General features: G+C 48.3%; 4 protein-coding genes and 1 non-coding gene across 14 annotated transcripts in view; 2 read left to right on the forward strand and 3 right to left on the reverse strand.

The window, feature by feature from the left end:
• The window catches only part of hipk2 (homeodomain interacting protein kinase 2), a 348,291-nt gene extending 236,611 nt beyond the window's left edge, over window positions 1-111,680 (reverse strand). For all 8 annotated transcript variants that reach the window (XM_038781432.1, XM_038781434.1, XM_038781430.1 and 5 more), the window contains exons 1-2: window positions 111,042-111,680; window positions 49,955-51,041 (exon numbers count right to left, since the gene is read on the reverse strand). In XM_038781432.1, coding sequence (XP_038637360.1) covers window positions 49,955-51,041; window positions 111,042-111,060 — 1,106 coding nt within the window. In that variant the 5' untranslated portion in view covers window positions 111,061-111,680. The remainder of the gene's footprint in view (window positions 1-49,954; window positions 51,042-111,041) is intronic.
• Window positions 31,776-32,201, reverse strand: LOC119955328 (ferritin heavy chain A-like). Its single transcript, XM_038781435.1, has one exon. The coding sequence runs from the start codon at window positions 32,098-32,100 to the stop codon at window positions 31,792-31,794; it is 309 nt and encodes a 102-aa protein (XP_038637363.1). The 5' UTR covers window positions 32,101-32,201; the 3' UTR covers window positions 31,776-31,791.
• A 46,267-nt stretch (window positions 111,681-157,947) lies between the features above and the next one.
• On the forward strand, window positions 157,948-479,090 carry tbxas1 (thromboxane A synthase 1 (platelet)). 3 transcript variants are annotated; one of them, XM_038780696.1, is made up of 14 exons: window positions 157,948-158,023; window positions 214,726-214,861; window positions 233,695-233,788; window positions 264,326-264,378; window positions 310,882-310,978; window positions 319,867-319,983; window positions 349,801-349,889; window positions 359,654-359,802; window positions 374,955-375,085; window positions 408,331-408,660; window positions 437,277-437,365; window positions 439,459-439,596; window positions 474,445-474,607; window positions 478,656-479,090. In XM_038780696.1, the coding sequence occupies exons 2-14, from the start codon at window positions 214,758-214,760 to the stop codon at window positions 478,734-478,736; spliced, it is 1,635 nt and encodes a 544-aa protein (XP_038636624.1). In that variant the 5' UTR covers window positions 157,948-158,023; window positions 214,726-214,757; the 3' UTR covers window positions 478,737-479,090. The 3 variants fall into 3 exon arrangements, with proteins under 3 accessions (XP_038636624.1, XP_038636625.1, XP_038636626.1); XM_038780697.1 differs by lacking the exon at window positions 157,948-158,023 and adding an exon at window positions 195,034-195,186; XM_038780698.1 differs by lacking the exons at window positions 157,948-158,023; window positions 214,726-214,861; window positions 233,695-233,788; window positions 264,326-264,378 and adding an exon at window positions 274,520-274,569.
• A 59,342-nt stretch (window positions 479,091-538,432) lies between these two features.
• On the reverse strand, window positions 538,433-565,803 carry LOC119954618 (intestine-specific homeobox-like). The gene is made up of 5 exons (XM_038779925.1): window positions 565,477-565,803; window positions 553,431-553,622; window positions 550,426-550,577; window positions 545,702-545,818; window positions 538,433-539,679 (listed from the first exon to the last, which is right to left on the reverse strand). The coding sequence occupies exons 1-5, from the start codon at window positions 565,640-565,642 to the stop codon at window positions 539,425-539,427; spliced, it is 882 nt and encodes a 293-aa protein (XP_038635853.1). The 5' UTR covers window positions 565,643-565,803; the 3' UTR covers window positions 538,433-539,424.
• trnar-ccu lies at window positions 546,159-546,231 on the forward strand. The gene has a single exon. It is a non-coding gene; the product is annotated as a tRNA-Arg (tRNA).
• Window positions 565,804-576,716: the final 10,913 nt, after the last annotated feature.

Raw genomic sequence — 576,716 nt, forward strand, 5'->3', positions numbered from 1 at the left:
CGTCTGCCTACTCAGCCGGAGTCTTCTCCTGCAGGTGATGTCCGGCATTGTTAGGAAAGAGACCCGGACACGGTACACCCTCGGCTTTGGTCGTCGCCTCTGACGCCGTGGCTGCACCCTCACTCTCTCCTCTTCCTCTTCCTCCTCCCCCCCCCCCCCCATGCTGCTCGACGACTGGCAACTCCTCGGCCCTTCCCTCTGCTGCTGCAGCTGGCCCTGCAGCCACTGCGGGTTGTGGGTGTGGATGCTGCTGCATCTCCAAATCCAGTAGAGCTGCCCCAACCACTGCGCAGAACATAGCCGTTCTGTTCCCATGCATCGTGCTAACCTACAGAAGGGTGGTGGGGGGCAGAGAAACGGGACATGTTAGACGGACGTTAGTCGACACCTCGGCAGCCGCCAGCCATGGGATACCAGTGTGTCCCGGTGGCCTGGTCGCGCTGCTGACACGCGGTCAGCCTAACCCCTGGTCACTTCCTGCATCCAACGGCCAGTAAACTATGGCCTCCTCACGGGTGCGTCAGTGGCCTGTGGCCGGAAGCCACAGGGGAACCAGCGGCCGTGTCCTCGTCACCTGCACACCATGGCATGGTGGCAGACATTTTGTTACGGGGTTGGACGGCTCACTCTCTACCTAACCCCCCCCCCTCCGTCGCCCCCCATTGCCCCCTCCGTCTCCCCCACTGCCTCCCCCGTCTTCCCCCACTGCCCCCTCCGTCTCCCCCACTGCCTCCCCCGTCTTCCCCCACTGCCCCCTCCGTCTCCCCCACTGCCATCTCCGTCTCCCCCACTGCCTCCCCCGTCTCCCCCCCACTGCCCCCTCCGTCTCCCCCACTGCCACCTCCGTCTCCCCCACTGCCTCCCCCGTCTCCCCCCCACTGCCCCCTCCGTCTCCCCCACTGCCTCCCCCGTCTTCCCCCACTGCCCCCTCCGTCTCCCCCACTGCCACCTCCGTCTCCCCCACTGCCTCCCCCGTCTCCCCCACTGCCACCTCCGTCTCCCCCACTGCCTCCCCGTCTCCCCCCCACTGCCCCCGCTCTGGACCCCCTCCCGTTCCCAGGGATGCCTTCCCCGTTGTGGCCAGACTCGAGCGGTGCGCTGAGCGGTGCGCAGAGTGGTGCCCTGACCTCCTCCAAGCAGTCGTCAGCCAGGCCGACTGGTTGACGAATTTAAAAAGCAGGTGTGTTTCACGACGTCCAAACAGGGCGCCATGACGTCGGGACTTCGGCCCATCCGGGCCGGTGAATAGCGGGGGGGCTCTCAGTGGCGATTCTGGTCGTGTCAGGGGCGGGAAGGAGGCGTTTGTCGGGAAACGCGACTCCGACAATTTGCGGGGTTCGGAGAATAGCGGGAGGGCGTCGGAACAGCGTCGCCGTAAAAATTTCCGACGCCCGCTATTCTCCGACCCGTCGTGAGTCCGGAGAATCTCGCCCTACATATTTCAAGAATGGAAACAGCTAGGATATCTACCATGGCCCTGCACATAGAGGCCCATGAAAGAGACTGAGGAAGAATAAGGAAGCATCGGATAAACAACATCAGTCAAGAGTCACAGAAACGGAATGAATGGCTGAAGTGGCCTTGCTGGTTCAGAACTGCCTGCAATGAAATTAATGAGCGGAGCTTCAGTGTTGCTGTTTAGTGGAATTCAGTTGAAGCTGTAGTATTGGTTCTACTGAACTCAACCCGAAATGTGACTTCCAGAGTTAATAAAGGAGTAAATCAAGACCTACACACTGCTTGGGAAGGCCAACAGAAGTCCAGTGTGTTAGGTTGTCTCATTTAATAGAATATTGGTTAAAGGGACAGAGAATGAGACCCCCCCCATTGGAAGATTAGTCCAGCTTATACTTGCAATATATTGTTTTCATTACCGGCATGAACGCTGCGATAACCCCACCTCCATAACTGTCTATTACTTTCCCTGCATTCTCCACACTCTCTAGCAGAGGCAAGCACTTGAACCCACAGATCCTCAGGCTCACCCACCCAGGAATCACCCCATGTTGACATCTATTCACCAATGCGCAATCACACAATCACAAGGATGGCAACACACTTTGTATCACAATCCTTTTAACACACTATATCAAACCATCGGGGGACCAATTAGCATTGCACCCCGCAGTGGCAATCGTAACATTACTGGCAGCCGGTCAGGCCTCAATCTTCATCCTACCCTTAAGCATGTTGAAGAGAATCATCACAAAAGGTTTGACTGAGGAAAACGTGCCCATGCTTGAACTTACCAGATGTCAGTGAATTGCAAGTCAACCAGCGGTTTAAAGACCCTAATGCTGTGCTCCTGCCAGGGGTGGCACGGTGGCACAGTGGCTAGCACTGCTCCCTCACAGTTCCAGGGACCCGGGCTCAATTCCGGCTGTGGGTATCTGTCTGTGTGGAGTCTGCACGTTTAACCCGTGTGTGCGTGGGTTTCCTCTGGGTGCCCCGGTTTCCTCCCATAGTCCAAAGATGTGCAGGTTAGGTGGATTGGCCATGCTAAATTGCCCCTTAGTGTCAAAAAGGTTAGGTGGGGTTACTGGGTTACTGCGATAGGGTGGAGGCGTGGGCTTAAGTAGGGTGCTGCTTCAGACTCGATGGACCGAATGGTCTCCTTCTGCACTGTAAATTCTACGGTTCTATGAATTTAATGTTGCAATATGCCTTTAAATGGACAGCAGGTGCCATCACTTCAACAGCAGTGTGTCATATGATCAAGCTGCAGTTTCAGTTTGGCCTGGAACAGGATACGTCCACACAGCTCTGATGTCTTCAAGCTTTCTACCCACGTCAAGGTTTACACACACCATGACATGCTTGCATCCCTTATGAGTGATTGGTACTTTTATTTTTTTATTTTATAAATTTAGATTACCCAATTATTTTTTCCAATTAAGGGGCAATTTAGCGTGGCCAATCCACCTACTCTGCACATTTTTGGGTTGTGGGGGCGAAACTCACGCAGACACGGGGAGAATGTGCAAACTCCACACGGACAGTGACCCAGAGCCGGGATTGAACCTGGGTCCTCAGCGCTGTGAGGCGGTTGTGCTAACCACTAGGCCACCGTGCTGCCCGATTGGTACTTTTATATCATCGATAGATACCCCACAAGTAACATTGGTAAGGAGTAAGGAAAGTAATCTGCATTTGGGGAGACAGGGATTAATAAGAACAGTCAGCATGTCTTTGTTAAGGGTAGGTCATGTCTGACCAACCTGATTGAGTTTCAATGAGGCGACCAGGTGTGTAGATGAGGGCAATGCATTTGACGTAATCAGCTTAAGACTTCAGCAAGGCTTTTGATAAGGTTCCACATGGGAGACTGCTATCCCCATGGGATCCAAGGAAACTTGACAAACTGGATCCAGAATTGGCCAAGTGGCAGGAAGCAGAGGGTGATGGTAGAGCGGAGTTTTTCTGACTGGAAGCCTGTCCAGTAGGGCCTGCAGGGATTAATGTTGGGGCCCTTGCTGTTTGTGGTTTACATAAATGATTTAGACATAAATATAGGAGGGTTGATGAATAAATCTGCTGATGATACAAAAATGTGTGGATTGGTAAATCATGAGGCTTTGATTACAGGAGGATGTAGACGGGCCAGATAGACTGACCAGTGGCAAATGGAATTCAATCTAGATAAGTGTGAGGTAATGAACTTGTGCAAATGGAGTACATAATAAATGGCAGCAACCTGGGAAGCTGAGGATCAGAGAGACCTTGGTGTGCATGTACACTGATCCATTAAGGTAGCAGGGCAGGTAAATACATACAGTGGTTAAGACAGCATATGGTATACTTGCCTTGACTAGCCAAGGCATAGTTTAAGAGCAGGGAGGTGATACTGGAACTGTATAACACAAGCTAGAGTATTGTGTGCAGTCGTGGAATCCACATTATGGGGCGCAATTTAATGCAAAAGTTTCAAAGTGTCATTTGTGGCTGGTTTTCCTGGGAGTCTCCCACCGGCTCTGCCACCGCTATCTAACGACACTTAGTCAATTTGTTGAGTCCTGGGGAGTTTCTCAACGGTTTAGCCCACACTTAGAGCACGATCTTCCGGCCACGCTGCACCCAAAAGGCAGCATGGTATCGCGCGGCATGGCCGATAAAAGCCGAGAGACCCCCCTCCCAGGTTCTAACCGGCTCACAACACCCCGCAAGATCTAACGTTAGATCTCATAAAACGTTGCAATGTGATTCCCACCCATTGTGGGCGAGATCACTTTTAGACAAATTTGCACATTATGGCGAGACAGCTAGTCTCACTTTAATGTGCACATTGCCAAGGTGCCTGAGCCATTCGGATCTATCCTCTTCGCCTGGGAGACCGTGGGCAAGTGCCATTCAGAACTGGGGCGGGAATCTCCAACCCCCCCCCCCCGCCGGGTCGGAGAATTGCCCGGGGCTGGTGTCAATCCCATCCCCGCTGTGTCCTGAATTCTCCGCCACCTGAGATTCGGCGGGGGGCGGGAACCGCGCTGCGCCGGTCAGCGGGCCCCCCCACGGCAATTCTCCAGCCCACGATGGGCCGAAGTCCCGCCGCTGACAAGCCTCTCCTGCCCGCCTGGATTGAACCACCTATCCGACCGCCAGATTGGCGGCGTGGGTGGGCGCTGAGGGGGGGGGGGGCGCGGGCCGATCTGACCCCGGGGGGTGCCCCCATGGTGGCTTGGTCCACAATTGGGGCCCACTGATCGGCGGGCAGGCCTGTGCCATGGGGGTACTCTTTTTCCACCTTTGCCATGGTCTTCACCATGGTGGCGGAAGAGACCCCTCCCCTGCGCATGCGCCAGGATGACGTCAGCAGCCGCTGACGCTCTGGCGCATGTGCGGACTTACGCCAGCCATGGAAGTCCTGTTGGCCCCGGTTGGCGTGGCGCTAAAGGCCGTTCACGCCAGCAGGCGGAGCGGGGACCACTCCGGCACGGGCCTAGCCCCTCAATGTGAGGGCTTGGCCCCTAAAGGTGCGGAGACGTCCGCACCTTTGGGGAGGCCCGACGCCGGAGTGGTTCACGCCACTCCAACACGCCAGGACCCCCCGCCCCGCCGGGTAGGGGAGAATCCCGGCCCAGGTCTCCACAAATGGGGACCAGACGGAATGGCACTCATGGGGGTCCATCAAGGGATCGAAGGCTCCCAGGTGCATGCCCTTTGGGCAAGGTGGCACTGCCAGCTGGCAGGTGCACTGCCAGGGTGCCAAGCTGCTGTTTTTTTGCACTGTGGCGATTCTGTCATGGTGTCCTGCTCGGATGTTGGGTGGGTGGGCGTGGGGATCCCTTTGGGGACTTCAGAGACCGGGACACCATTTAAAAGTGGCATCCCGATCTCTCGCTGCACTGAGAAGTTCTGGCGAGTGGAGCTCCTCAGTTCACAAAATGGCTGAGGCCGCACATTCCCAATTGAGGCCCCCCCTATCTAAAGTGAGTGTCATTTTATAGTGTTGTGTTCTGGGAAACACTCACCTTAAGCGCTCGCTATGGGGCTTTGTTCCCATTTCGTTAAATCCCACTCCTCAAATTCTTTTCATCACTGGTGAGCTCAACTCAGAGATTGGGGCACCCTTTTTGAAAGAGTGCCCTGATCTCTCAGTGAACTTGTAGGTCTCCCCACCCATGGGCAATGTCACCCCCCACAGACATGGGCATTACCCACACTCCCCCCAAGTGAGGACACCCCACTGTGGGGTCTCTGGGGCCCTCCCTCTAGGCCCCACACACCTCCTTACAGGCCCCCTTCCCCCTCCATTTATGGGCACTGAAAGAAGCGCTTGCATGTTTGTGTATATGTTTTGGTGGGTATCATGGAAGGGGAGGTTTGAGCACACTATGACACCCTCCATAGTAGAGCAGCCTTCCAACATTCCCAGTACCAGAAGGCTGCTGACGCCTGTTCACTTTTCACTTCATTAAAAGTTGCTGTCCACGGCCAAAAGCTTAAGATAGCAATTTTAGACAGAAAATGAATCGCTGGAAGTGACTCTGAATGTGCCTGGAGTTCAGTTGAATCCACCTGGCCGTGTCTATCTGCTTACTCATTTCCTGCCGAGCTTTAAGCGCCTACTAGGAGCTTGCTCTACTCCAGCTGACGGTTGCTCTCTGGTACATTTAAGACACTGCATTTAACACTGCATAACAAACCACCAGGGGAACAATCACTATTACACATTCCTACACTACAATACTAACTACGCTTCAAAAGTACTTAATTGGCTGTAAAGTTCTTTGGGATGTCAGGCGCTATAGAAATGCAAGTCTTTATTGCTCCAGTAAATCACCACGGTGCTGAATTTTAATTAAGCTGATAAAAGTCAAACGATGACAGGACTGTCTGACTGATGACTTAGAACCAGGACCCAAATAGCAGCCCTCCAGACAAAACATGCAAACCTGTCCGAGAAACTTTTAAATTCCCTGTTGATAGCTGGTCACTTAGCAGAGGTCATTTCATTGGAAAAATACATCTTCTTTGTGTTATATTTAAGGAATTGATTCTCCCCAACCCAGCATAACCCGCTTCAAATGCATTTTGGGCACGGCACAGATTTACAAAGCGATTTCCCCTATTTATATATAATGCCTGAAGCCCCAGTCACTTCCCAATGATTATCCTGGATTATTTTCAAAGTAGAAAATATATCCAACATCAAGTAGGAAATACTGTATTCACCTCTAGTCTGAAGCTTCTCTCCCACCATCACACTTTGTAACAATTTCTTGTCATTTAGGTATTGCTTCTCCCTTGAACCTCATTACTTTCAAATCAAGACACATCTTACCATAGCGACCCCAATCTTTCTCCAGATCTTCAAACAGTGGACCCCCCCCTTGTCTGTCACCTTTCTCCTACAACCTTCAAAATTTCAAAGATCGGTTTTGGAGTCACCCGATTTTTCCAAAGCCACGACCGCTCTCATCCAAAAGGACAAGGGCAGCTAACACATGGGATCACCACCAGCTGGAGGTTCCCCTCCAAGCCATCCACCGTCCTGACTTGGGAATATATCGCCTTTCCTTCATTGTCCCTGGGTCAAAATCCTGGAACTCCCTCCCTAACAGCACTGTGGGTGTACCTACACCACATGGACCGCATTTAAAACTGCCCTCGACAGCAACGCCCACATCCCATAAATGATTTTTCTTTCAATGCAGCATTGCTGAGACCTTTCTTTGGAGCAACATCATCAAAATATTGTCCAAACCACAGCCAATCTAACAGATCCCAAGTTTGACAAATGACCTAACACATGACTGAGGAGTAACTTCAATTAGGCCGACTAGTCATGCGGCGAACAATAAAGGATGCGGTTTTTTTTAAATACCTGTAGTCATTGACTGGACTGAATCATTATCCCAACCAAGGTCACTAGGGGAAATGTTCCGCCAGGTTGCATGTTAATGTAATTACTCAGCAAATTCAAGTGATTATTTTCTCTCTCCTCTTCTGAGGATGTTGAGTCCTAATGCTAGAGAGTTCAGCCCATGCTTCACTTGGAAGCCTGGCCAGTAAGTGTCTATAAGTTACATGAACACCCCCAGCCATTTTGGAAGCAACACTGCCCACTCACATCTTCTCTCAATGTTCTCTCCTGTACGCCTTATAATGCAGGTCAATGGATGCCGAAAAGGAAGGAAAAGCCCCGGCAGGTACATTTCCTCCTTCATTGCCCAGTATAAGGTCAACTGTCACATACCCGGGGCAGGATGTTGAGCCCACGCTTGGGCCAGGAACGGAGACTGGCACAGGTGAAAATAACCCCTCCAGCCAGTGTGCTGGTTCCCCGGCTCCATTCCACTTCCAGGTCATTTTATGTGGTGGAGGGATGGGAAGAGGAGACATAGAACATAGAACATAGAACAGTACAGCACAGAACAGGCCCTTCGGCCCTCGATGTTGTGCCGAGCAATGATCACCCTACTCAAACCCACGTATCCACCCTATACCCGTAACCCAACAACCCCCCCTTAACCTTACTTTTTAGGACACTACGGGCAATTTAGCATGGCCAATCCACCTAACCCGCACATCTTTGGACTGTGGGAGGAAACCGGAGCACCCGGAGGAAACCCACGCAGACACGGGGAGGACGTGCAGACTCCGCACAGACAGTGACCCAGCCGGGAATCGAACCTGGGACCCTGGAGCTGTTAAGCATTTATGCTAACCACCATGCTACCGTGCTGCCCGACGTAACCAGCCGATGCCCCCAGTGCCCTTGCTGCAAGATCCATTTCTTCAATTTAAGATTTAAAGATCGGAGAGGACGTGCCTCCATTTTGAAGCACCCCCTGCCTCATTTACCATCTGTTACAACCTGCCTGCTCCATTCAAGCTGGAATTGGCCCTCCAGCTTCGAGTGTCCTTGTCCAGTGCGATCCCCTTGCAAGCCATAATGAGTGACTGTTTCCTCCCGAGGGGAGTGAGGGAGGCTAAGGACAGGGTCTGGAAACAACCTTGGCTTCAGTTTCCCACCTCCAGAAGGAAAATCCTGCTCAAGTCTTCCACAGAAACTCCGCACAGACCATAAAGCAAACTGGAACCTTCTTCAATACATAGCTTATGTAGCAGCACAAGTGGATAGCACTGTGGCTTCACAGCGCCAGGGTCCCAGGTTCAATTCCCGGCTTGGGTCACTGTCTGTGCGGAGTCTGCACGTTCTTCCCGTGTGTGCGTGGGTTTCCTCCGGGTGCTCCGGTTTCCTCCCACAGTCCAAAGATGTGCAGGTTAGGTGGATTGTCCGTGATAAATTGCCCTTAGTGACCAAAAAGGTTAGGAGGGGTTATTGGGTTATGGGGATAGGGTGGAAGTGAGGGCTTAAGTGGGTCGGTGCAGACTCAATGGGCTGAAAGGTCTCCTTCTGCACTGTGTGTTCTATGTTCTTATTTGATCAACCACACAGTGCCTTTGGTATTAAGCCTCTGAGAGGAACATCTCCACTGCAATAAAGTTCAGCACTAGGGGGCACACATTTGTCTACATTGAAGTCAATTCACGTTGATGATGTTGGATTTTTCAATTCATTTTTTAAATCTCTCTTGTCCTTGCTTGACATTAATCTCCTATGGCTATCCATGAAGCCCCTGGACATATGATTCATGCTAAAGTTGCCAAATTTAAATGCTTGTGGTTGTTAAAGTTATATAGAGAGAGAGAGGCTGGAATGGATGTCGTCTGTATGCAATGACACCACTCCCACTAAATGAACAGGACATCTGTGTAAGTTAGCAGAAATAAAATAATTTACCATTAATGTATTCATTGAATGCGCAATTTAAAGCAATAATTTTCAAATAATAAATTATGGTGCAGAAATTCGACCTCTTTGCACGCATTTAACATCCCTGTCAAAGACAAGTTTTTATTAAACATAACCTTTCTGAACAATCGGGGGTGAGCGGGGTTGGGGTGGCGGGGGGGGGGGGGGGGGGGGGGGGGCAGAAATCTTCCCAGACTGTCATCAGCACTGCAGTCCCACCTCCCTCGCAGGACATGCCAACAGCCAGGTAGGGGAGGAGCGCAATATTTTGAGACCACACCTGGACAGTTTTGGTCTCCTTATTTTAAAAATTGTATAACTTCATTTGAAGCAGTTCAGAGGAGGTCCACTCAACTCATTCCTGGGATAAAAGGCTTATATTGTGAAGAGAGATTAAACAGGTTGGGCCTATACCCATTGGAGTTAGATGAATGAGAGATCCCCCACCTAGCAGATATGTTTGCGACATCTTTAACCTCTCTCTACTCCATTCCGAGGTCCCCACCTGCTTCAAGAAGACCACCATCATACGGTGCCAAAGAAGAACCAGGCAACGTGCCTCAATGACTACCGTCCAGTGGCTCTAACATGAATCGTAATGGAAGTGCTTCGAGAGGTTGGTCATGAAGTGCACCAAACTCCCAGAACACCTAGATCCACTGCAATTCGCAGACCACGCAACCGGTCCACATCAGACGCCATTTCCCTGGCCCTACACTCATCCCTGGAGCATTTCAACAACAAGGACTCCTACATCAAACTCCTACTTATTGACTACAGCTCCACCTTCAACACCATGATCCAAGCCAAGCTCATATCAAAGCTCCAAAACCTAGGACTTGGCTCCCCACTCTGCAATTGGATCCTCGACTTTCTGACCCACAGACCACAATCAGTAAGAATAAACATCTCCTGCACAATAGTCCTCAATACCGGGGGCCCGCAAGGCTGCGTACTTAGCCCCCTACTATATTCCCTGTACACACACGACTGCGTGGCAAAATTTGGTTCCAACTCCATCTACAAGTTTGCTGACGATACGACCATCGGGTCGGATCTCGAATAACAACGTCAGAATACAGGAGGGAGATAGAGAACCTAGTGGAGTTGTGCAGCGACAACAATCTATCCCTCAATGCTAGCAAAAATAAAGAGCTGGCCATTGACTTCAGGAAGCAAAGTATCGTACACATTACTTTGGGGCCGAGGTGGAGATGATTAACAGCTTCAAGTTTCTAGGGGTGGACATTACCAAAAATCTGTCGTGGTCCACCCATGTCGAAGCTACCACCAAGAAAGCACAACAGTGCATATACATCCGCAGGAAACTAAGGAGATTTAAGGGTTTGCGAGCTGACTCAGACCCACTAGCCGAGGAATATTACTGTGAATATGAGAGATAAATGGTTTCTTTCATCATCTGTAGTCTTGCACTGTCTAATCTTCCGATTCATGTTGCTGATAATGTATCATCCAACCTCTCAGGTTGGATTTGTCCTGTTTCTTGTGTACAGGACATATATGGGTAATTTTCATCATTGCCGGGTAGATGCCAGTGTTGTAGCTGTACTGGAACAGCTTAGCTAAGGGTGAGGCAAGTTCTGGAGCGCAAGTCTTCAGTACTTTTGCTGGAATATTGTCAGGGCCCCATAGCCTTTGCAGTATCCAGTGCCTTCAGCCATTTCTTGATATCATGTGGAGTGAATTGTAGTGGCTGGAGAGTGACACCTGTGATGCTGGGGACCTCCAGAGGAGACCGAGATGGATCATCCTCGTGACACTTCTGATTGAAGATTTCTGTGAATGCTTCAGCCTTGTCTTTTGCACAGATGTGCTGGGCTCCTCCATCATTGAGGATGGGGATATCTGTGGAACCTCCTCCTCCAGCGAGTTGTTTAATTGGGCACTACCATTCACGGCTGGTTGTGGCAGTACTGGGAAGCTTAGATTTGATCTGTTGGTTGTGGGATAGCTTAACACCAGGTTAAAGTCCAACAGATTTGTTTCAAACACGAGCTTTCGGAGCACTGCTCCTTCCTCAGGTGAATGGAGAGGTATGTTCTCTCCATACCTCTCCATTCACCTGAGGAAGGAGCAGTGCTCCGAAAGCTCGTGTTTGAAACAAACCTGTTGGACTTTAACCTGGTGTTAAAAGTCTGGAGAGACAGACAACACTCAGGTTCCTCATGAACTTCCAATGATCTCCTGTGGGAATCATAAGCATATGGTTGCTGCATGAAGCCAGGATTGGGTTTGGTCCACTCTCCTCCCGCAACATCCTAGACAAGGCCCAAAGAATTGACAAGGTGGTGAAGGGCATGAAACACTACACCACAACCTGCGTTAATCATGTCAGTAGCAGAACTGGAGGCAGGGAAGGAGAGTGGGAGATTGAAGGGAAATAAGTAAAATCACCAATTTTCACAGTCGGTACGATGGTGCAGTGGTTAGCACTGTTGCCTCACAACACTGAGGACCTGGTTGCGCTCCCAGCCCTGGGTCACTGTCCGTATGGAGTTTACACATTCTCCCCATGTTTGCATGGGCCTCACCCTCACAACCCAAAGATGTGCCGGGTAGGTGAATTGGTCTTTCTAAATTGCCCCTTAATTGGAAAAAAAAGAATTGGATACTCTAAAATATATATTTTTTAAATTAACAATTTCCACTTAAGTAACATTTTAATAATAATCTCTATTAGTGTCACAAGTAGGCTTACATTAACATTGCAATAAAGTTACTGTGAAAATCCACTAGTCACCACATTCCGGCGTCTGTTCAGGTACACTGAGGGGGAATTCAGAATGTCCAATTCACCTAACAGCACGCCTTTCAGGGCTTGTGGGAGGAAACCAGAGCACCCGGAGGAAACCCACGCAGACACGGGGAGAACGTGCAGACTCCGCACAGACAGTGACCCAAGCCGGGAATCGAACCCGGGTCCCCGGCGCTGTGAAGCAACAGTGCTAACAACTGTGCCGCCCATTTTATGTACCAAAATGGCTTGAATGCTTCACACAAATTTTATCAACCAAAATTTGACACTGCTCCACTTAAAAGATAGGAAGGCCCAAAGCTTGATCGGAGTGGAAGCTTTTAAGTAGCATTATAAAGGAGGAGATTGCACAATCGCTTCACAGCTCCAGGGTCCCAGGTTCGATTCCGGCTTGGGTCACTGTCTGTGTGGAGTCTGCACATCCTCCCCGTGTGTGCGTGGGTTTCCTCTGGGTGCTCCGGTTTTCTCCCACAGTCCAAAGATGTGCGGGTTAGGTGGATTGGCCGTGATAAATTGCCCTTAGTGTCCAAAATTGCCCTTAGTGTTGGGTAGGCCCTTAGAGTAGGCTTCAATGAAGTTACTGTGAAAAGCCCCTAGTCGCCACATTCCGGCGCCTGTCCGGGGAGGCTGGTATGGGAATCGAACCGTGCTGCTGGCCTGCTTGGTCTGCTTTAAAAGCCAGCGATTTAGCTGAGTGAGCTAAACCAGCCCCCTCACTCACTCCACCAGAAGCAACAGGTTACCCTTTAAATGAAAGATAGCCGAGGTGAACTGATGCATTAATGATTTTTGAATGATCAAGTGCGTCGTTTCAGTGCTGTCAGCTGCTTTGGCCTCGCTGCTCTTTTGAAGGAGGGAAACAAAGCAGAGAAAGATCAGTTAGCATCTGCCCAGAAGGTGATTACTCAGCAGCCGTCTGCAAGAGTTATTGGCAAAATAACAACTTTATTTTTCGCATGTGGTGAGGCGCACATCGATTTTGATGATACCAGCAGAAAGCAACCCGTTTATCTTCCCAAGATTTGATCGGACGAGATGAAATTCCGCCTTCCAAACACGAAAGGACAAAGAAAGCCCCCTCCGCCTCGCTGTCCCGTTGCCTGTTGGCGTGGAACCCCCTTCGGGAGAACTTTGGGCCAATGTTTCAGATGCTTGCCCCTTGCCCTGCTGCCAACATTACAACTTTATCACCTACTGTGCCCTTCATGTAACAGCGAGAGGACAAAGCGGGTCTTAATGGGCAGAGGAAAAAAAAAACCCCAAGAGGCTGAGGGCTGAACAAGTAGACATAAAGACATCGTTAAAGAGTAAAGTAAAAGAAAGAAATCTGCATTTCTACTGCACCTCTTATGACCGCAGGAGTTTCCAAAGCGCTTTACAGTCAATGAAATACCTTTAACGCATTGCCACTGCTAACATAAGACACACGACAGCCATTTGTGCACAGCAAGATCCCAAGGTCAACAATGAGAATTGGCTCTTCTCTCCCATTTAATAATACTGTTCCCAAACCCCCGCAGAGCCCCTCCTCCCCGTTCTATGGTGTCAATTTGATAGGTTTGTAAATCAGTCTGCGTGCCAGTGTTATTATGCAAATCGCAGTCTTTCCCTCCAAGCTTACTTACAGAGATTTATCAGAATCCTTTCATGTACTGAAGTACAATTGTTAAAACAGTGTGAAATGCAGTACTGAGTGAAATAAACCTGATTCCTTGTGCTTAACAGTTTTGAACGCTGTGAAAATCGCAGCAATAAAATACATATCGTTCATAAAGTGTGGAAACGGACGTCCTTGTGCTTTGGTGTGCGAGAAGTGTTTGTGGCATTTCTCATCGCGATCACATATTATCCCTGATTCGATTTGCCTTCAGTGGCTATCATGACACATTTGCGACTCGGTTCGAGCACTTTCTGTAGAATTGGCAATGAGGATGACATATTGCGAAATCACAATAATCCAGTATATTCGGGCTGAATTCAACACCAACCAGTGTAAACCACCCACCAGGCTGTCTGCCAACCTGCCTCCTGTTCTTTCAATCGTTTCCTAAAAATATAGGCTGTTTCAGCCGAATATTCACCAGAAGGTCACAATATCCCACCCGTCCTTCTTGATATCAAGGCCTCAACCATGACAAGACTGCCTCAGTAAATCCTCTCCTGGTACCTCTCCTTGGAGACACCTGATAGCCTAGATTTCAAGGTGACTGAGAGGGGAGCTCTGGGATACCAAACAGATTAGGGAAAGGCAAACCTGGCCTGAGAGGGTTACATTTATAAGGTTACATGCATTGGTTTTCCTTCAAGTTCCGGAGATTGAGGGTTGAGAGGTGATCTGCTCAAGCAGTTTAAAATGGTATTTTAATAAGGCCTCGAGGAGTCCACACCGAGCAAAATAAGAAACAAAGTTTTATTTACACAAATAACATGTACATTACCCGGTATATCCCCAGCGGGTTCCTCTCTGGTCGGTGCCTTACTGACTGACCTTTCATATACAGGTTAATTGAGATACCTCGTCACCCACACACCCCAAAGATGTGCGGGGTAGGTGGATTGGCCACTCCAAATTACCCCTTAATTGGAAAAAATGAATTGGGTACTCTAAATTTATATATTTTTTTTAAAAATGAAATAATTTTTTTTAAATAAAAAAAAATTGAGATACCTCGCCTAAGACTGACTATTTCGAAGGGAAATCAGGTAGTAGAAATCTGGAACTCTTACCCCTAAAAGGATGCTGGGGGTCAATCAAGACTGAGATCAATAGATTTTTGTTAGGCAAGAGTATCAAGGGATTATGGATCAACCTGGGGTAAATGAAGTTGAGGTCAGATCAGCATTTTCTGATTGAATAGGGACTGCATGGTCTTTTCTTATCCCTACATTTATGAAGTTAAACAGTGGCAGCACACAGCAGGACACAAGTCCGAATGGTCAAAAGGCCAATTTAAGACATATCTCCTCATAGACATAAAGAGGCAAAAAGCACTGGAACCATTTAAGAGACTTCAGACTTCTGTAGACGTTTTATGCCTGGCTGCATTAAAAGAGATCAAACGATCACTCTCATCTGTACTCATCTGACAAGTTCAAGAGAGAATTATGGAGAGGGCCACGCCCTAAAATCCGAGGGCAAGTGGAGGCTTTCTATCAAATTGAAGGCCTTATTATTGGAGAAAATAAGTTTAGGGGAGAGATCAAATAGATTGCTAGACTCTTAAAGGTGTTAATGGGTATGGGGAGAGCGTGGGAGTAAGGCAGTGAAATAAACAAAGAACAAAGAAAATTACAGCACAGAAACAGGCTCTTCGGCCCTCCCAGCCTGCGCCGATTCAGATCCTTTATCTAAACCTGTCTCCTATTTTCCAAGGTCTACTTCCCTCTGTTCCCGCCCGGTCATATACCTGTCTAGATGCCTCTTAAATGACGCTATCGTGCCCGCCTCTACCACCTCCGCTGGTAAAGCGTTCCAGGCACCCACCACCCTCTGCGTAAAAAACTTTCCACGCACATCTCCCATAAAACTTTCCCCCTCTCATCTTGAAATCGTGACCCCTTGTAACTGACACCCCCACTCTGGGAAAAATCTTGTTGCTATCCACCCTGTCCATACCTCTCATAATTTTGTAGACCTCAATCAGGTCCCCCCTCAACCTCCGTCTTTCCAAGGGTCATCCATGATCATATTGAATGACGGAGTAGCCTCGAAGAGGCAAATGGTCGACTCCTGCTCCTACTTTCGATGTTTCAGTCAGATTGATATCATTTAGTCCATGTGACCAGGGCAGCTTTTTGATTTAAGCTCTCTTAATGTTTTATGGCCTTTTGGGGGATGGTGGTTGAGGATTGAAACCTGACTCCAGGGACTGGGTTGGCATTCACAGCCATATTGGATGTGGCTGATTGAATTTCCAATCCCCACAGCACTAGAAGCTCAATGCTGACGGTATCATTTCACATGCCTGACTCTTAGGGGAAGCAATGTCAAACCCATGAACTCCACACTGCAGTAATATTAAAGGAAAGGAAAGAAATATAACTGGCAATTACATCGCACCTCAGATATGTCCCAAAACACCCAACAGCCAATTAAATCTTGAAGCGCCCACAATGCTGTAATGTAGGAAACATGGCAGCCACGATTGCACACAGTTTCCCCACAAACAGTCACATAATGATCAGATAATCTGTTTTAATGAAACAGTTAAGGGATAAATATTGTCCAGTATACTGTGGAGAACTTCCCTGCTCTCCTTCAAAATAGTCCTCGTTCCCCTCCCGACCCTGATTGTAACTATCCTGCCATTCCTTCGATTGCTGGGTCAAAGTCCTGCCTAACAACACTGTTGTGGGTGTAATTATACAAATTAACTACAGCGCTTCAAGGGGAATTAGGGGGTGGGTAACATAGAACCATAGAATTCCTGCAGTGTAGAAGGAGGCCATTTGGCCCCCTTGAGTCTGCACCAACCTTCTGAACGAGCACTTTACCTAGGCCCACTCCCCCACACCATCCCCGTAACCCAACCTAACCTGCACATTTCTGGACACTAAGGGATAATTTAGTGTGGTCAATCCCCCTAATCTGCACATCTTTGTCTGTGGGACGAAACTGGAGCACCCGGAGGAAACCCACACAGGCACGGGGAGAAAGTGTAAACTCCACACAGTCACCCAAGGCTGGAATTGAACACAGGCCCCTGGCGCTGTGAGGCAGCAGTGCTAACCACTGTGTCACCCACATATGTTGAGGTTGCCATCAATACCAACATTCCATGAATGAATTTTTAAAAATCTCCCTCAGTACTGCATTTCAGTGCCAGCCTAGATTTTGTGTTCAAATTCCTGAGGTGGGACTCAAACCCATGACATTCTTTTCTTTTATAAATTTAGAGCACCCAATTCATTTTTTCCAATTAAGGGGCGATTTAGCGTGGCCAATCCACCTAGCCTGCACATCTTTGGGTTGTGGGGGTGAAACCTACGCAAACACAGGGAGACTGTGCGAACTCCACATGGACAGTGGCCCAGAGCTGGGATCGAACCTGGGACCTCAGCGCCGTGAGGCAACAGGGCTAACCCAGTGCGCCACTGTGCTGCCCCTATCCATGACATTCTTGGCTCAGGGAGGATAGTGATCCTTGAGGTCACAGTCAACCCTCCCTCTGTGCCTCATCCATAGATGGCAGCCTTTACTGTTAATGTAAGACAGGAGTCAGATTGCTTTAAGCACTATGACTCAAGCAGATCATCACTTTCCTCAATAATTCAATTGGTCATTCTTAGTGTAACTGGTTGATTAACTCAGGAAAAGGCCTGCATTGAAAGACATGAGTCAATCTCGGTGCAAGTAGAAACCTTAGACAAAATAACAGATCTTCTCCTGCAAAATTAAGATACATCAAACGTAATAACTAAGTTAATAACAATTCCAAGGCTGCAATTGGATCTTGTGACTGGGGGCCATAAAATGGTCTTGCAGCTGACACTTGACGATGGCTCCTTCAAACCTGACTGACATTACACCCTTGCAATCGGCTATCCGACGCCATCTATTTATTGCGCTGTCCTCTGATATCACTCCCTGTCAATCACAATTTTCCAAAGTGCAGAAGAAGATCAGCCCACTAGATCGGACTTTAATTTCCAGTCAAGGCCTGGGTTCACGGTTCTCAGACATGCTGGTAGTTAGAGTGGTCCAGTGGATCCTATTGCTCTTGCTGAGGGCTGAAGGAAGGAGGAGGAGTGGGCAGGAAGGTGGGGGAGGGGTAGGGGATGAAATAGCAAAGTAGCCAGAGTTTTCATGTCCGCCATGGCTCAGTTGACTCAGACAAGACACTGTGACAGCCCACTCACCCGAGTCAGAAGGTTGCGAATGCAAGTCCCACTCAAGAAACTTGGGTTCGTAATTCTGGCTCGCATTCCAGTGTAATACTGAGGGTGTGCTGCACTGTTGGAGGTGATATCCTTAAGATGAGACGTTATACCGAGGCACTCTGTCAAGATCCCACAATATCACCTCAAAGATGTGTAGGGGAGGTCTTCCCAGTGTCCTGAACCAATATTTACCGCTCAGGCAATATCACTAAAATACACGATCTGGTTCGTATCTCATTGTGTTTTTTGTGGTGGAATCTTATTCGGCACAACTTGTCTGCTTTGTTTTGTGTATTACAACAGCGGCCACACTTCAAAAGTAAACCATTACCATACATACCCTGAGGTTGGGATAGACACTAAAGAAATGCAACTCTTACTCCCTTTCCACTCCTGATCACAGTGCAGAGGTTTATTCAGGAATGCGCACCTGCATGTAGGTGTCAGTCCACTTCCCCGACAGACATCTGGGCCGGAATTCTCTGGCCATTAGGATTCTCTTTTCCTGCTGGCAGCACAACCTCCTCCGCGGGTTTCCTGGCGGCATGGGTGTTTTCAATGGGAAATCCCATTGACGAGCAGTGGGAAGAATCACGCCACCAGTGAAGGGTGGGCCGCTTAAACACGCAGCTGGGGGGGTCGGGTCAGTCCCGCCCCGATCACACCCACTCTTTCACATTGTAGAGTTTCCCTCCAGTACAACACGACAGGAGATGATTACATTGAGGAGTGGCAGCAACATCGGACATGTCCAAGGAGCTTTCTGATTCTCTGTCACCTAGACAACAACAGCAACGTTTATTATGAAAATGAAATGAAAATCGCTTATTGTCACAAGTAGGCTTCAAATGAAGTTACTGTGAAAAGCCCCTAGTCGCCACATTCCGGCGCCTGTTCGGGGAGGCTGGTACGGGAATCGAATTGTGCTGCTGGCCTGCCTTAGTCTGCTTTCAAAGCCAGCAATTTAGCCCAGTGTGCTAAACCAGCCAAACATTCCAAGGTGCCTCACAGGAGCTGTATAAAGATATGACAGAGACACACTTAAGGAGATATTAGGAAAGATGACTAAAAGTTTGGTCAAAGAGATAGGTTTCAGTCACGTTATAAAGCAAGGTAGCAGGCATGGTGGTGTCGGGAGGGAATTCCAGAGTTTGGGTCCTAGGCAACTGAAGGCACGGCCTTCACGTCTAAAATTTCTGATTCTCAAGGAGGCAGAATGACAGGAGCACAGATTTAATGAAAGTGTTGGACGAGGACATGGAGCAATTAGAAAACAGTCATAGGAATTTTAAAATCAAGGTGTTGATTTATTGGGAGAAAATGTAGGTCGGCGACCGTGGAGACGATAGGTGAACAGGATTTGGTGCTAATTAGGACCTGGACACCAGAGTTTAGCATCGCCTCAGGTTCAGGGGAGGCTAGAATGCGGGAGGTCAACATGGGCGATGTTAGTGATGGTGTGGGTGTGACCAGAAGCTTGGGGTCAAATCTGACACCAACGTTACAAACAATCCAGTTCCGTCTCAGGCAGTTACCAGGAAGAGGGATGGAGCTGGTGGCTCTGGAAAAAGAGTTTTCAGAGGGGATGACGATTCAATCTCAAGCAGAGGAAATTCCTGCTCGTCCAATTCTTGAAGATGTCTGACAATATAGAAACCGAGGAGTCGAGAGAGATGATGCTGAGGCCGAGCTGGGGGCAGGAGCCTGTAGGTATCAACCTGTAGGTGAGAACTAACTCTAGATGATGCCGCAATGGGGCAGCACGTATTTGAGAAATAAAAGGCAGCCAAGTATAGATCCTTGAGGGACACCAGAGGTAATAGTGTGGGAGTGGTACTCTGGCTACAAATGGATAGATAAAAGATATATAGAAGGAAATAGGAGCTGGGGGTGGAGCGGGGACGGAGGGGGATAGGGAAGAGAACAAAAGGGGATATCCGTGATGGGGTGGAATGCAGGAGAAATTAAATGGCAAAATGTTTCATTGTGCAAGGCCAAAGGGAGTTCTAATGGGACAAGTAAAGAAACAAATGATTTGTGTTGCGCCGGTGAAAACGGCAGGTTAGCTGAACACAAAGTAACGAAAAATGAGAGAAAAAAGCCAAACTAGCAAAGAAACGGGAAACAAATCTAAAATCATTGAACTCATTTTGAGTTGGGCCTCACGGTAGCATGGTGGTTAGCATCAATGCTTCACAGCTCCAGGGTCCCAGGTTCGATTCCCGGCTGGGTCACTGTCTGTGTGGAGTCTGCACGTCCTCCCCGTGTCTGCGTGGGTTTCCTCCGGGTGCTCCGGTTTCCTCCCACAGTCCAAAGATGTGCGGGTTAGGTGGATTGGCCATGCTAAATTGCCCGTAGTGTAAAGGTTAATGGGGGGGATTGTTGGGTTAGGGGTATGTGGGTTTAAGTGGGGTGATCATTGCTCGGCACAACATCGAGGGCCGAAGGGCCTATTCTGTGCTGTACTGTTCTATGTTCTATGTTCTAAAGCTGGGAAGAGCTGGGCCGAAAGACAAGGTGCTGTTCCTCGAGCCTGCTTTGAGCTTCACCCGAACACGAGGACAGTCATTTTCATACCCTGCGACCTGCAGGTGGGTCACGGGCCGGTGTCGGGAAGGTCGTGGGGGCCATGCATTGCGGCGTTCCCGATCGCGAGGCCATGAATCAGGGCATTCCCGATTGCAAGGCCATACGCTGTGGCATTCCTGATCACAGGGCTGTGCGTCACAGCGTTCCCGATCACGGGCCATGCATCGGGGTGTTCCCGATCGCGAGGCCATGCGCCGCAGCATTCCTGATCACAGGGCTGTGCGTCACAGCGTTCCCGATCACGGGCCATGCGTCGGGGTGTTCCCGATCACGAGGCCATGCGCCGCAGCATTCCTGATCACAGGGCTATGCGTCACAGCGTTCCCGATCATGGGTGTTCCCGATCGCGAGGCCATGTGCCGCAGCATTCCTGATCACAGGGCTATGCGTCACAGCGTTCCCAATCACAGGGCCATGCGTCGAGGCGTTCCAGATCGTGGAAAGAAGCTTTTAAAAATGTTGCGGTGACCAGCTTTCAGAATTCCAGCCATTCCACGCATAAGTGCCCCCTCAGTAGTGCGCAGGCCTCGAGCCTGGCGGGGCAGAACGCCTCCTCCTGACGTCAGCACGCTGACCTCGCAATTTTTTTCTTTTTAAAAAAATGGCTGGAGTCTTCCTGCCTGGAGCGGCAGCAGAGGGTAGGTCACGTGGGGCACATGTTGTGGGCGCACAAGAGAGATTCCTCCATTTTACAGCTGCCAGCACTGCTGGTGTGAACTCCAGGGCCTCTGGTGAACAATCCATGTAGAAAAAGCTGAAAACAGGAGGAAAGCAGCATAAAGATGATTACTTGAGGTGTGGGTTTTGATGTGACCATCAATTCACAAGACACGTGGTTGGAAGTGAACAGTGGTTTTAATAGTCTTACAACAGAGCCTGCCTGCGACGAGATGAACTGGCAGGCAGGCTCACGACTGCAAAGCTTTATACTTCCGGTTAGTGGGAGGAGCCATGGGCGCAACCATGGGCGGAGACAAGGGTGGAGCCCAGTACAAACTCCTCATCTCCCCCTATGGGCAGAGCCGCGCAACTGCTCATATACCAAGCTTACAATAACACAACACATACAATATAACACAGTGTGAATTACTAGATTGTGGTTCACCACAGGTTTATTAATTGTGACACCGTAAATCAGGGTTCACAGTTCATGAGTGTTATATGCAGGAAAGGACTGGCAAATGAAAGTTTAAAACCCTGAAAACTTCAAGGACAGAAAAAAAGACATGGTGAGTTTGAGGACAAACATCTTTATTTTTTTCAATGGATGCAGTGAGATCTGAAATCATTAGTTGAAGTCATTCCAGAAATGTAACATTGAATAACAAAGCAAGTGAGATCATGAGGACCAAGCAGGCTCACCTGTTGCATTTAAGGTAAGTGAAAATGGTGGGTCGTGAAGTTCGCTCTGTGTGGGTCGTGAAGGTCGCTCGGCCGGGTTCGTGAAGGATGGCCGGTTGGTAAAAATGGGTCCCAAGCAAAAAAGTTTGCAAAACACTGCTTTAGAACACCGAGGGATTAAAAGGTCAAAGTGGGAGCAAGGTGGCGCATTAAAATGACAGGCGACTGAGAGCTAGAGGTCACCCCCGGTCACCAAGTCTGCATTTAGGCCCCCAGCGAAGAGGAGATCACATTGTGAACACTGAATACTGTACACTAAATCGAAAGAAATACAGGTAAATCGCTGTTCAATTGGAAAGAGTGTTTTTGGCCTTGAAAGATCAGAAGAAAGGAGGTGAAATAGCAGGTGTTGTGTCTCCTGTGCTTGCATGGAAAGGCGCTGTAGGAAATTGAGGGGGTGTTGGGGGTGTCACAAAGCGAACGGTCCCTTCGGAATGATCACATTCAGAGGCAAAAAAATATTTGTACTGTCCTGAACATTGTATCCCCGAATGACATCCTCAGTTGTTTGTGCTCAGTACTTGTGAATATTATTACAGTAAACACATGGTGTCATTTGTTCTGTGGGCTATGCCAAGATGGTTAAAAATGGCTCAAACAGAACACAACTGAAACAGAAACAGTCATAAAGGAGGCCCAGGTTCAGATCCTGGCCTGATTCAGCTGGACCCAGCTCGGTACAACGGGAGCAGAGATCGGCGATGTGGAATTGATTTCAGTGCTTTCCTGGGTTAGAAAATTCATAAATAAACCTCAGAGGTCACCCAAGATTCCTGATCCAAACGAAAGAAAGACTCGTAAAGATACTGCTTTCACAATTTATTTTATTTCAAGTGACTAAACTGTTGCCAAAGTTAGTTTGTTAGGTGTAAAGCAAGTACATATTTCCATTTCAGCCAATGCAAGTTATGGTTGCTCAAAATTGCTGAAATACATTTTTAAATACATTTTTCATGGGACGTGGGCGTTGTTGGCAGATCCAGAATTGTTGGCCATCCCTAAATGCCGTTGAGGTGGTGATCAGCCACCTTCGTTAATCACTGCAATGGTTATATGTTATTCATGAAGGCCTGCCTTCTGAACCTCTTTCTAAAAAATGTTTTTATTGAAGTTTTACATTTTATACACTGTACATTCAACCAGGGTATGTGCATCGGGCATAATATACAACATTTCTCTTGGTATCGACTCACCCTCTCCCCACCCCTCGTTTGTACCCGCCCCATTTTGTTGTTTTAAGATCCTTTCTCAGGTCACTTATTACACAGTGGGCAGTTATCTTCTATTTACATGTGGGCGGCATGGTGGCGCAAAGGTTAGCACTGCTGCCTCACGGCGCCGAGGACCCAGGTTCGATCCCGGCCCTGGGTCACTGTCCGTGTGGAGTTTGCACATTTTCCCCGTGTCTGCATGGGTCTCACCCCCACAACCCAAAGATGTGCAGGGTAGGTGGATTGGCCACGCTAAATTTCCCCTTAATTGGGAAAAAAAAAGAATTGGATACTGTAAAAAAAAATTTTTAAAGAAACAAATATCTTCTATTTACGTGATGTGGAGATGCCGGCGTTGGACTGGGGTGAGCACAGTAAGAAGTCTTACAACACCAGGTTAAAGTCCAACAGGTTTGTTTCAAACACGAGCTTTCGGAGCACGGCTCCTTCTTCAGGTGAATGGAAAGGCTTGTTCCAGAAATGTTTATATAGACACAGTCAGAGATGCCCCGGAATGCGAGCACCTGCAGGCAATCAAATCATCAAAGATGCAGAGAGAGAGGTAACTCCAGGTTAAAGAGGTGTGAATTGTCCCAAGCCAGTTCAGTCGGTAGGCCTCTGCAAGTCCAGGCTTGTTGGTGGGGGCCGAATGTAATGCGACATGAATCCCAGATCCCAGAACGCAAAATTGCTGAGCAAAAACTTATAGCTAAGTTCCGCACGCATGAATGCGGACTCAACCGGGATCTGTCTGTTTCGTAGGCTCTCATGTGCCCGACCTCTCCCCTCGCTCTATTGGCTGTTGGCCTTGAACAGGTCCTGGAACAAGTTGGTGATTGGCCTCCACGCTTTGTGAAAGCCTACCATTCTCTGACCCTTGGATAGGGAATTTGATCATCCCCAGGTGGAGAAATTCCGACAGATCTGCCAGCCAGTCTGGCCCTCTTCCCCATTAATAGTTCTGGCTGGTCCGATACCCCTAAAACTGCCTCTCTTGGGCACATATCCAGCTTCACCACCACAACCTCGGACATTGCCTCAAAGAAGGCTGTCCAATACCCAACAAGACCGGGGCATGCAATAACATGTGGGTGTGGTTGGTCGGGCCTCCTTGGCATTGTTCACGTTTGCCCTCCACCTCCGGGAAGAACCTCATTCAGGTTCTTGTCAGGTGTGCTCTGAGCACCGCTTTCTGCCTCATGAAGCTTAGCCTTGCGCTGGAGGAGGTGGAGTTGTCCCTGTTCAGTGCTTCGCTCCAGAGTCTCCACCCTATTTCCGTCCCCAGCGCTTCTTCCTATTTTTCCCGTGTTTCATCCAGTGGGGAGCGCATCCTTTCTAATGGTCAGGTCCCTGGCACTCTGGGGTTTGCCTTTGTTCGCAGACCCTCCATAGTGGCTACTTACAGTGCCATCCTGTTCCAGAGCGGGGAAGGGGAAACTCGCTTTCCGGGTCGCCGGTCTCCCTCTCTCGGGAGTGGCCGGGGACTCCTCTTCTGACTCGCTTGCTCGTCACCCTTCTCCCTTGCCGCTGTACTTGGTGTCCCTGTGGTCCCTTGAGCTGCTGTTTTCTGACATTCTTGCTATCTTTCTTGTCGTTGAGGGTGAGGGGTTATTTCAGTCCAACTTTGTGGGCTACATTCGGTCAAAAGTGCCTGTTACTCTGTCTTTCGAAGGAGAGCCACCTGATGTGTGACTACTCAGCACATTCCCATCACCTCTGTTTTCAGAATTTCCGGATGTTTCAAAGGGCTCTAATGGATTACTTTCTGAATTGGAGTCACTGTGGTAATCTGGGAAACACGGCACCTTGAATATTCATTAGAACATAGGAGCAGGTTTAGGCATTCGGCCCTTCGAGCCAGCGCCACCATTCAACAAGACCATGGCTGATCTGATTATGGCCTCAGCTCCACTTTCCTGTCTGCTCCCCAGAACCCTCGTCTCCCTGGCCGAACAAAAATCTGTTCAACTCTGTCTTTAATAAATTCAAAGATCCAAAGCGGGATTCTCCCGAAGCGGCGCAATGTCCCGACGCCGGCGTAAAAACAGCGTGAACCACTCCGGCGTCGGGCCGACCGGAAGTAGCGGAATTCTACGCACTTCCGGGGGCTAGGCCAGCGGCGGAGAGGTTGTCGCCATGCCAGCCGGCGCCGAAGGGACTGCGCAAGTTAGCGTATGCGCAGAACCGCCGCCGTGTGTTTCGCGCATGCGCAGACCGGCCGGCGTATTCTGGCACATGCCACGGGGGGGTCTCTTCTCCGCGTCGGCCATGGCGAATCCCTAAAGGGTCCGGCACAGATGGAAGAAGTTCCCCCATGGCACAGGCCTGCCCACAGATTGGTGGGCCCCGATTATGGACCCCCCCCCCCCCCCCCCCGGGTTGGATTCCCCCCCCCCCCCCCGTGCCGCCCCGAGGACCGCACCAGCCAACTTACCTGCCAGGTCCCGCCGTGTGGGACCATGTCCAATCCACACCGGCGGGACTAGCCAAAAACGGGCGGCTACTTGGCCCATCGGGGCCCCAAGAATTGCCAGGGGGGCCGCAAATGGCGTGGCGTGATCTCCGCCCCCGCCTGAAAACCACCGCCGGAGAATACGGAAGTCGGCGTCAGAGCGGCGGGGCGGGATTCACACCGCCCCCGCAGATTTTCCGACCCGGGAGGGGGTTGGAGAATCCTACCCAACGTCTCCACCTCTTCCTTTTTTAAAAAACATTTAGAGTACCCATTTCATTTTTTCCAATTAAGGGGTAATTTAGCGTGGCCAATCCGCCTACCCTGCACAAAAATGGGCTGTGGGGGCGAAACCCACGCAAACACGGGGAGAATGTGCAAACTTCACACGGACAGTGACCCAGAGCTGGGATCGAACCAGCGACCTTGGCGCCGTGAGGCCTGCCCTACCATGCTGCCTGTCTCCACTGCTTTCTGAGGAAGAAAACTCCAATACACATTGGGAGAGAATGTTTCTCCTCCTACCTGTCTTAAAAGGAGGGCCTCTTATTTTTTTTTAAATTATGACCCCAGTTTTAGTTCCTCCCATGAGAGAAAACATCCTCCAAGTGTTCACCCTGTCAAGTCCCCTCAGGAGCTTAAATACTTCAATAAGATCACCTCTCATTCTACAAAACTCCAATGGTTATCAGCTCAAATAGTTTAACATTCATTACCAGCATGAGTCCAGTGAACCTTCTCTGAACTGCTTCTGAATCAAGCACAATAATTTTATAGAAGGAAACCATAACAAGGCTTCTATAGGAATGTGAAGAGAAAAAGATTGGTGGAGACGAATGTAGGTCCCTTACAGTCTAACTGGGGAATGTATAATAGGGAAGAAAGAAATAATGAAACAACTAAATACATACTTTGATTCTTTCTTAACAAAGGAGGACACAAATAAGATATCAGAAATGTTAGGGTTTAATGAGAGGGAGGAACTCAAGGAAATTGGTATTAGTAGGGAAATTGTGTTGGGGAAATTGATGGGACTAAAGGCCAATAAATCCCCAGGGTCTGATAATCTACATCCCAGGGTACTTAGGGAAATGGCTCTAGAAATAATGGATGGTCATCTTCCAAGATTCTATAGACTCTGGAACAGTTCCTACAGATTGGAGGGGAGCTAATGTCACCCCACTATCTAAAAAAGGAGGTGGAGAGAAAACAGAGAATTATAGACCAGTACGCCTGACGTCGGTAGTGCAGAAAATTCTAGAATCCATTATCAAAGGTTTTATAGTGGAGCACTTGGAAATCAGTGCCAGAATCAGCAAAGATTTACAAAGGGAAATCATGCTTGACAAATCTATTGGAATCTTCGAGAATGTAACTAGCAGAGTTGATGAAGGTTGAGCCAGTAGTTTATTTGGACTTTAAGAAGGCTTTCAACAAGGTCTCACATAAGAGATTATTGTGTAAAATTAAAGCACATGGGGTTAGGGATAGTGTATTGAGTTGGATACAAAACTGGTTGGCAGACAGGAAGCAAAGAGGAAGAATAAACAGGTCTTTTTCCGAAAGGCAGGCAGTGACTAGTGGGCTACCGCAGGGATCGGTGCTGGGACCCCAGCTATTCACAATGTATATAAATGATTTAGATGAAGGAACTAAATGTAATATTTCAAATTTGCAGACTGTCTGCCTCCACTTGACAACTTATTTTCCTATATTGGTGTCATCGGTAAATTTAGCTACCTTACATTCACTCCCTTCATCCAAATCATTGATTTAGATTGCAAGTAGTCAAGGACCCAGCACTAATCCCTGTGGCACTCAACTAGTTACATCTTGCTAATCCAACAAAGACCAATATAGAACCATAGAATCCCAACAGTACAGAAGGAGGCTATTCGGCACATTGAGTTTGCACCGACCCTCTGAAGGAGCACCTTCTGGAGGCCCATTCTCCTGCCCTATTCTCGTAACCCCACCTAACCTACAGATATTCGGGGGGCAATTTTTAAAATCATAACCAACATATCTTTGGACACTAAGGGGCAATTGATCACAGCCAATTCACCTAACCTGCACATGTTTGGACTGTGGGAGGAAACCGGAGCACCCGGAGGAAACCCACGCAGACACGGGGAGAACATACAACCTTCACACAGTCACCGAGGCCAGAATTGAACTCGGGTCCATAGCGCTGAGGCAGCAGTGCTAACCACAGTGCCATGTGCTGTGGTGAGGGAATTTATCACGACCAGCTGCTTCCTGTTAGCCAAGCAATCCTTCATTTGTGTTAATATGTTACTCCTTACACTATGTGATAATATCTTGTACATGGTACTTTCTTTGCTGTGGTATCTTATCAGATGTCCTTTGGAAATGCAAGTACGCCACATCTACCCTTTATACTTAAAGTTTCCCTTTATCCGCCTTGAATATTATTTCATCAAGAACTCCGGCAGATTAGCTAAACATAATTTCCCTTTCGCAAAGCCATGTTGGCTCCTTTTAATAATGGATCTGAGTACTTTCCAGATGACAGATGCTAGGCTGACTGGCCGACCGTTTCCTGCTTTCTGCCTCCCTCCTTTCTTGAATAAAGGTCCTAGAAATTGCTATTTTCCAATCTGCTGGGACATAGAACATAGAACAGTACAGCACAGAACAGGCCCTTCGGCCCTCAATGTTGTGCCGAGCCATGATCACCCTACTCAACCCACGTATCCACCCTATACCCGTAACCCAACAACCCCCCCCTTAACCTTACTTTTATTAGGACACTATGGGCAATTTAGCATGGCCAATCCACCTAACCCGCACATCTTTGGACTGTGGGAGGAAACCGGAGCACCCGGAGGAAACCCACGCACACAGGGGGAGGACGTGCAGACTCCACGCAGACAGTGACCCAGCCGGGAATCGAACCTGGGACCCTGGAGCTGTGAAGCATTTATGCTAACCACCATGCTACCCTGCTGCCCCAATTCCTTTCCAGAATCTAAGGAATTTTTAAAAAATAATATTTTATTAAGATATTTGAAATTTTTTATAACAGTAACATAAACAATGACATCAACATGGTAAAATAAACATTCCCCCCCCCCCCCCCCCCCCCAGCCCAATCTTCACGCACCTCAACCACACAACAACAATCCCCCGCCTCCCCGCCTCACCCCCCCGCCTTTGGAATACTGCACCTGCTGACATTTTAATTTTCCCCGAGAATGTCGACGAACGGCTGCCACCTCTGGGAGAACATTAACATTGACCCTCTTAAGGCAAACTTTATTTTATTGAGACTGAGAAACCCAGCCATGTCACTAACCCAGGTCTCTACACTCGGGGGCTTCGAGTCCCTCCACATTAACAAGATCCGCCTCCGGGGTACCTGGGAGGCAAAGGGCAAGACATCAGCCTCTTTCGTCCCCTGAACTCCCGGCTCTTCCGACACTCCAAAGATCGCTACCTCCGGACTCGGCACCACCCGTGCTTTTAGTACCGTGGACATTGCCTTCGCAAAATCCTGCAAAAGCCCTCTAAGCTTTGGGCATGCCCAAAACATGTGGACATGATTTGCTGGGCGTGCATCTCGCACACCTATCCTCTACCCCGAAGAACTTACTCATCCTAGCTGCTGTCATGTGTGTCTGGTGGACTATCTTAAATTGTATCAGGCTAAGGCTGGTGCATGATGAGGAGGTATTAACCCAGCTTAGGGCATCCGTCCATAGACCCGCCTCTATCTCTCCTCCTAGCTCGTCCTCCCACTTGCCCTGAAGCTCCTCCACCAGAGTTTCCTCGGCCTCCGAAAGCAACAGCGGAAAGTCCGGCACCTGTTTTCTCAGGAAGTTTCGGACCTGCAAACACCTAAAACCATTCCCTACTCGCAACCTAAATTTATCCTCCAAAGCATTCAAGCTGGGGAAGCTCCCGTCTATAAATAGATCCCCCATCTTTCTAATTCCTGCCCTCTGCCAACTCCGGAACCCACCATCTAGCCTACCCGGTACAAACCTGTGGTTATTATAAATCAGGGTCCAAATCGATGCTCCCTCCACTCTCTTATATCTCCTCCATTGCCCCCAGATCCTCAGAGCCGCCACTACCAACGAACTTGTGGAGTATCGGGCCGGCGAGAACGGCAGAGGTGCCATGACCAATGCTCCCAGACTGGTGTCTTTACATGACGCCGCCTCCATCCGCTCCCATGCCGTCCCCTCCCCCACTACCCACTTCCTAATCATGGCTATATTGTGCTGTATAGACTATATAGACTGTGCTCCAGCAACACTTTCTTCACTCGCCGGGTTTTACTTGCACGAAGCCCAAAATAATCTTATTCACCCGCTTGAAAAGGGCCTTAGGGATGAAGATGGGGAGGCATTGAAAGACAAACAGAAATCTGGGGAGGTTCGTCATTTTCACGGTCTGTACCCTCCCTGCCAGTGATAGCGGGAGCATGTCCCATCTCTTAAAGTCCCCTTCCATTTCTTCCACCAACCGGGATAGGTTTAACTTGTGCAGTGCCTCCCATTTCCGGGCCATCTGGTTGCCAGATATCAAAAGCTCTTCCCTACCATTCTAAGCAGCAGCTCCTCCAGTCTCTTCTCCTGTCCTCTTGCCTGGATTGCAAACAACTCATTTTCCCCCCATCTTCAATTCATACCCTGAAAAATTGCTAAATTCTCCCAAGATTCGCAGTACTTGGACCGCCGGAATAGTTCCCCACATCAGCCGCTCGCCCGCCCCGGACCACCCGCACACATTGCCCCCAGCCCCGAATGAAGCCCGCCGATCATCCCTCCCCTGACTGTGGCCGCCACGGACGGAGTGTGCAGCCGCCACGCGAGGATCACACTGTCGGGAATTCAATGGCCTGAGGCGGTGGATACTCAGCGCGGCGTACTCCACGAATACGCCGGTTTTTGGGGGGCAGAGAATTGCGAAACCGGCACCGGTCCCGATTTCGTGCACCAAAAAGGATTTTCCACCCCGGAGCCAAATGCGATTTCGGCGTCAGGGGGCGGGGCGAAGAATCCAGCCCCCTGTCTATCCTCACGGAGAAAGATTCCATTTTGTTCTTTCAAAGAATAGAAGGGGAATCATCTCCAATATTTATTCCTCAATTAACATCGCAAGAACAGATTATCTGGCCATTTGTGGGAGCTTACTGTGTGGAAATTAGCTGCCGCGTTTCTTCAATTACAACAGCGACTACATTTCAAAAGTACTTCATTATCTATAAAGATCTTTGGGATATCTTCTGGTTATGAAGGTGCCATACTTTTTTTAATTGAACATTATCTACACTTGTTAGCAAAAGAATGAAGGTTGTCCAGGTTCTACTATAGAATGGGCATAGGTTCCCTCATAATTGGATGAGTTATGAATTAAGCTAGACATTATGATGGTGAGAAGAACATTAATTAGGCAGCTACAGATCTGTTGCTGAGAATATTTTCCTCAGAAACTCTTGGCAGTTTATACGGGAGTAGTAATAACTGGTTTCCAACAACTCCAATTATCCTCAATTGTATGCCACCAGACAACTGAGGTTTTTCCTTTCAATTTCCTACTGAAGTTACTTTCGTTAGCCTTTTTCTAGCGCCATATTTAGTTACTTTCTTGATGTGGAAAGCTGCTCTGATACACTGCCCTCATGTCTACGTCTGGAGCAAAGCAAGTTATGGAACTGGGGGTTTCAAGCCGAACCTGAACAGTTTCAGTGGGCAAATCAAAGAATCCCTATAGTGCAGAAGGAGGCCATTTGGCCCATTGAGTCTGCACCAACCCTTCAAAAGAGCGCTTTACCCAGGTCCACTCCCCCATCCACCCTGTCCTATCCCTGTAACATTATGAAGCATTTATTTATAGTTTGTACATTTGCACAGGACCCTGATTCAACAGCCTTGTACAACATCACAAACTGGCAGGTCCAAAGGTCTCAGTTGTACAAATAATCTTCTTCCCACACTCATTCATAATAATAATAATCATAAAACCTTTTATTGTCACAAGTATGAAGTTACTGTGAAAAGCCCCCAGGTTGAAGCTTGTCAAACAGGTACTCTCCCATGCCATTCTTAGGGGCTCCCAGTCTCTTCAGGTTAGTGATCTCTGAGATTCTTGATCATCTTCACTTGTTCATCCAAGTAGCGAGTCTCCAGGAAGTCACAAAGATGAAAGTCAGTGTTCCCGGAAGAAAGTTTGTGCAGATCCAGCAGACTCTAGTTCACAATCTTCTCCATCTGCAGAACTCTTTGCATTGCCTCATACCATTGCTCCACTCATCCTGCTCTGGTTTCTGGGCATCCTCCAGGATGATCTGGCCTCCATGTTTATTCTGGAATTTCATCAGTTTCTCAGCGTGTTCCCATTCCTCATGTGATTGCTCCTTGAAGAACTCAGCAAAGTGATGCAGGGCAACATTGTCCCAGTCAAAGTAAAAGGACATGGAGAGGTAAACATAGGAGAAATAGAGCTCCAGATTGATCTGCTTGTTAACAGCATCCTCACAGTCCTTGTGATAGTTCTGATACATTTGGGAAGCCACCTTTACTATTACTACTCACGAGTACTTAGAAAGTTCTCAAACTGCATGTCCCTGTAACCTAACCATGGACTCGAAGGGCCAATCCACCTAACCCGCACACCTTTGGATAGTGGAGGAATCCGGAGCACCCGGCAGAAACCCATGCAGAGATGGGGTGAATGTGCAAACTCCACACAATCACCCAAGGCTGGAATTCAACCCTTGTCCCTGGCGCTGTGAGGCAGCAGCGCTGACCACTGTGTCACAGTGCTGCAAGTGACTCGATGCTACTATTGCTGACTCCTTTTGTCACTTTGATGGAAATTAGGAAGAGGCTGATAGGATACAGTACAGCCCAGAATTGGAGATCTTATTATTTAAAGAAGAGAGAGAAGTGGATGTGTTTGTTGGGAAAGGATGAATATTAAATTATACTGGACTAGGAGCAAATGGTTCCAGATTGAAGATCCAGTGCCAACATGAACACCAGAGACCAAATGGCCTCCTGCTCTACTGTAAATACAATGACATCTAGATGGACAGACACACATCGGTTTTACTGGAGAATGCTACCCCAGACAATGTGGCTCTCCCTCAGAACTGGGCTGGGTTGGCTGACTCACGTCCGCAGCCAAACCCTGACAACAAGGTATTCCAAAATGGCCGATGTGAAGGACCCTGGATGATGATCAGTACAGACTCTATTGAAATTGTACGTTTTTCCTTTCCTGCACAATAATGAGTGCACAAAGAACAACAAAGCCCATGATGAGTTAAAAAAAAACCTTTCTGTTTGGAGACAGGATTAAGTAGTATTTAATTGAGGGCAGCGATGATACAATACTGACTGTAAAAAAAACAAAGGCTGCTGTACTACTTGGGCCTGTGGAATCAGCATTTATTGAAAATTGCCAGACATGGTTAAATAATGAAGGAATAAATATGTTGGTTATGTTCCATGGCCTCAGTCATGCTATCCGTCATCTCATCAAACAGCTTTTAATAAGCAGATTCAGGTCATTCAACAAACTGAGGATGTGAGAATGTCTCACAGTTCCATAATCTCTGGATGCCCCAATGCGTCACATTCAACGAAGTAATTTTTAAGTGAGGTAATTGTTTTTGCATTTTTAAAAAATTTGCTCTTGGGCTATAAGCATTTACTTATTCAGCATTTATTACCCACCCACAATTGTCTTTTAAACAGGCGGTGGTGGGCTGCCTGCAACAGGCTTGTTCAGCCATTTGAGAGAGCAGTTAAGGCCAACCACATTGGTATAGGTGTGGAGTCACATGTCGGCCAGGCCAGGTAAGGATGGCAGCTTTCTTCCCCAGAAGTTCTCTGAATTACCAGTCCAGTGACATTGCCACTATATTACTATTGCCCTAATGTCACTGAAATGTTGGAGGCAGAGCAAGGTTCCACAGCAACAATGTGATATCTGACAAAGGATCTGCTTTTGTGGTCGTGAGTGAGGGATAAATATTGTTCACAGGGGAGAACTCCATGGCTTGCAAATTGATGAGCTCTTGAAAACTGGCATGGCGTACTTGATGCCCATTTAATCCACCCCTGTGGGGTGGATCCTGTGGGATCCATCCCTTTGCTCCAGAAGTGATTCCACTGACCAATAGGTAGTGTCTATATTAAATCAAACCTTATTCTTAACAAGGGATTAAACACATTAACATCTCAGAATAAAACAGCTAAGCAATTCTTAACAAAAGGAAAGATTTTAACTTCTAAGTTAACAACAAAAGGAAATACTTGTGAATACAGTTAGAAAACACAGGGATGCTTGCTGTACACTTGAATTGAGATTTCTTGGAATGACTGCTTGGAAAGAGGGAGAGAGAGAGAGAGTGAGAAAGAGAGGAGAGAAGAGAGAGAGATCCTGTCAGGAAACAGCCCTCAAATCCTTGTATCTGGGTCAGACTATTGTTTGACCTGACAGATTTTGTCCAAAGCTGCTACTCAGCTCAATGCTCCGAGCAAAACTAAACATTAAACTGCCTGCTACATACCTGGCTCCTCCCATTAATTATATCATCTTTATCCCACTCAGATCCCCTGACCTGCTTACCTAGTTCTAAATACAGTCCCAAATTATCTACTCTCCAGGGAATATCCAGCAATCATAACAAAATCCAATGAGGCCTTATGTAAGTAAACAATTACATGATTGGAACGAATGATGATCTCACTTTTACAACATCGGAATTGCACCTTCTGCAACCACAAAGTCTAAAAACCTTAATCTTGGTTCTCTAATAATATTATTGCAACAGATATATATACCTGAACTCAGGCTTTTAAAAACATTACTGCAATGGATATAAAATGCAATATATATATACTAATTTTTTATCATCTTCACAATACATTTTTCATAACTTCATCTTTTTTAATACTCTTCCTTTCAGCTACTCAAGGATGGAAATCTGCGCAGGTAGTGAAGATAAGGATACACTATCTTGCAATTTCACAATCATAGCCACCAGCTTAGATACCAATAACGTGTTTAATTTGATGAACAAGAGAGAGGTGAGACGCCGGGCAAGGCCACTACATCAAGGGCCAGAGGAAAGGATAGTGCAGGACTCAGCTCAACAGAGGGCTAGATCGCACATGTGTTCAGCTGCAGGAGACTCCAAGGATGGCTTGGATGGGTCAGACTACAAAAGAGGACTGATGAGTGTACGCCTAATTGCTGCATTGGCAGGCCTGCTCGGAAGCATGCATTCAATGTCCTGAAGCATGAAAGGGTTAAGCCACAACTTGGCACAGGCTTTGTACAGAGCCTGGAGCCCACCCTCTCCACGAATAAATGTGTACGGCTTCTATTAATGCATGTTATCTCCCTTCTCCTCCCTCTTCTAGCATTCTATTCTACTCTGCAGAACCTCAGATTATTCTCTGAGTCTTGCTCAATGCCAAGAGTAATCCCTCTGAGTCTACCGATGACTGGAAACAACTAGTTTATGCAGAAACATTTAAGACACCATAAATTACTTCAGCAGCAACAAGACCTGCAGACTACGGAAATGTCCAACAAACTTCAGAATGCATAGAACGGCATAAAATGCATAAAGCCAAAAGGAAATCCAGCAGCAATCTATACACAGCTGATGATTCCTTTAAAAAGTGATGATGGGTGTTTGCGGCGGTGGAGATGCATTCAGCCATGTGAGGTAAACCAAATGCTGCAGCATGGAGCTCCAAAATGGTAGCGATGGCATCAGATCAACGTGACGCTGTGATCTGCCTGCTCTGCCCTTTCATCACAGATGTTAGTCATGCGCATGTGCTAACTCTTTGCCAATATGTGGTGCACTACATAAGACCATAAGACCATAAGACATAGGAGCGGAAGTAAGGCCATTCGGCCCATCGAGTCCACTCCACCATTCAATCATGGTTGATTTCAACTCCATTTACCCGCTCTCTCCCCATAGCCCTTAATTCCTCGAGAAATCATGTTTGTAGTGTACCTATGTGCCACAGATACCATTTTGAAATCTTGAGGTAGCACCCAAAGAAAGGGTGCCAATTTCGCCCCTTCAATTTTTCTATGATACAGAGCCATGGAATCTTTTACATTCACTTGAGAGGGCAGATGGCACCTCGGTTTAACATCTCATTGGGAATACAGCATCAATGGCAGTGCGGCACTTCCTCAGTACTGCACTGTTGCATCAGATTTTGTGCTCGAATATTTGAAGTGAGACCAGAACGCACACGCTATTGACTCGGGGACGGTGCAGCCCACGGGCCACGACCAATACCTCTGTGTGACTGACTTCCTCTACGTGACTGCAGCATCTGTCACTCCTTCCCACACTGTTTTGTTGTATTCAATCCCTATTAAGTGTTTGTTTAATGTTCCATTTTCAGTTCTAGTCAATGGCTGTCAGCCCAAGCTGCGTTTTCTTTTTAAACATAAAACTGACGCTGATGGACCTGTTATGTCTTTCCAGGATTTGCTTTTGCTGTTTCATGTTCCCAGCAGTGGGAATTGTTTTTTTTTCTCCCTCTGTATTTAATGCTTTACTCACTTAATACAGGCCGACACTTCAACCTAGTATGACTCATTGCCAGAGATGCCAAGATTAAGATGGGATGTTAAATTGAAGTCTTGTTTTGTCTGCTCCAGTGGTTTGGGTGGAGGTTGATGGTGCCATGGCATAACTTATACAACAAACAGTTCTCCTGGACTCTTGTCCAACATCCATCTCTCAACTGGCATAGCCCACATTTGTGAAATCGTGCCATGATGAAACATCAACAACAGAAGCTGCACTTCGCAATTCACTTGTGGTTAAGTGTATTGAGCTGTACTGAGGGGCAGATTTAGGCATATCTTCATTTCATTACCTCTGGAGATCATTACCTTTTCCTCACAGGGTGGAACCCATGACAGGAGAGCTTCAACATAGCCTGGCTCCAACAACCTTTCTGCCAAGCGCTCGTGGTCCTGTATAACCACAATTATGAATTAGATGTTGAGTGGGGAAACTTTGTTTCTGACTCTGGGCCACAGTCACAGACACAGTCACTATTCCCTCTAAGCTGCGCAGCCATGGGGCAATCCAAACTTTCTGTGCGGGCCACATGCAGGTCAGCCTCTTTAAATGCCATGCCTGCCCAAAACAACATAAAGAACTCCACACTTAAAACAAATCAGCTTCACACTCCAACAAAAATAGAGGGTATGTTGGACACAACTCTCTGTGACTAACAGCCTCTGGATATAAAGGTACCTTCACGTTAGGATGCCTCAGCAGCAGTATCACATTATTAGGGCTCATGATATATTTCCTTTGATCAATATTTTTGCTTTCCTCTTGCTCCTGAAGGGTGATTGTGCCATTCTCCTGTGTTGTTGACTTCCATAAGACGATAAGATGACAAGGCCAACCATAAGATGTAGGAGCAGAAGTAGGCCATTCTGCCCATCGAGTCTGCTCTGCCATTCAATGAGATCATGGTTGATCTGATATGATAATCCTTATCACTAGCCCAGTGACAATACCATTGTGCCAGTGCCTCCCCATGAGTGTTGGACAACAATCAATGCTGGAGGCATCTCATCAGGCTTAGGGTTACCAACATTTTATGTGGACGGGGAGGTTTTATCAGCTACCTCCAGTCTCCAACTGCTCTGTCCTCACCCACTCACCATTGGCCAACATAGTCATCCTTCACTGCATCACCTTCCCATGGTCAATTGGAAAGTAAACCAACTGTTTGATACCAGATTGGTTGACTTTGACCATTATTGCAAGGGGATTGGTGAACAGGAATAAGGAAGTCTTGCTATAATTGTACAGGACTTTGATGAGACCACAACTAGAATGTTGTGTCTAGTTTTGGTCTTCATATTTGAGGAAGGATATGCTTGCATTGTAGGCGGTACAGTGAAGGTTCACTAAATTGGACCCTAGGATGAGGGGATTATCCTATGATGAGAGGCTGAGTAAATTGGGCCTATATTTCCTGGAGACTATGAAGGCGCTTCATAGGGTAGACACAGAGGCTGTTTCCACTGGAATATAAAGCACAGGAGCAACATGGATATAAAATTGGCTGAGTAATAGGAAACAGAAAGTAATGGTCAATGGATATTTTTCAGACTGCAGGAAGGTTTGTAGTGGAGTTCCCCATTGGCACCTTTGCTTTTCCAGATATATAGTAACGATCTAGATCTTGGTGTGCAGGCAACAATTTCAATGTTTGCGGATGACACAGAAATTGGAAGCATTGTAAACTGTGAAGAGAACAGTGTAGAACTTCAAAAGGACAGACAGGTTGCTGGAGTGGGCAGATGTGGTCAAGGAATCTAAAACACAAGGGGCACAGTGTCAACATAAGGGAAGGATCATTTCAGACCGAGATGAGGAGAAATTAATTCACTCAAAGGGTTGTGAATCCTTGGAATACTCTCCCCCAGAGGGTTGTGGATGAAACATAGGACCTTGGTACAGCAGTGGGGTTGGAGGAGCTGATCAAAATCAGCTCTGCCAATCCCAGTAGCAGAATATGCACATTACACCAGAATAAACGCAAACGGCAAGTGGAAAGAAGCAAAAGTTGCAGAAACCCATGCTAATGCAATCTGGCAGTCAAAAGGGGCGCACCTCACCAGTTATGCTGGAGAATGGGGTTGTATAGGTTTCAATTAAGTCGCTGTGTAAAGCCCCTAGTTGCCACGCATGTTCGGGGAGGCCGCTACGGGAATTGAACCCACGCTGCTGGCCTTGTTCTACTTTACAAGCCAGTTGTTTAGCCCACTGTGCTAAACCAGCCCCTGTGGTGCAGTTTATAAAAGGTGAACACAAAGCTGAGATCTTGGAGGGGAGATGAGAAAGATAAGCTTACTATCATTCTTCGGTCATTTGAAAGGAATGGATTGACCAGAATCAACTATAAAGTGTGCCGGGGTGTCAGTGAGGGTTCAGATAAAGGTGATTCCAGTGGAACACGACTCTGACTGCTGGAAGCTGAGGACGTATAGCAGAAGTGTGCCATTTTGGTGAAGACCATGCCTGTGGAATCAGGTTGGTTGGGAGTTGCTGTCGGATCAGTATTTGATGGCTAAAACCTTGAAGAAAAGGACATGGAATTCTCGCAAAGATGTTCTGATCTTTGAGGGATTTTGTTGCAGAGGCTCATACCATATATGAGTGAACTGCCCGGTGAATATGTGGGATCGATATTTGATGCACCTGCTGTTTAATGTATAACTTATACGTCGTTCATATGGATTGTTAGCTTACACGTTACAAAAAAGTTAAATCTTGCCCACTGGTTTCATCATTGGGATTGTTCTGTAAATTTGGTCCTTTTGGTTTGTTAGTCCCCACAGGGAATCATCAGAGTGGCCATGTGGCTGACAAGACTGGCATTTATTGCCCATCCCTAGTTATTCTGGGATAGTTACTCATAAGCCTTCTTCTCGAATGACTGGAAAAACTTTGAGACAACTTGACTCACAAAGTTCCTTCAGATATCCAGAATCAACCATGTTGTTTTGGGTTGAATCCAATTATAGGCCTGACTTGTTGACGGATAGAGGTTTTCTTTCTCTGATGAGAGAACTTGTTTTGTGATCACTTTCCCGGAGTGCCAACTATTTATTTCCAGATTTTGTCAATAATCAAATTGTCAAGCTTCCATGATGGGATTTGAACTCACGTTCTCGGAATTATGGGTCCAAACTTTAGATCAGGGGTGGGCAAACTTTTCCGTGCAAGGGCCACATTCAGAAATTCACAATTTTAAAGGGCCGCATAGTATATATATTTTTTTTTTTTAAATTTTGATTACCCAATTATTTTTTCCAATTAAGGGGCAATTTAGCGTGGCCAATCCACCTACTCTACACATTTTTGGGTTGTGGGGGCGAAACCCACGCAGACACGGGGAGAATGTGCAAACTCCACACGGACAGTGACCCAGAGCCGGGATCGAACCTGGGACCTCAGCGCCGTGAGGCGGTTGTGCTAACCACTAGGCCACCGTGCTGCCCAGGCCGCATAGTATATTAAGTAAAATAATTACTTCACCCGGTTATGATTCTGGGCGCCTCATCTAGAACATAGAACAGTACAGCACAGAACAGGCCCTTCGGCCTTCGACGTTGTGTCGAGCAATGATCACCCTACTCAAGTCAACGTATCCACCCTATACCAGTAAGTAACCCAACAGCCCCCCCCCATTAACCTTAAAAAAAAATATTTTAAAAAATAAAAAAAAAAATTTTAAATTTTTTTTAATGACTTGGTGGGCCGCATAAATACCTTTGGCAGGCCGTATGCGGCCTGCGGGCCATAGTTTGCCCATCCCTGCTTTAGATCACTGATCGATTCGCATAACCATGATGCAACCTTGTTGAATGCTGCAGCACTGTCCCAGTAGCCTCCCTCCCCCAGGATTTCACTCAAATTACTCCACCCCTTACATCAGCTTCAACAGTGAGAACATTGACAAGAAATTTAACTGCAGAGGGTCTCCTGTCTTCATCCAACACAACATGCATTTATATAATGCCTTTAGCACCAGCAATTTACGTGTTAACGGAGCAACATGTTCAAAGAAGTTTCACAAAACTGTAATCAGGTAAATATTCGCACCAAGCCAAAAAAAGGAGTAATGCAAAGCGGTGACCGAAAGGGTGGTCAAAGAGGTGAGTTTTAGAGGAGAGAAGGTTGGAACGAAAGAGAATGGTGGAAAGGTTGAGGAAAGGAATTACAGCGCTAAGGGCCTGCCTCGCAGTCCAAGGGTAGGGGGTGATCAGGGATCCACGTGCTAGTCAGATCCCACGAATCATCGTGATCAGAATCCTACCCATAAGGCGTGATTACCCAGGTTCTACCGGGCACCGATCAGTGCTGGTCCACACAAACGTGGACCAAGTAGAGCAGCACCCAGGCAATTGGAGGCCCTTGGTGATCAGGGATAGGGAAGGATGGCCCCCTGGCCAAGGGTCAGGGCCTGAGAGAGACCGTGCCAATGAAAGCAGGGTGGAGGTCCTGAAGGGTTGGGCCTCCAGGATGGGTATGAACGGACCTCTGGAAGGTTGAAGGGTAGGGGTCTTGGAAGGGGGTGTGGGAAGGCCTGAAAGTGGGGGGCCCTCAGCCACCCCGTAGCCAGGTGGGGTTGTGGGATATTGCCCATGTGTTTGTGGGGGGATGACAATGCCTTTCAAACTGGTGGCCCGATATCTGGGGAGCCAGACTGGCCAGCAGGTTCAAGTCCCCAATGTTGAAGATAATTCTAAAAGTGCGTTAACCCGGTGAGAAACTCCCCAGGGCCCAGAAAAATGACAAAGTGTGGCTAGGTAGCGGTGAGGAACTAACCAACAAAGCAGGGAGAAGCAAAACCCGCCACAAATGACACAGAGGGCAGGATTTACCAGCTGTTCATGCCGGTGGGAAATTCCGTTTCCACGTCGGTGCACGCGTTTCCGGTAACAAGGGGTGCAGTCAACCGGAAAGCCCTCCTTCTCTCTCTCGCTCAGTTCTCCCTCCCTCACTCTCAGCTCTCACTCCCTCACATAGCCCACAGACGGAGGGAGGGAGGGATGAGAGCGAGGGAGGGAGGGAGGGCTGAGAGGGTGGGAGGGACTGAGAGCGAGGGATGGAGGGATGAGAGCGAGGGAGGGAGAGACTGAGAGCGAGGGAGGGAGGGACTGAGAGCGAGGGAGGGAGGGACTGAGAGCGAGGGATGGAGGGATGAGAGTGAGGGAGGGAGGGACGGATGAGAGCGAGGGAGGGAGGGACTAAGAGCGAGGGAGGGAGGGATGAGAGCGAGGGTGGGATGGAGGGATGAGAGTGAGGGAGGGCTGAGAGGGTGGGAGGGGGGAGGTATGAGAGCGAGGGAGGGAGGGAGGGATGAGTGAGGGAGGGAGGGACAGAGCGAGGGAGGGAGGGCTTAGAGCGAAGGAGGGAGGGATGAGAGGGAGGGAGGGTGAGAGAGGGAGGGTGAGAGGAGGGAGGGAGGGAGGGTGAGAGGAGGGAGGGAGGGTGAGAGGGAGGGAGGGAGAGAGGGCTGAGAGCGAGGGAGAGAGGGCTGAGAGGGAGGGAGGGAGGGGAGGGATGAGAGCGAGGGAGGGAGGGAGGGAGGGACTGAGAGTGAGGGAGGAGGGATGAGAGGAGGAGGGAGGGAGGGAGGGACTGAGAGCGAGGGAGGGATGAGAGTGAGGGAGGGAGAGTGGGCAGGAGGGAGGGATGGAGGGAGGGATGAGAGGGAGGGAGGGATGAGAGCGAGGGAGGGAGAGAGGGCTGAGAGGGAGGGATGAGAGCGGAGAGGGCTGAGAGGGAGGGAGGGAGGGACGGAGAGCGAGGGACGGGGGACAGAGGGACTGAGAGTGAGGGAGGGAGGGATGAGGTGAGGAGGGAGGGATGAGAGTGAGGGAGGGAGGGAGGGACTGAGAGCGAGGGAGGGAGGGACTGAGAGCGAGGGAGGGAGGGACTGAGAGCAAGGGAGGGAGGGAGGGATGAGAGGGAGGGAGGGATGAGAGGGTGGGAGGGAGGGACTGAGAGTGAGGGAGGGAGGGACTGAGAGCGAGGGAGGGATGAGAGGGTGGGAGGGAGGGAGGGATGAGAGCGAGGGAGGGAGGGATGAGAGCGAGGGAGGGAGGGACTGAGAGCAAGGGAGGGAGGGAGGGATGAGAGGGAGGGAGGGATGAGAGGGTGGGAGGGAGGGACTGAGAGTGAGGGAGGGAGGGACTGAGAGCGAGGGAGGGATGGGAGGGTGGGAGGGAGGGAGGGATGAGAGCGACGGGAGGAAGGATGAGAGCGAGGAGGAGGGATGGAGGAGGGATGGAGGAGGGATAGAGCGAGGGAGGAGGGGAGGGAGGGACTGGAGTGAGGGAGGGATGAGAGTGAGGGAGGGAGGGAGGGGACTGAGAGCGAGGGAGGGAGAGAGTGAGGAGGGAGAGTGGGCAGGAGGGAGGGATGGAGGGAGGGATGAGAGGGAGGGAGGGGATGAGAGCGAGGGAGGGAGAGAGGGCTGAGAGGGAGGGATGAGAGCGAGAGAGGGCTGAGAGGGAGGGGGGGAGGGATGAGAGCGAGGGAGGGAGGGAGGGACTGAGAGTGAGGGAGGGAGGGATGAGAGTGAGGGAGGGAGGGATGAGAGTGAGGGAGGGAGGGAGGGACTGAGAGCGAGGGAGGGAGGGACTGAGTGCGAGGGAGGGAGGGACTGAGAGCAAGGGAGGGAGGGAGGGATGAGAGGGAGGGAGGGATGAGAGGGTGGGAGGGAGGGACTGAGAGTGAGGGAGGGAGGGACTGAGAGCGAGGGAGGGATGAGAGGGTGGGAGGGAGGGAGGGATGAGAGCGAGGGAGGGAGGGAGGGATGAGAGCGAGGGAGGGGAGGGCTGAGAGCGAGGGAGGGAGGGATGAGAGGGAGGGAGGGAGGGAGGGCTGAGAGGGAGGGAGGGAGGACTGAGCGAGGGAGGGAGGGAGGGCTGAGGGGGGATGAGCGAGGTAGGGAGGGCTGAGAGGGAGGGGGAGGGATGAGAGTGAGGGAGGGAGGGAGGGCTGAGAGGGAGGGAGGGAGGGATGAGAGTGAGGGAGGGAGGGACTGAACGAGGGAGGGAGGGATGAGAGGGTGGGAGGGAGGGAGGGATGAGAGGGTGGGAGGGAGGGAGGGATGAGAGCGAGGGAAGGAGGGACTGAGAGGGAGGGGGGAGGGATGAGAGCGAGGGAGGGCTGAGAGGGAGGGGGATGAGAGGGCGGGAGGGAGGGATGGGAGGGAGGGAGGGATGAGTGGGAGGGAGGGAGGGATGAGAGCAAGGGAGGGAGGGATGAGAGGGATGGGAGGGAGGGAGGGGAGGGAGGGACGGACTGATGAGTGAGGGAGGGAGGGATGAGAGGGAGGGAGGGAGGGATGAGAGCAAGGGAGGGAGGGACTGAGAGCGAGGGAGGGAGGGAGGGATGATGAGGGAGGGAGGGAGGGAGGAGGGATGAGAGCGAGGGAGGGAGGGATGAGAGCGAGGGAGGGAGGGAGGGATGAGAGCGAGGGAGGGAGGGCTGAGAGCGAGGGAGGGAGGGATGAGAGCGAGGGAGGGAGGGATGGAAGGCAGAGCAAGGGAGGTATTACTGAGAGGGAGGAGGGAGAGAGGGCTGAGAGAGGGAGAGGGCTGAGGAGAGGGAGGGAGGGCTGAGAACGAGGGAGGGCTGAATGCTAGGGAGGACTGAGAACAAGGGATGGAGGGAGGGCTGAGCGAGGGAGGGGGAAGGAGGGCTGAGCGAGAGAGAGGGAGGGCTGAGCGAGGGAGAGAGGAGGTGAGAGTGAGAGAGCGGAGAGAGAGAGAGGAGGCTAAGCAAGAGAGGGGTGAGGATGGAAGGGCTGAGAGACAGAGAGGGGGGAGAGTTGAGAGAGAGAGAGATAAGCGAGAGAGAGGGAGAGGGTGGGAGGGCTGAGAGACAGAGAGAAGGGAAGGGTTGAGAGAGAGAGGGGTAAGGGTTGAGACAGAGAGAGGGTTGAGAGAGAATGGGATGGGTGAGACAGAGGAAGGAGGAGGGAAGGAAAGAGAGTGTGGGAGACTGGGAGGGGGTTGTGGGGGGAGGGAGAGATCCTGTGAGGAGTTTGAGAGAGTGGGGGGAGGGCGTGAGACAAAGAGGAAGAGAGAGAAAAATAAAGAAAGGGAGAGTAGAGAGAATGGGAGAGGAAGTGGGAGGGGGCAGAGAGAGAGGGATGGCGAAAGGAAAGGAGATAATGAGTTGTGGGAATAGTAAGAGGAGACGGGAAGGAGAGGGAAAAGCTCAAAAATACATCCACAAGCAGAGCTCATGAACAGAATCTGTTAGTGGGCTCTATAAATCCTCATCGTAATGTAGGTCTCTGTGGAATGAGTTTGTTTTCATGAGCTGGGACAGCTGTTGACTACAGTCAATAGATTTTCCAGACAGTTCAGGAGAACCAGTCCAATCCACGCCTGGGAACCCGGATCTCTTTCTTTCCAATGCTGTGTTCGCTCTGGAATTTTTCACTACCTCTACATTCCCAGTCTCTCCAATAATCCAGTCTGCTGAACAAGAAATCCTGAGGCTACATATTTACACCCCTGCACCTGCCTGCCCCGCCCCCTGGTTTCTTCACATAGGTTTACATAGAGCTAGCAGTAAAGATACAGGCCATTCAGCCCAGCCAGTCCCTGCCATTATTTCTGCAACACTCCAACCTCCAATCATCCCTCCTCATACATCATCAAACCCCTCTATTCCCTTCTCTCTCATACGTTAAATCCAGCTCACATATCCTCCGACTCCACCAAATTCCTGGTCTGCACCACCCTTCAGTACCATCAATTCCTGGTTTCTCCATTCCATTCCTACCCTTCTTCTGCTGATAGGCAGGTCTAACCCACAGCACCCCAACCTCCACCATGGGTAGGTCAAAGAGGCCGGAGACAGGACCACCCCACCCGAAAAGGAATCGAACCTGGTGTTACCGGCAACGATCTGACCCACACCGGCCTTCCAGTCAACTCCTTTCCACCCCCTTCCCACCCCAGAGCCCAAGGATATGGCAACATAGACTTGCAAATGCATGTTGCAGCCTGGAGCTATGGATAGTGATATTACAGGCTCCAAATTTGTTTCCATTTCATGGCTGAGCAGAAATCCCCTTCCACTCCCGCTGCCTACCATCAGTGAGGGGTGGATTTGCAAATTGATGCTTAACCTGTTTGGCTGGGTTTTGATTGCACTTCGTTTGGACATCAAGTCCTGAAAGGGGACTTGAACCCCGAGCTACTGGGCGGCACGGTAGCACCGTGGTTAGCACTGTTGCTTCACAACGCCAGGGTCCCAGGTTCGATTCTCAGCTTGGGACACTGTCTGTGTGACGTCTGCATGTTCTCCCTGTCTCTGCGTGGGTTTCCTCCGGGTGTTCTGGTTTCCTCCTACAAGTGCCGAAAGACATGGGGCGAGATTCTCCGCAAATGCGGAGAATCGTAAAGGCTGCCGTGGGACAGGCCGTGAGCCACGGCAGCCTTCACGCCCACTTTCGGGGCCGATTCTCCCCCCCGGGCGGGGCTAGGAGCGTGGCCCCGTGTGTCACGGCGGCGTGGCCTTGACGACGGTCGTCAAGGCCGCACGTCAAGCGTCACGCCGGCTGATGCGGCCAATGACGTCAACTGCGCATGCGCAGTTGCCGTCTTTTCCCTCATCCGCCCCGCAAGACGTGGCGGCTTGATCTTGCGGGGCGGCGGAGGGAAAAGAGTGCGTCCGTTACGGACGCATGGCCCGCGATCGGTGGGCACCGATCGTGGGCCTATGCCCCCCTTGGCATGGCCGTGGTATTGCCATGCCAATCGGGCCCCCCAGATGCCCCAAACGGGCATCTGCCGCCGATTTCACGACGGCAGCGAGCAGGTGTGTTTGCTGTTGTGTTGAAACGGGCGTGAAGGTCCAGCTGCTGGGCCCATCGCCTCGGAGAATCACCGCTCGCCGTTCGTGGCGTGGGTTGGGAGAATAGCGGGAGGGCGTGAAAAATGTCAGCAGGCCCTCCCGCTATTCTCCCACCCGGCGTGGGGGGCGGAGAATAGCGCCCATGCTGTTTGGTAATTTGGACATTCTGAATTCTCCCTCCGTTTACCCGAACAGGTGCCGGAGTGTGGCGACTAGGGGCTTTTCACAGTAACCTCATTGCAGTTAATGTAAGCCTACTTGTGACAATAAAGATTATTATTAATTTTTAAAAAGACATGCTGTTGGGTACTTTGGACATTCTGAATTCTCCCTCTGTGTACCCAAACAGGCGCCAGAATGTGGCGACTGGAGGCTTTTCACAGTAACATTGCAGTTAATGCACGCCTACTTGTGACAATAAGAATATTATTATTATTATTACTGGCTCTGAGGGAGGGACGCTACCCGCTGCATGACAAGATCTGCTTATAATATATCACCACTCTTTCACTGTGGCGAGGTCAAAATCCTGTAACTCACTCCCCAACAGCACTGTGGGTGTCCTTACAGCACATGGACTGCAGCAGTTTAAGAAGGCAGCTCACCACCAACTTCTCAAGGACCATTAGTGATGAGCAATAAATTCTGGCCTAGCCAGCGACATCCACATCCCATGAACGAATTTAGAAACAAAATACCCACAGACGCATTTAAAGGAAAACTATAACTTAAATAGAACAAAAGTTATTTTCAGTGAATCTTTCACTAATTTTCATCATATTCGCTGGCCTTTCTTCCGAGGGTAGTAATGAAACAATACCCTGGGTTTACCGCATCTATTTTATATTATAAATATCTTGTACATAATTAGGTTGAACATTTTGAATGGGAAAAAGATTAAGCTACTTTTGACTACAGAACACCAAGTCAGCGTAAGAACAAAGAACAAAGAAAAGTACAGCACAGGAACAGGCCCTTCACCCTCCAAGCCTGTGCTGACCATGCTGCCCATCTAAACTAAAATCTTCTACACTTCCTGGGTCCGTATCCCTCTATTCCCATCCTATTCATGTATTTGTCAAGGTGCCCCTTAAACGTCACTATCGTCCCTGCTTCCACCACCTCCTCCAGCAGCGAGTTCCAGGCACCCACTACCCTCTGTGTAAAACACTTGCCTCGTACATCTTCTCTAAACCTTGCCCCTCACACCTTAAACCTATGCCCCCTAGTAATTGACCCCTCTACCCTGGGAAAAAGCCTCTGACTATTCACCCTGTCTATCCGTCGTTCCAGTGAGAACAACCCGAATGTATTCAACCGCTCCTCATAGCTAATGCCCTCCATACCAGGCAACATCTTGGTAAATCTCTTCTGCTCCCTCTCTAAAGCCTCCACATCCTTCTGGTAGTGTGGCGACCAGAATTGAACACTATACTCCAAGTGTGGCCTACCTAAGGTTCTATACAGTTGCAACATGACTTGCCAATATTTATACTCAATGCCCTGGCCAATGAAGGCAAGCATGCCGCATGCCTTCTTGACTACCTTCTCCACCTGTGTTGCCCCTTTCAGTGGCCTGTGCACCTGTACACCTAGATCTCTCTGACTGTCAATACTCTTGAGGGTTCTACCATTCACTGTATATTCCCTCCCTGCATTAGACTTTCCAAAATGAAGAAGGAACACATTATGATCTATGAAGTGATAAGAGGAGAATGTGAGATGGGAAACATTATATCAATGGACAGCTTTTTATTTATAAACGCACGTGGTTTTGTTGGTATATGTAAAGCATGACTATTTTGAAACCCGGAATATCTTCCTCTTGTGGAAAAGAGCATAACTAGAGGCATTCAATATAGGACAGCCACCCAGAAATCCAACAGGGAATTCAGAAGAAACTTCACAACCCAAAGAGTGGTGAGAATGTGGAATTTTCCAACACAGGGAGAGGTTGAAATAATGCATTTGAGGGGGCGCTAGACAAGCTTATGAGGGAGAAGGGATTGGATTGGAAAACAGAATGGGACAGCGTCAGCATGAATTTTAAAAAGGGAGGACGTCACGAAGGCACAGTGGTTAGCACTGCTGCCTAAGGCACTGAGGACCCGGGTTTGATCCCAGCCCCGGTTCACTGTCCGTGTGGAGTTTGCACATTCTCCCTGTGTCTGCGTGGGTTTCACTCCCACAACCCAAAGATGTGCAGGTTAGATGGATTGGCCATGCTAAATTGCCCATTTAGTTGGGAAAAAAAGAATTCATGAAAGGGAAACCATACAACGAATCTACTGGAATTCTTCTAGGATGTAATTAGTAGAGTTGATCGGGGACAGCCAGTGTTTATGGTATGTTTAGACTTTCAGTATGCATTCAACGAAGTTCCATGTAGCAAACTCCCATGGGTGAGACCATGAGAGACTCACACCGTCGGGAACTCGGCCGGTCAGGGCGGAGCATTGGGGGGCGGGCCTCAGGCATAGATTATACTCAGCCATGATCATAATGAATGGCGGAGCAGACTCGAAGGGCCGAATGGCCTCCTCCTGTCCCTGTTTTCTATGTTTCTATGTTACGATGATCGATTTGGATGAGAAAAGATGGGAGGAGGCTCGAGCGGAGCATTAACACTGGCATGGACATGAACAGCCGAATGGCCTGATTTTGGGCCAATTGGCTTGTGCAATCTTCTGTTCTGTTGAGAGGATGAGATGAAGTAGGGATGGGATGACACTCACATGGAGCATAAACACCAGTACAGACCATTGGGGCCAAATGGTTTGGTTCTGTTCTGTAAATTCGTTAGAGCTCTTGAGCAAAAATAAACAATCACCCTGCCTCCATATCTGTTTCTCTTTGCACAACATTCCTTCCATTCTTGCACGCCAAGTTTTCACTAGACTATAATTCACTTTTTACAAACTAGAAAAAAGATTTGATTACTAATTCAGTGGCGTGTTGTTTTTTTAAAAAAAGGGATGGTTTATGCATCATCCCTTTACTTCATCCGAATGAGTCTTTCATATTCCTTTACAATATATATTTGATCACGTAAATGCTGCTTGGATGCTGAGGCATGTTAATTGAGAGACCCACCACGCTGATGGTAATCCCAGGTGACTGCAGGCATTATGTTGTTGCATCTTGCCATCAGTGGCACGGAATACATTCCGCACTTTAAAATGCTACCAATTCTCCTGGGTGGCTAACACATATGCGCACTGAGCCTGGCCACCTAGCTGGGTACAATGGGGAATTTGAAATCCACAGAGCTTTGGGATTGATTCATTATTTGCACTGGAAGCTGTTCCATAAGCAGCATGCAAGATAAATCAATTTGATACTTAATGAAACCGTAAAATACTTACTGCAAGATTGAACTTCAGTTCCAACACCACATAAAAGCAGCTATGCTTCAAAGCAGCAACCACCAACTAAAGCTAGAAAGGTAAGTGAGCTGGGGGGGGGGGGGGGGGGGGGGGGGGAGTGGGTTGACAGCATGTGAAAGAGCATGTGGATAGGTACAGCTCTAAGCCCGCTCTTCACACTTTATGGTTCTTGGTCTATGCATTGGAAGAAGTTGGAATGTCTCCCATCTGTGTTGGGCCGGGGGGGTGGGGAGTTATTTGTGGAGAGATGGGGAGGCCAGAGGGGAAAATCAGATGGGTGAGTCACACCAGGCAAGCCCTGGCCTTTCCTTGCTACAGGGGCTATGGCAGTGATTGGCAGAGCCCGAGACCTGCCCAGCCTCTCGGCTGCATAAAGCGTTCACCCAGCCAGAAAAAGAGACGATACAATTGCTCAAAACAAAACAAAAGTATAACAATGGAGCTATATCACAATGTCTCAATTTGACTGCTCTCTGTGATTCCTGAGGTAACACAATAATGCATACCCATTTTGACATGAAGCGTGAGAAAATGATGAGGTAAATGAAGCCTGCACTTACCTGTAATACCGGGACTGTAAGTAAGTAGAACACACAGCCTTTGACACGTGACTCGCCGAGCCAAAATCTATCACCTTAACTCTGTATGGCTGCCTGACTGGGTCCACTAGCATGATGTTTTCTGGCTTGAGGTCTGCGTGAATCAGGCCTAGGCTCTTGAGCTTCATCAGGGCCGTGGCTACCTGCTGCAGGATAGGCCGGATGTACTTGAGGGGCAGGGGACTGAACTTGTTCTGCTTCAGGAAGTCATACAAGTTCTGCTCCAGCATTTCGAAGACAAGGCAAGTGTGGTTCTTGTGTTGAAAACACTCGTAGGCCCGGACAAAATTGTAGTCATCCGCGCTCTCTGTGCTTAACCGAGCGAGGATGCTCACCTCAATCTGGCCCTGTCGTGCATAGGAAGGGTGGTTCTTAAGAATCTTAATGGCCACAATCTCATTGGTCCCTCTTTTCCAGCACTTAACCACTTGGCCAAATGTCCCCCGGCCTAGGAACTCCAACACCTCGTACGTGTTGGTCATTGAGCACAACACCTCGTGCTGCAGGAGCTGGTAGTCGCCCTCGCTGTTCGATCCACTGTTCTTGGAGGTGGCAGTGGAAGTGGCCGCCGTGGCAACTGTGGCGCCACTGGTGGCGTTCTGAAGCATTGGCGGATGCTCCTCGATGATCTGCACGCTGCTGGTATTCTCGAGTTCCTCACTCTTCCGCTTCAGGCCACATTTCTGGTAAGTGTCGAGGAGGCTCACAGTGCTGCGGCGGGTCAGATTCTGCGGGCCTCCCAAGGCCTGGGCAGATACGGCCACAACCCCCGATGTGCTGTTTGCTGTGGTGAAGACAATGTGCCCGGCACTGGCTGGAAAAATCACCGTCTGTTCGTAGGACAGAGTTGGATTGGTAACTTGAAGAGAGGCGGTGATTGTTGACTGTGCGATGGTCGGACTCTTATTCTGGTTATAGACTTTACTGTGTGAACCATACCCGGTCATATCCCAGTTAGAACCTGGCTCCACTTTCAATTTCTTCACACTGCAGAAGGCACTTGACTGAATTGTGTGAGGGGAAAAGACTTGCACTTGCGAGGCCATACCTACAGAGACAAGAGGACAATGGTTGAAAGCTGTAACATCAGCCAGGTACAGAAACAGAAACTTACATTATTATGGCATCTTTCATCATCTCAGAATATTATAAAATATTTCACAGTCCATGAAGGTCATGGGGGATTGGTAGAAATGCTTGGGTTGGCATAGAGGGCTTGGGGGCCCAAAAGGATGGCTGAGTGGTGGACATGAGGTGACAATATTTAGCATGGATGGGGCATGGGGAGAAAGGGGGTATAGGGATGGAGAGCTGCTTTATACTTCATTGCTTTTGTTTTAAATCTCCAGACAGTGCCGTGTATCTTCCGTCCAGATCACCACTTCACCCATTCCAGAGTTGCCCACTTAGACTCCTATTTTCATCCATTCTCCCGAACCGAAAATCTGACCTGCAGGAGCACGTTCCCTCCGGATCGGTTTTGGAGAACCAGGCATTGTCCCAACTTGGGAGCGAAAGTTCTGACCCTCCTCATAACTTGCTCCCCCACCTATCTTTGAATTATCAGCAAATTTGACGATTCATCCAAATCATTTTTTTTTTATTTTAGAGTACCCAATTTTTTTTCCAGTTATTGGGCAATTTAGCCTGGCCAATCCACCTACTCTGCACATCTTGGGATTGTGGGGGTGAAACCCACGCAAACACAGGGAGAATGTGCAAACTCCACATGGAAAGTGACCCAGTGCTGGGATTGAACCTGGGACCTCAGCACCGTGAGGCAGCAATGCCAACCACTGCGCCACTGTGCTGCCCGATTCATCCAAATCATGAGTATAGATCATAAATAGTCATGGTACTGATCCCTTTGGCATCCCACAATTTACAGTTTGCTGACTAGAGTTAGCCATTCCTCTAACTATGCCATTATATGACCCTAACACCATGAGATCTTACATTATGCAGTCAACCTTTACTTGCCATCTTATCTTAAAGAAAAACAAAAAAATCACCAAGAACAATTCAGAGAAAGCTAAACAACAATGTCTGTTTATCGAGTTCCTTTAATAAGTTAAATGTCCCAAAGCGCTGAACAATTATCAACAAAATTGTCTGTCGGAGGCGACATTAGAATCGATGCCCAAAATCTCAGGTAAAGTGTTAGGTTTAAGGAACATCTTAGAGGAGGAGAGAGAGGTAGCAAGGGGGTTAGGGAGCAAATTTCAGGGATCGAGGCCCTGACAGCCAACAGTGGAATGGTGAAAGGAGCTTGGATGAGTTCAAGTTTCTGAAGGATGGAGGATGCAAGGCCAGTCAGGAAAGTATTGGAATAGTTAAGTCTGGTGGTAACAAAGGCACAGATGAGGGTTTCATCAGTAGGTGAGCTAGCACAAGGGAGAGGCAGCAAACATTTCAGAGATGGTAGCCAGTGCTCTTGGTGATGGAGAGGATATGTACTTCAGATAGTTCAGGAAATGGATTCTTCAGGAAATGGATAGTTCAGGAAATGGATAGTTCAGGAAATGGATAGTTCAGGAAATGGATAGTTCAGGAAATGGATTCTTCAGGAAATGGATTCTTCAGGAAATGGTTCAGCATAGCTAGGAGGCCGAGAATTGGACAAACTGGGCCAGTGTCCATGTCTGTCCAACAGCTCAAAGAGAATGGAGTCCAGGGCCCAGACTAACTCTGACAGATAGCGTGCAACCTGAGGACCAATGGTTAGTAGAATCAGAGGCCAGTGGGTGGGTGACGGCCAAGCCAGTCGGAGAGTGGTCCAGCAATAGTGAAAGCAGCTCCTGATGTTTTCACTATTATAATCTGCTGCATCTTAGGTGTCATCTTTCCTCAGGCAGCACCCAAGTAACTGCTTTGCTGCTTTTTAAAAAACAACAGACCCGTAAATGTTGGTATTTAGAGGGTCATGGATCACAGAAAGTTAATGTGCATATACAGGAAGCAAACTGGAAAACAAATGGAATGTTAGCCTTTATTTCAAGAGGGTTGAGTTATAAGAGTAAGGAAGTCTTGCTACAATTATATGGAGTCTTGGTAAGACCACACATAGCTGAAGTACTGTGTAGAGTTTAGTGAAAAAGTGCTTCCTCGTTTCACTTCCAGCTCTAATTTTCCGGTTATTCCCTCTTGTTTTTGACCCCCCTGCATTTTGAAGCATAGCAGTAGAGAATCGGATCATAGAATCATTACAGTGCTGAAGGAGGAAATCTGGCCCATTGAGTCTACGCTGACCCTCTGAAAGAGCATCCTCTCAACCTTTGGACACTAGGGGGCAATTTAGAATGACCAGTCTACCTAACCTGCACATCTTTGGGCTGTGGGGGGCAGCACGGTGGCCTAGTGGTTAGCACAGCTGTCTCACGACGCTGAGGTCCCAGGTTCGAATCCCGGCTCTGGGTCCCTGTCCGTGTGGAGTTTGCACATTCTCCCCGTGTCTGCGTGGGTTTCGCCCCCACAACCCAAAAAAATGTGCAGAGTAGGTGGATTGGCTACGCTAAATTGGCCCTTAATTGGAAAAAATAATTGGGTAATCTAAATTTAAAAATAAAAATTAAAAAAAAAAATAATAAATATCTTTGGGCTGTGGGAGGAAACTGGAACAACCAAGGAAACCCACGCAGAGACGGGGAGAATGTGCAAGCTCCACACAGACAGTCACCCAAGGCCGGAATTGAACCCAGGTCCCTGGCGCAGTGCGGCAGCAGTGCTAACCACTGTGCCGCCCCATATTCCCGGAGTTCTGGAAATCCCCCAATCAACATCACCATCACACTGCTATGTGTGGGAGCTTGGCACTGTGAAAATTGTCTGGAATGAACACACTTCAAAAGTACTTCATTGGGTGTAAAGCACTTTGGAAGGGCCTGCGATGCTGAAAGGACAAGTGGAAAAAATAAATGCAAATCTTTCTTTTTTCCACTTGGCCTCAGTGGCAGCATTCGGGAACAAGTAGCTTCTGAAAGGCCAGCATTTATTGCCCATCGCTAATTGCCCTCAAGACGGTGATGGTGAAGCTTGGGAAACAGCAGTAGGAATAAATGTCTTGGTCATGGCATTTTATAATAATTACAATAATCTTTATTATTGTCACAGGGAGGCTCACATTAACACTGCAATGAAGTTACTGTGAAAAACCCCTAGTCGCCACATTCCGGCGCCTGTGTGAGGGAAAATTCAGAATGTCAAATTCACCTAATAGCACATCTTTTGGGACTTATGGGAGGAAACCGGAGCACCCGGCGAAACCCACGCAGACTCTGCACAGACTGTGACCCAAGCCGGGAATCGAACCTGGGACCCTGGCACTGTGAGGCAACAGTGCTAATCACTGTGATACCGTGACCACTGTGATACCGTGCCGCCCTGAACAAGGATACAGGGAGTCCACACCGAGTGAAATAAAGGACAAAGATTTATTTACAATATGGCATTTGCACTGCCCAGTAGATCTTTACCGGGTTCCTCTCTCACGATCGGTGCCTTACTGTCCCTCTCAACCCTTATCAACAAAAACCTTTATACACTGACTAAGACACTGCCCCGAGTGGGAGAACTTGTACTCCGCAAGGATCACGGGGAAGACAGTCATCCTTACCCAGTAAGTCCCGTGAGGGACATTACCGGCATGCTCATCAACATTACCCCTGTCGCAACTCTGTCCACTCAACAACACCCTGTCAACAACAAACCTGGCACACACTAACACAAACGCCAGGATCACCTGCCACCCACAGAGAGTTTCTCTGTCGAATGGTTTCCACAAAGTATTGCCACCACACGTCAAGATTCTTCTGGGGAAGGTGCTTTGACACAGAGATTTGGGGTGGAGGTTGGGAAGGGGGCGAGGGAGAGAGCATGGGACCACCTTGTCAATGTCCATCTTCCGTCTCAATCATCCCGGACGTATTGGGATGAGGTTATTCCAATCAAAGTATCAATTCACCCTCTTGGAAGTGGATTAGGGAAAGGTCACAAGATGCACAGGGCTGTCATACAAGTACAGGCCACCACCTGAAAATAATTAGGTTCATAGCAGAACGGTAGCACAGTGGGTAGCACTGTTGCTTCACCGCTCCAGCGTCCCGGGTTCGATTCCCGGCTTGGATCACTGTCTGTGCGGAGTCTGCACGTTCTCTCTGTGTCTGCGTGGGTTTCCCCCGGGTGCTCCGGTTTCCTCCCACAAGTCCCGAAAGACTAATTAGTTAGGTAATTTGGACATTCTGAATTCTCCCTCTATTATCCCAAACAGGCGCCGGAATGTGGCGACTGGAAGCTTTTCACAGTAACTTCACTGCACTGTAAGCCTACTTGTGACAATAAAGATCATTATTATTAATTCCCTGTCCAGGACTACAAAATGAAGGTATTCCTTCACTTAGATCCTTGGTTACTGAAGGAAATAGGCAGGAATGTCAAGTCAGAACTTTGGGAACAGGAGAACGTCATTAGTCCCTCTGTTCTGCTCTATTCAATCCTGGCTGGTCTTCAACTCAACTCCATTAACATGCCTTAGTCCCCTGCCCCTCTCAACCCTTATCAACAAAACTCTATCCACTACATCCCAATCTTGGCATCCTCGCATCCATAATCTTTTTGAGAGAGTTCCAGATTTCCACTTCTCCAATACAAAAACAGTAGGGAAATAAAGGTAAATGCACCAGCTGGTTAGCAATGCTCACTATTCAAGTTCGGCCGATACCTTTATAGTGCTCTCACTCAGGAGTAATGAGACAATCGTACAAAAGGTACCAACTAACATAGAGGTGACGATATATACTCTCATTATCTGAGTTGGGGGGTGGCGGTGGTGGGGGGGGGGGGGAAGGAGGTTAATCAAATAGATTAGAATTTATGGAGGGTGGTGAAGAGAGTTGGGAACATATTTGTACTTCGCATCAGGTACATTACCAGCCAGTGGCACATGGAAACACTGAGGGGTGATTTATCAGCGGTGAATGGTATTAGGCTGCTGACCAGGAAATGGCACCAGCAATATAGATTAGATTTTGATGCCTGTTACTTTACTCATTCCCACTTTATCTCTCAAACAATGATTGCAATTTATACTCGCTCTGTGACTCTGCACAATGTCACATACAGGCTTAACAAACACACCAGGAAGGTTAACTGCTCATTCACCATTTGCATCATTTATGGTAGCTTACAGAGTGGGAGCTGCACACTGCATTTATTATATAATAGCAGGGACAGCATGGTAACGTAGTGGTTGTGAATCACTTTGGATCATGGCTCTCCTCGTTGGCCATCTTTTTCTTTGACATTTCTATTCCTATGACAGGTCACACTAGATAGAAGGGGAAATAACCCTTAGTTTACAGTCAGGGTCCATATAACTGGAGATCCTGTTTTTACAAATTTGTATACAAAATGACCACACTCAGAAATTCCACTCAAAGCCCCACCTAAAAATAACTCTACAACCCAATCCATATGGAAAACACAGGAACAGGAGAAGGCCATTCAGCCCATCAGCCCAACCTCTTTCAATATCATGGCTAGCTGATCTGTAACTCAACTCCATTTACTGAGCCTTGCTCGATTTCATTCATCAACAAAAATCAATCATGTAATCTCAGTCTGTCCTCAGAATTAAACTCTTTACACCCTGGTATCATTCTGGTGAATGTGCACTGCACCCCCTCCAATGCTTTCCTAAGGTTGAGTGTAGTATTCCCCCACTCTACAACCAACTCATAATGAAATGAAAAGAAAATCGCTTATTGTCACGAGTATGCTTCAATTAAGTTACTGTGAAAAGCCCCTAGTCGCCACATTCCGGCGCCTGTCCCGGGAGGCTGGTACGGGAATCGAACCGTGCTGCTGGCCTGCTTGGTCTGCTTTAAAAGACAGCGATTAGCCCAGTGAGCTAAACCAGTTGGGAGTTTGCAATTCCTGATTTGACTCAATAGAACCATAGAATTCCTACAGTGCAGAAGGAGATCATTCGGCCTATCGAGTCTGTACGACCCTCTGAAAGAGCACCATACCAAGGCCTCCACGCTATGCCCATAACCCCACCTAACCTGTACAACATTGGACACTAAGGGGCATTTTAGCATGACCAATCCACCTAACTTGTATATCTTTGTCTCTTGGGAGGAAACCAGAGCATCTGGAGGAAGCCCACGCAGACACGGGGCGAAAGTACAAACTCCACAGTCACCCAAGGCCAGAATTGAACCCAGGTCCCTGGTTCTGTGAGGCAGCAGTGCCACTGTGCCATCCACTCCTGAATGCTTCAGAATTCCACTCAACTATCACAGCCTTGGGATAGCAGTACATGTGTTGGCCATGACACAGTGAGTGGTTAGCACTTGCTCCTGATTACAGATTATGGCCTGGATTCTCCGGTATCCGGCAGTGCGGGCCATACCAGCGCTAAAGAGTGGCGTGAACCACTCTAGCATCGGGCCGCCCAGAAGGCGTGGAATCCCCCAGCTAGGCCGGTGCTGGAGTGGTTGGCACTGCGCCAACCGGTGGCGAAAGGCCTCCACCGGCCAGCACCAGTCGGCGCATGCGCAGGAGCGCCAGCGTGTTCCCAGAACCGCTGCCGTGATTCCTGCACATGCTCAGGGGGTTTCCTCTCCGCGCCGGCCATTGCGGAGCTTTACACAGGCCGGCGCGGAGGGAAAGAGTGACCCCACGGCACAGGCCAGCCCGCAGATCGGTGGGCCCTGGGGGGCGAGGCTGGATCCCCCCGCGCTCCCCCGAGGACTCTGCAGGCCGCCCTCAGAGCCAGGTCCCGCCAGTACGGACCTGGTCTAATCTACACTGGCGGGACTGGCCGAAAATGGGCGGCCGCTCGGCCCATCGGGGGCCGGTGGTGGAGGGGGGGGGGGGGGGGGTCGAGGAATCCCACCCTATGTGTTCAACGCCCACTCCCGGGATTTGAGAATATAATCTGGACTGCATCACTGCACTGTTCAAAATTACAGAATTGTCATGGTGCAGGGTGAGGCTATTTGGCCCATCATCTGCACCAATTCACAATTCACAAACTGCCACTCCCCCGCCTTCTCCCCATAACCCTGCACAATCTTCCTTTTAAAACAACAGTCTAATTTCCTAAATGCCCGAATGGAATCTGCCTCCCCCACACTTTCAGACAGTGCTTACTAGACCGTAACCACTCGCTTTTCCTCATGTTGCTTTTGCCTCTTTTAGCTTCAATCCGTTCGCTCTCATTCTCAATTCTTTCACCAGTGGGAACATTGTTTTCTCATCTACTCTGTGCAGACCCCTCATGATTTTGAACACCTTTATCAAATCTCTTCTCAGTGTTCTTTTCTCCAAAGAAAAACAGTTCCGAATTTCTCTGGTCAACCTTCATGAATGAAGCTCCTCATCGCTGGAACCACTCACGACGTTTTTCTGAACTCTCTCCAATAACTTCATATCCTTCCTTGAAATGTGGCACCCAGAACTGGATGCAATACTCCAGCTGAGGTTGAACTAGCATCCTGTACAAATTCAACATAACCTCCCTGCCCTTCTACACTATGCCCCTATAAATAAAGTTCCAGGACAATGTATGCTTTATTAACCATGCTGTCAACCTGCCCTGCCAACTTTACACCCAGGTCCCTCTGCTCCTGCACCCCCTTTAGAATGATGCCCTTTATTTTATATTGTGTCTCCAAGTCCTTCCTACCAAAATTAATCTCTTCAAACTTCTCCACATTGAACTACACCTGTCACCCGTCTGCCCAATCCACCAATTTATCGAGGTCATTTTGACGTTCTGCACTGTCCTTCTTACGCTTCACATTTTGGCATGAGACCGTAAATGCTTAAAACGGAGATGTAAAGTAGCCAAAGGAGAGCAAAGGAACTCTGCATCCTGGGCAAAACCTACCCTTCAAACACCATCACTAAAATTGGTCATTTAGTGATATTCACTAAAATTGGTCATTTATTTCATTGTTGTTTGTGTGATCTCGCGGTGTGTAAATTGGCTGCCTTGTTTCCTATGCCATAACCTAGTGACTAGACCACAAAAGTACTTCAGCGGCATAAAGCACTTTAAGAGGTTGTGAGAATTCTCTCTTTCTATCTGAACCTGCTGTTCTCTATTTTAATAGACATCTGGAACAGATTCAGATTGCAAGATTCAGATGGCAATTCCCTTGCTCTCGGTTTCACTATTAATTCCTGTTGGCAATTTACACATTCCCTTTCTGGCTTACGCTGTCTGTCTCTTTCCTTTCTCTCTCTCTCTAATCCATCTGCAGTGGGAGCCTGGACTTGGGTCCGGAGTTGGGAAGCAGAGATAACCAACAGAAGTGTCACGGAGCATTCCTGTCATTCACGAACGAGCCATTGCTTCAACAACTCCTTTACTCGGACCCTGCTCATTTTAAATCATAGACAAGAGATAACACAGAACCTTCTTCTCCCTGCTTTTAATCTCAAACTGGAATAGATAGTCGGTTGCACAGTGGGAATGTCACTGGGCTAGTCATTCAGAGGCCCAGACTAATGCTCCGGGAACATGGGTTTAACATGGGTTCAAATCCCACCACATAAGCTGGTGGAATTTAAATTGAATTAATATATCTGGAATGTTAAGCTAGTCCATAGAATCCCTACAGTGCAGAAGGAGGTCATTTGGCCAATCGAGTTGCAGCAACCCTCTGAAAGAGCATCCTATCTTGGCCTGCTCCCCCGCCCTATCCACCTAACCCCACCTAACCGTTGGACACTAAGGGGCAGTTTATCATGGCCAATCCTCCAAACCAGCATATCTTTGGACTGTGGGAGGAAATCGGAGCACTAAGAGGAAACCCACCCAGATATGGGGGAGAACGTGCAAACTCCAGATAGTCACCCAAGGCCGGAATCGAACCCGGTCCTAAGTCAGCAGCGTTAACCACTGTCCCACCGTAACGTCCCAGTGATAGTGATCATCAAACTATCATTGATTGTTGGATGGATCCATCAGATTCACTCATTTCCATAGCAAATTTAAATTTGCAGCATTTTCCTGGTCTGGCCTGCACGTGGCTCCAGAGCCACAGCAATGTGGCTAGCTCTGAGATTTCCTCTTTGACATATTTAGGTCAAGGGCAATTAGGGATGGGCAAAAAATGCTGGCCCTGCCAGCAATGCCCACAGCGCATGAAAAGAATGAAGAATAAAAATAAAATACAATTCCAATTGCGCACACAAATAAAACTTTCGGAGCTGAGACATCTCGTCAAATCAGAATGAGACACCTAGCTAAATCACTGACTGAATTGCATCGGGATAGAAACGCCTGCTTTTGCTCAATTTAGCAAAAAAAAAAGACATACAATTAATTTATTTCCTGTCTCCTTTCTTCTTCTGAACATTGGTGGCAGGACCCCCCCCCCCCCCCCCCCCCCCCCCCCCCCCGCCCCAAGACATTCATTATCAGAGTATGGCATTGCTTTTTTTTAAATGTTCCAATTGAGGCAATTTAGCGTGACCAGCCCACCTACCCTGCACATGTTTTGTGTTGTGGGGATGAGACCCACGCAGACACGGGGAGAATGTGCAAACTTCACGCGGACAGTGACCCGGGCCGGAATCGAACCCGGATCCCCAGCGTCGTGAGGCAGCAGTGCTAACCACTGCATCCCCATGCTGCCCTGGGATATGAGCATTCCTGCAAGGCTAGTATTTTTAAAAAATAAATTTAGATTACCCAATTATTTTTTCCAATTAAGGAGCAATTTAGCGTGGCCAATCCACCTACTCTGCACATTTTTGGGTTGTGGGGGCGAAACCCACGCAGACACGGGGAGAATGTGCAAACTCCACACGGACAGTGACCCAGAGCCGGGATCGAACCTGGGACCTCAGCGCCGTGAGACGGTTGTGCTAACCACTAGGCCACCGTGCTGCCCAATGCAAGGCTAGTATTGACTGTCCAAGCTCCAGTATAAATGGGCAGTTTGACAAGCACAGCAGAGGGCAATTAATGATTCGCCACATTGCCATGGGCTGGAGAAACACGTAGGCCAGATGGGGAAGGGCAGCAGGTTTCCTTCCTTCGATCGCTTTAATTAACTAGTTCACACTTTACAGCTTTACGGCAACTAATGCCAGATACGTGACTCCACCATCCTTTCAGTTCTCACACCTGGATTGAAATCCAGCCAAATCGGACTCTCCCCTACGTCTAAAAGGTACAAATACTGTACATGCCGTAGCACACATGGATCAATGCACAACATTGCCATTAGCAACAACTAGTTGCATTTATATAGCATTGAATATAGTACAAACATCCCAAGGAACAGTATAGAAGTATAATCAGGCAAAATTTGAATCAGAGGCTAGGACAAAATATTTGGGTAGGTTGCCAAAAGTTCCCTCAAAACAGGTATTAGGAGGCACCTTACAGGAGGAACTACAGGTGGAAAGTTCAAGCGTTTAAAAGAGGGAATTATTGAGGCATTTAAAGCCATGGTCAGCAATGGTGAAGCAATGGAATTCCGGACTACACAGAGGCCATAATTGAAGGAGCTCACAGGTCTCAGAAACTTGTAGAGCTGGAAGAGGCTATTAGACTAAGGCCTCGTGCGCTTTGAACCCAAGACTGAGAGTTTTAATATCAAAACAATTCTGGAACAGGAGTCAGTGATGGTCGCTTGGGGCAAGTTAGGGTATGGGCTGCAGGGTGTTTGATGAGCTCGAGACCATCAGTTGAGAACATGGCTCAGAGGGACTGGTGTTTGAATTAAGAAACTACAAACAATATTGGTGGCGCAGGGGCTTTGAAGGCGAGCAGAGACGGAGGAGTTTTACTCTACTTTGAATACTCTGCAGTATTCCACCTTCCCGGGAGTGCTTGTTACTGAAACTGGGTGAGGAGGGTGGGGGGGGGGGGGGGGGTAATGAAAAACAGAGAAGGGGGGGGGGGGGGGGGGTAATGAAAAACAGAGGAAAAATAAATCACCAGAACAAAGCAAAACTTTTTCAGCTCTCATACTTTTTCAGTACCCAAGTGCTGATTCAGTTAAAACCACTCACCCAAACTATTCTCACCACAGCGGCCTCAGGCCAAGAATTACAATCAGAAAGATTACTGTCACACAAATTAGGTGTGGGCGGGGACAAGTGAGTTTAATTAACCACTACAGTTTATGCAACTAATATTTGACCCCGAGGGCTTTGGTTTACAGACGGATTTCTAGTGTCAGGTTCAGATGTTACCTTCCAACTCAAATTTTCTATAGGAACACACAGCACAGGTGGAGGTTTCAGTTCTTTGAAAGAGCTATCTAATTAGTCCCACTCCTCTGCACTCACCACAAAGCTCTGCAAATGTCTTGATTCTGAAGTATATATCCTATTCTGAATCGGCGTCCACCACCCTTTCAGGCAGTGCTCGCCGGATCATAACAGCTTGCCGAGTGGAATAGGAAAATTATTTTCATCTCCTCTTTGGTTCATTTAACAACTGCCAAACATCTGTATCCTCCTCTCAGAGGAAACAGTTTCTCCTGTCACGGTACCCTGGGCTAGTGCATGGGCAATTCCAGCCCCACTTAACCCAGCGTCGCAACCCAGGTGAAATTAGATTTTATTTAAAATACACAAGGTTCTTGGTTGGGCCCAAATAAACTACAGTCAGTTTGTAACCTTAAAACACAAGTAACCTCTTATTATGTACAGTATTGTAATTAAACGGACAGCTAATACAACCGAACATCGACTACCCCTTTCCCAACCCCCCCTTTCCTAACTCGCCACACTCTCCAGAAACATAGACAAACAACACGGAGGGGAAAGGAAGGTGTAAAGGGAAAGAAATGATAACTAAAAGTAAAAGAATAAGAGTCTTTGATGCACTGGGATGATTTCCAGTCAATGTCTTTCTGAAGTTCAGGCTTTCGTTTTGATACTTCTTCCTTCTAGGCTTGAGAAAGGTTGTCTACTTCAAATGACAGCGCCATTTCAGGTTCACAGCAAAGGGTGTGCCAGGCACTCACAATAGCGCAGCTCTTTCACTTCAGTAAGCAGGAGAGAGAGAGGGAGAGACACTGGACCTTTCACTTCCAAGGTCTAGACATTTCTGCTACGTTCTCTCAGAAAGCATCATGCAAGAACCAATCACTGACTTGTCAGGTAGAACACTGTTCCTGGCCAATCTACCTGCTGCCAGTTAACCAATCAAACCAAGTCCCTCCATAGCTTGATCCTAAGATCCACTTGGTGCTGAGCAGTCTGGTTTATTCTCTCCACAATACAATCTGGGAACATCGTGTTTTGGCTAGAAGGCTGTTTCAACTTTGACTATTCTGCTTAAAGGCATATCCCGATTATGCGTCCACAGGCAAAAATAATAAAACGAAATGTGAACAAAGGACACAGAAAGGACTCTTACACTTCTTAATGGCTCAATACATACGCTATATTGTTAGCCGATGATCAATTGGTAGCAATCTCATCTCTGAGTCACAATGTTTTGGGTTGAAGTCCAAGACTTAAGCACAAAATTCAAGGCTGGAACTCCAGCGCAATACTGAAGGAGTGCTGCTGTCAGATGAGATGTCAAACACCTGCTCTCCAAGGTGGACATACAAGTTTCCATGTCACAATTTCAAAGAGAAGAAGGGGAGTTACCCCGAGTGTGGCCAAAACTTATCCCTCACTCAACACCACAAAAGGAGATGACTGTATGTGAGGACTTGATGTGCACAAACTGGCTGCCACGTATCCTACATTACAACAATGGCAAGAATTTAAGTCTATCATTGGATAAAAGTTGATTTGGAATGTCCTGTAGTTGTCAAAGGCTGTGTATGAATGCAATTGTTTATTTCTCATCATTTTGAACATCCTGTCAAATTGCCCCTTCACCTTTTATGCTTGAAATGAAAAATAATTGGGTGGTGAATCGTGGAATTCCCTCCCTCAGGGTGGAGGAGGCTCACTCATCTGAGCATACTTAAGGTAGAGATTGCTAGATTGCTAGATATTTAAGATATTCAGGGATTATGGGGATGGTGAAGGAAAACGACATTGAAGTAGATCAGCCATGATCTGGTAAGGTGGATTGGCCAATTGTCCCTGAATATCTTAAAGGTTAGGTTACTGGGTTCAAAGGATAGAGTGGTGGCATGGCCTAGGTAGGGTGCTCTTTCGGAGGGTCGGTGCATACGCGATAGGCTGGAAGATCACCTTCTGCACTGTGGTAATTCGATGATTCTGTGATGTAGTTGAATGGTGAAGCAGGTTCTAGGGGCTAAATGGCCTATTCCTGCCACTATTTCCTCTTCCTATGAACAATTCCAGCTTCTATTCTCCCCACAAAATGAAATTTTTCATCTGATCAAAAATAAATCATCCTGAAAGTGCCTCCCTGCTGGGTACTGCTCCAATATCTCACACAAGTAGCTAATTTTCATGCATGAGCCCAGACAATGGCTATTCAAGTATTTTTGTTGCTGGAGGGCGTCACAGCGGAGTTTAATCTTGCCTTCATCTGCATCCCTGCGACATCCAGAAGTAGAGACTGAATGAGAATCGGGAGTGACAACTCTGGCTCAGGGGCGAACATCTGACGGGTACACCAGCTGACTTGACATCGGCAGGGAGCAGAACCTGGAACCGTCTGATCAGTATGGCTCAGTTACACAATGTATTTAACGGTTCAACAGCGGGAGTAAGTGCAAAGCAACTTGCAGCCCATAGGAGTCAATGCCATGTAACCAACCCCAACAGAAATCCAGTAGAAAACAACCCCAAGAATGAAAAACACAAGAGAGCTGAAAAACTAAATCAATAAAACAAAAGAAAAGTGAAGTCCCTCTGTAGCCACAGTAAGTTACGCAAGGGTCTGAGCAATCTCTACCTCACTGGTACAAAACGGATTTTCTCCCGCCCTTCACTGAAACCCTCGTGACAGTTCAAACGTTCTGACAATTTCAAAAATGGTACTGGCGTTGAATTCTTTCAAAAGCATCGAGAGGTTTTTTTTCCCCCAATATAGTTGCATCACTCCTTTACTTCCAGGTTGCTATATTGAGTCATTTGAAAGTAAAAATCAACCTTTCCTCGCACTCTCTGAGAGGCAGCCAAACAAAGGATGATTCAAGCATCAATTAAACCAGGCACAAAGTCTTCATCTCAGCCGAGATTCTCTCCTTGCTTAATGCAGATGGTGGACAGCAGCCATCAATCATAAATGACACAGTGCTAGGTGTTGCCATTGTGGTTCTGTATGTGGTTGAGCGACACAGGATCACTATGGTAACAGGAGCATTTTGGAAAGATGAAAATGAATTCCATTCCCCCGCGTTCGGACTGTAACTTTGAGACAATCCACTGACAGGTCTGGACCAGCCAAATTCACAACCTGATGGGACGAAACCCTTCAACATCCTCAATAGTTGCAAAGTGGCACAATATTCCACCTCTATAACTTACTTCTCTCTTCCCAAATGAAAAGGGCAAGACTTTCACTCACTGTCACCAACATTTATGGATTTTTAGAAATTTACACATCGAAAAATTCTGAACTTTTTTTGCCACTTTGGGAGGCAACTGCTGCTTGCAAGACAGAGATCAACAACAAGAGTGTAACTGGATATGGGACAGGGGTCAACATTCATATCAGCTGCGATCGAATTTAATCTAACAGATTTCAATTATCTTTCCCTTAACAGGTACTGACTCAGTACTTTAGCTACCACTCAACTCAATCCCTCTCTCTTAGTGTCTGAGATTAAGCTTCACAGATGAAAGCCCCTCACCACCGCCCCCGTCCAACACAGATGCGACACCCGACCAGGAACACTTCAGCCCTCCCATCAAGCCCGGCTCCCCACCCCCGAACACTGGTGCAGCAACTCTGCAGGCTGGGAAATGGAAATGGCTCCTCACCTCCTCAGTTCCCCATAGCAGCCATTCATAGAATTTACAGTGCAGAAGGAGGCCATTCGGCCCATCGAGTCTGCACCGGCTCCTGGAAAGAGCACCCTACCCAAGGTTAACACCTCCACCCTATCCCCATAACCCAGTAACCCCACCCAACACTAAGGGCAATTTTGGACACTAAGGGCAATTTATCATGTCCAATCCACCTAACTTGCACATCTTTGGACTGTGGGAGGAAACCAGAGCATCCGGAGGAAACCCACGCACACACGGGGAGGATGTGCAGACTCCGCACAGACAGTGACCCAAGCCGGAATCGAACCAGGGACCCTGGAGCTGTGAAGCGATTGTGCTATCCACAATGCTACCGTGCTGCCCCTTGCTACATTTCTACAATGCTACATTGTGCCAGCTTCACATTTTTGAAAAGGAGCACTAAACTATGCCCGCGTGATTTCTCGCTGGGGAGCCGGTTAATTACCGGGAGGCCGTTGCATTCGGCTTCAATCTCGTCTAATGAATGCAAATGAGGGTCAATGATATGCTCGCCATAATTGACTGTGATTCAGAACTCGCCATCAGGATCGGGCCAGTTAGATAGCAAACTGATTCACGCCCGGTGCGAATCTCAATTTTGGCCTATCCCGCTATTTAACAGGCACACCCAGATCTGCAGTGGTTAAAACGTGAGCCTATTACATAGTTCTGTCGTCCCTGGATGTAGGGATTATCCCATAAATGTAGCTTACTTTCTATATTTCATTAACCCAAGGCCACGGAGATGATTTAAGGATTAACTGGGTTGTTTCAGACAGAATTCTTGCAGGCAGAACTTTTCCACTGGACAATGCATAGAGAAAAAAAAACGAGCAAATTCTTGGCATGGGTTTGAAGGAGATGACATTTAGCTTTCAACTTTCAAAAATTCTTCCTCTCACCCTCAGAGAGAATACAGAAATTGAAACAGAGATGTGTTGTCTGACTGCCCATCATTATGAAGGACATAACCTGCAGTGGCATCACCAAACCTGCATGTGCTGTGGAATTGCGCCTCTATCAAATCCTGGTGAGCAATGGCAGGGTTCAATGGATTTCTTCATCTTGGTCTTTCTTTACACTTGGGAAAGACTGCTGGCTGACGTGGTGAACGTCGATTCACTGCGACGGTTCAGAATGTTTTTTTAAATTTAGAGTCCCCAATTCTTTTCCAATTAAGGGACAATTTAGCGGGGCCAATCCACGTACACCTGCACATCTTTTCTGTGTTGTGGGGGTGAGACCTACTCAGACACGGGGAGAATGTGCAAACTCCACACGGACAGTGATATGGGGCTGAAATCGAACCCGGATCCTCAGCGCCATGAAGCAGTCATTCTAACTACTGCGCCCTATGCAGGATTCATTCTGTGCTGCACCCATCAATGTGGACAGAAGGTTGGTGTTAAGTTGTGTATCTGTAGGGCAGCACGGCGGCACAGTGGTTAGCATTGCTGGCTACGGCGCTGAGGACCCGGGTTCGAATCCCGGCCCTGGGTCACTGTCCGTGAGGAGTTTGCACATTCTCCCCGTGTCTGTGTGGGTTTCACCCCCACAATGCCCCTTAATTGGAAAAAATAATTGGGTACTCTAAATTTATAAAAACAAAAGTTGGGTATCTGCCTCTGCAACGGATTTGGGGGTTGAAGTGAAGTTGTCCTGATTTTTGTTCAACCTGAATTGGGCCCCACCTGCCCCCTCCTCCCAACCCACTGCATCTGATTGTTTCTTGCTTCTCCCAGGAAAGTATATGATTGGCTGTGGGAGAGAGCATAGAGAGCAATGATGCTTTAAGTTGCATTTGGGTAGCACTTTTCAAATTCTCTGGAAATCGCCAAAGCGCTTTACAGCCAATGAATGTTTTTGAAGTCACTGTTGGCAACATGGTAACCAATTTGAACCAATGGTCCAAAAAAGAGCAACATGATAATGACACAAAGGAAATAAAGTTGCAGGGCATTGGGGATCTATAGTGAAGAAATGGAACTGACTGGGTTGCTCTGCGGAGAGCTGGCATAGATTTGATGTGCCATAAAAGACTGTGACTTTGGCCCTGAGAAGATCATCTATTTCAGTGGTGATGGTGGAGGGATAATTATTGGTCAGGTCACTGGAGGAGCAACCCTGCTCTACTTTAAATCACACTGGGGATCTGTTTTGCCCACCCAATGAGACAGATGGGCCTTTACCTTCGCATCTCATCGAAAGGCACCAGCTCCAACAGAACAGCACTCCCTCGAAGTGTCTCTGGGATATGTATGAAGATTAGGATGGCATGGTGGCAGAGTGGTTCGCACTGCTGCCTCACAGCACCAGGGATCCGGGGTTCAATACCAACCTTGGAAGACTGTCTGTGTGGAGTTTGCATGTTCTCCCCTAATCTGTGTGGGTTTCCTCCCACAGTTCGAAGATGTGCAGGTTAGGTGGATTGGCCATGCTAAATTATTCCTTCGTTCCCAAAAGATGTGCAGGTTAGGTGGAGTTATGGAAGGATGGAGATATGGCACGGGAGTGGGTCTAGGAGGGTAGGTGCAGACTCGATAGGCCTAATGACCTCCTTCTGCATTATAGACATTCTTCTATTCTATTATTCTGGAGTGGGATTGGAACCCACAGCCTTTTGACTCAGAGGCAAAACGTCTACCCCTTGGGCGGCATGTGGCGCAGTGGTTAGCACTGGGACTGCGGCACTGAGGACCGGGGTTCGAATCCCAGCCCTGGGTCACTGTCCGTGTGGAGTTTGCACATTCTCCCCATGTCTGAGTGGGTTTTACCCCCACAACCCAAAGATGTGCGGGGTAGGTGGCTTGGCCATGCTAAATTGCCCCTTAATTGGAAAGAAAAATAATTGGATACTCTAAATTTATTTTTTAAAAGTCTACCCCTGAGCCACAAATGACATCTTTATTGAGGCTTAATTGTTTGCCTTGGGCGGTATTGACCAGCCGATTTTGTCCAGTCCCCTTTCAATAGCAGTGGAATATCAGTTTAATATCCCACAGCACAGTCAGCATTTCCACAAAGCCATGGACGGATTAACGTCACCCAGCGAGAGAGAGAGAGAGAGAGACAGAGACATCAGAACAGGAGGAGGCCATTCAATTTGTTGAGTCTGATTTGTTCCATAACTCGGTTAGGTCATAGTTGATTTGTGCCTCACTGTTGCTCTATATCCCTTGACAGCAATAGATATTTGCTGTGTAATTGTTTGAGTAGTGCATGCCTATACTTAGATCAGTCGCGAGCATGTCTCAATGTATTGCTCCTCAAGAACGTATTTGTCCTAATTTTACACCAGGCCCTGTCTATGGGGTGAATTCTTCGTCTCGCCAGCCGTGTGTTCCTCGGTGGGGCGCCGTCACTAGCAGAGCCATTCTCCATTCATATAGAACATATAGAACAGTACAGCACAGAACAGGCCCTTCGGCCCTCAATGTTGTGCCGAGCCATGATCACCCTACTCAAACCCACGTATCCACCCTATACCCGTAACCCAACAACCCCCCCCTTAACCTTACTTTTATTAGGACACTACGGGCAATTTAGCATGGCCAATCCACCTAACCCGCACATCTTTGGACTGTGGGAGGAAACCGGAGCACCCGGAGGAAACCCACGCACACAGGGGGAGGACGTGCAGACTCCACACAGACAGTGACCCAGCCGGGAATCGAACCTGGGACCCTGGAGCTGTGAAGCATTTATGCTAACCACCATGCTACCCTGCTGCCCCAACTATTCCTGCTGCCGGCAAATGGAATTTCCTATTGTAGCCGCCCCACGCCTTTGGGAAACCCACGGGTGGGGGCGTGCTGCCGGTGGAACGGAGAACCCTGGCAGCGGAGAATTCATCCCTTTGTTCCCTACATGCAGAAGGAGGCCATTCGGCCCATTGAGTAAGGTTATCAGCTGTGTAATTTTCAATTGTCCCACCGTGACGGTCTTCCTGAAAGAGATCTAACTCAGATTTACACTGCTCTTTGTATGAAAGTAAGCTTGCTTATTCACTCCTGAATGACCAAAGTCTAATTTTAAGATCTGCCCTCTCATCCTCTTCTCCCAGCAGCAAAAATAATTACTTTCTATCTACCTTTCAAATCCTTTCATCTTAAAGAGACCCGGGAACATTTTCTAAAGTGGACAGGGGCAGAAATGAGAAAGAAAATATAGAATTCACCTTCTAGTAATGAAATGATCAAGAAGTACAGCAGTACTAAATATCTAACAGAGAGGGTTTCGGCAGCTCCGACTAAAAATCAGAACCTCAGGCTTTAAATATTGTGATTTAAAAACTTTTGCGACATCCTTAAGTTAGAGTTCAGGTCATTAAATCATGGGCTTTAAATTGTTCCATTTTTTAACCTCCTGATTGGAACTCAGAACTTTCTGAGTTTTGAGTCCAGCAGGTAATCTTTAATTTCCCCCTCTCCCCACTCTCAAGAAATGAGCTACTGGCCGGAATTCTCCGGTTGTTGCGATTCACTTTTTACCTGCGGCAGTGCAGCCACGCCTGTGGGGTTCCCCACAGCATCAGGTGGTTGCAAATGGAAATCCCATTGACAAGCGACGGGAAGATAGAATCCCTCCGCCAGCTAACGGAACGCTGCCGAGAAACCCGCGGCTGGGGAACCGGAGAATCCCGCCAACGTCAGGCGCTGGAAGCTTTCCAGTACTTAAGTTTCAATTTTTCCTGTGTAGAACCTTGACAGTGGAGTGTGGAACAGCTATTTAGTTGCAGAGGCCGGATTTTGATCCCAATGCCGCTCTTCATCCAATGGCACAATTTACAAACCACCTCTTTATAATTTATAAAAAGAGAGAGATCTCTCAGGACTCTCATTCCTGATACTCCTTCAATGATCCTATTGGGCTTCACTGCAGCAACTCATCAAGGCTCCTTGAATAAGGAGACAATACTGTACACAATTCTCCAGATGTGGGGGGCGATTCTCCAAAATGGAGCTCAAGTGTTCGCGCCGTCGTGAACGCCGTCGTGTTTCACGAAGGCGCGAAACGGGCACGTGGACGACCAATTCTCACGGTGCTGGAGCGGTTCCAGCCTCCCTTCCCGGCGGCAGATGGGCGCCGCGCCAACCGGCGCATGTTCTGTGAGCACAGAAGGGCCTGTTCTGTGCTGTACTGTTCTATGTGTGGGGGACTTCTTCAGCGCGCCAGCCTCGACTCAACATGGCGTCGGTGTTCGGGGGCCGGCCGCGCAGGAAAGTAGGCCGGGGGGGGGGGGGGGGGGGGGGGGGGGGGGGTGGGGGTGGGGGAGAGCCCGGCCTGCCGATCGTTGGGCCCTGATCGCGGGCCAGACCCCATCGGAGCCCCCCCCCCCCCCCCCCCCCCCCCCCCAGGGGGACGGAGCCCCCCCCACAGGCAACCACCAACCGTTAGCGCAGAGTTCCCGCCGGCAGCGACCAGGGGTGAACAGCACCGGCGGGACTCTGTCGTAGCCGCATGGCCGCTCGGCCCATCCGGGCCGGAGAATCGGCGGCCCCACGGATTCCATCGCCGCGGCAAACGCACCGGCACAACCTCGGAGAATCGGGCGCCGCCGTCGGGGCGGAGTGGCGCTGTCGCGGCAATTCTCTGGCCAGACGCAGGGCTCGCAGAATCGCGCCCGTGGTCTCACAAGGCCCTGTACAACTGAAGCATAATCCCTCTCTTTTGTAATTGCTTTCCCTCACAATAAACTGTAACATTCTATTTGTTTTCCTAATTACTTGCTGTACCTGTACACTAGCCTTTTGTGATTGATGCAAAAGGACACCCAGATTCCTCTGCGCCTCAGAGCAATCTCTCGCCATTTACATCATAAGAATTTTGTTTAATTGTTCCTGCCAAAATGGACAATTTCACATTTTCCCACATTACACTCCATTTGCCAGAGTTTTGCCAACTCACTGAACCGACCTATGTCGGTTTGTAGCCTCCTTACGTCCTCTTCAAAATTAACTTTCTTACCTACCTTTGTGTTTCAGCAAATTTAGCAGCTGCAGTATATCAGGAGGCCATTCAGCTAATTCTGTCTGTGCTGAAAAAATTAGTGACATTTCCATGTAAAATGTGACCCAGCAGTATATATTTATATGGTGTCCTTGCAAACTAGAACTTGTATCTGGAGATGCTCTCATCACTGCACAGCACAAAAATTCAAGTGATGCTGCAGTCACACATGAAATGTTAACCCAGTCAGTTCTGCATGCTAAAAATACCAGAGGTTAAATAAATATTCCTAGCCTGGCCATACAACTGCTTATCGACTCCAGTTGAGTTCTACAATTTCCAGGGAACAATCTCTCACTCTTGCCCATTGTGGATGGGCCAATAGGAAAAAGTACAATTGATCTCCACAGCTTCAATCTTCACTCCTCAAAACCACAGGAAATTTGATCCCAGAGGCCACTAGCGGTACAAACCCAGCTCCTTTAGGCGATCAATGATCAGGCTTCATGAAATTTAGAAGTGACGAAATGGGCAATTGCCATTAATTGGGGCGCCTCACAGCGCCAGGGGCCCATGTTCAATTCCGGTCTTTGGTCACTGTGTGGAGTTTGCACGTCCTCCCCGTGTCTGCATGGGTTTCCTCCGGGTGCTCTGATTTCCTCCCACAGTCCCGAGATGTGCAGGTTAGGTAGACTGGCCATGCTAAATTACCCCTTAACGTCCAGGGATATGCAATTTAGGCGATGGCATTATGGGGATAGGTAGAGAGACATAAGTAGAGTGCTCTTTCCGAGGATCGGTGTGGATTTGATGGGCTGAATGGCCTCCTACACTGTAGGGGTTCAATGAAATCTGGAGGGTTCTGAGAAAGACAGTGGGCGCGATTCTCTGCTCCCCACGCCGGGTGGGAGAATCGCGGGAGGGCCGGGCGACTCACGACACGCCCCCCTGGTGCCCCCCGCGATTCTCCCACCCCCCGCTCGGAAGAAGCGCCGCTCGCCATTTTTCACAGCGACCAGCGATTCCCAGACCCGGGTGGGCCGAGCGGCCTGCCGTTTATGACCGTTTCACGACGGCAGCAACCACACCTGGTCGCTGCCGTCGTTGATATGGCGCCAAAAGCCGATTTGAAGCTTGTGGGGGGCGGAGAGCGGAGTGAGCACCACGGTCGTGCTCGGGCCGGCGTCTCAAACAGACTCACTCTTTCCCCTCCGCCGCCCCGCAAGATCAAGCCGCCATGTCTTGCGGGGCAGCGGAGGGGAAGACGGCAATCGTGCATGCGCAGGTTTGAGCCGTCAGCCGTCGTGACGACAGCCGCGCATGCGCGAGTTGGAGCCGGCCAACCTGCGCATGCGCGGCTGACGTCACTTAGGTGCGCCGGCGGTGTCATTCTCGGCGTGCCGACTTGACGCAAGCGGCAAGGCCCGGCGGCCGAGAGTTACGGAGGGCCGCTCCTAGCCCCCTGGGTGGGGGTGAATAAGCTGAGACGAGCGGCCTCCGAGGCCGTCGTGAAACTCGGCCGAGTTCACAACGGCCTTCCCGATTTTTCGCGGGAGCGGAGAATTCCGCCCAGTGTGTGGCACATCTGTACCTTGCCAAAGAGATTGGTGGCAAGCTGAAGGCCCCTTATTAAAGCGAGACTTTCTCAGAGACCTGGTAGCAACTCAAAAGGGCCTTAATTTGCCACTGTGCGACATAAAGCCCCTGAGTCACAAGCGCTCAGCTGCATGTGAAAGGCTGCAGTCAGACCACAGTTTTAAATGTAATCATTGTCACGCTGTAAGCTGCTCGAGCCAGAAGAGATCACAGTTCTCACGTGCTGAGTGGCAAACAAGACGATATCTGACCACAAAGCATTTACGGGTCCTATAGCTCTCACAAGACAGACTGGCTTTCCATGAAGGAAATGGGTTCTGACAAAGGAGTTTCAATCGGGAATTATTAAAGCTATTTCAAGATCGTGCCTCTCATTACAGAACATCCTTGGGAAATACATTTCTGAAAGCTGTCAATACGGGAACATGTCAACTCACTACCAGTGTACCCGAACAGGCACTGAAGTGCGGCGACTAGGGGCTTTTAAAAATCTTTATCTTTATTGTCACAATTACATTTTACAGTGCAATGAAGTTACTGTGAAAAGCCCCCGTCACCACACTCCGGATCCGGCCTATGCGGGCACACTGAGGGAAAATTCAGAATGTCCAATTCACCTAACAAGCATGTCTTTTGGGACTGTGGGAGGAAACCAAAGCTTCCGGAGGAAATTCACGCAGGCACGGGGAGAACGTGCAGACTCCGCACAGATACCGACTGAAGCTGGGAATCGAACCCTGGTGCTGTGAAGCAACTGTGTTAACCACTGTGCTACTGTGTCGCATTTCACAGTGCCTTCATTGTAGTGCTAATGTAAGCCTACTTGTGAAAATAATAAAGATTATTATTATGATGATCTTAAATTGCTTCCTCTTTGTCCATCCTCACTGCGACATTATCAAGGCTGGTATCGCCACCCTTACTCAGGCACTCTTCATCTCCCTCAGTTAGAAAACTGAAGCTACTTCTCAATGCATTTCCCCTGCCCCTCCCAACCTCAATGGTGCTTTACCCCATAGTTGTTCACTTCCATTTGTCGATATCTAGAGATTTTAAATCGAGTATGTATCAGTGTACACTAAGGGGGCGGTTCTCCAAAATGGAGACAAAGTGTTTGCACCATTGTAAACACCGTCGCGAAATGGGCACGGGGACGACCGATTCTGTCCCCCACAGGGGGCCAGCACGGCACTGGAGTGGTTCACGCCGCTCCAGCCTCCCTTCCCGGCGCCAAAAGGGCGCCGCGCCAACTTGCACATGCGCGGGGGATTTCTTCAGCGCGCCGGCCCTGGCACAACATGGCATGGGGATTCAGGGGCCAGCCGCCCAGCAAAGTAGGCCCGGGGGGGGGCGCCAATTGCTGGGGCCCGATCGCGAGGCCCCCCCCTCCCCCGGTGAAGGAGTGCTTTTCCCGCCCCACAGGCCAGAGCCCCCCGACCCTTCACGCAGAGTTCCCACCGGCAGCGACCAGGAGTGAACGGCGCCAGCGGGACTCTGTTGTATCCACGCGGCCGCTCAGCCCATCCGGGCCGGAGAACCGGCAGCCTCGCCGATTCCAGCGGCACCGCGTCAAACGCACCGGCGCAAATGGCGCCGAGTCTCCGCACCTCAGAGAATCGCGTGCCGACGTCGTGGCGCGGTTGCGGCGATTCTCCGGCCCGGCGCGGGGCTCGGAGAATCGGCCCCTAAGTCTACACGTCACAAAGACATTCAAGAAAATATGATCTGTACCTGGAGTTATGCTGTAATTACACTGGTGAATAACACATAGAAAGGCTGAGACTACCCTGGGGTATTAGGAGCAGTGGAGGGAGACCACCTCAAGAACAAATTCACTAACGAAAAATCATGGAGTGACGCCACAGAACAGCAGGAAAGTTACAGCCTGGAGTTGAGTGAGCACCTGTGGCGGCATGGTGGCAAGTGGTTAGCACAGCTACCAATGGCGCTGAGGACGGAGTGAGCAGCAGCATTAGGGAGTGAGATAAACAAACAAATGAAATGTCAGCACACGGGAAGTTGCTGATTGGGGAGTACTTGGTGCTTTTTTTAATATAAGTCTTTCGTTCATTTCAGTTTAGTTAGTTTAATAAATAGAGGAAAGATGTGAAGGCTTCAGAGATGGTGCAAAAAGCATTTCCAAGGTTGGCTCCAGGTATAAGGAACCACTGGCTTAGACACATTGGAGAGGCTGAGATTGGTTTCATTACAGACGAGAACATTGAGAAGAGATTTTATAGATATGTTTAAAATCTTTAGGAATCTGAACAGCAGATAGAGAGGAATTGTTCCCTTTGGCAGAAGGCTTGAGAACCATGGGACACCGTTGTTCCGTTGTTCGTAAAACAGTGACATAACAAGAAGGGTTTATCACGCAGCGAGCAGTGAGAATCTGGACTGCACTGCCTGAGAGCATGGTGGAAGCAATTAGAATTGAATAGGCAGCTGGTCATGAAAGAATTTGCTGGGGTACAGGGAAATGGGCAGGTGAGTGGGACTAGCTGAGCTGCTTTTGTAGAGAACTGGACCAAATGTGATGGTCCAATAACTTCCGTCTGTGCTGTAACCACATCATGATTCCACAAAACAGCAGACCTTCCCTTGCTGAATACTTTCACATCAGTAAACAATGTCACCATAATCCCAGATGACCATAGGCTGCTTTCCCCTGATGGGGAGCGCTGACTGGTGGTGATTTACCTGAGGATCACCACACCTCAGTTGAGGGGCAAGGTAGAGAAGGCGGGACCTTCGTGAATAACATCAGCCGGTACCGGAATTGAAGCCACGCTGCTGGCCTTGCTCTGCATCATGAACAGCTGTCCAGCCAACTGAACTAAACCGGTCAACAACACCTTCCAAGACTTTGCTAATGATTGAAAGTAGACTGCTATGGTGCTAATTAGTCCAATTGGATTTGTCTTGCATTTTGTGGTCAGGACGTCTGGGCAACCATGGGGGCCGGTTGAACTCAGTTGGCCCTGCCTTCCGAAACTTGCCCCTCGCCTAAGGTGTGGCGATCCTCAGGTTAAGTCACTCCCAGTCAGCTCTCCCCATCAAAGGGGAAAGCAGCCTATGGTCATCTGGTGCTATGGCGACTTTACCTTTTACTTACAGATCATTTGTCGAGCAGGACATTATTGTTAAAGTGCTGACCTGGTTCCAATCATTTCACAAATATCTGAACAACACAACTCATCAATTATCTATCGCCACTGCCTTCACACGTCCACAATCTGATCACACTGCCTTAGATTAGCTCAGACATGACATACACAAAACCTCATTGTCTAATGTTTGTCAGAAGTGTGGACTTTTGTTGAGTTGCTGCACAGAGTGTGACCAAGGATAATCTCCTCGGGAGGCGACGTGGTGGCGAAGTAGTTAGCACTGCTGCCTCACGGCGCTGAGGCCCCGGGTCACTGTCCGTGGAAGTTTGCACATTCTCCCCGTGTCAGCCTGGGTCTCACCCCCACAACCCAAAGGTGTGCAGGGAAGGTGGATTGGCCATGCTAAACTGCTCCTCAATTGGAAAATGGAAAAAAAATGTAAATAAATAAAATAAAATAAGAATAATCTCCTTGAGTATTAACACAAGGCTGAAGTCTTGGACCACCTTTAAAGAGAGTTCCTCTGAAGCAACATTGTGCATTGCATAAAGAGGACAGACATCTGCCTGTCCAGTTTAATGTTGAAGATATTGTTCATAAAAGGAGGAGGGCCTGAGCTGCAAATATCCCCCACCCAACACCATTAAAAACTGCTTATTCTTCACAATGCTGGCATTGTACCACTTTGTTCACGTAACAACACACCCTGTATTTTAAAATTATTCATTATACATGAAGTACTTTGACTGACTTCAGAGGATCAATGGAAGGTGTTTTTGAAACATCCAATCTTTCTTTTCATTCCCCCTAACATTGTGTAACTGGAGTTGATGTAGAAATCTGTCCTTCTGTAAATCAAAGCCATCTAATAATAATAAATTTTACTAATCCAGATTATTTGTTTTCTTAAATTTAGAGTACCCAATTAATTTTTTCCAATTAAGGGGCAATTTAGCGTGGGCAATCCACCTAACCTGCATATCTTTGGGTTGTGGGGCGAGACCCACTCAGGCACAGGGAGAATATGCAAACTACACACGGACAGTGACCCAGAGCCGGGATCGAACCTGGGACCTCGGCGCCAAGAGGCAGCAGTGCTAACCACCGTGCCACTGTACCGCCCATAATACAGATTATTTTCAATTTAAACGCTGCATGGTGCAGCAAGGAAAGCTTGGTTAAGTCGAAAGCAAGTTCAAGGAGCTGATTCCACTAGCGTGAGATCCTTTAACTTAATTCAGATTGTCTGTGGAAATGTTGAATTGGAGTTGTAAATCCTGAATTTGTCCGCGTAAATAGCAGGGACAGAATGGGAGATCAGTTTATATTATGCTTGGAGGTGGTAGCGGATTCATAAGTGTTAAATAGTGAGAGGCAATTGCTGTAACTCGCTCCATCATATATTCACAAAGTCTCCTTAAAGCCCAAGTCTATCTACGACTTCAGTGTTGCTTCTCAGCCTGGGGAGGTTGTCCTATTTTGGACATTCCTAGTTAGAATATAGGCAGATGGCTATGGTTAATCAGCAAGGACTTCACCTCCAGATTATCTCTCTCTCTCCTTCAATCTCTCTCATCTCACTCACTTCCATCAATCTGAGGGCCAGTTCTTTTGGCCCCTTCTTTTTCAGGCCCTGCTCAGCTCTTCAATCTCTTCCATCTAGAGATCAGTGAGAGAGAGGGGGAGATTAGAGAATGAGATTCTCCTGGCAGCACGGTAGCACAAGTGGATAGCACTGTGGCTTCACAGGTCCAGGGTCCCAGGTTCGACTCTCCGCTGGGTCACTGTCTGTGCAGATTCTGCACGTTCACCCCGTGTCTGTGTGGGTTTCCTCCAGGTGCTCCGGTTTCCTCCCACAGTCCATAGATGTACAGGTTAGGTGGATTGGCCATGCTTAATTGCACTTAGTGTCCAAAAAGGTTAGAGGGGTTGTTGGGTTACGGGGGTAGGGTGGAAGTGGGTCGGTGCAGACTCGATGGGCCGAATGGCCTCCTTCTGCACTGTATTTTCTTTGTTCTATCTTCCACCATTTTCAGGCTCCAAAAAGACAATTGTACTCCTGCTTACTGGTTCACTGCCCCCAGCCCACTGCTCTTTTTAATCTTGACTAGGCCTGGCACTGAGATTTTCACCTGGATTTCTCTTTGGAAAACAAACCTATGTAATAATAATCTCTATTAGTGTCACAAGTAGGCTGTCATTAACACTGCAATGATGTTTCTGTGAAAAGCCCTTGTCGCGACACTCTGGCGCCTCTTCGGGTACACTGAGGGAGAATTCAGAAAGTCCAATTCACCTAACAAGCTCGTCTTTCGGGACTTGTAGGAGGAAACTGGAGCATCAGAGGAAACCCATGCAGACACGGGGAGAACGTGCAGACTCCGTCCGCACAGACGGTGACGAACCGGGGACTGACGCTGTGAAGCAACAGAGCTAACCACCGTGCTCCCAACTCCGTTCACAGAAGCCACAAGATTACAGCTTAGGGCGACTGGTGTGGGAAAGGAAAGAATAAAAGGCAGACAAAGGCAGACATGTAGCCGCCAATCTGTGCACGTCAAACATCCACAAAGTGGAATAAGGCAGTGACCAGGTAACCTGTTCTAGTGATGTTGCTTGAGGAAAACATAGAGGTTATGACCCTGGAGAAAACTCCCCTGTTCTTCACTGAAGAGTGCCGTAGAACCTGTCACATCTAGCTGCGAGAATGAGTTTAACTATTTATTCATGAGGCAGTACCTCTGGCAATGCAGCACTCCCTCAGTACTGCTTTGGCGAGGTGTAATAGCAGGTGGGCACACGAGGTTTGGTCGAATTTTTGGGGCACAGGTGGGTTTCTGAAGCCTGACCGACAGGCCCCTCAGTCCTGGCCACCAAGCTTCACCAGAACCGTGCAACTTCCCTCTGACTTGCCTCCTGACAGATATTCATTTTCCAGTCAGCGGGTAATAGTTTCTTGGAGCTGCCTCTGCTACACATTCACAGTATGTAACACATGGATGAGAAATTTGACGGCTGCCCGAGGGTAAGAAACAGGATTGCTGAGATAAGCAGGACTTTAACACCTTCCTCCGGGCTGCATATAGCGAGATTATGGCATTGAAAAGATTACAAGCAAAGGTAGTTGTGTTCTGAAGTATTAACTGGTGGTTAATCTTTAAACCCTCAGCAAATATTTACCTGGTAGAGATCTTGGTTAGCGAGAGGTGAATGTCTGAATCATGGTACAACTTAAGCGGATGGCCGGCTATGTCAAGTGCACAATAGATTTTTATAGCAGATTACAGCAACAATTTATATTCACATAGTGCCCTTTAATGTAGTAAAGCATCCCAAGGTGCTTCATCATGTGGGTTATCAATTAAAAGTTGAAACCAAGGCACATAAGGAGATATTAGGGCAGGTTATGAAAAGTTTGGGTCAAGGAGCCTCATGAAGGGAGAAAGGCAGGCAGTGACATGGAGCGGTTTAGGGAAGCAATTGCAGAATGTAGAGCCTTGCGGGCTGGACAATGCAGCTGCCAATGAAATGAAATGAAAATCGCTTATTGTCACGAGTAGGCTTCAATGAAGTTACTGTGAAAAGTCCCTAGTCGCCACATTCCGGCGCCTGTTCAGGGAGGTTGGTATGGGAATTGAACCGTGCTGCTGGCCTGCCTTGGTCTGCTTTAAAAGCCAGCGATTTAGCCCAGTGTGCTAAACCAGCCCCTGATGGAGCGGCCAGAGTTAAAGGAGCACAGAGATTTTGGGAGGGAATGGTTGTGAGGTTGGAGGAAGCCTCACAGACAGAGAAGGCCATGATTGGATTTGAAAACCGGAATTAAAAAAATTTAAATTCAAAGCTTTGCCGGATTGGAAGCCAATGTAGATTAGCTACTGGAGGGGCGATGGACAAATGGTGCTTTGTGCCAATGTAGAATAAAGGCAGCAGATCTTTGGATGAATTCAAGCTTCTGGAGTGCAATGTGGGAGATCGGCTGTAGTTGCACAACTTTTGAAACTCAATTCCTGACCGCACTGAATCCAAGGTAATGTGGGAATGGCTCCAAGCAGGCAGTCTCGACTCTCTTGCGACACTGGCTCAGGCACACTCGCTAGCTGCTTGGAAACTGGGATAACACTGCTTCCCAAGAGCTAGGACCCGTGGCTCCTTCTGCTGGATACCAGGAAAATGATAGGGAACAGCATGGAATTCCAGCTCAGTCCAGTAGGTGGGATTGGAGGTTCTGAGGCACACCGAATGATTGATCCATTGAGCAATCTCAGGCAAGGGAGAGCTGGGCTCTGGGTGGCCTTTGGATTCTAGCACAAGAGAAATTCCTGCAAACCAGATTCTTCTCGAATGCAAAATTCTTTGCTTACCCTCCAGAAGATTGCGTGCTTAATTAAGAGATTGCTGCCGCCTTGTAGCAAAACATTGACTTTACCTTCCCATTTTCACAGCTTGTTAAACACTTGCCAGTCAGTGTCTGACCCACATACTCAACCTGCCTCAGTTTAACCAGGCATCCTCGGTCCAACCAACAATAGGGTAGGAGTAGGAGAGTGTGCTGGGGGCTTAGGTCGTGGAATTAAAATGTTTCATCCCAGTGCGGCTACACGGGATGCGTTCTTTATTATTGTGTCTATATTCGTAGGAAGTTGCCTTCAGCAGTGACACTTAACCAGGTTCTACTCAGTTTAATGTGATTCCTAAAGGCTGCAATCAACAGCTGGTGACATGGAATGATACAGCAAGGGAGGAGATCATTCTACCCATTTTGTCTCTTTGGGAGTGCTATCTAATTATCTCACTTCCCTGCTCTTGCCCCACTGCCCTGCAATTTTCTCCCTTTGCGTTTTTATCCAATTTTCTCTTTGAAAATTCTTATTGAATCTGCCTCCACTGCCCTTTTACACAGTGCATTCAAAGCATAACAGCTTGCTGTGGAACAAAATGCATTTCATCTCCCTTCTGATTCTTTTACCAATTGTCTTAAATCTATGTCCTCTGGTTATTGACCCATGTGATATTGGAAATTGTCCCTCCTTATTCATTCCCCTTGGCAAAACCCCTCGAAACAGCTCTCACACGTTGCAAGGATCTTTTTTCCTTTTAACTCCTTTCTCAACTCCCCCCAAAGGTTCCGATAATGGCTGGGATCTGACTTCTGACAGCGCGATGGTACCTCACCCATCCCTTTCATATACTAACCTATGAGTGGGAGTCAGATGCAAAGTGGACCTGACCACGAGACCCACATACGATACGGTTGCACAGTGGTTAGCACTGTTGCTTAACAGCACCAGGGACCTGGGTTCGATTCCCAGCTTGGTCGCTGTCTGTGCGGAATCTGCACGTTCTCCCTGTGTCTGCGTGGGTTTCCTCTGGGTGCCCCGGTTTCCTCCCACAAGTCCCAAAAGACATGGTTGTTAGATGAATTGGACATTCTGAATTCTCCCTCTGTGTACCCGAACAGGCGCCGGAGTGTGGCGACTAGGGGATTTTCACAGTAACTTCATTGCATTGAGCCTATTTGTGACAATAATTAAGATTTATAGATGCACCTGTTCCAACAAAGGTTCCTGGATAACAATCCAGATACAGGCCTCCTGTGTGAAGTCTTCATTCCCTACCACCTGCTTCCTCCACTTGCCAACTATCTATCCAACACTAAGCCTTGGAGGAGACAAACCCTCTTTCCACTTCTTAATGCAGACAAACTCAAACCATCAGTTTCAGTTTCTGATGCCCTCTATTCAACTTCACTTAGAACATAGAACATAGAACATAGAACGATACAGCACAGTACAGGCCCTTCGGCCCTCGATGTTGCACCGACATGGAAAAAAAACTAAAGGCCATCTAACCTACACTATGCCCTTATCATCCATATGCTTATCCAATAAATTTTTTAATGCCCTCAATGTTGGCGTGTTCACTACTGTTGCAGGTAGGGCATTCCACGGCCTCACCACACTTTGCGTATAAAACCCACCTCTGACCTCTGTCCTATATCTATTACCCCTCAATTTAAGGCTATGTCCCCTCGTGCTAGCCACCTCCATCCGCGGGAGAAGGCTCTCGCTGTCCACCCTATCTAACCCTCTGATCATTTTGTATGCCTCTATTAAGTCACCTCTTAACCTTCTTCTCTCTAACGAAAACAACCTCAAGTCCATCAGCCTTTCCTCATAAGATTTTCCCTCCATACCAGGCAACATCCTGGTAAATCTCCTCTGCACCCGTTCCAAAGCTTCCACGTCCTTCCTATAATGAGGCGACCAGAACTGTACGCAATACTCCAAATGCGGCCATACTAGAGTTTTGTACAACTGCAACATGACCTCATGGCTCCGGAACTCAATCCCTCTACCAATAAAGGCCAACACACCATAGGCCTTCTTCACAACCCTATCAACCTGGGTGGCAACTTTCAGGGATCTATGTACATGGACACCGAGATCCCTCTGCTCATCCACACTACCAAGAATTTTACCATTAGCCAAATATTCCGCATTCCTGTTATTCTTTCCAAAGTGAATCACCTCACACTTCTCCACATTAAACTCCATTTGCCACCTCTCAGCCCAGCTCTGCAGCTTATCTATGTCCCTCTGTAACCTGCAACATCCTTCCGCACTGTCTACAACTCCACCGACTTTAGTGTCGTCTGCAAATTTACTCACCCATCCTTCTGCGCCCTCCTCTAGGTCATTTATAAAAATGACAAACAGCAACGGCCCCAGAACAGATCCTTGTGGTACGCCACTCGTAACTGAACTCCATTCTGAACATTTCCCATCAACTACCACTCTCTGTCTTCTTTAAACTAGCCAATTTCTGATCCACATCTTTAAATCACCCTCAATCCCCAGCCTCCGTATCTTCTGCAATAGCCGACCGTGGGGAACCTTATCAAACGCTTTACTGAAATCCATATACACCACATCAACTGCTCTACCCTCGTCTACCTGTTCAGTCACCTTCTCAAAGAACTCGATAAGGTTTGTGAGGCATGACCTACCCTTCACAAAAGCATGCTGACTATCCCTAATCATATTATTCCTATCTAGATGATTATAAATCGTATCTTTTATAATCCTCTCCAAGACCTTACCCACCACAGACGTTAGGCTCACCGGCCTATAGTTACCGGGGTTATCTCTACTCCCCTTCTTGAACAAAGGGACCACATTTGCTATCCTCCAGTCCTCTGGCACTATTCCTGTAGCCAATGATGACCTAAAAATCAAAGCCAAAGGTTCAGCAATCTCTTCCCTGGCTTCCCAGAGAATCCTAGGATAAATCCCATGCGGCCCCGGCGACTTATCTATTTTCACCTTGTCCAGAATTGCCAACACTTCTTCCCTACGCACCTCAATGCCATCTATTCTAATAGCCTGGGTCTCAGCATTCTCCTCCACAATATTATCTTTTTCTTGAGTGAATACTGACGAAAAGTATTCATTTAGTATCTCGCTTATCTCCTCAGCCTCCACACACAACTTCCCACCACTGTCCTTGACTGGCCCTACTCTTACCCTAGTCATTCTTTTATTCCTTACATACCTATAGAAAGCTTTTGGGTTTTCCTTGATCCTACCTGCCAAAGACTTCTCATGTCCCCTCCTTGCTCGTCTCAGCTCTCTCTTTAGATCCTTCTTCGCTTCCTTGTAACTATCAAGCGCCCCAACTGAAACTTCATGCCTCATCTTCACATAGGCCTCCTTCTTCCTCTTAACAAGAGATTCCACTTCTTTGGTAAACCACGGTTCCCTCGCTCGACCCCTTCCTCCCTGCCTGACTGGTACGTACTTATCAAGAACATACAATAGCTGTTCCTTGAACAAGCTCCACATATCCAGTGTGCCCAACCCTTGCAGCCTACCTCTCCAACCAACACATCCTAAGTCATGTCTAATGGCATCATAATTGCCCTTCCCCCAGCTATAACTCTTGCCCTGCGGGGTATACTTATCCCTTTCCATCACTAACGTAAAGGTCACCGAATTGTGGTCACTGTTTCCAAAGTGCTCACCTACCTCCAGATCTAACACCTGACCTGGTTCATTACCCAAAACCAAATCCAATGTGGCCTCGCCTCTTGTTGGCCTGTCAACATATTGTGTCAGGAAACCCTCCTGCACACATTGTACAAAGAACGACCCATCTAATGTACTCGAACTATATCTTTTCCAGTCAATATTTGGAAAGTTAAAGTCTCCCATAACAACTACCCTGTTACTTTCGCTCTTTTCCAGAATCATCTTCGCCATCCTTTCCTCTACATCCCTAGAACTATTAGGTGGCCTATAGAAAACTCCCAACAGGGTGACCTCTCCTTTCCTGTTTCTAACCTCAGCCCATACTACCTCAGAAGAAGAGTCCCCATCTAGCATCCTTTCCGCCACCGTAATACTGTCCTTGACTAGCAGCGCCACACCTCCCCCTCTTTTGCCCCCTTCTCTGAGCTTACTAAAACACCTAAACCCCCGAACCTGCAATAACTATTCCTGTCCCTGCTCTATCCATGTCTCTGAAATGGCCACAACGTCAAAGTCCCAGGTACCAACCCATGCTGCCAGTTCCCCTACCTTATTTTGTATACTCCTGGCATTGAAGTAGACACACTTCAAACCACCTACCTGAACACTGGCACCCTCCTGCAAAGTCAAATCTGTGCTCCTGACCTCTATACTCTCAATTTCCGGTACCACAAAACTACAATCCAGGTTCCCATGCCCCTGCTGAATTAGTTTAAACCCCCCCAACTTGTTGGTACCTCACTTGTTGGTACCTCAAGCTCAGTGTGTTTGTCTGGAAACCTGGCTTCCACCAGCATGGGTGGCTACAAATCTGTCACACATCCATCTACTATCTCTTTCCTCACTACTTCCTAAGCTTTAATCCATTCTGCTATCTCCTTTTGTTCTGTCCAATACTCCTCCGGCTAACCTCCCTTTAACTGACACACATCGAGAACTCCACTGATCTCAACAGTTCAAAGACCCACACTTTGATCACCCCGACTTCACCCAGTGTAACTTTGTTCCTTTTTCCGATACTTCTTCAGACTTCCACCACTCACCTCCATGGCCCACATCTGCCCTGTCGCCCTGCTCACATCTTTCTCTGCTCTGACACAGGCCCTTACGGGTGACCTTTCAGCCACCCTGTTTGTCCACAACAGTCTCCCTCGCCACCTCAACTCCTCCTCAGTTTCAGCTTTAAGAAAGCTCAACGAGACTCATCTCTTCAACTTCCCTTCAGGCTCTGTCCTCTAAACCTATAGAACTTGATCTAACCCCAGTGTCCTATTTTCACTCTCATTGCTTTAAAGCTCCGTGAGATGTTTTTCTAACATGAGGGTTGCAATATAAATACAAGTTGTGGTATTTATTAACCCACCCAGGGTGTTTATAGCAGTGCTACAATTAGCCCGAGAAACACTGAATGAGGTGGGGAATGAATAGCAATCTATCCCATCACTCACAGCAAACTGAAAGCTCCATTTTACACAATGGGGCTGTTAGCAGTACATCTCTTGCTTCTTCATGCTTTTCAAATTAATGTCTGGAACTATCAGCTCCCTAACATTGTCTTTCTCTTCAGTCCCTACGTAGGAGAACTATTAAAGCTCAGGAAGCCTGGGAAGGTTAGTCAAACAATGTTTAAATAAATCAGCAAAAAGCAAAGGGCGTAACACGGAATACAGTTCAAACTTCTCAACCGGGACTACCCCAGTACCAGTCCGGGCCAGCTTTTATAACACAAATGTCCGAGCCCCATTGGGCGGGTCCGCCCACTAACGGGGAAGCTCATATTCCACAAGTCCCACGTGGAGATCAATTGAGGTGCCCCTGTGGGTTTCATGAGAGTTATCACAAGATTAACATCTTGCTTTGATTTTATTGATAATGTTTGGTCAATGTGTTGTCCTCTCACATTACGCCTAAATTGCCGGTGTGCGCTTTTTTTTCTTCTTCCTATATCCTCGCTATTTGACTATTATATTTCATCACACGGCTTTCAGTTCACTCCTTCGGAAACCTTATTAGCTCAGAACTCCCTGATTTCTTGCAATCTTCAGGGTTTTAAAACTCAGCCCTGGAGACTGCTGATAGCTTGTGTTACGACCGAGATAGGAGGAGTGCACTGTCTATCTTTAGTTCCACTACGCCACGGGTCACAACATAAATTGAAATAGTTTCTCCAGCTAGCTATATGGCTAAGTAGGTGCTTTATCTAAGAATCTCAGAATGACCAGTCAATGCCCAGGTTTCTTCAATGAAGAAAATTATCAGTTTAATATAAAACCAGACTTGTCAAGTAGAAAGGCAAAGCTTATTAACATACAGTGCGAAGTCTGAAATTATAATAATTCTAAATACCCTAACACACACACACTCAATATCTCTTGCTCTACTTTTCAGGCGGACTCCAGGAAGCTTTGCAGTGAGTCGATTTCCGAACCTAGAGTGGTTTCAGAGCATCCATACTCTGCTTTGGAATTGGCTCTAGAGATTCAGGAGCTGGTGTGTCCTTGACCCAGGCAAATGGTCTTTTCTCCCCCAAAGCAAAACCAAAGCCAGCTTTTAAACACAGTTTTCCAGGTATGGTTAGTTTCAAAAACATAATCCACCATGTGACCATTTAGTAAACAGTCCACCAGGGTCAGGAGCTTCTTCAAAACTGCTTAATTACCTTTTCTTGTAAAATGCTGTCTGTTCCAGGAATAGCAAGAACCAGAGTCCTTGCATCGACCCTTCAAGGGACTGTTTCTTAAAGACACAAATTCTCCCGAAATGTTCTTATTCCTTGAAGATGAGCCATTTTCTGTGATTAAAGCATTTGTGACACTTACTTCTCAGTTAGATTGGATTCTCTGGGGCTCTTCCCATCTCTAGTGATATCCTTAGCTACAAATCTCAACCACTCTTAAACCTTCCCAACCACCATCAACCTGCGATGGCAAATTCTCAGGAGTTTTCTTTCTGAAGGAGTGAAACTATCTATTGACAACTCCCTCAAGAACCAACCTACCTTAAAAACAAAGGAAGGCAACTGATTTTTTTCTTGATGGGTGGAATTTCTTTTTAAATTTAAAGCACCCAATTCATTTTTTTCTCCCCAATTAAGGAGAAATTTAGCATGGCCAATCCACCTACCCTGCACATCCTTGGGTTTGTGGGGCTGAGACCCACGCAGACACGGGGAGAATGTGCAAACTCTACACGGACAGCGACCCGGGGCTGGGATCGAACCCAGGTCCTCGGCGCTGTGAGGTAACTGTGCTAACTACTGTGCCATCGTGCCGCCCAATGGGCGTAAATTTTAGCAACTTGGTTTAAAGCTTCACCGCTGAGCCACTCTTGCTGAATCTATATCCCTGTCCACCAGCTCTTCACGGTTCCATTGGTGGTCAGCCTATATCCCCCATACATCATGCTCATGGAGCTCTTGTGGAAGATCGATTTGATGCATCAAAATACATATCTCCCTGTGTGATTGGTTGTGGACTGTCTTGGGGAGATACATTATTGTCTGTCTTTGGTACATCAACACCAGCTTGCATTTATGGTCTATATTTATCATCACAAAAATCCCAAGGCACTTCATAGGAGCACTACAAAATCATATAAGGAGATAGTAATACAAGTGGCTAAAAGCTTGATGAAAGTAAGGTCCAAGAAGCATTTTAAAAGAAGAGTTCAGTCAAGAGGCAGAGAGGTTTAGGGAGGAAATTCCAGAGCAGAGAGCCTTGGCAGCTCAAGATACAGCCACCAATGGTGCAGCGATAAAGACTGAAGATGCCCAAAAACCCAGGATAGGAGCAGTGCAGAAATCCCGAAGAGCTGCAGGACTGAGTTGCAGGAATTAGGAGTTGTGAGGTCATAGAGGGAATCAGAAAACAAGACTGAGATTTTAAATTATTGAGGTGTTGCTTGATTGGGAGCAAATATGAATCAGTAAGTTCCCTCAATGTAAGCATGAACAACCAATTCAAGCTTATGCGGTACTGCCTGTTTGAGCTTGGGGAAGTTCTGGAGTAGCTGACAAAGAGGAAGCTGGATGGATCGGAGAAAGATAAAATTTGCATTGATAAAGCACCTTAAAGACAACTCAAGATGCACCAGAATTTAGGAGCTGCCAGAGGAAATTTACTTTTATGTTTGACACAAGAAAATTCCTGGGGGGATGGGCTGCACGGCTACGCAGTGGTTAGCACTGCTGCTTCACGCCACCAAGGATCCAGGTTCAAACCCAGCCCCAGGTCACTGTCCGTGTGGAGTTTGCACATTCTCCCCATGTCTGCATGGGTTTCGCCCCCACAACCCAAAGATGTGCAGGGCAGGCGGACCGGGCACACTAAATTTCCCCTTAATTGGAAAAAAATAATTGGGTGCTCTAAATTTATTTTTTAAAAAAAGGAAAATTGCCTGGGCAGAGTTGCCAATTCCATTTGGAAATATCCTTGGACGTTTCATCACATGATCTCTCACCTCGAACCATCTGCATAACATTCTCAATATCGGTCGACCAACACGGCCAATTCACCGTCCTCGCACCCGACATATAAAGTGAACAGATTTTGTTACATGATTGGATGATTGATGACTGTCAATCACACAAAAATGGATTTTCTGAGAAGTGACCCCATTGCAAAAGGTACTTCATTGGCTTTAAGGTGCCTTGGGACGTCCTGAGGTTGTGAAAGGTGCGATATAAATAAAAAATGTTTGGCAACTCATATTGATCATGAAACTGGTCAAAGAATATGAAAACAACACTCAATTTTATTTGATGTCCCTTATTATTTTTCTCCTAAATTGCTCAGAGGAGCATCTTGAAGATTAATTATTAATCCCTGGAAAATCCCAGCCCAATCCTGGAGGGCAGGCAACCCAAATCTAGAGTGTATTCCAATCTAACAAGTACAGTCTGCCTGGCAACAACTGAAATTGGAAGAAAAGTAACATGAAAGTTGGAAATAAAGAAAACCACACTATATTTGCAGCGATAGTCTTGACCAGTGGGATGAAATAGTATTAATCAGGATAGAACTTTCCATGGATTGCTACGAATAGTGGCCTGATTGCCAGTTAGCCGGTCTGGCACATGTACAGCGCTGTCAGCTGGGTGGCATTTTGCACAGAATTGTATAACATAGAATATTACAGCGCAGTACAGGCCCTTAGGCCCACGATGTTGCGCAGTCCTGTGAAACCCCTCTAAAGTCCCTCTACACTATTCCCTTATTGTCCATATGCCTATCCAATGACCATTTGAATGCGTTTAGTGTTGGCGAGTCCACTACTGTTGCAGGCAGGGCATTCCACGCCCTTACTACTCTCCGAGTAAAGAACCTACCTCTGACATCTGTCCTATATCTATCTCCCCTCAATTTAAAGCTGTCCCCTCGTGCTGGACATCACCATCCGAGGAAAAAGGCTCTCACTGTCCACCCAATCTAATCCTCTGATCATCTTGTATGCCTCAATTAAGTCACCTCTTAACCTTCTTCTCTCTAACGAAAACAGCCTCACGTCCTTCAGCCTTTCCTCATATGATCTTCCCTCCATACCAGGCAACATTCTTGTAAATCTCCTCTGTACCCTTTCCAATGCTTCCACATCCTTCCTATAATGTGGCGACCAGAACTGCACACAATACTCCAAATGCGGCCGCACCAGAGTTTTGTACAACTGCAACATGACCTCATGGCTCCGAAACTCAATTCCTCTACCAATAAAAGCTAACACACCATACGCCTTCTTAACAACCCTCTCAACCTGGGTGGCAACTTTCAGGGATCTATGGACATGGACACCGAGATCTCTCTGCTCGTCCACACTACCAAGAATCTTACCATTAGCCCAGTACTCTGCCTTTCTGTTATTCCTTCCAAAATGAATCACCTCACACTTTTCTGCATTAAACTCCATTTGCCACCTGTCAGCCCAGCTCTGCAGCTTATCTATGTCCCTCTGTAACTTGTAACATCCTTCTGCACTGTCCACAACTCCACACTCCATAACGCACAGAAACTGGTCTATTCTGGTGTTTGGCCTCCATCTCCCCCTCTTTATCAAACTCCATCAGCATCACCTTCTATTCCTTTCTCCCTCACGTCATTATCTAGCTCTTCTTTAAATGCATCTCTGCTGTTTCCCTCAAAGTCGTGGCAAGGTTTGCAATCTAACCACCCGCTAGGTAATATAATTCCTCCATAATTACCGATTGGATTTATTTATCTTGTAGTTATGGCTCGTGGCTCTGGTCTCACCCACAAATGGAAACATCTTCTCGACATCTATGCCCAACTGAAACCCCACATAACTTCGAAGACTTCTACTTGGTCACTTTATGCTTGACACAAGAAAATGCCTGGAGTAGAGTAATATCCTTGAATGTTACATCACATGATCTAGCACGTCTAACCATCTGTCTGACACGCTCACTATTGGTAGACCAACACATCCAATGCATAGTCTTTGCACCCCAGATATAATGTGAACAGACTTTGGGTTGGGCTAGAGGTTTCCCGGGATTATTAATCTCCAAGATGCTGCTCTGAGGAGAAAAATAATACGGGGCTCACATACAATTAAATGTTGTTTTCATATTCTTTAGCCAGTTTCATTATCAATAGTCATAGAGTCACACAGCAATGAAAATGAAGCGGCACAGTGGTTAGCACCACTGCCTCACAGCGCCGAGGTCCCCTGTTCAATCCCGGCCCCGGGCCACTGTCTGTGTGGAGTTTGCACATTCTCCCTGTGTCTGCATGGGTCTCACCCCCACAACCCAAAGATGTGCAGGGTAGGTGGATTGGCCACGCTAAATTGCCCATTAATTGGAAAAAAATAATTGGGTACTCTAAATTTACCCCCAAAAAGCACAGAAAAGGCTTTTACTGTTCACGGTCCATCGCGTCTGCGCCGGTCAAAACAGCCACCTAACCATTTTAATCCCATTTCCAGCACTTGTGTGCCCTGGGGTCACAAGTGCACATCTAAATACTTCTTAAATGTAATGAGGGTTTCTGCCTCCACCACTCTTTCAGACAGTGGGTAAATGCAGAGAATTGTAAAGGCTGCCGTGGGACAGGCCGTGACCCACGGCAGCCTTCACGCCCACTTCCGGGGCCGATTCTCCCCCCCGGGCGGGGCTAGGAGCGCGGCCCCGTGCGTCACGGCGGCGCGGCCTTGACGATGGTCGTCAAGGCCACACGTTAAGCGTCACTGCAGCTGACGCGGCCGATGATGTCAGCCGCGCATGCGCAGGTTGGACAACGCCAACCCGCGCATGCGCAGTTGGCGTCTTTCTTCTCAGCCGCCCAGCAAGACGTGCCGGCTTGATCTTGCTGGGCGGCGGAGGGGAAAGAGTGCGTTTTGGACACTGTGGGCACCGATTGCGGGCCTGTCCCCTCCTGTGCACAGTCGTGGTGCTCCCGTGCCAATCAGGCCTCTGCATGCACCAAACGGGCATCTTGCGCCGGTTTCACGACGGCAGCAAGCAGGTGTGTTTGCTGCCGTGGTGAAACGGGCGTGAAGGGCCGGCCGCTCGGCCCATCGGCCTCGGAGAATCGCCACTCGCCGTAAAAAACGGCGAGCGGCGATTCGTGGTGTGGGTCGGGCGTGTGGGGTGGGAGAATAGCGGGAGCGTGAAAAATGTCGGGAGGCCCTCCCGCTATTCTCCCACCCGGCGTGGGGGGCGGAGAATCGCGCCCAGTGAATTCCAAACTCCCATCAACATCTGGGTAAAAAATTTTTTTCTTAAATCCCCTCTAAACCTCCTGCCCCTTACCTTAAATCTATGCCCTGTTTCATTGACTCCTCCACCAAGGGGAAAGTTTCTTCCTGCCTACTCTATCTATGCCACTCATAATTTTATACATCTCAATCATGTCTCCCTCACAATCTTCTCTGCTCCAAGGAAAACAATCCAAGTCCATCCAACCTCTCTTCATAACTAACACTCTCCGGCCCAGGCAACATCCTGGTAAATCTCCTCTGCACCCTTTCCTGTACTATCACATCCCTCCTATAATGTGGATTCCAGAACTGTACACAATATTCTAGCTGTGGCCTAATTAATGTTTTGTACAGTTCCAGCATAACCTCTTCAACTCTATGTCTCAGCTAATATATGAAGTATACCATATAAGAATTGGCAAAAGATGTTTATTTGTCTAGCCCCTTTCACAACCTCAGGACATCTGAAAGCCAATGAAGTACTTTTTGTAACGGGGTCACTGCTGTCAGAGAACAACGTCTTCCCTTTTCAAGGAAAAGAATCAGTTCAGTATTTCTGAAAGTTGTAGCCTCTCCTTTGCACAGACTTTCCACCTTGCAGCAAAAAAAGTCCAACCCTACAGCTAGACATGTTTCAAACAGTGAAACAGTGGATACCTCCATCACACGCCACGACTGGCACAATCGGAGCAATCAGTCGCAAACAGCAAGAATGGCAGAGAACTGCGGCCTTCATTTTGTTTTACCGTAGGGGTTTGATGTACCTGCGAACCAGCTGAGTGCCATTTGCAGGCAAGAAATGCGAGGCAGATTGAAGAGCAGAAGGACCTGCTGATCATCAGCCTGCACTGCTAGAAGAAGAAACTATTATTTTCCCACAAACCCATGACCTCTACCACCTAGAAAGACAAGGACAACAGACATATGGGGGACACTACCACCACCAAGTTCCTCCCAGAGCCACACACCATCCTGACTTGGAACTATATAATTTTTCCTTCACTGTCGCCAGTTCAAAATTCTGGAACTTCCTTCCCAAGTGTACAACGGGAGTACCGACATCACATGGCAGGGGTTCAAGAAGCTGACTCACCATACCCTTCCCAAAAGCAGCTCGGGGTGGGAAGCAAATGTTGGCCGTGCCAGCGTAGCCCACATCCCGTGAATGATTAAACAAGCCACACAGTCAGTGAGCATAAGGGTGAAGTTCCTGCCGAACATTGGTCAAGAGAATTTTTGATTTCCCCTCTTGTTAACCCTTCGTATTACCATTTTGAATATGGTAACTATCTATAATAAAAATAATCTTTAATAATGATCTTTATTGTCACAAGTCGGCTTACATTAACACTGCAATGAGGTTACTGTGAAAAGACCCTAGTCGCCACATTTCAGCGCCTGTTCGGGTACACAGAGGGAGAATTCAGAGTGTCCAAGTTGCCTAACAGCATGTCTACAGAGCTGAACACCCTCTGTTATTTTGGGGCAGCACGGCAGAACAGCTGGATAGCACTGTAGATGCACAGCGCCAGGGTTCCAGGTTCGATTCCCCGCTGGGTCACCATCTGTGCGGAGTCTGCACGTTCTCCCAGTGTCTGCATGGGTTTCCTCTGGATGCTCCGGTTTCCTCCCACAGTCCAAAGATGTGCGGGTTAGGTGGATTGGCCATGATAAATTACACTTCGTGTCCAAAAAGGTTAGGGGGGGTTATCGCGTTACGGGGATAGGGTGGAAGTGAGGGCTTACGTGGGCCGGTGCAGACTCAATGGGCTGAATGGCCTCCTTCTGCACTGTATGTTCTATGTTAACGAATCCGAAGAGTCAATGTCCACGCTGTGTTGGCACATCATCCAAGATCAAACAGGAATATGTGGTGGCGGGAAGAAAACATCACTTCTCCCTTTCTCGGCTGTTGTTGATGTCCACACACCTTCATAAGGAAAATGTTAATTAATTAATAAGGTCATCATTTATTGCCCATTCCTAGTCACCCATGAGAAGGTGACGTTGATTCCTTTTCGTGCAGTGAAGGTGTTGCCATAACACCGTCCATCGGGAGTTGTGAGATTTTGATTAATAGCGATGGGCAGCTGGAATACTTGACAACATTCTCCTTAACTCGAACCTCAGACCTCCTACTGTGTTCCCAAACAGCAGACGAGAGATCAAATCGCAGCTCCTTTCGGGTCTGTACGAGTCAGTGGCTGTTGAGCCAAAGATAGCCATGCAGCGAGAAATCTGTTGAACATCAGAACAGGGGCAGGCCATTCAGCCCCTCGAGCCTATTTCATCATTCAGTTAGATCGTGACTGATCAGTATCCAACTTCATTTCCCTTAATTATCAAAATAAATGTTTTTAACATTCTTAATTGACCCACTGCATCCACAGGCTTTCGGGGGAGGGGGGAGAAAATGCCAGATTTCCACTACCATTTGTATAAAGAAGTGCTTAAGACAAACATTTTAGTTTCAAGTAAAGTATTGCAAAGTAAGATGTGACACCAGTATGAATTACAAGCTGTCTATCTTTGCACTTTCTTATCAGACAACACAGAGAACAACCAAGGCTCACAGAGGTAGTCCTTGAATTTGCATTAGTCTAAATTGCTGAAGTAAACGCCCACTTGTGGGCTTATATAAAGGGTGGTACATGACAGAATTCAGGAATTAAAACCTGACTCCAGATACCGAAGGAAGGAGCATTTGACATCAACAAGTTAATCAACTGCAAAATGCATCACAGTCGAGTCCCTCACACTTCCAGGCACTGCCCAGTACAGATAATTGTTGTTCGCCAAGGACATGTAAATCCATCACAGTAGCATAACTAATGTTCTATATATTGTAACAATGACAACTTGCATTTATGCAGCGCCTTTAACATGATAAAACGTCCAAGTTGCTTCACATATTAAACAAACCTCGGCACAAAGCCACATTAGTGGATGGAGTAAATGACCAAAACCTGAGTCGAAAGATGGATTTTCAGTGGCATCCTAAAGAAGGGGATGTAGAAAGAGTCAAAGAGATTCAGGAAGGGAATTCAGGGTGCAGGCAGCGAAAGGCTAGGCCAGCAATGGCACAGCAATTAAAACAAGGGATAACATCAGGATTGGAGGGTGCAGGGCTGTCGGAGGTTGGAATAGGTTACAGAGATAAGAGAGGCAAGGAAATGGAGTGATTTGAAAATAAAGAATGAGAATTTTTTAATTGAGCATTGTCATGCGGGAGCTAATATCAACTGGCAACCATCACTCCTGTGAACGGGACTTGATGTAAGTTAGGATTCGGGCAGCAAGAATTGTAGGTGGTCTCAGGTTTACGAAAGGTAGAAGATGGAGGACTGGCCAGGAGAATGCCAGAAGTCAAGTCTAGAGATATCAAAGGCACGGATAAAGAATTCAGTAGCTATAGAGCTGAAGCAGCAAGAGAATTGGGTAATGTTGAGCGGTCTTGATAACGGAACGGATGTTTGGTCGGAAACTCACTTTGGGGTCAAATATAACATTATAAATGGTCTGGTGCAGCCTCAGGCACTTACTAGGAGAATATAGGAACATCAGGGGCGCGATTCTCCGAAATGGAGACAGAGTGTTTGCGCCGTCGTGAACGCCGTCGCTTTTCATGATGGCGGGCAACGGGCGCGGGCAGTAGTGATTCTGGCCAGGCCAGCACAGCGCTGGAGCGGTTCACGCCGCTCCAGCCTCCCTTCCCGGTGCCAAATGGGCACCGCGCCAACCCGCGCATGCGCAGTTGGGCCAGGACTTCCTCAGCGCACCAGCCCCAATGCAACATGGCGTGGAGGTTCAGGGGCCGGCTTCGTAATAAAATAGGGCCAGGGCTGGAGAGGCCGGCCCACCGATTGGTGGGTCCCGATCGCGGGCCAGACCCCATCAGTGAAGAAGCGTTTTTCCCCGCGCCACAGGCGGACCCTACGCGCAGAGTTCCCACCGGCTGCGAGCAGGTGTGAACGGCACTGGCAGGACTCTGCTGTTTCCACGCGGCCGCTCGGCCCATCAAGGCCGGAGAATCGGCGCCCCCGAGGCGGACAGCGGCCCACAACCAGCGCCACGCCAAACGCGCCGGCGCAAATGCCGCTGATTCTCCACTCCTCGGAGAATCGCCTGACGGCGTCGGACCGGCACTGTGGGAAAAAATGGCGCAAACGGCGATTCTCCCATACGGCGCGGCATGGGAGAATCGCGCCCAAGAAATTGGAGCAAGTGTAGGCCTTACGGCCCTTCGAGTCTTCTCCACCTTCAATAAAATTATGGCTGATTCTCAACAGTTCCTCTTTCCTGCTCAATTGTCATATCTCATTGATTTCCTCAGAATCCAATCTTAGCCTTGAACACATTCAATGATTGAGTATTCTCAGTTCCCTGGGGTAAAGAATTCAGAAGGATCACAGCTCTGAGAGAATACATTGCTCCACATCTCAATCTAAAACGGATACTCCTGAAACTATGCCCCTCGTTCTAGACTCTCTATCCAGGGGACAGCCACTCAATCGAACCCTGTCAAAATCTTACATGTTTCAATGAGATCACTTCTTCTAAATTCCAAACAGTATAGCCCCATTTTGCTCAGTGTTCCCTCATAGACCTACCCTCATATCTAGAAAATAGCCTCGAAGACCGTTGTCACACCCCCTCTTGAGCGAGTGAAAACAGAAATTCAAGGAATACCCAGCAATCCTGGCAGTATCTGTGAAGAGCAAAACAGTATGAACAGGCCAAACTTTCATTCCCACCAACAGGAGGAAGTGTGGATCAGGAGTCCCTCCTCCCCACTGTCAAAGGTGAGAGCTGTCAACATCAGTAGGAGAACACAAGTGTACCTCAGGATTGAGAGCCCTCTGAAGGATTTTTCAAAGATTAAAGAAAGAAATGTGGCTACAGTTACCGGTCCTTCATTGTGGAGGGTGCATTCATCCATTGGGCAGCCTGTGGCTTCACGTTGCGGGGGCCTTATCTTTAATGATTGAGCGCTGTCCCCTGAGCCCGCAGTCAGGCGGTCACCTCCATTCATCTGCCGGGTTGTGGCCTCCAGCAGATTCCCGAATGCCGACGGAAAAATTCCAGCTTGCATCAGGGCAGTGCCTTTAATTAGCGTTTTATTTGGTTTAAATGGCTGCCCACCACTTGTGTCACCACACATACCTCAACCCCCTGCACCCTGGAAGCAACCTGTTCTAAATTAGCCCAGGGGCACCTGCAATTCAGCACACTGACAGGTTAGCGGGAAACAGTCAGCAGACCCATTTCCATTCCCACCTCTGCAGCCAGGTGAAAATTTAATGTTTCAAGTTGCTGGCCGTCAACAGACAAGTGTATCCTACAGCATGGATACAAACCTCCATATTGTAGTCCAGTGTGCCTTACAAAACCCTCTATAATTGCGGCACAACTTCCTCACTCTTGTATTTCAACCTCCTCAAATGCCAACCAACATAACATTGAGGGTAAGGTAATGTTACCATAGTCCCAAATGACCATAGACTGTTTTCCCCCTTGAGGGGGAGAGCTGACAGGTGGTGATTTAACCTGAGGATCATCACACCTCAGGCGAGGGGCAAGGTTGAGAAGGCAACACTTCATGAAGGTTACATACCATATAACACTTAATTGTTTGCTGTATCTGTTAACGTTCTGTGATGCTTGTACGAGGGACACTAAATCTCTGCAAACGCCAACATTTGATTGCTCCTCAAATGAAATAATGTTCTGTTCTCCTATTCTTCCTGAAAAAGTGTGTTACCTCACATTTCATCACATTAGACTCTATGTGGCACCTTCTGGTCTACTCATTTAAACCTACCTATACCCTTTGTTGATAGTTTTTGTTCTCCACACAGCTTATTCCATCTAGCTTTGTATCATCAGCAAACGTGCATACATCACACTTGAGGCACGATTCAACTAAAAGGGAATAAAGTCCCATACCTAGCATGCTTAGCTGCCTATTTCCCAGCACTTGCAGCCTCCCTCATCAGATAGGGAGCCTAAGCGGGGATCACGTGGCCAGGGCCACACATTGCCCCCTTTTGTGCACTGCAAAACTCCGCTCGCCGGAACACCTCAGAGCAGCGAGAAATCAGGTTGTCATTTAAAAATGGAGTCATGATCTCTGAGCCCTCCAATACGGCCCCGACCCCAGCAAGCCCTAGCACACTATGGGAAGTTCCCGGACCCCCCCAAACCCTCCCCGCCCCCACACCCATGTACCGCCAGTCGGATAGCCAGCACACAAAGACTGGCACACTGGCAGTGCCCCTGCCAGCTGGCAATGTCTGCTGGTGCCCAGGTGGCACTGCCAGGTTGCCAGGCTGGCACCAGCAGTGTCAGGGTACCATCCTGCCCAAAGGGCATGCACCTGGAGGCCTCCGATTCCCTGGGAGACCCCTACGAGTGCCATTCTGCCAGGTTGGCGTTTCTGTTGACCAGTGCTGAACAGCGATCGCACGAGGTTTCCAAGGCCAAGGAGATAGATCCCATGTCTCGGGTAACTCAGGAATCTTCACATTAAAATGAGACTAGCTGTCTCTCTCTAATATGCAGATTTGCTAAAAGGTGGTATTGCAACATTGTGCGAGGTGTTGCGAGCAGGGTAGATCCTGGGGGCGGGGGTCTCCCAGCTAAAATTGGTCATCTACACTGTGGCAAGCTGCTTTTCGGGAGCAGCGTGGCCGTTGGATCACACCCCTGGTCTCTTCAATGAAGTTCTTAATATTGATAGCAATAGCTAAGGTCCCAATACTGATCTTGGAGTACTAGGCAAGTAACAGCCTGCCGGCCTGAAAGTGATCTATTTATTCATACTCCCTGTTTTCTGTCAACCAATCCTCGATCCATACTAACATTACCTGCAATGAGATGAGCACTAATGTTGTGTAATAACCTCATTTGTGGCAGCGTATCGAATGACTTTTGAAAATGAAAGTATACTACATCTACTATTTCTTCTTTATCCACCCTGTCAAGCACAACTTCCCTTTCATAAAACCATGTTGACTCTGCAGTAAAATTATGATTCTCAAAGTGCCTTTACCATTTTGTTTATAATGGTTTCCAGCATTTTCCTGATGAATGAGGTCAGACTAACTGGCCTATAATTCCATTTTCTCTCTTTGTCTTTTCTTGAATTGCAATATTCATTTGCTGACTTCCAATCCACTGGGACTGTTCCAGAATCGAGACAAGTTTGTAAAATCATATCCACTATCTCTGTAGCTAGCCCTTTTATAATACTAGGATGTAGGACTTCATGCCCAAGGAATTTGATGACTTTTAGCCTCATTACGTCTCCAGTATTTTTTCTTAATGAATATTAAATACTTTTAAGTTCCTCTCTCTCATTAGGTCCTTGATTCCCTCCAATTTCTCCCTTTTTTGTGTATTATACTGAGGACAGACAAAATATTTGTTTAAATCTCTGCTATTTCTTTCATCCCCATTATTATTTCTCCTTTAATGGACCCATGCTTATTTCTGTTACTCTCGTTTGCTTATAAGAATGGGAAATTAATCAATGGCTCGGGAATAAGGTTTATGGTGGGGACAAAAGAAAATAGCTTTAGTTTTCCCAATATTTAGTTGGAGGATATTTCTACTCATCCAGTCCGAGATATCAGACAGGCAGTCCAGCAACTTCCAAACCGTGGAGGGGTCGAGGGGTGTTGTTGAAGTAGAGATCTCTGTCGCCAGTGAACATGTGGAACATTCAGTTGTGTTTTCAGATGAAGTTGTCAACGGTCAACATACCGAATGAGAAATAGGAGGCGGGCAAGGGAGATCTCTGGGAGGCACCGCAGGGAATGTGGCTCATTCTCTGGTTGCGATTAGATAGATGAGAATGGAACCAGGTGGCAGCCGTCTCACCCAGCTGGATAACAGTGGAGAGGCTTTGGAAGAAGGTGGCATTTCCAACCATGTAAAAATCTGCATGCTGGTCAAGAAGGGACAGTTCACCTTTGTCACATTCACATAGCGTGCAATATGTGGCTTTGATAAGAGCCATTTTGTACTGTGGCAGGGATAGAAATCTGATTAGAGAGATTCAAACATGGAGTTCCAGGAAAGATGGGAAGAATGTGCTGGCTTTGGAAAGGGGAGGTTCACAAGAATGATCCCTGGAATGAAGAGCTTGTCATGTGAGCAACGGTTGAGGGCTCTGTGTCTGTACTCATTGGAGTTTAGAAGGATGAGGGGGGGATCTTATTTGAACTTACGGGATACTGAGAGACCTAAATAGAATGGACGTGGAGTAGGAGAAACTAGAACTCGGAGGCGCAAACTCAGAGTGAAAGGACGATCCTTTATAACTGAGATGAGGAGGAATTCCTTCAGCCAGAGGGTGGTGTACCCCTTGACCTCTCCATTCTGCTGCTCTCCAACAACCAGACCAGCATTGCAGCAGCTGCAGCCCCCCCCCCCCCCCCAGCTTCCAACCACACTGATCCGGAGAACTGCGTCCCCCTGCAGGCCCCAAGCACTCCTTCCACTCCCCCCCCTCTACAGTCACCCCACACTCCTAAACATCAACTCCCACAGCCTAACAATCACTAGCACTGCTCTTTTAAATTTACTTGCAGGTCTACAGATCCTCCGTCCTCTGAAGGAAGACCACGATCTGGAAAGGACCCTGCAGACCCCAACAAACAGACCGCCCATCGCCTCATCCACAACCGCGATCCCAGAGACGTCATCCACTTACCGGCCTTCACCCCATCCACGCCGGAGCGTGGTCAGGACATCCACCAACCTGTGAAGACAAACCGCAGCCCGACAACGACCGTGCAGATCCACCTACCGATGCAGGAACCGCAAGCAAGGCAACAAATCCATCCACACACCGACCAGAGTGAATAACCTCATTGGACACAATTATTCCTTTAACACTGCATACTCTCACCGTCTCCCAGGCTGGAAAAGTAGCAATCACTCCAGGAAGCGTGGAAAACGTGCAGGCCTGCAGGTGAGAGTGAAACGACACGGCCCCAAAGCCCCTCTGCCCAGCTTACTCCCAGCTAATGTCCAATCTCTAGAAAACAAGCTAGACGAACTTAAAGCCAGACTCACTTTTCAAAGAGAACTAAGGGACTGCTGTGTGCTCTGTTTCACGGAGACATGGCTCACTCCTGCTTCACTGGACTGTGCCCTACAACCAGAGGGCTTCTCAATCCACCGAAAGGACCGGACAGCGGCCTCAGGCAAGGCAAGGGGAGGTGGGGTCTGTCTCCTAATCAACACCTCCTGGTGCCTAGATGTAGCAAAACTGGCGAGTTTCTGCTCCCCGGACCTAGAATACCTAATGCTAAAATGCAGCCCCACTACCTTCCCGGGAGTTCACCTCTGTTATCCTGACGGCAGTTTATATCCTACCCCATACGAACGTGAAAATCGCACTGGACGAAATATTCACCACCACAAACAGCCTTGAAACGAAACATCCCTTGTTCATTGTAGCTGGGGACTTCAATCAGGCCAAGCTCAAGAGCGTACTACCAGGTTACCACCAACACGTCACCTGTTCCACCAGAGGCCCTAACATCCTGGATCACTGCTACACAAATATCAAACATGCCTCCCGCTCTATCGCCCACCCACACTTTGGCAAATCTGACCACAAGGCTGTACTCCTGCTCCCGCTTGTAAGCAAAAACTGAAGCGGGAGAATCCATCAAAGAAAGTTGTGCATTGTTGGTCTGAGGAATCGGATGATCTCCTACAGGACTGCTGAGAGTCAGTGGACTGGTCAGTATTTTAAAACTCTGCGACCAGCCTGAACAGGTACGCCACTACAGTAACTGACTTCATTAGTAAGTGTGTAGAAGACTGTGTGCCAAAGAAGCAAATCCACGTGTTTCCCAACCGGAAACCCTGGATGAACAGGGATATCCACTGCTTGCTGAAGTCTAGGTCTGAGGCGTTCAGGTCAGGCGACCCTGACCTCTACAAGAAAGCCAGATATGATAAAAAGAAATCCATCAAAGATGCCAAAAGACAGGACCGGACCAAGCTCGAGTCTCAGGCTAGCCACACGGATCCCCGTTGTCTATGGCAAGGTCTGCAAGTCATAACAGGCTACAAGATGAAGGCATGTAAAATCGTCGGCCCCAACACACCCCTCCCTGATGAGCTCAACGCATTCTATGCCCGCTTTGAGCAAGAGGTCAGCGAGAGCGAGCCCTCCATCCCAGAAGCCGTGGAAGAACTTGTATCTGAGATCACCACTGCAGACGTCAGAGCAGCCTTCTCGAAGGTCAACCCATGGAAAGCCACAGGCCCGAATGGGGTACCCGGACGGACACTCAGGTCTTGCGCGGATCAGCTGGCGGGGGTATTCGCCGACATCTTCAACCTTTCTTTACAACAATCTGAGGTCCCTATCTGCTTCAAGAAGACGACCATCATCCCTGTCCCAAAAAAAGTCAAGCAGCGTGCCTTAATGACTGTCGTCCAGTGGCTCTCACATCCATCATCATGAAGTGCTGTGAAAGGTTAGTCATGCCACGAATCTACTCCAACCTCCCGGATTGCCTTGATCTACTACAGTTCACCTACCGCTGCAACAGGTCCACAGAAGACGCCATCTCCATGGTCCTGCACTCTACCCTGGAACACCTAGATAACAAAGACACCTATGTCAGACTCCTATTTATCGACTACAGCTCAGCCTCCAACACCATCATTCCTCCGAAACTCATCTCCAAACTCTGTGGCCTTGGCCTTGGCTCCTCCCTCTGCGTCTGGATCCTGAACTTTCTAACCCACAGGCTACAATCAGTAAAGATAGGCAACAACACCTCCTCCACGATCATCCTCAACACCAGTGCCCCACAAGGCTATGTCCTCAGACCCCTACTATACTCCTTATATACCTATGACTGTATGGCCAAATTCCCCTCCAAATTTGCTGATGACACCACCTTAGTGGGTCGGATTTCAAACAATGACGAGACAGAGTACAGGAATGAGATAGAGAATCTGGTGAGACGACAATAATCTCTCCCTCAATGTCAACAAAACGAAGGAGATTGTCATCGACTTTTGGAAGCGTAGTGGAGAACATGCCCCTGTCTACATCAATGGGAACGAAGTAGAAAGGGTTGAGAGCTTCAGATTTTTAGGTGCACAGATCACCAACAGCCTGTCCTGGTCCCCCCATGCCAACACTATAGTTAAGAAAGCCCACCAACGACTCTACTTTCTCAGAGTACTAAGGAAATTTGGCATGTCGGCTACGACCCTCACCAACTTCTAGAGATGCACCAAAGAAAACATTCTTTCTGGTTGTATCACAGCTTGGTATGGAGCCTGATCTGCCCAAGACCGCAGGAAACTACAAAAGATCGTGAATGTAGCCCAGCCCATCACGCAAACCAGCTTCCCATCCATTGACTCTGTCTATAATTCCCGCTGCCTCAGAAAGGCAGCCAGCATGATTAAGGACCCCACGCACCCCGGACATACTCTCTTCCACCTTCTTCCATCAGGAAAAAGTTACCAAAGTTTGAGGCCACGTTCCAACTGACTCAAGAACAGCTTCTTCCCTACTGCCATCAGACTTTTGAATGGACCTACCTTGTATTAAGTTGATCTTTTCTCTACACCTTGCTATAACTGTAACATTATATTCTGCAGTCTCTCCTTCCTTCCCTATGTACGGTATGCATTGTTTGTACAGCATGCAAGAAACAATATTTTTCACTGTATACTAATACATGTGACAATAATAAATCAAATCAAATTAAATGGTGAATCTGTGGAACACATTGCCACAGGAGGTTGTGGAGACCAAATCACTGAGTGTCTTTAAGAGAGAGGTGGATAGGTTCTTGATTAATAGGGGATCAAGGGTTATGGGGAGAAGGCAGGAGAATGGGGATGAGAAATGTGTTGGATTGGATTGGATTTGTTTTAATGTCACTTGTACCGAGGTACAGTGAAACGTATTGTTCGGCGTACAGTTCAGACAGATCATTACGTACATGAAAAGAAACTACATAGGCAAACATAAAATATACAATGTAAATACATAGACACAGGCATCAGGTGAAGCATACAGGAGTGTAGTACTACTCAGTAGAGACGATGTGTGAAGAGATCAGATCAGTCCATAAGAGGGTTGTTTAACAGCAGGGAAGAAGCTGTTTTTGAATCTGTTAGTGCGTGTTCTCAAATTTTTGTAACTCCTCCCCAATGTTGGAAGTAGTTGGAAGAGTGAATAAGCCAGGTGGGAGGGATCTTTGATTATGCTGCCCGCTTTCCCAAGGCAGCGGGAGGTGTAGACAGAGTCAATGGATGGGAGGCGGGTTCACATGATGGACTGGGCAGTGTTCACAACTCTCTGTAGTTTCTTACAATCTTGGGCTGAGCAATTGTCATACCAGATGTGATGCAACCAGATAGGATTCTTTCTATGGTGCATCTGTAAAAAGTTGGTCAGAGTCAATGCGGACATGCCATCTTTCCTCAGTTTCCTGAGAAAGTATAGGTCCTGTTGCTCTTTCTTGGGCATAGCATCGATGTGGGTGGACCAGGACAGATTGTTGGTGATGTGCACACCTAGGAATTTGAAGCTGTCAACTATCTCCACCTTGGCCCCATTGATGCAGACAGGGGTGTTTACGATACTTTGCTTCCTGACATCAATGACCTTCCATGATTGAATGGCAGAGCAGTTTCGATGGGACGAGCATATGTTTTATTGTCTTATGGAAGGATTTTGGAGAGGGAAAGGGCAGGTATAACAAAGGATGAAGGATCCACAAGACCGTAAGAAATAGGAACAGGAGTAGGCCATTCAGCCCTTCGAGCATGTTCCGCCAATAGGATCATGGCTGATCCGACATTCCTCCTTGCATTCTCTTTCCACGTAATCCTCGATTCTCCTACTGATCAAGAATCTATCCCGGCAGCATGTGGCACAGTGGTTAGCACTGGGACTATGACGCTGAGGACCCAGGTTCGAGTCCCGGCCCTGGGTCACTGTCTGTGTGGAGTTTGCACATTCTCGCCACGTCTGCATGGGTTTCACCCCCACAACCCAAAGATGTGCAGTTAGGTGAATTGGTCAAGCTAAAATTGCCCCTTAATTGGAAAATAAATAATTGGTACTCTAAATTTATTAAAACAAAAGAATCTATCCCTCTCAGCTTTAAATATACAAAAGAACTCTGCCTTCACAGCTCTCCGAGGCAAGGAGTTCCAAAGACTCACAACCCTCTGAGAAAATAAATTCCTCCTTCATCTCAGTCTTAAATTAGTACCCCTTTATTCTGAGACTATGTCTTCTGGTCCTCGACTCTCCCATGAGGGGGAACATCCTCTCAGTATTAAGCGTGTCAAGCCCCTTGAGAATCCTATCAAGGGAAACAAGGTCAGGTGTAGCACCGTGAGATGCAGAGCAAAATCCCCTCAGCGCCCTTTCAACAACTTGCCCCAATATAGAACAGCCGTACAGTAACAGCACTCCGATAGCATAGATATCCCAGAAAGGCCGAATGAGCATCCCTGTTTCTCTCCATAGTAGAGAACCCTAAGGCACTGAAAGACTCTAGGTTTGATGCACAGTCTCTGCCCAGCACTTCATTTTGAACTCAGTGTTCCAGCTGGCCAATATTTATCACTCAACCAACATAATTAAAAACAGATTATCTGATCATTCTTACATTGCTGCTAATGGAAGTGTGCAGATATTGGCTGCTGTATTTCTTAGTGCACAACAATAATTATAATTTAAAAGTACGTAATTGACTGCAAATCGCTTTAGCTATCCTCAGCTTGTGAAAGGCGCTATACAAATTGAAGTTTCTTCTTCCTTTTGGAGAGGATAGTGACAATTATACTGAAAGCAATGCTAATCTGAGCAGTAATGGGTTCCATTCCGTTCCTGGAATTGGGAACCACACTAAGAGTTGGTTTTATGGCCTGGCATTAGACTTAGGATCATTTCGACATTTGGAACTCATTGGAACAGAGAGTTTGGTCACTCTCTCCTCTTGCAAGCTATCCAAACAAAGTGAAAGTCAGCCCCACCATGTTCACTGAGGCAGGAGGCAGAGAAATCCCTTCTGCTGACAGCATTATCTGCCCTGTACCCCTATAACACCGCCCCCTCACCGCACAAAGCCCGTCTGGGTTTCTGTGCATTCAAGACCCCTGTGCAGCCCCCACGTTTGCCTACTCTTCACACCTACTCCAGCATCAGTGGCACTACGTGAAGATTTTCCCAATGAAAGGTCATTGACCCAAAATGTTAGTTCCATCCAAAGATGCTGCCGGACCTGCTGAGTATTTCCAACATTTTCTGATTTTTGTTTCCGATTTCCAGCATTCGCGGTATTTTGCTTTTGTTTTGAACCTACGGCCTTGACTCAGTTGCAGCACTCTCGTCTCAGAGCCAGAAGGTTATTGATTCAAGCCCCAAGCTCGGGGGTTGAACCTCATAACCCAGGTTGACGCTTGGCTGCAATATTGAGGGATTACTGCACTATCGAAGGTGTTGTTTTTCAGCAGGTTTGGTCAAGTAGATGGAAAAGATCCTAAAGCACTATTCAGAGAGAAGGGGAATTTGGGCCAATACTTATCTCTTGACCAACATCACCAAATAGGGTTTAATAAGGTATTTATTTTTATTGCTGTTTGTGGGACTTTGCTGGGCACAGGTGAGGCTACACTTTTAAAGCAGACTTCAATGCATTTTGGAACATTTTAGAGTCAATAAAAGTCATGTGGTATGGCGAAAGTGTTGATATTTATGTGAGGTTGTGTCTGCCCCATGAGAGTTAATGTTTACCCAGGATTCAAGTGCGAGCCAATATGTCTACGGGCTTGGTTTCTGCATGTTAATGTTTACCGGGAGGGGGGGGGGGGGGGGGGGGGGGGGGGGGGGGGGTCTGTGAGCGTGCTCATGTTTACAGGGGCGGGCTGTAAGAGTGCTCAGATTTACAGGGGGGGGGCTGTGAGGGTGCTCAGGTTTAGAGGGGGGGGGGCTGTGAGGGTGCTCAGGTTTCGAGGGGAGGGGGGCTGTGAGGGTGCTCAGGTTTAGAGGGGAGGGGGGCTGTGAGGGTGCTCAGGTTTAGAGGGGGGGCTGTGAGGGTGCTCAGGTTTAGAGGGGAGGGGGCTGTGAGGGTGCTCAGGTTTACAGGGGTGGGCTGTATAAGTGCTCAGATTTACAGGGGGGGCCTGTGAGGGTGCTCAGGTTTAGAGGGGGGGGGCTGTGAGGGTGCTCAGGTTTAGGGGGCTGTGAGGGTGCTCATGTTTACGGAGGGGGGAGCTGTGAGGGTGCTCAGGTTTAGAGGGGGGGGCTGTGAGGGTGCTCAGGTTTAGAGGGGGGGCTGTGAGGGTGCTCAGGTTTAGAGGGGGGGCTGTGAGGGTGCTCATGTTTACGGAGGGGGGGCTGTGAGTGTGCTCAGGTTTAGGGGGGGCTGTGAGGGTGCTCAGGTTTAGGGGGAGGGCTGTTAGAGTGCTCATGTTTACGGAGGGGGGGCTGTGAGGGTGCTCAGGTTTAGAGGGGGGGCTGTGAGGGTGCTCAGGTTTAGAGGGGGGCTGTGAGGGTGCTCAGGTTTAGGGGGGAGGGCTGTTAGAGTGCTCATATTTACGGGGGGGAGGCTGAGGGAGCTCAGGTTTAGGGGGGAGGGCTGTTAGAGTGCTCATGTTTACCGGGGGTGGGGGAGCTGTGAGGGAGCTCAGGTTTATGCAGGGCCCTGTGAGGGTGCTCAATTTTCAAGTTTACGGGAGATCTGTTAGCTGCTCATGTTTATGGGGAGGGGGGGCTGAGGATGCTCATGTTTATGGGGAGGGGGGGCTGTGAGGGTGCTCAGGTTTATGGGGAGGGGGGGCTGTGAGGATGCTCAGGGCCAGTTGAGCTCACTTGGTTTGACGGCTGGCTCGTGCTGCAGAGCAAGGCCAGCAGCATGACCAATTCCCGTACTGGCTGAGATTATTTGTGAAAGCCCGCCTTATCAACCTTGCCCCTAGCCTGAGGTCATAGGATCATAGAATCCCTATGGTGCAGATTCAATGCCATTCAGCCCATCGAGTCTGTACTGACCCCTGGAAACAGCACGCTATCCAGGCCCAACTCCACCCTATCCCCGGAACCCAGTAACCCCACCCAACCTTTTGGACACAAAGGGGCAATTTAGCATGGCCAATCCACCTAACCTGTCCATCTTTGGTCTGTGGGAGGAAACCGGAGCACCCGGAGGAAACCCACGCACACACGGGGAGGATGTGCAAACTCCACAGACAGTCACACAAAGCCGGAATTGAACCCAAGTCCCTGGCACAGTGAGGCAGCAGTGCTAACCACTGTTCCAATCCATGTGGTGATCTTCAGGTTAAATCACCACCAGCTGCTGTGAGGGTGCTCATTTTAAACAGGGGGGAGGCTGTGGTGGTCCCTGTGTGTATGTGTATGTAGACAGGGGTCCTGTGAGGCTGTAAATCTTTACAGAGGAGAGTGCCTTTGGGTATGTTAATATTTAAGGAGAAGGTTCTCTGTGTGAATTGCCAGATTGTCCCAGTGAACAGGTTAATAATTACCGGGGAGGGTGTTACCACTTACAGGGTAAGTGTAAGAGACTCAATTTTTCAATGTGATCCTGTGAGCATGTTACCATTTAAAAGTGATCCCTTTGAGTGTTGTGACATTTCTGGGGGTCCCATACGCTTGGTAACATTTACCGATGGCCTTGGTGAGAATGCTAATATTGGCGCAGAGTCCCAGTGTGCATATTAATATTTACAGAAGTAAATTTCTGCGAACATGGTAGTATTTACTGAGAGGGTTCTCCAGGAGCGTGGTAACATCTACAGTGGTGGGGCATCTGTGAACATGTTAAAATTTACAAAATGTCCTTGCGAATGCATCAATGTTTGCAGTGAGTCCCCACAGAGAAAAGTTTGAAAGACAAGCCAGGGGGCCTTGATGACAGCTGGAGTTTGCACGATTGAATGTGACTGAGATTAATCCATTTGTAGGTAAATACAAATAGGATTCCCCCCCCCCCCCCCCCCCAAGCTTTATACTGGCATTTTGCTTTAGCTAACTTCAGCTCTTCTTGGGGATAAGCTCCATTTAATTCCAATCACCTGTTTCCACAATCTATCCAAAGGTTCAAAAAAACCCACAATGTTTAAAACGAGTTTTACCGGGGGGGGGGGGGGGATCTGTGTCACAGAGAAGCAAACCAGCAATCAGAGGAAGGAAATGAGAGTTGCCATTGCAGGGAACACACAGCGAACCGAACACAAATCAGCAGTCGAATTCGCAAGCACAAGGGTTGAAACTCAGGAAGGTCTCGCTCAAACAAAAAGGTTGTCTCGGCAATTCTAATAGCCGTAGTTCCATCTCAACGTTACCAGTTGCAGACAATAATTGAACGTACGCACAGCAGTAAATCTGCAAAGGGACTGACTGATAGTTTGCAAATACACACAGCACCCTGCTGGAAAGGAGAAGGACGGGGGGGGGGGGGGGGGAACTGCAGTAATAAATCGCAGGAACACATCGCTGGAAGAAAGAAAATCCCCATCTCGAAATAAAGAGCCCAGCAGGCAGAGAGAGACAGAGAGATGTCTGAGATTGAGACCAGCATCCACATCAGGGTGCATTCAGCCGATAGGGGGCAGGTGAAGCTTTAAAAGAGGAGACAATTCTTTTAAAGCCCAGATAGTTTCTCTATACTGTGGCTGCGTCTCTTCCCCCACTGGAATGAAATTCATTCCAACAAAACTGCTGGGGTGGGTTTTGTTTTGGTTTTGTTTCTCACAAACTTGAAAGCAGGGCGGATTTGTGTGTGTGTGTGTGTGACTGTTGCAGAAAGTGACAGCGGGTTAACAATCACACAATAAAACACACACCGGGATCTTTGCAACACATTAGAAACCCCAGAATTTCCAAGGCGAGTAGTTATGCACCCACAGCCCCCCCTTTAAGACATTCCTTTGTCTGCTGGCGTTTAATCCAAGCCCCGCTATCACCAGGAAAGCCTTCCAACTATTCACCCGTAAATCAATGGCACTTTCACAGGCAAACTTTCCTCACTTCTTATCTGCCCCCCTCCCCTCCCCTCCCCCAGCCCAGTGAATCAAGATCCGATCAATTAATCGTTTCAGCATTTTCCTCTCGTTTTCCTCGTCTTTTAAAAAAAAATGTGGCTAGAAGTGGATTTCCCCCCGAACATTAATCCACCCTTCCAGCAAAATACAAGGTGGGCTTTGGGGGGGGGGGGGGGGGGGGATCAGAGCTGACATTTGCTCATTGTGTAATTTTTGTTTGGTTTTGTTTTGTTGGTCCAGACTCATTCGATGGGGGGGGGGGGGGGTCCAAGCCAATCGGGTCTGCAGCCTGCCCACAGGGGGTCAGACCCCCCCCCCCCCTTACCATCACCCCCACAATGAGAAGGAGGCTCCCTGTGAAATGCCCAGTATCACTGATCACTGGAGCCCATTGAAATCGACCTTCGCTTTCCACACGGCAGCCAGAGCCCAGTCTCCGGGGGGGGGGGGGGGGGGGGGTGAAGCTGACCATCCATCCCCCATCCCCCTCCTCCATATCCCCTCACAATGACCCCCCCTCCCCACACACATACAAGCTTTTCATCCTCAACCCAGCCAGCTGATTTCCAGTGACAACGAGGAGAGAGAGAGACAGACAGACAGAGAGACCCTCTTCCCTCCACCCCCACCACCGACCGTGTTCATTTCAAGTCTTACCTTGGTATATCGGGGCCATCGGTGCAATGCCGTGTCCTCTGCATGGCAGAATACAAAGCAAGTTGCTCCTCTCCTCGCTAAACACCGTGTAGATCTGCCATATTGCGCTGGGTTAATGGGGACTGGGAGTCCCTGACTGCATCGCCGCTCCGATTCATCCAGGGAGAGAGACAGAGGGAGATTCGCACACACCGGGGGCGGAAAAAAAACTCTTGCAAAATCGGTCATTGAACGCTCTTCTTTCCAGCAAGGTTCTCTCTCCCTCCTTCCCCCTCTCCCCCCTCCCCACCACCTCCAAAGTACAAGACACCAGAGACCCTGCGGTTCGAGTCCCACATACGGATCTGCCACTTGGGGTGTCTCGGTGGGAGAGATATCTTTTTTTTTTAAATTGCGATCTTTTTGTTTCTACCTTCTGGACAACATGTCTGGGGGGAGGGGGGGGGTTCTGCAAAACTTAGCAGCAGAAACCAGAAAGCCGGAGAGACATCAACTGCCTATGCAGTCGATCTCTCCCGAAAATAAAGCCTTTAGTGAGCGAGCTGAGCAACTTGGCTTTCCAGCCAACCCCCCCTCAGTTAACCGGCTTCGCATTGAATCGCGTCTTCTTTTTTAGTGTGGGGAGAGGGAGGGAGAAGGTGCTTGGGGGGGGGGGGGGGGGGGGCAGAATCGATGTCTCCAGGACAGAAAGTGAAGGGTATTTATTCCTGCACTGTTCTTCTTTCGACTGCTCCAGGCTGAAGCCGAATGTGACGCAAAGATAGATACAACAAATGGAAATGGGGATGAGGCAGGGATGGAGTGATGCCTGCCCATCCGAATTGGGCGCTTTAACTCTTTGCTGCCCGGGATGAGAGAGGGAACAATCCAAACTTCATTTATTTATTCAAGTCTTTGCTCCCTCAACATGAAAGCAGGCTCGTTCTCACTTTGTGCTTGTAGGAATTTGCTCTGCACACGTTGGCTGACCCATTTCCCACATTATAACAGTGACTACACTTGAAAAGTAATCAGTTTGCTGTACAATGCTCTGGGACATCCTGAAGTTTTGAAACGTTCCATATAATTCCAGGTCCTTGCTTTTATTTTATTGCACTGAGTCTCCATAGAATTACAATGGGTGGCACAGTCGTTAGCATCGCTGCCTCACAGCGCCAGGGGTCTCGCTTCCAGTCTCGAGTGACTGTGTTTGTGGAGTTTGCACGTTCTCCCCGTGTCTGCGTAGGTTTCCTCCAAAGATGTGCAGGTTGGGTGGGGTTACGGGGTTCGGGCTGGAAGTGGGTCTCGGTAGAGAGCTCTTTCGACCGCTCGGTGCAGACTCAATGGCCGAATAGCCTCCTTCTGCACTGTAGGATTCTATGGGAAATATCTTGAGCACCTTACAGGAGCATAATCAGGCATAAATTGACAATGCCAAAGAAGCAGACCCTGGGGCACACAACTGAATAATTAGTCAATTTGAGAGGCGTAATGACAATGGCCTTTGAATAAAGATAGACAAGAAATCTCAAGCAGTGGGACAAAGAGCTCTAAACCTTTGAACTCAGCCACCTAGGAGGGCAAGGGCAGTGAACCCATGTGCATGCCATCACCAGCAAGTTTGCATCCATGTCACACAACATATTTGGATCTTGACATAGATTGACCAGCAGTTCCTTCAAGGCTGGGATTTCAAAAGCCCTGAATCACCCCTCCTGACTGCAGAAGCATTTAAGGGTATTTATTCCTAGGTACAAACCATGGACTGCAGAAGTTCAACAAGGTGGGCCTCACCAGCCCCTTTCTCAATGGCGACCGGAGGTGAGCAAATAAATGCTGCCCTTGTGGAACGATGCCCATAAACCAAGAATGAATTTTTAAAAAGGAACAAAATATTGGTCATCATAGAATCCCTACATGATAGAAGGAGGCCATTCAGCCCATTGAGCCTTCACTGACCCTCCGAAGGAGCACCCCACCCAACAGAACAGAAATGTACTTAATAAGAAAAAATTGGTATTGTGTCACTGAGGTAGGCATGTTACAATGAACCTGGCACATTGCAAGCTTCCTTCAATGCCTTAGGTCATGAGGAGAACATATAACTCAGCTAATATCATCAGAAAGGTTCCAGGTTCTGTCCCTGGTGTGCATGATCACAAATAGCATGGTAGAGACAAAAAAAAACGTCCATTTGTGTAGTTCCTCTCATAAACTCAGGAGATCTGAAAATGTTCAGTCAGTTAAGTACTTTGGAAGTGCAGTCACTGTTGCCATAATGTAAACATGATAGCAAATTAAAGCAATGTAACACTGAATAGATCAGTGATTTGTAGTTCCTGACAAGAGATAATCATTAGCTAGGACAACATGGAGAATTTCCCTGTCCTTGTGCCAATAGTAGCCATGGGATTTCCTATCTCAATTCAAGAGCACAGACATATGGCCTCACATATCCTCTAAAAGATTTCTGACTTTCCTTCAGTACTGAAGACGAGTGCCATCCTGGATTAAAGTGCACTGCAATTGGCCTCAGGTATGGAGAGGAATTTGGAGTAGTAGGTGAAGAATCCAGTTGTCATGGTCAGTGTAGGTACCAGCAACATAATTGGACTAAAAAAGAAGTTGTGCTGAAGGATTAGGAGATATTCGGCACTAAATTAAAAGGCAGATGCGCAAAAGTAATAATCCCTGGATCACTACCTGAGCCATAAGAAAATTGGCATAGAAGTAAATAGTATCAGAGTGGAATGCGTGGTTCAAAGATTAGTAAGGGAGAAATGGGTTTTGATTAATGGGGCACTGGTATTAAATTTGCAAAAAGGTGGAAACTGTACCACTGGGGTGAGGGGTTTTGGAAGGATAAAGAGAAAGGACAAGGCAATTGTCCAGGGTCACAATGCGAATATGGTAACCAGAGTATTAAAGAATGGGACAGACCATACAAACATAACAGTGCCATAGCAAATAAGGTCAGAGCAGGGAAAAAGGGTCAATATCTGAATGCACACAGCCTTCGTAACAAGATGGATGATAGCACAAACAGAAGTATCATACCTCTTCGTTCACCTGAGGAAGGAGCAGTGCTCCAAAAGCTAGTGTTTGAAACGAACATGTTTGACTTTAACCTGGTGTTGTAAGACTTCTTACTGTGCTCACCCCAGTCCAACGCTGGCATCTCCACATCACAAATAGAAATAAATGAGTATGACATGATAGCCGTCACAAAGACATTTCAGAAGGACAGGTAGAAAGAAAAAGGAGGTGAAGATATTCTGTTAATAAAGTATGAGATCAGTATGGAGGTGAGAAATGATCTTGGTTCAGATGATCAAAATGTAGAATCAGTAGGGTGGAGATAAGAACTAGCAAAGGAAATGAATCACTGGCAGGCTATTTTAGACTTGGTACTGAAAAATGAGACAGTATCTTTTACTAACAAGATAGAATTTCACATTCAGGGTGAGAAAGTGGGTCTAAAATTAGTGTCTTAAACCTAAATAAATGAAATTACAAGGGCATGAAGACAGAGTTGGCGAGACTCGGGAAATAGTTTAAAAGGTAAGATGGTAGAGAGCAACGGCAGACATTAAGAGATATTTCATAACTCTTAACAAATATATATTTGTTGGGAAAGAAAATATTGAAAGGGATGCACCAAAGGATACAATAAACATCCCGAGGATTGTCGAAAATATAGACCCAGAAGGGAGGGAACAATGTGAAACAGTCATGATCACTAGAGAGAAAAGTATTGGGAAAACTGATGGGGCTAAAGCTGTCAACCCTCAACCTGGTGGCCTGCAAACAAGTTTCTTAAAAGTGTTGCAGTGATAGTGAATGCATTGATTATAATCTTCCACATTTCCACAATTCTGAGTAGATTGAGAAACTGCAATTGTAACATTTCTGTTCATGAAAGGAGGGAGATAGAAAGCAGAAATCTATAGACCATTTAGCCTAAGATATGACATTTGGAAAAGGTTAGATGAAAAATAATCCATTATTAAGAAGATTGGAGCAGGAACTTTAGAAAATCATAATATAATCACAAAGGGCCGACATGGTTTTGTGAAAACAAAATTATGTTTGGCTTAATGTTCTTTGAGGGTGCAACAAACGGTGGATAAAGAAGCACTAGTAGATAAAAGGTGGTTGGATTTCCAAAAGGCATTCCATAAGATACCACATAAATGTGGAAGGTTGTGGAGCCCACACACCCATGGCCTGCCTGGCCACTCCCCATGAGTGTAGGGAGGCTAAAGGAGGAAGTTTTTGGTTTTCCTGGCATGAATTGCATTGCTTCACCAAGTCTGTGATGTCTGAATCAAAACTGGTTCACCAGACATAACTCCTGGCGAGAATTTTCATTTTATAGACCCTATGATGGCAATTATGTAGCTCCTGTAGGTTTGGGTGCCGTTTAGGGTGGGGGACAACTATTAAGGACTCCCAAAGAATGATACTGTCGTCAACATTAAGTTCATCTTTCTTGGTCAGATAAGGTTTCATGTCACCTGAGAGTTGTCCTCGGACTCCACTGTTCAGGATCATGTGCTTCAGTTCTGACTGTGTCGAGGTCTTGATTTGCTTTTTAGACACTGGGAATGTCTCGAAGAAATTCAGAGTCATCGTGACCTCTTCCGAGGGAGCAGGTGGGCAGTGGGAGGCAACTCAAGGCATCTGAGTTACGTATGCGTGTTCCAGGGCGGTTCTCTAAGAGACATTCATAAGCTGCAAGTGGCAGGGCCAAATGGCGTATGCAGACGCAAGCAATAGGGAGGATTGTTTTATCCTCCTTAAAAAGTCCCAATCAGGGCTTGTGATTGATCACTATCACAAAATGCCTGCCGTAGACATATTGGTGAAATCATTATAACCCAACTCGACTGCCAAGACTTCTTCTTGATCTGAATATACCTCCGCTCAGCATCCCAGAGTCCTGGATGCGTGGGCGATGGGTCTTTCTGTTCTGACTTTACAGCGGTGTGAAAGTACCCCCCAAACCCGGAAGGGATACATCGCACATCAAGATGAGTTCCTCCTTGGGGTTGAAATGGGCCAATAGATTGGATCACATCAGCTCCCGTTTAACTTTTTCGATGGCCTCCATATATGGCGCCTCCCAAGACCATTCCTGGTACTACACAGTAGTGTGTGCAGTGAGACAGGAAGGAATCCAAATACGAGATAAACTTCCCATAATAATTGACTAATTCCAAGAAGGATTTCAATTGCATGATGTTTCTTGGAATTGCCCCAAACCCTGTCCTTCACCCTTTTTTGTCCACCCATTAACCCAATAGGTCACTTCACTCGCTTAGCAAATGTATTTCTCCCTTTTTAGATGTACCTCTGCTTTTGAAAATCACCACAAGACCTCATCTTGGTTTACCAGGTGCTCTTGTTCTGAAGTCCCTGTGATCAGAACATCATCCAAGTGCACCGCCACTTTTGGAACCCTTGGAATATGTTCTCCATGACCCATTGGAATAGGCCCCATGCTGATGAGACCCCGAAGGACAAGCGAGTATACTCATACAGGCCCTTACAGGGGTTGCTTGGTTAGAACATTTATAGTGAAGGTGTCAGGCATAATTGAGTTATTTATTTAAGAACTATTTAACTGATAATTGTAAAGCTATTTCTTTGAATTTGATATTGTTAATTCTGTGTTTAAATTAAAGTTTGTTTTAATGTGGAAAAGGCAGTAGAATGGGGATGAGAAAATATCAGCCATGATTGAATGGTGGAGCAGACTCAATGGGCCGAGTGGCCTAATTCTGCTCCTATGGTCTTATAGTGTACACAACGGTCACCCCATTTCCTACATTACAACAGTAAAAACACCTTGGGTAGGATTTTTCGGCCGCGCCTGCCCGGCGACTGGAAATTTCTGCCGGAGGTCAATGGACCTTTACATGGTCCGGGTCCTGCCCGTGGCGATGTTGGCCCTGATGGCCCTTATGCGTATTGAGCATGACATATTCGACTCGTCTAATTCGATTTGAAGATAGGCATGGCTCATATCTAACTTGGTGAATGTCTGGCTACCTGCTAGTTTGGCATATAGTTTTTCTATTCACAGCATGGGCTACCTGTCCAGTTTTGACACTCGACTGTAAGATTGTAATCCCTGCGGAGGCGCACCAACTTGTCTGGTTTAAGGGTGGGGACAGCATACTTTGCTAATTGCACAGGTCTTATTACACCTCGATTTTCCTGGCGCCCATGCTCAGTTTCTACCTTCTCTAACAGGTAATAAAGAACCGGTCTTGCTCTGAAATATTTATGCGTAGCATCGGGGTCGACAGAGAATTTTGGCTCTGGCTCTTCTTATTTTCCCAAGACTCTCTTGGAAGACTTCTGATAACCTTGTATAGTCCTCCAACACACTGTCTGAAAATCTTTAGCCAATCCTGCCTGATCCACTCGAACCGATCTCTTCCCATAAGACTTGGTCCCTATCCTCACACAACGGTGAGTGGAAGCCTGGCTCACTGCTGCTTGTGGGTCACTGGGGCTATCTTAGTACCCAAAATCCATAAAGGCTCCCCCGTGTTGGGGCTAATCTGGCTGTAGGGTTTTCCAAATCAAGGATTGGATACCAGTTTGGAGGTGATCAAATATCGATTTTCCGATAACAGAGACAGCAACCTCCGTGTCCAGCTCCATCTTTAATGGATGACCATTTACTAGTAGCTTTATCATTATTAGGGTAACCTTGGTCACAATGATACCGTTTAATTGCATTGTGTCTTCATCTGGGAGTGGGCATTCCTGCATGGAACAAGCCTGTGCTGGCCTTGGCTTTTTCCCTTGAGTGGCACAGATATTGCTGATTCCACACTAGGTCTACGAGCTTGTCAAAAGTTTTCGAGTCAGGGGCATCTGGGTTTTTCAGGCCTTTTATCACACAATGTTGGGGCCCCACATGCTGTCAGCAGAATCACTTTCTGCTCTTCTCTCCCAGAAGAAGTAAGGCTTATTGGATCCAGTCTTATCCATTAATGTCATAAGGTTCAAGTTTACCAACGTGAAGCTGCTTGCATTCAACTCTAAAAGCTGTTTGGAAAAGTATGTCTTTACTCCTCATCGCTAATGTAATAACTTCATCAAGGCCAGCCTTAGACAATAGACAATAGAACATTACAGCGCAGTACAGGTCCTTCGGTCCTCGATGTTGCGTCGACCTGTGAAACCACTCCAAAGCCCATCTACACTATTTCATTATCATCCATATGTTTATCCAGTGACCATGTAAATGCCCTTAATGTTGGCGAGTCCACTACTGTTGCAGACAGGGCATTCCACACCCTTACTACTCTCTGAATAAAAAAACCTACCTCTGACATCTGTCCTTTATCTATCTCCCCTCAATTTAAATCTATGTCCCCTCGTGCTAGCCATCACCATCCGAGGAAAAAGGCTCTCACTGTCCACCCTATCTAATCCTCTGATCATCTTGTAGGCCTCAATTAAGTCACCGCCTTCAGAGGGAGAAAATTTGTAGGAAAGCAACATTCCATTTTCACTGACCCAATATTCAATTTTTCTTTGTTTTTCACTCTACTAATTTACTTCCCTCCTTTGTTTTCTCTTGAAAGCATTGATTCCTTCCAATGTTACAATTCCACAGTCACTGCTTACCTGATGATACTTTGGCCAAGAGGATATTATTCATGTGTAAGCCTCAGCAGTGAATGCCTGCAGAATATCCGAGTATTGACCTTAATCCAATCTGCCTCCTCATGTCACATACATGCATCTCCTATTGAACTATTGGATAGTGATCAGGAGCAAGGACTTGATTGATCATGCCTTCCCTCAAGCAGACGTTTCGAGACAATTCCCAATGCCCCATTGTAGTTTAGCTAAAACAGCCAGACCAGGGACAAACTTGGGTCTTTCCTCATCTGCAGGCCTCCATTAAACAGCTGACCCATTGGGGAGTTGAATATTCTATTTATCGTTCTGCTTAAGAACCAACTCTGCCACACTGAAGGAGTGCTGCATTGCTGACAGTGTGAAGTTAATCCAGGTGGACTTCAGTGAATCCAGGGTGCCATTTCAAAGAAAGATAGGTGAGCACTCCCATGCCTTGACTAATTTTATCACTCAGTCAACATCACTTGAAAAGAAAATGATCATCATCTCGCTACTTTTGTGGAGTCATGCTGTGTAGGCAAGGCCTGCCATGCCTGGATAGAATGGACATGATGTTTCCACCTTTAGGAGAAACTAGAACCAGAAGACACCATCTCAGACTAAAGGGACGATCCTTTAAAACCGAGATGAGGAGATATTGTTTCAGCCAGAGGGTGGAGAATCTGTGGAACTCTTAGCCGCAGAAGGCTGTGGAGGTCAAATCACTGAGTGTTTTTAAGACAGAGATAGATAGGTTCTTGACTAATAAGGGGATCAGGGGTTATGGGGAGAAGGCAGGAGAATGGGATAAGAAAATATCAGCCATGATTGAATGGCGGAGCAGACTCAATGAGCCGAGTGGCCTAATTCTGCTCCTATGTCGTATGGTCTTATATTGTACACAATGGTCACCCCATTTCCTACATTACAACAGTAAAAACATCTTGGGTGGGATTTTCCGGCCGCGCCTGCCTGGTGACTAGAAATTCCTGGCTGAGGTCAATGGACCTTTACATTGTCCGGGTCCCGCCATGGCGATGTTGCGGCGGGCGGGCGGAAGAATCCAACCTTTTAATGTATTTCATTGACTTCAAACGATTTTTGTGATGTCCTGAAGCTTTGAAAGATGATTTCTAAATACAAGGCTTTCTTATTTAGAAAATAAATGCAAAAGGTTTTGAAAAATAAATATGTTATATGCTCATACTTTGCCCTTGCTATAAGGTGCTTTTCAACTCACTGGGAAAAGATGTAGACATTGGAAATGCTTTCAGCAAGAACATGGGTTGCAATAAAATGGGTGGCATGTCATCCAAAATATAGTTCTGCTCTATCCCTCTCCTCCAGCTACAGGCTCTTTCCCACTGGTGTAGAGTTCGCTGATAGCTTAGAATCTCTACAGAGCAGAAGGAGGCCATTCGGTTCATCGAGTCTGCACCAACTTTCTCCCACCCAGGCCCAATTGCCTCACCTAACCCCATAATAACGGGCAATTTCAGCATGACCAATCCACCTAACCCGCACATCTTTGGACTGTGGGAGGAAACTGGAGCACCTGGAAGGAACCCACGGAGAGAATGTGCAAACTCCACACAGACAGTCACCCAAGTCCAGAATTGAACCCGGGTCGCTGGCACGAACCACGGTGCCACCATGCCACCTATGCTTGTAGCTCTCCTCCAAGTAGCATTGTTTTGCTTTAGCCTGCGCAAGTCAGAACCAAAAAGGCCAGTTGCCCCATCAGTCATCAGAGCTTAGCCTGATCGCTTCTCACATGACCTTCCAGCAGGTGTCACTTGGTGGTGACAATTACAGTTACACCCTGATATTATTTAACTCAACACAGACCAAAATTTTTGGTGTGGCACTGTCCCATTGGACAGCTTTTATCGAATGCCTTTCCTGAGCTCAGGACATCCAAAGACCTTTAAATTAGATTGGCCAAGGTACCAATTCCTCACAGTTATCCAGTGGTGTAAATTAGGTGATGCAGTGACAGGTTTGCATTCTATGATGAATGTAAGTAACTGTTATATATATTATATTTCACGTTTGCTGCAGTATTGTTATTAAAAACCTGGGTTAAGGTATATTTGTTGCAACAGTATTATTCAAGAGCCTAGGTTTGCTGCAGTAATATTAGTCAAGAACCTAGGTTAGGGTATCCAGACTATGGCCGGGATTCTCCGACCCTGCGCCGGGTCGGAAAATCCCCGAGGGGGAGGCGCGAATCCCGCCCCGCCAACCCGATGCTGGCGGCCCTGTTCTCCGGCGCCGATTACCGCGGGCCGGCGGGATTCCCGCTATGCTGGTCGGGGGCCGTTAACAGCACCCCCCCCCCCCGCGATTCTCCAGGCCCCAATGGGACGAGTGGCCGTAAAGTTTGCCCAGTCCCGCTGGCGTGAATTACTCATCTCACGCACGGCGGGACCATGCAGGTAAGTGTGCGGGGGTGGTCCTGGGGGGGGGGGGGATCCGACCCCGGGGGAGCCCCCACGGTGGCCTGTCCCGCAATCTGGGCCTACCGATCTGTGGGCGGGTTGGTTCCGTGGGGGGACCTTCTTCTTTCCACCACGCCGGGCCCCTGTAGGGCTCCGCCATATTGCCCGGGGGCTGACACAGAGAAGGGAACCCCTGCGCATGCGCGGAAATATGCCAGCCGGTCTGCGCATGCGTGGAAATACGACGGCCGGTCCGGGCATGCGCGAGATCACGTCGGCCATTCCGCGCATGCGTGTACTCGTGCCGGCCCTTTGGCGCTGGCTGGAGCGGCGCCAACCACTCTGGCGTCAACCTAGCCCCCGAAAAATTGGAGAATTCCTCACTCGGGGGCTGTTGGCGCCGGAATGGTTGGTGCCGGTTTCCCTGCCGGTATGAGGACATAGCCCCATTTCTGAAGAATCCCGCCCTATGTGTCAGCTATAGCTGTAATTAAGGTGTCATACTTGGATACAGCTAAATGGCTATCTGTATAGCCCTTTATCATTTGGATGGTCTCCTAGGGTATAGATAAGTTGAGGGATTGTGTTTAGTTCTAGCTCAGCAGGTAATGGGACATCTTAGTGGGATACGGATTATTTAATTAATGGGAGGAGCCAATTCTGTCTGTAGTTTGCAGTTTTGCCAAATGCTGTCAGGTTGATCAGAAGGGTCTGACAAGACAGAAGTGTACTGGATCTGCCCTTGAAAGGGTTTCTCTCCAAAATGCCTACTCAGAGGTCAGCAAGTAAAACTGTTTTGTTAACTTTATTAATTAATTAATTGATTTATTTATTATTAACAATTTTCCAATTAAGGGGCAATTTAGTATGGCCAATCCACCTATCCTGCACATCTTTGGGTTGTGGGGATGCAGACACGGGGAGAATGTGCAAACCATACATGGACAGTGACCCAGGGTGGGATTGAACCCGGATCCTCGGAGCCGTGAGGCAACAGTGCTGCACCACTGTACCGCCCTGTTAAATTTATTTATGGGCGGCATTTGAAGTAGTGGGTTGCTTGGTTAGAACATTTTTAGTGAAGGTGTCAGGCATAATTGAGTTATTTATTTAAGAACTATTTAACTGATAATTGTAAAGCTTTTTTTTGAATTTGATATAGTTAATTCTGTGTTTAAATTAAAGTTTGTTTTAATGTAAAAGATGCATATTGGACAGAGTCATCATTTCTGGGATGAAGTGTCCTTTCCTCACGTGTATCAAAATAGGTTATGACAAAGAAGTACCCCAGGAAACATGCTTCCCTACAATCAACTATACAGCCTGTACAAACGTTTTGCCCTTTTTCACCCTCCCCCCTCCTCCCTCCTCCCCTGCGATGGACAGCTCCTCACACACAGTCACAAACGTCCCCCACCTTTTCTCAAACCACTCTGCAGAGCCCCTTAACTCATACTTTATCTTCTCTAACCGCAGGAAGTCGTACAGGTCACCCAACCAAGCCACTACCCTCAGTAGTGATGCCGACCACCACTTCAGTAAAATTCGCCACCGTGCAATCAGAGAGGCGAAGGCCATGCATCAGCCTTCCTCCTCTCCATGAGCTCCGGCTTCTCTGAAACCCCAAATATCTCCTTCCCCACTATCCTGGCTAGGACTGCGAACACTCCCGCCCAGAATCTTCCCAATTTTTCACAACCCCAAAACGTGTGCGTGTGATTTGCTGGTCCCCACCCCCACACCTCTCACACGCATCTGCAACCCCCTGAAAGAACCCACTCATTCACGCCCAGTCATATGCACCCTGTGCACCATCTTAAACTGTATCAGGCTCAACCTTGCACAAGAGGAGGTCTCGTTTACCCTACACAGTGCCTCACTCCATACTCCCCAATCGATCTCCCCTCCCAACTCCCCTTCCCATTTCTCCTTGATCTTCACCACCTGCTCGCCTCCCTACTCCCCCAGCCGCTTGCATATATCCCCAATTCTTCCCTCCCCTTCCACATGCGGAAGTAGCAGTCGCTCCAGCAGGGTGTACCCTGGCAACCGAGGGAAACCCTCCAGACCTTACGCGCAAAATCCCTAACCTGCAGCTACCTGAACTCTCTCCCCCTCGGCAGCTCTACCCTCTCCCTTAGCTCCTCCAGACTGGTGAACCCTTCCTCCAAATACAAATCCCTCAGCTTGACCAGCCCCTCTTCCCTCCAACTGTATACCTTATCCATCCCCCCCAGCTCAAACTCATGATTCCTGCACAGCGGCATTAACACAGAGTGGAAAGGATGTTGGTGTAAAAATGCCTCCTGAACTGATTCCATATCTTCACCATGGATTGCACCACTGGGCTCCCTGAATACCTAATCGGAGCCATTGGCAATGGTGCTGTCACCATAGCCCTCAAACTGGACCCTTTTCAAGATTCCTCCTCCATCCTAACCCACTCTACCCCTTCTTCTTCCCACCACCGCCGCACCTTGTCCACATTCGCCGCCCAATAATTATGAAGCAGATTTGGCAACGCCAATCCCTCCCCCTGCTGCTTCTGCCTCTGTAGTAGGGTCCTCCCAACCCACGGCACCTTCCCCGTCCAAACAAAGTCTGAAATGATCTTGCCCAATTTCTGAAAAATGGCCTTTCGTATAAAGATCAGGAGAGATAAACACGAAACTCGGCAGAATATTCATTTTCACCACTTGGACCCTCCCCTCCAACGTCAACTGCAGTGTATCTCACCTCCTGATATCCTCCCTGGCTTCCTCCACCAGCTTCGTTAAGTTCTACTTATGAAGCCACATCCATTCCTCACTACCTGAATCCTCAAATACTGAAACCCAGCCCTCGCTACCGTAAATGGCAACCCCCCTAACTTAGCGCGCTGTCCCAGCTAATTGTTGGGGTTTCTCATCCAGTATCCTAACAATAATTGGGATCTGGTCCAGTATCCTAACCGTTAAGTAAGACGACCTGACACCCATAGAAATGTAAGCGAGGAAGAATCAGCATTTTCAGGGAGCATAGAGAACGGTGGGGTTGAATGATTTAGGGGAGGTCCGATTGGCATGAACAGGAGAAGTCTTGAAAAAGTTGCATTCATTTGATAGCACAGAACCTGCATATTGCTGAAAAGAGAAACATATTGCTGAAACTTTTCATCTTGCACTCATTCAGAACAAATAAAAGAATGCCAAATTTCAAACCACCACAAAAAATTCTCCATGATGTGGAGATGCCGGCATTGGACTGGGGTGGGCACAGTAAGAAATCTTACAACACCAGGTTGCAGTCTAACAGGTTTGTTTGGAATCACTAGCTTTCGGAGAGCAGCTCCTTCATCGGGTGAATGACAATTCATACGACAGGAGAAAAAGATGTTGATTGTTTGGCAAGTCACTGTGACTGGCCGAGTCGTTGCCATGGAGAAAGCAACAAGGGATTATAGGCTCCTAATTTCCCGGGTAATTCATAAAACGCACAATGCTTGAACATGTTCCTTTGTTTTCAGTGAACAGCTCTGTGTGTATGAATTTATGGTGCTTATAGCAGCGTACGAAAGCAACATCATTCACATTATTCTCAATCTCAATGTCATATTCATGATCAGTGACACACTACAGCTCAAGGCTCATTGTAAACTGAGCACAAGTCTGCCATGTTATTAACATTCATTTCATAACATCGAACTGAAAAACATCAACACTTTTTATTTATAGCGGATTGGCGTCCGGTTGATACAAGTCACTGGGGCTAGGAGACGGTGAGCTAAGTTGAGTCAAGTAGGTCACTGTTCAAAAGCTCCGACGGTCCAGTGACTACCCACGTTAGAGAGTATCACATTCTCTAGTGGGCTTCATATAAGCACTGCTACTTCGATGAGCACATAACTCAGACACTAAGAACCCGCAGCAAACTAAGCAAAAACCTAATTTGAACTGAGGCCAGAAATAAACATTTTTTTTCTCTCTTCTTTTTTATAAATTTAGAATACTCGATTCATTTTTTTTCCAATTAAGGGGCAATTTATCAAGGCCAATCCAACTAGCTTGCACATTTTGGGTTGTGGGGGCGAAATCCACGCAAACATGCGGAGAATGTGCAACCTCCACACAGACAGTGACCCTGAGCCGGGATCGAACCTGGGACCTTGGCGCCGTGAGGCCGCAGTGCTAACCCACTATGCCATTGCGCTGCCCCAGCCAGAAATAAACATGACGAGAAATCCGATAGCTCAAACCGAAAATCATTAAATAAAAGAGTTTACGGTCTTGTATCCGAATGTCCAAAGCATGTATAACAAAAGGGATGAATTGTTAGCACAGGTAGAGATAAATATTTATAACTTGATAAACATTACAGAGACATGGTTCAAAGGGTGGCATGGCGGCACAGTGGTTAGCACTGCTGCCTGTCAGCACCAGGGACCCAGGTTCAATTCCAGCCTTGGCCTGTGTGGAGTTCCCACTTTCCCTGTGTCTGCGTGGGTTTCCTCCAGAGGCTCCAGTTTCCTCCCATAGTCCATGTGCAGGTTAGGTAGGGTTACGGGTATTGTGGGCCTAAGTAGGGTGGTCTTTCAGAGGGTCGTTACAGACTCGACAGGCTGAATGGCCTCCTCCTGCACTGTAAGGATTCTATGGATTCTAAATTTTTAAAGTGGAGAATGAAACGTATAGAAGAAAGAGCTGTTCAATTTAAGAGGAGGAGAAGATAAAAATCAATCTGTGAGATATACACAACACAATCTGAATTAAGCCGACAATACAATGTAAGTGTAGGATTCACTCAGCTGAGTGCTGAACTGTTCTGGTTAGAAAGACCCAGGCATAAGATATACTGGGGAATTTAACATGGGTGTGGTATTGGTGAATTGGAGGCAGGAAAGTGCGACTTTAATTCTTGGGACTTATTTGTATTAGTTTTTTACACAGAGGGTAGTGGGTGCCTGGAACTCGCTGCCGGAGGAGGTGGTGGAAGAAGGGACGATAGTGACATTTAAGGGGCATCTTGACAAATACATGAATAGTTAGACGGGCAGCATGGTCGACACAGGCTTTGAGGGCCGAAGGGCCTGTTTCTGTGCTGCACTTTTCTTTGTTCTTTGTTCATTGTTGTCCTCTGGTCAGCCGCCTGCTCAGAGTAGGTATGAAGCGACAGCTGGAACATATGGTTTGTGCAGCAGAAGGGTAGTGATGTACTGTCAATTACCAAGAGTCAAGAATGGTGAAACAATCGAGGCTTTATTGCACAAGATGTTGTGCCTATAGCAGCTGGAACCAGAATGGGAGCAGCGCAGGAGAACTTACACTTTTATATGCTGCCTGCTGGGAGGAGCCAGCAGGCAGGGATTTACCTTTAATACACAGGCAGTGCCGTAATACATACAATATATCACTAGTGGTGTTTACAACAGGTAGTTGATAAGAAGGTAACTTGTGGGAAGCGGAGGGGAGGGGCGGTGTTTGGGTGTGTGGAATGGAAAGGAAAGGTTGGAGCCCTTGCTATAGAACCTCTTTGTGGAAATTGCTCATATATTTTCTGAAATGAGATGCCCACATAGTATTCCAGATGCAGTCTAACCTTGTATAAACTGAAGGTCATTGTCAATGTCCAATTATTCAATGTCCCTTAGTATGGCCTTCCCTACCCTATACTCATAGATCTATATATATCTACACCACAAGATCTCTCTGTTCCTTTGCTCCGTTACAAATCTTACATTTTAGTTTACTTTCACAGTTCTTTTTTCAAACGCGTACTTCACATTTCTCGGCACTGAACTATGCCATTAATATCTGCCCATGTGGCTTAACATGTTTGTTTTACTGCACTCTTTGCTACACTAATTTGATGAATTGTCAAACTTTAACTATCCTTCCAACGTGCCTAAACTCAAACTTTTTCCATAGATAGAAAAATATAGTTGGCTCAGCACATCTCTCGGGCATACTGCAACCTGTGAATCTAAAAAAACCCCGCATCCGTTTAATATTACCTTCTGCACTGATCTCCAGCCATCCCTTTAATATCGTGTTCCTCATCTTTGTAACAAACCTTTTACGTGGCACCTTGTCAAACAGCTTATAAAGCCATATATCATTCGGCAGCTTCCTTTATCTATAGACTGATTTTGTCCTGAAATTTAATTAAAATAGTCAAGCTTGATCTGCCCTTTACAAACACCATGCTGAGCTTTCCTCATAATCCCCTGCCTTTCTAAGTATGCGCTTGTTTCATCTGTATTATGGGAGCTAGGAATTTACCCACAATCTATTGTTTCATTTTTTTTTGTTATTTAATCTTTCATGGGATCGAGGGGCGGCACGCTGGTGCAGTGGTTAGCACTGCGGCTTCACGGCACCGAGGACTTGGGTTCGATCCCGGCCCAGGGTCACCGTGTGGAGTTTGTACATTCTCCCCGTGCCTCCGTGGTTCTCACCCCCACAACCCAAAGATGTGCAGGGTAGGTGGATTGGCCACACTAAATTGACCCTTAATTGGGGAAAAAAAAGATTTGGGTACTTTAAATTTATTTAAAATTGTTTTTAAATCTTTCATGGGATCTAAACACACTGACAAGGTCAATATTTATTGCCCATTCCTAAATACATTTGAAAAGCTGATGGTGAGCCTCCTACTGGAACCGCTACAGCAAGTACTCCTTGCGTAGACCCCACTTGTCTTCTTTTACAAGGATTCCTGGAAAATCATATTTGGAGATTCTGCTCTCTTTTCTCTACATTCCTTCACTATTCCAGGAATGCTTACTGTCAACTTTCAGTACCATGAGTTTTAACACAGTTTCATTTTGGCTGTCTAGTATTGATTATGTATCTTTCATGTCCTCCCCAGGTCCTACTTTCTGCTGCTTCTGTAAATACGGAGACACTTTCTTCATTCTCTTCCATCTGAAATACAAGATGACTTCTTGTCGGGCAGCACAGTAGCACAAGTAGATAGAACTATGGCTTCACAGAGCCAGGGTCCCAGGTTCGATTTCCCCGCTGGGTCACTGTCTGTGCGGCATCTGCACGTTCTCCCCGTTTCTGCGCGAGTTTCCTCTGGGTGCTCCCACAGTCCAAGGACATGCAGGTTAGGTGGAATGGCCATGCTAAATTTTCCTTAGTGTCCATAAAAGTTAGGAGGTGTTATTGGGTTACGGGGATAGGGTGGATGTGAGGGCTTAAGTGGGTCGGTGTAGACTCGGTGGGCCGAATGGCCTCCTTCTGCACTGTATATTCTATGTTCTATGTTCTTACATTTCCAAGTAGCTTGCCTCATTCCTTGACAACCCAGTTTGTTGGAACTGTGAAAGTTCTATTTCCCTTGATCATGACGGGCAGTTTTTATTCATCTTTTGAGCCTTCGTATTCTTTCTGCTTTGTTTTTATAATTCTCCATTATTATCTTCACCATATTAACCACTTGCCTGTCTTTTTAAAACTAAATATTTGCTTAACTTTCTCCATTCATTTCTGGAACTCAAGTCTTCGACACATGTCCTTTGCTCCTATTTATGTATTTAACATGTCTTTCTTTAATTAATTTAAATATCTTGGACTGCTGTTTGATTCACCTAACTCTTTCCATTCATTCAGGAAAAGGACCTCTTTCATATAATTAAGATGAGCTCATTTCTGCTCCAATATCTCTTTTGCCAAAATATTTTCTGTCAGTTGGGCTTCATGCACAATACAAGTGCTTTTAATTTCTTCCCTTATCCATGGTCATTGGCAAGCGCCTTTCAGTTTTGCTGATGTTCATGGATTCCCTCTGGGATGGCCCTATGTCCAAAGTGTTCTTTTTAAGTTAGTTGACATCAGTCAAGGCATCACTTGGTCGCAATAGTGTTCTTGAAGCTAGAGAAAGATGTGTAAAAAAAAAATCAGCCCAGTTTCCCAGTCTTCGTTTAATATTAGTTGTCAGGTTTTGGGTGTCACGAGCAAGGAGCTCTAGCTTTTCTCTAGATTCCCTTGCAAAAATAGTATTAAGAACATAAGAACATAAGAACTAGGAGCAGGAGTAGGCCATCTGGCCCCTCGAGCCTGCTCCGCCATTCAATTAGATCATGGCTGATCTTTTGTGGACTCAGCTCCACTTTCCGGCCCGAACACCATAACCCTTAATCCCTTTATTCTTCAAAAAACTATCTATCTTTACCTTAAAAACATGTAATGAAGGAGCCTCAACTGCTTCACTGGGCAAGGAATTCTATAGATTCACAACCCTTTGGGTGAAGAAGTTCCTCCTAAACTCAGTCCTAAATCTACTTCCCCTTATTTTGAGGCTATGTCCCCTAGTTCTGCTGTCACCCGCCAGTTGAAACAACCTGCCCGCATCTATCCTATCTATTCCCTTCATAATTTTAAATGTTTCTATAAGATCCCCCCTCATCCTTCTAAATTCCAATGAGTACAGTCCCAGTCTACTCAACCTCTCATAATCCAACCCCTTCAGCTCTGGGAATAACCTAGTGAATCTCCTCTGCACACCCTCCAGCGCCAGTACGTTCTTTCTCAAGTAAGGAGACCAAAACTGAACACAATACTCCAGGTGTGGCCTCACTAACACCTTATACAATTGCAACATAACCTCCCTAGTCTTAAACTCCATCCCTCTAGCAATGAAGGACAAAATTCCATTTGCCTTCTTAATCACCTGTTGCACTTGTAAACCAACCTTCTGTGACTCATGCACTAGCACACCCAAGTCTCTCTGAACAGCGGCAAGCTTTAATATTTTATCGTTTAAATAATAATCCCGTTTGCTGTTATTCCTACCAAAATGGATTACCTCACATTTGTCAACATTGTATTCCATCTGCCAGACCCGAGCCCATTCACTTAACCTATCCAAATCCCTCAGCAGACTTCCAGTATCCTCTGCACTTTTCGCTTTACCACTCATCTTAGTGTCATCTGCAAACTTGGACACATTGCCCTTGGTCCCCAACTCCAAATCATCTATGTAGATTGTGAACAATTGTGGGCCCAACACGGATCCCTGAGGGACACCACTTTATTGAACCTTCTTCTTGCACTTCTATGGCCCATTCGGCGAAGGTACTCCCATGGTGCTGTTAAGTCGAGACTTCCAGGAATTTGACCCCAAGAAAAGTAAAATATGTCCAACTTGGTGTGGTGTGTGAACGGTTGGAAAGCTTGGAGATGCAAACATCCAAAGTATCTGCTGCCCTTATCCTTCTTGTTTGTGGAGATGTCAGTTTTGGAAGATGAAACCTGAAGAAGCCAAAATGAACATGCTGCAGTCCATTGTGTGAATGATTCAAATTGGTGGAGGGTGGGTGGAGTGGTCGTTTAAGCTAGAAGATGAGCTGCCAATCAAGGTGACTACTTTGTCCTGAATGCTATCAAATTCCTTGTTGCAGCTTCATCTATCTAAGTGGAGAGTAATTCATCACATTTGCCTGGGTGACTATTCATATTTTGCTGGGAAACGCATGTGCACTGTTGTGAAATGCCCCACTCTGAAGTCCTCTATACTGCCAGCCACTGTGGTCGCATGTGCACTGTTGTGAAATGCCCCACTCTGAAGTCCTCTATACTGCCAGCCACTGTGGTCGCATGTGCACTGTTGTGAAATGCCCCACTCTGAAGTCCTCTATACTGCCAGCCATTGCGGTTCACCATTGGCGAATGGCTACTTGGTGAAAATGTGAGCACCCATCAGTTTGATCCCAATCATTGACAGTGCCGTCAGGAGACAAAGCTAGAGAGACAGAGGGGAAACAAATGAGACTCTCACTTGCTTGAATAGGTCGGATAAAGACAGAAAACCTCCATTGATTGATAGCTTAAAAGCTCAATTGTCTACCTGTTCAGAAAGCATTGCTCTTCTGCTCTACCCGTTGCTAAAGGAACCACTCTGTCCTGTCTGATATATTGTATTTTCACATCAAGACATTCAATGATTTTCTTTTCTTTTGCTTGACATTTAACTGTCTTCACATTTCAGGTAAGGGATAGAAAAAAACAATCCAAACAGATGTTTGCTGTCAGCCACATCTGTTTGTATATGTACTTATTTAAGTGAGGGAACTTTTGGAACCCAGTGTCAGCATCAAGTACTCCCAGTTCAGATTCATCTCATTTAGATGCAGAGTAAAACTATCAGAAGAACACCTCCTACAGCAGAATTGCAGCATTTTCCATATCTGTCATCCTGAGCTTCATCTGAAAATTGCCAAAATAGTGCCAAGTAGTTTTGTGCCTGAGGACTGTGCCTATGAGAAACCAGGTGAAAGTACTGAGAAGTTGTTACCCAGCAACCACAGATGCATATATTTCTTAATTGGGACTTGAACCAAGTAATGATTAGGAGGAGAAGTCCTGATTCACTGGTCCACATCCAATGATGCCTCCGCTGATTTCGTTCTGACAGGCAACTGAACCTGGGCCTTTCTGCTCTGGTACAATGGAGCATATAGTCCCGGATGATTCCTCTGTCAATTGGTCATCGGGGCAGAACTTCAGAGAGCACAACTTTCAACGTTTCTTTTATTCGTTCATGGGTGGGCGTAATTGGGCAAGGCTGTCATTTATTGCCCATCCCTAATTGCCCCTTGGACTGAGTGGTTTGCTCCGTCATTTCAGAGGGAAGTCAAAAGTCAACGACATTGCTGTGGTCTGGAGTCACATGTAGGCCGGACCAGGTAAGGAAGACAGATTTCTTGCTCTGAAGGACATTAGTGAACCAAATGGGTTCACTACCTTCCTCAGGGATATCCCTTACTACCTTCCTCAGGGATATCCCTTACTACCTTCCTCAGGGATATCCCTTACTACCTTCCTCAGGGATATCCCTTACTACCTTCCTCAGGGATATCCCTTACTACCTTCCTCAGGGATATCCCTTACTACCTTCCTCAGGGATATCCCTTACTACCTTCCTCAGGGATATCCCTTACCACCTTCCTCAGGGATATCCCTTACTACCTTCCTCAGGAATATCCCTTACTACCTTCCTCAGGAATATCCCTTACTCCCTTCCTCAGGGATATCCCTTACTACCTTCCTCAGGGATATCCCTTACTACCTTCCTCAGGGATATCCCTTACTCCCTTCCTCAGGGATATCCCTTACTACCTTCCTCAGGGATATCCCTTACTACCTTCCTCAGGGATATCCCTTACCACCTTCCTCAGGGATATCCCTTACTACCTTCCTCAGGGATATCCCTTACTACCTTCCTCAGGGATATCCCTTACTACCTTCCTCAGGGATATCCCTTACTACCTTCCTCAGGGATATCCCTTACAATCTTCCTCAGGGATATCCCTTACTACCTTCCTCAGGAATATCCCTTACTACCTTCCTCAGAAATATCCCTTACTACCTTCCTCAGGAATATCCCTTACTACCTTCCTCAGGGATATCCCTTACTACCTTCCTCAGGAATATCCCTTACTACCTTCCTCAGGAATATCCCTTACTACCTTCCTCAGGAATATCCCTTACTCCCTTCCTCAGGGATATCCCTTACCACCTTCCTCAGGAATATCCCTTACTACCTTCCTCAGGGATATCCCTTACTACCTTCCTCAGGAATATCCCTTACTACCTCAGGGATATCCCTTACTACCTTCCTCAGGAATATCCCTTACTACCTTCCTTTGGGATATCCCTTACTACCTTCCTCAGGGATATCCCTTACTACCTTCCTCAGGAATATCCCTTACTCCCTTCCTCAGGGATATCCCTTACTACCTTCCTCTGGGATATCCCTTACTACCTTCCTCAGGGATATCCCTTACTACCTTCCTCAGGAATATCCCTTACTCCCTTCCTCAGGGATATCCCTTACTACCTTCCTCATGGATATCCCTTACTACCTTCCTCTGGGATATCCCTTACTACCTTCCTCAGGGATATCCCTTACTCCCTTCCTCAGGGATATCCCTTACTACCTTCCTCAGGGATATCCCTTACTACCTTCCTCAGGGATATCCCTTACTACCTTCCTCAGGAATATCCCTTACTATCTTCCTCAGGAATATCCCTTACCACCTTCCTCAGGAATATCCCTTACTACCTTCCTCAGGAATATCCCTTACTACCTTCCTCAGGGATATCCCTTACCACCTTCCTCAGGAATATCCCTTGGCATTCATGTGTGATGGGGCACTGACTGGAAACTTGGGAACATTCCAAACAAGAACATCTGGATACTTCCTTTTCAGTATCAGCAACCGCTCAGTAGCTGTTCAAGTCGCATTCCAGCAGCTTGAGCACAATATTTAGTCTTGCAGGACTGAGGAGTGCAGCACTGTCGGAGATGCCATCTTTTAGATGTGGTCTTAAAACAAGTTCACCCTTTGTGATGATCGGAATACCTTGCCCCTTTAAGAGGCTTGGCATTGCCCCTTTAAGAGACTTGGAACCCTGGGGGACTCCGCCTCTGGCTACGCCCCCGGGAAACAGTATTTAAGATGAGACTCCATTTTGCGGGCACACTTCTCTTGGATGCTGCCATTGTTCAATGCTTATTAAAGCCTTTGATTACTGACCTAACTTTCACGTTGTAATTGAGAGTGCCTCACCCTTGTAAGTTGGGGAAGCCAGTGGTAAGTTAGCAGAGGTTTATTTAACTATGTACAATATTCTGCTCAAGGCACCATCCGTTCCCAATACAGTCTTTGCTGGGAGAACTAATCACACCAGGCCCTGCTTTGGGTGGCCTTTTATGTTTGTTCATAACAAGTTCCAGCCCCCCACCTGGGAAACTTGTACTTCACGAGTGTTACGGAAGATCAACAATACATGGATACATAGAAGATAGCAGGAGGAGGCCTTTTGGCCCTTCAAGCCTGCTCCACCATTCATCACGATCATGGCTGATCATCCAACTCAGTAACCTCATCCTGCTTTCCCCCCATAGCCTTTGATCCCATTCTCCCCAGTGCTATTCCAGCTGCCTCTTGAATATATTCAAAGTTTTAGCATCAACTTCCTGTGGCAGTGAATTCCACAGGCTCACCACTCTTTGTGTGAAGAAATATCTCCTTATCTCTGTCTGAAATGGTTTACCTGAATCCTCAGGCTGTGACCCTTGGTTCTGGACACACCCACCATTGGTAACAACATCCCTGCATCTACTCTGTCTAGTCCTGTTTGAATTTTATAAGTCTCTATGAGATCTCCCCTCATTCGTCTGAACTCCAGCGAGAACAATCCCAACCTATTCAATCTCTCCTCATATGACAGTCTTGCCATCCCTGGAATCAGTCTGGTAAACCTTCGCTACACTCCCTCGAGAGCAAGAACATCCTTCCTCAGAGAAGGAGACCACAACTGCACACAATACTCCAGGTGTGGCCTCACCAAGGCCCTGTACAATTGCAGCAACACATCCCTGCTTCTATACTCAAAACCTTTCGCAATGAAGGCCAACATACATAGAACATAGAATTTACAGTGCAGAAGGAGGCCATTCGACCCATCGAGTCTGCACCGGCTCCTGGTAAGAGCACCCTATCCAAGGTTAACACCTCCACCCTATCCCCATAACCCAGTAACCCCACCCAACACTAAGGGCAATTTTGGACACTAAGGGCAATTTATCATGGCCAATCCACCTAACCTGCACATCTTTGGACTGTGGGAGGAAACCGGAGCACCTGGAGGAAACCCACGCACCCGCACAGACAGTGACCCAAGCCGGAATCGAACCTGGGACCCTGGAGCTGTGAAGCGATTGTGCTATCCACAATGCTACCGTGCTGCCCATTACCATTAGCCATTAGCCTTCTTTACCGCCTGCTGCACCTGCATGCTTACTTTCAGCGATTGGTGCACAAGGACACCAAGGTCCCACTGCACACTCCCCTCTGCCAATTGATTTTCCCCTGGTCCTCTTGGTTATAATATCGACTCTCTTAGGTGGATTAAAGAAACCCCACAATGATATTTTGAAGTCGATAGATAATATGGCTATTAGCACCTTGATGTTAGTTGGAACTTGCTATGTGCAAATCCCTTTTTTTTTTGTTTTAGTTTAACGTTGCAATTTAGAGTGTAGGTGGGCTGTGGGTTTCCCAGAAGGAACAAAACAGTTTTGACCAGTTCAAACGTGAACTGGCCTGAACAGGTATGAATTCATGCTTCACTGGTCTTAACTGGATTATAATGGAATTGGCATATCAACCGGCTCTTCAGTAATCCATTAGGGGCTCCCAGTTTCCGAGAGGCCACCAATATAGGCACCAGTACATCTCAGCCAACTAAAGCTGGTACTTATTGCACACACTGTCAATTTAGCAAGCATCAGTGAATATGCCGCTCTCTCAACCCTCATTGTCCACCCCCCCCCCCACATTCGCCAAACCCTCAAAGCACCCACCATCCCCTCAAAATAACGTACCCCCTCAAAACCTCCTACTTCAACATTACACTGCTAACTCATATCCTCCTACTCCCACATGCACATGACCCCGTAAGCTCCAAACCTCCTATACTCCTATCCCAACATCCTCTATTACCCCACCCACGACCTCCCCCCACCCACATGCCCCCCTATCTGCTTACACTCTCATCTCCTCATATCCTCCAAGACCACTCACCTCCCCACTACTACATCCGCCCCCTAACCCTGGGAGGAACTTGATCAAGGTGTACAAAATTATGGGAGACATAGATAGGGCAGATAGGATGAAACCTTTCCCAATAACCAGTGGCATACGGGTGGCATGGTGGCGCAGTGGTGAGCATGTTGCCTCACGGCGCCGAGGATCCGGGTTCGATCCTAGCCCCAAGCCCATGTCTGTGTGAAGTTTGCACATTCTCCCCGTGTCTGCGTGGGTTTCACCCCCACAACCCAAAGATATGCAGGGTAGGTGGATTGGCCCCGCTAAATTGCCCCTTAATTGGAAGAAAAAAGAATTGGGCACTTTAAAAAAATAAAAAAATAACCAGTGGCATAGATTTATGTTAAGAGGCATGAGTTTTTTTTTAATAAACATTTAATGAAGGCATTTATAGTTTTATAACAACAAGATACAAATACAAATGTAACGTAGTTCAGTGCATAACGCCCCCCTCCATCTCTCACTGTTACCGCCTAAGCTAAACAAAACTAACCTAACTCCCCCTGCCCCCCTTACTCCCTAACCAACAGTTTAGTTTTCCCCGCAGAAGTCGATAAATGGCTGCCACTTCGGAACAAACGCTAACTTTGATCCTCTCAGGGCAAACTTAATTTTCTCCAAGGCTTGAGATTTTTACAGGATTTGAACATAGAACATAGAACATTACAGCGCAGTACAGGCCCTTCGGCCCTCGATGTTGCGCCGCCCTGTGAAACCACTCTAAAGTCCTTATCGTCCATATGTCTATCCAATGACCATTTGAATGCGTTTAATGTTGATGAGTCCACTACTGTTGCAGGCAGGGCATTCCACGCTCGTACTACTCTCTGAGTAAAGAACCTACCTCTGACATCTGTCCTATATCTATCTCCCCCAATTTAAAGCTATGTCCCTTCATGCTAGACATCACCATCCGAGGAAAAAGGCTTTCACTGTCCACCCTATCTAATCCTCTGATCATCTTGTATGCCTCAATTAAGTCACCTCTTAACTTTCTTCTCTCTAATGAAAACAGTCTTAAGTCCCTCAGCCTTTCCTCATAAGATCTTCCCTCCATACCAGGCAACATCCTGGTAAATCTCCTCTGCACCCTTTCCAATGCTTCCACATCCTTCCTGTATGCTGCGACCAGAACTACACGCAATACTCCAAATGCGGCCGCACCAGAGTTTTGTACAACTTCAACATGACCTCATGGCTCCGAAACTCAATTCCTCTACCAATAAAAGAGGAAAAGCATTTCACCCAGAGGATGGGGAGAATCTGAAACTCTTTATCTGAGAAGGTGGTAGAGGAGGGAACCCTCACAACATTTAAGAAGTATTTAGATGAGCACCTGAAATGACATAGCATAAAAGGCTATGAACCAATTGCTGGGAAATTAGATTAGAATAGATAGGTGTTGGGTGGCCAGCACAGACACGATGGGCTCAAGGGCCTCTTTTTGTGCTCTAAATATCCATGACGTTAACCCGAGTCATAACGAGAATCCAGGGAGGTCAGGGGAGAGCCAGAGTCGAGAGAGAGGTCGGTGGGAACAGGAGTTGAGGGAGGTCGGGACAGCGAGTGCTGAGGGCGGGCATGGTAGTGTAAATCAAGGGAGGTCTGGGGGAGAGGAGTCAAGAAAGGCCAGGGGGAGCAGAAATCAAGGCAGGTTGAGGGGAGCAGCGCTCAAGGAAGAATGGGGTAGTGGGAGACGAGGAAGGTCAGGGGAGTGGGTGTCGAGAGGTCTTGGGTAGAGAGTGCCGACAGAGGTCGGGGGAGCGGGAATTGAGGGAGGTAATGAGATCAGATGCTGAGGGAGGTCTGGGGAACCACAAGTCCAGAGTGGGTGGATGGGTGCCAGAGTCGAGGGTAATCCAGGGAAAAGTTAGTCAAGGGAGGTTGAGGGGCAAAGGAGTCGAGGGAGATTGGGGAGCAAGAGATCGAGGGAGATCAGGAGGAGCAGGAGGCAAGGATACTGGGGGGGGGGGCATGAGTTAAGGGAAAGTTAAAGCTAGTGAGAGGATTAGAGAGCAGGAGAGTGAGATCAGAAAGAAGCCCTTAATCTGGCAGCAATGGTGGGACCCTTGTCCTGGAGGCTGGAGGAAGGGAGAGGGTGTGTTTCGGGCAGCGAGGGAGGGGGAGGATTATGAGGCTCGAAGGAGAGAGGGCAGAGTTTGGAGGCTGGTGGGAGAGAGGGTGACAATTTGGAGGCTGGTGGAAGAGGGGGCAGAGTGGTTGGGGTGAGGTGGGGTGGAATCAGCTTGCTGTGGGGAGATGCAAACTGGGGTTAATGGAAACAGGATTTTCATTACTCAAGAGAGAAGAGCTTGTTTTGACATTGATTTCTTAAATCTATCCAATCCATATCCCTAACATCCATGAAGGGTTAGTGCAGCAAAGTTTGCTTGAGTCAGATTTCTGGGAAGTGTGTAGGTTGTGACAATTAAAGAAGATATTAAAAAGTTTGATCCCAAGAGGCACCATGAGTGTCATGTGTACAAATAAGATGAGTCCAGGCGAGGTTTCGCACCTCGGTTGACTGAAATTCGGGGAGGGTGAACCGGATGCAGGGTGATGTCTTTCATAAAGCATTGATTGGGGGTAAATCTCAATGAAAAAGCGAAAACCTTGTTCTCACAGGAATTCCAAATTAGATATATCGTTGAGACACATTGAGGTTTTCTTTCTTCATCAGTTGAGTCCCACAAAGGCTTCAAAGAGCAGAAAGAATAAACACGCACCTGAAATCCCATGGGAACAGGCAGATTGTATGCGGTCTTGTGAAAATCTGTAAGTTTTCCAAGACGGTTTAAGGAAGATAAAGAAGTTTTCCAATATGGTTTAAGGAAGGTAAAGGGAGCCATGGCCAAAATCTATGTATCAGGTCTATCCAGTTCTGTATGCCCTACTGTCAAAAGTGGACAACGAGCTCAGCCGGCTGGAGAACTTGGGGATTATTCACGCAGCGAGGTTCACGGAATGGTGTCCCGGTGCTGAAGCCGGACAAGGCTGTCCGCATGTGTGGCAATTATAAAATGATGACGAACAAGGAACAAGGTCTCCCATTTGGACAGGTACCCAATGCCATGCGTGGAGGATCTCTATGCAAAGTTGACTGGGGGTCATTTTTTTTCTCTTAGTAGGATATGAGCCACACATACCTCCCTTTCTTATGGCGCTAACTGCTATATTCTAGGAGGTAGAGTTTAAATGTCCGAAAGCTCCTTTGAAAGCAATGGAGAAAAGATAAGTGTGTAAGGTAAGTGTGTAAGGGGATAAGATGGATAAGGTAAGTAGGTTGGGGGGGGGGGGGGGGGGGGGGGTCAGGTGGGTAAGGTGGCAGAGTGGCAGGTGGATAGGGTGGTAGGTGGGAATTGTGACAGGATGATATGTGCATAGGGTGGTATGTGGGTATGCTGGCAGGTGAGTATGATGGTAGGTGGGTAAGGTGGAAGGGTGGTAAGTGAGTAAAGTGGCAGCTAGATAGGGTGGCATGGTGGTAGGTGGGTATGATGATAAGTGGGTAGCGTGGCAGCTGGACAGGGTGATAGCTGGGTAGGATGGCAAGGTGGCAGGCAGGTAGCTCATCTTTCAGGACACATCCGATCTCGGACTATCTGAGCCGTTTTGAAGCATATAATCTAAGATGGCATTTCCCAGCAGCACTGAGAGGGGAGAGCTGTACCATCAGAGCTGCCATTATTTCAATGACAATTTAAACCAAAGTTCGGGGGCTGGATTCTCTGTTCCTCTGCACCGCATTTCTGCCTCAACCCGCCGGCGGGATTCTCCGTTACGCCAGCCGGTCAATGGGGTTTCCCATTGTGAGGCAACCCCGCGTCGTCAGGAAACCCACGGCATCGGCAAAACGGAGAACCCCACCGGCGGAGAATCCCGCCCCTGATTGCCCTCTCAGGAGTAAAGTACAGGGGAAAGGCTGTCCTGGCCAATAATAATCCATGAACCAACACCACTATTCACCAGGCACTTACTTGGGCAGCACGGTGGCACAGTGGGTACCTCACCGCACCGAGGTCCCATGTTCGATCCCGGCTCTGGGTCACTGTCTGTGTGGAGTTTGCACATTCTCCCCGTGTCTGCATGGGCTTTGCCCCCAGAACCCAAAGATGTGCAGAATAAATGGATTGGCCACGCTAAATTGCCCCTCAATTGGAAAAACGAATTGGGTACTCTAAATTTATATTTTAGAAAACAGGTACATAGTCATATTATTGGGGCTTGTGGGATTCTGCTGAACTCAAATTGGCTGGTGTTTGTTCACAAAACGAGACTGCTTCCATTTCAAAATATAACTCATTGGATGTGAAGTATTTTGAGACATTGAAAGGATGTGAAGGGTGCCATGTGGGATTTGGCCGCGTTGCACCCGGCGAGGATCCATGTGGGCCGGTTATCGCGGTAGAGGCCCAATTTGGGCTGAACCGTAGAAAAACTCCCCAGGGGCCGGAAAAGTGACTAAATGTGGTTAGACAGTGGTGGGGAACTCGCCGACAGAACCTGGGAGAAACTCCCAGCAAAACTTGCCGGAAATGACACTTAGAAACATTTACGTCAGAAGGCGCCCTGGATGTGGGTAGTGTTGTACACAATGATACCTTGCAATAAATTGTTAAGTCAATTCACGAACTGTAAGGCCGCCTGATATCTCTGTGACCTGGAGGAGACTGTGTGCGCGATTCTTTGGCCTTGCCCGCCCGGCGACCGGAAATTCCCGCCTGAGGTCAGTGAACCGTTACATGGTCCGTGTCTAGTCTGTGAAGCTCTTGCAGCGGGCGTGCCGATAAATCTAGCTCTGTGTTTCACGACAATGTGATGTTCCAGCTTCTCTGCCATTGTCTGAGTGGGCCGCTCCTTAATTTTTTGCTGCCCTTCTTGCCAACGATCTTGACCTTTGACACCTGGTACAGAGGAGAGAAGGCAGATCGGAGGACCTCCTCATCGAACTACTCCTGTGCTGGGCCAAGATGGCCATCAACATGTTCAGGCAGTGGGCAGGTTCCGCACCCTGATGAGGGGGCAAGTGGTCTCTGCCGGTACAATTCAGGCATTGAGGCTCTGGGGTGCATCATCATCCCTCAGAGTGTCATATTTTAAAAAAAATATTTTTATTGAAGTATTTGTCGAATTTATTAACAAAAACAGAAAAAGAACAATAGGCATTAAACATTAACATAGTGCAAAAATAGATATTTCCCCCGAACGGCTCTGTCTTCACAGACCACCAAAAATAACAAAAAAGCAAACAAACACAACACAACACTCCCAGAGTGTCATTTTTTTTTTGGAAATGTTTTTTATTGAGTTTTCATATTTTATATCCAACAAATTACAAATTATTAGAAAAAAAACACGCAAAAATTAACATGTATATTTACAGGTAAGCATCTTCATAATAACCACTGTGGCCGCCCCCTATAACCAGCATACATATTTTACATTCCCCAATATGGCCGAGGCACATGTTTATAGGCATTTATTTACAAATTGGTTTTGGGCCTTAGCTTGCCATCAGACTGTCGCTTGCGGCTTTGTCCTTCCTTTTTTTTTGAATAATTTTTATTCAAGTTTTCAACAACAAATTTTATCACAACAGAGAAAAACAATAACCCCTCCCCTCCAATACAAAAACAATAAATTAACAAGAAAAATAAATAAGCGTAAAATCATGAGAACAAACCCCCATAACGAACCCGTAGCCCCCCCCCCCCCCCCCCCCCCCCCCCCGGCTACCTTCCCCTGATTTCCGTCCATTTTCCCCTAATTCTTGGCCATCCGACTATTCTTCCTCTTGTTCGTTGGCCACAAACAGGTCCCGGAACAATTGCTTGAATGGCTCCCACGTTCTGTGGAAGCCGTCGTCTGACCATGGGATGGCGAATTTGATTTTCTCCATTTGGAGAGATTCCGAGAGGTCGGACAGCCAGTCTGCAGCTCTGGGTGGTGCTGCTGACCGCCAGCCAAACAGGATTCTTCGGCGGGCGATCAGGGAGGCAAAGGCAAGGGCGTCCGCCCTCCTCCCCAGGAATAGATCTGGCTGGTCTGAAACCCCGAAGACCGCCACTATCGGGCATGGCTCCACCCTCACCCCCACTACTTTGGACATAGCCTCGAAGAAGGCTGTCCAGTACTCCACATGTCTGGGGCAAGATCAGAACAAGTGGGCGTGGTTGGCCTGGCCTCTTTTGCACTGTTCACATCTGTCCTCCACCTCCGGGAAGAACCTACTCATACGGTTTCTTGTTAAGTGGGCTCCATGTATCACTTTTAGTTGCGTCAGGCTGAGCCTTGCGTACGTGGAGTTGGAGTTGACCCTATGCAGTGCTTCGTTCCAGAGTCCCCACGCTATCTCAATCCCCAGGTCATCCTCCCATTTCTTGTTGCGTCCAGTACGGTGTCGTCCCTTTCTACCAGTCGGTCATACATGTCGCTACAGTTCCCTTTCTCTAGGATACTTGCGTCCAGTAGGTCTTCCAGTAGTGTCTGTCGTGGCGGTTGTGGGTACGTCCTTGTCTCCATTCGTAAGGAGTTTTTGAGCTGCAGGTACCGTAGCTCGTTCCCCCTGGCTAGCCGAAATTTCTCTGTCAGTTCGTCCAGTGTTGCGATCCTGCCGTCCGTGTATAGGTCCCTGACTGTCAATGTCCCTCCGTCCTGCCTCCACCTTTTGAAGGTAGCGTCAGTCAGTGCTGGTGTGAACCTATGGTTGTTGCAGATGGGAGCCTTGTCCGACATTTTGGTCAGGCCAAATTGCTGCCGCAGTTGGTTCCAGGATTGGAGGGTGGCTGTCACCACTGGGCTGCTGGAGTGTTTATTGGGTGGGGATGGGAGTGCTGCCGTGGCGAGGGCCCGGAGGGAGGTCCCCATGCAGGAGGCCTCCTCCGCACGCACCCACTCGGCCTCTGGCTCCTGGATCCATCCCTTTACTCGCTCGGCTGTTGCCGCCCAGTGGTAGAATTGTAGGTTCGGGAGGGCTAGCCCCCATCTGGATTTTGTTTTTTGTAGGACCTTCTTTGGGATCCTAGCATTTTTATCCCCCCATACGAACGCCATGATAAGTTTGTCCAGCGCTTTGAAAAAGGCCTTGGGGATGTAGATCGGAATGGATCTAAACAGGAAGAGGAACTTGGGCAGTACGTTCATTTTGATCGTCTGGACTCTCCCCGCGAGGGAGAGTGGGAGTGTGTTCCATCTTTGCAGGTCCTTTTTTACTTCCTCCGTCAGGCTGGTGAGGTTCCATTTGTGGATCCCTTTCCAGTCATGGGCTATTTGGATCCCCAGGTAGCGGAAATTGCGTCGGGCTTGTTTGAACGGCAGCCCCTTTTGTCCCCCCCCCCCCCCTAGCGTGCGTACTGGGAAGATCTCGCTTTGCTCATGTTGAGTTTGTAGCCCGAGAAGGCTCCAAACTCTTTCAGGAGCACGATGATTCCGTCCATGCTGCTCTGTGGGTCCGAGATGTACAGGAGCAGGTCATCTGCATAGTGAGACTCTGTGCTCTCTGCCTCCCCTTTGGATCCCCCTCCAATTTTTTGCTGCCCTGAGCGCGATTGCTAGCGGTTCGATTGCTAGTGCGAACAGCAGCGGGGACAGTGGGCATCCTTGTCTGGTGGTGCCCCTGTGCAGCTGGAAGTATTGGGAGTTGGTATTGTTGGTCCATACGCTCGCCATGGGAGCGTTGTATAGGAGCTTTACCTAAGCGGTGAACCCTGTTCCAAGCCCGAACCGCTCCAGTACCTCTATGAGGTATTTCAGAGTGTCATCTGTTTAGCTAAGTTTCCTTTAAGGGTTTTGTTTGCTTTGTTACAGTTCTTCAGTGTTGCTTCTTTCAGGAGGGGTACTTAGCTTTTCATTACTGGCAATTGTCTGGTTGAATCAAAAGTGGAATAGATGAAGATTCTTATTTTTGATGTCTGGTCATTTATTTCATTGTAAAAGTGGCCGCACAGAAAGAAAACATTTCATTTTATCAAATAAGGTCTCAGGCATCTTGTGGTTAAAAACGGTGCTGTCAAATTTCTTTCATTTTAACATAAAAGCTCCTTTGATTAGTATATTTAGGTGTACTTGTTGTCCAATCCTGTGATGTTGTCCCTATTCTTGTGGAAGGGTCACTTTTACATTTGTATTCTTAAAACCATTCTTGAGCACCACTAGCAAGCCCAGCTGTCCAATCCTTAATTACCCTTGAGAATGTGCAATGCTCTGCCTTCTCTGATAGAAAACATCTGAAAGAGTTACGGTGTAGTTCCTGGCAGAGAGCCTTGTGATTATTTTGTTCCCACGTGTTAACCTTTGAGGTTAATATTTTATTGAGTATTATCTTTAATACATCAGTTAATAAAAGTTGCCAAAGTCCCAGAGGCTGCTTTTTGAGGGGGAGAGCTGACCACGATGATTTTTAAAAAGTATTAATTTAGAGAACCCAATTATTTTTTCCAATTAAGGGGCAATTTAGCATGGCCAATTCACCTATCCTGCACATCTTTCAGTTGTGGGGGTGAGACCCATGTAGGCATGGGGAGAATGTGCCATCGCCCTTAGATCAGTGGATTGGTGGATGGGCTTTCAGAGAGAGAGAGACAGAGAGCACAGAGTCTCACTCTGTGCAGATGACCTTCTCCTCTATGTGTCCAATGCCCTAACCAGCATGAGAAAGATAACAGGACTCCTCAGGGCTTTGGTGCCTTTTCTGGTCACAAACTCAACCTGGGAAAGAGTGAAATCTTCCCGGTGCACCCCCGAGAGGGAGGAGCAGAGTTGGAAGAACTACCCTTTAAAGTTAAACCAAGTTCAGGTTCCAGGGGATCCATGTCGCCCACACCTGGTCAAGGCTCTAAAAATGGAACCTCTCCAGCCTGATGGAGGAGGTGGTGGGACCTCCAAAGATGGGACTCACTCCCTTTTTCGCTAGTGGGAAAGGTACAGACGGTCAAAATGAATGTGCTGCCAAGGTTCCTCTTCATATTCAGATCACTCCCGATCTTCATCCCAAATCCTTCTTCATCAGGGCCTCTGTCTGTGGGAAGAGTCCCGAGGATATGCAAGACCATCTTACAGTGAGGACAACACGTGGGAGGCCTGGCCCTCCTATTCTACCACTGACAGCAAACGTGGAGAGGAACGATTGGTTATGGGAAATGGAAGTGGACTGAGTCCGAATAGAGGAAGTCTCCTGCATGGAGACCTCTTTCTGAGTGTTGACCACCACTCCACTTCCAGCCCCCCCACACACACACACTCCAGGAGCTCAGTGCTATTGGCGACATTAAGGACATGGAACCAGTTAAGGCACCACTTCAAGCTTGGCTAGATGTCCATGGAGGCCCCCATCTGCAAGAACCATAGGTTCACACTGGCAAGGGTAGACGCCACATTTGAGATGTGAAGGGAGGACAGAGGGACACTGAGAGTGAAGGACATGTGCGGACGATAGGTTGGAGACCCTGGGGAATTCTCAGAGAGGCTCCAACTCACGAAAATGAATGAGCTCAAGTACCTGCAGCTGCGCCACCTCCTCTGCAAGAACATAGAATATAGAACATAGAACGATACAGCGCAGTACAGGCCCTTCGGCCCACGATGTTGCACCGACATGGGAAGTCAAAAACTAAAGGCCATCTAACCTACACTATGCCATTATCATCCATATGCTTATCCAATAAACTTTTAAATGCCCTCAATGTTGGCGAGTTCACTACAGTTGCAGGTAGGGCATTCCACGGCCTCACCACTCTTTGCGTAAAAAACCCACCTCTGACGTCTGTCCTATATCTATTACACCTCAATTTAAGGCTATGTCCCCTCGTGCTAGCCACCTCCATCCGCGGGAGAAGGCTCTCACTGTCCACCCAATCTAACCCTCTGATCATTTTGTATGCCTCTATTAATTCACCTCTTAACCTTCTTCTCTCTAACGAAAACAACCTTAAGTCCATCAGCCTTTCCTCATAAGATTTTCCCTCCATACCAGGCAACATCCTGGTAAATCTCCTCTGCACCCGTTCCAAAGCTTCCACATCCTTCCTATAATGAGGCGACCAGAACTGTACGCAATACTCCAAATGCGGCCGTACCAGAGTTTTGTACAGCTGCAACATGACCTCATGGCTCCGGAACTCAATCCCTCTAACAATAAAGGCCAACACACCATAGGCCTTCTTCACAACCCTATCAACCAGGGTGGCAACTTTCAGGGATCTATGTACATGGACACCGAGATCCCTCTGCTCATCCACACTGCTAAGAATTTTACCATTAACTGCATTCCTGTTATTCTTTCCAAAGTGAATCACCTCACACTTCTCTACATTAAACTCCATTTGCCACCTCTCAGCCCAGCTCTGCAGCTTATCTATGTCCCTCTGTAACCTGCAACATCCTTCCACACTGTCTACAACTCCACCGACTTTAGTGTCGTCTGCAAATTTACTCACCCAATCTTCTGTGCCCTCCTCTAGGCCATTTATAAAAATGACAAACAGCAACGGCCCCAGAACAGATCCTTGTGGTACGCCACTCGTAACTGAACTCCATTCTGAACATTTGCCATCAACCACCCTCTGTCTTCTTTCAACTAGCCAATTTCTGATCGAAAAATGTTTCCCCAGAGACCCAGACACACATTTCTGGACACAATAGTAGGGCTGGACTCATTAGGAGATGACAAATATAGCGACATCTACAGACGACTCATAGTAAAGTTGACGAGCCCACTGGGCGAGACCAGACGAAAATGGAAGGAGGGAGCTAGGCCTGGAGATGGGGGGAGGACTCTGGATCGAGGCAACTCCACTGCCTCCTGTACCGGGCTAAGCCTAATACAGCTCAAGGTGGTGCACAGAGCGCACCCTACTAAGAGACGCATGAGCGGATTCTTCCTGGAGGTAAAGGACAGGTGGGAGTGGAGTTGGGGGGTCGGCAACTACACCCACATGTTCTGGTCTTGCCCCAGACTCTGGGAGTTCTGGGTGGCCTTTTTAGAGGTTATCCAGGGTTGTGGGGGTCAAGATGGAGCCATGCCAATCTGTGGTGGTCTTCGGAGTGTCAGAGCATCTAAAGCTCTGGACAGGGAAGCGGGTGGACACCCTGGCCTTCGCCTCCATGCTCGCCAGGCGGAGGCGTCTGCTAGGCTGGAAGTCAGAAGTGCCAGCCAGGGCCGGGGAGTGACTCTTAGACCTGGCTGAATTTCTGTAACTAGAAAAAAATGAACTCTCAATAAGGGGGTCCGTGGAGAGACTCCAGGACACCTGGAAGAAGTTCACAAACCTCTTTACAGACCTGTTCGCAACCAGAAATTAACTATTGGAGGGGGCGGGGAGGAGGGAGTTGATAGAAAAGAGGGGGAGAATAGGAAGGGGTGGTTGAAGGGGGGCAGGAATGCCCGGCTGGATGAAAGGGAGCCCGCATATAGCAATGAAGGAATGGGGCTGGTTTAGCTCACTGAGCTAAATCACTGGCTTTTAAAGCAGACCAAGCAGGCCAGCAGCACGGTTCGATTCCTGTACCAGCCTCCCCGGACAGGCGCCGGAATGTGGCGACTAGGGGCTTTTCACAGTAACTTCATTGAAGCCTACTCGTGACAATAAGCAATTTTCATTTCATTTCATTCGCAGGAGGGGACACAGATCCCTCCCACACGTGCCAAACCGGGAGGATGGATAAATCTAACCTCTCCCAAAAATACAAGGGGGAAACAGGACTTTCCTCCCCACAAAAAAGAATGTAATTATAAATTATAAACAATGTACATGTGGCCTGGTAGTAATTGTAAAGCCGTGTATAACTCGTATTACTAAACGTTAAGAGTCCTGATAAGAACGCTTCTAAAAAACTATATGATACATACTAATGTAAATAATGTAGGGAAAAGATCCTTGTAAACTTTATTCATTACTCCAGGGCGGCTAATATATCGATGGTTAGGAAATGGGCAGTGGGGGAGGGGTCGGTGTGGGAGCGAGTGGAGATGGCATCTTGTAAGGGCCCTGAGAGTGTGGGGGCAATGGAGGGAGCACATGAGACTGGATGGGCCGTCGGTGTGGTCACCGATCTGCGACAATCACCGGTTTGCTCTGGTGGGGGGGTGGGGGGGGGGGGGGGGCTGGATGGGGGCTTCAGGAAGTGGCAGCGGGCAGGGATAGAGAGATTTGGAGATCTCTTCATTGAGGAGAGGTTCCCGAGCCTGGAGGAGCTAGAGGAGGAGTTTGAGTTGGCAGAGGGGAATGGGTTCCCATACCTGCAGGGACGGGATGTTTTTCGAGGGCAAGCCCTGAGCTTCCCTCACATTCCACTAAGGGGACTACAGGATAAGATGATGCCTAAAACAGGGGTTGGGGAGGGGAGGGTCTCGGAAATATACAAGGAACTGATGGAGTGGGAAGGGGGCCCAATTGGGGAGTTCAAGAGGAAGTGGGAGGAGAGTTGGAAGTCGGATTATGGGAGAAGTCTCTGAGGAGAGTCAATGCATCCTCGTTGTGTGCCAGGCTTAGCCTGATCCAGTTCAAGGTGGTCCACAGGGCTCATATGACTGAGGCCCAGATGAGTAGGTTTTTTGAGGAGGTGGATAGATGTGGGAGGTGTGAGGGAAGTTCTGTGAACCATGTACATATGTTTTGGGTGTCCAAAGCTTAGGTGATTTTGGCAGGGATTTTCAGATGTCATGTCAGAGGTCCTGGAAGGGAGGGTGACTCCGAGTCCAGAGGTGGCAATATTGGGTGTCGGAAGATCCAGGAGCCCGGGCCGGGGGGGGGGGGGGGGGGGGGGCGACATGTTGGCCTTTGCCTCCCTGGTAGCTCGGAGATGGATTTTGCTGGGACTCGGAGCCTCCAAAGGCGGGGATTTGGGTCAGTGACATGGCAGTGTTTCTTAGTCTAAAGTAAATGAGGTTCACCTAAAGGGGTTAATTACAGGGGTTCTCTCGGAGGTGGTAGCCGTTCATCGACTTCTTCAAGGAGAATTGACCGTCAACAGGAGAGGGGAGGGGGAAGGAGGAGGCATGGAAGTGATGAATACGGGCAGGGAATTTAATGTATGGCTAGTTAGGGTTTAGGGCTGGGGAGAGTTGGGTATGTTATTGTGGGGTTGTTTGTTTGTGTTTGATTTCTCTGTTATTTAAAATGTAGAAATTATAAATGCCTCAATAAAATATTTTCTAAAAAAAATATCTAGGGAAAAGATAGAACTGGGACCACCGTCCATGATGCGGTGCTGGTGTTGTTACTGTGTTGGTTGTTATTGTTGTTTCTGTATTGTTCTGTAAAGTTTGGATATTCGGTACAACCTGGGGTTTAGCTCAGCAAGGCCAACAGCACTGGGTTCAATTCCTTGTACTGGCTGAGGTTATTCATGAAGGCACTGCCTTGTTCCTTGCCTGAGGTGTGGTGATCCTCAGGTTGAGTCACCACCAGTCAGCTCCCTTGCTCCAAGGGCAAAGCAGCCTATGGTTATCTGAGACTATGGCATCTTTACTTTACTTACTGTTCACCACCATTCACAGCTGGATGTGGCAGTACTGCAGAGCTTGGACCTGATCCTTTGTTTTTGGGATCGCTTAGCTCTCTCTATAACTTGCTACTTATGCTATTTGGTCTGCAAGTGTGGTGTAGCTTCACCAGATCGACACCTAATTTTTAGATATGCCTGGTGCTGAGCCTGGCATGCCCTCCTGCACTCTTCATTGAACCAGGGTTGATCCCCTGACTTGGTGATAATAGTAGAGTGGGGGATATGCTGGGCCAAAAAGTTACATATTGTGGTTGTATAAAATACTGGGCAGCACGGTAACATGGTGGTTAGCATAAATGCTTCACAGCTCCAGGGTCCCAGGTTCGATTCCCGGCTGGGTCACTGTCTGTGTGGAGTCTGCACGTCCTCCCCGTGTGTGCGTGGGTTTCCTCCGGGTGCTCCGGTTTCCTCCCACAGTCCAAAGATGTGCGGGTTAGGTGGATTGACCATGCTAAATTGCCCGTAGTGTCCTAATAAAAAAAAGTAAGGTTAAGGGCGGGGAGGTTGTTGCGTTACGGGTATAGAGTGGAAACGTGGGTTTGAGTAGGGTGATCATGGCTCGGCACAACATTGAGGGCCGAAGGGCCTGTTCTGTGCTGTACTGTTCTATGTTCTATGTAATGGCCCAGAAGTGCAAGCTTGAGTTGATCTCAGGTAGATATGTTGAAATGTACCCATTTAACATGGCGGTAGTGCCACAAATGATAGCGTGTATCCTCAATGTGGAGACAGGACTTTGTCTCCGCAAGGACTGTGCTGTGATCTCTCCTACCATACTATCGTGGACAGATGTATCTGTAACAGGTTTTATTGATGAGGGTGTTGTCAAGTATGTTTTTCTCTCTTCTTAGTTCCCTTGCCACCTTCCGGAGATCCCATCTGGTAGCTATGTCCTTAAGTCTCGGCCAACGTGTTCAGTCGGGTTTTACCCAGCCCCTCTTCTTGCTGGGCACTGAAGGCGGTAATCAGCAGGTTTCCTTGTCCATGCTTGATCTGATATGAGATTTCAATGGGCCCAGAGTCGATGTTGAGAAGTTCCATTGCAGCTCCCTCCCAACTGTGTACTACTGTGCCATCACCTCTGCTAGGTCTGTCCTGGCGATGGAGCGGGATATAACTAGGGATGATGATGATGCTCTCTGGGACTTTGTCTGTAAGGTATGATTCAATGTGGTTGAATAAGTCAGGCCATTGCTGGAATGGTCTGGGATACCTCTCCCAAGTTTGGCATAAGCTCTGAGTCTTTAGTAAGGAGGACTTGGCAGGGTCAACAGGGATGGGTTTCCCATTGTAGTTTCAGGTGCCTCGGGTGATCTGTAACGGTGTTATGTAAATAAAAGCCGTGTTGTTAACAGGGAAACACTGATGTCAAATCCTGTTCAGATGTTCACCAGCAGGTTTGTAGATCATATTCCGTTCACCTTTCTGTGGTGACCGCCAGCCAGTAACATATTGTACTCATAAATTTTGGATCAAAAATATAATTTTATACAACAGTGGTTAGCACTGCTGCCTCACAGAACCAGGGACCCAGGTTCAATTCCAGTCTCAGGTAACTGTCTATTTGGAGTTTGCATTTTCTGTCCACGTCTGCGTGGGTTTCCTCCAGGTGCTCCGGTTTCCTCCCACAGTTCAAAGATGTGCAGGTTAGGTGAATTGGCCATGATAAATTGCCCCTGGGGGTTCAAGTGTCTCCGATGGGCCAAATGGTCTCCTGCAATGTAGGGATTCTATGGATTCTAAGGAGCTTGAATTTGCACAAATTCAAACAGTTTTACAACCTAGGATGTGGTTAGGTACATGAACTTAGATCAAGGAACCAAAGAATGCTTTACAAAACCAATTTCACAAACCTTGTTTATGAAATTTTTAAAAATAAATTTAGAATACCCAATTTTTTTCCCCAATTAAGGGGCAATTTAGCGTGGCCAATCCACCTAACCTGCACATCTTTGGGTTGTGGGGGTGAAACCCACGCAGACACGGGGAGAATGTGCAAACTCTACACGGGCAGTGACCCAGGGCCGGGATTCGAACCTGGATCCTCAGCACCGTTAGGAAGCAGTGCTAATCACTGTGCCACCGTGCTGCCCCATTTATGACATTTTAATGAGTTCACTCCTATTGGGCCTGAGATTTACCTCTTATTTGCCATTTGAAAGAACTTCACTGTTGACAACTCTGTGACTTCATCATTAAATTTCACTGCATTTTCCCAGTTGAAAAACAGATAAAGGCTTTCTCAAAAGGGGTGGAAGCAAAAACCTTGTGTTCTGAATGTTTCGCTCTTACATCAAATAATCAGTAATCCTCATTTACAGGGGCTGCATGTGGCACAGTGGTTAGCACTGCTGCCTAACGGCGCTGAGGACCCGGGGTCGAGTCCCGGCTCTGGGTCACTGTCCGTGTGGAGTCTGCACGTCCTCCCTCTGTGTGCGTGGGTTTCCTCCGGGTGCTCCGGTTTCCTCCCACAGTCCAAAGATGTGCGGGTTAGGTGGATTGGCCATGCTAAATTGCCCGTAGTGTCCTAATAAAAAAAAGTAAGGTTAGGGGGGGGGGGGGGGGGGGTTGTTGGGTTACGGGTATAGGGTGGATACGTGGGTTGAGTAGGGTGATCATGGCTCGGCACAACATTGAGGGCCGAAGGGCCTGTTCTGTGCTGTACTGTTCTATGTTCTATAACCCAAAGATGTGTAGGATTGGTCATGCTAAATTGTCCCTTAATTGGGAAAAAAAATAGTTGAGTACTCTAAATTTAAAAAAAAATTGCCTCATTTACTTGAACCTCTCCTTTGTAAGACACAGAAATGGGGGTGGAGAGGGCTGTTATATAAAATATCACACTTTTACTGTCTGCTATATATCTTTGTGATTTATGGTCAACCACTCAAAAAATAAAGACAGATGCCAACTGTGATCTAGTTCTGGATGGTCCCTTTGTATTGATTTTCCACTGACATTTGCAAAACAGGAAGAGGAATATTAATAATGCAGGGTTGCCAAGACTCACAATCTCATTAACGATTTATTGACTTTGTACCATGGCTTTAACAAGTGTGATTCACTAAAAGCAGGGTTGGACATTTTCCCCTGCTCCCACCCACTTCTATTCCGAGTAATACTGCCATCAAAGCAATCGTCCAAATGTCAAATAAATCATTAACTAATTGATTGCTAATAGTCGTTTGGTAGTACAAGCTTGATGCTGAAATAGTGAGCATCAAAGGCATCAAAGGAGCAAAGAGATCTTGGGGTCTATGTTCATAGATCTTTGAAAGTTGCCACTCAAGTGGATAGAGCTGTGAAGAAGGCCTATGGTGTGCTAGCGTTCATTAGCAGAGGGATTGAATTTAAGAGCGGTGAGGTGATGATGCAGCTGTACAAAACCTTGGTCAGGCCACATTTGGAGTACTGTGTGCAGTTCTGGTCACCTCATTTTAGGAAGGATGTGGAAGCTTTGGAAAAGGTGCAAAGGAGATTTACCAGGATGTTGCCTGGAATGGAGAGTAGGTCATACGAGGAAAGTTTGAGGGTGCTAGGCCTTTTCTCATTAGAACGGAGAAGGATGAGGGGCGACTTGATAGAGGTTTATAAGATCATTAGGGGAGTAGATAGAGTAGACAGTCAGAGACTTTTCCCCCGGGTGGAACACACCACTACAAGGGGACATAAATTTAAGATGAATGGTGGAAGATATAGAGGGGATGTCAGAGGTAAGTTCTTTACCCAGAGAGTAGTGGGGGCATGGAATGCACTGCCTGTGGAAGTAGTTGAGTCGGAAAAGTTAGGGACCTTCAAGCAGCTATTGGATAGGTACATGGATTAGGGTAGAATAATGTAAGTTAACTTCTTAAGGGCAGCACGGTAGCATTGTGATAGCACAATTGCTTCACAGTTCCAGGGTCCCAAGTTCGATTTCGACTTGGGTCGCTGTCTGTGTGGAGTCTGCACATCCTCCCCGTGACTGCGTGGGTTTCCTCCGGGTACTCCGGTTTCCTCCCACAGTCCAAAGATGTACAGGTTGGGTGGATTGGCCATGCAAAATTGTCCAAAATTCTATGATTAACCTAGGACAAAAGTTCAGCGCAACATCGTGGGCCGAAGGGCCTGTTCTGTGCTGTATTTCTCTATCTCTATCTCTATCTATCCTGTGAGAGAGTAGTTATGCTGTACATCATGAAAACTCATAAATGGGTCCAAGGTCATCACTTTGGGTCCTGAAAAGTGCCCCGTCCACCTCAGATTACCCTGTAAATATCTGAGCAACAGTGGAAGCTAGATGTGACATCCTACTATTATACTATGAAATGAAATGAAAATCGCTTATTGTCACGAGTAGGCTTCAATTAAGTTACTGTGAAAAGCCCCTAGTCACCACATTCCGGCACCTGTTCGGGGAGGCTGTTTTCATGGATTGCCACCTTGGCATGCCTGAGAGGTTTGAATATTCCGTTGTTCCCAAGAGTAATGCCGTCGGGTCTTAACCTCCTGGCAGGGTCACCCATGACGGTACGGTCGGAGGGTGGGAGGAACCAGACAAAGCACAATCCAAAATAAGTCCTCAAAGATGCATCAGGCGCAAGAGATTCACAAAATATCAATGCCTACGATGGCAGATGAAGGCTACAGCAGTGGGGTGATCCCCAATCATTGAGGCTCCCTTGCCACTGGAACTGGACAAACCTTCTGTCAAGTCCCTTGTACCTGCTGATGTACAAAAGCATACTCACATTAAAAGGTATCCCTCACCAGGCATTTCTCTAGAGGAAACCAGCACAAACCCCACGCAGACAAGCCCTGCGGTAATCAGCGAGAGGTCATGGCGACAAGACCATGAAATCTGGAAGGCCCTAGCTTTGGACCAGCATGTTGGCAGTGGAGTTTGATTCATTTGTATCGCTCTTGGAATAGGAACAGGAGCAATTTCGACAGCGCTCTTCACGATTGAGAAACCCTCTTCAGGATCCACTCTGCTCATTCTGCATGGGGAAAGTTCTAGACAAGACACCCTAAAAATAGTCTCCTCCATCACCAACCTGGCTGGCAAACCGCATCCAGTGGCTCCTCTACCTGCAGGCAGAAAATTAAAGTTACATTGAGTTTTAGAATCTGGAATGTACAAACCCTCATGGAGAATGAGAAAAAACAATCGACTGGAAAGGAGAATTGCCCTTGTTGTCTGTGAATTTAGGCACTTCAACATTATGGGCGGTCAGGTAGCAAGTGGGTCGCACTGTTGCTTCACAGCGCCAGGGATCCGGGTTCAATTCCCATCTTAGGACACTGTCTGGTTGGAGTTTGCACCTTCACCCTGTGCCTGCGCGGGTTTCCTCCAGGTGCTCCAATTTCCTCCCACAAGTCCCGAAAGGCATGCTTGTTAGGTGAATTGGACATTCTGAATTCTCCCTCAGTGTATCCGAACAGGCACAGGAATGTGGTGACTCGGGAATTTTCACAGTAACTTCGCTGCAGTGTTAATGTAAGCCTACCTGTGACAATAATAAAGATTATTATTCACGGCGTTGCCCTGCAAGAAATCCGAAGAGCAGGCGAAGGGCAGCTGAGGGAAGATGGAGGTGGTTACACTTTTTCTGGAGAGGAAAACCCAAGGATCATCCCAATATTCAAGGAATTAGTTTCGCCATCAAGAACAAACTCGTCAATTGACCTTCAGAGCTCCCTGTTGATGTCAACAAGTGCCTCATGAATCTCTGTCTACAATTTGGCAAAATCCAGCAGGCAATGGTAATGAGTGCCAACACCCCAACCCTTGATGTCAATGGTGAGTGCAAAGAAGGCTTCCACTCCACCCTCCACCATACACCAATATTCCTCAGGAAGATAAGATCATCCTCCTTGGTAACCACTCCAGGGTTGGAAAGGACTCCCAAATCTGGAAAGGAACCATCGGAAAGAAAGGAGTTAAGAATTGCAACTCCCAAGGGGTTCTCCTGCTCGCCAAATGTGCGGACCAATAACTTGGCACCACTAACACACTGTCCCGGAGGCATCCATGATCAAAGCACTGGCACATGATAGACTTCGTCATCATCCAATCCCGAGACCAAAAGGATGCCCTCATCACCAAGCCAATGACCAGTGCAAATGACTGCTGGACAGGCCACCGGCTCCTCCGCTCCTCTATGTCCATCAAACTCCACCAGAAGCAGCGGAAGATGAAGAAATAGCTTAGAAAAAAGATCAATGTGGAGTGGCTTCAAGAGCCAAGCATGTTAGTGAATCTCCAATGATGTCTTCTCCAAAACCTCAAAATTGTTCATTCTAATGGAATGCAGGAAAACTGGAAATAGCCGAAAACAGGCATCATCTCAAAGCTCTGAAGAAACCATTGGCTACAAGACCAGGAAACACCAAGACTGGTTTGATCATCCTGGACCTCATCGACAAGAATAGGAAAGCTTTCCGTCCCTGGAAAAACTACATCACTATTAAGGCAAAGAGGAGAACTTATCAATGGCGAAGGTGGAGGTACAAAGAAGAAATTGGAGATTAAGGCCCAATGGTGGACTGAGAAACCTAAGCTGCTGCATCTCCTCGCTGACAGCCGGGGCTTCTTCATTGCCACCAGGGCAGTATATGGACCCAATACCCTAAGCCTCAAACCGGTGTGGAGTTAGGACAGAACCCTATTGAAAGACAGAGGAAACACTGGTCTTCAATGGAGAGTGCACTTCAAAGAACTACTAAAGCATGATACAACCAGAGATGAGGATGTGTTTGAGGAAATCTACCAACTCCCCATCAAATATCTTGGACTCAACCAAGCGTGGATGATGCCGGAGCCACCATTAAACACATGAAGTATGGAAAAGCCGCAGGAGTGGGCAGGATCCCAGTGGAGATTTTAAAACTTAGAGAAGAAAAGATCACCCATTGTCTCTACCAGTTATTGCTGAAAATCTGGGACAGAGAAACGATTCCCGCTGACCTTAGGAATACTGTTATTGTCAGCATCTTCAAGAAAAGAGATAAAGCGAATTGTGGAATCTCCTTACTCTCCATCACCGGGAAATCATCGCCTGAATCCTCGCTTGCTACTTTCTCCCAAATCTGAACAAATACTTTCAGACGTCCAGTGTGGCTTTCGGCCAAACTGTGGAACAGTGGATATGATTTTCACTGCTCAGCAACTTCAAAGAGAAATGCCAGAAGCAACATCAATCCCTCTACATGGCCTTCACAATCTGACCAATGCTTTTAACTCAGTCAATTGGGAAGTGCTATGGAAGACCCTCCCAAAGAGAGATTCATGAACATTCTCCATGACAAGATGGTGGGGACAGTCCTCACCGATGAAATAAGACAGAAACCATTGAATTAAAGATTGGTGTTAAGCAGGGATGTGTGATAGCCCCTCACCTTCTTCTTCATTGCCGCCATCCTTCATCTTGAGCAAGCTTCCCAGTGGAATGAACATTATCAGGGGCTGGTTTAGCTCACTCAGCTAAATCGCTGGCTTTTAAAGCAGACCAAGCAGGCCAGCAGCACGGTTCGATTCCCGTACCAGCCTCCCCGGACAGGCGCCGGAATGTGGCGACTAGGGGCTTTTCACAGTAACTTCATTGAAGCCTACTCGTGACAATAAGCGATTTTCATTTCATTCATTTCATCTACAGGATGGATGGAAAGCTTTTCAACCTCAACCAGTTGAAATCCAAGGAGAAAATTACACAGAAGGCAAGGCAGCTGTTTTTTAATGTGAGAAGGTTATGAAATGTGATCATGTCTCCGGCTGAGGGAAAGGAACGGAGATGTTGGTGGCACTGGACACAGTGAAAATGTTTGATCGGGTAGTCGGGTTAGTTGATGGCAGTACTGGAAAGATTTGGAATAAGGCTGAGATTTGCAGCGTGGATACAGCTGTTGTATAAGGAGCCAATGGTGAGTATTTCCACTAATAATATGATTTGGGGCACTTTGCTCTGCACCAGGGTACGAGGCAGGGGCGTCCTATGTCCCCCCCACCTGATGTTTGCATTGGCTATAGAGGCTTTGGCCATCGTGAAGGGGGAGGGGAGGGAGAGGCATAAGGTTCCTTATATACTGATGATGTTACTGTTCAGTTCGGACTTGAGTACCCTCGGTAGGGTGTATAATGGGCCTGCTCCAAAGATTTGGATCATTCTTGGGGTATGAAAAAAAATAATGAAAATCACTTATTGTCATGAGTAGGCTTCAATGAAGTTATTGTGAAAAGCCCCTAGTCGCCACATTCCGGCACCTGTCCGGGGAGGCTGGTACGGGAATGGAACCGTGCTGCTGGCCTGCTTGAAAAGCCGACGATTTAGCCCAGTGAGCTAAACCATCCCCTAAACCAGCACAGGTATAATTGAACCTAGGCTAGAGCGAGTATTTTTCATCGTCTCCCAGCTGGGAGAAGGGGGGGGGGGGGGGTCAAGCTGCCTGGTTTAAATTTCCAACAAGCTCTGCAGTTAACTGTCACTTCTTTCCAAATCCCAGTAAAAATCAGTAATACTGGAGTTGCATTTTAAAGTATACAGGGCCAGTTTGGGCACGCTTCACTGATACCCATCATTTCCAAGTTTTACCTTTTCTAAACTTAGTATTACTTTGCAGCAAGTTAATCAGGGCCACCCAGTGTTCCGGGAGGCACCCTCATCTGGGCAGGTGATTAACAGCGCGCAGTGCTCTGTGGGAGCTGTAGTCTCCCCTTGCCTCCTGTGCTGATTGGACGCCAGCACTGGAGGGGGAGGGCGGACTACAACTCCCAGAGGGCCTTGCGCGCATTGCGACCGGGACCACCCTGGGCCGGCGGAGGAGGCTGCAGCTCTGAGGTGAGGGAGTAGCTCGAGCCAGGTGGTAGGCAGCAATATTCACCGTTAAACTCTTAATTCTAGCCCCGCTCTCCTTCCTGACGCTCTGCCGCGAATCCTTCCTGGGTACTAGGTTACTGCCGCCATTGGGAGGTATTCCCCTCCAGGTGAGGCAGGGATCTGGTGAGTGTTTGAGGGCTCGGAGGGGCGGGTATTTGAGTCCTGAGTGTACATTACCCAGAACTGGGTCACACAATCACAGCAGCTCCCTCACGTAGGTAGTCATAAATTCATAAGGGACATTACCAGAATTGGGCCATTTGGCCCATCGAGTCTGCGCCACCATTTGTCATCAGTCTTGGAATGGGCACTGAGATGGGCATTTTGTCCACAGAGGCATCATATCTCGAGCTCCACTCAGCCCTGACTGGGACATCTAGAAGCGAATGCTTCCATTACACTGTGATCAGCCATGATGTGGAGATGCTGGCGTTGAACTGGGGTGAGCACAGTAAAGTCTTACAACACCAGGTTAAAGTACAACAGTTTTGTTTCAAACACTAGCTTTCGGAGCTAGTGGAAGGAGCAGTGCTCCGAAAACTAGTGATTTGAAACAAACCTGTTTGACTTTAACCTGGTGTTGTAAGATGTCTTCCTGTGATCAGGGAAGAGAAGTCAAGGAGACCCTTGGCTGACTTTGCCCAGCCCCCTGTACCTGAGGGACACGGAGGCCGGTTGTTATGAGGTGTTAGTCTTTAGGATGAGATTTTAAAATAATATAAATTTTACAAATTACCATGGGCATCTATGAAGCGAGTTCTCCCTGTGTCAGTATCAACTTCCTGCCCCCAACCAAAAACAAATCTTGGATGTCATTTGTGGAATCTTACTGTGTGCAACCTGTTATTGATTTAATACCAGGGACGACATTTCAAAAGTGGTAAAGCGCTGTAACACGTTGTGAAAATGTGACTATTTCCTGTTTCTAAGTACAATTTTTTATCTTTAGCTGCTCTTGTGGGTCAGGGATCAGCTAACTGGTAAATTAGATATGTCAGCATATCCATCGTTGCATGTAATGATTAACATTGGAGATGCTCAAGGGGCAGGGAATGGAGGGATCTCAGAAAGATGTCGGACTGAGGACCGAGATAAAGAGGGGAAAGGTAATCAAGAATGAGAATAGAGTTGGCATGTGGCACAGTGTTTAGCACTGCTGCCTACGGTGTTGACCTGGGTTCGAATCCTGGCCCTGGGTCACTGTCCGTGTAGAGTTTGCACATTCTCCCCATGTCTGCGTGGGTTTCACCCCCACAACCCAAAGATGTGCAGGGTAGGTGGATTGGCCATGCTAAATTGCCCCTTAATTAGAAAAACAAAATAATTGGGTACTCTAAATTTTAAAAAAAGAATGAGAATTCTAGAATGGAGATATTGCCAGACTGGGAAGGAATGTAGATCAGTGAACACTGTGGAGATAAAAGAATGGAACTTGGTGTGACATAGGATACAGACAGCAGATGGAGTCATAGTTAGGGAATTGTGGCACAAATTGAAGATTTAACTGGAGGAAATTTCTGTTCAGCCAGTATTGGATTTCGTACATGCAGTGTGACAAACTAAAATCAAAGGTAGTCAATGGGTCAAGAGCAGTGGTGGTGAGATAGATCTGGGTGGTACCTAATGTGCCTTTGGATTATGTTGCCAAGGGCAGCATTCAAATCTGAAATAGGAAGGGGCCAGGTGTAGATTCTTCCAAGGATTCCAGAAGTAGGGAGAGAAGCTTCTGAAGGTGATTCCCTGAATATGTCTGCAGATGGGAATTGAACCGTCAGTAAAATCCTATCTGGAGGGACAATTGAGAAGTACATAAACAGTAGAGAGGAGTGAGGAGGGAGTTTACCATGGCCACATTTACAAAGAATACCAATTGTGACTTTGATCAGGCTGTTTCAGTATTGTGGGTGCACCAAAAATTTAATTGGAGGGATGATTAATGCAGCAGATTTGAAGGACAATGGAGCTGTAATTGAAGGAAGAGGTTTCATCTTAAAGACAAATATCTCTTAACAACTGACCTCGGTACCCCTTGGAGAGCAGAGGAAACGACTAACAACATCAGCTAACAAGAGGGCCAAGAAGGGAGGTTAGGTGGTCAACAGTTCAGCAGGGTTAGATTTTAGGATATGGATGTGGACAAGGTGAGCTTGGTTTTGGCGTGATAGGAGGTCAAAATGCAACTGGAGAAAAATGCAAGTTCAGGACTGGGGGGGGGGGGGGGGGGGGCGGGGGGGGGGGGAGCTTCGGGTGAAGTTTGGCCTAGTGGTTAGGGGAAGGGAGAGACACAGCAGAAGCAGCTAATCGGATGGCATATAAATATTGTGGTTACAAGAGCTGGCCCGAGGCTCAGAATTGTGCAGCGAGTATCTCACCTCCTGACTCCCCAAAACCTGTCCCCCCAAAACCTGTCCACCATCTACAAAGCACAACTCAGCAATGTGATGAAATACTCTCCACTTGCCTGGATGAGTGCAATTCCGGCAACACTCTCGAAGCTCAACACTATCCACGAGAAAGCAGTCCGCTTGATTAGTACCCCTTCCACAAACATTTACTCCCTCCACCATTGATGCACAGTGGCAGCCGTGTGTACAATCTACAAGGTGCGCTGGAGGAATACCAAGGTTCCTTCGGCAGTACCTTCCAAACCCATGACTATCATCTAGAAGGACAAAATCAGCAGACCCATGGGAACACCACCACTTGGTGGCTTCCCTCCAAGTCACTCACCATCCTAACTTTGAAATATATCGCTGTTCCTTCACTGGTGCTGGGCCAAATTCCTAGATATCCCTCCTTAACAGCACTGTGAGTGTCTACCCCACAGCGACTCCAGCAGTTCAAGAAGGCAGCTCACCACCACCTCAAGGGCAATTAAATGCTGACCTAACTAGCGATGCCCAGATTCCGTAAAAGAATCAGATGAAATAATTTTAAAATGTCTTTTTTTACTTTATTCTATATTCTGGTCGTATTTGATGCTTGCTTTTGCTTTGTCTGTCTTATATTTTGTTGTTCTACTTTTCTACTTCCTTTTACCAATTTTGCATTCCTCGAATTTGAGTTCCCTCTCAGGTTCCCATACCCTTGCCAATCTAGTTGAAAACCTCCACAATAGTACTCTCAAATCTCCCTGTGAGGATTTTAGTCCTGATCCTGTTACGTTACAACCCACCCATCTAGTATAGGGTCCGATCTGTCCCAGAACCCGTCCCGATGCCTCAGCGACCTGATGCCCTCCCTTCTTCACTTCTTTTCCAGCCATGTGTTCAATTTTTCAATTTCTATGCTCATTAGTACGTGGGACTGGAAGTAATCCTGAGATTAAAGCAGAGGTCCTGCTTTCCAATCTGCTTCCAAGCTCCCTGAAATCTACTTTCAGGACCTCATCCCTTTCCTATTGATGCTGACATGGACCGTTACCTCTGGCTGTTCATTCTCCCCCAAAAGAATATCCTGCAACTGGTCTGTGACATCCTTTACCTTGGCACCAGGGAGGCAACAAACCACTAATCTGCGGCTAGAGAAATGCCTGTCTATTCCTCTATCTAACAAATCCCCTATAACTACTGCTCTTCTCTTCTTTCTCCCTCCTGGATGGATGGATTGGATTTGTTTATTGTCACGTGTACCGAGGTACAGTGAAAAGTATTTTTCTGCAAGCAGCTCAACAGATCATTCAGTACATGGGAAGAAAAGGGAATTAAACAGAATTCAAGAAAATACATGAGAATACATAATAGGGCAACACAATATATACAATGTACTACATAAGCATTGGCATCGGATGAAGCAGACGTGGGTGTAGTGTTAATGAGGTCAGTCCAGAAGAGGGTCATTTAGGAGTCTGGTGACAGTGGGGAAGAAGCTGTTTTTGAGTCTGTTCGTGCGTGTTCTCAGACTTCTGAATCTCCTGCCCGATGGAAGAAGTTGGAAAAGTGAGTAAGCCGGGTGGGAGGGATCCTTGATTATGCTGCCCGCTTTCCCCCGGCAGCGGGAGGTGTAGATGGAATCAATGGATGGGAGGCAGGTTTGTGTGATGGACTGGGCGGTATTCACGACTCTCTGAAGTTCCTTGCGGTCCTGGGCTGAGCAGTTGCCATACCAGGCTGTGATGCAGCCCGATAGGATGCTTTCTATAGTGCATCTGTAAAAGTTGGTAAGGGTTAATGTGGACATGCCGAATTTCCTTAGTTTCCTGAGGAAGTATAGGCGCTGTTGTGCTTTCTTGGTGATAGCGTCGACGTGAGTGGACCAGGATAGATTTTTGGTGATGTGCACCCCTAGGAATTTGAAACTGCTCACCATCTCGACCTCGGCTCCGTTGATGCTGACAGGGGTTTGCACAGTACTTTGCTTCCTGAAGTCGATGACCAGCTCTTTAGTTTTGCTGGCATTGAGGGAGAGATTGTTGTCGCTGCACCACTCCACTAGGTTCTCTATCTCCCTCCTGTATTCGGACTCGTCGTTATTCGAGATCCGACCCACTATGGTCGTATCGTCAGCAAACTTGTAGATGGAGTTGGAACCAAGTTTTGCCATGCAGTTGTGTGTGTACAGGGAGTAGAGTAGGGGGCTAAGTACGCAGCCTTGCGGGGCACCGGTATTGAGGACTATTGTGGAGGAGGTGTTGGTGTTCATTCTTACTGACTGTGGTCTGTTGGTCAGAAAGTCAAGGATCCAGTTGCAGAGTGGAGAGCCAAGTCCTAGGTTTTGGAGCTTTGATATGAGCTTGGCTGGGATTATGGTGTTGAACGCGGAGCTGTAGTCAATAAATAGGAGTCTGATGTAGGAGTCCTTGTTTTCGAGATGCTCTAGGGATGAGTGTAGGGCCAGGGAAATGGCGTCTGATGTGGACCGGTTGCGACGGTATGCGAATTGAAGTGGGTCAAGGCGTTCCGGGAGTATGGAGGTGATGCGCTTCATGATCAGCCTCTCGAAGCACTTCATTACAACTGACGTCAGGGCCACCGGGCGGTAGTCATTGAGGCACGTTGCCTGGTTCTTCTTTGGTACCGGTATGATGGTGGTCTTCTTGAAGCAGGTGGGGACCTCGGAGTGGAGTAGGGATAGGTTAAAGATGTCTGTGAATACCTCTGCCAGCTGGTATGCGCAGGCTCTGAGTGCACGACCAGGGATCCCGTCCGGGCCCATCGCCTTCCGTGGGTTCACTTTCAGGAAGGCCGATCTGACTTCGGAAACTGTAATGGTGGGTATGGGTGAATTATGGGTTGCTGGGGCACTCGATAGCGGATTGTTGGTTACCTGCTCAAACCGAGCATAGAATGCATTAAGTTCATCGGGGAAGGGTGCACTGCTGCCAGAGATACTGCTCGGCTTTGCTTTGTAGCCTGTTATGTTGTTTAGTCCTTGCCACAACCGCCGAGAGTCCTGTACAACTGAGATAGATAGAGATAGAGAAATACAGCACAGAACAGGCCCTTCGGCCCACGATGTTGCGCCGAACTTTTGTCCTAGGTTAATCATAGAATTTTGGACAATTTTTCATGGCCAATCCACCCAACCTGCACATCTTTGGACTGTGGGAGGAAACCGGAGTACCCGGAGGAAACCCACGCAGTCACGGGGAGGATGTGCAGACTCCACACAGACAGTGACCCAAGTCGAAATCGAACTTGGGACCCTGGAGCTGTGAAGCAATTGTGCTTTCCACAATGCTACCGTGCTGCCCTTAAGAAGTTAACCTACACTCCATTATTCTACCCTAATCCAAGTACCTATCCAATAGCCGCTTGAAGGTCCCTAACTTTTCCGACTCAACTACTACCACAGGCAGTGCATTCCATGCCCCCACTACTCTCTGGGTAAAGAACCTACCTCTGACATCCCCTCTATATCTTCCACCATTCATCTTAAATTTATGTCCCCTTGTAATGGTGTGTTCCACCCGGGGAAAAAGTCTCTGACTGTCTACTCTATCTATTCCCCTGATCATCTTATAAACCTCTATCAAGTCGCCCCTCATCCTTCTCCGTTCTAATGAGAAAAGGCCTAGCACCCTCAACCTTTCCTCGTATGACCTACTCTCCATTCCAGGCAACATCCTGGTAAATCTCCTTTGCACCTTTTCCAAAGCTTCCACATCCTTCCTAAAATGAGGTGACCAGAACTGCACACAGTACTCCAAATGTGGCCTGACCAAGGTTTTGTACAGCTGCATCATCACCTCACGGCTCTTAAATTCAATCCCTCTGCTAATGAACGCTAGCACACCATAGGCCTTCTTCACAGCTCTATCCACTTGAGTGGCAACTTTCAAAGAACTATGAACATAGACCCGAAGATCTCTCTGCTCCTCCACATTGCCAAGAACCCTACCATTAACCCTGGGCTGCCCATGCTGTCAGAAACATGGCTTTGACGCGCCCAATCACATGACAAAAAAATGGTGGCACAATTAGATGCTATCAGAAGATTCAGAAGTGCGAAGACATGGGCTTTGAGGAAAATAAATGGGCTTTGGCTCAGGAGAATGCATTTCAGATCGTAGACCAGACTGGAGCTGAAAAACTAAAAGGGCTGTCAAAGGCTCGGTGAGTAAGAGTCAGAGGGTGGTCTGTAGGCAAGACAAAATTATCGTAAAACCTGAACAACCTATGAGCAGATCAGAATCAGAGACTTGGCAACAATCTCACAATGGAATCCAGTGTTCTCGGAACTTCGAAGTGCGCTTAAGCAAAGTTCCAATAATTATTGATAGAAATAAGGAGTATGCTTAGTTGGGGTACGGATGGAGGGCCCAGGCAACTTTAAACTGGCATTGTAGTTAGAGTTAAAATGCACTTACTTTTTGAGCCAGGTGAACTAAAACAGTGGAAGAATGAGGTTGGGGGAGAATGGACAAATGGATGTCCAAGGATAAAGTTGTACAACAAAGAGCTCCCATTCCAGGGGCCATCTTGAATTAGTAACATGTATTAAGCTGTTAGTGTTAATACAGAAATAAAGTGTTCTATAAACACAAATAATAAAGAGAAAATTAAACTAAGATTGGGCCACTAAAGGATGCATCTTTGTGTCTCCTGGATTACTACACTTGCGACGAGGAGCAAGAATGGGATTCTGGACAGCACTTCTTGAGAAATAAAAACGCCTCTGGTAAGACGTGTACAAAAGGAACCGGGAAATGCCATCATTCGGGAAACCTGAGCTGTATGATGCGGGCGTGGAGGATTGGCCACAGTATGCAGAAAGAAGGCGCTATTTATTGTGTGCAAATGGCATAGAAAATGACGACTGACAGAAGATTATCCTATTTATGCCTGTGGAGTCCAAATCAACATCATTTAAAAACATTTTTAAAAACTAAATTTAGACCACCCAATTATTTTTTTTTCCACTTGAGGGGCAATTTAGCATAGCCAATCCAGCTAGCCTGCACATCTTTAGACTGTGTGGGTGAGACCCATGCAAATGGGGAGAATGTGCAAACTCTCTGCACGGACAATAGCCCAGGACCAAGATCGAACCTGGGTCCTTAGCGCTGTGAGGCAGCAGTGTGAACCACTTCACCACCATGTCGCCCCTCATTCAGCGTCATTAAGATCTTTACTTACCCGGCGGCACGTTTTTTGAGCTGGTAGACTTACTGGGTGAACCACTTAGACCTGAGACCATTAGTTATTTTCCAGCCTGAAGAATCCCTGGAGAACCTGTAACAAGTTCCTGACTAGGCTCAAGAAACTGGCTGGACGCTGAGTATGGGTCATCCCTGCCAGAGATGCTGAGGGAGCGACTGATAATCGGGATAAATAATGTCACGACACAGGAAACATTGCTCGCACAACCCGCCTTAATCTCAAAAGAGCCATAGAACTGAGGAAGGTAGTACAAAGAAAATTACAGCACAGGAACAGGCCCTTCAGCCCTCCAAGCCTGCACTGACCATGCTGCCCGGCGGGGACCATATCCCTCTATTCCCATCCTATTCATGTATTTATTAAGACACCCCTTAAACGTCACGGCCGTATTTTTTGGCGCTGTCCGTGGAAAATGCCGCAAAACGGGATCAGGAACTCCCAAGGTTCTATGGATTGCAGTGTGCTCAATGTCGGATGTCTGCCATATCTAAAAACCGGGCACTGTGTAGGCGGCACCTCCGCATCTTGCCCACGGCACACCAAGGCATGGGTCGAGAATGATGTGAGAGAAGCTGCCCCTGTAGATTTTGGAGGAACTGTTGCAAGAGTTCTGGGCAGCAGGGTAGCATGGTGGTTAGCATAAATGCTTCACAGCTCCAGGGTCCCAGGTTCGATTCCCGGCTGGGTCACTGTCTGTGTGGAGTCTGCACGTCCTCCCCCTGTGTGCGTGGGTTTCCTCCGGGTGCTCCGGTTTCCTCCCACAGTCCAAAGATGTGCGGGTTAGGTGGATTGGCCATGCTAAATTGCCCGTAGTGTCCTAATAAAAGTAAGGTTAAGGGGGGGTTGTTGGGTTACGGGTATAGGGTGGATACGTGGGTTTGAGTAGGGTGATCATGGCTCGGCACAACATTGAGGGCCGAAGGGCCTGTTCTGTTCTGTACTGTTCTATGTTCTAGTACTGTACCTGCGGCCGAAGGGTCCGTCCAAGGCAAGGTTTCCAGAATCGTCAGTGCGCATACCGCCCAGGCTGCAAGCCAAAGCCACATTAGACCAGAGCCCTGCAAATCTACCGGCTCAAATAGGACAATCTAATGCAGTTTAACTGTATCACCATACGCAAAGTTGCCCCTATCAAAATTAAACTCCAGGTCAACGGTCACACTTTGGAAATGGAAGTTGACACGGGAACCTCTGTCTCCATGGTAGGGGAACAGACCTTCAGGTGCCTCTGAGCTGGAATCATGCCTCTGTGCCTGGGGGCCATCAGGACCAGGTTGGCCACATAAACTGGGAAATCTCTAGGAATCGTAGCAACCACTGTGACCCCGGTCGCCCAAAGGCAACAGATGATCCGACTTCCCCTAATAGTTGTGCAAGGAACAAGGACCCAGACTTCTGAACAGAGATTGGCTGCAAAAAATCCAATTGAACTGGCAGCAAATCTTCAGAATGAAAACCAGTGGCCTACATGATCATTGGGAAATATCCTGAGGTGTTTGAGGAGGGCCTTGGCAAACTTAAAGGAGCAAGTGCAAACATTAACATTGACCCGGAGGGCATGACCGGTCCCTTGTGCCTTGCTTACTAAGGTAGAGTGGTTAGCACTGTTGCTTCACAGCACCAGGGTCCTGTGTTCGATTCCCGGCTTGGGTCACTGCGGAATCTGCACGTTCTCCTCGTGTCTGCGTGGGTTTCCGCCGGGCACTCTGGTTTCCTCCCACAAGTCCCGAAAGACTTGCTTGTTAGGTGAATTGGACATTCAAAATTCTCCCTCTGTGTACCCGAGCAGGTGCCGTAGTGTGGTAACTGGAGGCTTTTCACAGTAACTTCATTGCAGTGTTAATGAAAACCTCCTTATGACACTAATAAAGATCATTATAAGATTATTATTCTCTGGAGTGCCTTGGCATAATACGCCCGTTTAATACGTACAGTTTGTGGAATGGACTGCGCCAGTGGTTCCAGTACTAAACCTAGACTGTCCCAGTACTAAAACTCGACAAATCGGTCCACCTTTGCGAAGACAATAAATTAACCGTCAATAGAGCCTTGACTGGTACCCCATGCCATGTATCGAAGATCTCTACACAAAGCTGCCTGGGGCCACATGTTTACTGAGCTGGACATGAGCCATGTTGCCTCCAGCTGGGGCTTTATGTGGCATCCAGAAAGTTTGTCACCATCAACACCCACAAGGGGTTGGATAAATACACCTACCTGCCTTTTGGGGTCTCATTGGCACTCGCCATTCTTCAGTGCAAAATGGAAAATATCCTTTGAGGGCTGCCGAGGGTGGCAGTGTCCCGAGATGATGTGTTAATCACAGACGCCACTGAGAAAGAACACCTGGCAAACATGAATGAAGTCCTGAAATGATTCTCGCAGGAGAGGCATCCGCCTCAAGTGGGAACGTTGCATGTTTCAGGTGGGCGAGGTGACATACTTCAGCTAATACGTCGACAAAAATGGCATGCACTGTGAAGGCCATAAAAGGGGCACCGACCCTGCGAAACTTGACAGAATTGAAGTCATTTCTAGGACTCATCAATAATTGTGGGAAATTTAACCTCCACCTATTCACCTTACTGGCCCCCTACACTCATTGCAGAAGGAAAACCACAAGTGGTTGTGGCAGACGCCACAGGACGAAACATTCACAAAAGTGAAACAACAGCTGCTGTTGTCGAACATCTCGGTGCACTATTATCCCTCACGACCACTGGTACTAACATGCGATGTCTTTTCCTTTGGAGTAGCGACAGACCTCTCCTATCGGTGGAACGATGGCATCGAGCGACCGATTGCATATGCATCACAAACCCTGGCAATGTGGAGCGGTGCTATGCACAAATCAAAAGAGGGTCTGGCCGTGATAATCAAAGAAATTTCATTCATATATCTATGGCCGACGCTTTATGACTGTAAACCCCTGCTGGGCCTTGTTAAGGTGGACATCCATGTGTCGCTTTGGCTAGGATTCAGCTCTGGGCACGATTGTTGGCGGTACATGAGTACTCTTTCAAGCGCCAGCCGAGTACACACATTGACAGTGCTAATGCCCTGAGTTGCCTACCGCTACCCACAAGCTTCCCCCTCCACAAAATAATACATTTATGGACACCCTGCCATTGTCTGCCAGACATGGATCCAGCAAGACTCCATGCTGGTGAAGCTATGCCACATGGCCTGGCCAAGAATTTGGCATGCAAAGTGGTAGCCGGTGGGGAGCCTGAGCAATTGTCCATTTCCCTGGCCAGGGCCAAATGTTGAAGGAGCTCCACAATGGTTACCCAGCAGTCTCCAAGATGATGATCTCAAAGAACGATGTGCTCAAAAATGTATTCCTGGGCTTGATTCTGACATTGAAATTCTGACGAAACCATGCCTGTCATGTCAGGAAAATCAGAAGCTCCCACCATGGCCAGGGAGATGTTGGATCCGGGTGCATGCGCGCTTCGTAGGGCTGTTTATGATGCCAATGTTTTTAATCTTGGTCAAAGCCCATTCTAAATGGATGGACACCATTGGATATCCTCCATGACTTCTAACGCAATTCTAGAGAAACTTTTGGCAATCATTTTTCATTCTTGGAATACTGGAGGTGGTCTTGTCTGATCATGGGAACCCATTCAACAACGGAGAGTTCCAGGCATTCACAAAGTACAATGGAATGAAGCACATTTGAACGGCGTCCTACCACCCATCTTATAATGGTATGGCGGAGTGCGCAGTCCAAATGTTTAAAACTGTATGAAGAAACAGTTAATTGGCTCGCTCAACACCTCTTCAATGACAGGACCACAACACGTCATGATGGGGATGCCGTTGGCTGACGCCTCCGGATCAGGCTCAGTCTATTGTTTCCCAAACTTAAGTGGGGAAAGATGAATCACAACAGGGGGCTCAGAAAAAAAATTATACCCGATGTTCCAGCAGGACTTTCAGGGTGGGAGATACCCTCTATATTCCCAATTTCGGAGACTGGTCGCCTTGGATCCCGGGAATGGTAATACAGAAGACGGTCTCTGTTTTACAAGGTCAAGGCATGGGAGAGGACCATAAAACAGCACTTGGACCTTCTTCGGAGCAGTGAACCCTTGACTGCATTACCGGAGAAAGTTGGGTTGTTGAGTGTGCAATATTTCTGTACATGAGCAGGAATTGACCCAAAAGTTTAGACAATGAACCTTGTTCTTTGGTTACCTTTACAAATGTTTCGTCTGAACAAAACGCTCATCCAGTCCATTTATTGCAGGGTGATCAGGAACAGACCGGATATCTCCTTCAAGTAGTTTATGAACTCTTTGAGATATGAACTGTGATGCATTATCCCTCACCAGTTGTTCAGGGTAACCAAATCTCTTGAATGACAACTTCAGGCCATTTTGAGTGAGCATCGACAAGAATGAAAAACATGCGTCCTACCAACGGACTGGTATAATTAACATGTACCTGTTGCCAGGCCTCTTCTGGCCATTCCTGTGGGTGGAACCGACGTAGGTTCCGCATTTTTGCATGAGACAAACACATGCCCGTCTTGGCACCAAACATAGCTCCTGACTATCTCCTTCATCTTTACAATACCACAGTAGCCTTTGTGTAATTAATTTAATACTCGTTTTCTCAATAATTGTGGAATAATGACTCTCCTTCCCCAGAGGAGACAACTTGCCTGTACGGAGAACTCAAGTCTTCAGATGGAATATGGCTTTAACTCAGGGTTTGCTCCTGAAATCCTCCCTCGAATCACCAGGTCCATGACCGTTGACTACTGGATCGCTTTTGGTATGATTCTTAACTTTTCCTGCGGTTACAGGACTGGTATTTACTTGCTCAAAGTAGAAAATGTTTCCACTAATGGTAGACGCGGGAGTCCATCTGCATTCCCATGAAGGTTTGACTGACGATACTCGTATATGTATGTGCTGACAAGACTGAAGCCCACCTCTGCATTCTGCTCGCTGCCAGTGATGGAATTTCATTATGCGGTCCAAAAATCATTGTTCGTGGAAAATGGTACGTCAATAAAGTGAATTTCCTCCCATACAGGAATTGGCAGAATTATTTTATTACAAAAATAATTTCACAGGCTTCTTTTCTACTTATGTGCAGAATTGCTTTCAGCTTCATTCAAGATCCTCGACACGAAGGCTATTTGTTTCTCAAAGAACAAGAACAAAGAAAATTACAGCACAGGAACAGGCCCTTCGGCCCTCCCAGCCTGTGCCGATCCAGATCCTTTATCTAAACCTGTCTCCTATTTTCCAAAGTCTACTTCCCTCTGTTCCCCGCCCGTTCATATATCTGTCTCGATGCATCTTAAATGATGCTATCGTGCCCGCCTCTACCACCTCTGCTGGCAAAGCGTTCCAGGCACCCACCACCCTCTGCATAAAAAACTTTCCACGCACATCTCCCTTAAACTTTCCCCCTCTCACCTTGAAATCGTGACCCCTTGTAATTGACACCCCCAATCTTGGAAAAAGCTTGTTGCTATCCACCCTGTCCATACCTCTCATAATTTTGTAGACCTCAATCAGGTCCCCCCTCAACCTCCGTCTTTCCAACGAAAACAATCCTAATCTACTCAACCTTTCTTCATAGCTAGCACCCTCCATACCAGGCAACATCCTGGTGAACCTCCTCTGCACCCTCTCTAAAGCATCCACATCCTTCTGGTAAAGTGGCAACCAGAACTGCACGCAGTATTCCAAATGTGGCCGAACCAAAGTCCTATACAACTGTAACATGACCTGCCGACACTTGTACTCAATACCCCGTCCGATGAAGGCAAGCATGTTGTATGCCTCCTTGACCACGCTATCAACCTGCATTGCCACCTTCAGGGTACAATGGACCTGAACTCCCAGATCTCTCTGTACATCAATTTTCCCCAGGACTCTTCTATTGACCATATAGTCCGCTCTTGAATGTCATCTTCCAAAATGCATCACCTCGCATTTGCCTGGATTGAACTCCATCTGCCATTTCTCTGCCCAACTCTCCAATCTATCTATATTTTGCTGTATTCTCTGACAGTCCTCCTCGCTATCTGCAACTCCACCAATCTTAGTATCATCTGCAAACTTGCTAATCAGACCACCTATACCTTCCTCCAGGTCATTTATGTATATCACAAACAACAGTGGTCCGAGCACGGATCCCTGTGGAACACCACTAGTCACCCTTCTCCATTTTGAGAAACTCCCTTCCACCACTACTCTCTGTCTCCTGTTGCTCAGCCAGTTCTTTATCCATCTAGCTAGTACACCCTGAACCCCATACGACTTCACTTTTTCCATCAACCTGCCATGGGAAACCTTATCAAACGCCTTACTAAAGTCCATGTATCCGACATCTACAGCCCATCCCTCATCAATTACCTTTGTCACTTCCTCAAAAAATTCTATTAGGTTTGTAAGACATGACCTTCCCTGCACAAAACCATGCTGCCTATCACTGATAAGTCTATTTTCTTCCAGATGTGAATAGATCCTATCCCTCAGTATCTTCTCCAACAGTTTGCCTACTACTGACGTCAAGCTCACAGGTCTATAATTCCCTGGATTATCCCTGCTACCCTTCTTAAACAAAGGGACAACATTAGCAATTCTCCTGTCCTCCAGGACCTCACCCGTGCTCAAGGATGTTGCAAAGATATCTGTTAAGGCCCCAGCTATTTTGACCCTCGCTTCCCTCAGCAACCTGGGATAGATCCCATCCGGTCCTGCGGACTTGTCCACCTTAATGTCTTTTAGAATACCCAAAACTTCCCCCTTCCGTATGACAACTTAACCTAGTGTATTTAAACATCCATCCCTAGCCTCAACATCCGTCCTGTCCCTCTCCTTGGTGATTACCAATGCAAAGTACTCATTAATTTCCTCTGACTCCAGGCATAAATTCCCTCTTTTGTCTTTGAGTGGGCCAATCCTTTCTCTAGTTACCCTCTTGCTCCTTATATACGAATAAAAGGCTTTGGGATTTTCCTTAACCCTGTTAGCCAAAGGTATTTCATGACCCCTTTTAGCCCTCTTTATTGCGCGTTTGAGATTCATCCTTCACCTGTGGTCATTATGTTGGATCCACTGCACCAACCCCTTAAGGGGATGTCACATGCCAGTTGCAGGGGTAAATTTGGATCAAAATGTGTCAGCACATCTGACTTGAGTAGTGTCTGCTTGGCTTGCACGAATGATCTCTCTCATTGACACCCCCCCCCCCATTTCTCAGTTTTTATTTTGATACAGTAGATAGGGGGGGTGGGGGGTTTGTTGGGGGGGTGGACCCGTGGAGGTTTGGGAGGCCGAGGGCGAAGGAGTTTTCGGACATCTCCCATGTGCACAGGGCGTAATCTTGATTTTTTTTTGTGGTGTGTAAGACGTTATTGGCGGGGGTGATTGACTCTGGGTACTTGGCATTCATGGTTTCAGACCACGCGCCGCATGGGTGCACTTGCAAGTGGATCAGGCGGAGGGGGGCCCATCGCCTGCAGTGGAGGCTGGATGTAGGGTTGTTAGCGGATGAGTAGGGATGTGAGCAGATGAGACCCTGCCATTTGGGGGTATGTGGAACTAAATGATAGAGGTGAGGTCTCGGCTGCCACGCTGCGGGCGCCACTCAAGGCAGTGATTAGTGGGGAGTTCAGATTGATCTGGGCACATAGGGAGAAGGAGGAGCAAGCAGAGATGGCAAGGCTGGTGGACTAGATTCTACGGGTGGACAGGAGGTATTCGGTGGCCCCGGATGCAGGATTGTTGAAGGAGAGGCAGAAGGTTCGGGCTGGTACCCACGGGGAAAGCAGTAGGGCAGATGGTAGTGTATGAGTACGGGGAGAAGGCTACACCAACTCAGGAAGCAGGAGGCAGCGTGGGAGAGTGGAAGGGTGAAGGACGGTAGTGGTGGAGTGATATTGGACCCATGGGGGTAAACATTGCATTTGAGGAGTTTTATTTGAGGCTTTATAAATCAGAGACCCCAGCGAGGAGGGTGGTGGGGGAGGAGGAGGCAATACAGCGATTCCTGGACAGGTTGGAGTCTCCCAATGTGGAGGAGGACCCGATAAACGGGTTGGGAGAACCCATTGGACTGGTGGAGGCATGGGGGCAATGCAGGCCCTGGGCCCAGATGGTCATCTGGTAAAAATTTTATTAAAAGTTTTTGGGTGACCTGGGCCACTACTGGTATGGGCATTCAAATAGCCAGGAAGAATGGTGAGCTTACCCCCCCCCCCCCCCCCCCCCCCCCCCCCCCCTCCATAATTTTGAAGAGGGAGAAGGATCCGCAGCAGTGTGGGTCCTACTGCCCAATCTCACTGCTGAATGTAGACGCCAAGTTGTTGGCAAAGATCTTGGCCTCACAGATTGACGACAATGTGCCGGGGGTGATAGGGGAAGACCAGACGGGGTTTGTAAAGGGGACGCATCTGTCGGCTAACGTTAGGCATCTGTTGAATGTTATAAAGTTTCACTCGGAGGGATGGAATGTGGAGGTGGCAGTCGCTATAGATACGGAGAAGGCCTTTGATCAGGTAGAATGGGAATATTTGTGGGAGGTACTGGGGCGATTTAGGTTCGGGCAGGTGTTTTGCGAACTGGGTCCGGTTGTTGTATTAGGCGTCGGCAGCCTATGTAAGGACGAACTGGGTGAGCTCGGGGTATTTTAGGCTGCATCATGGGATGAAGCCCACTCCCCCCATTGCTATTTGCCTTGGTGATAGAGCCACTGGCAATGTCACTTAGAGCATCAAGGTGTTTGCAGGGGACAGTGGGGTGTGTGGAGTATAGGGTCTTGCTACATGCAGACGATCTGTTGCTCTATATATCGGAGGTATTGGAAGTATTGGAGGTATCGTGGAGATTTTGGTGGAATTCAGTTGGTTCTCTGGGTACAAGTTAAACATGGGGAAGAGTCATGTCTTTCCAATCCAGGCGAGGGAGCTGCTGTTTAAGGTAGTGGGGGCGAGTTTCAGGTATCTGGGCATTTAGGTGGCACGGGGATGGGAGTAATTGCATAAATTGAATTTGGCCCGATTGGTGGAGCAAATGAACATAGAACATAGAACGATACAGCGCAGTACAGGCCCTTCGGCCCTCGATGTTGCACCGACATGGAAAAAAACTAAAGGCCATCTAACCTACACTATGCCCTTATCATCCATATGCTTATCCAATAAATTTTTAAATGCCCTCAATGTTGGCGAGTTCACTACTGTTGCAGGCAGGGCATTCCACGGCCTCACCACTCTTTGCGTAAAAAACCCACCTCTGACCTCTGTCCTATATCTATTACCCCTCAATTTAAGGCTATGTCCCCTCGTGCTAGCCACCTCCATCCGCGGGAGAAGGCTCTCGCTGTCCACCCTATCTAACCCTCTGATCATTTTGTATGCCTCTATTAAGTCACCTCTTAACCTTCTCTCTAACGAAAACAACCTCAAGTCCATCAGCCTTTCCTCATAAGATTTTCCCTCCATACCAGGCAACATCCTGGTAAATCTCCTCTGCACCCGTTCCAAAGCTTCCACATCCTTCCTATAATGAGGCGACCAGAACTGTGCGCAATACTCCAAATGCAGCCGTACCAGAGTTTTGTACAACTGCAACATGACCTCATGGCTCCGGAACTCAATCCCTCTACCAATAAAGGCCAACACACCATAGGCCTTCTTCACAACCCTATCAACCTGGGTGGCAACTTTCAGGGATCTATGTACATGGACACCGAGATCCCTCTGCTTATCCACACTACCAAGAATTTTACCATTAGCCAAATATTCCGCATTCCTGTTATTCTTTCCAAAGTGAATCACCTCACACTTCTCAACATTAAACTCCATTTGCCACCTCTCAGCCCAGCTCTGCAGCTTATCTATGTCCCTCTGTAACCTGCAACATCCTTCCGCACTGTCGACAACTCCACCGACTTTAGTGTCGTCTGCAAATTTACTCACCCATCCTTCTGCGCCCTCCTCTAGGTCATTTATAAAAATGACAAACAGCAATGGCCCCAGAACAGATCCTTGTGGTACGCCACTCGTAACTGAACTCCATTCTGAACATTTCCCATCAACTACCACTCTCTGTCTTCTTTCAACTAGCCAATTTCTGATCCACATCTCTAAATCACCCTCAATCCCCAGCCTCCGTATTTTCTGCAATAGCCGACCGTGGGGAACCTTATCAAACGCTTTACTGAAATCCATATACACCACAGCAACTGCTCTACCCTCGTCTACCTGTTCAGTCACCTTCTCAAAGAACTCGATAAGGTTTGTGAGGCATGACCTACCCTTCACAGAACCATGCTGACTATCCCTAATCATATTATTCCTATCTAGATGATTATAAATCGTATCTTTTATACTCCTCTCCAAGACTTTACCCACCACAGACGTTAGGCTCACCGGCCTATAGTTACCGGGGTTATCTCTACTCCCCTTCTTGAACAAAGGGACCACATTTGCTATCCTCCAGTCCTCTGGCACTATTCCTGTAGCCAATGATGACCTAAAAATCAAAGCCAAAGGCTCAGCAATCTCTTCCCTAGCTTCCCAGAGAATCCTAGGATAAATCCCATCAGGCCCCGGGGACTTATCTATTTTCACCTTGTCCAGAATTGCCAACACTTCTTCCCTACGCACCTCAATGCCATCTATTCTAATAGAGGATTTTAAGAGGTGGGACATGTTCCCGTTGTCATTGGCAGGGCGGGTGCAGTCTGTGAAGGTGATGGTACTCTCGAGGTTTTTATTCATGGTCCAGAGCCGTCCAATTTTTATTTTAAATGCCTTCTTTGGGAAGAACAATACATTGATTTTGGGGTTTGTGTGGGTGGGGAAAGGCCGTCTGGTGAAGAAGACACTGTTGGAGCGGGGGCGTGTTGATGGGGGTGGAGGAGCTGACCTTGTCAAACTTAATGAACTATTATTGGGCAGAAAATATAGCCATGGTAAGGAAGTGGGTAGTGGGGGGAAGGGTTGGTATGGGAGCGGATGGAGGCAGCCACGTGTAAGGGCATTAGCTTGGGCACTCTGTTGACGGTGCCTCTGCCATTCTCGCCGGCCAGGTACTCCACAAGTCCAGTAGTAGTGGCGCCCTGCGGGTGTGAGGACAGTGGCGGCAACACCTGAGGCTGGAGGATGCCTTGGTTTCGGTAGGAATTGTGGGAATTACAGGTTTGTTCTGGGGGGTGCTGGGCGCGGGGTGACGGCGGGCGGTGATTGAGCGGTTTGTGACCTGTTTGTGGGGAGCACCGTTTCGAGCTTAGAGGGGTTAGTAGATCAGTATGAGCTGCCCAGAAGGTCTTGGTTCTGGTTCTTACAGGTCCAGGGTGATGTGAGGAAACAGGTGCCATTCTTTCGATCATAGCTCTAACAGTGCAGAACGAGGCCATTCGGCCCATCTTGTCTGCACAGGCCCAAGGAAAGATCACCCTACCTAAGCATTAACCTCCACCCTATCCCAGTAACCCCACCTAACCTTTTTGGACACTTCAGGGCAATTTATCATGGCCAATCCACCTAACCTACACATCTTTGGACTGTGGGAGGAAACCGGATCACCCGGATAAAACCCAGGCAGACACGGGGAGAACGTGCAGACTCCGCAAAGACAGTGACCCAGGCCGGGAATCAAACCTGGGACCCTGGAGCTGTGAAGCAACTGTGCTACTGTGCCGCCTCCGGGGTTCCAGGACCAGCTGGTGTCGAAAGCAGGTGTTGATGATGGCAGGGTATCGGAGATTTATAAAGACTTAATGGACTGGGAGGGCGCCCTGATAGGAGAAGTTAAGTGGAAGTGGGAGGAAGAGCTGGTGAGGCTGCTGGAGGCTGGGTTATGGGAGGAGGCGCTGAGAAGGGGCTGGTTTAGCTCACAGGGGCTGGTTTAGCTCACTCGGCTAAATCGCTGGCTTTTAAAAGCAGACCAAGCAGGCCAGCAGCACGGTTCGATTCCCGTACCAGCCTCCCCGGACAGGCGCCGGAATGTGGCGACTAGGGGCTTTTCACAGTAACTTCATTGAAGCCTACTCGTGACAATAAGCGATTTTCATTTCATTTCATTTCAGAAGGGTGAATGCATCCTCTTCATGCGTTAGGCTTAGCCTCACTCAATTTAAAGTAATACACCCGGCACATAGGATGATGGCCAGAATGAGCAGGTTTTTTGAGGGAGTGGAGGATAGGTATGGGCGGTGCGCGAGAGAGGGACCGCGCACCATGTCCATATGTTTTGCCCCTGTCCGAAGCTGGAGGGATTTTGGCAGAGGTTCACTGACGTGATGTCTGTGGTGATTAGGGCGAAGATGCTCCCGAGTCCAGAAGTGGCTATTTTTGGGAGTGTCTGATGACCCGGGAGTCCAGGGGGTGAGAGAAGCCGACTTTCTGGTGTTTGCCTCTTCGGTAGGGATCTTGTTGGGATGGGGGGAATTTGGGCCGCCGAGCTCGGAGGTGTGGGTGAGCGACCTCGCGGAATTCCTTAGGTTGGAAAAAATCGAGTTTGCCTTGAGAGTGTCTGTGTTTCCTTGGAGATGGGAGCTGTTTATCGATTTCTTCCAGGTAATTAAATCAGCTGGGGGAAAGTGACTTTGTGGTTAAAAAGGAGGCAGAGTGGGTGGAGGGTAACACAGGGAGTGTGGGGTGGGGGGGGGGGGGGGGGGGGGTGTTGATTATTTATTTGTTATGAGATTTCCTGTTTGTTCTCTTTTTGGTTTTGGTTGTTTGATGTATATATGTATATATAAATGCCTTAATAAAGATTTGGTCCATAGCTAATTGGAACAATGCTGGTGCGGAAGTAATGCCAAATAGTAACCTTTTGTATCGAAATAACTCTTTGTGTGTCATGGTCGTCAATAACTGTTTTGAATCCTGATCCGCGTTCATTTAAGGTCTGCTTGACTGATGTTGATTTTACTGGTGTTGGCCTCCAGCCAACCCAGTGAGCAGTTCAACGCTGGTCAGCCAGGGGCAGAGGGTACTGCTCTGCACACAGTACAAGGTTACTCGTGACTTTTCGCCACAAATGTGTACAGATCCATCTTTTTTTCATCATGGGTGTGATCATCATAGCCAATCACATACACCAACGGGTGCGCAAGGATTCCCGTCTGACCAGCCGTTCTAATTCTGGCTCTACCTTCTGTCTGATTGTGTACAGCATTGACCTAGTCTATAAGGATCTTGCCTTACTTTTTCCCTTGATCTTTAGCTTTACTGAGATATCATTCATGCCTCCCCGCTCACTGTTGAAGACAATGGCACGTTTATTCAGGATTTCAGGTTGGCCTGATTTAGAATCTGTCATGAGATTTACCTCGGCCCAATTTAATCTGATCTTTTCCAGCCAAGTTCTTTCCATTAGTGTCGGGTAATTTCCTTTGACTATGTTCAAGGACAAATCTGCTGTCTGTACACTTAATTGCACTATTACATTAATACAGCCCCGCAATGGAACCATTTCTCCAGTGTAGGTTTTCAACAATATCTTCAAGGATTGCAGAGCAATATGTCAGAGCTTTTCTTACAAAGAACATGACAGTACAGGAACAGCCCCTTCGACCCATCAAGCCTACACCGATCCAGATTCCTTATTTAGATCTACTTATTGCCCAAACGATTCCTCCATTCCCTGCCCGTTCTTGTGTCTATCAAGAAGCATCTTAAACATTGCTGCTGTGTCAGCCTCCTCCAGCTCCATTAGCAACATGTTCCAGGCACCCATCACCCTCTGTGTGAAAACCTTTCTGCCGCACATCTCCCGTAAACTTCCCCATCTCACCTTGAACCTGTGCCCCCCCTAGTAATTGAGTCTTCCACCCTGGGAAATAGCTTCTGACTATTCACCCTGTCTAAACCTCTCGTAATTTTGTAGACCTCAATCAGGTTTCCCCTCAGCCTCCGTCTTTCCAACGAAAAGTTCATTCAATCTCTCCTCTTAGCTAAAACCCTCCACACCAGGCAACATCCTGGTAATCCTTCTTTGCACTTGCACTCTCTCCAAAGCATCCTTCTGGTAGTGTGGCGACCAGAACTGCACGCAATATTCCAAATGTGGTCCAACAAAGTTTTCTACAACTGTAACCTAAAGTCCCTGGCACCAGCGAGACGGCTGCCCCAGTGAACGCCATCTTCACTTGATGACCGTCCAGTAATGGAGTGACCCAATATCTGTTTGTTGCATCAGTAGTAGTTAGTACATTTCATGACTGTTCATCTTCGGACTCTGAATTGAATTTCCCCTCGCGTCCTCTTTGTATCATGTTAACACTTTTTCCTTGATTCAGTTTGCCATTTGTTTTATTCGGCGCTTGGTTCCTGCAACTTTTGCCTGAAGCTTGCATCTTTTTCAAACAAGTGCACGCAATGTGGCCCTTTCTGCCTCAATTTCTTCACATAATGTCTGCACCAACAATCTGCACCTGAGTGCCCTTTTTGCACACCGTGCGAGTCTGTGATTGTGTTCGAGTTTCAGTCGACATTTTGTATATTCTTGTGCTTGAACTCAACTGTTCTCCACTCAGCTTCTTTGGCTGCTAATTCCATGGATACAGTATATTCCAAAGCTTTCGTTCGGGTAAGGTTGCTTTCAGTGAGCAACCGCCTTCGAATAGCTTCGCTCCTTAAATCACAGACAATCTATCTCTGATTTCATTTAATGCATCCCTGAATTTGCAGTGTTCAGCCAGTCTTTTCAGGGTGGCTACAAACTGTGCAATCGATTCACCTTCTTGGCTGCGCTTACGAAACCTAAACCTTTCTGCGATGAATAATGGTTTTGGTGAATAGAGGCCCTGAAAAATCTCCACTATTTAAAAAAAAAAATGTATTTGTGTCTGGCTTTTCTAAGAAGGTTAAATATCTCCCCACCCCCCATTATGCTCAGGAATGTTGGTACTTTTATATCTGCTGCTATCTTGTTAGTTTCAACAAAATAGTCCAATTGTTCTGTATACGAGCTCCATCACTCTATTCATACGCAGTTCCTTCGTGAGAATAAAATCTACCATGAATTTTTAGCACTACCTTGTTTCCTTTCTCTCAGCCTGTTTCCTTTTGTGTTTTGCAATACTCCCAGCTCTAAATTTGTTGTTGTAAGGTACCTGCTACTCACGGCTACCGAGTTTGTTTCGGGTGGAGCACATGGCGGGCCTCCAAGGTTGTATCCTTCGGATTTTTAGGTTTCTCTGGTGGCTGCAACTGTTGCTTGGCTCCCCCATCACCAGCTTTCACGTAGTGACAGTTCAATTGTGTATTATTTCTTCGGGTGCAGACAAACGCTGTACGCCTACCCTGTCACCAATTTTTATGTGGTGGATTCAAGAGTCTGCAGGCCTTGATGTTTCGACCAAACCATAGCGTTTTATTCAGGAGATGTTAACACAACAGGCTGCAATGTTAGACTGCCTGTTTGCCTGCGCAAACGGGCGATACGAGCGATAAGGTGACATCACGCAATCGTTCTCTGAGAGTGCTCCTGTTCAGTGCAAGGCTGCTTGTGAGGAAAAGTGATGAATACACAACAAATTACCTCCATCAAATTCTCCATCACCAACATGTTGGAGCTACTATTGATCAGAAACATATCTAGTGACAATAACATGGATTTTGTAGCTACAAGGATAGGCTTGCTGTGCGCTGACAATGCATTTCACACCACGGAACACCTTCAGCGTCATATGTGCAAATTGTTTGATTTGCCTGTCAGTGTCAAGGAGACAAATGTATCCAGGATGTTGATATACTGCTATCTAACATCATTGACATGTGAGTTTTTTGATTGCTTCAATATCTGTGCTCCACAATCACCAGAAATCTGTCACTTGATGCTGAAATAAATACATGTTATAAAAGCTGTGGCTCTTTTGTCGAAGTTGAGTAAGAGAGTATTGAATGACAGAAAGTTGACTGAAAACACCAAATGTGGGTCTAGCAAGCCTGCATCCTGAGTATGCTTCACTACAGTGATGAGATCATAGGATAACATAGGTTGTTATGGAAAAATGGCTGAACAGTTTCCATCTTCGCTGTCACCAATGTATCTTTGACATTTCTTGGAAGAACAAGGTCAGCAACTCAAGATTCTGGCACATTAATATATGCTAATACCATCAAAATACTGATTACTAAACCAAGAACGTGCGCTGGATGGATAGATGATGGCTAGGTACTCCAAGACTTTCTGTATGGTGAATTGGCCACTGGGTCAAGAACTCCTGGGCATCCATAGCTCTGCTCAAGAACACCTGCAAGTGAGATGGCAAAATGGTGTACATTGACAACTGGGAGACAGACGCTGACATTCATGACCTCTGGAGGCTGACTGGAAAGGCTTTCCAAGAGGCAAGCTGCAATTGAAAGCTTAGCTGGCTAGGATGAGGACTCCAAGAAAACATAGGCCTCAGAACTGTCCACCTTCTCAGCCCATGTCTTCTGCAGCACATGCAACAGAGACTACCATGCCAGAGTGGGGTGCCTGAGCCATACCAAGCAATGTATTGTATACACAGAATTGACCATCGATGCGCAAACCATTGTCTTGCAAACAAAGGTTGCCACCAGGAATAGGTCAGCTGCTTGGAGCGAGCTACTCACTGCTTGACTTCTCAAAACCTGCCCGCCATTAACCAGAAACAAGTTAGGCGTATGATGGATTACTCTCCACTTCCCTTGATGAGTGCAGCTCCTAAAACCACACAAGAAGTCCAAGAACTGGACAAAACAATACATTTCATGTTATCCTATCCACTGCCCTAAATATTTACCCCCTCTAGCACTGGTCCACTCTATACCTTTATCTACAAGATATACTGCAGCAACTCACCAACGCTTATTCAACAGCATGCCCCAAACCCACCCAGAAGGACAAAGTCAGCAGATGGATGGGAACACCACCTCCTCTAAGTCACATATGTTCCTGACTTGGAAATATATCGCTATTCCTTCATTGTTGCGTGTTCAGCAACCTGGAATTCCCTGCCTCATGTCATTCTGAGAGTATCTTATTCTCACTGAATACAGCAGTTGAAGAAGGCAGCTCATCACCTTCTCAAGGGTAACACAGAATGGGCAATAAATCCTGCCTTTTCCATCAACGCACTTCTCCCAAAAAGTCTTATCAACAGCAGAAACACTGGCCGAGGTTGGTTGGGTTGAATGACCAGTTTCTGAGGCCTATGCAAGATAATCCAAGTCCTTTAAAAAGTCAGAGAGGGAAAAATAAATTAATCAACACTGAAGAAGCTTCAGAGATGTTTTATGTTCCGTATAATATGTTCTTGTTGCTTCTTAGTGTTTCTGTCCCATTGTTAGGATGGAGACAAGTCTGCCAGGAGTTCTGTAAGATGAGCTTTGGATGGCTTATCCAATAGCAACAACAACTTGCAGTTACATAGCACCATTAAACTGATACTATGTCCCAAGATACTTCACATTGAGTGTGACCAGATAAAAAGATAGACCCTGAGTCAAAGAAAGGGACATTCGGCAAGGTGCCAAAAGCTTGGTGGAAGAGGTAGGTTTGAAGGAGCATCTTAAAGATATTTAGGGAGGGAATTACAAGAGCTAGTGGCCTAGGCATCTGAAGACATGGTCGGCAATAATGGGGCAAATGAAGGCGGAGGGTAGACAAAATGCCAGAATTGGAGTGACGCAGAGTTGTAGGAGAGTGGTTACAGAATAGGGCGAGGTCATGGAAGGATTTGAACATGTGGGTGAGAATTTTAAGATCGAGGGTTTGCCAAGGTTGGTCATGGAGCACCAGGGTGATGGGTAAGTGGAACCTGGTGTGAGTTGGGATCCATGTAGCAGAACTTGCTTGAGTTTGTGGAGAGTGAAAAATTGGAGGCTGGCCAGGAGAGCATTTGGAATTGGTCCATTCAGTTATCAGGGCAGAGATAAAGAACTTGCCTTCAGAATTCATTGACGGGAGTCTGTCCACAGTAGATGAGTAGGAACACACTGCTTGATGCCATACACTGTAATCCTTGTAGTCCCATTTCTGACTGTCACATCGATAAATGAATTCAATACTAACATTTAACTATCTTAGTGGCCAGCAGATGTGACCTCTTTGGATGACATCCGTATATGAGTGTCTTCAGTTGCCAATAAAAACTAATTTCAGTGTGAGTGCTTCAGGTAGTGTGCAGAATCAGAAGATGATGCAGCTAAGGTAAAGCCACCTTATTATTCAGAACACCTTGGGATACACAGTTCTATTGGCGCTTTTATTATTGATCCCTTAGAAGTTGGTTTTACGACTTCCGGTGGGGGAAATGGAGTAAACGGTCGAATATTCAGTAGCTCTCGCCCTCAGTGTTTTTTTTAAATGGTTTTTAAGCCGGATTTTTCAGGAAATTTCCAACATAAGTTGATCGAAGGGAGAGGAGAAGGAGGTGACCCTCAATTTATGGAATCGTGTCCAAATAAGAGTCGAAGAAGAAGAAACCAAAAGATGAGTGAAAGCAAGGCTCGGAGGTCATCGAGCACTATGGTTACGAGACAAAGGGTGTCCACACCAGCTCACTGGTCAATGGAGCAATGGGTCGAGTACCTGGATGAGAAGTTCGACCAGCATTGTAAGGACTGTACAGAAGACGTAACTCAGGCGATAGCCTCGATTAAGAACAAAGAAAATTGCAGCACAGGAACATGCCCTTCAACCCAGCCTGCGCCGATCCAGATCCTTTATCGAAACCTGTTGCCTATTTTCCCAGGTCTACTTCTCTCTGTTCCCCACCCGTTCATATATCTGTCCAGATGCATCTTAAATGATGCTATCGTACCCGCCTCTACCACCTCCGCTGGCAAAGCATTCCAGGCACCCACCACCCTCTGCGTAAAAAACTTTCCACGCACATCTCCCTTAAACTTTCCCCCTCTCACCTTGAAATCATGACCCCTTGTAATTGACACACCCACTCTTGGAAAAAGCTTGTTGCTATCCACCCTGTCCATACCTCTCATAATTTTGTAGACCTCAATCAGGTCTCCCCTCAACCTCCGTCTTTCCAATGAAAACAATCCTAATCTACTCAACCTTTCTTCATAGCTAGCACCCTCCATACCAGGCAACATCCTGGTGAACCTCCTCTGCACCCTCTCTAAAGCATCCACATCCTTCTGGTAATGTGGCGACCAGAACTGCACGCAGTATTCCAAATGTTCCAAAGGAGGTGGTTGACCGGGTGGAGGAGAAAATGACAATAGGAGATTCAAAAGTTGCAGGAGCAGGTGACTGAACAAGAGGAGGGGTCCACTGCAATGGCTTTGTAAATTAGCATACTCCAGGACAGCCAGAAACGACTGCTGGATAAGGTAGAAGACCGGAGAACCGGTCTCGCAGGCAAAATATTAGAATCATTGGGCTGCCAGAGGGAAAGGAGGGATCAGATGCGAGTACGTTTGTGGGGAAGATGTTGCAGGAGATGGTTGGGGCCGATGTATTTGACAAGCCGTGGAGGTGAACTGGCACATAGGGTGCTCGTGCGTAAGCCCCAGGGTTGTGAGCCCCCGAGGGCCATGGTGGTGAGGCTACATCAATTCCTCGACAAGGAACGCATCATGAAGTGGGCCAGGCAGACGAAATGGTGGGCCAGGCAGACAAAATAGTACATGTGGGAAGAATCAGAGATCTGGGTGTACCAAGATTGGGGACCAGAACTCGCAAAGAGGAGAGCAAGTTTCAACAAAGTTAAGGCGGCCCTGTTTGTGAAAGACATTAAATTTGGACTGCTGTACCCGGCTCGTCTTTGGGTGACCTACGAGACCCGGGAGCAGTACTTTAACTCTCCGGAAGAGGTGGCTACTTTTATGAAGGACAATAATCTGCCTTAAGGACTTTTAAATTCAAACTGGTGGACTGAGTATGGGGAAGGGATAAAGTGGGGGGGATAGAAAAATAGTTGTATATTTTGTTTTGTCTTGTTTAAAATTTCACGCTTTCTAATTCTGTGAGTTAAGTTGCGATGTTCGGGAAGAAAAGGCTTTTTTTACTTGTGTAATTTGATTTTGATTTTTTGCTTTGTGTACTGAATTACAGAGGAAAAATACAGAGGAAAAAGCTTTTTAAATTGCGACGGGGGTTTTTCTTTTCTGTAAGATGATGGTTGATTCTTGCATGCATAATTTTGCTTAAGCTGCTTGAAGCTTCTATTGTGTTTAATTCTGTTTGAAGATGATGGGACTGATAAGAATCGGTTAAAGGGGGAGGGGTGGGCCCTGTTGCCTGCACATTGGGGGATGGTGTGTTTGCATTTGGGGATTGCTGTTACTGTGTTGAGTGTATGTTTAGGGGAGATAGAATTTGGCAGATGGCAGGTTTTTTGACGCCAGAGGGTGGGAGCTGATGGGCTAGCTGGACAGCTGGTTCACGGGAGCAAAGTGGGGGGAGAGCTGAGGAAAGACGAAGTGGGGGGGGGGGGGGTAATACTGCTGGTGGGTAAGGGACAGCCAGGAGACTGGACATGGAGATCAGATGCTGATTGTCGCCAAGGGGCGGATCAAGTGAGGTGCAGGACACGGCTAGGAGCTGGCAGAGAAAAGGTCATGGCTGATCGACAGGGGAGGGGAGCAAGCAAGCCCCCCCCCCCCCCCCCCCCCCCCCCCCCGACCAGACTGGTTACGTGGAATGTTCGTCGACTGAACGGACCAGTTAAGAGAGCCCGTGCGTTCGCACACCCGAGACAGTTAAAAGCGGACGTGGCCATGTTACAGGAGACACACCTGAAGCTGGGAGACCAGATTAGATTAAAGAAGCGGGTCGGGCAAGTGTTTCATTCAGGACTGGACTTTAAAACAGGGGGGGGGGTGGCTATCCTGATTAACAAAAGGGTGACATTCGAGGTGGGAAGGATAGAGGCAGACCCGGGAGGCAGATTTGTTATGGTTAGCGGGAAGCTAGAGGGAATGGCAGTGGTGCTGGTGAATATATATGCCTCAAACTGGGGTGATGTCGCGTTTGTCAGGAAGGTGCTGGGACAGATCCCAGACAATGACTCACACTGGCTGATCATGGGTGGTGACTTTAATACGGTCCTGGACCCGAGATTGGACTGGTCGAGTGCTAGATCGGGGAAACTATCAGCAATGGCAAAGGAACTGCGGGGGTTCATGGAGCGCATGGGAGGGTGGATTGTGGAGATTTGAGAGACCAAGGAACAGGGAATATTGAATCTACTCCCATGTACATAAGGCTTACCCAGGATAGATTTCTTTGTGCTCGATAAAACACCGTTAGCAGGGGTTGAGGACACTGAGTACTCAGCAATTGTGGTTTCAGATCACACACCACACTGGATAGACCTACAGGCAGACACGGGAATGCCCAGCGCCCACAGTGGAGACTGGATTCAGGGCAGTTAGTGGATGAGAAGATCTGTGAGCGAGTGAGAGAGGCCATTCGGGTGTACATATAGATCAATGACACGGGAGAGATTGTGGCTGGGGTGGTCTGGGAGGCACTGAAAGCGGTTATTAGAGGGGAATGTATTTCAATTCAAGCCCACAGGCATAAAACTGAGCGGTCGGAGCTGGACAGGTTGGTAGGAAAAATCTTACAGGTGGACAGGAGATATTTGGAGTCTCCAAATGAGGAGCTCCTGAAGGAGCATCAGATACGTCAAATGGAGTTTGGGCTCCTTTCCACAGACAAGGCGGAGGGTCAGCTGAGGAGGGTAGAAGGGGCAATATGAATATGGGAGAAAGCTAGCAGGATGGCGCATCAACTGAGGAATCAGGAGGCAGCAAGAAAACTAGGGAAAATAAAGGATATGAAGGGGAATACGGTGACGGACCCAGAGACGGTGAATGAAGTGTTCCGGGAATTTTATAGCCAGCTATACGAGTCGGAACCCCTGGTTGGGGAGGAGGGCATGAATCAATACCTGGGGAGGCTAGAGTTCCCGAAGGGAAATGAGGAGCTGGTGGAGGCCCTGGGGGGGCCCGATTGGGCTGGGGGAGGTGATAGATGGACTCCCCGATTGGGCTGGGGGAGGTGATAGATGGACTGGGGGGGCGATGCAATCGGGTAAAGCCCCGGGACCTGACGGATACCCAATTGAATTTTATAAGACGTTCTCTGGGTTACTGGGGCCTCTCCTGGTTAAGGCTTTTAACAAGTCCAAGGAGCTGGGAGTACTCCCCCCAACGTTATCACAGGCATCAATTTCTCTCACCCTGAAGCAAGACAAGGATCCGATCGTACAGGCCAATTTCCCTCTTGAATGTAGATGCCGAATTATTGGCAAAGATCCTGGCCTATCGAAAAGAGGATTGTGTTCCGGAGATAATTGGGGAGGATCAGACGGGATTTGTAAAGGGCAGGCACCTGACATCCAACATTCGACGGCTTCTTAATGCAATTATGATGCCAGTGGAGGTATGCGAGGCTGAGGTGGTAGCCCCCATGGACGCGGAAAAGGCAGGTTTGGGTTTGGGCAGGGATTTGTGGAGTGGGTCTGGTTATTGTACAGTACTCTGGTGGCAAACATAAGAACTAACCGAGTTTGGTCGGAATACTTTAGTCTGTGTCGGGGGACAAGGCAGGGATGCCGGCTCTCCCCATTACTGTTTGCCCTGGCCATAGAACCCTTAGCAATGGCCCCGAGAGCAGTGAATGCCTGGCGGGGTATAGTGAGGGGATGGGTGGGGGGGGAGCACAGGGTCTCTCTCTATGCAGACGATTTGCTGCTTTGTCACGGATCCGGTGGGGTGGATGACCGGAATCATGGAAGTATTGGGGCGATTTTCAGGCAATAAGTTAAATATGGGAAAGAGCGAGATGTGCGTGATCCAGGCACAGGGGCAGGAAAGGAGACTGAAGGAGCTATCTTTTAAAGTGTTGGAAGGGGTTTTAGGTATTTGGGGATTCAAGTGGCCACGGATTGGGGGCAGCTTCACAAGTTAAATTTGGGCAAAGCAGTGGATCAAATGAGAAGGGATTTCCGTAGATGGGACATGCTCGCACTGATGCTGGCGGAGAGGCTTCAGACGGTGAAGATGACGGTCTTTCCGAGACTGCTTTTCTTTTTTCAATGTCTCCTGAGGCTTTTTTCAGAAGTTTGAATGTGGCGATATCGAGGTTTATATGGCGGGGTAAAACCTCGAGAGTAAAGAGGACATTCCTGGAATGGACCTGCGGAGAAGGGGGCCTGGCTCCCCCGAGCTTTATTGCCTATTACTGGGCTGCCAACATATCAACGGTTAGGAAGTAGGCAGTGAGGGAGGGGTGCATCTAGCAGCGGATGGAGGCAGCATTCTGCAAAGGTACGAGTTTAGAGGCTTTACTGACGGTGCCCCTGCCGTTTTCGCCGGCTCGGTACTCCACAAATCCGGTGGTGGTGGAAGCCCTAAGGGTGTGAGGGCAATGGAGGCAGCACATGGGACTGGAAGGGGCGTCAGTGTGGTCACCTTTCTGTGATAATCACCGGTTTGCCTCGGGGGCTGGGGGGGGTGCTGGATGGGGGCTTTAAGCTATGGCAGCGGGCAAGGACTGAGAGGTTTGGGAATCTATTCATCCAGGAGGGCTTTCCAACCTTGGAGACATTAGAGGAGGAGTTTGACTTGCTGGGTGGGAACAGGTTTCGGTATCAAGTGTGGAACTTTGTACGGAGGCAGGTCCCAAGCATTCCTCGCCTCCCCTGTGGAGACTATAGGATAAAGTGCTGTCAAAAACAGGAGTTGGAAGTGGGAGGGTTTTGGTGAGATACAGGGAATTGTTAGAGTGGGAAGGGGACCCTATCAGTGAGGTGAAGAGGAAGTGGGAAGAGGAGCTAGGAGGGGAGCTGGGAACTGAACTGTCGGAAGAAGCCTTGAAAAGGGTAAATGCATCCTTGTCCTGTGCTAAACTTAGCTTGTTTCAGTTCAAGGTGGTCCACAGAGCCCACATAACGGTAGTCCGGATGAGCAGGTTCTTCGAGGAGGTGGAGGACAGATGTGGACGGTGTGGGGGTAGCCCGGCCAACCATGTTCATATGTTTTGGGCATGTCCGAAACTGAGGGAATTCTGGCAGGGATTTGCGGATGTTATGTCGTAAGCCCTTGAAGGTAGGGTAACTCCAAGTCCAGAATTAGCAATATTTGAGGTGTCGGAGGATCCGGGGGCAAACGGGGGAGGAAGGCCAATATCCTGGCCTTCTCCTCCCTGGTGGCCCGGAGACGGATCTTGCTGAGATGGAGGGACTCGGAGCCCCCGGAAACAGGAGTGTGGGTCAGCCATGTGGTAGGGTTTCTCAGTCTGGAGAAAATCAAGTTCGCTCTAAGAGGATCAATACAGGGATTAACACGGAGTTGGCAGCCGTTCATCGATTTCTTTAACAAAAATTGAACGTCAGCAGTGAGGGGGACAAGGGGAAAGGGAAAAGGGGGGGGGGGAGAAAAACAGGAGGCATGGTAATGTTAAATAAGGGCAGGGAATGCAGCAGAGGGCAGCAGAGCAGAGCTTCTGATTGGCTGTTCCGGGGAGATTTGCATACGTGCAGTGCGGTCAGCGTAAGTTGAAGGTGCACCTGCATCAGTGACCCGAGGAGTTCGACGGAAGGTGAGCATCCAGCAGAGGGCAGCAGAGCAGCGCTTCTGATTGGCTGTTCCGGGGAGATTTGCATACGTGCAGTGCGGTCAGCGTAAGTTGAAGGTGCACCTGCATCAGTGACCCGAGGAGTTCGACGGAAGGTGAGCATCCAGCAGAGAGCAGCAGAGCAGAGCTTCTGATTGGCTGTTCCGGGGAGATTTGCATACGTGCAGTGCGGTCAGCCTAAGTTGAAGGTGGTTTGTGAAGGGGTTGTTCTCGAGTGACAGCTTTACCCGAAACACTACTTATGTAGTGTCTCCCACCCATCCTCCTTCTCTAACCAAAAAAAAAGCTCTGTCCGTTGGATTGCTAAACTAACAAGTTTTTTATTTTTTTATTTTTCAGTAGTTGGGAAGTTAGTTCAGTGGGAATGGAGGCTAGGGTAGTTGAATGTTCCTCCTGCAGAATGTGGGAGGAAAGGGTCACCTCTCATGTCCCTTCTGACTACATCTGCGGGAAGTGCACCCAACTCCAGCTCCTCGAGAGCCGCATTAGGGACCTGGAGCTGGAGCTGGATGAACTTCGGATCATTCGGGAGGCGGAGGAGGTTATTGAGAGGAGTTATAGGGAGGTAGTCACACCTCAGGTAAAAGAAGAAAGTAGGTGGGTTACCGTCAGGGGAGGCAGAGGGAACCGGCAGGCAGTGCAGGGATCCCCTGTGGTCGTTCCCCTCTATAACAAGTATACCGTTTTGGATACTGTTGCGGGGGACGACTTACCAGGGGTAAGCAATAGGGCGCAGGTCTCTGGCACAGAGTCTGTCCCTGTTGCTCAGAAGGGAAGGGAGAAGAGGAACAGAGCACTTGTCATTGGGGACTCCATAGTTAGAGGAACAGACAGGAGGTTCTGTGGGAACGAAAGAGACTCACGGTTGGTGTGTTGCCTCCCAGGTGCCAGGGTTCGTGATGTCTCTGATCGTGTTTTTGGGATCCTTAAGGGGGAGGGGGAGCAGCCCCAAGTCGTGGTCCACATAGGTACCAACGACATAGGTAGGAAGAGAGATGGGGATTTGAGACAGAAATTCAGGGAGCTAGGGTGGAAGCTGAGAGCTAGAACAAACAGAGTTGTTATCTCTGGGTTGTTACCCATGCCACGTGCTAGCGAAGTAAGAAATAAGGAGAGAGAGGAGTTGAACACGTGGCTACAGGGATGGTGCAGGAGGGAGGGTTTTGGTTTCCTGGATAATTGGGGCTCATTCTGGGGTAGGTGGGACCTCTACAAACAGGATGGTCTTCACCTGAACCAGAGGGGTACCAATATCCTGGGAGGGAGATTTGCTAGTGCTCTTCGGGGGGGTTTAAACTAATTCAGCAGGGGGATGGGAACCCAAAATTGTAGACCCAGTGTACAGGATGTTGAGAGTAGTGAGGTCAGGGATAGGGTTAAAAGTTCGAAAAGAGGGCACCGGCAAGCAGGACGCTGGTTTGAAGTGTGTCTACTTCAACGCCAGGAGCATCCGGAATAAGGTGGGTGAGCTTGCAGCATGGGTTGGTACCTGGGATCTCGATGTTGTGGCGATTTCGGAGACATGGGTAGAGCAGGGACAGGAATGGTTGTTGCAGGTTCCAGGATTTAGATGTTTCTGTAAGAACAGAGAAGATGGTAAAAGAGGGGGGGGTGTGGCATTGTTAATCAAGGAAAGTATTACGGCGGTAGAAAGGACGCTTGAGGACTCGTCTACTGAGGCAGTATGGGCCGAGGTTAGGAACAGTAGAGGAGAGGTCACCCTGTTGGGAGTTGTCTATAGACCTCCGAATAGTCCCAGAGATGTAGAGGAAAGGATTGCAAAGATGATTCTTGACAGGAGCGAGAGTAACAGGGTAGTTGTTATGGGGGACTTTAACTTTCCAAATATTGACTGGAAATACTATAGTTCGAGTACTATAGATGGGTCAGTTTTTGTGCAGTGTGTGCAGGAGAGTTTTCTGACACAGTATGTAGACAGGCCAACAAGGGGCGAGGCCACATTGGATTTGGTACTGGGTAATGAACCCGGCCAGGTGTTAGATTTAGATGTAGGTGAGCACTTTGGTGATAGTGATCACAACTCGGTTATGTTTACTTTAGCAATGGGCAGGGATAGGTATATACCGCAAGGCAAGAATTATAGCTGGGGGAAAGGCAATTATGATGCTATTCGGCAAGATTTAGGATGTATAAGATGGGGAAGGAAACTGCAGGGGATGGGTACAATCGAAATGTGGAGCTTTTTCAAGGAACAGCTACTGCGTGTCCTTGATAAGTATGTACCTGTCAGGCAGGGAGGAAGTTGTCGAGCAAGGGAGCCGTGGTTTACTAAGGAAGTTGAAGCACTTGTCAAGAGGAAGAAGAAGGCTTATGTTAGGATGAGACATGAAGGCTCAGTTAGGGCACTTGAGAGTTACAAGTTAGCCAGGAAGGACCTAAAGGGAGAGTTAAGAAGAGCGAGGAGAGGACACGAAAAGTCGTTGGCGGATAGGATCAAGGAAAACCCTAAGGCTTTCTATAGGTATATCAGGAACAAAAGAATGACTCGAGTAAGATTAGGGCCAATCAAGGATAGTAGTGGAAAGTTGTGTGTGGAATCAGAGGAGATAGGGGAAGCATTAAATGGATATTTTTCGTCAGTGTTTACACTGGAGAAAGACAATGTTGTCGAGGAGAACACTCAGGTTCAGTCGACCAGGCTAGATGGAATTGAGGTTCAAAAGGAGGAGGTGTTAGCAATTTTAGAAAATGTCAAAATAGACAAATCCCCTGGGCCAGATGGGATTTATCCTAGGATTCTCTGGGAAGCCAGGGAGGAGATTGCTGAGCCTTTGTCCTTGATCTTTATGTCGTCTTTGTCGACAGGAATAGTGCCGGAAGACTGGAGGATAGCAAATGTTGTCCCCTTGTTCAAGAAGGGGAGTAGAGACAACCCTGGTAATTATAGACCTGTGAGCCTTACTTCGGTTGTGGGTAAAATGTTGGAAAAGGTTATAAGAGATAGGGTTTATAATCATCTTGAAAAGAACAAGTTGATTAGCGATACTCAACACGGTTTTGTGAAGGGTAGGTCATGCCTCACAAACCTTATTGAGTTTTTTGAGAAGGTGACCAAACAGGTGGATCAGGGTAAAGCTGTTGATGTGGTGTATATGGATTTCAGTAAGGCGTTTGATAAGGTTCCCCACGGTAGGCTATTGCAGAAAATAAGGAAGTATGGAATTGAAGGCGATTTAGCGGTTTGGATCAGTAATTGGCTAGCTGAAAGAAGACAGAGGGTGGTGGTTGATGGCAAATGTTCATCCTGGAGTTCAGTTACTAGTGGTGTACCGCAAGGATCTGTTTTGGGGCCACTGCTGTTTGTAATTTTTATAAATGACCTGGAAGAGGGTGTAGAAGGATGGGTTAGTAAATTTGCAGATGACACGAAGGTCGGTGGAGTTGTGGATAGTGCTGAAGGATGTTATAGGATACAGAGGGACATAGATAAGCTGCAGAGCTGGGCTGAGAGGTGGCAGATGGAGTTTAATTCGGAAAAGTGTGAGGTGGTTCACTTTGGAAGGAGTAACAGGAATACAGAGTACTGGGCTAATGGCAAGATTCTTGGTAGTGTAGATGAACAGAGAGATCTCGGCATCCAGGTACATAAATCCCTGAAAGTTGCCACCCAGGTTAATAGGGCTGTTAAGAAGGCATATGGTGTGCTAGCCTTTATAAGCAGGGGGATTGAGTTTCGGAACCACAAGGTCATGCTGCAGCTGTACATAACTCTGGTGTGGCCACACCTGGAGTACTGCGTGCAGTTCTGGTCACCACATTATAGGAAGGATGTGGAAGCTTTGGAAAGGGTTCAGAGGAGATTTACTAGGATGTTGCCTGGTATGGAGGGAAGGTCTTATGAGGAAAGGCTCAGGGAATTGAGGTTGTTTTCGTTAGAGAGGAGAAGGCTGAGAGGTGACTTAATAGAGACATATAAGATAGTCAGAGGGTTAGATAGGGTGGACAGTGAGAGTCTTTTTCCTCGGATGGTGATGACCAACACGAGGGGACATAGCTTTAAATTGAGGGGTGAGAGATATAGGACAGATGTCAGAGGCAGTTTCTTTACTCAGAGAGTAGTAGGGGTGTGGAACGCCCTGCCTGCAACAGTAGTAGACTCGCCAACTTTAAGGGCATTTAAGTGGTCACTGGATAGACATATGGATGAAAATGGAATAGTGTAGGTCAGATAGGCTTCAGATGGTTTCACAGGTCGGCGCAACATCGAGGGCCGAAGGGCCCGTACTGCGCTGTAGTGTTCTATGTTCTATGTTCTAAGTGGGGGACTTGGTTTATTGTTTGTTCTTTTAGGGGGTATTTTGTGCGTCGACTGGCGGGGTTGTTTTAGAAATGTCACATGTTAAATTATGAAAATTACAAATGTTTCAATAAAATATTTTCTGAAAACAAAAGTTAGTTTTACACTTCAATTTGTGATATTTTGCACAACTGAAGGGGTTTATTAAACTACTGCAGAAAGCATTGGGAGTTTGCCAGCGGTTCAGAGAGGAATTGCATTTGTGTTTTTTTCCCCTGATTATTGTAACACTAGTTGCAGTCTTCAAAGAACCAAATTTATTGAATTCAGTTTCACAACTTTTCCAAGTGGGATTTGAACCCCCAAATTTCAGGTGGCTCATTTATTATGAGTTACTATTCAAATACTGGAAAAGATATGTCTCGAGGAAAGCCAGATTCAGAGTAAATCAAGAGAATTGGAATCTTCGTTTACAGATTATTTTATCACAGTAGAGGGCACTCCACTTCCAAAATATCAGCGTGGTTGCATTGCTTCTGTGTAGGAGGTTGCAGGTTCAAACACTGCTTTAGTCTAATGTGCGGGGCAGCACTAAGGGATTGCTGTCGGAGATGATGTTTTTCCAATGAGAGGTTAAGTCTGCCAGTGCTGGTGAATGTTACAGATTCCATTGCAGTACTCAAAAGAAATCCAGTAAGTTCATGGGCAACATTCCTCTCTCAGTCACTGTGCTGGGACATTGCTGGCACAGTATTGCTACTGCATTCAGCTACGTAGCAACCATTGCATTTCAAAAGTAGTTAATTGTGCGCGTTGAACTCCTGAGATAATTCAACTGATCCAGTGCCAGGTTTCTGAAACTACATTATTTATTATAAATAAAAGTGTCCATGGAGCCCATGAGACCGTCCATGGAGCCCATGAGACCGTGCTGTAGCTGTGAAGTGAAGAACATGGTCATATCTGAACTAGCTCAGTGAAAACTGTATAACTTCCAAATACAACTGTGTTCGATGTGTATTTCGTTATAATAAGAGAAATGTTATCCTTCATACAAGATTGTTAATTCCCCATTGGCTAATTATCTTTTTTTCATCTTGTTTACCATCGGATCTATCCACGTGGAATAGAAAAAAAAAAATCAATTGTTGCTTTTTATTTCCTGTTTAACCCTCTTCCCCTCCCACTCTTGTGGATTCTACTGCAAGTGAAGTTCCACAAGTAGTATCTGTCTTTTGACACCATTCTCAAATGATCATTGTTTACTTGTGGGTCCTGACAGTGATTGTTGACAGATTATTGGACTATAGATGGCCTCACAACCCAATTCTCAACCCTGATACCTACGCGAAGAGGTCACTGGGTGGTGGTCGGTTGATTTTCCCTTCCTTAGCCCAGGGCATTGAGGCTTATTGTACTGTTCCTGACGATTGGCTTAGCTGGAATAAGCTGACGGTTGAATCTTCGAATCCAACACCGATCTTCTGATTTTAAAAAGAACTGAAAATAGGGATGGTACTGGGAATCTGGGAAAATATCAGCAAATCAGGCAGCATGTGTAAAGAAAGGAATAAATCATGACCAAAACCCCCACTCCTACATGCTTCACTAGTATCTCAAGATACTTCATGTGAACATCTTAAAATAAGGAACAGAGCAAGGGGAAGGGAACAGAATTAAATTCTATGATGTTGGTGGTGATATATTAGCATGGCTAGAGAACTGGCTAACTAACGGGAAATAAAGAGTCAGGGTCATTTACAGGATGGTAAACTGAGGAGTGCCGCAGGGATCGGAGTTGGGGCTTCAAGTATTTAAGATCTATAGTAATGACTTGGATGAAGGGACTGACAGCATTGTAGCTAAATGTGCTGATACGATAGTAGCTCAGGAAGTAAGTTGTTGGGAGAATACAAAGAGTCTGCTAAGGGATTCTGCTAGGTTAGGTGTTGGGGCAGATGGAATATAATGTGGGAAAATGTGAGGTTACCCACTCTGGCAGAAAAACATGTCACGGGACTGTCCCTTGAAGAAAGATTTTTGTTTTATCACATGGCTTCAGGGATGTCATTTTGTGGGTGGAGCTGGGCTGTGGCTGTGAGGTTTGGTTTCATTTTCAGTTTGACTGCTGTGGACTCGAGGGCGAAAGAAGTATATTTTTCCTGTCTTTTTATGCTTTCATTTTGAAGTGTTGTTCCAGTAAAAAAGAAATCATTGATTATAGCTACCTGCTTTAGGAACTTAAAAGAGATAGCTTGCTTTCCGGGAGGAGTTAAATTTGCTGGTGAGACGGGATCAGAATCTTGGGGAAATCCAGTCTCATTCGATGAGAATGCAGAGTACTGGGCCACGCCCTTGAAAAGGGGTATTTGGTTTATGGGATTTTCTGTTTGAATTGGAACAGTTAAGGGGGAATTCATTAAGTGTTATACATAGATTAGCTGTGTGGTTTCATTATGTTTGTTACTGAATATATATATATTAACTAAGTTCTTAGAATAAAGCTAATAATAATAATAGCTTATTGTCACAAGTAGGCTTCAATGAAGTTGCTGTGAAAAGTCCCTAGTCGCCACATTACGGCGCCTGTTCAGGGAGGCTGGTACGGGAATTAAACCCGCGCTGCTGGCATTGTTCTGCATTGCAAGCCAGCTGTTTAACCAGTTGTGCTAAACCAGCCCCTTAAACCAGCTTGTTTGGATTAAAGTGTCTAGCAATTTAGCCCTATTGCCTCATGGCGCCGAGGTCCCAGGTTCAATCCCGGCCCTGGGTCACTGTCCGTGTGGAGTTTGCACATTCTCCCCGTGTTTGCGTGGGTTTTGCCCCCACAACCCAAAGATGTGTAGGCTAGCTGGATTGGCCACGCTAACTTGCCCTTATTTGGAAAAAATTAATTGGGTACTCTAAAATTATTTTTTAAAAGTGTCTAGCAAGACTGATGAATCACACCTCAAGGAAAGGCTCTTGTGCTCATCCGAGCCAAATTCAACATAAAGGTCAGGTGGACTGCATTATATACTTTGGAGTTTCTAAGCTCTGGCCCAGAACAAACAGAATATTATTGTAAACAAAGAGGGACTGCAGAATGCTGCAATATAGAGGAATCTGGGTGTCCTTGCACATGAATCACAAAACATCAGCATGTAGGTACAGCAAGTAAATCAGGTCTCCCCACCGAATCCAAAGTCATGTAATCTTCTGAGAGAGGTGAAGGAACACCGAAACCCAGGTCAATTTGGGCAGTGGTAGAGTGATGAACAGACTGGAAAATTCTGCCTGACTAGTTGAGTATTTCCAGCATTTTCTGTGTGTTTTGGCTTTTCAGATTACCAAGAAAATCCTCTCCAATCCCCTTGGATGGTCAAATATAGTCCAAGAAATTACACTAACCCTATTAACATTATCAGCAACTCTTTTGTACAAGATCTCCATTGCAGCTCACAACAGGTCTGGCTTTCAGTTGAAGGAATCCAGTGAATCTGCTGAATAAGTCTTTGTGCTTCATTTTTTAAAATGTGATAGTAAGACACTGCAGAGTAACTGTGGTTATGGAGTTATGTTATCTATTTTATGCCAGCTAGCCACGAGGTGAATGACCAGTCAGTTTGTTTATAAGTTGAGGTAAGGATGCCAGAAGAACTCTTCTATATATTGTTATGGGATCATTAACATCCATCTGCACAGACAGACTGTTTTCATATCTGGCCCAAGCAAAATAAACTTTGCAAGTTACTTTTTCAGGCTGCCTTTAAGCACTGCGGTCAAAAGTCGAAAGGTTACGGATTCCTCTGTGCATTTTTCGTAGCTTGGTAAATGTACCCAGTCCTCTGTTCCAGCTGTAATTGATTAATGACAGAGTTGGATTTGGAGTAGAGTTCAGGAAAATATCATCGGGCAGAAGAATTAGATGGTTTATTTTGAATTTGGCACCTGCTGGTAATAGCTAAAGGTGTGGATGCTGATGATGCATGACAGCATTAAAAGAGGAAAATTAATATTACCACTATTGGTAGATTTTTCGTTTGCTCTTCTGAAGACGGTGACTTGGATTTCCATGGAGTCTCCAGGAATTAGAAACTAATCGGTGGCAGCCAACTGTACCATCTACAAGATGCACTGCAGGAACTCGCCAAAGCTCCTCAGAGAGCACTTTCCAAACCCACAACCACTACCATCTAGAAGAACAACCAACAGATACCTTGGAGGTTCCCCTCCAAGTCTCTCATCACCCTGACTTGGAAATATATTGTCACTCCTTCACTGTCGCTGGGGCAACATCCTGGAACTCCCTCCCTAACAGCACTGTAGGTGTTCTGACATCTCGAGGACACAGCGGTGCAAGAAGGCACTGCCGTCTTCTGAAGGGCAACTAGGGATCGACAATAAAATGCTGGCTTAGCCAACGCTGCCCACATTGGAAAAAAAAATCACTAGGACTATGTTGTGTGAAAACATGGTGAAAGCTTTAAAATATCTGTGAACATGTTATGTTGCACATTGAAGAAAAGGCAGTTTGACTAACGGTCAAGAATCACCAAATTATTTTATGGAGATCTGTTAGCTTTACAGTTGGCACAGGAAGGCACTACACCAGAATATTGGATGACCCGTGGTGTGAGGCTTCTCGATGGATCGTCACCTCGACGTGCAGCAATAATTTGCGGTTGCCAATGATCTCATGAGTGATGCCATCAGGAGCTTCTTGCGCCTGGCAAGGCCGCTCGTGGCAGCAAGGTGCAGGGAGATGTCAGACAAAGTGAAGTCCGAAAAGTTCTCAAAGGCAGAACAGGCCAAGGAGAACTGTGCTTCTCGATAGTTGCAAAGGTTAAAGAAGGTTGCAGCGGCAAGGTGGTCCTGGTCATTATGGTTTGATATGTCGCTGAAATTGAATCACTAACCTGTCAAGATCATGTGGACAATGTTGCCGCCCCAAGGTCCCCACATTAAATGAAGTCAATCATAGGCTTTTAACCAGGGCCCAAATCTTGTGACAATTGATAATTTGTGACAGGGACAGGTCTTTGAACTTGGTAGTCCCAAGACTTAAATGTGGGAGGTGTGATTGGGAAATTGCAGACAACGCAAAACTTGGCCTTGTAGTGATAGTGAAGAGGATAGCTGTCAACTCCAGAATGATATCAAAGGTTGGTAGAGTTGGCAGAAAAGTGGCAAATGGAATTCAATCCGGAAAAGTGTGAAGTAATCATTTGGGGAGGGCAAACAAAGCAACGGAATACTCAATAAGCGGGAAAATATTGGGAGAGGTTGAGGAAGTGAAAGATCTTGGGGATCATGTACAAAGGTCCTTGAAGGTGGCAGGACAGCTGAACAAGGTGGTTATTCTGATAAAGGTGTCCTTGGGCAGCAACACCTGTGCTTTAGTAGTTCTCTTCAGGATACTCTTTGTTCATTCCAAATCGTAGAATCCCTACAGTGTAGAAGGAGGCCATTCGGTCCAATGAATCTGCACCGACCCTTCGAAAGAGCACTCTCCCCACGTCCACTTTTCCATATCCCTGTAACCTAACCTGCACATCCCTGGACACTAAGGAGCAATGTATCATGGCCAATCCACCTAACCTGCACATCTTTGAACTGTAGAAGCACCCAGAGGAAAAGCACACAGACACAGGGAGAACGTATAAACTCCACACAGTGACCCAAGGCTGGTTGCTGGTTCTGAGGCAGCAGTGCTAACCGCTGTGCCGCACAAATGGAGAATGGTCTAGAAATGGTGCCCCAAAGTTAGGCAATCCGACTTTCTCCTGGCTAGAGCTTACCATCTTTGCGGGAAAGAAACAAGAGGACATTCATGGATAATCTCAATCCATAGAATTTCTACAGTGCAATGTAGGGAGTCTACAATTTGGAATGAACAAAGAGAACTACAAAATCACAGGTGGCCCTGCCCACACCTCTATCTGAGCACGTCTCCCAACGACCTTCATGCAACTATGTTACCAGTGGGCGGAACCAATAAAGGTTAGAATGCAGAAGCTGTATGGTCCATCGAATCTGAACCGACCCTCCAAAAGAGCACTCCATCTCGGGCAACTCCCCCACCCTATCCCCATAACCCTGTGCGGGGTTGACTGTAAAGAGTGACTGAAAAGGGCAGCACGGTGGCACAGTGGTTAGCATTACTGCCTCACGGCGCCGAGGTCCCAGGTTCGATCCCGGCTCTGGGACACTGTCTGCGTGGAGTTTGCACATTCTCCCTGTGTTTGCGTGGGTTTCGTCCCCACAACCCATCGATGTGCAAGTTAGGTAAATTGGCCACTCTAAATTGTCCTTTAATTGGAAAAAAATAATTGGCTACTCTAAATTTATTTTTTAAAAAGAGTGACTGCGAAAAGAAGAGCTGCAGTTGAACTATCAAGAATCCCACATTGACATTGCCGCGCTCCAGGAGACCCACCTTCCTGCTACCTGAAAGAACAAGCGGGGAGATACACCCGCTGGGAAGAAAAGGCGGTAGCAACTCTCACATCCATGGAGTCTGTTTTGCTGCTCAGAATATGGCTTTGGATGCTCTGCCAGAACTCCCCAATTGCACAAATCAAAGACTCCTAACATTTCACTTGCAGTGTAGACATTACCAAATGCCGCCATCATCAGTGCTTACACCCTGATCATTGCCTCTGACAAAGATGTAAAGGGGGACAAAGTTATGAGGGGCATTTGGCCCATTGAGTCTGCATTCCAGAACAATGCGATCAAATAAAGTCAGCTGCACTAGACATTGACAAAGCAGGAAGATAAAGGACACCCGGGAAGAGAAAGCCTGCGGGGATTCGACAGTATGCTGATCATCACGACAGGTGAAGCTTCTTTGAAGGGCCATCATTTGGCTGAGACAAAATGGATAAAATCCTTTCGTCCATAGGATGGTGTTTCTCCTCTGAAAGATGACAAAATGCAACCTGGAAAGAACATTTTGAACAACTCCTGAACCGTGAATCCTCAGTGGCAGCTAATACTCTCCAGGCTATCCCCCAGTACCTGTGGTAGAATCTACGGGCAGCAAGCAAACAAACAAAAATCCGATGGCCCGAATGGCATTAAGGCTGAGGTTTTCAAAGCTGGCTGTCTTCTCGCATCAAGCCTCCATGCACTCATCCTACAGATTTGAGAAGAAAAAGAACTCGCACCTTCTCTCGCCTATTCCCTTCCCTCGCAGACTTCAGGAATACAACAATTGTACCTTCAAAAATCTTCAAGAAGTTAGATAAATCATACAGTGAAAGCTCTCAAAGTATTTCCCTCTTGTATGTTGCAGGGAAAATTGTGCATGCATTCCCATGAATCACCAACTTCCAGTGGCCGAGGCAATCTTCCCAGAGACAGGGTGACTTTAGACATTCCAGAGGACCCTCTGACATGGTCTTTATTGTTGGACAAATCTTTTTTAAAAATGTGAAGAACAACATCAAGAGCTCTTAATTGCATTCAGCGATCAATCAAAGCAATTGACTCAGTAAATTATAGAAGGCTTTGTGGAACAATTTGGTTTTCCAATCCTGCAATTGTTTCATGATGGACGTGAGTGCCACTGTCTTGAGTGGGAGATCTGAAACCTGACACCTCTGCAATCCAGGCTTGGGTCAAGCAAGGCTGGGTGATAGCTCCCATGCTATTTACAATCTAAAATAAGCAAAACACTGTGGATGCTGCAATCTGAAGTAAGAGCAGAGGATGCTGTAAAACTCAACAGAGGACAGAAAGCAGAGTTAATGTTTCAAGTCCTTTGACTCTATCAAAACTCAGTGGAGGAAGAATGTCTTCGAGCTTTAAGATACTGCAATGCGGGCAGCATGGCATCAGTGGGTGGCACAGTAGCACAGTGGGTAACACTGTTGTTTCGCAGCTCCAGGGTCCCAGGTTCGATTCCTGGCTTGGGTCGCTGTCTGTGCGGAGTCTGCACGTTCTCCCTGTGTCTCCGTGCGTTTCCTCTGGATGTTCCAGTTTCCTCCTACAAGTCCCGAAAAGACGTGCTGTTAGGTGAATTGGATATTCTAAATCCTTCCTCTGTGTACCCGAACAGGTGCTGAAATGTGGTGACTCGGGCTTTTCACAGTAATTTCATTGCAGTGTTAATGTAAGCCTACTTGTGACTATAAAAATTATTTAAAATTTTTTTTAAAAATCAACCAACTTTTAAGAACAAAAGACAGATGGTCGTATGTGTATGTGTGTGTCCTCCGTGTGTGTGTGTGACCTCCGTGTGCGTGTGGGTCCACCACTGTGTAATGAACCTACCTCTGACATCTCCCTTATATCTTCCTCCAATCACCTTAAAATTATGTCCCCTCGTGACAGCCAATTCCACCCTGGGGAAAAGTCTGGCTATCCACTATCCATGCCTCTCATCACCTTGTCACCTCTATGAAGTCACCTCTCTTCCTTCTTCGTTCCAGTGAGAAAAGCCCTAGCTCCCTCAACCTTTCTTCATAAGCCCTCCAGTCCAGACAGCATCCTGGTAAATCTCCTCTGCACCCTCTCCAAAACATCCACATTCTTCCTATGATGAGGCGACCAGAACTGGACACAATATTCCAAGTGTGGTCAAACCAGGGTTTTATAAAGCTACAGCAAAACCTTGTGGCTCTTAAACTCAATCCCCCCTGTTAATGAAAGCCAACACATCATACGCCTTCTTAACAACCCTATCAACCTGGGTGGCAACTTTGAGGGATCTATGTACGTGGACCCCAAGATCCCTCTGTTCTTCCACACTTCCAAGAATCCTGCCTTTTATCCAGTATTCAGCATTCAAAATCGACCTTCCAAAATGAATCACTTCATATTTATCTAGGTTGAACTCCATCTGCCACTTCTCAGCCCAGCTCTGCATCCTGTCAATGTCCTGTTGTAACATGCAACAGCCCTCAACACTATCTACAACTCCCCCAACCTTCATGTCATCGACAAACTTACTAACCCACCCTTCCACTTCCTCATCCAACTCATTTGTAAAAACCACAAAGAGCAGAGGTCCCAGAACAGATTCCTGCGGGACACCACTGGTCACCGACCTCCAGGCGGAATACTTTCCATCCACTACCACTCACTGTCTTCTTTTGGCCAGCCAACTCAGTATCCAGGCAGCCAAATTTTCCTGTATCCCATGCTCCCGAATTTTCTGAAAAAAGCTACCATGGGGAACCTTATCTGAAATGCATATACACCACATCCACTGCCCGACCTTCATCAATGTGTATCGTCATATCCTCAAAGAATTCAGTGAGGCTTGTGAGGCATGACCTTCCCCCTCACAAAGCCATGCTGACTATCTTTAATCAATCTATGTTTTTCTTTTTTTTTATATATAAACATTTTGTTGAGGTATTTATGGTTTTATTACAATAACAGTAGAAACAGTGTACATACAAATATAAACATGGTGCAAAAGCCGTCTTCCTCCCTCACGGGTCCCACCTTTTCTAACCCCCTACTCTACACTAAACTAACCCTCTGACCCCATGAGTTCCTGATAAATGTCCGAAACCCTCCCTTCTCCCACCCACATTCTGGAAACTATCCTATCCTGTATCCCCCTTGGTGGTCGGAGCGGGAAGGTTGAGACCTGCCTGCGTAGGAAGTCCCGTGCCTGCAGGTACCTAAACTCGTTCCCTCCTGCCAATTCAAATTTCTCCTCCCAACTCCCTCAGGTTGGGAAAGCTCCCCTCTATAAACATATCTCCCATCCTCTTGATCCCAGCTCTCTGCCATCTCCAGAACCCTCCATCTAGCCTCCCCGGGGTGATTATTGCAGACTGGAGACCAGACTGATGCTCCCTCTGCTCCCACGTGTCTTCTCCATTGCCCCCAGACTCAGGGCCGCAACAACCACAGGGCTGGTGGAGTATCGTGCCGGTGGGAACGGCAGAGGCGCAGTTACCAATGCCCCCAAACTAGTGCCCTTACATGATGCCGCCTCTACTCACTCCCACATTGACCCCCCACCCACTTCCTAATCATGGCTATATTTGCCGCCCAGTAATACTTACTAAAGTTCGGCAGCGCCAGCCTGCCTTCCCCCCCCGCTGCGTTCCAACATCCCCTTTTTCACTCGGGGGGTCTTACCCGCCCATACAAAAAGCCCGAGATCACCTTGTTGACACGTTTAAAAAAGGACCGTGGAATAACGATGGGGAGATACTGAAACACAAACAGGAATCTCGGGAGGACCGTCATATTCACTGTCTGTACCCTCCCAGCCAGTGACAGGGGGAGCACGTCCCACCTTCGAAAATCCTCCTTCATTTGGTCGTCTAGTCGGGCCAGATTTAGCTGGTGCAGCCATTCCCATTCTCGCGCCATCTGGATGCCCAAGTATGGGAAGCTTCCACCCACCACTCTAAACGACAGCTTCCCCAATCGCCTCTCCTGCCCCCTTGCCTGGATCGCGAACATCTCACTTTTCCCCATGTTCAATTTATAACCCGAAAACCGGCCAAAATCTCCCAGGATCCTCATGATTTCCTCCATCCCTTCCAGTGGGTCCGATGCATACAAGAGCAAGTCGTCTGCGTATAGCGAGTCTCTGTGTTCCACATCCCCCCGGACCAGCCCCTTCCAGCCTCTTGAGGTTCTCAACGCAATTGCCAGCGACTCTATGGCCAGTGCGAACAACAGTGGTGAGAGGGGGTATCCCTGCCTCATCCACCGGTGCAGCCTAAAATAGCCCGATGTCAACCTGTTCGTCCACTCTGTACACTCGCCACGGGCGCCTGATACAGCAGTCTGACCCAGTCTATGAAGCCCTGTCCAAACCCAAACCGCCCCAGCACCTCCCACAGATAATTCCATCCACCCGATCAAAAGCCTTCTCTGCGTCCATTGCGACCACTACCTCTACGTCCCTACCCTCTGGGGGCATCATAATTACATTCAGCACATCTTACGTTGGCCGCCAACTGTCTCCCCTTAACAAATCCTGTCTGGTCCTCCCCAGTGATGTCCGGAATGCAGTCTTCAATCTTAGCCAACAGTTTGCCGTCTACATTTAGTAGGGAGATCGGTCTGTAGGACCCGCATAGCTCCGGATCCTTATCCCGCTTCAGGATCAATGAGATAATGGCCGGTGACATCGTCAGGGGAAGCCTCCCTCTGTCTCTTGCCTCATTATATGTCCTCATCAACAGTGACCCCAGTATCCCAGGGAACGTTTTGTAAAACTCCACTGGGTACCCGTCCGATCCCAGGGCTTTACCCGACTGCATGGCCTTCAGCCCTTCTGCTATCTCTTCCAATTTGATCGGGGCCCCCAGCCCTTCTACCAACTCTTCGTTAACCTTCGGGAACCTCAGCCTCCCTAGGAATTGCCTCATCCCGTCCGGCCCAGCTGGGGCTTCCAACTCATGCAGCCAGCTGTCGAATTTTTAAAAAGCCATCCCTGTCCCTTACTTTCCCCAATCTCCCTGGCTGCCTCCCGCTTTCTAAGCTGCTGCGCAAGCATTCTACTGGCCTTCTCCCCATATTCATAAATCGCTGCTCCACCGCCTTCCCTGCAGTTAACAAGCCAAACTCCGCCTGAAGCCTCCGTTGTTCTCTTAGAAGCCCTGCCTCTGGGGCCTCCACATAACTCCTGTCAACCTGTAGTATTTCCAGAGCCCGTCTCTGCTCTGTCTACCTTCTCCCTGTGGGCCCGTATCGAGATCAGCTCCCCTCTAACCACCGCCTTCAGTGCCTCCCAGACCATTACAGCCGAAACGTCCCTGTGTCGTTGACTTCCAGATAGTTCTGGATACAATTCCTCAGCCGCCCTCACACCACCTCATCCGCTAAAAGTCCCACATCCAGCCTCCAGTGCCGGCGTTGGCCATCCTCCTTGCTCACCTGTAGGTCAACCCAGTGCGGGGCAAGATCCGAGATCGCTGAATACTGTGCCCACTACCCCTGTCAGTAAAGCCCTATTCAGGATAAAAAAAGTCAATCCGGGAGTACACTTTATGCATGTGTGAGTCGAAGGAAAACTCCTTCACTCTCGGCCGCCCAAAGCTCCATGGCACCCCTCTCCCCTCCCCGATCTGCTCCATAAACCCCTTTAGCTCCTTTGCCATTGCTGGCATCCTGCCTGTCCTTGAGCTAGACCGTACCCCCTCCCCCATGACCAGCTTATGCGGATCCAGGTGCGGGATCTTCCCCAACACCCTCCTTATGAACTCCACATCATCCCAATTTGGCTCGTACACATTCACGAGCACCACCGGCAGCCCCTCCAGCTTCCCACTGACCACGATGTACCAACCCCCCCACATCCGCAATTATTCTTCACGCCTTGTTGATCAGGATCGCGACCCTTCTAGTCTTAGAGTCCAGCCCCGAGTGGAAAACCTGTCCGACCCATCCCTTCCTTAATCAGTGACTCTAAGGTGCATCTCCTGCATCATTGCCACGTCCGCCTTCAGTCCCCTCACATGCACGAACCGGCCCATTTAGCCCTCTTACGTCCCATGTGATTAGCCTGGTTGGGGGGCTTCTCGCCAACCTGCCCTCCCCGCTCCCCACCACAGATCAGCCATCACCTTTCTTGGGCCAGTCTCCAACCCGCGCCACATGCATCCACAGGCCCGCCCCCAGGCAGCCTCTGCCCCGACCTCCCTATTGTCCCACAGCAAAAGTCCCTCCCCCGTCAGCAGAACATCCCTCCCCTCCGCCCCCCAGTAACAGCACTATACAAACAGCCCCCTTGAACAAGCATAACATCTGCTCACCCCCCGCTGTGCTTACGTGAGCTAGCCCACCCAGCTAGCTTAGTGGCCCCCGCCCATGGCGCCAGACATTTTCCCACCTATTGTTCCACCTGCCCCCCCCTCCCCCCCCTGCTCGGGGACACATATGCAAATGAAAACAATCCCAACCCAATTGCCCAAAAAAACCACAAAGAAAATCAAAAAAAAAAATCCAACATCTAACACTCACACCTCCATCTCCCATCAGTGCAAATGGAAACTTTAACTCACACAGCTCATCCGCAGGCCCCAAATCGATACAGAAGGCATTACAGATAACGTCTAAAAACAAAAACTTTTTAAAACATGAACGCTGCTGCAAAGTTCAGTCCAAACACCTCAGTCCGCTACCAGTCCTTTCCTTCTAGTGAAGTCCATCGCTTCCTCGGGCGACTCGAAGTAGAAATGTTGCTCTTTGTGAGTGACCCAAAGACGGGCCGGCTACATCAGTCCGAACTTAACCTTCTTCTTGAAAAGGGTCGATTTTATCTGGTTGAACCCCGCTCTTCTCCTGGACATGTCCGTGCTCAGGTCCTGATATATACGCAGGATGCTGTTCTCCCATTTACAGCTCCGTGTCTGCCTGGCCCACCGTAGAATGCACTCCTTGTCCAGGTACCTGTGGAATCTCACCACCATTGCTCTTGGGAGAGGGTCACCTACACGCGGCTTCCTTGCTGGTGCCCTGTGGCGCCCTGTCCACCTCCAAGGGTCGGGTCAACATCCCCTCCCCATGTAACTTCTCGAACATACCCGCTATGTATGCCCCTGCGTTCGTTCCTTCGGTCCCCTCCGGGAGACCCACGATTCTCAGGTTCTGCTGGCGGGACCTGATCTCTAGGTCCTCCAGCTTCTCCTGGAGCCTTTTCTGTTGGTCTCCCAATATCCCCACCTCCAACTCCACTGCAGCTTGGTGCTCCTCCTGCTCAGTCAGTGCCTTCTACACTTTCTGGATCGCCCGGTCTTGATCATCCAGTCTGAGTTCCAGCTGCGCAATCAAATCCCTAATCGGGTCCAAGCATTCCTGTTTCTGCTTGGCGAAGCCCTCCTGTCTGAACTGCATCAGCTGCTCCGTCGACTGCTGAGTCATCGAGCCAGAACTCCGGTTGTCCGCCATGCTTTCTCTCGCTGCAGCCTCAGCCCAGGCCTTCTCCATTCGCCTATTTCTTCCTTTGCAAGCACTCCTGGTCTGCCTGTCCATGCACTGATGTAGGATTCCTCGTCACAGTTGCATCCAACATCAATTTTCCAAATCAGATCCGACAGAAAAATCGGGGGAAAAGGTCCAAAGTTCCAACCCGAAGAGGAGCCATCAAATGTGCGACCTACTAGCCGCCACCGGAAGTCGACTATGTTTTTCTAAATAAGCATAAATCCTATCTCTCAGAATCCTTTCCAGTATTATGCTCACCACGGGCTTAAGACTGACTGGTCTGTAATTCCGAGGGATTTCCCTATTCCCTTTCTTGAACAGTGGAACAACATTCGCCTCCCTCCAATCATCCGGTACTACTCCAGTGGCGAGTGAGGACGCAAAGATCATCGCCAACAGCGCAGCAATCTCCTCCCTCGCTTCCCGTAGTAACCGTGGGTATTTCCTGTCTGGCCCAGGAGACATATCTATCCCGATGCGTTTCAAAATTTCCAGCACATCCTCCTTAATATCAACCTGTTCGAGTCTATTAACCTGATTCACCCTGTTCTCAAGGTCCGTCTCTAGTGAATAGAACATAGAACATAGAACAGTACAGCACAGAACAGGCCCTTCGGCCCTCAATGTTGTGCCGAGCCATGATCACCCTACTCAACCCACGCATCCACCCTATACCCGTAACCCAACAATCCCCCCCTTAACCTTACTTTTATTAGGACACTACGGGCAATTTAGCATGGCCAATCCACCTAACCCGCACATCTTTGGACTGTGGGAGGAAACCGGAGCACCCGGAGGAAACCCACGCACACAGGGGGAGGACATGCAGACTCCACACAGACAGTGACCCAGCCGGGAATCGAACCTGGGACCCTGAAGCTGTGAAGCATTTATGCTAACCACCATGCTACCCTGCTGCCCCTGTGATTTCCCCTTCATAAATCCATGCCGACTCTGACTGATCCTGCCACTACTTTCCAAATGTTCCGCTATAAAGCCCTTGATAATGGATTCAAGAATTTTCCCCATTACCGATGTTAGGCTTACTGGTCCATAATTCCCTGCTTTCTCTCTACAGAACCAAAGTATGTATTCAATTGCTCAGCCATTTCTTTGCCCCTATTTTGCATTCCCCTGTTTCTGTCTGTAGAGGGCCTACATTTCTCTTTACCAATCTCTTTCTCTTCACATATAGAAACTCTGAGTGTCAGTCTTTATGTTCCCTGCAAGCTTACTTTCATACTGTACTTTCCCCTTCTGAATCAATCCCGTTGTCCTACTTTGCTGAATTCTAAACTGCACCCAATCCTCAGACCTATTATTTTTCTTGGCCAATCTGTATGCTTCTTCCTTGTATCGCATACTATTTCTAATTTCCTTTGTAAGCCATGGATTGGCCCTCTTACCCATTTTGCTTTTGTGCTAAATATTGAAGCTAAATATTGATTTAGGGCCTTCCCTCCTCCTCAGACTCTAGGCATGTTCCCTCCACTATCCCTGATCGGCCAGACTCACTCTGATCATCCTCTTATTTCTCACAAGTGTAGAACGCTTTGGAGTTTTCCCTAATCCTTCCCGCCAGGGCTTTTTCATGTCCCCTTCTAGCTCTCCTAAGTCCATTACTGTTTGTTTTTCAGTATCTCCCAATTTCTATCCCCAAGACATTTTTTCAGGAAGATGAATGCGGTAATTTCGGGATTTATTTGGGCCTTTAAAACCCCGCGGGTGCTGGTGGAGCAGGGGCGTGGGGAGGGGGGATGGCGCTTCTGAACTTCATTAACTATTACTGGCTGGCGAATATAGCTATGGTCAGGAAGTGGGTAGTGGGGGAGGGGTCAGTGTGGGGGTGGGTGGAGTCAGCATCCTGTAATGGCACGAGTTTAAGGGCATTGTTAACAGCACCTCTGCCATTCTCGCCGGCTCGGTACTCCACAAGCCCGGTAGTAGTGGCAGCCATGAGCGTGTGGGGACAGTGGCGGCAACACATAGGTTTGGAAGGGGCGTCAGTGTAGGCACCGATATGCAATAACCACCGTTGGCCCCAGGGAGGCTGGACGGGGACTGGTGGCAGCAGGCAGGGTTCGAGAGATTTGGGGATCTCTTTCTTGAGGGTTTTCCGCGTTTGGAGGAGCTGGAGGAGGAGTTTGAGTTGCCAGGTGGGAACGGGTGTCTGGCACCTGCAACTGAGTGATTTTGTACAGAGGCAGGTCTCGAGCTTTCACGCCTCCCGCAAATGGGGTTACAGGATAAGGTGACATCGAGAACAGGAGTTGAGGAGGGGAAGGTCCTTTATAAAGCATATAAAGTGGCAAAGATTGCTGGGAGATTAGAGGACTGGGAAATCTTTAGGGGGCAACAGAAAGCTACTAAAAAAGCTATAAAGAAGAGTAAGATAGAGTATGAGAGTAAACTTGCTCAGAATATAAAAACAGACAGTAAAAGTTTTTACAAATATATAAGACAAAAAAGAGTGGCTAAGGTAAATATTGGTCCTTTAGAGGATGAGAAGGGAGTTTTAATAATGGGAAATGAGGAAATGGCTGAGGAACTGAACAGGTTTTTTGGGTCGGTCTTCACAGTGGAAGACACAAATAACATGCCAGCGACTGATAGAAATGAGGCTATGACAGGTGAGGACCTTGAGAGGATTGTTATCACTAAGGAGGGAGTGATGGGCAAGCTAATGGGGCTAAAGGTAGACAAGTCTCCTGGCCCTGATGGAATGCATCCCAGAGTGCTAAAAGAGATGGCTAGGGAAATTGCAGATGCACTAGTGATAATTTACCGAAATTCACTAGACTCTGGGGTGGTCCCGGTGGATTGGAAATTAGCAAACGTGACGCCACTGTTTAAAAAAAGGAGGTAGGCAGAAAGCAGGAAATTATAGGCCAGTGAGTTTAACTTCGGTAATAGGGAAGATGCTGGAATCTATCATCAAGGAAGAAATTGCGAGGCATCTGGATAGAAATTGTCCCATTGGGCAGACGCAGCATGGGTTCGTTAAAGGCAGGTCATGCCTAACTAATTTAGTGGAATTTTTTGAGAACATTACTAGTGCAGTAGATAACGGGGAGCCAATGGATGTGGTATATCTGGATTTCCAGAAAGCCTTTGACAAGGTGCCACACAAAAGGTTGCTGCATAAGATAAAGATGCATGGCATTAAGGGTAAAGTAGTAGCATGGATAGAGGATTGGTTAATTAATAGAAAGCAAAGAGTTGGGATAAATGGGTGTTTCTCTGGTTGGCAATCAGTAGCTAGTGGTGTCCCTCAGGGATCCGTTTTGGGCCCACAATTGTTCACAATTTACATTGATGATTTGGAGTTGGGGACCAAGGGCAATGTGTCCAAGTTTGCAGATGACACTAAGATGAGTGGTAAAGCGAAAAGTGCAGAGGATACTGGAAGTCTGCAGAGGGATTTGGATATGTTAAGTGAATGGGCTCGGGTCTGGCAGATGGAATACAATGTTGACAAATGTGAGGTTATCCATTTTGGTAGGAATAACAGCAAACGGGATTATTATTTAAACGATAAAATATTAAAGCATGCCGCTGTTCAGAGAGACTTGGGTGTGCTCGTGCATGAGTCACAGAAGGTTGGTTTACAAGTGCAACAGGTGATTAAGAAGGCAAATGGAATTTTGTCCTTCATTGCTAGAGGGATGGAGTTTAAGACTAGGGAGGTTATGTTGCAATTGTATAAGGTGTTAGTGCGGCCACACCTGGAGTATTGTGTTCAGTTTTGGTCTCCTTACTTGAGAAAGGACGTACTGGCGCTGGAGGGTGTGCAGAGGAGATTCACTAGGTTAATCCCAGAGCTGAAGGGGTTGGATTATGAGGAGAGGTTGAGTAGACTGGGACTGTACTCATTGGAATTTAGAAGGATGAGGGGGGATCTTATAGAAACATTTAAAATTATGAAGGGAATAGGTAGGATAGATGCGGGCAGGTTGTTTCAACTGGCGGGTGACAGCAGAACTAGGGGACATAGCCTCAAAATAAGGGGAAGTAGATTTAGGACTGAGTTTAGGAGGAACTTCTTCACCCAAAGGGTTGTGAATCTATGGAATTCCTTGCCCAGTGAAGCAGTTGAGGCTCCTTCATTACATGTTTTTAAGGTAAAGATAGATAGTTTTTTGAAGAATAAAGGGATTAAGGGTTATGGTGTTCGGGCCGGAAAGTGGAGCTGAGTCCACAAAAGATCAGCCATGATCTAATTGAATGGCGGAGCAGGCTCGAGGGGCCAGATGACCTACTCCTGCTCCTAGTTCTTACGTTCTTATGTTCTTATCTATAAGGAGCTGATGGAGTGGGAGGGAGCTCCAATAGGGAAGGTGATGAGAAAGTGGAAAGAAGAGTTGTTGGGGGGGGGGGGGGGGAGGGAAAGAGTTGCAGTCTAGGTTATGGGAGGAGGCCCTGTGGAGAGTTAAGGCGTCCTTGTTGTGTGCCAGGCTCAGCCTGATGCAATTCAAGGTGTTCCACAGGGCTCATATGACTGTGGCCCAGATGAGCAGGTTCATTGAGGAGGTGGAGGACAAGTGTGGGCGATGTGGGGCAAGTCCTGCGAATCATGTACACATGTTCTGGCTGTGTCTGAGGCTGAGGGGCTTTTGGCATGGATTTGCGGATGTCATGTCAGAGGTCCTGCAAGGGAGGATGGCTTCGAGTCCAGAGGTGGCGATCTTTGGAACGTCGGAAGACATGGGAGCCCAGGCGATGGGAGAGGCCGACGTTTTGGCCTTTGGCCTGGAGACGGATTTTACAGGGATGGAGGGATGACCCCGAAGTTGGGGGTTTGGGTTAGCGACGTGGTGGGTTTCTCAGGCTTAAGAACATTGAATTTCCCTTGATGGGTTCGTTACAAGGGTTCACTCGGATGTGGCAGACGTTCATCGACTTCTTCGAGAAAAATTAGACTGTCAGCGGGGGAGTGGGTGGTGGGGGCGGATGGGCTAGGGGAAAAAAGGGAGGCAGGGAAGTGACGAATAAGGGTAGAAAAACTAATGCTGTGAGTGTCGGGAAGGGCTGGCGGTGTGTTTTTTTATAAGCCACGTTGGGTGGGGGTTGGTGTTCGGGGCGGATGATGGTTATTTTGTTGTGGGTTCTGTCTTTGTTGGATGTTGTTGAAAAGTGTTAAAATTATAAATGCCTCAATAAAATATTTTCTGAAAGAAATCAAAGATCGACCGTCCTCTGGTGTCAGTATTAAATACCAACTAGATGGTCGTACAGGGCATCTAGCCTCATATTATCTTGACTCCTAAGTAACAGGAGTTTGACCTTTCTTTCCCTCTGACATCCTAACGAATCAAGCATTGAACCTGGGGCCTTTGGTTCTGTGTTACCAATTGACTCTTCTGTAGATTTATCAAGAAGAGTAATTGGCAGTTCGCTCCCAGAAAAATCATTCTCCTGAATGCATTTATAATGAGAAAAAAGCTGCAACAATAAGCAGTCATCCAAAAACATTTCTCTCTGTTAATCAATTCTACCCTACATACAGCTGTGAGAATAGAAAAAACTTGTAATCCGAGCTATGATGGATAATTCTGCCGTTGCATCTTTTCAAACACTATGTTGATTCAACTGTGATGGCAATGGGGTCTAAGCTCACATAGAACAGGGTCATAGCTCTGGATTGCACACAAAGAGGACATTTGGTCCATCATGCTTGTTCTAGCTCTTTGAAAAAGCTATCCAATTGTTCCCATTCGCTTGCCTGCACCTTCCTCAGAGCCCTGAAAACATTTCCTTTTTCTGTATATAACTAATTCCCTTTAGGAAATGACAACGTGTTGAATCAGCTTCCACCATCCTTTCAGGAAATGTATTCAAGATCATAACTAAAATAAATGCTCCCATCACCCCTCTAGTTTGTTTGCCAATATTCTTAAATTTGTGTGCTCCGAGTGCTTTTTGTCAGTGGAAAACAACTTTTCCTTATTTATGATGTCAAAACCTCTCATGATTTTGAACACACCATTAAATCTCCCCATAATCTTGTCTGCCTTAAGGAAACTCTTAATTTTCTGTGGTCCCTTCACAGGTCCTCATCCTGGTGCCACCCGAATAAATTGCCTCCGCACCTTCTCTTATAATAATCCATGTATGCACAATGAGCATATCTTGGCTGTGCCTATTCAATAGAGAATTGTTTCCTCCAGGGAGCAGGGGAAAAAAAAACGTCCCTAACTTCTGAGCTGTTATGTAAAATCTGTTCTTTGTAGTTAGTTGGTAAACATTACTGTGCCTGTTTACTTTGCTGGCCTATTGACCTGCATGTCAAACAAACTGCCTTGTTGCAAATTGCTCAAACAGTTCTTGTTCCTGTTTCTTCAGTATTACGCAGGATTCGAACAAATACCCTGAAGATGGAATCTTTGGCAGACGCGAGAGTTCCAGCTGCTTCGATGGAGCTCACTGCGACAACAGTTTCTATTGGACTATTCATGGTCTTCCTTGGCCTTCTGTATTGGTAAGTAGTTTAAATGTTTTCATTTTATTTGGGATTTTCATTGCAGCATTGCTTTCTTGTTCATAAGAATTCGCTTTGGATGTGTGACATAAAGTGTCAGTATCATTCGAGAATCTGGTCATCATCTCACTCAAAATGTACTGAAGTCACAAAGTGTGAGCCCACCAGTACAGGTCAGTTCACACTGTGTGAAGGATGAGTGCAGTCTCATGTGAAATCGAGTTTTGAAAGTTTCCCCAGGTAGATGACCTGAGTTCCTTTTGCATGTAGAAGTGTACCCCAGTGTAATACAACGTTCTTAATAACAAAAGGCGTTCCACAGGGCTCATATGACTGTGGCCATATCAGCAAGTAGACGTTTGCAAATGTGAACTTGTGCACTAGCACAGTGATGTTGGGCAGAGTGATAAGCTCAACCATTCGTGGGATAGTCTCCAATCTGGTGTCAGAGTACCTAATTGTGCAGACACTGGTCTCACCTTTTCTTGTGGTGGAATTACTCCTATATTTAATTTCCTCCTGTTTTCACACCCTTTGTCATTTTATAAGCCATCTGTAACACTACTGCCCTGACCCAAGACATTGTGTGAGTAGCCATGCAGTAATGGACAAAGGAGCCCTTAAGGCTCAACAGTCTTTCTTCCTGCTCCCAGTGCCCATCCTGGGTTAGGAAATGCCGAACCTCCATTCTGCATCTCTTGGCTGAGAAAGCAGGCTGAGATTAAGAACTCACATTGTGTGGGAACTTGGTTGCAAGTTGCGCCCAGGACATTTTTTCTGGCACTGTGCATTGAAGCAGTGACTTGGTTCACCACCACATTACCTGAGCATCTTTAAACATCAAGGTGACATCCCTTTCCACATGTAAATCCAGCTGACCAGGTTAATAACTGACCGCTGTAAACAAATTTTTCATCACTCTGGCTCAGTAGTTCCTTTTATCAATTTCCCCTGCCTTTTTGTACTCTGTACATCATCCAATAGGACCTATTTAAGTAATGTATTTAGTTCTCCATTCATATCCCACCCCTTTACAGCTAGGTCTAATTGTTGATTGCCAGCAAGCTGTTGGGAGTGCATCCCATCCAACTTGAGCTTTCCTATTCACATCAAAACACACATCAAAACAGTGGTATCTAACATTTGAGCTCAGCCTTGTAAACAGAGAAAAATGCCCATTGTTTACTGGGAGAGTGAGGATTGATGAAGAAAGTGTTAATAATATCCATGCCGGCTGGTGAAGCAGAAACCAAGACTGAGTCATCGTGGTCTGTAGAACAGAAAAGGCCCTTTGGTCCATTGCATCTGCGCTGGTGAAAAAGAACCGCGTAACTATTCTAATCCAGAGCTTTTCTTTGTTGAGAAAATTTATTGACTTTGTTCAGTCTCACAGCTCTCTCCCTACCCCACCCAATGTACTCAAAGTACTTAATCAATGTCCTTCACCTGTGTAACATAACAGTACAACTAACCTGTCATTAACTGAAAGGAGGAGAGTGATTGAAAGTATTGTAAAGCTGTGTAGCAAAGATGTGTTACAGAGTGAGAGAAGCAAAGAGATGGGGAGAAATCAAGACAGAAATCTTGAAGGAAAATAAAAATAATGTTACCTGCCAGCTTGCATCGGTGGTAATGCTAGCCCGGTCCGAGTCAGGGTCAAATTATACTATGGAACCTTGAGAGCGCAGCCTAGGCTGAGACATCTGTACAGTCATGAGGGAGTCAGCAGTATTTCTTAGGTGACCCGGTAAACCAAGATCCCGTTTGCCTGATTTGTGGGCATAAAAGACCAAAAACTGTTGTTCAGATTAGAGTTGCCAGCTGTGATTTAAATGTATTCCTGGAGATTTTATCACATGACTTGCCCATACGCTACAGTTGTTTGTCAGCCTACACATCCATCATTGTAATGCCTTCCTATTCGAATTGGAAAACAAAAATATTCATTACCCATTTGCTTGATCGCCAGATGGGAGGGGTTAGTATACTTGGTGGCCTTGTCAATATTTATCTCTTGCCAACAACACCAAGAGAAGATTATCTTTTCACTTATCCCCTTAGGTTTTTGTGTGGCAACTAGCTAAGAGTATATGCTCTGCTGCAGTGACCCTGCTTCCAAACAACTCTAAAGAGTTTTGGAACCCTCCTGAGGCCTTGTGTAAGCGAGAGTTTCCTTTTCCCGCCACACTGCTAAACTAATTTCCATAATATCATTTGGGTTCCCCCATTTGCATTCCACATTGGATCCGTGGTGCCTGATTGAAATCACATGCACATTCACAACCTCACCATTTTATCGGACATGAGCTTGTCTGTAGGCTGAGCTCTCAATTTTAAGTTTTAATAATGAGTACATTAGTAACCAGGATTTTATATGGCGCTGCTTTCATAAAACTCAAAGCGCAGAAGGAGGTTATTCAGCCCATGTCTATGCTGGCTCTTTGAAAGATCTATCCAATTATTGCCAACCCCATGCTGTTTCTCCATAATCCTGCAAATACTACCTTTTTAATGATTGATCCAATTCCCCCATTGAAAGTTAATATTGGATCTGTTTCCACTCCCTTTCAGGTAGTCCGATCCAAACCATAGGGCCTTTTCTGTGTTGTATACCTCTATGACTCTATCTTGGCTTCTGCTTCACCAGTCTGCATGGATATTGTTATCACTTGCTTCACCAATCCTTGCTCTCCCAGTAAACAATGGGCATTTTTTTCTTCCTATAGGGTTGGGATCAAATGTTAAAGATAGCCCTGTTTTGACATGTGATTTGAGGTGAATAGGACACCTGCATCTAAAAAAAAAGTCTCCTTATCTTCCTTCTGATTCTTTTGCTAATTATGTAAATCTCTATCCACTATTAAGCTCCGAAGGTAACTTCGAAGAGTCCTTCGACCCCTAAGTTTGTGTTCAGCAATTACTTCAAAATCTCAGTGCCACCTGTATCACCGTTTATATTTAGTGCAATCTGTTAAGCAATTAAAACTCCAATTCCAACTTAAGTACAAGGGACCATCCTAGCATCCTCTACTCAACATCCTGACAGTGGAAACAGTTTCTCCTTATTTACTCTATCAAAACACTATATGGCCTGAACCTTTAGTCCGTTTGGCCTGTATGTGAAACGTGTTTCCAGCTGGCCCCAGAGTGTGATTTTGAGCTGGCTTGCAAATTAGCTGCCATCCAGCACGAAATGTTCTCTGCGAAAGGCTGAATGTTTCCAGGGAGGGTGGGAATAGAGCAGTCGGCGAGTGGACTGGTGCGTCCAACTTGCTCCCTCAGGGCAACAACCACTGCGGACCTGTCTCTGACAGCTGCAGACCTGTTTAAAAAATATGTCAATGTTAAAAATTATGCCATGAGTGTCTAGGCAGCACAATCACACGCAAACCTCAGTCCCCAGACACAATTGTTAATTTTATTTGAGCTGTCACCTCTCATCTGGTTTAGCTCACTCGGCTAAATCGCTGGCTTTTAAAGCAGACCAAGCAGGCCAGCAGCACGGTTCGATTCCCGTACCAGCCTCCCCGGACAGGCGCCGGAATGTGGCGACTAGGAGCTTTTCACAGTAACTTCATTGAAGCCTGCTCGTGACAATAAGCAATTTTCATTTCATCTCGCCGTGGATCGGGGTTGCGGCTAAAACATAAAGTCTGCCTGGCCAATCGGCCCACACATCAATCGTAAAGGCAGATGGGCCGTATCTTTTTATTAAAACAGTAAAAAATATATACAAGGCCAAACTGTACAAACACAAGGCTAACAACAACAGTCGGATCCTGCTGTTTCTTCACAAAGTGCAATGAAACTATCTGATTGACTGGAGAATACTCCCACCCCTAACATTTCTTCTTCCCCCTGCCCCCATCTCACTTTGATAATTGAGAGTTGTATCTTTTGGTGTTGGTTGAGGAAAGAATCTTTAGGATTAAGTGAGCACTCACTGGTCTTTGAAAAATTGTCATGACATCTTAAATATCGCCGCAGTAGTGAATGGGACCTTAGTTCAGTATCTCTTTCGAAAGGCAGCTCTTCCATCAATGTCGCAGTTCATCAAAGTGTCAGCCTAGTCTGTGGCCCTAAATTTCCTTGTGTGTTACACCAGACTTCCTGCTATAACTGTTGGTAGTTGGTGTGGTGCCCTGGAAACAGACTCTGGAAGTTCCTACTCAACTTGTAAGTAATGTATTCGTAAAACAAACAATGATACGAAATGGGCGAAGACTCGTTATGCTGAGAGTTCTTACTTCCCTGGCCATGGAGTAACATTGGAGGTAAGTGACAGTGAATTTTCAGCCACTTTTACATTCCATCATTGAAATTTTCTTAAGACCCCAGCAAGTGAGCCCTAAACCTACTCACAAGATGGGTTTGTGGTTTATCATGGGGTGCAGTACAAAGACACTGTGGCAGACAAACTTGGATAACCCTTGAAAATGAGCAAAGGAATGATTCATTGGACTAACTCATGCCCTTGATTGCATTGCATGTAGCACATCTACTCCAAATTGACTGCTTATTTGAATGATCTCTGGGTTCAGCCAACACTAAAGGCGCTTTTCATTAGCTGGGCGTGTAAAGAAGGGGCCAATGTTGTGAATGGCTAGCACCACTTAGCTTTAAGAAGCACTCCTTAAAGCTAGCCTGCAAATGTAAATGTTGCCACAGTCCCAGAGGGCCATTGGCTACTCTCCCCTTTTGAGAGCGGACTGGTGGTGATTTTATTTGAAGGTCACCGTGCCTCAGGTGGGCAAGGTTGAGAAGGTGGGGCCTCCATGAATAATGTGAGCCAGCACGGGAATTGAATCCGCACTGTTGGCGTTACTTCGCATCACGAACCCTCCATCCAACCAGCTAAGCTAACCGACCCTCTGCACCTCTTAAATGGAAGTTGCATTGTGACTGAAGCAGGCACTGAGAGTTGGGGCTTTGGTTGGTTATCATTCTGTCAATGACGACAGGTTCCAACCGGGGAAAGAACGAGGAATGACACAACAGGCGGTGAGGGATCCACCGGTATTTGGGACATCGAATGGAGGTCTTGATGGCCGAGGTGGAAAGGAACATATATTTTTTATATGTGCAGTAGGGCAAGAAGCCTCCAGATACACTTGTCAAAAGGCAGTAAGAGCAGATAGCTAGGAGGGTCAATGCCAGGAGTGAAGTCCCCAAGGACCTGGATACAATGTTGGGAAAAGTTAAATGACCTCACATGAGTGATCAAGGTCAGTGAATGCATCTTGAATGCATATCCTACCAACTGTAGCCTCAGCCACTACTCAGATCAGCACCCGTCACTGTCAACATGTCTGTATTGCAATGCGAAAAGGGGCTTTCAGGGCATGACAGCTGTCCAGTCTGTCTGTTACTGTTGTTTAATAGGGAGTAGCAGTTTTGGCAGAGTAGCAGTGATTCCTTGAAGCATGACCCTGTTGTCCTCAAGAAGGCAGGATTCATCCTGGCATTTGCCAGTGTCTTAGCTGGTGCCCAGACTGCTGCCCATGCCAGATGCTGCAGTCGTCCAGGTCTCCTCGGCTCAAAGCTGCTCAAAGGCATCCTCTAAGACCATCTACAATCTACCTAACTAAAAATCAGCAGCCTTCCACCAGCAATGCTGCAACCATTGGGGGTGCATTGGGACACGCGAAGGAACAGGCAACGAGAACAAGCTTGCAGGGAATGCACAAGGATCTTTATTTTGTGGCAGTTTTTATTTTTTGCATTGCAACCAAGGGGATAATGTGAAGGTTAGTTACAGCCTCTGGAACCTTCCCGCCATCCTTAATTGGATGGCAGAAATGGTGGTAGTCTCTGACGGCCAGAGCAGTGTCAGACCCAGAAATGATCCCGAATCACCTTCATATACTCGAACCATAACACTCCACTCCATGTCTCGGGTATAAGATTTTAGTTAAAACTCTGACTAAGGGTTAAACACAAAATATCAACTTTTTTCAACTTTGGTTCAGAGGCTGCCTGACCTTCCCTGATTATATTACTGGATATCACAAAGGAACCCTCGTGTCACTGTGCTGTAACACCTCAATCAAAACGAGGTGGAAAGACCACAGCCAGGTGATAGGAGCTAATCATACCAGACATTCTGTTGGTTTTAGGACAGGCTAGCATCATTGGGAATCGAACCTGCGACCTTGAGTGTTATTAGCACTATACTGTTGTTGTCAAGTCGATATTGTGTGCTAATTGACTTCATGAACTGACTGCTCTGCATACTTATAATTGTTTACTCCGCCTGCGGCAATTTGGTATCCGATGTGATTCGGCGCACAAGTATTCAGGTGCTGTGGATGCTATTACAGAACTATTGAGGCCACATGTAGTGCCCAAGAAACTAATGCTTCATGAAGTCCATTTAGCTCCCTTAACTCCTAACAGATGGTATTTCTCACTAATTTAGCACAAGTGCTAGCAATCAGCTGGCCCATTGTATTAGTACAGAGCTCGTTTTCATTCTCTTCAGAAGAGGTTGACTTACCTTGGTTCTCTGACTTGCTCACAAGTTGCAACTTCAATTGGAGAAAATTCCAAATCAATCTCTGAAATTACCCAACAATCTGTCTACTATCTTTCTGCAATAGTAGTCTCCTTATTCTCCTCTCGCTATCGTTGATGCAACATGTCTCAGATTTGATGAGCAAAATATGCTCAGGATGTGTACCTGAAACAATCAAGTCCAAGAGATGGCCTTTAGAAACTACAAGAGAAACTGCCTTTTGAAATACACAAGTGCATTGATATATTTCCGTGGTGATGAAAACACAAGGGAGACAAAGGAAGCACAAACTGCACCAACACTTGTGCCAAAAATATTTACAGCATCCTTACTGAAGTTCTACGCATGAGCATCTGACAGAAACTAAACACCAGGTGCAACCAGAGAAAAGAAAACCCATCAACTGGGAAATAAAGAAAGTGGAGGAGTACAAGGAAAATGAAACCTCTCGTTTTCTCTGCTCCCTTTAAGGTGCCAGCTCCCAGCTTGAATATCAGTCACGTTATTGTCAATTGTCCAATTTCAAAGGTTTTGTCCCCTATTCCAAATTGGAAAGAAATAAGCGCCCTTCTTTGCAAGCCAGCAGTCAGTAGCTGTTTAATGTGAGACTTCAGTGACCTGGTTTTGAAGAGGTTGGTCTGATTGTAGACTTTATGCAAATTGAATATTTTGCAACTGTTTTGAGATCAAATGGAGCAGAACATCTGGTGCAGCAGAGGCATCTACATGAGCGCACACGGCTATTCAAAATGTATCCTCCAAACAGGAAGACGAGGCTCCAGGCTGAACGCATGGCTATTGAAGTCGGCAACTCTGGTTTACCATCAAAAGATAATAGCAAACAGAGTAGGTTACCAAAAATAGCAACAATTGTCACGGGAACTAACATAACACTCGGGAAGAGCAGTCATTCAGGAAGCATCTCAGAATTTTGGGTTCTGATCAGTCTTAATCATACGATTTATAAACATCTGCTTCATACAGTCTAGTGAAGCCGATTTGCCCATCTGTTTGTTCTATTTGACTTCTGTGAGGCCATTGGACAGATTTAAATGGACAAATTGCACACATGATAGAGGGATGATCTGATCAAGGTGTTTAAATAGAGTTTTAAAAATATATATTTTTATTGAAGATTTTTCATTTCTAATGAATTTATAACTAACAACACAAAAATGGATATTGCATAGTACAATATAGTCAAAACCCTGTCAACCATATAAATCCCATCCAAAATAAAATGAAACCCTCTTCTGTCTACTTTATCCTTTTAGTTTAGAGTACCAATAATTGTTTTTTCAATTAAGGGGCAATTTAGTATGGACAATCAACCTAGCCTGCACATCTTTGTTTGTGGGGGTGAGACCCACGCAGACACACGAAGAATGTGCAAATTCCAGAGAGACAGCGACACAGAGCACAGTTGCTTCACAGCTCCAGGGTCCCAGGTTCGATTCCCGGCTTGGGGTCACTATCTGTGCGGAGTCTGCACGTTCTCGTGTCTGCATGGGTTTCCTCAGGTGCTCCGGTTTCCTCCCACAGCCCAAAGATGTGCAGGTTAGGTGGATTGGCTATGATAAATTGTCCTTGGTGTCCAAAAAAGGTTAGGTGGGGTGCTCGTTCCAAGGGCTGGTGCAGATTCGATGGGCCAAATGGCCTCCTATAATTCAATGACCCAGGGCCAGTATCGAACCTGGGTCCTCAGTGCCGTGAGGCAGCAGGGCCAGCCACTGCACCACTGTGCCGCCCACCCCTCATCTACCTAATAAACTAAACTACCACTCCCCCTCCCCCAACAACTATTGACGGTGACTAACTCTTTAAAGAAGGAAATGAATGGCTGCCAACTCTGGTAGGACCCCATAATTGACCCTCTGACGATATACTTGATCTTCTTCACATGCAAAAATTACATAAGGTTACCCAACTACACCGAGGTGCTGGACGTCCATCCCAGCAGAACCCGCCTCCAGGAAAAAGCGATGATATCCACCTTCATCCCAGGTATATCCCACACTCCAAAAATGGCCACCAAAGGACAAAGCTCCAGATCGACGTTAAGAATTGTTGACATGGTGTTAAAGAAGGAGACCCAAAACCTTATTAGCTTGGGATACAATCAGAAAATATGGGTGTGATTGGCCGGCCCTGAGAATACCACTCACACTTGTCCTCCACCCCCCCCCGGAAAGAAACCCCTCTTCCTAGCCTTAGTTAGGTAAACCCTATGTATCACCGTAAGCTGGATCAGGCTGGACCGAGCCCAGGAGGATGTGAAGTTTACACTGTGAAGGACTTCACTCCACGCTTCCTCATCCAAAAGAGATCCCAATTCCCCCTCCCACATCATCGCCTTCACCCCATCCACAGGGCCAACTCCGCTGACAGGATCTGCCCAGAGATACCTGAAATACTCCCCCACCAGACTCTGCTAAAGATGGAATCTTCCTCACCAGGGACAACGGCGCTGCCATGGGAAATGGCTGAAAGGCCTTTTGCACAAAATCTGGAGGTATCTGAACAAATGGCAAACTGACCCTCCACGAATAAGTCCCCAAATATCTGAAGACCCTTCTCCACCACCCCACCCCCATGACCTAAACGTCAAGTCTAAACTTGACAGCGCAAATAGGTGGTTATCACAGATTGGGGCCAGCAACAATCGAAGCCTAAAACACTGCTTAAATTGCTTCAATATTATTAGAGTAGACATCACCCCTGGGTTCGAAGAATACCTCACAAGGGAAGACGGCTGTTACCAACGTAGCTAGACTAGAGTCCCTGCACAAGCTTACCTCCATCTAGCCCCATATGGAATTCGGATCACTGAACCACCTCAACACCTTATTGACCACTCAGTAATTAAAAAAAGCAAATTGGGCAGCGCTAGACCCCCCACAACTCACTGTCCCTCTGAAGAAATGCCCTACGAATCCTTGAGGTCTGCCAACTTACTAACCCAATGAAAAAGGATTTCGGGTGAAAAGTGGGGAGACACTAAAAAATAAATAAAACTCTTGTGAGTATATTCATTTTAATAGTCTGGACCCAGCCCACTGAGGGCAGGAGAAAATGATCTAATTTTTGCAAGTCGGACTTAATAATAATAAAAAACTTTATTATCACAAGTCTGCTAACATTGACACTGCAATGAAGGTACTGTGAAAATCCCCTAGTCGCCACACTCTGGCGCCTGTTCGGGTACACAGAGGGAGAATTCTGAATGTCCAATTCACCTAATAAGTACGTCTTTTGGGACTTGTGGGAGGAAACCGGAGCACCTGGAGGAAACCCACGCAGACATGGGGAGAACGTGCAGACTCAGCACAGATAGTGACCCAAGCAGGAATCGAACCAGGGCCCCAGGCGCTGTGAAGAAACAGTGCTAACCGTGCCGCCTGGCATGATGAAAAAGTAACTCCCCCAGATAGGCTCCCCTCCCTGGGGGATTGGCCAGAAGTACTCGCTTTTCTCCAGATTTATCTTGTACCCTGAGAAGGAGCCAAAGCTTCTCATGGGCTTCATTGTTTCATCCACAGTGGAGACTGGATCCATAACATAAAGCAACAGGTTGTTTTTAATTCATAGAATTTACACTGCAGAAGGAGGCCATTCAGGCCATCGAGTCTGCACCGGCTCTTGGAAAGAGCACCCTACCCAAGCCCATACCCCACCCTATCCTCATAACCCAGTAACCCCACCCAATACAAGGGCAATTTTGGACACTAAGGGCAATTTAGCATGGCCAATCCACCTAACCTGCACATCTTTGGACCGTGGGAGGAAACCGGAGCACCCGGAGGAAACCCACGCACACACGAGGAGAACGTGCAGACTCCGCACAGACAGTGACCCAAGCCGGGAATCGAACCTGGGACCCTGGAGCTGTGAAGCAATTATGCTAACCACTATGCTATCGTGCTGCGTGTCTACGTATAAAGACATCTTCTGCTCCCTCCCTGACTTATCACCTTCCATTTACTAGAAGATCTCAACACAATGGCCAAAGGCTCAATTGCAAAAACAAACCAGAGTAGAGACAGTCGACACCCTGCCTTATACTATTCAATAAAAAGTAACCCAAACTCAAGGTATTGGTATGGAATCTGCTACAGATGGAATCTTCCTCAGCAGGGACGACGGAGGTGTCATGGGAAATGACGGAAAGGCCTTTTGCACAAAATTACGAATCTGGAGGTACCTGAATAAATTTGTCCCAGATGGTTGAAACTTGCCGACAGTTCCTCCAGACTGACATCCTGTCCCTCCACGAATAAATCCCCAAATCGCTCAAGACTCTTCTCCACCCATGACCGAAACATCAAGTCTAAACTCAATGGCACAAATAGGTGGTTATCACTGATTGGGGCCAGCAATGACATGGATCTGTGCCTAAAATGCGGCTTAAATTGCTAAGGGCCATGGGGGCGCTATACAATAACCGAACCCACAAAATGAACCGTTGCCCAAATCAAACCAACCAAGGGTCTCAAAAAAGTACAAAAAGGGGCCTCACGGTAGCACGGTGGTTAGCATCAATGCTTCACAGCTCCAGGGTCCCAGGTTCGATTTCCCGGCTGGGTCACTGTCTGTGTGGAGTCTGCACGTTTTCCCCGTGCCTCCGTGGGTTTCCTCCGGGTCCTCTGGTTTCCTCCCACAGTCCAAAGACGTGCAGGTTAGGTGGATTGGCATTCTAAATTGCCCTTAGTGTCCAAAAAAAGGTGAGAAGGGGTTTTTGGGTTACAGGGATAGGGTGGAAGTGTGGGCTTAAGTGGGTCGGTGCAGACTCGATGGGCCAAATGGCCTCCTTCTGCACTGTATGTTCTATGTGCAGCACTATGTGGGGCAGCACGGTAGCATTGTGGATAGCACAATCGCTTCACAGCTCCAGGGTCCCAGGTTCGATTCCGGCTTGGTTCACTGTCTGTGCAGAGTCTGCACATCCTCCCCGTGTGTGCGTGGGTTTCCTCCGGGTGCTCCGGTTTCCTCCCACAGTCCAAAGATGTGCGGGTTAGGTGGATTGGCCATGATAAATTGCCCGTAGTGTAACGTTAATGGGGGGATTGTTGGGTTACGGGTATACGGGTTACGTGGGTTTAAGTGGGGTGATCATTGTTCGGCACAACATCGAGGGCCGAAGGGCCTGTTCTGTGCTGTACTGTTCTATGTTCTATGTTCTATCTCCAATCGTCATCTTCCCCACTTAACTCCTGCCCCTTTAATTCCACCTTGCACTCAGCCCATCCCAGATGGCCCCCTTCTCCGTCCCTGACCATGTCATATCTCACCCCCTGCCACATGGCAACAACCCCCCCCCCCCCCCCCCCCCCCCCCCCACACCGGACCCACCACGGCACCAAGGAACAAACATGGACAAAAATCACTTTAACAAATAAAAATGCAGGAGCTGACATTTCAGAATTCTTAGGAAGGAGGCATATTCAAAAGCAGGTGATTTGGGATCCGTATTTTGTCAACCCCTGTTTGACCACCCAGTCCTGATAGGTTACCATAGGTTACTGCTTGTGAGAAAATTGTGCTCAAATTTTGAGTTCAAATGATGAGCTTGAACACGCGGGGGAGGGGAATGAAAAGCTCTGCAATCAGTTCTGGAATACATATTAGGTTAAATTTCAAAAAACAACGACATCTGGAATAACAACAAGCTCTAATCAGTGATCGAATATTCCGCTTCCCATGCCATCTGTTCGTGGCATTATTCTGACCCCTGAACCACAGGCACAGTGCTGTAGCCTGGATAACCCTGCATTGCCTTTATCTGGCAGGAAATATTTCTCATTGAAGCTGTGGATGTGCAGAATCATCTTTGCTGTCTGGCAAAATTAAGTGCGTTTTTAAGCAGACTTACTCTTAAAGTGACTGGTGCTTTACCCTACTCTCTCACAGTTACTGATTGTAATCGTTCATCAAGTCAATGAAGTATTTCCCTTTAGCTGCCCTCAGTACAGTGGCATAGTGGTTATATTACTGGACACGTAATCCAGAGGCTTGAACTAAGATTTGCATTCAGAGACGTTGTTTAAATCCCACCATGACACCGGCAGCACGGTAGCATTGTGGACAGCACAATGGCTTCACAGCTCCAGGGTCCCAGGTTCGATTCCGGCTTGGGTCACTGTCTGTGCAGAGTCTGCACATCCTCCCTGTGTGTGCGTGGGTTTCCTCCGGGTGCTCCGGTTTCCTCACGCAGTCCAAAGATGTGCACGTTAGGTGGATTGGCCGTGATAAATTGCCTTTAGTGTCCAAAATTGCCCTTAGTGTTGGGTGGGGTTACTGGGTTATGGGGATAGAGTGGAGGTGTTGACCTTGGGTAGGGTGCTCTTTCCAAGAGCTGGTGCAGACTCGATGGGCCGAATGGCCTCCTTCTGCACTGCAAATTCTATGATCTATAATTCTATGATGACAGATGGGGACTTTAAACTGAGTTACTTAAATAATTATGGAATTAAAAGTCAGTAAATATCCGTAATTTTGACTATGAATCCACAGGATTGCCCTAAAAATCCATCTCGTTCACAAATGACCTTAAGGAAAGGACATTTGCCGTGCTTCCCTGGTGTGGCCCACATGTGATTCCTGACCCACTGCAATGTGGGTGACACTTGTATGCCCCCTGAAGTGCACTGCAAATCGTTCCGTTATTTTAAACCTCTAAAAGGCCTAAAATGGGTAAGAATGGATGGACCACCCTGCACTGACCTAAGCACTGACTAAATTTGACAAAGGCACACCCTACCTAGTCGAGCCTGCAAAGTGCTCCTCACTAGCATCTGTCGAATTGTGCCAAAGCAGGCACAGTAGTCCCACAGACCAGTCGAGGAACAGCCTGACATAGTTATGTTCACAGAATTGTACTTTACAGACAAAGTCCGAGACTTTGGTATGCCTTGTCACGCTGGCAGGACAGACCCATGAGAGGTGTAAGTATAGTGGTGCTCAGTCTGAACGGGGCAACATTGATTCCAGACCCCATGAGACCTCATGGTATCAGGTAAACATGGGCAAGAAATCTCCAGCTGATGACCACTTGCAGCCCTCCCTTAGCTTCTGAATCAGCACTCCTCCATATTCCATATTGAATACGACTTGGAAGATGCACTGAGGGTAACAGTGGCATAAAATGAACTTCTATCCATCACAAACGTGGCTCAGTAATACCACTATTGATCGGGGCCACCCAAACCCTGAAGGACATATCTGGCAGAAGACTTGTGTTCCAGAACTAACTGCACCCCGAGCGTTGCTGTTCCAGTACAGTTGGGATCTACCCAACATTGCCCTGGTATGTCTTGTCCACAAATAACAGTCCAAATCCAATTTGACCAATTCCTGCATCATTAGTCTACTCTCAATTGTTCGCAAAATAATGGAAAGTGTTATCAAGTGCAACTTGATAGCACTGCCGGTCATCTCAATCCCAGCACATTGCTGCAGGAGTTCTTCAGGGCAGTGTCCTCATCACAACCATCTTCAGCTGCTTCATGAATTTCCTTCCCTCTGTCACAAGGTCAGAAATGGGGATGTTTGCTGATGATAGGACAATGTTCAGTACCATTCGCAATTCCTCTGATAATGAAACAGTCGGTGAGTGCACACATCGAGGCCTGGGCAGCATTCAGGCTTGAGCTGATAAGGGTTGGGCCATCCAAGTGACCATGGTATACTGGCCTTGGAAGGAATGCGTAGGTTTGCCAGATAATAGCTGAACCCTTTGGTGGAATTACGAGGAGAAATTAAGCGACCCATTTCTTGAAGTTAGAAAGTTAAGGGTAATTTGATCAATTATTTCAAGATATCATGGGGAACGGATAAAGAAAATATCTCCAAAAGTTAGAAAGTCTAGGATAGGGTGCCATGGGGTAAAAATTAGATCCAGACTTTCAAGTGTGAAATTAAGAAATATTTCTGTATGAAAATGTTGTAGAAGATTGGAAGATGTTGTGGTCAATTACTTGATGCTGTTTTATTCCTGAGATTGATAGATTTCTGTCAATCAAAAGTACTCAGGCATATGGGTAAATGTGGGTATATGGATTTGGGTCGCAGATCAGTCATGACCGTAATTACATAACATAGATTTACATAGAATTTACAGTGCAGAAGGAGGCCATTCGGCCCATCGAGTCTGCACCGGCTCTTGGAAAGAGCACCCTACCCCCTACTCAAGGTCAACACCTCCACCCTATCCCCATAACTCAGTAACCCCACCCAACACTAAGAGCAATTTTGGACACTAAGGGCAATTTATCATGGCCAATCCACCTAACCCGCACATTTTTGGACTGTGGGAGGAAACCGGAGCACCCGGAGGAAACCCACGCACACACGGGGAGGATGTGCAGACTCTGCACAGACAGTGACCCAAGCCGGAATCGAACCTGGGACCCTGGAGCTGTGAAGCGATTGTGCTATCCACAATGCTACCGTGCTGCCCCACATAGTGCTGCACATAGAACATACAGTGCAGAAGGAGGCCATTTGGCCCATCGAGTCTGCACCGACCCACTTAAGCCCACACTTCCACCCTATCCCTGTAACCCAAAAACCCCTTCTCACCTTTTTTTGGACACTAAGGGCAATTTAGAATGCCAATCCACCTAACCTGCACGTCTTTGGACTGTGGGAGGAAACCAGAGGACCCGGAGGAAACCCACGGAGGCACGGGGAAAACGTGCAAACTCCACACAGACAGTGACCGAGCAGGAAATCGAACCCAGGACCCTGGCGCTGTGAAGCCACAGTGCTACCCACTATGCTACCGTGCTGCCTTGGTGAATTGAATGGTGAAACAGGTTTGAGGGGCTAAATGATCCATTCATGTTCCTGTGCTCCTAACTCCAAAAAGAAAACCTCACCACCACCCATTGATTTTCAACATTAAGTCTTTCACTATCAATATTCTGGGGTTGATGGTTGACCAGAAGCTTAACTGGACCAGCCACATAAATGCTGTGGCTATTATAGCAGGTCAGAGACTGGGTATACCCGGTGAGGCTGTGGCATAATGGCATTGTCGCTGGATTAATAATCCGGAGACCCAGGGTAATTATCTGGGGACTCGGGTTTGACTCCCACCACGGCAGGTGGTGGAATTTAAACTCGCTAAAATATCTGGAATTAAAAGTCTAATGTTGATTGTCGTAAAAACCCATCTGGTTCACGAATGTCCTTCAGGGAAGGAAATCTGCCATCCTTATCCGGTCTGGCCTACATGTGACTCCAGACCCCCAGCAATGTGGTTGACTCTGAAATGGCCTCGCAAGCCACTCAGTTGTATTCAACCGCTATGAAAACGCAAAGAAGTAATGAAACCGGAAGGACTACCTGGCATCGGCCCAGGCACTGAAAATGACAATGGTAAACCCAACACTGTTGACCCTGCAAAGTCCTTACTTAGATCGGAGGGCTTGTGCCAAAGTTGTCTCACAAACTAGACCAGTGTTCTTCAAAGTCGGGGGCGCGACTCGTGGGCGGGTGTCGGGAGGGTGGCGGAGCCATCCTTCGCGATGCTCCGATAATAACGCCGGCTGCAAGCGACTTCAAAATAGCCGTGAACGTATTTTTAAAAAATCGTCCGCATTGCGCATGCGGGCCTGATCATCAGTGCGCAAAACTATGCGCATGCGCGGCAATGATCGGCACGCATGTGCAGTGCGGCTGTTTTATTTAAATGGTCGAAGCTTTTTGTTTTACAAGTTCGGGGGGTTTTATTCATTTTATTCATGTATTTTATTCATTTAATTTTTATTTTTTTCATTTATTTTATTCATTTTATTTTTTTTTCCAAGTTCGGGGGGGTTTTATTTGATAAAAGTTTACAGGAAAAAAAATGCAGAACTTTGGACAGATGGAGACTCCATACTTTCCGACACCGGAAGGCTTCCCCTTGGAACAGCAGAAGATAGATGGGCCAAGAAGACTTCTCTGAGGAGCTTTTGCAGAAATGTCTGGGGCTGAGTGGTAATATCCTCTTTCAGGTGCCACACCCGTGTTGGGGGCCATGGACTTGAATTGGATTAGTCCATGATTATGTTTGGTTTGCGGTGGTTTGCTGTTGGCTTCTGGAGTATGGTTGGCCAGGAAATGCTCCCACTCTTACTGTCTGCCATCAGGCATATAAGTCATGATGTGGAGATGCCGGCGTTGGACTGGGGTGAGCACAGTAAGAAGTCTTACAACACCAGGTTAAAGTCCAACAGGTTTGATTCAAACACGAGCTTTCGGAGCGCAGCTCCTTCCTCAGGTGAATGGCGAGGTATGTTCCATATAAATGGAACTCTATATAAATGGAGGTCTATATAAATGTTTCTGGAACATACCTCGCCATTCACCTGAGGAAGGAGCTGCGCTCCGAAAGCTCGTGTTTGAATCAAACCTGTTGGACTTTAACCTGGTGTTGTAAGACTTCTTACTGTGATCAGGCATATAGGGAGGATCTATAGGTTGATAGTTAATCTGTTTGGCCACAGATATGAACACCTTTCTGTGGCCATCAAGTCCTGAAGTGGGACTGGAACCCAGAGGCTCTGGCCCAGGGGTAGGGCACTACTACTGTGCCACAAGACCTACTTTGATAACCACAACTACCTTCCTTTGTGTCAAGCATGATCACATTGACTGGAGGGTTTTCCCTTTAACATTGGTTGGGGCTATACTTGGTCAGATGCTATTTGCTCTCGCTTCCTAGTCTGGATTAAGACTTGGGAACAATATTCCTGGCAGAATCTGAATTGAGCATCAGTAAGGTGGTCATTGGTAAGTTGGTGCTATTGGGTGGCACTGTTGATGGTTCCTCATCATTTTACTGATGGAAGCAGGCTCATAAGTCATTAATAGGCTGGGTTAGATTTCTCTTTTTTTATTGTGCGTAATTACCAGCTCTGCGAGGCAGAAGTTTTCAACAGTGCATCTTAATGTTGTTCGGGCCCATAGCCATCACTAGTGCTTCCAGCCAGTTCTTAATGTCATGCAGACTGAACCATGTTGGCAGAACATTAACAATGGCAGAGACCAGGGGACAAGTTCCATTGAATTATTCACCGTACCATTTTTGACTGAATCATCAACTAAAATGTCAGTCTCCCTCTTCGAGATGTAAAGCACTGCTTCAACCTCTGCACTAAGCAAGCACGTACATTTATTTAGTGGCTTGTTACATTCTCAGGACGTCCCAGTGCATACTTTTGTTGCTAATTGGGCAAACAAAGAAGCCAACTTTGACAAACCTCGCCCAGGAATAGACATGTGGTTATGTTTTTGACTGGGACTAAATGGCTCTATGCTTCTGGGTTGCTTCCTGGGAATACCTGGTCTTCCAGCATATGTGATACTTGCGGACCCTTAAACATCTCAGGGATGAGCATGGTGTAGCGTGAAGTAGGAATGTCCTCACCTGTAGCACATGTTTGCTTGATCAGACTTCCCATTTGTACTTTTGCTTCTCTGTCCCTTTAGCCCTGACGGTGGCTTTGACACTTCTGTTGGCTGCTGACGTTTTCCTCTCCGTATCACCAACTAACTGCTGTTGCTTTCTCAGCTGGCTGGTTTCTAACTGCCGCCTTTTTTTCTTTTCACAGTTTCTTTCTTGCATTGATTCATTCACACTTTTAAAGTCAGGGTAAAGGCTGAAGCCTTTCATCTTGTAGATCAAGCACAACGTGAACACAAAACATGTGTCTGTGTTGTACCGTATTTGGAATGCTTGATAGCAACGCACCATTACCAATCCCTCTTAATTCTTTCCACAGCGGCCTTATAAAATGCAGACAGTTTACGGCACAGAAACAGGCCATTCGGCCCAACTGGTCTGTGTTGGTGTTTTTCCCGCACACAACCATGGTCTCCCCACTTTCTCTCAGCTTAAATGAGCAGACAAGATCTTCTGCTTGATGCCACTATCTTTAAAAAATGAACAGTTATGAATCTCCTCAGCATTGTTCCGTATCCACAGGCAGCTTTTCCATAATCCTCAAATGTTTGAGTAAGCTTAGCCCAATCTTTGGGGTTTTTGAAATTCAATTTGTTTGAGAACTAAGTTCTGTTTATATTATGTTATATTGGCTTTTTTCTTAAGGAGTAGCATAACAACATTCATCAGCCAGGATATTCAAACAGGAATAACATATATAATACCCCCTCAAAATCTTTATGGATACTCATGCCTGAAAGATAACCCCATTTGGTTGAGGTAATGGAGGACACCTATGGAAATGTTGCTCAGTTGTTTTTGAGAGAAAGGATGAAAATTGGCCAGAGTGGTATTGTGATACTTCCTTTAATGTTATGATATTCCTGACAGGTACTCGGTGTCACCGTTCTCCGAATTGAAAAGGATTGGAATCAAGCACCCAAAGCCATTTCCTTTCGTAGGCAACATGTTTGACTTCCAAAAGGTAAGACCCGAAGAGAAGTTTTACAAAAGAGAATTTGTGGTTGTGGAGGGAAGGAAAGCTTAAATGTTGGTGAACAATGTTGGCTCTTGGGAGATACACAAGAGAATAAGCGGAATAGGAAAGGTAAATCTGGTGAAGTACGCCAAGTTAAACCACAATTGCAGGACAAAGTATGATCCAAGAAGTGGATGTAGGGTCCAATTGAAAAAGGGCAGTTTCAGGAAACACATGACACGATATCCATAGAATCCCTGCAGTGCAGAAGGACACCATTTGGCCCATCATGCCTGCACTGACCCTACCAAGAGCATCCTACCTAGGCCCACTCCCCTGTCCTAACACTGTGACCCCACAATTCCACCAAACCTGTACATCTTTGGGCACCAGGGGGGAATTTTAGCATGACCAATCCACCTAACCCACACATTACAATGAGTGATTAACATCTGTGACTTTGAAAGCAAAAACTCGAATCATTCAAGATGCAATTGGATGTGATGGGATGCCTTGGTCAGATTAGCTCAATGGCTGATGGTAACCCTCATCATTTCTGATTCAAATACATCTAATTTATTCAGTAATTTCCATCACACCAGTGAGGTGGTTGGCTCAAATTGTCTTTCTGTAGTTTTCAGTACTAATGATCTTCCGATTTAAAAATGTGGCTTTGTTGCCTTATAACTTAAAAGTTAATTTGTGCCGATATTTGGATGTCTATTTTCCGACCAAGTCAAATCCAGGGTAGATACAGTCAATTTGCAGACAAAGTAAAGGGACAAGACTCAAGTGAAGGGTAGCTCCAAGGCAGAAATGAGAAGAAATGATAAATCAGAAGCAAAAATTAAATTAGGCCAAGATCTGGCCATGTGGAGTTTGCACATTCTCCCCATGTCTGCGTGCGTTTCCCCCCCGACAACCCAAAGATGTGCAGGTTAGGTGGATTGGCCACACTAATTGGAAAAAAAATAATTTGGTACTCTTAAAATTATAAAGCAAAAAAAAAGGTAAGGCCAAGATTTGTTTCCTACGAATATTGGCTGTAGGAGGAAAGCAAGATTGTCAGAAGTATGGAATGCCACATTTTGAAGACCTGCAGAAAAATTATCTTGAGAAAGAAACATTACATGCAGTCTTACTTTGATTAGCGTAAGGACCTAGAAAAGAGGAGTATGAACATGTCGGACAGTATGTTTGCGGCATAGATTGAATTTTGAAGTTAGATTACTCATATTGCTGGACCACCAAGATATGACAGCTGATCCACAGTATTCCCCAGGTTAAGAGAGACCAGAAAACGCATTTGGCATTACTGGAAGTTGAGATTTTAAGATGCTTATTTCCAGATGACCGTTCATTTTACTGCATGTTTCCCGAGAGACTCCTCAGAGTGAATCAGTGTGTTTTCCAGCCAGCCTTGGTTGTTTGTAATTTGTTGCTGGGGCAACCGGCAATTGTAGTGAAAAGGAGCCGAATCAATAATCTCGTACGACTTCCAGAACAGCTTACCCCATATTAATTACATTTTTACCGAGTCAGAAGTGGCTTGCCTGCATTCACTGGGCAGGTGAGTTGCCCACAGCACTCCCAAAATCTGAGGAGGAGCATCATTCTGATTTAGTTCTGATGCCAAGACATTTCTCAATGTCCCTGAGCATTTTACATTTATTTATTGCTTTTCTTGGTTGAGAATCCATTGTAGATAGCGTAGCCAAGGACTCTCAGTTCCTACACACTCCTCAATCATTCTTAATTTAAGAGATAGGGGAAGTACATCAAGCTAAAAGCATTCTCTCATTTTAAGGAAGAATGCAAGAAATGTTGCTTGACTGTTTCAATAACTTTCTGAGCTTCAGGGAGACCAGGCTTCTTTCCCTGCAGGTTACGTCAAGATGTTAGCGGTGAAAAATGTTGTGTGCTGTCTCCTTTGGAAGTGACTTCAGATAAGACTAGAGCCAGTTCAAAGTTGAGAGACATTGTTGCAGCTGTTGACTGGGTTCTCTACGTACCCTACCAACCATGCACTGTCATAGGCTCTCAGGTTGTATGTAGTGGTGTCATGCAAAGATGTCTGGCGGGGAATGAGGCCTTATTTCAGTAGACTTTTGTGCAGCTCAGGAAATTAGCATTTTAGCAGGAGAAAAAAGGTAAAACAAAATTATCGCGCTAAATGGCCCCAATGACATGCTGTCTCTGACCTGGTCATTCTGCGCACTATGCAAGCTCTGAATAGCATCAAGTGGTGATGTGGCCAAAGGGGACCCAAACTGTGAAGTACTCTTTGTTTGTGTGGCACCAGGATAGCATGGATACTCCTCCTGTCCCCAAAGACAGAGACCAGGCTGCTTTCCCTCCGGCTCTCTCCCCAGCCCCCAGAAAACAACCTTCCCCCTGCCTGAAATTGTATGGTCCAATGCAAATGGGGCTTGGTCCTTGAGATTAACCTGGGATTCTGACTGGGCTTCTGAGTTGCTGTCAGAGAAATTCCACAGGTTGGCTGCCAATGCAAGTGATCCTGTTCCCCCCCACAATTTACACAGTGCTACTTCATTTTTTTTTAGATGCAATATCGGGTCACCTTTACTTCATTCATCCTTCCCAAAGCCTACAGCGAGTGAATAAGAGTCCTTGAGAGAGCATACACAGAATGCCCAGAGGAGCGAAGATGGTTTTGGCCTGTTTATTGGCTATGGGATCAGTAACCTCTTGTGTTGATGACCAGAGGCCCAAGGCTCATCCCAGATCGGGGATCAGGTTTCATGGACGAGAAGCTCCAGACCAATTCAGGCTTGCTTGACATTAGCCGAGGCCCCTTTGGGACCGACCTGATGTGGGGGAAATGGGGAGTGGAGGGTGGGCGATGGTGGTATGGCGATAGGAGGGAAACGGGAGGGGACGTGGTGTGAGTTCAGTTCGGCAGTGACTCGCAGTGTTGCTGTGGGCCAAGAATTTTGCTGCTTTAAAATGACCAAATTTACTGTTTTATTGGTCATCTCCAGCAGCCCCGTTAAGGCCGTCTGTGCTTAAGCCATAGAGAAATCTGGAAAGCTAACTCGGACATGCCTATCCGAATGCTCCAATTTCAGAGAGGATGGGACATGAACAGGCCTTAGGCCCTTCATTGGCATTGGCATGTGGAGGAGACCTAATCCCTATCTGAGGTGGCCCAGGATATCTGCACATCACCTGGCCCAGTATACTATCAAATGTACATCTGGCACCAATAGGGCTCGGGACAGAACTCCTGGAAATGGGAAATTTCACCCAAACTCTATTTTACGCTCACCCCCACAAAATGAAAATTGGTGCAGGGTTCAAATTTGCCCCCAGTATATTCCAGGAGAGCAAAAGTTCAATTACACCAATTGGACCATATAACAGAAGAGCAGTAAAGTGTTGTGCGATCATATTTCAGAAAATTCACAAGATATTTATTGTCTTCGGTGCTTGATTTCCTGACATTTAAGAATCCAGAGTTCACATTTCCTGCTCGCCTTTCAGTGACTTTTACAACAGATGTTCGTATTCCAGCTTCTTTGCTATCATCCCATTGCTTGTACGTGTTAGAGGTAAAGATTGCTGAGCCACGATGGTTTTGGGAAACAGTGGTTTTGATTTATAAATTGAACTATTTGCATAAGCAATGGGTAATAACTGTTAAACGGCCAGAATTTATTTTCCTTCTCTTGAGGAACCATTCAACACCTCAAGCCTATTCCACCATTCTGTAGAATCATGTCTAATCTGTTCATTTGCTGGCCTTCACTCCATTTCCCTCAATACCATTGTCTGACTAAAATGCTCAGTTGCTAAATGATTTCTGCAGCTGAGTGATATGGACCAGAGAGTTCCAGGTTTGATCCTGTTTGCCACACTGAATTAGCTGCACAGACGGTGTGGGGGACTCTCCCCAGGCAAACACTGCACGGGGCTCTACCTCGGCGGGCGGACAGTGAGCAGGGCTCTCCATAGGCGGGCGGACAGTGTGCGGGTCTCTCCCTGGACAGGCGGACAGTGCATGGGGCTCACCCTAGGCGGGTGGACAGTGTGCGGGTTCTACCTGTGATGGCACTCTCCCCGGGTGGGCAGGACTCTACCCGGGCGAGCGGACTGTTTGCGGGGCTTTCCCTGGGGGAGGAGGGGGGGGCGCTGGGCGTGGCTCTTCACGGCAGGCGGACAAGGCTGTCCCTGGGTGGGCAGGCTGTTTGCGGGGCTCCGCCCGGGTGGGTGGACAGTGGGTGGGGCTCTCCCTGGGCAGGCGGACTGTGGACAGGGCTCTCCCTGGGCAGGCGGACTGTGGACAGGGCTCTCCCTGGGCGGGCGGACAGAAGGCGGGGCTCCGCACGGGTAGGCGGACTGTGGACAGGGCTCTCCCCGGGCGGGCGGACTATTTGTGGGGCTCTCCCCGGGTAGGCGGACTATTTGTGGGGCTCTGCCCAGGTAGGCGGACTGTTTGTGGGGCTCTGCCCGGGTAGGCGGACTGCTTGTGGGGCTCTGCCCGGGTAGGCGGACTGTTTGTGGGGCTCTGCCCGGGTAGGCGGACTGTTTGTGGGGCTCTGCCCGGGTAGGCGGACTGTGGACAGGGCTCTCCCCGGGCGGGTGGACAATGGGCATGGCTCTCCCCGGGCGGGTGGACATTGGGCATGGCTCTCCCCGGGCGGGTGGACAGTGGGCGTGGCTCTCCCGGGCGGGAAAACAGAGTGCGGGGCTCTTCCCGAGCGGGCGGACAATGTGCGGGTGTCTCTCCCCGTGCGGGCGAACAGTACGCTGGGCTGTCCCTGGGCGGGCAGCCAGTGTGCGGGTGTCTCTCCCTGGGCGGGCAGCCAGTGTGCGGGTGTCTCTCCCCGGGCGGGCGGACAGTACGCTGGGCTGTCCCTGGGCGGGCAGCCAGTGTGCGGGTGTCTCTCCCTGGGCGGGCAGCCAGTGTGCGGGTGTCTCTCCTCGGGCGGGCGGACAGTACGCTGGGCTGTCCCTGGGCGGGCAGCCAGTGTGCGGGTGTCTCTCCCTGGGCAGGAGGACAGTACGTTGGTCTGTCGCTGGGCGGGCAGCCAGTGTGCGGGTGTCTCTCCCTGGGTGGGCAGCCAGTGTGCGGGTGTCTCTCCCCGGGCGGGCAGACAGTACGCTGGGTTGTCCCTGGGCGGGCGGACAATGTGCGGGTGTCTGGGCGGACAGTGTCAGGGACTCTCCCAGGACTGGTGGACAGTGTGCGAGGCTCTTGCAGGACAGGCGGACAATGCGCTGGGCTGTCCCCGATGGGCGCACAGCAAGCGGAACTGTACCTGGGCGGGTGGGCAGTGTTCGGGGATGTCCCCGGACGGGTTCTCCCTAGGAGGGCAGTACACCCTGTGCAGGAGGACAGTGAGCAGGGATCATCCCGCAAACACATCCTGGGTTTTAACTCATTAGCTGAACCTTTTTTACCTATCAGCTGTTGGCGATCACGGGTTAAAATGAAGATCAGTGTTGGAAAGGAAGGAGAAGGGCAAGAGTGACTTTGTCTACTCCAGGTAACTTAAACCTGTGAGGAACACAATAAAAAACTTGAATATTACTGAGAAGAGAGATATATTGCTGAAGCTTTTTGTCTTGCACTCATCAGGACAGATGCAAGAATGCCAAGTTTTAAACAAACGTAACAATTTATACTGCAAGAGAGAAGGTTACTGATTGGTTGGCAAGTAGACTCTGATTGGCCACCACATTATCATTGAGAAAGCAACAGGAAACTAAAGGCCTCCAAGCTCATGGGGTCATGCAAAAAAAGGCACAAGATTTAAACATATTCCTTTTGTTTGCAGAGAATGGGTCTCAGTGTATCAATATTGCTGATATTGAGCATAAATGAGCCACGATATTAGCTTGACTGATTATCTTAAATTGGTGCTGCCCAATCACAGCTAACAGAAGACACTTTGTTTTGTATTTTGACATATGTGGGCTGGTCGATTATTAATAATAATAATAATAATAATCGCTTATTGTCACAAGTAGGCTTCAACAAAGTTACCGTGAAAAGCCCCTAATTGCCACATTCTGGCACCTATTTGGCGAGGCTGGTACGGGATGGCCGGTGTGGTCTGAACTCTGTTTATTACAAACAACTGGAGGAACCATGCTGTTTGATTTGATTTGCCAATCGCTAGGACATATGGCCGACATACCTGACATTGTACCGTCACTGTAATTCGTCCATGATGCCGTTCAATTGTGTGGTAAACAGAATGTCCTTTTGGACTGACGGCAGCATCCTGTTATTGGAAAATACCACTCGAGTAGCCATTTCATAGTAACAGCGTAAAATGAATTGTTTAACCGGCTATTCAAATTTTTGAGATACTTTGTTTTTCCATGGTAATTTGAGGTAGGCCGGGCACTTTGCAGGTCTGGACATGACAGCCTTTAGCTCGTTTGCGAGTTTGCAGGAGCATCGGCAACTTGTCTCTCTTTTCAGCGATATAGAGGCAAAGTTATTATGTAATTTTGCAGCCTCAGCAGCTGGTCCATTCCTACTGAAAGTTGGTTTGATTTAGTGTGCAATTGGCAGTTTAGGCTCGCCTTGCATCTCAATGAAAAGATCACTTTCTTGACGCCTCTTGAGCTAGACAGCCTTCTCTTTGTTTGGCTGTCGCTGCCTACCCTATATATAGCACTTCAAGCTTTCCCCCACCCCCACCACACCTCCCCCCGCGCCCCCACTCCGTGTGCAAAATCCCAGAAAAATGGAGCACGGATGTGTGGGGTCATTGTCCACAGATGCAGTGGGTCCAAGCGTTTCTTTTTTTAGCTGTTCAATGCCTGACGAGGCGGATTAAACCATTTGTGGCAGTTTTCATTGTGTAACAGGTGACATTGCAGCTCCCCCCCAGCTCCCCTGCCATCCCCTCCCATCAATGAAGTGCGTGGCACTCATTCCCTTTGTACAAATGAATGTTCTGTGCTAGAATATGAAGCCATTAATACTGTGATACATTACCCAGAACAGTCTTAAGTGGTTTAGCAACCAGGCCTCTTGTCGCTTCTGCACAACAAAACACCTGCTGTTGAGTCTTCACAATAAATCATGATAAAAGGAGTACGAGACACATCTTGTGAACAGCTTCACTTGTGGACAGAATTTCAGTTGATCAAGTCCTCTGTTTCGATTTCCAAAATTATTTAGTGTCTTTAATATTATGAAGGGGTTTCATTAGGGAGGCTTAGAAAAGATGTTTCCATTTGTGGTATGGAAGGGAACAGAATGCTGAGTAAATATTAAGGTAGTCATTAATAAATTCAGTTGTTGATTCAGGAGAAATGTTTTTACCCTGAGAGTGGTTAGAATGTGAAATTTGGAATCAAATAGAATGTTTAAGGCAATAGCATTGATGCATTTAAAGACAAATAAGAGGTGGAAAGGTGCAGGAGGTTATGCTGATGGGGTTAGATGATGAGGGCTGGGAGGAGGTTGTGTGGGGAACAAATGATGACATAAATTGGTTGATTCTGTTTTGTAAGATCTCTGTAATTCTCCGATCTGCGCAATGCGGGATATATGTGTACAGTAGCTCATTCATATTTTAGAGGACAAGAACAAATAAAAACCCACATGGCTCATTTATCAGTGCAACCTTGGAAAACCACCACAGTTTGGTTGCACAAAAAAAAGTACCGTGCTAAATCCCGCATTATAAATAATCATCAGTTTTCCTTCACCACCTTCAGGCGGCATGAAGCAGGTAGCCCCAGTTGTGGCTTGGCATCCAAAAATAAAAACAGCGGAGGCGATCATCTGAGCCAATGCTGGTCAACAAGGCACCCGTACAGGATTCAATTCCTGACAGTCCCCTGTGTCAAAACAGCAATGCTCTGTTTGCGAGCCCATGAATTGGGGTTTGAAATTGTTTTTATTTGGTGGGCATTTTGAGGAGGTCTGGATGAAAGCCTGAACACAGGATCATTTCCAGTATTTTGCTGGCACTGCTACGATTCATGGCTAGCTGTCTGGCAGTGTACATTAAAGAAACTTACAGGTCCACAAGATCTGCTTCCCAGCCTCCTTGCTCTGCACTCCCAGAAGTCCATGATGTCTGCTCGATGTGCAGCTTTAAGAAGTGCTGGTTTGCCTCTGCTACCTTGCTTAATGGGACATTCTTCGCATGTGCTCTCTGGGCTGTTTGACGCGGGAGGCTATTACATCTCAGCTCAATCATGGTATGGTCGGCGTTTGCTCATCCACTGTTTATAATATAAGAACATTAAATTCCATCCGCCTGACTTGGTTCTATAGCCCTTAATTCCCATAGCTAACAAAAATCTATCAATCGCAGTTTTGAAATTTTCAGCTAACCCCCAGGCTCAGCAGCTTTTCAGGGGTGAGTGTTCCAAATTTGCACCACGTGCTTCTAAAGTTGAGGTTGTGCTTGGTCTTTCATGCTTTGCTAAGGAATCCACCAAACACGTAGACTTGTTCCCGTAGCAGCCTCCCCGAAAAGGCGCCGGAATGTGGCGACTAGGGGCTTTTCACAGTAACTTCATTGAAGCCTACTCGTGACAATAAGCGATTTTCATTTTCATTTCATTTCATTTCACCAGGATCTTTATTGAATCGCACATGGTAAGACAGCGATTTGTTACAGAACAAGTTACCATGGAGTTTCTTTGTACGACACCGAGCACGACTGTTCACCTGTATTGCTTGCTAGCATCTCCTATTGGAGGTCGCACATCATCCAACTATGATATTGCTTACAGGCATATCACCACACTTTGGACTCCACCAGAGGAAACTGTTTGCTGCAATGCCGGCCATGGAACTTTTCCCTCTTGAGTCACGAGGTTCTGGGTTGAAGTCCCACCCCAGGGTTTGAGAACAAAAACCAAATAAAATGTTAAACCGAGACTCCATCTGGCTGCATGGGTGGGTATAAAAGATCACATGATGCTTTTACAATGTTGAGCAGGGAGGTTATTCCTGGTGTCTTGACCAATATTTATTCATCAGTCAGCATCAGAAAAGCAGGTTATCTGCGCATTATCTTATTGCTATTTGTGGGAGTTTGTTGTGTGTAAAATGACTGCTATGTTTCCTGTATTATGACAGTGACTACACTTTAAATAGTGCTTCATTGGCTGCACAGCACTTTAAGATGCCTGGTGGTTGTGAAAAATGCAGTATAAATGCAAGCCTGTCTTTCTTTTTATTCAGTCAAATCTCATACTATCTTGAACGTCTTGATTGGATTATCCCTTAATCTCCTGCACTCAAGGGAGTACAAATCTAGTTTGCAACCTGTAACTTTTAGGATTGGGATAATTTTGTAAATTATGCCAATCCTTCAGGTAATGTAACTGCATTGTAATGAGTTAGTAGCCTTTCAAGGGCCTCTCCAGGGAAAGGTGATGCGCAACACAGGACTGTGATGTACACAGCATAATGCCTTGCATCCAGCTGTCAATGTGTGTTCAGGTAGTTGGAGCCATCTGGAAGAATGTTTGGGATTGTAGGCCTGGCTGAGGGGAGGGAAAATAAATCAGAACTGCAAAATACAAGCATGTGGACATCAAACGAAGGCAGGTTTGGGTTTAGCCATGATAGAATTGCTACAGTGGAAAAGGAGACATTTCGGCCCATCGAATCTGCACTGACCCTCTGAAATCTAGCTAGGCCCACTCGCCCGCCCTATCCACATAACCCAGTAATCCAACCTAAGCTTTTGGACACTAAGGGGGCAATTTAGCAATGGCCAATCTACCCGACCTCCACATCGTTGGATTGTGGGTGGAAACTAGAGCATCTGGAGGAAACCTGCGAAGACACGGGGAGAATGTGCAAACTCCACACAGACAGTCACCCAAGGCCGGAATTGAACTCTGGTCCCTGGCGCTGCGAGGCAGCAGTGCTAACCACCGTGCTGTGAGGAACACCCACCAGAATCAACTGCTGGGTGTCCATGCCCGGGAACGCAGCCACCATCCTCTTCATAAAACCTACGTCGTCCCAATTTGGTGTGGAAGACTCGCCAAAACCACCGATTTACCCTCCTGATCTTCTACCACCTTCTCCATCTGGAACTGCATTCTCTCTTTATCAGAACTGCTACCCCTGCACTCTACTGTCAAAGCCCAAATGGAACAGTAACTTACCCACCCTTTATGGAGCCTTACCTGGTCCTTCACTCACAAGTGGTCCTTAACTGTCCTGCAACATTGGCTTTCAAACTCTTCAAGTGCGCAAAACCCTTCGCCCGTTTCACCAGACATCATATCCCCCGGGCATTCCATGTCACCAATTGGATTGGGGGCCTCAGCTATTATCCTTCTGGAGGATGTTCCCACCCCTCCCCCCAATTTCTATGTCCCAGGGCCCATACAAGATGACACCTTACCCCACCCAATGGGTAGTTCAGCCACCCCCCCCCCCAAGTCAGCAATCTAACCGCGCCCTCCTTTCCCTTTCTAGAACCCCCCCACCACTTCCTCTCGAACCACCTCATTCTACCCATTCCCCTCCTCTCCACCTCTCCAAGGCTCATGGAAATCTGCCTGAACAGGTTCAGCAGGCCGCAGCCCCTCCCCCCACTCCACTTCCGACTCGCTAGCTAACCAAAGCTATGGGTGCTCCTCCACCAGAGACCCCCCCAACTCAAACAAAGAAATCAAAACCTCTCCACCACTCATCAACCCTGCCACCTGAAAATACCAAAACCCCCCACCAAAGGACTGGCCCCTGAATTTCCTCCCCCCTGAATTTCCTCCCCCTCCCACCCTCCCAAATACCCGTGAAGAAGAACAGCTGGGCAAACAAAAACATTTGCGTCCCACCAGTCCCAACCCAGCTCCAATGTCTCTCGTCCACCATCAGCTAAGTCCGAGTCCTTCTGCTTGAATGAACACCTCCGCTTTCTCCGCCGTCCCGGAATAATGGTCTTTCCCATTATGTGTGACCCTCGCCGGGTAGACCACCCTGAAGTGCACTCCACTCTTGTACAGTGCCACCTTTGCTTTATTGATGGCAGCCCTTATTGGGCCAGCAAGTCCTCCACTGAATGCTTGAGGGACTCCATCATCTCCCTCCCTTTCCTCTCAAAGTGTTTATTGATCTGCCATTCAAACTCTACCGCCATTACTGTCAATGTATCCAAAGTTATATAGGCGGCTCCTCCCGGCACACTTGCATCCGCCAGCTTCCCTGCCCATGCACCCTTCATTGTGCTTGAACCTCCTGGCGGACTAGCGCTCGAATCCTTTCTGCCCTGATTTTTCCGCAGGTTCCGGGCCATCCTCTACCAACTACTCTCGACAGGGGCAACTTTTCATGCAAATTTTCCCACAAAAAATGGGTGGAAAAAATCAGGAGCAACCCAATGTGCGACCTCCCCTGTAATAAGTCCATGGAGGCAGAAGTCCCTTCATCAGAATTCCTTGTATTTACAAAACCAACAGCAGAACAACCAGGTACTTTCAGCTTGCTGTCTACACTGGGAATGCAGAGGATCTGACACTCCCTGTTATATACAGAGAAAGGGGTTCTCTAATTGGGTCAGTAATCAGGGAACTCGTATTCTGATTGGCCAATTTCAAATGCCTGACCTAAGTCATTACATCCTCCTACATGAAAAAGTCACCGGAAGTCCTCTTTACCACATATTCTTAATACAGAATATCCTTTGACTTGGGTCCCAGTAACCCCAAAGTTCCAAACACTGATGGGTTTAGTTATTTAAAAATAAACCCTCTTGGTGGATTAATAATGCAGATCGGGCATATCTGCCATCATGTGAATACATAAATCTGATGGGCAGGAAAAGACCAGTTAGTCCAAGAAGCTAGATCCCAAAGTCATGTTGGTGAGAGCTGCTGTTGTATAAAGAGTCAAAGGTTCTGTTGCTTTTCCACAAACAGCTGTAATTTACTTCAACAGACTTTGCACAAAACTCTAACATCACATCACCTGACACAAAGGCCACCTGAAGCCACATTACATATCAGTGTCAATTATTGGATACTTAACATAAATGAGACAACTAATTGGAATGTCTCTTAACCCATTACTTAACAAGAGCATTGATATTAAACAGTTCCTTTCCCTACAAGTAGAACTTAAATAATAGAATCATAGAATTTCCAGTGCTGAAGGAGTCCATTTGGCCCATTGAGTCTGCACTGACCGTGGAAAGAGCACTTAGCAGAGTGGGCTAAATCGCTGGCTTGTAATGCAGAACACAGCCAGCAGTACGGTTCAATTCCGGTACCGGCCTTCCCGAACAGGTGCCGGAATGTGGTGACTCGGGGCTTTTCACAGTAACTTCATTGAAGCCTACTTGTGACAATGAGCGATTATTATTATTACTTAAGCCCACACGTCCACCCTATTTTGTAACCCAGTAACCCCACCTAACCTTTTGACCACTAAGGGGCAATTTAGCATGGCTTATCCACCTAACCTGCACAGCTTTCGACTATGGGAGGGAACTGGAACAGCCGGAGGACCACGCAGACACAGGGAGAAAGGGCAAACTCCACACAGACAGTTACCCGAGGCCGGAATTGAACCTGGGACCCTGGAGCTGTGAGGCAGCAGTGCGAACCATTGTGCCACCCTGCCATGAGGGATACTGACAATTGTTATACACAGGGTGGAGGCCATCATGGTCGTTGGAGAAATTTAAGTCTTAAGGTGGAAACCTGGAATTAAGAACTTGCCGTATGAGGAATGGTTGAGGACTCTGGGTCTGTACTCGTTGGAGTTTAGAAGGATGAGAGGGGATCTTATTGAAACTTACAGGATACTGCGAGGCCTGGATAGAGTAGACGTGCAGAGGATGTTTCCACTTGTAGGAAAAACTAGAACCAGAGGACACCATCTCAGACTAAAGGGACGATCCTTTAAAACAGAGATGAGGAGGAATTTCTTCAGCCAGAGGGTGGTGAATCTGTGGAACTCTTTACCGCAGAAGGCTGTGGAGGCCAAATCACTGAATGTCTTTAAGGCATAGATAGGTTCTTGATTAATAGGTTCTTAATTAATAAAGGAATCAGGGGTTATGAGGCGAAGGCAGGAGAATGGGGATCAGAAAACTATCAGCCATGATTGAATGGCGGAGCAGACTCGATGGGCCAAGTGGCCTAATTCTGCCCCTATGTCTTATGGTCTAAGGTGATGAAGTATTCAGAGCTCAGGAAGTCTCTTGTGTAATATTTTATCAGTGGGACTAAGCAATCAATGTGATGGAAAGGAACATGAGGTTTGAAACCCAGCTGAATCAAACAAGACAACTGTGTTTAATACAGTCTACTTCATAGAACATAGAACAGTACAGCACAAAACAGGCCCTTCGGCCCTCGATGTTGTGCCGAGCAACGATCATCCTACTCAAACCCACGTATCCACCCTATACCCGTAACCCAACAACCCCCCCTTAACCTTACCTTTTAGGACACTACGGGCAATTTATCACGGCCAATCCACCTAACCCGCACATCTTTGGACCGTGGGAGGAAACCGGAGCACCCGGAGGAAACCCACGCACACACGGGGAGGACGTGCAGACTCCGCACAGACAGTGACCCAGCCGGGAACCGAACCTGGGACCCTGGAGCTGTGAAGCATTTATGCTAACCACCATGCTACCGTGCTGCCTGATCTAATGGCCAGGTAGACCGATGCAATCTGCAGCAAGGAAGTGGAGTTTCCAGGCTGACCAAAGATGATGGTTTTGCTCCTTCTCATGTCCAGTTGCATATGCGGAGCGAGCTTCCAGCACCAAAGATGTGAAAGCACCTGGTGTAGGTGATTGATCATATTACCGACAGGCCCAAACAGCTGCCACATCAGTCATATTTATAGGACTATCTAATGATACTCTGAATACTTTAGTCCACGTCGGGGGACAAGGCAGGGATGCCCGCTCTCCCCATTACTGTTTGCCCTGGCCATAGACCCCTTAGCAATGGCACTGAGAGCAGCGAATGCCTGGCTGGGTATAGTGAGGGGTGGGGGGTGGAGCACAGGGTCTCTCTGAGGCGGACGATTTGCTGCTTTATGTCACCGACCCGGTGGGAGGGATGACCGGAATCATGGAGATAATAGGAGAATTTGGGTGATTTTCAGGCTATAAGTGAAATATGGGAAAGAGCGAGATGTTTGTGATCCAGGCTCCGGGGCAGGAAAGGAGGCTGAAGGAGCTACCTTTTAAAGTGGCTGGGAGAAGTTTTAGGTATCTGGCGACTCAAGTGGCCAAGGATTGGGGCCAGCTTCACAAGTTAAATTTGGGCAAAGCAGTGGATCAAATGAGTAGGGATTTCTGTAGATGGAACATGCTCCCACTGACGCTGGCGGGGAGGGTTCAGATGGTGAAGATGACGGTCCTTCCGAGACTGCTTTTCTTTTTTCATTATCTCCCGATTTTTGTTCCAAAGGCTTTTTTCAGAAGTATGGATGCGGGGACTTCCGGTGGCATTGGCGAACGGAGCGGCCGCAGCAAAGAGGCTCCCGCAGGTCCACAAAATCACGGCTTTTTTCAGGGTTTTTCCCGGCGGGCTTTTTAAATAATTAAACTTCCGCAAATCGGCCCTGCCTCCCTCGCCCTGCCCAGGCGCCAAAACTCCGTTCCATGGAGCTGAAGAGGAAAAAAAAGAGGAGGGACTGGTTGCGGTTAGTGGAGCAACTCCACGTGGAGGAGGAGTGGGGATCGTAACAAGCAACAGTCTGAAAGTCGGAGCACAGAGAGGATAAGAAAAAAAGAAAATAATTTTTTTTATTCAACTTTTTTTTCTCTCCTGACCTGAAAATTTAAAAAACTTTAAAAAAAAAACAACTTCCTAAAAAAAAAAATTCCTCTTATATAAAAAAAATTGTTTCTGGGGGGGAAAAAAAAGAATGTCTTTTTCGCACCAAAACCCAGGAAAAAAGAGAAAGGCACATAACAGAAATATGCCTGAAAATAATAATAAATCGGGGGGACGGCGAGATATAAGAAGGAGCAGCATGCGAAGGCGAAGGAAAAAAGCAGGAGCTGCGGCCGCGCAGGCAGACGGCCCCAGGAGGCGAGGCGGAGGTTCAGGTGAACCAGGAAGTGGAAAAGCTGGCGAGCCGAACAGGACATGGCGACCATATCCCCCCCCCCCCTCACAGGGGGAGGAATGGAGAAGCGTGCTGAAAACTGAAATAAATAAACACCATACAGGAGGAGATAAACACGGAAATAAACGCCATGAGGGAGGCACCCAGGACGGAGCTCCACACAATGATGAAGGAGATGCTGGCGGAGACAACGGACAAAATGCAGCGAACCATCGATGACCTGGAAAGGAAGGTGGAGGCGCAGGAGAAAACGATTGGAGAGGGCTGCCTCGAACCAGAGCGACAGGATGGTAACTCAGGAAACCGAGGTAAAAAGGCCAGTAACGACCTAAGAGGGAAAGTGGAGGACCAGGACAATAGGTCCAGACGGCAGAATGTTAGAACAGTGGGTCTGCCAGAGGGGATGGAGGGCTGAGACCTAGCAGGCTACATCACCCAAATGTTGGGCAGGCTAGTGGGAAGGGAGAAATTTCCGAACCCCCCAGAAATCGACAGGGTGTACAGGTCGCTTCGACCCAGGCCCAAAGCCGGGGAGCAGCCCAGAGCGATTATCGTGAAGCTACACAGGTTCCAAGACAGGGGAAAAAATCCTAAAGTGGGCCCGGCAGACAAAATTGAGCACATGGAAAGGGAAGATCATAAGGGTGTACCACGACATTGGGGCGGGCCTGGCCAAAGGAAGGGCTGAGTTCAATAGGGCCAAATCAGCACTCTACAAAAGTAACGTGAAACTTGGAATGTTATTCCCGGCCAAACTCTGGGTAACATTTGAGGGGAAGGAGCTGTTTTTCAACACCCCAGCGGCAGCGGAGGGGTTCGTTAGAGCGAACAAACTGGAGGAGGGATAGCTGCAACGGCCATCATGAAAGTGATGCACACCGACTGATCATGAAAGAAAGGAAAAATCGGAACAAAGAGCGGAGGGCAGACCGGTAACGGAGGCGGTAAGATCACGAACTGTACACGTGTGTTTGGTGTACTGTGCTGACTCGTTCCTGGGCTTGTTCCATCTCTCAATGCAATGGATTGGGGGGGGGGGGGGCGAAGAAAGGTAAATGAGGGTGAGACAAGGGCTAGCTAAAGGTAAAACAGGACAGAGCAGGGCAAGTACTGGGAGGGAGGGCCAAGCAGCAAGGAGGGCCAACACAGGAGGGCGGGAAGAAAGGAGGGCCGCGGCACGCCTCTCGGGGAGAGGGAGCGCCTGGCACAAAGGGGCAAAGGGGGGGGGGAAAGGGCAGAAGGGGGGAAGAACACAGGGGGTGGACAGAGGGACAGGTACAATTGGGGGGGGGGGGGGACACTACGGGCAATTTAGCATGGCCAATCCACCTAACCCGCACATCTTTGGACTGCGGGAGGAAACCGGAGCACCCGGAGGAAACCCACGCACACACGGGGAGGACGTGCAGACTCCGCACAGAGTGACCCAGCTGGGAATCGAACCTGGGACCCTGGAGCTGTGAAGCATTTATGCTAACCACCATGCTACCGTGCTTCCCACATTCCGGCGCCTGTTCGGGGAGGCTGGTACGGGAATTGAACCGTGCTGCTGGCCTGCTTTTGTCTGCTTTAAAAGCCAGCTATTTAGCCCAGTATGCTAAACCAGCCCCTGCAACGTCTTTGAGACAATAAGCCAGTAATGAGGTGGTGACTGCCCTATTTCCCTGATACCTGTATACGGGTGGGTGCACAATGCCCCTTTCAGACATGCTGGAGCCAGGCTGAACATTTCCGATTTGTCCTTATTGCTGAGGTTTGGAAATGCGTTCCCTGAGATTATGCCTGCGTGTAGTATGCAAATTTATATTTGTCCGCATTTTGGGTTTTAGAGATTTTCAGGTTACCCCTTTCCAGGCATTCCCTTCCCTGCTGTCCCATGTGTACCTCAGATTCTCCATTTTCCCTACTACAGTTCCTAACAGCACTATGGGTGTAAGAAGACGACTCATCATCTCCTTCTCCAGGGCAATTAGGGATATGCAATAAAGACTGCACTAGCCAGTGACGCCCTTATCCTGTGAAAGAATTAAAAATATATTTGATTTCACCATATTTAATCCATTCTGTGACCTACACCCGGGATCTGCAAGATCATGTGGGATGTGCAGAATGAATATTAAGAGTACCCTCTCTACATATGTACTCTGTTGTTGTGGAACATCAAGCACTGACTTGATTTCCCATTTCTACATTACAGATCCATTCAGAAAAACTCTATGCCTATTCCCCCTTCCTTCCTAGCTAAGGAAAAGAATGAGTGGGTACCTGTCTGTGGTAATGTTTGCCTAAAGGGCAATAGGGAAATAGCTTTACTCTTTAGGTAAAAGTGAAACTCTTTACCAGGGGAATGTTTATATGTTGCTGTGAGGAAGGAAGTTGGAATAGGCACCCTCAGTCACCCAAAGGTTTCTGTCATCCTCAAGGGTTTCCCTCCCAATATTGTACAGTAGCTGTGCAGCTGCAACAAAGATCTACTTACAAGTGTGCATAAGATTCCCAGACAGCTTCCATCATCTTTCCATCCTGTGGTCCTTGGCATCCTTGTGCCTTAAAGCAGACTTGACTTGATAGCTCTCTGCTGGGAGACAAGGGGTACCCAGCTGATGCCACCAGTGAGGAATGCAACCAGGGATGCCCAGGAAGGATGCAGTGAAATGTTCATGACAACCAGATGCGTAGGTCAGCATGCTGAAGGCGTGTTTCAGGATCCTTGTCAGATCTAGAGATGTTCTTTAGTACGTAGCAGCCGGGGTCTCCAGAATTGTCGCAGAGTGCTCTGCACAGTATTGCACAGCATTACGATTTGGACCATCAGAAGGGGAAAGATGCAGAGTACAGAGCATCTTCAGAGGAGGGGGGAAAAGAAGAAAATTATGCAGTTAGTGCACCAGCATCAGCCAACAATCTTTCCTGTATGAACTACAGTTAAAAGAAGAGAGAGGCAATACTTCAAGAATGAGAATCTTTGCTCCAAATCTTCCACAAAACCGAAGTGTGGCAGTAATTGGAAGAGCTGAAAAATCTCCCAATAGTCCCTCAATTGAGGAACTCTGCAAGATAATTTCTCATTGTTCCCCGAATTAATCCTTTAAAAATGCCTTTTAGGATTCTGGTTTAATAATTAATGTTTTAAAAATCAAGCAATTGATCACTGCCTTTCCCTATCCGAGTTAAAGTAAAACAGAACATTTCCTCATGCTCAAAGGAGATTGGTCTCGGGGGTAGAATTGAATTACTAGATCCAGTTTAACACTATACAGCTTTTCAGCTTGAACTATTGATTATTGTCTAATAGCCAGCACTGCTTACATTCCGTTCTCGTTACAGAGGAGTCCGAAGATGTGCAGGTTAGGGGGTGTTAAGGGGATAGGGTGGGGAAGTGGGCCGAGGTAGGGTACTCTTTCGGAGGGTCAGTGCAGACTCAATGGGCCAAATAGCCACCTCCCTCTGCACTGTCGGGATTCTATGAGTTGGCAACTCCTAATGACACAAGTCTGACTATGAAAAGAAAGAGATTTGCATTGATGTAGCAAAGAGATTTGCATTGATGTAGCATCTTCCACAACCTCCAGAGTACTTTGAAGTGCCACCACTAATGTACAATAGGAAAACATGGTAGCCAATTTTAGCACAGCAAGATCCACATAAGCAGGGAGAATAATGACCAGATAATCTGTTCAGTGACATTGGTTGAGCAATAAATATTGGCCAGGATGCCAGGAATAACTCCCATGGGTTCTTTGAATAGGGCCTTGTGATTGTTTACATCTACCTGATGGGACAGATTAGGCCTAGTTTAATTTATTATCTGAAAGACAGCACCTCTAACGCTCCCTCATTTTATTTATTTAACCCACCCCCACCATGATAATCTATTTGGAATTTCATTATTCTTATGCCTCAGAGGGTGTTATCTTCAGAGTCAGAAAGTTGTGGGTTCATGTCCTCAGGAGACTTGAGTACAACATCTCGGCTGGAATTCCAATGCTGTACTGAGGGAGTGCTGTACAGTTGTTCTTAATGTCCATTGGATGAGATGTTTAACTGAGGATGGTGTTTTGTTGCTTCTAAGCAATTAATACGAAACACACGCATCTGCTCCTGAACTGAGCATCCTCTGAAAAACCGGGAGTCTTCTTTCATGTTTTTCCCTTCAAAACAAAGATGCACCTGGGACTTTACTGGTAGGTTTTTTTATACAGCGCTTCATTTTAACTAAAATATTCTTTTACAAACATAAATAGCACAGAGATCGAGGATCGAATATTCTCATCTGGAAGCAGGTTGATACGGAGGCAGGCCAGAGGAACCAAATGGCCACCAAACAATCTAGCCAAAAATATTCCACCTTCTTTTCAAGCTATTTTTAGCAGCATTTGAAAGGCCATGGGCCTCTGAACAGACTCATATTTATTATAAGACATTAAAGTTGCTCAGACTTTGACGAAACACCTAACTTCAGATGCAATAAATTTACAGAAGATGCCCAGGAACCCTCAGCCCAGAGAGAGAAGGTGTGCATGGGACCTGAGATGGGTCAGAAGGCAGGAAAATTTTGTTGAAGTTCAGGGGAATTAGTTCAATTGGCTGAAAGGGTCCGCTGCGTGAGCTGAGAAGTTGCAGGAGCTCATCAGGTCAGAGGAGAAGAGGCAAGGGTGACTCTTTTCCACCTGAGAGACTGGCCATCGTCTCGGCAGAAACTGGGCATTGGGTTACTGAACCAGGCTGTTTGGTGTCACAACAAAGTTGTTTCAGAGAGCCGTTATGGCGAGTGACAATCTGATCTCGCAGAGATTTAGCTGTTTAACTTTGAGGCCTGAAGGGCTAGCTGTACGGTAGTGAATGCTTCAGGCATGCACTGGCACAGGAAAGACCAGCATGGACCCAGCAAATACAATCTTACCTGCACAGAAATGGATTATTACTGGATATTCCATTGTCACTGCTGAGACACTAATGTTTCGTTTGCACATTTTTACTCATTGTTCAGCACAAAGTTAATAAAATCATAGTTGCCAGGATAATCAAGATCATAAAAGGTTTATTTATAAAGTAGACTTTATTTACGAATGAAATGCAACATACCACACTTGCCTACTGCGTGCATTGACTGACACATTGTACTTACAGGGTGCGATACAACGGAAAGGGGGCTGGTTTAGCACAGTGGGCTAAACAGCTGGCTTGTAATGCATAACAAGGCCAGCAGCGCGGGTTCAATTCCCGTACCGGCCTCCCCAAACAGGTGCCGGAATGTGGCGACAAGTGACTTTTCAGAGTAACTTTAATGAAGCTGACTTGTGACAATAAGCGATTATTATTAAAGGTTATTGTGCGTGATCCACCCGAATGGGAACGGAGTCCCAAAATGTGTAATTAGCTGGGTGTTTCCTGGCACTTGGAGCGCCGAGAAACACCATGCTATTGAATGGCCATTCAGGTACACCGGGGGCCTCAGCGGGGAACGCGTGGCCGAGGCAGCACTTAGTCCTGTTTTCTGCACTGAGGAGCTCTAATTGCTGGAACTTCTCAGTGTAAGGAGAGGTTGGGTCGCCATTTTTAAATGCTGTCCTGATCTCGCAACCCCTGAAAACCCCCTCCTCCTCCCACCAAGCTCCAACTCACCTGTAATGAGGTCCCTGGACCCCCCCACCCCCAACACCCCCTCCGCGCCCACGCAGGGCACCCCAGGGCCGATCCCCATGAAAAATGCCAGCTTGGCACCATGGCAGTGCCATCCTCGCATCCTGGTTGTGCCCCTGCCAGTTGGCAGTGCCACCTGAGCATCTTGGCAGTGCCACCTTGGCAGTGACAGGTTGGCATCAAGGAGGCATTGTCAAAGGTTCCGGCATCAAGGTGACATTGCCCAGGTGACACCAGGAACACCAGGGTGGCGTCCTGCCCAGAGGACAAGCACCTGGGGGGGGGGGGGCCTTTGATCCAAGTACAATCTGTTTCTGCTACAAATACAATGATTTTTTCAAAGACTATAACTGTTACGTCTCCTGATTCTCATAAGTTTTAAATAATCACACTTCTGGACTCAAACGTCTGGAGCTTCATGGATTGTATTTTGTGCAGTTCTCCATGTGGCTGGTGGACTGATATATTGTTGCTTGGCACCTGACTGCCATGCAGCAGTGAATGTGGCATCCTGGATATACATTCACATAACAAATTAGTTATTAACTCCTCACAAATAATATTGCAATATAACTAACCAAAACATTTCACATATTCTGACTTGTTACTTTTGATGCTTTCGTATGAAACTTCTGCAGGGACGATTACTGCTTGCAAAGCTAGTGCATAGTAGCAGCGTGAAACCTATTTCCCTATATCACCTGTTGCTCAGATTTTGAAGGCACCCTGCCCTTCCAGAGTAAGCTGAGGTAGACTGGGTACTTTTCAGGGCCAGAAGTGATGGCCTTAGGCCTGTTCATGAGTTTGCACGATATGCAGCGCAAAATGACCTGATCAGGATAACCATTATCCTGCTGGAGGTTTTGATGCGCCCTGATTCAGCATCAAGCTTGGATGGTGAGCAAATGGCCCGGTCCCTATTTACAAGGTTGCCAACAAGGCCAATCTTATAGCTTGTGGAACTGTAAGAATTCCAATGCAATTAAAAAAATTTTTAAAAATTTAGAATACCCAATTCATTTTTTCCAATTAAGGGGCAATTTAACATGGCCAATCCACCTCGCCTGCACATCTTTTGGGTTGTGGGGGTGAAACCCACGCAAACACAGGGAGAATGTGCAAACTCCACATGGACAGTGACCCAGAGCCGGGATCGAACCTGGGACCTCGGCGCCATGAGGCTGCAGGGCTAACCGTGATCACCGTAACCACAGAGCCACCGTGCTGCCCCCTCCAATGCGAATATTGACCAGGCTTGCCGTAGATGGTGGTGGAGAACTCCCTGGCAGATTTTGCAACTTGTATGATAAAAGAATTGTATGATAACAGTTCATTTGACTGTTCTATTTCAGATGTGAATTTTAAGGCTGGATGAAGCCCATTAAGTCATGTAAGGAAAGTATTGTATACATTTGTGGTTTGAAATATAGCAAAAGTATTAACAACATATTAGAAACATGCAAAGGGTAGGAGGTTAGGTGTCATTCCATGTAAGACACGTTTCTGATGGGACCCAACAAAGATGTTTGCGAGAGGTGGATATGCACATCAGTAAACTTGACAAAGGGACAGGTATGGACCATACCTGTCCCTTTGTCAAGTTTACTGATGTGCATATCCAGGTTGGTCTTCAGGCCTCCAATGGTCCAATGACTCCAAAGCACTCTGAGGCATGTGAAGACTCAAGACAAGCCATTTGGAATCCTGCAATAAGCGCACGAGATCAGCTAAACACAGTTTCAAGGATTCAGCACCTTCAGTGGATGCCGGTTTGTGGTTGGACAGTTGAGAGTAGATTACAGGAGTTTGAACCCAGCAAACCCCACCTCTTTGATTTAGCCTGAAGACACGCCAGAATTGAAACCATGTGCGAGGACAAAACCCTCGCTGTCTGAGAGTATGTATGACGTGGAGATGTCGGCTTTGGACTGGGGTGAGCACAGTAAGAAGTCTTACAACACCAGGTTAAAGCCCACCAGGTTTGTTTCAAATCACGAGCTTTCGGAGCACCTGAGGAAGGAGCAGTGTTCCGAAAGCTAGTGATTTGAAACAAATCTGTTGGACTTTAACCTGGTGTTGTAAGACTTCTAACTGAGGGTATGTGGTCAGAGAGATTTGTTGCGTGTTTAGTTGTGCTGTTAATTGCATTACCAAAGCACTTCTGCTTAAGTGAGTTTGTGGTGTGGGTGTGTTTCAAACACATACACATTTCAAAAGCTTTGACATATCTGTTTTTTTCCCGTAATATTCATATTTTACTGGCTGCAGAGATGCGATCTTGGAGCAGTGGCAGCCAATAAATTCTCAGGAGCCAGGTCAGATCAGCATTCCCGCCCATTGGGGAATTTGAACGATGGCAGAACTGGAAGTGGACCGACTACTTGCTCCATGGGCGCAGGCTGCCGGGTTACATAATTGAAGGACCCACTTTAGGATGCTGTTTGTTCCCCAATGGCGGGGTGACCTCCTGCTGCATTGGGAGTCTACCAGCAAAATGGAGGCGGCTTGCTTGCCATCTAGCCAGGGCGGCATGGAAAGGCTCCATGGGTCAAAGAAGGGATTGTGGGCAAGGAAGGCAGCACCTGAGACGCCCCACAACCTCCCCCGAGGGATTTATCCTCAAATTCTTGGCTTGTGAATTTGTAAATAACCTCTCCGAGGTTCCGGGGCTCCTGCATTTCTCAGCAGTGACCACCTCTATCTGCCGCTGTTGGCCCTGTCAGCCCACCACCTGCTGTCCTGAATTGGACAGGAGGCACATAGCCTGTCAATTAGCCTGTGGTAAATTTGACAAGTAGGTCCTGCTGCCTACAGGTGCAGGCTTCGGATCTGTTCTTTTTTCACCCTGACACTGGGTTCCCAGGGCTACTTCTAAAGTTCAGTCCAAGGAGTCAGTAACAAAAAGAAACTGGAAGACTAAAATTGCAGTGAAACTTTACACAAATATATTTTTAATTGATCAGGCTCGGAAGGGGTTTGCGTGTCTCCTCAAAATGTAGACTTTTGGGTATGCACTATCCTGTCATTCTGAAGTGTGCAGAACTGCCTGTATGATGGAATATTTAATAGAGTTCACAAAGTTACTTCAGGTCCAGTAACAACCCATCGGTGTCACGCGCTGAGCAGACATGCTCCTTGCAGCTTGCCTTTTCAGGTTTTCACTATAAATAGTCCAACTTCTCTTTTTGTGCAGACTAGATCCATTTGAATTTTTTTTTTTAACAGAGTTACTGGTTGTTCTTTGTGTTTCTGCTTCATAAAGGAAATTAGAAGTTTTGCATACAGTTGAGTCAGCACGGAAATCATATGGGAACAAAACCAATTAATCCACACTGGTCTAAACCTGACATTCATATTGTGCATGCGGATCACACTTTGCACCTTTATCTCGCCGTCACTGCTGCTGGAATGATTATCTGTGTTATTATCCTCTCTGAAATTGACATTGCAGCCTCAAAACCTTTCCTGCCTCCCCGAGTTCCACCATATTCTGACTTCAATGTCCTCCCCCGCACAAAATTCTGTGCTCCCTTTGCCCCCTCCTTACCAAAGCACATTCCTCCTCACATGTCGATGAACTGACTTTAAGGATCACATGCTTGATTTCAGAACTCTCCAGAGCCTTGCCACACCCTGGCATAGCCTCCTCCTTCAGCAATATGACAGCTGCAAATGCCCTCCACTGCTCTGACGTCTGATTCCTTCTCATTACAGATTGCCCTTTGTTTTAGCCACTGTGGCTGTACACTTTGCAAGTTTGCCCTTGCTTTCTGCCATGAATGTTTAGCACTTACCCCTGAGTCAGAAGGTTGTGGGTATAAGTCTCATTGCAGAGACTCAAAATCTAGGCTCAAGCTCTAGCACACTCCAAGGGTGTGCTACAATGTTGGAGGGGCTGATTTTTGGATAAGATGTTAAATCGAGGCATCTTTAGAATTCCCATGGTACTACTTTGATAGAGTGCAGGGGAGTTACCCCCGGCATCCTGGCTAGTATTTACCCTCACCCAACACCACAAAAACAGGTAATCTGTTATTAACTCTTTGCTTTTTGTGGGAACTTGCTGTGTAAATTGACTGCCATGTTTCCAACACTGGTTGCACGTCAAAAGTAATTAATTTGGGGCAGCATGGTGGCGCAGTGGGTTAGCCCTGTTGCCTCACAGCGACGAGGTCCCAGGTTCGATCCTGGCTCTGGGTCACTGTCTGTGTGGATTTTGCAAATTCTCCCCGTGTTTGCGTGGGTTTCGCCCCACAACCCTAAGATGTGCAGGCTAGGTGGATTGGCCACGCTAAAATTGCCCGTTAATTGGAAAAAATGAATTGGGCACTCTAAATTTTAAAAAAAGTAATTAATTTGGTGTGAGGTGCATTGGGATGTCCTGTGGACATGAAAAATGCTGTATAAATAAGATTTTTTTAAACCTCCAAGTCTTAACATTGAATTCCATAGGTTCTGTAGACTGAGTTTAATATATCTATGGTAGGTTTTTAACTACCCCTCCTCTTTGTGATTGAACTTGTTGCTGTTATGTGCTAATACATTTCCCCATCGCAAGTACCAACGACATTGTGCATGCTTTTGTTTCCTCATTGGCTCACAAAAGATAAGTAATCTGTAACCTCATAGAATCAAAAATAGAAAAGCAAAAAGATACCGCAGAAGAAAATGGCTCCATGATCACCATTGTCCAGGAGTTCCTGTTGATTGTTCCCAGAGATATAGGAATAGATGCCAATTATGCATGCCTTTTGCAGCATGATTCCCACTGCAATGACTCATAATTGGAAGCAATGGCGCTGGCTTCCAAAAATCACAGAGCTTCCCATCATATGCGTTGGTGAGATTGCAAAGGAGTTGAGGTTGAGAGGCTTCAGGAAAAGGATTTAAACAAGCCAATGTCATTGCCAGCCCTGGACATTCATGAGGAGTCGTGGCATTCACCAGTAATTGATGAAACCTGAACAGCCTTCAATAATACAAATTTGACCATGGGATAGCAAGTCAGAACATCGACCCACTTACTACTCCAAATAAAATGTGTTGGGGATTCAGTATTCAGGGGTACAATAGACATTTAAATGTTTCTTGAGGAACTTCGGCTCAGAGTTGACGAGCTGGAGCCTGAGCTTCGGACTCTGTGACACATCAGGGAGGGGGAGAGTTACCTGGACATTGTATTTCAAGAGGCAGCCACACCTCTTCGATTAACTGCCTTGAATTCGGCCAGTGGTCAGGGACAGGAGAGTGTGACTATAAGTGAGGTAGGCAGAGGGATCCAGGAGGTAGGGTTGCAGGAGGCTCAGCCCTTGTCCTTGTCCAACAGGTTTGAGGTTTTGCTCCCTACATGGACAAGTGTGGGGACTGTAGAGAATAGCCCACTGTGCTAAACCAGCCCCAGGATTTGGTGTGTAATGAGGAGGGATTGATTAATGACTTCTCAATTAAGGAACCTCATGGAAGAGTGATCACAGCATGATAGAATTTCAAATTCAGCCTGAGGGCGATAAACTGGAGTCACACACTTGCATGAGGACAGATTTGGCCTTCGTGGACAGGGCATGAAGACTAAAAGATAGGACAGTTGATCAACAGTGGCAGTTGTTTAAAGAGATACTCAATTCCTTCCAACTAAAATATATTCCAGCGAGGAAGAGAGATTGTAAGAGGGCTAAACCATCCATAGCTGAGCAAGGATGTTAAACATAAAGACAAAAACTAAGGCATACCATATTGCAAAGGCCTGTGGCTGGCTGGAAGACTAGGAGCTTTTAAAGATCAGCAAAAGGTTACTAAACAAGTTATAAAAAGAACAAAGGTAAATTATGAAAGAAAACCAGGGGATGAAAAAGGATAGCAAAAACTTCTGTAAGTATTTATAAGGAAAGAGAGTAGAAAAATTGAATGTTGGACCCTTGGAGGATCAGACTGGAAGCTAATAGTGGGCAACAGAGAATGGCGGAGATGCTAAATCAATATGTTTCTTCAGTTTTCACGATTGAGGACACTAGTACCATCCCAATAGTAACAGGTAATAGAAAGTGAGGAATTTAGAACAATCATCACCCACAGGAAAACAGTACTGAACAAACTATTGGGATTGAAGGCAAATAAGTCCCCAGGACCTGATGACATCCTATGGTCTTAAAGGGAGTTGTAACAGAGATTGTGGATCTGTTGGTTGTAATATTCCAAATTTCCCTGGAGGAGGGAAAGGTTCCAGTGGATTTGGAAAACTGCTAATTCAAATCCTTATTCAAAAAGGGAGGGAGGCAGAAACTAGGAAACTATAGACCAGTTTGTTTAAGATCTGTCATTGGAAAATTGGTAGAATGCATTATTAAGGAAATAACAACATGACATTTGGAAAGTCAAAACACAATTTATCAGAATCAGCATGGTTTTATGAAGGGCAAATCATGTTTGACCAATTTGCTAGTGTTCTTTGAAGATGTAACAACCCAAGTGGGTAATAGGGATCCTGTAGATGTATATCTGAATCTCCAGAAAGCACTTGATGAGGTGCTGCACCAAAGGTCAATACACAAGTTAAGATCACATGGGGTTAGAGGTCATTTGTGAGCTTGGTTAGAAGACAAAGAGTCCAGATTAATTAGTCTTTTTCTAGTTGGCAAGATGTAACTCTTGGAGTGCCACAGGGTTTGGTCCTCGGTCTCGAACTATTTACAATATATATTAATGACTTAGATGCAGAGATCGAAGGCAATATAGCCAAATTTGCAGATGACACTAAAATAGGTGGGATAGTAAGTTGCAATGAGGAAATAAGCAATTTACAAATAGATATTTGGATAGGTTAGTTGAGTGGGCCAAAATTTGGCAGATAAGAGTTTAACGCTGATAAGTGTGAGGTTGTCCATTTTGATCAGAAAAATGGAAAGGCATTATCTGAATGGAGAGAAACATTGGAGTGCTTCGGTGCAGAGGATCGGTGTCCTCATGCATGATAGCAGAAAACTGGTAGTTAACAAGGAAGGCAAATGGAATTTTGGCATTTGTAGCTAATGGAATGGAGTATAAAATCATAGATTATCATATAATTTACAGTGCAGAAGGAGGCATTCGGCCCATCGACTCTGCACCGGCTCTTGGGAAGAGCACCCTACCCAAGGTCAACACCTCCACCCTATCCCCATAACCCAGTAACCCCACCCAACACTAAGGACAATTTTGGACACTAAGGGCAATTTTTCATGGCCAATCCACCTAACCTGCACATCTTTGAACTGTGGGAGGAAACCGGAGCACCCGGAGGAAACCCACGCACACCCAAGCCGGAATCGAACCTGGGACCCTGGAGCTGTGAAGCAATTGTGCTATCCACAATGCTACCATGCTGCCTTAAAAGGAGGGAAGTGCTGCTGCAACTGTGCCAACATTGGTGAGACCACACCCAGTGTACTGTGTACAGATTTGGTCATCTTATTTGAGGAGGGATATAGTTGCATTGGAGGTAGTTCAGAGGAGATTCACTTGATTGATTCCAGAGATGAGGGGCATGTCTAATGAACAGAGATTGAGCAGTTTAGGCCTGTAATCCCTTGAGTTTAGAAAAATGAGAGGAGATCTATTTCAGGTGTATAAGATGCTAAAAGGTATTGACGTAGAGCAGGTGCTTCCTCTTGTGGGACGATCTAGAACGGTTTTAGGATAAGGGGTAGCAGATTTGAAACAGAGATTAGGAGAAATTACTTCTCTCAAAGGGTCGTAATCTGTGGAACTCATTACCCAGAGTAAGGTGGATGCCGGAATATTGAGTAAATTTAAGTTTAAGAAGTTTAACAAATGTTAAATTAGTAATGGGTTGAAGGGTTATGGAGAGCGGGCGGAAAGTGGAGATGAAGCCAATACGATATCAGCCATGATGGTATTAAATGGCAGAGCAGGCTCGAGGGGCTGAATTAGCCTAATCCTGCTCCTAATTCTTATGTCCTTATGTAAATAAAGGTATTAACCCTGAGCACACTAATTCTCCCACGTAGAGCTTGTTCTTTCAATCAGGAGTTTATGGGCTTAAGCCCCACTACAAACTTGAGCACATGACCTTCACTGATCTTTCGTTGTTGGAGGTCCTGTCTTAGACGATACCCATCTACCACTTCAGGGAATATAAAATGTTTCATGATGCTATTGAAAGAATAGTGACATCCTCTTAGTGTCCTTTCCACCAATTATCCTTCATCCAATACTAGACTGTTATAACCCCAATAGAGGTCCCAGATCAGGACCATACGATTTCCCATGACCTCCCCGAAATATGAACATCCCCTTTAAGGCAGGTAGGACTTCCCCTTTAAGGGGGCAGAGTTTCCCCTTTACAATGAGAGCCCCAGCTGTATAAAACCCCTGGCCTAGCTGCAGGTCAGGAAAGGAAACCCTTCGGGGAGTGGAGGAATATTGTGACTGTATTGGAATATACTTTGTTCTTTAATTTTCACCATCGTCTGTGCGTTCTGCTTATCGCGGATTCAACACACATAAAGCAAGTTAACTTCTCACTTATTTTTGATTGTTGCATTTTACTGGATGCATAGTGGCTGGCAGGATAGCACAGTGATTACACTTCAATTCACTGGCTGCAAAACACTTGGTGACATCTGAGGTTGTGAACGCACAACCTGAATTTGAAGTCTTTCCACGTCTCCCAATACAATATAGGTGGGAACTAGTTGCATGAAGATATATTTAAATAGAATATAAATTAATCAGCGGGGATTAATTAAACCACTGCTGTGGTTTAATTGCCTTTTCACCAAGCAAAATACTTGCAAAAAGAATGCTTGTGACAAGCCACCTAAGTTGGCGATTCTGCAGGACTGCTGTTTGTGTTCTTTTGAAAAATCTTTCTCTACCTCTCTCCTGAATCATCAACTATTGAGGGGAACCTCATTTGGATTAGACTGCATGCATTTAAAGAGATTCCCAGCTCTATGTTCCCCTGGACAGGAATTCCCATCACGACAGCTTCTGTTCTGCAAAACCTGAAACTGTTGAGGTGAATCCGCTGGGGCTGCAAAGGTCAGTATAGACCCTGGGAAGGAGAGGGACATGCCAGGAGGCTGTGCCAGGGGCCGATCCTCTGGGGAGCCCCTTTGTGAGGGGGAGGGGGTGAGTTTGCTTTGGGGTTCCCTTATGTATTGGAGGAGGCTCTGATGTTTGTGATGGGGCGGGGGCTCCTCTGTGTCCTTGGTGATGGGGGTGGGAGAGGAAATCTACTTCAGATGCAGATCGGGATCCCCTTTAAAGATGGCATCCAATCGGGTCCCGCCTCCCCGGAGTGGCAGCACGTACCACGTCCCCAGCATTCTCTGTGCACTGGATATCAGAGAATCTTGAGAGAAAACTTGGCTGTGTGGCTGGAGAGCTGGCTTTTTTCCTGAAGCTGACACTCTGAAAAATTATGGGAAGATTCTGCCCAGCAATTGCCCAAAGAATATTGGGCCAAGGAGAGCATCAGAACTGAACTAAATCTGTTCCTTATCCAATATTTAGATATGCGCACTGTATTGACTGGCTACTCTGTCTGGCTACTCTGTCTGTGTCTTTGAGGCGATCACTGACTTGTGATCTGGAGTAGGAACCCAGGCTGATTACTCTGCTCACTGGCTTCTGGCAATGATGCCATTCATATCACCATTATACCTAACTGCTCTGCTCAGCTAACTCACCGTAGTCCCAAGTTAAAATCTGGACTCCCTGCTCTGTTTGACTCAATTACATTTTACCAACTGAATTATTGAAGAAATTAGTGGTGTGATTATTAGGCTTATTTTTTTTCTAATTTACATATTTAAATTATCTTTGTTTCCAACTAGGGTTTTTTTGAGGGGCACCAGGAGTTGGTCCAGAAGTATGGCCGAGTTTGTGGGTAAGTAGATTATTACTGTCTGAAACTTTTATCATTGCACTGATCTCCCAGATAAAAAGGGAGAAACTAACCAGGAATAACTTCTCTAACCAGAGTGGTTAGAATGAGAACATAAGAAGTAGGGACAGGAGTAGGCCATTCAGCCCTTCAAGCCTGTTTCGCCATTCAGTAAGTTCATGGCTGACCTGATCGTGGTCTCAACTCCACTTTCCTGCCTGCCCCATAACCCTTGACTCTCTTGTAAAAGGAGAGTAAAAGAGCGGTGGGGACACAGGGTAAAAGGGCGCAAGTGACGCTCGGGAACTTACCTTCATAGGAACCCCAGGAGCAGCTGGGAATTTGCGGGAGCAGTGTAAGGCAGAGAAGTCATAGTCAAAAATCAAAAAGGGCCACAGTGCAGAGTACAGTGACTGAGGGGAGCTCAGTGAATTAGCCCAGTACTACTAAGAGGAATAAAACAGGAAGTAAAAACATAAATGGAAAGCGAAGCAGCAGGTTATTACATGAAGATATGGGTTCAACAATAAGGAAAATTAGGAGAAAAGTGAAAAGGAAAAATAACTTAGGAGAAGTTACTGATAGAGGTGTTCAGATTCAAAACGGAGGTATAAAAGCCAACATAAGGGTACTTTACCTGAGTGCTCATACTATTTGGAATAAGGTAAATGAGTTGATGGCGCAAATCATTGTGGTGACTATGATTTAGTGGCCATTACTGAAACATGGTGAAAGGATAGTCACGACTGGGAGTTAAACATCCAGGGGTACGAAACGATTCGGAAGGTCAGATTGGAGGGTAAGGCGGTGTAGCTCTGTTATTTAAGGATGACATCCGGGCAGTAGTGAGGGATGACATCGGTGCTATGGAGGATAAGGTTGAATCCATTTGGGTGGAAATCAGGAATAGTAAGGTGAAAAAGTCACTGATAGGAGTAGTCTATAGGCCACCAAATAGTAACATTATAGTGGGGCAGGCAATAAACAAAGAAATAACTAATGCATATAGAAATGGTACAGCAGTTATCATGGGGGATTTAAATCTGCATATCGATTGGTTTAACCAGGTCGGTTAAGGCAGCCTTGAGGAGGAGTTTATAGAATGTATCCGCGATGGTTTCCTAGAACAGTATGTAATGGAACCTACGAGAAACAAGCGGTCCTGGATCTGGTCCTGTGTAATGAGACAGGATTGATTAATGATCTCATAGTTAGGGATCCTCTTGGAAGGAGCGATCACAATATGGTGGAATTTAAAATACAGATGGAGGGTGAGAAAGTAAAATCAAACAATAGTGTTTTGTGCTTAAACAAAGGAGATTGCAATGGGATAGAGACAAGCTAGCTAAGATAGACTGGGAGCAAAGACTTTATGGTAAAACAGTTGAGGAACGATTTTTCACAGTGTTCAAGCGAGGATTAGGAAATCTTTAGGGGGCAAGAGAATGCTACTAAAAAGCTATAAAGAAGAGTAAGATAGATTATGAGAGTAAACTTGCTTCCAAGCGATTTTTCACAGTGTTCAGCAAAAGTTTATACCAAGAAAAAGGAAGTACGGTAGAAAGTTGGAAAATTGACTGTGGATATCTAATGAAATAAGGGAGAGTATCACATTGAAGGAAAAAGCATACCAAGTGGCAAAGATTAGTGGGAGACTAGAGGATTAGGAAATCTTTAGGGGCAACAGAATGCTACTAAAAAGCTATAAAGAAGAGTAAGATAGATTCTGAGAGTAAACTTGCTCAGAATATAAAAACAGATAGTAAACATTTCTATAAATATATAAAAGAAAAAAGAGTGGCTAAGGTAAATATTGGTCCTTTAGAGGATGAGAAGGGATATTTAATGGGAGGTGAGGAAATGGCTGAGGAACTGAACAGGTTTTTTGGGTTGGTCTTCACAGTGGAAGACACAAATAACATGCCAGTGACTGATAGAAATGAGGCTATGACAGGTGAGGACCTTGAGATGATTGTTATCACTAAGGAGGTAGTGATGGGCAGCTAATAGGGCTAAAGGTAGACAGGTCTCCTGGTCCAGGGTACGAAAAGAGATGGCTAGGGAAATTGCAAATGCACTCGTGATAATTTATCAAAATTCACTAGACTCTGGGTGGTCCCGGTGGATTGGAAATTAGCAAACGTGACACCACTGTTTAACAAAGGAGGTAGGCAGAAAGTGGGTAATTATAGGCCAGTTAGCTTAACTTCAGTAGTAGGGAAGATGCTGGAATCTATCATCAAGGAAGAAATAGCGTGGCATCTGGATGGAAATTGTCCCATTGGGCAGACGCAGCATGGGTTCATAAAGGGCAGGTTGTGCCTAACTAATTTAGTGGAATTTTTTGAGGACATTACCAGTGCAGACAACAGGGAGCCAATGAATGTGGTATATCTGGATTTCCAGAAAGCTTTTGACAAGGTGCCACACAAAAGGTTACTGCATCAGATAGTAATGCATGGCTTTATGGGTAAAGTAGTAGCATGGATAGAGGATTGGTTAATTAATAGAAAGCAAAGAGTGGGGATTAATGGGTGTTTCTCTGGTTGGCAATCAGTAGCTAGTGATGTCCCTTGGGGATCGGTTTTGGACCCACAATTGTTCACAATTTACATAGATGATTTGGAATTGGGCACCAAATGCAATGTGTCGAAGTTTCCAGACGACACTAAGATGAGTAATGCAAAAAGTGCAGAGAGATTTGGATAGTTTAAGTGAATGGGCTAGAGTCTGGCAGATGGAATACAATGTTGACAAATGTGAGGTTATCCATTTTGGTAGGAATAACAGCAAAAGGGATTATTATTTAAATGATAAAATATTAAAACATGCTGCTGTGCAGAGGGACCTGGGTGTCGTAGTTTATGAGTCGCAAAAAGTTGGTTTATAGGTGCAACAGGTGATTAAGAAGGTGAATGTAGTTTTGTCCTTCATTGCGAGAGGAATGTAGTCTAAGACTAGGGAGGGTATGCTGCAACTGTATAAGGTGTTAGTGAGGCCACACCTGGAGTATTATGTTCAGTTTTGGTCTCCTTACCCGAGAAAGGATGTACTGGCGCTGGAGGGTATGCAGAGAAGATTCACTAGGTTAATCCCAGGTTGAGGAGCTTGGATTACGAGGAGAGGTTGAGTAGGCTGGGACTCTATTCGTTGGAATTTAGTCGGATACGGGGGGGATCTTATAGAAACATATAAAATTATGAAGGAAAGAGATAGGATAGATGCGGGGAGGTTGTTTCCACTGGCAGGTGAAAGCAGAACTAGGGGGCATAGCCTCAAAGTAAGGGGAAGTAGATTTAGGACTGAGTTTAAGAGGAACTTCACCCAAAGGGTTGTGAATCTATTGAATTCCCTGCCCAACGAAGCAGTTGAAGCTCCTTCATTAAATGTTTTCAAGATAAAGGTAGGGTGGGAAAGTGAAACTGAGTCCACAAAAAGCCATGATCTCATTGAATGGTGGAGCAGGCTCGAGGGGCCAGATGGCCTACTCCTAGTTCTTCTGTTCTTGTAGCTCAGAGATCGGTCCAACTCAGTCTTGAGTTTTTGAATAATCCAGCCTCCACTGTTCTGTGGGATAGAAAATTTCAAAGGTAAACAAACCTCTGAGAGAGCAAATTCTTTCTCAACTCGATCTTAAATGGGAAATCCCTTTTGTGGAAATCACCACTGCAAGGAGTATTTGACATGAATATATTGATGCATTTAAGGATAAACTAAGTAAGTACACAAGAAAGGAAGAAAAAGAAGGATATAATAATGGGGTGAGATAAAGAAGAGTTGGAGGAAGCTCATGTGGTGCATTAACACTGGCAGAGATCAGTTGGGTCAGATGGACTCTTATTATGCTGTAAAATTCCATGTAATGCTGATTAACTATCTCCTGTTTTGACTTGAACTTTTAGTTACTGTCAGCTTTTATATATAGAAATGTAAGCAGTTTTAAATGTTCAGTTCCATTTCAGGCTCCGAAGGAGCTAGGAATTTTGTTTCTGAAAACTTCCATGGTTGCTACTCAGAAACCATACCGTAGCAAGGTGTGGAACCATCTGTTAATGTAAGAACTTACTCAAAATGTTTGCGGTGAGATGGGCAGGGTATTGCAGAGGATTCTTTCCTTTATATTTGTTCATTCTTTATATTCGTTCATGGTATTTGGGCGTTTCTGGCTATGCCAGCATTTATTGCCCATCCCCAGTTGCATTCGATAAGATAATGATGAATTGATGTCTTCAACGGCTGAGGCCATGTGGTGTAGTTACACCCCCAATGTTGTCAGGGTGAGAGTCCTAGGATTTTTACCCAGCAGCAGTGAAGGAACGGTGATATATTTCCAAGTCAGGATAGTGTGTAGGGGAACTTGCAGGTTCTGGTGTTTCCATGTATCTGTTGCCCTTGTCCTTCTGGATGGTAGCAGATTTGGATTTGGATTTTGTTTATTGTCACGTGTACCAAGGTACCGTGAAAAGTATTTTTCTGCGAGCAGCGCAACAGATCATTAAGTACTGAAAAGAAAAAGAAATGAAAGAAAATACATAATAGGGCAACACAAGGCACACAATGTAACTACATAGCACCGACATCGGGTGAAGCATACAGGGGTGTAGTGTTAATGAGGTCAGCCCATAAGAGGGTGGTTTAGGAGTCTGGTAACAGCGGGGAAGAAGCTGTTTTTGAGTCTGTTCATGCGTGTTCTCAGACTTTTGTATCTCCTGCCCGCTGGAAGAAGTTGGAAGAGTGAGTAAGCCGGGTGGGAGGGGTCTCTGATTGTGCTGCCCACTTTCCCCAGGCAACGGGAGGTGTAGATAGAGTCAATGGATAGGAGGCAGGTTCGTGTGATGGACTGGGCTGTGTTCACGACTCTCTGAAGTTTGTTGCGGTATTGGGCCGAGCAGTTGCCATACCAGGCTATGATGCAGCCAGATAGGATGCTTCCTATGGTGCATCTGTAAAAGTTGGACATGCCGAATTCCCTTAGTTTCCTGAGGAAGTATAGGCGCTGTTGTGCTTTCTTGGTAGTAGCGTTGACGTGGGTGGACCAGGACAGATTTTTGGAGATGTGTACCCCGAGGAATTTGAACCTGCTAACCATCACCACCTGGCCCCATTGATGCTGACAGGGGTGTGTGCAATACTTTGCTTCCTGAAGTCAATAACCAGCTCTTTAATTTTGCTGGCATTGAGGGATAGATTGTTGTTGCTGCACCACTCCACTAGGTTCTCTATCTCCCTCCTGTATTCGGACTCGTCATTATTCGAGATCCGGCACACTATGGTCGTATCATCAGCAAACTTGTAGATGGAGTTGGAACCAAATTTTGCCACGCAGTCATGTGTGTACAGGGAGTATAGTAGGGGGCTATATACGCAGCTTTGCAGGGCCCCGGTATTGAGGACTATTGTGGAGGAGGTGTTGTTGTTTATTCTGACTGATTGTGGTCTGTGGTTTAGAAAGTCAAGGATCCCGTTGCAGAGTGAGGAGCCAAGTTCTTCGGTTTTGGAGCTTTGATGTGAGCTTGGCTGGGATTATGGAGTTGAACCCAGAGTTGTAGTCAATAACTAGGAGTCTGGTGTCAGAGTCATAGAACATAGAACAGTACAGCACAGAACAGGCCCTTCGGCCCTCGATGTTGTGCCGAACAAAGATCACCCCACTCAAACCCACGTATCCACCCTATACCCGTAACCCAACAACCCCCCCCATAACCTTACTTTTTAGGACACTACGGGCAATTTAGCATGGCCAATCCACCTAACCCGCACATCTTTGGACTGTGGGAGGAAACCGGAGCACCCGGAGGAAACCCACGCACACACGGGGAGGACGTGCAGACTCCGCACAGACAGTGACCCAGCCGGGAACCGAACCTGGGACCCTGGAGCTGTGAAGCATTTATGCTAACCACCATGCTACCGTGCTGCCCTATTGTCGAGATGCTCTAGGGATGCGTCCTTGTTGTCGAGATGTTCTAGGGATGCGTGTAGCGCCAGGGTGATGGCGTTTACTGTGGACCGGCTGCGGCGGTGTGCGAATTGCAGTGGATCAAGGCATTCTCGGAGTATGGAGGTGATGTGCATTATGTCCAACCTCTTGAAGCACTTCATTACGATTGAAGTCAGGACCACCGAACGGTAGTCATTGAGGCACGTTGCCTGGTTCTCTTTTGGCACCAGTATGATGGTGGTCTTCTTGAAGCAGGTGTGGACCTCGGAGCGGAGTAGTCACAGATTAAAGATGTCAGCCAACACATCTGTCAGCTGGTCCTTGCAGGCTCTGAGTGCACGACCGGGGATCCCGTCTGGACCTGTCGCCTTCTGAGGGTTCACTTTCGGGAAAGCCGATCTGACTTTGGAAGCTGTGATGGTGGGTGTGGGTGTATAATGGGTTGCTTCGGCACTCAACAGCGGATCGTTGGTGTCCTGTTTGAACCGAGCATAGAACGCATTGAGTTCATGGGGGAGGGGTGTGCTGCTGCTGGAGATACTGCTCGGCTTCGCTTTGTAGCCCGCTATGGTGTTTTGGCCTAGCCACAACCGCTGAGAGTCTGTAACGCTAGTCTGGGACTCCAGCTTGGTCTGATATTCTCTCTTGGCATCTCGGATGGCTTTGCGGTTATCATACCTGGATTTCATGTTAGGTCAGGGTCGCCTGACTTGAACGTCTCAGACCTGTCCTTCAGTAGGGAGTCAATCTAGCGATTAAGCCATGGTTTCTGGTTGGAGAACATACATGCTGCTTTCTTTGGCACGCAACCGTCCATACATTTCCTGATGAAGTCTGTGACGGTGGTGGCATACTCATTTAAGTTGGTCGCTGAGCTCTTACATATGGACCAGTCCACTGTCTCCAAGCAGTCACGTAGGAGCTCTTCTGTTTCCTCGGACCAGCACTGCACAACCTTCTCAGCTGGATTCTCCCACTTGAGTTTCTGCCTGTATGTCGGGAGAAGGAGCACCGTTTTATGGACTGATTTCTCAAAGTGCGATCGGAGGATGGAACGGTAGGCGCCTTGATTTTTGAATAGCAGTGGTCAAGAATGTGTTGCCCCTGGTGGGACAGGAGATGTGTGGGTGGAATTTTGGCAGTACGCTCTTGAGGTTGGCATCGTCGAAGTTCCTGGCCACGATGGACAAGGCCTCCGGGTGTTCTGTTTCGTAGTTGTTTATAACTGTGTACAGAACTGTGTAGCGGTTGTTGGGTTTGGAAGGTTTTGTCCAAGAAGTCTTCATAAGTTCTTGCAGTGCATCTTATAGATGGTGCACACTGTTGACACTGTGTGTCTGTGTTGGAGGGATTTAATGTTTCTTTTTTTTTTTTTCAAAACTCCTTTTTCACATTTTCTCCTACATCTACACCCAACAATAAACAATAATTTGTAACGAATGTAATGTCAATCCCCATATCAATAACAACGATCCCATCCTCCTACCAGACATTCGCCCGCATGTTAACGTAAACAAATGACAAAAAGGAATCGGGAATCACCCAAAGTCACCATTAACACATACTGTCCCTCTCCCCCCAACCTTCCCAGCACCCCCCAATGTTCAATATGATCCAATTCTCGAAAGTGCATAATGAATAACGCCCATGAATTGTAGAACACCTCCATCCTTCCCCTCAGTTTAAATTTGACCATTTCAAGCGTCAAGAATTCCAGCAGGTCCCCCCCGCCACGTCAGGGCACAGGGTGGAGAGGTTGATCTCCATCCCAACAGGATCCACCTTCGGGCGATCAATGAGGCGAAGGCTACAACATCTGCCTTCGCGCCCGTTTCCAACCCCAGCTGGTCCGACACCCCGAATATGGCCTCCAAGGGCCCGGGTCCCGTTTCGCGTGCACCACTTTAGAGATTACCCTAAACACCTCCTTCCAGTAATCCTGCAGCTTTAGACAGGACCAAAACATATGAACGTGCCCCCCCCCCCCCCCATTGATGTTCACACACATCTTCTACCCCCTCAAAGAGCCGGCTCATCCTCGCCCTTGTATGGTGCGCTCGATACACTACCCTCAGCTGTATCAGCTCCAACCTCGCACACGAGGTGGAGGCATTCACCCTCCGGAGCAATGGGATGGAGGTGTTATCCCTGCGGAGCAAGGGGTATTGAATGCTTGTGGTGCAGTGTCAATAAAGTGGGCTGCTTTGTCCTGGATGGTGTTGAGCTTCTTGAGTGTTGTTGGAGCTACCCATCCATGTTAATAGAGACTATTCCATTGCACTCCTTTCTTGTGCCTTGCAGATGTGCAGGCTTTGTTTTGGCCCGGGGGGGGGGGAGGGGAAAATTACTGACTGCAAGATTCCGAGCCTCTGGCCTGCTCGTGTAACCACAGTTTTTGCCCAGTCCAGTTCAGTTTCTGATGAAAGCGGCCGAGAATCTGGCAAGGCCCTTCTTGATTAATAAGGGGATCAGGGGTTATGGGGAGAAGGCAGGAGAATGGGGATGAGAAATATAGCAGCCATGATTGAATGGTGGAGCAGACTCGATGAGCCAAGTGGCCTCATTCTGCTCCTATGTCTTATGGTCTTAAGGCTGAGGATGTGGATTTCTTGTCAGAATTAATAGCAAGACTTAATTAATGTTTTTCTTTTCCATTTCCGATCCACCAATCTAATTGACAGCCTGACAGAGGGGAAGGAGCACATGCAGCGGGATGACACTTTCAGGCACCATTGAGTTTGGGGGCCAGGCAATCAGGAGGGAGGATGGTTTGGAAGAGGGCAGTGGAGCTGGCGTGGCGGAAGAGGGGTTACTAAGCTCAGGGAAGAGAAGGGGTATCGGAAAAGTGGGGAGAAAGATAATCAGGCTGCAGGGCAGGGAGACGGTACCAAGACTGCAGTGAGAGGGCATGAGGGCTGGAGACAGTGAGAGAGGCCACCAGGGCTGGTGGAGAGGGAGAGGGCATTGGGATTGAAGGAGGACAGATTGGCTGAAAGACTAGAAAGGGAACAACTCAACCACGTTTGACACCCAAAACATACATTGAGCTGTGTCGATACAGTAAAGCATGAGCATTCCACTCAAACTGCTGTCAGTGTGAAGATGTTGATCATTGCTTAGTTGAACACTTCTAAATTAGCGAATTTGACCAGACTTGTCTGATCTGTGAAAACTAAACAGATGTCTGAAATGAATCTGACAAATTTGAAGTCATGGCTGTCAGTATAACACGATGTGTTCGCAAATAAAGCACCCATTGAGAACAGGGAGAGCTTAAGGAAAATTTCTTTCTACTACAGAGAGATACAAGAACATGAAATATTTCCCATAGGATGTGTTTTGAGACAGAGACCATTGCATCTTTTAAGAGAGCATCGAGCATTAAAGGATAAAATGATTTGGGAGTATTGGGAGAGAATGGAGCAGTGGGATGATGGAGCAGTGGGATTAACATTTGAGTTGCTGTAAGTAAGAGCCAGTGCAGCCACACTCGGCCGAATTCTCACATTCCCTGATGTTGCGGGGCTGAATAATTTGAAAACAACCCTCTGTTGCTGAAGTGCCTTTTCATGGATACTGTCTGATGTATATCACAGGCTGACAACATCATAGAATAATCCTTGGTCGGACAACAACGCGCACTAGATTTCTAGAGGTCCTGCAGCTGAGAGAGATCCCTGGCCCTGCCTTTCTACTGAGTACTGAGCAATCTCTTTTAGACTGTTTGAACTTTTAATCTGTCACTCTGGGATTTAGCTGTATTCTGAGGAGTGGTAATCGTGACAAAGTCTGGACAATCTGGAGTGTTACTGTCCGCCTCAGTGAGCACAGCGATGGAGATGGTAAAATTGGGTGAGGTTCTTGCTCCCAATTGCTGTAGAATGTTGTGAATGTTGGGTGAGAACAGTTTGGACTTGGCTGCAACATACCCGTCAAGGCTAATAAACTAACAGCACCCTCCCATTTCTGAAGAATTACTATTTAAGTGAGGCCACCAGCAGGATTCACTGAAAACAAAAGTGTCAGCCCGTTCTGACTTCTTCCCCTTTTGCTGTGCTGCGGATGCTGAGGTCAACTGCAGCATCCAAAGTCAGTTGCTGCCCTCGAGGAGATTGATTCAAGATTCGTATCTCAGGAACCTGAGCATTACACCATTTCTACCATTATCTAACAGCCAAGGAGGTGCTCAAAGACGGTCTTGAAACTGACACCACGAGGATGTTCCTGTTGCAACAAGTGAGATTGAACTCAAGGTTAGACATAATGAAAGAGTTCTGGTGTAAGTTATCAATTTATTGTGCTACTTTTTATTGCAAATAGGGATGTGCGAGTGACTTTGAATTAACAGAGTCAAAAACTAATGGTCTTTCCTCACAAGAACGCCCACTGAAATCGGAACAAAGCTGCCTGCGAGAAAGCTGGCTGGATTTGGTTGAGCTAATTAGATAAGAGCTGTTGAGCATTGTGGGGTGTTGGATGCTGTTCGGTAGGTCTTAATGAAGTCTTTATAGCCTTAAATTGACTAACTGCATGTATTTATTAACTACAATAACCATGTACATATATACAGTAAAGGGTTCAAGCTAACAGCTGTCTCCATGCTTTGCTTGTTCAACACCAGACTGACCCCTAGATGTGGGTCATGTGTTCTCTTACATCCCAGTGCGGGGGATACTGTACTCAGTCCCACGTTAATCCTAAAACAATAACAGAGGACACTGGAAAAACTCAGCAGGTCTGTCGGCATCTATCAGGAGAGAAACAGAGTTAACTTTTCGTGTCATAGACCTTTTGTCGGAGCTGAAAGGAGGGAGAATGTTAGAATAAGAGAAACTATAACAAAAAGTAGCAACTTTAAGAACAAACAACAGATGGCCTGATGTGAGAGGAGTTTCATCGAACCCTAACAGTGCAGAAGAAGGCCATCTGACCTTCCGAAAGAGCACCCTACCTAAGCTAACGACCCACCCCATCCAGTACCCCACCTCAGCTTTTGGACACTAAGGGCAATTTCACATGGCCAATCCACCTAACCTGCACATCTTTGCACTGTGGGAGGAAACCGGAGCACCCGGAGGAAACCCATGCCGATACTGGGAGAAAGTGCAAACTCCACACAGTCAGTGACCCAAGACCCAATTGAACCCAGGTCTCTTGGGCTGTCAAAAAGCAGTGCTAACCATTGTGCCACCGGTGTTTTGTATTGTGGCAATATATGCATGGAATATTTTTTTAAGATAAAAAATGAGGGGTTTAAGATGGAGGAGAAAGGTCAAAATCTAAAGTTGCCGAACTAAGCGTTGAGCCTTGAGGGCGACAACATGCCCAATCGGAAGATGAGATGTTGCTCCTCCAGCTTGTGCTGAGCTTCACTGGAGCATTGCAAGAGGCCAAGGATGGACATGTGGACACGAGAGCGAGGTGCTAAGTTAGAAACATATCCACATGTCTGTCCTTGACCTGTTGCAATGCTCCTCAATGGTACTCTCAGTGGAGAAATTGCTTTTAACATTGTCCCAAAAGGGAGACACCTTATTTTGAAACTGTGCCTTGTAGTCCTGCGTTCCCTCACAAGAGGAAGCATTCAGCATATACAACATATCAAGCCCCCCTCAGAGCTCCCTATGTTTCAGTAAGATCGCCTCTCATTTTTCTAAATTCCAATGTCTGGACATCCAACTTTCGGACTCTTTCCTTATAAATCCTCAACCCAGCAACCAGTCTACTAAATCTTCTCTGAACTGTTTCCATTGCAAGTATGTCGTTCCTTAAGTAATGTGACCACAACTGTATACAGGATACAGTCTCACCAATGCCCGGTACATTTTTACTAAGACTTCTCTACTTTTCTATTCATGACAATAAAACATTCCATTTACCCTCCTTTTTAAAAAAATGTATTCTATTCCAAACTTAAAGGTTACAAAACATAAACAATTCGGGAGCGAACTCCCAAACACGCCACTATACAGTTTGTACAAATTTTTCCCCTTTTCAACCCCCCCCCCCCCCGGATCCCCCACCTCCCGAGACATAAAACTCCTCAAACACGGCCACGAACATCCACCAACTTGCCTCAAAGCCCTCTGCTATACCCCTTAATTCGTATTTGATCTTTTCCAGCCGAAGAAAGTCATATAGGTCACCCAGCCAGGCTGCCACTGTGAAACTCCGAGTAGAAAGCCTGACCCACCCATCCCTTTCTTAGCCTAACCTGGACTTTCTCGCGGGGGTGCGTCTCCTGCAGAAAGACCACCTCCGCTTTCAAACTCATGAGGTCCGCAAAAACGCGAGTTCTTTTCGCCGGTCCATTGAGCCCTCGCACGTTCCATGTTATCAGCCTTACACCTCCATTCCCTTCTACAATCCGCCATCCTCCCCTTTCGGCTCTACACCAGGTAATTTCACCCTTTACCTGGCCCATCCAATATGGCCCCTTTCTCCGGCCCTGACCATGTTTCTTCTCCAACCTCGTCGGGTCACATTCCCCCCCCCTCCACCTTTTCTCTCACCTTTTACTGGCATTAGCTGCCACCGTGGCAACCCCTGCCCAAAGTCTCCTTCTACTAACTCCCTCACCCCTCCCCCACCCTCACCTCTCTGTTCTGTGAAGAAGGCTCCCGCAGACTGCACCCTCCCCCACCCAAACAAAGACTTATCTCGAACCACAGGTCACCTTCCCCAAAGACAACAAAAAGAAAAAAACACAGCTGCAGGCAGCAGGAGGAGGGTGGGGACAGCTGTCCCCCTACAAACTTTTCAGCCGTGCTACCCTTTGTCGACACAACAGAAAAAAGAAGAAAAACCCTCCACATCAGAGGAAAAGAAAAAAGCGCCTCCTCCCTCCAACCCCCCCTCTACCTGTATTCTCCATTTTTCCAAATTGCTCGCACCTCTGTCTCCCCAAATTGATCAGTTCTCCCCCAGTTTATGCTCCTTGATAAAGTCATTGGCTGCTTCTGGAGTCTCAAAATAGTATTCCCAGCCTTCAGAAGCCACCCATAGTTTCGCCAGGTGGAGCACCCCAAACCTGACCTGCCGTAGATAAAGCAGTACCTTGGCCCTGTTGAACCCCGCATGCCGTTTTGTCAGTTCAGCTCCAATGTCCTGGTATTTTCGCTCTCCCATTTGCTTCTATCTGGCCCACTGCAGAATCATCTCTTTCTCCACAGAAACTTGTGGGGTCTCACGATCACCGCCCGCGAGCGATTGCTTCCCAGCTCTTGGCTTCTGCCTCAGAGACCTGTGCGCTCTGTCCACATCAGGGGCCTTGTCCAGCACCCTCTCTGCCACCAGCCCTGCCAGCATCCTCGAAACGTACCTCGTGGCACTTGCATCTTCCACTCCATCAGGCAAGGCCCACTATTCACAGATTCTGCCTTCCTGGCCTGTTTTCCTGAACCTCCACCTTTGCTTTCAGCGTCTTACAAATGTTTCCAAAGAACCCTATCCCCTCCTCCAGTGCCCACCACTTATCGCTGTGTTCCGAGATCACCCCCTCATTCTCTCGGATCTGCAACCCCTGTGCCTCCAAACATTTTTCCACACACTCTATTGAACCCTTCAGGGGTACCACAGCCCCTTCGATGGCCTTCACTTGATCCCCCTGCACCTCCTTCCTCTGCTGGCGGAACTCTTCCTGAATAAAGGCCATGAACTGTTCCATCTGGGGATTTGCTACTTGCAATGACCCTTCTCCCTCCGCCATCTTTCCACCAGCTGCTGTGCCACAGGCCTCTTCCGACCCCTTGACCAGGTCTTCACCTCCTTCTACCGGGTTTGGTAACCAGCAGACGTGCCACTCCGAAGGGGAACTTCTCCTCCGACCTTCAGTTACTCCTTTCCGTCGAAGTTACACCCCATTTCAAGTAAAAAGAGCTCTTTTGTACGCTTTCAAGAAGAAGCTGCCAGTGTGTGACCACTCACACCATAGCCGCCGAAAGATTTCTATTTATCTTCCTAAATCGTTCCTGCACCTGCATGCTGACTTTGATGATACATAGACAATGACAGCCAGGTCCCTCTGTATTGCAGTGTTTTACAGTCTCCCTCCATTGAAATAATATCCTGCTTTTCTATTCTTACTACCAATGTGGGCAACCTCACATTTTCCCACATTATCTCCATCTGCCAAATATTTGCCAACTCACTTAACCTTGTCTACAAAAGGGTATTGTGTCCTGGTCCCCATCTACCCATCGGAGATCCCATCAAAGGTAATCTTCACACCCCCAACCACCCCCCCCCCCCTCCCCCCATTTCCTCTGACCCTCCCCTGATGATCGTAGCCTTGCATCCCCCACGCCAAGGTCTGCCAACATGGCCCTGGCGAGACCCCAGACTTATCTTTGAGTCTGTTCCTTTGCTGCCTGTCGTCTCCTGCGGAATAGATAGACAACAATGGATCCCAGCATTTTCCCAACGATAGATGTTAGGCTAACCTTTTCCTGCTTTCTGGCGCCCTCCTCTCATAAACTGGCACCTTTTCAGAATCTGGGAAGTTTTGATGATTATAACCAATGCATCCACTATCGCTACAGCAGCTTCTTTTGAGACCCTAGGCTGTAAGCCGTCTCGTCCTGGGGGCTTATTATCAACCTTTAGTCTCAGTGGTCATCCAATACCTTCTTTCTAGTGATTTTGATTGTTTTAAGTTTCTTCCTCCCTTTTGCGACTTGATTTTCTCCTATTATTATTGAGATTTATTTAGTGCCTCATACTGTGAAGACAGATGCAAAATATTGTTCAAAGATTCTGTCATTTCCTTGTCTCCCATTATTAATTCATCAGTCTCAGCTTCGATGGGATGAATGTTTACTTTAGCTATTCTCTTCCTTTAACCTTTCTTCTCGGATTCTAATTCATCCTGTCTTTTTTAGTCATCCTTTTCTGGTTTCCCAAATGTTCCCAATCTTCTGGCCTATCACTAATCTTTGCAGCATTGTATGTGTCTTTTTTAATTTGATGCCACCTTTAACTCATTTCATTGTCCATGAATGATTCATCCATCTTGTAATGCCTTTCTGTCTGAACAGTATATATTTTTGCTGATGGTTATGAAATATCTCCTTAAATGTCAGTCGCTGTTCATCTACTGTTATGACTTGAAACCTATTTTCTCAGTCCACTTTCTACAAATGCACAGGGCATTGGTGAGACCAGACTTCGAGGGAGTCACGCCTTATGGGACGTGGACGGGGAAGGGGAGTTAAGGCCACAATAAGATCAGCCACGACCTTATTGAATCCGGTGCACACTGTCGGGACCAAATGGCCTACTCCTGCTACTGTTTCTTGTGATCTGATAACCAACTGTCTTAACATAAGAACATAAGAACTAGGAGCAGGAGTAGGCCATCTGGCCCCTCGAGCCTGCTCCGCCATTCAATGAGATCATGGCCGATCTTTTGTGGACTCAGCACTTTCCGGCCCGAACACCATAACCCTTAATCCCTTTATTCTTCAAAAAACTATCTATCTTTACCTTAAAAACATAGAACATAGAACATAGAACGATACAGCGCAGTACAGGCCCTTCGGCCCTCGATGTTGCACCGACATGGAAAAAAACTAAAGGCCATCTAACCTACACTATGCCCTTATCATCCATATGCTTATCCAATAAACTTTTAAATGCCCTCAATGTTGGCGAGTTCACTACTGTTGCAGGTAGGGCATTCCACGGCTTCACCACTCTTTGCGTAAAAAACCCACCTCTGACCTCTGTCCTATATCTATTACCCCTCAATTTAAGGCTATGTCCCCTCGTGCTAGCCACCTCCATCCGCGGGAGAAGGCTCTCTCTGTCCACCCTATCTAACCCTCTAATCATTTTGTATGCCTCTATTAAGTCACCTCTTAACCTTCTTCTCTCTAACGAAAACAACCTCAAGTCCATCAGCCTTTCCTCATAAGATTTTCCCTCCATACCAGGCAACATCCTGGTAAATCTCCTCTGCACCCGTTCCAAGGCTTCCACGTCCTTCCTATAATGAGGCGACCAGAACTGTACGCAATAAGTTCCTTCAACATGTAATGAAGGAGCCTCAACTGCTTCACTGGGCAAGGGATTCCATAGATTCACAACCCTTTGGGTGAAGAACTTCCTCCTAAACTCAGTCCTAAATCTACTTCCCCTTATTTTGAGGCTATGTCCCCCAGTTCTGCTTTCACCCGTCAGTGGAAACAACCTGCCCACATCTATCCTATCTATTCCCTTCATAATTTTAAATGTTTCTATAAGATCCCCCCTCATCCTTCTAAATTCCAACGAGTACAGTCCCAGTCTACTCAACCTCTCCTCATAATCCAACCCCTTCAGCTCTGGGATTAACCTAGTGAATCTCCTCTGCACACCCTCCAGTGCCAGTACGTCCTTTCTCAAGTAAGGAGACCAAAACTGAACACAATACTCCAGGTGTGGCCTCACTAACACCTTATACAATTGCAACATAACCTCCCTAGTCTTAAACTCCATCCCTCTAGCAATGAAGGACAAAATTTGCCTTCTTAATCACCTGTTGCACCTGTAAACCAACCTTCTGTGACTCATGCACTAGCACACCCAAGTCTCTCTGCACAGCGGCATGCTTTAATATTTTATCGTTTAAATAATAATCCCGTTTGCTGTTATTCCTACCAAAATGGATAACCTCACATTTGTCAACATTGTATTCCATCTGCCAGACCCTAGCCCATTCACTTAACCTATCCAAATCCCTCTGCAGACTTCCAGTATCGTCTGCACTTTTCACTTTACCACTCATCTTAGTGTCATCTGCAAACTTGGACACATTGCCCTTGGTCCCCAACTCCAAATCATCTATGTAAATTGTGAACAATTGTGGGCCCAACACGGATCCCTGAGGGACACCACTAGCTACTGATTGCCAACCAGAGAAACACCCATTAATCCCCACTCTTTGCTTTCTATTAATTAACCAATCCTCTATCCATGCTACTACTTTACCCTTAATGCCATGCATCTTTATCTTATGCAGCAACCTTTTGTGTGGCACCTTGTCAAAGGCTTTCTGGAAATCCAGATATACCACATCCATCGGCTCCCCGTTATCTACTGCACTGGTAATGTCCTCAAAAAATTCCACTAAATTAGTTAGGCATGACCTGCCCTTTATGAACCCATGCTGTGTCTGCCCAATGGGACAATTTCTATCCAGATGCCTCGCTATTTCTTCCTTGATGATAGATTCCAGCATCTTCCCTACTACTGAAGTTAAGCTCACGCCTATAATTTCCTGCTTTCTGCCTACCTCCTTTTTTAAACAGTGGTGTCACGTTTGCTCATTTCCAATCCACCGGGACCACCCCAGAGTCTAATGAATTTCGGTAAATTATCACTAGTGCATCTGCAATTTCCCTAGCCATCTCTTTTAGCACTCTGGGATGCATTCCATCAGGGCCAGGAGACTTGTCTACCTTTAGCCCCATTAGCTTGCCCATCACTCCCTGCTTAGTGATAACAATCCTCTCAAGGTCCTCACCTGTCATAGCCTAATTTCTATCAGTCGCTGGCATGTTATTTGTGTCTTCCACTGTGAAGACCGACCCAAAAAACCTGTTCAGTTCCTCAGCCATTTCCTCATTTCCCATTATTAAAACTCCCTTCTCATCCTCTAAAGGACCAATATTTACCTTAGCCACTCTTTTTTGTTTTAATTATATGTAAAAACATTTACTGTCTGTTTTTATATTCTGAGCAAGTTTACTCTCATACTCTATCTTACTCTTCTTTACAGCTTTTTTAGTAGCTTTCTGTTGCCGCCTAAAGATTTCCCAGTCCTCTAATCTCCCAGCAATCTTTGCCACTTTATATGCTTTTTCCTTCAATTTGATACTCTCCCTTATTTCCTTAGATATCCACGGTCGATTTTCCCTCTTTCTGCCGTCCTTCCTTTTTGTTGATATTGCTTCCTTTTTGTTGGTATTATAGCATTATAGCTATATAGGTATTAACATTATAGCAATTGTTTTTATTTAAGTTTATGACAGTTTCAGACCCAGGTTTCTCACCCTCAAACTGAATGTAAAATGCAATCATTGTGATCCCTCTTTCCTGGAGGATCCTTTACTGTAAAATCATTAAATAATCCTGCCTCATTACACATTACCAGGTCTAAAATCGCCAGTTCCCTGGTTGATTCCAGAATGCATTGTTCTAAGAAACTATCTCAAATATGCTCGATGAATTCATTCTCAAAACTACCTTTGCCAATTTGATTTGTCCAATATATATGAAATTGAAATCACCCATAATTATTTCTGTGTCCTTCTTACAAGCCCTCAATATTTCATGATTTATACTCTGTCCTACATTCTAGATACTGTTAAGGGCACCCATGAGGTAATCTCACCAGTGATTTATTTCCCTTGCTACTTCTTATCTCCACCCAAATTGATTCTATATTATGACCTTCTGAGGCAAGATCATTGCTCACTGGATATTCATCTCGTCCTTTATTAACAGAGCCAACCCACCTCCTTTTCCTTTCTTCCTGTCATTCTGAAATGTCTAATACCCTTAAATATTCAGTTCCCAGTCTTGGTCACCTTGCAACCAATTCTCTCTAATGGCTACTGTCTCATACCTATTTACTTCTATTTGTGCCATCAATTGTCTTGTTACAAATGCTGTATATTAGGATAAAGAGCCTTTAGTTATGTCTTTTTACTATCTTTTCCCTGTTCTGACCCTATTTACTGGTGTACTGTTACGTTTTTATAATTTGTCCCTTCCTGTCACAATCTGTTTATCATTACCCACATTGTTACTCTGCACGATTGCCTTCTCCTTTCTCATTAACTTTCTAAATTTTGCTTCAGCTGAATCCTCCCTTCCAATATTTAGTCTGAAGTCTTCTTTAGAGTCTGTTTGCTTTTCTGTTGGATTGGGCAGGCACAGCAGTGGATACATTGGGCAGCCATTGATAGGAGCTTGGGGATAAGGTAGATGAAACTGCCAGGAATGCATCCGACCAGAGCTGGCAACCCCAGGCAGCTGGCTGGTTCTAGACTTCAGTCAGACCAAAACACATTACAAAATCAAGATGGTGAGAAAAACTTGGAGTAGAAAAGCACATAATACTTCAGAAGCTCACCAAAATACTTTGAAAAAGGATTGCAAGAATCTGGAAATTATTTGTTGATTTGGTTGAAATACTGTTTAATGTGTCGCATAAGTACTGTGCTGCATCAACAACAACATGAATTTATATTGCACCTTTAACATAGTAATTGTGCCAAGATGGTTCACAGAGGCGTTTTCAAACAAAATTTGACACTGAGATACATTTGGAGGCATTAGGTCAGGTGCCAAAAGCTTGGGCAAAGAGTTAAGTTTTAGATTTAGATTTATTGTCACGTGTACTGAGGAGCAGTGAAAAATATTGTTCTGCATACAGTCCAGGCAGTTGGTTTCATAAATGAAAAACATAGAGCATATGACAAATACATAATGTAAATATGGCTGGTTTAGCTCACTGGGCTATATCGCTGGCTTTTAAAGCCGACCAAGCACGGTTCGATTCCTGTACCAGCCTCCCCGGGCAGGCGCCGGAATGTGGCGACTAGGGGCTTTTCACAGTAACTTCATTGAAGCCTACTCGTGACAATAAGCGATTTTCATTTCATTTTCAAATACATAGACATGGGCAGGGTGAAGCATATGGATTGTAGTGCTACACAGTAGAGAAGATGGGTAGAGAGATCAGTTCAGTCCACAAGAGGGTCATTCAAGAGTCTGGTAACAGCGGGGAAGAAGCTGGTTTTGAATCTGTTAGTGCCTGTTCTCAGTCTTCTGCCCAATGGAAGAGATTGGACCAGAGAATAACCTGGGTGGGAGGGATCTTTGATTATGCTTCCCGCTTTCCCAAGACGGTGGGAGGTGTAGACAGAGTCAATTATTGAGAGGTGGGTTCGTGTGATGGATCGGGCAGTGTTCATGACTCTCTGTAGTTTCTTACTGTCTTGGGCCAAGCAGTTGCCATACTAAGCTGTGATACAGCCAGATGGGATGCTTTCTATGGTGCATCTGTAAAAATTTGTATGAGTCAACGTGGACATGTCGTATTTCCTTAGTTTCCTGAGGAAGGATAGGCGCTGTTGTGCTTTTTGGTCGTAACGTCGACGTGGGTGGACCAGGACAGATTGTTGGTGATGTGTACACCTAGAAATTTGAAGAGTGTGTATACCTAGGAATTTCAACCATACCTACCTCGGTACCATTGATTTGGACAGGGGTGTGTACAACAGTTCACTTCCTGAAGTCAATGACCAGCTCCTTAGTTTTGCTGACATTGAGGAAGAGATTGTCATTGCACCATGCCACTAGGTTCCCTATCTCCCTCCTGCGTCTTAAAGAAAGAAAGAGAGGTGGAAAATCTTAGGAGGGAGTTCCAGAGCTTAGGGCCCTGACAGCTAAAGGCATAACTACCAATGGTAAACTGTTTAAAATCAAGGATGTTCTACTTCAGAGAGATGCTTATCCTGGGGCAGCACGGTAGCATTGTGGATAGCACAATCGCTTCACAGCTCCGGGGTCCCAGGTTTGATTCCGGCTTGGGTCACTGTCTGTGCGGAGTCTGCACATCCTCCCCGTGTGTGCGTGGGTTTCCTCCGGGTGCTCCGGTTTCCTCCCACAGTCCAAAGATGTGCAGGTTAGGTGGATTGGCCATGATAAATTGCCCTTAGTGTTCAAAATTGACCTTAGTGTTGGGTGGGGTTACTGGGTTATGGGGATAGGGTGGAGGTGTTGACCTCGGGAAGGGGGTAGGGTGCTCTTTCCGGGAGCCGGTGCAGACTCGATGGGCCGAATGGCCTCCTTCTGCACTGTAAATTCTATGTAATCATCTCCATCAGCTGATCCTGGTAGAAGCTATCTTTTGTGAAGAGCACAAGTGGAGCACTGAGAGATTAGTCCATTTGAGAAGAAAACAGGAAATGTGATACTTTCTTCAATGGAAAGCAGTCTAATTTGAACAAACTTTTTCTTAGTTGTTTTGTGACTACACGAAAGTATACCATTAATCGCCACTCTTTTCATTCGTTCTTGCTGCCGCATTCACTAATTATGAGTTTGATACGTGAGGTGCTTTGCATGGGAAAGTTGGACCTCTGTCCAGTTTATTTTCTTCTTTGCTTTTTTATTTTGCTTGGAACTCAGGAATCTTATCCAGTGGAATAATAATTCAGTCCAGCATGGCATTCCAGCCCTGATTTACCTGCGCAGCCACCAGAAAGGGGTCATGGGGGAGGGAGTGTGTTGGGAGGAAATCATGAATTCAGCCCAGGGTAACCCAGACCTGTGACTTGAAGTTACTGCCCTCAATTAAGCAAGTGTTAATCTGCCCACAAAATAAATTGGCTTTGGGAAACAAGGATCTAGGAAAGGAAAAAAAAAACAATTAATTGCCTCTGACATTACAAACATTAATCGTGGTCCGTATCACTCCAGTAGGTAATGGATTCCCCATTCTTGACCTTACCCTCTTCTATCAGTGAGAGCAGGTTCTGTGACAAACAGCCTGATATTTGGTGCCTATAGGGAGTGGGGGAAATAAAACTGGCTGAAGTAACTTTATTGTCCAGGTTTTATGCAATGTGAAATGTGATCACTGGGATAGCTAAGGACATTTGATACCCAGAGTGTTTAAACCATCCCAGTGTTTACTTGTGTAGAGATATCCACACAGCACTGATTGCCTGTCCTTACTACAAGTTATCTTGAGGGGTCAAGAGCAAGGCGTTGTAGATGAATGTGAGTGATTTAAAACAAAGAGTTATGAGGTTAGTGGTTGAGGCAGAAATTATGTTAACATTTAATATTAGATTGGATAGGTGGACGAAGAAACAGGGTGGATAAGTGTGATTGGTACTATCTGTTCACAAGAAGCCTAGGTTTCGGCGTGGACTGGTTGGGCCGTATTTTTCATTAATGCGATGTGGACATAGCTGGTTAGATCAGCATTTATTGCTCATCGCATATTGCCCTTTAAGGGTGAGGGTGAGTTTTTACCTTGCACCACTGCAGTCCAAAGAGGGAACCGTGATGTGTCCCTGCAATACATCTTGTACGTGGTACACACAGCTGCACTGTGCTCCAGTGGTCGAGGGAGTGCATATTTATGGTGGTAGGTGGGGTGTCAATCAAGTGGACTGCTTTTGTCCTGGATGGTGTTGAGATCTTGAGTGTTGCTGGAGCTTCACTCATCCATGCAAGGGAAGAGTATTCCATCACAGTCTTGAATTGTGCCTTGTAGATGGTGAACAGGTTTTGGGGAGTCAGGCGGTGACTTGCCAGAGAATTATTAGCCTCTGATCTGCTTTTTGTAACATAAAACCACATTTTATGTGGCTAGTCCAGTTAATTTTCTGGTCAATGGTAACCCCCAGTATGTTGATTGTGGGGGGGAATTCAGAAATGGCAATGCCATTAAATGTCAAGGGGTGATGGCTAGGTTGTGTCTTGTTGCAGATGATCATTGTCTGGCACTTGTGTGATGTGAGTGTTGCGCTTGTCACTCATCAGCCCAAGCCTGAATGTTATCCAGGTACTGCTGCATGCAGATAGAGACTGCTTCATTGTCTGAGGAGTTGAAAATGAAACTGAAGACTGCAATCAACAGCAAAAAAAATTCCTCTTACGATGGAAGGTAGGTTATTAATGAAGCAGCTATAGATGGTTGGGCCTAAGACACTGCCCCGAGGACCCCCTGCAGTGATGTCCTGGGACTGAGATGCTTGGCCTCCGATTGCCACATGCATCTTCCCATGTGCTTGATTATGGCTCCGCCAGTGGAGTGTTCTCCCCCTGATTCCTGTTGATATCAATTCGTGCATGGGCAGCACAGTGGCGCAGTAGTTAGCACTGCTGCCTCACGGCGCCAAGGTCCCAGGTTCGATCCTGGCTCTGGGTCACTGTCCGTGTGGAGTTTGCACGTTCTCCCCGTGTTTGCGTGGGTTTCGCGCCCACAACCCAAAGATTAGGGGCCTCACGGTAGCATGGTGGTTAGCATCAATGCTTCACAGCTCCAGGGTCCCAGGTTCGATTCCCGGCTGGGTCACTGTCTGTGTGGAGTCTGCACGTCCTCCCCGTGTGTGCGTGGGTTTCCTCCGGGTGCTCCGGTTTCCTCCCACAGTCCAAAGATGTGCGGGTTAGGTGGATTGGCCAGGCTAAATTGCCCGTAGTGTAAGGTTAATGGGCGGATTGTTGGGTTACGGGTATACGGGTTACGTGGGTTTAAGTAGGGTGATCATTGCTCGGCACAACATCGAGGGCCGAAGGGCCTGTTCTGTGCTGTACTGTTCTATGTTCTATGTTCTATGTATAGGGTAGGTGGATTGGCCCCGCTAAATTCACCCTTAATTGGCAAAAATGAATTGGGTACTCTAAATTTATAAAAGAAATTAATTAATTATTAAAAAAAAAAACTGGGTGCTTGATGTGACACTCGGTCAAGTGATGCTTTGATGTCAAGGGCAGTCACACTCTTCTCACCTCTTGAGTCCAGCTCTTTTCTCCATGTTTGGACCAAGGCTGTATTGTAATGAATAATTAATTCATTCCATTGTAATGAAGTCAGGAGCCAAGCATTGGTGAGCAGGTTATTGGTAACTGCCACTCAACTTCCATTGTACCTCAAACTTGGGTCAACTAGCGTTATGGACAAAACAAACTCTCAAATTATCGGACATTAATCTCCTTTATTGTACTTTACCAAGTTACCCCAAAAATATCAAAACACCAACATAAAGGGTATCAGAAGCTCTGTTACACACAGTATCAAAACTCTGTTCTATAAAAGATATCAAAACTCCCAACTTGGACCTAAATACAACCCGTTAAGAGGTGAGATGATCAAGCTCCCTATTGGTGGATCCTGATGTCCTGCTCCCTGGGGGTCCCAGGAAGACCCCAGGGCTCTGCTTCATACGATGGTTATTTCTGCAGGTTATCGGTTCAGAAGTCTCTTTGTCTCTCACTTTTATACATGATATGGAAATGCCGGTGTTGGACTGGGGTGAGCACAGTAAGAAGTCTTACAACACCAGGTTATAGTCCAACAGGTTTGTTTCGAATCACTAGCGTTCGGAGCACTGCTCCTTCCTCATTCATGCCTCCAATCACATGCCCACAGGGCAGCACTAATTTGTAGTCACAATGCTCAAAAAGAGTCTCAAAGAGTCAGAGAGTCATGACTCTCTCAAGGGCCATAATTCTCTCAGGAACACAGGGGCCTGTGTTTAATCACTGTCTGTCCAAGGCAGAGCAACAGCCATTGTCCAATTAGCTCCTGTGCTCACTCCCAGACTGCACATCCTGTTCTTCACTGCAGACCCCCGCTGCTTATGCTGATACAGAGCTAGCCTTTTAACCTTCAGGCTTTGCTGGCGTCTTCACTTTGCTGGTGTCTTTGTGAATACCCTTCAGGCTACACCGTCACTTTGCTGATGATCGAGAGTAGACTGACAAGGTGGTAATTGGCTGAATCAGATTTGTCTGGCCTTTTGTGGATTGACGTACTTGGACACTTATCCACTTTGCAAGGCAGACACCAGTGTTGTAGTTGTACTGGAACAGCTCGGATAGAGGAGTGGCACTCTCCATGTTGAAACTTCCTTGAAATCAACACCTCCCCTGTTCTCAGCAAATGGAACGCATGCAAATCTTTTACTCACCACAGAACTTTCATCCACTAAAGGCACTCATGGTGCCACAGCGGGGCGCGGTTCCACTCGTGTTCCTGTGCTCTGACGGGCTCTATTTGAGCTAGTTGGAGTTGCAAGGATTTCTGCATTGATGTTGCCAGCGGCTGTTGCACTTGGGCCTCTCGAACAGCCACAACTCTGGATGAAATTTGAATTGTGGAATCCATCTTTAAATTAGGGCATGGGTTTGGGTGGTATTAAGGATATCACCCTCGCGCACCAAGGCCTTGGCTCATGGGCACCACTCTTGCAAAAGCCGTGGACTGGACTAAATGCAGCCCAGTGCAGCAGGAACCATAGCAGCTAGGCGCACATACTGGTGGGAGAGGCGCCATTTCAGTTTGCAGTGATAAAACTTACCCTGATGAAGTCAGAGGACGGAAGGGGCTGATGCAGGATTCCCGGCTGCCGTCGGCGGGATGTCAATTAGTCTGATGATTGAGCTAATTGACACCCAATATTCATGAGCTCATAGCAAATCGGGAATGGCTCAGGAATTAAATGATAGCTGCATCGCTTTCCCATGCCGCCCGAAGGCCAGCCAGCAAAGCCTACCCGCTTTACCAGAGGCATTTCCGCAGGGTGGGGGAGGGAGTGGGGATCTGAAAGCCTGTCCCCTGCCGTTGCCTCCTCTTCCCCACTTCTTCCACGTCCCCACTCTGCCATCTCTATCCGGTCCTCACTCACCCTTGCTCTGGGCTCCCTCTGTGATCCTGGTCCTCTGGTGAGTGCATTGTCGGCAACTCCAGCTATCGAGCAGTCGAGCTCTTGACGGGCAGGATTTTCCCCCGACATGGCCCAATAGCGGCAAATTAAGTACCTGAATACCATCAGGCCTTCCCCATGGAACTAATTATGGGTCTCCACAGGTTCTGGGTGGCACAATGGCACAGTGGTTAGCGCTGCTGCCTCTCAGCGACAGGGATCCGGGTTCAATTCTGGTTTCGGGTGACTGTCTGTGTGGAGTCTGCACTTTCTCCCCGTGTCTGCGTGGGTTTCCTCCGGGTGCTCCGGTTTCCTCCCACAGTCCAAAGATGTGCAGATTAGGTGGATTGGTCATGCTAAATTGCTCCTTAGCGTTCAGTGATCTGCAGGTTAGGTTACGGGGGGTGGGCCTGGATAGGGTGCTCTTTCAGAGGGTCGGTGCAGGCTCAATGGGCCAAATGGCCTCCTCCTGCGCGGCAGGGATTCTATGGTTCTCTGACTGGTCGGCGACACCCCCATCAGGCAGACTAAATCCAGCTCCATATAGTCAAGACCGACTCCAGAAACCTGAGCACATATTGCAGGCTAACAGTGTAAAACTGAGGGTGCACTACACCAGCAGACATTCCGCCTTTCAGATAAGACTTTAAACTGAAGCCCCATCTGCCCTCACAGGTGAATGCAAAAGATACTGTGACACTATTCAAAGAGGGGTAAGGGAACTTTCTGTTGTGTCCTGGTCAATATTTGACCCATATCCACATTACTAAAAAGCAAATTAATGTTTTGTTGCTTTGTGAGTTTGCTGTGTGAGATGTGGCTGCAGCGTTTCCTACATTGCAACCATGATTGCTCATCAAAAGTAATTCATGCAATCTGAAGTGCTTTGGGATGTCTGAGTCCCTGAAAAGGCACTATAGAAATGCAAGTCCTCGCTGTTCTTTCATTATTCAAAATCCGCAGGCAAATTATAATTACACAGCTACAACACTGGAGTACTCTAACAGAACCAAGCTCCCAGAGGTGACATCGGCACACAGTACGTGCTCACAACCTCATCTGAAACACACACTCGCCATCTAGTGGACACACACACACACACACACACACACACACAGCTGAAATGATACATCATGCAGCAGAAGATTGCAGCAACCACCTCAATTAATAACTGGGCAATAGATTTCCCAGAAGATCCCTTCAGCAGGAACATGGTTGTCAGGATCTAGCTGCGAGACAAAGAAGACACTAATGAACTTTCAAAGTTCTTGTTTTTCTCCTTTTTACGTCTGAGGTGCATCATAAATTCAACACACATTATGACAAATGGGTGAACATTTCTTTGGTGGGCAGTGTTTTTAAGCCCTCATCAACAAGATGGTGGTGGGCATTCTTTATTACCGTTTCAGATACTCTACGTGGTTTGCTCAGGCATTCAGAAGACGAGTGAGAGCTGTCCATATCGGTGCGTGACTGGGGTCACATATAACCCAGACTGTGAAAAGGACGGCAGGTTTTCTTCCCAAATGGGGACAGTTGAATTTTAAGACAACCCAACAGCTTCCTGCTCACCTTCACTGCCACCAGCTTTTTAAATCCAAGTTTGGATTTTTAAAAAAAATGCACATTGTCAAACTGCCAAAGTAGTGTTCTCTGAATTATTTCCCTCACAGACCAAAACACACCAACAGAACAGTAAGGATGTTCACCATTGCAGTGTGATAGTCAGTCTTACACACAAAGAGGTTTCAGGATTAATCCCCAGTCTCTGCCAGTTTGTGATCACTTACTGCTGCTTGCATATGAACGCTTAATATGGATTTTCGAGAAAATGTAAAATGTCACTGTGAGGACATGATTTGGTTTGGCTGTCTGTCCTCCAGATACATCTTGAGGGCTCATACATAGGGAGGGAGGTGTAAGTAGAATATGCTTGTTTAACTCCTACGAGCATGGTATATGACACAGACACATCTACGTACAGAGAAAGGGCCGTACATAATCCTCCTCTATTCACTTTGATGCTTGGCAGGACAATGACACTGGGCCCATCATGCTCCAATCGCTCCACGGAATGCTTACAGCTCTGTTGTCGTCATGACCAGTGGATTTTTGTCCTGATTTATTCATAATTGTCAACAAGAAATCTGAAAAGGGCAATGCTCCTATTGTGCAATCAAAACAGTGACAGCGGAGGTCAGGCAACTGCTGTTGTTTGTATAAAACATCTTTCAAACTCGATTCGATTTAAGCCGTATTGTTTGTGCAGACAGTATGTGTTATGTTGGTCAGTTGCAGCGTTACACAGTAACATTTCAGTGTTCGGTTGGGCGTCACAATGCTTTTGATGTAGTGCAGGTGATTGATTATCAGACAGGAATTATTTTATCGCTGACGTGAGCAGTGGTGAGCAGCAGTTCAAGAAGGCAGCTCACCACCATCTTCCCAAGGGCAATCGGGGAGGGCACAACATGCTGGGCCTAGCCAGCAACACCCACATCCCGTGAAAAAATAAACATATCACAGAAGAGGAGACTATCAGCAGCAACAATGACCTAACATTATGGCATTATTTCCCCAACGTGATGGATTTCAAACTTCAGCCAACTATTCAGAGAACCATCAAATGGAAATGGAGACAGGTGATTGAGGAGTCTGCTGACAAGTCAAGGGCCTTTAAACAATAAGTTGCAGAAGGTCATTTGCATTTATGTAGCACCTTTCATAGAACATAGAACATAGAACAGTACAGCACAGAACAGGCCCTTCAGCCCTCGATGTTGTGCTGAGCAATGATCACCCTACTTAAACCCACGTAACCCGTATACCCGTAACCCAACAATCCCCCCATTAACCTTACACTACGGGCAATTTAGCATGGCCAATCCACCTAACCCGCACATCTTTGGACTGTGGGAGGAAACCGGAGCACCCGGAGGAAACCCACGCACACACGGGGAGGACGTGCAGACTCCACACAGACAGTGACCCAGCCGGGAATCGAACCTGGGACCCTGGAGCTGTGAAGCATTGATGCTAACCACCATGCTACCGTAAGGACCTCTGGACAAAGTGCACAATCATAGAATCCCTACAGAAGCCATTCAGCCCATCGAGTGCACCAGCCCTTGGAAAGAGCACCCTACTTAAGCCCACGCCTCCACCCCATCCCCGTAACCCACTCACCCCACCTAACCTTTTGGACACTAATTGGCAATTTAGCATGGCCAATCCACCTAACCTGCACATCTTTGGACTGTGGGAGGAAACCGGAGCACCTGGAGGAAACCCACGCAGACACAGGGAGAAATAATCTGCTTCAGTGCTGAGAGAAGGACAGAAGAACATAAGAACTAGGAGCAGGAGTAGGGCATCTGGCCCCTCGAGCCTGCTCCGCCATTCAATGAGATCATGGCTGATCTTTTGTGGACTCAGCTCCACTTTCCGGCCCGAGCACCATAACCCTTAATCCCTTTATTCTTCAAAAAACTATCTATCTTTATCTTAAAAACATTTAATGAAGGAGCCTCTGCTGCTTCACTGGGCAAGGAATTCTATAGATTCACAACCCTTTGGGTGAAGAAGTTCCTCCTAAACTCAGTCCTAAATCTACTTCCCCTTATTTTGAGGCTATGCCCCCTAGTTCTGCTTTCACCCGCCAGTGGAAACAACCTGCCCGCATCTATCGTATCTATACCCTTCATAATTTTATATGTTTCTATAAGATCCCCCCTCATCCTTCTAAATTCCAACGAGTTCAGTCCTAGTCTACTCAACGTCTCCTTGTCATCCAACCCCTCTGCACACCCTCCAGTGCCAATACGTCCTTTCTCAAGTAAGGAGACCAAAACTGAACACAATACTCCAGGTGTCGCCTCACTAACACCTCATACACTTGCAGCATAACCTCCCTAGTCTTAAACTCCATCCCTCTAGCAATGAAGGACAAAATTCCATTTGCCTTCTTAATCACCTGTTGCACCTGTAAACAAACTTTTTGCGAATCATGCACTAGCACACCCAGGTCTCTCTGCACAGCAGCACGTTTTAATATTTTATCATTTAAACAATAATCCCTTTTGCTGTTATTCCTACCAAAATGGATAACCTCACATTTGTCAACATTGTATTCCATCTGCCAGACCCTAGCCCAGAGTGATCCCATTGAGCTACGACTGACATCTAAGGGACAGAACAAGGGAATGGCTTGCTCTTCCCACTCAAAGGGAATTTTTGGAGAATGGGAGGATTGGATAAACAGATATTAGCGAAGTGAAACTGATGCAATGTATAGAAAAGGTGATGCACATGCTTTGGAGATGAAAGGCACAACATATCAATGGAATCTCTCTAATAATATTATCGTCTTATTTATGGTGCACCGTTACCAATTAATTTCCCCGATGGTGCTGACTGCTTTCTCCGGTACAGTTCCTCACGTGGTTGCTCTTCAAATATGCAGCAGGTTGATAATGATGGGAAACGAGAGGGGGGGAATTAGGGCTGAAGCCAGTGTTGATGTGATGTTACCAATATTTACATGTGAACTTCTCAGCATGTATTACGGGATAAAAATTTAAAGTGGAAGCTCGGGCTGATTTTAACCTCCGTTTCCAAGCGGAGCATCTCAGCACAGACCAAGGATCTTGCTGTTTACTTACTTCCTCAATGACTTGGTGAAGATCTCGTTTTGTGTGTTTTAAAGTTTTGCACAATAACTTCCACTTATCTAGCACCTTTAATAAGGACAGACAAATCTCAAGGATCTTCATAGGAGCATGATGAAACAAAATGTGGCCACTAGCTCAAAGAAGGAGACATTAGTACAAGAATGCAAAATCTTGAACAAAGACAAAAGTTTTTGTTCAGCCTTCTCTTCCTTTGCATTTTTCCGACCGCAAGAGTCTTTTTTTTTCATCGTTCTGACTCTTGTTTAAACACAACAATGAGCACAAGACATTGCTGTGTGTTTCCCTTTCTCCTACCTCTCGCTCGGTATGACCGGGAACCATTCCAGCTACCCCATGAATCTGCTTATCAGCTACGACTACTCACTACATCAACAGGTCCCCCATTGTCAGATAGAGTTTCCACCCAGCTTCTCGTGTGAGTACTGGCACTGTTGAACAAATGCCTTTGTTTCTCTCCTGCTTTTGGCATCAGACTGATTGTGCATTCAACAGTAAAATTAATTCTTCCGATGGTATAAGATGTCATTCACTATATCTGAGCTGTGGGGTTGACAGATGCGGAATGGACGACCTCTGAGTGATGATGAACGATATCCATCCGCAAACCTCCCCTTCACCCTGTTCACATTCTGATTTTCGGATGTTTCAAACTTCCAGCACCTGCTCCTTTGCTTTTTATCTGGTCAGCATTAGGCTTTGTATGGAACTGTTATTTTCCTTTCATGTTCGACCAAGCCAGCAAGGGTCAACATGACACAAGACTGTTCTCCGAGAGAGTAGCACAATTGAGTAGATGATAGGTTAAGATATTCCTTTCAGATGGTTTCAATCCCTACAAAACCATGTCTTCACTCTTTTAAAGAAAAACAGAAATCTGGGGAATGAGTCAAGATCATGAGTGAGACACAAATTGAGGTTCAAGTAAAAGAGATTTATTGCAAACCTTTGGGGTCCAAAAGCTTTTAGATTACAGGAGGAGAGGTAGGGACTTCCCCAGTTCCATGGAATTGGAGAAGAATGAGTTAAAGCGGTAGACAGTGTAATGAATCCTAATTTCAACTCCCTGTGAATAATAGTATTTGTGTGTGAAGACTCTTAATAATTTGATTTAATTTTGTGTTTAGGCTGTTATGTTTCCTCAAATATTTGTCTGCTGTGTTGGACTGTTGAACTAGAATAGTACAATAAATGTTTACATAGATAAGTAATTCTGTTGGCACATGGGTAGGGCATAATGGTCCTTTGAACTTCAAACAGAAGGCTGCTTGAAGATTACCACGATGATTGATGGCCACGGCGAAAACATTACCCATTTATAGCAAATATCAAGGAATAGGAGTCTCTGGGGAGACATGCGGTTCATGAATAGTGAGGCATCCGTTGTAGTTTTTAAGGATCCCTTTTACTTCAGAGGAAGGTTTTCTTCTTAAAAAGTGCCATTTATTGTTATAATATTTAATCCTGCTGTGGTGCTGCTCACAGACTAAAATTTTATAAAGCCACTCCCTTTTTACCTGCAGTGGACAGGCATGTGGGAACAGAGCAAGATGTTCATTTTATTCTGATCGTACAGACCGAGTGCAGAATCTTTTGCCGGCAGGGTGAGACAGTAGAGCTCACCTCTCCTCTTACCTCAGTTGGTCACACTCTTGCAATCTGAGACAAAGATTTATGGATTCAAGTCCCACATCAGAGACTTGTGACCATAACCCAAGCCAGCACTCAGATGCTGAGCTGTTGGAGCTACCATTTTCCGGATGGTATTGTCCTCCTGGGGAGGCAGTGGCGCAGTCCCTGGACTAGTAAATCAGAGACTCTGGGGACTTGGGTTCAAATCCTGCCATGGCGGATAAATATCTGGAATTATAAGGCTGGGGATTGAGGGTGATTTAGAGATGTGGATCAGAAATTGGCTAGTTGAAAGAAGACAGAGAGCGATAGTTGATGGGAAATGTTCAGAATGGAGTTCAGTTACGAGTGGCGTACCACAAGGATCTGTTCTGGGGCCGTTGCTGTTTGTCATTTTTATAAATGACCTAGAGGAGGGCGCAGAAGGATGGGTGAGTAAATTTGCAGACGACACTAAAGTCGGTGGAGTTGTAGACAGTGCGGAAGGATGTTGCAGGTTACAGAGGGACATAGATAAGCTGCAGAGCTGGGCTGAGAGGTGGCAAATGGAGTTTAATGTGGAGAAGTGTGAAGTGATTCACTTTGGAAAGAATAACAGGAATGCGGAATATTTGGCTAATGGTAAAATTCTTGGTAGTGTGGATGAGCAGAGGGATCTCGGTGTCCATGTACATAGATCCCTGAAAGTTGCCACCCAGGTTGATAGGGTTGTGAAGAAGGCCTATGGTGTGTTGGCCTTTATTGGTAGAGGGATTGAGTTCCGGAGCCATGAGGTCATGTTGCAGTTGTACAAAACTCTAGTACGGCCGCATTTGGAGTATTGCGTATAGTTCTGGTCGCCTCATTATAGGAAGGACGTGGAAGCTTTGGAACGGGTGCAGAGGAGATTTACCAGGATGTTGCCTGGTATGGAGGGAAAATCTTATGAGGAAAGGCTGATGGACTTGAGGTTGTTTTCGTTAGAGAGAAGAAGGTTAAGAGGTGACTTAATAGAGGCATACAAAATGATCAGAGGGTTAGATAGGGTGGACAGCGAGAGCCTTCTCCCGCGGATGGGGGTGGCTAGCACGAGGGGACATAGCCTTAAATTGAGGGGTAATAGATATAGGACAGAGGTCAGAGGTGGGTTTTTTACGCAAAGAGTGGTGAGGCCGTGGAATGCCCTACCTGCAACAGTAGTGAACTCGCCAACATTGAGGGCATTTAAAAGTTTATTGGATAAGCATATGGATGATAAGGGCATAGTGTAGGTTAGATGGCCTTTAGTTTTTTTTTCCATGTCGGTGCAACATCGAGGGCCGAAGGGCCTGTACTGCGCTGTATCGTTCTATGTTCTATGTTCTATGATGATCATGAAACCGTTGTCAATTGTTGTAAAAACCCATCTAGTTCACTAATCCCCTTTAGGGAAGGAAATCTGCTGTTGTTACCTGGTCTGACCTAGATGTGAGTGCAGATCCACAGCAATGTGGTGGACACTCGAATGTCTGTAAAAATGAATGAAAAAAAAAGATAATTAAAGCTGGGCATTATCTCAGGTGGATGGAAAAGATCCCATGGCTCTATTTGATCAGGAGTCCCGGGCAATTAGTCCTTAGCTAATATTACTAAATTATTTGGTCATTATGAAATTGGGGAGCTTTTTTGGTGTAGAATGGCTGCTGGGGCTCTAAATTATATCAGTTGTTACACATTAAAAGGACTTCCTTGACCGTAATGTGCTGTGGGGGTCCTGAGGTTAAAAAAGGTGCTATATATAGGGGCCTCACGGTAGCATGGTGGTTAGCATCAATGCTTCACAGCTCCAGGGTCCCAGGTTCGATTCCCGGCTGGGTCACTGTCTGTGTGGAGTCTGCACGTCCTCCCCGTGTGTGCGTGGGTTTCCTCCGGGTGCTCCGGTTTCCTCCCACAGTCCAAAGATGTGCGGGTTAGGTGGATTGGCTATGCTAAATTGCCCGTAGTGTAAGGTTAATGGGGGGGATTGTTGGGTTACGGGTATACGGGTTACGTGGGTTTAAGTAGGGTGATCATTGCTCGGCACAACATCGAGGGCCGAAGGGCCTGTTCTGTTCTGTACTGTTCTAAAAAAAAAAAAATAAGTGTCAGTATTTTTCCATAGCTCCGTCATTAACTAAGATAACTTGATCTGATTGAAATGAAATGAAATAAAAATCGCTTATTGTCACAAGTCGGCTTCAAATGAAGTTACTGTGAAAAACCCCTAGTCGCCACATTCCGTCGCCTGTTCGGGGAGGCTGGTACAGTAATTGAACCCGCGCTGCTGGCCTGCCTTGGTCTGCTTTAAAAGCCAGCCTGTTCTAAACCAGCCCCTGTAATAGATTGTGGTCTGAACTCCACTTTCATGCCTGCCCCTCAACTCATAATGTCGATCCAAAATCTGATGAACTCAGCGTTGAGTATATTCAATGACCCAGCATTGCCAAACACACTCTGAAGGAAAGAAAAAGAATCCTCACCTCCATCTTAAATGGGAGACCCCATTATTTTGAACTGTGTAGCCCTTCAGAAGGTGGTGGTGCGTTGCCTTCTTTAACCGCTGCAGTCCTAAGATGCAAGTACACCCACAATGCTGTTGGGGAGGTAGTTCCAGGATTTTGACCCAGTGACTGTGAAGGAAGCGATATGTTTCCAAGTCGGGGTGGTGAGTGATTTGGAGGGAAACCTCTCGGCGGTGGGGTTCCCAGGTATTTGCTGCTCTTGTCCTTCCAGATGGTAGTGGTTGTGGGTATGGAAGTTGCTACATGAGGAACCTTGGTGAGTTACTGCAGTGTATCTTGTAGATGGCACACACGGCTGCCACTGTTCGGTGGTGGAGAGATTGAATGTCTGTGGAATGGGGAGCAATCAAGTGGGATGCTTTGTCCTGGATGGTATCGAGCTTCTTGAGTGTTGGAGTTGCACTCATCGAGGCAAGTGGAGTATATTTCATCACACTCCTGACTTGTGCCTTAGAGATGGTGGACAAGATTTGGGGGTCAGGAGGTGAGTTACCCGCTGTAAAATTCCTAGCCTTTGACCTGCCCTGGTAGCCACATTATTAATGTGGGTAGTCCAGTTTTCCCAAGATATTGATTGTGAGGGATACAGTAATAGTAATGCCATTGAATGTCAATGGGCGATGGTTAGATCATCTCTTGTGGGCGATGGTTAGATCATCTCTTGTAGGTGATGGTTATTGCTTGGCACTTGTGTTGTGCGAATGTCACTTGCCATTCGTCAGCCCAAGCCTGGATATTGTCCAGGTCTGGCTGCAGTTGGACATGGACTGGTTCATTATCTGAGGAGTCGCGAATGGTGCTGAACATTGTACATAGAACAGTACAGCACAGAACAGGCCCTTCGGCCCTCGATATTGCGCCGAGTATTGTCCGAAACCAAGATCATGCTATCCCACTCCCTGTCATTCTGGTGTGCTCCATGTGCCTATCCAATAACCAATTGAAAGTTCCTAAAGTGTCCGACTCCACTATCACAGCAGGTAGTCCATTCCACACCCTAACCACTCTGAGTAAAGAACCTACCTCGGACATCCCTGCTATATCTCCCACCCTGAATCTTATAGTTATGCCCCCTTGTAACAGCTATATCCACCCGAGGAAATAGTCTCTGAATGTCCACTCTATCTATACCCCTCATCTTCTTATAAACCTCTATAAGGTCGCCTCTCATCCTCCTCCACTCCAAAGAGAAAAGCCCTAGCTCTCTCAACCTTGCCTCATAAGACCTATCCTGCAAACCAGGCAGCATCCTGGTGAATCTACTTTGCACCCTTTCCAATGCTTCCGCGTCCTTCATATGGTGAGGTGACTAGAACTGCACACAATACTCCAAATGTGGTCTCACCAGGGTCATGGGCAGCACGGTAGCACAGTGGCTAGCACAATTGCTTCACAGCTCCAAGGTCCCAGGTTCGATTCCCGGCTTGGGTCATTGTCTGTGCGGAGTCTGCACGTTCTCCCAGTGTGTGCGTGGGTTTCCTCCGGGTGCTCCGGTTTCCTCCCATAGTCCAAAGATGTGCAGGTTAGGTGGATTGGCCGTGCTAAATTGTCCTTAGTGTCCAAAATTGCCCTCAGTGTTGGGTTGGGTTACTCAGTCATCTGCGAATAGCTTCACTTCTGATCTTATGATGGAAGGGAGGTGATTGATGAAGCAGCTGAAGATGGTTGGGCCTGCAGTGATGTCCTCATGATGATTTACCTCCAACCACTACAACCATCTTCCTTTGTGCCAGAGGATGACTCGAACCAGCAGAGGATTTCCCCCCCCCGATTCCCACTGACTTCCCGTTGAACAGTTAGCTTCCCAGCTCTGTTCAAATTCAAACCGGGCGGGTGGACTCTGATTGGTCAAAGCATTGCCTTGGGGAATGAACCTGGGAGGATCTGTTCCCTTGTTTTTTGTTTGTTTGCTTGTTGTTTGTTTGTTTGCCCTCCTCCGACTCTAAACGGGAGAGAATCCTCTCCAATAAGGATGATGGTGGCACCACCGGGAAATCTGAAAAAAACTCTTAAAGCTCCATATCTGGAGGTACCTAAACATGTCCGAGCCTAATAGCCTAAATTTATCCTGTAGCTCCTCCAGGTTGGCAAACCGCCCCTCCAGGAATAAATTGCCCACTCTCTCCAGCCCTTTCTCTCTCCATGCACCAAACGTGGCACCTAGCCGTGCTGCCTCAAACAGGTGGTTAGCACAAATGAGAGCCAGCCTTGAAGTTGGCCCCAACTTGAAATGCTGGCAGAGTTTCCTCCATATTTGTAGCTCAGACACCAACCTTGGGTTCGCTGAGTGACGCTGTTACCAATGCCCCAAACTTGTCCCCCAACATGACCCAGACTCCAACTGAACCCAGAGAGCTCCCGGGTCCCCGCACCATCCCATAACCTTCTCCTTGTTGGCCGCCCAATTGGTACAACAAATTTTGCAGCGCTAGACCCCCTGGCCTGTCTCTCCCTCTGGAGGACCCCACTTCGAATCCTCGGGGCCATACCCACCCAAATGAAGCCGAAATAAGCCACCAGACAATTCGGAATAATGACTTGGGCAGGAACACAGGGAGACGCTGGGGCTGGTTTAGCCCAGGGCTAAATCGCTGGCTTTTAAAGCAGTCCAAGGCAGGCCAGCAGCACGGTCCAATTCCCGTACCAGCCTCCCCGAACAGGCGACGGAATGTGGCGACTAGGGGCTTTTCACAGTAACTTCATTTGAAGCCTACTTGTGACAATAAGCGATTTTCATTTCATTTCATTCAAATAAAAATAAAAATCTTGACCCAGCCCACCAACGATAATGGGAGGCTATTCCCTCTCTACAAGTGCACCTTAACTCTACTCACCAGGCTTGTATAATTCAGCCTTCGAAGTGGTGCCCAATCCCCCACCACCTCTATATATTGAAAACTAGTCCCCACTAACTGAAATGGCAACCCCCTCAATCTGCCTCCTGTCCCGATGCACTGACCACAAAATATTCACTCTTTCCTATGTTCAACTTGGAACCGGAGGAGACACCGAAGCTCTGCAAAATACCCATAATATTCCCTGTAGACAACTCTGGGTCTCTAACGTATAGCAGGAAATCATCTGCATATATTGACACCCAATGTTCCACCTACCTTTATGATCCCACTCCACGCATTTGAGGCTCTCAAAGCAATGGCCAATGGCACAATTGCCAACGCAAACAACAAGGGAGACATCAGACACCCCTGAGTCGCATTCAGATGCAACCAAAAAGACCCGGAGATCATTGTGTTGGTGCAAACACACACAACTTGGGCTGCATACTGCAATCCCATGCATGACACAAACCCAGGTCCAAACTTAATCTTCTCCAACACCGTGAAAAGGTACCTCCAGTCCACCCGGTCAAACACCTCCTCCATGGGGAGATAGTGGCATTGTCGCTACTAGTAATCCCGAAACCCAGGGTCATGCTCTGGGGACACGGGTTCAAATCCCGCCATGACAGATGGTGAAATTTGAATTCAATAAAAAAACCTTTGTCAATTGTCGTAAAACCCCAGCTGGTTCATTAATGTCCTTTAGGCAAAGAAATCTGCCGTCCTTACCTGGTCCGGCCTACATGTGACTCCAGACCCACAGCAATGTGGTTGACTCTTAAATACCCTCAGGGATGGCCAATAAATGCTGGCTTCTGACCCTTCCAAGCTCCAATAACCCTCACTGTAAGAAATGTCTACTAACCTTTTACGCTCTTTCCGTAAAGATTTTAAATTGATGACTCCTTCACCCCAAATAAGGCAAATTGTCTTTTAATTTTCATTTTACCAAAGATCTTTATAATCGTAAAAACAATGCAATTACATTTCTTTTTGCCCTCCCCTGCTCCACTGTAAATAGTAAGAAGTCTTACAACACCAGGTTAAAGTCCAACATGTTTGTTTGGAATCACTAGCTTTCGGACTTTAACCTGGTGTAAGACTCCTTAGTGTGTCCACCTCAGTCCAACACCGGCATCTCCACATCAATGTAAATAGTCTCAGTATCTCAAAGTCAATGCAACAACCTCACGTTTCCCATCCTTGGCATCATCCTGGTGAATCTACAATGTGAACTCTCCACGCATTTACTGTAACAATAGATCAGTAATCATTGGCCGAGGTAAATGGGACCACCTCTTGTGCAAGGATGAGCCTGATACAGTTTAAGGTGGTGCACAGGGTGTTTATGACTCGGGCGAGAATGAGTGTGGTCTTTCCGGGGGTAGCAGATGAGTGTGAGAGGTGTGGGCGGGGCCCAGTGAATCACGCGCACATGTTTTGGGGTTGCGAAAAATTGGAAAGATTCTGGGCAGGAGTGTTTGCGGTCTTAGCCAGGATAGTGCAGGAAGGGGCAGCACGGTGGCGCAGTGGTTAGCCCTGTTGCCTCACGGCGCCGAGGTCCCAGGTTCGATCCTGACTCTGCGGGGGGGGGGGGGGGGGGGGGGGGGGGGGGCGAAAGAGGTTTGGGGGGGGGTGGGGGGGGGAGGTGAAAAGAAGGAAAAATCTGTACAGACTGTATTGTTGATTGTTGGAAAGTATGTTTCCGGCATGTTTATTTGCTGTAACTTGCTTTGATACATATTTGTAATAAAATACCTTTTTAAAAAAAAGTATTCATTGGCCCAACCCATGTACGAAGTCATCATTCCAACAAATTTAAACCACACATAAATTAAATAACGCTCAACAGTATCCAAAGCAACGTACTTTGAAGTCACAGTTTAATGCATGAAACAACATGCAAATGTAAAGTTTTTCCATGTGAAGCACAGATTAAAGATTAAAGTAAAGCCATCAGATCTAATCTTTGAGCTTTACAGATCAGTAAGGTGCTGAATCTGTTAGGTTAGCTGATTTCACCTCAGCAGCACTAGTTTAGTGTAGGGTAAGTGGTTCGCGTTATAAAGAGGGCGTTGACTGGGAGTGTGCATTCAGATGTCAGGTAAGGGGATGATTTTACTGAACTGTCATTGCTTGCCTACCTTCTTCTTCAAGCCTGATATCTGCATTGAGGAGACTTATATGAGATAAAGAGACGAAGGGCTCGATTCAACTAGACGGGAACAGTCTCATAGTGTTTAGCCGAAAGTTTCCCAGAGCCCGCAGCCATTTTTAAATGGTGTCCTGATCTCCGAGGCCCCTGAAACAATTCCTGAATCCCCAAGCCCCAATGCACTGTGGGATGGTTCCTGGCCCTGCTCCCACATCCACCCAACATCCACTCCGGGCACCTCAGCCCAATCGCGCATGTGTAAAATTGCCAACCTGGCGCACAGGCATGCAGCTGGTGCCTTTGATACCTTGGGAGACTCCCATGAGTGCCGTTTTGTCTGGTCCCCGTTTCTGGGGGCAGTGCTGAACAGCACTCGCTCAAGGTCTCCGAGGCAAAGCGGATGAATCCCAAAGCATCAGGTACCTTGGGAATCAACACATTAGTGTGAGACTAGCTGTCTCATACCAATATGCAGAACTGTTAAAATGTGATTTTGCTCACAATGGGCAGGATTTACATTGCAATGTCTTGCGAGATCGCATTGGCTCTCACGAGGTATTGTGAGCCGGATAGATAACAGGAGCAGGGTATCCCGTCTTTCATCGACCACGCCGTGCCATGGCGAGCTGCTTTTCAGGAACAGCCTGGCCATTGGATCACACCCGAAGTTGTTAAATACCTTCAGTAAAGGAAAAAAGCTGGAAGAGAGAATGGGAAGCAGATATCAAAGAGAAGCTCTTTATGGAGAGCGCAAGCCATATTTCTGATTTGCAGAAAACTGAACCATTTCTTTATTTTCCCTTTAGAGGCAGAAAACAATTAGTCCAAGTTTGGGGAAGATAACGCGTGTGGTATTTGAGTGTCCAGAGAAAATCTGTTTGGTAATCAACTGGATAATTTGTCACCGTAATGAGATCTAATTAGCTAATTCATTTCTATGTTCTCTCTCCTTTTACATGTGCTCAATATCTCATACAAATAGTGATGGTTGCTCTTCTTGAACAATTTTAACCAATATATGTAATTAATAGTGCATCATGCTTTTTTTCCAGACACGAACCATGCATTCGAACTGTAGGGAAGTCTCTATTTTCCAATTAGTGTAATTTTCATCTTCACTTATAAATGAGGTCCAGGAGTATATTTGTATGATGTGTTTCCTATTATAACTATGGGAGGGATTCTCAATTGGCAGGGCAGCCCGTACCGGTGCCAAGAGCGGCGCAAACCACTCCGGCGCTGGGCCGCCCGGAAGTTGCAGAATCCTCCTCGCATCCGGCGGCTAGGATGGTGCTGGAAGGGTTGGCACCGCGCCAGCCGGCGGCGAAGGGCCGCCGCTGACCGGCGCGTGTTGGCGCAAGCGCAGGACTGCCAGCGTGTTCTGACGGATGCACAGAACTGCCGGCATGTTTCCAGCACACGCGCAGGGGGTTTCTTCTCCGCGCCAGCCATGGAGCTTTACAGAGGCCGGCACGGAGGAAAAGAGTGCCCCCACGGCACAGTCCCGCCTGCAGATTGGTGGGCTCCGATCGCGGGGCAGGCCACCGTGGGCCCCGCCCCCCCTTCCCCAGGGCTGGATCCCCCCTATTCCCCCCGAGGATCCCGCTAGACAGCCGACAAGCCAGGTCCCGCCGGGATGGACCATGTCCATTTCACGCCGGCGGGACTGGCCGAAAACGGGCAGCCGCTCGGCCCATCGGGGCCCGGAGAATTGCTGGGGGGGGGGGCCGCTGCCAACAGCCCCCGACAGGCGCGGCGCGATCTCCGCTCCTCCCTGAAAACTGGCGCCGCAGAATTCGGCAGCCGGCGTCGGAGAGGCGGGGCTGGATTCACGCCGCCCCCCAGCGATTCTCCGACCTGGAGAATCACGCCTCATATGCCTCGAACACACACTGAATAGGTGAACTTTTAATACTTGCCTGTACTGGACTTAAGTAGACTGTAATGGGACTTTTTCCTGTGTTAAAGATGCTTCATAAATATATGTTAATCGTGTTGTCTATTCTGATTTTTCCTATTATGGGAAGTTTTGAGCCCGTAATAGAGTACCTTTATGGGTATTAGGAGACACAAGACACAAGGAACCAGGTTCCATTTCTGCTGTCTACTAAGTTCACTAATCATAGCTTGGGCAATAATGGGTTTGCTTTGAATAGTTTCCATGCTCTTGAACTGCAAAAGTAAAAGACAAATGCATCAGTCAGAGTCAATGTATGAATTAACAATGAAAAGTAGAAACTCAGGTGAAGTACCAGAAGGCTCCATTAGGAGCCTGGGTCTAAAATTAATGGCAATTAAGTACCAGCATTACATTGAGGTGTACACAATACTTCCAAATATCCCACTGTGGAGTTCTTCATGGATTTTAATCCCAAATTCAGACCCCATTCTGTGTCCGTATAGTAGCAGTATTAGGGTCACTGTAGTTCACCTCAGAATACCTGAGCTGGGGAGAGATAAAACTACCATCCTTATTGGAGTGTGTGAGTGTGTGTGGGTGGGTGTGTATGTGGCTGTGTGTGTGTGTGTGTGTGGAAGGTTTATGGTTGGGTGTGTGTCTGTCGGTGTTGGATTTGTGGGTGTTCAGGGGTGTGGGTGGGTAGGTTTATGTGGTGTATGTGGGGTTTGAGGGAGTGGGTGTATGGGATGTGTGCGTGTGGAGGGGGCATATGTGTGGGGGTGTGTGTATGTGGTTCTGAGTGTGCGCGCGGTGAGTGTTTGCGGATGTGTGTATTTTGCATGTAGTTTGTATGTGTGGCTGTGAATGTATGAGTGAGGAGGTGTCAGGGCCGGCCCAAGGCACCGGCAACTCGGGCAGTCGCCCGGGGCGCCATGTGCTAGGGGGCGCCAGACTCGGGCCCCGCCCCCATGCCTCGGCCCCCCCCCCCCACTCCGCCTCGGCCCCCCCCCCCGGCCCCCCCGGAAGGGCGCCGAAGTTCAGCTTGCCCGGGGCGCCAGCAACCCTAGGGCCGGCGCTGGGAGGTGTGTGTGGTTTGTGTGATTGTGAGTTTGTATGGGGGATGTGCATTGTGGGGATGTGTGTTTGTGTGTGGGGATGTGTGTGTCATTTGTGCATTGTGTGTGTGGTTTATGCATGGTGTGTGTGGTTTATGCATGGTGTGTGTGGTTTGCGTGTGGTGTGTGTGGATTGCGTGTGGTGTGTGTGGTTTGCGCGTGGTGTGTGTGGTTTGCGCATGGTGTGTGGTTTGTGTGTTTTGCGGGGTTTGTGCGGTGCGTGTGTGTGGGGGGAGTGGGTGTCGGTGTGGTTTTGAGTATTAGTGTGGTGGGGGTTGTGGTTATGAGTGTTTCTGTGTGAGTGGGCAGTGGTGGGGTTGTGTGGATGGAGGGTGTGGGGGGTGTGGGGGGGGGTGTGTGTGTGTGTTGGGGGGATGTGTATGTATGTGTGGGGAGGATGAAATAATGATAATCTTTATCAGTGTCACAGGCAGGCTTACATTACACTGCAATTAAGTTACTGTGAAAAGCCCCATGACACCTGTTTGGGTACACGGAGAATTCAGAATGTCCAAATCCCTAAGACATGTCGTTCGGGGCTTGTGAGAAGAAACCGGAACACCTGGAGAAAACCCACGCAGACGGGGGGGGCGGGATTCTCCCGTACTCGACGGGGCGGGGGGTTCTGGTGGGACGGAGTGGCGTACACCACTCCGGCGTCGGGTCGCACCTTTAGGGGCTAGACCCGCCCCGGAGAGGTTGGCGCCCCGCCGGCTGGCGTGGAACGCCTTTGGCCGGATTCACGCCGCCCCCGGCGATTCTCCGACCCGGTGGGGAGTCGGAGAATCCCGCTCGGGGAGAACATGCAGATAGTGACCCAAGCCGGGAATCGAACCCCCGGGTCCCTGGCCCTGTGAAGCAAAAGTGCTAACCACTGTGCAATCATGCCTGTGTATGGGTGGGGGATTTTTGTGTGTAGTGTGGTTGTGTGTGGCGGTGGATTGTGTGTGTGTGTGGGGTTTTTTTTGTGTGTGTGGTGTGGTTGTGAATGTGATATGTGTGGGGTGGCAGAGGGGGGGGGGGGGTGTGTGTGAGTGAGTTTGTCGATTTAAAAAAAATAAACTGTTTTGAAAATTAAATGCACATTTTAATTTGCATGAAATGCCAGCGTGTCAGTGGATGGAATGGCTTTCTGGATGAACTGCCGCCTGATCTTAATATACAGAGTCGACAAGTAAACAGTTACTTTGTCCTATGGGATTATGAGTGTGACCAGATTACTGTTCTCCCATCTGCATTGTACGGCATCTGGCTTCTTTATCAACCCACATTCTCTATGCCACAGGAAAGACGCTTGGACCCCAATGATATGTATTTTAGAGTTAGAAGTCTTGCAACACCAGGTTAAAGTCCCAACAGGTTTGTTTCAAATCACTAGCTTTCGGAGCACTGCTCCTTCCTCAGGTGAATCTGGGGATTTCGGAGCAGTGCTCTGAAAGCTAGTGATTTGAAACAAACCTGTTGGACTTTAACCTGCTGTTGTAAGACTTCTTACTGTCCTCACCCCAGTCCAACGCTGGCATCTCCACATCATGTATTGTATATATTTAAATTTTGCCCTGTTTTCAGATTTTCTCATTCCTTGACTAATTCTGCCTGCAAGGATTCTCTACATGCCATTCCCTACTTGGACTGTTAAATGCTGTTAAATTAATTCTCAGATTTTGGGTGTCACTCAAGTCCAAAATGTATTACCCTATCCCTCACTGCTCTTGAGAAGATGGTGGTGAACTGCCTTCATGAACCTGGGACGGGATTCTCCCCTACCAGGCGGGGCGGGGGGTCCCGGCGGGATGGAGTGGCGTGAACCACTCCGGCGTCGGGCCGCCCCAAAGGTACGGAAGTCTCCGCACCTTTAGGGGCCAAGCCCTAACCTTGAGGGGCTAGGCCCACGCTGGAGTAGTTGGCGCCCCACCAGCCGGCGGGAACGGCCTTTGGCGCCACGCCAGCCGGGGCCGCAGGGACTTCGCCGGCCGGCGGAAGTCCATGCATGCGCCGGAGCGTCAGCGATAGCTGACGCCATCCCCGCGCATGCGCAGGGGAGGGGGTCACTTCCGCCTCCGCCATCGTGAAGACTATGGCGAACGCGGAAGGAAAAGAGTGCCCCCACGGCACAGGCCCGCCCGCCGATTGGTGGGCTCCGATCGTGGGCCAGGCCACCATGGGGGAACCCCCCCAGGGTCAGATCACCCCCCCCCCCCCCCCCCCCCCCCCCCGGAGGACCCTGGAGCCCGCCCGTGCCGCCTGGTCCCACAGGTAGTGTAAGTGGTTTGATTCACGCCAGCGGGAGAGGCATTACAGCAGCGGGACTTCGGCCCATCGAGGGCTGGAGAATCGCCGGGGGGGGGGGGGGGGCGGGGCGCGCCGATAGGCGCGGCGCGATTCCCGCCCCCGCCGAATCTATGGTGCTGGAGTCTTCGGGAGACGGCGGGGGCGGGATTCACGCCGGTCCCCGGCGATTCTCCGACCCGGCGGGGATCGGACAATCCCGTCCCTGCAGTCTGTGTGGTGAAGGAACTCTAACAGTGTTAGGGAGGGACCGCCAGAACTTTTACCCAGTGATGATGAAGGAATCAGTGATATATTTCTGAGTCAGGGTGGGAACTTGAAAGGGAAATTGCAGGTGATTGTTTTCCCATGCACCTGCCTCCCTTGTCCTTCTGTGGAGATGCTGGCATTGGATTACTCTGTCAGTTGTACCGTGTTTGTCTTCTGAGGAGGTCGGTGCGATCTCTTGCCTTAGCGCGTTGGAACAGTCGATCGATGAGTCGAGCGCCATATCCCGTTCGTACGAGGGCATCTTTCAGTGTCTGTAGATGTCTGTACTGCTCCTCCTCGTCTGAGCAGATCCTGTGGATACGGAGGGCTTGTCCATAGGCGATGGCTTCTTTAATGTGTTTAGGATGGAAGCTGGAGAAGTGGAGCATCGTGAGGTTATCCGTGGGCTTGCGGTAAAGCGAAGTGCTGAGGTGACCGTCCTTGATGGAGATGAGTGTGTCCAAGAATGCAACTGATATTGGAGAGTTATCCATGGTGAGTCTGATGGTGGGATGGAACTTATTGATGTCATCGTGTAGTCGTTTCAGTGATTCTTCGCTGTGGGTCCAAAGGAAAAATATGTCATCAATATATCTGGTGTATAACGTCGGTTGAAGGTCCTGTGCGGTGAGGAGGTCTTGTTCAAACTTGTGCATGAAGATGTTGGGTATTGAGGTGCGAATGTGGATCCCATGGTCCATCTACTTCATACGCTGCAGGAAAGGATGTCCCGAAGCGTGGTACATTGGCGAGACCATGCAGACGCTGCGACAACGAATGAACGGACATCGCGCGACAATCTCCAGGCAGGAATGTTCCCTTCCAGTCGGGGAACACTTCAGTAGTCAAGGGCATTCAGCCTCTGATCTTCGGGTAAGCGTTCTCCAAGGCGTCCTTCAGGGCACGCGACAATGCAGAATTGCCAAGCAGAAACTTATCGCCAACCTCCTGGGCTTGCAAAATCCTACCAACTGTCCTGGCTTGAGACAATTCACACCTCTTTAACCTGGTGATACCCCTATCTTTGGATCTGTAAAGATTTAGTTATCTGCAAATGCTCACATTCTAAGCATTGACTGGCATCTTTGAATTTGTCTATATATATATGTTTCTGGAACATACCTTTTCATTCACCTGAGGAAGGAGCAGTGCTCTGAAAGCTAGTGTTTGAAACAAACATGTTGGACTTTAACCTGGTGTTGTCAGACTTCTTACTGTGCTTGTCCTTCTGGGTAGTGGAGGTCACTGGGTTGGGAGGGGCTGTCAAAGTGCCCTTTGCAGAGTGTAACAGTGCATTTTGTAGATGGTACACACTGCAACTAGGATATGTTAATGTGGAGGATCGAATGGGTGGGCAAGTTGATGATATGCACTGTGTCAGAAAGTTTTAGTGGTGATTAAGCTCCCCGGAGGTTGACTGGTAAAGGCATTGATGTGGTTCTGAGCCATTAAAGGAGAGAGGTCCCATGTTCTGTGACAAAACTAACAGAGACTCAAGAGTGGTTCACTTGCCTACCTCTGTATCAGGCAATGGAGTTTCTTAGGAAAGATTGGGGAAACAAAATTGGGAATTGGGGGGGGGGGGGGGGGGGGTTGAACTGTATTGTTCTATTATGACTGGTAATTTATTTCCTGCTGTATCTACATTATTGACACACATCTGACTGCATGGATAACTGAAATAGTGAAAAGATTTGCTTGCAAATAGTGGTCCATTCTCTGGAAAATCTTCCTTTCATATGTTTCAGTTACTACTTTGGCCGGCGAGCAACCATTCTAATTGCTGAGCCTGAAATGCTGAAGCAGATTATGGTGAAGGATTTCAGCAACTTTGTCAACAGAATGGTGAGTGACATTGAATCCACCTGCAGAGCAAATGACAGAAAGAATTGGCTGTTCCTTCTATAGAGCTAGGTGCAACCTCAAACAAAATCAAGATGAGAATTGGTGATTTTGCCCCTTGTAACCTAGTACCGTAACTCTCCTATTCTCGCCTTCAGTTACAATTTCTATATCGCTGGTATTTTTGCATTGACAGTCCACAAGGCAGATTATTCCAGTCACTCTGATTAAGGATGTTCTGCAAGTTCCTCTCTGCTCCAAAATATGTGTCATTCTAGAACATTGGGCAACCTGATGCCTTGCAATATATACGTACTTGTTGAGCTCTCAACGTGACCTTTGACAAGTCACAAAGCATTATACACCTGAGATACTTGAAAATAAAATAAAAAGCCAATGACAGTAAAGTGACCATGAAACTGTTGCATTGCCGCTGAAATCTAACTGGTGCACTGATGCTCTCTTGGGAAGGAAACATTCTGAGCTGGCTTAGTTGGTAAGTGTTTCCAATTCCACTCCAGAGTGGTTGACTCCTCTGATGTAGCCGACCAAGAATTGCAGTTGTCTGTGGCAGTGTTTCAAGGAGGCATATCCCCCTTTCTCAGGCTAACTAGGGATGCCAATGTAGCAATTTCTGCAGAATAGGTTTAAGACATGTCCTGTTAGTCATTAGCAAAATTTAACCTAATCACTTTGATGTATTACTTTGTAACAGACATATGGCGGGATTCTCCAACCCCCCCCCCCCCCCATGTGTTTCTCGGCAGCGCTGTTTGCTGTTGGCGGGATTTTATCCTCTCGCCGCTATGTGGTGATTGTATATCTGTAGATGCAATAAAACTGAGCAAGCACTAGAGGGAGCATGGGAGAGGTATAAATATACACGAACAGGAAGTCGGGGACACTTCACAGGAACGGGAGCTGGTAGCATGACACAGACTGGCAACACAGATGTAACATGGTTTAAGCACTGAAGAGAGAACAAACTCACAATAAAGCATCTACTTCAACTTTAGGACTATGAGCTTTATTAAGACACAAGGAACCACAGGCGTCAGCACGCTTACTATAAGATTACACAAGCTGCAGACACAGAAATACCAAAATGGCAAGAAAGACGTTGGAAGACTTAGCTGATTTACTACAATTTGGACCTCCACAGCAGCTGGAAACAACTGGTAATTTAAGGAATAACTGGAAATGCTTTAAACAAATGTTGTAAATATGTATCGTAGCAAATTATATGAACGCAGTCTCTGACCCAACAAAAATAGCACTGCTACTCGCAACAGCGGGACAGAAAGCTAGAAAAATCTATAATTGCTTTAAATACTTGAACGGTGAAGACAGCACCAGATTAGAAGTAATACTAAAAAAATTGAAGATTACTGTAACATCAGTAACATAGAACATAGAACATAGAACAGTACAGCACAGAACAGGCCCTTCGGCCCTCAATGTTGTGCCGAGCCATGATCACCCTACTCAAACCCACGTATCCACCCTATACCCGTAACCCAACAACCCCCCCCTTAACCTTACTTTTATTAGGACACTACGGGTAATTTAGCATGGCCAATCCACCTAACCCGCACATCTTTGGACTGTGGGAGGAAACCGGAGCACCCGGAGGAAACCCACGCATACAGGGGGAGGACGTGCAGACTCCACACAGACAGTGACCCAGCCGGGAATCGAACCTGGGACCCTGGAGCTGTGAAGCATTTATGCTAACCACCATGCTACCCTGCTGCCCCTGCTGCTTTGAAACATTCAATGCCCATAGACCAAATTGCACAGCATAGATTGACTCCACAGAGAGAACACTGCACGACTCCACAGAGAGAGCGATGAAAGACTCCACGGAGCGATGACAGACTCCACACAGAGAGCCATGCAAGCTTCCATGGACAGCTCGTTGACAGACTCCAAAATGGAAGCAAGCAAACACTCCATACCGAACGCCATGCTTGCTCAAGACCATGAAGGTCTACCCACTGTATCTGAGCAACCAGAAGCAGACTATGAAAGTTTACCAAGCTCACATAATCAAGAAGAAGACAATGTAAGTCTACCCACTGCATGCAAAAACAGTGACAATGTGATCACACTCGACATACAGGAGGTGCAGGATCACAGCAAGACTGACAGATCACAGCTCATCTGTATAGAAGCACAGAGTATGGCTACCCAAGAGTCCAGAGAGACCACGTCAATAGAAATCTTGAAGATTTGACTCCACAAGAGGAGCACCGAGTCCAGAGAGACCATGTCAATAGAAATCTTGAAGATTTGACTCCACAAGAGGAGCACCAAGACCCACAGCAAAATGAAATTGTGAAGGTTTTGACTCCAGAAGAGGAGCACCAAGAAAGCAAAGAAGAGGAATCAAATCCACTACAAATGACTCCAGAAGAGGAACACCAAGGAAGCAAAGAAGAGGAATCAAATTCACCACAAATGACTGATGTCACCAACATCAGTGCAACATCAGATCATTCTCACCATTCTCTAGACGAAACGCTCAATGTAACAGATACCACAAAGGACACTTGCACCAATAACTGACAATTAAGCAAATTATCCACACGGAACACTCATTGAGCGCAACAAAAAAAAAAACCACAAGAAGCACAGCAGAAACAAGAACAGCAAGAACAAAAATAGCATGAAGCATGACAAGAACAATGACGAAAACAACAAAAACAGAAACAACACACACAAGAAAAACGATGAACAATGACGAAAACAACAAAAGTAGAAACAACAAGCACAACAAAAACAACAACAAGAATGACAACGAAAACAACAAAGACATACGACAAAACAACAACAAGAAAGACAATGAAAACAACAAAGACAGAAACTACAGAAACAACACCAATGAAACAAAGACCTGTGCAAAATGGTACAACTCTGCACATGAAGGACAATGCCACAGCACACTGCAAAACAATGACAAGACAAAAACATGCCATGGCAGGACAAAGAATCTGACAAATTCACATCTGCTCCAGAACAAGCAAGCACACCAGCTTTCAAGGCAGATGACACACTAAATCGATACCACAAGCACAGAAAAAAGTCCATGTCAGTCAACATCAGTGGTTCAACCATTCAAACACCTCGGGATGACTTGTTGGTTACTTAAAAACAAGACACCGACAACATTCACAACGGAGTTGGTATATCAATATCACCACGTCAACAACAAAAAAGAAAAAACTCAACAAACAAATTCATCAAGTTTGGACTCATAAATGTTTTTATTAAGATTGGACTCATAAATATTAATTGGCTTTGTAAAATATCCAATATCATCATCACTTGTACAGATACACATATCATAAGTAATCTAACTGTTTTGTACAATTTTCTTTAACACTGTACACGAAATATGTAAAGAAAAAAGGGGGGATGTAGTGATTGTATATCTGTGTAGATGCAAGCGCTAGAGGGAGCACGGCAGAGGTATAAATACACACGAACAGGAAGTCGGGACACTTCACAGGAACGGGAGCAAGACACAGACTGGCAGCACAGATGTAACATGGTTTAAGCACTGAAGAGAGAACAAACTCACAATAAAGCATCCACTTCAACTTTAAGACTACGAGCTTTATTAAGGCACAAGGAACAACACACATTACTTTGCAACAGACACAGCGCGGGATTCTCCAACCCCAAATTCATGCGTTTCTCACAGCGCTGTTTGCTGTTGGCGGGATTTTATTCTCTCGCCGCTTGTCATTGGGATTTCCCTTTGTAACCCCCCCCCTTCCCCCCGCTGTCAGGAAAACTACTGGCGGGGGTGCGCCTACCGGCGGGAAAAGTGAATCGCTACGAATTCCAGCCTGAGAATAAGGTGTGAAAATCTATTGCCCATTACCGTTTTGGATGCTGTTGGGGGGGGATGACCTACCGGGGGAAGGCCCCAGCGGCCAGGTCTCTGGCACTGAGTCTGGCTCTGGGGCTCAGAAGGGAAGGGGGGAGCATAGAAAAGCAATAGTAATAGGAGATTCAATGGTTAGGGGAATAGATAGGAGATTCTGTGGTCGCGAGCGAGACTCCCGAAAGGTATGTTGCCTCCCGGGTGCCAGGGCCAGGGATGTCTCTGATCGTGTCTTCAGGATCCTGAAGGGGGAGGGTGAGCAGCCAGAAGTCGTGGTGCACATTGGTACCAACGATGTAGGTAGGAAAAAGGGTGTGGAGGTAATAAACAAGTTTAGGGAGTTAGGCTGGAAGTTAAGGGCCAGGACAGACAGAGTTGTCATCTCTGGTTTGTTGCCGGTGCCACGTGATAGCGAGGCTAGGAATAGGGAGAGAGTGCAGTTGAACACGTGGCTGCAGGAATGGTGTAGGAGGGAGGGCTTCAGGTATTTGGATAATTGGAGCGCATTCTGGGGAAGGTGGGACCTGTACAAGCAGGACGGGTTGCATCTGAACCAGAGGGGCACCAATATCCTGGGGGGGAGGTTTTCTAGTACTCTTCGGGAGGGTTTAAACTAATTTGGCAGGGGAATGGGAACCGGATCTGTAGTCCAGCAACTAAGGTAGACGATAGTCAGGACGCCAAAGCACGTAGTGATGCAGTGGGGAAGGTAACAATGACAAAGGAGAGTACTTGCAGGCAAGGAGATGGGTTGAAGTGTGTATACTTTAATGCAAGAAGCATCAGGAATAAGGTGGGTGAACTTAATGCATGGATCGGTACTTGGGACTACGATGTGGTGGCCATCACGGAAACTTGGATAGAAGAGGGGCAGAAATGGTTGTTGGAGGTCCCTGGTTATAGATGTTTCAACAAGATTAGGGAGGATGGTAAAAGAGGTGGGGGGGTGGCATTGTTAATTAGAGATAGTATAACAGCTGCAGAAAGGCAGTTCGAGGGGGATCTGCCTACTGAGGTAATATGGGTTGAAGTTAGAAATAGGAAAGGAGCAGTCACCTTGTTGGGAGTGTTCTATAGGCCCCCCAATAGCAGCAGAGATGTGGAGGAACAGATTGGGAAACAGATTCTGGAAAGGTGCAGAAGTCACAGGGTAGTAGTCATGGGCGACTTCAACTTCCCAAACATTGAGTGGAAACTCTTTAGATCAAATAGTTTGGATGGGGCAGTGTTTGTGCAGTGTGTCCAGGAAGCTTTTCTAACACAGTATGTAGATTGTCCGACCAGAGGGGAGGCCATATTGGATTTAGTACTTGGTAATGAACCAGGGCAGGTGATAGATTTGTTAGTGGGGGAGCATTTTGGAGGTAGTGACCACAATTCTGTGACTTTCACTTTAGTAATGGAGAGGGATAGGTGCGAGCAACAGGGCAAGGTTTATAATTGGGGGAAGGGTAAATACAATGCTGTTAGACAAGAATTGAAGTGCAGAAGTTGGGAACATAGGCTGTCAGGGAAGGACACAAGTGAAATGTGGAACTTGTTCAGGGATCAGGTACTGCGTGTCTTTGATATGTATGTCCCTGTCAGGCAGGGAAGAGATGGTCGAGTGAGGGAACCATGGTTGACAAGAGAGGTTGAATGTCTTGTTAAGAGGAAGAAGGAGACTTATGTAAGGCTGAAGAAACAAGGTTCAGACAGGGCGCTGGAGGGATACAAGATAGCCAGGAGGGAACTGAAGAAAGGGATTAGGAGAGCTAAGAGAGGGCATGAAAAATCTTTGGCGGGTAGGATCAAGGAAAACCCCAAGGCCTTTTACACATACGTGAGAAATATGAGAATGACTAGAGTGAGAGTAGGTCCGATTAAGGACAGTAGCGGGAGATTGTGTATTGAGTCTGAAGAGATAGGAGAGGTCTTGAACAAGTATTTTTCTTCAGTATTTACAAATGAGAGGGGCCATATTGTTGGAGAGGACAGCGTGAAGCAGACTGATAAGCTTGAGGAGATACTTGTCAGGAAGGAAGATGTGTTGCGCGTTTTGAAAAACTTGAGGATAGACAAGTCCCCCGGGCCTGACGGGATATATCCAAGGATTCTATGGGAAGCAAGAAATGAAATTGCAGAGCCGTTGGCAATGATCTTTTCGTCCTCGCTGTCAACAGGGGTGGTACCAGAGGATTGGAGAGTGGCGAATGTCGTGCCCCTGTTCAAAAAAGGGAATAGGGATAACCCTGGGAATTACAGGCCAGTTAGTCTTACTTCGGTGGTAGGCAAAGTAATGGAAAGGGTACTGAGGGATAGGATTTCTGAGCATCTGGAAAGGCATTGCTTGATTAGGGATAGTCAGCACGGATTTGTGAGGGGTAGGTCTTGCCTTACAAGTCTTATTGAATTCTTTGAGGAGGTGACCAAGCATGTGGATGAAGGTAAAGCAGTGGATGTAGTGTACATGGATTTTAGTAAGGCATTTGATAAGGTTCCCCATGGTAGGCTTATGCAGAAAGTAAGGAGGCATGGGATAGTGGGAAATTTGGCCAGTTGGATAACAAACTGGCTAACCGATAGAAGACAGAGAGTTGTGGTGGATGGCAAATATTCAGCCTGGAGCCCAGTTATCAGTGGCGTACCGCAGGGATCAGTTCTGGGTCCTCTGCTGTTTGTGATTTTCATTAACGACTTGGATGAGGGAGTTGAAGGGTGGGTCAGTAAATTTGCAGATGATACGAAGATTGGTGGAGTTGTGGATAGTGAGGAGGGCTGTTGTCGGCTTCAAAGAGACATAGATAGAATGCAGAGCTGGGCTGAGAAGTGGCAGATGGAGTTTAACCCTGACAAGTGTGAGGTTGTCCATTTTGGAAGGACAAATCTGAATGCGGAATACAGGGTTAATGGTAGGGTTCTTGGCAATGTGGAGGAGCAGAGAGATCTTGGGGTCTATGTTCATTGTTCTTTGAAAGTTGCCACTCAAGTGGATAGAGCTGTGAAGAAGGCCTATGGTGTGCTAGCGTTCATTAGCAGAGGGATTGAATTTAAGAGCCGTGAGGTGATGATGCAGCTGTACAAAACCTTGGTCAGGCCACATTTGGAGTACTGTGTGCAGTTCTGGTCACCTCATTTTAGGAAGGATGTGGAAACTTTGGAAAAGGTGCAGAGGAGATTTACCAGGATGTTGCCTGGAATGGAGAGTAGGTCATACGAGGAAAGATTGAGGGTGCTGGGCCTTTTCTCATTGGAACGGAGAAGGATGAGGGGCGACTTGATAGAGGTTTATAAGATGATCAGGGGAATAGATAGAGTAGATAGTCAGAGACTTTTTCCCCGGGTGGAACACACCATTACAAGGGGACATAAATTTAAGATAAATGGTGGAAGATATAGAGGGGATGTCAGAGGTAGGTTCTTTACCCAGAGAGTAGTGGGGGCATGGAATGCACTGCCTGTGGTAGTAGTTGAGTCGGAAAATTTATGGACCTTCAAACGGCTATTGGATAGGTACTTGGATTAGGGTAGAATAAGGGAGTGTAGGTTAACTTCTTAAGGGCAGCACGGTAGCATTGTGGATAGCACAATTGCTTCACAGCTCCAGGGTCCCAAGTTCGATTTCGACTTGGGTCACTGTCTGTGTGGAGTCTGCACATCCTCCCCGTGACTGCGTGGGTTTCCTCCGGGTACTCCGGTTTCCTCCCACAGTCCAAAGATGTGCAGGTTGGGTGGATTGGCCATGACAAATTGTCCAAAATTCTATGATTAACCTAGGACAAAAGTTCGGCGCAACATCGTGGGCCGAAGGGCCTGTTCTGTGCTGTATATCTCTATCTATCTATCTATTAAAAGCCATGGAAATTTTGATAACTGACCCTGAAAGTCATCTGCCTTCCAAATGAAATGCTTCAGGGAACCATTACTGGAAATTCCCACTATTTATTGACCAATATAATCTACAGTCTGAACAATGGACTTCAGTGCTGTGAGGAAACGTAGTCGGCAAAGCTGCAACTGTGCACTAACAAAGAAACTGCCATACCTTCTCTTGCATGCAATGTATCCTGCATAAATTTAAATCAAATACATGGCGAACTTTAGTTTCAAAGCTTTGCCTAAAATAATTATTTCCAGTGCAGCAGCAGTAGTGAAGCTAGTTGGTGGCCAATACCTTCGCATCAGAACCATATCGACATGGAACCGGCATGCTCCACAACTACCTAGTCCGCAGCCATAAAATGCAGCAGGACTGATTAACGAGGGCCGAGTGAGACTTCCTCTTTGGGCCAGAAGTCAGATTGGCTTACAGCTCCATCAGTCTGGGTAGCGCCATTAAGGCGACAGTGACCGCTGTCAGGACTGCTGGTGAAGAGAGGACCCAAGGCTTTGTATCACCGCAGCATGTAAGTCTGGGGCCTTGGGACCGGCGGTTTGGTTCATTGGGGAGGAGGTGGGGGAGGGGGGGGGGGGGGCAGTGGGTTTAAGGGAGGGAGCGAGAAGTTTCAACCTTTGGAGGGGGGGGGGAACACTCCATGATCAGCAAAAGACGGTCTCTCAGGAGCAACCCTCTTCCTGCCCATTTAAGTTTAAAACTCGGGCTTCCAACTTCCATCCTGCTGCCCATGCCAAATGCTTTATGGTGTGGGTCAATTGACTTGATAATATCTAATTTTAATTACCCCATTGCAGGGAGGACATAAAATTCAGCTCCTGGTTTTGAGTACAGGGGTGCATGTCTGAACATCAGGTGACTGGACTATGTAGCTCGTTGTGAGGCCCACCACAGTTAAACAGTCAACCAACATACATCCAAGTGTTTCTTCGGGCAAAATCTCAGAGCGAGCTTCTGGCTGTGGGCAATGGAGCCCAGCAGTCCACACATTCGAAAAAGGAACACATTTTAAAAATAGGTGTTTTACCCGGAGGGCTATATTTTGGCCGCTGTAGGATGTGCTTGTAAAAATGGCCTCAAGAATCCTGAGATGCTTAACTGATAAATTCTTCTTCTTTCTTTCAGAAAGTAACCTTTTCCAGCAAGCCACTAATTGACAGCCTTTTGTTCCTACAAGATGCAGATTGGAAAAATGTCCGCAGTGTCTTGACACCAACTTTCAGTAGTGCAAAGATGAGAGAAGTAAGAATCAGTCAGTGCTTTAAAGTCTTTCCATTAAAAGTTCCATTTTAGGGCAGCACGGTAGCCTAGTGGTTAGCACAACCGCCTCACGGCGCTGAGGTCCCAGGTTCGATCCCGGCTCTGGGTCACTGTCCGTGTGGAGTTTGCACATTCTCCCCGTGTTTGCATGGGTTTCGCCCCCACAACCCAAAAATGTGCAGAGTAGGTGGATTGGCCACACTAAATTGCCCCTTAATTGGAAAAAATAATTGGGTAATCTAAATTTTAAAAAAAAAAGTTCTATTTTAAAGTCTTTCCATTAACACATTTATATTTTATGAATCAATAATTAACTCTTTAGACTTCAAGTTTGTTGTTGTGTTTATCTTTCTGATATCAACTTTTTGTGCTCATTAAGTTAACCGATGTTAATGTGAGAAATTTGAACCCTTCCTATTTCTGGGAGGTAGTGGGTATGGTAGTATGATGGCAATGCAATCCCGGAGAACTGGACAAATAGTCTAGGGGCTTTTCACAGTAACTTCATTGAAGCCTACTCGTCACAATAAGCGATTTTCATTTCATTTCATTTTCAACCTAACTGTGACAATAAAGATTATTATTATTAAATAATCCAGAGAACGCCAGTTGAAATCCCACCACAGTAGTTCAAAACATTTAATTCAGTGTAAGAAAATCTGGAAATAGAAAGCTGGTGTCACTTGAAGTGACCATGGAGCTGTCGGGTTGTTGTAAAAATCCAACTAGTTCGTTAAAACTCTTTTGGGAAGGTGACTTTGTTGTCTTTTACCCATTATTGCACATATGTGACTTGAATCCCGTATAAACATGGTTAATTCTTAACTGCCCTGAGTAAGCCGCTCAATTGCAAGGGGGATATGTAATAAATGTTGGTCTTTCCTGAAATAGCCTGATTTAATGAAACAAAAGAATCTCAGCATCGGGAGATTGATACGTGCAAGTGGAGACAGTGTGAAAGAAGGGACAGTTGGGAGGTGGAAAACAACACGAGAGGAGAGGCAGGTCATAGAAGGCAGAGAGTAGCAATGGAAGGATGCTTTTCTGATTGGAGGGCTGTGAATAGTGGTGTTCCGCAGGGATCAGTGCTGGGACCTTTGCTGTTCGTAGTATATATAAATGGTTTGGAGGAAAATGTAACTGGCCTGATTAGTAAGTTTGCGGACGACACAAAGGTTGGTGGAATTGCGGATAGCGATGAGGACTGTCAGAGGATACAGCAGGATTTAGATCATTTGGAGACTTGGGTGGCAAGATGGCAGATGGCATTTAATCCGGACAAATGTGAGGTAATGCATTTGGGAAGGTCTAATACAGGTAGGGAATATACAGTGAATGGTAGAACCCTCGAGTATTGACAGTCAGAGAGATCTTGGTGTACAGGTTCATAGGTCACTGAAAGGGGCAACACAGGTGAAGGTAGTTAAGAAAGCATATGGCATGCTTGCCTTCATTGGCCGGGGCATTGAGTATAAGAATTGGCAAGTCATGTTGCAGCTTTATAGAACCTTAGTTAGGCCACACTTGAAGTGTAGTGTTCAATTCTGGTCGCCACACTACCAGAAGGATGTCGAAGCTTTAGAGAGGGTGCAAAAGAGATTTACCAGGATGTTGCCTGGTATGGAGGGCATTAGCCATGAGGAGAGGTTGAATAAACTTGGTTTGTTCTCACTGGAACGAAGGAGGTTGAGGGGCGACCTGATAGAGGTCTACAAAATTATGAGGGGCATAGACAGGGTGGATAGTCAGAGGGGTCAATTACTAGGGGGCATAGATTTAAGGTGCGAGGGGCAAGGTTTAGAGGAGATGTTCGAGGTAAGTTTTTTATACAGAGGGTAGTGGGTCCCTGGAACTCACTGCCGGAGGAGGTGGTGGAAGCAGGGACGATAGTGACATTTCAGGTGCACCTTGACAAATACATGAATAGGATGGGAATAGACGGATATGGACCCTGGTAGTTTAGAAGATTTTAGTTTAGACGGGCAGCATGGTCAGCGCAGGCTTGGAGGCCGAAGAGCCAGCTCCTGTGCTGTACTTTTCTTTTTTCTTTGTTCTTTGAGATTGAAAACAGTGCGTGAGGAGAGGCAGTCGGGAGATTGAAAACTGTGAGAGAAGAGGCAATTGAGAGACTGAAAATAGCACGAGAGGAGAGGCAGTCGGGAGATGGAAAACAGTGCGAGAGGAGAGTCCAAAGGTTAGGAGGGTTCGTTATGCTAAATTACCTCTCGGTGAGATTACAGGTATAGGGTGGGGGATTGGGCATAGGTGGGGTGATCTACCAAACGACTTGTCCAAACCAGGATCTTTATTAAATCACACGTGGTAAGATGGAGTTTCTTTGTACTTCCCTGGAACTACCTTTAGGGACGACTATCCTCTTGTACGTCTTGTAACCATCTCCAGATCACTCGAAGTACCCGCACTTGCGTCTCAGTGCTTTGTCACATGACACCTGTCTCGAGACCGCATGGTGGGTCTGTACGCCCACCTGTTGGTTGGAGGTCACACCACTAACCATCTGCATATTGCTTACAGGCATATCACCATAGTTCTGAGATTAAAAGCAAAGCGAGTGGAGAGGCAGTTGGGAGAATGAAAATGGCGTGAGAGCAGTGGCAGATGGGAGTCCGGAAGCAGCGCAAGAGAAGAGGCAGTCGGGAGATTGAAAACAGCGCGAGAGGAGAGACAGCCAGGAGATGGAATACAGTGAGGAGAGGCAGTCGGGAGATTGAAAACAGTGCGAGGGGAGAGGCAGTCGGGAGATTGAAAACAGTGAGAGGAGAGGCAGTCGGGAGATTGAAAACAGCGCGAGAGGAGAGGCAGTCAGGAGATTGAAAACAGCGCGAGAGGAGAGGCAGTCAGGAGATTGAAAACAGCGCGAGAGGAGAGCTGCCCATTGGCCCAGGTATGTCATGTGCCTCTCAGCCGATTGGCTGAGAGGAAGGTAGCTCCACCTACGAGGCGGGGTATAAGAACCCGTGTTCCCCGGCAGTCAGCCATTCTTCTGTACGTGTGCTGCTGGGTCCACTTCTTGCGTATTAAAGCCGATTGTTCGGATTTTATCGAGGTTTCGTGTCCATTGATTGTGCATCAAGGAGAGGCAGTCGGGAGATTGAAAACAGTGCGAGAGGAGAGGCAGTCGGGAGATTGAAAACAGAGCGAGAGGAGTGGCAGTCGGGAGATTGAAAACAGCGAAAGGAGAGGCAGTCGGGAGATTGAAAACAGAGTGAGAGGAGTGGCAGTCGGGAGATTGAAAACAGAGTGAGTGGAGAGCCAGTCGGAAGATTGAAAACAGTGCGAGAGGAGAGGCAGTCGGGAGATTGAAAACAGCGCGAGAGGAGAGGCAGTCGGGAGATTGAAAACAGTGAGTGCTGAGGCATCGGGAGATTGAAAACAGCGCGAGTAGACTTCCGGTGGGTGCCATGGAGGGAGTGGTCGCCCACAGGACAGCTCCGTCTCAAAGGTGTTGATTTGTGCTATTTACCCGGAAGCGGGGAAAAGTGTAGTTGAAGGTGTGGAGGAGAGGTTTCCCGCCTGTGAGTGGCATGCCTGCTGGTTATCAGACCCAGCAGAAGAAAGTTTATAACCTGGCCAAGGAACTGCAGAAAGTGGCGCAGTGGCAATTGGGAAGATAGCGGAGGGGGAAGGGTTGTCGCAAGTTGGAATACCCGAGATGGAGCAGTTGATGGCGTTTAGAGAGGAGTTCCACCAGCAGCAAAAGGAGTTGCATGAAGATCGGTCGAATGCCACCGAGTAGCACCCTTGGAAGGATCAATGGAGAGAGTGAAGTGCCTGGAGGCACAGGGGTCACAGGTCCGCAGATGGAGAAGGTGGTGACGGACCACAGTGATCGGGTGATGGCATTGGGGCCGAGAGGGGCTCCTGGGGACCGTTGCAAGTTGCTAATGGCAAAGGTAGGGGAGCTGGAGAACAGCTCCAGAATGCAGAACGTGCGTATCGTTGGCTTGCCTGAGGGTATCGATGGCACGAGTGCTACGAGATATGTCTCAAGGATGCTGGTGGAGCTGGTCGCGGAGGGGGTGCTGGACAAAGCCCCGGACGTGGATAGGGCGCACAGGTCCCTAAGGCAGAAGCTGAGAGCGGGAGAGCTGCCACTGGCGATGATTGTGAGGCTTCATAAGTTTGTGGAGAAGGAGAAGATCCTATGGTGGGCCAGGGAGCAGTGGAACTGTGAATGGGAGGGGAGCCGGGTCCGAATCTATCAGGACTTTGGAGCGGAGCTGCCAAAAAGGCGTGTTGGGTTCAACAAGGCCACAGTGGTTCTACACCGAAGGCAGATCTGGTTTGGGATACTGCACGTGGCGAAACTGTGGGTGACTTTTGAAGGCCGGGAATACTATTTTGAGACCCCAGAGAAGGCCAATGACTTAATCAGAGACTATAAACTGGGCAGAACTGAACGTTGATGGGAGACGGAGGAGCTGGAACAACAGATATCGGAAGATGTGGGTAGCCGGAGGGTGGAGGCCTTTTTCTCGGGTGGGCTGATTTTGCCTTTGTGATTGTTTGCTAAGGGGAAATAAGTTTGCAGTGTTTTTCTTTTTGGAAAGGGTGACCTGTGGTTTTGGACCTGTGTTTGGGGGAGAGTGGGGTCCACAGGGAGCCGTTTGCATAGACCAAGGAGGGAAAGATGGGGGGGAGGGGGAAAGGGGTAGATAGGAGGAGACTTCGGGCAGGAGATGCCACGCTGGTAGGTAATGTTGGTGAACGGAAGTGAGGTGGGGAAGGGGGCCACGGGCGTTGTCCAAGTGGGGGAGGGGTTGGGGTTGGGGGAGGAGAGGGCGGATGCAAGGTAGCAGTCTCGGAGTAGGAGTGGGGTCATGGGTGGGGAGGGGGGGCATCTTCGATGGACTCCGTTTAGGGAGAAATTAAAGGAGGCAGAATGGGAAGGGGAGGATGGCGGATAGTAGATGGGAGTGGAGGTGCAGGCCTCTGACAAGGTTCGTAACATGGAATGTAGAGGGACTTGAACGGGCCGATGAAGTGGGTTTGGGCTTTTGCACACTTGATGAACTTGAAGGTGAGGGTGGTCTTTCTGCAGGAGTCACATCTCGGGGTGAAGGATCAGGTTAGGTTGAGAAAGGGATGGGTGGGTCAGGTATTGCACTTGGGGATTGATTCAAAGTCGCAGGGGGAGTAGCTATTCTGCTAAGCAAAAGGAAGGGCTTTGTAGGGGCCAAGGAAGTGCAGGACCCGGGGGGGGGGGGGGGGGGGGGGGGGGGGGGGGGAAGGTACAGTGAGTGGGGTATTGGACGGGATGCCGGTGGTATTAGTGAATGTTTACGCACCAAATTGGGACAACATGGCATTTGTGAAGTGGTTGCTGGGAATGATTCCGGATCTGGACACTCACCTGTTGATTGTGGGGGATGATTTTAACTGCGTGCTGGAACCGAGGGTGGACAGGTCGAACCCTAAGCCAATGGGAAGGTTGAGGATGGCGAAGGAGCTGGGAGGATTTATGGAAAGGCTGGGAATGGTGGATCTGTGGCGGTTTAGGAACCCGGGTGAAAGGGAATACTCCTTCTGCACATGTATGAGGTGTACTCCAGAATTTACTTTTTTTTAAAAATAATTTTTATTGAAATTTTTGAAAAACGTATAACAAAACAATAATAAATACCCCCCGGATCCGTAACAACGCATACAACGAGCCCTCCCAAACCCGATGAACAACAAAGTAAATTAAATTAACATAAACAATACCCCCCTGAACCCTCCCTCGGGTTGCCGCTGCTGATGACCTAGTTCCCTATCGTTGAGCCAGAAAGTCGAGGAAAGGCTGCCACCGCCTAAAGAACCCTTGTGCTGACCCCGTCAGGGCGAATTTGACCTTCTACAGCTTAATGAATCCCGCCATGTCATTGATCCAGGTCTCCACGCTAGGGGGTCTTGCATCTTTCCACTGCAACAAGATCCTCCGCCGGGCTACTAGGGACGCAAAGGCCAAAACACCGGCCTCTTTTGCCTCCTGCACTCCCGGCTCCACCCCAACCCCAAATATCGTGGGTCCCCAGCCTGGCTTGACCCTGGACCCTACCACCCTTGACACCGTCCTCGCAACCCCCTGCCAGAATTCCCCCAGTGCCGGGCATGACCAAAACATATGGGCATGGTTCGCTGGGCTCCCCGAACACCTAATGCACCTGTCCTCACCCCCAAAAAACCTGCTCATCCTCGTCCCGGATATATGAGCCCTGTGCAGTACCTTGAACTGGATGAGGCTAAGCCTTGCACATGAAGAGGAGGAGTTTACCTTCTCCAGGGCTTTCGCCCATATCCCCTCTTCAATCTGCTCCCCCAGCTCCACTTCCCACTTAGCCTTCAGCTCCTCTACCGATGCCTCCTCCACCTCCTGCATCACCTGGTAGATGTCAGACACCTTCCCATCCCCGACCCACACCCCTGAAAGCACCCTATCCCATACCCCCCGCAGGGGCAGCAAAGGGAACCCCTCCACCTGCCGCCTAGAAAACGCCTTGACCTGAAGGTACCTGAACATATTCCCCGGGGGAAACTCAAACTTCTCCTCCAGCTCAGCCAGGCTCGCAAACCTCCCGTCAATGAACAGGTCTCCCAACTTCCTTATGCCCGCCATGTGCCACCCCAGGAACCCGCCATCAATGTTCCCTGGGACAAACCGGTGGTTCCCCCGCAGCGGGGCCTCCACCGTGCCCCCCACTTCCCCCCTCTGTCGCCTCCACTGCCCCCTAATCTTGAGGGTAGCCGCCACTACCGGGCTCGTGGTGTACCTCGTTGGAGGAAGCGGCAACGGCGCCGTTACCAGTCCCTTCAGGCTCGTGCCTCCGCAGGACGCCATCTCCATCCGTTTCCATGCAGTCCCCTCGCCATCCATTACCCACTTGCGTACCATCGAGACATTAGCCGCCCAATAGTACCCAGAGAGGTTGGGCAGCGCCAGCCCCCCTCCATCCCTGCCCCGCTCCAAAAAGACCCTCCTCACCCTCGGAGTCCCATGTGCCCAAACAAATCCTGTGATGCTGCTGTTCACCCTCCTAAAAAAGGCCCTCAGAATAAGGATGGGGAGGCACTGGAACAAAAACAAAAACCTCGGGAGCACCGTCATTTTAACGGACTGTACTCTACCCGCCAACGACAGCGGCAGCATGTCCCACCTTTTGAACTCCTCCTCCATCTGCTCCACCAACCTAGTAAAATTAAGCTTATGCAAAGTCCCACAACTCCTAGCCACCTGAACCCCCAGGTACCTAAAACTCCTCACTGCCCTTTTTAGCGGGAGCCTACCAAACCCCTCCTCCTGATCACCCGGGTGTACAACAAACAGCTCGCTCTTGCCCAGGTTCAACTTGTAGCCCGAGAAACTCCCAAACTCAGCAAGAATCTCCATCACCTCCGGCATTCCCCCCACCGGGTCTGCTACATACAGCAACAAGTCATCTGCATAAAGTGACACTCTGTGCTCCTCCCCACCCCGCACCAGACCCCTCCACCTCCCCGATTCCCTTAGCGCCATGGCCAGAGGCTCAATTGCCAACGCAAAAAGCAAGGGGGTTAGGGGGCACCCCTGCCTTGTTCTACGGTAGAGCCTGAAGTACTCGGACCTCCTCCCATTTGTCGCTACACTCGCCATCGGGGCCTCGTACAGCAACCTCACCCATTTAATAAACCCCTCCCCAAACACGAACCCCTCTAACGCCTCCCACAAGTACCCCCACTCAACCCTATCAAAGGCCTTTGCATCTAATGCCACCACAATCTCCGCCTCTCCTTCTGCTGCCGGCATCATTATCACATTTAGCAGCCTTCGCACGTTAGTGTTCAGCTGCCTCCCCTTCACAAATCCCGTCTGATCTTCATGTATCACCCCCGGCACACAGTCCTCTACTCTAGTGGCCAAGATCTTTGCCAGCAACTTGGCGTCCACGTTCAACAGTGAAATTGGCCTATATCAGAATTTACTTTTTTGTAGTGAGCCGAGCTGGGTTGGTGGGGGTGGAGTATATGGGAATTGTGATCTCAGACCATGCGTTACACTGGTTGGGGGTCAGGCTTAGCTTGAGGCAGGAGAAGAGGCCGAGATAGTTAGACCCTGGGCTTTTAGTGGACAAGGGGTTCTGTGACAATATGCAGTCGGTGATCAGAGACTATGTGGATTTGAATCAGAATGGGGAGGTATTAGCGTCCAGAGTGGGAGGCATTGAAGGCAGTGGTTCAGGGGAGGTCATCCCGTTCAAGGTGCACAGAGATAGGAGAAGGAGTATGGACAGTTGTTGGATGAGTTAGTTGAGGTGGACAGGAAATATTCGAGTAACCCCACCAAGGAGTGGTTGGTGGAAAGAAAGAAGTTACAGGGGCAGTTCGATAGGTTGATGACGGGGAAGGCAGTGAGGCAGCTATGGAGGACGAGTGGGTGCAGTATGAATATGGAGAGAAGGCGAGGCATATGCTAACCCAGCAGCTACGGAGCAGGCTGCGTCTAGGGAAATCCTGAGGGTATGGAAAGGGAAGGGAGAGGTAGTGTCGGATCAGGGAAGATTACCGAGGCGTTCGGGGAGTACTATGAGAAGTTATATAGGGCTGATCAGGTGGTGAGGAAGGGGATATGGGGTAGTTTTTAGATGAGCTGGAATTCCCAAAGCTGGATCAGGAGAGGAGACCGGCACTGGAGGAGCCGCTGGGGCTGAGCGAGGTGATGGAGTGTAAAAAGGATGAAATCGGGGAAGGCCCTAAGGCTGACGGTTGCCCGGAGGAGTTCTATAAGGAGTTCGCAAAATAGTTGCCACCACATTTGTCACGAATGTTTAGCGAGGCGCTGGAGAAGGGGGAGCTGCTGGACGCACTGACCCAAGCGTCGATCAAGCTAATCTCGAAGAAGGGGAAGGATCCGTTGGAATGTGGGGTGATCCACAGGCCTGTATTATTGTTTTTTTTAAAATAATTTTTATTTAAATTTTTCAACAACAAATTTTCTCCCAACAGTTAAAGTAAACAAGGTGTAAAACTAAACAAAAACAGAAATCCCCCCCAATACAAAGTAATAAATTAATAACTAATAACAATGCAAGAAAGAAAAAAAAATAGCAAACATACCGTTGCAAACAAACCCCCTTAACAAATCCCGACCCCCCCCCCCCCCGGTTGCTGCTGAGACTGACCACCCTCTCCCTCTCCGCCAGGAAATCGAGAAAAGGCTGCCACTGCCGGAAGAACCCTTGTACCGACCCCCTCAGGGCAAACTTAATCTTTTCCAGCCTGATGAACCCGGCCATGTCATTGGTCCAGGCCTCCGGGCTCGGGGGCTTCGCGTCCCTCCACTGTAAGAGAATCCTACGCCAGGCTACTAGAGACGCAAAGGCCAGTGTACCGGCCTCTCTCGCCTCCTGCACTCCCGGCTCCGATGCTACCCCAAAGATCGTGAGCCCCCAGCCCGGCTCCACCCTGGAACCGACCACCTTGGACAAAGTCCCCGCCACCCCCTTCCAAAACCCCTCCAACGCCGGATATGCCCAGAACATGTGGGTGTGGTTCGCCGGGCCTCCCGCACCTGTCCTCCTCCTCCTCCTCCTCCTCCTCCTCCTCCTCCTCCTCCTCCTCCTCTCCCCCCCCCCCCCCCCCCCCCCCCCACCCCAAAAAGAAGAACTGGCCCCAGTCATGTGAACCCTATCCAGTACCTTCAGCTGAATTAAGCTGAGCCGTGCGCAAGAAGAGGACGAGTTCACCCTCCCCAGGGCATCCGCCCACGTCCCATCGTCAATCTCTTCCCCTAGTTCCTCCTCCCACTTCGCTTTCAGCTCCTCCACCGAGGCCTCCTCCTCTTCCTGCATCATCTGATAAATTGCCGAGATCCTCCCCTCACTGACCCACGTCCTCGAGAGCACCCTATCCCCCCTAGGCGGCAGCAGCGTGAACTCCGCCAGCTGCCGCTTAACAAACGCCCTGATCTGCATATACCTGAAAGCATTCCCAGGGGGGAAGCCCCACTTCCCCTCCAACTCCTCTAAAGTCACAAACTTCCCATCGAGGAAAAGGTCCCCCATCCGCCTGATGCCTGTCCTATGCCAACTCAAAAACCCACCATCCATTCTCCCTGGGTCAAACCGGTGATTGCCCCGTATCAGGGCCCACAGTGAGGCCTTCACTTCCCCCCTGTGCCGCCTCCACTGCCCCCAAATTTTGAGGGACACCACCACCGAACTCGTGGAATATCTTGCCAGGGGGAGCGGAAGCGGGGCCGTCACCAATGCCCCCAAACTCGTACCCACACAGGACGCCACCTCCAGCCTCTTCCATGCGGCACCGTCCCCCTCCATCACCCACCTGCGGACCATTGCCACATTCGCAGCCCAGTAATACTCACACAGGTTGGGCAGTGCCAAACCGCCTGTCTCCCTACTTCGCTCCAGGAATACCCTCCTTACTCTCGGGGCCTTCCGCGCCCACACAAACCCCAGAATACTCTTGTTCACAGTACCTTTGCCAACAACTTTGCGTCCACGTTAAGGAGCGAGATCGGCCTATAGGACCCACACTGGAGGCGGTCCTTGTCCCGCTTCAGGATCAAAGAGATGATTGCCCTAGACATCATCGGGGGCAGAGCCCCCCCTCCCTCGCCTCGTTCAGGGTCCTTACAAGCAGCAGGCCCAGCAGATCTGAAAACTTCTTGTAAAATTCCACCGGGAACCCGTCAGGTACCGGCGCTTTCCCTGTCTGCATGCTCCCCAGCACCTCCATCAGCTCCCCCAACTCGATTGCTGCCCCCAGACCCTCCACCCGCTCATCCTCTACTCTTGGGAACTCCAGCCCATCCAGGAAGCGGTCCATTCCGCCCGCCTGGTACAGCCCCTCGTAAAAGGATCTGAACACCACATTGATGTCCCTGCCACCCCGCACCAAGTTCACTCCTGCATCTGTGACCCCCCCATCTCTCTCGCCGCTTCCGGAGCTGGTGGGCCAGCATCCGACTTGCCTTCTCCCCATACTCATATACCGCCCCCTGTGCCCTCCTCCACTGCGCCTCCGCCTTCCGGGTGGTCAGTATATCGAACTCCGCTTGGAGACTGCGCCGCTTCGTCAAAAGCCCCTCCTCCGGGACATCCGCATACCTCCTATCCACCCTTACCGTTTCCTCCACCAGCCTCGCCCTCTCGATCCTCTCCCCCCTCTCCCTGTACGCCCAAATAGATATAAGCTCCCCTCTAACTACTGCCTACAGCGCTTCCCAAACCACCCCAACTTGCACCTCCCCGTTGTCATTGGCTTCCAAATATACCTCTACGGACCCGGCCACACACTTCCTCCTCTGCCAGAAGCCCCACATCTAACCTCCATAGCGGGCGCTGATCCTTCCCCTCCCCAGGTCTCCAGGTCAGGGATCTGGCTCAGCATGCGCCGCATGAAGCCCGCATCGTCCCAGTTGGGGGCGTACATATTGACCAGAACCACCCGCTCCCCCTGAAGTCTACCACTCACCATTACATATCTACCTGCACTGTCTGCCACCACATTAGACGCAACAAACGACAAGCTCTTCCCGACTAAGGTCGCCTCGAGCCCCGAGTGAAACACCTGTCCTACCCAGCCTCTTCTCAGCCTCACCTGATCCGCCACCTTAAGGTGCGTCTCCTGGAGCATAGCTACGTCTGCTCCCTGCCCCCTCAGGTGTGCCAAGACCCGGGACCGCTTCACCGGTCCATTCAGCCCCCTCACGTTTCATGTGACCAGCCGAATCTGGGGGGTCTTCCCCCTCCCTCTGCGCCGATCAGCCATAGCTCTCCCACGGCTCACCACGTGCCCAGGGAACCCCCCAGGCCCGTTCCCCACGGTGGCAGACCCCCACCAGCCCCCCCTTCACCAACCGTTTCCCTACGGCCCCTGCAGCAGCAACCCGGTACCCCTCCCCCACGAGCTGCCTAACCCCTATCTTTGTACTTCCGTAAGTCAGCCGACTCCTGCTGACCCCGGCTACCCCCGCCATACCGACGACCCCCCCCGATGCAACACAACCACCAATCTCCCCTCCTAGTGCCGGCCCCGGCCCCAACTCCTCCAGCGCGGGAAGAAAGCACGCGCTTCCATCCCGAACCCCGCCCCCCCAGCCCAACACGCGGGAAAAAGACAGGCACATGAACCCAGCGGGACCGCGAACAGCTCCCCAACCCTCCACCAGTGGAAAAAACTAAAAAGCACCACAGTAAATAAATAACAGCCCCAAAAAACAAAGAAGCAGAGCAACAAAAAAGCAACATCAAACATAGCCATTAAAAACGAAAGGATACCAAGGAGGACAAAGCCTCCGGACAATGTACATCATTCCCCAGCCCCTCAGTCATCAGTTCAAGTCCAATTTCTCTGCCTGGACAAAAGCCCAGGCCTCATCCGGAGAGTCAAAGTAGAGCTGGCGGTCTTTGTAAGTGACCCAAAGGCGAGCAAGCTGTAACAGGCCAAACTTCACCCCCTTCCTGTGAAGCGCTCCCTTTGCCCGATTGAAGCCAGCCCTTCTCTTCGCCACCTCCGCTCTCCAGTCCTGATAGATCCTAATGTCCGCATTCTCCCACCTGCAGCTCCTTTCCTCCTTCGCCCATCTCAGCACGCACTCTCGGTCAACGAAGCGGTGAAAACGGACCAGCACCGCCCTAGGCGGCTCGTTCGGCCTGGGCTTCCTCAACAGCACTCGATGGGCCCCCTCCAGCTCCAAGGGTCCTTGGAACGACCCCGTGCCCATTAACGAGTTCAACATCACAACCACGTAGGCCCCCAAATCCGAACCTTCCAGCCCCTTGGAGGCCCAAAATCCGACGGGGGCGGTTCTCCAACTCCTCCATCCTTGCCCGCCATTTCTTGTGAAGCGCCTTGTGCGACTCCACCTTCACTGCCAGGCCCAGGACCTCGTCCTCCGAGGTCTTTAGCTGTAGCTGCCGGATCTCTGCAGCCTGAGCCGTGAGTCGCCATGATCTTGTCCAGCGAGGCCTTAAACGGTTCCAGGATCTCAGCCTTCAGCTCCCTGAAGGAGCGCTGAAGCTGCTCCCGCACCCACTGCTGCCACGCTGCCGGTTCCCCGCCCGCCGCCATCTTGTTTTCCTTGCCTCGAACCTTTCTCTGCTTCAAAGTCGATTTTGTGACCGCTCCGCTCCTGGTCCAGCCCATCCACCGGCAGCTGAGCACAGTGGCCGCGTTCCCACCCGGGGAAAAGTCGAACCAGCGCCGCTGCGGGCCCTTAAAAGAGCCGAAAGTCCAAAAATAGCGGGAGCTACCGAACGTGCGGCTTAGCTCCGCATCACCGCAACCGGAAGTCCACAGGCCTATATTACTGTTGAACACAGATGTGAAAGTGTTGCCGAAGTTAGTAGCAGGGAGGATGGACAGATGCGTTCCAGGGGTGGGCATAGAAGACCAAATGGGTTTCATGAAGGGCAGGCAACTTTCCAGTAGCATTAGGCGGTTATTAAATGTGACCATGACCCCGTCGAAGGGTCGGGTACCGGAGGTATTGGTCTCTATGGACACGGAGAAAGCTTTTGATCGGATGGAGTGGCGGTACCTGTTTGAGGGTTTGGTAAAGTTTGGGCCGAGGTTTGTGGCGTTGGTACATCTGCTATATGTGGCCCCGGTTGCGGGTACATGGACAAACAAGATGAGTTTACGGAGCTTCGGGGTACATAGGGGAACAATGCAGGGGTGCCCGCTTCTCTCCTGCTGTTCATGCTGGCTATAGAGCCCTTGGTGATGGCCCTTTGGGGGTCAGTAGAGTGGCAGGGGATTGTGAGGGGGAGTAGAGAACACCCGTGTCGCTGTACGCGGACGACCTGCTGCCATTGGTATCGGACCCATTGGAGGGTATGGGGAGAATTATGGACATATTAGAGAAGGGGCCTTGTCAGAAATGTCAGAAAGAGTGAGGTGTGTGGTGAATGAGATTCACACGGTATTATAAGTTACCAATGTCACTCTGTTCCCATTGCATATACGCACCGATATTGTAAGTGCAGTTGCACTACCTGACCACCAGGGGGAGTAGCTCTGGGAGTACTCGAGAGTTTGTACTGGGCTCCCCCCTTGGCTCCGTCCAGAACTCCTCCCCCTGGAGCTGCTGTATAAAGATCCGTGCCACAGAGCCAGCCGGCCAGTTCATCGAAAGTTCAACGGCGAACAGGCTGGCTCTGCTGTAAGTATATTAAAACCGCTATTCTAATCCTACAAGCATGTGTCCGTAGAATTGATGGTTCCATCAATTTAATATACTTACGAAACAGTCGAAGTAAATCATGGATGCAGCCCTCAAGCCCGGACGCCTAGAACTCGACCCGCAGGATGCAGAGGCTAAAGAAATTTTCTCCCACTGGCTGAGATGTTTTAAGGCCTACCTGGCAGAAGCCAGCACCGCTGAAACAACGGAGGAACAAAAGCTCAGCCTACTGCGCGCGAGGGTAAGCCACAGAATCTCCACACAGCTAAATCCAGCCGGTTCTTACACCGCAGCGCTGGCGATATTGGACAAAATGTACGTTAGGCCCATTAACGAGGTTTATGCACGCCACGTGTTTACGACTCGCCGTCAGCGGCCTACAGAAACGCTAGCCGAATTTGTATGTGAACTGAACAATCTCTCTAATGACTGTAATTATCAGGCCATTACCGCGGCTGAACATAGGGAGCTTGCTGTGCGGGACGTTTTCGTAGCGGGCCTTAGATCGAACTATGTGCGCCAAAGACTGCTAGAAAAGGGGGCCCAGGACTTCGATACTACTGTGGAGGCTGCTACCACTATGGAAGTCTCCTTCCGCAGCCTCACCTCGTTTCCCGCGGACCCTGCGACCTCATCGTGGGCCCCCGACCGACAACTCCCCCAGGCCTGTGCCGCACGGCCCCCCAGCTACCGCGTTGCCAAAGCCAGTTACTCTGCGGCCCCAGCCAGTCACTCTGCTGCCCCAGCCAGCTACTCAGCTGCCCCAGCCTGCCATTTCTGTGGACAAAGCCAGCACCCGCGGCAGCACTGCCCAGCCCGATCCGCGACCTGCAGCAGCTGCGGGAAGAAAGGCCACTATGCCAGAGTGTGCCTCGCGAAAAGGGCCCCAGTTTCTAACTCCCCAGTAGAGAGAACAAATCGCTCCCAGCACCAGCGGGCCCGCGGGGCCCGAAACATTGCGGCCTACGCCCCGACTCCGCCCCCTCCCGTCACGTGCGATCCATGGGGGCCGCCATCTTATCAAACCCCCACCATACGGCCGGCCACGTGCGACTCATGGGGGCCATCATCTTGGACGCCATCGTCCTCGCCGCTCACCACGTGCGATCCACGGGCCCCATCTGCATCCCACACAGTCATTAGGGCCCTGCATAGTGTCTTCACCCTGTTTGGTTTTCCCAGCTACGTGCACAGCGACCGGGGTTCGTCCTTTATGAGCGACAAGCTGCGTCAGTACCTGCTCGTTCAAGGGCATCGCCTCGAGCAGGACTACCAGCTACAACCCCAGGGGGAACGGGCAGGTGGAGAGGGAGAGCGACGGTCTGGAAGACCGTCCTACTGACTAGAAAACTCCAAGTCTCCCAATGGCAAGAAGTCCTCCCAGACGCGCTCCACGCAATTAGATCCCTCCTCTGTGCAACGACCAATCAAACCCCTCACGAGCGGCTCTTCATTTTTTCTAGGGGCACTACCACGGGGGTCTCACTTCTGGCGTGGCTGAGGACACCAGGCCCGGTTCTCCTGAGGAAGCACGTCAGGGTGCACAAAACCGACCCCCTTGTTGAAAAGGTGCGCCTCCTCCATTCCAACCCCCAGTACACATTTGTGGAGTTCCCGGACGGTCGCCAGGACACAGTATCCCTCCGGGACCTGGCACCCGCTGGATCCAGCTCCCCCTACCTCCATTGAGGAGCCCCTTACCCCGTTCCCTATGCTGCCGCCCCCTCGCGCCCCCGATCCCGCAGGCTCACCCCACCTGTTCCACGCGCCAGCACCAGCCTGCCCCCAGCGCCCCCAGTCTCCGGTCGAGCCAGAGGTGTATGAAGTTTGGACGAGACCCGCCCCGGAGTCTGCCATCGTACACCAGCTCTCAACACCCACCCAACCACCGCAAGAGGCTGCAACCCCGGTGCTCCGCAGATCGCAACGAACAATTCGTCCACCGGACAGACTAACTCTGTGAGCCACCACCCCTGCCGGACTTGATTTTTTTCACAGGAGGGTGAATATGGTGAATGAGATTCACACGGTATTATGTTACCAATGTCACTCTGTTCCCATTGTATATACGCACCGATATTGTAAGTGCAGTTGCACTACCTGACCACCAGGGGGAGTAGCTCTGGGAGTAGTCAAGAGTTTGTACTGGGCTCCCCCCTTGGCTCCGCCCAGAACTCCTCCCCCTGGAGCTGCTGTATAAAGATCCATGCCACAGAGCCAGCCGGCCAGTTCATCGATAGTTCAACGGCGAACAGGCTGGCTCTGTTGTAAGTATATTAAAACCGCTATTCTAATCCTACAAGCACGTGTCCGTAGAATTGATGGTTCCATCAAGGTGTTTGCGGTGAATGTGGCAGGTCGGGGAGCCAATCTTGGGGTGTTGCTATTTAGGATAACCAGGGACAGGTTTAGGTATTTGGGGGTTCAGGTGACGGGGGAGCGGGCGACGATGCACAAATGGAACCTGACAAAGTTGGTGGAGGAGATTAGGGAGGACATTAGGAGATGGGGTACGTTACACTTAACAGTGGGAAGGGTTCAGGCAGCAAAAATTAATGTTCTGCCAAGGTTCCTGTTTGTATTCCAGATCCTCCCCATCTTCATTCCAAGGGCATTTTTCCGGAAACTAGATGTAACGATTTTGGAATTTATATGGGTCTAGGTGTAGTGCTCGTTTGGACGGTCGGTACTGCACTGGAGAATGGTTATGGAATCTATGGAGAGATGGTCGGGAGATTGATAGTAATGCAAGAGAAGAGGCAGTCAGGAGGTATAAAGCAATGCAAGAGAAGAGGCAGTCGAAGATTGAAAACAGTGCGAGAGGAGACTTGATGGGCAAACTGGCCTACTTCTGCCCCCACATCTTATGGTCAACAAGCACTCTTGCGTAGCACAGTTAATTTGCAGAGTAAAGGCTCCTATGAAAGCTCTTTCATTTTGGAGAGGGATTGTTACTTCCTGCTGTGGCACTATATCGCCTTCCCAAACAAGCTCAAGATACAGTTGAAAAGCAATGGTATTAGATCACATTCAAGTTTTGTCAAAATTGTTTCAAGGCAAAGTAACCCACAGATCTCACACACACACACATTTAGTTGTACCCCATAGAATAACGGCAAACCTCTGCTTTTGAAATTCAGTCACTGTTGGTCCTCTGGAAGGTATCAGTAGGGTATCACAAACTGCAATGGGTTGAATAGCCAGCTAATCTCATGGTGTGACAAGTTACTGCTCATAACTCATAGGCAATAGTAAAGGTGAGTTATCCAATTTTCCAATTTTCAATATTTCCTTGTAAGAATAAGTGTGTGGAAAATCTCCCAACATTCCAAATTATTCCTGCACTTAATTCCAAGAGTAAAGAACCACCCATACCCAAATTATATTGCGGATTTTAGATTATTAGCTGACTTCCAGTTGCATTGTTCACATTGAACTGGAAGTTACGTTATTGCAAGGGGAAATCGCTGGGGTATCTAAGTGCGGGAAGCATTAACTTTTCCGTTGAACGTATTTATCAGAAATTTGAGAGTACTTGTGATGCAATTTGTAAAAATAATAGTGAAATCATTATTTCAGCATTTTTAGAGAGAGAGAAGGGAGCTAATGTTTTGAGCCTGGATGACACTTTGTCAAAGCTGATGCTGTCTGACCTGCTGCGATTGTCCAGTATTTTCTCTGTTTTTTTCAGATTTCAGCATCCCCAGTAATTTGCTTTTATTTCTGTATATTTGTTCCCCTCACATAAATAAATCTGTACAGCATGGGGAAACTCCCTTTCCTTCTTATAGTGTGTTAACTTTTATATACTAATTCTATGAAAAATGTAAAACTCACAGCCAAACTATTGTCTTTTTAAATCAAATTTACTGACAAGGTTCAGCATACATAAACAAACTTAAGAACTTGCCTCTAAACTAAAGTAATACAAGTTCTTTCAGAAAGTGTTTGCTATTTTACAATATACTGTATTAAAATGAATTATTATTAGGTTGTTTTTACGTTCAGAGATAACGGACTAGATTATCTCTTGTTTCCTCTCCCCCACCCCCAAATCTGGTTCAAAAGTCAGGGGGATCCCGCCCAGCAGAAGACGATTGCCCCACAAGCACCTAATGCCTAATTGGACCGGAGGTGGGATTTCTGCCGCCAAAGGGCAGGAAATGCTGCCTTGCAAATCAGAAGAAGGCAGCTCTCCAGTACCAGCAGCGCCACCAGCAATGGTGGCCACTACTGGTACTGCATTCGAGGCTTGAGGAGACATTCATCAGTGGATCAGAAATTGATAAGTGTTTGGAGGTCTTACAGGGCCATACTGGCAAGGAAATTGTGGGCTCTAGTGCTCCTGATTCTGGCTCCTTATCCCACCTCACATCTCCTTTAGCACTTCCCCCTCACATCTGTTGGTGCTCAGAATTGTGAACCATGTTAACAGTGGGGTCTAACTATTTTATACAGGTTTAGCAAAGCTTCTTGACTTTTGTACTCTATGCCTCTATAAAATCCACCGAAAGCTCAAGTTTCAGTATGGGTTTGTCAGACAATTCCGCACAACTTGGTCATTCATTGTAAGCTTCTTTGAGCCTGGTCTAATGCAAATCCGGACATCCAGATCCAAAAGACTTGAACCCCAAGCAGTGCCAACAATCCTGTGCATAAATGAGCATATCTTGAGTTTACAGTAACATATTTTATTTGGGCATGGCTCACTTTCAGGTTTAAAAATGTCAAAAACCTTCCAGTAAATTGGCACCAACCAATTCACCTGCAATAATGTGCTATTTATATCTGCACAAGTGGACTTTGTTCACAGAAAATTTACACATTGCATTTAGTGATAAATACTTTCTCATTTTAAATTGAAACTAACCACACTTACAAATTCCCGGCATGGGGCACTTAATAGAAGAGCAAAGTACTGCAGATGCTGGAATCTGAACAGAAAATGCTGCAAATACTCAGCAGGCCTGGCAGCATCGACGGAGAGAGAAACTGAGTCAATGCTTCAGGTCCACGATCTGCATTATTAGTTCTGAGGAACGGCAGCTGACCTCTGATTCTCTCTGCGTGGATTCCCACCAGATCTGCTGAGCGTTTCCAACACTTCCTGTTTCTGTTGGGGCAAAAATAAGCCTTTTTTCCAGTCCTCCAAAAAGCAGTCAAACGTCCTGTGAGCTTCTCATTCCCCTCCAGCAAAAAACCCAGCAGCAGCTGCTTGAGTCCTGGCACAAGACCAAATGTGAAATTTAAAAAAAAGTTAAGGGATGAAGAAAACAGAAATACAAATGTCAAAGCAATAAATTGATCATTTAAAAATGAGTAGTTAATAAAAATGATTTTAAAAGGTGCCAAGCAGCAGAGCTAAATAAGAAAACTGTTTTTGCCTTTCCACTTAAGCAGAGCTAGAGAGAGATGACGAGGCCACAAGACCTGGTCACCAGAGAAATTGGGACACACACTTTGTCACACACAATCTCTCACACACACACACACTCTCTCACACACACTGTCACATTTGCGCACACATTCACTCACATCCACACACACACTCTCACAAACTCTCACTCTCTCACACACACTCATTCACTCACTCATTGTCTCTCTCACTCTCTGTCTCACTCACTGTCTCACTCACACTGTCACTCGCTCACTCACTCACCTGGACTCGCTCACTCACTCACCTGGACTCACTCACTCACCTGGACTCACTCACCCACTCACCCTCACTCACTCACCTGGACTCACTCACTCACCTGGACTCACTCACTCACTCACCTGGACTCAGTCACTCACTCACTCACCTGGACTCATTCACTCACTCACTCACCTGGACTCACTCACTCACCTGGACTCACTCACTCACCTGGACACACTCACACTCACCTGGACTCACTCACTCACCTGGAATCACTCACTCACTCACCTGGACTCATTCACTAACTCACTCACCTGGACTCATTCACTCACTCACCTGGACTCACTCACTTACTCACTCACCTGGACTCACTCACTCACTTACTCACTCACCTAGACTCACTCCCTCACCTGGACTCACTCCCTCACTCACCTGGACTCACTCACTCACTCACCTGGGCTCACTCCCTCACTCACCTGGACTCGCTCACGGTCTCACTATCACTCTCACACTGTCACTCACTCACTCACCTGGAATCACTCACTCACTCACCTGGACTCATTCACTCACTCACCTGGACTCATTCACTCACTCACCTGGAATCACTCACTCACTCAACTGGCCTCACTCACTCACCTGGACTTTCAATCACTCACCTGGACTCATTCACTCAGCTGGACTCATTCACCCACTCATTCACCCACTCATTCACCTGGACACTCACTCACCTGGACTCATTCACTCACTCACTCACCTGGACTCACTCACTCACCTGGACTCATTCACTCACTCACTCACCTGGACTCACTCACTCACCTGGAATCACTCACTCACTCACCTGGACTCATTCACTAACTCACTCACCTGGACTCATTCACTCACTTACTCACCTGGACTCACTCACCTGGTCTCACTATCACTCTCACACTGTCACTCACTCACTCACCTGGAATCACTCACTCACTCACCTGGACTCACTCACTCACTCACTCACCTGGACTCACTCACCTGGACTCACTCATTCACCTGGACTCACTCACTCACTCACCTGGACTCATTCACTCACTCACCTGGACTCATTCACTCACTCACCTGGACTCATTCACTCACTCACTCACCTGGAATCACTCACTCACTCACCTGGACTCATTCACTCACTCACCTGGACTCATTCACTCACTTACTCACCTGGACTCACTCACCTGGTCTCACTATCACTCTCACACTGTCACTCACTCACTCACCTGGAATCACTCACTCACTCACCTGGACTCACTCACCTGGACTCACTCATTCACCTGGACTCACTCACTCACTCACCTGGACTCATTCACTCACTCACCTGGACTCATTCACTCACTCACCTGGACTCATTCACTCACTCACCTGGACTCATTCACTCACTCACTCACCTGGAATCACTCACTCACTCACCTGGACTCATTCGCTCACTCACCTGGACTCACTCATTCACCTGGACTCACTCACTCACTCACCTGGACTCATTCACTCACTCACCTGGACTCATTCACTCACTCACCTGGACTCATTCACTCACTCACCTGGACTCATTCACTCACTCACTCACCTGGAATCACTCACTCACTCACCTGGACTCATTCGCTCACTCACCTGGACTCACTCGCTCACTCACCTGGACTCACTTGCTCACTCACCTGGACTCACTCACTCACTTACCTGGACTCACTCACTCACTCACCTGGACACACTCACACTCACCTGGACTCACTCACTCACTTACCTGGAATCACTCACTCACCTGGACTCTCACACTCACCTGGACTCACTCACCTGGACTTATTCACTCACACTCAGCTGGACTCATTCACTCACTCACTCACCTGGACTCATTCACTCACTCACTCACCTGGACTCATTCACTCACTCACCTGGACTCACTCACTCACCTGGAATTATTCACTCACTCACATGGAATCACTCACTCACTCACCTGGAATCACTCACTCACTCAACTGGCCTCACTCACTCACATGGACTTTCAATCACTCACCTGGACTCATTCACTCAGCTGGACTCATTCACCCACTCATTCACCTGGACTCACTAACTCACCTGGACTCATTCACTCACTCACACACTCACTCACCTGGACTCCTTTACTCACTCACTCACCTGGACTCATTTACTCACTCACTCACCTGGACTCATTTACTCACTCACTCACCTGGACTCATTCACTCACTCACCTGGACTCATTCACTCACTCACTCACCTGGAATCACTCACTCACTCACCTGGACTCACTCGCTCACTCACCTGGACTCACTCGCTCACTCACCTGGACTCACTCGCTCACTCACCTGGACTCATTCACTCACTCACTCACCTGGAATCACTCACTCACTCACCTGGACTCACTCGCTCACTCACCTGGACTCACTCGCTCACTCACCTGGACTCACTCACTCACCTGGACCCACTCACTCACTCACCTGGACTCACTCACTCACTCACTCACCTGGACTCACTCACTCACTCACTCACTCACCTGGACTTACTCACTCACCTGGACTCACTCACTCACTCACTCACTCACCTGGACTCACTGTTTACAGCTTTAGTGGAAAAGCCCAAACTTATCAGGTTTCTCTTCCTAACTCTGCCTCCTCATCCTTCATAGTATCTTGGTGAACCTACAAGGCCTCTTTTCTATTACATTTATATCCTTTCTATTTAAGGGTACTGCAAACTACACAGTCTATGTCCTCCTGCATTCTTTCATAACCAGTACTTACACACCCCTGGGGATCTGGAGATTTTCTCGCTAATAAGGCATTTGGAACGGCTGTAAATGTGGCTTCCTCTTGGTCCTGTCTAACACTCCAGCTACCGTGGGGTCTTGCAATTGCTACAACCTCCACCACTCCTAGCCTTCCTGGCCAACTCTGTCATCTTCACTGCTGTCATCCTTTAGTGGGCCAGCACCTGCATGGCAGGGCAGGAGCGCGACAGGGTGGACTACTTTAGCTACAATGCATCTGGGCTACAAATCAAATGGCCATGTTGACTCGTGCCCTTGTTTCAATAACCGCTTGTACTACAGAACATTGTCCCAGAGCGGAGTGCTCACCGTATTCTTGTCTGCAAACACATTGAGGCAAGCAGGAAGCCATGTGAGATAAGGGGTGCAGTGAAGTCCGAGCCTGGGCCCCCAAAGGCACATGCCCTGGTGATTAGTGCCATGTACACCCCTCTCCTTGGCCCTGCTGGCAGGCGTCTGAGAGTGGGGGATGGAGGCCAGTGAGACATTGAGTGAGACACGTGGGGGGCGATACTCCAATATTGGGCCCAAGAGATTCACGACGGCGCGAACCGGGCCTTGTCACGTACTATTCTGCAGCGCTGGAGCGGTTCACGCCAGCCTCCTTATGCGGCGCCAAATGGGCGCTGCACCAACCCGCGCATGCACAGTTGGGCCGCGCCAACCTGCGCATGCGCGGGGCACTTCTTTTGCGCGCCAGCCCCGACCAACATGGGGTCGGTGTTCAGGGGCCAGCCGCACCAGGGAGTAGGCCTGGGGGGGGGGGGGGGAGATGCCGGTCCATCGATTAGTGGGCCCCGATTGCGGGCCAGACACCATCGGAGGCCCCCCCCCCGGTGAAGGAGCCCCCCCCCCCGCCCCTCCCCACAGGCCGCCCCCGACCGTTCCCGCAAAGTTCCCGCCGGCAGTGACCAGGGGTGAACGGTGCCGGCAGGACTCTGTCGTACCGGAGTGGCCGGCCCATCTGGGCCGGAGAATCGGCAGCCCACCGATTCCAGCGGCCCACGGTCGGCGCTGTGCCAAACGCACCGGTGGAAATGGCAGCGATTCTCCGCACCTCGGTGAATTGCGCACCGGCGTCAGGGTGGTGTTTCCAAGCTGCCCTTGTCCTTCGCAGTGGTAGTGGACACGGTTTGGAAAGTAATGCTGATAGAGCCAGTGGAGAATTTTCCCCAAATTCCCATTCACTCCAGTTTTGCTCGGGCTCCTTGATGCCACACTTGGTCAAGTATGGCCTTGATGTCAAGGGAAATCATTTCACGTCAACTCTGGAATTCAGTTCTTTTGTCCATGTTTGGATCAAAGCCAAGAGCTGATTAGCCCTGGCACAACCCAGACTGAGCATCAGTGAGCAGGTTATGGTGCACAATGTTGTTTGAATGCAATCTTGATCATCCCTTCCATCATTTTGTTGGTGACCAAGAGTAGACTGATGCGGTGGTAATTAGCTGTGTTGGATTTGTCCTGCTTTTTGTGTACAGGCTATACCTAGGCAATTTGACACATTGCTGGGTAGTTACCAGTATTGTAGCTATACTGGAACAGCCTAGCTAGGGGCATGTATGCCTGCTGTTGTTCCTGACATGCCCTCCTGCTGTTCCTGGCATGCTCAGCTCACCAGTGTAGGAACGCCACTCGTGGATTGGGTCACAATTTTTAAAGGCAGCCCCGATCTTTAGACACCCCTCTGCCCCTATCGTGGCCTCATGACCCCCTCCCCTTCCAGTTCCCCCAACATACTCTTACAGGGTCCTATTGCCCCCTCTCACATCACCTCTTATTTGCATGTCCCACCAGGCCCTGGCACGGGCACCCTGGCATTTTGGCACTGCCAGACTTGCAGTGCCAGATAGCAATGCCAAGGTGTCGCAGTGCTAGGGGGGAGTGCCAGGGTGCCACCTGCCTAGTCCCTGACCACCCAGGGGCCTCAACTCCCCAGCAAACCCTCCCCAAGGTGCCATCGCGACTGGCTCAAGACTTTGTCGAGCAGTACCAAACGGCGCCTGGCTGAGGCCTCACCGGGGTTGCTAGTGAATCCTGCGCCCTGGGTGAATTACGGAAACGTATATTTAAATGAGCTTAATGGCTCATTTAAATATGTGTGCCTGGATCTTGCCCGGCGAAAGCGAGATCCAGATGAGTTGCCTGGATTCTCTCAAACTCATGCATGTTTTTAATATTAAGTATAATTGGAAGTCACATAATATACTAACCATGTCACTTACAGTGTATTTCACTCACTGTTCAGCCAACATCGCTGTCTTCCCACATAGCTTTCCACAGTGAGACTGCAGTTACTTTATTATTCACTGAACTCGCCTTGCCGAATTTCCACCGAGCCAAGAGTAATTCCTTTTTTAAACTGTCAATTGATAAACATCTTTGTTCTTTCCCACAAAACTGCAGTGAAGGTTACCGATTTCATTTATATGGCTTGGCAACAGCAATAGGACAATGAAGCTATCATCTTTTCTCATAAAGTGGGGGAGGGGAGAAATTCCTTGTCAAGATCAGTTTAAAGCTTGTCACCTATTGAAGTGATGAAGGACACAGGAGCTATTGTGAGAAGCACCATTCCTCACTCCCATGTCAGAGGAGATCAGCAGTTTTATAAAGATTGCGTTCATATTTAAAAACATATCGGAAGGAAAATATAGGGAGGCTGGTCATGTTATTCAAGCTGACTGTTCTTATGTCAGTGCTTCAGCAATCAGGCAGCCAGCAGTTTCCTGGCAACCATGTGTAACTAGTTGGTCAGTTATTCATTTACAGCCTGTCATTCCCAGACTGTAATTGGAAAAATGCTGTAAGTCTGAGAAAGAAATTATCCCAGCTTCTTGCAAGTATTCAAGATAATCCGATTTTATAAAAAAAGGTGTTTATTACATGGGAACACTATGTTGGCAACAGCTCCAAACCAACCATACGGCGTAATTTGCTCTGAAAGTATTCCTTTGCTTTCAGATCAGTGTGCCACAACTGCAGATAGATACCTTAATGGCAGTTCGCATGTTGGACCAGAGCCAAGCAGAATAAACTCCTGCCTTTTTTTTATTGTTTCAGGAAAGTGCCAAGGTCGGGGTTGTCCGAAGAACAACCTTCAAGGACCTCATTGCCTCACGGCGCCAGGGACCTGGGTTAAATTCTGAACTTGGATGACTGTCTGTGTGAAGTTTGTCCGTTCTCCCTGTGTCTGCATGGGGTTCCTCCGGGTTCTCCGGTTTCCTCCCGCGGACCAAGTATGTGCAGGTTAGGTGGATTGGCCGTGCTAAATTGCCCCTTAGGGCGGCATTCTCCCCTACCCGGCGTGACGGAGGGTCCCGGAGTTAGGGGAGTGGCGCCAACCACACCGGGGTCGCGCCTCCCCAAAGGTGGGGAACTCTCCCCACCTTTGGGGGCCAGCCCCGCGCCGGAGCGGTTGGCACCAGAAGACTGGCGCAAAAAACCGGCGCCCCCGGCAGCGGGGCTGGCCGAAAGGCTTTCGCCGGTCCGCGCATGCGCCGGCAGTGACGTCGGCGGCAGCTGGCCGCTGACGTCACTGCCGGCACATGCGCGATGTGGGGTTCTCTTCCGCTTCCGCCATGGCGGTCGCAGTGGAGAATAGTGCACCCAGGGCACTGGCCGGGAATCTGAGCGGGGGCCCCGATCGTGGGCCATGCCACCGTGGGGGCACCCCCCGGGGTTCGATCGACCCGCCCAGGACCCCGGGGGCCTGCTCGCGCCGCTGATCCCGCCGTTCCAGAGGTGGTTTAAACCTCGGCGGCAGGAGAGGCCTCCCAGCGGCGGGACTTCGGCCCATCCGGGCCGGAGAATCACCGCAGGGGCCTCTCCGATCGGAGTGGCGAGATTCCGCCGCCGCCATTTACCGGGTGGCGGAGAATCTCTGCCACGGCGGGGGTGGGATTTTAGGCGCCCCCAGGCAATTCTCCGACCCTGCTGGGGGTCGGAGAATTTCGCCCTTAGTGTCCAAAAGTTTAGGTGAGGTTACTGAGTTATGGGGATAGGGTGGGTGGGCCCAGGTAGGGTGTTCTTTCAGAGGGTCAGTGCAGACTAAATGGGCCAAATGGCCTCCTCCAGTGTAGCGATTCTATAAATGCCTACAGCCTCAATAAAAATATCCTCTTACTCACTCGCAGCCCACATTTTCTTTGAGAAGCAAGTATGTGGTAACGTGGCCCCTTTAAGGTTGCGGGTTTCACAGAACGCATGACCAACTTGGGGTCAATTGCCTGTGAACCTGGTGAATGGGAGTGGGAGCCCTCTTCCCCTTTGGGAACATGGAAGAAGAATGTAAGTTGCCCCGTGGAAAAAGAATGTAAGTCGCCCCATAAGAACAGACACAACAGTCACAGGGCTGACACACAAGCTGCTGCCTTTGGGGTTACATTGAGTACTCTGAAGCCACCTTGTGAGGGTTGCTACTGCCAAGCTTGCGCCTCTTGACAGAGTGGCACCTATTCCTTTCATGGCAAATGCTGCAGCCGCCCCCGATTGGCACTGACATGGTGGTCTCTCCTTCTCCAGCAACCACACCCTCACACTTATTCGGTTGCTGACCCTTAAGGGAACCAATGTGTGTGGTACTCACCTTGCAGAGGGGGAAAGGTAGTTGATGGGTTTGTGTGACTGCAGCCATGTTCTCCAGCTGAACCCACGGCTGCATGAGCATGGTCTGGCTTGGTTAGGCATGGAAACCTCCACCCTCTTTCCCCAGGAAATGGGATCCTCCGTCTAGCCTTATTAGGCTGGAGAACATTCAGGGAATCAACACTGAACCTGGGATCCTTCTTCTGCCATGTCGACAGGTGTCTCTTTACTAAGGCCTTCAATGGATCTGCCTTGCTAACCTGTTAATCCTCTCCTAATGGCAGGGCTGCATTGTTGGCCGGGAGCCTTGAAGGGGAAAATTTGAGACAGGTGTGGAGGGGATGTCTGAATTGTATTCGGTGATGGCATCAGCACTTGTGACTGCGTCAGACGATGTTACTGCTGTTGCCTTAGTCTCCGCCTTCAGCTGGTGAAGGGTCAGTCACACTTCCTGCTGATGTTTAATTTGCCATCTGGCACAGGATTCCGCCAAGAATGGGTATCAGAGGGCGTGTTGCAGCACCACCAACTTCCAGTCCCACTTTCCCCTTCTCTGCTCTAGACAGAAGGCACCCACCTCCCTTTAAGAGGTGCAGGCTGTTTTTGCCTCGCATGGTACACCTGCCAACAACTAAGGCAGTCTTTCAACAATGTGTTTAGTGCTGAGCTGCACACCACTATCTAAATGAACAAGCAGCACAAAGTTTACTCAGCAGCGCTGTGAATGGGCACTGGTTACTTGTGGTTGTGATCCCTACGCCCAATTACCAGTTGCATCTGATGTTACTCTTTATGTACTTTATGATACAAGAATGGTTATAACTATTATCAAATTCAGTAAGGATTGAAGACGATGTTTACAGTTCAGCACTGAGGAAGTGAAGCTTGTTCTTTAGATAAGGGCTCAATACAATCTTTCAGTAGGGCTCACAACATTTAAAGAACAAAGAACTTAGATTTATATAAAGCCTTTCATGACCTCAAGATGACCTAAATAAGGTAATTTTAAAGTGTATTCACGGCTGTAATACATAGAACATAGAATATCGAACATACAGTGCAGAAGGAGGCCATTCGGCCCATCGAGTCTGCACCGACCCACTTAAGCCCTCACTTCCACCTTATCCCCGTAACCCAATAACCCCTCCTAACCTTTTGGTCACTTTTTGGGCCAATCCACCTAATCTGCACGTCTTTGGACCGTGGCAGGAAACCGGAGCGCTCGGAGCAAACCCACACAGACACGGGGAGACCATGCCAACTCCGCACAGACAGTCACCTAGCGGAGAATCGAACCTGGGACCCTGGCGCTATGAGGCCACAGTGCTATCCACTTATGCTACCGTGCTGCCCTAAAATGTAGGAAATGTGATAGAGTTGTGCACGAAGAGGTACCACACATAGCTGTGGTTTAACAACGACATAATCTATTTTTTGTGATGTTGCGTGAGGGATAAATATTAGTCAGTACACCAAGAGAACTCCGTGCTCTTGAAATATTGCTATGGGATCTTTTACATCAACTCGAAAGACCATAAGAAATAGGAAGAGTAGATCATTCAGCCCTTTGAACCTGCTCCACCATTTAATAAGTGTTCATCTAACACTCACTACCTCTACTTTCCTGCCTTATCCTCTACTGATTATAAACCTGTTGATTTCAACCTTGAAAATGTCCAAGGACTCACCCCCCACAGCTTCTTGGGATAAAGAATTCCAAAGGTTCACCAGTCTGACAGAAGGCATTCTTCCTCAAATCGTCTTAAATGAGCACCCCCTTATTCTGCGACTGTACCCTCTGGCCGCACACTCGCTAATGAGTGAAAACATCCTGCCAACATTTAACCTGTCTAAGCCCCAAAGAATCTTATATGTTTCAATCATATCACCTCTCATTCTTCTGAACTCCAAAGAGTAGAGACCGAACCTGTTTAATCTTTCCTCATATCGTACTTCCTCCATACCCGGGGTCATCCATGCAAACTTCCTCTGTACTGGCCCAATGGCAATATCTTTTATTCAGTAAGGGGGTCAAAACTGTACACAGCATTCTAAACGTGACCTCACTAGTACCTTGTACAGTTGCAGCAACACCTCTATGTTTATACTCCAGCCCCCTTGAAAATAAAGCCAGCCAAGAGAAGGCATTTGAGAGAGAGAGAACCTCCAGCAGTGCAGCACTTCATCAATGCTGCGCTGAAGTAGCAGCTCGGATTATGTGCTGAAGTCTCTGGAGTGGAGCGATTCCCCCTGAGAATGAGAGGTTTGGAACCACACTGCAACATTCCAATTACACTGAGCGATGCTGGTGTGATGAAGGTTGGCTCAGTGTTTACGCTGTTGATGTTTCCCTCGTGGCTCTGTGTGAAAGAAATAAAATTGTATGAGTGAGAAGAGAAAAAAAAATCCAGGCGAGCATTTAGGAAAAGTAAAATTCCAGAGTGATTTAAGCTTGTGTTCTCTATTTATTGCAGGATTAAGGGACCACATATTCTCTCTTGCATGTTTGATTTTTGTTCCAACTATACAGATGTAGTTTATAAAGCAATAGATATTCTCCCATAATTGTATGAGCTAATTTATTTTCAGATGTGTCCATTAATTAACCAGGCTGCTGACATGCTAATGGAAAATCTGAAGACTCATGCAGATTCTGGCAAGGGTTTTGACATCCACCGGTAAGCAGCAGGCATCAATTTATACTGGCTGTGCATCCCTGAAGGTTGGGTGTCAAAGATAGGCAGACATCTATTAAAGTATTCGGGCTGGATTCTTCGGTCGCCGACGCCAAAATCACGTTCGGCGATTGGCCGGAGAATCAAAGTTCCCGACCAAATCGGGGCGCCGCCACTTTCATGGTGCACAGCCCCCTCCAAAGCGGCGTACTCGCGCCACGTATTGACGGCCTCAGGACATTGCCTGAGGCCCGCACCCCAATGCTCCGCCCCCGACTGGCCGAGTTCCCGACGACACAGGACACTTGTGGTCTCATCCGTCGGGAACTCGGCGTGACAGCTGCGGACTCAGTCCAGCGCCGCCACAGTCCGGTGCGGGCCAATCCGCGGGGGGGGGGGGGGGGGGGGGGGGGGGGGGGGGGGGGGGGACCTCCCAAACCTGCAACCTATACCACCTGCTGGTAGCAGGTCCATGATAAAGTTGCAAGTTCGAATCTCGCACCATTCTAAGTTGGAAATATATAGTGCCAACCTCTGCTGAGGCATGTCCCTACCCCCCCCCCCCCTCCCAGGGGCTATACTTACCTTTGTACACCTGGAGGGATCCCCTCGACTGTTCCTCATTCTGCCAAACCTGTTTTAAATGTTGACAAGTTATGAATATTTAGTGAGGAGGGACCATGTGGCACGGAGGCCCGTTAATAAAGTGCTGGATTCTCCGCCACTGGTAGATGAGCAGAAAGCATGATCGGCAGTGATCCCGTTCCAATACTCCAGGTGTTGGATACGAGGTATGCGTATGGGAGAATACAAATGGGTCATGGACTGGTATAGCATACTGGGCTAAATCGCTGGCTTTTAAAGCAGAACAAGGCAGGCCAGCAGCACGGTTCAATTCCCGTACTGGCCTCCCCGAACAGGCGCCGGAATGTGGCGACTAGGGGCTTTTCACAGTGACTTCATTGAAGCCTACTCATGACAATAAGCGATTTTCATTTCATTGAGTTTCTATTTGCAGAATATAAACAGGCTGGGCACCATAATCTCTGTGCCCCCGTGTTTCTCCGGTCCTTTGAGCAGCCCAGGACAGAGGCAGGAAAAAAAAAAATTACTGCTGTAAAACTCACCTGTGCAATACGCCTGCTGTCTCCGGCAGAGGAAGCAGCACCTGCCAATTCCAGGAAAGAGAAAACCAGTTAGCTGGGTTAGAACCCTTTCAGATCTTTGATCTGCAACCCTTTCATTAATTTCTCTGTGAAATTGTCTTCTCTCTAGGGTTGTGCTTGACAGCTTCCACACACACCCAGCTATTCATTTCCATTCATGCTTGAGTGGCTTTGAAGTAGTCAGCTGTGAAACTAACCACAATGTTTGTAAATATTTACTATGATTGACGGTCCTGGACCACATTAAAGATAGTTAAGTGCGGGAGTCGGCTTCCGGTCAGCAAGCGGAGCGGTCGCAAGGAGAGGGGCTCCCGTAGCGGCGGAGAACAGGGAAGGGAAAGGACGCGCACCCCCCCCCCCCCCCCCCCCCCCCCCCCCCCCCCCCCAACAAACCGGTCATCGAAGGATCCTCGGCAGCGGCAGCAGCAGCAGGAGAGGCCCAAGCGGCGGCAGCAGCAGGAGAGGCCCAAGCGGCGGCGGCAGCAGCAGGAGAGGCCCAAGCGGCGGCAGGTCCATACCCCCACCCCGGGGCCAGAGCGGAGTCTACACCCCCCCCCCCCCCCAAGGAGCGGAGCGGCGTCTACATCCCCCCCCCCCCCCAAGGGCCGGAGCGGGGCGGCGTCCATACCCCCCCCCCCCCCCCGGGCCGGAGCGGAGTCTACACCCCCCCCCCCAAGGGCCGGAGCGGAGCGGCGTCCATAGCCCCCCCCCCCCCCAAGGGCTGGAGCGGAGTCTACCCCCCCCCCCCCAAGGGCCGGAGCGGCGTCTACACCTCCCCCCCCCCCCCCAAGGGCCGGAACGGAGCACAGCGGCATCGCGCCTACACCCCCCCCCCCCCCCCCCCCCAGGGCCGGAGCGGAGACTAACCCCCCCCCCCCCTCAGAGCAGGGCGGCGTCTCCCTCACCCCCCCCCCCCAACAGGCCCGGAGCGGAGCGGCGTCTCCCCCTCCCCCACAACAGGCCCGGAGCGGAGCGGTGTCTCCCCCCCCCCCCCCCCAAACAGACCCGGAGCGGAGTCTCCACACCCCCCCCCCCCCCCCCCCCCCCCCCCCCAAAACCGGCAGCGACCACCACGTGGCAAGAACAAAGGACTGGACAGAATCCCTCTCTCTCTCTCTCTCTCTCTCTCTCTCCTGCGTGAGAGAGGAAGGGGAAAAGTGGGGGGGGGAAAAGAAAAGGACTTTTATTTTAAAAAGAACACTGTTAAAGAGAAAGGGGGAGGGATATATATATTATTTTCTCTCTTTCTACACCCACTCCCATCAAAGTAAGCCCACCTGAGGGGAGTTGCATAAAAGGGGGGGGGGGAGAAAATAATTAATAAACAAATAAATAAAATAAAAATCGGGCACGGAAAAAGGGGGAACAGAAAAACAAGGGGAGAAGAAAAGATGAAAGGGAAGGGGGAGAAAAAAACGCCAGAAGGGAGCCAAGGGAAAGGGAGCACCAAAAGCAGACGGGACAAAGGGCAAGACAGCTCACGCGAGCAGATTAGCACACGAAGCGGCGGGACGGAGGTATCGCCGCATCAAAAAGAGCCGGACAGACAGGTACCCCCTCCCCCGGGGCTAGAGGGGGGCCCGAATTGGAAGGAAGCCTTTACTGAGGTGGTGAGGGAGCAGCTGCAGGCAATCAAGGCAGAGTTGAAAGCAGACGCGGAAGCCGCAGCACAGGCAGCAGTGGCGAGGGCCATGTCAGGGGTGCAGCAGGCTCTGACCAGATTGGAGGAGAAAGTGGATGCCCAAGGGAAGAAACTGGAAGCTCAAGAGAAGAAACTGGAAGCTCAAGGGGGGAAACTGGAAGCCCATGAGGCAACCATTAAGGAGCTAGAGAAAGCAGCGACAGACATGAGCGACCGGGTCACGGCCCTGGAGAGGGAAGTGGCGAGACTGGGCGCAACACAGGGGAGCCTGAAGGGCAGGGTAGAAGACCAAGAAAACAGCTCGAGAAGGCAAAATGTTAGGATAGTGGGCCTGCCAGAGGGGACCGAGGGTAAAAACCCCACAGCATACGTGGCTGCAATGCTGGGCAACTTAGTGGGGAGGAAAGCTTTCCCCACCCCACCGGAGTTGGACAGAGCACATCGGTCGCTGCGCCCGAAGCCCAAGGCAGGGGAACAACCGAGAGCAGTCATAGCCAAACTACACCGGTACCGGGATAGGGAGACAATCCTGCGCTGGGCCAAGGAAAATAGAGCCAGCAAATGGGACGGGCACACCATCCGAATATATGAAGATCTTGGAGTGGATATATCTAAGAAACGGGCTGAGTTTAACAGAGCGAAAGCAGCTCTCTACAGGAACAAAGTGCGTTTTGGTATGCTGTACCCAGCGAAACTCTGGGTCACATACCATAACAAGGAATATTTCTTTACAGCCCCTGCTGAGGCGAACAGGTTCATCGAGGAGCACGGGCTGGAAGAACAGCAGGGGAGGTAGGGACGAGGGGCCCCTGGCAAGGAGCAACGGCACGCCAATGGGTAGGATGGGGGAAGAGCGGGCAGAAAACCGTAGAGGCCAGGTAGAGGAGAAGCGAGACAACAACCTCCGAGAGGGGAGCCACCGTAATAGCAGGAAAGCTAGCGCCGGGGGCACGCAACAAAGCAGGGCCGCAGCGCACCCCCAACAGGGGGGAAGGCGCCAGGCAGGGGAGGGGGGAGATCACCCACCAAAGTCGGGAGAGCAAACGGGGACAGGAATAGGGTATAGAGGAGCAAAGGAGGGGTATACAGGGGAGGAGGGTAGAGGGAGAGACCAGGGAGGGGAATGGTAGGGACAAAGGGACAAAAGAGGCCAGAAAAGGAACAGGGCTACAAAGTACCACAACCAAGGGCTCGGAACAAGGAACCGCTGCAAGCACCCACCCAGTACGGTCTGTGGGCAAGGGGCCCCCCAGAGTGCAGGGGACTACCCGCGTGGCGGACACACAGTGGACGACCATGGCGGGTGCCCCCAGGACAAGGGGAAACCCCGGAGCGCAGAGACCCGACCGCATGGGGAGAGCAGTGGTAGCGGCCATCCTGGACGGCCCCCTAACAAAGGGAAACCCCGGAGGGCAGGGGCTCGTCCACCAGACAAACATGGTTAATCCCACAGGAACGATGGGGCAGAAGCCCCCCACCAGGATAATCACCTGGAACGTAAGGGGACTTAACGGCCCAGTGAAGAGATCTAGAGTCCTCACCCACCTCAGAAACATGAGGGCCGACATAGTCTTCCTCCAAGAGACGCATCTGAGGGAGCAGGACCAACTGCGGGTAAGAAAGGGTTGGGTGGGACAAACCTACCATTCCTGCTATGGGACAAGGGCCAGGGGGGTGGCGATACTGATCGGCAAGAGGACAATGTTTAGGGCGACAAAGACGGTTACAGACCCAGAGGGGCGGTATGTCATGGTCAGCGGGGCCCTGGATGGGGCGCCGGTAGTCCTAGTCAACGTGTACGCGCCCAACTGGGACGACACGAGCTTCATCCAAAAGACCGTGGCAGAAATCCCGGACATAGCGACGCATCGACTAATCATGGGGGGGGACTTCAACTGTGTACAGGACCCAAAGACGGACAGATCGAATCCCAAAACGGGGAAAACCTCAAACATGGCAAGGGAACTCCGTCACTTTATGGAGCAGATGGGAGCTGTGGACCCCTGGAGGTTCGCCCACCCGGGGGAGAAAGAATTCTCCTTCTACTCCCCAGTACACAACGTGTTCACCAGAATTGACTTCTTTGTGGTGGGGAAAAAGGTGCTTCCAGGGATAGACAAAGTGGAATACTCCGCAATTGTGATATCAGACCACGCCCCACACTACATGGACGTGCGGCTGGAGACGGGAAGGGCCCAGCGCCCCACATGGAGGTTGGACGGTGCCTTACTAGCTGACAAGGCCTTCAGCGAAAGGATAGCGCGGGCCATAGCGGAGTACACGGAGAACAACCAAAACGGGGAGGTATCATCCTCCACGTTCTGGGAAGCGCTTAAGGCCGTACTAAGAGGGGAAATCATTGCCTTCAAAGCGCAAAGAGATAGGGAGGAAAGGGTGGCTAGGCAGAAGCTGGTCGACTCCATACTGGAGGTAGACCGTAAATACTCCGAGGCCCCGACCGTAGAGCTCCTGGCGGAGAGAAAAGAACTACAAAGGAACTTTGACCTGCTCTCCACCAGGAAAGCAGTGCACCAACTCCGCCAGGCGCGCGGGACCCTGTACGAACACGGAGACAAAGCCAGCCGCCTGTTGGCACACCAGCTGAGAAAGCAGGCAGCCACCAGAGAAATTGGGCAAATCAGGGGTACCAGAGGCATGTTGGAAACAGAACCAGAGAGGATTAACAAAACCTTCAAGGCCTTCTACCAAGAGCTGTACACCTCAGAGCCCCCAACGGGGAAGGCTGGGATGAACCGGTTCCTTGATGGACTGGACATACCAGTCGTGGGAGAGGGCAGGAAATGGGACCTGGAAGCACCACTAGCACTGGGAGAGATCATGGACAGTATCAGCTCCATGCAGACGGGTCAGGCGCCGGGACCGGACGGATTCCCGGCGGACTTCTACAAAAAATTTGCGACAGCGCTGGCCCCGCACCTGCGGGAGATGTTCACAGACTCGCTAGCTAGGGGCACACTGCCACCCACGTTAGCACAGGCCTCAATCTCGCTGATACCTAAGAAAGACAAAGACCCAACGGAATGTGGGTCATACAGACCCATATCTCTGCTGAATGCAGACGCCAAAATACTGGCCAAAATCCTAGCCAAAAGGCTAGAAGACTGTGTACCTGAGGTGGTCACAGAGGACCAGACGGGCTTCGTCAAAGATAGACAGCTCACCTCGAACATCAGGCGCCCGCTGAACGTGATAATGACCCCCTCCGGGGAGAGAACACAAGAGGTGATTGTCTCCCTGGACGCAGAAAAGGCCTTCGACAGAGTCGAATGGAAATACCTCATAGAGGTACTGGAGCGGTTCGGGCTTGGAACAGGGTTCACCGCGTGGGTAAAGCTCCTATACAACGCCCTCATGGCGAGTGTACGGACCAACAATACCAACTCCCAACACTTTCAGCTGCACAGGGGCACCAGACAAGGATGCCCACTGTCCCCGCTGCTGTTCGCACTCGCAATCGAACCGCTAGCAATTGCGCTCAGGGCAGCAAAAAATTGGAGGGGGATCCGAAGGGGAGGCAGAGAGCACAGAGTCTCACTCTATGCAGATGATCTGCTCCTCTACATCTCGGACCCACAAAGCAGCATGGACGGAATCATCGCGCTCCTGAAAGAGTTTGGAGCCTTCTCGGGCTACAAACTCAACATGAGCAAAAGCGAGATCTTCCCACTACACCAGCAAGGGGGGGGGGGGGGGGGGAGGGGGCAGCACAAATAGCCCATGACTGGAAAGGGATCCACAAATGGAACCTCACCAGCCTGGCGGAGGAAGTAAAAAAGGACCTGCAAAGATGGAACACACTCCCACTCTCCCTCGCGGGGAGAGTCCAGACGATCAAAATGAACGTATTGCCCAGGTTCCTCTTCCTGTTTAGATCCATTCTGATCTACATCCCCAAGGCCTTCTTCAAAGCGCTGGACAAACTTATCATGGAGTTCGTAATGGGGGGGGGGGGGCGGGGGGGGCGGGGGGGGGGGGGGGGGGGGAAATGCTAGGATCCCAAAGAAGGTCCTACAGACCTCCCGAATCTACAATTCTACCACTGGGCGGCAACAGCCGAGCGAGTAAGGGGATGGATCCAGGAGCCAGAAGCCGAGTGGGTGCGTGCGGAGGAGGCCTCCTGCATGGGGACCTCCCTCTGGGCCCTCGTCACGGCAGCACTCCCATCCCCACCCAAAAAACACTCCAGCAGCCCAGTGGTGACAGCCACCCTCCAATCCTGGAACCAACTGCGGCAGCAATTTGGCCTGAACAAAATGTCGGACAAGGCTCCCATCTGCAACAACCATAGGTTCAAACCAGCACTGACTGACGCCACCTTCAAAAGGTGGAGGCAGGACGGGGGGGACACTGACAGTCAGGGACCTATACACGGACGACAGGATCGCAACACTGGACGAACTGACAGAGAAATTTCGGCTAGCTGGGGGGAACGAGCTACGGTACCTGCAGCTCAAAAACTTCCTACGAAAGGAGACAAGGACGTACCCACAACCGCCACGACAGACACTACTGGAAGACCTACTGGACGCAAGTATCCTAGAGAAAGGGAACTGTAGCGACATGTATGACCGACTGGTAGAAAGGGACGACACAGTACTGGACGCAACAAGAAGGAAATGGGAGGACGACTTGGGGATGGAGATAGGGTGGGGACTCTGGAGCGAAGCACTGCATAGGGTCAACTCCACCTCCACGTGCGCAAGGCTCAGCCTGACGCAACTAAAAGTGGTACATAGAGCCCACTTAACGAGAAACCGTATGAGTAGGTTCTTCCCGGAGGTGGAGGACAGATGTGAACGGTGCCAAAGAGGCCCGGCCAACCACGCCCACATGTTCTGGTCTTGCCCCAGACTTGTGGAGTACTGGACAGCCTTCTTCGAGGCTATGTCCAAAGTGGTGGGGGTGAGGGTGGAGCCATGCCCGATAGTGGCGGTCTTCGGGGTTTCAGACCAGCCAGATCTATTCCTGGGGAGGAGGGCGGACGCCCTTGCTTTTGCCTCCCTGATCGCCCGCCGTAGAATCCTGTTTGGCTGGCGGTCAACAGCACCGCCCAGAGCGGCAGACTGGCTGTCCGACCTCTCGGATTCTCTCCAAATGGAGAAAATCAAATGCGCCATCCAAGGATTGGATGACGGCTTCCACAGAGCGTGGGAGCCATTCATGCAACTGTTCCGGGACCTGTTTGTGGCCAACGTACAAGAGGAAGAATAGTCGGGGGAAGGTAGCCGGGGGGGGGGGGGGGGGGGAGGGCTACGGGTTTGTTACGGGGGTTTGATGGCTAACTAAGGCCCAAAACCAAACTAAATAAATGCCAATAAACATGTTGGGGAATGTAAAATATATATGCCGGCTAAAGGGGGGAGGCCACAGTTATTACTACGAAGATGCTTACCTGTAAATATATATGTTAATTTTTGCGTGTTCTTTTTTTTTCTCTCTCTAACAATTTGTAATTTGTTCAATATAAAACATGAAAACTGAATAAAAAACATTTATAAAAAAAAAAAAGATATTAAGTGCTTTCTGTTAGTCTCCACAAGGAGTATGCGGTGGCCATTCCTACCGATCATGGACAGATGAATCTGTGGCAAGCAGGTTGGTGAGGATGACGCCTATTATGCTTTTCCCTCTGTTGCTGACCCAGTCGAGAAGTTATGTCCTTTAGAACTTGGTCAACTTAGTACTGAGCCACTCTTGGTGATGGACATTGAAGTACCCACCCAGAGTATATTCCGTGCCCGTGCCACCCTCAGTGCTTCCTCCAAGTGGTGTTCAACATGGAGGAATACTGATTCATCAGCTTAGGGTGGACAGTATGTGGTAATCAACAGGAGGTTTCTATGCTCATGTTTGATCTGAAGCCATAAGACCTCATGGGGTCTGGAGATAATGTTGAAGACTCCCTCCCTATGTCACTATGCAGCCACCTCTGCTGGGTTTGTGCTGCCGGTGGGACAGGAAATACAGGGATGGTGATAATGGTGTCTGGGACGTTATCTGTAAGGTATGATTCCGTGAGTATAACAGGCTGTTGCTTGACCAGTCTACGAGACAACGATCCCCCAGATGTTAATAAGGAGGACTTTGCAGGGTCGGCAGTGCTGGGTTTGCTGTTGTCATTTCCGGGTGATCTGATGGTTTCTTTCCCTTTTTATTGACTTTGTAGCAGTTTGATACAACTGAGCGGCTTGCTGGTCCACTTCAGAGTGCATTTCAGAGCCAATCACATTGCTGTGGATCTGGGTCACATTTAGGCCAGACTATGTTAGGATGGCAGATTTCCTTCCCTTTTTTAAAAATAAATTTAGAGTACCCAATTCATTTTTTCCAATTAAGGGGCAATTTAGCATGGCCAATTCACCTACACTGCACATCTTTGGGTTGTGGGGGCGAAACCCAAGCAAACAAGGGGAGAATGTGCAAACTCCACACGGACAGTGAATTAAGAGCCGGGATCGAACCTGAGACCTCGGCGCCGTAAGGCAGCAGTGCTAACCACTGCGCCACCGCGCTGCCCTCAGATTTCCTTCCCTAAAGGGCATAAGTGATCCAGCTGGGTTTTTCTTTTACGACAATTGACAATGGCTTCATTAGACTTTTAATTCCAGATAGTTATTGCATTCAATTTCCACCACCTGCCGTGACAAGATTCGAACCCGGGTCTCCAGAATATTATCATGGGTCTCTGGATCACCAATCCAGTGACAATACCACTTTGCCACTATGCATCCCTTATGTTCCTTCGAGGACTGTGGGATCATTGATTAATAATTGTATGTGACAGAGTGCTGGATGAGTTCAGCCATTTCAGTGGGGAGCTAATCCTGGGGCAGTTTTTAGGCAGGTTGGTTTTGTGGGTCACTTACAATTTCAGTGCTTCATACAAAATAGGATCATAAGGTTGCCCTGTGGCTGATGTTGGTTCTATCTCCCAACAGGTACTATGGTTGCTTTTCCATGGATGTCGTTGCCAGTGTTGCATTTGGTACACAAGTGGACTCCCAGAAGAACCCAGAAGATCCGTTTGTCAAGCATGCAAAGATGGTCTTTAACATAAATTTCTTCAAACCCCTTATTTTCCTCAGCAGTAAGTTTTACCACTTTTGTTGTTCTCCTCTTCTGTTTCACCCTTTCAGCCATATTAACCTGACGAGTAATCAAGCGGTCGGGACCAAGATTCAGAAAAGGTTAGGTTATAACTCACAAGGACTGTGAATTGAATTCAGTTTCAACATTTGAAAATAAAGCTCTGGTTTGCATACGAACAAGGAGCAGGAAGAGGCCATTCAGCCCCCTCCAACCCTGCTCTGCCCTTTAATAAGATCATGGCTGATCTGATAGCAACCTTAAATCTGCATCCCACCTACCCCCGATAACCTATCACCTTACCAAGAATCTATCCACCTGTGCCTTAAAAATACTCAAAGACTCGGCTTCCACCACCTTCTCAGGAAGAGAGTTCCAAAGACTCATGGCCCTTTGGGTGAAAAAACTTTACCTGATCTCCATTTAAAATGGGAAACCCCTTATTTTTAAACAATGACCTCTAGTTCTAAGTTCTCCCACAGGAGAAACCATCTTCTCTATATCCTCCCTGTCAAACCCTCTCAGGATCTTTTCCTTCAATCAAGTCGGCACAACATCGAGGGCCGAAGGGCCTGTTCTGTGCTGTACTGTTCTATGTTCTAAGTCGACTCTTACACTTCTAAACTCCAGCGGATCCAAGCCAAGACTGACCAACCTTTCCTCCTAACCTTTCCCCACCTATTCCTGCTACTGGTCTTGTAACTAGTCTGAACTACTTCCAATGTATTTACATCCCCCCCTCCTTAAATAATGTTTAATCAGCAAGTACAAGCTGAAGCCAAGTGTCGACAGCGAAAGGAGTGCATGGCAATCTGGGCATCCCTCCCCACTCACTCCTCCAACCACCCTCTGCTCCAACTGTGACAGAGCCTGTAGATCGCGCATTGGACTCCTCAGTCGCTTGAGTACTCATTTTTAGTGTGGAAGCAAGTCATTCTTGACTCCGAGGGACTGCTAAGAAGACACAGTACACCAAATATGGTCTGTACAACTAAAGCATAATCTCTCTACTTCTGTATTAAATTTCCCTCACAATAAACAATAACATTATGTTAGCTTTCCTAATTACTTTCTGTAGGTACACACTAGCCTTTTGTGATTAATGCACTCGGACACCCAGATCCCCCTGCCCCTCAGAGCTCAGCAATCTCTCACCATTTGGATAATATGCTGCTTTTTTCTTGTTCCTGCTAAAATTGACAATTTCAAATTTTACTCCATTATGCTCCATTTGCCACATCGTTGCCACTCACTTCACCTATCATATCCCTTTGAAGCCTCCTTATGTCTTCTTCGAAACTTACTTTCCTACTTATCGAATTTACAGTGCAGAAGGAGGCCATTCGGCCCATTGAGTCTGCATCAACCCTTGGAAAGAGCACCCCACGTAAGCTTAAGCCCACGCCTCAACCCTATCTGACCTGACACCTGCTTTGCACAATTATATGCTTTTTCTTTAACCTTTCTAGTTAACCATGGATATGGGGGGGGGGGGTCCACACCTTGTACTTTTTTTGCTCGTTGGAATGTATCTGTTCTGTGCATTCTGAAATATCTTAAATGCTTGCCACTGTATGTGTCTTGACCTATCCCCTTAAACTAATTTGCCAGCTCAGGTTTCATGCCCTGATTATTGCCCTTGTTCAAGTTTGAAAATATAGTGTGCGATTTTGGAAAAATTTTTAAGTGTCATTTTGGGTGCATTGGCAGGGTCGCGTCCCCTATTTAACAGAACTTAGTGCTGAAAATGAGCCCCCACCAGCTTGTCGCCATTACTGGCTGCCTTGCTAGACTTGCGCCTCAGGGTTTTGCCGCTAACGAGGAGAAGATGCTTTTAAACGCACCCTCACCACTCACTCTAGTCAGCACACGAACATGGCAGCGCGCGAACCCACTCCTCGGTTTGGGGATGCCGAACTGGGCAGGCTTCTCAACGCTGTGAATGAGAGATGGGTATTCCTATTACCCCGAGGGCTTTGGAGGGCCAGCAGCACGGTCACCAAGATCGCCTGAGAGGCAGTGGAAGCCGCTGTTATTGAGGGCAGCGTGACCAGGAGGACCAGCGACCGATGTCGGACGAAGACCAAAGTCCTCCACCGAGCTACAAAGGGAAGTGACCACCTCTCTCCTGGCATCAATTCTGCCTGCCACTGCACAAATCACTAGCTGACATCTCGTACCCTCCCCACACCCAATCTTCATGCTTGTTCCTCAGCACCCTTTGGCACCCACCAGCACAACTCCTCCATACTGAAACTCAGCTGTTAAATGTTTGATTGTTGCCTGCTGCCTCTATGGTGCTGATGCTTCTAGAGGTCAGGCAAACTGTTCAGCCTTCAAAGTTTGATTGAAAAGCGATGCAATAATCATTGACTGAGACATGGCACGTGTAATCACGAGAATCCACCTGAGAATATTTTATTTCTATACGGTCAACAGTACCTTTATACAAAAAGATGAAAACAAATTACTGGACAGTCCATATATCAAACAAACCATTAACCAACAAAGAAAATTCACCGTGCCATACTCACGTGAGCAACTTTTCACTGCAGAATATTGGTACAAACACAAAGATACAGTAGTTCATGTATACAAAGAAAAATAAATGCACTGTATCACCCCTCGCAGGTCCTCAACAGAATGGAGGATCCTTGCTGTTTGGTCATTCTACATATTAGTCTCTGTCCATGAGCCTCCGTTGTACAGGACTTGTTATCTGGCCTAATTTTGTTGGAACCAAAGCTCGGTATCCCCATGCTCCACTGCTGTTTAAGATGCAGTAAAAGTCTCGAGGTGTTTAATTCACGATGATGTGCTAGCCAACCTGCAGCACTTGCCACATGTATAATAAAACCACCAGCAATCCTCAAAAGCATTTCTTCATCAAGTTCCTCACCTGGATCAATCCACTTCTCTCTCTCTCTCCTGCAGCTCCCAACAATAGACTCCTCAGCAGCGGAAAATTGCACTGACGCAGAGAACGCCACAAGAGAGGAGGCGCCCTTCCCCTTCTCCAGCTCTGACAGCAGGTCATCTTACCATCCCCCCTTTCCTTACTTGAGGCCACAAAAGCAGAGGCGGCAGCTGCAAGCAGCAAAACACTACTCAATCAGTTCACTCTGCCTTCCGCAATCCCTCGCAGCTCTCAGCAGTGGTCACCACACCAGAAGAGAGAAAGAGTTCCCCTTCCCCTTCTCCAGCTCAGGCAGCAGTTCATCTTCCATTCTCCCTTTCCTTACTCCAGGCAACAGAAAACAGGCTACAGAAAAAGGAAACAGCAACAGCAGCCTCCAGGCATTTGCAGCTACCAGCCGGAGCAAACACAACCTGCAGCACCGCTGGATAATATTGTTGTTTATTGAACGGCCAACAGTAACAAAGATTTGAAAATCAACTATGTTACATTCCACATTATCCATTAAACAACAAGGAAACGTCACCATTCCATATTGGTATCAATACAAAGCTATATCAGCTACTTTCACAAAAAGAAACACCCTCGCAGGTTCCTCAACAGAAACGGAGGTTAAGAGAATGTGTTATCATGTCCAGTAACTTTGTCATAGAAATTATCTGTCCATCAACGTGTTGCTTATTCCACGTACCATGCCATTTACTGTCCAGGAGCCGCAGCTATGCAGGCCCGCGTGGCCCAATCTCACTGCAAGCAAATGCTGGCATCCACATATTCCACTGACACTCGAGGTGCAATTGAACATCCTTGAATTGCAGTGTGTTTAATCCATGGGGACGAACTGGTTACATGCAGCACTCGCCACACCAGCAACAAAAGCATCAGCAATCTGCAAAAGCATTTCTTCAACGGCGTCATCAGGTGGCCCATTTGGAGCAATATCACGCAGCAGGTCCCACAGCATCTTCTTGCTTCAAATCGGATGGCCTTTGTGCATCCCTCTGAGCCCTGTGTGCCAGGATCCTAGTATCGTAGAAATAATTGTTCTTCTTTCCGGTGACAGATAAGAAATGAAACAGCAATAGCAGTACCAGGCATCTGCAGCCACCAGTAGGAGCAAGCAGTGAACACAAGCTGCATTCCCAAAAATGGAAATGGTTACTCACCTCCTCAGTTCCACTCAGAAGCCTTGCACCACCTTCACATTTTTAAAAAGGAGTACTAAATTTAGCCTGCGTAATTTCTCACCTGGGAGCGGTTAATTCCCGGGAGGCCATTTAATTTCAGTCCCACTATTGAGATGGAAATTAATGCAAATTGGGGTCACTGATATGCTCGCCATATTTGGGCGAGACCCGGAACTTGCCATTGGGAGCAGGGCACAAATCTCGATTTTGGCCTTTCCCGCTATTTAACCGATGGGCCCAGATCCACGCTGAGTGCAATGCGGTGGTTAAATTGAGCACATAGCCTCAGGCCCACTCATCTCTCCCTATAATTGAATATAGGAAGGTGGTGAATGCTGTTTGCATGGACTTCAGAAAAGCCTTTGACAAAGTGCCCCATGGCAGACTGGTACAGAATATGAAGTCACACTGGATCAGTGGTAAGATGGATACAGAACTGGCTCGGTCACAGAAGGCAAAGGGTAGCAGTTGAAGGGTGTTTTTTTGAATGGAAAGTTGTGACTTGTAGCTCCACAGGGATCTGGGCTGGGGCCTCTGTTGTTTGTAGTACACACAAACGATTTGGAGGAATATGTAGCTGGTCTGATTAGTATGTTTGCGGATGACACTAAGGTTGTTGGAGTGTCAGATAGTGTTGAGGAGTTCAGAGGATACAGTAGGACATAGATAGGATGGAGATTTGGGCAGTGAAATGGCAAATGGAATTTAATCTAGACAAATGTGAGGAATGCATTTTGGTAGGTCTAACATAGAGGGGAAATGTACAGCATGGCAAAACTCTTGGGAATATAGAAAGTCAGAGAGATCTGGGCGCGCAGGTCCACAGATCTTTGAAAGTGGCAACAAAAGTGGGCAAGGCAGTCAAGAAAGCACACAAAGTGTTTGGCTTCATTGAACGGAGCATTGAGTATAAAAACTGGCAAGTCATACTGCAGTTGTATAGAATCTTGATAAGGACGCACTTGGAATATTGCGCGCAATTCTGGTGGCCACACTACCAGAAGGATGTGGAGGCTTTGAACGGGTGCAGAGGGGGTTTACCAGGATGTTGCCTGATCTGGAGGGCGTTAGCTATGCGGAGAGGCTGAATAGACTCGGCCTGTTTTTATTAGAACGATGCAAGTTGAGGGGTGACCTGATAGAGGTCTACAAGATTCTGAGAGGCATGGATCGAGTGGATGGGCAGACACTCTTTCCCAGTGTGGAGGGGTCAGTCACCACGGGGCATAGGTTTAAGGTCTGTGGAGATGTGCAAGGCAGGTTTTTTTACACAGCGGGTGGTGAGTGCCTGGAGCGTGTTGCCAGGGAAGGTTGTGGAAGCAGATACATTCAAAAGGCATCTTGACAAATGTATGGATAGGCTGGGTATAGAAGGATACGACACAAGGATTATTGAGCCAAGGTTGGTATCATGACCAGCTCAGGCTTGGGGAGCCGAAAGGCATGTTCCTGTGCTGTATTGTTCTTTGTCCTTTTGTTCTTTGTTCATATTATCATAGAATCATAGAATTTACAGTGCAGAAGGAGGCCATTCGGCCCATCGAGTCTGCACCGGCTCTTGGAAAGAGCACCCTACCTAAGTCCATACTTCCATCCTATACCCTCAGCTCCACCCTATCCCCGTAATCCCATGGGTAGCATGGTAGCACCGTGGGTAGCTCTGTTGTTTCACAGCTCCAGGGTCCCAGGTTCGATTCCCGGTTTGGGTCACTGTCTGTGCGGAGTCTGCACGTTCTCCCTGTGTCTGCGTGTGTTTCCTCCGGGTGCTCCAGTTTCCTCGCACAAATCCCAAAAGACGTGCTGTTAGATTATTTGGACATTCTGAATTCTCCCTCCGTGTACCCGAACAGGCGGCGGAATGTGGCGACTAGGGGCTTTTCGCAGTAACTTCATTGCATTGTTAATGTATGCCTACTTGTGACAATGAAGATTATTATTATTATTATTATAACCCCACCTCTACTTTTTTGGACACTAAGGGAAATTTAACATGGCCAACCCACCAAACCTGCACATCTTTGGGCTGTGGGAGGAAACTGAAGCACCCGGAGGAAACCCATGCAGACACAAGGAGAACGTGCAGACTCCTCACAGTGACCCAAGCCGAGAATTGAACCTAGGACCCTGGAGCTGTGAAGCAGCTGTGCTAACCAATGTGCTACCGTGCTAACTAGCGGCACCTTTGCCATGAGATGATTAATTGCTCCCATCTCGTTGAACTTCCTAGGTTTAACAAAGCCTTCTTTCTGGCTCCAGAACACAATGTTCTAAGAAACTATCCCCAAAACATTCAATTAACTTCTCAGCTAGGCTACCTTTTCCCACCTTACTTTTCCAATTTAGATCTAAATTAAAATCGTGCATGATTATCATGGTGACTTTTTAAAAAATATTTTATTGAGTTTTTAACATTTTCTGCATAAGTAACAGTCAAACAATAAAGCATGTATCAACGGTGGCATAGTGCTAAGCGCTGCTGCTTCATAGCGTCAGGGACCCGGGTTCAATTCCGGCCTCGGGTGACTGTCTGTGTGGAGTTTGCACTTTCTCTACGTGGGTTTCCTCCGGGTGCTCCGTTTCCTCCCACAGTCCAAAAAGATGTGCAGATTAGATGGATTGGCCTTGCTAAATTGCCCCTCAGTGCCAAAAGGTTGGGTGGTATTACTAGGTTACAGAGATAGGGTCATGTCGGGGCGTGGGCCTAGGTGGGGTACTATTTCCAAGGGTCGGTGCAGACTTGTTGGGTCGAATGGCCTCCTTCTGCACTGTGGGATTCTATGAATGACCTCAACAAATCATACCAACCAAAAACAACACCCCCGCCAACAATTCTAACCTTCCCCCACCACAACAGCTGACAGTGACCAGATCCCTGAAATGCAATATAAATGGACACCACCTGCAATAGAACCCATTGATCGCTTCCCTCATCGTAACCTTCTCGAGATGCGCAAACTTGATCAAGTTACCCAGCCACAATGTGGCACCAGACGGTGCCACGTATCTCCAATGCAGCAGGATCTGCCACCGAGCTAGCAAGTAGGCAAAAGCCAACGCATCCGCCATCACACCCGTCCTCAACTTCGTCTGGTCTGACATCCCGAATATTGCAACTAATGGACAAGGCTCCCAATCCACATTTAAAATTGTTGATATGGTGTTTAAAGAAAGGCTCCCAAAACGTCATCAACTTGGGGCAGGACCAGAACATGTGTGCATGGTTCACAGGCCCTCTAAGAGCACCTATCCTCAACCCCTTTGAAAAAAATTACTCATTCTGGCCTTGGTGAGATGTGCCCTGAACACCACCTTGAGTTGTATCAAACTTAACCTCGTGCGGGGTGAGGTAGCATTGCTATCTCGCTTCACCTCCTGCATCGAGACCTGCTCCTCCCCCATGATCTGTCCGTATGTCCTGGATGTGCTGCCCCCTCCGACTCCGTGCAGGAAAAGGAATGTTGAAAAATCTCGTCATACCCAATCATGCACCTGAAAGTATACGAACATAACTACCCCACCAAAACCTGCCCTCCCCCTCAGTCCCTCGCAGTCAGCAAACCGACCCTCCAAAATAAAATCCTTTACCCGCTCCAGCCCTTTCCAACCGTCGAAAGTGGCATCACTTTACCCTGCTGAAACAGATAGGAGACCACCTTGACCCCCTCCGCCAACCCCTAGCTTGAAACGATGGCGGAGCTGCCGGCATATCTTTAACATGGAGATAACCATTGGATTTGATGAATACTTAGCTGGTGCGAATGGCAGAGTAGCCGTTGCAAATGCCTCCAGGCACGACCGTTGTATGTCCCCAACTCCATCCTTACCCGTGGTTTTTATTAATTAATTCTGGTCCCCGAACCAACATCCTGGTCCCCGAACCAACCCACATTGGCTGGCCAATAGTAATAGAACATAGAACAGTACAGCACAGAACAGGCCCTTCGGCCCTCGATGTTGTGCCGAGCAACAGGTTCGGCAGCGCCAACCCCCCATTTGCCTCTTACATAGAACATAGAACAGTACAGCACAGAACAGGCCCCTCGGCCCTCGATGTTGTGCCGAGCAATGATCACCCTACTCAAACCCACGTATCCACCCTATACCCGTAACCCAACAACCCCCCCACCCCCCCTCCCCCCCCCACCCCCCAAACCTTACTTTTTAGGACACTAAGGGCAATTTAGCATGGCCAATCCACCTAACCCGCACATCTTTGGACTGTGGGAGGAAACCGGAGCACCCGGAGGAAACCCACGCACACACGGGGAGGATGTGCAGACTCCACACAGACAGTGACCCAGCCGGGAATCGAACCTGGGACCCTGGAGCTGTGAAGCATTTATGCTAACCACCATGCTACCGTGCTGCCCATCTTCTTCTATAAGACCCCCTCCGAATCCGAGGCGGTCATCCTGCCTATAAAAACTCTGTTATAAGCCGCTTCAGCCCCAGACAAACGCTTTAGGCAGGAAGATCAGAAGGCACTGAAACAAGACCACGAATCTAGGCAAGATATTCATTTTAATCGGCTGCACCCGGCCCACCAGAGATAATGGAAGGTTGTCCCATCTCTGTAAATCAGCCCTCACTCACCCTACTCGCCAAACTAATGAAGTTCAGCTTGCGAAGTCATGCCCAGTCCTGCCCCACCTGGATCCCCAGATAGTCCCATCACAGTGAAAAGGCAGCTCCCTCACCTCAGCTCCCCCCTTCGAGGGACCAACCACAAAATACTCTTCCCAACATTTAACTTACACCCCGAAAAAGAACCAAACCTCTCCAACATCTCCACAATATCACCCATCGACGTCCCCGAGTCCCTTACATACAACATGACATAATTGCCGTACAAAGATACCCTGCTCTATTCTGTGCCCCCCCGCCTCCCGCCCAACTCCCTCTCCACTTGTTTGAGGCCCTCAAGGCAATTGCCAATGGCTCAATTGCCAACGTGAACAACAACGGAGACACAGACGACTTTGTCTCATCCCTCTATACAATGTAGAGGGCCCCACCCTAATGGTACTAGTTCACACACTAGCCGATGGTACCGCGTACAGCCGATGCACCATGACACAAACCGAGGCCCGAACCCAAACTTTCCCAGAACTGTAAATAAGTACCCACATTCAACCCTATCAAAGGCCTTTCTGCATCCAATGATACAATTATCTCTGTCTCTAACCCACCGCCAGTGCAAGAACCACATTAAATAGCCCCTCACATTAGAGGTGGCACAATGGTTAGCACTGCTGCCTCTTAGCGCCAGGGACCTGGATTCGATTCCGACCTCGGGTGACTGTGTGGAGTTAGCAGATTCTCTCCGTGTCTGCGTGGGTTTCCTCCGGGTACTCTGGTTTCCTTCAACAGTCCAAAGATTGCAGGTTAGCAAGATTGAGCATGCTAAATTGCCCCTTAGGGTGGGATTACAATGCGTGGGATTGGGCCTAGGTAGGGTTGTGTTTTGAAGTATCGGTGCAGACTCGATGGGCTGAATGGCCTCTTTCTGCACTGTAGGGATTCTATAATTCAATGACAGATTCATGCCTTACAAAGCCTGTCTGGACTTCACCCCTACCTCTGGAAGACACAGCTCCAAACTTAACGGCAGAACCTTCGCTCGGAGTTTTACATCCACATTATGCAGAGAAATTGGCCGATACGACCCACTCTATGTGAGATCCTTATCTTTCTTTAGAAGGAGGGAAATAGAGGCTGTCCCAATGTCTCCGGAAGGGAACCATGTTCCAGTGAATCCTTAAACATACCCAACATCAATTGGACCAACTGATCCACAAACATCACATCAAATTCTCTCCCCCCCCCCCCCCCCCCCCCCCCCCCCCCCCCCCCCCCCCCCGGCTTTCACGCCCGCACAACCTCTCTAGCACCTTCTTGCCACCTCAACTGATAGGCAAAAAGGCAACTTGCCTGTTGATGTACCATTTGTCATGTACTCTGTCGATTATTCTTTTGTCTACTATGTAAGTACTGTGTCAGGTCCCTTGGCCACAGAAAAATACTTTTCACTGTACTTCGGTGGATGAAACAATAAATATCAATCAATCAGCCAATAGCCATTCCATAAATTTAACATTGTTCCAATTTGGGGCATACACATTCACTAGCACCATTGCCTTCCCCTCCAGTCTATCTGTAACCATCACATAATGACTCTGCTGGTCCGCCATCACTGTCCCCGCCTAAAAACAAACCATCTTGCTAACCAAAATCGCCATTTCCATTGATCTACCGACGACCGCTGAGAGAAATAGCTAACTCACCCACGCCTTCCGCAACCTGATCTGGTCCCTCACCCGAAGATGAGTCTCTTGTAGAAACACCACGTCGGCCCCCAAACCTTCCAAATGGGGAAAAAACCCTTGCCCTCTTCACTGGTTCCCACTAGCCCCGCACATTGCAGGTGATGAACCTTGTTGGGAGTCTCTCTCTCTCCTCTCCCCCCCCCCCCCCCCCCCCCCTCGAGTCAGCCATCAGCACTGTGAATTAACATTCCTGTCCAAATTCCTGGATCCCAGGCCCAAACAGGATAGCCACCTGCGGCACCCTGAAAGTGAGACAAAGAAAAAGCCTTCCACACTGTTGACACTCCCCTCCCCCTACCATTCATCCCCATCCCCACTAACTCCGCCCCTCCTTCTCGGTCCACAGACTGCCTGGTGCCCAGTCTGGTCCATTCCCCCACAAATAGTTGGGCCCATTGTAACCCACCCGAACAGGCCCAACAGACCGCAGTCTCTCTCTTTCCCCCCCCCCCCCTCCCTCTCCCACTCAACTCCCATTTGCTAGCCTCCCCTCTCCTCATCACTAGCAAAGTGACCCCCACCCAAGGCTCTCCTCCAATATCCTCTCAAAAACAACAACTACCCCAACTCTTCTGCCCAAACTCCCTACCAACACACCCAAACCATACCATCATTAACCACTGGGTAAAAGCAAATTACTGCGGATGCTGGAATCTGAAACCAAAAGAGAAAATGCTGCAAAATCTCATCTGGTCTGTTAGCATCTGTAGGGAGAGAAAAGAGCTAACGTTTCGAGTCCAGATGGCCCTTTGTCAAAGCTAAAAGACAGAGAAAGTGGGAGATATTTATAATGTGGGGTGAGGGAATGAAAGAGGAGTCATAGCCACAAAAAGCAAGCGCAAAGAGTGATAATAGCCTCAGAAACCAAGGGAAAAGAGTGCTAACGGCAGTCCCCAGAGAGAATAAAAGGTGTGAAAGGCCAAACAGCAGTGAAACTAAAGTCAGAGGGTAAGCTGTACATCTTTGGACTGTCGGAGGAAAACGCAGCACCACGCAGACATGGGGAGGAAGTGCAAACTTCACACACAGTTGCTGTGAGGCAGCAACGCTATCCACTGTGTCACCGTGCTGCCCAAAACACCTGCCAGTGGTGCTTCAGGACAACGACAGATCTTTCCTTCAGGGAATTGAGTCCGGGTCTCCTGCGTGACAGGTGGGAACACTAACCACAATACTAACGAAGAACCATCACTAACAATACTATCCTCTCTCTTGTGCTAGTCCCATCATTAACCAATAGAGCCACCCTCCATTTTTTCCTTGCCGCCTGGCCTTCCTAGGTGTGCTGTATACCCTTCAATATTCACAGCCCAATCCATGTCCTCCTGCAACTAGGTCTCTGTAATGGCTATCAAATGTACTTGTTTATTTCTATATGTGCCTTGTTTGGAATGCTACATGTATTCAGATACAGAGGTTTTACTTTTGTCTTTTTATTCTTTTAATAACTTTTAGTGTCATCTGTTAATTTGCTGTTAGATTTGTGCCTCTACCCCTTGTTGTCACTGACTTTTTCATTTCCTGTAATAATGCCTTTCTCTCTTTGCCTCGTCTCTGCTCTTTGATTTCCCACGTCTTCCAAATTTTGATCCCTTGCCCCCAGTACTTAGTTTGAAACCTTTTTTACTTCCCTAGAACCCCAGTCCCAGCACTGTTTGGGTGTAGACCGTCCAAACGGTCCATGACCCACTTTCCCCATTATTGGTGCCAGTGCCCCACTTCTCCCACATCAGTCTTTGAGCCACGGATTAATCCCTCTACTCTGATTTGTCCTATGCCAATTTGCACGTGACTCGGGTAATAATTCAGAAACCTTTGAGGCTCTGCTTCTTAATTTGGTACCCAGGTCCACAAACAGACTATGCACAACCTCCTGTTTTGTCCTAAATATGTTGTTGGATCTACATGGACCACGACGACTGAGTCCTTCGCTGTCCTATGCATGTTATTCTCTAACCCCTTTTTTGCAAAGCACAGTGTCAATCCCTCTGACTATATTATCCCCTACAACCACTACATTTCTTTTTGCTGCCCCCCTTGAATCGTTTCCTGTACCATGGTGCCATAGTCAATGAACTCACTCTTATCCAAACAAGCTGAAAAAAACCTCAAACCTGTTGGACAATTGTAAAGACTGAGGCTCCTGTGCTCCTGCCCTCTGAGTCCCCTTAATTGCCCCACTCGCTGTCACACACTGTCTCTGACCACTGACCAAATCAAAAGACCTTGGCCTCAGAGGTGTGACTGCTTCCTGCTGCAAAGAATCCGGGTAAGGTTTCCCCTCTCTGATACGTTGCATCTGTGGTTCAGACTCCAACTCAAACTCTTGGCTCGAAGCTGCTCGAACTACAGACACTTATTGGAGTCGTGTTTCCCAGGATCAAACTGGCATTCGGGAACTCCCACATGCTGCAGTTGTGACATGTGACCTGTCCTGCCGTTCTTAATGTGCTCCAATTAACTATTATTTTCTTCAATTACATATGTCACTTTTGTTTTTATATATTTTATCAACTTACCACCAATTGCTAGACTATTTTGAACCTTAGGAATAGATCACAGTCACTTACCAGACACTCACCAAATAACTAACTGTAGCAGAGTAAGACCACTTCTGAAGGTTGAGAAAATTAAAAAGGGAAAAGAGAAAAGCACTTCTTTCCCTTCCTGAGCTAACTCCCTTAATTACCCCACTCCTAGCACTTTTTTCTAAGTTGCTCTTTGTGTAGTAAACCTCACCCTAAAGCACCTCTGTCCACTCATGCACCAAATTCCCAAATATACTTACTCAGTTCCTGTCTCACTCAGGCCGAAGTGTCCCCTCACTGCTCTAGAGCACAATGAGGAAGCTGTTGGATTGTCGTAGAACTCCTACTAGCTCACTAATATAGAAAGGAAAACTACGGTCCTTACACAATCTGGCCTATATGTGGCTGCAGTCCACACCAACATGCCCTGCCTTATAAATTGCTTATGAAGGGCAGCACGGTGGCCTAGTGGTTAGCACAACCGCCTCACGGCGCTGAGGTCCCAGGTTCGATCCCGGCTCTGGGTCACTGTCCGTGTGGAGTTTGCACGTTCTCCCCGTGTCTGCGTGGGTTTCGCCCCCACAACCCAAAAATGTGCAGTGTAGGTGGATTGGCCACGCTAAATTGCCCCTTAATTGGAAAAAATAATTGGCTAATCTAAATTTATTAAAAAAAATAAAAAAATAAATTGCTTATGAGAGCAAACCTCAGCATCTTTGATGTCCGGAAAGCCTCCAAAGCACCGGGCATGTGTTCGACCATAACCAAAAGAATCTCCTCGAACCATTGGCATCAGGGAGCTCCCATTGTAGTTTACAGGCTAGGAAAGGATGACAACTGAACTCTGAAACTCAAAGTACGGTGTACCTCAAAAATAATCCTGTCACCAACCCGAGAATGGCAGTTTCAAGGCTGACCTGTGGCTCCTGGCACTCTACTCCAAGAATATCACATTTCCTTCTCTTCACCCTCTTTCCCCTGCCTCGCACCAGTCCCAGCCCCAGCTCACTGAGCTATGTGTTTTGGAGTGCAGAGAGCAAGCCTGCAAAACTGCAAGAAATGCAACTGAACATCAAGGCACTATGGATTTTGATATGTTGCAAAAAAATGTTTTTCAAATCTCATTAAAAACTCTCAGGTTTTGCCTGCAGCTCACTGTGATTTCTAAAACCTATCTGCTCACAGTCTCTATGACATTTAGGACAGCCTCACTTGTCATTGTTTATAGGTAGTTATGTACAAAGGTATGAGATCTCTCTCCCTCTCTCTCTCTTCCTTCCCCCCCGCTTTATTACTTCCCTTTCTCTTCTGAAGGTGATGACTTGTTTTGGATTCAGTTCTAGGATCTCTAACTCCCAAGAGCACTGTAAACCAGCAGAGTCAACGCCTTGACGGAGCTGGGGAGGAGGGGTGATGAATTGAGGGTGGGTCGAGTGGGGAAAGAAATCCCGGGCATGTAATCTATGATGATATTGTTATGGGCCCGGGTTTAGAGAACCCCAAAGTGTATCATGGAGTTCACCTGACCCACAACTTTTAATAGAGTGTGGTATGGGGAGCACACGGCCCACTCTACAGGTGTGGTACAGCAGAAATGGAAAAGTATTTTTAAAGCAAAACAATGTTTATTCTATGAACTCAAGTTAACCTTTTTAAAACATACAGTGAACATCTCAGCAATGATCAATTCAAATGTAACCCCCAAAGAATACAAAACTAAGTAATCCTTAATAACTTCCAGAAGACTTAAAAAAACCTTTAAACATAAGCTCATCTGTAGTGAGTGTACCTTTAAGAAATGGGGTGTTTATTACTGCAGTGATGTCAGAGAGTGGGTGGAGCTGGGCTGTCTGTCAGCTTTTTACTTTAGTTTTAGTCACCACTGAAAGCAGTTATTAGTTTTAAATCACCAAAGGATCAATTTGCAGTCTTTGTATTACAGAGAGAGATTCATACACCTTCTGGCTGTGACTGCAGCTATCCAGCTCTGAAAACTAAACTAAAACACACCCTGCAGCAAACAATCTGAAACACCCATTTCTTAAAGGTACACTCACTACAGATATTTATATACTCACGCATCTCTAAACACCCATTTCTTAAAGATATACTCACTACAAATATTTATATACTCACGCATCTATAAACACCCATTTCTTAAAGGTACTCACATGACAATATTTCTTCCATTTCAGTAATATTTCCCTCCATTATGATGCCTGTGCGGCACTGGATGCCCCGAACATCCATGAGCCAGGTGAATGCTTTCTTCATCAGAGTGATTAAAGACATTATAGCACAGAGGGATCAACAGCCGTCAGATAAGGTAATCTCCCATTGTGCAAATTTCCAACGTTCTCACTTATTATCTGCTCATGTACTCTTTCAGGCTTATTTTGCAACCAAAATTGGTTACCATCCCCTGTATAGTGGAATTCTGTTTTGTGAGAGGTGGCCAGTCCAGTGTCTTTTCACTTCTCTGTCTGTGCTCAAAAGCAATACTCACCAGAAGATAGAAGCAGCGGGACATCATTCTGCTCCTTGAGCATTTTCCGCCATTCAATTAAATCATGGCTGATCTGTACGTTGAATCAATATCCTGCCTTGAAGCCGTATCTTTAATATTCTTAACTAAAAAATATCTATCAATCTCAGTTTTGCTATGTTCAGTTCACCCAAGGGTCCACAGCTTTTTAAAAAGGAGAAAGGGCCAGATTTCCATGACCTTTTGTCTGACAAAATGTCTCCTTACTTCACCCCACAACAACATATGTCTAATTTTAAGGGTGTATCCCTTGTTCTGAGCTCACCTGCCAGAAGAAATAGTCCCTACCCTATCAAATCATTTAGTCATCTTAAAAAGCACACGCTTTGAGAGTCACATGTCCTTCTTGAGTTGAGGTGTCCAGAGCTGAAAGCCATGCTCTAAATAATATTTGATCAGAGATTTATGCAATTGTAGCTTAGCTTTCTTTATGTATATTCTTGAGATGCAGGCATCACTGGCTAGGTCAGCATTTATTACCCATTTTGCATTGCCATGGAGAAGGTAGAGATGAATCGGCTTCTTGAACTACTGTAGCCCATGTGATATGGGTCCACCCACAGTGCTGCTAAGGAGGGACGTCCAAGATTTTGACCCAACAACAAGGAAGGAAAAAAGCAGTAGTGCTAGCTCAATAAATAAATTTTAAATATGAGATCAATAGATGAGGTATGGGGTGGAGACAGTTCATAGAATCATAGAATTTACAGTGCAGAAGGAGACCACTCGGCCCATCAGGTCTGCACCAGACCTTGGAAAGAGCACCCTACTTCAAACCATGCCTTCACCCTATCCCCGTAACCCAGTAACCCTACCCAACCTTTTGGAAACTAGGGGACAATTTAGCATGGCCAATCCACCTAACCTGTACATCTTTAGACAGTTATAGCTAATGAGGTAGATGACTGGCAAAAGTCATGATTTGGGGTCAAAACCTCAGGTCAGGGTCAGATAGGACACTGAGGTTGCAAACAGCCTGCCAGTCTCAGGCAATGGTCAAGGAGATGATAGAGTTGGTGGCCAGATAATGGAGTTTCTGGCAGGGACAAACCCCATTAGTATTATTGTAATGATTGTGGAGGAACCTGAAACACAAAATAGCCAAATTTACCGAATTACATCTCCCAAATGAAAGGATTGGCAACAAGATTTCACTTGATGTAACAATTACTTTTAGAGAAATCTGAATCAGCACAAATGAAACATGAGTTAACAGGTAAATTATAATAAGAAGTCTTACAACACCAGGAGCACTGCTCCTTCTTCAGCAGTGCTCCGAAAGCTAGTGTTTGAAACAAACATGTTGGACTTTAACCTGGTGTTGTAAGACTTCTTATTGTGTTCACCACAGTCCAACGCCGGCATCTCCACATCAGGTAAATTATAGTTGAGATAAAACAGGTAAATTTCACTTGAAACACAGTCTTTTGTGAGGGCCACGAAGAATCCAACATGAGTTGAAGGATAGAAAGAAATAACATTTATTTACAATAACATATATATACAACAGCAGCAGCAACTCCCTTGCTGCTCACTGTCCTCTAGCCGGTTCCAAACTGGCCAGCTCTATTTATCCAGGGAATCTGTTAATGATTTCTCTGCTCCCCCCTCATTGGGGAAGTTCATACTCCCAAAGGATTGTGGGATTGCCATGAGCCCCCAGCCAATGGTAAGCAGGCAGCTTATAACATCCCCACCCCCCCCCTCCCAAAAGTCCAAGGAATCCACTGAAGACCCTGGCGAAGGAGGGCGTCGGACTCGTTTTGCCGCAGGCCGGACACCATTTGCATGAGGCGCAGGATCGGGCGGCGTGTAACGGGACGGAGAACGGAGCTTCCGTGATGAACGGCGTAACGGTTGTACATCCACGGCCCATTGACCCGAGGATTCCCCCTCTGAGGCGTCCTATGTCTCCATCCCGGAGTCGAAGTCTGCTGCCTCCGTCATCTCCGCGTCTCTATCTCCATTTGGTTCTGCAACGACCTGCGCAGGCTTTGAGTGCAGCACCAGAGGAAGATTGTGAGGAATACTTTCCACTGTCTGGTCCCTGTGGCTGTAGAAATGAGCTCCGGGGGCGGGAAATCTTTGGAGGGGATGGCCTTCTGGACCGAACGTGGTCTACGTGCTTGCGCTGGAGATGACCCTGGGCTTGCACCTGGGAAGATTTGGCCCATTTGGCGAAAGATTACGCCAGGGATCCACTGGGAACCACCAGCAAAATTCCGAACGAACACTGGGTCACCGGGCGCAAACTGATGAATCAGCCGTTGCCAAGAAAAACCATCCGTGCCGTTCTTGTGTGTGACGTACTTTTGCGCGAATGTCCGGGAAAACCATGCTAAGGCGGGTGCGAAGTCTCCGGCCCATTAGGAGTTCTGCGGGAGCTACCCCAGTCACCGCATGTGGGGTGGTCCTATATGAAAACAAAAAACGAGCCAGTCTCGTTTCCATCGACCCGGAAGACTGCTTCTTTAGGCCTCGTTTGAATTTCTACACTGCGCTCTCCACCGACCCATTTGAAGCCGGGTGGTAGGGGGCAGTGCGGATATGGCATATGCTGTTCATTTTCATGAACGTCGCAAATTCCTCATTTGTGAACGGAGTGCCGTTGTCCGTGACCAGCACCTTGGCGAGGCCATGCGTACTGAAAGACAAACGCATTTCTCAATTGTTGCGCAGGATGTTGTGCCTCCCATCTTATACCTCTAGCCATTTAGACTGGGCATCGATGAATAGAATGGATCCTTGAAAAGGGCCGGTGAAATCCGCATGCAAGCGCGCCCAAGGCTGCCCTGGCCATTCCCAGTGATGTAGGGGCGCGGCCGGCGGAAGCTTCTCTTACTCCTGGCAAATGGAGCAGTTTTGGGCCACCTCAATATCGGTGTCGAGGCCTGGCCACCAGACATAAGTCCGGGCCAACATTTTCATTTTGGTCACACCTGGATGCCCATTGTGCAAGTCTCTTAGTATAAGCTCCTGTCCTTTTTCTGGGACAATCACACGCGTCCCCCAAAAGATGATTCCGTCTTCCATGCTAAATTCTGACAGCTTGGAGAAAAATGCCCGCAACTTGCCTGGGAGCTGTCTATGCTGCCCTCCATACAGGACTATGTGCCAAACCTTTGACAGGACTCGCTCCGTCTGGGTCCACTCACGGATCTGTGATGCCGTGACAGGCAAGGTGTCCATAAAATTTAGGGTTGCAACCACGTCACCAGTCGTGGGAGTCGACATGGGGCCGGTCGATAAAGGCATCAGCTCAGTGCGTCGGCATTTGCCATCTGGGTTCCTGGCTTGAGCTCCAGAGAATACTCGTAGGCTGCGAGCAACAAAGCCCAGCGCTGGATCCGTGCGGAAGCAATGGGCGGTATTGGCTTATCCTCTCGGGAAAAGTCCCAGCAGAGGCTCATGATCAGTCACGATAGTGAAGTGGCGGCCATACACGTACTGGTGGAAGCATTTCACCGTAAAGACCACCGCCAGGTTCTCCTTCTCGATCTGCGCATACTTTTTTTCCGCTGCAGTCAATGTATGGGAGGTGAAAGCTATCGGCCGCTCAGCCCCGCTCAGTGGGACAGGACGGCCCCAATACCATACGGGGATGCGTTACGTGTGATGAGCAAAGGCTTTCCAAGAAAGCGGTTTCTTGCGGCTGACCCCAGGTGTGATTCTTCTTTGGCAGAAGATGCAACGGGGCCAGCTTGGTTGCCAAATTGGGGAGGAACGTCCCTAAATAGTTTACGAGGCCGAGAAAAGAACGAAGATGTGAAGCGTCAGTCTGGGCGGGGGCCTATTGAATCGCACGCACCTTCTCTGCGATGGGGTGCAAACCTTCGCGGTCCATCCGATAACCCAGGTAGACTACTGCCTTCGCCTGAAAGACGCATTTTGTGCGACGTAAACGGACTCCAGCCTCCAAAAAGCGTCTAAGGACAGCCTCCAAATTTTCCAGATGTTCCTGCTCCGACGTCCCTGTAATCAAAACGTCATCTAAGTAGACAGCGACACGCAGTAACCCTCTCAAAATGCCCCCCATGACGCATTGAAAAATAGCGCAGGCAGAGGATTCTCCAAAGAGCAACCGTGTATATTCATACAGGCCCCGGTGTGTATTAATCGTTACATATGGCCAGGAGGCAGGGTCCAGCTCCAACTGTAGGTAGACGTGACTCATCTAATTTTGTGAACGAGAGTCCGCCTGCAAGCTTCGCGTAGAGATCCTCTATGCGAGGCATTGGATATCGGTCGAGTCGGGAAGCCATATTCACTGTAGGTTTATAGTTGCCGCACAAGCGAACTGTGGCATCTGGTTTCATTACAGGTACAAATGGTGCTGCCCAGTCAGCGAAACGGACGGGCCTGGTATGACCCAAAGTCTCCAAACAAGTGAGCTCCCCTTCTACCTTCTTGAGCAAGGCGTAAGGCACCAGGCGCGCCCGGAAATAGCGCGGCGTGGCTCCTGGTTCGACTTGGCTATGGGCTACGGCCCCTTTTATTTTCCCCAAACCGGGCTGGAATACATCTGGGTACCGTCCTCGTACCTCAGTCAACCCTCCAGAAACTGTTTGGAGGATGTGCTGCCACTGCAGCCGCACATGGCGCAATAGCCCCGACCCAACAGGCTGGGCCCGTGGCCGCGCACCACGATAAGTGGGAAGCGCCCCTCCTGGCGTCCATAAACAACAGGGGTCATCATAGTTCCTGCAATGTCCAATGGTTCCCCCGTGTAGGTGGCCAACCTAGCCTGTGTGTCGGTTAATGTAAGGGTCTCTATACCCTGCTTGATGTGGTTGAATGTCTTCTGGGCAATCACAGAGACTGCTGCGCTAGTGTCCAACTCCATTTCAAGCAGGTGACCATTGATCCATACTGTCACCTTACTGGGGGCGACACGGGGAGCTGCCACACAATGCAGCTGCAGGCAGTCGTCCTCCATCTCCACGTCATTGGGAGTAGTCGCCGCAGGTTCATCCAAATGGAAAGTACGCCCCTGGGCTGGCCCCAGTTTCTGTCGGAACGACGGCGCCTCTGGCGCCCCCAGGACCGGCGTCCGCGACGGGGTCAGCGCCCACAAGTCTGACACGGCCATGGCTCCTCATCCATTGGTTATGGAGAAGGCTCCCTTAGGGGAGGAATGTCCGACGGCCACTGGCGCCCATCCGGACGTCGCCTCGTCCAAGGTACCGCAGGGGTGCGGGGGCATACCTTCGGACGGAAGGGGTTGCGCCCCAAGGCATGCACCTCCATTCCCTGTAGCTCCTGCACTGCCCGTTCTGTGCACTCTCGGGACAATACTATTTGAATGGCCTGTTGAAAAGTCAATGTTGGCTCAGCTAACAACTTTCTCTGGGTGGCCGCATTGTTAATACCGCAAACCAAACGATCGTGTAACATTTCTGAAGGTCACAGTACTCTGCAATCCTGAGTAGCCTGGATAGGAACTCGGCAAGGGTTTCTCCTGGGGTCCTCTCAGCGGTATTAAACAGGTAATGTTGGACTATCTTCGATGGGGTTGGATTAAAATGTTGCCCAACTAAGTTCACAAGTTCATTAAACGTTTTGGTGTCCGGCGCAGCTGGGTACGTAAGACTCCTAATCACCCCAAACGTATACAGGCCGCAGGCGGTGAGCAATATGACCACCTGGCGCTCGTTTTTGGTGATGTTGTTTGCCCGGAAATAGTAACGCATCCGTTGTGCGTACTGGTTCCAACTTTCCAGCAAAGCATCAAAAACATCCAAACAGAGGCATGGTGTAATAGAAAACAACTTCCAACCTGTATCCAACAAAAATCCAGGGAGGTGGCTTCAGCAGTGTAGACAGCTATTCACTTTAACCCTTGTCGCCAGTTTTGTGAGGGCCATGAAGAATCCAGCACGAGTTGAAGGATAGAAAGAAATACAGCACACAATAAAGGTGTGCCTCACACAACCACAAGGTTTCTCCTTCAGCATGTATAACATTATGTAGCCATACAGGTCCACAGTATTTTGTTCTTTGTGCCCACGGGAGGTCAGGAGTCCGATCCAACAACAGTTTTCTACCCAGAGTTTCAAGGGTATGATTATCATCAACAAAGCACACTTTTCCGAACCACTCTCCCTCTGATCATGACAGTCCAAATGGTGTAGCTTTCCAGAATTTCTTCAAAACAAACCAACCAATAACACCCTCGTTCATGGTTTGACAACTTCTCTGAAAACACCTGCTCCTTAGCATCTCTAAGCTATTAACTCAGCTTTCTAGCTTTTAGAACTTTTTAGTCAGCTCGCATAGTACCTCCAATACCATGGGGCTGGTTTAGCACAGGGCTAAAGAGCTGGCTTTTAAAGCAGAACAAGGCAGGCCAGCAGCACGGTTCAATTCCCTTACCAGCCTCCCCGAACAGGCGCTGGAATGTGGCGACTAGGGGCTTTTCACAGTAACTTCATTTGAAGCCTAGTTGTGACAATAAGCGATTTTCATTTCATTTCATTTAATAGGTCCTGTCTCCTTTTCTGCCAAACAGAAAAACTGACCTCTTCCCATGAGCTATCTGCTTTTGAATCCTGGGGTGTAGTCCATCCGGTCCAGGATGGGTCGCATATTCAAGCCTGCCCCCTCTGAACCGCCTGGGCGGAGATGGCAGAGGCAGTCAGCGCAGCCAGCCTCACCAGGAGGAGACAGCTTGTGATCCTGAGAGATGGGTGTCACTGGTGAGGCCTCTGCCCTGAGAGGGGCAGTGTGCCAGGGAGCGTTCCAAAGGCCACAGTGCAGATGTTCTATGGTTGAGGTGAGCTTTGCTAATTCCCTGCTTCCTCTGCTGTGGAGTTGCGCATCTGAGGGGTGCCAGCACCCGGGGGGCTTATGATTGAGCATGATCAAGCCCATCCCCTTGATGATAGCGCTGGGGTAGATGGGCTTCCAAAGGGCGGCCTATGTGGGCGCCCACATCACCAGACATTCTCACAACATTTACAGGACACAGTGAGCAGCCAGGAGATGTAAATAGCAACAGAAGGGTGCATTTAAAACACATACCACAGCAGTGGCAATCTCTGCCAGGCCAGCCGATCCTGAAGGGGACACTCTGAGTCCACTGACTTGGCACCAAGTCATTCCCCACCCCTCCCCAGATCCAGACAGCCATTCCCCAGCAGGTCCAGCGATTTTTGAGAGTCTTTTTATCCTCTCGCTCCCCCTCAACAGCTGTGGTGCCCGGTCCCTGTTTGTGAATACTTGCACCAATTCGCATCTGCGTGACCTCCGCCTGAGAAGGCTGAGCATTGCAGAGGGGTGGAGCATTAAGTGTCCAAAGCACTAATGAGATTTCAAGCCATGCAAATTATGGTTTTGCATCGGCCCGCCAGCACGGGACGCAAACTTCGCTAATGCTGCCAGCGGGAGATCGGAGCATGGCGGCGGAATCGGCGCCAGGCGCAAATCACGCTTAACACAGATTGCAAGATCATTTCCAGACAAATCATTCAATTTTGCAGGAGAGCCATTAAAACTATTGTGATGGAAGTGAAATATTCAACGGCAAGATCTGAGGAAAATATTGGTATTCAAAACATCCGAGCAAACAGTCCTCCTTTGTGTGCCCTGGTGGATTGTGCCAGTCGTAACACTCCCAAGAGCACCTTGAGGTGGTTTTGATGATATTTAAATACAAGGAACCTGTGATTAGGGGGTGAATAATGAGGGAGTCGGCACGATGCAACAAGTCCAACTGTCCATCCAGCTCCTGCCTCGCAGAACTGGCCTCAACTGATAATGCATATAGGGGTCTGTCATGTTTCTTTTTATCATTGTTTCTTCTGTCAAGGTCATGTTCATCTGGACAAAATATAACCCCATTCTCCACCCTAGATTTACATAGAATTTACAGTGCAGAAGGAGGCCATTTGGCCCATCGAGTCTGCACCGGCTCCTGGAAAGAGCACCCCACCCAAGGCCAACACCTCCACCTTATCCCCATAACCTAGTAACCCCGCCCAACAATAAGGGCAATTTTGGGCACTAAGGGCAATTTATCATGGCCAATCCACCTAACCTGCACATCTTTGGACCGTGGGAGGAAACCGGAGCACCCGGAGGAAACCCATGCACACACGGGGAGGATATGCAGATATCGAACCTGGGACCCTGGAGCTGTGAAGCGATTGTGCTATCCACAATGCTACCGTGCTGCCCAGGCTAGGTTAGAATCATAGAATTCCTACAGTGTAAAAGGAGGCCATTTGGCCCATGGAGTCTGCACCGACCCTCTGAAAAAACACTTTCCCCCCCAAGCCCACTCTCCCGCCTTATCTCAATAACCCCTTAACCTAACCTACACAACTTTAGACACAAAGGGGAAATTTAGTATGGCCAATCCACCTAACCTGCACATGTTTGGAACAAAGGCAGCGACTGAAGCACTTCTCTGCACTCTTGAGGCAGTATGCCTCATTAAATTACAAACAAGACCTGAGTAGCCCTTGGCTAAATTAGCTGCCCAGATTCTGCACCAAATATGTAGTTGTCGCAGATTATTAGGTATTGCGTATACTAAGCCATTAACAGGCCTCTGATCACGAGTGGTGAGCTTCCTTTTATTTAAAACTCATTCATTCATGGAATGTAGGCATCGCTGGCTAGGCCAGCATTTAATGCCCATCCCTAATTTCCCTTGAGACAGTGGTGATGAGTTGCCTTCTTGAACTGCTGCAGTCCATGTGGTTTAGGTACACCCAAAGTGTTGCTGAAGAGGGAATTCCAGGATTTTGACCCAGTGATAGAGAAGGAACAGTAGCTCAGTGGTTAGCATTGTTGCTTCACAGCACCAGGGTCCCAGGTTCGATTGCCGACTTGGGTCACTGTCTGTGTGGAGTCTGCACATTCTCCCCTTGTCTGCGTGGGTTTCCTCCGGGTGCTCCAGTTTCCTCTCACAAGTCCCAAAAGACGTGCTTGTCAGGTGAATTAGACATTCTAAATTCTCCCTCAGTGTACCTGAATAAGCCCCGGTGTATGGCGACTAGGGGCTTTTCACACTAACCTCATTGCAGTGTTAATATAAGCCTACTTGTGATACTAATAAAGATTATAGATTATATTTCCAAGTCGGAATGGTGAATGACTTGGAAAGAAAATTCCAGGTGATGATATTCCCATGTATCTGCTGTCTTTGTCGTTCTAGATGGTAGCTGCCATGGGTTTGGAAGGTGCTGTCTAAAGAACCTTGGTCAGTTCCTGCAGTGTATTGTTATGGGTCAGGGTTTAGAGAACCCCAAAGTGAATCATGGAGTTCACCTGACCCACTCTACAGGAATGGTACTTCAGAAATGGAAAAGTTATTTTTTAAAGCAAAATAATGTTTATTCTATGAACTCAAGTTAACCTTTTTAAAACAAAGTGAATATCTTAGCAACCATTAATTCAAAGATAGATAAAGATAGATAGTTTTTTGAAGAATAAAGGGATTAAGGGTTATGGTTTTCGGGCCGGAAAGTGGATCTGAGTCCACAAAAGATCAGCCATGATCTCATTGAATGGCGGAGCAGGCTCGAGGGGCCAGATGGCCTACTCCTGCTCCTAGTTCTTATGTTCTTATGTTCTTATAACCCCTAAAGAATACAACACTAAGTAATCCTTTAAGCTGTCCTTTTAACATCCAAAAGACTTAACAACCTTTAAACAGAATCACATTCAATACTGAAAACATTTAAATTTCTGAATTCACCAAATGATCAAGAGATAGTCCTTCATGGCAGAGAGCTCAACAATACAGCTGCTTTGACTGACTTCAGCTGCAACACAATGAAAAACGAAACCAAAAAGACAGACACATCCAAGCTTTTCTCAAAGTGAAACTAAAAAGCAGAACCAGAGCTCAGCTCCACCCACACTCTGACATCACTGCAGTAACATGAACAGCCAAACATTTCTTAAAGCGACATTCTCATGACAGTATTTTGTAGAGTTTACACACTGCTGCTACTGTGCACCAGTGGTGGAGAGAATTAATGTTTATGGATGGGGCACCAATCAAGCGGACAGTGAGATCCTGGATGGTGTTGAGCTTCTTGAGTGTTGTTGGAGCTGCACTCTTCCAGGCAAGTGCAAAGTATTCCATCACACTCTTGACTTGTGTCTTCTAAATTTTGCACAGGCTTTGGGGAGTCAGGAAATGAATTACTTGCCATAGGGTTCCTCGCTCTGACCTCTTGTAGCCACAATATTTTCATGGCTAGTCCAGTTCAGTTTCTGGTCAATGGTAACCCCAAGATGTTGATAGTTGGCGATTCAGCAAAGATTCAGCAACATTAAATGTCAAGAGGCGATCTTAGATTCTCTCTTGTTGGAGATGGTCACTGGCTGGCATTTGTGTGGCGCAAATTGAACTTGTCGCTTGTCAGCCCAAGCCTGGCTATTGTGCCGGCCTTGCTACATTTTGACATGAACTGCTTCAGTATCTGAAGAGTTGTGACTGGTGCTGAACATTGTGCAATCATCTGCCAACAACTCCACTTTATGATAGCAACTGAAGGATTTGGTTGTAAGACACTACCCTGAGGGTCTCTGCACTGATGTCTTGGAATCGAGATGACTGATCTCCAACACACACACAACAATCTTCCTTTGTGCTGGGATTCACTCCAACCAGGAGAGAGCTTTTCCCCGATTCCCATTGACTTGTTTTGCGATGGCTCCTTGATGCCATACTCGGTCGAATGTCTTGATTTCAAGGGCAGTCACTCTCAACTTGCCTCTGGATTTCAGGGAAATTTAAATCCCTGATCTACAAAGCTCCTGGATGCAGCACTCCTGGGAAGAAGCCCCTGATTATCGGAAATTCCCTGGGCATTGCAGGGAGTTTGGGAATCTGACAGCACCTGCACTGTTACCCAACTACTCTGGTTCACATTCTCGTTCCAGTGAACGTTGACCGTACCATCAGAGAGCAATTCAGCCTTGAGGCACTGGCATCTTTTATTATGATATCAGTAGGAACTGCGATTAATAAATGAGATGAGAACAGTCTGGAAGGAAATTACTTTCTTCCATCCCTTCACAAAAATTAACATTAAATTTTTTTTGTCAGAATATTGGTGCGAATTTGTATTTCCTGCTGTGCTGGGAATGGAACACATTCCACTTCTGCCTCCTGGCATCAGCATCAATCAGATCAACTGAAGCACAGAAAAATGTAGTCTAATCCCACTTTGACTCTGCCTCAACAATGTGGCTCGCGTTGAGCTTTCTCCTTTCTCCCTCCCTCATCTTGTGCCTCAATTTGCACAGTTTCTTGTGCCCCAGTTTCATTTGCACAGCAACCAGCTGTGGCCTCTGAGTGTGGGGAGTTTTGTGTTGTCGGGCCCACCCCACTGGCCTGTGCATTAAGAGTGCTCAAGCTGATTTCACCTTCGACCATCAGAAACCTGTCCTTTCCATTCCATCAAAACCCTACGAGAAAGGCAAATGTAATATTGAACTTTACCTCAAAGATCTGCAGGATCAGGGAGAGATTTGAAGGAAGGCGGCGGTTGTTGGGAGTTTTCCCCTTACCCCAGCTGGGGAAGCATTGGCCCCCCCCTGGCAGCATTGAGACCCCCTCCAGAATTTCTTCGGGAGGACGAAGGAACGTGAAAACTCTCCCAAGCTGGACTGGAGCGGCCACAATGGGGCGAAAGGGACGGAGCGGCCTGTCCGAGCCCGAGGCGCTGCTCCAGCCCTCAGCCTGGCCGAGAGCCTGTGCCCAGTTTGCCAGGAAATGCTGCCGGTGACACCAACATGCGGACACTCACAGTGCCGAGGCTGCTTCCAGTAGATGGTGGAGATCGGTTGGGCTGGCTTGCTTGTTGGCGTGGGCCGCTGGGCAGGTCGGGGCCGATTCGGCGGCGGCGAGGCTATAACCCTGATGGTACATTACAGGGAGAGACCGATGGAAGCTATGCGAATCGGGGCAAAGAGTGAGTGAAGAGATCGGAGACCTGCTTGAGCATTTCTCCAAACAACAGTACCGAGCCAAGGAGGCTAACTACAAGGGAATCAGATCAGCTCTTCCTCTTCCTGACTGAACATCGGGCACAAAAAGAAACAACAGGTTGCAGCTGGATTTAAAAAATGTTTTAATATTTTTTGCAAGGTGGCACCGGAGTGTGGCAGTTCTCTGTGAGCTCTCCCCTGCAGACCTTCTTCCTACATCTTTTATAACTGTTGGAATTCTTTGAAGATGTAACCAGTACAGTTGACAAGGGGGAGCCAGCCAATGTGGTTTATTTAGACTATTCAGAAGGTGTTTGACAAAGTCCAGCATAAGAGATTATTGTGCAAAATTAAAGCGCATGGGATTGGGGGAAGTGTATCGAGGTGGATAGAAAACTGGTTGGCAGAGAGGAAACAAAGAGGAGGAATTAATGTGTCCTTTTCAAATTGGCAGGCAGTAACTAGTGGGGTGCCACAGGGATCGGGGCTGGGACCCCATCTATTCACAATACATATTAATGATTTGGATGAGGGGACAAAATGTAACATTTCAAAGTTTGCAGATGATACCAAGTTAGGTGGGAGAGTAAACTGTGATGAGGATGCAGGGATCCTACAACGTGATCTGGACAGGTTGGGTGAGTGGGCAAACCAATGGCAGATGCAGTATAATTTGATTAAGTGTGAGGTTATTCACTTTGGAAGCAAAAACAGGAAGGCAGATTACTCCCTGAATGGTTGTAAATTGGGAGAGGGGAGTGTGCAGCAGGACCTGCATGTCCTTGTACACCAGTCGCTGAAGGTAAGCATGCAGGAGCAGTAGGCAGTAATGTATGTTGGCCTTCATTGCGAGAGGTTTTGAATACAAAAGCAGGGATGTGTTGCTGCAATTATACAGGGCCTTGGTGAGGTCACACCAAGAATATTGTGAGCAGTTTTGGTCTCCTTTCTGAGGAAGGGTGTTCTTGCTCTCGAGGGAGTGCAGCGAAGGTTTACCAGACTGATTCCAGGGATGGCGGACTGTCATATGAGGAGAGATTGACTGGTTGGGATTGTTCTCGCTGAAGTTGAGAGAATGAGGGGGGATCTCTTGGACTTATAAAATTCTAACAGGACTAGACAGGGTAGAGGCAGGGAAAATGTTCCCAATGATGGGTGTGTCCAGAACCTGAACACACTGAGGATTCAGGTAAACCATTTCGGACAGAGATAAGGAGACACTTCACACAAAGAGTGGTGAGCCTGTGGAATTCATTACCACAGGAAGTAATTGATGCTACAACATTGAATAGATTCTAGAGGTGGCTGGATATAGCACGGGGAGAATGGGATCAAAGGCTATGGGGAGAAAACAGGATTAGGCTATTGAGTTGGATGATCAGCAGGCTCGAAGGGCCAAAAGGCCTCCTCCTGCTCCTATCTTCTATGTGTCTATGTATAACTGTTACTATAATATGTTCTATAATTATGAATTATTATCGCATATTCTATAATTATTGATTATTATAACATATTCTACAATTATTAACTATTATAGCATGTTCTATAATTACTAATTATTATAGCCCGTTCTATAATTAATTATTATAGCATCACTTCCGGTGGCGGCCATGGAGGAGTAGGTCACACATTTGATAGCTCCCGCCTGTAACGAACTTTTGGACCTTTCGGATTTTATGGGATAAATCGGTGAAGAGTGAGACAGTAAGGAGAAATCCCCCTCTGGTGTATGGAGAATTGGACCAGAAGTGGCCGTGTGAGACGGCAAAGTCCTATAAGGGAGACGCAAGCAGAGCTGGTAACACGGACAGCATGGCAGGGCAGCAGGGCCGTGGGGAGACGACTCAGTGGTCGACGGAGCAGCTGGTGAAGTTTTTCGAGGATTGCTTTGCCAAGCTGAAGAAGAACACGCTGGACCCGATTAAGGCTTCGATTGATTAAGTGGTTCAGAATCAGGAAACCCACGGGAGAGCGATACAAAAGGTGGAACAAAAGTTGTCCGAGCACGAGGAGTGTATAACCTTGCTGGAAAACAAGGTGGGGATGATGAACGACAGCCAGAAAAGAATGCAGGAGGAGCTGGAGGACCTGGAGAATATGTCCCGGAGTCAGAATCTCAGAATTGTCGGCCTCCCTGAAGGCAGTGAGGGATTGGATGCGAGGGCCTATGTGACGGACATGTTGGAGAAGTTGATGGGGGCTGAGGCATTCCCTCGGCCCCTGGAATTGGACGGAGCACACAGAGCCCTCGCGAGGAAGCCTCGAACCAACGAGCTACCGAGGGCTATGGTGGTAGGTTTTCACCATTTCATGGACAAGGAACACGTTTTCAGGTGGGCCAAGAAAGAATGGAACAGCAAGTGGGAGAACTGTGAGTTGCGCATCTATCAGGACCTGGGAGCGGATTTGGCCTAGAGGCAATCTGGGTTCAATGGGGCAAAAACGACCCTCTTTAACAAGGGGGTGAAGTTCGGGATACTGCACCCAGTCCGTCTGTCGGTCACACATGAGGAGCGGGACTTCTACTTTGAAATGCCAGACTAAGTATGGACCTTTAGTGAAGAAATGAAGCTGGAGGCGAATTAAAAGACACTTAAGCCTTGGAGAAGTGCTGTGGCGGCGATTTGTGGCGCTGGATTGTACAAATTTAAGTAGCTCGATGTGAAATAATGGGCTGTGTGGATGGTTAAAGGTTGCTTTGTGTTGCAGGAACCTTGTTGGGGGGGGGGGGATGGGCTTTGAATTTGGTTCTGCTTTTTTGGGTGACTTTGTCTAAAGTGATTGTTTCTTCACTGTTTTTTCTGATGTTTGTTGACTGGGGAATGTGATGCTTTTAAAATGTTTATTCATGTGGGGGGGGTGGAGAGAGGAGAAAACAATAGGGAGACAGATTGCTGGGGCCAGGAGCGGGAGCTACTGAATCAGCATGAGTCAGCTGACTCTCGGAAGCGCAGTGTGGCGGGGGGGGGGGGGGGGGGGGGGGGGGTGAGCAGGTGTTAAGCTGGAGCTTGACTTGGGGGATTCGGTTTATAATGTTGTTGCTGGTGGGGGGGAGGGAGGGGGGCGAGCTGCTTTGCTGACAGGGGAGGAACTGGTATTAAGGGACAAATGGGAGGTCGGGAACGGCGGCAGCCCGAGTGGGGACTCGAGGAAGCGGAGGGCGCGGGCTCGAGGCTGGCCTAAAAAGCCAGCTAGTTGGCGGTGAGTGGGGGTGGGTGGGGGGTTGGAAGCTCCCCCGTCCAGGCTGATCACATGGAACGTGAGAGGACTGAATGGGCCGGTCAAGAGGGCTCACGTGTTCGCGCATTTGAGGGAACTGAAGGCGGACGTGGCAATGCTACAAGAGACACACCTAAAGGTTACAGACCAGACGAGGTTGAGGAAGGAGTGGGTTAGTCAAGTGTTCCACTCAGGACTAGACTCAAAGACCAGGGGGGTAGCGATCTTGATCAGCAAACGAGTGGCATTCAAGGCAGGGAGAATCGTGTCAGAGAAGGGGGGCAGGTACATAATGGTGAGTGGGAAGCTGGAGGGGGTGCGAGTAGTACTTGTGAACATATATGCTCCGAATTGGGATGACGTGGAATTTATGAGGTGGGTGTTAGGTAAGATCCAGACTTAGAGTCACATAACCTGATCATGGGAGGGGACTTCAACACAATCATTGATCCGGAAGCTGGTGAATTATTTCGGGCTTTGTGTGGGAAGAAAGTGTTGCTGGAGCGCAGTTGGGGGGGAAGGTGGGTTAGCGTTGTCAAACTTCTACAATTACAACTGGGCGGCTAATATAGCCATGATTAGGAAGTGGGTAGTGGGGGAGGGGTCGGCATGGGAGCGGATGGAGGCGGTGTCATGTAAAGATAACAGTTTGGGAGCACTGGTAACGTCACCTCTGCCGTTCTCGCCGGCCCGATACTCCACAAGTTCGTTGGTAGTGGCGGCTCTGAGAATCTGGGGGCAATGGAAGAGATATAAGAGAGTGGAGGGAGCATTGAGTTGGACCCTGATTTATAATAACCACAGGTTTGTACCGGGTAGGCTGGATGGTGGGTTCCAGAGTTGGCAGAGGGCAGGAATTAGAAGAATGGGGGATCTATTTATAGACGGGAGCTTACCCAGCTTGAAAGCTTTGGAGGATAAATTTAAATTGCCAGCAGGGAATGGTTTTAAGTATTTCCAGGTGCGAGACTTCCTGAGAAAACAGGTGCCGGCCTTTCTGCTACTGCCACCATGGGGGATACAGGATAGAGTAGTTTCCAGTACCTGGGTGGGAGAGGGGAAGGTATCGGATATTTACCAGGAGCTGTCGGAGGCGGAGGAACCACGGTGGAGGAGCTTAAGGGCAAGTGGGAGGACGTGAGATTGAGGCGGGCCTATGGGCGGATGCCCTAAGCAGGATTAATACCTCCTTATCATGCGGCAGGCTTAGCCTGATACAATTTAAGGTAGTCCACCTGGCGCACATGGCAGCGGCTAGGATGAGTAAGTTCTTCGGGGTTGAGGACAGGTGTGCAAGTTGCGCGGGAAGCCCAGCAAATCATGTCCACATATTTTGGGTATGCCCGAAGCTTCGAGGGTTTTGGCAGGGTTTTGCTAAGGCAATGTCCATGGTACTAAAAACACGGGTGGCGCCGAGTCCGGAGGTGGCGATCTTTGGAGTGTCGGAAGAGCCAGGAGTTCAGGGGGCGAAAGAGGCTGACGTCTTGGCCTTTGCCTCCCTGGTAGCCCGGAGACGTATCTTGTTAATGTGGAGGGACTCGAAGCCCCCGAGTGTAGAGACCTGGGTTAGTGACATGGCTGGGTTTCTCAGTCTCGAGAAAATAAAATTTGCCTTAAGAGGGTCAATGTTAGGGTTCTCCCGGAGGTGGCAGCCGTTCATCGACTTTCTCTGGGAAAATTAAAATGTCACCAGGTGCAGTATTCCAAGGGCCCGGTGGATTGCTGTTATATGATTGAGGTGTGTGAAGATTGGGCCGAGGGGGAGGGGGGGGAAATGTTTATTTTACCATGTTGATGTCATTGTTTATGTTCCTGTTATAATTTTTTAAAAATACCTCAATAAAATATTATTTAAAAGAATAATTATTATAGTATGTACTATAATTATTAATTATTATAGCATGTTCAATAATTATTAATTATTATAGCATGTTCAATAATTATTAATTATTATAGCATGTTCAATAATTGTTAATTATTATATAATTATTATAGAATATATATAATATTCTATAATTATTCATTATTATAACATGTTCTATAATTATTAATGATTATAGTATATTCTCTGTGTTTATGTACAGAATGATATGCCAGGACTGTAAGCAGAACAATACTTCTTACTGTACCTCAGTACATGTGACAATAAATACATCAAATCCAATCAAATCAGTAGGGGCTGGTTTAGCACAGGGCTAAATCGCTGGCTTTGAAAGCAGACTAAGGCAGGCCAGCAGCACGGTTCAATTCCCGTACCAGCCTCCCCGAACAGGCGCCGGAATGTGGCGACTAGGGGCTTTTCACAGTAACTTCATTTGAAGCCTACTTGTGACAATAAGCGATTTTCATTTCATTTCATATCACTTGACTGCTAATCCAGTAGCCCTGCTTAATACTCTGGGAACATGGATTCAAGCCTCATCACGGCAGCTGGCGGAATTTGAATTCAGTTAGTGAACTCTGGAACTGAAAAACTGGACTTTGTGCTGGTGACCATGAAACTATCATTTATTGTTATAAAAAACCCATCTGGTTCACAAATGCCCTTTGGGGAGGGAAATCCTTACCTCCTTACCCAGTCTGGCCGACATGTGAATCACAGCCATGTGGTTGACTCTTAACTGCCCTCTAGAACATAGAACAGTACAGCACAGAACAGGCCCTTCGGCCCTCAATGTTGTGCCGAGCCATGATCACCCTACTCAAACCCACGTATCCACCCTATACCCGTAACCCAACAACCCCCCCCCCCCCCAACCTTACTTTTTATTAGGACACTACGGGCAATTTAGCATGGCCAATTCACCTAACCCGCACATCTTTGGACTGTGGGAGGAAACCGGAGCACCCGGAGGAAACCCACGCACACAGGGGGAGGACGTGCAGACTCCACACAGACAGTGACCCAGCCGGGAATCGAACCTGGGACCCTGGAGCTGTGAAGCATTTATGCTAACCACCATGCTACCCTGCTGCTCTGAAATGGCTGAGCACGCCACTCAGTTCAAAGGCAATTAGGGACAGGTAACAAACGATGGCCTTACTGGTGGCACCCACATCACATCAAAGATCAAAAAGGACTCCTCAGAAACTGAAGCTGTCTGTGCCCACAGGCAACATTCAGGCTATGGCTGATTATTACCATAGGATTAGTACCATAGGATTGTCAGGCAATGACCATCTCTAACAAGAAAGAATCTAAACATCTCCCCTTGATGGCCTCACTATCACTGAATACCCCACCAATAACCTCTTGGCAGTTACCATTGATGATAAACTTAACTTGGATCAGCCACATAAATACTGTGGCCACAAGGTCAGGGGTTGGGAAGTCTGCAGAGAGTAACTCACCTCCTGACTCCCCAAAGCCTGTTCACCATTGACAAAGTACAAATCAAGAATGTGATGGAATACTCTCCATTTGCGTGGATGAGTGCAGCTCCAACAAGACGTTTAACACCAATCAAGCCAAAACAGCCCAACTGATTGACACCACACCCACCACCTTAAACATTCATCCCTTCCACGACAGCAGTAACTCGCCAAATCTCCTTCGACATGAGCTTCCAAACTCGCAACCTCTAATATCTAGAAGCAGTATGCAGTATCCAGAAGGGAGTATGTTCTCCCCCCAAGTGACACATAATAAAAATAATCTCCAGCCCTTTCCTTGACCCCAGCGGCGTGCAGAGGTCTGGTGATGCCCGGGGCAAATCTTGATTGTATGCCCCAAAGACTCAAGTATAAGGCCTAATATACTGAGAAATATTATGAGAAAGGAAAACATTTTGAATATATAAACACAGATGAAACATGAAATAAACGCTTTATTCGATTTTAATATTAATCAATCAAATTTATTAAGTTCTTTTCCCCAAATGATACCTCCTGTCACAAAACACCTGAACTACTTCACTTTTTACATCAGCTGTGAGAAAATTTTTTTCAATGCTTTTTAAAGCCAGGTTGGTCAGTCGCTCCTGTGACATAGAAGACCTCAGATATGTTTTTATTAATTTCAGTTTTGAAAATGACCTTTCACAGCTTGCGACTGAAAATGCAATTGTAAGCAGTAATCTGTATGAAACACACAGCGTCGGAAAGACATCCCTCCCATACTGCAGTAAAGACTCCAGAGCATCTTTAGGATCAGGGGGAACTCTATTCCCTCCAGCTCGAAGGAGCATCACAAAATCAATAATTTTGTCATATAACTGAATTGCAACCACATCATTGTCATAATAATTTGCAAAGTCTGAACATTCCTTTTTTAATTTCTCTCTTTCTTGTTCATCTTCAATCACTACTGAATTCAAGTTCAGAAGAAAAGAAAATTGGTCACTGAGTCTTTGAAGACGGACACTGCGGTCTTCAATTTCAGTTTTTAATTTGTTCACAATCTCTACCATTACTCTATTCATTTCTTCTTATGCCGTCAGTCCACTATCTCTTGCTGACTCTCCAGGCATTCTTCTTCTTCTCCTTGTTCGTGCAATTGGTATTCCCCAATTTTCACAATATTCATTGGCTAAATCTATTGCATTGTGGATAATTTTGTCACTCTTCAAATTCAAGATATGAATAAGTCCTCTCAGATCACAAGAAGCTTCATGGAACCCCATTTTCGGATCCTGCAAACGTTTTGAGACTTTCTCCACTGATGATAAAACTGAGTACCAAAAATTTAATAAAGCTATAAACGGGAACTGTTGAATAGAGTTAAGTAGCGATCCTGCATCAGATTTAGTTTCCCTTGAAAATTCTCCTTCCAGCAGGTGTTGAAGGCTTGCAATAACGTTGTCACACTCTTCGTGGATTACTTGCACAGCATCATGGCTGGAACTCCATCTTGTGTCACACTGTCTTTTCACAGTCCGAGTGACAAATGATTTTAACACTTCCCAACGAGAAGTAGATGAAGAAAAAAAAGTAAAGAGTTTTTCTAGAATGCCAAAAAATGTAACAACAACAGGTTGCACCTCACTTGCATGGACACAGGCCAAATTGAGGCTGTGGTTCTCGCAGTTCACAAACACAGCTTTTGGGTTAACTTCAAGAATTTTTTGTTGAACACCTCCTCTCACTCCAGCCATAACTGCTGCGTTATCATATGCTTGACCACGACAGTCATTCATGGAAATTTTGTCGTCTTCCAATTTTTCCTGAATTTTATTTACCAGGCTGACTGCATCTTTCTTGTTGATTTGAAAAAATCCCAGAAATGTCTCCTTTATTTCTAATTTTCTGTTTTCATCAATATGAACGTAACGCAGAATTTCAGAAACCTGATCTTCATGGGCAATATCTGGAGTTGAATCCAACATTATGCTAAAATATTTTGCTTCCTTAATTTCGGAAATTATATTTTTCTTGACAGTTTCACCAAGAAGATTGATTATTTTGTTTTGAATTCTGTTGGACAAGTAGGTGACACTTTTTGGTTTCTCTTTCCCTCTCTGCAAGTGTTTTGCTAAGATGTCATCATATTTGGCCAAAAGTCTGATTGTTGCTAGAAAGTTTCCTGTATTTTCACTGACTGTCTCCCCTAGCTCTGATAACCCAGATATTCCTTCTCCTCGATGTCCACGATAGGCCAGATTCTGTTTTGCCAGAAAGGATATAACCTCGACAATCCGTTCAGTTATAGCTTTCCATCTTTTCTTTTCAGCAGACATTTGCTGTTGAAGTTCAGCATCTATCGTAGTTGAATGATGGAGTCGAACTACAAGGTTCAGGTATTCCCTCATGTGAGCTCTATGAGAAGGGCTTTTCCCATGGTCAGGTATTGTTGGATTTAATTTTCTCCAAGTGGAGAAACCGTCTTCCTTTCCAAAGTTTGACACAGACGACAAATGCTCCTTTTAAAACAAAAAGCAAACAAAACAGTAGCATGCTTTCCGATATGGAGAGTATAACAACCATTTTCTCTCCACAATTTCTCCGTTTGTGGAAACTTTATCAAACCACTGTTTGGAAAATGATCTCCCATCCTTCTCAGCAAATGGACCACTTTTATTCTGATATCTTTCAGGGCCATGTTGTAATATTGTGATCTTCAAATGATCTGGAATCGGTTTCTTCAAACAGCCAAAATCGCTTCTTTGCAAAAATATGCAAATATCTTCTTTATTTTCTTCACATGGATCATCATCCTGACAACGAGACTGAGGAGAGAGAGTATTATGTTCTGACCGAGCTGAATCCGTATCAGAAAATTCCTTCTCTGCACCCACATCATCTTTTACTTCTCTAGGTTCTCCTACTTCTTCTTTACTTCTTTTTATCCATGCATCTAATGCCCCTCTTTGATGGGACTCTTCTTCGACTCTGGCCCTCTTTTGTTTCCTGTTCTGTGCTACACTCGGTTGTACACGGAATACTCGTAACATTTCATTTTCTATCTCAAAAACCGTAAGACGCATGAGAAAATGGGAAGAAAATGGTAAACAATCGGTCAGTTGCAGACGGATAAACCATATTTCATTTCTTTGTTCCTTCGTATCAAATTATTTCACACTGATTCTCCACTGATAATTTTGTGCAATTTATATCATAGACTTGCAAATTAGTGGTATCTGTATTCGAATATTAGCATGTTAAGGAATAAATGTCTCCTATTCCGAGATTAAATGCCATAGCAGTCCTCTGATCATCCAAGCTTCACTCTTACTACATCCCACGTAAATATTTCATTAAATATCGCCAAAAAACCTATAAAAACCGTAGTTGCACCTGTTCTAGAGCTATTCACTGACCTGAGTAGGTAAAAGAACTAATCTAGATGCACAAAAAGCAAAGAAAAGACGAGTTATGATTCGAGGAAACGCAGGAACGAGCAGCCACGTCTGCTTGTTGCTTTTTATGGTTGCACCACGTACATCATCCGCATGCGTGTGGGGGGATGGGGAGAAGGACCATTTTCTCTAGACAGAAAGGGTACACCATGTTAAAGGAATAAAGGGCTAACAACTGCCTCTGCAGTGTGGTGAGCCTCCAAAAATTGATTTATCACCGCTGAAATTTTAAAATTACTATCTTATTTCCTTCTCTGGGGCAGCACGGTGGCCTAGTGGTTAGCACAACCGCCTCACGGAACTGAGGTCCCAGGTTCGATCCCGGCTCTGGGTCAATGTCCGTGTGGAGTTTGCACATTCTCCCCGTGTCTGCGTTGGTTTCGCCCCCACAACCCAAAAAATGTGCAGAGTAGGTGGATTGGCCACGCTAAATTGCCCCTTAATTGAAAAAAATAATTGGGTAATCTAAATTTAAAAAAAAATTAAAAAAAAAAAAAAAATTTAAAAACAAAAAGAATTTTTTTTTTCCTTCTCTGATTGGATGCCCCCATCCAATGGATGCCCGGGGCCAATGCACCGTCGCCCCCCCCCCCCCCCCCCCCCCTCTGCACGCCACTGCTTGACCCTGGTACTCGGAAGGCAAAGTTCAGGATTCATGCTTTGGGCTGCAGAGAACAGCATCTATCCCCCTAACTACACTGTCCCGTATCACTTCCTTTTTTAACTCCCCACACGAATGACTCCCTGTACTATGGTGCTGTGGCCAGTTGGCTGATCCTCCCTCCTGTCAGTCATGCAGCTTATCTCTAGAAAAAGGGGAACACTCTAATATAGCAATGTGTTATTTCCATTTTCCATGTTCAATTAATCGATTTTCACTTTGATGCAGCTATTAACTGCAAGAGTGCTACAAGAAACTCTGTTAGCATTTAGGACATTTAAGACAAAGGATGTAATTGCAGGGATATGGAGGACTGCAGCCGTCAGGTGTCAAATGAGCTTCTTTCCTGTCTATCCGCAACAAGACTCTTCAAAGTCATCCTCAGAGGAGCCCCCCCCGACCCCACAACCAAACAATGTGACTTTTTTACACGAGTCATCTCTATGTCAGGTGTAACTCAGCCAGCAACATTCATCCCTGGGTCAGAGATAGTGAGAAAGCCTTGTTCCAGAGACCTGAATATTGAATCTCGGCTGACACTCATGGGAAGGGTGTTACAATCCTGAACCAGACCCGAACAGTGGCTAGAATACTGGACAGAAACCCCAATCTTTTATCATAATTTTGTAAGACTGTAATACCTTGCTCCAGGTGTGATTCCAGGCAAATATATATTCCATGATATATTAAAACAAACTTTATTACTAAAACCGTGTTAAAATATATTTAACATTACACAAGAAAATAGTTTACAATTACCCATTAAACAATGCTAATGAAAAGAGTGACACAATTAACCCTTAACTGCTATCTTTATTCCACTCAAACAATTAAAAAATATCAGATCCCCTATCTACTTTTAAATACAATTAGCACTCAGGAATTCTTGCTGTTCAGGGATATCTTGAATACTCCACTTTAAGAAAGAGAGATCTTTTGAGCCTGCCTTAAATAAAAAGATCTCACACCCTGTCAGTATGATGTAGAATCTTTGGCCTTATTTCTTCAGAAAACCTTCTCAGCTCACCTCCCAGCCAAAAACTAAAACAGAACCTTAATATGACTACTTCAACCCTAGCTCCTCCCATTCTCTACATCATAATACTAAACTGAACGCAATGTCTTTAATTAACAAATCAGCAGGGAACCCTCTTAATATAAATAAAAATCCATTCGCCCAAACTTTTTACGATGCTTTAATTGCATCTCTGGCTCCAAACAAACTAGCTGTCTTGCAAACCAGCATTTTTAAAAACACTACTGCAGAAATTATAAACACATTAACCCAGACATTTAACCCTTGCTGCTCAAAATACATCTAACACAATGGGCGTGATTTAACTGGGGGGAAAATTAGTCCTGTTTTGGGTACGTTTAGCCTGCATCGCCGACAACGACCCCGCTATCAAACTGGACTTTCTTTTTGCCTTGGCGGGAAATGCCTTGCCGAGACCGCACTTAACTTCATTTCTAAATGCCGCCATTTTTTAATGCCACCCCGATCTCTTGACCCGCTTGCCCCCAGGTGGCAGTGCCAAGGTGCCTGGGTGACAGCAGGGGTGCCAGAATATCACCTTACCCAGAGCCCGACCACCCAAGGTCTTCCAATTACCTGGGAGGCCATCCCATGTGCAGTTGCGCCTGGTCCACGCTTGTGTGGATCAGTGCTGAACGGCGTCATGGTGAGGTCTCCCAGATGTGAGCATTTGTTCCCAGGCCTTGGAAGAAACCGGCACAAACATAATTATGTGAGCCTAATGCTCACTGAAATATGTAAATCCAGACCACGCCCAGTGAAGGCGAGATCCAGATCACAATGTCACGCGAGATCATGTTGGATCTCATGAGGCGTTCCGAGAGTCACAAATCTCGCAAGATATGGAAGCCTCGACACGTTACCTAGTGATGAGGCGGTTTGATCGCGTCCAATATATTTGAAATACCTACATTCATAAGGGGTATAGGAACAAGGCTAGGCTGTTCCAAGCCTTAGCCCTGTTCTGCCATTAAATTGATCATAACTCAATCCACCCATATTGGCTGCATATTCTTCAGTAGCCACATTAGTAAAAATCTGTTGATCTCAGAATTCAGATGTTCAATTGAGCTAGCACCTATTGTTGAAGGAGCTTTGCTCCGAAACCTATTGATTCCAAATAAACCAGTTGGACTTTAACTTGGTGTTGTAAGACTTCTTATTGTGCTCTTTATGGGGCAGAATTCCACATTTTTGCTACCCTTTGTGTGAAGGCGTTTTTCCTAAACTCTCTTTTGAATGGCCTGATCTTGACTTGAAGGTTATGATCCCTTGCCCTACACTCCCACCAGCAGAAAAAGATTTTATTATTTCCTTTCAAAATACTAAAAGCTTCAATCAAATCATCCCATAACCTTCTGTAACTTGTTATGTGGGACTGGGGGAGTGCTGAACTGTCAGAATTGCCCTCTTGGAGATGAGGTCCCTTTTATGGGACCCCAGTGTGGAAAGAACAGTAAGGCAGTTCTGTCCATTGTCCTGGACAACATTTAGCCCTCAAACACATCATCTGGTCATCAGCTCATTGCCCCAATTTCCATATTACAACAATGCATAAATGTCACAAGTACTTTATCGGTTATAAAGGGCTTCATGACATTATTAGGTTGTGAAAGGTACGTATTAAAGGCATGGCTTTTCTTTCTTTCGGATGGAGAATGATAATTTAGCATCATTAAGTGCTCAAGATACTGATCAAACTCACTTCTTGGGCCTTACAGCAGAATTAAACCTGCTAATCTGAGACCCAAACAATAAGAAATTGTACTTGTGTATGTGGTTGGAAGATTATTTTGTGGTTCAATATGTCACCAAGGTTCAGAACAATCTGGTTCAGCGTCAGACAGTTGCCGGGGAGGGAGAAGGGATCGGTGGCTAGGGAATGGAGTTCATGGAACGTCACATAGTTGAGAGGGGGGATTTTCCACCCCTGTTTTTGGGGGGAGGGAAATCCGGTGGGGCAGAGAATCCAACGGGTGACCCCAAATGGCTTTTACGCCCATGGAATTTCCCATTGGCATTGTCCCTGCACCAATGTAATCGTATGAAATGTAAAGAACCCCATTACCATACATTTAAATATCATTAGCAGACTTCCCCACTGTATTATCCCACTACCTAAGGAATGCCCGTCCGGCATGACATCACATTGGCGGGGTTTACAACAGGTCTGGACCAACAGGGACCTGGTGATTGGTTCCTGCCGGGGGCACACAGATAAGTTCAGTCCCCAAATGGGAGAGAGTCATGCCTGAGCAGTACCAGTTGAGGAGGTATGAGGTGGAGGCGTTGGATTGAATGGTCTATTACTGTGCTTCAGAATCAATGTAATCCTTAGTCATCTATTACTTCTCTACCTGGACTTGCGTCCTGAGGACATCCCGATGTGTTTCCAACCAATTAATTACTCTATTAGTCCGCAACTTGGAAGAAGATAAGTAACTTGAATTTGAGCTCCCAGCAGAATTAAAACAATTTGGTGAGGTGTAGCTTTGAGCAGTGGATGACCATCAGTGTGACCAGGGGCTGGTTTAGCTCACTGGGCTAAATCGCTGGCTTTGAAAGCAGACCAAGCAGGCCAGCAGCACGGTTCAATTCCCGTACCAGCCTCCCCGAACAGGCGCCGGAATGTGGCGACTAGGGGCTTTTCACAGTAACTTAATTGAAGCCTACTCGTGACAATAAGCAATTTTCATTTCATTTTTTTTCATGTTCCTCAATGTAAAGTCCATGACAAGCGACCACTCAGAAACGATGACTGTAAGGAACTCCAATATTTATTATACCTGTTACATTGCACGCCCCCACTCCCCAAAGGTTCTCCCGTTCCCGGCCCACATTTGGGCTGGGGTATTTATGTCCCAGAGGCCCCTGGATTAAGGGGGTAGCTCTGCCTCCACCCCCTTCATCTAGGTAGATCATATTGAGGTGAGGTTGCAGACCCTTGGCTTCCTGTCGGGATTTAACACTCAACTAGATCCCGATCATCTTCATTGAACCATTTCCTTGTCTCAGGCCTGGCTTCCAATAAATAGAGTTTCTGAAAGAAAGGAATTCCAAGAAGAGTTGTGGAAGACTTTTTAAGATGTGCTAAAAAGATTTAACAAATTTAATAGAGTGAGTACCTCTTTTGGAGAATCAGCTCGGGCACGATAGGCTGAATGGCCTCCAGGCTCTCAAATTCTATGATGCTGCAAATTGTCAGCGACCGTGTGGGATTGGATAATGGTGCCCTCCACAGTCAAATAGTCTAACAGCAGCTTCAAAAGTGGGCTGACAAATAAAGAATTATTGCTTCGATGAGGTAACAGAGAATTGACACCAATGATACACACCAGTATGAATTGGAAACCGGAGAGAAAAAAAACATCAATAGCTTCAATTTTGAGCATTATCAAGGTGGCATCTTTAATTGTGATTTAATAATTCTATCTGAGGCAATTTTACATTTCAAAGTGATGAATGTTTTATCATTTAAATGGCAGCTGAATGCTCAGTCATTAATTCTGTCTCTTTGATATTACCTTCTGATAATTTTCAGAAGATGTGGTCTTAATTTATATTTGATGGTAATTTTTCATAAAAGGGAACCTTATGGTTTCCTCGTGACCACACAACCGTAAGAACATTACAGGGGACCAGATCTGAAGTCTACTTGATAGGAAAAAATTATTTGTTCCTTTGCCTGTTTTGTACAGCTATTACTGGAGTACTGGTTAAAGGGAGACTGATCACTCACCACTCAGCCAAGTAGTTATTCTTTACTCGTATATCTAGATAATGAGTGTGGGCGGTGTTCAACCACACTTGAGGGATCGGAGCGGATGGGATAGAGGGAGGGAACCAAATCCAATCCTGTACAAGTGCACACTCCATGACTGGTTGTGACGACTGGACAGTTTATCTCTCCTTGCGACAGGACCAAGGCAAGTCTGAACATCAGCTCAGTCAGCTGAGACCAAGAACTACTGTCAGGATTTCAGCTACTCTGCGTATTAACCCCCTGAGCCAACTGGAGCCTCTGGATCTGACTTTCTAATGTTGCAATGTTGAAATTATTGGTTGATCACATGTGGTTTTAACCCAATCCCCTCTCACTGAAACCCATTGCCTTTGCAAATAACACAGCCTACCCCTATTAGCAGGTGGAGAGAGCCAGGTATGTGTAAACTTGGTGACGTACACTCGGAAGGGTAAACGTCAGCCGTTCCTTATCATAAACATAAATTAAAATAGAAAACCTTTCGTCTTTCCAGACTGTAATTGTTTCTACAACCAGCTACAGGACTGACTTGCTGCAACATTTCTGAGAGTCGTATCTTAATGTAATCAAATCTATCTTAACCTCACTCCATAGAATCCCTACAGTGCAGAAGGAGGCCCTTCGGCCCATCAAATCCGCTCCGACCCTCTGAAAGAGCACCCTACCTAGGCCCGCTCCCCTGCCCCATCCCCATAATTCCATAACCCCACCTAAACTTGGGACACTAAGGGACAACTGATTATGACCAATCCATCTAACCTGCAAATTTTTGGACTGAGGGATGAAACTAGAGCATCTGGAGGAAACCCACACAGACACTGGGAAAACGGGTAAACTCCACACATTCACTGAAGGCCGGAATCAAACCCAGGTCGTTGGCGTTGTGGGCAGTAGTGCTAACCATTGTGCCACCGTGCCGCCCACATGAATCACAGAATTTTTGGTTGTCTATTCCACTGTATATAATCACTTTCAGGTGGGTCTGCGCTGATGGAGTGGGGATGACAGCTGTGATACCTTGATAGTGGCAATCTCGCAGTTCGCCTCCGAGGTGTTTTCTTGGAAGACCGGGGGTAGGTGGGAGGGGGTGGGGGGGCACCCTGGGATGAGCCGGCACCATCAGATGGAGATCCTGCGGGAGAATGGACATGTGGTCAGTGAAAGGGAAGGATCATTATACCTGGCATGAACAACTCACTTTTGACAGGTCATCTGGGAAGGAGGCCGGGATGATCCTTGTCTTTGAGGCGCAGGCCAATCTAGATGTCGGTGACCACTCTGTCCTCGGTCACCCCCTGCGACCTCCAGGGCTCTTTCATCATCATGTCTGGCACCCTGCCGCCTGTCTCCATCTGTTATGGGCCAACTTCTTCTCATGCATTGTGGGGGTTGGTGCAGTTTGATGGGAGAATAGGATGGGCACCGCTGCTGGGCCTGGGCTGGGTGTGCGGGGTGGGGGTCGTGCCGAATGATGGGTCATCGGGGTGGGGGTGGTGGCGTCTGGGGTGGCAAGTAGGACCGCTGCCAAGGGGCTGCTACCAACTCACCCATGCGGCTCGATGGGTGTCGTTGAGCTCTGGGTGGTGGTCCTCTTGGTTATCCTCTCCGAACTGGCAATTGCTGCCACTGCCTCCCAGGTGGCACTGGATGACCAGCATCTGACCCTACCACCCCCTAAGGTGAATAGGGTGTCCCGTCTAGACTGCACCAGGTCCAACAGTCTGGCCAGGCGGTTTCTCCAAAACCTGGAGAGGGACTGCGAGGTGGCATGGCTGCTCGGAATGATCAGTTTAAGAGCTGCCCCCCTCGATAACGGGAAGCTGGCAGGCGAGATCCAGACAAATCAGCTGGCAGGACAGCCGTAGGGCAGCATGGTAGCACAGTGGGTAGCACTGTTGCTTCACATCTCCAGAGTCTCAGTTTTGATTCCCGGCTTAGGTCACAGACTGTGCGGAGTCTACACGTTCTCCCCGTGTCTGCCTGGGTTTCCTCCGGGTGCTCTGGTTTCCTCCCAGAAGTCTCAAAAGACGGGCTGTTAGGTTATTTGGACATTCCGAATTCTCCCTCTGTGTACCCGAACAGGCGTCGGAATGTGGCGACTAGGGGCTTTTCACAGTAACTTCATTGCAGTGTTAATATAAGCCTCCTTGTGACAATAAAGATTATTATTATTATTTATGACGTGAAATCCATGGGGCATCATTACCGGCCCTAATTGGCATTAGATACTTGTCGTGGTCTCGCCGGGTCAGCGGTTGGAAAGCACCCGTCAATTGTCATTCGCTACCACACTTCATGCTTCTCCCATTAATAATAATCTTTATTCGTGTCACAAGTAGGCTTACATTAACAATGCAGTGAAGTTACTGTGAAAAGCCCCTAGTCGCACACTCTGGTGCCTGTTCAGGAACACCGAGGGAGAATTTGGAATGTCCAAATCACCTAGCAAGCACGTTTTTTGGGACTTGTGAGAGGAAACTGGAGCACCCGGAGGAAACTCAAGCAGACATGGGGAGAAGATGCAGATTCCGCACAGACAGTGACCCAAGGCAGGAATCGAACCTGGCACCCTGGCGCTGTGAAGCAACCTTGGATCGTGACCATAATTGCTGAACTGAATTGCTTTCATACCCCAGCTACAAAACTATATGCAACATTCGCCAAAACTGAACCAGACAGATACTTGCCTGCCTAATTATTAGAAGTCACTTAAAAGGTCTTGACACAACTAACTCCGGCTCATTTAATCTGAGCAGATTTGATGGAATGAAATACAGATTTTTCCTCCTCCTCCAGTTCTGATGATGAAACTCAATGAGTTTCCTCTTCCGCTCAAGAGTCCATCTTTGTGCAATTGTCTAAACAGTGAAAGTTAGCAAGATGCTAACCTTTGGTTATGAGGCTAGTCTGGTCCTCACCCAATCGTGTCCACACATGGAAACTTGGAATAATGAGGAGGAGTAGGAACCCTGAGCCCGGGGCAGCCAGAGCCCGGTCGTAGTGTCGAAAATAGTTGTCCCAGCTCAGCCACCTTGCACCAGGGTGGACCGAGAATGGAACCTGGTGTTACAGTAGATTCTGCGTTCATTCATCGGTCAGCCGGGAATAGCTAGACCCTGAGGTTTTTGAGACTAAGTGTTGATGCCAGCGGAGGATGTGTGAAGTTTTACGACAAACAAATCAGCGCAACACCTGCACTGATCCAGAAATTTCAAATGGGCTAGTATCGGCGCCACGTGGAACACAATTCCTGGAAAAATGGTGCCGGATTCGTCAGGTCCATAATTGGCCCTCATGAGGCTCACAAGCCGCAGCTGCACTTAAAACAATCTTTCCCCCAAAACACACCATCGCAGCCAACAAGTTAGCTGGAAGGAGTGGGCAGCACGGTGGTGCAGTGGTTAGCACTGCTACCTCACGGCACTGAGTTCCCAGGTTCGATCCGGCCCTGGGTCACTGTCCATGTGGAGTTTGCACATTCTTCCTGTGTTTGCGTGGGTTTCGCCCTCACAACCCAAAAGAAAATGAAAATCGCTTATTGTCACGAGTAGGCTTCAATGAAGATACTGTGAAAAGCCCCTAGTCGCCACATTCCGGCGCCTGTCCGGGGAGGCTGGTACGGGAATTGAACCGTGCTGCTGGCCTGCTTGGTCTGCTTTCAAAGCCAGCGATTTAGCCCGGTGAGCTAAACCAGCCCCTGTGCAGGTAGGTGGATTGGTCATGCTAAATTGCCCCTTAATTGAAAAAATGAATTGGGTACTCTATTTATAAAGCCAATAAAGATGGCTGGAAGGAGAGCAGCATCACGGCTCATGACCATGGAGCACAGAGAAGGGATCCTTTGTCTGGGACTGCACATCACGCCCCCCCTCCTAGTCGGTGAACCTGGAGGTGATTAGAGTGTCCCGTGCGCGATGGCCCTGGCGCATACGTCAAGCTGCCTCGCCTGCCTGCCTGGGCCCCGAGTCCTGCTCATCGTTCCCCTCCCCTGCATTCTCCTTGTCAGACGAGGCCTGCCCTTCTTCCTCATCCTCCTCCAGCACATCACCCCTCTGCTGCGCGATGTGGAAGATGCAGCAGGCCAGCATCGCTGCCCAGGCATCCACATCAAAATGGATGTATTGATCCGCTCGGGCATATAGGGCCTCTGTGACAGCGTGGATGCACCTGTGCACCGAGCTCTGTGAGATCCCAGACAGGTCCCCACTCGGCGACAGCAAGGACTCCGTCGCGTAGAGGTTCAGGACAACCACCACCTTGACGGTCACCGGGAACGGGTGTCCTCCCCCATATCCCTGCGGTGCCAGCCTTGCCATCATCTGGCAGATGTGTTGCACTGTCTCTCTGCTCAGCTGGAGTATCCAACGGCATGTCCAGTCCAGCAGGTCCTCAAATGACAGGCGCTACCGGTTCACACGAGGCGTCAGGTGGCGCCTCCTTGGCACCTCCTCCTCTTCGGCCAGTGCGGCTGACACCTGCCCCTCTGCAGCCCGTACTGTTGCTGCCCACTCTGCTGCTGCCTACTCCGCTACTGCAGCCTCTGCCTCCTCTTCGAGCGGCTCCTGCTCATACGGCAGCAGGGCATCTCGCAGAGCTGCAACGACCACCATTGCTGGTCGAACTCCAATGCCATTGTCTGCAGGGGGTGAAAAGCCAACATGTTAGCATGGTGCATACCCACGTTCCCTGGGCTACACGATGACGCTGGTTGGCACTACGGGCTCCTGCTCAACATGTCTCTCTCACGCCCCCCCACCCCACCCCACACCCATCCCCTCACCCCTGCCCCGTCGGGTGTCCGGCACCATGTGAACCCCTGGTCCTAACGCTCGTCCCTGATGCCAGTGGTACCATTGGCTGGCACTGCCCTCACTGGGAGCTGCCGTGTGTGTGGCCCTGGGTGCTCAGCCGGTGGGTGGTGACTGGTTGGGCGGGGTATTTGGGGCCGTGGAGGGGTGCGCTCTGGCAGCGGGGATGGGATGTGGTGCAGGGCTGGGCGCACCCTAACGGCCGGTGTCACTGTGTAGAATCAGGAGCAAAGGTGGGTGGTCAGTGAGTGTGCAGCAAGATGGCTGCCGTAATGGCGGTCGGTGCCTGAGACCACAAGTGAGCCATCAGGAACTCGGCCCATTGGAGATAGTGAATCGCGGAGGCCCCAGAGAATAAAAGGTCAGGCCTGCTAACGATATGCCAACGGTGTTTAAACGCCATTCTCAGGGTGGCAGAGGATCCCGATTTGGCATCAAACCGGCGCCTACCGCGATTTTGCCGTCAGACGCTATTCTCCACCCAATCGCATTACGCGATTTCAGCGTCCGCCAACGGTGAATGCTACCCATTTATTTTACAGCACAGCATCAGGCCATTCAACCCAACTAGTCCATGCCGGTGTTTAAGTTGAAGTTGATCAGATCTCCTGTTCTGAAACATTAACCTGATTTGTTACTTCAGAGAATCATGGGTCTTCTGTGTATTTGCAGCCTTGTACCCAGTGCAGACCTGTTTATCCAAATGCGTCAACATCCTTTACAAAGAGGTAGCTCACAACATTGCAGTGTATGAGATGCGCAGTAGTGTTAATGAATCGGCACTTGTGTTTTACAGAGGCGCAGAGATTTCCTGCAGCTCATGCTCGATGCTCGGATATCCACCGAATTCACCACAGTGGAGAAGTTCGACATTGCCAATTCCAATGGTCAAATTGAGGAGTCACCCGAGACGCAGAAGGCAAATCACACGGCCACAGAAAATCCACCCAAAGTCCAGAAGAGGATCCTTACCCTGGATAAAATTTTAGGGCAGGCATTCATTTTCTTTGCGGCAGGATATGAAACCACCAGCAGCACTTTGGCCTTCACCTCTTTCCTGCTTGCCACCCATCCTGAGAGCCAGGAGTTGCTGCTGAAGGAAGTGGATGAATTCTTCGAGTCTCACGTAAGTTATGTTTGACGTCTCAGTCTGCCCTGAAGCTATTTCAGATCCCCACCGGTGTTGACGGTGCTTTCAGCTGCCTCGGCCCTGAACCCAGGAATTCCCTCCCCAAATCCTTCCACCTCTCTGACTCTTGCCTCTTTCAAAGTGTCACAAATTGTCTTCCTGTGAAACACATTTTACTATGTTTTTATGCCAATCTATATTTAGTTCTTCCTGGATGATTTTTCCAATGTCTACATTTAGTGCCGGGGGATCTTTTACACCCTCCTGAAAGAGCAGATGAGGACTTGGATTAACGCACCTTCGACAGTGCAGCACTGGAGTGTCTGCCTATACCTTGTGCTCAATGGGAGCCCCAAGACCGTGGAGTTTGGAGATTCCATATTGGAAGTTAATTCCGTTTTAGTCTACAAATTGGATGCAAATATTTAAAATTATTATTTTTTGGCATCATGAGCATTTGTATCCTGGAGAAATTCCCAGTCAAAACATTAATTGGTTAAAAATACCCTCAAAGGCAGCAAGGCAGATTCTTGCAGAATCCATGGCCTGCTGACTGACCTGCTAGATGCTGTACATGCCGGCATCTTCCAAGATGAGACACTTTATAGAATCATATGCTCCAATGACTGACTGTCAGACATTTTTTTGGTCTGATTAGCAAGTCAGTGGATACTAAGATTGCAGAAGTTGCGGATAGGATGAAGATCGTCAGAGAATACAGATCGGCTGCAAAATTGGGCGCAGAAATGGCGGATGGAATTTAACCCGGACAAATGCCAGGGGGATGCATTTTGGTTGATCCAATTTAGGTGGGAGCTGTAATACATGGCAGAACCATCAGGAGCAAAGACACACAGAGAGATCTGGGCGTGCAGGGCCAGAGATGCTCAAAAGTGGCAGCACAGGTGGAAATGGTGATAAAGAAAGCATATGGCTTGCTTGCCTTCATAGGATGAGGTATTGAGTATAAAAACTCGCAAATTATGTTACAGTTACACAGAACGTTGGTTAGGCCACATTTGGAATACTATGCCCAATTCTGGTCACCACACTACCAGAAGGACGTGGATGCTTTGGAGGGAGTATAGAAAAGGTTGACCAGGATGTTGCCTGGTATGGAGGGTATGAGCTATGAGGAGAGATTGAGTAAACTGGGATTGTTCTCCCCAGAGAGACGGAAGTTGAGGGGTGACCTGATAGAAGTTTATAAAATTATGAGGGGTATAGATAGGGTGAACAGTTTGAGGCTTTTTCCCAGGGTGGAAATGACAAGGGGGCACAGGTTCAAGGTGAGAGGGGATAGGTTCAGTGGAGATGTGTGGGATTGGTTTTTACACACAGGGTGGTAGTGGCCTGGAATGCACTGCCAAGAGAGGGGCAACATGGTAGCACAGTCGCTAGTACTGTGGCATCACAGCGCCAGGGTCCCAGGTTCGATCCCCCCCTGAGTCACTGTCTGTGCGGAGCTTGCACTTCCTTCCTGTGTCTGCGTGAGTTTCCTCCGGGTGCTCTGGTTTCTTCCCACAGTCCAAAAGCGTGCAGGTTAGGTGGATTGGCCATGCTAAATTGCCCTTAGTGTCCAAAAAGGTTAGGAGGGGTTATTGGGTTACGGGGATAGGGTGAAGGCTTAAGTGGGTCGGTGCAAACTCGATGGGCTGAATGGCCCCCTTCTGCACTGTATGTTCAATGTTCTAAGTGAGGTGGTTGAGGCAGATATGTTAGCAGCCTTTAAGGCTTATCTGGATAGACACATGAACAGACGGGGTATAGAAGGATACAGGAGTTTGGTCGAGATAGGACACGTGATTAGCGCGAGGTTGTAAGGCCGAAGGGCCTGTTCCTGTGCTGTATTGTTCTTCGTTCTTTCTTTGACATGGATGTTCATTTCAATTCGGGCTAATTCAGCGGACTTTCCTTGTATTAATGTATGTTGGCAGCTATTAATGCCTCTTGGTTCAGTGCCCCTTTTGTACCACAATCCCTTTGCCCCAACATTGGTGAGTGTCTTTGCTCCAAATCCTGGAATTCTCTCTCTTAAACCTTTCTGCCATTTAACCTCATTCCCCAATACCCTCCTTAGAAACTATCTCTTTCACCAAGATTTTAGTCACGCCTTCTTAATGCCTCACTCCTGTGAAGAACCTTCAAATGTTTTCTTGCCTTGGATGCGCAATATAAATGCAATTTGTTTTTTTATTGTGAGGGATCACAGCAAAGAACATAACTGGAGATTGAGCTATCAAAAAGGGACAGGTTTATTCCCACTCTCCTTAAAAATTCCTTTGAATCTCCCCATCCCCAGAATTCAGAATGCATCCCGACTGTATCGGTACATCATAAAACAAATAGCCTGTAATGCGTGCAAAACAAAAGGATGTCTGAAATAGAATTAAACCATTATGTCCTTGGTCAAATGAAGTCACATTAATAACAAACCATAAATGGTAATCATTGGCATAAACTTGATGGGCTGAACGGCTACCTTCTGTGCTGTAGCTGACTCTATTGGAAGTAATGCTTCGCAATACCTACCCGCTCCCAGTCAGCCATCCAATTTAAAACCTCTTTTGAAACAGAAGCATCGTCTGCTTCAAAGAGAACTTGCAACAAACAATAAAGAGTGCGTGTGTTTTACTGGTATAATTGCAGATTGCTGGCTCATGGTCAGCTGGTGGAACTTGTTTCATAGATTTCATAGAATTTATAGTGCAGAAGGAGGCCATTCGGCCCATTGTTTGGAAAAGATCTCTCCAGATCAACTATTCCCTCTGCCAAAGTAGCATATCCTAGAGTCCCTTAATCATATTAAGCTGACACGTTTCAAGTTGCACAGGTTGCATTTTAACTTTTCATTTATTTTAATTTCTGTCAAATGGACAAGAACTCAATATGCTAATGTTTTGAAGAAAGACGAACCTCTGTCATAATGCTGCATTGCTGGGATCAAGTACATAATGCTGAATTGGGACTGACTCATTTCATGTTGCAAATGAAGCCCTCATTTTGACATCTATTCTTTCCCACCTCCCCATCTCCTTTGACGGTGTTGGCTGTTATTCCAAGGACACTGGCAGATCTGGGTACCTCACTTGAGTGGCCAATTTTCAATGTGCAACCCTAACCAATTGAACATTCAGAAGGGATACAGTTATCACCATTAAAGCCCAGTGCCGCCTATCTCATTTCAAAGAAAGGGCCAGTCAGTATCAAACAGAACAATCTTTCTGGCTGATATCTCCTTTTCCCGAGCTCAAGGGCTCCGAGGACACCTGCACTGTCTGGTTCATCACCCACTAAATGTCCATTCAGTAAAAGCATTATTTCCCAGCTGTCATGTCGGTCATGTTGACATTCCCCAGAAACTGATGGAACTCTGACCAGCACTGTTGTATTTGAGTCAGTTTCCTTCTGAATGGAAAATAGCTTTATGGATCACTTACGTGTTGGAAATGAAAATGCACCAATTCACACCTTCACCTCCAGATATCCCTGTGTGGACAGCGATGTGTATATCCTCTTAAACATTTTTGTGATCATTCCATGACCGAGCAGATGAAGATTAGATTAATATAGAGAGCTTTCCTTAATAGTGGAATTGATGCAGCAAACTTGCAATTGAGCTACACCCCGAGCAATGGATTTGATTTCCTGACTCACCTGGGGCAGTGGTGGGAATGTCACTCCATGTTCGTTTTGTAGGCTGAAACTGATGAATTAATTATCTGAGGCGAAACAATGGTTAATCTCCATTCCCTACCACCCTCTCATTAATAGATCAATATGCAGCTAGATAGACCAAATGTAAAGAGGGCAGGATTGGACCAGGTACCAATGGCATTCCACTTCCATCGATTGTCATTACATAGAATTAGAATTACATAGAATTTACAGTGCAGAAGGAGGCCATTCGGCCCATCGAGTCTGCACCAGCTCCTGGAAAGAGCACCCTACCCAAGGTTAACACCTCCACCCTATCCCCATAACCCAGTAACCCCACACAACACTAAGGGCAATTTATCATGGCCAATCCACCTAACCTGCACATCTTTGGACTGTGGGAGGAAACCGGAGCACCCGGAGGAAACCCACGCACACACGGAGAGGATGTGCAGACTCTGCACAGACAGTGACCCAAGCTGGAATAGAACCTGGGACCCTGGAGCTGTGAAGCGATTGTGCTATCCACAATGCTACCATGCTGCATCATGATTGCTCATGATTTAGACTAACACATAAAGAATGACTAATGAGTGAAATATCAAAGGGAGACCAGAAACTGTACTTGATCCCAACAAGACTCAACATAGAATTTACATTGAATAAGGAGGCCATTCGGCCCATCGTCTGCATCGGCCCTTGGAAAGAGTACCCTACTTAAGCCCACACCTCCACCCTATCCCCATAACCCAGTAACCCCACCGAACCTGTTTGGACACGAAGGGCAATTAGCATGGCCAATCCACCTAACCTGCATATCTTTGGACTGTGGGAGGAAACTGGAGCCCCCGTAGGAAACCCATATAGACACGGGGAGAACGTGCAGACTCCGCACAGACAGTGACCCAAGCTGGGAATTGAGCAATCGATCCTGGGTCCCTGGAACTGTGAAGCAACAGTGCTAACCACTGTGCTACCTTGCCGCCCATAACATCTTCAGAAGGAGATAGGGGTGGTTATGGGGGGAGGGGGGGGGGGGTGTGGAGTTGAAGGGGGTGCTGTGGGATGAAGGCTTGGTAAACTGCAGCAAAGGTGTTTGGGTAGTTGCAGTCTGTAATCACCAAACTCACTCTCCTCTCTTTGTATCTGCAAACGCTTGTACCACTTGTTAAAAATAGCTGCTGCACCTATCCGCTGCAGAGTTTGTTGTTTTCCACAGCAGCTGCCAGAAATAAACCAACTCCCATGACACATGTTGAGGGATCCAGAATTAAGTCCAACCTGAAGTTAGGGCACTGGTGACTGAAGCATGAATGATACTGCCCAACTCGAGGGAAAGCTGCAACAACCGGCTGTTGCATACAAGGGGCTGGGGGGAGGATGGAAGCACCTCGGGTAATTAATTCATCAGTTTCAGCCGACAGAACTAACGTGGCAATTGCAAAATATTTGTCAGAGAAGTTGAGAATTCCAACCTGAGAATGCAATTATTCTCCCAGCTGGTCACCAAGAGAGTGAATGAGCTTTAAACAAAAACCGGAGCACAAAAAACAGGCCACTTATCCTAATTAGCCTATACCATTCTCCAGGAGCCTCCTCCCAGTCCATTTAACTCTTCCCACTTGATGTTGTAACCCTTCAATCTCTTTTCTCGCAAGTATTTATCAGGTCTTTCCTTATATATGTGAACACTAACTCCATTGCATAGCCAGGATTTTACGGTGCAGCACTGGCCTTGTCCACGGGCCAGAGAGATGGGCACAACTCCACTGACGGGATTCTCTCCCACCCGGCGGGGGGGGTCGGAGAATCCCGCTCTACGTTATCTGTTTTCTGCCCATCAGACAATAGCCATCAGGACTCCCGTCTCCTTAAAGGTTGAAATCCCACTATCAAGAGCTAACCCCCATGGGCGACAAGGTGACCAATCAGGTGGCCCACCACCCTGAGCCTGCAAGGAGGCCAGTTACTTTGCCCCATGTAACAGGTGGCCCACCTGCCACTGGTAAAATGCCAGAGATGACGTCTGTTATCTTGAAATGCTTCGAGTGGCTAGTCATGAGCCGGATCACTGCCAGCCTCCCAGACGATCCCAATCCATTGCAGTTCGCCTATCACCGCAACCGCTTCACAGCAGATGCTATCTCCCTGACTATAATCAAAACTCGAACACCTCGAGACTGTGAGACTGCATATCATAGACTACAGCTCTGCCTTCAACACCATGGGCGGGATTCTCCGACCCCCCGCCGGGTTGGAGAATCGCCAGGGGGGCGGCGTGAATCCCGCCCCCGCCGGCCGCCGAATTCTCCAGCACCGGGGATTCGGCGGGGGCGAGAATTGCGCTGCGCCGGTTGGCGCCCCCCCCCCCCCCGGCAATTCTCCAGCCCGCGATGGGCCGAAGTCCCGCTGCTGTAATGCCGGTCCCGCCAGTGTAAATTAAACCACCTCCCTTACCGGCGGCACCTGGCGGTGCAGGCAGGCTCCAGGGTCCTAGGCCACCGATCGCGGGCCAGGCCACGTGTGGGCACGCCCCAGGGCCAGATCGCATCGTAATCGTGGCCCACCGATCTGCGGGTGGGCCTGTGCCATGGGGGCACTCACCCCTCTGCGTCGGCATGTCAGCCTCCGCGATGGCTGACACGGAGGTGACCCCCTCTGCACATGCGCGGGGATGACGTCAGCAGCCGCTTACGCTCCCGCACATGCGCGGACTTCTGCCGGCCGGCGATGCGCCAACCACTCCGGCGCGGGCCTAGCTCCTAAAAGTGAGGTTCACGCCACTCCATCCCGCCGGGACCCCCCGCCCTGCCGGGTAGGGGAGAATCCTGCCCCATTATCCCAACAAGACTTATAACTAAACTCTGCAATCTTGGACTTGACCCCTTACTGTGCAGCTGGATCCTTTTTTTTTTAAATTTAGAGTACCCAATTCATTTTTTCCAATTAAGGGGCAATTTAGCATGGCCAATCCACTTACCCTGCATATCTTTGGGTTGTGGGGGTGAACACGGGGAGAGTGTGCAAACTCCACAAACTTCAACATCGAGGGCCGAAGGGCCTGTTCTGTGCTGTACTGTTCTATGTCCACACGGACAGTGACCCAGAGCCGGGATCGAACCTGGGACCTCAGCGCCGTGAGGCAGCAGTGCTAACCACTTATGCCACCGTGCTGCCCCGCAGCTGGATCCTTGACTTCCTCACCAACAGACCGCAATCTGTCAGAATAGGCAACAGCACCTTCTCCACAATAGTCTTCAACAGCAGGGCCCCGCAAGGATGTGTGCTCAGTCCTCTACTGTACTCCCTATACACATATGACTGTGTGGCAAGATTTAACTCCAACTCAATCTATAAGTTTGCGAATGATATGACTGTGGTCGGTCGTTTCTCAAACAGCGACGAATCAGACTACAGAAGGGTGAGAAATCACTTGGTTCCATGAGGTACTGAAAACAACCTCTCTAAATGTCGGAAAGACCAAGGAACGGATCATCGACTTCAGGAAGCGTAGTACGACACGCACCCCCGTCTGCATCAATGGCTCCGAAGTGGAGATTATCAACAGCTTTAAGTTCCTGGGTGTCACCATCATCAACAGTCTGTCCTGGTCCACACACATTGATGCAACAGTCAAGAAAACCCAATAATGTCTCTACTTCCTGTAGAAGCTAAAGAAATTTGGCATGTCTGCATCGACTCTCACAAACTCCTACAGATGTGCCAGAGAGAGCATCCTATCTGGCTGCATCAGAACTTGGTATGGCAACTGCTTGGCCCAAGATCGCAAGAAACTGCAGTGTGTGGTGAACTCAGCCTAACACATCATACAAACTTGCCACCCACACACTGATTCTGTCTACAACTCCCGCTGCCTCAGGAAGGCAGACAGCATTATCAGAGACCCTTCCCACCCAGGCTTTGCCTTCTTCCAGACCCATCCATCAGGCAGTAGATACAGAAGTCTGAAGACCCGCACATCCAGACATAGGAACAGTTTCGTCCCCACAGCTACCTGACTCCTCAACAACTCCCCCTTGGATTGATCTGTTCCCTGCAAGAGCACTATTAACAAGGTCCTATGCTGCTCTTGCTTTGTTTGGCCACTTGTTCCGCACTGTAACCAATCACTGTTTGTCGATGTATCCATTTGTCAATGTACTCTGTTGGTTATTCTTTTTTGTCTACTATGTACATACTGTATACGTTCCCTTGGCTGCAGCAAAATACTTTTCACTGTACTCCGGTACATGTGACAATAAATCAAATTAAATCAAATCAAATGGCAGGAAGAGGCCCTTCACTAACCCTTAATTAGCAGATATGGCCCTCAATTAACTTCTGAGTAGGAGGGCCCCTACGACGTTTTCCCACTGCTGTGTGGTTGTAGCGAGACCTTCCTACTTTTATACTCCATCCCCCTTGCAATATTGGCCAACATCCCATTTGACTTCCTAGTCATTTCCTGTACCTGCTTGCTGTCTTTTTGTGATTCATGTACCATGACACCCAAATCTGTCTGTACTGCAGCAGTCTATAGTCTGTCTATTTAAATAATATTTAGCTCAGTGGGCTAAAGAGCTGGTTTGTGATGCAGAACAAGGCCAGCAGTGTGGGTTCAATTCTCGTACCAGCTGAGAATTCTGAATTGTCCCTCTGTGTACTGGAACAGATGCTGGAATTTCACAATAACTTCATTAAGCCTACTTGTGACAATAAAGGTTATTTATTTATTTATTATTATTTTTTATTCTCCTTGCCAATGAGGGCACCAGCACATTTTCTGACATTATATGCCATCTGCTAGATTTTTGGACTATTAATTGCACTCATTAATGACTTAGATGATGGGATAGAAAGCCACATGTCTAATTTTGCCAGTGACATAGAGATAGGAATTAGGAGCAGAAATAGGCAATTCAGCCCTTTGAACCTGCTCCACCATTCAATCAGATTCATAGAATTTACAGTGCAGAAGGCCATTCGGCCCATTGAGTCTGCACCGGCTCCCGGAAAGAGCAGCCTACCCAAGGTCAACACCTCCACTCTATCCCCATAACCCAGTAACTCACCCAACACTAAGGGCAATTTTGGCCACTAAGAGCAATTTATCATGGCCAATCCACCTAACCTGCACATCTTTGGACTGTGGGAGGAAACCGGAGCACCAGGAAGAAACCCATGCACACACGGGGAGGATGTGCAGACTCCGCACAGACAGTGACCCAAGCCGGACTCGAACCTGGGACCCTGGGGCTGCGAAGCAATTGTGCTATCCACAATGCTACTGTGCTGATCTTGGCTGATCACTTCCAGATCTGTTCACCCTTTAACCCGTTTTTTAAAATCAGAAATCTATCTGTCTCCTTCTTGGAACCATTTAATGACTCAGATTCCACCGCACTATGGGGCGAGTTCCGCAAATTCACCACCCTCTGTGAGAAGTCATTCCTGTGAAGCAACATTGTAAGCAGAATTCGGTAGATTAAGTGAAAGAGGAAAAATATGGCAAATGGATTTCACTGTGGGCCAATGCGAGGTCATCCAATTTGTTTTTTTAAATTCATTTTTATGGGATGTGGGCTCCACTGGGTCGGCCAGCATTTGTTTCCCATCCCTCATTGGCCTGCAGAAGGTGTCGGTGAGCTTCCTTCTTGAACCGCTGCAGTTCATATGGCGCAGGTACACCTACTTCCTTTGTGCTTTTAGGGAGGGAGTTCTGGGATTTTGATGCAGTGACAGTGTAGAAACGGCGATTATATTTCATAGTCAGGCTGGTGAGTGACTTGGAGGGGAACTTCCAGATGGTGGGGTTCCCATGTATCTGCTGCCCTTATCCTTCTAGGTGGGCGTGGGGTTGGAAGGTACTACCTAAGGAGCCTTGATGAGTTACTGAATCCAAGAAGGTATTAGATGATTACTTGAATAGGAACAATATGCAGAGGGAATGGCAGGGGAATTGGACGAAACCATGATGTTCGTTTGGAGAGCCGGTGCAGGCACGATGGGCTGAATGGCCTTCTTCTGTGGCATAACAATTTACCATGTATCTGTCAATTTCACCCATCTATGACCTCCTGAAGTCTGGTCCCCCCCCCCCCCCCCCCCCTCCCCATCACTGTTTACTTCATTTCCAAATTCCGAGTCATCTGCAAACTTTGAAATTACGGCTTGTGATTCCAAGCCTGGGTCACTAATATATATAAAAAATACTGGTCCCGATACTGATTTCTGGGAGACATCACTGTACACTCCTCCAGTCCGAAAAAATAACTATTTTCTGTTTTCAGCCCCTTAATCAATTTTATATGCAGCCAGCCACTGAACCCATTGTACCTTTTAACTCCGAGACACATTTAAGAGTGAGTTTAGGAGCTGGGTTTTTGAAGCTGGGTGGAAATTCGAAGCTGGGTTGGGGAGGGGAGGGGGGGGGGGGGGAGGTGCCTTTTAACCCTTGATCTGTTACACAAATTCCCAGTGAGTGGCCTTGCTCTGCTGCAGGTGACTACAAGGGAGAGAGCTGATTGGTGACTAGCAGGTAAGCCCTTCATATCGGAAGCAGAGTTGAACAGGTGAAATCCAGAGTGCAGTCTGAGAAGGTAAGTGGTTCTCTATAAATCAGGTGACTCGTGTCCTTAACCCTTTCATTTCTAACCTTACTAGTAGATTCTGAGCTACGTTTTGTACGGTAAGAGTTTTGCTTTGTGTTTTTTTTTCTTCTCACACTTACTGGAGGGTAGCAAGCTTGACAGTCTCCTCGACCAGCAGGTAAATGACTGGTAATTAGTTTTTCCTTTCATTTTTCTCTTTTTCTCTTGGCATTGTAGTTGTTGTTTCAAATTAACTTAAGGGTTTAGACATAGCAGGAGATCACAGACCTGTGTCATGCTCCTCATGTGCAATGTGTGAGTTCAGGGACGTGTTCACTGTCTCTGGCTCCTTCTCGTGCAAGAAGTGTGTCCAGCTGCAGCTCCTGTTTGATCACTTGACACTCTGGAGCTGCGGATGGACTCACTTTGGAGCATCCACAATCCTGAGGGAGTCGTGGATAGCACGTTTAGCGAGTTGGTCACGCCGCAGATAAAGAGTACTGAGGGAGGTAGGAAATTGGTGACCACCAGACAGAGGAAGAGTAGGAAGGCAGTGCAGGGGTCCCCTGTAGTCATCTGTTGAGGGTGATGGCCTACTAGGGGAAGGCAGCAGTAGCCAGGTTCATGGCACTGTGGCTGGCTCTGCTGCGCAGGAGGGCAGGCAAAAGAGTGGTAGAGCTATAGTGATCGGGGATTCGATTGTAAGGGGAGTAGACAGGCGGTTCTACGGATGCAAACAAGACTCCAGGATGGTATGTTGCCTGTTGGTGCAAGGGTCCTGGATATCTCAGAGCCGCTGCAGGATATTCTAAAGGGGGAGGGTGAGCAGCCAGCTGTCGTGGTGCATATAGGCACCAACGATACAGGTAAACAACGGCATGAGGTCCTACATGCTGAATGTAGGGAGTTAGGAGCTAAACTAAAAAGTAGGACCTCAAAGGTAGTAATCTCGGGATTGCTACCAGTGCTGCATGCTAATCAGAGTAGGAATGACAGGATAGACAGGATGATTGCGTGGCTTGAGAGATTGTGCGGAAGGGAGGGATTCAGATTTTAGGGACATTGGAACCAGTTCTTGGAGAGGTGGGACTATTACAAATCGGACAGTTTACACCTGGGCAGGACTGGAACCAATGAAAATGAAAACGAAATGAAAATCGCTTATTGTCACAAGTAGGCTTCAATGAAGTTACTGTGAAAAGCCCCTAGTCGCCACATTCCGGCACCTGTTCGTGAAGGCTGTTACGGGAAATGTTTCTAGCGCTGTTGGGGAGGGTTTAAACTAATGTGGCAGGGGGGTGGGAACCAATGTAGGAAGTCAGAAGGTAGTAAAGAGGGAACAGAAACAAAAGCTAGTAAGGAGAAAAGTGGAAGGCAGAGAAACAGATTGAACTGCCTAGTATGGCAGGGTGGTGGGAACCAGAGCAGTAGGTCAGCCGGAGAAATAACTGAGGGAGAGCTACAGACTAAGGCCAGTAAGATTAAGAGGAAGAGCAGGCAGGGATTGGTCGGTCAATGCTGGTGGGCTGAAGTGCATTAGTTTCAATGAGAGGAGTATTTCAGGTAAAACAGATGAACTTAGAGCATGGATTAGTACGTGGAATTATGATGTTGTCGCGATTGCAGAAACTTGGTTGAAAGGGGAACAGGGTTGGCAACTAAATATTCCAGGATTTTTTGGGGGATGCAAAAGGGGTGCGGGATTCTATAGGCTCTGTGACTGTCCCTGCAGATTGGAGGGTAGCTCACATCACTCGATATTCAAAAAGGGAGGTAGAGAGAAAGCAGGGAATTATAGACCAGTAAGCCTAACATCAGTAGTGAGGAATCCATTATCAAGGACTTTATAGCGGAACATTTAGAAAGCAGTGGCAGGATCAGTCAGAGTCAGCATGGAATTATGAAGGGGAAATCATGCTTGACAAATCTGTGAAGAGGTAACCAGTACTGTCGACAAGGGGGAGCCAGTCGATGTAGTATATTTGGGCTTTGAGAAGGTGTTTGACAAAGTCCCGCATAAGAGATTTTTGTGCAAAATTAAAGGGCATAGGATTAGGGGAAATGTATTGAGGTGGATAGAAAACTGGTTGGCAGACAAGAAGCAAGGGGTAGGGATTAATGGGTAATTTTCAAATTGTCAGGCAGTAACCAGTGGGGTACCACAGTGATCGTTGCTGGGACCCCAGCTATTCACAATATATATTAATGATTTGGATGAGGGAACAAACTTAACATCTCAAAGTTTGCAGTTGATACCAAATTATGTGGGAGGGTGAATTGTGATGAGGATGCAGGGATCCTACAGCAAGATCTGAACAGGTTGGGCGATTGGGTAAACCAATGGCAGATGCAGTATAATTTGGATAAGTGTCAGGTTATTAATTTTGGAAGCAAAAACAGGAAGGCAAATTACTACCTGAATGGTTGTAAATTGGGAGAGGGGAGTGTGCAGCGGGACCTGGGTGTCCTTATGCACCATTCGCTGAAGGTAAGCATGCAGATGCAGCAGGCGGTAAAGAAGGCTAATGGTATATTGGCTTTCATTGCGAGAGGTTTTGAGTATGGAAGCAGGGATGTGTTGCTGCAATTGTACAGGGCCTTGGTGAGGCCACACTTGGAGTATTGTGCGCAGTTTTGATCTCCTACTCTGAGGAAGGATGTTCTTGCACTCGCGGGAGTGCAGCGCAGGTTTACCAGACTGATTCCAGGGATGGCGGGACTGTCATATGAGGAGAGATTGACTAGGTTGGGATTGTTCTCGCTGGAGTTCAGAAGAATGAGGGGGGATCTCATAGAGACTTAAAAATTCTAACAGGACTAGACAGGGTAGATGCAGGGAAGATGTTACCAATGATGACGTGTCCAGAACCAGGGGTCACAGCCTGAGGATTCAGGGTAAATCATTTCGGACAGAGATAAGGAGACACTTCATCACACAAAGCGTGGTGAGCCTGAGGAATTCATTACCAGAGGAAGTAGTTGATGCTAAAACTTTGAATATATTCTAGAGGTGGCTGGATATAGCACTTGGGGAGAATGGGATCAAAGGCTATGGGGAGAAAGCAGGATTCGGCTATTGAGTTGGATGGTCAGCCATGATCGTGATGAATAGCGGAGCAGGCTCGAAGGGCCAAAAGTCCTCCTCCTGCTCCTATCTTCTCTGTATCAATGTACAAGATTATGAGTGGCATGGACAGAGTGGATAGTCAGATGCTCTTTCCTCGGGTAGGAGAGTCAAGGAAGGGGACAAGGTTTAAAGTGCCTGGGGAAAAGTTTAGAACAGATGTGCGAGGCAAGTTTTTTTTACACAGAGGGTGGTAAATATGTGGAACGCGCTGCCTGGGGCGGTGATGGGAGCAGGTACGATAGCGGCATTTAAGGGGCATCTGGACAAATATATGAATAGGGTGGGAATGGAAGGATACGACTCTGTAAGTGCATACAGTTTTAGTTTACTACCATGGCCGGCGCAGTCTTGGAGGGCCTGTGCTGTTTTCTTTGTTCCATGGGCTTTGATTCTGCTAACAAGTCTATTTTTTTTTTTTTTAAATAATTTTTATTGAAATTTTTCGATACAAACATTTACCCCTACTACATTTTAAATTATAACACAACAGATCCCCCCTGGAAAATCCTCCCCACGCCCTCCCCCGCGCGCTACCAGTCTAGCAACCAAACCGTTTTTCCCTTTCTGCCGATGGCCTCGGGCAGTCATTGCCCGCGACCCCCCGCTGACGTGCTCCCTTCGTTGCTATCCCCCCCCCCCCTCCTTCCCCCCCCCCCCCTTTCTCCCCGGGTTGCTGCTGTTTCGGCCTCCAGTTCCTATCTCTGATCCAGAAAGTCAAGGAAGGGCTGCCACCGCCGGAAGAACCCCTGTACCGACCCTCTCAGGGCGAATTTGATTCTTTCCAATTGGATGAAGCTTGCCATGTCGTTTAACCAGGTGTTAACACTTGGTGGCCTTGTGTCCCTCCACTGAATCAAGATCCTTCTCCGAGCTACCAAGGACGCAAAGGCCAATATTCCGGCCTCCCCTGCCTCCTGTACTCCTGGCTCCACCCCAACCCCAAAGATCGCTAGCCCCCACCCTGGTTTGACCCTGGTTCCCACCACTCTCGATACCGTCCCCGCCACCCCCTCCCAGAACTCTTCCAGTGCCGGGCACATCCAGAACATATGTACATGGTTCGCAGGGCTTCCCGAACACCTAACACACCTGTCCTCACCCCCGAAGAACCGACTCATCCTAGTCCCCGTCATATGGGCTCTGTGCAGCACCTTAAATTGGATGAGGCCCAACCTTGCGCACGACGACGACGAATTGACCCTCTCTAAGGCATCCGCCCATGTCCCATCTTCTATCTGCTCTCCCAGCTCCGCTTCCCACTTGTCTTTCAGCTCCTCTATCGATACCTCCTCCACCTCCTGCATTATTTTGTAGATGTCCGAGACCTTCCCTTCTCCGACCCAGACCCCTGACAGCACCCTATCACTCACCCCTCTATCGGGAAGCAAGGGAAATCCTTCCACCTGTCGTCTGGCAAATGCCTTCACCTGCAGGTATCTAAACGTGTTCCCCGGGGGGAGCTCAAATTTCTCCTCCAGCTCTCCCAGGCTCGCAAACCTCCCCTCTATGAACATGTCCCTCAGTTGCCTGATGCCCGCCCTGTGCCAGCTCTGGAATCCCCCGCCAGTGTTCCCCGGGACAAATCTGTGGTTCCCTCTCAGTGGCGCCGCCATCAGACCCCCCACTTCCCCCCTGTGTCGCCTCCACTGCCCCCAGATTTTCAGGGTGGCCGCCACTACCGGACTCGTGGTATACCTTGTGGGGGGGAGCGGCCATGGTGCCGTTACTAGCGCCCCCAGGCTTGTATCGCCGCAGGACGCCCTCTCCATACGTTTCCAAGCTGCCCCCTCCCCCTCCATCACCCACTTGCGCACCATCGATGCGTTCGCCGCCCAGTAGTATCCGGAAAGATTGGGTAGCGCTAATCCTCCCCTGTCCCTACTCCGTTCCAAGAAAATCCTTCTCACTCTAGGGGTGCCATGTGCCCACACATAGCCCATAATGCTGCTAGTTACCTTCTTGAAGAAGGCCCTGGGGAGAAAGATGGGCAAGCACTGAAACAGAAACAAGAACCTCGGGAGGACCGTCATTTTGACTGACTGCACCCTCCCTGCTAGCGACAGCGGTACCATGTCCCACCTCTTGAACTCCTCCTCCATCTGCTCCACCAGCCTTGAAAAGTTCAGCTTGTGGAGGGTCCCCCAGTTCCTTGCCACCTGCACCCCCAAGTACCTGAAGCTCTTTACTGCTCTCTTAAAGGGGAGCCGCCCAATTCCCTCCCCCTGATCTCCCGGGTGTATCACAAAGACCTCACTTTTACCCACATTTAATTTATATCCCGAAAAGTCCCCAAACTCCGCTAGTATTTCCATTACCTCCGGCATTCCCCCTTCCGGGTCCGCCACATATAACAACAAATCATCCGCATAGAGTGATACCCGATGTTCCTCCCCTCCCCTTGTCAGTCCTCTCCACCCCCCTGAACCCCTCAGTGCCATCGCCAACGGTTCGATCGCTAATGCAAATAGTAAGGGGGATAGGGGGCATCCCTGCCTGGTACCTCGATGGAGCCCAAAATACTCTGACCTCCTCCCGTTTGTAACCACACTCGCCATCGGGGCCGAATACAGCAGCTTCACCCACTTGATAAATCCCTCCCCAAACCCAAACCGTTCCAGCGTCTCCCACAGGTATTCCCACTCCACCCTATCGAATGCCTTCTCCGCATCCAGTGCTACCACTATCTCAGCCTCCCCCTCCACTGCTGGCATCATAATCACATTCAACAGTCTCCGGACATTTGTGTTAAGTTGACGTCCCTTTACGAACCCCGTCTGGTCCTCATGGATTACCCCTGGCACACAATCCTCTATTCTGGTTGCCAGGACCTTTGCCAACAGTTTGGCATCTACATTCAAGAGGGAGATAGGCCTGTAGGACCCGCACTGTACAGGGTCTTTGTCCCGCTTCAGGATCAAGGAGATCAGGGCCTGTGACATTGTCGGGGGCAGAACCCCCCCCTCTCGCGCCTCATTGAAGGCTCGCACCAGCACTGGACCCACCAAGTCCACATACTTCTTATAAAATTCCACCGGGAACCCATCCGGCCCCGGCGCCTTCCCCGCCTGCATCTGGCCTATCCCTTTAACTAGCTCCTGCAGCTCTATCGGCGCCCCCAGCCCCTCCACCCGTTCCTCCTGGACCTTTGGGAACCTCAATCTATCGAGGAAGTTCTCCATTCCCCCCTCCTCCTGGGCGGCTCAGACCGGTACAATTCCCTGTAGAAATCCCTGAAGACCCCGTTCACCTCTTGCCCCTTCTGCACTACGTTCCCTCCCTTCTCTCTCACTCCCCCAATCTCTCTGGCTGCATCTCGCTTGCGCAGCTGGTGTGCTAGCATCCTGCTCGCCTTTTCCCCGTACTCATAGACCGCGCCCTGTGCCCTTCTCCATTGCGTCTCCGCCTTCCTAGTGGTCAGTAGGTCAAACTGGGCCTGTAAACTGCGCCGCTCCCTCAACAGCCCCTCCTCTGGTGTCTCCGCATATCTCCTGTCCACTTCTATAAGTTCCCCCACCAGTCTCTCCCTCTCCTGCCTCTCCTTCCTTTCTCTGTGTGCCCTTATGGAGATCAGCTCTCCTCTGATCACTGCTTTCAGGGCCTCCCAGACTACCCCCACCTTCACCTCGCCCGTGTCGTTCGTGCCCAGATATCTCTCAATGCCCTTCCGGACCCTTCCGCACACCTCATCGTCCGCCAGCAGCCCCACATCCAGGCGCCACAACGGGCGCTGGTCCCGTGCTTCCCCCAGTTCTACCTCTACCCAGTGTGGTGCATGGTCCGAAATCGCAATGGCCGAGTACTCCGTGTCCTGCACTCTCGAAATCAGCCCCCTGCTCAGTACAAAAAAGTCTATTCTGGAGTACACCCTGTGGACGTGGGAGAAAAAAGAATACTCCCTCGCCCTTGGCCTGCCAAATCTCCAAGGGTCTACCCCCCCCCCATCTGCTCCATGAACCCCCTTAGCACCTCTGCCGCTGCCGGCCTCCTATTCGTCCTGGAACTCGATCTGTCCAGCCCAGGGTCGAGCACTGTATTGAAGTCCCCCCCCATGATCAGGCCCCCTGCCTCCAGACCCGGAATGAGGCCCAACAGGCGCCTCATAAAACCCGCGTCATCCCAATTTGGGGCATACACATTCACCAGCACCACATTCTCTCCCTGCAGCCTACCCTTCACCATCACGTACCTACCCTCCTTATCTGCTACCACCTGCGCCGCCACGAACGACACCCTCTTTCCCACCAAAATCGCCACCCCCCGGTTCTTTGCGTCCAAGCCTGAGTGGAACACCTGTCCCACCCACCCCCTTCTCAGGCGTACCTGGTCTACTACTCTCAAGTGAGTCTCCTGCAACATTGCCACATCCGCCTGCAGTCCCTTTAGGTGTGAAAAAACCCTTGCTCTCTTGACCGGCCCATTCAGCCCCCTCACGTTCCAAGTAATCAACCGGGTCGCGGAGCGACCTGTCCCTGTCCCCTGTCTATTAGCCATGTCCTGTCCCCTGTTCGCCCCGGGTCGACCCTCCCCTTCTGACCCGTTCCCCATGGCGATGGCCCCCCCCCCCTCTCTCCTCCCGTTCTTCCCTTCCCGTCCTCGGCCTTTCCAGCAGCAACCCGGTATCCCCCCCTAACCCCCCTTCCCCCCCCCCCCCCCCCCTGGCTAGGACCCCTCCTAGCCGCGGTGTATCCACCATCGTACTCCCGAGAGTCAGCTGTTTTTCGCTGACCCGGCTGCCCCTGCCACACTCCGACTCCTCCCGATGTGGGGGGGGGAGGGGCCTCCCCCCCCCCTTGCCATCCCTCTCTGACCCCGCTTCAGCGCGGGAAAAGCCGCCATTGCTGGCCACACCCCACTCTTCTCTCCTCCCCCTTCCTCCGTCCCGCGCGCGGGAAACAGGGGAAAGCCCGCGCTTTCGCCCGGCCACACCCTACCCCGCCATCTTCAATTCCACCCCCGTCCCCATCCAAGCCCATAAAAAAGCCCCCTTAAAACGAGAGGAAGAAAAAGAGAAAAAGAAAACACGCATAACCAACTTGCACCCCCCCCGTCCCGCCTCCCCAACTTAACAATATAACAATATAAATAACAAATCTCAAATAAATACATAAATACATAACTATGCCTGCATAACTAAATAACTACCCAATAATAACGTATTTAACCATCACCCTCCATCGAACAGAACAGTAACCATAACCCTTAAAGAACAGATCAAAAAACAGTAAAAAAGCCCCCCCTACAACAACAATAATTAAGGGAAGTTGGCAACGGGAAGAGACACACAAAAAGGAACAAAGAAACCCCCCATAACACAAGTTTCAAAGAAACCAAACGATCCATCAACTTTAACCAAGTTCCGACCTGGCCTAAGAAAGACATGGGCCACTTGATCAGTCAAGGGTACTCGGGCGGCCTCGACCGCCGGCGTTCCCAAGTTCTAGTTCAGGTCCAGCTTTTCCTCTGGGGTCTCAAAGTAATGGTGCTGGTCCTTGTAGGTGACCCACAAGCGCGCTGGCTGCAGCATTCCGAACTTGATCCTCTTTGCGTGCAGCACCGCCTTCGTCCGGTTAAACCGGGCCCGCCGCTTTGCCACCTCCGCACTCCAGTCCTGATATATCCGCACCGTCGAATTCTCCCATTTGCTGCTTTTCTCCCTCTTGGCCCACCTCAGCACTTTCTCCCGATCACAGAAACGCTGGAATCGCACCAGCACCGCCCTCGGGGGCTCGTTCGCCCTAGGCCGCCTAGCCATGACCCGATATGCTTCTTCCAGCTCCAGAGGCGATGGACCGGCCCCCTCTCCCATCAGGGAGCTCAGCATCTCCGCTACATATTTCGGGAGATCAGGCCCCTCCAGGCCTTCTGCTAGGCCCAGGATCCTCAAGTTCTTCCGCCTCATTCGAGTGTCCAGCTCCTCAAAGCGGCTCTGCCATTTCAGGTGGAGTGCCTCGTGCACCTCCACCTTTCCCACGAGGACCGTGGCCTCCTCCTCCCTTGCAGTCATCTCCTGCTGCAGCTCTCTTATCGACGCCTCTTGGGTCGCCTGGGCCCCCATCAGCCTTGTGGTCGTCGCGTTCATAGACTCTAAGAGTTCCACTTTCAGCTCCGTAAAACACCGGAGGAGAGCGGCCTGCTGCTCCTCCGCCCATTTTCTCCAATCTTCTAGTGCGCCACCGGCCGCCATTTTGGTCCTCTTCCCCCGCTTTTTTCGGGGAGCTGCTGCCGCTTTTTTTGTCGCCCCACTCCGAGTACCGACCATAAAGTTGGTCTCACTCTCCTCAGGGAGCCTTCCCCCACCGGGATTCGTCTTTACAGTACCGTCGGGGCCCTCCAATCGGCCCTTAAACACCTTTGTCGCAGGAGCTGCCAAATGTGCGACTTAGCTGGTCATAGCCGCAACCGGAAGCCGCTAACAAGTCTATGATGTAACAATTTATGAAACACCTTTTGAAAATCCGCATACATTAACCACATTACACTCATCAAGTCTCGTTTCTTCATCAACACCAGTCAGCTTCCACTAATCTGCCATTGGAGTTAAAATGTTTCCAGCTAATATACTGTGCTGAGCCAATCACTGGCACATAATTTGCTGTGTGATTAAGCACCAGGTCCTGATTGAAAAAAAAGTATAGATTGCACCAAAATAGCAATGTCACAAGGCACCTATAAAATGATTAAAAACTTCTGGTTTTAAAAAATAAATGCAAGTTTTTGGTTTGATGAGAAGGACTTTTAAATTGCAAGACAGATAGTGTATTTCCAAGACTTGATATAGATAAATGGCTTGAAAGAGATTTTGCCATAAATTATAGATTCAGGCTGTAGATCAGCACATGCCTGAATTGCTTATCTCCTGCAAACAATAAAGTTCCTTTTCATACCAACAATTTTATACATCCGCTTCAGTGAGCAGTAAACATCTAGGTTACATTGGTACCTCGCCAAGTGTGAGTTGCAGTAGGCTGGCTTTTTAGGACATACATTTATTCATACCAACATTGAGAGAGAAAAAAAATCACTAGCCCAATTAGGGACACACAAAATTACTAGAGGCCTGGATCCATCTGGTTCCTTTCCTGCCAGCCTGCCAGTTGCATGATAAAATAATGATGCAGTTGTTGACTAATCATAGCAACAATATTGAAATTCCCCAAGGTGCTTCATGGAATTGTAAAATGAAGTGTGACACAAAGCCACATAAGGAGATATTAGGTCCGATCACCAAGAGCTTAGTTAAAGAGGTAGACTTTAAGAAGGGCCTTCAAGGAGGAAAGCAAGGTCGAGAGCGGAGTGTTGTAGGGAGGGAATTTTAGGTCTTGGGGCAAAGGCACGGTGGAGCAATTAAAATTGGCGATGCAACTGAACACGAATGTGCGGAGATTGTTGAATGTCATCATGATGCCGGCGATTGAGGGGGAGGCAGAGATAGCGGTGGCGCTGGATGCGGAGAAGGCCTTCGATAGAGTGGAGTGGGGGTACTTATGGGAGGTGTTGGGGAGATTTGGATTTGGTGAAGGGTTTATTAGATGGGTGAGGCTGCTATATGAGGCCCTGATGGCGTGCGTGGCCACGAATGGGAGGAGGTCGGCGTAGTTCCGGCTTTACCGAGGGACCAGGCAGGGTTGCCCCCTGTCCCCCTTGTTGTTTGCATTGGCAATCGAGGCGATGGCGTTGAGGGATTCAGAGAGGTGGAGAGGTTTGGTGCGAGGTGGGGAGGAACATAGGGTGTCGTTGTATGCCGATGACCTGTTACTGTATGTGGCGGATCCAGTGGGAGGGATGCCGGGGGTGATGGAGCTGCTAGCTGAGTTTGGGACCTTTTCAGGTTAGAAACTAAATTTAGGCAGGAGTGAGGTGTTTGTGGTGCACCCTGGAGACCAGGAGGAAGGAATTGGTAGGCTCCCGCTTAGGCGGGCAGGGAAGAGTTTTAGGTATCTGGGAGTGCAGGTGGCCAGGGACTAGGGGACTCTTCACAAACATAATTTCACCAGACTTGTAGATCAGATGGAGGAGGAGTTTAAGAGGTGGGACATGCTGTCATTGTCATTGGCGGGGAGGGTGCAGTCCGTCAAAATGACGGTTCTTCCGAGGTTCTTGTTCCTCTTTCAGTGCCTGCCCATCTTCATCCCCAGGGCCTTCTTTAGGAGAGTGACTATCAGTATCTTGAGCTTTGTATGGGCACATGGGACTCCGAGAGTGAAGAGGGTTTTCCTGGAGCGAGGGAGGGATAGAGGCGGGCTGGCCCTGCCCAACCTTTTGGGTAACTATTAGGCGGCCAATGTGTCAATGGTGCGTAAATGGGTGATGGAGGGGGGAGGGGCGGCGTGGAAAAGAATGGAGATGGCGTCATGTAGAGATACGAGCCTGGGTGCCATGGTAACGGCGCCGTTGCCGTTCTCCCCTAAGAGGTTTACCACGAGCCCGGTGGTGGCGGCGACCCTAAGAGCCTGGGGACAGCGGAGACGTCATAGGGGGAAACAGGGGGCTCGATGGAGGCTCCATTGGGTGGCAATCATCGGTTCATCCCGGGGAACAAGGATGGGGGATTTAGGGGGTGGCAAAAGGTGGGCATCAGTAAATTGAGGGACCTGTTTATTGGCGGGAGGTTTGTGGGCCTGGGGGAACTGGAAGATAAATTTGGGCTTCCCCAAGGGAACATGTTCAGATACTTGCAGGTAAAGGCGTTTGCTAGGTGACAGGTAGAGAGATACCTTTTGCTGCCCTCGCGGGGTACGATGGACAGAGTGCTTTCGGGGGTGTGGGTCAGAGAGGGGAAGGTGTCGGACATCTATAAGGTAATGCAGGAGGTGGAGGAGTTGTCAGTGGAGGTGCTGAAGGCTAAATGGGAGGGGGAACTTTGGGAGCAGATAGAGGACGGGACTAGGGCGGATGCCTTGGAGAGAGTCAACTCTTCCTCTTCATGTGCGAGGCTTAGTCTCATCCAATTTAAGGTGCTGCACCGGGCCCACATGTCCGGGACTATGATGAGTAGGTTCTTTGGGGGTGAGGACAGGTGCACCAGATGTTCGGGGAGTCCAGCGAACCACGCCCATATGTTCTGGGCATGCCTAGCAGTGGAAGAATTCTGGAAGGGGGTGGCGGGGACGGTGTCGAGGGTGGTTGGATCCAGGGTCAAACCAGTGTGGGGACTCGCGATTTTCGGAGTTGCGGTGGAGCCGGGAGTGCAGGAGGCGAAAGAGGCCGGTGTCCTGGCCTTTGCGTCCCTAGTAGCCCGGCGGAGGATCTTGCTGCAGTGGAAGGATGCAAGGTCCCCAAGTGTGGAGACCTGGGTCAATGACATGGTGGGATTTATAAATTTGGAAAGGGTCAAATTTGCCCTGAGAGGATCAGTACAAGGGTTCTATAAACGGTGGCAGCCTTTTCTGGACTTCCGGGCTCAAAGATAGGTATCTTGGTCAATAGCAGCAGCAACCCGGGGGAGGGGGGGGGGAGTTGAGGAGAGAGAGGAGGGGGGAGAGAGAGAGAGGGTGGGGGGAGAGAGAGAGAGGGAGGGGGGGAGGAGAGAGAGGGAGGGGGGGAGGAGAGAGAGGGAGGGGGGAGGAGAGAGAGGGAGGGGGGAGGAGAGAGAGGGGGGGAGGAGAGAGAGGGAGGGGGGAGGAGAGAGAGGGGGGGGAGAGAGGGAGGGGGAGAGAGGGAGGGGGAGGAGAGAGGGAGGGGGAGAGTGAGGGACGGGGGAGGAGAGAGAGGGAGGGGGAGGAGAGAGAGGGAAGGGGGAGGGGGAGGAGAGAGAGGGAAGGGGGGGAGGAGAGAGGGAGGGGGAGGAGGAGAGAGAGGGAAGGGGGAGGAGAGAGAGGGAGGAGGGAGAGGAGAGAGAGAGAGAGGGGGAGGGGAGAGAGGAGGGGGAGGGGAGGGGAGAGAGGAGGGGGGAGGGGAGGGAGGGGGAGGAGAGAGGAGGGGGGAGGAGAGAGAGGGGGAGGAGAGAGAGGGGGGAGGAGGAGAGAGGGGAGGAGAGAGAGGGGGGAGGAGAGAGAGGGAGGAGGAGGAGAGAGAGGGAGGGGGAGAGAGAGGGAGGGGGAGGAGAGAGAGGGAGGGGGAGGAGAGGGAGGGGGAGAGGAGGGGAGGAGGAGGGAGGGGGAGAGAGGAGGGGAGGAGGAGGGAGGGCGAGAGAGGGAGGGGAGGAGGGGGAGAGAGAGGGAGGGGGGAGGGGGGAGGAGAGAGAGGGAGGGGGAGGAGAGAGAGGGAGGGGGAGGGGGATGAGAGAGAGAGGGGGGGAGGGGGAGGGGGGAGAGGGAGGAGAGATAGGGAGGAGGGGGGAGGGGGAGGGGGGAGGAGAGAGAGGGAGGGAGGGGGGAGGGAGGGGCGAGGAGAGAGGGGGAGGGGGAGGAGAGAGAGGGGGAGGGGGAGGAGAGAGAGGGGGGAGAGGGAGGGGGAGGGGAGGAGAGAGGGGGAGGGGGAGGAGAGAGAGGGAGGGGGAGGAGTGAGAGGGAGGGGGGAGGGGGAGGAGAGAGAGGGGGGGAGGGAGGAGGAGAGAGGGAGGGGAGGGGAGAAGAGGGGGAGGGGGAGAGGGAGGGGGGGTGGGGAGGGGAGTGGGGAGGGGGGGAGGGGAGAGAGGGAGGGGAGGGAGGGGGAGTGGGGAGGGGGAGGGGGGAGGGGAGAGAGGGAGGGGGGAGGGGGAGGAGGTAGAGGGAGGGGGGAGGGGGGGGAGGGGAGGGGGGAGGGGTGGAGAGAGAGGGGGAGGGGGTAGAGAGAGAGGGAGGGGGGAGAGAGAGGGAGGGGGAGAGAGAGGGAGGGGGGGAGAGAGGGAGCGGGGAGAGAGAGGGAGGGGGGAGAGGGGGGAGGGGGAGAGGGGGGGAGGGGAGGAGGGGGGAGGAGGGTGGAGAGAGAGGGAGGGGGGGGGAGAGAGAGGTGGGAGGGGGAGGTGGGGAGAGAGAGGGAGGGGGGAGAGGGGGGGCATTATTTTAGTTTCTATAGTTTTTCGCTACGGTTATGTAACTTAACGTTGTGTTAATTTAAGTTGTTAATATGTTGGGTTGATCATTGAGGAGGGGCGAAGGTTCATGATTGTTGTTATTACTGTTATCGTTGGTATTTTAGTATGGTTTGATGTTGTATAAAATCAAAATTTTTCAATAAAAATTATTTTTTTTTAAAAATTGGCGATGCAAAAGAGACCCGTATTTGAGGAACACAGATACCTTGGAGGGGTGGGGATGGAGTATATTATATAATAAGAGAGGGTGAAGGCCCTGGCGGGATTACAAAGCAAGGGCGAGAATTTTAAAATCAAGGCATTCCTTGATTCGGAGCCAGTGTGGATCAGCAAGCACAGAGGTGATAGGGGAACAAGATCTGCTGCAAGTTAAGACAAAGGCTGTAAGGTTTTGGAAAGTTCACAGAGAGAATGTGGGAGATCGGTGCATTGAAATAGTCAAGTCTAGAGCGACGAAGGCATGAATGAAGATTTCAGCAGCAGATGAGTTGAGACAGGGCGACTCACCAGAGATGGAAATCGGAGGCCTTTAGTGACAAATATAGAACATAGAATAGTACAGCACAGTACAGGCCCTTCGGCCCTCAATGTTGTGCCGAGCCATGATCACCCTTCTCAAACCCACGTATCCACCCTATACCCGTAACCCAACAACCCCCCCCCCCCTTAACCTTACTTTTATTAGGACACTACGGGCAATTTAGCATGGCCAATCCACCTAACCCGCACATCTTTGGACTGTGGGAGGAAACCGGAGCACCCGGAGGAAACCCACGCACACACAGGGAGGACGTGCAGACTCAGCACAGACAGTGACCCAGCCGGGAATCGAACCTGGGACCCTGGAGCTGTGAAGCATTTATGCTAACCACCATGCTACCCTGCTGCCCCAATATGGGGCGGAATTCTCTGATAATGGGGCTATGTCCTCACGCCCGCGAGAAAACAGGCGCAAATCACTCTGGATTTTCCTGGAGAAGGTCCAGAGTGATTCTCCTACTTGAAGGGGGCTGACAGGGCCCCGGAGTAGTCCTCGCAGCTCCGGCTGCCGATACGGGGCCCTGCACTTCCGGCCAGGGGTCCGCACATGCGCGCGGCAGCCCCGCGCAACATGGTGGACACGCACCGTGGACCGGACCTGACAATATAGCCCCCCCCCCCACCCCCGAGACCGCACACACCCGCCAATCGGCTGCCCCCGATCGTGAGCCTGGCCCTCCTGGAGCCCCCCACCCCCCCACCTCTGGTGACCGATCCCCCGCCCACCACCGGGGCAGCTGCGGACTCCGAAATCCCGCCGGCTGGAACCATGAGTGAACCACACCGACGGGAACTCAGCCAGTTGTTGCCGGAGAATCGCCGTGGGGGGGGCTCTTTTAATGGCCCACGACCGGCGCCGCGTTGATTGCACGCGCACGATTGGTGGTTCCCGGAGAATTGCGGGAGTGGCATCGGACCCAATCGCGGGTCTGACGCCCATTCTCCGCCCCCGCGCTGTAGAATCCCGCCCATGAAGTCAGAAGCTCAGCCTGGGATCAAATATGACACCAAAGTTGCAAACAGACTGTTGCCAGGGAGAGGGATGGAGTCGATAGCTGGGGATTGGCATTTTGAGCGGGGACAAAAAATAATGGCTTTGGTCTTCCCAATATTTAATTGGAGGAAAGTTAAGGTCATCCAGTATTGAATGTTGAATAAAAATTCTGATAACTTTGTGACAGTGGGGGATTCGAGAGAGGTGGTAGTGAGCTAGAGCAAGGTGTTATCAATCGACAGAAAACTAACACTGCACCTTTGTATATGTTGCCGAGAGGCAGCCTGCAGATGAGAAACAGGAGGCCAAGGATAGATCCTTGGGTGACACCAGAGATTACATTGTGGCAACATGAAGTGAAGCCAATGCAAATTATTCTCTGGTTATGAATGAATAGATGAACGTCCCAGGTTCGATCCCGGCTCTGGGTCACTGTCCGTGTGGAGTTCGCACATTCTTCTCGTGTTTGCGTGGGTTTCACCCCCACAACCCAAAAAGATGTTTAGGGTAGGTGGATTGGCTAAATTGCCCCTTAATTGGAAAAAATGAATTGGGTACTCTAAATTTATTTTTTAAATGATTGAATAGATGAGAATGGAACCAGGTGAGAGCAGTCCTATTCAGCTGGTGGAGGGATGTTGGGAGGACAGTGTGACCAACTATGTCAAAGGCTGAAAACCGATCCAGAAGCAAAAGGAGGGATAGCTTACCTGACAATGAATCTCTTGATTATATTTGAGGTAATGTGGGGAGGGAAGCATTAATTTAGAAGTTAGGGTGGACGACCCAGGAACTGAGGATGCTGCAGGCAGCTCGGCAAAAGGCCTTGAGACTCTGGACTATACTCAAGGTTTAAAAATAAAGATTAAAATGTGAAATATCTCTCCAGCCCCCAAATACTCCATCCATGCCTTTGCATGCCACCTCATGTCTGTCATCCCCCCATGACCTTTTACAGCTCCTATGCCAAATAATACTTCCCCACCGCCTCTCATGGTCTTTTTTAGTTCCTGTGCCAACTTAGTGCCATGTCATGCTAACCCCTGCCCACCAACCTTTGATACCAGTATCCACCATGAGAGCCCACGGGGCCAATGCAGAGATGAGGACAAAAATCTATAAAATAAGGTTTTAAGGCCAGAAGTTTACGTTGCTTGGGCAGGTGCACACCGGACCTGGAAGCACATGCAATCACGCAAAAAGACGTTGGGTGCGTGTTCTGATGTAATCGCGCACCTGCAGAATATTCGGGTCTGCAGGAGCGCGGGAAACTCGGAAGCCCATCCGCCAACAATCAAATAGGCAATTTAATTGAACACAATTTTACTTGGCCCGTTCGCTTTTATGGTTGACAGGTGAGTTGATTGGCCAGGCAGCCTTTATGTTTTAGCTTCAACCTCGATTCAGGGTAGGGTGAAATAAAATAAAAATAAAAGAAAGTTGTCTGTAAATTAGGTTTGTGCTAATTGGCCAGCCAGCATGAAATCATGTTCATACCTGACTATGGCCAGAAGCACATTATGCATCCGCTTCAGGGCCCAAGTGCATACATTCAATGGACAAATAATTCAGGCCCAAGTGTCTTTCGAAGACATCACTAAAAAATGCCCTCATTCAAATAAATCCATTTGCATCCCTTCAACTAATAAAGCCTTATAGGAACAAGCTCTTTATTTAAGTTCACAATCCCTTATAACAGCATTAGCCAATCTTGGTTCCCTTTGGGGTCTGTGTGACCCATTCACAGATTCTGCTGTATGCCTGGCCGTTTGAAATTTAAAAAAAGCTGTCCTCCCAGTTGTACCAATTGGGCAGCACGGTGGCACAGTGGTTAGCACTGGTGCCTCACAGTTCCAGGAACCCGGGTTCAATTCCGGCCTCGGGTGACTTGTCTGTGTGGAGTTTGCACGTTGTCCTCGTGCCTGCGTGGGTTTTCTCCGGGTGTCCCGGTTTCCTCTCACAGTCCAAAGATGTGCAGGTTAGCTGGATTGTCAGTGCTAAATTGCCCCTTATACGTCCAAAAGGTTAGGTCGGGTTACAGGGATACGGGGATAGGGTGGAAGCGTGGGCTTGTGTAAGGTGCTCTTTCCAAGGCTGGTGCAGACTTGATGGGCCTAATGGCCTCCTGTACTGTAAATTCTATGATTCTACTGTGGTGAATGTGATTCACACCGGACTATAATCTGTATATACATGTGTCTGTATTGTAAGTGCAGTTGCACTACCTGTCCTCCAGGGGGAGTAGCTCTGGGAATGCTCGAGTTGTATGGGGCTTCTCCCTTGGCTCTGCCCAGGACTCCTCCCCCGGAAGCTCCTGTATAAAAGCTCAGTGCCACATGGTCAGCCGGCCAGTTCACCTAAAGTTCAATGGCTAACCGGCTGGCTCTGTTGTGAGTATATTAAAACCGCTATTCTAATCCTACAAGCACGTGTCCGTAGAATTGTTGGTTCCAACATCTATGAAAGCTCTTTTTTCACTTTGTTGTTTAATGATAGGCACACTAGTCAGCCTATCAGCAACCAATGTGCTGTGAAGCTGATATCTGATTGGATGAGTTGGAAATAGAAATAAATTCAATCAGCGGCAAAGTCATGACGCTATCATGACTGATTTTGGAAAACAAAGGTGAATTTATTGCAGTGGATATGTGTCACTAAACCCAAGAGAAAATCTAGTGCAGACCTGGTATTCGTAACAAAAGTTTCAACAAAAATGGTGTTATCTATTAACTCATCATTGTCATCTTTCAGACCACCCCTGATTACAACAATGTGCAGAACTTACCATATTTGGACATGGTCATCTCGGAGTCTCTACGCATGTACCCACCTGGAGTCAGGTAAAAAAAAAATATGGGGCGGGATTCTCTGTTAGCCGACGCCGAGAATAGCTTCCGAAGCCAAAATCGTGGCAGACGCCGGTTTGATGCCAAATCACGATTCTCCATCACCTTTAAAATGTTTCATTGCATTTTACGCCGCACGTACTTTAAACATTTTGCATATCATTAGTGGACCCACCCGCATTCTCCGCTTCCAATGAATCGAGTTCCCGAAGCGTGGTTCACTTGTGCTTTCAAAAATCATGAAGCTGGCGTGGCAGATGCTGAGAGAGTGTATGGACAGTGTCCATCATTGCCATAGTTTGCCGACAGTCATGCCGCTGGCTGGGGGGCTTCTGCCAGAGCCGGAGGGAGTAGTGGAGGGTGACCTCAAGGTGGGCTGTGGGGTTGGGGTGGACCGACACGGAGCATCATTGCAGCGGCCAGCAAGGCAGGCATGCAGCTGCGTGCACAGCTAACAGCCCACTTTAAACCAAGTGCCAGGGGTCGGATAGATGCGTGCCATCTGGCCCCAGCCAACTCATCAGCTGTATGGGCGATCTCCAGCACAATCAGTGCCATCTTTTTGGCTTCGATAAGTGTGTGTGGGGAGTGTGCGGCTGCAGCTTGGCAGCCTCCCGAGTGTCAATCATAGACCCGGCCAATCCCGCACCGTTTTTCATGGGAATCGACTGTGCTCCACTCGGCGCCACTGCTAGCCCCCCTCAATGGTAGCGGAATCGGACAAGGTGCAGCGCCGATTTTTCTGTCGTAAAAGTCCACGGATTCTCCATTGGCGACACCTTTTAGTCTCAGAAACGGAGAATTCCACCCATGACTTGAAACTTTTACGAGATTATTGTGAACAGGGGGTAAAACCCTCCTAAAAATATTGTTACAACATGGACACTTTTATTTTATATTACAAACTTTTCTATTGAATTTTGTACAAGCAGGAATTCCCAATAGGTTGTCTGGTTAAGGCAGTTTCTTCATATTAAGGCTGTGTCAGACATATCAAGTAAATGTTCTGATAGAAAATAAGAAAACAAAATTCAACCCTAAAGGAAGTATTACAGGTACAGGCATCTCATGGTGCTGCACTTTTTACTGTGTTTTTTAAAAAATCTACAGGTTTGGAGCTTACCTTTAAGCTGTTTCGATAATAATAACCCCATTTCTTTTCTTCTCATTGCTTCCTCTTGGGCTAGTAACCTTAGCCCAACCTTGATTTTTTTTGTATATAAAGCAAACGATGAGTCCAGCAATAAACACTCAATTTAAAATGAGAAAAACTAGCTCCTCTGCTATAGTAATCTTTGAAAGAGCTATTCAATTAATATCACTTCTCTGTTCATTCCCCATACCCACGCAAATTTTAATCCTTCAAGTATCTATTTTCCTTTTTAAAGTTACCGATGAATCTGCCTCCATCAGCCTTTGCAACACATTCTTTGTCATAATTTCCCGCACAAAATTAAAAACACTTCATTACCACTCTGGTTCTTTTACCAATTAATTTAATTCTATGGCCTTTTGTTAATAACCCTCCTGCCAGAAACCGCTTTTCCCTTATCAAAATTCCTTCTATCTTTGAATGCCTCTATCAAATTTTCTCTCCTCCAAGGAGAACCACTCCACTCCCTTCACATAAGTGAAGCAGCTCATAAAGTATGGTGAAAATGAAAGCCCAGTCTGCTATGACCCCAAGCACCAACCAAATTAGTACAAAATCACAGACCAGAAGGTCAAAATATGAGACCTGTCCTATGCTGAACTGAGCTGATATCACCTTCAGAGGCCCTTGCCATGAGGAAATGGGAATGGGAGAAAAATGCACCCTGGTTTCCCACTTCTGGTTGCTATCCTGTCACCTCTGGTAGAAATTGCCTGTGTGTCTATGAAGAGCTCCTGATGCTCACATACCCATGCCAGACATTAGTGCCTTCAGGAAAGGAGAGGTGAAAACTGGTCAAAGTGACAGAAGCTGGTCTTTGCCCTCCTGTCAGGGAATCATGGAGTGCAAAGACTGACAAAGTTTATTATATGTCTTGTCAATGGTTGTAAAGGGAAGAGATGAAATAACTAGCACTTGTGTTGGTCTGCTGCAGGTTTGGCCGCGTGTGCGAGAAGGACTGTTGGGTGAAAGGACAGTTCATTCCAGCAGGAATGATCATAGAAGTTCCTGTCGGTGTTCTTCACTATGATCCCAAATACTGGCTGGAACCAGAGAAATTTAAACCAGAAAGGTATGTTAAAACCAACGACCATAACTTATATAATGCTTTTAGCACAGTAAAATGACCCGACACTTCACAAACATGTTATTAAAATTGAATCTGGACCAAGTAAGGAGATATTAAAGACAGGTGACCAAACACATAGGGCGAGATTCTCCGCAAATGCGGAGAATCGTAAAGGCTGCCGTGGGACAGGCCGTGACCCAGGGCAGCCTTCACGCCCACATCCGGGGCCGATTTTACCCCCCGGGCGGAGCTATGAGCGCGGCCCCGTGCGTCACGGTGGCGCGGCCTTGACGACGGTCATCAAGGCCGCACGTCAAGCGTCACGCCGGCTGACGCGGCCGATGACGTCGGCCTCGCATACGCAGGTTGGACAACGCCAACCCGCGCATGCGCAGTTGCCGTCTTTTCCCTCAGCCGCCCCGCAAGACGTGGCGGCTTGATCTTGCGAGTCGGCGGAGGGAAAAGAGTGCGTCCATTGGCATGGCCGTGGTACTGCCGTGCCAATTGGGCCCCCAGATGCCCCAAACGGGCATCTGGCGCCCGTTTCATGATGGCAGCGAGCAGGTGTGTTTGCTGCCGTGTTGAAACGGGCGCGAAGGCCCGGCCGCTCGGCCCGTCGGCCTTGGAGAATCGCCGCTCGCCGTAAAAAACGGCAAGCAGCGATTCGTGGCGTGGGGGGTGGGGAGAATAGTGGGAGGGCGTGAAAAATGTCGCTATTCTCCCATCCGGCGTGGGGGGCAGAGAATCGCGTCCATGTTCTGATGAATTAGGAATTTTAAATATATTGTATGATGAATATTTGGTGAACCAAGGGCTAAAAGCCTGGGTTAGAGTGTGTTTGACTGCTGAAGGCATGTTTTAAAAGAATCTTAGATTGAAAGCAACAAAACTTGAGGTGCAAATAACAATCGTAAAAAGATTGGGCTAATGCAGTTTGGTTTTGATTAAGGGGATTCTCTGGGAAGTTAATTAGTTTTCAACTTGGTGAGATGATGTCATTGCTGGGTGCAACTAAGGCGTCAGATCTTTTGAGAAAGCATATTTAGTTCAGTTCTGATCTGGCTGAAGCAGTGTGCACAATGAAACAGTGCTGCTCTCGCTGTCAGTTAGTTAAAAGAGAAAAGTATTTAAAGCAGTATGGTACAGGACAAGGGGGGAGCTGAAACAACCCAGTTGAAACATCATTTGAAACTAATAGTCATAATAATAATCTTTATTAGTGTCACAAGTAGGCTTACATTAACACTGCAATGAAGTTACTGTGAAAAGCCTCTAGTCGCCACACTCCGGCTCCTGTTCGGGTACACCGAGGGAGAATTCAGAATGTCCAAATCACCTAACAAGCACGTCTTTCGGGACTTGTGGGAGGAAGCCGGCGCACCCGGAGAAAACCCATGCAGACACAGGGAGAACGTGCAGATGCCATACTGACAATATTCCCAAACTGGGAATCGAACCCAGTTCCCTAGCGCTGTGAAGCAACAGTGCTAACCACTGTGCTACCGTGCTGTACACCCAGAGTTTCTGCATGGGTCTGACATGAGCCAGATCTTTTCTGTAAAGCAGTGTTAGGAGATCTCTTTCTCAAACAATAACTCTGCCTAGCAAGTATTCCTCTGTGCAAATTAGTATTTAAGGTAGATTGAGAGCTATGATGGTTTATTTTCTTGTTGTTTAAGTGGGAGTAAAGATAGCAATTAAGGGTATTGTTATCACTATTGAATAGTATTGCTTAAGGGATAAAGGGGTGATTGTAAGATAGTGTCTGGTGTGATGTTAAAGATTTTCAAAGAAGTCAATGAATGGCTGCCACCTACGGGCGAACCCTGACACCGACCCTCTCAAGGCGAACTTGATCTTTTCCAGGCTGCGAAAGCTCACCATGTCGGTTAACCAGGCCTCTGACTTCGGAGGCCTAGACTCCCTCAAAGCCAGCAGTATCCGTCTTCGGGCTACCAAGGAGGAAAAGACCAGAACATCTGCCTCTCCCTTCTCCTGAACACCTGGGTCCTCCAACACCCCAAAGATCGCTACCCCTGGACTCATTTCCACCCTTATCTTCAATACCCTGGACATGACATCCGCGAACCCCTGCCAATATCCCCTAAGTTTTGGGCATGCCCAGAACATGTGGACATGATTCGCTGGTCCACCCGCACATCTGACACACTTGTCTTCCACCCCAAAATATCTACTCATCCGGGTTGCTGTCATGTGTGCCCGGTGCACCACCTTAAACTGGATCAAGCTGAGCCTTGCGCATGTAGCGGTTGCGTTGACCCTGCTCAGCGCCTCCGCCCATAGGCCGTCCTCCATCTCACCCCCAGTTCCTCCTCCCACTTAGGCTTCAGCTCCTCTGTATGCGTCTCCTCCGCCCCCATTAATTCTTTGTAGATGTCTGAGATGCTTGTCTGGATTACATACGTCATATTCAGTTTGTATCCTAAAAACCGGCCAAATTCCCCCAAAATCGTCGTAATCTCCCTCATCCCTGACCCTGGATCCGCCACATATAGGACTAAATCATCCGCATTAAACGATACCCTATGCTCCACCCCCCACCCTGAATCAGCCCTTTCCAGCCCCTAGAAGCTCTCAGAGCAATTGCCAGCGGCTCTATAGCTAGCGCAAACAGCAGCGGGGAGAGGGGACATCCCTGTCTTGTCCCCCGGTATAGCCTAAAATAGTTTGAGGTCGTCTTGTTTGTCCTTACACTAGCTTCCGGAGCCTGGTACAGCAGCCTGACCCAGTCGATAAAGCCCCTACAAAACCTAAAACATCCCAATGCCTCCCATAAATAGCCCCACTCTACCCGGTCAAACGCCTTCTCTGCATCCATGGCCACAATTAACTCTCCCTCTCTACCCCCTGGAGGCATCATAATCATGTTAAGCAACCTTCTAATATTGGCCACCAACTGCCTACCCTTGACAAATCCGGTTTGGAACTCCATAATCACCTCCGGCACACAATCTTCAATCCTGGAGGCCAACACTTTGGCCAGCAACTTAGCGCCCACATTGAGCAACGTGATCGGCCTGTAGGACCCACACAGCTCTGGGTTTTTGTCTCGCTTCAATGTTAACGAGATGGTGGCCTGTGACATTGTCGGGGGCAGCACCCCTCTATCCCTCACCTTGCCACAACCGACAAGAGTCGATGATGTTAGTCTGTGACTCGAGCTTGATCTGATATTGTCTCCTGGCATTCCTGATGACTTTGCGGAGTCGTACATGGATTTCGTATATAGGTCAGGGTCGCCTAAATTGAATGCCTCAGACTTGGCCTTCAGTAGGGAGTTAATCTCCCGATTATACCATGGTTTCCAGTTGGGGAATGTACGTACGACTTTCTTTGGCACACAGTCTTCTACATACATAGAAGATGGGAGCAGGAGGAGGCCTTTTGGTCCTTCGAGCCTGCTCCGCCATTTATCACGATCATGGCTGATCATCCAATTCAATAGCCTAACCCTGCTTTCTCCCCATAGCCTTTGATCCCGTTCTCCCACATTGCTATATCCAGCCGCCTCTCGAATATATTCAAAGTTTCAGCATCAAGTACTTCCTGCGGTAATGAATTCCACAGGCTCACCACTCTTTGTGTGAAGAAATGTCTCCTTATCTCTGTCCGACATGGTTTACCCTGAATCCTCAGGCTGTGACCCTGGTCTGGACACACCCATCATTGGTAACATCTTCCCTGCATCTACCCTGTCTAGTCCTGTTAGAATTTTATAAGTCTCAATAAGATCCTCCTCATTCTTCTGAACTCCAGTGACAACCCAGTCAATCTCTTCTCATATGACAGTCCCGCCATCCCTGGAATCAGTCTGGTAAACCTTTGTTACACTCCCTCGAGAGCAAGAACATCCTTCCTCAGAGAAGGGGACCACTTGCTGATACAGTATAGTCTGTGATGGTCATGGCATACTTGTTTAGGTTGAGTTCTTAAATATGGACCAGTCTATTGACTCCAAGCAATCACGTAGGAGCTCTTCTATTGTAAGGGTAGGCAGGGAACATTGACTCTCATTGTATGCAGATGGCTTGTTTCTATATATTTTGATCCCGTTGGATTGCATGGATAGGATTATGGGTATATTGGAGGAGTTTGGTGCTTTTTCGGGCCACAAATTGAATATGATCAAAAATGAAGTGTTTCCGGTGAATGCCCTGTGAGAGAGATGGATTTGAATGGCCTACCATTAAGCTGGCTAGGAGTAGGTTCAGGTATCTAGATATTCAGGTGGCTCATGACTGGCTTGATGGAGGGGGATCTAAGGAGATGGGATGCTCTCCCACTTTCATTAGCTAGCGGGTGCAGATGGTCAAGATGAACGTTCAGCCAAGATTTCTTTTTGTGTTTCAGCCCCTGGAGGGGGTGGCGGGGGGGATTTCAGATATATACAGTATATATATGAGACTTTGTGCAGAAGGAGGTTCCCTCGGTTACTGGAACACACTCTGTTGGAAAGGTTGTTATCTCCAGGTAAGCTGGAAGGCAGGACGATCGCAGACTTCTAGGGATGGCTGGTGGGCACAGGGAAAGTGCCAGTCGAGGAGGTAAAGCAGAAATGGGAGGAGGAGCTGGGCATGGAGTTGAGATGAGGGATGTGGAGTTAGATTATGCACCAGGTCAATGCAGCATCATCCTGTGCCAAGATGAGCTTGGTACAGTTCAAGGTGCTGCATAGGACACACATGACGCAGGCACGGAGGAGTGGATTCTTTGCAGAGGTAGAGGATAAGTGGAAGAGATTTGGAGGGGGGGCCGGCAAACCATGTTCACATATTTTCGTCATGTCCACGATTGGTGGGGTTATCGGGCTCGATATTTGAAACATTATCGAAAATCTTAGGGGTGGAGATCTCACCGGGCCTCTGGCGATCTTTGGGGTATTAGAGCTGCCGGAGCTGTTGGAGGGGAGGGGGCTTTTGCCTCGCCGATCACCTGGCGGTGATTTCTATTGGATTGGAGGTCGGTGGAGCCACAGAGGGTGTCGGCATGGTTGGGGGATGTTGGAGAATTCCTTCAGCTGGAGAAGATTAAGTTGGGGCTTCGAGGGAGGGTTCTGAGTGAGATGGAGTCTGTTCATTTCCCTGTTTGAGGACCGGTTCGTCAGCAGCGGGTGGGGGGGGTGAGAAAAAAATCAAATTATAGGATTGTTATGTATCTGTTTGATTTTGTGTTTGTGTATGCCCTGGTTTGAATAAAAAATATATTTTTTAAATAAAGGAAAGAAAAACTCATTTATACGGCGCCTTTCACAACCCAAAATACACCACTAGATTACTAGGATTGCTGAGGAGTAGCAATGGCCCCATTGAACACGATCCTGCGATTTTATCTTGGGATGACAGCATTTTCCCTCCTCTCACTGTCAGTGACCTTGCTTCATGCCCCTCAGCCAGACTGGCTGGACTGTTGCCACTCGTGCCAAGAAGGTGCAGACCTAAATTAGGCCTTCTTGGGTCAGAACTACTCCAGGGCATCCTGTAACCGTAGCACAGTGGTTAGCACTGTTGATTTACAGCGCCACGGATCCAGGTTGATTCCCGGCTTGGGTCACTGTCTGTATGGAGTCTGCACGTTCTCCCCCTGTCTGCGTGGGTTTCCTCCGGGTGCTCCGGTTTTCTCCCACAAGTCCCGAAAGACGTGCTGTTAGGTGATTTGGACATTCTGAATTTCTCCCTCTGTGTACCCGAACAGGCGCCGGAATGTGGCGACGAGGGGCTTTTCACAGTAACTTCATTGCAGTGTTAATGTAAGCCTACTTGTGACACTGATGAAAATTATTATTATAAAGCTATCTGCAGCCTTCCCCAATGAAAGTCAGTAGTTTCCACAGCCATGCTGTAATTGTTTAGGAGCACTAGGCAAAGGCACTCATAAGAAAGACACTAATGAAGTGCACAAAGGTGATTAGTTAACATTTTTATGCTGTACGGCAGGATGTAACTTATAAACATGATTTGGAATGTTTATTTTCATAGAATCATAGAATTTACAGTGCAGAAGGAGGCCATTCAGCCCATCGAGTCTGAACCGGCTCTTGGAAAGAGCACCCTACCCAAGGTCAACAACTCCACCCTATCCCCATAACCCAGTAACCCCACCCAACACTAAGGGCAAATTTGGACACTAAGGGCAATTTATCATGGCCAATCCACCTAACCTGCACATCTTTGGACTGTGGGAGGAAACCGGAGCACCCGGAGGAAACCCACGCACACACGGGGAGGATGTGCAGACTCCGCACAGACAGTGACCCAAGCCGGAATCGAACCTGGGACCCTGGAGCTGTGAAGCGATTGTGCTATCCACAATGCTACCGTGCTGCCCACAAATCATTTTGAGGGACTTTATTTTTCCACCAATACCAACAGAACACTGTGATGGTCAGTTACAGAGGGAAGGTACGGTGTATGACTGTTGGTGAATGGGAGGAGTTGCGATTACTGATATGGAGTTAATGAATCGTTCATGGATAACCCAATCAAAAAGGGGATGTGCTGATTGACTCTTTCATTGCTCCTCCTCCTGGTCCTTAGCTGTTCACTGTTTGTCGTCAGCCTCCTCTCAATTCAAGGATAACATCTACTCATGATCGCGGGTCTCTGCTGTAGATCTTCATGTGACTGAACAGGCCGATTTCTGACCCTCAAATCTTGGGTATATACTTGGGCCTGATGTCCCAGGAGTTAATAGGATTGCTTCCTTTTGTTTCCTTCTCTGCTGCTTTCTGTTGCCTCATTCAGGCGTTTGGACTCAAAAATGTGAAGCAGCATTATGGACAAGTCGCAGCTATTCTGAAAGATTGTTGACAAACTCCTCTCAATCTTTAATGTTGATGCTATTATGCTTCAAGGAGAGTTTCAAAGTATCTTTGAAGCATAGTCTTTGTCCTCCCCTGGAATGTTGCCGATTTGACAATTGAGAAAATAGGATCTGGTGGGGGAAACATTCTCCGACCATCTCAAAACCCGTTTTCAGTCCATTGAAGTTGATTTTTGCACGAGCCTTGCTTGAATGCTTGTGGAGCTGGCTTCAAGCAGAATAGTAGTGTTTGTTTTGACGGTCTTCCCTTTGAATCTAGAGGATTCGGCAGAGGCATTTCTGATGAAATTTCTCCTGCGCTCTTTTATGCATTGCTGTTACAGAGTCCAGGTCTCACTGCAGCATGGAAGTGTGGTGACAACAACTACTCGGTACACGAGAACTCTTGGTGATTTGTCTTTGCTGTTAAATACTTGCTGTCATTGTTTGTAGAATGCTGAGCTGGCACAGCTGATCCAGTTTAGGGTCTCCTCATCAATGGCAGCCTTTTCAGAGGGAGGTGGCTGCCAAGGTATGGGAAGTACTGAACATAGGGCAGCACGGTAGCATTGTGGATAGCACACTCGCTTCACAGCTCCAGGGTCCCAGGTTCGATTCCAGCTTGGGTCACTGTCTGTGCGGAGTCTGCACATCCTCCCCGTGTGTGCGTGGGTTTCCTCCGGGTGCTCCGGTTTCCTCCCACAGTCACAAAGATGTGCAGGTTAGGTGGATTGGCCTTGATAAATTGCCCTTAGTGTCCAAAATTGCCCTTAGTGTTGGGTGGGGTTACTGGGTTATGGGGATAGGGTGGAGGTGTTGACCTTGGGTAGGGTGCTCTTTGCAAGAGCCGGTGCAGACTCGATGGGCCGAATGGCCTCCTTCTGCACTGTAAATTCTATGATATTCCAGAGTCGTCCCTTCAGAAAGTGTGGAAGGTGTAATATTTGGCTGACCAGATGAGGTTTGATACACAAGTTTTGTTTTAGCAACATTCAAAGAGTTTTTTGAATTCAGAATTGAAGAGATTGAGAGTGGCTTGCAAATATGGTGCAAAGACTTTGTAGTTATCTGCAAACTGTGAATCATGTACATCTATGGTGGTCAGTTTGTTTTGGCATGGAGGTGACTGAAGTTAAAGAGTTTTCCATCTCGATGGTATTTAATACTCATTCCAGATGAGGTGAAAAGCCGACTAGTCTTCTAAACTCCAGTGGATACAGGCCCAGCCTGACCAATCTTTCCTCTTAAGATAACCTCCCTCTCCCAGGTATCAGTGAACTTGTCTGATGTGCTTCTAACTCATTTACATCCTTACTTCAAAACTGTACATAGTACTCTAAATGGGGTCTCAGCAACATCTGTAGCAAAACATCCCTACTCTTATATTCATAGAATCCATAGAATCCCAATGGTGCAGAAGGAGGCGATTTGGCCCATCATGTCTGCATCGACCCTGCATCGGCCCACTCCTCCGTCCTATCCCTGTAACTCCACCTAACCAGCACATCCTTGAACACTAAGGAACAATTTTAGCATGGCCTATTCACCTACACATCTTTGGACTGTGGGAGGAAAGTGGAGCACCCGGAGGAAATCCCATGCAGACACAAGAAGAATGTGCAAACTCCACACAGTCACCCAAGGCTAGAATTGAACCCAGGTCCCTGGCGCTGTGAGGCATCAGTGCTAACCACTGTGCCACCCACAATCATGTGTCAGAAATGGGAATCGAACCCACGCCTCCAGTTGGAGATCAGAACACCCAGTTTATCGTGGAAGGACTTAACTCCTTGCGTCTGGCTGGTGCCTCAGACCACTCGACCATCCTGACACCCATATTCTATTCTCCTTGCAATAAGTGACAACATTCCATTTGCCTTCCTAATCACTTGCTGTGCCTGTATACTAACATGTACCAGGACATCCAAATGTTTTGTACCTCTGAATTCTGCAATCTCACTCCTTTTAAATAATGTTTTTTTTTCTCTATTCTTCCTGCCGAGATGGCCAAATTTGCATTTTCCAATGTAGGAAAATACTCTTTTCTGCTAATTTTTCCCCCATTGATTTTGCTGATGACATAAAGATAGGTAGGGATGTAAGTTGTGAAGAGGACGTAAGGATTCTGCAAAGGGACATCGGCATGTTGTGCGACATGGGCAAAAATATGGCAGATGGAGGATAATGTCGGAAAATGTGAACTTGTCACTTTACCAGGAAGAATAGGGAAGCAGCATTTTTACTGAAACATATAAGATCCTGAGGGGACTTGGGAGAATGGATTCCGCTTGTGGAACAGACTAGAACTAGGGGGAATAGTTTAAAACTAAGGGGTCTCCTATTTAAGACGGAGATGAGAAGAAGGTTTATCTTTCAGACGGTTATGAATCTTTGGAACCATCTTCCATAATGAATGGCAGAGAAAGGATCGATTAATATTTTTGAGGCAGAGGTAGATGGATTCTTGACTAGCAAGGGAATCAAAGGTTATTGGCGGGGAGATGGGGGGGGGGTCGGGGGGCTGGTGGTGGAATTTGCAGTTGGGGCCACAATCAGATCAGCCATAATCTTATTGAATTGTGGAGCATGATTGGGGGGCCAAATGGCCTACTCCTTTTCCTGTCAAATAGATTATAAATAGTACAGACGCTATCGGGCAGTCTTGCTTGACCCTGGTTTAGGTTTTGAAGTTGCTTGTCACAGATCGTCATTCAAGATGGTTGCAGTCATGATCATGAAGTGAAAGGGGCAGCACGGTTGCCTCACGGCGCCAAGGTCCCAGGTTCGATCCCGGCTCTGGGTCGCTGTCTGTGTGGAGTTTGTACAATCTCCCCGTGTTTGCGTGGGTTTCGCCCACACAACTAAAAAAAAACAAGATGTGCAGGGTAGATGGACTGAACACGCTAAATTGCCCCTTAATTGGGAAAAAAATGAATTGGGTACACTAAAAAAAAATTTTTTTAAATGAAGTGAAATAAAATGCTGACTGTTACAACACGTGAAGCACTTTTCAAGCCACCATCTATAGACCAAAATCAAATGGACAGGATCACCCACTTCCACTGGATGTTGCTTCTCTTCGTAAGAATGGCAATGTCACTCTTCAGGACTGGAAAGGGCATTTTTATCAACTCCCCACCCGTGAATCCCATGGCAGCAATTTGAGACTCTCCAGTACAGTCCAGTGGCAGGATCCAAGAGTGAGCCACTAGCAATGGGAGACCTGCAACAAGGAATCACATGGATGAGAATTAAGAAACTCTGTGAACCCAATGGAATACAAATCTGGTGGGTTTCTGTCGACTTCAATACTCCATGCACTCATTCAATGGATTTGGGAAGAAAAAATAATTTAAAAAAAAATTTAGTGTGCCCAATTCATTTTTTCCAATTAAGGGGCAATTTAGCATTGCCAATCCACCTACCCTGCACATCTTTGGGTTGTGGGGTCAAACACGGGGAGAATGTGCAAACTCCACACGGACAGTGGCCCAGAGCCGGAATCAAACCTGGGACCTTGGCGCTGTGAGGCTGCAGAGCTAACCCACTGCGCCACCGTGCTGCCCAGAAAAAAGAATATTGACCACATATGTCTGTTGCAGTAAGTGCACTCCAATCACTCAAGTGTGTGACTTCACTGCACTTGCATCTCTTTGGTGTGACCAATGTTTACAAACGTTGGGGTTTCACCACTTAGGTCATTGAAGCCTAAAGGGATATGAATGGATCAATGCTGCAAATGGTTTTTACTAGCTGTCAATCACAGAACATTAAAAAGCCATCAATGGCCTGTAGACAGTGAATCTGTGGGAACCAGACACAGGGGTCCCTGGGGGAGGGCGGCCTTTCTCCTATTACAGGTATCCCTGTGGGGCGGGGGGGGGGGGGCGGTTTCCCCTACTACAGGGGTCACTGGAGAAGGAGGGGCGATTTGGTCACCCCCCCGTACCCGTGGGCAGCACAGCCACCCAGGCAATCTGGGGGTGGGAGGCTGCCATGTGGTGGGAGGTCGGGGCCGATTTGTTTGGGGGGGGGGGGTGTTGGTTTGCGGTGGGAGGTGGGTCAGGGCCTGTTTGCGATGTGGGGGTTAGGACCGGTTTGCAGTGTGTGGAGGGGGGACCTCGCTATCAGGGCACCCGGCTCATCATGGATATGCATAAATGTGCATGGCAAGGAATACGGAATTGCATCCTGCTTTACGACAACAGGAGAACATAGGGCGGGTTTCTCCATTCTCCGACGCCGAGTTCATAATCGCCGATCAGGCGGAGAATCCCTTTTTACGATGGAATCGGGGTCGCTGTCTGTTTTCACATGCTTACTTGTGCAATATAGCATCATCGTGGCGCGTGCCGCACGCCATTGGGACAGCCTCAGGACCTCACCCGTGGTCATCCCCGATGGGCTGAGTTCCCGACCGCGCGGGGGACGTGAGGTCTCAGCGATCAGGAACACGGCATGGCAGCTGCGGACTGTGTCCAGCGCCGCCAGTCAGGCGGGAGCCGTGCTGTTGGCGGGGGTGGAGGGGGGGGGGGGGGGGGGGGGGGGGGGGGGGGCCTTCGGCTGGGGGGACTGGTGGGAGGTGGCAAGCGAGTGTCCAGGGGCTCACTATCTGGCAGGTCTGGTCCATGCACGGCCAGCGCCATGTTGTACAGCGTGACCACTGCAGGTCGCCAGCATGTGCACGCGCGGCCACGGGCCTGACAATTCTCCGGCCGGTTTCGCCATGGTGCGGCTGCCAACCCCTCACCGGCCGGAGGATCGGTGCCGACTCTTTTGACGCAAAACGCCACGGATCCTCCAGACATATTCGTAAAATCGGAGAATCCTGGCCAAATTATTTTCGTGCATATCTACACACGCATGTGTGAAGACCACATTGGACTCATCTGTGACCCGCTCCAGATTTGGCTAGTTTGGTAGCAACATAGGTTCACATCCGAGCAGGACTCACAAGAAAACCACTGGTATCTATGACACCAACCCTCAGAAAATGTCACAGAGTCTTCAGAAAAGGAAAGGGAAAGATTGAAATGAAGGGGTGTAGAATTTGATTAGCTTACCGTCAGCAAGTTAAAATGTGTAAACGGGAAGGTTTCAATGTTGAAAAATGCTGGTTGCTTTGAAGTATAAATGGTTAAAGCCTCTGTCTTTGCATCTGCTTGCGATGAAGAAGCAACATAAGAATAAATGGTTAAACGAGAAACAAATGTTTTAGCTGCAGGAAAACAAACATGAATATCAATTGAGTAGTCTACAGGGAGTAGTTGTATTTCTTGCTTAACATTTATGCAATGGTGTGGTCTCATCATGCATCCTCTGGGGAAAGTTGTACTCCTCATCTGTCCAGCTCTTTTACAACATCCATTCTTCCGCTTTTATCAGTCCTGTCGTTCTTCAATGCCTGTGCTGTTTTAACATTATAAAAAAAAAACATTTTGCCTCCACAGTATTTAATCCATTGATGGATGTTTTCATTAATTTGCACTGGGCATGGATTCAAAAATGATCCGAAGATGGCAGTGCTGGCCAGGAACAAATAAAATGAGCAATTTGTTTCTACTTTAAATCGGAGGAAAGTAGGGCAGCACGGTGGCACAGTGGTTAGCATTGCTGCCTCGCGGCACCGAGGTCCCAGGTTCGATCCCGGCTCTGGGTCACTGTCCGTGTGGAGTTTGCACATTCTCCCCGTGTTGGCGTGGGTTTCACCCCCACAACCCAAAGATGTGCAGGGTGGGTGGATTGGCCACACTAAATTGACCCTCAATTGGAAAAAATGAATTGGGTACTCTAAATTTTTTTTTTTTAAATCGGAGGAAAGTACATTGGGCAAGATCTTGCCTGAATGGGCATCTCACAGCGTACCTCATTGCTTCGACGTTTTCCTGTCAGCGTGAACAATCCTTTTCCAGCTGATAATGGTGCAGTGAGCTCACTGGGTCACTCGGGACCTGAGTAAAATGTGGCACATGCAGTGTGTCTCCTTAACCAGTGAAATTCAACTGTTGAGAAAGAAACAGAGGAATGATGGAGATGAAAGGTGAATTAGATTCAAATCAGGTACATAGAAATAAGAGAGAGAGAGAAGAATTGGATTAAGAGAAAGAAAAATGTGTTGTGCATGGAGAGAGAGGTGGTGGGATACATTTTCCCTCGCCTCAGGGATGTGTTTTAAAGCTTTTTGAGTGTTGCGGCTTTCAGTAGTAAATGCGAAGCGGCATGCTGGCACAGCGGTTAACACTGCTGCCTCACAGCGCCAGGGACCCGGGTTCAATTCCCGGCTTGGGTCACTTTCTGTGCGGAGTCTGCACGTTCTCCCCGTGTCTGCGCGGGTTTACTCCCACAGTCCAAAGAAGTGCAGGTTAGCTGGATTAGCCATGATAAATTGACCCCGTGTTCAAAGATGCGCAGATTAGGTGGGTTATGGGGTCACAAGGGGGGCTTTAGGGCGGGGAGGGTGCTCTCTGAGGGTCGGTGCAGACTCGATGGGTTCTGCACTGTAGGATCACTGCAAAGGTGATCACTTTGCATTTTGTCGGAACCTCACAGGTGTATTAGCCTGAATTTTGCACTTATCGTGTAAACGTGATCGGTGAACCTGGAAGTGACCGCAGTGCCCGCTTCCACCTGTGAATAAAGGACCAACTCCATTTCACACTGGATGGCCAAATAAAGTCTGACCAATGTGAAACGTGGCAGGACACTGTTGTAGCCCTGTGAGGGAGGAGTGTAGTAGGCGCTGGGTCCATTGATGACCCGCAGGAAGTTTAAAACGAGCCCAGGCAGCTCCCTGAGAACTATCTAGAGTTGTGAAAAGAGAAATGCCTGTGAAGGATGTGCTGTCCTTGCACTTAGATAGAATCCAAGCCTTGGCGTTCCCTTTGAAGGAGCACTAAATCAATGCCTCCCTGATGTCGCTGCTACCCTGAAGATTCATCAAGTCTGCCTGTTCTCTCCCGCTCCCTGGCTGGACTCCTCATCAGACCCATCTGTGTAATCTTCGTCTGATGTGTGTGGTGCTCCTCGGTGTCTTCATCTTTGAGTGGGTCCCCCCACTTGCCATGGCCAGATTGCGCAGAGCACAGCATACCATGATGATAATCGACACGCGCTATGGAGGGTAGTGCAGGGACCTCCCCACTCGATGGTCCAGGCAGTGGAACTTCATCTTCAGTAGCCTTATTGTCCTCAAGATCACCGCCCTTCTGGTGGCAGGACTCCGATTGTATCTCTTTTTCACCTCAGACTTAGGGTGCTTAAGTGGCATCACGAGCCACCTTTTCAATTAATAAATACGATTTGTCACCCATCAAACAACCATCCAGCCAAGTTGGAGCCATGAACCCTAGGAGTGTACATCATGGGAGCTTGGTACCTCGCACAGACTTGCTGAATCTGGGTCCTTTAGTCACATAATACCTGGACACTCATGGGGTGGTAAGACTTTTTTGTCCAATTAAGGGGCAATTGAAATGAAAATCGCTTATTGTCACGAGTAGGCTTCAATGAAGTTACTGTGAAAAGCCCCTAGTCGCCACATTCCGGCGCCTGTCCGGGGAGGCTGGTATGGGAATCGAACCGTGCTGCTGGCCTGCTTGGTCTGCTTTAAAAGCCAGCGATTTAGCCTTGTGAGCTAAACAAGCTAAACTAGCTTGGCCAATCCACCTACCTTGCACATCTTTGGGTTGTGGGAGTGAGACCCACGCAGACAAAGGGAGAATGTGCAAACTTCACACGGACAGTGACCCAGGGCCGAGGTCGAACCCGGGTCCTCGGCGCTGTGAGGCAGTAGTGCTAACCACTGCGCCACCACGCCGTCCGTCAGTAACACTTTCTATTCACAAAGGCACCTGGTCTTGATAGCCACTCTGGATGAAGGCAAAGTCAGTGATATCTGTGAAACCTCTGGCTCGTTCAGCCTGGCTGACTCGCTCCATCAAGTAGTGGAAGAATGTGAGGATCCATCTGAATAGAGCATCAGTTACGCCCTTGGCGCAGCTATGGACAGCTGATTGGGATACTCCGCACAGATCCGCCATTGACCCCTGGAAAGATCCAGATGCTTAAAAATGCTTCAGAGCCACTGGCATTGGGTGTCACCCACACAGCTGATGGTGATCTCCGGCCCAATCATGCGGCATAATGATGTCATGGCTCCCCTCGACAGGCGGACCCTCCTGCAGTGCTGGGCCTTAGTCATGTTGACGTAGTTGGCTGCTCGCTGCCTGTACAGTGTGATAGCAGGATAAAGGTGTCTTCTGCAGGCCCACCCTCTTTGATCCTCATGCTGGCCCTGCACCCCCTGTGCCTGTATCTCTCCCCCTGTGATGCTGCCTGCGGACACTTACCCTCCTCTCCCTTCGGCCCCTCTCTTACACCTCAGAAGAGGTCCCTCCCAGTGGAGTACATAATGCCCATTTGCTGAAATACAGGTGGCAGTGACCCGTCCACTGAACGCTGCAATGGGCAGAAATGCTGCAACAGAATTACCAGAACAAAGCAAATATCTCACAAGAAACCAGAGGAAAGGGCCTGAAATCTCAACAGTAATTACTACAAACTCCCACCTGAACGCCTGACAATTAACACAGACAGTGCTCCTCACACTTTTATCCCACCTGGGATGAGAAAAGTGAAAAACCGGATGGCTGACTGCCCATGCGCCGACCTGAAAATCACACAGGCAATGCAGAATTCTAGTCCTTCGGGACTGTTTAAGGTAGGAGTGTAGCCAACTCCCGCTTGCACCCGCCGACTGCAATATCGCACACGTGTGCAATGATGTTGGGAAGCGTGCCTGACGCACTTTCGCACAATTTCATGAACTTCCAGATTGGGTGCGCACCAGCCCGATCAACGGAAAATTCTGGCCATTGACTGTCTGTTCAGTAAACACAAACAGAAACCACCTCACTTTCTGTCAAACATTTTGAGAGAGCGTGATGCATGATCAATTATTGCGAAAGCGAGATTAGAGAATAATCGAAGGCTTTATCAGACAAGAGAATCTGTAATTTTTGGTACTCCTTGGGTGGGTCTGTGGATGTCCTGATGTAGCTCTGGAAGCAAGCTAGCCAGTGATCAAAGGTGGCGGAAGCGTTTGCCGAGTGGGGGCTCAGTTGCAGACGGTCCCGCTTGATGCGGAGCTCCATCTTTCAATATCTTGCTCAATAGATTGATTAATGATCAATTATTGCAAAAGCGAGATTAGAGAATAATCGAAGGCTTTATTAGACAAGATGTGTTCCCCAGCAGCTCGTAACAGAAAACGGCTGCAGCCGGGGATGAACACCTCTTTATACCATTCACTGGGCGGAGCCAGCAGACAGGGATTTACCCACGTATCTCTAATACAGTAGTACCTCCAACACAGGCACCGTAATACATATAATACGGTCTACCACAGGTGTCCACATTTTCAAATTAATTTCAAAAAGTCCCCCGCATAAAGTTTATGGCCGGGATCTTCCGGGTCTACCAAAGTCAATGGCCATTTGTGTTGCTCGCCAACCACGCCGTCGGGTAACCCTAAGCCGGGGGGGATGGGGGACAAGGGTCACCTTCGGGCTGGAAGAACCTGGGCTGGATTTTCCGCAGCCTCGCGCCGAAATCGCGTTCGGCACCGAGGCGAAGAATCCCCATTTACGGGGAAATCGTAGCCAGTCTCCGGAGAATCGCTCGCGCGCGGATTACGCGGCGCAGCTGGAGGCCATTGACAGAGGTCTCCCCGCGATTTTCCGTGCGAAACTGTCCGAGTTCCCGACGGCGTAGTTCTAACCATGTATCGGCTGTTGGGGACCTTGGGTGGCGGCTGCGGACTCGGTCCACAGCCGCCCTGCTGGGGGACGAGGGGGATCGAGCATCGAGCAATGTTACGCTGGTGTGGGGGCAAAGCCCCATTTTTGGAGAATCCAGCTGCGTGGCAGCAGGGAGGGTCGGAAAATCCCCGCCTATATCTTGAAAGTGGGGAATATAACATCTTCACTGGGCATGACAAAAGAAAGAAATTTTAAATGAGAGATTAATTGGAATTGTATTAACGATTATTGTGACATTTAAAATGTATTTAGACTGTTAGGTTCCAGTCCTAACTTTCTGAGGCGCATTTAACAGGCAATTAATATGCAAATCCTGCAGGTTCTTAAAAAATAACAGTGAGGCTAAGGTTGAGATGTAATTTGTGCAAAGCCAACAGCAAGCAGCATTAATTTACCAGAAAGTTCTCAAGATTTGCAATTCATGGCATTGCTCATCTTGATTGTCTGAACTTGCAGGCCTATTTGCATTTTAATAAAGGCAGAAAACATTCACGCTGTTATTTTTTCAAAGCAAGATGCCGTCTAGTAAAATGCGCTGCAAGCTTAACCAGTTGGAGTTACGGTGGGAGGGAGATGGCGTTCAACAGCAGAGGAGGGAGACCCTAGACTTTAGCATCACTGCAGAGACAGCTCTGGGTCAGCACTCGAACTGTTCGAACCTGTCGGCAAAGTGAAGGGTTCTCGGATTTGGCTGACACTGGTTTTCAACTTTCTAATGGACCTTTCAGACATTGAGCAGGGTGGCCAGAATTCTCCGTCCGATCATGCCGGCGGGATTCTCCGGTCCCGCTGCAGTGGAGTTTTGTGGCTGAGCGCCAAATTCTCCCTTCTTGCTGGCAGCGGTGTCAGGGCGAACTCTGATCGGAGAACCCTGTCTGTTTTTTATTTGCTTCCTGGATCGTTGCCTGTCAGTCTCTCTCTGTCTCAGTCCGTGCCTCTTTTACAGCTGTCTCCAGTTTTCCCAACCAAGAAAGCAGGGGAGGGGGGGAGAAAACAATGCCTTTCTGATTGCCTGAAACGATTTCAGAATTCAACTCACAATTGTTCTTTATTGTGACAAAAAAGTCCACCATATTGGAAATGGATCTGTTATTCTCTCGCACAGTCCTTTTTTTAGAAAACTGCTTTGAAATTGTTTTTGTATCAAGTGTTACACCAGAGGGAGGATTCAGGTGGGGGGAGGTGGTTCGGTCCTGGGTGGGGTTGGGTGGGGGGGGTGCGGATGTTGGGTTAGGTCAGAGGAAGTCGGGGGGGGGGGGGGGGGGGGGGGGGGGAAATGAGAGTCGGACCTGTGTGCTGGGACGGAATACTGTTTCGGCTGGGAGTGGGGTGGGGATGAACCCCATTGGGGTCGGGGAGTGTTTGGGAAGTGGAGGGTGATTATTTGCCCGGTGGGGGGGGGTTGAATGGGAAGCCCCTGGGGGGGCAGGGGTGGCCCATGTGATTGGTCTGGGTGTTCAAAACAGTTACGCAGAAGCTAGAAGAGATTTTATTTCTGCTAACATTTCTGATTAATTATTAGCGTAACTCTGGCAAGATCCTCCAATGTTAGCGATTGGAATCACTTTGTTGGTGGCTCCCAGCGCATCACAATTGTCCAGGGAGAGTCAGCATAAATTCTTACCAGGGAACCTTTGAGAGGGAACCACAGCGCAACGTTCGAGCCAGCATGCCCTCCTCAACCTCAATCTGCAGTGCACCAAGAAAGAGCAGGGGTGGGAGCAGTACTCTGACAAAGCACCTGATCGTTCCAGGAAGCTCTTCAGAAGGAAGAGATAGCCTCTTTTTAAAAAACTGTGGTTCTAAAGAACGGCTGCTCAAAAGAGGAAGTACTTCAGAGTTTTAAAAAAATATTTCTTTATTCTCCTCCTTTTTCACATTTTCTCCCACATTTACACCCACCAACAATAAACAATAATCAGTGACGAATATGTCAATCCCCATATCAATAACAACGATCCCATCCTCCCAACAAACCCCAAACATTAGCCCGCATGTTTACATAAACAAATAACAAAAAGGAATCAGGAATCACCCATAGTCACCATTAACACACACCGCCCCCTCCCCCCAACCCTCCCATCCACCCCCCCAACTAATGTTCAATGTTATCCAGTTCTTGAAAGTGCATAATGAATAATGCCCATGAATTGTAGAATCCTTCCATCCTTCCCCTTAGTTGAAACTTAACCTTCTCAAGAGTCAAGAATTCCAACAGGTCCCCCCACCGGCACAGGGTGGAGAGGTTGTTCTCCAACCCATCAGGAACCGCCTTCGGGCGATCAACGAGGCAAAGGCAACAACATCCGCCGCCGCACCCGTTTCCAACCCTGGCTGGTCCGACACCCTGAATATGGCCACCCGGGGGCCGGGGTCCAGTTTCACGTGCACCACCTTGGAAATTACCCTAAAAACCTCCTTCCTGTAATCCTCTAGCTTTGGACAGGACCAAAACATATGAACGTGTTTAGCGGGGCCCTCTCGATAACGTCCACAAACATCCTCTACTTCAAAGAATCAGCTCATCCTTGCCCTCGTGAGGTGTGCAGTGTATACCACCTTCAGCTGTATCAGCCCCAACCTCGCGGACGAGGTGGAGGCATTCACTCTCTGGACCACCTCACACCAGAACCCCTCCGCCATATCCTCTCCCAACTCTTCCTCCCACTTTGCTTTGATCCCTTCCAGTGGTGCCTTCTCCTCTTCCAAAATAGCTCCGTAAACCGCTGACACTACCCCCTTCTCCAGTCCCCCTGTCGTCAGCACCTCTTCCAGCAATGTGGAGGCCGGCTCCTCCGGGAAGTTCTGTATCTACTTTCTGGCAAAATCCCGAACCTGCATGTATCTGAACATTTCCCCCTGCTCCAGCCCATACTTCGCTTCCAGCTCCTTCAATCCTGCAAACCGACCCCTAAGAAACAAATCTTTCAGTGTCTTAATCCCCTTCTCCTCCCATTTCCGAACATTTCCATCCCACCTCCCTGGCTCAAATCTATGGTTTCCCCCAAATAGGCATTTCCCTTGATCCCCCAACACCCGAAGTGTTGGCGAAACTGCGTCCAAATTCTCAATGAAGCTATTATTACCGGACTCCCTGAGTACTTCCCCGGGGCTATCGGGAGCGGCGCTGTTGCTACTGTTTTGAATCCCGAACCCTTGCACAAACTCTCCTCCATTCTGACCCACTGGGAATCAACCCCTCTGACCCAGCTCCGCACCTTCTCCACATTCGCCTCCCAGTAGTAATACATCAGGTTCGGAAGACCCAAACCCCCTGCCTGCCTTCCCCTCTGTAGTAGCACCTTTCTAACTTTGGCCACCTTCCCTCCCCATATGAACGACGTGATCCTTCCCTCAATCTCCCTGAAAAAAGCCTTTGGCAGGAAAATCGGCAGGCATTGAAAAATAAACAAAAATCGCGGCAACACGTTCATTTTAACTGCCTGTACCCGACCCGCCAGTGACCCACTTGCCAGATCCGCTTTCACTCTCCCCACCAAACTAGAAATGTTGTACCTGCGGAGCCTCCCCCACTCCCGGGCAACCTGCACCCCCAGGTACCTAAAATGAGTCCCTGCCCTACGGAATGGCAGCCCCCCCCCCCCCCCCCCCCCCCCCCCACCGCCCCTGCCCCTACCCCTGGCCGAGACACCACAAAATACTCACTGTTGTCGAGATTTAGTTTGTATCCCGAGAAAGACCCAAACACTCGAAGCAGCTCCAATATTCCCCCTATCGACACACTTGGTTCCGACACGTATAATAGCAAGTTTTCGGCATACAAGGACACCCTATGCTCTATTCACCCCCGCACTATTCCTTTCCATACCCCCAAACTTCTTAATGGGATGGCCAGTGGCTCAATCGCGAGTGCAAACAGCAGGGGGGACATAGGACATCCCTGCCTAGTCCCATGGTGGAGAGAAGAGAATCTCGAGCTGATGTTGTTTGTGGGGGACACTTGCCCTCGGCTCCTTATATAATAGCTTTACCCAGTTCACAAATCTTGGTCCAATCCCAAACCACTCCAGAACTGGGAAATGCTTCAGAGTTAAAGGACCCCTGAAGACATATAAAAATAAAAACAGTAATACATAGAAAAAAGAAGCAGGAGGAGGTCATTCACCCCTGTTCCGCCATTCATTATGACCGTGGCTGATCATCAAATTCAATACCCCGATCCCGCCTTCCCCCCATATCTCTTGATCCCTTTAGCCCCAAGAGCTATATCGAACACCTTCTTGAAATTACACAATGCTTTCTCCACAACTACTTTCAGTGGCAGTGATTTCCACAGATTCACCACTCTCTGGGTGAAGAAATATCTCCTCACCTCAGTTCAAAAAGGTTTACCTCTTATCCTCAAACTATGACCCCTAGTTCTGAACTCCCCCACCATCGGGAACATTCTTTCTGAATCGACCCTGTCTAATCCTGTCAGAGTTTTTAACGTTTCTATGAGATCCCCTCTCACTCTTCTAAACTCCAATGAATATAATCCTTTTTAAAAAAATATATTTTTATTAGGGTATTTGCAAGTTTTTATAATAAGAACAGCGACATAAACATGGCACAATAAACATTTCCATCCCCATCACAATCTTCACACACCCCAACCATAAAACAACAATCCGGCCCTCTTCTGGAATTCTCCCCTTTGGAATTCTGCTTCTGCTGACATTTAGGGGCTGGTTTAGCTCACTGGGCTAAATCGCTGGCTTTTAAAGCAGGTCAGCAGCACGGTTCAATTCCCGTCCCAGCCTTCCCGAACAGGTGCCGGAATGTGGCGACTAGGGGCTTTTCACAGTAACTTCATTGAAGCCTACTCGTGACAATAAAGCGATTTTCATTTTCATACTTTAATTTTCCCTGAGAAAGTCGACGAACGGCTGCCACCTCCGAGTGAACCTTAACATTGACCCTCTTGAGGCGAACATTATTTTCTCGAGACTGAGAAACCCAGCCATGTCACTAACCCAGGTCTCTACACTCAGGGGCTTCGAGTCCCTCCACATTAACAAGATCCGTCTCTGGGCTACCACGGAGGCAAAGGCCAAGACATCAGCCTCTTTCGTCCCCTGAACTCCCGGCTCTTCCGACACTCCAAAGATCGCCACCTCCGGACTCAGCACCACCCGTGTTTTTAATACCATGGACATCGCCTTAGCAAAACGCTGCCAAACCCCTCTGAGCTTCGGGCATGCCCAAAACATGTGGACATGATTTGCTGGGCTTCCCGCGCACCTCGCACACCTGTCCTCTACCTCCAAAAACTTGCTTCTCCTAGCCACCGTCATGTGTGCCCGGTGGACTACCTTGAATTGTATCATAAGCCTGGCACATGATGAGGAGGTATTAACCCTGCTTCGGGCATCTGCCCACAAACCCGCCTCTATCTCTCCTCCTAGCTCGTCTTCCCACTTGCCCTTAGCCTCCTCCACCAGAGTTTCCTCCGATTCCAAAAGTTCCTGGTATATACCTTCCCCTCTCCCACCCAGGTACTGGAGACTACTCTGTCCTGTATCCCCCGTGGCGGCAGCAGCAGGAAGGCTGGAACCTGCCTTCTTAGAAGTCTCGCACCTGCAGATACCTCAACCTATTCCCTGCTGCCAATCAAATTTATCCTCCAAGGCTTTCAAGCTGGGAAAGCTGCCGTCTATAAATAGATCCCCCATCCTCCTAATTCCTGCCCTTTGTCATCTCCGGAACCCACCGTCCAGCCTCCCCGGTACAAACCAATGATTATTATAAATTGGGATCCAACGCAATGCTCCGTCCACTCTCTTATATCTCCTCCACTGCCCCAGATTCTCAGAGCCGCCACTACCACCGGACTTGTGGAGTATCGGGTTGGCGTGAACGGAAGAGGTGCCATTATCAGTGCTCCCAAACTTGTGTCTTTACACAACGCCACCCCCATCCGCTCCCACACCGACCCCTCCCACACCGACCCCTCCCCCACTACCCACTTCCTAGCCGTGGCTATATTAGCCGCCCAGTAGTAATTCCAAAAGTTCGGCAGCACCAACCCATCCTCCCCCGACTGCGCTCCAGCAACACATTCTTCACTCGCGGGGTTTTACCGCCCACACAAAGCCCGAAATAACCTTATTCACCCGCTTGAAAAAGGCCCTTGGGATGAAGATGGGGCATTGAAAGACAAACAGAAATCTGGGGAGGACTGTCATCTTCACAGTCTGTACCCACCCAGCCAGTGATAGCGGGAGCATGTCCCATCTCTTAAAGTCCTCCTTCATTTGTTCTACGAGCCAGTATAGGTTTAACGTGTGCAGTGCCTCCCATTCCCGGCCACCTGGATTCCCAGATATCGAAAGCTCCTTCCTACCATTCTAAACGGCAGCTCTCCCAGTCTCTTCTCCTGTCCTCTTGCCTGGATCGCGAACATCTCGCTTTTCCCCATGTTCAATTTATACCCCAAAAAATTACCAAATTCCCCAAGGATCCGTATAACTTCTCCAACCCCCTCCAATGGGTCTAAAATATACAAGGGGTCATCTGCATAACACGAGACCCGGTGCTCCAGCCCCCCCCCCCCCCCCCTCCCCCAGCCCGAACCAGCCATTTCCAGTTCCTAGAGACTCAACTCCATGGCCAATGGCTCTGTGGCCAGAGCAAACAGTAGTGGGGAGAGGGGGCACCCTTGACTCGTCCCTCAGTGTCGTTTAAAATACCCTGACAGCCAGTCCGTACGCACACTCACTACTGGTGCCTGATAGAGCAACTGCACCCAGTCAATGAAACCATCACCAAGCACAAATCTTTCCAGCGCCTCCCACACGTAATCCCACTCCACCCGATCAAAAGCCTTCTCCGCATCCATCACTACTGCCACCTCGATCTCCCCTCCTTCTGAGGACATCATAATAACATTTAAAAGCCTTCGAACATTGGCCATGTGCTGCCTGCCCTTTGCAAATCCCATCTGGTCTTCCCCTATCAGCCCCGGGACACAATCCTCTCTCCTTGTGGATCTTACCTATTACCCAACTCATTAATTCCACATCGTTCCAATTCGGAGCATATACATTCACGAGTACCATCCGCAACCCCTCCAGCTTCCCACTCACCATTATGTACCTATCCCCCGTGATCGGACACAATTCTCCCTGCCTCATATGCCACCCGTTTATTGATCGCTACCCCCGTGGTCTTTGAGTCCAGACGTGAGTGGAATGCTTGGCCACCCTACCCCTTTCTCAATCTAGACTGGACTACAGCCTTTAGGTGTGTCTCTTGTAACATTGCCACGTCTGCTTCAGCCCCCTCAAATGCGCAAACATGCGACCCCTGCCGACGAGCCATCACCCTTTTTAGGCCAGCGTCTGGCTTGTGTCCCTGGCCTCCTCGAGCCCCCCTTCGGGCCTTCGCCGTCCCAACCTCCCATTTGTCTCCTAGTAACAGTTCCTCCCCTCTCAGCAAAGCAACCCCCCCCCCCCCCCTCCGGTAACAGCACCAGAACCCCAACTCCCCTTATCAAGCTCCAGCTTAACATCTGCTCGCCCCTACTGTGCTTCCGTGAGTCAGCTGACCTAGCTGCCTTGATAGCTCCCACCCATGACACCAAACAGTCTGATCCCTATTGTTCTCTCCCCTCTCCCTGCACTTGGACAAACATATTCAATAGTAAGAAGTCTTACAACACCAGGTTAAAGTCCAACAGGTTTGTTTCAAACACGAGCTTTCGGAGCACGGCTCCTTCTTCAGGTGAATGGAAAGGCTTGTTCCAGAAATGTTTATATAGACACAGTCAGAGATGCCCCGGAATGCGAGCACCTGCAGGCAATCAAATCATCAAAGATGCAGAGAGAGAGGTAACTCCAGGTTAAAGAGGTGTGAATTGTCCCAAGCCAGTTCAGTCGGTAGGCCTCTGCAAGTCCAGGCTTGTTGGTGGGGGCCGAATGTAATGCGACATGAATCCCAGATCCCGGTTGAGTCCGCATTCATGCGTGCGGAACTTAGCTATAAGTTTTTGCTCAGCAATTTTGCGTTGTCGCGTCTCCTGAAGGGAGATTACCTGCCAGGGTAATCTCTGCAAGACATGCCAGATCATCGACATGGACACCACCATTACACGTGGAAACACCACCCACCAGGTACGCGGCGCATACTCGTGCGACTCGACCAATGTAGTCTACCTCATACGCTGCAGGAAAGGATGTCCCGAAGCGTGGTACATTGGCGAGACCATGCAGACACTGCGACAACGAATAAACGGGCATCGTGCGACTATCAACAGGCAGGACTGTTCCCTTCCAGTTGGGGAACACTTCAGCAGTCAAGGACATTCAGCCTCTGATCTCCGGGTCAGCATTCTACAAGGAGGCCTTCAGGAGACGCGACAACGCAAAATTGCTGAGCAAAAACTTATAGCTAAGTTCCGCACGCATGAATGCGGACTCAACCGGGATCTGGGATTCATGTCGCATTACATTCGGCCCCCACCAACAAGCCTGGACTTACAGAGTCCTACCGACTGAACTGGCTTGGGACAATTCACACCTCTTTAACCTGGAGTTACCTCTCTCTCTGCATCTTTGATGATTTGATTGCCTGCAGGTGCTCGCATTCCGGGGCATCTCTGACTGTGTCTATATAAACATTTCTGGAACAAGCCTTTCCATTCACCTGAAGAAGGAGCCGTGCTCCGAAAGCTCGTGTTTGAAACAAACCTGTTGGACTTTAACCTGGTGTTGTAAGACTTCTTACTGTGCTCACCCCAGTCCAACGCCGGCATCTCCACATCAAACATATTCAAAGCAGCACATTCTCCAGTAAACAAACATCAGAAAAAATAGTGGAAAAACAACCACAGACAAAAACAAACACAGAAACCACCCCTCCTCCAACCAGCTTCCAGTAAGACAAAGTTAACTTTAGCCATCGAAACAGCCCCTTATTGCACATAACACTACTTATTCAAACCAGCACCAAAGTGATCGTCAACAAATCGTCATTACAATACTCTCCAAGGATTCAGTATCTTTAGTTCACATCCAGTCTTTTTTCCTTGATGAAAGTCAATACATCGTCTGGTGTTTCGAAGTAAAATTCACAGTCCTCTTATGGGATCCACAGACGGGCTGGATACAACATCCCGAACTTCACCCCTTCTTAAAGTGGGCTGCTTTTTCCCGATTAAACCCAGCTCACCTCTTGGCCAAATCCGTGCCCAGGTCCTGATAAATGCGCAGCTCACAATTCTCCAACCTGCTGCTCTGTTCTTTCTTAGCCCACCGCAGAACGTGTTCCTTGTCCAGGAATCGGTGCAAACGTACCACCATCGCCCCCGGCGGCTCGTTCGCTCGGGGCTTCTTCACGAGGGCTCTGTGCGCTCTATCCACTTCCAGGGGCCGAGTGAACGCCTCAGCCCCCATCAACGTCTCCAGCATGTTTGTCACATAAGCCCTCACATCCGATCCCTCACTGCCTTCACGACAATTCTCCAGTTCATCTGCATTCTTTTCTGGCGGTCATTCATTATCTCCACCTTGATCTCCAGCACGGTTAGGTATTCCTCGTGCTCGGACTCCTTTTTCTCCACCTCCTGGATCGCACGTCCGTGGGTTTCTTGATTCTGTACAACCTGATCAATCGAAGCCTTGATTGGGTCCAGCGTGTCCTTCTTAAGCTTGGCAAAGCAATCTTCAAAAAACTTCACCAGCTGCTCCGTTGAATACTGTGCCGTCTCCCCGCACTGTCAGCTCTGCTGGGGTCTTCCTTGTAGAACTTTGTCTTCTCACATGGCCACTTCTGGTCCAATTCTCCATACACTGGAGGGGGATTTCTCCTCACTGTCACTCTTCTTCGATTTATCCAATAAAATCCGGGAGGAAAATGGGAGAAAAGGTCCAAAAGTCCGTCACAGGTGGAAGCGATCAAATGTGCGACCTACTCCTCCATGGCGGCCACCAGAAGTCGCCAATGAATATAAACCTAACCGACAGTCTCTCCTCATATGACAGTCCCACCATCCCAGGAATCAGCCTAGTAAACCTTTGCTGTACTCCCTCCATAGCAAGAATAACCTTTCTCAGATAAGGACACGAAAACTGCACACAATACTCCGGGTGTGGCCTCACCAATTTCCCATACAATTGTAGTAAAACATCCCTATTCTGATACTCAAATCCTCTCGCTGTGAAGAGGTTTATTTACTACCTGCTGTACTTGCACACTCACTTTCAGCACAAGGACACCAAGGTGTCACTGAGTATCCACCTCTCTCAATTTACACCCATTCAAAGTAACCTTCCCTCCTATTTTTGCGACCAAAGTGGATAACCTCACATTTACACGTTATACTGCACCTGCCATGCAAGTGCCCACTCACACCCAAAACCGGCTGAAGCATCTCTGCATCCTCCTCATAGCTCACCCTCCCACCCAACTTTGTATTGTTTGCAAATTGAATGAAATGAAATGAAAATCGCTTATTGTCACGAGTAGGCTTCATTGAAGTTTCTGTGAAAAGCCCCTAGTCGCCACATTCCGGCGCCTGTCCGGGGAGGCTGGTATGGGAATCGAACCGTGCTGCTGGCCTGCTTGGTCTGCTTTAAAAGCCAGCGATTTAGCCGAGTGAGCTAAACCAGCCCCAGCTGGAGATACTACATTTAGTTCCCACATCCAAATCGTGAATATAGAATGTGAACAGTTGGGGTCCTAGCACAGGGGATTCAAATAGAGTTTTATTTATAAGCAAAAGAAAAGGCTGCAATGCAGGGTACTGCAGATAGGTTCCAATCAGGGTCGGCTTTTAAGGGTTGTTTCTATGAGCCCCAGCCAGCTGATGGGCCTGTGCCCATCAGCGGGGGGGGGAGCTCGCATTCCACAAGCCCCACGAGGAGATCAATCGGGTCGCCCCTCTGGGCCTCGTGAGGGTTATCACTAAATCCTAGAAACCTTTTCTTTGACTGTGCTTCATTGGCCCCTTCCCCCACTCGACTGTGCTTCATTCTCCCCTCCCCCACTCGAAGCGATCCTGCTGCTTGGTGCTCATTGTCATCTGATGAACTGTTCAATGCCCAGTGGCTTCAGGGACATCCTCCAAGAAGCGGAGTCTGCACATTGCAACCTTCTTTTCGCCCCCACGGTGGTCTGAATTTACTAAACTGCCAGCATGTTTCCCAAGACTCAGGGTGTGCTCCATGCAGGCTATTTCCGAGGAAAGGAAGTTGAGGAGGCTCTCTGTCTTTCCTTAAATGTTTCCTTGTACCACACACTTCCCTTTTCTTTGGGTACCAGCTGTGGCCCAGTGGCCTGTGCCCTTGCTTCTGAGTCAAATGATTGTGGATTCAAGACCCATTCTTATTGCAATACTCCCACACTCGGTCACATTTTTGGAAAATCCATTTTTGGTCAAATCCGCTGAGAAAATGATGCGAGGAACCCAAAGATGCCGGCAAGAACCATTTTTAAAGCCCCATTTTTAGAGGGCTCTCCGATCTCAAATTGAGAGTGCAGCACCAGCCCCCCCCCCCCCCCCCCCCCCCCCCACACACACACACACACACAAGATCACTGGATTCGGGGCCCTCCCAAAGATCCTCCCTTCAAGCCCCATCCCCTTCTAGCCAGAATCAGGCCCCATCCCCCCCCCCCAATCGCCCGCACTAACCCAGCCCCCCCCTCCCCCCCAAGTAAGAGACACCCGTTATGGGGTCGCCAAATGCCCTCTTCTCCCCCCCCCCACTTCATGCCCTACCTCCCCGTCTTCATGGCCCCCCTTCCAACCCCCTTTCATGGCCACACCCCCTTGACAGTGCCTCTTGGCACCCTGGCAGTGCACTGACCTCCAGTGGCCTCCGAAGCCCCGGCGTGGTCGTCATATCTGGTCTCCATCAATGGGGACCAGTAGTGGTTCCGCCGGCTGCACAGTATGCCGGTAGGGGCGGAGAATCCCGGGAGACTCCAGCCTGAAATGGGCTGAGCATATTTGAATGCTTATTTAAATATGTTCATCTGGCTCATGCCCCACAATTCAATCCAACCTTTATAATGGCCCAGGACAGAACAGACAACCATCATATGATTACAATGCTACAAATAGAGTAGCATTGTTAATACACATAAAGGTAAAACTCAGTTCTCAAACCTCGGAGCCTGGGTCTCCCATGGAGAATCACAAAAAGAGCAAGGACTGAGAAATAAAGACCCGAGATACCAGACTCCCCCCACTGGGTAAAGCAGCCAAAGAGGTAGACGCACATCAGGAGAAAAGACTAACTCGACCCAAAGGAAGAGTAAAGTAAAGGCATTTCTCATCAGGATAACACGCAGTCTGCTGGGGCCCTAAAAGGATGAATGCACGGATGCTCAAAAACAAAATGAAAAGAAAAGTATTTTTTAGGAACCCTGAAACTGAATGTGGCGACTAGGGGCTTTTCACAGTAGCTTCATTGAAGCCTACTCGTGACAATAAGTGATTTTCATTTCATTTCATTAGCTCTAACTGGAGAGGCTTTCTTCAATCATAGCGAGGACAAACTGACCCTTCCAACCCCAGCCTTCCAGCCCTCACCCTGCTCCTGCTCTGCTCACTTTCCTTTCTACATTTAGTATAAAGACTTTGCACAGATACCAAATTCAACATTCATGTTATGAACTGGTTAAGTCAGGATGACCAACGGAGCAGGCATCTCACTACACAGGAAATAGATTGACAACATCAAAGCAGACAGTAACACGATCAGCAGAGAACAAAGTCCAGGATAACAACTGAGATGCAGGACAGTCCTCAGGATAAAGAGTTCTTCACTGGTGCATGAAGAAAGCAGAAATCAAGGATGAGGCAGGATCAGGATCAATGAGCACTCCTCAGGATTTCTCAAGAATTCCAAGAGTTGAAGCACGAGATATCATTACTTCCACCATTCCCTCTCACCAGAATCTGTTTGGTTACCAACCTAAACTCCGTCAGGGGGCGATGACTCGATCAGCTAGGTCACCTACAACCCTCACGACCAACATCCGGAATAGGACAAACAGGACCAGTGGTCAGAAGGCCAAACCGACCCCAAGCCTCAAAGATAGGATTAAATATGTGCCATTGAATTCAGGCGGGTTCTCACCAGGGACAGTGCTCTCTCTCCACTGCAAGCACCTCGTGTGCCTCCATCAGCTCCACAAAAACACCCAGCAACTCTTGGAAGTGGGCCCCAATGACTTGCTACAGCAGAGCCGAGACTTTAAGCAAAAACAAAAACAGTGACTTTGATCCTCCGCTCCTTCAGACGATGGCATTTTCCGTTCCCGCTGCAATGAATGGAGGTTTGCCTGAGCGCCAAATTCTCCTTCCACACTGGCAGAGGTAGCGAGGTGGACTCACAGCGGAGAATCCTGCCCAGTATTTTTGTTAGTAGCCATCATCTGCCGATGCACACTGAACTATCGGGCGGGGACCTGCTCAAAAGCAATTATGCCATAAAGGCAGGGCTCCATGCCAACTTCCTTCAGCCGCCACGAACAAGTGAGGATTCAAACATTGGGCTGGATATTCCCTTTGGGAGACTATGGGCTGGATTCTCCGTTACGCCGGCTGGTCAATGGGGTTTCCCATTGTGGGGCAGCCCCATGCCGTCGGGAAACCCCCGGGCTGCTGGCAAAACAGAGAATCCCGCCAGTGGAGAATCTAGCCCATAGTCCTCCCACCAGAACCTCTGGTTTGCATTGGGGATAGGAGGGTGACAAGAGCGATTCTCTCTCTCCTGCTATGCAAATGTATGCATGGCAGGGAGAGCAAGGGATTCAGTTCTGAATCCCGCTATCGGGCTGCCATTTTGAGCGGGCGGCCTGATAATGAGGTCCGACAGCTGGTCCCCTCCCTCTCCCCCCCATGTTTAAAATCCTGCACCCTCCTGCTGACAATTAGTGGCATCCCTTTCTCCCTGCCCCCAACCATGGGAATTGCTGGGTCACCCCCCCACCACCAACCCCCCCACCCCCCCCCCACCACAGCATGTACGCGGGAGGGTGGCCAGGCCTCCCGCCACATCAGCCCCCCCCCCCCCCCCCCCCCCCCCGCAGTCAGAGATGCCCATATCAGAGACCCACCAATCTCCTCTATCTTGAAGCTAAAGAGCAGGCCAGGTAGAATTTGTGAAAATCACTGGGCCAAATTCTTCCACCTGTCCGTTCCAGGGTTGCCACGGGCAGGACGTGGACCATGTAAAGATCCATTGACCTCGGGCGGAAATTTCCTGTCGTACACCTGGTGCTTCAGATAGAGGCATAGAAAACAGCAGCTGTTACTACATAAAAAGCCAGAGCCACGTCACCAGTCTTTAAGCCCCCTCAGATCCTTTGTTGTAAGTGCTTTCATTTCCTCTTTTTCTCAACAGAAAGCACGTAACTGCTTTTGATGTGGCCAGGAGCTGGCAATCATAGCCAGATGCTTATAAACATTGAAATTAGGTTCAAAGCAAGTTGGGCAGCATGGTTGTACAGTGGTTAGCACTGCTGCCTCACGGCGCTGAGGACCCAGGTTCAATCACGGCCCGGGTCACTGTCTGTTTTCTCATTCTCCCCATGTCTACGTGGGTTTCGACTGCACAACCCAAATATGTGCAGGGTAGGTAGATTGGCCATGCTAAATTGCCCCTTAATTGGAAAAAAAGAATTGTGTAATCTAAATTTTTTTTTTTAAAGGTTCGAAGCAAGCTACTTGAGGTGCATTCAAGTGTAAAGAGAACACTTGTGCAAGGATGAGGCTGATATAGTTTAAGGTGGTGCACAGGGTGCTTATGACCGGGCGAGAATGAGTGGGTCTTTCAGGGTGTAGCAGATGTGTGTGAGAGGTGTGGGCGGGGCTAGCGAATCACGCGCACATGTTCTGGCGTTGCAAAAAATTGGGAACATTCTGGGCGGGGGTGTTCGCAGTCTTAGCCAGGATAGTGGAGGGGAATTGGACTTGGACCCTTTGGTGGCGATATCTGAGGTTTCAGAGAAGCCGGAGCTCATAGAGAGGAGGAAGGCCCCATGTCGTGGCCTTCACCTCTATTATTGCTAGGCGGCAAATGTTGCTGGAGTGGCGGTTGGCATCCCCACCAGGAGTAGTAGCATGGTTGGGTGACCTGTACGACTCTTGCGGTTAAAGATAAAGTATGAGATAAGGGGGCTCAGCAGGGGAGTTTGAGATAAGGTGGGGGATGTTTGTGACCGTGTTTGAGGAGCTGTTCGTCGCAGGGGGGGGTGGAGGGAGGGTGTTAGAGGGTGAAAAAGGAAAAATCTGTACAGATTGTACAGTTGATTGTTGGGAAGTATGTTTCCCGGGGTGTTTATTTGCTGTAATCTGTTTTTGTTTGTAATAAAATACATTTTTAAAAAGTGTGAAGAGAAATAAAAATAAACAATCCAGACATATGGCTGGAAGGTACCACCATGTCAATTACAGCTCACTAAAATCTTTAAATGTGAATTGAAGCCTTGCAAATCAAAGGATCTGAGGGGTGAAGGGTTAAAATCCTGGGTCGGAGTGTATTTGAATGCTGAAATCCTGAAAAGACTTTTAGGTTGAGAGAGAACAAAGCTTTTAGGAGCCAGAGATGTAATTAACCATCATAAAATATTATCCACATTAACATTGGGCTAATGCAATTTTGTTTTGTTTTAGGGAATTCCCTGGGGAGTTCATTCGTTTTCAGCTTGGTGAGACACTGGGTGCAGCTAAGGCATCAGGCATTTTGAGAAAGCATTTTCATTTCAGTTCTGTTCTTGATGAAGCTGGAACCTCAAGTCAGTTTTTGTTCTCTGCAGTTTAGTTAAAAAGAGATTTGCTGACAGAGAAATTTCAGCTAGCTGGGGGGAACGAGCTACGGTACCTGCAGCTCAAAAACTTCCTACGAAAGGAGACAAGGACGTACCCACAACCGCCACGACAGACACTACTGGAAGACCTACTGGACGCAAGTATCCTAGAGAAAGGGAACTGTAGTGACATGTATGACCGACTGGTAGATAGGGACGACACCGTACTGGACGCAACAAGGAGGAAATGGGAGGACGACCTGGGGATGGAGATAGGGTGGGGACTCTGGAGCGAAGCACTGCATAGGGTCAACTCCACCTCCACGTGCGCAAGGCTCAGCCTGACGCAACTAAAAGTGGTACATAGAGCCCACTTAACAAGAACCCGTATGAGTAGGTTCTTCCCGGAGGTGGAAGACAGATGTGAACGGTGCCAAAGAGGCCCGGCCAACCACGCCCACATGTTCTGGTCTTGCCCCAGACTCGTGGAGTACTGGACAGCCTTCTTCGAGGTTATGTCCAAAGTGGTGGGAGTGAGGGTGGAGCCATGCCCGATAGTGGCGGTCTTCGGGGTTTCAGAACAGCCAGATCTATTCCTGGGGAGGAGGGCGGACGCCCTTGCCTTTGCCTCCCTGATCGCCCGCCGTAGAATCCTGTTTGGCTGGCGGTCAGCAGCACCGCCCAGAGCTGCGGACTGGCTGTCCGACCTCTCGGAATCTCTCCAAATGGAGAAAATCAAATTTGCCATCCGAGGGTCGGACGACGGCTTCCACAGAACGTGGGAGCCATTCATGCAACTGTTCCGGGACCTATTTGTGGCCAATGTACAAGAGGAAGAATAGTCGGGGGAAGGTAGCGGGAGGGGGGGGGGGCTACAGGTTCGTTACGGGGTTCGATGGCTAGCTGAGGCCCAAAACCAAACTAAATAAACATGTTGAGGGGGGGGGGGGCGCAGTTACTACTACGAAGATGCTTACCTGTAGATGTGTATGTTAATTTTTGCGTGTTTGTTTTTTTTTTCTCTCCTAACGATTTGTAATTTGTTCAATATAAAATATGAAAGCTGAATAAAAACATTTATAAAAAAAAAGAGATTTGGTCTTTAAAGTAGTGCAGACTTGTCTGAGGACAAGGGAGAAGCTGAAACAAGCCAGTTGAAAAGGCTTTTGAAGACATACAGCCAGAATTTCCAACAGGAGTCAGATCTTTTCAGCAAAGCAGTGTCAAAAGATTTCTTCCTCAAAAAACATCTCTGTAAAGCAAGCATTTTTCTGTGCCATTGTTATTTAAGGTGGATTGAGAGCTTTTGAGAGATGGTTTATTTTCTTGTTGCTTAAGTGGGAATTAAGAGAGAAATTCACTGTATTGAGTAGTATTGTTGAAGTGGTAATTGTGAGCTGTTTTCTTGTGTAATGTTAAAGATATTTTAATACTGTATTAGTAAAAAGTTTGCTTTAATATACCATATCCCAATTTGGAGTGAAATCACTCCTGGAGTGAGGTACCCTTTCCTCACAGTCTTACAAAATTAAAATAAAATATTGGGGTTTCTGACCAGTATCCTAGCCACTGTTGGGGTCCGGTCTGGGATTGTAATAGGGGATCTCTGGTGGGGTGGGGGGTCAGCTGGGAGTAGGGTGCGAACGATTTGTATTGTTGGGGGGGGTCTGGTATGGGATTGTAATAGGGGATCTCTGGTGGGGAGGGGGGTCAGCTGGGAGTAGGGTGCAAACGATTTGTATTGTTGGGGGGGGACAGCGGGGGCCATTTGATCGACTTTGGGGCACCTACATTAAATACACCCCTCCCCCATTCCCCCGTGTTTGCATGGGTCTCACCCCCACAACCCAAAGATGTGCAAGTTAGATGAATTGGCCACGCTGAATTGGAAAAAGAAAATTGGATACTTTAAATTTATATTTTAAAAAATATTACCGCCTTGGCCCACCGCGAGTGTCATTGCATCAGGGCCACGCTGGCAAATATTTGCACCAATCCATGACCGTATGAACATCACGGAGGCATAGAGAATCTGCGTTAATAGGGTGCACATGGATTCACATGACTCATTCGCAACCTCCCGCTGCTATGGGGCACGAACCTTGATACCGCTGCCAGCAGGGGACTGGAGCAGCGCAATGGGCTGGCGGTGATGCTGTTTTGTGCCCAATACAATACCCCCCCCCTCGGTTTTATATTTCATAAAAGTCGGGTTGGATGGGATTCCGATCCTACACTGATTACAAGAGGAGATCCTGTCACTACACTCCCTCAGTCACACTCGGGTGCCTAAGCTGAGGAACTTTGAGGGGCCAAGATTAGTTCCCGTTAACTGAAGTCTAAACATCGAAGCAGTGCTGTGTTCAGTGTAGTGATCTCAGTTACACATCACGCTCCTCTCCTACTCCAATTAAATTCATGTCATCGGCTTTTTAATGTGCTTTATTATCAGATTCACTCCAGAGATGAAAGCAGAGCGCCATCCTTTTGTGTACCTGCCCTTTGGTGCTGGACCCAGAAGCTGTATCGGAATGAGACTTGCGCTGTTGCAAGCCAAGATTGCACTCGTGCGCATTCTGTCAAAGTACAGCTTCCAGACCTGCCCTGAAACCCAGGTATAGAATTCATAGCTCTGAAGAAGAGTCATATGGACTCGAAATGTTAAATCTGTTTCTCTCCCCACAGACACTGCCTGACTTGCTGTGTTTTTCCAGCGTTTTCTGTTTCTTTATTAAATAGCTTTTAGCTCTGTTCTAGGATTCAACTGTGCTTTGTTGATTCGATAGTAGAGAGATAGATACTCGAGTTCTATATGCAGACTCTTTACTTACAGATTTATTGGAGGAAATCATAGCGCACAGCCAGTACATGGGGTGAAAATTATGAGCTTCAGGATGAGGTGATTGTATGTTTCAGAGCCTAGACACTGACCTTTCATTGGCCACGACAGGTTAGACAATGACCTTTCACTGGCCACGACAGGTTAGACACTGACCTTTCACTGGCCACGACAGGTTAGACACTGGCCTTTCACTGGCCACGACAGGTTAGACACTGACCTTTCACTGGCCACGACAGGTTAGACACTGACCTTTCACTGGCCACGACAGGTTAGACACTGACCTTTCATTGGCCATGACAGGTTAGACACTGACCTTTCACTGGCCACGACAGGTTAGACACTGGCCTTTCACTGGCCACGACAGGTTAGACACTGACCTTTCACTGGCCACGACAGGTTAGACACTGACCTTTCACTGGCCACGACAGGTTAGACACTGACCTTTCATTGGCCACGACAGGTTAGACACTGACCTTTCACTGGCCACGACAGGTTAGACACTGACCTTTCACTGGCCACGACAGGTTAGACACTGACCTTTCATTGGCCACGACAGGTTAGACACTGACCTTTCACTGGCCACGACAGGTTAGACACTGGCCTTTCACTGGATGCAGGGGTTTAAACACTGGCTTTTCATTAGATGTTGGAGATTAAACACACTCCGTTTAATGAGTTAGACACTAGCCTTTCACAAGTGCAGGGGTTAGACACTGGCTCACTGGCTTAAACAATGACCTTGACACTGGACTTTCGTTGGCTGCAGTGGGCTAGAAAAACACTGACTTTTTACGAGGTTATGGAGGTTAATAATTTAGCACCTCTCTCAGAGAGACCACAGGACAGTTGGACACATTGTTGAGATGGGACAGACGGAGAGGGATTGTTCTCTGCATCTAACTGTGCTGTACCTAACCTGTGTATGTTTGCTGCTGAGGCAGAGTGCCTGAAGTGGATGTCAGCATAAATATTCCTCACTTTATCAAGTACAGGAAAGAGCACTTAAAAGAGAACATGGAGACCGAATGATCGAATTAAAATTACACATAAATTCCTTCCATTTAATATTTGCAGTAAAAGCAAGGTGTAAGAAACTTAAATCTTCAGCCTGGAATAAATTATTAATGACGGCTTCATCTCTCTGAGAAAAAAAACTTACTTCAAATTGCTTGCCTACCATAAAATATTTACAGCTTAATCTTCTTTGGGGTATTGTGTTAGGCCAGTCAGCAGCAGTAAGAGGAGGTACGACTCTCAAAATATTCTGGGAGATGGTCACAGTGTGAAATTGCTTTCCAGGTTCTTCCAGTGTCAGAGGTGTGGGCTTCGGAGGGAGGGTGGCGGTCCTGATGTGTACACTCTCACTGTTAGGGCAAAGCCTGTTTCAAGATGTGTAGTTTGCTGCAGATGTGTGGATGTGAATAATTCAAAATGAGCATGCCATGCAACTCGACAGCAATTACACCTTTGTTTTCAAGGGAATATATGTCTTTTGCATTGCTGCCCAGCTTGAACAACCTCAAATTTGGCAGGAGCAATCCTCCTCTCTGCACCTATCTTCTCTCTCTCAGTTTCAAATGGAGGGCAGAGAACAGAACAAGGTGCTAGAGTTCCCTGGCATTGGCAAGTGTGAGGTTGCTCTCCTCTAGCTCTCACTCACCAGGCTCCTGCCAATTCAATCACATTGGCTTGAACCCAAGCCTACCAACTTGGCGATGCGTAGGCTAAAGTGTAACTTCCAAGTGGTCCGGAAAGAGTTTTGTACCCTGCTTTGGAAACAATAAGCTGACAAAGAATGGCCTTAAACCTCCTGAGATTGCACAGCCTTACAGCTTGCCTGTGCTACAACCTTTGACCCTTCATCAAATTCCATCTCTGCCCAGGTTTATCAGGACTCGCATTAACTTGCAGGTTTACACGCGAGAGCCTCAGGCGAAGCCCACCACTGATAACTTACGTCTGTGTGTTCCATTGGCTGCAAGGCTACTTGGAGGGGGAAGGTGCCTTGGGGTTTAAGCATCAGTGAGCACCACCAGGTGGCATCCTGCCCAGCTTACCGATTGACGGAAGCCAAGTAGAGGACCATGTTTGTGTGTAACATGTTCAAACAATGATTTACAATTCGTATCAGTGACTTGGGTGAAGGGGTTGAACGTCTGATTTCAAAATTTGCTGATGACAGAAAGATAGATACAGATTAAGTTATGAAGAAGATGTAAGGAGTCTGCAAAGAGAAATAGGTGGATTAAGTGATTGGGCAAAGGTTTGACAGATGACATATGTAGAAAAATATGAATTTGTCTACTTTGGCAGGAAACATTGAAAAGCAGTGTATTATTTAAATGGAGAGAGATTACAGAACTCTGAGGAACAGAGGGATCTGAGAGTCCGAGCACATAAATCACAAAAAGTTAGTATTTGGGTACAACAAATGATTAGGAAAGCAAATGGGACGTTTCACCTTTGGTGAGACCACAGGCGGGCCCCTGTAGGTCTCCGTCATGTTGCACAGGGGCCGGCAACCACGCACATGCGCCGGCGCGGAGACTGCCGTCACGTGGACCCGCACAGGCCATGGCATGCATGGGCGGACCCGCGCCGGCCATTTAGGGCCGGCTTTTGGCGCTGGCACACCCACAGCACTCCGGTGCCATTCTAGCACCCGAGGAAGGGGAGAATGACTGGGCCAGGAGGCCTGTTGACCCCGGCATCGCTCATGCCGGTTTTCATGCCGGGGTCAACACTTGGCCGGGGTTTCGGAGAATCCCGGCCCTTGTCTCCTTATTTAAACAAGGATGTAAATGCATTGGAAGTAGTTCAGAGAAGGTTCACATGACTGATAGCTGAGATGGGGTTTCGCCTTCTGAGGAAAGATTGGGCAGGCTGGGCCGGTATCCACTTGAGTTTAGAAGAATAGAAGAGAGGTGATCTTATTGAAACATTTAAGATCCTGAGGTGACTTGACAGGGCAGATGCTGAAAGGATGTTTTGCCTTGTGGGAGAGACGAGATGAGGAGAAAGTTTCTCTTGGAGGGTCGTGATTCTTTGGAATTTTCTTCCCCAGAGTGGAGGCAGCGTTATTAAATATTTTTAAGATCGAGGTAAGGGCAGCACGGTGGCCTAGTGGTTATCACAACCACCTCACGGCGCTGAGGTCCCAGGTTCGATCCCGGCTCTGGGTCACTGTCCGTGTGGAGTTGCACATTCTCCCGTGTCTGCGTGGGTTTCGCCCCCACAAACCCAAAAATGTGCAGAGTAGGTGGATTGGCCACGCTAAATTGCGCCTTAATTAGAAAAAATAATTGGGTAATCTAAATTTTACAAAAAAAAAGATCGAGGTAGATACCAATGAGGGAGTCGAAGGTTATCGGGGTAGGCGGAATATGGAGTTGAGGCCACAAGCAGATCAGCCATGATCCCATTGAATGGTGGAGCCGGCTCGTATGGCTGAATGATCCACTCCTGCTCCTAATTTGTACCTCTGTACGGATGTTTTTACATAAAACAATTCCTCTACCATTGGCAAAGGAATCAGGGACGAGATGAGGAGAATTTTTTTTTATTGTAGTTATTTCTTCTTATCTGGAAATGTACTTGGAAAGATATGCGAGGCTCTGGGGGAAAGGGCAGGGCACTTCAACCAAGAGCGAGCAGGGGTACTCAGTGGATCGAATTGTCTCTTTCTGTCCTTTTTTTAAAACTTACAATGTTACTAATTTTGTGGGTCTCGCATGGCTCCCCGGAGAGGGCCCGAGCTGGACTCATCCACTCCCTGCCCCCTGGCGCTCAGCCTGCAATCAGTCATCACTTGCTCTTTTCAGATTCCGATGCAGATAAAATCGTCGGGCACTCTCGGACCGAAAGAGGGAGTGTTCCTCAAAATTGCGCCTAGAGAGCGTTAAACTCGTGGGCAGTCGGCCAATTGTCCCAGCAGCCTTACATAACCAATGAATCTGACTGATGATCAAGACTTCTTGACGATGAACCGAAGTGGGCAATCTTTAATGGAGTTCTGGTCTTCTGGTGGAAATGGGAGACGCAAGTACTCCAAATTATGAAGTGGTAAATTTGCTTAATGCTGAATTAACATGGTTTGAATTGATTTACGTTTGATTTAGAAAATAATGCACTGCGATTAAAGATTAATACAGAAAATAACAAACACCAGCTGACTGGAGAAAATGCTGTAATGTACAAGATATAATAATGGATGTTTAATGTGATGATCTGACATTAAAATAAATCCCTTATCTTTATATCGTGTCTTAAATCACTTGAGTTCATATGTCATTTCTTTCGTGTCTTTCATAACCTCAGGAAGTCCCCAAGCACTTTGGTGTCAATAAAGTACTTTCGCAGGGGAGTGACATGGTTGTAATGTAGGAAAAACGGCAGCTAATTTGCACGTAGCAAAGTTCCACAAACAGTAATGTTGCAAATTGCTGCATCAATAAAAACCTCTCGTCATCTCACCGCTGGTCCCTTTGCCTATTATCGTAAACAATCTAAACCCACTGAACTGAAGTTCAGAGCTCCAGATTTCCCTCTAAGATTGATGGAATTATCCAGCCATTTGCTGACTCGTTCTCTTAGTCGCTCCACACAAACACATTTGCCTTATCATCTTTAGTTCTCTTATTTTGCCTGCGTTGGACCAAAGCACCCTCCAGCACTCTTCAAATTGAATGTCAAATAAAAATATATGCATCAGCCAGCTTTTAAAAAAAAAATTTATTCAATTTTTACAAAATATTAATAACAACAAATTATATATTAACAACTGAGAAAAACCAAAGAGAACAAACAACCCCCCCCCCCCTAGATACAAAACAGAAAAAATGGATTAACGGCCGTCGTAAACAAAGAACATATGTACATGTCCCTTCAACCCCAACCACCAAGACGACCCCTCCCCCCTGGGCTGCTGCTGCCGGCCTATTTCCCTATCGTTCTGCTAGGAATCTAGAAAAGGCTGCCACCGCCTGAAAAATACCTGAACTGATCCCCTCAGGGCAAATTTCACCCTCTCCAATTTGATAAACCCCCGCCATATCATTGATCCAGGCCTCCATGCTTGGGGGCCTCGCATCCTTCCACTGAAGAAGAACCCTCCGTCGGGCTACGAGGGACGCAAAGGCCAGAACACCACCTCTTCGTCTCCTGCACTCCCGGCTCCACCGCAACCCCAAAAATTGCGAGTCCCCAGCCTGGCTTGACCCTGGATCCTACCACCCACGACACCGTGCTTGCTACCCCCCTTCCAAAATTCCCTCAGCGCTGGGCATGCCCAGAACATATGGGTATGATTCGCTGGGCTCCCTGAGCACCTATTGCACCTGTCCTCGCTCCCAAAGAACCGACTCATCCTTGTCCCGGTCATATGAGCCTATGCAGCACCTTAAACTGTATGAGGCTAAGCCTCGCACAAGAAGAGGAGGAGTTCACCCTTCCTAGAGCATCTGCCCAAGTCCCCTCCTCAATCTCCTCACCCAGCTCCTCTTCCCATTTATCCTTTAGCTCCTCCACCAAGGCCTCGTCCAACACCTGCATCACTAGGTATATTTCTAAAATCTTCCCCTCTCCAACCCACACCTCCTAGAGCACCCTGTCCTGGACCCCACACGGGGGCAACAGCGGGAACCCCGTCACCTGCCGCCTGGCAAATGCCCTTACCTGCATGTGTCTGAAGATGTTCCCCGGGGGGAGCCCGAACTTACCCTCTAGCTCACCCAGGCTAGCAAACCTCCCATCTAAAAACAGGTCCCCCAACCTCTAATACCCGCCCTGTGCCAACCCAGGAACCCACCATCCATATTCCCCGGGACAAACCGATGGTTCCCCCATATCGGGGACCTCATCGAGCCCCCAGCTCCCCCCTGTGTCGCCTCCACTGCCCCCAAATTTTGAGGGTAGCTGCCATCACCGGGCTCGTGGTATACCTCGTAGGAGGGAGCGGCAGCGGCGCCGTCACCAGCGCCTCCTGGCTCGTGCCCACACAGGACGCCATCTCCATCCTCTTCCATGCTGCCCCCTCCCCCTCCATCACCCACTTACACACCATCGCTGCGTTAGCAGCCCAATAGTACCCACAGAGGTTGGGCAGCGCCAGCCCCCCCCCCATCCCTGCCCCGCTCCAAGGACACCCTTCTCACCCTCGGGGGTCCCATGCGTCCACACAAACCCCGTAATGCTCCTGTTGACCCTCCTGAAAAAAGCCTTCGGGATAAGAATGGGAAGGCACTGGAACAGGAACAAAAACCTCGGGAGCACCGTCATCTTACGGACTGCCCGCCAGCGTCAGCGGCAACATGTCCCATCCAGCCAGCTTTCTTTTAAAAACAAACTTTGTAGTCTCAAACACCGTTATGAAGGTAAACCACATGCAAATGAAATGTTTTTCGAAGATAGCTGAGGTACCAAAACGATAACCGAAGAAAATCTTGGTTTGTGTTTAAACTCCAAACACGGATACAGTCCGGACCAAGGCCAGTATTCAGGCACACTAGGTGTAAATATCCTGTCCAAACCCGACAAGACAAACTTAACCCCGGTACTGTTAAGGACAGCGTTGCAGCCATGTTACAAAGTGACTGGACATCTATCAACCCGCACAGCTATCAAGAAATGGCCAGAGCCTCCCCAGTATTAATTTTCTGCCAAGTTACTTCCTTCCCATTGTACCGGGATAGCAAAATACTGAGAGTGACATAAAACACAGTCTGCATAAATTCAAAACTATCTGATTTCAGTGCACCCCCCCCCCCCCCCCCCCCCCCCCCCCATAACGAAGAACAACTTACCTCCACTCCACTTGGTGATCTGCTTCGCTTGCCCAGTCATGACTTCTTGGTTTCACTTCTGAAGAAATCCAAAAGGAACCAAACTCTTGGGAGCCTAATTTTATTTCACAAAATTGATTTGTTTTTTTTTACACATTGTGCTGCAGGGCCGTGACATTTTCACTGGAGCACAAAAACAGAGACATTTGTTGCAAAAAATTGATATCCGTTTTTCTTTGTTAGTCTCCAGGAACGATCGCATTGGGCATTTCAGTAGCACAGTGAAAGTTCAAGGTTTTCCATCGCCCTCGGCTTTCACAGCAACGATTTAGCTTCAGACTGACTGTCCAGTGTAGTTCTGGATTCCTCCCACTAGTCCTACTGGGCACGTCTGCACGACATAGAGCAGCAACACACTGGATTTATGTTTCCAAGCAGGAGGACTCCCAAATCACAACATGCAAACCGCACAGGCACAATATTTACCTCTCCGTTGTTAGCACACATTTCAATCTCTTTGACTGTTTTTTCTACAACATTCACTCGTTGACTATAATAGTCCATTTTCAGCTGGAGCAACGTGACTGTTTCAGCATACTCCTTCAGAACCTAGGCTGGTATCTATTTATGTCAATTCTCAATCTCGCCATAAAGTTTGTGGAATAATAGAATGGTTACAGCACGGAAGACAGCTCTTTGGCCCATTGTGGCCATGCCAGCTCTCTTGTAGAGCAGCTCAGCTGGTTGCTGAGTTTGATGGGCTTGTAGGTTAAAAACTATGGCCTCCGTACCCCAAAGTACTTTTAATAAAATGTAGTTACTGTGTAATGTAGGAAAAATTGCAGCCAATTTGTACATGGCAAGATCCCAAAAATAGGGGAGCACGTCATTTATTTCAGAGAGGTGGCTTGAGAGACGGGGGAGAACCCTCCTGCTCTTCTTCCAATAACTGCTGTGAGATTTTTTTAATCTAAAGGTTAGCACCTTGATGAGACCATCAATTCACGCGACACGTGGTTAGAAGTGAACAATGGTTTTAAATCGTCTTACAACAAGCAGGCTCTCAGCATCAACCTTTATACTTCCGGTTAGGGGGAGGAGCTGTGGGAGGAGCCGTGGGTGGAGCCCAGTACAAACTCCTGTACACTCCCAGTGCATCTCCCCCTAGTGGCAGAGCAACGCAACTGCTCATGTGCCGACCTTACAGAGACATAGTAATACAGTGTGAATTACGCTACTGTGATTCACCACACACCTGTAATTGTACAATGCACCCTCAGTACTGCACTGAAATGTCAGTTCAGATTATCTGTTGAAGGAGCCACTGAATCCCTACAGTGCAGAAGGAGGCTAATTGAGTCTGCACTGACTTTCCTAAAGAGCGCTCTCACAAGGCCGACTCCACCACCCTTACACTGAACCCCATAACCCACCTAACCTTTGGACATGGAGAGACAAGTTATCATGACCAATCCACCTAAGCTGCACATCTTTGGACTGTGGGAGGAAACCGGAGCACCCAGAGGAAACCCACGCAGACACGGGAGAACGTGAAAACTCCACACAATCACCCAAGGCTGGAATTGAACCTGGGTCCTTGGTGCCGTGAGGCAGCAGTGCAAACCACTGAGCCACCCTGCCACCCTGGAATGGGACTTGAACCATCAACCTTGTGACTGGCGAGAGTGCTGCCAACTGAGCCACAATTTACATTTAATGAAAAACCTGAGAAAATGGGAGGAGAGAACTATTATTAGCTGCCTTGCGTCACCACCTGTCCGAAATCCCAGGGAATGAGGTGATTAACATATTTTTGGGGAAAGGCACCGGGAAGACTGCTGCAGCAGGGGCACGTTCCAGTGGGGCGAGGGATTGTTTGCAGCTCAGAACGGTTTCCTGGGGATGAGCCACAGTCCTGCTGAGGCTGGAGACAGAAGAATTTATTTCCTCCTCCTCATCATCCAGCTCTGAAATTCTGCTCGGTGAGGCGCACGTGGACCCCAGTCCAGCTTAGACACCTGCTTTCCATGTTGACAGCCCACCCACCGGGAATCCTAGCTGTCATAATATACATCCGTGTATATAATGGTGTGCAGACAGGCAGCGATTGATACACAGGATGACCAGTGAGCACACAGAATAGAGCGGCTAATCACCAGACAGGACACTACCAGCATAAAGCCAGAGGGCACCAGTTTTCCCGCTCTCTCGGGATCCAGCCTCTGAGACAGTCAGAGTTCGTGAGCATAGCCAGTGCAAACACCATGCGGTAGTCAGTAAGTCTGGTCAGGCTAGTACTAGGTCTCCAGTCAAGTCAGTATAGTGTCAACCCACAGTTTTTTTTTGAACGATACAGCGCAGTACAGGCCCTTCGGCCCTCGATGTTGCACCGACATGGAAAAAAAAAACTAAAGGCCATCTAACCTACACTATGCCCTTATCATCCATATGCTTATCCAATAAATTTTTAAATGCCCTCAATGTTGGCGAGTTCACTACTGTTGCAGGTAGGGCATTCCACGGCCTCACCACTCTTTGCGTAAAAAACCCACCTCTGACCTCTGTCCTATATCTATTACCCCTCAATTTAAGGCTATGTCCCCTCGTGCTAGCCACCTCCATCCGCGGGAGAAGGCTCTCGCTGTCCACCCTATCTAACCCTCTGATCATTTTGTATGCCTCTATATGTCACCTCTTAACCTTCTTCTCTCTAACGAAAAACAACCTCAAGTCCATCAGCCTTTCCTCATAAGATTTTCCCTCCATACCAGGCAACATCCTGGTAAATCTCCTCTGCAACCCGGTCCAAAGCTTCCACGTCCTTCCTATAATGAGGCGACCAGAACTGTACGCAATACTCCAAATGCGGCCGTACCAGAGTTTGGTACAGCTGCATCATGACCTCATGGCTCCGGAACTCAATCCCTCTACCAATAAAGGCCAACACACATAGGCCTTCTTCACAACCCTATCAACCTGGGTGGCAACTTTCAGGGATCTATGTACATGGACACCGAGATCCCTCTGCTCATCCACACTACCAAGAATTTTACCATTAGCCAAATATTCCGCATGTCCTGTTATTCTTTCCAAAGTGAATCACCTCACACTTCTCCACATTAAACTCCATTTGCCACCTCTCAGCCCAGCTCTGCAGCTTATCTATGTCCCTCTGTAACCTGCAACATCCTTCCGCACTGTCTACAACTCCACCGACTTTAGTGTCGTCTGCAAATTTACTCACCCATCCTTCTGCGCCCTCCTCTAGGTCATTTATAAAATGACAAACAGCAACGGCCCCAGAACAGATCCTTGTGGTACGCCACTCGTAACTGAACTCCATTCTGAACATTTCCCATCAACTACCACTCTCTGTCTTCTTTCAACTAGCCAATTTCTGATCCACATCTCTAAATCACCCTCAATCCCCAGCCTCCGTATTTTCTGCAATAGCCGACCGTGGGGAACCTATCAAACGCTTTACTGAAATCCATAGACACCACATCAACTGTTCTACCCTCGTCTACCTGTTCAGTCACCTTCTCAAGAACTCGATAAGGTTTGTGAGGCATGACCTACCCTTCACAAAACCATGCTGACTATCCCTAATCATATTATTCCTATCTAGATGATTATAAATCGTATCTTTTATAATCCTCTCCAAGACTTTACCCACCACAGACGTTAGGCTCACCGGCCTATAGTTACCGGGGTTATCTCTACTCCCCTTCTTGAACAAAGGGACCACATTGCTATCCTCCAGTCCTCTGGCACTATTCCTGTAGCCAATGATGACCTAAAAATCAAAGCCAAAGGCTCAGCAATCTCTTCCCTGGCTTCCCAGAGAATCCTAGGATAAATCCCATCCGGCCCCGGGGACTTATCTATTTTCACCTTGTCCAGAATTGCCAACACTTCTTCCCTACGCACCTCAATGCCATCTATTCTAATAGCCTGGGTCTCAGCATTCTCCTCCACAATATTATCTTTTTCTTGAGTGAATACTGACGAAAAGTATTCATTTAGTATCTCGCTTATCTCCTCAGCCTCCACACACAACTTCCCACCACTGTCCTTGACTGGCCCTACTCTTACCCTAGTCATTCTTTATTCCTGACATACCTATAGAAAGCTTTTGGGTTTTCCTTGATCCTACCTGCCAAAGACTTCTCATGTCCCCTCCTTGCTCGTCTCAGCTCTCTCTTTAGATCCTTCCTCGCTTCCTTGTACTATCAAGCGCCCCAACTGAAACTTCACGCCTCATCTTCACATAGGCCTCCTTCTTCCTCTTAACAAGAGATTCCACTTCTTTGGTAAACCACGGTTCCCTCGCTCGACCCCTTCCTCCCTGCCTGACTGGTACGTACTTATCAAGAACATGCAATAGCTGTTCCTTGAACAAGCTCCACATATCCAGTGTGCCCAACCCTTGCAGCCTACTTCTCCAACCAACACATCCTAAGTCATGTCTAATGGCATCATAATTGCCCTTCCCCCAGCTATAACTCTTGCTCTGCGGGGTATACTTATCCCTTTCCATCACTAACGTAAAGGTCACCGAATTGTGGTCACTGTCTCCAAAGTGTTCACCTACCTCCAGATCTAACACCTGTCCTGGTTCATTACCCAAAACCAAATCCAAAGTGGCCTCACCTCTTGTTGGCCTGTCAACATATTGTGTCAGAAAACCCTCCTGCACACATTGTACAAAGAACGACCCATCCAATGTACTCGAACTATATCTTTTCCAGTCAATATTAGGAAAGTTAAAGTCTCCCATAACAACTACCCTGTTACTTTCGCTCTTTTCCAGAATCATCTTCGCCATCCTTTCCTCTACATCTCTAGAACTATTAGGTGGCCTGTAGAAAACTCCCAACAGGGTGACCTCTCCTTTCCTGTTTCTAACCTCAGCCCATACTACCATCGGAAGAAGAGTCCCCATCTTGTATCCTTTCTACCACCGTAATACTGTCCTTGACTAGCAGCGCACACCTCCCCCTCTTTTGCCCCCTTCTCTGACCTTACTAAAGCACCTAACCCCGGAACCTGCAACAACCATTCCTGTCCCTGCTCTATCCATGTCTCTGAAATGGCCACAACCATCGAAGTCCCAGGTACCAACCCATGCTGCCAGTTCCCCTACCTTATTTCGTATACTCCTGGCATTGAAATAGACACACCTTCAAACCACAGACCTGACACTGCCGCCCTCCTGCGAAGTCAAAACTGTGCTCCTGACCTCTCTACTCTCAATCTCTCGCACCCCAAAACTACAATCCAGGTTCCCATGCCCCTGCTGAATTAGTTTAAACCCCCCCAAAGAGTACTAACAAATCTCCCCCCCAGGATATTGGTGCCCCTCAGTTTCAGATGTAGACCATCCTGTCTATAGAGGTCCCACCTTCCCCAGAAGAGCCCCAGTTATCCAGAAATCTGAATCCCTCCCGCCTGCACCATCCCTGTAGCCACGTGTTTAATTGCTCTCTCTCCCTATTCCTCATCTCACTATCACGTGGCACGGGCAACAACCCAGAGATAACAACTGAACATGTATAGTAGTTCAGACGTTAAATAAAATCGTGTTGCATCTTATCAAGTGTTGGAGGTCTGTCCCTCGCCACACTGCATCAAGTGCAGTGCACATCGACCCAACCTGCCTAACACATCACTAGGAATGCTCCCAGGAATGAGAGACAGGCAGAGGGAGCATCTATCCCAGCTCACAACTGGTCTCCTGACATGAAAAGCTCGTCCCTGTGGAGAATGAAGATTCTGATCTGGGCTATTTAACGGGACAGTGGAAAACATGGGCAACTGTGGGAACGATTGGGGAACTGTGGGAATATTGGGGAACTGCGGGAACACGCTGTGTCTGTGCCAGCTGGTAAACAGCCATCAGGCCTCATCCCATTTTCCAGCTCTCAATCTGCTGTCCTGTGGGCTGCGGCACTTCAAATGCACATTAAATAAGTTTTAAATGAGACGAGGGAATCATCTGTGGGAGCCACATTACCCGAAGTTCCAGCAAAAATAAAACACATTAAGAACAAGATCCAAGAGCCTTTGGGCGAGAAAGTTCCAGAATTTTAAGAGAGAAATAAATACACGTCAAAACTTGTAGCTTAGGGGAGAAAGGGAAGTAAGGTCAATAGTTTATAGGTGCTGAGCAAGCAATGAAGCAGTGCAATAAATCTAAATTTTAACAGAGTGGATAGTAAGAAGACCAACATCACCATCTGCTGGTAGATATTCAGCATTACGCCAAGCAAAAAAACAAAATCACCAACTGGTCAAGATTTAAAGGGGGATTCCCTGAAGGGAGTAACATCTTCTTACTCATCCTGAACGTCACTTTATTCATTTGGCTTCCATTTCACCATAAGAATTAAGAGCAGGAACCATGCAAGAATTAGCCATTTAACCCATGATCAGGATTGATCATCGACCATAACCAGCTTTTTGCACTATTCCCGTATCCTTCAATTTATGGGTAGCCAAAACAAATCTTGACTCTTATTCCGTGGCCGCATTTGCAGGACCCCTGCGGTAGAGAATTCTAAAGATTTACAACCCTTTGAGTGAAGAAAGTTCTGCTCAGCTCAGGCCAAATGGTTTGACCTCTTATCCTACACTGTCCTGGACTCTCCGATCAGGACAAACATCCTCCCAGCATCTGTCCTGTGTTAAGATCCCGGACCAGGCTGCAACAGCTGCTAACGGTTCTAAACAGAATCACCGATATTTAATTTTAAATTTTGTAAGGACTGTGAGGGGCAGCAAGGTAGCATTGTGGATAGAACAATTGCTTCACAGCTCCAGGGTCCCAGGTTCGATTCCCGGCTTGGGTCACTGTCTGTGCGGAGTCTGCACATCCTCCCCATGTGTGCGTGGGTTTCCTCCGGGTGCTCCGGTTTCCTCACACAGTCCAAAGATGTGCAGGTTAGGTGGATTGGCCATGATAACTTGCCCTTAGTGTCCAAAATTGCCCTTAGTGTTGGGTGGGGTTACTGGGTTGTGGGGATAGGATGGGGGTGTTGACTTTGGGTGGGGTGCTCTTTCCGAGAGCCGGTGTAGGCTCGATGGGCCAAATGGCCTCCTTCTGCACTGTAAGTTCTATGACAGGATACCTCGCTCCAGGAATGATTGCATGAAGAAATAGGGATATGGTATATCAAAACAAACTTTATTACTACCACAGTATTAGAATATCTTTTAACATCACACCAGACAATTACTTACAATTACCTCTTTAAATAATGCTACTCAATACAGTGTCACAATAACACTTAACTGTTATATTTAATCCCAGTCAAGCAACAAAACCATCTCAACTTTCAATCCACTGTTAAATAATACAATTAGCACGCAGGATACCTACTTTACAGAAATGTCGGGATACTCTACTTTGAAGGATAAAGATCTTTTGACGCTGCTTTAAAGAAAAGATCTGAATCCTGTCAGAACCATGCAGAAATTCTGGCTATTTCTTCAGAGGCTGATTCGCAGCTTGTTTCAGCTTACCTTCTAATCACACAATTCTGAACTGCTTCGAAATAAATTACTAATCTGTCCACAGACACACCTCTAACTGAACTACAGAGAGCAGGTGCTTGACTTCTGCTCACATCTCCATCTAAAACACAATTCAACTGCTTTTCTACAAAATGCCTGATATCACTGCTTCCTTTCAGCCTCTGGCTAGGTTGTGCCTTCTGATCCAGACTGGGTTTACGCTGTAATTGTATTGTTGTGATGTAAATGCTTCCAGAGTTAGCCTCGCTTGAGAATGTACAAGGGCTCACTGACATGCTAAAATAGGAGTACTGTAGGCAGCTCGCTGTCAAATACCAGAATGTTTACCCTCTTGTGATCATACTTCCACAAGAGCTCATCAAGGAGGAGAACTGAAGGGCAAGGAGCCTCCGTCGAGTGGCAGAGTGTCTAACACGCTCACTCACCAATCTTCACCAACAAGAGTAAGTGCTGAATGATCTGAGCATCTAAATCCGAGCTGGACAAGTTCAGTGTGAACAGATCCTGGCCACTGCTCAGCACAGAAATCTGGTTTGTTCAGGTCATTGAAAAATATTAAAGGCATGATTAAACCGGCTAGGCACACAAAGTGGAATGCATAAAGATGCCATTCAGCCCATCACATTTGTGCTGATGCAAGCTCTTCAACACATCAGCAATTTGTACTTACATGGTATTCCAAAAATGTCTCAAGCTGTTTCAAAGGCATGTTAACGGGCAAGAATTGATGCTGAACCACGTAAGGAGATGTCAGGATGGTGACTTAAAACTGCATTGCACTAACCCCATCTATTTCCTGGTCTAAAGGTGGTTGTGGCCATGGAAGGAGTGGTCAAGGGTCGACCTGTTAGACTGTAGGGCCAGAAATCCCCCCTCCCACCTGCCCAGATTGGGAAAGGGTAAAATGTGTCCCGAGGGACAGGAACTTCAAACTTATCCCCCCCTTCCCAACACACCATCCTCCCCTAGTCAGAAGCGTATCTGGCCACAAACCCAATCCACAACCTGCGATGGTGGACTTTTGTTGTAAAGGTCTAGAGATCCAGAAGTTTATCCTCTACGCTAATTTGTCATGGCAGCAGGAATGAGGGAGCCTGTGGAAACCCCACCAGTTAAGGCAGTTTGTCAACCTGGGGGGGGGGGGGGGGGGAGACCTGCTGAACAGTCATCCAGGAATCCCCTCCCTAACAGCACAGTGGGTGTACCTACACCTCAAGGACTGCAGCGGTTCAAGAAGGCAGCTCACCACCTTCTGATAGGCAACTAGGGATAGGCAATTAATGCTGGCCTAACCAGCGATACCCATATCCTGTAAATAAATTCTTTTAAATATTCCCCATGATCTCTCCATGCCCCCTCATATCCCCTCTCAACCGTTCTCAAATCCTCAAAAGTCCCTCATATCTCTCATGCCTCTTCCATACTCCTTCTATTGCCCCCATATTTCTCTCATGCCCCCCCAAGCATCCTCTGTCACCACTGTTTCAATTTGTATAATGTTCAGAACCAGGGATACCGCAGGTCAGAAAAATGCGACTGGAACTGTCACAATAGGCAAAGAGGTTTTGACAACCTCCTTTGAAAAAAAACTGCACACCTGTCAAACAACCAGAGCAATCCATAACATCAATAAGAAAAGCTTTAATCCCCTTAACACTTAAATCTGATCCAAATAAACAAACAGCTATTGGAAAACCTGAATGAGTCCATGGTGGCATGGAAGGGCATGGAGAGAACATGGGGAGCTTGAGAGGGAATGGAGAGTGAGGGCTAGGAGCCAAACCATGCAGAGAACTGGGCCAATGTCCCAGATAATCTAGGCTGGCCTAACCAGGGGGCTGCCTTGCCACCCAGTCTGGGGAACAGCAGACCCAAGTCTTGCCTGTCCATGTTCCTCCTGCAGAATGTTTGAAGTGAGGGACACCATCAGTGGCCCTGCTGATTTCACCTGTGGGAAGTGCACCCATCTCCAGCTCCTCAAAAACCGCATTAGGGAACTGGAGCTGGATGAACTTCGGATCATTCGGGAGGCAGAGTTGGTCATAGATAGAAGCTTCAGGGATGTAGTTACTCCGAAGAATGAAGATAGATGGGTGGTGTGAGAGGGGCTGGGAAGAAACAGTCAGTACAGGGATCCCCTGTGGTTGTTCCCCTTAGTAATAAATATACCTCTTTGGATACTGGTGGGGGGACGACTTACCAGGGGTAGCCACGGGCTACACGGTCTCTGGCACAGAGTCTGGCCCTGTTGCTCAGAAGGGAGGGGGGAGAGGAGTAGAGCATTAGTCATTGGGGACTCCCATAGTCAGGGGGACAGATAGGAGATTCTGTGGGAACGAGAGAGACATGCGGTTGGTGTGTTGCCTCCCAGGTGCCAGGGTCCGTGATGTCTCGGATCGTATTTTCAGGATCCTTAAGGGGGAGCAGCCCCAAGTCGTGTCCACATAGGCACCAACGACATAGGCAAGAAAAGGGATGGGGATGTAAGGCAGGTATTCAGGGAGCTAGGGTGGAAACATAGAGCTAGAACAAACAGTTATTATCTCTGGGTTGTTACCCGTGCCATGTGCTAGCGAGTCGAGGAATAGGGCGAGAGAGCAGTTGAACACGTGGCTGCAGGGATGGTGCAGGAGGGAGGGTTTCAGATTCCTGGATAATTGGGGCTCATTGCGGGGTAGGTGGGACCTCTACAAATGGAATGGTCTACACCTGAACCAGAGGGGTACTATATCCTGGGGAGGAAATTGCTAATGCTCTTCGGGAGGGTTTAAACTATTCAGCAGGGGGCTGGGAACCTGAATTGTAGCTCCAGTATACAGGAGGTTGAGAGTAGTGAGGTCATGAGTAGGTTTCAAGGTCGCAGGAGTGTACCGGCAGGCAGGAAGGTGGTTTGTGTCTACTTCAACGCCAGGAGCATCCGGAATAAGCATGGGTTGGTACCTGACACTTCGATGTTGTGGCCATTTCGGAGACATGGATAGAGCAGGGACAGGAATGGTTGTTGCAGGTTCCGGGGTTTAGATGTTTCAATAAGCTCAGGGAAGATGGTAAAAGAGGGGGAGGTGTGGCATTTTTAGTCAAGGACAGTATTACGGTGGCAGAAAGGATGTTTGATGAGGACTCGTCTACTGAGGTAGTATGGGCTGAGGTTAGAAACGGAAAGGAGAGATCACCCTGTTGGGAGTTTTCTATAGGCCTCCGAAAATTTCCAGAGATGTAGAGGAAAGGATTGCAAAGGTGATTCTGGACAGGAGCGAAAGTAACAGGGTAGTTGTTACGGGGGACTTTAACTTTCCAATATTGACTGGAAAACGCTATAGTTTGAGTACTTAGATGGTCAGTTTTTGTCCAATGTGTGCAGGAGGGTTTCCTGACACAGTATGTAGATAGGCCAATGAGAGGTGAGGCCATATTGGATTTGGTACTGGGTAATGAACCAGGACAGGTGCTAGATTTGGAGATAGGTTAGCACTTTGGTGATAGTGACCACAATTCGGTTATTTTTGCTTTAGCGATGGAAAGGGATAGGTACATACCGCAGGGCAAGAGTTATAGCTGGGGGAAAGGCAATTATGATGCGATTAGGCAAGACTTTGGATGCAGAGGATGGGGAAGGAAACTGCAGGGGATGGGCACAATTCAAATGTGGAGCTTGTTCAAGGAACAGCTACTGCATGTCCTTGATAAGTATGTACCTGTCAGGCATGGAGGAAGTGGTCGAGCGAGGGAACCATGATTTACTAAAGTAGTTGAATCACTTGTCAAGAGGAAGAAGGAGGCTTATGTAAAGATGATACGTGAAGGTTCAAGTTAGGGCGCTCGCGAGTTACAAGTTAGTCAGGAAGGACCTAAAGAGAGAGCTAAGAAGGGCCAGGAAGGGACATGAGAAGTCTTTGGCAGGTAGGATCAAGGAAAACCCTAAAGCTTTCTATAGGTATGTCAGGAATAAAATAATGACTAGGGTAAGAGAAGGGCCAGTCAAGGACAGTAGTGGAAGTTGTGCGTAGAGTCCGAGGAGATAGGAGTGGCGCTAAATGAATATTTCGTCAGTATTCACACAGGAAAAAGTCAATGTTGTCCAGGCGAATACTGAAATACGGGCTACTAGACTTGAGTTTCTAGGGCTTGAGGTTCGTATTTTGTTCACAATTTACATTGATGATTTGGAGTTGGGGACCAAGGGCAATGTTTCCAAGTTTGCAGATGACACTAAGATGAGTGGTAAAGCGAAAAGTGCAGAGGATACTGGAAGTCTGCAGAGGGATTTGGATAGGTTAAGTGAATGGGCTAGGGTCTGGCAGATGGAATACAATGTTGACAAATGTGAGGTTATCCATTTTGGTAGGAATAACAGCAAACGGGATTATTATTTAAAACGATAAAATATTAAAGCATGCCGCTGTTCAGAGAGACTTGGGTGTGCTAGTGCATGAGTCACAGAAGGTTGGTTTACAAGTGCAACAGGTGATTAAGAAGGCAAATGGAATTTTGTCCTTCATTGCTAGAGGGATGGAGTTTAAGACTAGGGAGGGTTATATTGCAATTGTATAAGGTGTTAGTGCGGCCACACCTGGAGTATTGTGTTCAGTTTTGGTCTCCTACTTGAGAAAGGACGTACTGGCGCTGGAGGGTGTGCAGAGGAGATTCACTAGGTTAATCCCAGAGCTGAAGGTGTTGGATTATGAGGAGAGGTTGAGTAGACTGGGACTGTACTCGTGGAATTTAGAAGGATGAGGGGGGATCTTATAGAAACATTTAAAATTATGAAGGAATAGATAGGATAGATGCGGGCAGGTTGTTTCCACTGGCGGGTGACAGCAGAACTAGGGGGCATAGCCTCAAATAAGGGGAAGTAGATTTAGAACTGAGTTTAGGAGGACTTCTTCACCCAAAGGGTTGTGAATCTATGGAATTCCTTGCCCAGTGAAGCAGTTGAGGCTCCTTCATTACATGTTTTTAAGGTAAAGATAATAGTTTTTTGAAGAATAAAGGGATTAAGGGTTATGGTGTACGGGCCGGAAAGTGGAGCTGAGTCCACAAAAGATCAGCCATGATCTAATTGAATGGCGGAGCAGGCTCGAGGGGCCAGATGGCCTACTCCTGCTCCTAGTTCTTATGTTCTTATGTTCTTATGTAGGAGGAGGTGTTAGCGATTCTGGAAAGTGTGAAAATAGATAGGTCCCCTGGGCCGGATAGGATTTATCCTAGGATTCTCTGGGAAGCTAGGGAGGGGATTGCTGAGCCTTTGGCTTTGATCTTTATGTCGTCATGTCTACAGGAATAGTGCAAGAAGACTGGAGGATAGCAATGTTGTCCCCTTGTTCAAGAAGGGGAGTAGAGACAACCTCGGTAATTATAGACCAGTGAGCCTTACTTCTGTTGTGGGCAAAGTCTTGGAAAGGAATATAAGAGATAGGATTTATAATCATCTAGAAAGGAATCATTTGATTAGGGATAGTCAACACGGTTTTGTGAAGGGTAGGTTGTGCCTCACAAACCTTATTGAGTTCTTTGAGGTGACCAAACAAATGGATGAGGGTAAAGGCAGTTGATATGGTGTATATGGATTTCAGTAAAGCATTTGAAAAGGTTCCCCACGTTAGGCTATTGCAGAAAATACAGAGGCATGGGATTGAGGGTGATTTAAGCGGTTTTGGATCAGAAATTGCTAGCTGTAAGAAGACAGAGGTTGGTGGTTGATGGGAAATGTTTAGCCTGGAGTTCAGTTACTTGTGGTGTACCACAAGGATCTGTTTTGGGGCCACTGCTGTTTGTCATTTTTATAAATAACCTGGAGGAGGGCGTAGAAGGATGGGTGAATAAATTTGCGGATTACACTAAAGTCGGTGGCATTGTGGACAGTGTGGAAGGATGTTGCAGGTTATAGAGGGACATAGATAAGCTGCAGAGCTGGGCTGAGAGGTGGCAAATGGAGTTTAATGCAGAAAAGTGTGAGGTGATTCATTTGGAAGGAGTAACAGTAAGACAGAGCACTGGGCTAATCGTAAGATTCTTGGTAGTAAGAGTAGAGAGTCTCGGTGTCCATGTACATAGATCCCTGAAAGTTGCGACCCAGGTGATAGGGTTGTAAGAAGGCGTACAGTGTGTTAGCCTTTATTGGCAAAGAGATTGAGTTTCGGAGCCAATGAGGTCATGTTGCAGCTGTTCAAAACTCTGGTGCGGCCGCATTTGGAGTAGTGCGTGCAATTCTGGTCGCCACATTATAGGAAGGATGTAGAAGCATTGGAAAGGGTACAGAGGAGATTTACCAGGATGTTGCCTGGTATGGAGGGAAGATCTTATGAGGAAAGGCTGACGACTTGAGGCTGTTTTCGTTAGAGAGAAGAAGGTTAAGAGGTGACAATTGAGGCATACAGATGATCAGAGGATTAGATAGGGTGGACATTGTGAGCCTTTCCTCGGATGGTGATGTCCAGCACGAGGGGACATAGCTTTAAATTGAGGGGAGATATATATAGGACAGATGTCAGAGGTAGATTCTTTACTCAGAGAGTAGTAAGGGCATGGAATGCGCTGCCTGCAACAGTAGCGGACTCGCCAACACTAAACGCATTCAATGGTCATTGGATAGGCATATGGACATAAGGGAATAGTGTAGAGGGACTTTAGGGGGGTTTCAACAGGATGGCGCAACATCGAGGGCCGAAGGGCCTGTATTACGCTGTAATGTTCTATGTTCTATGACAGCCAGAGAAAGAACTACTGTGGGACTGGAGAAGGTGATAAGTTTGGGGTCACAAGTCGGGAAATAGCCCGATTCACATATCCCGATGCAGCGGGTATTATCCAACCTTTAGTCTGCCCGAGAATCCTTCCACGATGTCACACTGGCTCCAAGAGAGGAGTGAACAGATATGCAAGAGATCACCATTTTGTGAAAGCAAGATACACATGAAGCAGCAACAAACAATTAAGTTGTAAAAGAGGAACTGATGATCACACCAGTTTTCATTTAGCTCTGGTGGTGGTATGATAGTGGAAGAGTTCCATGGCGGAAGTCATTCCCCTCCCCCGCCATACGGACCGCTAAGTGGTCAAGTACCAACTCGCGTTTGACAGTCGGCACAGTGGGGAATCATCATGAAAGCTGAATCCAATGCTGTTCTAATGTACACTTACATTCCACTAGGTCATGAGCAGAAACAGGCCACGGGTACATTCTTCCCCTCCATCGCTTTAAAAGAGTAATGTTTGCAGACTATTGGACAAAGCGGAGCCAATTGGGAGCTCTTTCAAAGTGCCGGCACTGACAGGATGGAGAAAACAATCTCCTTCTGTACTCTTTGATGTTCTAACAACCCAGGTCCAATCGTGGTTCTGCTCACTGCCATCCTGGATGAAGTCCTACCCTTCACCTCACAAAACAAGCAACAGTGTGACATTTCACTTCAGGTAAACTCGCATTTGAACCCTCAGTTTCATAGGAAACCATGCAATATAACACGTAGAAGATCCACATTGCAGTAATTCAAGAGGGATCTGCCTGCAAACTGTGCAAAGTGAGTCAGCTAGAGCAGGATTTTTCAAACTCGGTTGCAACCTTCTGATAGGTTGCTGGCGGGTGTCGGGAGGGTGGCGGAGTGATTGGTCACGACGTCCCCGATCGCAGGAGAATCGGCCAACGGCCGCCGCCAGCTTTTAAGTTGAGAACGCTGGCCATGAACAGCCTTTAAAAGAAACAATGGAGTCTTCAGGCCAGAAGTGACAGCAGAGAGCAAGTCACGCGCCCGGCAAGTAGACTGTCATCACTCGCTCTGGAGGAGCGATTCCTCCATTTTGTGGCTGCCAGCAAGCAAGCAAGTGTGAAGAACTGAAGATGGGCCATTTTTTAATAAGGAAGAGAGGGCCATAGACACAAACAGGCCAGAACTGCATCTGCTGGAGAAAGCTGCTCAGGAGGGTCCATGGCAGGACAAAGCTGTACACGCAGAGCTTCAGGGCCTCTTGTGAACAGCCAACAGTACTCTTCTACAAAGAAGCTGAAATTGGGAACAAAGCAGTATAAAAATTATTTGTTGCGGTATGGCTTTGTTAATTGTTCCAATGCAAATCAAGATGCAAAGCCCATGTGTGTTATATGCATGGAAGTACGAGCAAATTAGAGTTTAAACCCTCAAACTTCAAAGGCATTTGAAGACTAAGCAAGCAATGGATGCAGCGAGAACTTAAATCATCAGCTGAAGTCCTTAGCAGAAATGTAACTGAATGACAATATTTGTAAACATTGACCACGTCAAACAGAGGTAAGTGCAGTGAAATCACACACTTGAGTGATTGGAATGCACTTAATGCACCTTCACCCTGTGTCGTGGCCGTCAACCAACATTACTAACACAGCTGTGACAAATGCCGTATCGACCTGAACAGAATATTCCAGCTGTAATTTTTAAAACACTGAAAATTCTGGAAAAACGCAGCAGGTCTGACAGCATCTGTGGGAGAGAGAATCAGAGTTAACGTTTCGAGTCTGGATGGCACCTCTTCAGAGCTCCTGGGCTTGCGGGATGCTCTGTTTTTCCAGCAGCCCGGGGGTTTCCCGACGACGTGGGGCTGCCCCATAATCGGAAACCCCATTGGCCGGCCAGCCTAACGGAGAATCCCGCCGGCGGGTTGGGGCAGAAAGGTGGCGCGGCGGGGCGGAGAATCCAGCCCGTAATGTTCTTTTTGGTGGATGGTTTGCTGAGGAAATGTTTTATGAATCAATCAAAGCCAACAATATCAATTAACTTTAATTGATGAACCAAGGTGAAATGTTCCTCGCTAGGGTACAGAGGGCGTTTATTGGGATAATAAGAGACGCTTCAATTGCCTGGAAAGTGTGGTGAAGTTGGGCTTGTTCTTAAAGCCATCAAAGTTCAGGGGAGATTTAATAGAGGCATTCAATATTATGAGGGTATATAACATATGTACATTCGAACGAAGAGCAGAGGTAGGCCATTCAACACCTCGAGTCTGCACTGCCATTCAATAAGATTAAGGCTGGTTTGATTTCCCACTTTCCCAACTACCCCGATGCCATTTCACCCCCTTACTTATCCAGAATCTAGCCACCTCCTGCCTTAAAACATAATCAAAACCTCTGCTTCCACCGTCTTTTCAGGAAGTATCACACTCACTGAGAGAAAACATTCTCCTCATCTCTGTCTTAAATGGGTGACCCACTTGGGGGTGATGTTGCGCTCATGTTAGTCGGAAGGTGCTTCAGGAACTATTAGCCCCAGTGAACTATTCAAGACACAGCGGTCCCACCTACTAAGAGAGACTGTTTTCCCCTTAGCTTTTATTGGTAGAGGGATTGAGTTCCGGAGCCATGAGATCATGTTGCAGTTGTACAAAAACTCTGGTGCGGCCGCATTTGGAGTATTGCGTGCAGTTCTGGTCGCCACATTATAGGAAGGATGTGGAAGCATTGGAAAGGGTACAGAGGAGATTTACCAGGATGTTGCCTGGTCTGGAGGGAAGAACTTATGAGTAAAGCTGAGGACTTGAGGCTTTTTCGTTAGAGAGAAGAAGGTTAAGAGGTGACTTAATTAAGGCATACAAGATGATCAGAGGATTAGATTGGGTGGACATTGTGAGCCTTTTTCCTCGGATGATGATGTCCAGCACGAGGGGACATAGCTTTAATTGAGGGGAGATAGATATAGGACAGATGTCAGAGGTAGGTTCTTTACTCAGAGAGTAGTAAGGGCGTGGAATGCGCTGCCTGCAACAGTAGTGGACTCGCCAACACTGAACGCATTCAAATGGTCATTGATAGGGACGTTAAGGGAATAGTGTAGAGGGACTTTAGAGGGGTTTCACAGGACGGCGCAACATCGAGGGCCGAAGGGCCTATACTGCGCTGTAATGTTCTATGTTCTATGTTCTCCTCAGCCCTAACGATATTTACCTATCTTCCCTTCAGAATTTAAATCCTACTAAACGGTGGATGTTATCGAAGAATGAGCAAGAGATTAACCTTTAAAACCTCCGCACTTACCTAACTACCACTCCACTCACTACTCGCTACAACTCTTGTGTTGGGTGCACACCGATTCCTGTGTGAAGGAAGTTCACCCCGATGCCTGTGTGAAGGAGGTTCACTCCGATGCCGGTGTGAAGGAGGTTCACTCCGATGTCTGTGTGAAGGAGGCTCCCTCCGATGTCGGTGTGAACGAAGTTCACTCCGATGCCGGTGTGAAGGGGTTACTCTGATGCAGGTGTGAAGGAGGTTCAATCCGATGCCTGTGTGAAGGAGGTTCACTCCGATGCCTGTGTGAAGGAGGTTCACTCCGATGCCTGTGTGAAGGAGGTTCACTCCGATGCCGGTGTGAAGGAGGTTCACTCCGATGCCTGTGTGAAGGAGGTTCACTCCGATGCCAGTGTGAAGGAGGTTCACTCCGATGCCGGTGAGAAGGAGGTTCACTCCGATGCCTGAGTGAAGGAGGTTCACTCCGATGCCTGTGTGAAGGAGGTTCACTCCGATGCCGGTGTGAAGGAGGTTCACTCCGATGCCGGTGTGAAGGAGGTTCACTCCGATGCCGGTGTGAAGGAGGTTCACTCCGATGCCGGTGTGAAGGAGGTTCACTCTGATGCCTGTGTCAAGGGGTTACCCTGATGCCTTTGTGAAGGAGGTTCACTCCGATGCCGGTGTGAAGGAGGTTCACTCCGATGCCTGTGTGAAGGAGGTTCACCCCGATGCCTGTGTGAAGGAGGTTCACTTCCAATGCCGGTGTGAAGGATGTTCACCCTGATGCCGGTGTGAAGGAGGTTCACTCCGATGCCTGTGTGAAGGAGGTTCACTCCGATGCCTGTGTGAAGGAGGTTCACTCCGATGCCTGTGTGAAGGAGGTTCACTCCAATGCCGGTGTGAAGGAGATTCACTCCGATGTCGGTGTGAAGGAGGTTCACCCTGATGCCGGTGTGAAGGAGGTTCACTCCGATGCCTGTGTGTAGGAGGTTTCACTCAGATGCCTGTGTGAAGGAGGTTCACTCCGATGCCGGAGTGAAGGGGCTACCCTGATGCCTGTGTGAGGGAGGTTCACTCCGATGCCGGTGTGAAGGGTTACCCCGATGTCTGTGTGAATGGGGTTCACTCCGATGCCTGTGTGAAGTAGGTTCACTCCGATGTCGGTGTGAAGGAGGTTCACTCCGATGCCGGTGTGAAGGAGGTTCACTCCGATGTCTGTGTGAAGGGGTTACCCCGATGTCTGTGTGAATGGGGTTCACTCCGATGCCTGTGTGAAGTAGGTTCACTCCGATGTCGGTGTGAAGGAGGTTCACTCCGATGCCGGTGTGAAGGAGGTTCACTCCGATGTCTGTGTGAAGGGGTTACCCCGATGTCTGTGTGAATGGGGTTCACTCCGATGCCTGTGTGAAGGAGGATCACTCCGATGCCTGTGTGAAGGAGGTTCACCCCGATGCCTGTGTGAAGGAGGTTCATTCCGATGCCTGTGTGAAGGAGGTTCACTCCGATGCCGGTGTGAAGGAGGTTCACTCCGATGCCGGTGTGAAGGAGGTTCACTCTGATGCCTGTGTGAAGGAGGTTCACTCCGATGCATGTGTGAAGGAGGTTCACTCTGATGCCTGTGTGAAGGAGGTTCACTCCGATGCCGGTGTGAAGGAGTTTCACTCCGATGCCTGTCTGAACATAAGAACATCAGAACATAAGAACTAGGAGCAGGAGTAGGCCATCTGGCCCCTCGAGCCTGCTCCGCCATTCAATGAGATCATGGCTGATCTTTTGTGGACTCAGCTCCACTTTCCGGCCCGAACACCATAACCCTTAATCCCTTTATTCTTCAAAAACCTATCTATCTTTACCTTAAAAACATGTAATGAAGGAGCCTCAACTGCTTCACTGGGTAAGGAATTCCATAGATTCAAAACCCTTTGGGTGAAGAAGTTCCTCCTAAACCCAGTCCTAAATCTACTTCCCCTTAATTTGAGGCTATGTCCCCTAGTTCTGCTGTCACCCGCCAGTGGAAACAACCTGCCCGCATCTATCCTATCTATTCCCTTCATAATTTTAAATGTTTCTATAAGAACCCCCCTCATCCTTCTAAATTCCAACGAGTACAGTCCCAGTCTACTCAACCTCTCCTCATAATCCAACCCTTTCAGCTCTGGGATTAACCTAGTGAATCTCCTCTGCACACCCTCCAGTGCCAGTACGTCCTTTCTCAAGTAAGGAGACCAAAACTGAACAAAATACTCCAGGTGTGGCCTCACTAACACCTTATACAATTGCAACATAACCTCCCTAGTCTTAAACTCCATCCCTCTAGCAATGAAGGACAAAATTCCATTTGCCTTCTTAATCACCTGTTGCACTTGTAAACCAACCTTCTGTGACTCATGCACTAGCACACCCAAGTCTCTCTGAACAGCGGCATGCTTTAATATTTTATCGTTTAAATAATAATCCCGTTTGCTGTTATTCCTACCAAATGGATAACCTCACATTTGTCAACATTGTATTCCATCTGCCAGACCCGAGCCCATTCACTTAACCTATCCAAATCCCTCTGCAGACTTCCAGTATCCTCTGCACTTTTCGCTTTACCACTCATCTTAGTGTCATCTGCAAACTTGGACACATTGCCCTTGGTCCCCAACTCCAAATCATCTATGTAAATTGTGAACAATTGTGGGCCCAACACGGATCCCTGAGGGACACCATTAGCTACTGATTGCCAACCAGAGAAACACCCATTAATCCCCACTCTTTGCTTTCTATTAATTAACCAATCCTCTATCCATGCTACTACTTTACCCTTAATGCCATGCATCTTTATCTTATGCAGCAACCTTTTGTGTGGCACCTTGTCAAAGGCTTTCTGGAAATCCAGATATACCACATCCATCGGCTCCCCGTTATCTACTGCACTGGTAATGTCCTCAAAAATTCCACTAAATTAGTTAGGCATGACCTGCCTTTTACGAACCCATGCTGCGTCTGCCCAATGGGACAATTTCTATCCAGATGCCTCGCAATTTCTTCCTTGATGATAGATTCCAGCATCTTCCCTACTACCGAAGTTAAGCTCACTGGCCTATAATTTCCTGCTTTCTGCCTACCTCCTTTTTTAAACAGTGGCGTCACGTTTGCTAATTTCCAATCCACCAGGACCACCCCAGAGTCTAGTGAATTTCGGTAAATTATCACTAGTGCATCTGTAATTTCCCTACCATCTCTTTTAGCACTCTGGGATGCATTCCATCAGAGCCAGGAGACTTGTCTACCTTTAGCCCCATTAGCTTGCCCATCACTCCCTCCTTAGTGATAACAATCCTCTCAAGGTCCTCACCTGTCATAGCCTCATTTCTATCAGTCGCTGGCATGTTATTTGTGTCTTCCACTGTGAAGACCGACCCAAAAAACCTGTTCAGTTCCTCAGCCATTTCCTCATTTCCCATTATTAAAACTCCCTTCTCATCCTCTAAAGGACCAATATTTACCTTAGCCACTCTTTTTTGCCTTATATATTTGTAAAAACTTTTACTGTCTGTTTTATATTCTAAGCAAATTTACTCTCATACTCTATCTTACTCTTCTTTATAGCTTTTTTAGTAGCTTTCTGTTGCCTTCTGTGCGAAGGGAGGTTCACTCCGATGCCTGAGTGAAGGAGGATCACTCCGATGCCTGTGTGAAGGAGGATCACTCCGATGCCTGTGTGAAGGAGGTTCACCCCGATGCCGGTGTGAAGGAGGTTCACTACGATGCCGGTGTGAAGGAGGTTCACTCCGATGCCGTGTGAAGGAGGTTCACCCCGATGCCGGTGTGAAGGAGGTTCACTACGATGCCGGTGTGAAGGAGGTTCACTCCGATGCCGTGTGAAGGAGGTTCACTCCGATGCCGGTGTGAAGGGGTTATACCGATGTCTGTGTGAAGGGGGTTCACTCGGATGCCTGTGTGAAGGAGGTCCACTCCGATGCCTGTGTGAACGAGGTTCACTCCGATGCCGGTTTAAAGGAGGTTCACTCCGATGCCTGTGTGAAGGGGTTCACTCCGATGCCGGTGTGAAGGAGGTTCACTCCGATGCCGGTGTGAAGGGGTTCACTCCGATGCCGGTGTGAAGGAGGTTCACCCCGATGCCGGTGTGAAGGAGGTTCACTCCGATGCCGGTGTGAAGGAGGTTCACTCCGATGCCTTTGTGAAGGAGGTTCACTCCGATGCCGGTGTGAAGGAGGTTCACTCCGATGCCTGTGTGAAGGAGGTTTACTCCAATGCCGGTGTGAAGGAGGTTCACTCCGATGCCTGTGTGAAGGAGGTTCACTCCGATGCCGGTGTGAAGGAGGTTCACTCCGATGCCTGTCTGAACATAAGAACATCAGAACATAAGAACTAGGAGCAGGAGTAGGCCATCTGGCCCCTCGAGCCTGCTCCGCCATTCAATGAGATCATGGCTGATCTTTTGTGGACTCAGCTCCACTTTCCGGCCCGAACACCATAACCCTTAATCCCTTTATTCTTCAAAAAACTATCTATCTTTACCTTAAAAACATGTAATGAAGGAGCCTCAACTGCTTCACTGGGTAAGCAATTCCATAGATTCAAACCCTTTGGGTGAAGAAGTTCCTCCTAAACCCAGTCCTAAATCTACTTCCCCTTAATGTGAGGCTATGTCCCCTAGTTCTGCTGTCACCCGCCAGTGGAAACAGCCTGCCCGCATCTATCCTATCCATTCCCTTCATAATTTTAAATGTTTCTATAAGAACCCCCCTCATCCTTCTAAATTCCAACGAGTACAGTCCCAGTCTACTCAACCTCTCCTCATAATCCAACACTTTCAGCTCTGGGATTAACCTAGTGAATCTCCTCTGCACACCCTCCAGTGCCAGTACGTCCTTTCTCAAGTAAGGAGACCAAAACTGAACAAAATACTCCAGGTGTGGCCTCACTAACACCTTATACAATTGCAACATAACCTCCCTAGACTTAAACTCCATCCCTCTAGCAATGAAGGACAAAATTCCATTTGCCTTCTTAATCACCTGTTGCACTTGTAAACCAACCTTCTGTGACTCATGCACTAGCACACCCAAGTCTCTCTGAACAGCGGCATGCTTAATATTTTATCGTTTAAATAATAATCCCGTTTGCTGTTATTCCTACCAAAATGGATAACCTCACATTTGTCAACATTGTATTCCATCTGCCAGACCCGAGCCCATTCACTTAACCTATCCAAATCCCTCTGCAGACTTCCAGTATCCTCTGCACTTTTCGCTTTACCACTCATCTTAGTGTCATCTGCAAACTTGGACACATTGCCCTTGGTCCCCAACTCCAAATCATCTATGTAAATTGTGAACAATTGTGGGCCCAACACGGATCCCTGAGGGACACCATTAGCTACTGATTGCCAACCAGAGAAACACCCATTAATCCCCACTCTTTGCTTTCTATTAATTAACCAATCCTCTATCCATGCTACTACTTTACCCTTAATGCCATGCATCTTTATCTTATGCAGCAACCTTTTGTGTGGCACCTTGTCAAAGGCTTTCTGGAAATCCAGATATACCACATCCATCGGCTCCCCGTTATCTACTGCACTGGTAATGTCCTCAAAAAATTCCACTAAATTAGTTAGGCATGACCTGCCTTTACGAACCCATGCTGCGTCTGCCCAATGGGACAATTTCTATCCAGATGCCTCGCAATTTCTTCCTTGATGATAGATTCCAGCATCTTCCCTACTACCGAAGTTAAGCTCACTGGCCTATAATTTCCTGCTTTCTGCCTACCTCCTTTTTTAAACAGTGGCGTCACGTTTGCTAATTTCCAATCCACCGGGACCACCCCAGAGTCTAGTGAATTTCGGTAAATTATCACTAGTGCATCTGCAATTTCCCTAGCCATCTCTTTTAGCACTCTGGGATGCATTCCAACAGGGCCAGGAGACTTGTCTACCTTTAGCCCCATTAGCTTGCCCATCACTCCCTCCTTAGTGATAACAATCCTCTCAAGGTCCTCACCTGTCATAGCCTCATTTCTGTCAGTCGCTGGCATGTTATTTGTGTCTTCCACTGTGAAGACCGATCCAAAAAACCTGTTCAGTTCCTCAGCCATTTCCTCATCTCCCATTATTAAAACTCCCTTCTCATCCTCTAAAGGACCAATATTTACCTTAGCCACTCTTTTTTGCCTTATATATTTGTAAAAACTTTTACTGTCTGTTTTATATTCTAAGCAAATTTACTCTCATACGCTATCTTACTCTTCTTTATAGCTTTTTTAGTAGCTTTCTGTTGCCTTCTGTGCGAAGGAGGTTCACTCCGATGCCTCTGTGAAGGAGGTTCACCCCGATGCCGGTGTGAAGGAGGTTCACTACGATGCCGGTGTGAAGGAGGTTCACTCCGATGCCGTGTGAAGGAGGTTCACCCCGATGCCAGTGTGAAGGAGGTTCACTACGATGCCGGTGTGAAGGAGGTTCACTCCGATGCCGTGTGAAGGAGGTTCACTCCGATGCCGGTGTGAAGGGGTTATACCGATGTCTGTGTGAAGGGGGTTCACTCGGATGCCTGTGTGAAGGAGGTCCACTCCGATGCCTGTGTGAACGAGGTTCACTCCGATGCCGGTTTAAAGGAGGTTCACTCCGATGCCTGTGTGAAGGGGTTCACTCCGATGCCGGTGTGAAGGAGGTTCACCCCGATGCCGGTGTGAAGGAGGTTCACTCCGATGCCGGTGTGAAGGAGGTTCACCCCGATGCCGGTGTGAAGGAGGTTCACTCCGATGCCTGTGTGAAGGAGGTTTATTCCGATGTCGGTGTGAAGGAAGTTCACACCGATGCCGGTGTGAAGGGGTTACTCTATGCAGGTGTGAAGGAGGTTCACTCCGATGCCTGTGTGAAGGAGGTTCACTCCGATGCCGGTGTGAAGGAGGTTCACTCCGATGCCTGTGTGAAGGGGTTACCCTGATGCCTGTGTGATGGAGGTTCACTCCGATGCCGATGTGAAGGAGGTTCACTCCGATGCCGGTGTGAAGGAGGTTCACTCCGATGCCTGTGTGAAGGAGGCTCACTCCGATGCCATTGTGAAGGAGATTCACTCCGATGCCTGTGTGAAGGAGGTTCACTCCGATGCCTGTGTGAAGGTTGACTCCGATGCCTTGGTGAAGGAGGTTGACTCCGATGTCGGTGTGAAGGAGGTTCACTCCGATGCCTGTGTGAAGGAGGTTCACTCCGATGCCTGTGTGAAGGAGGTTCACCCTGATGCCGGTGTGAAGGAGGTTCACTCCGATGCCTGCGTGAAGGAGATTCACTCCGATGTCGGTGTGAAGGAGGTTCACTCCGATGCCTGTGTGAAGGAGGTTCACTCCGATGCCTGTGTGAAGGAGGTTCACTCCGATGCCTGTGTGAAGGAGGTTCACTCCGATGTCTGTGTGAAGGAGGTTTATTCCGATGTCGGTGTGAAGGAAGTTCACACCGATGCCGGTGTGAAGGGGTTACTCTATGCAGGTGTGAAGGAGGTTCACTCCGATGCCTGTGTGTAGGAGGTTCACTCCAATGCCTTTGTGAAGGAGGTTCACTCCGATGCCTGTGTGAATGGGTTACCCTGATGCCTGTGTGAAGGAGGTTCACTCCGATGCCGGTGTGAAGGAGGTTCACTCCGATGCCTGTGTGAAGGAGGTTCACTCCTATGCCGGTGTGAAGGAGGTTCACTCCGATTCCGGTGTGAAGGAGGTTCACTCCGATGCCGGTGAAGGAGGTTCACTCCCATGCCAGTGTGAAGGAGGTTCACTCCGATGCCAGTGTGAAGGAGGTTCACTCCGATGCCTGTGTGAAGGAGGTTCACTCCAATGCCTTTGTGAAGGAGGTTCACTCCGATGCCTGTGTGAAGGGGCTACCCTGATGCCTGTGTGAAGGAGGTTCACGACGATGCCGGTGTGAAGGAGGGTCACTCCGATGCCTGTGTGAAGGAGGTTCACCCCGATGCCTGTGTGAAGGAGGTTCACTCCAATGCCGGTGTGGAGGAGGTTCACTCCGATGCCTGTGTGAAGGAGGTTCACTCCGATGCCGGTGTGAAGGAGGTTCACTCCGATGCCTGTGTGAAGGGGGTACCCTGATGCCTGTGTGATGGAGGTTCACTCCGATGCCGGTGTGAAGGAGGTTCACTCCGATGCCGGTGTGAAGGAGGTTCACTCCGATGCCTGTGTGAAGGAGGTTCATTCCGATGCCGGTGTGAAGGAGGTTCACTCCGATGCCTGTGTGAAGGAGGTTCACTCCGATGCCTGTGTGAAGGTTGACTCCGATGCCTGTGTGAAGGAGGTTGACTCCGATGTCGGTGTGAAGGAGGTTCACTCCGATGCCTGTGTGAAGGAGGTTTACTCCGATGCCGGTGTGAAGGGGTTACCCCAATGCCGGTGTGAAGGAGGTTCACTCCGATGTCGTTGTGAAGGGGTTACCCCAATGCCGGTGTGAAGGAGGATGACTCCGATGTCTGTGTGAAGCAGGTTCACTCCGATGCCGGTGTGAAGGAGGTTCACCCCGATGCCTGTGTGAAGGAGGTTCATTCCGATGCCTGTGTGAAGGAGGTTCACTCCGATGTCGGTGTGAAGGGGTTACCCCAATGCCGGTGTGAAGGAGGTTGACTCCGATGCCTGTGTGAAGGAGGCTCACTCCGATGCCATTGTGAAGGAGATTCACTCCGATGCCTGTGTGAAGGAGGTTCACTCCGATGCCGGTGTGAAGGAGGTTCACCTTGATGCCGGTGTGAAGGAGGTTCACTCTGATGCCGGTGTGAAGGAGGTTCACTCCGATTTCGGTGTGAAGGAGGTTCACTCCGATGGCTGTGTGAAGGAGGTTCACTCCGATGCCTGTGTGAAGGAGGTTCACTCCGATGCCTGTGTGAAGGAGGTTCACTCCGATGTCTGTGTGAAGGAGGTTTATTCCGATGTCGGTGTGAAGGAATTTCACACCGATGCCGGTGTGAAGGGGTTACTCTATGCAGGTGTGAAGGAGGTTCACTCCTATGCCTGTGTGTAGGAGGTTCACTCCGATGCCTTTGTGAAGGAGGTTCACTCCGATGCCGGTGTGAAGGAGGTTCACTCCGATGCCTGTGTGAAGGAGGTTCACTCCGATGCCGGTGTGAAGGAGGTTCACTCCCCTGCCGGTGTGAAGGAGGTTCACTCCGATGCCTGTGTGAAGGAGGTTCACTCCAATGCCGGTGTGAAGGAGGTTCACTCCAATGCCTGTGTGAAGGAGGTTCACTCCGATGCCTGTGTGAAGGAGGTTCACTCCGATGTCTGTGTGAAGGAGGTTTATTCCGATGTCGGTGTGAAGGAAGTTCACACCGATGCCGGTGTGAAGGGGTTACTCTATGCAGGTGTGAAGGAGGTTCACTCCATTGCCTGTGTGTTGGTGGTTCACTCCGATGCCATTGTGAAGGAGGTTCACTCCGATGCCGGTGTGAAGGAGCTTCACTCCGATGCCTGTGTGAAGGTGGTTCACTCCGATGCCGGTGTGAAGGAGGTTCACTCCGATTCCGGTGTGAAGGAGATTCACTCCGATGCCGGTGTGAAGGAGGTTCACTCCCATGCCAGTGTGAAGGAGGTTCACTCCCATGCCGGTGTGAAGGAGGTTCACTCCGATTCGGTGTGAAGGAGGTTCACTCCGATTCCGGTGTGAAGGAGGTTCACTCCCATGCCGGTGTGAAGGAGGTTCACTCCGATGCCTGTGTGAAGGAGGTTCACTCCAATGCCGGTGTGAAGGAGGTTCACTCCGATGCCTGTGTGAAGGAGGTTCACGACGATACCGGTGTGAAGGAGGTTCATTCCGATGCCTGTGTGAAGGAGTTTCACCCCGATGCCTGTGTGAAGGAGGTTCACTCCAATGCCGGTGTGAAGGAGGTTCACTCCGATGCCGGTGTGAAGGAGGTTCACTCCGATGCCTGTGTGAAGGAGGTTCACTCCGTTGCCTGTGTGAAGGAGGTTCACTCCGATGCCTGTGTGAAGGAGGTTGTTCCGATGTCGGTGTGAAGGAGGTTCACTGCGATGCCTCTGTGAAGGAGGTTCACTCCGATGCCTGAGTGAAGGAGGTTCACTCCGATGCCTGTGTGAAGGAGGTTCACTCCGATGCCGGTGTGAAGGAGGTTCACTCCGATGCCTGAGTGAAGGAGGTTCACTCCGATGCCTGTGTGAAGGAGGTTCACTCCGATGCCGGTGTGAAGGGGTTACCCCAATGCCGGTGTGAAGGAGGTTCACTCCGATGCCTGTGTGAAGGAGGTTCACTCCGATGTCGGTGTGAAGGGGTTACCCCAATGCCGGTGTGAAGGAGGTTGACTCCGATGTCTGTGTGAAGCAGGTTCACTCCGATGCCTGAGTGAAGGAGGTTCACTCCGATGCCTGTGTGAAGGAGGTTCACTCCGATGCCGGTGTGAAGGAGGTTCACCCCGATGCCTGTGTGAAGGAGGTTCACTCGGATGCCTGTGTGAAGGAGGTTCACTCCGATGCCTGTGTGAAGGAGGTTCACTCCGATGTCGGTGTGAAGGGGTTACCCCAATGCCGGTGTGAAGGAGGTTGACTCCGATGCCTGTGTGAAGGAGGTTGACTCCGATGTCGGTGTGAAGGTGGTTCACTCCGATGCCTGTGTGAAGGAGGTTCACTCCGATGCCGGTGTGAAGGAGGTTCACTCCGATGCCTGTGTGAAGGATGTTCACTCCGATGCCTGTGTGAAGGAGGTTCAATCCGATGCCTGTGTGAAGGAGGTTGGCTCCGATGTCGGTGTGAAGGAGGTTCACTCCGATGCCGGTGTGATGGAGGTTCACCCTGATGCCGGTGTGAAGGATGTTCACTCCGATGCTGGTGTGAAGGATGTGCACTCAGATGCCGGTGTGAAGGATGTTCACTCCGATGCCGGTGTGAAGGATGTTCACCCTGATGCCGGTGTGAAGGATGTTCACTCCGATGCCGGTGTGAAGGAGGTTCACCCTGATGCCGGTGTGAAGGATGTTCACTCCGATGCCGGTGTGAAGGAGGTTCACCCTGATGCCGGTGTGAAGGAGGTTCAATCCGATGCTGGTGTGAAGGGGTTCCCCTGATGCCTGTGGGGGTTGCCCCGTGTGCTTGAGAGTTGTGGGAGAATTTATTTCAAATGGTAGAAACCACAGAGTGCCAGCGAATCTGGAGAGAAATCTCGGCTGTGCAGCAGGAGAGCTACATGCCAGCTTTCTTCCTGAAACTGGAACTAGACAAATTATTGGAAGATTTTGTGCCTTATTTTTAAACAGTGACCCTTGGTTCTCGACTCCCATGAGAGGAAGCATCATTTCCACATCCACCCGGTCAAGATCCCTCAGGATTGTTTATGTTTCAATCAAGTCGCCTCCTGCGCTTCGAAACTCCAGTGGATACAAGCTTGGCCTGTCCAACCTTTCCTCATGAGACAACCCACCCATTCCTAGTTTTAGTCTGCTAAACCTTCTCTGAATTGCTTCCAACCCATTTATCTCTTTGCTTAAATAAGGAGACCAACACTGTACACAGTTTTCCAGATGTGGTTCCGCCTGTACATACTTTGGTATTCAATTCTCCTCACAATAACATTCTATAGCCTTCTGAATTACTTGCGGTACCTGCACATTAACCTTTTGCGATTCATGCACAAGCAATACCAGATCCCTCTGCATCTCAGAGCTCTGCAATCACCCACCAATTAGATAATATGCTTCTTTTTTATTCTTCCAAAATAGGGAATTTCACGTTTTTCCATTGCTCCTTGGCACTACCCCTTGGCACTGGCCAGGCACTGCCCCCTGCCACGTACCAAGGGCCAGTGTCTGGCACTGTGAGGCAGTTCTAGGGAGGTTACCTTTGGGGAGCTATATGCGGGCCAGTGCCGGGGTCAAAACCTGACAGGCAACATCTGAGGTGTTCCGTCTAAGGGTAAATATCTGAGGATCAATGCGAAAGGGTCAACACATGAAGGGCACTTAGGAATATAGGAACAGGGTTAGGCCATTCAGCCCCTCGAGCCTCCTCTGCCATTCAATGAGATCATGGCCGATCTGGCCTAACTCTGGCCCATATCCCTCAATACCTTTGCTTCAGAAAAAATCCATCTATATTCGGTTTAAAATTAACAATTATTCTAGCGTCAATTGCTATTTGTGGGAGCGAGTTCCAAACAACTACCATTCTTCGTGTGCAGAACAGCTTCCTCTCCTGAATGGTCTGGGCCTAATTCGTACACTGCACCACCCACTTCAGTAGGTTAAATAAATCCCTGGTTCTGCGTGGATGGAACAGACGTTTCTTTTCTCTCTCATTCTCTCAATCCTTTCATGATTCAAGCTCAGTGTCTCGAGACCGGTGGATCTTCAAACTGCTTGTCCACTGATGACCTGAATCAGCTGAATCTGTGCCAATGGTTATCACTATCTTGGCCGTTAATGACCTGAAGGTGTTACCATTTCACAGAATCATGTCACCAGCTCGTGCCGCCTGCCTCTGAGCGAGTTCTGAAATGGCCCAGTGAACACATACGCAGTCTGATGTGACCCCGGCAATAAGGGTGGCCTTGCTCCCATTCCGAGAACAGTCTTTTGGAAGAGGAAGGAAAACAAAGGGTATTTGGATCCAGCTCCGTGCCTGCTTCCTTCTGTGATGGGAGAAACAAATTAACTTTTCACCTGCTTACCTTTCCACCCATCTTATCATCTTTGTAACAACACGTTATAATATAATTACTCCCATCCCAGTTTTTATCACCCATCAGTTTACTGATTATATAACAAGTCATAAACTCTGCGCACAATGACAGTACCTTTTTTTTTCAATTTCAATTTAATCTAATGAGTTTATTGGCACTGTACATAATAAAACAATAAAAACAATCTCTCTGAAGGCAAAGACTGGAAAGGAATTGGTGAAACAGAAAAAAGATTCACTCCAGTCAATGGCCGGAGGACAGAGAAGAGGCCCCCACCCTCTCGGATAGGGGACCTCCTGGTATTCTCTGAAGAAGATTCTCCCTGGCCTTCTGGTAAATATCATCCAACATCGCTGAAGCTGTTTCCCAATGCTGGTGGTTGGATCTTGCTGTGTTCAGGCCAGCTGCCACATTACCTAAATTGGAAGCAGCGACCAAACTTCGAAAGTACTTGGGGTCACAGAATGATGCAGCACAGAAGGAGGACAATTGGCCCTTTGTGTCACTCTGGCTCTTATATCCAATTAGTTCCGGTCTCCTGTCGTTCCTCTGAAATTCCTTTACTTCAAGTGTTTATCCAATTCTGTGTTGAAAGGTTACTGTTAAATCTGTTCCCATCACCCTTGCAGGCTTTGAGTTCCAGATTGCAACACTCGCGAGATAAAAAATATTTTCCTCAGGTTACTTCTGGTTCCCATAGCAATTACCTTAAACCTCTGTCCTCTGATCACTGGCCTTTCTCCTGCTGGGGAAAAATAAAGGCCCCTCATGATTTTGAACGCCCCCATCAAATTTCCTCTTAACCTTTACTCCCGAAAGGAAAACAACTCCAGCTTCTCCAGTCTCTCCTCATGACTGCAGTCCCTCGTCACAGGGAACATTCTAGTAAATGTCTTCTTGTCTGTTCCCCATAAGGACCGTATGATATAGAAGCAGGATTGGGCCATTCGGCCTGCTCCGCTTGTCAATCATGCCTGATGTCACGGCAAAGGCAGCACGGTAGCATGGTGGTTAGCATAAATGCTTCACAGCTCCAGGGTCCCAGGTTCGGTTCCCGGCTGGGTCGCTGTCTGTGCGGAGTCTGCACGTCCTCCCCGTGTGTGCGTGGGTTTCCTCCGGGTGCTCCGGTTTCCTCCCACAGTCCAAAGATGTGCGGGTTAGGTGGACTGGCCATGCTAAATTGCCCGTAGTGTCCTAAAAAGTAAGGTTAAGGGGGGGGGGTTGCTGGGTTACGGGTATAGGGTGGATACGTGGGTTTGAGTAGGGTGATCATGGCTCGGCACAACATCGAGGGCCGAAGGGCCTGTTCTGTGCTGTACTGTTCTATGTTCTATGTTACAGTCAGAGCGGGTGGTGACTTTAAGGGGCAAGGGGAATGGGTGTCCCCCTATTCCATGTGGTGCCAGCTCCTGCAGGACTTGGTAAAGGTGGCTCACTGTCCCCCGGGACAGGCGTAGTCTTTTCTGGCACTGAAGCTCCGACATCTGTAAGTAGGATGTCCGACGTCAGAATACCCTGTGTCGGTGGTGTCTCGTGGTGCTGCTTCCGGAACAGCCATGGGCCCAGCCTCCCCCTCCTCTGCAGGGCGTTGGTCCTGGTCCTTATCTCTGCTGCTGCTCGATCACCATGAGTAGAAAAGCCAACTCAACTGGCTCCAAGATTCTCCAGAATCATTCACTGAAAAGAAGAGGACACCAGAGTGAGCGATGAGGATTCCTGAGAGAGCTCTGTCCCTCAGCCCTTCACCCCTCCAGGACCTCCACACACTCACTTCCCCCTCAGTGAACGCCTCGCCACTCAGCTTCACACCCTCCCTCTCACACGATAGCCACTTCCCCACAGCTGTCCCTCCTCAACTCCACCTAAATGAAGCGTGTGGAACCGCGAGGGTCTGAGTGGCACCAATCATTCCCCCACCCTCTCCAACCCTGACGTTAGGTGAAAGGGCAGTTGAGTGGATGCATGGGACCAGCATCTGCATCCTGATGGGGGAACTCAAAGATGACCCCCTCCATGACATTCAATGGAGCAATAATTATAATAATAATCTTTTATTGTCACAAGTACGAAGTTACTGTGAAAAGCCCCGAGTCACCACATTCCAGCGCCTATTCAGGTGAGCTGACAGTGAGCTAAACCAGCCCTATAAGTGACAGACATCACCATCACACCTTGTATAGGGGTACACATCACTGTCATCTCTGTATGAGCTTTGGAGTTCAATGCTTAAGGTTTCAGGACTTGTCTTTTGATTGAACCAGTTAAACTAAATTAAACAAACTGAGGGACAAAGTTACAGGGCCAGCCCATTAAAGGGATACTGCCCCAAACAAATTAAACTTCAAACGTCAAACTGAAATGTGATTAAAAGGGTCAATAAAGTACCCCCAGCCATGTGGCACCCACCTAGCACGGAGGGCCTCGATGGTGTCAGCGGACACTGCATGCTCCCTCTCCGGGGACACCCAGCCATGCGGCACCCACCCAGCATGGTGGGCCTCGGTGGTGTCAGCAGTCACTGCATGCTCCCTCTCCGGGGACACCCAGCCATGCGGCGCCCACCCAGCATGGTGGGCCTCGATGGTGTCAGCAGACACTGCATGCTCCCTCTCCGGGGACACCCAGCCATGCGGCGCCCACCCAGCATGGTGGGCCTCGATGGTGTCAGCGGACACTGCATGCTCCCTCTCCGGGGACACCCAGCCATGAATTAAGCCACGGAAGAGAGGCAGCCAGTTGGGTTGGACAACCCCCCTCAGTCGCCCACTGTCTGTTCCTGTTTATTGGAAGTTTGGCCAGGCTCAGGAGCAGGTTCACGAGGAAGTCCTCCTCCTTCCCCGCTCCTCTCCGTACCGGGTGCCCGTCGATCAGGAGTGTGGGGCTGAAGTGAAAACAAAACTGCAGAAAACAAAAAAAGGATGCAACCTATAACAACCTGGTCCATGGAACTCCACAATAACCTATATACACATGGTCCATGGAGCCCACAATAACCTACATACACATGGTCCATGGAGCCCACAATAACCTACATACACATGGTCCATGGACTCCACAATAACCTACATACACATGGTCCATGGACTCCCCAATAACCTACATACACATGGTCCATGGACTCCCCAATAACCTATATACACATGGTCCATGGACTCCACAATAACCTACATACACATGGTCCATGGACTCCACAATAACCTATATACACATGGTCCATGGACTCCACAATAACCTACATACACATGGTCCATGGACTCCCCAATAACCTACATACACATGGTCCATGGACTCCACAATAACCTATATACACATGGTCCATGGACTCCCCAATAACCTACATACACATGGTCCATGGACTCCACAATAACCTATATACACATGGTCCATGGACTCCCCAATAACCTATATACACATGGTCCATGGACTCCCCAATAACCTATATACACATGGTCCATGGACTCCACAATAACCTACATACACATGGTCCATGGACTCCCCAATAACCTATATACACATGATCCATGGACTCCACAATAACCTACGTACACATGGTCCATGGACACCACAATAACCTACATACACATGGTCCATGGACTCCACAATAACCTATATACACATGGTCCATGGACTCCCCAATAACCTATATACACATGGTCCATGGACTCCACAATAACCTACATACACATGGTCCATGGACTCCACAATAACCTATATACACATGGTCCATGGACTCCCCCAATAACCTATATACACATGGTCCATGGACTCCACAATAACCTACATACACATGGTCCATGGACTCCACAATAACCTATATACACATGGTCCATGGACTCCCCAATAACCTATATACACATGGTCCATGGACTCCACAATAACCTACATACACATGGTCCATGGACTCCACAATAACCTACAGACAACATGGTCCATGGACTCCCCAATAACCTATATACACATGGTCCATGGACTCCACAATAACTACAGACACATGGTCCATGGACTCCCCAATAACCTATATACACATAGTCCATGGACTCCCCAATAACCTATATACACATGGTCCATGGAGCCCACAATAACCTATATACACATGGTCCATGGACTCCCCAATAACCTATATACACATGGTCCATGGACTCCACAATAACCTACATACACATGGTCCATGGACTCCACAATAACCTATATACACATGGTCCATGGACTCCCCAATAACCTATATACACATGGTCCATGGACTCCACAATAACCTACATACACATGGTCCATGGACTCCACAATAACCTATATACACATGGTCCATGGACTCCCCAATACCTATATTACACATGGTCCATGGACTCCACAATAACCTACATACACATGGTCCATGGACTCCACAATAACCTACAGACCCATGGTCCATGGACTCCCCAATAACCCATATACACATGGTCCATGGACTCCACAATAACCTACAGACCACATGGTCCATGGACTCCCCAATAACCTATATACACATAGTCCATGGACTCCCCAATAACCTATATACACATGGTCCATGGAGCCCACAATAACCTATATACACATGGTCCATGGACTCCCCAATAACCTATATACACATGGTCCATGGACTCCACAATAACCTACATACACATGGTCCATGGACTCCACAATAACCTACAGACACATGGTCCATGGACTCCCCAATAACCTATTATACACATGGTCCATGGACTCCACAATAACCTACAGACACATGGTCCATGGACTCCCCAATAACCTATATACACATAGTCCATGGACTCCCCAATAACCTATATACACATGGTCCATGGAGCCCACAATAACCTATATACACATGGTCATGGACTCCCCAATAACCTATATACACATGGTCCATGGACTCCCACAATAACCTACATACACATGGTCCATGGACTCCACAATAACCTACAGACACATGGTCCATGGACTCCCCAATAACCTACATACACATGGTCCATGGACTCCACAATAACCTATATACACATGGTCCATGGACTCCCCAATAACCTATATACACATAGTCCATGGACTCCCCAATAACCTATATTACACATGGTCCATGGAGCCCACAATAACCTATATACACATGGTCCATGGAACCCAACAATAACCTATATACACATGGTCCATGGACTCCACAATAATCTACATACACATGGTCCATGGACTCCCCAATAACCTATATACACTATGGTCCATGGACTCCACAATAACCTACATAACATGGTCCATGGACTCCCCAATAACCTATATACACATGGTCCATGGACTCCACAATAACCTGTATACACATGGTCCAGGACTCCACAATAACCTACATACACATGGTCCATGGACTCCCCAATAACCTATATACACATAGTCTATGGACTCCACAATAACCTACATACACATGGTCCATGGACTCCACAATAACCTTTATACACATGGTCCATGGACTCCCCAATAACCTATATACACATGGTCCATGGACTCCACAATAACCTACATACACATGGTCCATGGACTCCACAATAACCTATATACACATGGTCCATGGACTCCCCAATAACCTATTACACATGGTCCATGGAGCCCACAATAACCTATATACACTATGGTCCATGGAACCCACAATAACCTATATAACATGGTCCATGGACTCCACAATAATCTACATACACATGGTCCATGGACTCCCCAATAACCTATATACACATGGTCCATGGACTCCACAATAACCTACATACACATGGTCCATGGACTCCCCAATAACCATAATACACATGGTCCATGGACTCCACAATAACCTGTATACACATGGTCCATGGACTCCACAATAACCTACATACACCATGGTCCATGGATCCCCAATAACCTATATACACATGGTCCATGACTCCACAATAACCTACATACACATGGTCCATGGACTCCACAATAACCTTTATACACATGGTCCATGGACTCCCCAATAACCTATATACACATGGTCCATGGACTCCACAATAACCTACATACACATGGTCCATGGACTCCACAATAACCTTTATACACGTGGGTCCATGGACTCCACAAGGCCACACTAAGGGCAGGCAACTTGGGAGTTAGTGAACCGATGCAGCCTAACGTTGTCTAGGGCTGCTGCGTTCAACACCCTCACCCCAGGTCCCTGTTGTTAAGGGGGAGGACTTCTCCATAGAGTCACATTCAGTGGGGATCTCCATCGCTTAGACATCAACGGCGTGTCTGGTGATGGGAGAGAGGGCAAGGAAGCGAAGGATTTGCAGCAACAGCGCACACAGGGAACCCCCCCTCACCCCAATGCAGTGTGAAAGGGCACAGAGGGCATTTCCGCGAGGTGGCTCAGGTTGGGGGGTTCGGCTCCCCAGGGGACCTTTGGGGTTTGGGGCCAATGTGAAATCTGCCCGAGGAGGGGTCTGCTCAAACGGGGGTCCACCGTACACCTATGCATCCTCGAGATCACAAGTGCTGTTGGGTCCGAGCAGGACCGTTTAGAGGTTATGGATGGGATTGGCCACGAGCTGGACTTCAACCGCCATGCACAATGTCAATTTGCAGGGTGTCATCCAGACCCTTTCCTCTGCCCCCCAGAACATCCCTGATCCTGGTCAACCCTGGCGGCCACCAGCCCGTCCCTCCAACAGCCACCAGAAATGGTATTGGTGGAGGTGCGGATTCCTGAGCAGTGGTTCCGTGACGATAGTCGCTATTCCAGACGGGGGGGGGTGCTGCACCGCGAAGCGACAGTGTTCCAGACGTTGAGCAGGTCATGGCAAAGGACGAGCAATGCTGCAAGGAGTATGAAGACCTGTCAGGTCTATGAACAGGAGCTAAAACTCTAGTTCAGCCGTACACCTGGCAGACCAAAATACATCGCCAGGGCACACCATCTAAGGAGGGACACAATGTTGAGGTATCACTGCAGCGTCAGGAGATGGAAGGGCGCCACCTGGGGACCGCCCTCCCCAAGCGGGAGGACTCAGGGCGAAATTCTCCACCCCCCACGACGGGTGGGAGAATAGCGGCCTTTCCCGACATTTTTGCCGCCCTCCCGCTATTCTCCCACCCCCCCCCGAAGTCCCGACCCGAATCGCTGCCGCCGTTTTTTTACGGCCGGCAGCGATTCTCAGCTGTTAGATGAGCCGAAGTCCCAGCCCTTTCCGCCGTTTTTACGAACGGCAAACACACCTGGTCTTGCCGTTCGTAAAAACGGCGTCACAACTCGCTATTAATACCATGGCACCAATGGCACGGCAAGTACCACGGCCGTGCCAAGGGTGCCATGGCCCGCGATCGGTGGGCACCGATCGCGGGCAGCGGGCCGATGCCCGCGCACTAACTTGTCCTTCCGCCGCCCCGCAGTATCCATTCGCGGGGAGGCTGAGGGGCAACCGGCCGCGCATGCGTGGGTTGGAGTCTTCCAAACTGCGCTATGCGCGGTGACGTCATATGACGCGTCAGCCGGCGCTAACTCCGGCAAGCGGGCTTAACGATTTTCGTTAAGCCCGTCTTGCCGGAGCCTACGGCGTCGGGCTGCTAGCCCCGACCGGGGACCAGAATCGGTCCCCGGTACGGGAAGGGGTGCGCTGCCGTAAAACCCGCCCGGGTTTTACGGCAGCTTTACGATTTCTCCCGTTTTGGGAGAATCGCGCCCTTCAGAACCTCACCAGCGACCCAGCAACTGGAAGAGCATTCGCTTGTGACAAAGTAAGGAGGAGGGGTCAAAGTGACTAGTCGGTACCACAACATGGTGGAAATCAACTGGTTTATGACCAGAACTCGTCCCTGCAAGACAGCACTCGGAGCAGTCCTGTCCAGCGTCTCTAGCGAGCAGTGACGTTGGCCTCCAGCTCCTGCCAATTCACTGGCCAGGATTCCTCAACCAGGCAAAGATGGAATCCCAAAAAGAGAATGCTAGTTCTGCTCCAGGTGAAAGGTCTGAGCTCCTCTGGGAGGGGGTCCTTACCTGGACCATGCCGAAACAATCCTGGAAACAGTAAAGTCGTCATATTCCCAGACCATAGACTGCTTTCCCCTTTGAGGGGGAGAGCTGACTGGTGGGTGATTTAACCTGAGGATCACCACACCTCAGGCGAGGGGCAAGGTTGAGATGGCAGGGCCTTCATGAACAACTTAATAATAATTATCGCTTATTGTCACAAGTAGGCTTCAATGAAGTTACTGTGAAAAGCCCCTAGTTGCTACATTCCGTCACCTGTTCAGGGGGGCCGGTACGGGAATTGAACTCGCTGCTGGTCTTGTTCATTACTAAACCAGCCCCTAACCTCAGGTATGTGAACTGAACCTGTACAATTGGCTTCACTCTGCATCACGAACTAGCTGTTCAGCCAACTAAGCTAACCCGGGTCCCATGTGTATAATAATATGGGGATAAAAACTTGGGGCAGATGTAGAGTAAGGGTTAACTTTAATACGAGCTACTGAGTATTATGACATTGCAATGTCACTTACTGAGAAACAATGCATGTAAAAGACCTCAAACAGGAGCTCTACCTATGCCTTAATGTTCCACAACCACAAAAATGAAAGGAGATACAGAAGTCTGAGAGCATACATGAACTGATTCAAAAAAGCTTCTTCCCCACTGTTACCAGACTCCTAACCGACCCCCTTATGGACTGACCTGATTAACACTACACCCCTGTATGCTTCACCTGATGCCAGTGTTATGTATTTAATTGTGTACCTTGTGTTGCCTATTATGTATTCTCTTTTATTTTATTTTATTTTCATGTACTAATGACCCATTGAGCTGCTCGCAGAAAATACTTTTCACTGTACCTCGGTACACGTGAATCCAATATTTAGTGATCTAAATAAAGGTATTTTGAATGAGAGACCATTGCCTCTAGCAAGATCTCTTCCGGAGTGAAAGACGGTTCTCAAGGTAAACCCACAATGATAGATTGTCCATCCAGTGGGTTATGTTAACCTTACCCAAACGCGGCCGGTAGATGCTGGGAGAGGCCTCATGAGATCTAATGGAATCTCCCGCGATGTCACGATCTGAATCTCCCCTATTGTGGGCAGGGTCAGCATTTGGCAAATCTGCAATTAGAGTTGAGCAACTAGTCTCACTGCAGCTCGCCTGATCGAGCCGAGGCGTGGATCTGCCATGATGCCAGGCTGGCATTGAGCCTGGCAGTGCCCTGCCCTGTGTGAGGTAAGGTGTGGGGGGGAGACCCTTTACAGGTGAGTTAGGGGCTGGCATTTGTAAATGGTGCCCTGATCTCCCCCTGTACTGAGGAGTTCTGACGGGCGGAACTCCTCAGTGTGGAAAACGGGAATACGTGAGGCCGCGGTTTTCATAAGTAAAGAAGATTTAACTTGCACAACACGTTCGACTCCCTTTCTGTGGTCAGGTTACCACATGAAGACTAACTGATATTAGAGTCAACATCTGCCCTATCCTTGGCTTCTCCCAGTGTCCTCTCCTCTCCCCAGTGTCCTCTTCCTTAATGTTGCCCAAAGCAGATTAACTGGTTTTCGCCTGATTGTTACCCATGGGCTATTTTGAGAGCAGAATAGCTCCGACAAACCCGTCACGTATATTAACTGTATGGAGTGTTGAAGAGTTAGGATAAAATGCCCTAAAAAGTCACCTTAACGCAAAGGAGCTTTCAATAAGGGCAGCACGGTAGCATGGTGGTTACCATCAATGCTTCACAGCTCCAGGGTCCCAGGTTCGATTCCCGGCTGGGTCACTGTCTGTGCGGAGTCTGCACGTCCTCCCCGTGTGTGCGTGGGTTTCCTCCGGGTGCTCCGGTTTCCTCCCACAGTCCAAAGATGTGCGGGTTAGGTGGATTGGCCAGGCTTAAATTGCCCTTAGTGTCCTAAAAATCATGTTAATGGGGGTTGTTGGGTACTGGTATAGGGTGGATACATGGGCTTGAGTAGGGTGATCATTGCTCGGCACAACATTGAGGGCCGAAGGGCCTGTTCTGTGCTGTACTGTTCTAAGTCTAATGTTATGAAAATGCAAAATGATAAAGAGGCCGTGTGGCCCATAGTGTCAGGCGCAGATCTTTGAAAGAGCTATGCAACTGGTCCCACTTGTCTGCATTTTAAACGTAGCCCAGTAGATTTTTTTCCCCCTCATGTATTCATCTTTTGAAAGTTACTATTGAACCTGCTTTCACCACCTTTCAGGCAATGCACTCCAGATCACAACTCCACTGAGTGAAAAGAAATCTCCTCATTCCCCCACTCTGGTGATTTTGCGGATGACCTTAAATTGGTATCCTGTGGATTTCAAACCTCCCATCTCCTTACTTACTCTATCAAAACCCCTCATTATATGAACACACTACCAAATCTAACCTTCTCTCTGCAAGGAAGATATTCCTAGCAATTGGTCATCGCTCAAAATGTGCATCCAAATGTGACCAATCCATTATCCAACAGAGGTCAATACGTGCCAATTGTCACCTACATTATAAATCAATATGAGATAGCTTCAGCAATAAACTAATACCAAATTGATAGTAAAATTGGAGAGCGAAGTTGCTGAACAAACAATGTCGCTGTCTTTTGAGTTTTGCTTTATTTATTGTCAGGATATGTCTGCCATTTCTGGTGCATTTATCGCTATTTTGAGAAGGTATTGGAGCCAGCTAGGTAACGGTTATAGGGAAACGCTGAAGAAAGGTTTGCATTTCTGTAGCGCCTTTCACAACCTCAGTTTGTCCCGAAGTGCTTTCCAACCAATGAGGTTTGAGAATGGCCGCTGTTGTAATGTAGGAAAGGTGGCAGCGATTTCTGCACAGCAAGCTCCCACCAACGCCAATGTGACAATCAGCAGGTCATTCATTTTTGTGATGTTAGTTGAGGGCGATATATCGGATAGGGCACAGGGGAGAACGTCACAGCTCCTCCTCAAATTGTACCATGGGAATGTTTCACATCGATTGGAGGGGGCAGACGGGGCTTCATTTAAACATGTTTGGATTTGGATTAGATTTGTTTATTGTCATGTGTACTGAGGTACAGTGAAAAGTATTTTTCTGTTTCCGGTTGCGGCTATGCGGAGCTAAGCCGCACGTTTGGCAGCTCCCGCTTTAATAGGACTTGTGGACTCTTTTAAGGGCCCCAAACAGCGCTGATTCGACGATTCCCGGTGGATAAAGGGGTCTGGAGCAAAACTCCCCGGGATTTATGGTGCGGACTCGAAGTGGGGCGAGGAGAAAAACAGCAGCAGCTCCCCTGGAAAAGCAGGGGAAGGTGGACAAAATGGCGGCCGGTGGAGCCCATGAGGAGTGGAGGCAGTGGGGCTGAGGAGCAGCAGGCAGCCCTTCTGCGCTATTTCAAGGAGCTGAAAGGGGAGTTGTTGGAATCCTGAAGGTGACGACGAGTAAGCTGCTGGAGACCCAGACAACCCAGGGTGCTAGCGATACTTGGAGTTGCAGCAGCAGGCCTCTGAGCGCGAGGAGGAGGTTTCGGCCCTCGTGGTGAAGGTGGAGATGCACGAGGCACTTCATAAAAGTGGCATGATCGGTTCGAGGAGATGGAGCTTCGGTCACGGAGGAAGAACCTGCGGATCCTGGGCCTCGAGGAGGGGCTGGAGGGGTTGGACCTGCCGGCCTATGTGGCCGTGATGTTGAACTCGCTGGTGGGGGCAGGATCCTTCCATCTGCCCCTGGAGCTGGAGGGGGCCCGCAGAGTACTGGCCAGGAGGCCCAAGGCGAATGAACCCCCGTGGGCGGTGCTGGTGCGGTTCCATCGGTTCAGTGACCGGGAGTGTGTTCTCCGATGGGCCAAGAAGGTGAGGAGTAGTAAGTGGAAGAATTCGCTAGTGCGTATCTACCAGGACTGGAGTGCGGAGGTGGCCAAGCGGAGAGCCGGGTTTAACCGGACGAAGGCGGTGCTCCATGGAAAGCAGGTGAAGTTCGGCATGTTGCCGCCTGCGCGCCTGTGGGTCACCTACAAAGACCGGCATCACTACTTTGAGTCCCCGGAGGATGCGTGGGCCTTTGTGCAGGCTGAAAATCTGGACTCGAACTAGAGATTGGGGGCTGTGGGAGTTTTTCTATTTCTGTATCATTGTTTATGCTGTAGCGGGTTATTCTGTTGTTTCTGTTTTTTCTCTCGCTTTTGGACGATGTGGGTTAAGGTTTTGTGTTCTAAGGGGGGGTACTGGGGTTTGTGGTTGATCTGTGTCTTTGTTTGTACGGAGTTGGTGGTTGGGTTGGGACTGCGGTTTGGGAGCTGCGTTGGTGGGCTGGGGGAGTGTGAAAGCGCGGGCTTTTCTCTGGTTTCCCGCGCTGTGGGACGAGGGGGTGGAGCTGGTGGCGAGGGGGCGTGGTTATTAGACCAGGTTTCCCGCGCTGAAGCGGTGCCAAGGAGCTGATGCAGGGAGGAGGGGTGACCTCATATCGGGAGGGGTTGGAGTTAGGGCGGGAGCTGCCGGGGTCAGGAGAAGTCAGCTGGCTCACGGGAGTACTATGGAGGGAGCGGCGCGGCTAGGAGGGGTCCTAGCCTGGGGGGGAGGGGGGGGGGGGATACCGGGTTGCTGCTGGATTGGCCAGGGAGGAGTTCGTGCGGGTCGGGGGGGGGTCGGGGTGAGGTTCTATCGCCGTGGGAAACGGGCCGAATGGGTGCTGGCCAGGGGCGAGCAGTCGATGGGCTATGGCTAGTCGACGGGGGAGGGCCCCTGATCCGGCTGATTACGTGGAACGTGATGGAGTTGAATGGGCCGGTTAAGCGGGCCCGGGTGTTTTCACATCTGAAGGGGCTGAAGGCGGACGTGGCCATGCTCCAGGAGACCCACCTGAAGGTGGCGGACCAGGTCCGCCTGAGGAAGGGGTGGGTGGGGCAGGTTTTTCCACTCAGGGCTCGACTCGAAGAGCTGGCGGGTGGCGATCCTGGTGGGGAAGAGGGTGGCGTTTGAGGCGTCTGAGGTTGTGGCTGATAGTGGCGGCAGATATGTGATGGTGAGCGGTAAGCTGCAGGGGGAGAGGGTGGTGCTGGTTAATGTGTACGCCCCAAATTGGGATTCATGAGGCGTATGTTAAGCCGCATTCCTGGCCTGGAGGTGGGGGGCTTGATCATGGGAGGGACTTCAATACGGTGCTGGATCCCCTACTGCATCGTTCTAGTTCAAGGACAGGCAGGAGGCCGGCGGAGGCCAAGGTGTTGAGGGGGTTTATGGACCAGATGGGAGGAGTGGATCCCTGGAGATTCGGGAGGCCGAGGGCTCGAGAGTACTCTTTTTTTCTCCCATGTGCACAGGGTTTATTCCCGCATTGATTTATTTGTTTTGAGTAGGGGACTGGCCCGAGGGTGGAGGAGGACGAGTATTCGGCTATTGCGATTTCGGACCATGCTCCGCATTGGGCGGATCTGGAGATGGGGGAGGTGCGGGACCAGCGCCCGGTTGGCGTCTGGACGTGGGGTTGTTGGCTGATGAGGAGGTGTGTAGGAGGGTTCGGGGATGTATCGAGAGGTACCTCGAGGTCAATGACACTGGGGAGGACCAGGTGGGGATGGTGTGGGAGGCTCTGAAGGCAGTGATTAGGGGAGAGCTGATCTCCATCTGAGCCCATAGGGAGAGGGGGGAGAGGAGGGAGAGGGAGAGACTGGTGGACGAGCTGTTGAGTGTGGATAGGAGGTACGCGGAGGCCCCGGAGGAGGGATTGCTGGGGGAGCGGCGTAGCTTGCAGGCCAAGTCTGATTTATTGACCACCAGAAAGGCGGAGACACAGTGGAGGAAGGCGCAGGGAGCGGTCTATGAGTATGGAGAGAAGGCGAGCAGGATGCTGGCGCACCATCTTCGTAAGCGGGACGCGGCTCGGGAGATGGTGGAGTGAAGGATAGAGATGGGAATGTGGTGCGGCAGGGGGCAGAGGTCAATGAGGTCTTTAGGGACTTCTATAGGGAACTGTACCGTTCAGAGCCGCCGGCGGTGGGAGGGGGAATGGAGAGTTTTTTGGACAGGCTCCGATTTCCAAGGGTGCAGGAGGAGCAGGTGGAGGGACTGGGGGCGCCGATCGAGTTGGAGGAGCTGGTCAGTGGGATTGGCCACATGCAGTCGGGGAAGGCGCCGGGACCGGATGGGTTCCCGGTTGAATTTTATAAGAAATATGCAGACCTGCTGGGCCCCCTGTTGGTCAGGACCTTTAACGAGGCATGGGAGGGGGGTGTTCTGCCCACGACGATGTCTCGGGCACTAATCTCCCTGATCCTGAAGCGTGATAAGGACCCCTTGCAGTGCGGTTCATACAGGCCGATTTCACTGCTGAATGTAGACGCCAAGTTGCTGGCGAAGATCTTGGCCACTAGAATAGAGGACTGGGTGCCGGGGGTGGTACATGAAGATCAGACGGGTTTTGTGAAGGGCAGCTGAACACTAACGTGCAAAGGCTGCTAAATGTGATAATGATGCCGGCAGCAGAAGGAGAGGCGGAGATTGTGGTGGCATTGGATGCGGAGAAGGCCTTTGACAGGGTTGAGTGGGGGTACTTGTGGGAGGTGTTGGAGAGGTTCGGGTTTGGGGAGGGGATTATTAAATGGGTGAGGTTGCTGTACGAGCCCGATGGCGACTTGTAGCGACAAATGGGAGGAGGTCCGAGTACTTTAGGCTCCACCGTGGGACGAGGCAGGGGTGCCCCCTATCCCCCTTGCTTTTTGCGCTGGCAATAGAGCCTCTTGCCATGGCTCAGGGAGTCGAGGAGGTGGAGGGGTCTGGTGCGGGGTGGGGAGGAGCACCGAGTGTCGCTGTATGCGGACGCCTTGCTGTTGTATGTAGCAGACCTGGTGGGGGGAATGCCGGAGGTGATGGAGATTCTTGCTGAGTTTGGGAGTTTCTCGGGCTACAAGTTGAACCTGGGCAAGAGCGAGCTGTTTGTTGTACACGCGGGAGATCAGGAGGAGGGATTGGTAGGCTCCCGCTAAAGAGGGCAGTGAGGAGTTTTAGGTACCTGGGGGCTCAGGTGGCTAGGAGCTGGGGCACTCTGCACAAGCTCAATTTTACTAGGTTGGTGGAGCAGATGGAGGAGGAATTTAAAAGGTGGGACATGTTGTCGTTGGCGGGTAGAGTACAGTCCGTTTAAAATGTCGGTGCTCCCGAGGTTTTTGTTTTTGTTTCAGTGCCTCCCATTTTCGTTCCGAGGGCCTTTTTTTAAGAGGGTGAACAGCAGCATTCTGGGATTTGTTTGGGCGCACGGGACTCCGAGGGTAAGGAGGGTCTTTTTGGAACGGGGCAGGGATAGAGGGGGGCTGGCGCTGCCCAACCTCTCTGGGTACTATTGGGCGGCTAACGTCTCGATGGTACGTAAGTGGGTAATGAATGGCTAGCAATCGCGCTCAGGGCAGCAAAAAATTGGAGGGGGATCCGAAGGGGAGGTAGAGAGCACAGAGTCTCACTCTATGCGGATGATCTGCTCCTCTATATCTCGGACCCACAAAGCAGCATGGACGGAATCATCGCGCTCCTGAAAGAGTTTGGAGCCTTCTCGGGCTACAAACTCAACATGAGCAAAAGTGAGATCTTCCCAGTACACCCGTAAGGGGGGGGGGGGGGGGGGGGGGGGGGGGGCAGCACTAAAGGGGCTGCCGTTCAATCAAGCCCGACATAAATTCCGCTACCTGGGGATCCAAATAGCCCATGACTGGAAAGGGATCCACAAATGGAACCTCACCAGCCTGACGGAGGAAGTTAAAAAGGACCCTGCAAAGATGGAACACACTCCCGCTCTCCCTCGCGGGGAGAGTTCAGACGATCAAAATGAACGTATTGCCCAGGTTCCTCTTCCTGTTTAGATCCATTCCGATCTACATCCCCAAGGCCTTTTTCAAAGCGCTGGACAAATCATCATGGCGTTCGTATGGGGGGGTAAAAATGCTAGGATCCCAAAGAAGGTCTTACAAAAAACAAAAACCAGGGGAGGGCTAGCCCTCCCGAATCTACAATTCTACCACTGGGCAGCAACAGCCGAGCGAGTAAGGGGATGGATCCAGGAGCCAGAAGCTGAGTGGGTGCGTGCGGAGGAGGCCTCCTGCATGGGAACCTCCCTCCGGGCCCTCGCCACGGCAGCACTCCCATCCCCACCCAAAAAACACTCCAGCAGCCCAGTGGTGACAGCCACCCTCCAATCCTGGAACCAACTGCGGCAGCAACTTGGCCTGACCAAAATGTCGAACAGGGCTCCCATCTGCAACAACCATAGGTTCACACCAGCACTGACCGACGCCACCTTCAAAAGGTGGAGGCAGGACGGGGGGACACTGACAGTCAGGGACCTATACACGGACGACAGGATCGCAACACTGGACGAACTGACAGAGAAATTTCAGCTAGCTAGGGGGAACGAGCTACGGTACCTGCAGCTCAAAAACTTCCTACGAAAGGAGACAAGGACGTACCCACAACCGCCACGACAGACACTACTGGAAGACCTACTGGACGCAAGTATCCTAGAGAAAGGGAACTGTAGTGACATGTATGACCGACTGGTAGATAGGGACGACACCGTACTGGACGCAACAAGAAGGAAATGGGAGGACGACCTGGGGATGGAGATAGGGTGGGGACTCTGGAGCGAAGCACTGCATAGGGTCAACTCCACCTCCACGTGCGCAAGGCTCAGCCTGACGCAACTAAAGTGGTACATAGAGCCCACTTAACAAGAACCCGTATGAGTAGGTTCTTCCCGGAGGTGGAAGACAGATGTGAACGGTGCCAAAGAGGCCCGGCCAACCACGCCAACATGTTCTGGTCTTGCCCCAGACTTGTGGAGTACTGGACAGCCTTCTTCGAGGTTATGTCCAAAGTGGTGGGAGTGAGGGTGGAGCCATGCCCGATAGTGGCGGTCTTCGGGGTTTCAGAACAGCCAGATCTATTCCTGGGGAGGAGGGCGGACGCCCTTGCCTTTGCCTCCCTGATCGCCCGCCGTAGAATCCTGTTTGGCTGGCGGTCAGCAGCACCGCCCAGAGCTGCGGACTGGCTGTCCGACCTCTCGGAATCTCTCCAAATGGAGAAAATCAAATTTGCCATCCGAGGGTCGGACGACGGCTTCCACAGAACGTGGGAGCCATTCATGCAACTGTTCCGGGACCTATTTGTGGCCAATGTACAAGAGGAAGAATAGTCGGGGGAAGGTAGCGGGAGGGGGGGGGGGGCTACAGGTTCGGTACGGGGGTTCGATGGCTAGCTAAGGCCCAAAACCAAACTAAATAAACATGTTGAGGGGGGGTGCGGGCGCAGTTACTACTACGAAGCTGCTTACCTGTAAATATGTATGTTAATTTTTGCGTGTTTGTTTGTTTTTTTTGTTTTTTTTCTCTCCTAACAATTTGTAATTTGTTCAATATAAAATATGAAAACTGAATAAAAACATTTATTAAAAAAAAAGTGGGTAATGAATGGGGAGGGGGCAGCATGGAAACGGATGGAGATGGCGTCCTGTGGAGGCACGAGCCTGAAGGCACTGGTAACAGCGCCGCTGCCGCTCCCTCCAACGAGGTACACTATGAGCCCGGTGGTGGCGGCTACCCTCAAAATTTGGGGGCAGTGGAGGCAACACAGGGGGGAAGTGGGGGGGCTCGGTGGAGGCCCCGCTGCGGGGGAATCACCGGTTTGTCCCAGGGAACATGGATGGCGGGTTCCTGGGGTGGCACAGGGTGGGCATTAGGAAGCTGGGGAGACATGTTTATCGACGGGAGATTCGCGAGCCTTGGTGAAATGGAGGAGAAGTTTGAGATTCCCCCCGGGGAATATGTTCAGGTACCTTCAGGTCAAGGCGTTTGCTAGGCAACGGGTGGAGGGGTTCCCTTTGCTGCTCCCGCGGGGGGTGAGGGATAGGGTGCTTTCGGGGGTGTGGGTCAGGGATGAGAAGGTGTCTGACATCTACCAGGTAATGCAGGAGGTGGGGGAGGCGTCGGTAGAGGAGCTGAAGGCTAAGTGGGAGGTGGAGCTGGGGGAGCAGTTTGAGGAGGGGACATGGGCGGACGCCCTGGAGAGGGTGAACTCCTCCGCTTCATGTGCAAGGCTTAGTCTCATCCAGTTCAAGGTACTGCACCAGGCCCAAATGTCCAGATCTAGGATGAGTAGGTTCTTTGGGGGCGAAGACAGGTGTGTCAGGTGTTCGGGGAGTCCAGCGAACCATGGCCATATGTTCTGGGCACTGGAGAAGTTCTGGAAGGGGGTGGCAAGGATGGTGTCGAGGGTGGTGGGAACCAGGGTCAAGCCAGGCTGGGGACTCGCGATATTTGGGGTTGGGGTGGAGCCGGGAGTTCAGGAGTCGAAAGAGGCCGATGTCTTGGCCTTTGCGTCCCTAGTAGCCCGGCGGAGGATCTTGCTGCAGTGGAAGGATGCGAGACCTCCGAGTGTGGAGACCTGGATCAATGACATGGCGGGATTCATTCAGCTAGAGAGGGTCAAATTCGCCCTGAGGGGGTCGGTACAAGGGTTCTTTAGGAGGTGGCAGCCTTTCCTCGACTTTCTGGCTCAACGATAAGGTACTAGGTCAGCAGCAGCAGCAACCGGGGGGGGGGGGGGGGGGGGGGGTTTAGGGGGATAGTGTTTTAAGTTAATTTGCTTATTGTTAATTATTTTGTTGTTTATTGGGGTTGGGGGTTGGGGGGGGGTTTGTTATATGCGTTGTACGGGTGCCGGGGGGTGTTTATTATATTATTGTTCTTGTTATTATTGTTTTGTTGATACATATTTTTCAAAAAATTCCAATTAAAATTATTTAAAAAAAAGAAAGTATTTTTCTGCGAGCAGCTCAACAGATCATGAAGTACATGAAAATAAAATAAAATACATAATAGGGCAACACAAGGTGCACAATGTAACTACATAACACCGGCATTGGGTGAAGCATACAGGAGTGTAGTGTTGATGAGGTCAGTCCATAAGAGGGTCATTTTGGAGTCTGGTGACAGTGGGGAAGAAGCTGTTTTTGAGTCTGTGCGTGTTCTCAGACTTCTGTATCTCCTGCCGATGGAAGAAGTTGGAAGAGTGAGTAAGCCGGGTGGGAGGCGTCTTTGATTATGCTGCCCGCTTTCCCCCGGCAGCGGGAGGTGTAGATGGAGTCCATGGATGGGAGGCAGGTTCATGTGATGGACTGGGTGGTGTTGATGACGCTCTGAAGTTCCTTGCGGTATATTCAACACATGGCACCACCAACGCTCCTTCCCTGTCTTCAGGTGTCAACATGGAAGGTACACTTCAGTATCTGGATGGGAGGTTTGAAGCCACAACTTTCTGGATCAAAGGAGAAAGATTGAGTTCTGAGCCGCTGCCCAGACAGTCGGTCTATCCCTGATACTCTATCACATGGCTCTTTCCAGTCTGATTTCATAACATATTGCACAATTATCACCTGATAAAGGGTATCTCTTAGGAACTAGTGTTGTAAAAGCAGCTATCTGATGAGTTTCTATAAAATAATCAGGTTATTGATTACTGCAAGAAGGAGACAGTTCATTGAAAACTCAGGATATAACCAAGGTCGTTGTGAGGTGACGGTGAGAAATTCTGTTTGTGTAACGTTTGTGCTGGTTCACAGGGCACAGAATGTTCCCCATGGGACCACATAGCTGGAACATCACAGTGCAAGATGGTCCGTCACTCAACTGGTTTACTATTGTCCTTCAGGGATTAGGTGGATTGGCCATGCTAAATTGCCCGTAGTGTCCTAAAAAGTAAGGTTAAGGGGGGGTTGTTGGGTTACGGGTATAGGGTGGATACGTGGGTTTGAGTAGGGTGATCATTGCTCGGCACAACATTGAAGGCCGAAGGGCCTGTTCTGTGCTGTACTGTTCTACTGTTCTATGTTCTAGGGAAGGAAGCTTTCGTCCTGTCTGCTCGGGATTTGACTCCAGTCTCACACCAACACAGGGCGGGATTTTCCGGGCCCCCAGCTGCCCGGGTCTCGGCAGTGCGCCATCCGCTGGCAGCGGCATTCTGTACTCCCGTCGCCTGTCAGTGGGATTTCCCATTTAAGCCACCCCAAGCCACTGGGAAACACGTAGGTGGGGGTGCGCTGCCAGGGGAAACAGAGAATCCCAACAGCTGGAGAATTCCAACCTTAATTGATTATTAACTGCGTTATGTCGTGGCCCAGAAAGCAACCAGCAGCTTCATCGGGGCGCTATATTAGGGATAATAGGAATGGCACTTAATGCTGGCCTTGCCAGAAACCTACCTTCTCGGAGTGCTGCACTATTGAAGATGCTGGGCGGGATTCTCTGTCCTGCCACACCCGTTTTCTGATACAGCGTGCCCCCACCGGCAGCGACATTCTCCGTCCCAGCAGCCGGCCTATGGGGTTACCCATTGTGGGCACCCCCACGCCCTATGGCAGCACAGGAAGTGAGGTAAATGCGGCTCAGCACCCGCTAAACGCGCCCAAAAAGGGTGTTAAATTGCGCACAACCTCTCCAACCTGTCCTCATAAGAGAAGCTGATGCCATGTCTTCCCTCTCAAACCAACAACTTATCACATGACACTATTCAAAGAAGAACAGGCGAGCTTCCCCGCAGTGATAATCAGTAAAGCAGTTTATCCAGTCATCAACACATTGCTGTGTGTAAATTAGCTTAGATTTCCCACATGACAAGCGTCAATTTATTGCCCCATCTCTGATTTCACTTGAGAAGGTAGAATGGTATGTTAATGAGTTTGTGTGGCATGGGTAAAATCAGGAACATTAATCAAGACCGCTCTCTGTTTTCCCTGGGGTACTGTCTGTTTGGACCTATTCACCACTACTTCAGAGCTGCACTGGGGTGCCTGTCTTGGCTAATGCATGGGGTGGAGTTTGAGCCCACAGCTCATCCAGTTCAGGAATCAGTGTCCTCCCTCCTACCGGGAGTTGGCATCTATTTGGGAAATCAACAGCAATAACAAATTGTATTTAATTTAAAGAATCGCAGAATGGTTACGGTGCAGAAGGAGGCCATTTGGCCCATTGTGTCTGTACCAGAATTATTATCTTTTAAAATCAATTTAGAGTACTCAATTCATTTTTTCCAATTAAAGGGCAATTTAGCATGCCCAATCCACCTAGCTTGCACATCTTTTGGTTGTGGGGGCAAAACCAATGCAAACACAGGGAGAATGTGTAAACTCCACACGGACAGTAACCCAAAGCCGGGATGGACCCTGGGACCCCGGCGCCGTGAGGTAGCAATGCTAAGCACTGTGTCACCATGCTGCCCTATCGGGACCAGAATTAGTGCCTTTGCATAGATTACATGGAATGTACCACACATTCCACATTCAACATGTAGGTGGACTGTATTTGCTGTTCACGATGTGGTCTACTCCATATTGGAGACAAGAGTGGAATGAGGACTGATTTGCAGAACATCTCCATTCAGTCCATGAGCACGATCCTGAGCTCTCTGTCACCTATTCTTTTAATTGGCTCCCACTCTGATCTTCCTGTCCTTGGCCGACTACTGTGCTCAAATGAAGCTGAACGCAAAATCGAGGAACTGCACCTGATCTTTAACCTCAGCACTCTTTGGGTGGCACGGCGACACAGTGGTTAGCACTGCTGCCTCACAGCGCCAGGGACCCGGGTTCGATTCCAGCCTTGGGTGATTGTCTATGTGGAGTTTGCACTTTCTCCCCGCGTTTGCACGGGTTTCCTCCCGGTACTTCGATTTCCTCTCACACCCCAAAGATGTGCAGGTGGATTGGCCATTTGAAACTGCCCCTTAGTGTCCACAATTTGGGCAGGGGAGCGGACATGGGTTCTTTTGAAGAGTAGGTGCAGACTCGATGGGTCAAATGGCCTCTTTCTACACTGTAGGGACTCTATGAATATTTATTTCAACAACTTGAAATCATTTCCTCGGCTTCCATCTTGTTCCATGTATTTGTTTTCAAGGTTTTTGTCTTTACTGACGTATTTCTTTCTTTATCCCTTCATGTTGCATTCAACTATTCACACCTCACCTTTCTCTTGACTAAATCCATTACCATTCTCTTGGGCTTTTGATCATGAAATCTTTTGTTTGTTAATCTCTCCTGCCTTCCACCCCATCAAATATCTTCTCTTTCGTTCTTCCTGACCCCTCCCTTCTATTGGCTTAAAAACATTTCTATCATCAACTTGAAATGTTCACTCTGTTTCGCTCCACAGATGCTGCCCGACTTGTTGAGTATTACCAACATTTTTTTGTTTCTCATCACAAAAAAAGGTTATTTGCATACGAACATAGGAAATAGTAGGAACGCCCCTCAAGGCTGCTCTGTCATTCAATAGGTCAGATTCCACCCCCCCCCCCCCCCCACCCCCGGCATCATGTTTTCCAATGGCAGAGGCAACCCACTATTGGTCGGCGACGGGATCTTCTAGTCCCGCTGTTACCTACGCCATTTTCCATTGTCCAGCGGCCGCGCTGTCGGGGAACCCGGCGTGGGGGGGGGGGGGAAATCGCCATTGGCAGCACCAGAAGATCCCGGGAAGGCCATTGGCAGGATCAGTAAGTTCACATGGAGATTCCACATTCCCAGATGCTCTCCCGATTTCCTTACCCAATAAGAATCCATCTACCTCCATCTTAAAAGTATTCAGTGGCCCCGCCTCCAGCGCTGTGGTGATATGCATCATTGTAAATACACAACGGGTTGATGTAAATACACGACGACTAAGTAAACACTACAAATGAAATGAAATGAAAATCGCTTATTGTCACGAGTAGGCTTCAAATGAAGTTACTGTGAAAAGCCCCCAGGCGCCACATTCCGGCGCCTGTTTGGGGAGGCTGGTACGGGAATCACTAGCGGGAGCACCAGGGACATTATTACATGCAGACATACAGCTAATGAACACATAGAATAGGACACGACCAATAAGCAGTCAAGACACCCAGAGGTGACACTACCACAAGGGGGCATGACACAACCCATATATAAGGACAGGGCACACATGCTCTTTCTCTTTCCACAGGTGACACTTAGAGAGAAGGACAGGGGTAGATCAGAAGCATCACACCCACCATGTGGCTTAGAGCAGACTGGTTAGTTAGACTGAGTTACTATAGCAAGATTAGCAGAAGAGTTGAACTCATAGAGAACAGTGTTAATGGTTCAATAAATCACATTGAACTTACTTCAAAGTCTGGAGTATCTTTTGGTCAAAGCTGCATTGAGTTGCAAGCTGTGTTATCCCAGAGTACATAACATAACGCGCCTTCTTTGTTTTTTGTATTTGTTCATGGAACGTGGGCCTCGCAGGCTGTGCCAGCATTTACTGCCCATCCATTATTGCCCTCGAGGAGGCAGTTAGGAATCAACATGTAGGCCAGACCCGGTAAGGGAGGCAGAGTTCCTTCACTAAAGGGCATCAGTGAACTGAGGCAGAGAGTTCCAAAGCCTCACACTTCTCTGAGGGAAAACAATTCTAATCTCTGTTCTGAAAGGTGACCCCCCCCCCCCCCCCCCACCCCCGCTTAATTTTAAAACAGGGCCCCCAGGTCACAGATTCACCCACAAGTGGAAACAGCCTTTCTGCATCCACCTTGTGGTTCTGCTCGATGCCAGTGTTCAAACTCCACATGATCCTCCTCCACGCCTTCCCATCGAACTCTGTAAGCCATTTCCTTTCTTCCTCATGTGTTCATCCACCTTTCACTAAAAAAAACCCAGGCGTTTCATACAAGTGCAAAGAGATATAAATTGGAATCAAGCCAAAAGACATTGGGACAGCGGGATAAATGTTTGGTGAAAGGCAATGGTTTTCGGGAATGTCATAAAGGAAGACAAAAATTTAGGGAGGTGGCCAGGAAACCTGTTGCCTCTCCCAGTTACAAGCCTCCCTTAGATGGGGACTGGTTACCTCATATCACTTGACCTTGCAGCTTAATTATATGCATCAAGGTTGTGCACGCCTGGGACTGCAGCGTCATACCTCTTGCAGCTGTATATTATGCAGTTTGGGTCTAAATCACTAATCTAGATAAGACTATCAGCTCGCCAAAACATTTATCAAAACTTGATTGTTATATTTAGAGGACACAATTTAAACTAGAGATAAGGACTGAATGAGACCAATCAAAGATAGCCACCTCTCAATGAGAGAGGATTTGAACACAGTCAAATGGATCACACATTTAGCGAGGGATTGCCAAACAAGCCATGATTTAAAGTGAGATTGGATACAATAAATGTGACACAAGTTTCATTGATAGCACCTGGTGAAGCCAACTTTCTGTTCTTAAAGGAAGACTGTCCCTCTTAAAGGGAAAATGCACTTAATGACAGGAGGGCATTGCTGGATACCGCCAGTGGAAGGAAAACAACTCCAGGGCAGCGAGCTCCTGGGTCACCAGACACTTGGGGCTTTATTGCAGGAGATGGAGAGGAAGAGATGGTTCCGTATGGGGGTCAGGCAGACCTCATGCACCATCCTCAGAGGGAATGGGTGCAGATGAGGCAACACGCTCTGGAAAATAATTCATCAAAAAATCTTCAAAAACCCACTCGTGTACTTTCAGACACTTTGTAATCGAAAAATTCCCAGTCTGCCACCTTGTGATTGAACAAAAATAAGAATCATCCTTCAACATCCCTATCCTGATGCCAATGACATACTGTCTCAAACCTCATCACAAAATGTTTCCAGTCTCCACGTAAAAATTAAAATTAAAATTGCCGTAACTCCTGATGCCTGTCAGTCAGGTGCGAGCAACATTCAGCTCACAGTGCCCTCTCCGGTGCCTGTGTAGTTTCTCATACCACTGGTCGCTGTATGACATGTGACCAAGAGTAGATCCCATTTCATGCCAGAGAAATAAGCGCAACTCAATCAGCTTGAGGTCTCTGACTTTTAGCAACTCAACTAAACTTTGATTTTAAGCATGGGGTCTGTGTTTGGTTTAGATGGAGCAACTTTCTGACATTTGAGACTGATTGAGTGATTGCTTGAAGGTGGAAATGACTATTGAAGCCCACCTCATTTGTGCATTAAAGCGCATTGATTTTCGCAGTGTTTCAGTGCTCAGTTTATTATTGATTTTCACGGACAATAATCAGAAGGTTTATTAACTGCAATATAATTGACCTATGCTAATTTAGCTTATTTTTTAAAATAAATTTAGAGTAGGCAATTATTTTTATTTCCAATTTATTTCCAATTAAGGGGCAATTTAGTGTGGCCAATCCACCTAACCTGCACATCTTTGGGTTGTGGGGGTGAAACCCACACAGACACGGGGATCTTGAGGACTATTTATGTAGTGTAGAGTATCTTCACAAGATACAATAAGTCTGACTCAACTAGGGTGATAGCAGAGCTATTGCAAATGGATAGTGCATGATGGAAAGACAGGCTCTTCCTGTTACATTACTGGGTTTAGTAATGTGTATCGTTACTAGTTGCTGTATATCCAGAAGGTCTGATGGTGTGATCCTGAAGAAACGGTAGAACAGCACGGTAGCACAGCGGTTAGCACAGTTGCTTCGCAGCTCCAGGGTCCCAAGTTCGATTCCCGGCTTGGGTCACTGTCTTTGTGGATTCTGCATGTTTCCTCCGGGTGCTCCGGTTTCCTCCCACAATCCAAAGAGGTGCAGGTTAGGTGGGTTGGCCATGCTAAATTGCCCTTAGTGTCCAAAAAAAAAGGTTAAGTAGGGTTACTGCGTTTGAGTTTGAGTAGGGTGCTCTTTCCAAGGACCTCGATGGGCCGAATGGCCTCCTTCAGCACTGTAAATTCTATGATTCTGTGAAACCACGAGTCTTCAACTTAAAGCAAACTAATTTATTAAGAAACGATTAATTATAATTGAGTTTGACACACTCCAGAACTATTACTAGTAATCATGTAATTATATATTATTGTATTAACTGATTCAAAACTACATGTGCAAACAATGCTGTGATCTATCTATCATACACAACTGCTGTTTAGTCAATCCTGGGTTGAAAGTGACCAAGAACCTCTGGGAGCTGATACTTATAGTGAGATCTAGTGGTGCCCTCTAGTGGTAGTGCCACAGCTAAATGTTATAATTAACCCTTTAGTTATCCGCATGTATACATTCCCTTCCTCTGTCTTTGATAGTGCTGCGCCATTTTTGATGCACGTAGGAAGAAGTTTGCCCCCTGCAGTTCCAGCATCACCGAACACCACTAATAAAAATCTGGATATTAAATACCCACTGTGGGATTCTCTGGCAGCGAGTTTCTCCGGCAGCGGGATCTCCCAGTACGCTGGCAGCACACCCACGCCCACGGGTTTCCCAATTGCATGGGGTGGCCACAATTGGAAACCCAATTGGCTGGCTGCAGGAAGGGAGGATCCCAATTACTGTGGATGCTGGAATCTGAAACACAAACAGAAAACGCTGGACAATCTCAGCAGATCTGCCAGCATCTGTGGAGAGAGAAGGGAGCTAACGCTTTGAGTCTAGATGACCCTTTGTCAAAGCTGGAGAGAACTGGAAATAGGATGAGATTTATACTGTGGTGGGGCGGGGGTATGGAGGGGTGTGGGGGTACATGGAGCTGTGGGGCTGGATCGAGGGCCAGCGATAGGTGGAGATTGACAAAGATGTCGTGGACAGAAAGACAAAGGGAATGTAGATGGTGTTGATCAAGACTAACAAAGGATGCTGCTGCTTTATTTCAGTGCTGATCAGATTTAATCAAATACCATGAACAGATTGACATTATCAAGGCAGAAAGCGTTAACAATGGTTGATGGAACAAGTCAGTTCAATAAAGTGTACATACACACTGATTAATCTTCCAGACACAGCTCAGAGATAATAGCCGGGCCCATTCAGTTGATTCCCCTTGTTTGTTCCACAACGTGGGATACTATCAACTGTGTGGTGTACGCTCCTCAACCCACTTCATCACATCCCCTACCCCACCCTCAAAACAAGTGGTATATTTTACACATCCTTTCCGTGAATATAAAGAAGGTTCAGGTGGTGAGAATGGCCCCATGTCAGCAATACAAGAACGGGACTGGGAGAAACACCATAATATTTCAACATTAACCTTCCTTTGGCACCCAGGTCAGAATCCAACACCGACAGAAGCAATCGATGAAGTTCTACATCCTCAGGCTGTTTGGACTGAGGCACCTCGTGCATCACATAAGTAAATCCTGTTGTCTGAAGCTATGCCTTGTTAAGGCAGCCACACAGAGAGAGAAGACTATCATCCATGCAGCCTAAAGTAATCGGAGGGCACAGTACATAACAAGAGTTATCACAGGAAGTAAAGGTCCTCTTCCACTACACTATTCCAGTGTAAATGGTGAAAAAGGGCTCGGGAGGATTCTCATTCTAATTCACAACAGAAATCAACAAAGCTACACAAGTCTTACCCTGAGCCAATTAGGGGTCCCGAGGTTAGGGTGTACCAACCCTCCCATTCAATACTAGCCCAATGCGAATGGCTTTGTCAAGGTTCCCAGGGCAAAGGCCGGCGAATCCCCATTCCCTTAATTTGATATCTTCTGGCTTTTAGATACGACCTCTTGACGAGCATGTGTACAATGCAAAACACCAAATCACTTCCAGGTCAGGCTCCAGAAAGCTTCATACGTTGTTGTCTCTTGGATTCACTGGGGTACTTGTTCTGATCTGTCGCAGTTCACCTTAGTTTGAATTGTTTCTTCTTAAGCCCTTAGACATCATGTCCCATTGTAGCCTGGTGGAGCTAGGTACATGATATGGTGGAACACATACGAAGTGAGGCTGGAGCTTTGACATGGCGATGGTGTCAACTGTGGGCATTGGTGCCAATGTTAAAGAGTACGGTGTCAAGATTGATGTCAAAGACTCTGGAATGTGGTGGTAAGGGCTGGACAGCAATGGAGCTATTGATGCTTTCTTTAGTGCAATTCCTGAACTCTGTGAAGAAAGACAAACATAGGTTTGTAGCAAAAAAAAAACCCTAACTTATTTATTTTTTAAAAAGTTTTAAATTTTTTTTTAGAGTACCCAATTATTTTTTTCCCAATTAAGGGGCAATTTAGCGTGGCCAATCCACCTACCCTGCGCATCTTTTGGGTTGTGGGGGTGAAACCCACACAGACATGTGGAGAATGTGCAAACTCCACACAGACAGTGACCCGGGGCCGGGATTCGAACCCGGGTCCTCAGCGCCCCAGTCCCAGTGCTAACCACTGCGCCGCCATGCTGCCCCCTCAAACTTATTTATTAATAGAATTTTTATCCTTGTCAGGGGCAAAACAAATCAGAAATTAACTGTTCTTTTTACCGAAACATATACTGGAATTGGAAGTCATCCCGAGAGGTTCACAAGATGATACCGGGTATGGATGGATTTTCTTATAAGAGATTGAGTAGGTTGGTCCTGTGCTCATTGGAGTTTAGAAGAATGAGAGTCGACCATTAAGGTGCGATTTAATGGGAAAAGTTTGAAGTGTCATTTTGGACATGATTGCCGGGTGTTTCTCAACGGTTGCGGTGACGAGATCATGGCCCATATTTAACAGCATTTAGTGCTGGAAATGAGCTCCCGCTAGCACCAGAAATTGGAGGCCACGCGCCCTTTGAAGAACAGGTCCTGGAAATTGTGGGGCTTTCCGAGGAGAGAGAGCAGTCATTGACAGCGAGGTTGGCCTGTACCCCAGAGGTGAGGATCCACTGTCCCTTCACCAAGATGACCTGTCTCAAATGAATTGTTCATGGCAGACAAAATGATCCTTCGCTTTCACTGACCACATGTCTATTGGCTCGCACGATCCCCATCTGATGGGGTCGGGTCACCCAGAGTCTTGACCACCTGTCATCCAAGAGACCACCTCGAGGAGGGCTCCAAGGAGGCCACCATCTAGGTGTCAAAGCTGCCATCCTCACCTTCCACCGAGACACACACCTCAATGGGTGACGTTAGTTGAGAGGCTTCTGGGGCACAATCTGGTGAGCACTATACAGTTGCTGAGGCAACTGGTGGAGGGGTTAGCAGTCGGAGGTCAGCTGGATCCCAGGACTCAGCTGAGTCCCAGTCAGATGCTGAGCCTCTGGACAAGGTTCTCCCAGAGCTGATGCAGATGATAGAAAACAGCCGTGAGATTCAGGAGGGGATGTCAGCGACATTCCAGCGAGCGCATAGTCGATTGGAGATGTCCCAAAGGCTACAGCGGCAGAGATAATGCAGACAATGCGTGGCATTGAGGCCAACACTGCTAGGGTGGTGACCCCAGTGCAAAGCTTGGAGCACATCAGCAACGTTGCCCATATCAGAGGCATGGCAGTCTGTGCTGACCACAGCTGAGGGCCTTGACATCACATCCCAGTCACTCGGTGACATGCCCCAGACGCAGTCGGACATTGCTGAGGCACTGCAGAGAATGGGCCAGGTGCTGAGGGATGTGTCCCAGCTGCAGATGGACATTGCCAAGGCACTCCAGAGTGTTGTCCAGTCACATAGGAACATCGCTGAGGGCCTCAAAACCATGGTGCAGACAATGGGGAGCCACCAGGACTGGCGGAGCCAGATGACGGAGAGGCCTCTGATGTTGCCCCCTCCATCCCACGGAGACCCCCGGGGGCCCTACAGGTGCCAGGGAAGAGGAAGCGATGGATGCCAACCTGGGGCCTGCCATCAAGGAGACGATGGCAGCCTTCAGTTCTTCCGAATCCACCCTCCTGACACCGTTGTATCTGAAGGGCAGCGGGCAGGATAGGATGGTATAGTGACGCAAGTGACACCAATAAGTTGGCCAGGGCCCTCCAACTCCAGGGTCTCCAAAGGACATCGCCAAGAGCATCAAAGGTCACAGGGCGTGGAAAGCAGCAGGTTACCTCTGATGTACATCCTGGGACTACACCTAGACATTGCAGTAGACCGCCAAAGATTAAGAAGATAGAGGATCACTGAGTGGGTGGGGGGAGGGGGCGTCCGCTATCTGCAGCTGGGGGAATGGAAATATCAAATTTTCACAATTAAAACAAATTGCAACAGATACACGTGCAGCCTCTGTCACGTTAATCTTCACAGCAGGTCGGCCTGCACCCCCTGGTTGCCCTCTGCTCCCCCTGGGCACGGGTGCAGTTGTCCAAGATCAAATGCCTCCGATGCAGAGCCTGTTCACAGGATGGGTATGAATGTGCTGTCATCAGAAAGACGGGAGTAAACTGAGGAGCACCGGAGCTGACCTCACAGTGAGTTATCATCACTCTTCTGCCTTGTATAGTGACCCACTGACGGAGCCAACACAGGCTCGTCCGCCTGAGGGGGATGGTACACAGACGCTGGGGGCTGGAACAGTAGTCAGCGGGAGGGGGGGGGGGGGGAATGCAGTGTGAGGGAGGGTTGGGGAATGGGGGAAGGGGAGGAATGAGGGAAATGGATAGGAAGGAGGAGATCGGGGGAAAGAGGGTATGGGGGGATTGGGGGATTGAGGGAAGGAGGGATTTGGGGGACTGGAGGGATTGGGGGAGGGAGATTAGGGGAAGGAGGGATTGGGGGAAGGAGAGATTGGGAGAAGGGGTGAGCTGATGGACAAAGTATGATCCAATGACAATCCAGCAAGGATGAGGGCGCCCCTGGTCCTCTGGGTATACTGGACCCTTGCTGCCACCTGTGCTCCACCCTCTAGCTCGTTCTGCGGCTCCTCCTAGGGCTCGGCCTCTGGCCCCTCCCGGTCTGGCTCTTCTCCTCTCAAAAGAGTTTGCATGCCCCTTGTCCTCCTCCTACAGCCTGTCGCCCCACTACTGTGCCATGTTGTGGAGGGTACAGCAGAACACCACAAAGTGGGAGACCCTCTGGGGTCTGGCAGTGCACCACAGAGCGGTCCAGGCATCAGAATCGTATTTTGAGAAGTCCGATGCTCAATGATAGCACGGGAGGCAACATGGGACTTGTTATATCGTGTCTCCGTCTTGGTCTCCGGCCTCTGCACTGGCGTCATCAGCCAGGACCTCAGCAGGTAACCCTTACTGCACAAGAGCCAACCCATCATTCTGGGGTGGTCCTCGAAGGCACCGAGATCTCCGAGTGTCTCAGGATGTAGCTGTCTAACACGCTCCCTGGGTAGCAAGTACATGATCTGAAGGCTGTGGTTGCACTTGAGTTGAACAGTCAGGGAGTGGAATGCCTTCCTGATAATTAAGGACCCCTGATGCCCCACTGCAGGCAGGGTGACATGCACGCCATCTATTGCCGCCCGAACATGGGGCATCTCGGCAATGGCGGAGAATCTTGCAGCCTGGATATCTGAGTGGGCCTGGTCCAGTTCAAAGTTGATATACTCTGATGCCCAGGCCTACAGGGCATTTGTGACCTCACGGATGCCGCTCGTGTCCTGGAATGAGCTGGTTGCATAGATGTACAGGGCTACCCATTACGGCCACCGGGAGAGGGTGCCATCCTCCTCCATAGAGTGCCAAATCTGTGAGGATGTGGCACAGGTACCGCACTGTCTCTTTGTTGAGATGCAGTTTCCTGAAAGACCAAGGGCCGTTGCTGGCATCCCGCTCTGGGTTCCTGCTCGGCTTGATGGGCAGCTGGTTGTGTGGCAGCACCCTGCACATGGGGTGCCACCTCCAGCCTGCATATGCGCTGTTACCGCCTTTTCTGGCGTCTGGCTGCCTGAGCTGCCGCTAGTACGGCCTCTGCAGAAACCGACATAACCAGTTAGATTTTGTATATCTGTAAGGAATTGGAGAAGCAGAGACCAACAATCAATTAGGTCTTCCATCCCGGGACCTTCAAACCCCCCCCCCCAAGCCCCAATCCTTACGTGCCCCGCCTTCTTTCAGAGGTCCATCCACTGAGCAGGTTGCACTGGAAAACCTTGCTCTACACACTCACTCCCGACCCCATCAGGAGCCCCTAGACCCCAGACCTCTGCCAGGAATATTAGGGAGACTGTGCTCAGGTGCCCTCCCCTGATCCACTCACTTACCCTATGCTCGTGAGGATATGCCCAGTGTCGAAGACCAGCTCTTGATGTTTGATTACTGCTGATGCTGATGCTTCTCGAGTTCAGGCAAACTGTTTAGGCTTCAAAGTTTGATTGAAATGCGATGCAGTAATCATCGCCTGAGACACGACACGTACTCCTATATTCCCCTGTGCGCTGGCAAAGCGGAGAATCCCGCCCAGCATGTCCAGGTTCTAGTCCCACCCCAGGACCTGGTGGCCAAGGAACATGGCCAAATAGGTTGAGTGTCAACCTGTAAATCCTTCCAAACACACCGATGACTGTCGGTAAGACTGGGAGAGACTCCTGGTCAGACACCGTTCATGTGGAGTGGAGCCCCTATAGCTAGAAGCCTCTGGGGGCAGACGAGCGAACTCCTCTGGCAATTACTAGCTATGGAAACAAAAGAAAGTCTGCCTTGGTGCAACACCAGGTGTGGGAAGAGAATTGGAATTGGAATCATAGTTGGAATTATATCACTCAACTAGCAGTCCAGAAACCTTGACTAATGATCTAGAAAGAGAAGTTCAAACTTCACCACATTAGCTGGGGAATTTAAATTCAGTTGAGAAATAAATCTGGAACGGACCACTGGATTGTTGTAAAACACATCTATTCACTAATGTCCTTTAGGGAAGGAAATCTGTCGTCCTTACCCGGTCTGGCCTACACGTGACTCCAGACCCATGTGGTTGACCCTGAACTGCCCTCTGAAATGGCTGAGCGAGGCACTCAGTTAAGAGAAATTAGAGAAATGCTTCCGACCAACAGTACCCAATGAACAATAAAACAAAAGCACGGTGTTGGCATTACTGTAAATTCAAATATAATTTGTGGAAACAATGGGCAGAAATTCTCTGGGTGGCTGGGCTGTGAGAGGGGGGATTAGGGGTGGCGGAATCAGGAAAATAGGTGCGAGCCACATGAGCGGGACAGCTCCCTGATGCGTTCCTGCTGCTGTGGCAAATTCCCAGAGGGGGACTGGGAAGCGGATCAGCAGTCCACTGACCAGAGGTGGGCAGCCAATTTAAATAATTCCGGGCCATTTAGTGGGCCTGCCATTGTTAAGCAGCTCCCGCGGCCACTTGAGCAGGTCCCATGGACGCAGTCTCCCTGCGGCAGCCAATCGAATTAGGCTTCATCCTCCAAAGAGGGGGCCGGGAATATAGGAAAAACCATACCTCGTCCACACATGTGGGGATCCAGGTTGTAGATGGTGAAGTTTGATTTCAATACAAATATGGAATTAAACGTCTAATGATGACCACTTCGATTGTCATAAAAGCCCATCTGGTTAATTCATGTCCTTTAGGGAAGGAAATCTGCCATCCTTACCCGGTCTGGCCTACATGTGACTCCAGACCCACAGCAATGTGGTTGACTCTTAACTGCCCCCTCAAGGACAATTAGGGATGGGCAATAAATGCTGGCACAGCCAGCGACGCCCACATCCCATAAACAAATAAAGAAGCCTTTAATTGGACGGTGAGTGCCGAGGAGGCCAATGAGGGTGCTGGTCCCAGGAAAATAACTCCCCCCGCCAGACTCCCAGCAATTGCAGGCTCAGAACCTCTATTTTGTCCCACACAAGGGCCCGAGGTCTGCAGGAATATCCAATAAATATTTCAGTGAGATGGTAGTCAATCTGCAAAGGGAGAGGCTGGAAGCCATTAATATTGATTGAATAATATTCCAATTAGATGGATTCCTTTCAGAATACTTTGCGATATAGTGTTTCAGTAATTTGAGATGGTAAATATGGTGAACTCAGCAGGAACAGGTGAATTTCCAAAGGTCCCCACCACTGGGGGCTTTCCTCATGTCTGGCTCTACTGTAGACACCTCGATAGAGATCGATTTTTTAGCGTTGTCAAGGCGCCATTGTTATTGTATCCCGCAACTAACAGGATAGTAGGAGGTGACCTAGATGGACCTTCAACTTCCTTTGTTGAGCGTTTCCTACATTGTTATTCACTCACCATGATTTGGCATTTGGGAGCAGGCACCACTTCGACCTCAGTCAGGTGTTGCAATCCGCCAAAGTTCCCCAGTTTCTCGTACTTCCTCCATTTTGCTCGGCGGTTTTGGAACCAAATCTGCTTGAGAAGAACAGACAAAGGTTGGAAGCTCTGTGACGTTATACAAATGTCCAGCATGTGAAGATTAATGTTATGTTAAAACTAGCCACTAGAGGGAGCTGAGGGACAGTACTATAAATTGCACTGACTCTTAGATTTCTGGGAGAGTGAGCTGGCGAGGGTCGATTAGAGTTAGAGGAGACTGGAGTAGAGTGCATTGTAGAGCTAGAGAAGATAGAATATAGTTGTAGTTAGAATATAGAGATAGTGTTAGTGAGTGTAGTCTAATAGTATATTTGTTTACCATAGGAATAAGTGTCGAACTCTAAATCAAATAGTGTAAATCAAGTACTGGGCTGCCCCAGTGGCCTAATGGATAAGGCACTGGCCTCCTAAGCCAGGGATTGTGAGTTCAAGTCCCATCTGGGGTGAAACATATTTTTTAATGGCTGGTCTAGCTCAGTGGGCTATACAGCTGGTTTGTAATGCAGAACAAGGCCAGCAGCGCGGGTTCAATTCCCGTACCAGCTGAGAATTCTGAATTCTACCTCTGTGTGCCCGAACAGGCGGCGGAATGTGGCGACTAGGGGCTTTTCACAGTAACTTCATTCCAGTATTAATGTAAGCCTACTTGTGACAATATAAGATTATTATTATTATGAAATAAAATTAGTTTAGTTTGTGAAGAGAACTTCAAGTGTCTTTGTGATCACTACGCTTTCCATCCTAAAGTCAACCTCACACAGATCATCAGAAGCTTCTTTCGGCTGGATCTCGGTTACGATCAGGATACCAGAGCCTGTACTCCTTGATGGTAAGGAGCCGGTTTGGCAGCACTGCGGCAGCACCTTCACCACTCTTAACTACTGGAGATGTGCGTTAAGACTCACTGCAGGGCTTCAGTCAGACACAAGTGCAGCTCCGCAGGGTGTTGATGAGGTGGTAGTGATCACGTTTCCAATGACATTTGACACATGCTGTTATTGTCAGTAATGCTGGAACAGGTTTGTCCTCTGTGGAGAGGGCCAGTGCTGTGAATGCTTGAAAGGTAAAGCAGGGATAACAGCTGGAAAGGTGGATCACTAACGTTTAATTCCCAGACTTCGTTAGAGGCTCCAGAGCGTTCTTCCGCTTCACAATCACTGCAACAGAATCAAAGATGTTCGAGGGAAATTCCCTTTGGTGATCTTTGCTTTTAACTGAGAGTCTAACCTTGGCCAAGGTTCAAAATGACAAGTGTGGAAGTGACTCTTCTTTATTTGGGACCATAATCTGTGGAACTTCCCCTAAACGGACGGTTGTTAGCGTAAAAATTAAAACTTTTCTGTTCAATTAAACTGAAGGGTTGTGAAATCCTGCAGCTGATATTCATGTACAATCTCGATATAAAATTTCATTGGTCATAAGTTAAGATGAGGTTCTGTCAAAATGAGTTCACACCGCTTTTAGAATGGGTTAACACTGCTGTTAAAATGGGTTTACATCATTGCCAGATTGGTAGATGACCGAATTTCAGAGGAGAGCAGCAAAGTGCATGCTCGCTAAGCAGCTTGGATCTTCTCCGCTGTAAAAATAAATATATATCCACCTTCACTCTGAATTAGTTGGAAGTAACTCAGTTCCGGCTCCCCAAAGCCTTTCCACATCTAAAAGGCACAAGTCAGTAGTGTGATGACAAACCATCCACTTGCCTACTTAAGGAAGTGACCCGAGAAATAGTGGACGCTTTCGTGATCATTTTCCATCATTCTATTGACTCTGGAAGAGTTCCAATAGCTTGGAGAGTGTAATGATGTGTATATTGACTGGGAGGTAAAGCATTAACAAGGTATTGATAATGCTTCTTACCACTAGAGGGAGCCACAGAACAGGCATATATATATATATATATATATCATGTGACTCGGGGGATTCTGGGATAAGATAGTGAGGCATGAGAAGGAGCAGTTGAATTTGAGAAAGTCTGCTAGTTAGAGAAAGCATAACTTGTTAATGCTTTACCTCCCAGTCGATATGCACTTCATTACACTCTCCAAGCTATTGGAACTCTTGCAGAGTCGCAAGGGGTGTCGAGAGAAAGCGGGAGTAGCGGGCAGCAGGGTAGCATGGTGGTTAGCATAAATGCTTCACAGCTCCAGGGTCCCAGGTTCGATTCCCGGCTGGGTCACTGTCTGTGTGGAGTCTGCACGTCCTCCCCCTGTGTGCGTGGGTTTCCTCCGGGTGCTCCGGTTTCCTCCCACAGTCCAAAGATGTGCGGGTTAGGTGGATTGGCCATGCTAAATTGCCCGTAGTGTCCTAATAAAAGTAAGGTTAAGGGGGGGTTGTTGGGTTATGGGTATAGGGTGGATACGTGGGTTTGAGTAGGGTGATCATGGCTCGGCACAACATTGAGGGCTGAAGGGCCTGTTCTGTGCTGTACTGTTCTATGTTCTATGTTCTATGTTCTATGTTCTATGATACTGAATTTGCATGCTCAGCCATGATCATATTGAATGGTGGTGCAGGCTCGAAGGGCCGAATGGCCTACTCCTGCACCTATGTTCTATGTTTGTATGTTTCTATGAGTGCATCTTCAACAACACTCAAGAAGCTCGACACCATCCAGGACAAAGCAGCCCGCTTGATTGGCAGCGCTTCCACAAACATTCAAACCCTCCACCACCGACATTCATTGCTAATTAACAGTGCTAATATCCAAAGTAGCACATTATTTTATTGGATCCAATAAACTGATCAAAATAAGCTGAGTAAAGTAGATAAGAGTATTTACCTTACTCTATCAGAAGGTGATGTTCCAATTCATGTTTAATTTTTTCAAAACTTGCTATGACTTTTCTTGCTGAGGGATTGATTCCAAAAGGTGAATTTTACAGATGCTCACCTCCATATTTGAAGATGCGGGGAGGGGGGGGGGGCATGTAAAGTAAAGTGGGTGGGCAGCTCACCACCTTCCTCCACCCGCTGACCCGTCCCACACATTAAGGCAGCCAGCATCCCTTCGGCCTATTGAAGACCACTTACGGGCATCAATCTGCCTCTGCCACCATATTATATTGGACTGGGAAAGGCAAAAGAAAAGTAGCCAGCCTGGCAGCTTTGATAGCTTGGGCAGGAAGGTTTACCAAACTAATACCTGCAAAGAGCGGGTTGTGATATGAGGGAAGATTGGACAGTCCAGGCTTGTATCCGCTGGAGTTCGGAAGAGTAAGATTGATTGAAACATATAAAATCCTGAGGGGTCTTGACAGGAGGGGGATGTGGACAGGATGTTTTGTCTTATAGAGAAATACAGCACAGAACAGGCCCTTCGGCCCACAATATTGTGCCGAACTTTTCTCCTAGGTTAATCATAGAATTTTGGACACTAAGGGCAATTTATCATGGCCAATCCACCCAACCTGCACATCTTTGGACTGTGGGAGGAAACCGGAGTACCCGAAGGAAACCCACGCACACACGGGGAGGATGTGCAGACTCCACACAGACAGTGACCCAAGTCGAAATCGAACCTGGGACCCTGGAGCTGTGAAGCAATTGTGCTATCCACAATGCTACCGTGCTGCCCTTAAGAAGAAATTAATCTACACTCCATTATTCTACCATAATCCATGTACCTATCCAATAGCCGCTTGAAGGTCCCTAACGTTTCCGACTCAACTACTTCCACAGGCAGTGCATTCCATGCCCCCACTACTCTCTGGGTAAAGAACCTACCTCTGACATCCCCCCTATATCTTCCACCATTTACCTTAAATTTATGTCCCCTTGTAATGGTTTGTTCCACCCGGGGAAAAAGTCTCTGACTGTCTATTCCCTGATCATCTTATAAACCACTATCGAGTCGCCCCTCATCCTTCTCCGTTCTAATGAGAAAAGGCCTAGCACCCTCAACCTTTCCTCGTAAGACCTACTCTCCATTCCAGGCAACATCCTGGTAAATCTCCTTTGCACCTTTTCCAAAGCTTCCACATCCTGTTTGAAAATAAGGGGTCGCTCATTCAAATGGAGATGAGGCAAAAATATTTATTTCAGAGAGTCTTTGGGACTTTCTTCCTGAGAAGGTGGTGGAAGCCCCTTGTATAATTTTAAGGCAGAGGTGGATAGATTCTTGGAAATCGAGGGGGTGAAAGGTTATCAGGTGTCGGCAGGATGCAGATTTGCGGTTAGTATCAGATCAGCCATGATCTTATTGAATGGTGGAGCAGGCTCGAGGGGCTGAATGGCCTACTCGCATCTTGGTTTTATGGTTCGATTCCCGGCTGGGTCACTGTCTGTGTGGAGTCTGCACATCCTCCTCGTGTGTGCGTGGGTTTCCTCCGGGTGCTCCGGTTTCCTCCCACAGTCCAAAGATGTGCAGGTTAGGTGGATTAGCCATGCTAAATTGCCCGTAGTGTAAGGTTAATGGGGGGGATTGTTGGGTTATGGGTATACGGGTTACGTGGGTTTAAGTGGGGTGATCATTGCTCGGCACAACATCGAGGGCCGAAGGGCCTGTTCAGTGCTGTACTGTTCTATGTTTGTGTCGACCAGCTGGCAGTGTCCACCAAATACCTGCTCCCGGCACAAATTGGGTTCTTCGGGAAATGAAGGAAAAGAGCTGGGATAAGGAAAATAAACCCGCTCACCTGAACTCTGGCTTCAGCCAGGTTAATCTTAGCTGCCAGTTGATCCCGTGTGCAAACATCTGGATAGTGTGTGATCTGGAAGATCTTCTCCAGCTCATGGAGCTGTTCTGTGGTGAAGGTGGTCCGCATTCTTCTCTTTGATTTTCTTTCATCTGGAGGTTGACAGGAGAAAGGTCACAAAATTATTGGACAGGCTCTGCTTTTTCAGAAGGAAAACTCCCAGTGCAATAATACTGCTTACACAAGTTCAGTCTATATCTGATTACCCATTGTCAGTACCAGACACCCGGGGTCAGAAATCCCCGGGCATCAGGTAGTGCCTTGATAACCGGGCAGCAGGGTAGCATGGTGGTTATCATAAATGCTTCACAGCTCCAGGGTCCCAGGTTCGATTCCCGGCTGGGTCACTGTCTGTGTGGAGTCTGCACGTCCTCCCCGTGTGTGCGTGGGTTTCCTCCGGGTGCTCCGGATTCATCCCACAGTCCAAAGATGTGCGGGTTAGGTGGATTGGCCATGCTAAATTGCACATAGTGTCCTAAAAAGTAAGGTTAAGGGGGGCTTGTTGGGTTACGGGTATAGGGTGAATACGTGGGTTTGAGTGGGGTGATCATTGCTCGGCACAACATCGAGGGCCGAAGGGCCTGTTCTGTGCTGTACTGTTCTATGTTCTATAACTGCACCATCCAATTTTTAAACTAATGGGGCAACTGGCATCATGAAGCACCGTCTCAACCCAAAGCATCTGAATTAAAGTATCTGTGGTAAGGTCTCTGTGCCCAACAGGGGCTGGTTTAGCACAGGGCTAAAGAACTGGCTTTTAAAGAAGACCAAGGCAGGCCAGCAGCACGGTTCAATTCCCCTACCAGCCTCCCCAAACAGGCGCCGGAATGTGGCGACTAGGGGCTTTTCACAATAACTTCATTTGAAGCCTACTTGTGACAATAAGCGATTTAATTTTTTATATTTATATGAATGGGTCCCGTTTATGCCATTGGTTTTAGTTGCACGTCTCGTAACTACGAGCTACCTCAGTCTTATAACAGAAAGTTTGCTCCTTATTTGAGCCTTTGTTTTATTCTCCTCCTATTCCAAGATGGCACCAGGGTCTGGAGACTCTCCGTGAGCTCTCCTCCACATATCCTCTTCCTACATCGTTTATAATCGTACTGTCGTATGTCCTATGTTTTTTTCGTGCATCGAATGATCTGCCTGGATTGTACGTAGACCAATACTTTTCGCTGTACCTCGGTACACGTGACCATAAATCTAAATCTAACCTATTGTTTGTACATGGGGTGTGGGCATCGTTGGCTAGGCCATCACTGATTAACCATTCCTAGGTGCCCATCAGAAGGTGGTGGTGAGCTGCCTTCTTGAACCAATGTATTCTATCTAGTGTAGTGTAAACCTGTTAGGGAGGGAGTTCCAGGATATTGGCACACTGATGATGAAGGAATAGCGATATAATTCCAAGTCAGGATGGCATATGGCTTGCAGGGGATACTAGGATGTATTCCAATGAGATTATTACTCTTGCCCTTCATGTTGAATGATGAAGTGCTATTAAACTATCCTAAACAGCGTCTCTTTATGAAGCATCACTGACACTCCAAACCTAGGCCATCCAGTGTGTCGATGTGTTTTATCTGCAGGCTCTCAAGGCCACAGGACAAATGGAAACTTAGCTGAAGCAGTAGCCATGAATTCCATTTTAAATATAGAAGACTGAACCTCATTAATCAAATGATACATAATCACCAATTTTGCCTACAATAGAGAATAGGTTAGGCTAACCAAGTAACACATAATGGGGTGGGGGGTTGTTGAGACCGGTTTTGGACTGAAGGAATTTCGAACCTATTTACATAGAATTTGCAGTGCAGAAGGAGGCCATTCGGCCCATCGAGTCTGCACCGGCTCCTGGAAAGAGCACCCTATCCAAGGTTAACACCTCCACCCTATCCCCATAACCCAGTAACCCCACCCAACACTAAGGGCAATTTTGGACACTAAGGGCAATTTATCATGGCCAATCCACCTAACCCGCACATCTTTGGACTGTGGGAGGAAACCGGAGCACCCGGAGGAAACCCACGCACACACGGGGAGGATGTGCAGACTCCGCACAGACAGCGACCCAAGCCGGAATCGAACCTGGGACCCTGGAGCTGTGAAGCGATTGTGCTATCCACAATGCTACCGTGCTGCCCCTTGACCGATTTGATTTTCCATTGATGTCAAGAACTATTTCACCACCCGAGCCCTGCCTCATGCCCCCCCCCCTCCCCCCCCCCCCCACCTTCCCGCCCGCACCAAAAACCCGGCATTGATTCCACGAAATGCTTAGAGCAGTTTAATCAGGCACAAAGGAATTTGAAATAGAGCTGAATTGTGGCCCTATGGATGTTGGTTTTGTTAGTGTGAGGGTTGGCTTGCATTCTGATTTGTGTGATGGGTGGCCAGATATTTCTGGTTGTGGTTCTGACTGGCAGCTGATTCGAATTGAACCCTGTGGGCACTCTATCTACCCGGCGACATGCCAAGTGTGTGGGCGAGTCAACACAAACATCTTCCCTCAAGTGATAACATTAGTACTGCCCCTGCTGAGCTGTCATCTAGGCAACAATCGGGAACAAAGAAACATTTGTTAGCAGCAACCTACACTAGCCTGCCTCAAAATCATTTGATCTTTCTTTCAATTATTCACAACAATCTGGCTACAACTGATACAGAGTTTATTAAAATGACCTCAAATGGCATGGTGAGAATTTGAACTGTCGTGACTCTGGATTACTAAACCAGAAAGTTTATCCACTGCGTTGCTATACCCTCCCAAACCTCAGATGGCCCCTGTGAGGAACCAGCAGACCACAAGGGCAAAACATAGATTCCTTCCCTACTAACATAACCTGCCACCAAATTACCCTTTGGGTTAAAGCACCTCTGGACTTCTGTTCCCATTCTGAACCTCTTGTCTTTAGTTTTACTCCTGAGGCAGAACTCACCATAGGAGCTGTCCACTGTGGTCTCACAGTCACTCGCCTCCTCCCCGCAGTTCCTGTCTTCCTTCAGGTCCTCCTCACCATGGGTCTCCAAGATGGCGGCACTGAGCTGGCTCGGTGAAGCTGATGGTATAAACACCGTCTTCAGCGCCTCCCTCAGGCGTTCCTGAGCAGACTTCTGTCTGTCTTGCTGATCTGGGAAGGAACTGCCAAGTAATTATGCAAGGAAAGCTGAAGGGGTATAGATAGCCCAAACAATCCCCGAGCTATGACAGTACGAAAAGAACTGCAGGGTTAAACGTGGCTGTGAATTATAGACTTAGTCTGAAACTTGGGTACCACAAAATGCTATGTGTAATATGATGGGGAGAGAAAAATTATTTCTTCTGACTGGGATGTCGAGAGCAAGGTGGCATAACTTTAAAATATGGCAATCAGAATGTTTAAACCCCAGTTACACTGAGCACAGAGACCCTAGTTAATGAGTACAAATACTCACAGGGTGGTATTTTCCATTCCGGAGACTTTACAGGCCGGAAAATCAGGGTGACAATCAAGGTGACCTCTGCTGGAGAGTGTGACGGCTGAAACAGGACAGCATGGTGGCCCAGTGCTTCGCACTGCTGCCTCATAGTGCCAGGACCCGGGTCTCGGGTGACTGATTGTGTAGAGTTGCGCTTTCTCCCCGTGTCTCTGTTGGTTTTCTGCGGGTGCTCCCCTTTCCTCTCGTAGCGCAAAGATGTGCAGGTTAGGTGGATTGGCCATGGTAAATTCCCCCTTAGATGAGCAGGATCAGTACAGCACAGAACAGGCCCTTCGGCCCTCGATGTTGTGCCGAGCCATGATCACCCTACTCAAACCCACGTATCCACCCTATACCCAACAATCCCACCCTTAACCTTACTTTTTAGGACACTACGGGCAATTTATCATGGCCAATCCACCTAACCCGCACATCGTTGGACTGTGGGAGGAAACTGGAGCACCCGGAGGAAACCCACCAGACACAGGGAGGACGTGCAGACTCCGCACAGACAGTGACCCAGCCGGGAATCGAACCTGGGACCCTGGAGCTGTGAAGCATTTATGCTAACCACCATGCTACCGTGCTGCCCTTTAGGTGGAGTTATGAGGATAAAGTGGTGGTGGGCCCAGATAGTGTGCACTTTCAGAGGGTCAGTGCAGACTCGATTGGCCGAATGTCCTCCTCCTGCCCTGTAGGAGTTCTATGGTTCTAATATGCGCCATTTTGTGCTGCTCGGCTCACTAATTATGCAGCTGTGAGAAGCAGGATGAATTTTGTGGCCTGGTGGGCAAGAAGTCTTCCACCCTGGCATCATCTCACAGGCTTCAATGTCAGGCCGCCATGTTTAAACAGCACAAGGGCAGCCATTCACTCTCCGCAGGCCGGACCTCCAGATTCCAGAAAGGAGAATTCAAGGAGAAGGCAGCAGCCTCCACCCCATGGTCCAGCGATACCTCCCTGGAGATTCTTCTCCAGGTGATTAAGGAAAGGCAGAAGATCCCCTTTCTGAGGGATGGGAACAGGAGGCTCTCCCACCCGATCACAGGGGAGACGACCAGGGTGGAGAACGACCATGGGGGCCCAACATCAGAGGACCCTACAGCGCAGGAAACAGATCAATTATCTCATAAGAACATAAGAACTAGGAGCAGGAGTAGGCCATCTGGCCCCTCGAGCCTGCTCCGCCATTCAATTAGATCATGGCTGATCTTTTGTGGACTCAGCTCCACTTTCCGGCCCGAACACCATAACCCTTAATCCCTTTATTCTTCAAAAAACTATCTATCTTTACCTTAAAAACATGTAATGAAGGAGCCTCAACTGCTTCACTGGGCAAGGAATTCCATAGATTCACAACCCTTTGGGTGAAGAAGTTCCTCCTAAACTCAGTCCTAAATCTACTTCCCCTTATTTTGAGGCTATGCCCCCTAGTTCTGCTGTCACCCGCCAGTGGAAACAACCTGCCCGCATCTATCCTATCTATTCCCTTCATAGTTTTAAATGTTTCTATAAGTTCCCCCCTCATCCTTCTAAATTCCAACGAGTACAGTCCCAGTCTACTCAACCTCTCCTCATAGACATGGGCCAGCAGCAGGTGGAGGCAGTGACAGCTGAGATCGCTGGCACTCGGAGGATAGCTGGAGACCGGGCTCCTGCTGAGTCTGAGTCCAAAGACGAGCCTCTGGAATCGGACCTGAGAGAAATGTTGGAGATGCAGAGACAGTCAGAGGACGTTAGCAGACTGGGACCAAGGGATGGAGGAGTCTCCATCCGTTCACTCCGATGTCGTGACTCCAGTATGCGATCTCCATGTGAAGGGCGGCAACCACCTCAGAGAACCAGGTCCAGCAGTTTCTGTCAGATTTATGCTTAGACATGCATACCATCGTTCTAGCCATGGGCGGGATCCAGCACTGGCTAGGCCATAAGGGGATGAGGCACCTCACCCTTCCTTCAGGGACGTGATTTGGACTCATGGTTGACCTCTAAATCTAACTGCTCTTCTGGTAACGTGAGATCCAAATGCTCCATCGAAGACTGGATCAGTTCACTTCTATTGATTTTGCTCGGTTATTTTAACTGTAATTCCCTAGCATTCAATTGTTCTGTACTAAGAGACTCCAAAGTATCACTGTTTAAATTCCCCTGCAGAACAAAATCTGGACATGGAACACTGCCGTTTTCTTAGTGTTCAGGGAAAAGGAATTTTCTGTGGTAAGTTACTTGTGTTTTAAAATTTGTTCCAGCCACTGGTTTTCCTTTGATCTTCCAACTGACTGCTTTACCTCAGATTTGGCTTGCCCTCGACTTGAACTCTGGTCAAATCCAAATTGGATTATCCCAGAGGAGCCCTCACATTTCTCTTGTGGACAGGAGGGGGTCAGTTCAGAGGATCCAATAGAAACAGTGTAGTTGTGAAGTCAGGTATTCAAAACATTGAACAAGATTCCTCTGATCTCTGCAGTCATGGGGGTATTAGCATCTCTTTGGGGATAACGAGGCTGCTGCAATCCCCTTCTTCCTTCTCCAGCCATCCATTTCCCCTCCATACCACTGCCAGCCTTGGAACAGCTTTGGCTCAAAGCACCTGGGAGCACTCTGCAGGAATGGCGAAGCATCAACTGATCCAGTAAGAAGCCTCCCTTGCCAGGTGCACAACCATTTATGTACAGTTGTGAAATAGAATGTTCTAAAGTCCCACTGTTGGAGCTCTAAGTTTGGAGGAGGAACAAGACTCTGGTGTATTGGTGTTTCAGTAAGCATGCACGAGATACAAATAGGGTTCCTGACATAGCTCCACGAGGACACTTGACCTTCGACCTTTAAGCCGCCATAAAAGTGGGGAGAACAAGATTCCTAAATAATTTCCCACCATCGGAAAACGGATTTTCAGACTCACCTTGCTTATCCCGCCTGCATGATCCCCATGGCTGGCAGGAATAGAAGATTCCACCCATAATGTTTAAACCCCAGTTACACTGAGCACCTTCAGCCTCATATACTCGATCCTCTGCAATACTGTCACTAACTTTGTTGTCTCTGCCTCTCTTTCATCCTTAAAGGCATCACTGAAAAAACTACATCTTCGACCAAGCATGTAGCAATCTGTTATTTGTCACTGTAATGATGCATGTTCACTTATATCATGAAAGGTATTTATTGCTTAGAAATACTCTACAGAGGCCAACAGCCCCACGGTTCCCCAACATCAGCCCACCGGCTGCCTAGCCCCTTCACGTCTCTGAACTGTCATCTTCCCAAGAGAGGACTCCACCCCCTGGGGTGATTACCCACTCTTAATCCCAAATGGTTACTCAAACCATGTTGCTTTTAAAGGGACAATCACCACAAATCACCGCCTTAACTCCTTCATACAACCTTCACTAACTAAATTACTCAGTCCTGAATTCTAACTAAACATTATGGGTTGAATTCTCTGCCATTTGGATTCTTCGTTTTGCCGGCTGCCCCACAATTGGAAACTCCATTGACCAGTCGCCGAAATGGAGAATCCTGATAGCATTCTACACCAGATATCTGGCTGCGGAGGGACGGAGAAACTCACCCTATGTACATGAGTTGGACAATTGTATGTCGAGTCTTTGAGGGGTTTTTCTGCTTCTTGTAAATCGGAATAAGCCTATTGTTCGAGATGCTTCCACAGGATCGACGTTAAAAGTAACGGCATTAAAGGGTACCTCTTCTGGCACAGGTGAGTCGTCACTATTTGCTTCCACGGAGGTATCAGTCCCACCGGTCAATCAGGTACTGTGTCGCTAATAAGTTTGAAAATCTTTCGTAATGGCAGCTCTGACTGCTGGAGAGTCTTTCTACTCCTCAAATGATCCACATGTTGATGAATGATCCGTCCCTCCACATCCAGTTGGTACAACAGGAATCTGGGGCGGGATTCTCCCGCAAGTGGCCGGATGGTCCGACGCCGGCGCCAAGAGCGGCGCGAACCACTCCAGCGTTGGGCCGACCGGAAGGTGCAGAATCCTCCGCACTTCCGGGGGCTAGGTCGGGGTTGGCGAGCCAACCGGCGCCGAAGGGACGGCACGAGTTGGCGCATGCGCAGAACTGCCGCCGTGGTTCCGCGCATGAGCAAAACAGCCGGCGTGTTCCTGTGCATATGCAGGGGGGGTTCTTCCCCATGCCGGCCATGGCAGAGCCCTACAGAGGCCGGCGCAGAAGGAAAGAGTGCCCCCAGACACAGGGCCGCCCGCAGATCGGTGGACCCCGATCGCGGGCCAGGTCACTGTAGGGTTCCCCCCCCCCCCCCCCCTGGGGCCGGATCACCCCCGAGGACTCACCTAGCCGGCCTACAAGCCAGGTCCTGCCGTGATGGGCCATGTCCATTTCACACCGGCGGGACTTGCCAGGAAACGACGGCTGCTCGGGCTATCGGGACCTGGAGAATTGCCGGGGGGGGGGCCGCTGCCAATGGCCCCCGACCGGCGTGGCATGATGCCCGCCCTGCCTGAGAACCAGCGGCGGAGAATTCGGCAGCCGACATCGGAGCTGCGGGGCATGATTCACGCCTTCCCTTGGAGATTCTCCGACCGGAGGGGGGGTCGGAGAATCCCGCCCCTGGTCTCAGAGGAAATAATTCATGGGACCTGACTTAATCCACGACTGTTTCCGTTCTGCAATTCTCTAGTTGTCATCCTTGTGGCGTCTTACATCCCTCCTTCTGGGGTCTTTGATTGTCCTCCTTCCAGGATTTTTCAGCACTCTTCTTCTGGGGCTTTTCAATGCCCTCTATCTGGGGTCTTTCATTGCCAACATGGGGTCTTTCATTGCCCACCTGGGGTCATTGAGTGCCCTCTCTCTGAAGTCTTCTGTTGCCTCTTCTTGAGGTATTTGTCGCTTATGGACCTTTTTGAGAGTTGCCCTCCAACTGGAGTCTTCTCCAATTTTCCTGTCCATTGCTCTTCTTGCGATTCCTGCTTTAAGTACATCGCCATATTAAATGCTTTACCACTTTAAATGCATTACCTCTTTAAGCCTGTCATCTTTTATTCAGCTGATTGTACAGGCGAATTCAGCTCCACGTCCGCCACTCAGGGTCTCGCAATATTGCAACATCTCAATTGGGTCTATTTGCTCAAACAGAAGCATTCAAGTGAGTATTTGTTTCTTCAGACTTCGATTAAAACAAGGTTCTCACAGATGTCAGGCCAGAGGCTGTGTCTTCATAATCCATTTTATTCTTGTCAACAAATGTAATGATGCATGTTTACAGGAGTGAATCATTAGAAACACGAAAGATATTTATTAATAAGAAAAACTGTACAGAGGCCAACATCCACATGACTGCCCCAGTCCCCACAAGTTGTCTTCTACCTAAGAGAGGACTCCACCCCGGGGTGATTACACATTCTCTTTTTTTTTCTTCTTGAAAATAAATTTAGAGTACCCAATTATTTTTTTTGCAATTAAGGAGCAATTTAGCGTGGCCAATCACATACCAGGCACATCTTTTGGATTATGGGGGTGTGACCCACGCAGACAAGGGGAGAATGTGCTAACGCCACACGGACAGTGACCCGGGGCCAGAATCGAACCCGGATCTTCGGCGTCGTGAGCTAGCAGTGCTAACCACTGTGCCGCCGTGCCTCCCTAAATTTTCTCATCCCAATCGGTCCCATTATCCAGGTGACCCTTTTCTGCTGCAGTGCGCTGAAATGGACTATTGCTACAAATCATCACAGTCACCGACTTTATTTCTGTGACATGTGACTCATCTCCTGACTCCCAGGAGCCTGTCCACCATCATAGAATCAGAGAATTTACAGTGCAGAAGGAGCCTGTTCAGCCCATTGAGTCTGCACCAGCCCTTGGAAAGAGCACCCTACCTAAGCCCACACTTCCACCCACACCCACCCTATCCCCGTAACCCAGTAACCCCACCCACCCAACCCAACCTTTTTGGACACTAAGGACAATTTATCATGGCCAATCCATCTAACCTGCATATCTTTGAACTGTGGGAGGAAACTGGAGCACCCGGAAAAAACCCACGTAGACACGGGGTGAAAGTGCAAACTCCGCGCAGACAGTGACCCAAGCCGGGAATCGAACCTGGGACCCTGAAGCTGTGAAGCGACTGTACTAACCACTGTGCTACCGCCCCCCCCCCCCCCCCCCATCGACAAGGCACAAGTCAGGAAAGTGATGAAACACTCTCCACTTGCTCCAACAACAAACACGATGCTTGACACCATCTTGGACAAAGCAGCCCACTTGATTGGTGCTCCATCCAGCACACTTACCCACACTCCTTCCATCACTGAGGCACAGTAGCAGCAGTGTGTCCCATCTACAAGATGCACTGCAGGAATTCATCAAGCCTCCTTTGACAGCACCTTCCAAACTTGCATCCTTTAGCACTTGGAAGGACGAGGATAGCAGGCAGATAGGAACACACCACAACCACCTGGAGGTTCCCTTCACAGTCCGCTCACCACCCTGGCTTGGAAATATATCTCCGTTCCATCACTGTCGCTGGGTCAAAATCCTCAAACTCCCTCCCTAACAGCACTGTGGTGTACCTACACATGGACTGCAGCAGTTCAGGAAGACAACTCACCGCCACCATCTCAAGGGCAATTAGGTATGGGCAATAAAAAGCCTATGAATCAATAAAATGTTTTGGTTGCTATTGCTCGTGATGTTTTACTACATGAAAGGTGCTATATAAATGCAAGTTGCTGCTGTTGTGTTGGCCAGTCTGGTTCAGTGTTAGATTATGCTGTATATGTCTCTGACGTGGCCACTGGGTGAGCAAATCTTGCAATCCATAGTGAGATCCCTTACGTAGGTTTATTAATGGCAGTGTGCACATTGGACAAGAGTTCAGTGCAAAACATAGTTAACAGGAAGCATGGGCAAACTGATCTGAAGCAACCTGCATCACAGTTAAAATTAAAACAGACCCCTTAATGCCCAGACAGGCACACACCACACACACACACAAATACACACACACACACAAATACACACACAGACACACACACACAAATACACACACACACAAATACACACACACAGACACACACACATAAATACACACACACACACAAATACACACAAACACACACACACACAGACACACACACAGACACACACAAATACACACACACACAAATACACACACACACACAAACACAAACACACACACAGACACACACACACAAATACACACACACACACAAACACACACACAGACACACACACAGACAAATACACACACCCACAAATACACACACACACACACAAATACGCACACACACAAATACACACATACACAAATACACATACACACACACAAATACACACACAAATACACACACTCACACAAATACACACACAAACACACACAAATACACACACACAAATACACACACACAAATACACACACACAAACACACACAAATACACACACACAAACACACACAAATACACACACACAAACACACAAAAATACACACACACAAACACACAAATACACACACTCACACAAATACACACACAAACACACACAAATACACACACACAAATACACACACACAAACACACACAAATACACACACACACACACAAATACACACACACAAACACACACAAATACACACACACACAAATACACACTCAAAAATACACACAAATTCTCCGGTTCCCCAACCACGTGTTTCTCAGCGGTGCGCCGTCCGCTGGGGCGGGATTCTCCACTCCCATCGCTTGTCAATGGGATTTCCCATTGAAGCCACTCCACTCTCCTGGGAAACCCACAAGTGGAGTGTACTGCCAGTGGGAAAAGAGGGCAGGATTCTGCGGTCTGCCAGCTGCGTGTTCCTCAGCAGCGCGCCCTCGCCGGCAGCGGGATTCGCCATTTCCAACTCCTGCCATTGAGATTTCCCATTGCGGCCATCCCACACCACCGGGAAACCCACGGGCAATGGGTGAGCTCTCGGTGGAACGGAGAATCCCGCCGATGGAGAATTCCACCGAGAGAATCTTAACGACCCGTTGAATTCCAGTTCCTGACAGAAATGCGAAGACAAATATGGGCGGGATTCTCCGGCTACACCCGCCCGGCAACTGGAGAATCCCGCCTGGGGTCAATGGGCTTTTCCATTATCCGCGTCTCGCCCATGGCAATCTTGAGGTAGGCAGGGCTGAAGAATCGAGCCCAGACACTCAAACTGACACAGAGTGAAACATGTTCCCGAAAGACGTGCTTGTTAGGTGAATTGGACATTCTGAATTCAGAATGAGGCAGTGACACTTCTCAATCCTCTGCATTGTGCTCAGCCCATCGCCTCAGAGGACAGTTAAAGTCAACCGCGTTGGTGTGGGGGGACAGTTACTTCTCGGCCATGGTAAAGGCGAATAGGCTTCCTTCATTAAAGGTGATTACTGAACTCATTGGATTTTTAACAACAGGTTTCTTGGCCACTATTTCCACTATTGACTTGAATTTCAATTCTCAAACTGCGGTGGGATTCAAACTCAAATCCTCTGGACAACTTGTCCAGGCCTCTGGATTAAGGGCCCAGTAACACATCAATTGCATCACCTCACCCAAAGATATCTCACTAATGTTAGTTCTCTGTATCTACTGGAACGCCACCCTCATTAGACAGACTAGTGTTTGGTTCCACACATTGTGGTGACTGTACGATTTATTTTACTTGTGCATTGTTCCCTCAAGATCCCATCATTTTCTCCTACCCACATGTCACTGCTGTGCAACAGTTACTCTTCTGCTGAATGGTGAAGTCCTCATTATAGGCTCGGTGCACAGTCTATGACATGTAAACAGTATGATGACTGGAAGACTTTAGGAATATTGGATTCTAAGTACTGGGCAATTTAAGGATTAAAGCCTGGGGTTAGAGTGTGTTTGACTGCAGGGGTCACATTTTTAAAAAATTCGGTTTGCAGGGCCTGGGTGCTTTTAGCAGCCAGAAGGTAACATCGTCAAAGGAATATGTTTTTCGGTCTGGACTAATGGGCTGTGGTTTGACTGGGTACGTCACTGAGGTGTTAGTCCTGCAGCCTGCAGAGATTATTTTTTTTTCAGCTTGGGGAAAAGTGGCCATTGCTGGGTGGAGCTAAGGAATGGAGAGAGACATTTGAAAAGCTTTAGAGAGACAGTTTTTGGAGAGAGTTGAATTCTGATCTGCCTGACGTTGAGTCCACGATTCTCCCACAGTAAGATGGATTGAGACTTGTGGACGGGATTCTGCACCCTACCGCTTCGACGCCGGCTACCGAATTCTCCAGGGACGGTTTTCGGGCTGTGGTGGGAATCATGCTGAGCCGGTCAGGGGCCATTGGCAGCGGCCTCCCCGAGGAAATCCTCTGGGCCCCGATATGCCGAGCGGCCGCCTGTTTTTGGCCAGTCCCGCCGGCATGAAATGGACATGGTCCATCATGCCGGGACCTGGCTTGTAGGCTGGCTAGGTGAGTCCTCGGGGGACGCAAGGGGATCCGGCCCCAGGAGGGGCCCCCGCGGTGGCCTTCCCCCGATTAGGGCCCACTGATCTGCGGGCGAGTCTGTGCCATGGGGGCACTCTTTCCTTCTGCGCCGGTCTCTGTAGGGCTCCGCCATGGCCGGCGTGGGGAAGAAACACCCCCTGCGCATGCACAGGAACACGCCAGCCGGTCTGCGCATGCGCGGAACCACACCGGCGGTTCTGCACATGCACCAACTCGCACGGGGCCTTCGCTGCCGGTTGGCAAGGCGCCAACACTTCCGCCGCCGGCTTACCCCCTGGAAGTGTGGACGATTCCGCATCTTCCAGTCAGCCGGATGCCGGAGTGGATCGCGCCGCTCGGTGCTGGCGTCGGAGAATCCCGCCCTGTATGTTTCTTTTCTTATTGTTTAATGGGGAATTGAGTAGTTGTATTTAAGGGGTAATTGTAAGTTGTTCCTTGCAGATGAGAAGTTAAAGAGTTTAATATTATATTCATAATAAAGTTTTGTTCTAAAATATACCAAATCCCTGTTTCTTCATGCAATCACTCAGAGCGAATCGCACAGTTTTACAAATAAACTAAAATATTGGGGGTTTGATCCAGTGTCCTAGCCATTATTGGGGTCTGGTCTGGGATCATGATAATAAGCATTGTGCATTCAGTCCCTCAGGCCCATTCAATTAGAAATTGGTAGATTTGTAACTTAACCCTCCCCTACCCACTCCAGAACCCTCGATGTCCTCTCCTCACAAACATCTCAGTCTTGACAATTCCAACACCCACAGCCTCTTGGGGAGAGATTTTGAGATTTCAACTTGTGTGGAAAAATCTTTACTGATTTTGTTCCTTCCGTGTGGCTGCACAGTAGCATTGTGGATAGCACAATGGCTTCACAGCTCCAGGGTCCCAGGTTCGATTCCGGCTTGGGTCACTGACTGTGCGGAGTCTGCACATCCTCCCCGTGTGTGCGTGGGTTTCCTCCGGGTGCTCCGGTTTCCTCCCACAGTCCAAAGATGTGCAGGTTAGGTGGATTGGCCATGATAAATTGCCCTTAGTGTCCAAAATTGCCCTTAGTGTTGGGCGGGGTTACTGGGTAATGGAGATAGAGTGGAGGTGTTGACCTTGTGTAGGGTGCTCTTTCCAAGAGCCAGTGCAGACTCGATGGGCTGAATGGCCTCCTTCTGCACTGTAAATTCTATGATAAGGCTTAAATCTAATTTCAAAAAAAGTGAAATAGTTTCTCTGCCTCTACCTTGCTAAATCCTTTTAATGTTTTACACCTTAAACACTTCCATCAGATAAGCCCTGATCTTCTAAACTTGAGAGAGCACAGGCCAAGTTTATGCATAACCTCATAAGATCTCATAAGTTAACCCTTTAAAGGCCCGGTCTGACAGGTGTACAGCTAACCCTCTCTAGAACACTGTGGTTCAATACTCGGCCTTGAATATTTGAATGGCATGAAAAATCTACCAATCGGTCAACAGAATACCTCACCCAACCCTTCTCCCTTCAATTTCCCCTCACCTCTTTTCCAGAGCTGCTTACTGTCACTGGACTGCACTCTCACTCCGTTCTAGCCAGACAGGGCATCGATCAGTTTTGACCATGAGCAACTTCACACCCTGTCTTAATACTGCCCTGAGTTGACCTGTGCATCCACTGCGATGCTGAATAGCAATAGGATGGAGGAACAGGGGTAGAATTTCTCCCTCCCCCTCTAGGGGGAGGCACTGAGGGACATCCCCTGCCTTACTGCCGATCTGCCACTGGTGTCTGGAAGGATGGGCGAGGGGATGGATGAGAAACGAGTTGAACTTAAAAAGGGCAGGAGATGGTGGTTGTGGGCTGCGATTCTGTTCCAGAAGAAAAAAATAATTCCGACAAAATTTCCGGAAGTCACGTCATTTTATCTGCCCTGCTGCTCACCTTTACTTTCGACCAACTGCCCGTGCACCCCCACCCAGCCCTTCATCTCATGTCCCCCTCTCCTCCCACCGCCAACCCACCTGATTCCATAACCAGCCCCTGCCTTACCATTGGTTCTTTGATCCTCCAGTTGCCTGAACGTTCTGTCATGGTCCCTCCTGGCCCCCATCCTCGCCTGGCTCCAGAATCTGTGAGAAGGCCGGTTCAAAATTTCTTCCACAGAGTGAGTCAGGATAGGCCTGCCTCCACTTCCTGCTTGGTTGCTGCCGCTCATCCTTCCTCTTTACTTCAAATAAAGCAGTCCGAGAAAGCAATCCAAGGATTCTCCACGTCTTCCTGTTCTCCGCACGAGTTTATGGCTCTGGCTTATTTTCCTTTTGAAGCAACTTGAGTTCTTTTGCAGAGTCTCGGTTGCTCTCCTTGTCCCCCCTGCTTCCTTTCAAACCTCACCACCCCCACCTCTCCAAAGCAGCTGTCCTACTATTGTTCTACTTAGGTTATTTTAAATTATATTTACTGCTCCAACACAATCCACTTGGCACTTTGTCCAATGAATGAGCAGTTTTAGTGAACTATCAAGCTTCATGATCATTAATGAGGCTTGGCTTGGATTACACTGTAACCAGTGTTCAATAAAACATCCTGATAACGCTGAGGTCTATAAACATAAGCAGGCCTGGCAGCCTAGCTCCCAGCTGGAGCTACGCTTTCACCTGTAGTCTGGAACCAAGGCCTTTGTACTTGAAGCAGCACTTCACCCCCCCCCCCCCCCCCCCCCCCCCCACCAGCAACACCCCCTCCCTCCTCACCCCAGATGCTCAACTTGCATCTGGTTTCACCTGTGACTGCAGGGGACGGCAGGGGCTGAGGCTTTCGGTCCTGCTGCTACTCTGAGACAGGCTGCAGGACCAAGTCACAAGCAGGCCTGTAATTCTGCAACAGGGTCAGTACCAGAATGGCATGTTGGGCAGCCTCCGATTGGATGTAGTGAATGGCCAATGACCAAAAGGCCTGATGTCAGGACGAATTACTTCAATTGCATTGCACAAATAACTCAGGTCGCCACGTTGCCCATTATATTGATCTCCCTTCGAACATAAGAACTAGGAGCAGGATTAGGCAATTCAGCCCCTTCAGCCTGCTCCGCCATTCAATACGATCATGGCTGACCTCTCAGCCTCAACACCACTCTCCTGCCCATTGTCCATAACCTTTCAACCTATTACTAATTAAAAATATATAAAAATGGATAATTGACCTGATTGTAACCTCAGCTCCACCTACCCCTGACAGCCTTTCAACCCCTTGTTAATTGAGAATCTATCTGGCTATGCCTTAAAATTATTCAAAGGTTCTGCTTACTGCCTTTTGAGCAAGAGAATTCTGGAGACTCACAACTGTCTGAGAGAAAATAATTCTCTTCATCACCGTGTAAAATGAACGACCCCTTATTTCTAAACAGGAACCCCTGGTTCTCGTGGAGTTTGACAACTGAGGGTTATGTTCGTGATTCAGTTCGGGAGACCCTTACTCAGAAGAGACCAACTTGGAGGAACCTCTTGATTGAAGATAGATAGAGATAGAGATAGAGAAATACAGCACAGAACAGGCTCTTCGGCCCACGATGTTGCGCCGAACTTTTGTCCTAGGTTAATCATAGAATTTTGGACAATTTTTCATGGCCAATCCACCCAACCTGCACATCTTTGGACTGTGGGAGGAAACCGGAGTACCCGGAGGAAACCCATGCAGTCACAGGGAGGATGTGCAGACTCCACACAGACAGCGACCCAAGTCAAAATCGAACTTGGGACCCTGGAGCTCTGAAGCAATTGTGCTAGCCACAATGCTACCGTGCTGCCCTTAAGAAGTTAACCTACACTCCATTATTCTACCCTAATCCATGTACCTATCCAATAGCCGCTTGAAGGTCCCTAACTTTTCCGCCTCAACTACTTCCACAGGCAGGGACACAATTCTTCATGGACACCCGACAGCAAGAGGAGGCCCAGAAAAGGAGCCTGAGAAAGGGTCTAGAGTCCAAGGACCAATCCCACCTCCCGGAAACAACTGGCAAGTGTGTGGTTGAAAATGCAGCTCCAGGATTGGGCTCATCAATCATGCAAGGACCCACAGAACTGAGGTGGACAATAATACTCGTTAGGATCGCTGAAGAAGAAGATCAATATGAAGGGAACTACTGGATAAAGGTTGGGGCCTTTTGGTTGCCCACCTCTCTTCTCCTAGTGATTAACTACTGCTGGAGTTTGGTTGCAAAGATTCCAGACGCTGACCTCCACCTCAGCCATTCCGCAGTGACCCCGAGATGGCGAGTGCCAATGTATTATCTGGCAGAGGTGGGCACTGCAGTGAAGTTTGATCCGATGGTCACGGTACTTTCGCATGTAGGCCCCTATGCACTCTCCGCGGGATTTTGCACTTCAAGGAAAGACTTGCATTTCCATAGCGCCATTCAGAACCTCAGGACATCCCAAGACAGCTTACAGTCAATGAAACATCTTTCAACGTTTCAACATAGGAACTTACAACTTGTGCACAGCATCATCCCACAAACAGCCCTGTGATCATCTAATTTTAGTCATGTTGGTTGAGGGGTAGACCCAGAGTGCCCTTACTTGGGAGTTTCAGGATTTTAACCCAGTAACAGTGAAGGAAAAGTGATACCTTTCCAAGTCAGGATGAAGTGTGACTTAATGAAGGTCGGTGGTGTTTCTTGTTGGCTGCTCTTGTTTGTCTAGGTGGTAGAGGTCTCAGCTTTGGAAGGGGCTGTCGACAGACCCTTAGTGAGTTGCTGCGTGCATCTTGTAGATGGTGCATGATGGAACCATCAATTCTACGGACACGTGCTTGTAGGATTAGAATAGCGGTTTTAATATACTTACAACAGAGCCAGCCTGTTCGGCGTTGAGCTTTCGATGAACTGGCCAGCTGGCTCTGTGGCACGGATCTTTATACAGCAGCTCCGGGGGAGGAGTTCTGGGCGGAGCCAAGAGGGGAGCCCAGAACAAACTCTCGAGTACTCCCAGAGCTACTCCCCCTGGTGGTCAGGTAGTGCAACTGCATTTACAATATCGGAACATATATATAATGGGAACAGAGTGATATTGGTAACTTATAATACTGTGTGAATCTCATTCACCACAGTGCACACTGCTGCTACAGTGCTTCGGTGCTGGAGAGAGTGAATGTTTAAGATGTTGGATGGGGCACTGATCAAGCGGGATGCATTGTCCTGGATGACATTTACATCAGATCCCAAGGGCGGAGATGTCAAATGCCAGTTTACAACAGGCCGTCGGTGGCAAGATACCAGTTGTGTTGGATTCAACTTCCAGTTCAGTTTTAAAAATGCAAAAGTGATCGAATGGAAAAATATAGACACAGACCAGATCCTGGGAGAAGAAGTGAGTGAACTTGCAGCCCGAGATGGACAATACATCCATCAAATGCCAAACCATTGCAAATCAAGGCAGATCACTCCACGCTTGGAATCAGGAACAATATCATGTAATTCAAAATGGTGGTATCGCTCAGAGAATCCATCCATCTCTAACATGGGTTTCCGGAGACAAGCTGGGTGACCATAAGCCTTCGAGGGGTTAGGACTGGGCACTGGAATGTTAGTACAGCATCCCAAAGAGAAATTATGCAAATTGAATGCCAAAAATCTGGTTTAAAGAATCAACTTCAGTTTTTCCCCCACCTGAGCTGCAGCCATTGCTTCTTGAATTTAGTGCTTATTTTGATTAAAACTGTCCATCTAGAGTTACATCAGGTAGAAAACTGGAATCATAGAATTTACAGTGCAGAAGGAGGCCACTTGGCCCATCGAGTCTGCACCAGCCCTTAGAAAGAGCATCCTATCCAAGCCCATACTATCCCATCACCAGTAACCCCACCTAAACGTTTTTGCACTTAGGGTAATTTAACCTGGCCAATCCACCTAACCTGCACATCTTTGGACTTTGGGTCGAAACCGGAGCACCCAGCGGAAACCCACGCAGACACGGGGAGAACGTGCAGACTCCGCACAGACAGTGACCTAAGCCGGGAATCGAACCTGGCACTCTGGAGCTGTGAAGCAACTGTGCTAACCACTGAGCTACCGTGCTGCCCAGAAGGAGGGAATATCACCCTGACCATTCCAATGCTCTCTCAGTCGTCCTTCAATCCTCCAGGCATGAGTTCATTCAAAGGTCTGCTGCTGGTAATCTAATCCTCACCGTGTCCTGTTCGCTCTTCACATCCATACCCTCTGACCTACATCAACTGCTTCATTATCGCATTGATTTTAAAATTCTCTTCCTCGGGTTCAAATCACTCAGAGGCCTTGTCCATCCCTATCTCTGAAGCCTCCCTCATCCTGTAACCCTCCAGATATGTCCTCCTACAATAATAATAATAATCTTTATTGTCACAAGTAGGCTTCCATTAACATTGCAATGGTTACTGTGAAAAGCCCCGAGTCACCACACTCCAGCGCCTGTTCGGGTACACAGAGGGAGAATTCAGAATGTCTAATTCACCTAACAAGCACATCTTTGGACAGTGGGAGGAAGCCGGAGCGCCCAGAGGAAACCCACGCAGACACGGTGAGAACATGCAGACTCCGCACAGACAGTGACCCAAACCGGGAAAAGAACCCGGATCCGTGGCGCTGTGAATCAACAGTGCTAACCACTATGCTACCATGACGCCCAATTCTGCCATCTTGTTCATTGTCCGATTTTGTGGCTAGATTTATCCGAACAGGCGCCGGAATGGGGCGACTAGGGGCGTTTCACAGTAACTTCATACTTGTGACAATAAAATATTATTATTATTATTATTATTAAGTGCTGATGCCAGCATGGGAAATATGGCGTTCTAGCACGCCAAAACCGGCGCCGAACCCTCTACGATTCCGGGACCGGTGGGGGGCCAGCAGCGGCGCCGGGTAAAACTCCCGGCTCCCGCACCAAAAACGGAAAGAGAGTGGCCGGGTCCGTGGCCATGCTTGTGCACAGTGACGATCTGCCAGACGTGGACATCCCTCTCGTCACCCCCGGACCACCCCTCACCAGTCCCCCCAACCCTCCCCGAAGGCCCCCCCCCCTCCCCCGCCAGCAGCACGGTGCCCCCTGACTGTGGCAGCGCCGGACACAGTCCGTAGCTGCCACACGAGTGGGCAGCACGGTAGCATGGTGGTTAGCATAAATGCTTCACAGCTCCCAGGTTCCCAGGTTCGATTCCCGGCTGGGTCACTGTCTGTGCGGAGTCTGCATGTCCTCCCCGTGTGTGCGTGGGTTTCCTCCGGGTGCTCCGGTTTCCTCCCACAGTCCAAAGATGTGCGGGTTAGGTGGATTGGCCATGCTAAATTGCCCGTAGTGTCCTAAAAAGTAAGGTTAAGGGGTGGGGGGGGGTTGTTGGGTTACGGGTATAGGGTGGATACGTGGGTTTGAGTAGGGTGATCATTGCTCGGCACAACATCGAGGGCCGAAGGGCCTGTTCTGTGCTGTAATGTTCTATGTTCTATGTTCTACAAGGGGTAGACGAAAACTGAGGGAGCAAGTGAGCCACACCGCCGTGAACGTGGCGGACCGGGGGGTGGAGCATCGGGGTAGGGCCTTCAGGTGACGTCCTGAGGCCATTCCAATGGCGTGTGGCGTAGTCCCGGATGATGCTGTTTTGGAGGGGGCCAAAAACAGGCGCCGTCCCCGATTCGGTGGTAAGCAGGGATTCTCCGCCAGAACGCAGATTACGATATCGGCGTCGGGCAAGGGAGAATCCTGCTCAACGTCTCTAACCTATGAAATTCCAGCACTAAACTAAACCAAACTAAACTAAAGTCCCTCTAACTCTCCACATCCTAGCAGATGCTGGTCAAAGTCTATCTCTTTGACAAAAGATTTAGTCAATTGTCCTAAACTCTCCTTTGCTGAGTGTTAAATTTTTGTCTGGTTAACTTTCTTTCACCAGAAAGGATATTCAAGGCAGTTCAATTTTCTGCATTCACTGCTCTTCCCCTGCCCACATCCCTCCTTCCCAACACCCACCCTCCCAAATCCCACTGACATTTCAGCTTTGCACTGACTTGCTTCTCTGTAATAAACTGCGTAGTACTTCATAGAACATAGAACAGTACAGCACAGAACAGGCCCTTCGGCCCTCAATGTTGTGCCGAGCCATGATCACCCTACTCAAACCCACATATCCACCCTATACCCGTAACCCAACAAGCCCCCCCTTAACCTTACTTTTATTAGGACACTACGGGCAATTTAGCATGGCCAATCCACCTAACCCGCACATCTTTGGACTGTGGGAGGAAACCGGAGCACCCGGAGGAAACCCACGCACACAGGGGGAGGACGTGCAGACTCCACACAGACAGTGACCCAGCCGGGAATCGAACCTGGGACCCTGGAGCTGTGAAGCATTTATGCTAACCACCATGCTACCCTGCTGCCCTCATAGTGCTCATTCTTCAGTTGAGAGCTGTCACAGGAACATACAAGCCAAGCAACAGCTTGACCCCATTTGATTTTCACTGAGTTGCACCTTCCAACTTGCTGGACTAGCCAGTGATGTGGAGCTGGAGTCCTGGCCAGTCTTCTCTCTAGCCCACGGAAGTCAATCATTTACTAAAAAATAATTCTTTATTCCAAACCACTTAAACTTTGAAAAACATAACACAATCCAAACATTTGTTCATTTTTTTACCCCTTTTTCTCCCCTTAACACCCCCCTCCCTCCCAAACCCCACCTCCCTCCCCCCCCCCCCCCCCCCCCCCCACTCCCTGCTGGTGACAAGCAAATCCTTGACAAGAACATCCTGTCTTACGAAGAGCCCCTCTCGTGACCCTCTAAGAGCGAAATTAATTTTTTCCAATTTAAGAAATTCCGCCACATCCCCCAACCACATCGACACGCTCGGTGGCTCCACCCTGATAGAATTCACCACCAGGCAATCAAAGTAGCGAACATCACCACATCGGCCCCCCCTCCGCTCCAATAGCTCAGGCATCTCCGACACTCCGAAGATCACCACCAGCTGGCATGGCGACATCCTCATCCCCACAATCTCCCTCTGACGGTACCTCAAAATCGAGGTTCAAAATATCCTAATCTCATTCATGACCAAAAGACAAGAACATGATTTACCTCTACATTTCTCATATTCATCCTCTACTTCTGGAAAGAACCCGCTCATATGAGCCCTATGCACCACTTTAAACTGTACCAGGCTCATCCTGGCATAGGATGATGTCGCATTCGCCCAGTGAATAATTTCACTCCAGACCCCCATTCCAATTCCATTCCCAGCTCTTCCTCCCACTTCCATTTTATCTCCTTAATTTTCTCCTTCTCCTGACCCACCAACCACCCGTAAATGTCCACAATCTTCCCATCCCCCAGCTCGTCCTGTGTTAAGAACCTGTCCAGCTAGATACAGTCCGGCAGCTGAGGGTACAAGGGTAGCTCCTTCTGCACAAAGTCCTGCACCTGCATATACCTGAAACCACTCCCACTCGGCAACTGGGGTATCTCTCCTGCAATTCTTCCAACCTAGCGAACCTCCCTTCCACAAACAAATTCCTAACCCACTCCACCCCTTGTCTCTGCCACTGCCTATGCATCGCATCTATCTCCGCTAGGGGTGAATCTATGATTCCTATATATTGGTGCCAGCACCGACATACCCCCCACGCCAAAGTGCCGCCTCAACTAGTTCCAAATCCATATGGGCAATGCCACCACTGCGCTCACAGTGTACATAACCGGGAAAACAGGAAAGGCTCATAGCCAGGGTCCTTCGGCACACCCACGCACAGGAAGCCGCCTCCATTTGCACTCACTCTGACCCCCCTCCCCACCACCACTGACGCACCTTCTCTACATTCTCCTCCCCTGGGTATTCACTGAAAATTTTTCACTTTTTGCCACATTCAATCTGTATCCCGAAAATGCTCCATACTTCCCCAACATACCCGTTATCTTATCCATGCACTCCAATGGGAGCAGGAGTAGGCTCCCGATCCCAACGAGGCCGCCAACGCCCCCCAGGGATCATCGTCTCGATGCATTTTAGATAGATAGATAGAACAGTACAGCACAGAACAGGCCCTTCGGCCCTCGATGTTGTGCCGAGCCATGATCACCCTACTCAAACTCACGTATCCACCCTATACCCGTAACCCAACAACCCCCCCCTTAACCTTACTTTTTAGGACACTACGGGCAATTTAGCATGGCCAATCCACCTAACCCGCACATATTTGGACTGTGGGAGGAAACCGGAGCACCCGGAGGAAACCCACGCACACACGGGGAGGACGTGCAGACTCCGCACAGACAGTGACCCAGCCGGGAATCGAACCTGGGACCCTGGAGCTGTGAAGCATTTATGCTAACCACCATGCTACCGTGCTGCCCTATGGATATATTGCTGGTTGCAGCAGCCCGGATATGTGCATGGACTCAGAGTGACGTCCTGTTATCCAGGGTTTGGCATATCGCCTTGCATGGGGCCCGGCAAGCGCCTTTCCTAACGACCCGAAGGCTTTTACCACAAAGGTCGCTGAATTCAGCGTGGAGGTTGGTATTGTCTTTTGGGGGATCTGTGTGGCGGTTGCGTACAAAGGTGCGCTGGGGTGCCCATTATGGCTGACCTTCATAATGGTCACCCGCAGTTACGTCCGGTGGCCAGGTCTGGATGCAGAGATTGAGTGGCAAGCCCGGCAATGCGACTATGCCGGGAGTAGCAGAAGCTCCTACCTGCTGCCCTGCTTCGTCCCTGGGAGTGGCGGGGTTGCCCGTGGATACGCCTCCATGTCGATTCTGTTGGCCCTTTTCAGGGGTCCATGTTCTTCCTACTAATCGATGATAACTCAAAGTGGCTGGATGTCCACAGGATGTTATTTACAACATTGAGGGTGACAGTCGAGAAGCTTAGGCCCTTGTTTAGTATTCATGGCATTCTGGAGGTACTGGTCTCTGATAAAGGAATGCTGTTTATTTATGTGGAGTTCGCAAATTTCATGAGGACCAATGGAGTAGGCCACATGCCCACTTCCCCGTATCCTGAGCAGGCGGTCCAGACGTTTAAGCGTGGTATCAACAAGCAGGCCACGGGATCCCTTGGTACGCATTTGGCACGCTTCCTTTTTTGCTACCTCACCACACCGCACGCTAAACGGAGTGGCACCAACAGGACATCTATGGGTCGTCGGTTTCAGACACCCTTCATCCTTGCGTTACCCGATATTGGCGGACAGGAGCAGCTGGTGTGTTGCCGTGCTGATCATGCTCTGCCTAGGTGGCTCATGCCTGACGACACGGTCCACATCCGCAATTTTGGAGACCGCACCTCCACCCTATCACCACACCTCCATCCTATCCCCACACCTCCACCCTATCACCACACCTCCACCCTATCCCACACCTCCATCCTATCCCCACACCCACCCTATCCCCACACCTCCACCCTATCCCACACCTCCATCCTATCCCCACACCTCCACCCTATCCCCACACCTCCACCTTATCCCCACACCTCCACCCTATCCCACACCTCCACCCTATCCCCACATCTCCACCCTATCCCACACCTCCACCCTATCCCCACACCACCCTATCCCACACCTCCACCCTATCCCCACACCTCCACCCTATCCCACACCTCCACCCTATCCCCACACCTCCAACCATCCCACACCTCCACCTTATCCCCACACCTCCACCCTATCCCACACCTCCACCCTATCCCCACACCTCCACCCTATCCCCACACCTCCACCCTGTCCCCACACCTCCACCCTATCCCCACACCTCCACCCTATCCCACACCTCCACCCTATCCCACCCTACACCCTATCCCCACACCTCCACCCTATCCCCACACCTCCACCCTATCCCCACACCTCCACCCTGTCCCCACACGTCCACCCTATCCCACACCTCCACCCTATCCCCACACCTCCACCCTATCCCCACACCTCCACCCTATCCCACACCTCCACCCTATCCCCACACCTCCACCCTGTCCCCGTAACCCAAACTAACCTTTTTTGGACACTAAGGGCAATTTAGTGTGGCCATTCCACCTAACCTGTACATCTTTGGACTGTGGGAGGAAACCGGAGCACCCGGAGGAAACCCGCGCACACACGGGGAGATAATGCAGACTCCGCACAGACAGTGACCCAAGCTGGGGATCGAAACTGGGATCCTAGATCTGTGAAGCAACTGTGCTAACCACTGTGCTAACGTGCTGCCCATGTGTGGGAGCGGACCAGAATATAAAATCCCTGGCCCAAGTGTGGGCTGGAGACGCTGGTTGTCCTTCCTGGGATCAGTGTACATAGAGTCTTTGTACTACTGTGAATAAATCTTTTGTTCCTTATGTTTCCTGTGTGGCTGCTTCCATGAACTCAACACCACCCTTATTCATGTCACACAGTGAGAAATGGGGAGTGCTTTTGCCCACTGAGTCATTGTGGAATCAAAGGCCCTTTTTGACAGACGTGGAGTCTGGATGGGTAATTTTACTAGTGCACCCTTGCTGGTAATGATTTTGTTCGCCTCGAGGCTCGCTCCAAGCCTGACCATTACGACAGCCGACTAGATCAGTGTTTTTCAAACTTTTTTTACGGCGACCCATTTTTACCAACCGGCCAACCTTCGGGACACAACCCGCCAACCTTCGGGACCCAACCCGGCCATCCTTCGGGACCCAATCCAGCCAACCTTCGGGACCCAACCCGGCCAACCTTCAGGACCCAACCGGCCAACTTTCGGGACCCAACCCGGCCAACCTTCGGGACCCAACCGGCCAACCTTCAGGACCCAACCCGGCCAACCTTCGGGACCCAACCCGGCCAACCTTCAGGACCCAACCGGCGAACTTTCGGGACCCAACCCGGCCAACCTTCGGGACCCATCGGCCAACCTTCAGGACCCAACCCGGCCAACCTTCAGGACCCAACCGGCCAACTTTCGGGACCCAACCCGGCCAACCTTCGGGACCCAACCGGCCAACCTTCAGGACCCAACCCGGCCAACCTTCAGGACCCAACCCGGCCAACCTTCAGGACCCAACCCGGCCAACCTTCGGGACCCAACCCGGCCAACCTTCAGGACCCAACCCGGCCAACCTTCGGGACCCAACCCGGCCAACCTTCAGGACCCAACCCGGCCAACCTTCGGGACCCAACCCGGCCAACCTTCAGGACCCAACCCGGCCAACCTTCGGGACCCAACCGGCCAACCTTCGCGACCCAACCGGCCGACTTTCGGGACCCAACCCGGCCAACCTTCGGGACCCAACCCGGCCAACCTTCGGGACC

Source organism: Scyliorhinus canicula, chromosome 20, assembly GCF_902713615.1.
Source record: "Scyliorhinus canicula chromosome 20, sScyCan1.1, whole genome shotgun sequence".
Lineage (NCBI taxonomy): Eukaryota > Metazoa > Chordata > Chondrichthyes > Carcharhiniformes > Scyliorhinidae > Scyliorhinus > Scyliorhinus canicula.

Bases quoted from the DNA above. Each gene is read 5' to 3' on its own strand.
- LOC119954618 (XM_038779925.1), bottom strand. From the start codon at position 565,642: ATGAGCGGCAGCAACCAAGCAGGAAGTGGAGGCAGGCCTATCCTGACT. The intron at 545,819-550,425 runs GTGAGCGGGTTT...CTTCTCAAGCAG, and splicing joins TGGCTGAAGCCAGAGTTCAG to ATTTGGTTCCAAAACCGCCG. The intron at 539,680-545,701 runs GTGAGTGAATAA...CTTTCTTCACAG, and splicing joins CTCCCAAATGCCAAATCATG to AGTTCAGGAATTGCACTAAA.
- tbxas1 (XM_038780696.1), top strand. From the start codon at position 214,758: ATGGAATCTTTGGCAGACGCGAGAGTTCCAGCTGCTTCGATGGAGCTC. The intron at 375,086-408,330 runs GTAATCTCCCAT...TGTGTTTTACAG, and splicing joins ATCAACAGCCGTCAGATAAG to AGGCGCAGAGATTTCCTGCA. The intron at 439,597-474,444 runs GTATGTTAAAAC...CTTTATTATCAG, and splicing joins GAGAAATTTAAACCAGAAAG to ATTCACTCCAGAGATGAAAG.
- LOC119955328 (XM_038781435.1), bottom strand. From the start codon at position 32,100: ATGTATCAGAACTATCACAAGGACTGTGAGGATGCTGTTAACAAGCAG.